This window comes from Molossus molossus, unplaced genomic scaffold (genome assembly GCF_014108415.1).
Source record: "Molossus molossus isolate mMolMol1 unplaced genomic scaffold, mMolMol1.p scaffold_m16_p_19, whole genome shotgun sequence".
Classification (NCBI taxonomy): Eukaryota; Metazoa; Chordata; class Mammalia; order Chiroptera; family Molossidae; genus Molossus; species Molossus molossus.
The window spans coordinates 51,156,840-51,644,426 of record NW_023425354.1 but is presented as its reverse complement, the minus strand read 5'-3'; the positions used below and the strand labels follow the sequence as shown (position 1 = coordinate 51,644,426).

At 47.5% G+C, this 487,587-nt stretch overlaps 1 protein-coding gene and 1 pseudogene across 3 annotated transcripts; one reads left to right on the top strand and one right to left on the bottom strand.

The window, feature by feature from the left end:
- Positions 1–242: 242 nt before the first annotated feature.
- SHISA6 (shisa family member 6) lies at positions 243–288,351 on the bottom strand. Of its 3 annotated transcripts, XM_036268601.1 has the most exons (6): positions 287,702–288,351; positions 264,676–264,836; positions 150,814–150,909; positions 6,339–6,395; positions 2,436–2,588; positions 243–793 (listed from the first exon to the last, which is right to left on the bottom strand). In XM_036268601.1, the coding sequence occupies exons 1-6, from the start codon at positions 288,349–288,351 to the stop codon at positions 243–245; spliced, it is 1,668 nt and encodes a 555-aa protein (XP_036124494.1). The 3 variants fall into 3 exon arrangements, with proteins under 3 accessions (XP_036124494.1, XP_036124495.1, XP_036124496.1); XM_036268602.1 differs by lacking the exon at positions 6,339–6,395; XM_036268603.1 differs by lacking the exons at positions 6,339–6,395; positions 150,814–150,909.
- LOC118634000 lies at positions 134,955–142,207 on the top strand (annotated as a pseudogene).
- Positions 288,352–487,587: the final 199,236 nt, after the last annotated feature.

Sequence of the window (487,587 nt, the reverse complement as noted above, 5' to 3'; positions counted from 1 at the left end):
GGTGAGACTGGGCCGAGCCCCTCTCCTCGGTCCCCTTGGCTCTTCTGGGAGAGTGAGGGATTGCTCTGGATCCCAGGTCTGAACATCTGCGCCAGGCCACCGGGCTGTGTCCGGGGAGTATGGCTTCCTGGGCCAAGACAGGCCACCCCAACCTCCTGCAGAAGGAACAAGGGAAGGAAGCTCCATGCCAGGTCCCTCCTGCCCAGCCCTGCCCTGCCAGGTGCCCGGCCCTGTCCCGTCGGTCACACGGTCACTTCGGTCTTGCTGGCTGTGTAGCAGGTGTGGTGGCCGGGGATATAGTGCAGCTGCTCCACGGTGTTGTGTCTGCGCGAGGCGAAGGCCTGGCGCTTGGCTGCCGTCTGGCTCTGGCCCAGCGTGGCGTAGGAGTTACTGGAGGCACTGGGATGGGAGTGCATCTTGGTCATGCGGTAGCGGTCCAGCATGGGCGTGGACACGAAGACGTCCGTGTGCGAGATGGCCCTGGACAGGGACTGCTCGGGGAAGGCCGTCCGCTCCGGGGACAGCAGAGGGTCCTGGGAGTGCAGGCGCTCGGTGGACAGCAGCTGCTCGTCGGACAGGATGCGGTCATAGGACATGCCGAAGCCGTCGGGCAGGCCCCGCCGCGGGGACAGGACCCTGTCCTGCGACATGGCGCGGATGGGCCGGCGGGGCCGCTCTCGAGGCAAGGGCTTCTGCTGGGACATCTGGATGACGTTGAGGGGGAGGGTGCCGCGGGCGGCCAGGTCAGGCAGATGCCGCCTCCTCATGTAATACTCATCAGCCTCCTTGTCGGCTGCAGGAGAGACACAGAGAGCAGTCTGTTGGGGTGACAAAGTGACAGCACACAGCACACGGCAGCCGGCACTGAACCAGAGCCCTGCCACCCACACAGGTGGAGGCCGTGCTTCTCCAATCATGCACAAAGGAGTCCCCAGAGATCTTGTTAAAGGCAGGTGCTCATTCCGACCTCCTGGGTCGGGGCTGGCTTGAGAGTCAGCTCCCAGGCAACGCTCATGCCCTGCCTAGGCCCACCTTGAGTATCCAGGGGTTCAGGGGCTCCCAAGTCCCCAGGGGGTTCATGGAGGACAAGCCCAGCCCTGAACCCCTGCCCCAATGCTGCTGGACCAGTCCTGTCCTGACCCAGAATGGCCCCGGTCTTGCTGAAACCCTCAGGGGCCAGCCGGCAGCATTCCAGAGGTTTAGAGCTTCTCTCCGGGGGAGCTGGGCTGCAGAGCCAGCTTCCTGCTAGAATAAAAATTCCCCAACGAGGAGGCACTTGTGAAAATGCTTAGCTGGTAACTTAGGAACGTAGTAACACTTTCTCTGGAGTAAGAGCCAATGCACAGGAAGCCGACACGTGGGCACCTGGTCCCCACACACCACAGAATCACGCCTACCACGCCCCTGTGCCCACACCGCGAGCGGGCCGGAACCGGCTGCCCCTCATCCACACGCTGCACGCTTGTCTCCACCCAGGAGCCCTCCCAGATCCACCCAACCCTGAACACACCTGGGATACACTCGAGCCTGTTCTGCCCCCCATTTTAGGAATGTGGCTTCCCACAGACAGACTTTCGGATCTCTGCAGAATATGGGAATGCTGACTGCTCTTCGTTTTTCCCAGAGGGGAACGGATGCGTGGATCCTGCCTCCTGAGCGAACTGTTCTCAGCCCAGGCGTCTGATTCCTCGGTCACTGGGGGTGCCCACTCCTAGCCGTGCACCTTTACCCGTGGAGGTGGCTGTCAGGGACGCAAGGGCTGAACTTCTGTCATGGCAGGTTAACCTGTAGCTTCCAGCAAATGCTCAGCCCTGCAGCGGGGCAGCACGGGGAAATGGGGGCAGGAGTCCCAAGGCTCGGAAAGGCAGGAGAGAGGAGCTCTCTCACCCCGCGCCTCTAGACCTCGCCGTGTCCTAAACCACCGATCCCCAGAGCCTCCCCAGACGCAGATGCAGAGCTGGGATTATCGGATGAACTGGACTCAACTGGTGACATGGGGTGTGTGTTTAGGAGTGGGGAGTCTCAGGTCCTCACGACAGTGTTGGCTGGATTAGAGGGGGAGGGGTGTATGGGCCCTTACACAGCTGGGTCTCTGGGAGGAGTCTCAGAGAAAACTCAGGTGTTGCAGCCTCTACTCCAAGATCGTGCGGCTGAGGCAGGGCCCTGGTTTGTGGGTGGTAAGTGTGGGGAAAGGTTCCCTCCTGCCTTCCTCCCATGGGAATGCGGCCCTGAGGATCCCGCATTCTATCCACAGGGAGATTAAGCTCAGGCCCCAAGGACCAGAAACAAAGGGCTGGTCTATAGTCGTCTTCCATGCTGCCCTCGCTCTTTATTCTGGGGACTCCACACCAGTCCTCCAAGTGCAGGGCAAGACCGCGAGACGCAGGAGGAGGACCTGGAGGCTCCAGAGACAGCCCCAGGACAGCCCCACTTACTCAGCCTCTTCAGGGAAGAGTACTTGCTGGGGTGGGTCTTCATCGCAGACTCGTAGGACGGAGGCAGGTGGGCCAAGTTCTGGAAGGAGCGGGAGAAGGACAGGTCATAGGGCTCCGTAGCGGATGTCAGGATGTTGTTCATTCGTGGCTTCTCTGCAAAAGAAGGGAGGGGCGCAGCACATCAGTGAGGACGAGGTGGGGAGGGCGGGAGGGGAAGGTCCGGGCTCTATCGTGCATCCCATCCCGCTTTCCTGGCCCCATGTGCTAGGGCACGCATGGTGCTGGTGACTCAGTTTCCCTCGTGCTCAGTTCCAGCTGTCAACAAGCCTGGGTGCAGGTGCAGTGTCATCTGCACCAACGGCCACGATGGCAGTTTGCCCTTCCTTCTGGTACACCGCCGGGCAGCCTGATGACACATATGCCTGATGGAGCTGGGGCGGGGGGGCATGGGTTGTAAAATGATCTGTTTGGGCATGACGCTTCTGTCCTTTCCCCAATAATGTTAGGCAAGCCTAGTTTCCTGGCTCAGAAAGCATCTGAGTTTGAAGGAGGAGCAATGACTGGTCTTCTCTACATACCCACAGAACTGGGTCTAAGACCTGGCTCCATCGAGACTCCAGCCCACACTGTCCGTGATGTCATTTCATCCCTCACCTCGCCCCTTCTGCCCCGGGCCCTCCAAGCCCTGCCCGGACACGCCAGTGTGAGCTGCAAAACCATGTCCTCCTATTCCACTCGCTTCCCGTAAGTCCCCTCAGCTATCTCTGGGAGGCGGGAGGAAACAATGTAGTCAGAGCTGCTCAGCACAGCATCCCCCTTTCTCCCTCCTTCCCTGGAGTTAGACCCTTGAGATTTCAAAATCTGAAGAGAGAGCAGAGGGTGTTGTTCAATGGGTGAAAGAGTAGGAAAAGGAATAGAAGAAAAGATGAGAGAGAAAGTGAATGATGGATGAGGTCACTGAGCTGAACCGGGCTCTGGGGACCAGAGTAGAAATAGCACAGGAATTGGAGACGAGGGGGGGAGAGATGCAGGTACGGGCAAGGGGGTGACCATGCACATGGAGGACAGAAGGGAATGGAGATCTGGGGAAGGAAGACAGATGTCTTGGTGCTTGGCTGACTTGAAGCACAGCAAGAAGTCAACAGGTATTCCTGGGGAGACAGTGGTACCATTCCCAGAAATGAGGTAGGTGAGAGGTTCTCACACTATCCCTCCATCCACTTTGGTTTGGGACGCCCGGGAAGGGGCTGACTCTAACTTTGGACAAATGTAACAGAGGATGTGGCTCCCCATCCCTCTTGGCAAAGAGAGTGCTAAAACCTAGAAGACAGGGATTCTGTGAGCGGTGGGACAGAAAGAGGCACTCCTAGGCTTAGCCTCAGGGTATTTGCAATACAGGGAACTCCTGGCTTCTCGTCCTGTCCTGCCTTCACTGGTCCCCACAACTCTGGGGACGAAGACAGGAAGCCTAGCCAATGAGCTGGTTCACGCAGCCCAAGGCGAGAGGGTGGGGGATGCTCGCCTCCCTGAGAGATGAGAACATGCTGTGGAGAAAGAGCCGCCCTGGCATGGACCAGGACAGATGCCAGGAAGTGGAGTGGGCAGGAGCTGAGAGCATTGCGACCCAGAGCGGGGGGCTAGCCACCCGCCCCTGAGCTCTGGCTTCTTCACTTTTGGCCACGCTGGAGGAGAATGAACTTCCCTCTGCCTGTTGGTGTTAGACTCCCAGCGAGGGCATCATTCGGCTCTCCCACTTCCAAATGCAACATTTCTGGATGCTCTTATCCTGCACTGTTCTCCCAAACATGCCACTGAGCCAACACAGGTCTCCCTTGCCTCCTGCCTCCCCCACGGCTGCCCTTGCGCCGGGCTTTTCCTCCTGTCACAATGCCCTTCCTTCCTCTTTCTCTAGCCAAACTCTCCCTTCACTCAAGACTCTTTGCTCTGACAGCCTCACATCTCTTTAGCCCACGGCGGTTTCTAGTCTTCAAAGCCCTGTTGCTCTTCTAGGTGATCCCATTCAGTTTATGCCCACGTGCTCACTGAGCCTTTCACCGGAGCGGATCTCGTTGATCTCCAAAGATTGCTGCCCCCTTGACAGAAGAATTCCTGCTTTCCAATCTTTTCTGACACCTTCGTAGTGTTTGGCTCAAAATAAGGATCCGAATAATGCTCTTCGGTCAGTTGGGTGGACACGTGTCGCCTTGTTGGCTAATAGTTGCTCTGGCAGCTGCTGGGGAAAGCGTCGCATCCAAGGACAGAATCCAGAGGACACCTGCCTCCGCTAGGCTGTGAGCCACTCCAGGGCAGGGGCCAGGTCTCTACCACCTCTCCTGACGCCAGGAAGAAAAAGAAAATGGGAAGCGGGAGAGGAAAAGTGAGTTCTCTGGTTGTCATCAGGAGGCTGTGCTTCTGTTGGCTCCTGGGGGAAAGCAGCACATGGTGCTTCTTTCAGAAGGTCGCTGAGAGGGGGGCATTCTTCACCTGCCTTCTCTGGTTTCTCTCCCTGCTGCTGCGTCGTCACCCTGCGCCCTGCTTCTGCCTTCCGCCGTTCTCCGTCAGCCTTCTCGTGCAGATTGGCTTCTGTTACGGCTTCCAAAGCATACCTTATGCCTTCAGCTGTAAGCTCCCTCCAGGCTTCACGGATGCATTTCTAACTGCTTGTTGGATGATCTTTCTTGCATATCCTATGATCCTATCCAGCCCTAGCTGTCCAGACCCAAACTCACCATCGATAGCTCCGTCCCCTGCTTTCCTTATTCCTTTGATCGTGTTCATAAGACACCTTCCCATCCATCTAATTAATCACAGTTCACTCATAATCGGCCCTCATCAGCCATATTCCGCTCGTAACTAAGTTTTCCCAATTCTCTCTCCAAAATGTTTTATGTGTGAACCCTTTCGATTCCCACTGGCAACACCACCGTTCCTAGAAGTGGCGATGCATGAGCAACGATGCCGACTTTGAACTGATCTCTTGCATTTCTCCCAGTTCTCATTTGTTCTTAGACCCCACCACCTGAAACAGCTTATTAAACTGTTGCTTTCGTCATCACTTATCGCCACGAGGAGCCCGGCACTGGAGGTGGACGTCAGAATGGTCCACTTCTGCCTTCCTAACTATAGTGCTCCTCAGCCTTGACTGGAGCAGCAGCATCTCACGTGAGGGCGGTAGGTCTCTGCCGGGCCAGCTGCCGGGCTCGTCTTTGTTCTGAGTTTCTCTCTCACTGACACCGAGTGATGTGTTCACATTCTTTCGAACAGAGAGGAGTGACCAGTAGCCACAGTTTTCATGGCTGTCGTATGTTCCATCAAATTCGCAGCAGGTACCAAAACTAGTTTTGCTCCGCGGTCCCAGTGTGAAGTTGTCATTTGGAGGGAGGATGTTACAGCCCAAGAGGGCAAGGTGGCCTCTCACCCTGTGGCACTACGCTGACATTCCTTCGCCCTCCGACTTTCACCTTCTTTCCCTGCCGAGAGGCGGGAGCGTAAATCCCCCCGTTTGGTTTTGGGTTTTATCAAATCTTAACCAGCGTGGGGAGGATCAGTGCAATTTACCAAGTCTCATGTCATTTTTAAATGGTACCACAAGTAGCCCGGGGCAAAAGAGAGTGTTCCCTCCTTGCTGTGGACACACGGAGTTGATGGCAGCAAGAGTGATCTAGACTGCAAGCGGAAATGGGTTAAGAAAGGGACTCGCTGCTTCTCCTTCACGCTGGAGGATCACTCTGACAGCAGAGCCAGAACCCTGAGGGGCCCGAGGTCTCAGAGTGAGAGCAGGCAGCGTGGCCCTCACACCTCCTTCGCCGCAGCGAGTCAGAACCGTGTGTGTGATGCCTTGCTAGGCATCGGCAGTTAGGATGGAGCCGCTTGGAATGAGGGTGGAATGCAGAGTACTCTCACCATGTGTAGGGGTCTGGGTAGCACTGCTTAAAACCAGATGGTTATACTGATGATCACCTGAAAATCACAGAAAAGAACATTTTAAAGAAGAGTCAGGCATTCCGCTGTCTCTCCAACACAGCACTTCTCTTGGCCTCTGATGTGCTTCTCTGGGTCCGATGAAGCACTTCCAAAGGGTGCAGGGCTTCTGAAATCATAGCAACGTGGAGGGCAGGGGACAGTGTGTTAGGCCCAGAGAACCTTCCTCTGCTGTTCTGTGTGTCTCCTTCTGCCTCGGGGCTTCCTCTGTCTCCATGGTGACCCACCCACATCTGTGGACCTGGCTGACCAGCAATAGCGGCTTTGCCTGGGTGGGTGGGGGTGGAGGGGAAGGACAATCCTCGGAGGCATTTGGCAAGTGCAGTGGAGAATTGGGCGGGGGAAGAAGGTCCTTCTCTGGGCGGGGGCATTAGGGTGTGGTTAGCCAGGAAGAGGATGCCCTAACTTGAGGTGCTTACACCTTATGAGGCTTTGATTTGCCCCAAGTCTTTATACACAGGTGTCTGAGTGCATGCTGAGGTGCAGCCAGGTGATGTGAATTGTCCTCAGCCTGGGATTGTGAGTCCTGGGTCCTGGGCTGTGCCCTGCTTATAAACAACACAGCCCGATATTTAAAAAACAAAAAACAAAAAACAAAAAAACATTTATTTTGCTCTGGCCAGTGTGGCTCAGTTGGTTGGAGTGTCATCCCATATACCAAAATGTCACAGTTCGATTCTTGGTCAGGACACATACCTAGGTTGTGGGTTCAATCCCTGGTTGGGGTGCATACGGGAGGCAACCGACCAATGTGTCTCTCACATCAATGTTTCCCTCTTTCTCCCTTCTTCTCTCTCTGAAATCAATAAGCATATCCTTGGGTGAGGATTAAAAAATGATAATAATAATAATAATAATGAACAAAAACCATGTATTTTAATTAATAATGCAAAAGTCCACGAAGACTAAACCTTCTAAGCACTTCTAAAACCGAATGAAGATTTGGCTCATTTCTAAAGCACACTTTAACACTGTATTATTGCTTAAATTCAACATTGTCTTTTTGTTTTTTTTCAATGCATCCCATTTCAATTGAAGCCAGGGGAAGAGGAGGCATGAGGTCTTGGCTTTAGTGGATCTAAACCATGGCTCAGAGCTCTGCCATCATCCTAGGGCTACATCTGTTCTCCTTTCCTTACACCTTGTTATTGAAACCATCTTTCCTACCCCTGGCCTTGTATGCTCTGGCTGCTCATCCCTCAGCTCCTTCACTAGGTCCCCTTCCCTCTTCTCTCCTCCAAATACCACTGCTCCACGGGGTGAGGTGTCTTCATGAAGGCGTAGGCTCTACCTTCTTGCCCAAACTGATAGTTCTCAAATCTACACCTCCAGCTGGGGGTCCCGCTGGTCTGCGGGGTTAAATTTTTTAAATGCTTATGGACATCTCATTGAAATTCCAGCCCTGAGCCCAAACTATTAGAACCCAAAGTGAGCTTGTCATGTTTTTCTGCAATGTTCAGGCTTCTGTCTATGGTGAAAACGTTCCATGGGCTTGGGATGGAAACTTCAGTTGTTGGTCACCATTCCCCTCCCTTCACCCTCCATATCCAACGAATCCCCAAATCCTGTTCTTACAGCCAACTCCTAAGTCCAGGCCCACAATGTATCTTTTTGTTCAGATTTCCCTTAGCTCTAATCTCTGGCCATTTCTAAGACAAATCATCTTCTGTACTCCTACCAGACAAAATTTTCCATACCAATAAAACCATTACATCATTCCATTGGTTCAGAACACTCTTTAAATAGCCATGGATGTTATCCAAGGGGGTGTGGGTTTGGGAAGGAAGCCAGAATTTCTCACATGAAGATATTCTCCTTTCCTAAGACAGAATATTAAGTTATATCCAGGGAAAAAACATTTGCCAAAGGTTGAACCAATTTTGTTCTGCATCTGGACTGAAGCGAGGCAGAGGATCCAGGAAGGGAGATAAAGGAGAGATTTTTTTTTTCTGCTTACCCTCCAGAGGCAAAGAGAAAACCAATTTCATTGTTTCGTCGTTGTTGTTGTTGATTTGTTTCTCAGCAATATAGCAGCATCAAAGAGACCAATGCAAGAAATGAGAGAACCCAGGTTGAATGGTGTCAGAGAGAAACACTTCTCATATTCCACGAATAGAGTCATAATTGCCACAGTGACATATTATTGTATTTTCTTTTGTTTTCTTCCCCCTATAAATTACTATATGTATGTTCTTTCTCTCTCTCTCAGTATTGCGTGAATAACCTGTAGCATTTTTCATTTTGAGAACAGTGAGAATTAGATTATAGTTCTTAAAATGGAGAAAACGATGGTGATTTGATCTTCACCAGTGTGCAAAGTAACGAATGTGAGGTTATTCCTTGCATTGTGTTGGTAGCAGCAAAAGAAAGGAAACAACCTAAATGTTCACACATATATGTACACATACACACCCATACATATGCATAGTTTCCACATATATAAGAATGCTATATATACTTTTATTTTTTTAATCCTCATCCAAGGATATTTTTCTATTGATTTTCAGATAGAGTAGGAGAGAGGGAGGGATGGGAAGAGAGAGAGAGACAGAGAGAAAGAGAGACAGAGAAACATCAATGTAAGAGAGACATATCGATTGGTTGCCTCCAGTATGACCCCAACCAGGGCCAGGGATTGAACCCCAACCAAGGTACGTGCCCTTGACCAGAATCGAACCTGTGACTCTTTGGTCCTCAGGCCAACACTCTACCGCTGAGCCAAACCGGCCAGAGCTATATGCACTATTTTTAACCTGTTTCCTTTATACTTAGTGGACAGCATATCTGGAATATATTTCCATGTTTTCAAATATTCTTTAAAATATAAGTAATATGTTTATTTTATATATATAATATATACATATATATACACACACACACGCGCGCTTAAGAATTCCCCTATTGTTGTGTATTTAGGTTGTTTAAAAGTTTAATAATGTTACACCAAATAGCCTTGAACACAAATCTTTGGCCATGTCTCATGTCCTTAAGTGAATAACTAAAAGCAGCATGTCTAGGTCAGCACAGCCTGGCGACGAGGCGAAGTGGATAGATTTCCTCGTATTAGACCATTCATCTGTTCCTGGCCAATACCTCCTCTGATTTTGGTGTCTTATTCTTCCATCACAACACCGGATTTTATTTGCACATACTTTTTAATTCATAGATTCACAGAGAAAATTGGTATTTTTTTGTGCCTACGTGTCAGCTTTTTATATCAAGATAATGATGTAAAGTCAAATGAATAGTGTCTCATCTTTCTGTATGGCTTGAAACTATTAATATTGCATATGAAATATCTGTTCTTTGGAAGTCTGAAGGAATGAAAAATAAAAATGCCTGCTGTCTTTTGGAGAGTCCTAATAATACTGTGGGGATGGGCTTGTTGTTTTGTTGATTGCATAACAGCTTTGGGAGGTCGATAGTACCATCACCAATTCAGAGTTAAGGAAATTGAGGTTAGGAGAGGTGGACTCATTTGCCCGAATGTGATGCCGGGATGCAAACCCAGGCAGGCCGGCACCATAACCCTAACCACTATGCCTACTGCCTTGCATGCATGGCAACTTATTCCTTGCACATTGATTCATTCAAGTTTTCAGACTGTGAATTAAATTTGTAATTTCCTTTTAAATTTTTTTCTTTTCTTTATTGATTTTAGAGAGAAAGAGGGAGAGGAAGAGAAAGATCGAAACATCAATGAGAGAGAACATGGATCAGCTGCCTCCTGCACGCCCCCCACTGGGGATTTGGCCCACAACCTGGGCATGTGCCCTGACTGGGAATCGAACTGGCGACCTCTTGGTGCACGGGTCAACGCTCAACCACTTGAGCCACACCAGCAGGGCTTTTCTTAAATAAATCCACTGGACCTTTTAAACTTTATTAGTTTAAAACTGTAGCATTCCCTCTGCCTCTGGTGTTATCCCATGAGCGTCAATACAGAATGTTCTTATTGTTGTCCTGTCCTAAAGGATCTGTAATCACAGCCTTGATCTCCTCTAACCCAGAGCTCCCGAGTATTGTTAAATTTCAAAGTGTTTGGATTTGTTGATTTGAACTTATGCCATTAATTTTCCATTTTATTGTATTTTGGTCAGAAAACAGGGCCTGTTCAATTTCTGCTTTGGGGAATTTACTGAGATTTTCCTTTGTGGGCTGATATATATGGTCAATTTTTGTAAATGTTTCATGAGTACCTAGAGAAAAGGTATATTTTGTTTTGTAGAGTACAAAATTGGCATACATTTATTAAATCAGACACAGGAAATACATTATTCAGTTCCTCTCTATCCTAATTCATTCTTTGCCTGCTTCATCTGTCAGCGACCGAGGGAGGTGGATTGTGGTCTCCTCACTCCTGTTGTGTTCCTGTCATTTTCTCTTTAGATTCGCCATAGAATTGGTTTTGTGTATTTCATAGCTACATTATTCAACACAAAAAGGCGCCTGATGCTGATGTCTTCTTTGGGGCTCGCACCTCTTATCAACATTAAGGGACCCTTTCTGTCCTATTGAATGAAGTCCCCTCACTCTGATATTTATGTTGCCAGCCCTTCTTTCTCTGGGTTTGCCTTTGCCTGATAAACCTGGCCTATCCTTTTACAGCTAACCTTTCTGTGTCACGCTGTCGTACGCGTGTCGCCTCTGCAAGTGGCACGTAATTTTTAAAGAAAATTTACCCCCGTGCCTTGACGCCTTCTGGGTTGCCTTGATCGTTAAAAGTGAATCCTTCTGCTCAGAGAACTGCCCTCCCTTCTATTCCAGTAACCCCCATCTCCCTGCTATAGCTGTACAGGACATGACCCCTCCACACAGCCCAAACTCTAGGGCACGGCTGGTCTGGCCAGGTGTGAGCACCTGACGCAGTCTGGGCCAATTAGATCTCCTTCTCCAGAAATTAGGACTCGTTATAAGACATCAATTCGGTCTCCCTGCATGGCTGGACCCACGTAAACTAGGTAACTCGGGGCAGGCTTATAGATTTGAAAGAGAGAAAGTAGGTCTTAAGAGAATGGCACATTATATTTTATAATAGCGGCCACAGCTATATTTCTGAACCCACGTGCTTTCCCAGAACGTGCCCGTTCCCACACGAGACAGAGTATTTTCTCCCTGTCCTTTGCCATGGAAGGCCTCTGTGACCGCCTCGGTGAGCGGTGCAGCAGAAGTCACGCTGCACGAGACAGAGTATTTTCTCCCTGTCCTTTGTAATGGAGGGTCCGCTGTGACCGCCTCGGTGAGCGGTGCAGCAGAAGTCACGCTGCACGAGACAGAGTATTTTCTCCCTGTCCTTTGCAATGGAAGGCCTCTGTGACCGCCTCGGTGAGCGGTGCAGCAGAAGTCACGCTGCATGACTGCACCGTCGAGTTGCAAAAGGGGCTACGACTCTCACCCCGCTCTCTTTCGGCACAGTCCGCCTCGGATCCCAGCACCGTGCTGCAAGGATGCCCAGGCCACGTGTGAAGGCGACACATCAGAGCTGACAGCTCCAGCAAAGGTGTCCATCAACAACCGATGTCACCTGTCACCTGCCAGACTTGAGTGAGTGAGCAAGCATTCGGAGGGTTCCGGCTCCCGGCCTTCTGGCCGCCCAAACGGAAACAAGGGAAGCAGAGAGAAGCCGTATCACTGAGCCCTACCCAGACCGCAGATATAAAAGCAAAATAAATGTTGCCCTGACTGCATTGTTTTCTAAAATTAAAATTTTTATTTTGAGATCGTTGCAGATTCACTTGCAGCTAGAAGAAAGAGCACAGATATCTTGTGTCCTCTTTAGCCAGTTTCCCAGTGGTAACCTTTGCAAAACTGTAGCACTAAGTCAAAACCAGAATACTGACATTGATGCATTCAAGGAACTTGTTTATAGCCATCCCCACTTCCTTCCTGCACCCACCTCGCTCCTCAACCCCTGGCAACCTGTCTGTCATTTCTATGATTTTGTCATTTCAAGAATGTCACATAAATGGAATTACATGGTATGTAATCTTTAGGTTTGCATGGAGACTTATCAAGCATACTACTCGGGAGCTTCATCCAGGTTGTTGCATGTTATCAATAGCTTGCTCCTCTTTATTGTTGAGTATTCAATACTCTGTGCTATGGATGTACCACTGTTTGTTTAAATAACTGTCTGTTGAAGAGCATCTGGGTTTTTTTCAGTTTTGCAATATTATGAATAGAGCTGCTATAAACATTCACATGCAGGTTTTTGTGTCAACATAAGTTTTCATTTATCTAGGATAAATGCCTAGGAGCACAATTACTGGGTTATATGGTAGTTGCATGTTTAATTTGTTTTTTAAAGAAAGAATGTGCCAAACTGTTTTTCTGGAGTGGCCGTATCACTTTACGTTCTCGTCAACAATGAATGAATGGTCCATTGTCACCACATCCTTGCCAGCATTAGGTGTTGCCACTATTTTTTTATTTTAGCCATTTTTAGCCATGATAGGTACGTAGTGATATTTCATTGTAGCTTTAATTTGTATTTTGCTAATGGCTAATGATGCTAAACATCTCTCTATCGGCTCTTTTTTTTTTATCTGCAAATCTTCTTCAGTGAAATGGCTCTTGATTACTTTTGCCCACTTTCTAATCAGACTGTTTGCATTGTTCCTGTTAAAGTTTGAGAGCTCTTCTTATATCCTAGATAACAATTATTTGTAGGATATATCGTTTGACAATATTTTCTCCCAGTTTATAGCTCGTCCTGTCATCTTTTTAATGGGGTTTTTGCAGAACAAAAGTTTTCATTTTGATCAAGTACAATTTATTAATGTTTTCTTTTAAGGGTTGTATTAAAAACATTTCCTAAACCTAGATCCCAAAGATTTTTTTCCTGGTTTTTTTTTTTTTTCCTAGATTTTTTATAGTTTTATACTTTACACATAAATCCATGATCAACTTTGCGTTAATGTTTATATAAGGCATGAGGCTCGGGATTAGACTGTGTGTTGTTGTTGTTGTTGCTTTGAGATGTCAAATTGTTCCAGCATTATTTTTTGAAAAGGCTCTCTTTCCTCCACTTAATTGATTTGCACATTTGTCAAAAAGTCAGTTAAACATATTTGTGTGGATCTGTTTCTGAATTTTCTATTCTGTCCCATTGATCCACATGTCTGTTCTTCTGCCGATACCAGACAGTCTTGATTACTGTAGCTCTGTGATTGATATTCCTTGAAATTGAGTAGACTGATCCTTCCCACTTTATTTTTCCTTTGTAAAATTATATTTGCTCTATTAATTCTTTTGCCTTTCCATATAAATTTTGGGACAATATTGTCTATATCAACAAAAACGCATTGCAAGGATGCTGATAGGAATTGTGTTACATCTGTATATTATTTTGGGAGAATCGACATGTTTACTCTGTTGAGTTTCTCAATCCATGAGCATGGTATGTCTGTTTATATTTATATTGCACCATTTTAATTTTTTTGACAATGATTACATGTGAAGACTACCTTGTGGTCCCAAAATCAGGCACTTAAAAGTACCTCTAGAACAGTGTTTCCAAAACTGGCTCCAGGCAATCTCGTGGGTTCCTTGGCAGTGCCTCAAGGCCCGCTGTTTCCGAAGTGGAATCTAGGGAGAGGTGTTTTCACACCGTCACCCCAACCTAACCTCACCCAGAGCCGCTTGGTTTTCATCTGTCTTCTGTATCAGGCACCTGCCCGAGATTTCACGTGAAGAAACAGTTTCAGTGCTTATACATGTAAAAACCTGCTGACCAAAGCTACTTCATTGTGTAGGTGAAAAAACAGGCCCAGAGAGATGACGTGACCAGACCAAAACCACAAAGTTGGTGGCGGAGGAAGGACGAGCTCTCAGGCCGTGCGCTCTGATCATGCGTCGCTGTCGGAAAGCTGGACTGTTCCCAAAGCCTCCTTGTGTCTCCAGCAGGGTTCCAAGGAGCTGGCACTTCCTGCTGGCTGTGCCCCACTTTGCGGGCTGCGTGTGGCTCTCAGCATATATCTGACTTCCCCGAAACACTTCCTCTGAATTCGGGGTTTGGGGACGGGGAGAAAGCAGAGTGGTTCCAGGTCAAATAAGCTCTGGATTCTACACACCCTACCCTTCCTCTGGGATACTCAGCATGCATGCTAACGGCTCTAAGAAGTATAGCCATAAATAACCCATTTTATTAGTTATTTGACTGTGGGGACTTTTTTTTTTCCCACCTAACACAGTCAGGGTACAAATGGGAAACAGACACATGTCCAATTGGGTGTTTTAGGGGATTTTAATAAAGTGACGATGTTCAGAGGCGTGACAGGATATAGGGACCCCGTGATGGACCGTGCAGTGCCCTGGGACTAGTGTGAGTGGCAGGCTTTACCAAAGCAGGCTTGAGGGGTGAAGGGAGGGGCTTCTGCCACCCGAAGGAGGACAGAGCTGTGTGGACAGGAACCCTGCTCTGTGGCTGAGGGACACAGCCAGTCCCCGTGAATGTACTGGGAAGTAGCCTGGGACATAAGTATATCCCACTCCACTCTCCCCCACCCCTTTGATCTCTTTCCCAGATTCCCCATTTACCAAAGCCAGTTAACACCCAGAGAACGGGAGAGCCCAGAGAAGCAATCCGGAAAGTTTAGCCTCCAGGAGACTGCGTTAGGGTGGAGAGCAGATATGAAGGGGCAAATGGAAAATCTGCCCAGCACATTCTTAGTAATCCTGACAAATGCTACTCGAGTCTCCATGCTAAGACAGTCTGTGGGGGTTTGGCAGACGGTGTTCTAGGTAATGAATGGAGCTTGAGGTGAGTGGGCAGTTAGATGCGGATGCAGAAGGGATAAAAGCAGAATTCGTGATGCACAAAGAGCAGAAAGGCCAACTGTTCGGCGACTTTGCCGGGAGCTCCTCTCCATGGTGAAGTGCATGCGGGCTGTGAGATTTGCCTTCCTGTCTCTCCCCGGACTTATCAATGGATCATATCTGCACTCCCTCAATTACCAGTCTCCTCTTCCCTTCTCTCTTCAGGCAGGCCCGGGCCTTGGCACAGTGCCCAGTGAGGGCCTTCAGCATCCTGATGGATTGGGCTGGATAGCATAAGTATTAATTAGTGCTCAGGGCCCATCGATCGATATGCTGACAAGACTATAAAGTGACAAAATAATCTCCATCTCGGCTCCAAGGCTGTTTGAAGGAAGCAGAGAAGCAAGGTGGGCCCTCTGCCCACTGGGAGCTTGTGGACCACCCATGGTTAGCAGGTCTCCTAGAATCAGAATGTCATCCTCCCCCCACCCCCGCCCCCGCAACTGTGAAGCTGCTCGAGCCCACAGGGAGTTTCCTCACACTGGTGTCTGGTTTCTGCTAAGGGCAATGGCTAGTTTCCACTATGGAGCAAAGAAACTGTGTGTTGACATATATGCATTTATGTGTGTGTGTGTGTGTTTACTTAGGTATGTGTGTGTGTAATGGGGAGAGGGTGAAAGAGAAGAGTGATTTGGTGTTGGACATTCCTGGTGATAATTCATTGGCAGACGTAGCAAAAGCAATTTCTGTTTAGTGAGTCATGGGAAGGTTCTTGAGTACAAATAATACTCAGAGACATAGACAAGGACTTAACCAATGGGATGCTGAGAGCACAAAACAAAGGGGTCATACGCACATTGGTTACAGATTCTCAAGTCTTAGGTCTCATCACCACGCTCGGGAATTGCTATGATAGTGTCCTAATTTCTGCCCTGCCTCTGGTCTCCGCCTCTTTGGGCCCACCTTCCACACTCCTTAGATTAGTCTTTCTAAAATGCACATTTCATTCTAGCCTTTAGGTTGCAAATATTACAAACTACCAATAGTTTAAAGCTTAGATGCCCAAGTCCGGAGACTTTTGAACTAGCATATCTAAGAATCATCTGAGGAACTCATAAAAATATCCTAGGCCCGTCACCCATCCCGTGAATTAGGACACAGGTGATCTGAGACAGGCCCCAGGTGATCCTTCTGCAGCTGGAATCTGGACCACACTTGGAGAGATGCAGTCGATGTCACTGCATTTTTAAAGCTGCCCATGGTCTGGGCTCATTTCCTTCCAACCAGCACATCAGGGAGTCATCTGGACTAGTTTTCCCCCTGCTATTCCCAACCCCCATCACCACCTCGCTCAGAAATATTTTCCACCTAACTTGCTCTTCTCCTCACTTACCCCAAACCTTTCCAGTCCTTGAAGATAAAACTCCGGTTTCATCTCCGTGAGCATCGTCAGGTGCTCCCATGCACAGTGACGCTCCTTGCCCCTCTGATCATTGGAGCATTTACGACCACCACCACTTGCTTTGGCTGCTTAATCATACATTATTTGGGGGTTTGTGCTTCTCTGTCTCATCCATTGCTTATTCAAAGATGGCTCTGCGTGTAAGGCACTTCGCCCTGCTATTAATACCCTGAACGTCTGGAGGTGGAGATCGATCACACTTTTGTGTTGGCTTGAACACAAAACTCCCTGGGCTGAGTTCTTGGGAGGCGCTTGTACAACTTTTTGCATGACGGATGGATGAGTACATCACTCAAGTCTCGAGGGGGCAGACGTGGACCAGCGGCCACTGTGACGACACATGATTGCCTGTCCTACTTTCTCTCTTCTTGTCCTCTGCCTCAGCTTCAGGCTCAGAGAAGCAGAGTTTCTGGGCCTGTAGCCAGGTTTGTGGATGGCAGTATGTGTCCACGGCTGAGTTTGTATGGAGGAGTAAGGCCCTTTTTTTTTTTTTTTGCCACCTCAAATCCAACCCACACTTCACACTTCTTGGGCTCAGTTGACATCCGAATGCATCCGGCACAGCCCTTTCAACCTTGGTGGCGCGTACAGGTCAATGTAGAGAGGCAGGCCCGCGAGCCGTGGTGTCAGATGGTGGGGTTCCTCCCAAGACGACTGGTTGGTCGCTAATCCCCGTGCTCCTGTCCACCGCCCCTTCTCGATGTCTCTGTCTTCTCCTCTTACTGCAGAGGCTTTGACTCGGGGTCCCCTGGGTCCCACCATGAGGCCCGCCCCGTTCCCCCACTTCCGGCAGGGTTTTCATTTTCAGCTCGGCTGAAACAAGTGGCAGAGCAGCATCGCACGGCTGTCCTGCCCACACAGGACAACAACGTGTCTTCGGCCAGATTCACTTACAAAGACAGATTCAGGTTCCCAGAGAGAGCTGCCTGCCACCTGCTGTGACCACCTCTTCGGGATGCCAAGGCGTCCGAGCCTGAGGGCGCTGGAGCTGCTTGGTTCTGCTAGCAGTTATTTTAATCCCCCAAAAGGGATATTTACCATCCGCCTGGCTCCCGGGGACCCATCGTCCTTCTGGCAATGAGGACTGAGCACATCCCTGAGCTGTTTGAATCAGATCCATGGAAAGTCAACCTTGGAAGGCCCTGGAATCACCTGGGGGTGGGACAGAGTGTGAGCACCAGGTATGACGAGTGTACCTGGGAGAGTGTGGGTCATCTAGGCCTCTGACACTGCTCCAAGCTGGAACAGGGGGCTCCCTGAGGAGGCGTGAAGCCCGTGATGATGCCTCAGAAGTAGGGTTGCTGTGAGATCCTGTGGCAAATCTCAGATCCTTCTCACCTCCACCGCGAGGCCCCCCACCCTACACTTTCTCAAGCGTGATGTAGGCACCCAGCACATCTGGGTGACACAATGTGGCTCAATGTTGCAAAAGACGACTCCGGCTGGAAACACTGGAGCTGAGGGGTGACTGATATTTAGAGGGCATGCAGCCTGTTGGGAAACCTCAAAACTCCCCAAAATGTAGGTCCCCAGGGGATCTGCATCTATCCTGTAAGTACTATAAGCTATGAGTGTATCTGACAGTATATATCTCCCATTAAGAAATATATCTATTTTTGACCAGGACCCATTTTTAACCTTTGCATTTGTTTTTAACATTATACTATCGATTGAAGGACATCCCGAACCTGGTGCCTGGCCCAAGAAACCAAGAAACCACAGGCATTTCTATCCTGGTATAAATAGACTTTTACATTAATCTTTTTTTCTATCTATAATATGTTGTCAGTTACTGTGTAAGCTGCAAGTATCATGTCGTTGAAACCTCACAATGATTCTCTGAGGTCATTCGCATTTTATAAATGACCCTGAGTTGCCCTAGGTTGCACAGAAAATAAGGGGCTGAGCCCAGATCCAAACTCCTGTCTCTAGACTCCACACACTGTGCCCTTGAACTCCACCCTATCCTGCCATCCAGCTCGAGTGTGCAAACACAGACGCATCCGCGGCATCAACCAGAGCTGCAGTTTCTAGTGAGAGACTGAGTTTCTAGGGGAACTCGAGGTTCTCTGGATTTGCTCCCTGGTAATAAATGGTTGACACTGGAAGGAAATCTCCTACAATTTCTAATCTCCAGGACCCATTCTCACACCCATCCTGTACAGCTCACCCCGACTCAGCTCACCCGACTCAGCTCAGATCAATGCAGCTCTCCTCTGTCCTTGCATTCCCCCCCCCCCCCGATGCAAATATTCTAACTTCCCGCTGCAGCCCTCCTGCTCCTCCACCTACAAACCACCGTCCAATCAGTGTCTGTAGCTCAGCAGAAGCTGGTCACACAGCAGGACGGGGGAGACCAGGAGTTAAGGCAGTGAGTACTCTTTTTGGGGGAGCACCATGGAGAGCACGGTCTCCAGGCAATGGTCATGGCCCTCATGGTGAACGTGCCGGGGTCCTCTGCCTTCCCCCCACCCCCCGCTCTCCTGCCCACGACCTTCCAGTGCCATCTAACAGACAGTCATAAGTCACCACTTTCCTGCCCTCTGATTCCTTCTCTCCGGGGATATCTCATTCTCCTTGGCTACTAGCTACGTTCTCATCCCATCCACCCTTCTCGGCTGGCCCAAGGCGGCCCCGCCATTGCTTCTGCAGGCCCTCCGGCTGCAGGCGGTCTCCTCTGCACTGTGTTGTCATCAAACACGCCCGTGCCTCGCCTCTTCTAGCACGCTCTGTGTCACTGTCAGTGGATGGTGGTGAGAGAGGGTCCATCTCTGCAGTTCCCGAACTGGCTACGAGCCCCGTCACTCATTAAGCACCTATCAGATGAATAAATGAGTCCATCATGTTACACGCTTGGGGAATATGGAGGGGGATCCAACACAATCTTTCTTGCACACAATAGGTACGTATTTCCGAATCAAATAATAGGTGTGCATGTCATTGCAGAGGGTGCATAAAATATTTTGAACATTTTTGTAGAGTATAATTAGGGAAGGCTTTATAAAGAAGGGGCATCTTGAACAAGGCCATAAAAGGGACTTGATTTTGGACTTGGGGAGGAGAAATCAGAGGGGGGGCACTTGTTTCATGTAAAAGAAATCCAAGGATAAAGAGGGTGGAGCTTGGAAACAGATGGTTAGGGTAGAAGGCGTGTTCTGGGGAAGGTAGCCATAAAGGTGGGTAGAATGAGGTTAGAGTATAGCAGCATTTAAAAAAGATCCTCACCCGAAGATATGTTTTTTTGTTGTTGTTGATTTAAAACAATGTTTTTTCTTTATTGATTTTAGAGAGAGAGGAAGGGAGAGGGGGAGAGAGACAGAAACATCGATGAGAGAGAACATTGATTGGCCACCTCCTGCATGCCCCCCACCGGGGACTGGGCCCACAACCTGGGCATGTGCCCTGACTGAGAATCGAACTGGCGACCTCTTGGTGCAGGGGTGGATGCTCAACCACTGAGCCACACCAGCCGGGCTGCTGTTTTATTTGAAAGAGAGAGAGAGAGAGAGAGTGTGTTATCAGTTGCCTGCCCTGGAAGCAAGTCAAACCTGCAACCTAGGCGTGTGCCTTTACCAGAAAGCACACCCGCAGCCTTTTGGTATATGGGATGATGCTCCAACTAGCTGAACCACCAGCCGGGGCTAGATTATGGCAGAGTTTAATGGCAGGCTGAAGACTCCGACTCCACCCTGCCAGGTGCCAATCGCCTGTGCAGGTGGCAAGCGAAGGCCTTGTTTTCTAAGGACTGCTCGCGAAAAGACCAGACGAGGAAGGGAAATCGTCTGGAGGTGTTCGGACTGAGTGTGTGCATCCCCTCAAAATTCCTATGTTGAGTGATGGTCTTTGGACGGGGGGCCTTGGGAAGGTGACAGGTGACTGTGGTGGAGACCTCGTGAATGGGATTAGTGCTTTACACAAGGGGTCCCGCGGAGCACTCTCATTCCTCCTCAGCCAGGAGAGGGTACAGGAATTCGACAGTCCGCACCCCGGAACAGGGCTCTCACCAGATCCCCACCCTGCTGTCACCCTGATCTTGGACTCCTGCCTCCAGAACCGTGAGAAATGGTTTCTGTTGTTTATAAGACACTCAACCAATGGTAATTTGTCATCGCAAAGGGCCCAAGGCAGGAAGCGACTGTGGAGGCATAAGCGGGCGATAATGGGAGCCGAATCATCTCTGAGATTACTTAGAAACGGAGGTCTCCACAGTTTATAGTCTTCGTGTTCAATGAGCAAAGGGCAGGTAGAAGGTGTAAAGAGGGATAATAATAAGCACTTGATTACATTTCTGCATCGGGGAACTCATTCCTGCTGGTTGTTGGCTTCAGCTGCGGTCTCAGGCAGACAGGCAGGCTTCGGGGCTAACAGGGAAGCTCGGCTGGGATGGCAGGCACCCCACACCAGCTGTGCAGTCACAGCCGCTCAGACCCCCGGCACCCTCTCTGACGGGGGCTCTGAGTGAAATGTGAGAAGGGGAGAGGAGAGCTGCTGCATCCTGCTCCCCACTCTTCCAGAAAGACCAGCCGTACCTGCATCGCCACACCCCTCCTCAGGTGTCTGTGTGCCCCGTGGAGCGAAGGTGGACCCCCCTTGATAACGATCAGGGAAGATCCTGGAAATCCTGAGAACTGGGATGTGTGTGGTGGGGAAGTGTGCAGGGGCCGGGATAAAATGGAAAACAACTAACACGAATGAACAACCTTGCAAGCATGGGAAGAGCATGGACTACGCTCGGAGCTATTGGTTAATGACAGTGCCCTAAATACAACAGACTCAACACACCGCAGGGACGTCTGTGTTCTTCACATATATCATCCTACTTCATCTTTACAGCAGCTCCTAAGAGGTAGGGTCTGGTGTCATCCCCATCTTATAGGTGAAGAAACTGAGACCCAAGAGTGGGGACTTGCCCCGTCATAGGGCTGTGGGTCATGGCACAGGCTGATGAGCCCATAGGTAACCGCAGGGCGACCATCTCAGCTGCCACTCACCAGATCTGAGCTGCTGCTGTGTCCCCCAGACTTCACAGGTGATCTTGGCAGGGCACGTGCTATGCAGAGCAGTCACTAAGACAACTGAGACTTCACTGGTGTCCTGGGAATCCCGACCATAGGACCATCGCAGTAAAATCACAAACAGCAGCTGATATCCCCAGTGGGGAAGAAGGAACAATTAATACATTCACCATGTGCTGCCCAATTCCATGGTGAAGCAAGGGCGCCGGTCAGATCTAGAAAAGCCTACGCTGTCCTAGAGGTCAGCTCCCTCCCTACGAAACAGGCTGGCTTCGTCTGTGAAAAACCCACACCCGCCTTCTTTTCCTCATGAGTCTGGAAAGTCTCCTGCAAAGAAGAGCATCCTAAATAAATGACTCTCCTTGATGACAGACGTGCCCAAGGTGCTGCTGGAACTTGGGCCACGGTGCTCTGAGACCTCCTTCCGGTGGATGCAGGGGGAGGAGACTGGAGGGAAGCCACCCTGCTGTGCTCATTGACTGGGCCCTCCTGTCTCTGTCTCCCCCCGAAAATACCTCGAGTTGGTCTGAATTTTTAAAAACTGTATAAATAACATGTGTACTTGTGGGAAGACTAGAAAATAAAAATGGACTAAAAAAAAATAAAAGATGCTATGTTTTTCTACCAGAAAATGGGATAATGCTATGGGTACATGGGATTGATGGTGTGGTTTTCCGATGACGAAATGCTCGGAATAGTTTTCAGTCAATAGTGAACTCCTCTGCGATGGCTGTAGGTAGAGGCTTCGCTTCCGGCCACATGGATGCATCATCACCGTTTTTTTTTTTTTGAAAGCATTGTTCGATATTGAAGTTGTTTCCATTTCAATACTCTAAGCAATACTTTATACCTCCACAGGCAGATCTTTTTTCATGTCCTTAATTGCTTTCCATGGGGAAAACCTCCAGAATCAGGATTTGTAGATTAGAGAGTGCAACTTGAAAGACTTTGGTTTAATTTCCTAACAGAAATGTGCTGATTCACACTTATTTCAAATCTGCATGTGAACTCAGGAGCACCCACTCTGAGCAGCACCTGGTGCTAGCCTTCTCCTTTTGAGGGACTGTTCTTTGCCACGTTGAAAGTTGCTTTTTTTTTATTAATAGTGAAATTAATCATTTTATGAATTTCCCCTGGTTGACAGAGGAAATATGTTTGAATATTTTTGATAGTCTTTTTTGCTCATTTCTCCTCCATTGGGGTGATTATCTTATTTTTACCCTTCTTGTAATTCTTAAAAACTCTCTCTGTAAAGGGTATCGGTCCCACATGTATCACGTATCACAATATTTCCCCCAATTTTTTTTTCAGCGCTTGTGTTTTTAATTTAATTTTTTTGACTTACAAATGAATTCAGGTAGTAGCTAAGCTTATCTGTCTCTTCCTCTGTGTTTTGTCTCTTCGGCAATTTATTAATTTATAATTCAAAACCCAGTTTTTGAGTGCAGACTCTGGGCCTCGTTTGGAGATGTGCTCAAAGAGATCACTCTGCTCCCAGACGGCCAGATACCGCTTTTCCTATTCTTTTATTTTCTCACTTTGGCATTTGAATCTTCAGTAGACATGGAATTGACTGCGTTTATGTCATGAGATAAGAATTTAATTTAATTTTCAAGTGGTTAACGATTGATTCCAACACAGCCGTCCTCGCTTCTGCGAAAATCCGTCGGAATCTTGTCCCAAACGATGACCCAGTGCGCAGTGAGGCAGCGGAGCTCACGGGCTGATGCGGTGAACAGTAGTAAGGAAGGTTGCCCGTGAGGGGTCTGCAGCACGACGGTCTGAACCTACACCCAGAAATACTTCGATAGCAGAGGAGCAACTAGGGGAGATCATGGTTTGGATTTGGACTCAATCTTATTACGTATTAAGCAGTAGATGAATATAAAAGGAAAGAGAAGAGCCCGGCGGGGTCAGGTGAAGCGGGGGGGGGGGGGCGGGGGGGGGTCTGTGGCCTGAGGCACTTCCCTGTGAGGAGACTTCGGCTGGAAGCTGCTGAGGCCCCTGACGCTGTCCTCACATCCACTCTGTGCACAGAAGCACAAGAATGTTCTGTATCATTATTGTTGTTATTAATGTTTTAATTGATTTTTTAGAGAGAGAGGAAGGGAGAGAGAGATAGAAACATCCAGGTGAGAGAGACACATTGATTGGTGGCCTCCTGCGTGATCTCAACTGGGGCAGGAGATCAAACCTGCAACCCAGGTACGTTCCCTTGACCAGGAATCAAGCCCACGACCCTTTGGTCTGCAGGCTGACGCTCTAACCACTGAGCAAAATTGGTCAGGGCTGTTTACATATTTTTATATACCTATTATTTCCATGAATTTATTCTCCCAGGGATATTTTATTAGTTATTTATGAAATTAACAAATTCAGATTTGTGTTTGGAATTACATTACATGTATAGATTAATTGGATGATAAGTAAAAATTTTTCCCATTCACGGACATGGTATGTATCCCCCATTTACTTAAAACCCTTATTATGTACCTTAGTAAATAGTCATTGTCTTCTTCATATAGATCCTGAACACTTAATAATAACAATTATTTCATATTATTCTCAGAGTGGATATAAGTGCTGCTTGGTTTGGTAAATACTATTAAGTAGCCAAAACAACTTAAGGAGGTTATCACTTACCAATCAAACAAAATTTGGAAGTAACTCCCTAAGACTTTATAATATTTAAAGTTTATTTTAAAGTTCTCCATCTTTTAAAAAACAGCAAACCGACTGATAAACCAGCAAGCACACAGTTAGAAATGAACCTTAGGGGTAAGGCTTGCTGATACAGGCGGCACGTGGATCACACAAGTGGTCTGATGCAGGGGTGCACGGTAATCCGTGGACGCTCAAATTCTGAATGACATCAGGAGGCTCCCTCCTGGCTCTCTACATCCAGATAACTGCCCTGGTTTTTCACCTCCAGCTCTGGAGTCCAGCACAGTTCCTCATTATCTAGCTGAGTTTTAAAACAACCAGAATGGAGCATTCACGGAAGGTGTTGGTTTGCAGGGCTGCTGGGAGACCATCCGCATGATGCGCTCTGCTCCTTGACCTCAGCAAGCCAAGCTCTCCAGGTAGGGTCCTACCTGCCTGGACGGAGTGGAGGGAATACCAGCTTTTTTTTTTTTATCCTCACCTGAGGAGATTTTTGCATTTATCTTCAGTAAGAGCGGGAGGGAGAGTGGGAGGGAGAGAAAGAGAGAAACGTCAATGTGTGAGAGAGACACATCGAGTGGTTGCCACCCACACGACCCCAACAGGGGACGGGGACAAACTGCAACCGAGGTACGTGCCCTTAGCGGGAACCGAACCCGGGATTCTCTCGTCCGCGGGCCGACGCTCTAACGCTGAGCCAAACTGGCCAGGGTGGGAATCCCATCTTTTTAAGGGCAACTTTTTACCACCCCATGTTACAGATTATTTCTTTCCTGGACATTGTACCCAAAGAATAAGCTTCTCCCTTGATCAACCATACGTTTGGGTTTCCCCGGGCCAATGTTTCATATGAAGAATGGCGGCTGTTAGTGTCGGAAACCCCATTAAGACCTGGAATGTGTTCCTGTGTGTGAGAAAACGCATAAACCAAACGACCAGACTATGTGTGGAGTTGATGGGTTTACAGCCAGAGGTTGATGGGTTTACAGGTGAAGGTTATGCTATGGGAATTCCGTATAGATTTCTGGTTTGGATGGAAAGATCAACACTACACTGCACCACCACTACAGGACTTGGCAAAAATCTCCAAATTGGAAAAAAATGAGTAAATTGGGGTGAATTTTGTCTTGTTTGTTACCACTATGGGTCTACTGTTGGTGATTTGGACACATGTATTTTTTTTCACCCATATGTAGGAAGGGGAAGGCTAATCATTCTTTTTATATGGAACAAGTTTTTAAATATTGTTTATGAGATTATCAGGAATAACCTGATGAGAAAATCAGTCTTTCTGGGTCAAATGACTGCCAGAAAGAACGACCTACATCCAAGACTGGCAAACTATGGTCCATGGACCAAATCTGGCCTGACACTGGTTTGCAGACACTTTTATTGCGGCAGCTACACCACCCGTTTGCGTGTTGTTTCTAAGCCCCTTTCGTGTTAGAACCACAGACCTGAGCAGTTGTGAGAGAAACTGGATGGCCTGCAAAGCTTTACCTATTGATTCTCCGACGCTTTGCAAAACACGTTCACCAGCGTCTGACACAGATCCCCTACTAGACATCTGCAGTTATCTTTTGCAGGTGGTCCCTAAGTTTCATCCTGTTTACACAAAATCTCATAGAGGTTGCCGTATTCATTCTGCAAACTGTGTATCCCCGACGGTACTGTGATGTGGCAGTGTTCAAACTGGAAAGTCTGCACGGAGGGTTCTGCTCTGTCTGGGGTGGGCATGTGGTTAGTCATGCTGCCTGCTTCGGGAGGTGATGGTGATGCTCTGGTCGCCCAACTGTAGGCACCTGGAGCGAGTGGAACACAGCCGTGTCCTGGGGACGGTACCGGCACATCTGACTCAGCTCTGCCTGAGAAGGAGCCAAGCATGCTTTTGCTAGGCTTCTTAGTTTTCACAAGCGGATGTGAACGGCTCTCAGGTTCACTGTCTATTGCACAACGCAGAGCATTTGCACCACCCAAGAGTATAGTCTCTAGCTCTTTACCATGCCGTATTGATCAACGGGGTGGTCAGGATAACCACAGCGAGGGAGAACTGGAGTAAGGGCATAGTGACTCATCTTGATCTCTGGAGGCTTGTCTGGGCCAACCAAATCGGCGGGCACAGAGAGCTCACAGCAGTGTGGCCGCCAGGTCTGTCACTGACATTCGGTCTGAAGACTGTTGAAGGTTGTGATGAGGAACCGCCCGATGGAACTCATCATTTAGAACAACCTTGCTCATCACATCACCATATTTCCTTTAAGAAAAGCACCTGAAGAAAGAAGCCTATCTTCATCCCAATAGGTAGCCATCTTTCAGCGACCGGCTGTTCCCTTCGTGTGCGAACGATGAATCGCACGGCCGGGAAGCTGCCGTCTCCCCTGTGACCATCTCCCCAAGGGCCAGGTCAAACACGCAGGTGCGTAGATGACTGCGTGTACAGTTTGGCTTAATTCCTGCATTTACTTGCCTCCCCTCCACCTTTGCTTTATTTTTTCCCTCTTTGAAGCTCCCGTTTGCCTTTGTGAGGCTCCTTTAATTCCTTCTGAGACAAGGTGAAAGATACGTGAGCAACTGCAAAAAGCAAACAAAATAGCAACAGCAACCCCCGCTGGTCTCCCATGTGTGAACCAAAGGGCCCCTTGGATGTGTGGGAGTCACTTTCCACCATGATGGTCTAAAGGCAATGCAGACCAAAAGTAACCTCTTTCAACAGGGAAACTAAAGAAAAAAAAATTCAGATTGTAGCAGTCATTGATGTCGTTGCAAAGCATTCAGAAATTATAGAAAAACAAAACAAATAAAAACTACCCCTCAGCCCACTACCCAGAGAATTATCTTGTTTCTTAAAGGTACAAGAACAGAATTCCTCTGTAACCCACGAGTCCAGACAATTTCCTCCAAGACACTTTCTGGACCACATTGATGTATATTAGAAAAAAAAACAAACCACCGTCTTTCTAGAATATGTATTTTTCCGCCTCGCTCTGCCTCCAGTTGCTGCCTTATGATTTTGATCACTGCCATTTTGTGACCTCGTTGTACGGTTCAGGCAGAGAGGTATGCAAATTCTTTTCAAAGAGTTCAAAATTGTAGCTCTTTACTGCTCTCCACCCAGTAAATAACTGGATGGAGAGAATAAAGCAGATGCCGAGAAACACGTTTTAAATAAACATCAAAGCGTCCCATTTTCAAAGCAGATGCAGGCACAACGTCAGACTGTCGTAATTCATGTACTTAGCCTCAGCCTGACTCTTGGTTGGTGGCCGAGCCCCAGGCTCTGTAACTTGGACTTCTTGCCGGAACGATGAGCAGACAGACACTCGCTTCTCCTCTCTCAGGCATGTCTGGCTCCCCGGCTCACAAGAGACACATCTGCCTGCTTCTGCAGTGATCCTTCAGCATTTTCATTCAGCTACACTTTCTGGTGTTTTGTCAGAGTCTCTCTGCAGACTCGAGTCCTCCCCCAGATAACGGGGGGAATAAATTGCCAGAAAAGCAAACGGTGGAGTGAGCTCTGTGCAGCGGCAGCGTATCCGGCTGGAGAAACAGGGGTCTTTTCTCCCTTTCCTCCTCCTCCTGTTTTCAAACCTCTCCAGCCTCTCTGCTCAGCTCCAGAACGGCCCTCAACACCTCATCTGCGGGTGTTGACCCACAGGCGGGGTAGCGGCTCCCAGGACACCTACCACAGGGATTTTAGAGGCTGGGCAGTGCTCCCGCCAGTGTCCCAGATGAAACCGGTGTCCACGTCTGCAAAGAGACTGTGTAAATGCTGGTGAAAATACCCTTGAAAAAATTCCGCCCAACAAAGGGTACACATTGTTTGGGAAACAGCTCTGAAAATGGAATCTAAGGCTCTCTGTGATCTCAAGGCATGTCTGGGAACTTGATAAGGCAAAGAAGTTTCTGGAAACCTACACGTGAAACCTCACTGCATGCGACTCCGTGGAAGGAGGTTCTTGTTGCAGACACTTGACTGGAACTGGAGCACAGGCACTGTGGGAGCCACGTGGGCTGCATCTAGTTCCTCGTTATAGTCCTTGGGTTTTTTATTTAAAACTCGGGATAAAATTCCATCTCTCTCTAAGTAGGACCATCCTCTTGTGTCTGCTCTTCTGTCTCTTCAAAGAGAGCCGAGATAAGGTGGGAGAGAATAGCAGGAGTCTAGCTAGTTTCTTCATAATCACTTCTTTTTCCCTGTTTTTAATCATTGACACTATTACAGACGTCCCCATTTGCCCCCCGTTTGCCGGCCTCCACCCCGCCCCCCACCCCCCTTCCTTCTGGCCATCAGCACACTGTTGTATGTGTCATGGGTTATGCATATATGTTCCTGAGGGGCATTCATTGTGAGAAAGAATCTCTCAAAGTTTGTAGCCAGTAACTCCCAAATAAGCTGCAAATATTTTTGAAATCAAGCTGATCTGAAGCCTCACCTCCCAACAGGGTTTTGAAGATAAGTTTATCTAAGGGACTTGGGGGAAAAAAATACCAAATAAATACTCATTTCTATAAAAATCTTGCTTTAAGTACAAGATCTATATTTAATTATTATCCTCAAAAAACTTGCTTTGAAGAGTAACATAATCCACTGGTGAACACTGTTTGAAATCAGCTGTTCTGATAAACAAATTATTTTTTGTTAGTAAATAAAATGAAGACGATTCAGGAGTATACATTTCTGGAACATGACCAGAAAAGTCTATCTTAATCTGAACCCAAGCTTTAAACCCAAGGCGTCATGTCCCGTGATGACCCTGTCCCCATCTGTCAAACAGGTACTTATCGGCGTACCAGGCACGTCCCAGGTGGCCACTCTCAGAGCCTGTCTGGAAACACAGTGGTGAGTCAGACACAGAGTTAGGGAATTTTTGGCAGGGAATCATGAGTTCACAAACATAAATAGTTGCCAACGGTGTTCCGGTCTAAGAAGATAACAACTGGACGGAAGGGCTGGATGACAACCAGGTGGTGCCTATTCAGTCAATGACCAAGGAAGGCCTGCTTCTCTGAGGAAGGGACATTTATGCAGAGATCTGAAGGACGAGAGGGGCCAGCCGTGCACATGGACATGGGGTGAGGAGGAGTATAAGGGATGGAAGAACGCACATGTGAGCGTCTGTGTGCGCCCGTGTACTGTATGTGCAAAGGCCCAGGCGCAGGAAAGAGTAAATTAAGCAGAACATAAGTCTAACTGAGAAACCGAGGTGAGCAGTCTGGCTAGAGCATAGCGCCTGCCCGCGGGCAAGGAGCAGAGACTCTTGAGAGAAGGTTGAAGGAAAAAATCTGTCTGGACTCCAGACCAGCGTGGAGGAAGCTGCCAGAAGAGCTCAGCTGAGAAACAATGCTGATGCCTGGGACTAAAGAGGTAGTGACCACATAGAGAAGTGGACAGATCCAAGACATAGTTTGAAGAAAAACCTTTCAGGATTTGCTAATGCATCAGATACGGGAGATGAGGAAAGGAGAGGAATTAGGGATGCTACTCAGATTCTCACAACTCAACCTTTGCTGATATGGGGAAGAATACTGGACGCACCGTTTGGGGCAAGGGCATCAAGTCAAGAGCTCCATGTTGAACAACGACGTGGGTGGTGCTATGAAACACCGACATGATATGAGGTAGGCAGTGGAATTCAAAGTCTGAAGTTCAGAGACAAGGCTAGGGCTGGAGATGTAACCGTGAGAGCCATCGACGTGTTTAAACATGTTTAGAATGATAAAAGAAGACAATTTCCCCTAGAAAAAGAACAGCGCATACACAGAGAGGAGAGGGAAAGTCCAGGAGTGAACTAAGGATCCCCTAAACCTACAGCCTAAGCCTGGAGGGGAGGCCTAGGAAGACGGGGAGTGGGCAGGCAAGAGGAGCAAGAAAGTATGGTGTCATGGAAACCAGGGAAGCAGAGCATCTCAGGAAGAGAGCTGAGCATTTCCGCAGGGCAGAGGGAGGGGAGGAAGGGAAGGAGTTGCCAGGTTTGTAAACATGCATGTCAAGGTGACCCTAGACAGAGCAGGATTGCTGGAGTGAGGATTCAGAATCCAGAGTGGTTGTGGGTTGAGGAACAAATAGGAAGAGAGGATGGCGAAAGCAGGTATATACAGCTATTTATTGTTATTGCTATTTTAATTATGGTAAATACACGTGACAAACTCGACCAGCTTGACCAACGTTAAGTGTGAGTTCAGTGACATTAAGGGCATCCGCCGCGCTGCGCAGCCGTCACCACCATCCAGCCACACAACTCTTCATTTGCCCAAACTGACACTCTGTACCAGGTCAACCACAGTTCCCCGTTCCTCCCTGCACCCAGCCCCAGGCAACCGTCTCTCTCCGCTTTGGCTCTATGAATCCCAGTGGCATCCTGCAGTCTCTGGCCTTTGTGATCGGTTGTTTCACGTGGCATGGTGCCCACAAGGCTCGCCCTGTTGTGGCGGGTGTCAACAAGGCACACTTAGTTTAGCCACTCTTGTGGGTGGACACGGTTGCTCGCAGCCTTAGTTATCATGACTGTGACTCTTGCTGCTGTGAGCAGGTTTGCAAGGATGGCTCTTGAGGAGAGGACCCGGGAACGGGAGCTGGAGGGGACGTGGGGTCAAGGAGAGGGTTTGTATGGGTTTTGTGTTGTTCTTCTCCATGCTGAGAGAAACTAGAGAATGTTGTTTGTTATGCCTTTGGCGGTGACCCTGTGGAGAAGGAGAGACAAATGCTGAGCAGAAGAGGGATGGATGAAGGAGGGAGAGGAAAAGAGGACTCGTGGGCAAGCTCGGGTAGGGGCCGGGAAAGGGGAGCTGGAGCCGTGGGCGGGGCGCCCCCTGGCTCTGTTAAAGCAAAAGGAGACCTGGTCAGGCATTTAGGTGCTTTAATAGCTGTGCCGGTGGAGGGCGCGGACATTTCCGTCAAATGGCTCCAATTTTCTCCACGAGGCATGAAGTGAGTCTCCCAGCTGGAAGCTGGGGGGGGGGGGGGCGGAGGTAGAGGAGAGGTGGGTGATCATTCTGAAGGGAGGCTCCTGCATCGTGGCTGCCCATCGGAACCACAGGCAGACCCTTCGAAACGTCTCCCCGTTCCCTCTCCCGCGCTCCCTGGGATTGCATTGGGCCTGGGCGGGGTCTGGGCATCGACAGCAGTTTAGTGAGAAACTGTATGTTGTAAACTCTAGTTTAAAGTTAGTATAACTGCTGTGTAGTTAGTTATCATTTAAACTCACGGTGACTCTGGTGTGCTGCCTGGGCTGAGAGCTGCTTCGGATGGGAAAGAGGGCGTGCTGGAGAAAACTCGGGGTTCCTGGGGTGTCCAACCCCAACCTGAGAGCTGTGATCGGACCTTAGTGAAGTGAGCCTGTGCAGGTGATAGGGTGTGTGTGTGTGTGTGTGTGTGTTTGCTCAACATGTTAAAGTTCAGCAAACCTGTCATCAGCCTTCTTCCTGTTAAGCGTATTCACTGAAGCCGTCTAGTTCGCATCACTGACTTCTATCAATAATAGAACAGCTACTGTCACCATGCGCCAAGCCCTGTTCCGAGCATCTCCCATCTATTAATCCCTCCAGTCCTTACAAATATCACCACCTCCATTTTACCCAGAAGCCAAGGAGGCACAAAAATAAGAGCAGGCAGCTGTCCGTCTGCACAGAGTCCATGTGCAGCAGCCGTGGGAGCTGAGGCCGGGAAGACCCGGCCGGAGTCTGTGCTCTGGACCTCGGCCCTCCACCACCGCCGTGTGCACAGCCTCAGACAGGTACCTCCAGCCCTGTCCTTCCTCCCACAGGAAGCAGACCATGGAACTGACAAGAGTGTAGCCCCCGGGCACACTTCCCGGGGTTGGACGAAATACTCTGATAAACCCTCTGCAGGAAGAAGACCCCCAGGCACACAGGAGTGAGTCAATGGGGGAGGGGGGGTGACTGTGAGACGAACTGACAAGCAAACCCGAGGGCAGAGCACACACTCTCCACAAAGGAGAGAAAAGGGGTGCAAAGAAGGGCAGGAGGAGTGGTGTGGGCCAGAGAACCTTGGCAGACAGGTGTGTCTGAGGTGGACTTTGAAACCTACCCTGCCTGTTTCCGTGGAATCATCTGTGACTCTCACTCTGGCCACCACGAATGTCACTGGTGTCAGCGGATTATTTCGGAGGAAGGCAGCCAGAGGCTAGGTCTATAACAAGACTGAGTGAGTGGAAAGCCAACTGAAGACAGGGCAGCTGTGTCTGGGTTAAGTCACTAGGGCACGGGCCACATTTTCCATGGTCTCCTGGATACTCACACCACTTAGCTCATTAAGCACAGAATGACCTCCCTGACCCCCGCCAGCTTTTCTGGCCTCTAGACTCCTGCTGGCGGCACTGACTCCCCAACCTGGAGATGGCATCTCAGCACTGGCTGAGCAGAGCCTGCAGCAGGGCGGTTAGACGTGGGTTGGTCTTGGTTATCGGAGCACTGGGGCTTTTACCAACACATCTAATGTTTGGAATGAACATCGAATCAAGACCTCTCGGACATCCCTGCAGAGATGGTCCCTGGGCGGGGCCCCTCTCCTAAGTCATTTCTCCAATCAGCCTGGGCAGGCACCAGTAACCACCCTTTGGGGGCATTCAGCAGTAGGGGGCTGGGGTGCCTCCCAGCGGCTCCTTCGAACAGAATTTCAATCAGGAAATTTTCAAGATGGCTGTCAAGCAACGGGCAGTTTGAAATCAGCCACCGTGGGAATATTTCTAGAACACAGTCGGCAGAAATGGTAACTCAGGTTCCTCCTCTGAAGTGTCCGCCCCCATTCACCGGCAAGGCAGTGCCTTAGTGCCTGCTGGGACAAGGTCTGTCACCTTCCTCTGCGGCCTCATCCTCTCTCCACCCCTGAGAATGAGCTCACGGAGGCTGGAGGAGGCTGAGTGGTCAAGGGTCACTTGGCCGGTGAGCTGGAATTGGAACCTACTCTCTTTACCTGAAAAGGCTGAAGAAGGCGTGGAATTGGGCCGAGGTGTTATTACCAGTGGTCCTTTTGACACTGGCCACCAAGGCCTGGGCTGTCCCACAGACACCTCCTGTGATTCCTGCCTCAGATCCTCACAGTGACTCAAGGTGTCACTTCTGAGGTGGGTGATGGACGCAAAAGGAAAGGCCCTGGTGTTCGGATCATTAAAAGATTCCTAATTACCCACTTGCACCCTTGGAGGGGATGAAGACTCTGGAGCATTTTCGTGCTAATGACTGGGAGGGTGTCATAACACTTGCAAATTGGTGTCTGAAGAGAATCCCTGGCACCCCCTGAGTGCTCTCAGTTGGAACTTTGTTTTGGATAAAGAGGAGAGAGAGAGAGAGAGAGAGAGAGAGAGAGAGAGAGAGAGAGAGAGTCGTGTTGGAAGAGGAAACAGCAGCTCTGGGCGGGAGAAGCTTCAGTGCAGCAGCCCCGGAGAATTCAGTGTCTTCACGGGGTTGAAGGGAGAACCGTGACCTTCCTCGCTCCAGGGACTCCTCACTTTGGGAAATGCAGCGGGTGGGGTGCGGCAGGGTCCTCCCAGGGAGGGCTGCTCGGTTGACTACATCTACCCCTAGCTCCTGGGACGATTTCCCTGCCCAGAATCCAAACCACTGTACTAGGGAGTTGAGACGGGCAGCCTTCAGCCCACAGTTGATGACAAGGGTACACCATGCCAGTCCTTTTGTCCCAAGTATGATCAGCACTCTGCACTTGGTGCCGGGGCTCCCCATGGGGCCAGGGGCACCCAGTCTCCAGCTGAGCCCACACCCTTGCTGAGCTCCCTTCCCCTGCCCTGCCCACCTTCCTTCCTCTTCTCCTGAAAAGCCTCCCTCAGTAAAACACTGGCCCCAGAATCCCAGCCCGGACTAGTTTCTAAGGAACCCAGCTTGAGATGGAGAATTCCTCTGTGCTGGAGATCCAAGAAATACAGGGAGTCTTAGCGGCTACTGGGCTTTCCCCGTAACATCACTCCCGTTCCCCATGAATCCTGCACAGAAGGGTTTCGGGGAGTTCTGAGTCTTCCTGGTGGGGCGTCATGCTCCTGGCAGTGACGTCATCACTACAGGAGGCCCACGCAGCTGCGGGGTCGGCCTCTGCCGCTCCCCGTGCGCCGGTCAGACCAGGTCCCTGGCCTCTGCCACACCCTCCCACACACGGGGACACCAAGCGTGTGGGTGCCGCTGCTCATCTGGGAGAGGACCTTGGAAATGGAGTCAAGGTTTGTAATGGGGGCTGCGGCTGTGTGAGGACACGCGCTGGGTGCGGGGCCTCCCGAGACACGCGGGGGCCCCTGTTGCATCGGACGAGGACAGTGCGCGCACAGCACAGACGCGGCCGGAAGACGGAGGCCGTCCTGGTGAGGGAGCCTGAGGTCGCATGGACCTGTCCCCACGCAGGGGAGAAGGAAAGCAGAGCTGGGCCACGGGAGCAGAGCGATCCTGACAGTCACCCACCCCGTCATCTCGAGTGTCCTAAAAGGAATTCCACCAAGGAGGACATCGTTAGATCTGGATGCTCACGTTCCCTTGAGAAACACTGAGGCCTCTACTGTGTCACGGCAGGCACGGCCACCAGCCCTAGGCAGTGCTGAAACGGAGTGAGTCCTCAACATGCATGCAGAGTGAGGGAAACAGGTACATACATCAGACCCTGAAGGTAGCAGACTTGCAAACCCTATCACCTGCTCCCCTCCTTTCTTTATCAGCTCACCAAGCACCCTTCTGGGATGCCAGCTGCCCGTGTAGCTTGCCTGAGGGATAGATCGTACTGGAGAATAATCCAGCAATTGTCTGGTCCGCCTGGCAGTTCTGTTTCTCATCACAAATAAAGAAGGGGCTCTCTGGTTCACACACGTATCCCCGGGTCCCCTGTGAGTTTGGTCACGGAGCCAGCCTGCCTGGGATCAGCTCTGGGCAGCGGTGAGATCCAGCCGCGGCACCTGGGAGATGGACTCGCAACTCAACAGCGGAGAGAACTCAGTGGCGTGGATTCCAGAGCAAAGGGCTCTGTGGTCAGCCAGCTGGCCTTCTTGTAGGGACCTCTCCTCCAAATGCCTACTCTTATTTGATGAAGAGGCAGGAGAACAGGTTAAGGGAGATCAGTACTAAGGTCTCCGATGTATCATCTTCGTGGAGAATGTGAGAGAACTTACATAAATGAGCTTATAGTATAGGTTAAAAATAAAGAGATTTAAGAAGCAATTGCTCACTTGTCTAAAGTTCTATAAAGTCATATCTTTAATATTAAATGATAATTCATAGAAAAAAATTCCAGCAGAGTGCTTGGGACATAGAATGTGTATAAATACTTGTTGAATGAATGAAAGAAATATAATTGATCATTAAACAACAAAATATCCACCCTCCATGATCAAAGAAATGTCTATCAAAACAATAAAAATGAAATATATTTCCTTCTCTTAGATAAAAAGGGTAAGAATACATAGCATAAATGAAATAGCACATGCTTCTTGGGAGATGGAAAAGAAATAGCTACTCTGATGTCGTTACTACAGAATTTCTGGAAATACATCCAGTAATAAGCCTCACAAATCTTAACATAAAAAGAATATTTCACCCAGCCATTTCACTAATAGGGACGGATCCTAAGAAAATAATTGAGCAAGTTCACTGCAAAATTGTTGATAATAGCAAATAACTGGAAACAGCCTCAGTGTCCAACAATGGCAGATTAGTTGAATAAAATATGAAACTCCAGGCAATAGACTACCACTCAGCTTTTCCAACTTATATTGCAGATAATTAGCAAATTTGTACATGTGAAGTGAAAAAATAAAAATAAAAAGCAGGCTGCAGACAGTATAATAGAGTATGATTCTTTAATTATATGAATTATTTACATCTAAATAACCTGGAAATATAAATAATAAAAGGTTATATTGGAGTGGTAGGATTATTGACATTTTTATTTGCTTTATTTGACTAATTTGTATTTTCTAATTGATCTACAGTCTACCCGTATTGTTCCAATAATAAAACGTTACTTCTACTTAAAAAAATTAAAGTGACAAACTTTGCCCATTTCCAAATGGACTCGATTTGACTGTGGTTGCAAAGGTACACATGTAAGGTTAGCAAAGAACAGACTTCACTGGAGGAAGAGGAGGAGGAGCTCTTTCTGGGGGTGTGGGGTGAGCTGATCACCATAACTGGGTGCCGTTGTGAATGTCCTGGGAGCTGAAGCAAATCTGCCTCCAAGGGCACATTCCTCCAGGCGCAAAGGTGAGACAGACTCTATTCACATCAAGGCCTGTAGATAATGCATTTATGTTTTAGTTTATCGATCATCAAACTCTTGTTTGAAGAGGTAATTTTTGAACAGAACTTTCTGTAAAAACAGAGGGTAAAATACTAAATTGTACTTAGGAGTAACCTGGGGATCAAACTCATCTGCCGATGAAGACACTGAGGGTCAGAGTAGTGACGTAATTTGCACAGTGACAGGGAGAAGTGGGACTAGAACCCATGTCCTGTGTTTCCTGGCCCAGTCAAGGGGTATGGGAAAGCTTCCCTCGCCGTGGATCAACCCCATCACTTGCGAGGTCAGTTGGGTGGCCGTTTCTGCATTTCGAGCCTTGGGAAAATTCTTGTCCAACCCAAGAAGGCCTTTAATTGAGGCAAGAATAGAGGCAAATGCTCTTCTCCCCCCCACCCAGAACTCATTGACCATTCAGGCACTCAATTTAGTGAGTGGGCAGGTGAGGACATGGTCGTCCCGTGGTATTATGGTGGGGGAACACAGACCCTTTGGGGGGGGTCGGCATCAGGGAAGGTCTCAACTAACCCTATTGCCCCTGGGAAACCCTAGCCTTGGGCTTCTCACTGTTACAGGTGTTAATGTACTTGGCCTGGTCTCTGGCTGCAGATCTGATGACCTAACAGGGAGGTGTCCAGGCCGAGGTGCTGCCAAATGTGACACAAGGACATCCTCACCCGCTCAGTAAACAGCTCTCCATAGTTAGCGGAAAGGCTTGTTCAGCTATGCCCCCCAAGAAGCGAGGGGGCCTCAGGCACTTCTGGGAGCTCTCAGAAGCTCCATTTCCTGTCTGCCTCACACAGCTGTTGAGATTCCAGTGGGGTAACAGGATTCCAGTGTGCAAACAGTGCGGCCCTGTGCAGGTATATGATGTATGGTCTAGTTGACTATGGATGTATGTTTACTTATTTTTTTTAAATTGATCTCAGAGAGAGAAAGGGGTAGAGAGAAAGAGAGAGCGCACGCACTCGCAACATCGATGTAAGAGAGAAACATCGATCAGTTGCCTTCCCCATGTGCCCCAGCCAGGGATGGAACCCTCCACCTGGGTATGTGCCCTGACCAGGAACCAAACTCACCACCTTTAGGGGCACGGGACGATGCTCCAACCAACTGAGCCACAGCGCCAGGGCTGGATGTATGCTTTTTGAGTGAATTCACTCGGATTGGGTTCCCCACTCAGCATTGCCAGTGAACTTGGGAGTCTAGTTTGAGGAGGGTTCTTCTGTCCATGCCCAGGGTCTGTATACACCTGCAGAGAGTTTGGCTCTCACACCATGCTGTTCTGCCCTGGCTTATCTGAGAGGCTGTGGTAGTGGAGCCAGGGGGTCAGAATTTCCTGCACCTGCCCATCCTCTGAGAGTCCATCAGTGAGGGCTTTTTGTGCAGTCAAACCTTCCTGAGGGGGTTTTAAGATGGTGTTATTATTCTACTCAAGTAAATAATTTTGTCCCCGATGTTCATTATTCCTATAAACGAGAGTGACTGATTTAGACTCTTTTATTATAATACTTAACAAATGAGTCCTTCATGGAAACTTAATAAATATGATCACCTGGAAAGACATTCCCTCCTGAGAAGCAAGGTGTCAGTCCATGTGGGAGCGACCCTCTTAAAGGCATGTGGGAGAGGCTGTCCCCCACGAAGGGGTGCTGTGTGAGGGTGGGGGGCAGTCGGGAGAACAGGAAGGGTGGATTGGCACGGGCTGTCTTGGAGATGCCCAGTTAGGGAGGAGGAGGGGACATGAGGACCAGAGCTTCCGCTTTTCATTCATCTGCTCAGGCCAACTGCTCCTTGACTCTCCTCTTCCCTTCCCACCAACTTTTCGAACACAGCATCGGCTCTAGGTACATAACAGTCCGTTTTTGGAGGGTCAGAATCCTCATCTGACTTCCCCCGGTGCTCAGGATAACACCTACACTGTTAACCACGGCGTACAGATCCAGTCTCGCTTGGTCTCTGTCTTCCTCTCTGAACTCACCTCTTTCTTCGTCACACTCGTCTCCAGCCACACAAGCCCAGCCTCTGCTCTTCAGGCGCAGCAAGCTCACTGCCACTTGGAAGCGTCTGTCCACGGTGCGCTCTGCTCGGTTTTCCCAAGGCTTATCTTCCTGTCACTGACACCTGAACACACACTTCCTCAGGGGCGTTTCTTCGACCCCCCTATTTAACGTGGGTGCCATGGCATTCTCTTGTATCCTGTTGCCTTCTGACCCTCATCTCAGTTTGCATTTGGTCTCATTCATGTGCTTGGCTATCCCTTGTTTCCCCCAGCAGAGGACAAACCCTTTGCGGGAAGGGAGCACACGTCTCTTGTTCATGCTGCAAGAGTGCCTAAGACAGAATAAGCAACTCAATAAATATCTGCAGGATGAATAAAAAAGGGAGTCACAAGAGTGCACAGCCAGGGAGGGAAGCAGAGAAGGAAGAGGCTCTGCAGACATGCCGGCCATCTGTACGGGGCAGCCACCCGTGGACACTCCTGCGCAGACGTGACTGAGGAGCAACGGCAGGGCACACAGAGGGATGCTCAACCACTGGAGAACCTGAGGGCTTGGTCACGGGTACTTGGGCCTACAGATATTCAGGCCTAAATCCTTTTTTTCTTAAGATATGTGGGGAACGAGTCTCAGAGAGCTTCGGGCACGTGCCCTACATCACAAAGCTAGTCTATTTCAGAGCAAGAACTGGAATGAACCCTTGAGTTCCTGGCCACTGTGTGCTCACTGTGCCTCACTGCCTCCCAAGCCTCAGGGTGGAGAGGGGTGAAGCCGCTTGACAGAAGGCTTAGAGAGGGCCCCCAGTGTGTCCAAAAGTAGTTGCCTGGATGATGGGAAGCTAGGCAACTGCCTAGTGGTTAGCTTTGGGTTCCTGGGGCCAACTCATCCCTTTGGCCTTATGGCCCCCATGTGTGGGAGGTGACATGTGTATTAATACTTGTAAGTCACAACTAAGTGGAATTTGAATATATGTTTCAAGAGGAAATACAAAAAGAATAAAAATAGTATGAGATTGGACAGGGTACTAAAGATCAGAAATTAAGAAAATGTATTGTTTTTAAAAAGGGATATACTTTTCTAATTGCCATTTTTTTTTTAGAGAGAGAAAGAAACATTGATCAGTTGCCTCCTGCACATGCCCTGACTGAGGAGGGCAAAAAAGGGATGTACTTTTAAGTTAGTGGCAAGAGACACATAATGTTGAAGTTGAGGGGTGTTGAAAGGGCAGCAAGCAGACTTGCACTAATGCCCTTTCAAATAATAAATTTGGAGAGGTACGCAGGTGTTTTCTGTACCATGGGAGAGAGGATCATCACTCAGAGATCCAGGGAAAGAGGGAAGGAAAAGCTACGTCTATTTAAAGGCAAGTGAAAAGTAAGAAAATGGGCTAGTTTTCCCGGCAGGTGGAAAACATAAGACATCTCTTAATGCAAGATGCAGTGCGAACTAAAATATACCCAGATGGTTCAAGAAGAGTGGAGAGGGAAGGCTGGAGGCTGGGAAGATAAGAAACCCCTGAGCAGAAGGTAGAGTTGGTGGTAGACTGCTCTGTTCCTTACATCACCAAGGCCAACAAAGTCTGGGGTAGTAAGTCTTTTGTGCTACTTGCAAGGAAAAGGCAGTCTGTTCTTCAGCCTGCCTGCCCAAGTCCTTTGACTTCAGTGATGATGACGATGATAGAACAATATTAATCGAGACATTTATACTGCAGGATGCTTTAAACACACACTTTTATCAAATCTTCACCAGATACCGGTGAGACAGATATAATTATTTCCCCCATTTTAACAGATTGGGAGACAAGCTGAGAAACCACTACCTCACCGAAGACGCACAGGTGGTGGGTGGACAGCTAAGACTTGAACCCCCACTCTGAACCATTCACATGCCTAGGCTCCAAGATCATCTCTTCCCCGGAAGGCAGTCTTGATACTGCCTCTTCTCTCCCATCCTTGAGTCTATCTTCTCTCCCCAACCGAAGCCCAGGCACTGTCCTAGGTGCTGAACATTGTTATGTAGAATGCAGCGGGCGTAAAAGGAAGGGTTGTTCTGCACTACTGATTCCAGCTCTTCTATAAAATCTCCTGGCAGATCACTTTGAACGGCTTAGTGTCACTGCTTTTTCAGATAGTGGCCAGTCCAGAAGGTCTCAGGTGAGCATCCCACTTAGTACTCCACTGGGGACCAGTTTGGTAGAACTGATCCCAGGGGACCAGTTTGGTAGAACTGGTATACCTAATTATAATAGCATGGGTGGACATATGGATTAATTTTGAAAATATTAATCTCATCTAAGTTCTCATATGACTGCTGGTTTTGAAGGATTAGGGAAAATAAGGACGATGTCTTTATTTTCCAAAAGAGAAAAGAAACCATGACCAAAGAATGGGCCTAATGCTAAATTACTTGTGTGCAAGTATCCAAGTCTCCCTACCCGAATTAAAGACTCCTTCTGCTATTTTATATTTCCCCAAAGTGATAACATGTAGGAGTGTAGAAAGGGGAGGAAAGAAAGCAAGAAGAAGGGAAGAGACAGAAAGAGAAAAAGGGCGAATGCATGCAGGGAGGCCAGAAAATACAAAGAAAACAGGTATAGTGTTTGGGAGTGAAAAATAGGATGTCATGATTACTTCCTCAGGTATTATTCCGAGAACGGGGTTTCATCAGCTTTGTGAATATGCATGTCTCACTGGAGGACATAATCCCCTATATATGCTTTGTTCCCTATGTCCTGGCTCAGTGGAAAGCCATACTCGGAGTGGCCAACGATCATACCATAGCAACAATTGAGGATCAGACTTTTCCAAGTTCTACCATCTCCCAAGACCCAGGGACGCTTCCCACCCTCTCACTTTGCATCACACCGTCTTCTTTGCCTGTGACAGCTTTCTAGCAACCGGTCCTTGGTCCCGGAGCAGCTGAGAGGGCCACTTCCCTGAGTCCACCTCCAATCAAACAGCTCAAGGGAGCTCTCCCAGATCCCTCGTCCTGGAGTAAACCTCTTCTTCCCTGAATTCTCCACTGTCCTTAGAGTGCACTGCTTTTCCAACTCATCATGGATCATCTTGTGCGAGCGTATTGTGTATCAGTGTCTCCTCCATTTGATTTCGAATCATCTTTGAAAGGCAAAGCCTTTATCCTACTGCTTTGGGGTCCCTTGCCTCCCATCACACCCAGCACACTGGTTCACCAAGAAGGTGCTCAGTATTGTTTAAATGAATAACATTTTTTATAGTTCAAAGCATTTTTTAAAGACATGTCTAGGGCTTTGTTTTGTAGAGGTGACATAGCCATAGAAGAACCCAGTTATTTAATCTGATTCACAGTCCAGCCCTTGTTTACCATTGCCTTCCCACCCACTCTGAGATTCTGGGAGCCTCATGGGCTCGGAGCCAATGACCCGGTTCTGCATGAGGGTGAGGGCTGGTTTTCAGGGCAGTGTTTCCATTCTAGTCTAGATTATGTCTCAGATGGTCAGCCCAGGGAGGCCTGGTGTAGGGAGTCTCTTAGGCAAAACCTGAGAGGCACCCTGCAGTCTTCCTCCACCGAAGCCTGTGTCTGGAGTCTGTGCGGTCACTTCCTTCTCTGTATCTCTCTCCGAGGCCAGCAGACAGGGAGAATGTCACTTCTGGCACTCATCCATGAACCCAGGCATGTCCCAGAGGGAGAGTCCTGGCAAGACTGTCCCCAAAGGGCTGCAGTGAGGGGGCCCAGAATCCTCGGAGAAAAACCCCACTGTCACCTCCTGTTCAGAGGAGAAATAACAACTGTAAACTCCTTTCTGGAGGAAAAAGGAGAGAAGAAGAGTTACCTGGACTTTCTGAGATTTCTGGAAATTTTCTCCCAACCACATGAGAAGACAGGTTCTGGTCAGACACGCTGAACCCCTGAACAAGGAGGCTAGAGCACACAGTCCTAGCTAAGTCAGACGTTAGGGAGCCTGGTCGCAGGAATCCCAGATGGCCACTGGCCAGCGAGGACAAGGGCAGCTCAGAGGCAATGCCCACCACATATTGGCTTAACACCTTTATAACACCCCAGGTGCTTCTTGGGTCAAGGTGCTGGAGTTACCTTCTCTGAGGGGTCTTCTGGCCTTGCTAAGGGTCAGTGGCATTGCATGTCTGGGACCACCAGCTCCATATCAATCCTAGCATCCGCACGTCCCTAGGATCTGTCTCTTTGCCACAGGAGTGTGAGAGTGTGTGTCCCTGCCCCTCTCCCGGCCGTGTGTGGCATCCTTGTCTACTTTTGCCCTGATGTCCCAGCTCACTAGAAGCCAGAAGGCCCCTGGGTTGAGTTGCCCAGGGATTCTCCTGTCTCTCTTCTTGAGGCAACCATCTCCTTTTCTCTCTGGACTCACGTGTGATTGGAGACAGTTTCCTTCCCCATCCTTCCAGCCTGCAGCCGAGGCCAGGGATGCTGGCTTCACTCCTTAACAGAACTATCAAAACCTTGACACAAGTCCGTCCTAAGTGGACGAAGTTCCTTGGGCTTCTACGATCGGGGCAGGAGGGATGGAGAGTCTCCTCATGATGAAGGAGTATTTCTCAAGGTGAAATTTTGCAGAGAGGTTTAAGAATCCTACGGAAGATCGGGGGCCGTGGGGCTCCCCTGACCCCAGGGGACGCAGCTGGCTAACAGCTGCCTCGTTTCCGCTCTGCACGCTGGAATTTCATGCAGAGCCCCTTGGGATGGGACGAATGACCTGCAAGTCCCGTGAGTCAGCCTTTCCTCTTCACCTGCTCCCCTGCCCGCCTTCCGCAGAGGGCCCAGGGCTCATGGTCCTTCGAAGGTCACTGAGAAATCATTTTTGCAACCTACTGCCTTTCGGTAATAACTCACGCACCCAGCCCCGGTGAGTGAGCGTCTCCCCTAGGTTTAAAAATCGCCAGAAGGTGTGTGTTCTTTTGGTTCTGTTTTTATTATATTGTGAACATTGGTACAAGGTTACATACACACAGAGACAGACATGAGAGGCTGCAGAGTGTGGACACACAACACACTTGTACAGAGCGGAGGAGTACAGAGAGACGCACAGAGCACACGAATACACGTAGAATACAGGCAACAGCCACAGGTGTGCTGGCCACATCGGGTACACGTTCCTACGCAGAACAGAACAGAAGGTACAGAGAGCAGATGTCAGTGGTAAACATCATCAGTTCAAATCCAGCCATGTGTGTTACATTTGACAGCAACATACAAAGCCTTGTTACATCTCCAAGGGCGAAAGGTTGAGGGGAACTCAGAGAGCTTTTTGAACCGTCCAGAGGCCGCGCTCTTTTGGGAGGAAGTAAGCAGGCAGACCACAGAGGCAGCGAGAGGGGGAGCGGGAACCGTGCGGGGAAGGCAGTGGTGTCCAAGGGGCACATTCTGTAAGGACCTCGGTGACAGCCAGAGCATCAGAGGCCCTCCTCCCCCTCCGCGCTTCGCCCCAGCCCCACGTCCCCTCCAGGACCGCTGGAGAAACCCAGGATCGACAATGACCACAGAGGAGCCTGTGTTTGCTTTGTTTAAGTTCCATTTGGTGACTAAATGCCCCGTGTCAGATCCCAGGCAGAGGAGGTCACCCCTACATGGTGAGAGCTGCCATCAACCTCCGTACAATCAGCCTTGGGGTCTACCATGGCTCTGTATCAACTAGCTGGGTGACCTTGAACAAGTCACTTAACCTGTCTGGGTCCCAGTTTCTTCATCTGTACATGAGGGTGCTGGCTAGGTGACCTCTAGACTCCTTCTAGCTCTTACAAAAAAAAAAAAAAATTCAGGTGAGTTATAATAGCACCTTTTCTGAAGGAGAAATAAAACAAAAAATAAATGGTTGAACAAAGGTGATCCAACTTCCCAACCACCCATCTACCCAGACCCCACAGTCACCCCAAAGGACAGAGCCTGAAACCCAGCGATTAGATACCTTGAGACCGGGCTCTGCACCCAACACCACCCCGAGAGGCTACTTCCTGTTCGGGGCAGACTGCTCAGGATTGGAAGCAAACTAGTGTGCACTCCTTGGAGGCAGACGGCCGTGTTTTCTTTGTTAGCCCCAAAGTCCCAGCTCAGTGCCTGACAAACAGAAGATACTTTTAGCCTTAACCACCGGCAGCCTTATACGTCAGAGTGGTTGAACCGAACTTCGGCAGGGTTCGAGCACCGAACATTTCAGCCTGCCCCTTGTTCCCAAGGCTCCAGTAGAGGAACCCCAAAGCAACAACAACACCCGAGGTGATGGCAGGGAAAGCAAAGCGAGCTGGTGTCAAGGAACTGTCCCCGGGCCGTGTGGCGGGGACACAGCTGTTCCTCTAGCACTGCTGTCTGTCTTCCACACCCTTTCCTTTCCTGGTCCACCTGTAGCACAGGGAACAAGATCCCGTTTGTTCTGGCCCCCTGTCTGCAAGCAGCCCCGGGACTGTGAAGGTGTGTCTCGGGAAGCTGCTTCTCCCGGTGGCCACCGTCACCTCTCCGTCTTCTCCACTGCTCGGTGCTCAGGTGGCACCGCCCTGTGCCCTGCTCTCCTTACCGCATGTCTTGTCACTGCTCTGCCTGCAGCGCCCGCACGCTGCCTGCAGAGCCGTCTCCCATGCCCAGAGGTGGGATTTCATCACCCCCTTTACTTCCAGTGCCAAACAAGCCTCATTAATTCCTGTAACTGGTGCTCAGCCCTTTCATTATCTTTGCCATCTTGAAAATCGCACCATCGGCGGGCTCGGTAGCCGCACGTCAGTCTGCACCCTCGGCCGTCCGTTGGAAGGAGCGGAGATCGGTGGTTAAGAGCCTGGCCTCCGAGACAAACTCGAGCCGGAGACTCGGCCCCCCACGCACAGGTTCTGAACGTTCCTGGGCTCAGCTGTACAGGGATCGATGAGCGCTCCTGCGACACAGCATGTGTGGGGGCAGAGGCGGTCATCCCGCCCAAGGGCTGACCACAGCGCACGGCACACTGCACACCTAACATAAAGAAAGCAACGGGCCTTCTCGCCTGCCCCCAGCATCCTGCAGACAGGCATCGTCTACAGTGCCGCCATGTCACCCACAGACAGGTATCACCTACAGTGCCGCCATGTCACCCACAGACAGGTATCACCTACAGTGCCGCCATGTCACCCACAGACAGGTATCACCTACAGTGCCGCCATGTCACCCGCAGACAGGTATCACCTACAGTGCCGCCATGTCACCCGCAGACAGGTATCACCTACAGTGCCGCCATGTCACCCGCAGACAGGTATCGTCTACAGAGCCGCCATGTCACCTGCAGACAGGTATCACCTACAGTGCCGCCATGTCACCTGCAGACAGGTATCACCTACAGTGCCGCCATGTCACCTGCAGACAGGTATCACCTACAGTGCCGCCATGTCACCTGCAGACAGGTATCACCTACAGTGCCGCCATGTCACCTGCAGACAGGTATCACCTACAGTGCCGCCACGTCACCGGCAGACAGGTATCACCTACAGTGCCGCCACGTCACCCGCAGACAGGTGTCACCTACAGTGCCGCCATGTCACCCAGGAGGCCTTCCGGGATAGGGGACATGCCAGTTGCTCGCCACTAGCACCTGAAGCTGCTGGGTATGTTAAATGTGGCCAGTACAACCCAGGAAATGAACGTTTATTTCGATTTCATTTGAATTTTTAAATGTAAATGGTCACGTGCTTAGTGGATACCATATTGGACATATCGAGTGGATATATGGAGAAATGTCTGTGTACACACACGCGCAAACACACACACACACACGGCTGTGCACAGAGGAAGGGCTGCCTTTCGAACAAACCAGGGAACGCGTGGTATAAAATATACTCTGGGCTGGGGGTCTCCACCTGACACCACCATGGAATCTTGGGCAGGGCAGGTCGCCTCTGTGCCTCAGTTTACTCACCCACAAAGATGGGTAGTCGCCCAGTGTTCCCAGAGCCCTCCCCCAGGGCTGCTGTGAGCATGGGGCTGTGCACCACTGTCACAGACAGGAGCACGGTTCTCTGGGGCCACAGGGTGAAGCGTGCCCTCGGCAGCGGTAAGGGCTCCCCATCTCGCGTCAGAGCTAACTGCTCTGGGGCTTGACAAGGCTGATTTCCAGGCTGCCTCTCCTGACGCCCCTGCAGAAGGCAGTCTGTGAGGGAGATGGGACAGGGGCAGGAGGGGCGAGTGCTGTGCACGCTCAGGCCAGTGTCCCTCTGCCCGGCTCACCGGCCCCACTCGCCACCTTGGTCTCGGGCTGCACAGACTCAGGGCAGCTGTGTGTCACGCTAGTTGGTAGGAACTAACGTGTGGCATCGCTCCCTACGAACACCCAGTGAGTGTGCGTGCCGTCCCAGGGGAACTGGCACCGGGTCAAATCAGCCCAGCCTCTGAGGTGAGAACCAGTCCACGGCTCTTTGCTAAGGAGCCTGCGGGGCCTAGAGAAGGCAGACTAGGCAGAACCGGGTGGGGGTGCGAAGTAGCAGCTGATGCTTGTGTGTGCATCACACAAGGGGGGCGTGCAAACTCTTCTGCAGGGAAGAAAGGTGCTGAAAGAGGGGACGAGGGTGCTCCACGGCCCAGTTCCGGGGGGCTCCTTTCTGCCCCGTGCGAACCCACACAAGGATGGATGAAACTGCCCCTCCCTCTCCTCTGAGGGTCCGGAGCCTCTCCCAAGTCCGTAACGCGATGAATCCTACGCCCCAAGACCGTCCTGCCCCGGGGTGGACCCTGGGCCTTGCATCCTGCCCTTCCTTTCGGAAGAGAAGCTCCGCTGATCACAGGCTAATGATGTGTCTTGGGGAAGCCAGCCTGGGGGGGGGGGGGTAAGGGGTACAGCACAGCTGCTGCCAGCCAAACCCTTGGGGCCAACCGAACGTGCCTGTGACTGCGACACCCTCCTCTCCCTCCCGCTCTCCCTCTTCAGGGAGACAGTGACGATGAAGTAGAAACAATGAGCTTTCATCCATGACTGCACCAGGCTGTGACCCATCACCTCCCCGGGGCCTCACGCCAACTGTTAAAACACAGGGGCCGGCTCAGAGGGAAAGTGACTCCCGCAAGGTCACACCTTCGGTTCCTGCTCGGGCAGGAATTCCTGGCCAGGTGCTTCTGGCCCACAGCCCCGCCCCGCCCCTCCCGCTCCTCCTCCTCCTCCCTGCCCCTCCCTACTCTTCCTTTCCCTCACTGTGCCGCCCACTCCCTCCTTCCGTCTGGTGGGAGACAAACACACCCGGACGACGGTAATGGCCTGTGGGAAAGGACGGAATGTGGGGTGTGGAGGATGTTGGGGGGACGGGGAGGAGAGGTCAGCGCAGGGAAGATGGGGCCATCAGGGAAGAACCTGAGGGAAGCTGTGCCCCCCGCTGAGCCCGAACAGCCTCACTGTTCAGTGTGAGCTGAGCACTCGCACTCGGGCTGCGCAGCGTGTCCCCGTGGTTCCAGGGCGTGCACGCGGGAAACGGGGAGAGGGGAGGGAAGAGCTGCTAGGCGAGCCCCCCCCCACTCGCTTCTTCTTTTCCTTCTGCAAACACGGTGTTTAGTAAGTACTTCCTGGGAGCTGAGGGGTGACTATATAAGGAAGGAAAGTCTAATACCTGTTCCCAAGGTTTCCAAGGCTGGGAGCAGGAGTCCCCAGTGACGCGTGTGAGCAAAACGGAAATGTGTGTCGACGACACTCAGGGAGGAGCCAGAAACGCTGCAGGTGGCCGCAGGGAAGGTCTCAGGCAGAGAGCTCCGGCTGCGGGGGCATGGCTGGTGACCGTTTGTGGCCAGCCTTGGGGTCCAGGGGGAGGCTTAGGAGAGACGTCTGGTAGGTACCATTGGTTCCTACCAGTGATGTGAGCGAGTCGTGATCAAGGTCGGCAGCCCAAGCGCCCAGGACAACTCCCAGCTGCCCGGGGTCCCAGCCTCCGTGACGGACACACCTGAGCTCAGCTCCCCGCACTTCACCTCCACGCAGCCCGTGGTCGTCCTGTTCTCCGTGGGACACCATAGCTCCCCTTTCTCCTCACAGCAGCCGGAGCCGTTGTTTCAGCCCATAAATCAGATCACGGCCCTCCCGGCCCCCAGGCTCCATGAGAATCAGGGCACTTGGAGACCAGAGCTGACACACAAGACTTTCTAGAGGCCGTCGCAGAACCTGAGCCTAGCTGCTCCCCCATCCCCACAGGTTCCTGTTCTTCTCCCGGTTCCTTTGCCCATGACATTCCTTCCCTTCTCTCCCCAGGTCGAAGCCTTGGGGCATCCCCTATCAGACACGGCCCTGGGGACCGCTTCCTGCCAGAGTCTATGGTGCCGTGTCTGTAGTTACGGGATGCAAACGGAATCTGGCCTTCATTACTTTAAAAGTTAGGAAGTTATATACAAAACCTGGATTCCTGACTTCTCTGGAAAAGTGAGAAGATACAGTCACACGGGATCTGCATTGCCATGTGGAAGTGACTGGAGAAAAGTCAATAATTGGGTGGATCCTTTAAATGGGACTATGCTTTCCAGTTAGCCATACTCCCCACCGCTCCTTAGTGTTTTCCATTTATCCCACTTCGTCCCATTCTCTGCCTACCTCTTATAGTATTTGAGTTTACACCCATGAGCTGGGGCAGTTTCTTGTTAATTTTATTCTATAGTGACTCCAAACAAAGTAACTCTCAGAAAGCTTGTTTTTCAGTCTCATCGGTGATGAACTCAAGAGTGTGGAGGAGTTCCAGGCAGCAAAGGATTGGCTGGGGGAAAGACAGTGGTAAGAGAAGGGGCACCTTTCTCTGGACCATGAAATCTCACCAGGTTAGACTCCCTTGCTTGGCAAATAAGGAGATCCAGATGGTTCCCGAGAGATTCTGCCGAGAACATCTTAGGTTTCATTGCAAGTAGACAGCGAGTACCAGAATGGAGGAACCCAGCCATTTCTGGCACAGAGTAGGCCATCACGTGATACTTATGAGATGGATGGAAAGATGGAGGGATAGATACACGGACCTCCAGTCACAGCTTCAGGCCTGTTCTGGCTGGACGGGGCATGGGCCAGCCACGCGCGAGGCTCTCGGCCTCTCCCAGATGCTCCTTCCTGCATCGTTGCCACAGCTTCCCCTCGGCTTCTAACTGTGTGATTTAGAAGTCTGGCTTGCAGCCAGAACAGCACAACTGTTACACACTTCATACATAAATCAGCCCCCTGCTGGTGTGACACTAAAGGACCGAGAGCTGGGAACCCAGCACCTCTGAGCCAACCTGCTCGCTGGATTCTTGGAGGGCTGGTGCGGTGGCCACTCTCGCCTCGGCGGTGGAAGACGGCTCTAAGTTCTCGCAGTACAGCAGTCTTCACAGGGCATGGCCAGGCCAGGGCCAGACAGGCGGGCAGCTGCCCGAGAGGAGGCCAGAGGAAAGACCCTGGACACAGGCTCCTCTTTGCTGACGTCTGGTAACCAGCACTGGAAGGGGCCGGAGGAGCGTGTGACGGCGCGGGGCACACGCCCAGCCAGCCGCTGCCCTGGCGTGGGCAGACCTCCTCTTCTGACCCTCTGCCCCAGTCAGGATGCTCCTCTAGCAACCTAGCAAGAGTCCCCAGTCCTCTTGGCTCCCGTGGAACTGTTTCCATCCGGGCCCAGGTGCTGGGGAACAAGAAAGGGGGAAGGAAAGGAAGGAAAGGGCACGAAGTGCTTGGTAGAGAAGTCGGCCTGCCAAGGTCACCTCGCTAAGGAGTGATGGAGCCTGGCTCTCTCTGACTCCAAGGCTCGTGCGTGGTTTGATGAATACGCCCCGAAGACCTGACAACAGACAAGATGCTTTTGCCCTGCGGTTTCCCCCAGACAGAGCTCTGAGAAGTCTGCTAGGGGCGGGGTGACTGCTTAGTCCCCTTGCCCAGACCTTTTCTGGTTCTAGCCCTGAACCGCCCATGTTCCAGGGAACACCTCGGGCAAACTCAGAATGGTTGGTCACCCGAATCAAAAGTATGTCATCCTCAGCCTCTCGGTCCTCAGACTGGACGTATACTGGATGCTTTGAACAATATTAATGACTGGCTCCCAACTCCAGTCATTTCTATTTAATTGATCTAGACTTCAGCCTGAGCACCCTGGCTGAGCCCGAGGAATCTAGCCTGCCACTGTGGCCAGGCTGGCCCATCACCTGCTCGGCTCTGTCCATGTCCCTCGTGATGCAGTGATTGATAATAAGAAACACGTGTTTGGTCTTCTCCCTTTTTCTGGCACAGAGCTTCTAAAACCCTGGGCTTTCCTGAGGGATGAGAGTGACCCCGGGGTCTCTTGTCATATTAACATGACTTTGGGACCTCACCTAAGGATGGGAGCTGGTTGCCAGGAGAACCAACCTTGTGATTTGGGGTTGGACCATTCAGTCCCACCACCCTCCTTACCTACTGGGAGGGGAGCGGGGTACAGGTTGAATCAGTTGCCAGTGGCTGGTGATTTAATCCATGTGCTTGGGTATGAAGCCTCCATAGACACCCAAGAGGGGTTGGGAGAGCTTCCTGTTTGGTGAACACCTGGCGGTGCAGGTGCGGGGGGAGTGGGACTGCTCAGAGGGGTCATGGGAGCTCCGGTCCCTTTCCCACACCTTCCCTATGCATCTCTTCCACCTGGCTGTTCCTGTGTTCCATCCTTTTATAACAAATCGGTAAACTCGCAAGTAAAATGTTCACATTCTTTGAGCCACTAACACTAGTCAAGCCTGAGGAAGGGCTGGAGGTCACAGGCACTTCCCATCTGGTCAATGAGAAGCACAGGTGACAACCTGGAGCTGCAATTGGAGAGGTGTATGTGGGGTGTGTGCGTGTGTGGTGTGTGTGATGTGTGTGTTGTGTGTGTGTTGTGTGTGGTGTGTGTGGGGGGGGGTCTGTGTGTATGTGTGTGAATGTGTGTGTGATGTGTGGTGTGTGGTGTATGTGTGGTGTGTGTGATGTGTGTATGTGTGTGGTGTGTGTGTATGTGTGTGTGTGTGGTGTGTGTGGTGTGTGGGTGGTGTGTTTGTATGTGTGTGTGTGATGTGTGTGTGGTATGTGTGTGTGTGTGTGGGGGGGGGGGTGGAGTATGTGTGGTGTGTGTGTGGGGGGTGTGTGTGGGGTGTGTGTGTGTATGTGTGTGGTGTGTGTGTGATGTGTGCAGTGTGTGTGTGGTGTGTGTGGTGTGTGGTGTGTGTGTGTGTGTGGTATGTGTGTGTGGGTGTGTGTGGGTGTGTGTGTGTGGGGTGGAGTATGTGTGGTGTGTGTGTGGGGTGTGTGTGTGTGGGGTGTGTGTGTGTGTGTGGGGGTGTGTGTGATGTGTGTATGTGTGATGTGTGGTGTGTGGAGTATGTGTGGTGTGTGTGTGTGTGGTGTGTGTGATGTGTGGTGTGTGTGGTATGTGTGTGTGGGGTGTGTGGGTGGGTGTGTGGTGTGTGTGATGTGTGGTGTGTGTGGGGTGTGTGTGTGGGGGTGTGTGTGTGTGGGGTGTGTGTGATGTGTGTATGTGTGTGGTGTGTGTGTGGTGTGTGTGGGGTGTGTGTGAGTGTGGTGTGTGTGTGGGGTGTGTGTGGGGTGTGTGTGAGTGGTGTGTGTGGGGTGTGTGTGTGGGGTGTGTGTGATGTGTGTATGTGTGTGGTGTGTGTGAGTGGTGTGTGTGGGGTGTGTGTGTGGGGTGTGTGTGTGTGTGGGGGTGTGTGATGTGTGTATGTGTGTGGTGTGTGTGTGGTGTGTGTGAGTGGTGTGTGTGGGGTGTGTGTGGGGGGTGTGTGTGTGTGTGGGGTGTGTGTGATGTGTGTATGTGTGTGGTGTGTGTGTGGTGTGTGTGTGGTGTGTGTGGGGTGTGTGTGTGGGGGGAAAGCCTTGTGGGATTGAGACCCTAACTTGTACGATCTAACTATTTGCTATTTCCAGGCAGTGTCAGAATGACTGGGGTTGAACTGTGTCTCGGACAATTGCTTGGTGTGGAGAAAAACCCACACACTGGAGCTGGGTGTCAGAATCTTACCCTCCAACGAGTCCCATTTCCTACCAAAATGAGTATGAACTCGCCAGCCCGGCCCCCCAAGCTCCTGCCAGCAGCCCCGCGCTAACTTTCTGGCCTTATCTCTTACCCATTCTTTCTGCTCTGTTTTCACTCTGTTGCAGCTCAGCTCCCGGTCCTTTTAAGCAGCTGCCCCGGGGGTCCTGGTGCCCGAGCCCCATAGACCACACGAGGAGAGACAGCTGTCCCGGACACCCTCTGCAGCCCCGTGTGGAGGTGGTCCCTCGCACCTGCAGACACCTTGGCTGCTAAGTAACCGGCGGTTTAGGAGACAGAAGGGTTAAGGGTGAGGTTTGGCAGCAGCCACTGTGGCAAGGGGTCTGGGCAGGGGCGCTAAGAAGGGGAGCAAGGCAGGGAATAGGAGGGGTGCCTGGGCCCACGGGCCTTTAGAGCAGCAGTTTCTACGGCAAGGGGAAGCGGGTGGGACGGGAGCTCTAGGAGCTGCCAGTGTTTGGCTCTGGGGAGTCCCAGCCCTGCTGAGCACCCACACTGTGAGCCTGTGGGCAAGCCCAGAGCCGCGGAGCCCCAGCCTCCGGGGATGGGAGAGGACGCCTCTGCTCACGCAGCCTGACTTCACTGCTGTGTCCCCAACTACCAGATTCAGTCCCCACCTCTCTGGTGAAATAATACCTACTCAAATGAGAAATCGGTATAAAAAAACAAACAAAAAGCCCGACCCATGTGGCTCAGTGGTTGAGCACTGACCTATGCAACAAGAGGTCACTGGTTCGATTCCCGGTCAGGGCACATGCCCAGGTTGTGGGCCTGATCCCCGGTGGAGGGCATGCAGGAGGCGGCCAATTGATGTTCTCGCTCATCGATGTTTCTATCTCTCTCTCCTGCTCCCGTCCTCTCTCTAAAATCAATAAAGAAAAAATATTTTTTAATTAAATAAATAAATAAAAATTAAATACTGAACAAGAAGGGGAATAAATGCAGGGGAGAACAGAAGTCAGTAAAGGAGATACTTTTAAATGACTTTTTGTGTGTGGTGAACCATTATTTCCTTTTCTAGTCCACCCATCCGACAGAGGCTGAGGCCAGAGTCCTGTGGGCTCCTGCCCTGCCAGCTGTCTGGGGTGGGGGGAGCCCAGTGAGGCCGGGAGTCCCCACCCTGCAGGTGCCGCTCCCGCTTTGGCGCCATGCCAGTCCCGGTGGCACCCCTGTGCCTGCCCCTGCTGCTGGGTCTGGGGGAGAACCAGGGAACCATGGAGTTTTCAGCAGGTGGGAAGCGAGAGGGAGAAAGAGAGAGAGAAGGAGAGGGAGGGAGAGAGGAGGGAGTAGGAGAGAGAGAAGGAGAGGGAGAGAGAGAAGAGAGGGAGAGAAGGAGAGAGAGAAGGAGGGAGAGAAGGAGAGAGAGAAGGAGGGAGAGAAGGAGAGAGAGAAGGAGGGAGAGAGGAGAGAGAGAAAGAGAGGGAGAGAAGGAGAGAGAGAAGGAGAGAGAGAAGGAGAGAGAGAGGGGAGAGAGAGGAGAGAGAGAGAAGGAGAGAGAGAAGGAGAGAGAGGGGAGAGAGAAGGAGAGAGAGAAGGAGAGAAGGAGAGAGAGAGAAGGAGAGAGAGAAGGAGAGAGAGAAGGAGAGAGAGAAGGAGAGAGAGAAGGAGAGAGAGAAGGAGAGAGAGAAGGAGAGAGAGAAGGAGAGAAGGAGAGAGAGAGAAGGAGAGAGAGAAGGAGAGAGAGAAGGAGTGATGAGAGAGAGAGGGGAGAGAGAGGAGAGAGAGAGAAGGAGAGAGAGGAGAGAGAGAGAAGGAGAGAGAGGGGAGAGAGAGGTCTAACGAGTAGCAGCCGCTCTTTTCCTTACCTAGCTGACCAGCTCAGCGGCCCCAGCGATCAGGAGAGGACCCGGGTATAGATGAGGGAAGCCCCTGGACTCGGCAAAGCCAAAGCTTTCTGAAGGTTCTTGACATTAAGTAAATGTTAGCATTTCTGAAATCAGAGAAGGGTCCCCACTCGCCAGAAGGTGGCTGAGGGTACGCAGGCCGACCTCCCACTTTCCTTCCTACCTCCGACAACTCTGAGTTGGCATGGCCGAGAGAGTGTGGGTGGAAGACAACGGAAAGGGATGGGGGCCGGTGAAGCAAGTGCACTGGTGTGACCCCAAAGAAGCAAAAGGAAGAAGGGGAGGGCAAGGGGGTTTGGGACTTGGGGACCCAAGACTGCCTGAACACACAGAAACCCTGAGCTAGAGTCTGTTTTGGGGTGGGGGTGCCTCAGGGACCTGGGCTTTGGGGAGGAGGCTGCACCTGGAGCCGTCATCAGGCGAAGGGCCACCGGGGTGGAGGGCCATCGAGTCTGACGCACAGAGAGGTGTGCTGCACAGGGGCGGGTGGAGAGAACACACCAGGGTTTGAGCCCTCAGGAGGTGTTCCCTCCCCACAAGCACCTTGAAAGGTATTCATCACATGCTCATTTCACGCATGACAAAACTGTGGCTTAGAGGGCAAACATCCCCCTGTGGTACATGCCCACTGGCCGGAACGGGAGACTGCAGACTGCAACCCGAAGTCTGTCTGATTCCCAAACCAGATCATCGTCTGGTAGCGCGAGGCTCAGGCAGCTGGCTGGTCAACCCGGTAATGGTTTTCACAAGTCAGTGTCTGGGGCCATCCAACTTAATGCTTTTGCCAAGACGGGTACAATTAGACCCTAGTCCAATCATAAGAAACGAGACAGTTTAGAACCTGTACACTCAACCTCTGCGGACTCCTAGCATTTCATACTGCTCATCACCCGTTTATTGGGCATTCTTGAAAAGGTCCAACTAGAGCATCAGATCCAGGCAGGATGCCCCCAGCCCTGCCCACAAGCCCGTCTCTCATCCGGTTACGCTTTCCTTCCAACAATCCTGTAATGGTTTCCTTCGAACTGCACCATCCTCGGCACTGCTGAGTTAGCATCTGAGACCTGTGTATACAGGCTCAGGGGCCCTTCCCGCGCTTCCGTTCACTCCAAACAGCCCCTCCTAGGCTGCTTCCCCTGTGGCTCCATGTACTCAAAATTCTCTCCCTCACCGGACCCACCTCCTACTGGCAAAGCCCTCACTCAAGAACATGATTTCCATGAAAGCGTTCCTGGCTCTCTCTGCGGGCAACAGGCTTCTCCCTGCAGGTCACCCGGGAGGCCACAGAGCTGTCTGTCCCCGGACCCTCACTGCCCTGGCCCCTAGCTTAGTGCTCTTCCAGAGAATCTTGATGATGGGGAGACTGTTCCCTAAAGACACAGAGGAACTGGGCTGAAAGGACTCCACAGGAGCCCAGAAGGACCTCCCTTCCACCTTCCGTGATCAGACGGGCTAGGATCTGGCGACACCTAGTGTGAGTCCTCCATCCGCACCTGTCCATCCTCCCCTGGGAGTCTCACGTTTTCTGCACACGGCACAAAGCCGCTGAAATGCATCTGTGGGTGAACATTTTTCCCTGGGCGTCTTAGCCCCACAACAGCCCATCAGTGCACACCCCTGTGGTACCCTGCGGTAACCCCACGACTCACGCACAGTCTGGAGGAAAGAAGACAGAAACGTCAGGAAGGCCTCTGAGCCAGGTCTGCGGCCAGCTGCTGGGTGCCCGCCCTCCCCTCTTCCGCGGCGGCTATGGGTCCGCAGTTACTGCCACCGGCTCAGCCTCTCGAGGGTAGTAAAGCGTGCGGGCTCAGAAGCCGCTGGAGCAGAGTGTGAATAATTGGAACGGCTTCTGACTTAATTAGACTCACATTAAAATCGCACTCCCTGAAGCTGCCAGGAGCTGCACGGTGGCCCCGTACCTCCCTCCTTCACGCCCGGTGCTGCTCTTTCCATCCACCCAAGTCCAGACAGCCTTCCCGCCCTCCCTTGTCTTCCGTCCTCCTCTCTCGCCCCTCTTCGTGTCTGCTGCCCCGTACCACTCTCCTCTTCCTCCTTCTGTCCCCTCACTTCGGGGACCCCACAGCCCGACAGCTATACCTACTCCATCCTTCTGCTCAGCAACTGTGAGCTCAGGCCAAAGCCTTGGCGAGCTCTGGGAAAACTAGCCCGCAGGGCAGGAGGGCGTATCCTTCAGCCCCAGCAGCTCCTGGGGCACAGGCCTGCCTACGTCCACCCCCTTCCGACAAAGAGGAAATGACCGTGATGGCTGGCTTCTAGCATGCTTGTGGCTGAGGGGGGAGGGGCTGCAGATGGAGATGCCTGGCTTTGTATACTCCGCAGCCAGGGTTTCTCAACCTCGGCACTACTGACATTTGGGGGCCAGATCCGTCTTTGTTGGGTGTGGGGATGGGTGGTGTGGGCTGTCCTGTGCATTGGAGAATGTTTAGCAGCATCTTTGATTTTTTACTTGATAGATGCCAGCAAGTACTCCCTCTCCCCGTTGTGCTACTCAAAAATGTCCCAGGCATCGCCAAATGCCCCTGGGGGAGCAACACTGTCCCAGTTTGAGAACCGTGTCTGAGCTCAGCTTCTCCTTGAGGCATCCGTGTGGATGAAACAGGACTCTGGCCGTGCGGTGTGCCCCGGATCTGCTGCCAGCTCCCACCCTGTGTTCCCCGCCTACCCTGAAGCACACTGAAGCTCTCTGAGCTTCTGTGTTTTTGTTTTTTTCTCACGTGACAAACAGGATATGCTGCTCACCTTACAGGATGAATGTGAAGAACAAATGAAATGCAAACTATAAAGTACTACATCATATTACAGGAAACACATTTAACTACACTATGTTATTACTGTATGTAAATAAGACTAAATCTGTATATGCAAAGGAGAGTTACTTTTAAGTGATGATAGATAAGGACACTCCAGAAACTCGGTTGATTAGATTGGAGGATTTGTGGAAAACAGTTAAAGGGAGGAAAAGAGAGACTCACAGTTGGGTGGGAGAAGGAGAAAAAGCAGGTGTGAACAGAAAAATTTCAGGACCCTGAACAGCACTGTGGATGAGAAGCCAGCAATTGTTCTGCAGTAGACTTCACCCTAACTGGAGGGAATGATCTGGGGAGTCAACCAAGGATATGTAGCTTAGGGGTGAAGGGAAAGTGCAGCTACATTGAGGTAAGGGGGAGATTCGAAGAGACTTCTCAGTTAGTCGAGGGGAGTGAGCAAGGAGGAGAACCTAAATGAGAAGGATTACACACCCCAAATTAAGAAAAGAAGATGGCTTCAGAAACAGCCTTGGCAGAGGCAGCATGGATATTGCTGACATTGCTCCCCAGCTTCTCCCATCCCTTCCTCTGGGAACAGCAGCATCTCTGATTTTTACTTGATAGATGCCAGCAAGTCCTCCCTCCCCGCCTTTGTGCTACTCACAAATGTCCCTGATATTTCTTTGGGGAATCGCCCACTTCCTAGTCTCTGTCCATGTGGCTGTAGGAGTGGACATGAGTATCACCTTCTTACTGTAGAAACAGATTCAGGGGTGGGCACATCATCAAGTGAGGCTGACCAGAGCCAATGACCATCAGTCCTGGGACTTCAGTATACCTCTCTGAAAAGGATGCACTCTCTCTCTACTGAGGCTGCTAACCTGGAAGAATGTCTGAGAAGGAGCCTGTCTGAGAAGGAAGCCAACACAGAATAAAACAGAACTGAGAGATGGCGGCTGGAGATAGACTACTGATGACACCATCTCTACACCTGGATCCAGCCATGCCTGAATTCCAGCACTCCAGGCATTTTTAAGTAAAGTGAGGCCACACATTCCTTTTTGTTTTTCAGAGTCCAGTTTGAATCAGGCTTCTAAAGTTGAAAGAGTTCTTATTATATGGAGATATAAGAAACATAATGTAATAAAGAGTCTTTGTACATTGGCAAAAAGGTTGGTTTAAGAATCAGGAATGCTAATCTTGGCTGTGGAAGTCATCTCACCTTCAGTAATACGAGCTTCAGTTTACTCCTCTATAATAGGAGCATATTGAACAAGATGGTTCTGAAGGACCCTTCCCACTAGTAAATGTGATGATTTTGACCATTCTATGACCAATAATTACAGCCTACAAACAGTGAGCACCAAGTCTTTCTCAGGGCCGGTGACTGGACGCTGTTCAGCTATTGTGTGCTGTTTCCAGTCTGTTGTCCAGAAAGCGGAGGGCTCACAGGGAGAGACTCGAAGTCAGGAAAGTTTTTCTGGGTTAGAAACATAACCTTCCCCCTCCACTCTAAGTTCTTTAGTCCCAAGGCCCTGCACCAAAACAAAAGCTGATCTGATGATAGACTTTTGCACTTAACTCTGAATGACAGTTTTGAATGAGATTGTGCCTTTTGAAGTAACTTGGCAAACGTTGGTAGTCAGGCTCCTAATAATCTTTGCAGAAAGGCATTTTATGGCCCTCGGGGCAGCTGGCCTGAAGGTGTGTTGTCACCTGTGACTTAACCATCCAGAAGGGTGACATCCCTAAGACTGCACTCCAGGTTTTTGTTGTTGTTGTTTTAGCTTTTTCATTCTTTTATTTAAAAAATATTTGTGTTTTTTAAAATCTTTATTATTGAAAGTATTACAGATATCCCCCCTATATTCCCTCACCGGCCCCCGCCCCCTCCTGCTTCCCCCAAACTATTGTCTGTGTCCATTAGTTGTGCATATACACATATAAGCTCTTTGGTTTATCTCTTCCTAACCCCCACCCCATTCCCTCTGAGGTTTGTCAGTCTGTTCCTGTCTTCCATGTCTCTGGATCTATTTTGATCGACAGCTTATTTTGTTCATTATATTCCACAAATAAGTGAGATCATGCAGTACTTGTCTTTCTCTGACTGGCTTGTATCACTCAGGTAAATACTCTCCATGTCCCTCTGTGTTGTCTCGAACGGTAAGAGATCTTTCTTCCTTACAGCTGCACAGTACTCTATTATGTATATGTACCACACCTTTTTTATCCACTCATCTATTGATGGGCACTTGGGCTATTTCCAGACCTTGCTATTGTAAATAGTGCTGATATAAATATAGGGGTACACATATTCTTTCTGATTGGTGTTTCAGGTTTCTTAGGATATATTCCTAGAAGTGAGATCACTGGGTCAAATGGAAGTTCAATTATTAATTTTTTGAGGAAACACCATATTGTTTTCCACAGTGGCTGCACCAGTCTGCATTCCCACCAGCGGTGCACTAGGGTCCCCTTTTCTCCACACCCTCGCCAGCACTTGTTGTTTGAAGATTTGTTGATGGCATAGACTCCAGGTTTTCAGGAGGGGGTAATGTAAGCTAATTTTATTCCAAATTGGAATTAAAGGGACTGGCAGACCAAAGAGGAGATTTACAAAAGGGTCCTGGCATTAGCAATTGTTAAATTGAAATGTTTTTAGTCTTGGAAAGAGGGGCATTAGTACACTCTGGCGGAGGCTAATCCTATTATTTGGAAGTCTATCAGCACTCCTGGCTGGAGCCGAAACACAGGGGTGGATTACTGCAGGGGACTGCTTTTCATTCCTGCTCTCTAGGCTTTAACGATATGTGCTGGGTACACAGCTAGGTTAGGAGAAGAGTATAGCTGGCCCTTCCCTGGCCCCCAGCTGCCTCCCAATCAAACCTCACACCATTCCCCAGGGAACACTGTTGTGGTTCACAATGATAAGCTAGTGAGAAAGTTTATTTTGCAAACAGTGAAAACAACAACGGAAATCTACTCTCCATCTGCACTTGGTACAATGATGGTCATATCCTCTGGGTGCCCAAGAGAGGAGGAAGGAGTCTTGCTACAACTGGGCGTTTCATTCATTCATTCATTCATTCATTCATTCATTATTCATTCATTCACTCATTCATTCACTGCCATGGCTCTTGGTGCCCCCAGGTGGAGGAGGTGGTGACGGTCTACCTCTGCTACAAAAACCCTGTGCAGGAGCAGGGAGGGCTGCCTGTGTTTTCCCTAAATTGGCGGCCAGTGCACTTTCTGTGTCAAGGGCTGCCGTGCAGGCTGGATGTTCTGTGTCACAATCATTCAACTTTGCCATCACGGCCATGGAAGGCAACCATGGACAGTGTGTCCACAAATGGCATGGTCATGTTCTAATAAAACTTTATTTACAAGAGCAGGCGCACTAGATGTGGCCCAGGCCTTGTGTGCTCAGCCACAGGCTAGACTGGCCTAAATGCCTTGGTTTATTGGTGCCAACTGAGCAACGGCCTGTTTCTTCCACACCCTGCAGTAGATATGGATAGCAACCTTCCCGGACAGGTGTGAGGACAACTGATGAGGCCCTCGGAATTTCTCCCAGCACCCAGATGCCAGATTCAGGATGAATGGAGAATGATGGGAAACTCTTCCTCCGTGTGCCTGTTTCTGGTCTCACCTTGGGTGGTGTCTCTGTTGGCGAGGGAAGGGTCCTTAAAGATCCCGGGGCACAGAGCCCATCCAGGGGTCTCCGACAGCCCACGTTATTGATTCTGCTGGCTGTGCTACTTTGTGGTATATATTTCTTCCTGCAACTCCGGTTTCCTTCTCGCATATTTATAGTGGAGGTGTTTGGTAATTATTTGTTGAATATCTGCCAACTCCACGACAGACCTTGTGCTAGGTATTCTGGGTCCAGAGGAAGACAGGCCTCAGGCCCTGGGGGCTCACAGCTGTCGGCAAAGGCAGCGCGGTGGGCCAGGGCTGCGGAGGACACGCAGGTTCCGCTCAAGCGCTGACTGGGCTGATACGGAGGCCCTGTCTCTCTCTGAGACGGAATCCCAGGGCTCAGAATAAATAACTCACCTCTCAGGGGGCCACCTGAGAGCCAGTGGCTTCTTCACCTGTCTTGGAATCACAGTGAGCTGAGGCACGGGCCTCCCGAGCACATTTGTAGAAATGAAGAGAGGCCCATTCAAGAAAAAAAAAAAAGCTCCCCCTATTTGCTTCTTACAGCAGTTTTTGTTTATCTCATTATCTCCCAACCTGAAGAACAGGACCATCTGGCATGCAGGCATGTTAACAAGATCATAAATTAGGAGGAGAAATGAAGCCAGATTTCCATAATGGTCGCAAGACAGAAATCAGCAGCGCCGGGACGGGATTTGCTGGGAAGGTGGGGTGGGAGAGAGAGGGGGCAAGACAGAAATGCCTGAGCACATCCAGCCTGAATGGAAAACACAAATCCAGTCATTTAGGAGTGTTTTTCACAAAGTGCTGGCAAAGCATCTCTCCTGCCTTTCTCCCCACTCCCCCTCTTCCTGCCACTTAGGAACGGGGCCAACGTGAAACCCCTCAGTCTTGTAGGTCGTTATTACAACTTCTGTCCTACTGGTGTGAAAACTCCCTCTGCTTCTCGTTCCACAGAGTACGTCCTGCCTGGCGCGAAAGGCTGCATATGGGGGCCGGAGCTCCTTGTCGCCAGTGTATCCTGGGATTTCTAATGCATCCAGGAACTCCGCGCCTTGGTCTGGCAAAGACAATTGCAGGTGATTACTGAGAGAGGGCCTTTCCCACTGACGGCCTGGATGCTGAGGGGCCCCACGACAAATGCATACACAGGGTTTTGCCCAGGGTCACCACCCAATAGATGGCTCTTGGCTTCTTGGTGGAGATAGCTCCTCCCCATCCCCCAGAGCGCATTCAATGAGCATGTCCAATGCCCCCACCTGTAGTCACTGGGCATCCCTTCCCCTCTCTGCCACCCACGGCTTCTCCTGTGCCTCCTCTTTGTGAAAGCTAATCTCTGACAGGGCATCTTTTCCTTCTTCTGAACCCATCCTGACAATAAAAATAGCTATGTCTGTTTTCAAAATGTGGGAGTAGAAGATAATTTTGTCCCATTGATTATACTTACAGAAGGGCATCAGTGAGAGAATGGTAAAATAAACTCTTTCAGTTGGAAAAGTAACATCAGAATGGACTCACTTTGATAATTTTATGTAGCATAAGTCTCCAATATTGCCTGCCGATTTATCTCTGCTCCATTTCTTTTTAGAGGGCAATTAATTGATATTTTTTTTCCTATTTCTTCTATGATTTTTCAACTATTCAGACATTTAAACTTTTTTAAAAGTCAATTTTGATAATTTACAGTTGCTTAGAAAATTTCTCTTTCTGTGGATATAAAAATACCTGTTTTCTGCCTCTGTGATTTCTTACCCTATTTTGGTCTCTATTTTGTGTATGTGTCTCTTTCTCCCGAGCGCTTTCTGAGTAATGCGGATCCTCGATTTGGATAATTATTTGTTTATGTTTAAGCCACAATTTTTGGATCCATTAATCCATTCTGCTTTGTAGTTTATTAATCTCTGCTTGTATCTTTATAAATTATGACCTACTAGTTTCTAAGGATTTGTTTTATTGTGCCTGTGTTAATTCTGAGATGAATGGCTCATTCACTTGTCTTCATTCATTTTTTCTCAATTCTCACGTATTCTCTGATTCCCAGAACATGGTCAAGTTTTAGAACTATCCCATGGTCACAAGAAAAAATTCTTTGACCTCTTTGTAGGTTAGTGATCTAATTACTTAATAATTATATTTAATAATTACATTGAATAATTTAATAATTATTTCTGTTTTTTTCCTTCTATTTCAACTATTTTGGTTATATATTTTGATGTGATATTATTACTGCATCAAGGGGCGGGAGTATTAGATCTCCATTATGGACTATTTGCTTCATCAATAAAAAATGACTGTCCTCTACATGATGTATCACCTGAATTCTATGCACCACTGCTTTGTTTTTGCATCAACTGGTATTTTTCTGTCCAGCTCTTAAGTTTTAAGTGTAGAGTAATTATGCTGTCGGTGTATTTTTGGTAAAGCTGGGGACAGTGACACAGGGCTGAGGGTAGAAACATTACAGGAAAGAAATGAGCCTGGCGGGGCTGCATTAGCTCACTGGGAAGGCAGAGAAAAGGGAGCCTCGGAGACAGGTTCAGGGGGTTCGCCCACTGCTCCCCTGGCTGCAAGTCTCGCGGGGACATGGAGTTTAGGAGATGCATGCCTGTGGGGAAGGGAGAAGTGGGCGTGCCCGCCGGAGGGAGCTCGGCGTACTTCTTGTAGCTAACAGAAAGCTAAGCCTTATTGCTTGTCTTCTGAAAGTTTGTATCTTACCAACGAAGTTGAATCCATTTATCTTTATCTCATACCTAATTAGTTCTTGTTCTTGGGTGATCAATGTTATTAAAATGTTGCTGTTTGTTTTTCATGTTTCCTTGATGTTTATTTCATATCATTAGCTTTGTAAGACCATGTTTTGTTCCCTCCCCAGAATGTTTCTAGTCCTACTCTGTTTTACAAATATTGTCAAACCTGTCTTTTTTTTTTATATTATCAAAATCAATAATGGAAAGTACCTAATGTCTTACATACTTACAGAAGGAAAACATGATCACATATTGACGTCTCTCTCTTCCTCCCAGATGGAACTGTGAGCCAGAGATTTTCAGCCTTTTCATCTCATGACACACATAAGCTAAGTACTAAAATTCCGGGGCACACCCAAAAATATATTACACTTTTTGCTGATCTGACAAAAGAAAAAAACAGGGGGCACAATTTTGATTCATTCACACCTGATGGCTTTTGGGTTGGCTGTTGTCAATTTTTTAAGTTGCCCGCCTAAGGATAAAGAGGGCGGTGCCCCGGCTAGTCAGGTACGGCATGTTTTGAAAATTCTTGTGACACACTAGTTGTGTTAGACTATCAAACTCTTGGCCCTGTTTAATACTGATAAATGATTATCACAATGTCGTGGTTTTTTTTGTTGTTGTTGTTAATCCTCACCTGAGGATATTTTTCCATTGATTTTTAGAGAGAGTGGAAGGGAGGGAGGGGGAGAGAGAGAATCTTCAATGTGAGAGAGACACATTGGTTGCCTCCCGCACGACCCTGACCAGGGCCGGGGATTGAACCTGCAACCCGGTTACGTGCCCTTGACCGGAAACAAACCTGAGACCCTTTGATCCTTGAGCAGACGCTGTAAACGCTGTGCCAAACCAGCCAGGGTTAAATTTTTTTTGTTGTTGTTGCTTTCAAGAAACATGATGTTTGCATGGTTTTGTCATTGTGTTAACAATACTTTCTTAGACCTGTGTGTCTAAGTAGTCTCTGGGGCCATGGTCTTCTCCTGTGCACTCCTGACTATGTTTTGGTTGTCTGGTCTAGACTTCTGGAATTTGTCCATATCTGAGCAAGCTTTTGTATTGCCTTGAAAAGTAAACAACAGCCTGGTTGGCTGGTGTGTTCTTGGACAAAAACCTTTCCCTCCCTGGTAGAGCATCTCTCTCTTAAATTATTATTATTTTTAGCTTCTCTCTTCTAGAATTTACATCATCTTACATTATGGAGATCTCTGTGGCAAATCTGGCTGGTGTTCCTTTATAGAGCGCTTTTTATCTTTTTCTTTTTAAATTCCTTGCTTGGACATTTGTCAAAGTCTTTCTTTATTCTTTCAATTGAAAAGGAAAAAATCAGCTGAGGATCCCACTCCATCTACTCACGTGAGTCTTTGTCAGTTCAGGAAAGGTGTCCTCCACTCTCTCCTACCTTTCCCTTTACATGGGTGCAATTCCATTTTAAAAGTGAGTCCGCTTTTCTCTTCTTCTGGAACTCCCTTTATCGACATACTAGACCGAAACCCGAAGGTCCTTCCTCCGGCCACTTCCACCTCTCATCCTTTTGCTTCAGCATCGAGAGCATCTCTAGCTTGCCCTTCACAGACCTATGGACATTGTTTATGGATCCTATTTTGCTCTTTGTCATTTCCAATGCCAGTACCAGTCATCTGCTTCATTTTATTCTTTCCTTAACCTATACCGCCCTTAAAAACATCGTCAATCTGTCATTTTATTACCTCCTGTTTTATCTCATGTGTTATTAAGTGCATAGTCTCTTCTATTTGAATTTAAATTGATGCCATTTAATATTTATATATGTTCTAAATATTTTTAAATCATTTTTATCTCCAATTCTTGATTGCTATGTTTATAATTTTATGTACTCCATATTTTGAATATACAAGGTGGGAGCAAAAGTAGATTTACCATTGTGAGTATGTGAAACACAGTATATACTTGTATTATTATTTATTAATTATTGAACTTGCCCAGCCGGTATGGCTCAGTAGTTGAGCATCTACCCATGCACCAAGAGGTCGCCAGTTTGTTTCCTGGTCAGGGCACATGCCCCAGTTATGGGCCCGATCCCCAGTCGGGGGTGTGCAGGAAGTGGCCAATCAATGTTCTCTCATCGATGTTTCTCTCTCCCTCCCTCTCCTTTCCTCTCTCTCTAACATCAATAGAGAAAAAAGAAAAACAAATTAAACTATTAACTATTGAACTATTTTCCATATGAACAACTGTTCACTTCCTTTTACCCCACCCTGTACTTCAGTTCCTGCCACTGACTTATCTTTTTTTTTTTTTTTAAATAAATCCTCACTCAATTTTAGAGAGAGGAAGAGAGAAACATCAATGTGAGAGAGAAACATCAATCAGTTGCCTCTCGTCCATGTCTCAACCGGGGACCGAACACACAACCCAGGCATGTGCCCTGACTGGGAACTGAACCCAAGACCTTTCGGAGTACGGGACGACGCTCAACCAACTCAGCCGCACCGGCCAGGGTGCAACTGAGTCACGTTTAAATGAGACGGCCCTCTCAGTTTGGAAGAGCCCCGAAAGCAGTACCACGAGATGCTCCTGGGAACTCTCCTTGTCCCGCCCTGGATGCTGTACCCCACTCAGACCCCGCGTTGCTGTAAGTTTACACACGCTGTGGACAATTGCAGCACGGGACCGTGACTGTGTCACTTCCTTCCAGCCAAGGCTTAGCTTTTTCTGTCTTGTAGGTTATAGTGTGGGGGAGTCAGGCCCCCTCTTGGAACCCATGTGGGGAGCACACTGAGGGGGACACCGCCATGGGGCCAGCGCTCCACAGAGTCAGGGGGGAGCCTGGCAGACAGGGCCTGGGTCGCTGGGGTGAACCTGGCTACGTTCTGCTTCTCCTGGCCTCTTCCTGGTATGGCGACACATTTCCTGGATCACTCTTACTCATTCTTTAGATTTCCTTTCCATTCATTCATTTACTCATCCAATCAGCGTTAGATTTATTGATCTTTTCAACAAAGGGTTTGAGAATGACGCCGGGCATCATGCCAGTTGCTAGGAATGTGACTGAGGAAGAGAAAAACAACGTCCCTCACCAGGTTTGCAGCCCGTGGGACAACACATCCCTAGTGCCTGCTTAGAGACACGCAGGACAGGAGCAGACAGCCAACCAACTAGCTCACTGCAGCCTGGGGTAGATGCTGTGGATGACGCCATCTGGCCACACGCTGTTACTATGCAGCCAGAGGTCGGCCGAAGGCCTCCCCGCCGAGACGACCCCTGAGCTTGGGGTGGGGGGGGGGGCTGGCGTACTGCAGAACAGGGAGGAGGCCAGGGCCCTGGAGCAGAGTAAGTGTGCTGGTGTCTTCTGTTAACTCTCTGAACTCATTCTCGCCTTCTCCACTCCGTGCACCCCAAACTCCCCGATCCTCTGGTTTCCAGTTGGGCTCAGTCAGTGGGGACCACCAGCAGGAGAATGAAGGGTGGGTGGGTAGGCAGGGGAGTCATTTGGGGTTTATATTAACCCGGCCCATGCACACAAGTCATGGGGGGTCGTTCCAGCTCCTCTCTGTGGCCTTTCCATACTTTCTCTGGGTCTGGACCCCCCCCCCCCCGGTAGATCAGGGATTGCAGCAATCCCCACTGGGGTCAGCCCCCAGGGACCGCACTGTCCCTCGTTAGCGTCCCTATGCTCCCCTTTTCCTCAGGAACCGGGTTCAGAGGTAGTGTTCGCGTCCTGCCAGAGGAGAGGGCAGGAGAGGACCCTGCACGTCCGTCAGGGCGGAACAGGCCTCTTCGGTGCCACAGGCTCCTCGGATGCCCAGCTGGGACGTCGGTGCGCACTGGGATGCATCCCTGTCTCCCTGGGCCTGTCACTCACTTTCCCCTTGTCGCCCTGACCTCGGTGGAGACTGTGAACGAAGTGCCTGTCATCTGGGAGGCGGGACACTGGCTGCTCCTCAGGAGCATGTGTCAGAATCCTTGCGGAAGAGAATCCAACGTCCTGGGCTTTGGGGTGACCTCTGCGTCCCTGGGAAGGGGACATTCTTCTAAGTGAGAGAAGGGTGACAAGCACCTGCAGTTTCCTACACGTGCCTCTGGGGACTGACACCTGGAAGAAACCCTCCCTGGAGACCCGCCCTCCTCTCACTTGGTGCTCAGGGTCGGCCACCGGGAACGGGGGGGCTCGGAGGAGCAAACCACAGAGCTGCCCCGGGGCCCTGCTGCACGAGCGGGTCCAGGGCAGGGACGGCACTGAGTCGGAATCGGCAGTCCCAGGATGAGGGTGCCGGCGGGGTCCCCAGAAAGTGCTTCCTCCTGCCAGTTCTGTGCGAGCCGCTGCTCTGCTGGGCGGGCAGAGGGGGAGGGGAGCGGAATCCTGCACACGGGGTCCAAGGTGGCAGGGATTCCTAGGAGGCCTCCCATGACGCTCACCCCATCAAGTGCCCGACCTGCGAGGTGGCGGGACACCCTCAACCGCTGCTCCCTTCTGCCTGGGGCGTACCGCTTCCCGCAGCTGCAGAACAAGTTCCCGTGCACTCAGAGGCCGAATCGTCTTACAGCTCCTGAGCTCACAAGCCTCAAATGGGTCTCCCCGGTTTAAAATCGGGGTGTCCAAGGTCTGTGTACCTCCTGGAGACTGTTTCCTCGCCTCCAAAGCTCCCAGCATCCTCAGCTTGCGCCCTCCATCTCCGCCCCCTATCTCTCTCTCCTGACAGGTACCCTCCTGCCCCCCTATCCCTGTGATGAGGCCCCTTGTGATTGCATAAGAACCCAGATAATCCAGAAGAATCTTCTACTCTCAGATCCCCTTTGCCAGGTAAGTACCAAAAGCACAGGCTTCGGGGACTAGAACGTGGACACCTTGAGGCCCACAGGGGGCTCCTTCTGCGTGGGCACAGAAGCTGTCTACAGAGGACACTGTAGGAGCGTCAGCATCTAAATCGGGACAGGGTGCTGGCTGGGCCTCTTTAGGGAAAGTCTTTCCTGCTCAGGGGGGTTTGGGAAGGGAGGAAATACTGTCTTGACAAACATGAACTAAGACCCGGTGGGGGCTCAGGCAGGCCCCTGCAGTTCTTTGCCCGGCTGAGGGCTGGCTCTCCACATCAAAAGCGCTCTCAGCCCTAAAACTCAAGGTGGCTCAGGGTGGGGTCCCAGAGCTGCCCTGCCCTGCAGGCTCTGATCTCATGCAGAAAAGTGAGGGGGTGGACAAGGAGTGCCCCCACCCCCTTCCCGTGACACCGCCCTGCATTCGGGACATAGGGGCCTCAGGGGTGGGAGAAGTTGGGTATTTCGTGTTTGCCGTTCCTGGCATCAGGCTGCCCCCCCTCTGTTTGAAATGAACACTGGACTCCCAGCTACCCTTTGGAGAATCATCTTGGACTGTGCGCTGACCAATCCGGATGCTGCCCTGTTATTCCTCTGGGAACAACCCTGGGGTAATGGCTCCCCCTCTGCTAAGGTGAGCGTTCCGATGATGACAGCCTCCGGCCGTTCACAGTTCTGGGCGTGCTAACAGAATCGGGCACGTGACCTATTTTCTTGTAGGCCTTCCATGCAGGCTGCACCCCCGGGGCTGCCCCTGGTTCATTCCTTCCCTGACTGACCAGTCTGGGCCCTGTCTGTGCACAGCCCTCCCTCTGCAGCCCAGGGAGAGGCTGTGCTGCACGCTACCCACGGACGGGAGGCAGAATCGCGGCCCCCACGTGGGCAGTGTCTCGGGGAAGCCAGAGAAAGGTTTTCCAGGGGCCAGCTGGCCTGGCAAGCAGGGGCTGGAGGGAGGGAAGGGCAGGAAGTGAACAGACCAGGCAGCAAAGGGAAACAGTGGATGCACTCCTCTCCCCCAGGTTGTTGATCGGGGAAAATTAAAAATATAAATTAAATAACACATCTGTTCTCCAAGGTCCTTTCCAGCTTTAAAATTTTATGCTTCCATAAGCTTTTGGGGAAAAGAATGAACCAACCACCAATATCAAGGCGGTTTCGAAAGCTTTAAAGGTTTGGGAGCTTCGTCTAACAGGAACAAGGACGTTTGCTGCACAGGCTGAAAGGTCTGGGGACAGGGTGGCCGGCTCTCGCCGTCTGAATGGGGGCGCGTCCAATGCAATCCCTACTGTCAGGCATCTCCTCTGTCCTGGGAACCAAGCTCTCGGAACTCAAACGCCGTTTTCCTCTTATGCCGACAGGAGCTACAAGGAGAGGCCCTCAAAGCCATCATGCGTTCCCACGTCCCGAAGAAGTGAGAACAGTTAAGACAGAACAAAGGCTTTCCTGCTAGAAGCCCTGACGAGGGCTGGTCCGCTGAAGGTTCGCAGGCTCATTTCATGACATTTGGTTGTGACAACCATGGCGATGGGTCCCTCTCCTGCCCCACCTTCCTCTAGCCTTTCTAAGAGACAAAGTCGTCTGGCGTGCATTTTTTGCCACCTAAGAAATAACAGAGAAGACTAAGAACGTTGAGGATGATTGTTGTGATATGATCAAGGTGACAAAAATGAGGGATGATCTTTAAAATTCATAAATTGACCCAGCCGGTGTGGCTCAGTGGTTGAGCGCTGACCCATGCACCAAGAGGTCGCCAGTTCAATTCCCAGTCAGGGCACATGCCCAGGTTGTGGGCCCGATCCCCAGTGGGGGGCCTGCAGGAGGCGGCTGATCGATGTCCTCTCTCATTGATGTTTCTATCTCTCCCTCTCCCTTCCTCTCTCTCTAAAATCAATAAAAAAAATTTTTTTTCAAAAAAGCTAAATTTCATGAATTGGGAGAGGGGTGCTATACTGGAAGTTAAACATTAACTGTTTAGGGACTGTCTCCAATGTGTTCATCATAGTGCCTGAAGGTAGTAGATGCCCAATGCTCACTGAATAATGAATGAATAAACAGGAGGGAAATAAATCTCCGTAGCCATAGGAACTAACTATGAACAGCTGGCCAATACATCTTGGTAATGTTCCCCCTACGATCACTGATAGTCCATGTTAACAAAAAACCTGTAATTCCAAAACTTCTGGTATTTCCTTATGGCCGCTGAGAGGGACGACCCAGAGACATAGTCCTCTGCTTAGCAGGCATTTAATGACCTGTGGGACGTGCAAAATGTAAACCTGGACGGGAGAGATGGGGTGAATAGCCTAGTCTTCGAAAAACAGTCATAACTAAGCAAAAAGGGTTCCAGGGGGCTGGCTGAGGGGAAGCATGGACCATGAGAACAGTCCCTGTGGAGACCAGCGGTCAATAATTTATAGGATCAATGATGTCTGACATGCACTTACAGACTGTTTCTTGCTCTTTGCTTTTATTTTGCCCTCTATTCCCGAATTGTCAGAAAAAGTGCTCACAGAGCCCTGTGTAATGGGGGCTACGGAGGCTCCACAGAAGAGGAGGCTGGATGGGGTGGGCTGGGTGTTCCAGACAAAGGGTGTTTGCTTGTGGAGCAGAGACGAGTTACGAGCAGGCACATGGGGTGTGGATTGCAGTGTGACTCTGGGATGGACAGGGGCAAGCACACTGGTGGCAGGCTGAATAATGGCCCCCTGAGGATGTCCCCCAACCTGTGAATATGTTATCTTGCATGGCAGAAGGGATTTTGCAAATGTCATCAAGTTAAGGATCTTGAGATGGGGAGAGTACCCGGGACTATCTTGGAGGGTCCGGTGTAATCGCAGGGTGATTATAAGAAGGAAGCAGGAAGGTTAGCCAGAGAAGGAGATGGAAGACAGAAATAGCTCAGAGCCCGTGGTCAGGAGCTAAGGAATGCAGGTGTCTCTAGAAGACGGGAAAGGCAAGGAAATGGGCCCCCATCTCCATGGTCCCCCACCGGCCTCCAGGAGGAATGTAGCCCTGCTGATACCCTGACTGCACCCCAGTGAGACCTGTTTTGGACTTCTGACCACCAGAAATGTAAGATAATAAGTCTGTGTTGTCTTAAGCCATTAAGTTTGTGGTAATTTGTTATAGCAGCAACAGGAAACTAATACCACATCCTTTCAAGATATTCAGGAAAATGGTAACTCTTTGTTTTTTTATCCTCACCTGAGGACATTTTTGCATTTATCTTCATATCGAGCGGGAGGGAGAGAGGGAGGAAGAGAGAGAGAGAAACATCGATGTGAGAGAGACACATGGTCTGGTTGCCACCCACACGACCCCAAACGGGGCTGGGGACAAACTGCAACTGAGGTACATGCCCTTAGCAGAAACCGAACCCGGGACTCTCTGGTCCTCAGGCCGACACTCTAACCACTGAGCCAAACTGACCAGGGCAAAAATGGTAACTCGTGAGACAAGGAAGCCAGACAGCAAGGTTCCAATGAATATATGGCGGGGGGTGGGGGGTGGGGTGAGCTCTGATCATCTGGACATTCTGGTTCAGTATCAGGTAGTTCAGAGGGCTTCCTTTCCCCATCTTACTTCTATGCATCGGAGACCCATGCAAAAGCCAGGGCATTGGTGCTGGGGGGTGGAAACTGTCCTTCACAATGTCCAGCCCCCAGCCTCCCCATCAGCTGTCCTCCACCAAGATCCCCGATGAGATGGGCAGAAAGGCAGGTCCTGACATTGTAGAGCTGGGTGGGACCTACATCCAGTCTTGCCATGTCATAGATGAGGAGCTGAGGTCCAAATAAATGACTTTTCCAAGCACAAAACGCTAGTGGACTCGGCCTTCATACTACTCCCTTCAAAGCGTGCCCTTTGCTCTATAAAGGCCCCTGCCCAGGACTGAAGCCCAGCACAGGGCTGTCCAACCTCTCACCTAAAGGCTGAAACCACAGGTGACTGTGCCCCTCTGGAGTGCCCACAAGACTATGTGGGACCACAGGGCCACCAAGTTCCCTCACCTCCCTGGCAATAGGCCCTTAGGGACCTCAGGCTGGGTGTGTCTGTGCCAGATCAGGTCACTTCAGGAGAGATGGCTTTGGGACTGTGGGTTCGGGTCCCGTCCCCCAGTAAATAGCCTTTACAGCCAGAACTACCACCAACTCCGAGGGCACCTTGGCGTGGGGGCTGCTTCCCCACTTCAGGAATGTCTTCCCCTCCTCGAGCTCCGTTATCCTGCAGGGCTGTGTGTCATCCCCATATTCCTTCCCAGACGGTGTCCTTGGACCAGGACCCTCCTGTCCGATAGATTCCAAGCACTTCGGACTCCACAGCAGCACACAAGCTGAGGACAGATATGTTCCCCACGAGAACCTTCTCTGGCTTGAGTCTGTAAATTCTGGGTTTGGGGTGGGAATGGAGGGAATGTTGCAGAGCTGAGCTGAGGGCAACAAAGCCCACAGCACTCTTTATAAGTCTCTCAGAGGGCACGGCTGCCAGAGGGGGAGGGGAGAAAGGTGTGCAAGCCACGCCCGCGAGGGCTCCCGGTGCCTGTGCGGGTGTGTGGATGGCAGCCACGTCCTGAAGGGCATGGCAAGGACCCAGTGTGACGCTCAGCCTTGGAGCAGCACCGCCCAGGGCTCCTCCACAAAGCACAGGGCTTGCTCAGGGGAGAGGGAGAGCAGGCGGCTCTCCCGGTCCCAGGGCAGGGGAGCGGAGGAGGAAAGGCTGGGGCGGGATGAGGGTGGAGGGTGCCGCCTGGCTCCGGCAGTCTAGAAAAGCTTTCAATATTTCGGGCTGGCAGCCAGAACAACCCAATAAGGAAAACTGAGGACAGAGCCTGCCCAAGCTAAGTGACCTGTTTGTGAGTCCCCTCCCATAGGCCACCGCCCTGGCTGAGGCCCAGCCCACTCTGCCCGCACACACAGCAGCCCGGCCCTACCGGAGGCCGCGCGGTGTGCGGGCCTTGGGAAGCCTACGTCGGCATCTCCTCCGCCGAAGCCCCTCAGCTAGGTCCCGGCTGGAGGAAACCGGAACACACGCCGCAGTAAATGAACAGCGTGGCTGTCAGTCATGTTCTTAACTTAGTGCAATGTTTTAAATATGCATTAAGTGCCGTTTATTATACACAGGGACAGCAGATAATAAAAAATGCTTTATGTGGCCTGATCCCTGTCCTCCAGGACCTGATCATCTAACAGGCCATAAGCCATATATATGCAAGCAGCAGCCATGCCAGGCCGAATAGGAGAGGCATCATGAATACTAAAATCATTTAAAAGACACAGTTGTTTCAGCCAAGGCGGCTGGGCGTGGCGGCCCCCATGGTACTGGGTCCCCAATGCCTCCGGAAGGCCAGGGGAGCAGAGCGCACGGGAGCAGGAAGGACACAGTGTGGAAAGAGGGGGTGTGGACTGCTGGGCCACTTCCTTCGGGGGAGGACGCCAAGCGATGCAGGCTTGCGTGCTGGCCCGAGGGGACGAAGCTTTGGTGAGTAATGGGAAGCTACTGGAAGTCCGTGGGAAGATGGAAGACATTATCCAAGGGCTGGCTTTTTGATTCCCTCAGCAAACAGCCCGCACCTGGTGCCTATACACAAGGATTTTTCTTGTGGCTTGAGGGTTTCCTTCCCCTGGGGGCAGGGTGCGGCGGGCCCTCCCCCACGGAGGTGGGACCCTGAGCTTTCTTAGCTGCTTCCTCCGGGGACTCAACAGGTTCCTTCAGGGAAGTGAGCCTGTGACGGGCAAAGGAAAGCCGTTGCCAGGGAGGTGGCCAGCGTGGAAAACGGAGTCTTCTGCCCCTCAGCCCTCAAACCCTAAAGAAACATGTTCTACTTTGAGTGACGGGGCTAGGGCCCAGTTGGGCATGGGGATTGAGCTAATTATGATGTTAACAATTACAGTTCACCCCAATAGGAGGAAAAAACCCCACCAAATCTATTGATCACATGGCTTATGGTATATTGTAAATTTAAACAAAGCCAATCTTTTAAATTCGATAGCTCTTTCCCAAATGCCTTATAGTGCTTGGCACGTCTTCACAAACTGTGTCAGCAGACTGTTCCCATCCTGTCACACTTGAGATCTGTGAGGTTACAACCTGACACAGCCAGCCAGGGCACTAGCTACAAAAGTGGCGGCGCATTTACACCACAAACTACTATGTAGCGATTAAAACAAGAACATGAGAGATCTGAGCGAGCTGAGCAGGAGCATTCTCCACGATGTGGCGTCCAGTGAAATAAGTTCTAGACCAATATGGATAGCGTGATTCACTGTCACGTGAATTGGAGTAGGACATACACCGACTTCAATAAAACACAGCAAACTGTTAAAGGCACTTGACTGCCGGAGGGTGGGATTGAAGGAGAGGGGCTATGATTTCCACTTCTTTTTTTTTTTAATCATTATAAATGGTGCAATGTGAGGCAACGTTTCTTTCTGTTCTTCCATGTTTTTAAATATAAAAACCTTTTAAAAGATTCGTAAGGGGTTTCACTATTTAAAGGCGTCACCGAGCAACGTGGAGGATAACAACAGCTATCATCTGTTGAGCGCCTGCTATACGCCGGGCTCCAGGTCAGGAGCTTGACGAACACGATCTCGCTGAGGCAACCCCCTTTTTGAAGAGGTGGCATTATCATCTCCACTCTGTGGATGAGGTGACATGTGGTGGAGCCAGTGATCCCCGGGGCTGGTTGCCGTGGAAGCTACTCTTGACTGGCACACAGTCCCTGAAGGAGGGCGTGAAAAAGGGACAGCTTCCGCCTTCTAATCTAGGGTTTTCCAAAGCGTCTACTACAGTTGCAGGCATATGACACACTGAATTGTGTGATGATCAGCTTCACAGAAACATCTGCATTTGTACTCCACTTTACTCCTTCCCCTACCTCAAGGGCATGACATCTTGTTTAATAAAAAAAATAAAAAATTCAAACCCTATATACCATCCCATTGATGTTTTCTCCAAAGCCATAAACTTGGTGGCATACATTATAATGAGATTTTATGAATGGGAAAAATGAACTGAAGTAGAGTAAATGACCTGAAGTTGAAGACCTCTGAATTCTCCCTTCTACACCTCCCTCCCTTCTCCCTTCTTTCCACTCATCCGTTCAACTTGCCATCCATCCATCCCTCTACCCATGTCCTATCTACTCTTCCATCTACCCATCCATTTGGCAAACACTATGGAACGGCCTGCAGGGGAGTTGGTTAGGGACGATGAGAAATACTAAATGGCATTAGCTAATTCTCAAGGAACTTAAGGACGAGCCCTTGGTCTCTGTGACATGGTTCCCGAGCTGGACTGATCAAAGATCTCTGCTAGGAAGTGGAGGAAGCCAGTGCCCCTCACATCCCTCGAGGGCCCGAGCCCAGGAGCTTCCACATGGAGCCTCTGGGACCGGGGCCAGAACTGCGCACCTGGGGAGGAGGGTGTGCTTGGGAATCGCGCTCAAGGTGAAGGCACCTGGGCAATGGAGAGCACGCCCGCTTTGCTCTTTAAGGACGGAGCCAGGCTTTCAGCAGTCTCAGAAGAAAGCCTCCTTGGTTCAGCTGTAAGGCTGCTGTCTTTGGAGAACGGTGTGACTGCATTTGTGGGAGCCAAGCTGAGAGGACTGGCGAGGCTGCTGGGGGCCCTGGTGCTGGAGGTGAGACCCTGCCTCTACCACTTCGAGACCTCATTGCAGTGGCATGCAGCTCAACCTCTGGGATCCTCTGCTTCCTATACGCAGAATATGGTCATGAGAATTAAGTGAGGAGGTCAGGGGCAGAGATGGCATTTATGTTGGTGCATTTGTTTTCCCCTGCTGATTGACGCCTTCTCCCAGCCCCAGACTGCTCTTTGCCCAGACGCTGCAGGACACGCCCTGACTCGAGACAGGAAGATCAGAGAACGCCCTGTGCTGCTAGCAGGCAGTGTGTCCTTCCCAAATGCGCTTCCCGTCCTCCTCAGTTCAGGTGCTCCAGACCCAGCTTTCTAGAGCAGTGGCTCCTGAGAGGAGCCCTTTTGACCCCTCGGGGACATCTGTAATGTCCGGATTTGATTGTCGTAACGGGGAGAGATTGTTCCTGGGCTCTCGTGGGTGGAGGACAGGAATGCTGCTGACCACTCTATAACGCACAGGACAGCAAAGAATTGCCCCTCCCCCAAATGTCCACAGTACCGAGGCTGAGCAACTCTACCCCTGAGTCATCCCAGGTAGAGAGACTGGGATGTTTTAAGGCCAAACCGAGTGCGGTCACCGACAGCACCCTTTCTGAGACCCGAGCTGGGGCTGAGCATCATTCACGACGATTATTACGATGATTCTAATGATAATATCAAAAACAATCTTCCCAGCATCTTCTTTCTCCAATCTTCTCCATCTCAAAAACGGCACCACCGACCGACGTCCAAGCCCGAGAGTGACCCCGATTCTCTTCCCTCACTCCCCTGTCCAACTGCTGGCTCTGGCATCCCCAAGCGCACCCTGAAACCCACAGCTTCCCAAGGCACCTTCCTCTCTCTGGACTTCACGATCCAACAAGCTGAGCGAGTTGTTTCTTGCCCCATTTTGGCGTCTCCAGAGAGATGCCAAACTGATCTTTCACAAAAGCATTCATTTCATTACGCCGCGCCCCTGCTCCAAACCCTCCCGCTGCGCTTGGGATAAAATCCTAATTCCTTGAGGTCCCCCAGAGTTCAGTTCCGAGAACAAGTCCCATTCTTCCCTCGTTGGGCTTCTTGGTCCATCTACCTGTGCAGAGGGCTCTCTGCCTTCCCAGCAGACTGCTTCTTCTCTCTCTGTTTTTCATCTCAGTTCGAATGACTCCCCTTCAGAGGAGCCAAACCTGATCTCTGTAACAGGCCCACCTTATTATTCTCCACCACAGACCACCGTTTGTGTCCATCACTGCATTTGCACAATGTGTGATTCACTAGACGACAAAACTAATTCTTTTGTTTACTGATCATCTAGCTCCCTCTACTAAACAAGGGCATGACCTGTTTCTCATGTTCATTGCTGTATCCCAGCACCTAGCACCAGGCCTACATTTAGCTAGCTCTGAAAATTACAGAGGGTATTGTAGTTGACAAAACATTGTCAGCCAGATTTCTCTCTCTTGCAGGAGGGAAGTAAAGGGAAGTTCTCGCTGAGGGCTGTCGTCGACGTTGGTGATGGCTAAAGAGCAGATCCTGCTAATGGTATGAGCACCTCTGTCCGGGGTTCAGGGGACGGGGGATGTTTCAGCAGTTGCTTGACCCATTTCCACTGGCTACACACACTTGGTGGTCAGTTGGGTTAAAACTAGAATCTGTGATCTCGGAACACAGACCTCTTGGTCCACCGTGGGGAGAAACCACTACTGGTGGCATCCTTAGCATTCATCCAACTGGATAAGCCTTACAGATGGTGCAGTCCATCAAACTGACTTTGCCCTCCCTCCCAAGGAGGAGCAGAAAGGTGGAGGAGAGGGGAGGGGTCGGCAAGCTTTAATCCCTGTTCTCTGCCCCTTAACCTTGCTTCTGCAAATGTGTTTTCTCCCATTCCTACCAACTAGTCTTCCCCCTTGGAATGGCTTTGCTGAAATCTTTCTGCATCAAAGCTTCATCGATTTGTAGTTGTTCACCACCAACATGACTCTAAAGTGCTCCCCTGTTTACACCTTTGGGTATAGAGTTGTATTCATTCTATTTTCTGTGTTCTTGATGCTCTGGGCACCTGCGGTCTTGCTGACTCTGGAGGGCCTGACCTTCCTAGGGTTAGCTCATTCCTAGAGGTCCTGAATGAGCTGTGAGCATGCCTTTCATATGCGCAATAACCAATGTGAAGCCACATCCCCTCCCCCATCAACCAGCCTGGCCTGGCTTTTCCTCCCCATTCTCCCTGCCTACTACTGACTCTGGTGCCTCGCCCTGTGGCCCTGCTTGGCACGCTGTGCCTTCTGATCGAGGGACCTGTGAGGATAAACACTTCTTCCTCATGACAATCATTTCCATGTCTACATGTCCTCTATTGAACGGAATGTATACCAACAGATGATATTTACATTCATTATAAATATTTTTATTTTGAACATATTCAACACACACCCTTTGGAGATGTGAACAGTTCCTGATAAAGATTATTCAATATTTATTCATGAATTAGTTGATAAAACTCTATGCCAAAAAAAAATCTTTCTATATTGCAACACACTTGGTATCCTAGTTGTAATCCTTAATGATAGCTTCCCGTCAGTCATTAGCTGATTATGAAATAGTCAGGGATTATCACCTCTCCCCAGGTCACCCATGCTCCAGGCCGGTGGCAGGACCCATGTCAACGAATGTAGGCTTTGCCTAGCAAAAGTCTAGATGCTGGGGGTCTCTCTGGACTCTCCTCCCCCAACACCCTGTCCAGTGGGCTACCCAGAAGTCCTGAGTCCATTCACATGGAGAACTATAAATGTTCACCCCCCCCCTCTCTCTGCAGTCCCCAGATACAAAAATTGTTGGGTTTCTCTGCTAGACTTGGGTCCATCCTTTTTCCCAGATTCCATACTGCTTCTGGGGGACCACCTGGCAGGTCGCTGTGCCGACTGCCAGGCAGTGGACAGGTTCTTCCTCACTATGTCTGGACAAAGCCTTTGCGGGCAGCCCCTGCCCTCCCCTCCCGTGGTGGCGGTGCTGAGCTAGACACAGCCATCCTTCTTGTAGAAAATTTCCACACACTTGCACATTGTTATTTGCTCTCCTCCACAATAAATCACCCAGATGGCTCCATCCTTTCCTCACAGGTCCTATTTTCCAGCCTTTAATCATGTTTGTTGCTTAATGTTGGCCAATCCACTAGGCAGTCATTTGTCTGAGACCTCTCTGGTCAAGGCCATCCATGGTCCCTCTTGAACTTGTCTGGGTTTTGGGGTTTGATGAGCAATCACTCCTATTAGTGGGCTGGATATTAAACGGCGGGGGCTCTCTGCAGCCATATCAGGGTTTGGTTCTTACCCGGAAGACAAGATGCAATTTCAGAGACAAGAAGCAGTTGCTTTGAAGACTCCATCTAGTTTCCTCCAAGTATTCTGTGGCTGAACACAGGAGACTGATGGAGGGAAAGGGCGGAAGTCTGTGTTTCATATCCTACTATTCCCATCATTCCCCACTTACATCTCCAGCCTGTTCGATGGAGACCTGCCCCCCAGATTAGGGAGTGTGGTCCTTAACAGAACTCTCCTGCCTCCAGACACTGGGCAGCACATACGAGAGAACACACAGGCTGAGTCCAGGGAGAGCAGGGCCTCCCTTCTTTCATTCATTAAACCTTTATTGAGCATCTACAGGCAAAGATGAGTCAGATCCGTACCCTGCCCACCTGCCCCCGTAGAGAGTATGGTCTGACAGGCAGCAGGCTGCTCTACTTGCCCGGAGCAGGCTGTGGGAGATGCTACCACAGGGGCACGTTATTCATGTTTAGCAGACAACCCGGAGGAATACAACATTAGTTCCGTGAAGGAGGGGAAGGGGAAGCTTCGTGAAGGATGGGACATGGATCAGTCTTGGATTCACAATGTCCGTTACACCACGACCCCATGTAATTCTCACAACGACCCGATGCTGTGGGCAGGGAGTGTGCCCACCTGTCAAATGGGATGTCAGGGTCCGCTCAGGTTGAGTGACCAATCAAAGGCCACCCAGAGGGTGGGTGGCAGGTCCACATAGGGCCTGTCTAAATCTAGGAGCCGTTTTACCACCTTGTTTCCCAGGAAAGGAGGGAGGGCCAGGAGAGACTGCACCGTGGGCCGTTCTCCGGGGGATGACCGATTAGTACAAGGACGCCAAGGGGGCGTTAGCACTAAATAAGAGGGGCTCCTCGTCCTGGCCGCCATTCCTGTCTGGAGCCAGTGTCCTCTGGGAGTCTAAATCCTTCCTGGCACACAGCGCCGTCATCACTGACACATGGTCTGCGGCCCCAACAGGGCAGCCACAGAAATAACTGCCCCTCCAGTGTCTGTTCTTACAGGGTTCCGAGCTCACTCCTTGGGTCGTTTAGCTTCTTATTCCGAGAGCCGACCCAGAGGAGAGAGAGCACAGAACCAATGATGAGGGGAGAGGGAGGAGGAAGAGCTACTTTCGTGCCCACTGACCTCCTTTGCAAAGCTATTTCCTTCCATCCTTCCATCCCTGTAGCAACACGACAGGCAGACGTTTTCTCCCTCTTAGCGAAGAGAAGACGGACCTGTGAGAAACTTACATTACTACCCAGGACACACTCACTGGGTTGACTTAAGAAAGAGAAGACTTGTAAAGAATGCAGGACGATTCTGAACACGTGGGAAGTGATCAATCAATGCCCGTTGTTCTGTCAATGATGCTGCTCTTAGAAGCATTAGTATCTCGTCCATCTTGACGGAAGGCGATGGGGAATGGATCTCCCCGCGCAGAAATTCGTCTCGTGAAGTCCATGGAAAGCTTCTGTTCTGCAGGCGGCGCCTGAACCTGCACGGTGACTGGTCGGAATGGGTGGCGGTGGAATTCAGGAAAGGTCGGTCCAGAAGACTGCGGCAGGCAAGGCATAGAGGGTTGATGGGTTGGGCTTCTCCACAGTGGAGGAGGAGCGCAGGGCGGAGAGCGTGGCAGGGACAGCACGGAGGGCCAGGGACGGGGCACTGGCCTCAGCCCTATGGAGCTGGTTTGGCTTAATAAATATTCAGTTTGTCACCATGAATATTCAATTAGGCAGAGATGTGCAGATAGGTCCTTGACGGAGCTGGAACTGACAGGGGACTGACTTCTTTTAAGCACCTCCCCGTATCGAGAGAACACAGGCCACCGCAGAGTCCCGGACAGGGTGGTAGGTGGAGACAGAGCTGGGAGCTCCAGCGAAGAGAGAAGGTGAGTGACAGCTGGCAGGAGCTGAGGTGGGCGAGGAAGGCTTGAAACGCACCCCTCGGCCGAACCGCCAGACTACACGGTACAACTGTGGGTCTTACTATTTCCATTTGTATGCAACTGTCTACAATCTCTAGGGGATAATCTCCTGCTTGGCAGGTTCTTATAAAATCACAGAAATATAGCACTAAAGAGAATGTGAAAGACAGACGCCGACTCCTGCAGTTCTCAACCACGTGTGCAGAGGCGTGGCGGGGCCACGGGGGCCACTGAGCACCCTCAAAGTTACCCACGTTACTTACTGGCTTCCGAGGACAGCTTCATCAGAGGACATGGCTCAGAAGCTACAAGATAAAATTTGTGAAAAAACAGCTCTCTTGTCCACACTCACGGTTTTCAGGAGGCAAAGGGGGGAAGAGTCATTCTAGCTTAGTGGCAGGATCGAGCCTGGGACTCAGTTCTGCTCACTCCTGGTTTGTTTTCTGCGTGTTTTTGGCTGCAGAGCACGGTGTTCACGGAGCCGCTGCCGGCGCATGTGAAGCCTTTGGACGAATGAGAAAGGAGGGACTCCGCGGGGTCGTCACAGCCCCCGTGAGCAGCAAGGCTCCCTGCCAGGTGCCTCTGTGCAGAACACAGCCTCAGTGATCCAGACTGATTAGGAAGCGGAAGTGCATCTGGCGAGGTCCACAGTGCCATTTACGAATCCTCCCTCCTCCCTCCGTCTTCTACTCATTCATTTTCTCAAGCGTGCATTTCGTGGGCGCTTGCTGCATGCGTGGTGACACCTTCCAACTCACCAGGAAGAGGTTCCCACTGGCCAGGGGACATGATGGGTGTGGATTTACAAAGAGCTTTTCTAACCATGACCGCTTGAAATTGCTAGAAGGAGGTAAGAGACTGGCGGAGGCTGGGACACTTAGAGGAGGTGAGCGCAAGGGAAGGGGTTTTCAATGATCTTTTCTCCGTTTGAATCTCTACCGCCAAACTGCACTTGATCTCAGCCAAAGGCTAAGAAGCGATGCCAACTGCAGTCCTGATGACCAACAGGATACCATGGGCTCGCTCTAACACACAGGGTTTTGGAGCATCTCTTGGAACGACGTGGACTGTTTTGAGCGCAGAGGGACTCCGAGAGCTTAGCGATGAGTAGAAGGGTCTGTAAGTAGCACGTCACTGCAAAGACACAGCACGGGGCAGTGCCCCGCTGTGGAGACCTGCACTTCACGCTGCAGGAATGCAAGCCCCTCCCTGGTTTCTGGGGAGCCCAGGGTGTCAGGAGAGAGAACTCCAGGGCAGGGTGAGGACCACAGCGTCTGGACTATTCCTGGAGCAAACTCTGAAGGGTCTGTGCTCTGCTCTGGGGAGGAATGCCCTCTGATGAGATTACATTTGTCGAAGGAATGGAGAGATTTGTTCTCCTAAGGAGGTTTAAAGTCCTCCCTTTCTCACAGATTCGCTTGGGCCAGGACCATTTTTAAGTTCACCCTACATCATGCGTATTGAGTTCCGGGCACTGTTGTGGAGGCTTTCCCTGCCCTGACTCACCTGAACCCAATCCTACGAGGTAGATACTGTTATCCACATCACGTCTCCACATCTTCACTTTCTTTTTTAAATTTTTTTTCCTTTATTGATTTTAGAGAGAGAGAAAGGGAGAGGGAGAGAGAGAAACATCGATGAGAGACAACATCGATTGGCTGCCTTCTGCATACTCCCCACTGGGGATCAGGCCCAAAACCTGGGCATGTGCCCTGACCGGGAATCAAACCAGCAACCTCTGGGTTCATGGGTCAGTGCTCAACCACTGAGCTACACCGGCGGGGCCACTTTCTACTGAGCAGTCTAGGCTGTCATCCCTGCACGTATTCATTCATTCATTGAGTATACATAGACCACCCACAATGTGCCAGGAACTGTCCCAGGTTCTGGTGACAGCCAGATCGGGCCCCTGCTCGAAGGTGGCTCTGTGTTACTGGGAAGGAGAACACAAGCGGGTGAATGAGTGCGCAGGAATATAACCGATTTGGGTAAGTGCCACGACCGATGTGAAGGCGTTCTGTGAGAATACCAGGCTTGTCTGAAACCTACAAGCCTTTGACACAACAGAGAGAGTGCAGGCGGGAGTGGGAAGACGCAGGCGGGGCCAGAGCTCCTAAGGCCAAGTGCAGCAGGACTTCAGTGGGGGGCTTGAAGTAGGGAGCTACCTGACCAGGTTTATGCCTTAAAGGACTGCTTTGTCCCTGTGTGGAGAATGAGCTGCAGGGGAGCACACGGGGCGGCGGGGGAGGTGAGCAGGTGTGTTTGCCGGAGCCCAGCTGAGAGATAAGGCGACAGTGACGATGGATGGAAACGGACCATTTGGAGCCAAAGTTAGGAGGTGGAACTGTGAAGACCGGCACAGATTGAGTGTGGGGAGTTACACAAAGAGAATTACAAAAAATGATTTCTAGATCTTGACTTTAACAATTGAATGGATGGCAGCCACTTGGGAAAATAGTATGGCTTACTGGTTTACCTAAGACATTACTGGTTTAACTTATAAAATTAAACACAAATATACCGAATGGCCCCACAATCCCACTCTATGTATTTACCCAAGAGCTATGTAAACTTATGTCCAAACAGAAATGCCTGTCCTAATTGTTTTTCAGTGTGTGAATCGATAAATACTTTGTGGTCATCCTAACCCTTAATCCCTGGCGACCACTGGTCTGTTCTCTGTCCCTGGACTTCAGCCTTTTCCAAATGTCATGAATGGAACCATAAGCATGTAACCTTTGGAGACTGGCTTCTTTCGCGGGGCACAGCGCCCCTGAGATTCATCCATGCCGCCGTGAGCTTCAGCAGGACATTCCTTTCAAACATTTCCACCCAAAGCCAACATTTAAAGATGGTCTTAATGATTTTCAGAGAGAGAGGAAGGAAGAGAGAGAGAGAACTATTTATTGGTTGCCTCCCATACAGGCCCCGACCAGAGACTGAACCTGAAACCTAGGTATGTGCCCTTTCCAGAAATCGAATCCACAACCGTTTGGTAAATGGGATGACACTCCAACCAACTGATTTTTTTTTTTTTTCAATCCTCACCTGAGGATATTTTTCCATTTATCTTCACTCAGAGTGGGAAGGAGATAGAGAGAGAAGGAGAGAGAGAAGCATCGACGTGCGAGGGAAACAATGACTGGTTCCCTCTTGCACGATTCCGACTGGGGCTGGAGATGAACCACACCAAGGTACATGCCCTTGCCCAAAATCGAACCCGGGAGTCATCAGTCCGTGGGCCAACGCTCCAACCACTGAGCCCAAGCAGCCAGGGCCCAAAAGCCAATTTTAATGTATGTAAATTTAAAAATAATTTAACAAATGTTTTGGAATAGGAAAAAGTGAGGGGCAGAAATGAAAGAAACTTTGTGGATGGGGAGAATGGAGGAGGAAATGGAGGGGTGGGATGGGGCGGGAGAGAGAGGAGCTGCATCTAAATCCCATAATGCAGTTGGCAGGGCTGTGTTCAGTTTAGTGGCAGGCCTGGTCAGGCAGCAAGTGAGCGCTGTCCCTCTGAGAGGCTGTGGAGGGCTGAGGGGGACCGGCTTGAGGGGAGAGGAATGGGTGGGGTGAGGCGTGAGGAGACATGAGATTCCAGCCTCCCTGAAGCCGTGGCTGCCTGGACCCCTGGCTGTCCCTCACCCCGTGTCTGCCCTGCGGCCAGCACTGTCCACGGAGTCAGCCTGGCCAATGACCTATTAGCACCCACATCTGATCAGCTCTGCCATCCCTCTGCAGGTCTAATCCTGTCTGAGGCTCTCGGTATCTCTGGGTGTTTTTCGAAATTATGAGCATAGACTACTGAGTCATTACAAGGGGAAGGGGAAGGTTGGGAGCACGTGAATGCTGGGGCCTGTCTGTTCTCTGTGCTTGGGCCCAGAGATCTGAAGAGTGTTTCCCAGAGACCGGGAGGCAGACTGAGGGCAGGAGGAAATGGAGAGGACAAAGGAAGAGTAAAAGTAGGAGGAGAGGGATGGCGGGGGGAGGAGGAAGATGAGGGAGGGGGGAGATGGGGGAGGGGGAGGAGGAGGAAGATGGGGGAGGGGGAGGAGGAGGAAGATGGGGAAGGGGGAGGAGGAGGAAGAGAGAGGTGTTGGCCCACATGTCTGCTTAGACTTGAGCTTGGGGGTCAGATTCTCAGGCCTGCACTGGGCGCGGCCGACCTAACCCACGGCCGGCTGCAAGCGGTCTCCGGGCACAGATGCCGCCACTTCCCATTCACACGTCTGTGTTTGAAACATTTCTGCCACCAAAGGCTGGAAAACAAGATGCTAAATTATGACCAGTGGTTTTCTTTAGGTTGTACAATTATGGGTGACTTTCAGGGAGAAAACTATCATAAAAAAAAAAAAAATCAGGAACGCTAAGCCGTGAATCCTGCCCAGAAACAGGGACAGTCTGTCACAGAATCACCAGAGAGCTTTGCCACTGTGCTCCCTTCTCTGCATATTTCCTGTGTCCTAAAATCTTACTTTTTCCCTTGGTTAATCTCTAATTCATGCAAATTTTATCTCGGTGTTCGATTACAGAAAAGATCTCCTGTAAACTCCATGAGACAATGAGTATCCGCTGCACTCTGAGATACAGTGGTTGCTCAATAAACATGCAGAAATAGAAAAACAACCAGTTAACAGTACCTAACCCGTGCTGCCCAATAGAAATATAGTGCAAGCCACCCATGTAATTTAAAATTTTCAAGCAGCTACATTAAAAACATTAAAAGAAACAAGCAGAATCAAATTTAATAATATATATCACTTAATCCCACATATTTCAAGTATTATCATGTCAACCTGTAATCAACATAAACATTACTAATGTAATATTTGCCATCGTTTGTGCACTTACAGAACCACTCTATTTGGATAGCACATTTCAGATGCTCAAAAGCCACACCCCGAGAGTGGCTACATTACTGGTCTAGCCCAAGGCTTGACATGTGGATATTGACATGCCAATATTTCCTGAGCACCTGGACCTGATCCAGAAGGGCTGCTCCTTGGAGGGCCTGGGAAAGGTTATAATGTGATGCTGGACTCACAGGTCCTAGAGCAGAGATTTGATTTGCTAATGAGATCTTTGCTTTAACCTGTGTCTGTGGCGGGAGACACAAAGGTGTTGACCGGCTGAGTCTCTCTTACTCCTTTTGTCTGGCGGTGAGGAAGCTGGCCTTGAGTGTCCAGTGGACTCCGTGCGTACTCTAGCCATCACTGCCAGTAAGAGGAAAGGGGACTGAGCTTGCAGGCATGGTCCTGTTCCGGAGAACACCAGCAACACGCTGTGAGAGTGTTCACACCGGGGTACATGTAGAACACGCATCCCTCCTCCAGGAAGCACTGCACACGGGTGGGGGATGCAGTGACGGAACATGCGCACTGCTGCCCCCAGGATGCTCTGGTCAGGACCTGATCCTCCTTCTCTCCTTCAGGCTGGCCCTACCTGGACTCACCTGCCTGGCTCTGCGTGAGGAGCCTGCCCATCCTTGCCGGTGGGTGTGTTCTCCAGTCCGTGTGGTCCTCTAGCTCCTGCCCATCTGTGTTCCCACTGCCTGCGTCAGGCAGTTGGACAGTTGGATGAGCAGGACCCTGATTGCAAATCATAGACTTTCAGAGCTAATAGGTCCTTCCATGGAGTCCAACCTGCCACAGAATATGGAAGTTTCCTCTATACTCTTCCTCACGGATGGGCATCCTTCCTACAGCTCGAACACCCTCGGAGATGAGGCGCTCACACACACAGGCAGTGCGCTGTCTGGACGCCCGCTCTGGTCGTCTGGAAGGTCGTGATTACATGTTCCCAATTCTGCCTCAACATAACTTCCACACCTGGGCTGGTCGGCTCCTGAACCAGTGCAGACGGGAGGTGAGAAGTGGGCTTTGTGCCATGTTTCAACTCCACCGTCCCTTTGCAGACAGGTCCACGTGGGTCCTTGCCCTCCATCCCTTCCCGTCACCATCCATCACATCACCTGTTTGGTTTGTGGCCTCTTGGTCATGTTTCTGTAACACTGTCTCAGCTACCCAGCTACTTGACTATTTTCTGTCCCCACGACTGAAGGTAACCTCCTGAGCGCATTCACGGCACACAGTACATGTCCGACACGGATGGCGAACAGTGTGCCGAATGAATGGATACGTGCAAATGCGTGTCTATGTGTATGTGTCAGTATACATGTGGATACTATGTGCACTTGTTTTATCTCCTCCTCTTTCTGAGAGACTTGGAAGAGCCAATTGGATGTGTTAAACTTTTAAGAGAGCAGTTTATGTATAGTGGGCGAAACCATGAGATCATCTTGAAAGGGGTAAAAGAGAGATGGGAACATGGGGCCAGGGAGGCTGTGGGTAAAACCCTGCCCGTGATTCCTGGAAGCGTGGAAGGAGGAACTGGAAGGGTCCATTTCCTTATTGTCTGGCCCCTCCTAAAACCCTAGCAATCTGACCTCTTTTTCTTCATCACACTATTGAACCTGGTCGTAGGTAATCTTACCAAATCTAGGCTTCATTATTCGTTTCCCATTTGTGCTGTTCCACCTTGCTCCTTACCAGTGAACGAATGAATAACACATTCGACGTCAGACACTGAACGCCCACGATGACCCTGGACGCCGTGTTTATGAGGGAAGGGCTCACAGTCCACCAGACAGAAAGGCAACAAGTCCTGCGATAGGATTCCAAAGCCGTTGCCCGATCCTTTCTCCTAACTCCTCCTCTTCCTGTGGTCTCCTTATATTTTGGATCTTGATCTACTTTCTTGGATGACTCTTTGTTACAGGTTGACTTGTCTCCCAAAAGAGAGACTGAAGTCCTGACCCCCAGGACCTCAGAAGGTGGCCTCATTTGGAAACAGGGTCGCTGCGGATGGAACTAGTTAAGATTGAGATGCGATTATAATGGAAGAGTGTGTCCTTACTCCGATATAATTGGTGCCCTTATCAGAAGACAGCCACAGGGGAGAAGGCCGAGTGAACACAGAGGCAGAGATCAGAGTGATCCACCTAACAGCCAAGGAAAGACAAGGGCTGCTGGCTGTCACCAGAACTAATGAAAAGGCAAGGAAGAGATTCGCCCGCAGAGTTCTCAGATGGAACCACATCTGCAGACTTCCGGCCTCCAGACCTGGGAGACAACACCTGTCTTGTTTCAAGCCACCCAGCTGCTCCCAGCAGCCCTAGGAAACAAAGATACTCTTCCCTCCTTTGGTTGATTTCCTTTTTTCTTCCACGTTCTGTCTTCCTCATCTGTGATTTCCTGCTGGCTGTTTCTAAGATCCCCCATCTCTTCACGCTCTCTGACCTCTGCACAGCAATCTCCCAGCCTTCCATTCCTGTTCCTACCTTTCCCCTCAGCTGCCGACAGATCTTCAGCTCAGCGCTTCTGTAGCTCAGACCACCCTGAACCACACACAGGGACCTCCCCCCTCCACCAGCTGTTTGCAAGCACCCCACCTCTGCCACGTGCCACTCGGACCTCTAACTTTGGACTCCTCTGTCCCACCCCCTACGTGAAACTTCTACGTTTGTCATGATTTCTCTATTTCCCGCTTCCTACCCACTTTAATATAAGATCATAGTGCTTGGGTTACCTGGAGCCCGCCAAGTCTTCTGGTCTCCAGTCTTGCCTCACCTGGGGACATAGCTCAGTGACTCAGCCTGCACTGCGCTCACAAAACCTGTGGCCTCTCTAGCAGTAGGCAGCTCGTTGCCGGCCAGCCTCACGTTGTCTCAGCCTAGCCCCACACGTGGCCCGTCTCCGCCACAGCCCCTCCGCTGCCCATGGCCATCTCCACCAGCGCAGCACAGATTAACCCACTCTTCTGGATGGAACACATTGCCGTCCCCAGAGCCACTGGCCCTCAGCCAACACTATGGGATGTGTTAACTAAAGGTAAATGATGTTCTCTGAATGTGGGCCCGCGAGGTATCATAGAGTGGAATGTATCAGCCTGACCGCAGTGTTTAGTAGTAATAATTGGATTTATAATTTGAAATTGGTTTCAGCAGAGGCTGGGAGTAGGTAAGTGGCTACATTGGTTAAAGTGGGTCATGTACCTAGACTATACCCTATGTGACTAGCTCTAAGAGATGCCATCCGAAACAGATTTGGGGCTGCCTGGCACAAAGATGCATATATGCTAGTGGTGGTTCCAGACTTAGGGACTGTGCATGTCCTGTGTGTCCCCCTGCCCCTAAGCACTCCAGATCCCTTTAAATGCATATCTTTCTCTTGCTGTTGTACCACTGCTATATCCTTATCCTGTAATAAAACTGTTCTATGCGTAGAAACTGGTTCTTGTGAGTCCTTTTAGAGATTGAACGTGTAAGGTGATCAATGTATAATTAATATAGGCCTTTACATACGCTTTTTTAAAAATTCATTTTTTATGTTTCAATTATAATTGACATATCATATCATATTAGCTTCAGGTATACACTCCAGTGATTGGACATTATATAACATACTAACTGATCATCCTGATAACCCTCGAACCCATCTGACACCATAAATAGTTATTAGAATGTTACTGACTATATTCCCTACCCTACACTTTACATCCCCATAACTATTTTGGTACTACCAATTTGTACTGCTTAATCCCTTCACCTTTTTCACCCATACTCCCTAGCCCCCCTCCCATCTGGCAACCATCAAAATGTTCTCTGTGTCTATGAGTCTATTTCCTCTGCTTGTTCATTTATTTTGGTTTTTAGATTCAATTGTTGATAGATATGTATTTATTGCTAGTTTATTGTTTATATTTTTTATCTTTTTTTCCTTTCTTCTTCTTCTTGACCCTTTAACATTTCTTGTAATACCAATCTGGTGGTGATGAACTCCTTTGGCTTTTTTTTTGTCTGGGAAGCTCTTTATCTGTTCTTCTATTCTAAATGATAGTTTTGCTGGGTAGATAACCTTTGTTTGTAGGTCCTTGCTTTTCATCACTTTGAAAATTTCCTGCCAATCCCTTCTGGCCTGTAAAGTTTCTGTTAAGAAATCAGGTGACAGTCTTATGGGAGCTCCCTTGTAGGTAACTGTTTTTCTATTGCTGCTTTTAAGATCCTCTCTTTGTCTTTAACCTTTTGCATTTTAATTATGATGTGTCTTGGAGTGGGCCTCTTTGTGTTCATCTTGTTTGGAACTCTCTCTGCACCTCCTGGACTTGTATGTCTATTTCCTTCACCAGGTTGGGGAAGTTTTCAGTCACTGTTTCTTGAAATAGGTTCTCAATCCCTTGATCTCTCTCTTCTCCTTCAGGTGTCCCCATGGTTCAGATGTTGTTACACTTGATTTGTCTTGAACTATTCTCATTTTCAAAATTCTTTTTTTCTGTTTGTTGTTATAATCAGATGTTTTCTGGTGCCTTGTCTTCCAAATTGCTAATTTGATCCTCTGCTTCATCTTCTCTACTGTTGATTCCTTGCAATGTATTCTTCATTTCAGTTATTATATTCTTCATTTCTGACTGATTCTTCTTTATGTTTTTTATCTGTATTTTTATGTTTCCTATCTCTTTGCTGAAGTTCTCATTAAGTTCATCTATTTTTTTCCCCTTAAGTTCATGAGCATCCTTAGAACTAGTGTTTTAAACTCTGCAGCTAGTAGAATCTTGTCTCCATTTTGTTTAGTTCTTTTTCTGCAGTTTTTTTCTGTCTTTTTCATTTGGGACATGTTTCTTTCTCTCCCCATTTTGGCAGCCTCCCTGTGTTTGTTTCTATGTATAAGGTAGAGCTGCCACACCTCCTGGGCTTGGTATAGTGGCCTAATGTAGGTGTCCTGTAGGGTCAAGTGGCACAGCCTCCCCAACACCTAAGCTGGGCACTCCAGGAACACCTACCATGTGGGTTGTGTATGCCCACCTGCTGTAGGTGAGCCCTGATTGCTGTTGGCATGTCAGTGAGAGGGATATAGCCCCAGGCTGATCAGCTGCAAGGACTGGCTTTGACCACCCTGGAGGATCAGCTGTGAAGTGGCCCACACCACAGAGCAGGACTTACTTCAGTGGGGCTCTGGTGCCGGTGAGTCTTCCCCTTAAGTGTGTCACTTGTGGAGGTGTTTGGGTGGTGCTTCAACATGGTCTGAAGCTGTCCACTGGGTGCACGGGCTCTGAGAGGTGTAGGCCAAGGTCAGATACTGCCTGTGTTCTGTCTGGGACCACCCAGCACGAGTTACAGAGTGATTTCCTGGTGGCTGCTGCTTGGGCTGGGCTTGGAGGTGCCCAGGAGAGGCCAAGCTGAGAATCAAGGCTGGCTGCTGCGAGTGCCGGGCCCAGGGCCACTTAGCAGGAGGTACAGGACACTCTGAGCCCAGATGCTGCTTGTTTGAGAGATTTTTAGGAAAGTCTGAGGCATGAGACAAGACAGGCCATTCATATGGAAAAGCCACTGGAATTGGCTTAAATGGGCTCATGATTTGGTGGGGCAGGGCCTCAGGAAACCACCAGGTCAGAGCAAACAGTGACAGCCAGGTTGATGGAGCCTCAGATGTGGCGCCCACCTGACAGCTGTGTGGGGAAAAGGCCCAGAAAAGGAACAAGGGCCTCTGTCAGCACTTTTGTCTGAAGAAAGCTGTCCCTCCAGCTCTCACCCTGATGCCAGACACTTCAGTTCCTCCTCGTTTGTGCCTGGTGCCTTTCGAGCTGCTGCCCCATCGCTGGAGCTCAGGGAGACCGAGTCCACGTAAATCAGCTTTAAGAGCAAACTTGGGACTCCAGCAGCCTCTGTTTCACTCAGTCACAATCCCTGCTGGGTTTTACAGACAGAGTTGTGGGGACTTCTCTTCCCAGCACTGGAACCCTGCAGGCCTGGGACCCCTTGCTCCTCAGGGGGTCCTCCGTAGCTGAAATATCCCTCCCAATTTTTACCACCACTCGAGGGTGTGAGACCAGCCCATTGTGCACCTCAGCCCCTCCTACTAGACTCAATGTAGCGTCTTTATATTTTTAGTTGTACAACTTCTGTTCAGGTAGATTTCAGGTGGTTCTGAATGGTTGTTCTGTAGTTACGTTGTTTATTTGATGTGGTTGTGGGAGGTGAGGAGTACCACGTTTATCTCTGCTGCCTTCTTGCCCAAAAGCCCTATTTATGCTTTTCTGGCACATAAATGCCCAGTTTGTTTTTCCTTCCCATCCGCCCCACACCTAATCTCTAAGGAGGTCTCAAACTCGGATCTTCCAAGAGGTCTCCACCACTGTCCTCCCATCGACTGGTCTTCACGAAACTTGACCTAAAAGGACTTGAGCACTTGAAGAAGTTTCTTCTACGATTTGAGGGCACCACAGTTTATCAGGAAGCCCAGTTCCGATTCAGCCACTGAATAGTTTCACAACGTTTGGGAAGTTCCTTAGCCCTTCTGCGTCTCAGTTTTCTTATCAATAAAACGGGGATGCTAACGTCTACTGCAAAGGATCATGGTGCAGTCTGAACAAGATACAAGAGGAAGAGTGCCTGACATTCAATCCATCCTAGCGCGCTTCTCCCCTTCCTGTACGGGCTTTCTCTTCCCGAGGAGACGGCAGTGCAGGGAATCCTTTTTCATATTTGCATGGTGCCACCCAAAGCAATAAGCCCGGTGGGACACAAAATAGACACTGAGGTCACAGAGTTCGAGACCATCGTGAGAAAGCTGAAGGCAGGGTTTGTGCAAAGTTACGCCTCCATGGAGGTGTGTGCCCACCGGGTTGGCTTGAGATGACTTCACTCTTAGGAAACATCCTTTCTTTCTCTTTTCAATAGGACGGCCACAGAGCACTTGTGAGGACTAAATACAGCAATGGAGGCGAGGTTTCCGGTGCTTCGAAGGGACTTTATAAGCGTTGATCATCCCTACGGCTGCTCATCTCCCTTTCTGCTCCCAGGGAGAAGCCAAGCGAGGCAGCTCTTGTTTCCACTGTGGTTAACACCCCAAGTCTCGAGTATGCATGACAGTCAGAGCAGAGTCGGAAGAGACAACACGGAATGGACAGCACCCTTACCGAGGAGCGGCCCTGGCCCCTGCCCACTGCTGCCTGTAGATGTGCTAAGACTCCTACTGCTCATCAGCCTTTCGTTTTCATAACACCCCCCTCACACAGAACGGGGGGACTTCTACCAGCAACAGAACCTGCCGGCCATGGCACACTCGTGTGTAGAGTGGAAGGAAAAGGCAAGAAGAGACACTCATGGAGGAGATGATGACAAAGCTTGGGATGAGGCCTTGGATGAGGGAGTGATGGGGAATCCATCAGATCAGCAAGGGTGCTGTATATGGAGAGATACAAAGTGCCTGCCTCCTCTTTGAAAGGTTTAGCTGGGAAAAAATGATGAGTAGAGGCTGGAGGGGGAGGAGCTGTGAATAAATCTGGCGTTAAGAGGTGTGTGTTAACTCGAGGGAGGTGGTTCTGTTCCCAGATGTGATTCAGCTCCTTCCGGAGTGCTGCAGGGGTCTTCTCTGAGGTCAGCAGCAGCTAAGCTGAAATATCCAACTGCTCATTATCCCCAGAAATGGCCCCACTTCCTCCACATTGTCCCCAGACAATAGCCCCACATTGGGTGAACTGGTCCAGCCCTACTTTTCTGAGCATATCATCCTCGATTCAGAGATCCTTCCTTCCCCTTACTTCCTTCTTACCTTCCCTCCTCAGAAAACTGGGATTGCTCCAGGTCTTTGGTTTTCAAGGTCACCTTGACACCATTTCTTGTGCTTAAATGTGTATTAATTGTTCAACATGCCTGTGGCTTTATTGATCTCTGAAGATAGTTGGCTGGTATTAGCGATGGCTGTTTAGTCTGGACAAGCAAGATGGTGCCCAGTCTGAGAGACAACAGGCTCATCTGGAGTCTAGGAAGGAGCCAGATCACAGCATCAAGATGCTTAGTTGGCAAACACTGGGGATGAGACTGCACCTGCTTTTTCAGGTGAGCAGGCTGAAAGACAGAAGGCTCCGAACCCGTTATCTCTCTGGCTTCTCCACATGTGCAGGAGACCAGGAGGCCTACATCACCACTGTGCTCAGCCAAGGAATCTGAATTTAAGGAACTTGCTCAAAATCACCAAGGCAATCACAAGATAAAGAATTTCCTGGGCTCCGCACCACGGAAGTTGGGTCGGGAAAAGCTGGATCCGGTGGCTGGGCAGAGCCACCCAGGCAGAAGAACCATGACCTGTCTCCCAGGCTGGACACAGCCGGAAGCGGCATCTATCCCCACACCTCTGCCCACGTGTGCATTTCAACTCGACCTGTCTGTTGCGATTTCATCCCACCAGGTATTTGCAGAAGAGTGTCTCCTGACAGCAGCCTCTCATGGGCGGCACGCTGAGGAATTGGATTAGGGGTGGTAGATTCGAAAGGTCAGCACCACAGTTAGAGCACGAGCGTGCCTGAGCAGCGGCAGCCATGCAGCAAGCAGAGAGCCGCCGAGTCTGCACAGGCCCTAAGGCTCTGAGGCGTCGTCTTTGACATCAGCCCCTCCAAAGACAGAGGCCGTGTCTCCACAGACATACATCACTATGTGTGTGTGTGTGTGCATGCCCTGTTCCCCGCGTTTCTACCACAAGGGGATTCGTGTGACTGCCACCACAGTCCACTGACACACAGGGCTGTCCAAGCACAATGCTTTGACCCCTGCTGCTCCCTCCACAAGCAACTTTCGAGACTCAGCCCACTGGTCGGTCCTTTCCTTGAAAATGCCTTCTCCATCTCCTGTCTACTGTGGCTAAGACATCTAGTTTACTTCCTCTGGGCCCCCTCCTTCCAACCCTCCTCGCCTATTTATTGCTGCCGCCTCCCCTGGCCTTTGAGCTCTCTGCCTCGCACACTCTGCATCACCGGTACTTAGCGTAGTGCCTGACACGTGGTAGGGGCTCAGTCATTGTTTGCTGATTGCAAGTGCCGTTGTCAAAGAACAAATGTCGAGTGGCTGAGGGCAAAACCGTACACTAGCAAAGCTGTCATGTAATTGGGATTTACCGTCCTTGACTGATATCAGTATACTTGCGTCGCTAAAACACATCGACATGAAGATGATCTGGGTTACCTGACAAGGATATGCTGGGACGTGTGTAGTGGTGTCCGGCAGACAATTACACCTGTTCTTTCAAGAGTATTACGTGCTGTGTAGATCCTCTTCTGAATACTGCCTCCGAGTTTGGCTTTCCTGTACACCTCTAGCTTCATCAGAGGTCATTTAAAACACCTCTCCACACCTGCATTTCCCACAAAACTGTCACTTCTACACATGTGATCTGCACCATGTAACAGTTATTCCAGAATCTGACACCAAGGAAATCATGGTCTCCCCTGCAGAACCGGCAAGCCTCTATCTTTCTAATACCCCGATATACCTAAGTGTCATCTTGTCCTTTTTGACATGGTTGCCGAGAAACTCGGAGTCCCGTCTGATTCTCGTTTACTGATTCTCAGTCACTATGTTAAGTGATTTTTGACTTCCTGGGAGTTCTTAGGAGAATTATAAACCATTGTTAAACAAATCCCTGTTGCTTCTTTCTTTGCTGTGAGCCCCAGGGGCCGCCTGTTGGATGTGTGCTCCGTCCACATCTCCACCTGCAACCAGCAACGTCTCCACTAAGGAGTTGAGATTTGGGGCACAGCATTGGTTGTCACTGTTGTTATTTTTGTTTAGTTTTGTTTGGGTCCAAAACAGCTGACTCTACACAGCCCACCCCTCCTGACTGATGGTTTGTGAGTGATCTGGGGGACCGTCGCACTGGAGTTCCTTACGTCACCCCTGGAAGAGGGATTCCCTGTGGACAGCGTTGCTGTGTGAAAACGCCTCATGGCTGTTTTCAGGAAACACGGGAAGAGAAACAGAAGCTTAACTTTCTCCTTCCTTTCCTGATCGTGATTTTTCTACACCTCTCTCATTTTCCTGAAATGATCTTCTACCTGTCATTGATGGCACAACGTCTCAAATCCTTTATAGAAGAAAGAGTACCTCTAGGCCCAGCTCAAATGTCTTCAACCCTCTGAATCATTCCTGACCCTCCCCTTCCCTCACCCACCTCCTTCCTCTTCATCCTCAGAACAATTCCATCCCATTATTGTTTCTGCACAGCACAGACCATATTACATTGTAACTTTTGTCGTATGGCTAAGAACTGCCCTAGCTAGAATCAGCTTCGCGGAGTGAGTGATGTGCCCACCTCTTTGTATCCCACAGGCCCACCCTAGCAGAGGCATCGGCTTAAACATGGTACCTACACTTGCTGTGCTTCAGTTTGTTTCTGAAAAATAAGCATAATCATAGCACCTACCTTATGGGGTAGTTGTGAGGATTAAGAGAGAAAAGCCAAGTTATGCCTGGTACACAGAGTAACCCACAATGAATGCTGGTTCATATGAACTATTATTATTAGTGGTAGTATTATCATTTATAATATTCCTAGTATATTGCAGTGCCTAGTACAGAGCTCACTACTCAATAACTACATGCAGAATAAATGCTCAGTAACGATGGATATATTTATGCTACCCCTCTCCTTGGGAGGGCACCATGCCGCCCACTTCTGAGATGGGGGTGTAGAGGCTGACGTAGCAAAGGCTGGAGCTGAGGTTGGAATCAGGTGTGCAAATTCCTGGCTACGTGCTCTATGCTAAGATGTGCCGCCTCTGTCTGAGGGCTCGGGCAGCTGCAAGAGAAAAAGAAACTTCAAATCCCAGAGTGTCCTTCAGGATTCCCGAGGGCGAGGCTTCTCCGGCTGGGTCAGGCACGTGTGTCAAAGCCGTCAAATGCCACCTCCGCTCAAACACCCGAGACTGCAGGGCAGACCTCAGAGTGACCATGGGCACTGCAACTGCAACCTGGCTCTGGTCCATTCGTGGTTTGCTTTTTCTGCTGAGCAGTACCCGATGGACAGGATTTAGTCCCGTCTCCTCCACGTCCCTTGCCTGAGCTCAGGAGGAAGTGCTAACGAGCAGGGGCTGGGCTGAAAGGACAGGTGAGGCATCATTAGAGTGGACGCTCACGGCCAGCCCAGCCCAGAGCAATTCTGGGACTCGGCAGGCCCTGCGGCATGCCCAGGGCCCTGCAGCCTCCATCCCGGGCTCCCTCCAGCGCGCCCACAGGTGGCGCGAGGTCCGTCCGCAGGACGATCCTGTCCAAAGGCAAACTTTCATCACCGGAATCTATTAGCGTAGGTCAGCGCTTTGCAACCGGTGTGCTGCAAGGATTTTTAAAACATGCAGCGCCTGCCTGTTTAGTCAGGGGCACTGACCTATTTTCCCTTAGACTGTCAAATAAAACATTAACAACAGCCCACCCAATAGCCATCCAGTGTGCATGAATCAAAATTACACCTCTTTTTTTTTTTTGGTCAGATCAGCAAGATCTATTTTTTTGGTGTGCCACCTTGTGTGACTAGTTTATGTGTCATGAGATGGAAAAGGCTGGGGATCGCTGGCATACGTGGGACCAGCGACCTGTGTGTGTCAGGCACTGGGCTGAGTGCTTTGTATGTGCTACTGAACCACACGGCAGCCTCCTGAGGAAGAGCTGTGACCAGTCCCGTCTGCAGGTGAGGAAACCGGCCCCACACAGGTCAGAGCGCTTTGTGTCAGCGAGGGCGGGGCCGGGGCTGGGGCTCCGTCCTCCTGGACCCAGAGGCTCCGCCCTTCCGGGCAGTGTGCCCTGAGGGAGCCAGGAAAGGACAGGCAGGTTTGGGGGAACGAGGGGACGTGGGGGAGAGGCAAACTCCAGAAACAGAGGAGGTTCGACGGGTGGGCAGATCCAAGGGGACCACATTCAGGCTGACCCCGGCAGGACAATCTGTTACTGGTTGTCCAGCATTCACGAACCATCCCTGTGACCTCCAGCCTTAGGCTGTTTCATTAGCACCAGACTAGGGTAACAATACTGAGACATAACAGTATTCCAAGCGTCTGGTGCCAAATATCGTGCGCATTCGGAAGCATGGCCCCAGGGTGGGGAGGGTGACGACGGTGATGGAGAAGGCACCACGCACCCAGAGAGGGAGCAGCAGAGGAAGGGAGGGCTCCTCAGGGAGAGGAGGCAGCTCCACAGTTTCCTGCTCCTTGGCTTTGCCCCCAGTCTGCCCCTAGGAGTTGCCCCGGGCACTGCACTTGTTAGGGACAAAAGGCTGCAGCTGTCTCTCCTCAGCAAAGGTGGGATGTCGCGGGAGCAGCTGGCCACCCACAGAAGGCTCCCTGGGAAGTTTCTAACACGTGGCCCCCCGCACTGGGTCAGCGGCGTTCAGCGTGGGATCAGACACAGCTCACAGTCCACAGGAAAGGAGACAGAGTGCAGAAGTGGCAGAATGCTGGACATGTGTCGACCGAGCGGGTGAAACTGTCTCGTGCTATACACTCATTGTGGGCATGGATGCATTTCGGCTTCGAATCTCACATCTGTGATGGCGCCTGCTTCCCACTCCCCACCATACACACAGCGGCTGGAGAACACTGTGGACAGTGACTCGTCTTTTTGTTTTTCACTGGTGTTTACGGATGCTCGGGGAAGAATGGTTCCTGAGCTCTGCAACGCACTCCTCGCCAGTCTCACTAGGCTGGGCTCTAGCACGTGGACTCAGGAGCATGTCAGCTGCTGCAGCTGGCCGCGCCGCGAGGGGGCTCAGGTAGCTGCACACCTTCCTGCGCTCAAGAATCCAAATATGTCCCTGTCCCTGGCAGTTCTAGATGGGTCTTTTTTTTTTTAAATTCTCACCTGAGGACATTTTTTGTTCCAATAGAGTGGGAGGGAGAGAGAGAGAGAGAGAAACATCGACGTAAAAGGGACACATCGAGTGGCTTCCAGCCTCACGACCAACCAGAGGTACGCGCCCTTACTGGGAACCAAACCCGGGTCTCTCTGGACCACAGGCCGACACTCTAACCGCTGAGCCAAACCAGCCAGGGCTAGATGGGTCTCTTTTTACAATTTTTTTAGAATATCTAATCCCTTACCCAAATGAAAGACCCTTCCATGGCCATCCCCACAGTCTTTTCTTTTCAACCCTTCACCACGGGGGCGTTCTGAATTTTTTCCATTTCCTCTCCTGAATGTACCTGACGTTGGCTATTTCAGGGACAGCTGTCCTGGGAGGTCCCACCTGTGTCTTCAGCTTGGCCGGGAGCCGGGAAGGACGTGAGACGGGTGTGCAGCTGGGCTGTGGAGGAGGGAAGCTCCTTCACTCCTCCTCTCGGCTCATCTTCCACTGCTGCCTCTCCCCTTTCCCAAGTCCTGCCCTTGCCCCGCCTGGCCACTGCTCTGTGCCTGGGCTCCCCACCGGCCCCCCTCTCCCGCCTCTCCCTGGGGCTGTGAGGACAGCAGGCCTGCGCCCAGGAGCCAAACCCTCCGCGGGCGCCGGGCAGGCCCAGGCAGAGGTGGCGGCGGCAGGAAGACCGTCAGGAGAGCCTCCTTTGCTCGGTGGGCACTGCTACGTTCCAGGCACGGGCTCCCCCTTGTCCTCGGCTCTTACACCAATGTGGGTGAGCAAATGGGTGCTTCCCGAGACGATGGCTTGTCCAAACCCACACAGAAGGAGCCCAGTGAGACAGAAATAAATAGCCCCAAGGCTACTTAGGTCCAAATCCAAAGCCTGTGTTCTCCTGACCACCAGCATCGCCTCATCCTTCATCCTGCAGTGCGTCCCGGAGCCGGAGCGCGTGGAGGAGGGCGGGGAAGGGAAGGGAGTAGGGATCCAGGACAGCCGTTGTCCTTTATACACGGCGTTCCGCTGCCGTCCTCACCCCCTCTCCGCTCAGGGCCCACAGTAGTCACTGGATGGCAGCAGCTGTGGGCTAGGGTTGGGAGCCAATTAGAAAGTCGCAAGTATTTGCTTTTGGTTCCCACCAACCTTCCGTGTCTACATCTTCCTCCTTGTCTACGGCTCTTCAAGGAAAGACATGTCCTGCAGGGCAGGTGCCCAGCCTAGGTCTTTCTTATTTCTCGCTCAGCATGAGCAGGCACTAGGTAAATATGGACCGAAAGAATGTCTGAATGAATGATGAAACTACCATGCCGGCACCCTGGGGCCCTCGGGCTGCCTCCTGTGTGGCTGTGAGGCACCCGCCCTTTCCACCGGGGTGGTCTTTCCCCCACGGCGTGGCCTTCTTCCCCATAGCGTGGCCTTTCCCCCCACGGGGTAGGCTTTACCCCCACGGCCCCACGGTGTGGCCTTCCCCCTCCCCCACTGCGTGGCCTTTCCCCCACAGTGTGGCCTCCGCCCCCACGATGTGGCCTTCCCCCCCACGGCCCCACGGTGTGGCCCCCCCACAGCGTGGCCCCCCCCACAGCATGGCCTCCCCCCCCCACAGCGTGGCCTTCCCCCCCACAGCGTGGCCTTTCCCCCCACGATGTGGCCTCCCCCCCCACAGTGTGGCCTTTCCCCCCACAGCGTGGCCTTTCCTGGTCCCACTGAAGAGCAGTCAGGGTTGGTCCACGCCCTCAGCAGATTTCTAATCTCAAAGGGGGATGGATCTCCTCTCTTCTCAGTAAAGGACCAGAAAGCATGGAAGAAAGGCTGTCCTAAGACCATAAAAACCTCTCTCCCCAGGGGCTAAAAACTTCAGAACAAGAGAACCGGGCAGGTGAGTTGTCTTCAGATGCCTCCAGCAGAAGGCCTGCCGCCGCCACAGGACGCGTGAGGGCAGAAGGACCTGACGCCTCGCGAGTGCTGCCAAGTACGGGGCAGGCTCCTCACTCACAGCCTTATGGACACGCTGCCCTCTTTCCATGACACGTAGGATGAGTGGCCATGGTTAGTGGTTTAAGGTTACAGCAGCAGTCAGCTGTAGACCCAGGATCCAGGTGGATGTACTGAACTCCGGTCCATGCAGTCCTCAGGTGTGTTTTTTGCCCCAGGAGTCTAAGAGGCCGCTAGTTTTTGAAGTTTGCACTTGTTAAGCATGTGGCCATGTTCTCCTTGAGAAGAAGTGGCTGGCAGATGACTTCATGCCTTCGACTGGAGAGGCAGGGCGGGCTGAGCCCTGCCCGGGATGCTGGTCCTCCTACCTTTCTCCAGGCTCAGATGCACTGTGTGCTTCAGTCCACCTGTTGATGGTCCTCCTGTGTCCCTCCCGTCCCCTTCACCGCTTCTGCATGCCCTCTCCGGAGTAGGGTGCTCCTGTCTCCAGTAGACACACTCACCCCTTTTCCTTGAAGGGTTTTCTTGGTTGCAGAGAATTGGAATAGTCTGGAAATGCATATCCCCCAGGTAAGCCCTTGGCCACGACTGGCAGGCTCAGGAGTAGGAAAGCCCAGCCCTCAGATCAGCACACCTGTAGGTAGAATTAACGCTCCAGCGCCCCCTGGAGGACCTGTCCTCAGGTCTTCGCCTGACTGCATATTTGCTTGCCTTCTCCTTCGTCCTTGCCCTGCCTCCCCCGGACCTTTACCAGTCTCCCCGAGACTTGCTTCATACATCACTTGCCCATGAACGCTCATCTCAGGGTTAGCTTCTGGGGAACCCAACCTTTCTGTAACTCCTGGTTCATCCCCTAGGACTTGGGTCCCGGGTCATGATCTGACCCATTTGTTTTCCAACAGGAATGAGTTTGTTACGTATGCTTCTTGTTATGCATTCAATTATGCGCTGCAAAAATCATGTTGAAGTCCTAACCTCCAAAGTGACTGCAACTGGAGATAAAGCCTTTAAGGAGGTAATAAAAGTAAAAATGAGGTCATAGGGGTGGGGCCCTAATCCAATAAGACTGGCGTCCTTATCAGAAGAGACACCGGCGCACTCTCTCTCCTTGGGCATGCTCAGAGAGGCAAGGCCGCATGAGGACACAGCCAGAAGACTGCTGACTGCAAGCCAGGAACACAGCTCTAACCAGAGACCAGCCCTGCTGGTACCTTGACCTTGAATTTCCAGCCACTAAAACTGAGAAAATACATTTCTGTTGCTTAAACCACCAGCCTATGCTATTTGTTTATGGCAGCCCAAGCAGACTAACGCAGTTACCAATGGTACACCCTAGGTTTAAACAGTTTTCTTTCTTTATTAATTCTTAAAGAGGAAGGGAGAAGAAGAGATGGAAACATCAATACAAGAGAATATCTACTGGCCACTTCCTGCACACCCCCACTGGGGATTGGGACCACAACCTGGGCATGGGCCCTGATCGGGAATTGAACCGGCGACCTCTTGGTACATGAGTCAATGCTCAACTACTGAGCCACACCGGACAGGCACACCCTGAGTTTTTAAACACAGCTTGATGTTTGGACAGTGGCAAGGATGAAAACAGGGATGAAACAGTTTGTGAAAATGATGTGAAGGTCAAAACAAATCACTAATGAACTCTGTAATCATTTTAAAAAGAGCATCTGCCAAGCATCTGCCCTGCACCACGCATGGGGTTGGCGATGCAGAGCTGGCCCTCAGGGAGCAGGGGGTGTGAGAGAACCTTGTAGAAAGGGTGGGGGATAGTATCAGTCCTCATCCACCCTACGTCCACCTGCCGAGGATCCAGCATCACGGAGCACGACATCACTATCGCCAACGGCATGGGCAGCAGCCCCCTTCACCTGCAGCCCCCTTCACCTCCGGCAACAGCAGCGGCAGCTCCAACATCACAGAGCCGCTGTTAACTTTCCGCAGGCCACGCTGGGTCGGTTGCTCTTCGCCCCGAATCTACCACCACATCTACTCATGAAAACCTGTCAGGCTCACTTGCAGAATCAGAAAATGAAAAACACCTAAGGGAGGGGCATTTTAAAAAAAACACACGCAAGCTCTGGCTAGTTGGGCTCAGCAGTTGGAGCGTCGGCCCTCAGACCAAAAAGTTGCGGGTTCAATTCCCGTCAAGGGCACGTACCTCGGTGGCGGTTCGTCTCCAGCCCTGGTAGGGGTCGTGCGGGAGGCAGCCAAACAATGTATCCCTCTCATATCGCTGTTTCTCTCTCTCTCTTTTCCTCCCTCCTTCCCTTCCCCTCTATCCGAAAATCAATGGAAAAATATCCTCGGGGGAGGATTTAAAAAAACAACCAAAAACCCCCATGCAAGCTCATAGAGTGGAATGCACCTTGGGAGCTCACCTTGAGGGCCAGGAGCTATGGCCATCTGCTTTGCTACTCATTTGGGGAGTCCTCCCAGTGGGCTACTACAAAGCCCCCTCCCGGTTCCCTCCCTCCGTGCCAGCGTGCTCCTGGAATAGAGAACAGGCTTATCATCAACTTGAACTTGAGATGACAAAGAAAAACGTTCCCGCAAGAGGAAATTGTGGCGCTGAGGCTCCCGAGGTAGGAGGCACCTGTGCTGTCCCTCCTCTGAGATCGCGCTCAGTTCTGGGGTCAGCTCTCCCAAGTGTCGAGTCACGCTGACCGCGTCCCACTTCGCGGCCGCACTGCGTCAGAGCTGTCTCCAAAGCCTCGGGAATCCTCTTGGACCGCGGCCAGTGCAGCCAGGAAGCTTGGGAACTAAACGGTCCTGGGCTGATTCTCAGCCAACAGGAGCCACGAGCAGGTGGACAAGTGACCCAGCATCCTTCAAGCTGACAACACTGCGTACTCCTCAGAGGTCGCAGCTTGATCAAGCCTCTGGGGTCTACAGCAGCAACTCTGACAATGCCACCGACCCTGGCCTTTTCTCCCCCCTCTCTCACTCCCCGTCCCGCACTACTGCTTTCTTGTCGTAACCTCCCGAACCCCAGTCCCTTGTCAGGCTCTGCTCTCGGGGGAACAGACCGCGATAGCCACTCTTCCGCAACACGTGTTACACACAGGAGGCCAGTGCCTTGCTCCCTTGTTGTTTTAGCCCAGCGGTGGTCATAATGTGGACAGCTGTGCTCAATAGTTGAAAAAAACAGATTTCTAATAAGGGTGTCCCCGAGATGAAGACCAAATCTTTCCATGGCTTTAGGCTCTTCAAAAGTCTCAAACAGAATCCCGTACTCTAACAGCTAAGCAAAAGGCGCTACTGGTCAGTACTACTCAGTGGCATCAGGATTCCAATCATTTCATTCATTCCATTCATTTCAACATTCAACACGTCTGTCTCAGAGTCACTGTGATAATCCCAGAAGACACAGGGATGCGCAGGGCAGACAGAGGCCCGCCCTCCTGGGCTCACAGTGCACCAGGATGAACAGATGGGCAGAAGTACAACCAAGAGGAAATACAGAGATACTATGAAAGGGACTAGCCAGGACCCGATGGGAATGGAGCGGTGGTAGAGGCACAAATAATTATATGATTGTCAACGACATTCACAAGGGAACGATGCAGCTGCACAGCTTATAGAAAACACGTGGCTATAGAAACACGTGGCTATAGAAACACGTGGCTATAGAAACACAAAGGTACAAGTCAGTGCCTACATGAGAGTCTCCTCTGGCCACCGTAACAAAATTTCTGGCCAAACGGGTTTATTCTGAGGCCACTTCTCTTGGCTTGTAGGTGGCACCATTTTGCCCTGTGTTCTTCCTTGTGCACATGGGGGAGACATGGTGTCTCTTCTTACAAGGGCGCTAATCCCATCAGACCAAGACCTTACAATCAGGACCTCATTTAACTCCATCACCCCAAAGCCCCACCTGCACACCCCATCGTACTGGGGGTTAGAGCTTACACTCAGATTTGGGACATTCAGCCCATGACAGGCCCTGTTTAGCTGTTTTCAATCTTTAAAATGTGTGGAAGAGGGTAGGGTAGGACAACCAAAAAACGTGGTGATGACGTCCTCCTTCCTTCTCCTGTCTTGGATATTTCTTCGCATGTCAGGTGAAAAGTCTATTTAAACATGCCAGCCCTGGCTGGTTTGGCTCAGCGGTTAGAGCATCGGCCTGAGGACCAGGGAGTCCCAGGTTCGATTCCGGCCAAGGGCACGTACCTCGGTGGTTGTTTGTCCCCGGCCTGGTGGCGACCAATTGATGTGTCTCTCTCACAGCGATGTTTCCCTCTTCCTCCCTTCCACGCTGTCTGAAGATAAATGTAAAAATATCCTGGGGGGGGGGGGGCAGGGGGAGGATTAAATAAATAAATAACTTAAAAAAATAAATAAAAAATAAACATGCCAGATAACCAGAGACCAGAGTGATGTATTAGACTAGAAAATTTTGTCCAATGTGGGAAAAATGGTGGCAGAAAATAATGCCTACACATGCTATTTTATGTAGTTTCTCTTGTCTATAAGGGAAAACTAGATGTGACACAGCGACAGCTGAAGATGCGTTGGTCTGAGCCATCCGGCCCTCCGCTTTATGCTGAGAATCACGGAACGCCGTCCCTGTGAACCTGTCAGAGGTTTGGAGCAGGGTGGTCAGATGGCCACGGAGTGGTCAGGCCAAGGTCAAGCTTGCCTGGGGATCAGACACAGCTGCAAATCCGTGTGAGAACACTGGGGCGGGAGACTATCTGGGCAGTGCTCAGCCCGGACCCTGGTGACTGGACGACGTCCCAAAGCAGGAGCCCCCTGTGATATACAAAGTGGGCTCTGGTCACACTCGGAGTGAGTCTGCGCTCATTTCGGCCTCTCGTAGCCATTTTTCCTCCTTTGGTTACAGCTTCTTGATTTCCTTTTGGCTATTACCTGCTTTCCATTTGATGTAGTCTTGTTTCGACTGCAAATCCCCAAGCGAATCAATAAGACGCTCTCCTGGGGCCCTGCATCTTGAGAGGAGTAAGCAAACATCAGGCAAGGTGGTTGAAGGTCGTTCGGTCCCTGGGAGGCGCCTTCTACAGTGTCTTGAGCCTGAGTATTTCTCAGCCAGGATCTAGCCTCCCCATTTATTTTTTATTATTTTTGAAGATTTTCTGATTGTAATCTTTTAAACAATGCATTACAGCTTTATGGAGATATAATTCACAGACTACGCAATTCGCCCATTTGAAGTATACAATTCAATGGTTTTTAGTGGATTCACAGAACGGCGCAACCACCACCACAATCAATTTTAGGACATTTTCATCACCCGCAAAAACACCCAGCACACATTAGTGGTTACTGTCCATTCACCCCATTCCAAGCCCCAGGCAACCACTTACGGTCTATCTGTCTATACAGATTGTCCTTTTTTTTTTATCCTCACCCGAGGACATTTTTTCCATTTTTTGTTCCGATAGAGTGGGAGGGAGAGAGAAAGAGAGAAACATCGATGTGAAAGGGACACATCGAGTGGTTGCCACCCGCACGACCCAACCAGGGCCAGGAACAAACTGCAACCGAGGTACATGCCCTTAGAGGGAACCGAACCTGGGTCTCTCTGGACTGCAGGCCGACACTAACCACTGAGCAAAACCGGCCAAGGCCAGATTGGCCTTTTCTGGACATTCCATATGAACAGAAGCTGCAATGTGTGGTCTTTTGGAACTGGCTTCTTAGCCTGCACATACTTGTCCGAGTTTGGTCCATGTCGTAGCATGTCATTCCGTCATTCCTTTACGGCTGAATAATGACCCGTTGCACTGAGAGAGTCCACTTTATTATCCACTCAGCAGCTGACCAACACTCGAGTGGTGGATCCTTTTTGTTTTTATGAGTTATCCAATGCCCTTCCAATAAATTCCTTGTCTACTTAAGTTAGGCGGGGTCTGTTTCCATTGCCCGAAGCTAAACAACCGCGACAGATGCGATCCCCTCTGTAACTGTCCAGGTGTAATGTGTATCTCAGAAGCAGGGGCCCTGGTGTTCAGGTGGCACCTAGTCCCATCGGCCTTTCTTCACAGGACTCCCAGCGAGGCAGGCTGAGCTACACATCAGGGCGGCGAGCCAGGACTCACAGAGAACTGAATGTTTCGGGAGTCACTGACTCTGGGGAGGTGTTCACCCCACCTCGTGTCCTGGGAGCAATGCTCACAGCCAAGAGCAGAACCCCCCTCTGCAGAAGTGCGACGTCAGGGAGGAGCTTTGCTTTCCACTCTGTCGGCTTCTTCTCAATGAGCCCTTTCTCCTCCCCTGACCTTTCAACGTTCATTCGCACGGAAGACCTCAGACCTTCAGCGTAAACCTGCGTCTTTTCTTTTTCTTGCTGTTAAGACCCCGGCTGCAGACGGGCACGCCGTCAGCGGCGAGGCGCGTGACTCGGTGTGTCCGCCTGTAAAGTAGGGGTGGGGTGCTTGGACAGGTCACCGTGCTCCCGCTTTTCTTTAGCAACAGAAGTCCTTCTTCAAATGCTGTCGTGGGTGGGACCTAAAACACAGATGCGGCCTCCAGCGGCTAGTCTATTTTCCTTTTGACTTTGAGGATCTAACTCTGGCCGGGAGGTGGTGCCAGAGTCCCGCCCCCGGGCCCTGGGTGTGTCTGCAGGCTGAAGAGCTGGGGGCAAGGAGTCCTGCTGCCCATGGAGAGGTGCAGGGCATGAGGCTCTCGAAAATCAGCCCCTTCCATGAGGCTTTCCGAGGGGGGTACAAATTTACCTGGTGGAAGTCTGAAGAAGGAATCACTCCGAAAAAGCCCTTAGACTTGAGGACAAAGGCAGCACCCGGAGCTGGAGGTGTCCAAATGTGAACTCCTCAGAAAGGGTACTTTTCCCTCGGACCGATGGGAAAATTGGACTTGGTGTGTAGCTGGGCATGCCACTCACTGACTCGGTTGACACGCCTGATCTTGGAGCTGTCTGAAGCCGTCCTAGGATGCAGTGTGATGGTGAACTACAGGGCGGTCACAAGGGGTGGGCTACAGATGGGCACACAGGCGAGCAGCTGTGAGCAGGGCAGCTCCTCGGGGGTGCAGAAGACAGTAGAGGGGAGCCACACCAGAGGAGGGAGCCACACCAGAGGAGGGAGCCACACCAGAGCCAGAGGAGGGAGCCACACCAGAGGAGGGAGCCACACCAGAGCCAGAGGAGGGAGCCACACCAGAGGAGGGAGCCACACCAGAGCCAGAGGAGGGAGCCACACCAGAGGAGGGAGCCACACCAGAGGAGGGAGCCACACCAGAGGAGGGAGCCACACCAGAGGAAGCAGCCGCTGGGCTGACGCCTTGGGCAGGGCTGAATAAATCACCTTCCCAATGGAAGAACGTGCGGAGGCTGATGTTCAGGTTGCATCATCACGTCTGCTTCCATCCCTCCCCAGGTTGCCTAAGCCTTGCCACCCAACCCTGTGTGAACAGTCCCCAGCCCGGTGGAGGGGAGCTGGCCTAGCACATGCCTGTTCCACCACCAAGGCTCCTCGTGGCCAGCGCTCCCCTGAGAGCATGCTGCCCTGCTGTGCTGGGTGTGGGAACAGGCTCAGAAGGGAGAGCAGGGCCCCCTGGGTCCATGCTCTTGGCTCTAATGCAAGCAGCTGCCTGCGTGAGCATCGCAGCAGGGTGCCTTGGAGCACCCTCAGGTCCCCCCTCCACCCAGGGTGCCCAGAAGCAGAATCTGTCAGCAGGCAGACATCTCGGAGCCCTGGTGACTGAGGCGGAGGTGAGGGCCCGCCCAGTCCTTGCCAGGCCACAGACAGAACCAGAGCCCCTCGTGGGCGTCCTCCAGCCCCCTGCCCTGCCGGCTCCTCCGCCTCACTTCACTGGTGCGTCAGTCAGGAGAGTTGGACTCTCCCCTCCAGACCTTCCTGACTCTGACAACAATGTTTCTTTCTTGCTCATGCAGTGTGCCTGCTGTGGGCTGGTGGGGGGATGAGAGGGTCACTCCCCACGGGCACTCGGCGATGCAGCCTTTGCTGGTGCCGTGGCAGAGCGCAAAGAGGTCTCTGAAGGGTCAGCCAATGAAACACTGGGGCCCGGAAGGAAGACTCCTCACTTCGACTTGCAACACCAGCGTCAGAACTAGTCTCTTGACCTCGCGAAGGCCAGAGAGTGCAGTCCTCCTGTGGGCCCAGAGGGGGCAGACTGGGACTACGTGACAAGCAGCACCAGGGCGACTCCGCCCCTTCCGACTGCGTGACCTTCAGCAGACTCTTTACATCAGCGCGCCACAGTTTCCTCTTCTGGAAGCTGAGGAAATGCTACGTTCCTTGGGATGTCCCTAGTGTTTAGCACGGAAAACAAGGCAGCGATAAACATTAGTTCCTTTCCTCTTTCTTTTCAAATACCTGCTCACAGGTAACCATCTCCCTGTACATGGTTCAATAATCACTTTCAACCTGAAGGATAAACGCAGAGCCCACTGATTTTTTCCGCACTTCTATGAGGGAGAGTCGCATTCTGATGGGCAAGCTCAGCTGCACAGACCAGCTTTGAACGCTGTGGGGTAAAACCCTCTGAATGGCTGCCAGGATGCTCTCCCCCTGAGATGAAGGCCCTGGTGGAATCCCTCCCCTTGAATGTGGGCTGGGCCTAGGGACCTGCATAAGTGACAGGTGTCAATTTAGAGATTAGGTTACAAAAACTGCAGCTCCTGTGTTGCTGGTCTTCCCTCCCTGGCCCCTCTCTTCGCCGCTCTGAGGACGCCAGCTGCCCTGCTGGGGGGCTTGGCAAGGAACCGGGCAGCATCCAGACAACAGCCCCCAGGGACTGGATCCTGCACAAACCCAAGTGAACTCGGAAGTGGGTCCTCCCTGCCTGAGCCTAGAGAGGACCGTAGCCTTGGCCAGCACTGGGGGTTCAGCCATGTAGGAACCTTTAGCCAGGAGCACATGGGTTAGCCGGATTCCTCAGCCGCAGAAACTGTGGGCTGTTTCAAGTCACCAAGTTTTGGGATAATGTGTTATGCTGCAACAGATAATGAATACAACTCCGGTTATATGCCAGGCATTCTGCCAGGTGGGTAGAACTCAGAGACAGACTTGCTGCCACCCCTTAGCCCCCACACTCAGCCCACCCCTTCAGGCAGAAATGGCCTTGCACTAACCCCAGCCTGGCCATGCTCAGAGTGGGCTGCTTCAGACCACACGTGTGCCTCCCTTGGCCTCAAAGTTCCCATGCTCGGTGAACTCTACTTCTGCTGTTTTGTTTTTATTTTTATCTTTTTTTCTTTATTGATTTTTAGAGAGAGAGATAGAAACATCAATGAGAGAGAACACTGACTGGCCGCCTCCTGCACGCCCCACACTGGGGATCAGGCCCACAACCTGCGCATGTGCCCTGACTGGGAATCGAACTGGCGACCTCTTGGTGCATGGGTCGATGCACAACCACTGAGCCACACTGGCTGGGCTATTTTTGCTGTTTTAAAAGATTGAGCACACCCTGGTTTCTCGTCCCACCCCAGGTCTTTCATCAGGAGACAGTTTGGTGCAGTGGTTAAAGTCAGATTCCCCGGGCGCTGAGCTCGGTCCCACTATTTATTAACTGTGTGTTTTGGGGAACATTCTTCCACCTTTCAGTTCTCTTCAGTACAAGTGGGGCTCAAACAGCAGTGGGGCTGTCTGGGGTAAGGGGAGTCCTGCACACAGACAGCGTAGCCAAGCGGCGGGGATGCGGCTGAGGCTCCGCAGGCGTCACCTCTCATTGACCTCAGACTTGGCGCCTCACTTCATAGGCGGCGCCTTTGTATCTGTGAGCAGCTCCACATATGTCCGTGACCTGCGGGCAGCCAGGCCGTGAATGGCCACAACGCACCCAGATGACATTTATGTGCGGCTCGTGCTGCCCCACCCAAGAACCCGGTGTATGAACCGATGCCAGGATGCTTCATACTGGGGTTCCCTTCTGCTTCATTTACATGGTAGACTGAGGTTCTCCGTTCTCTTCACCACCTACTGGCCCACAGACTGCTTGCCTCTGATGGGATGAGAGTCCTTCAGCATAATAATTCACATTAGTTATGGACACAACTGTGAAAGGCAAACTGTTCAGAGAACATGTTTTCAATAGTTGACTCATCAGTGAACACACCAGGTAACTAGCTTGGAATGTCTCACTCTGCACAGTGGGGGCCGAGGTCAAGCAGGACTCCCCCGTGCAGGCAGACGTGAGGGTGTCTGCACAAAAGGCTTGGGATGGGAGCTGGGCCTGGGGGCAGGGAGAGAAGAGGAAAGAGGAAAGGAGATAGGGGTGCTTCAGGGTGTGTGGACTGAAGGCAGTCAGAGGAGCCTGAGAAAACCCTTGCGCTACCCTCAGGGCTCTTGAGCACGGGCCAAATCTACAGCACACAACTCCGGTTGCTCTGCAAATACCTTGTAGCGGTCAGAGGGGTTGATACAGAATTGCCATGTGGGTTTTGTTGTTGACTGGACAGAGTGAGGGAAAGAAAGATGGAGCCGGTGAGAACAAGGTGGAAGATCGCTAGTATCTGGGTCAACAGGTGAGGCTGGAAGGATGCAGAAATGTGTCCCCATATTTTTCCCTGGCCCATCATTTCCAGAATCACTTCACACCAGGAGAATCCCATCCCACAAGTGTTTACTGTGTGTCTACTATGTATACACATGCCTATCTGTACTTTAAGATTTATCTATCAGAAGTATTAAGTTGTGAGAGTGGTTCAAACATAATGTTTTGAAGAGAAATGATTGGCATGATCTCACCTTCTGTGTCTGGCAGAGGCCCTGGGCGAAGTTGGGACCTGACTCACCCAGCACCATGCTCTGGGGGTGCACACTGCATGCAGTCACCCCCTGGGAGAGGCCACAGATCCCACAAATTGACGTACCTCCCTCTCAAACCACTTACTTCGCACTTTTACTACTGGGGAACATCTCATGGCCCACTTTTCCTCATGATTATTACCTGTCATGCTAATTAGAACTTATTTGACTGATACTAAAACTTTCTAGCAAAATAAGCCTCTGCCAAGGTGATGAATACTGGAATTTGAAAGCTAATATGTTTCCTTACCCGGCCTCTATGCTTCGAATGTACCTCATTTTTAACATTAAATTTGTCATTCCATTTAAAAAGAGACTAAAATTTCTAGGACAGTCCTTATTGGAAATGACTCCTGTCATTTCATTGCTTACATGTAGTGGACATTTGTTTTTGCCATACTTATATCCCTTCCTCCTCTTTTTGGTAACCACCTCCTGGTTTCTCACTGGGAAATGTCACTGTCCCCCACCCGTGAGTCTGTGTGGCTGGGATGAAGCCGTGTCCACAGTGGTAGGATGTTCCAGGTTGACCAGTGCACAGGCCCCCTTCCCCCCCGGTCTACAATGAGAGAGGCTCACTGCATGGCTTAGGACCCTGTCACCGCTAATGGGACGCAGTGAGCATTTCTCTGGGGCGTCACAGAAGGAGACTTTTTCTTGCAGTACAGGAAACAGAGAGAGTTTAAAGGCTGGAGCGGCCATCACCATCCGACTACACCTGCCACCTGGCCTCGAACATGTCTGGGGAGGAAGCAGTGTGACCAAAGACAAACTATAGAAGATTTAAAAAATGACCTGGGGCACATGACAGTAGTTTTGAACCCACATCTCGCTTGTCTCAAGCTAGACCCAGCTCTGAGTTTTTCATCTTCCACAAACCAATCATTTTTCACTTTCCCTTCAAGCCAAAGGAGTCCTTACGAACATGGTTGCATTAGTGAAAGCAATTTTTATGCCTGAAAATGTGGCCATATGATCAACTGAAGGAGGCAAATCAACATAATGCTGGACATGGAAAGGATCTTGGTGAGTAAGGAGCTCCAACCCTATTAATTGGGAGTAAGACCTAGATTTGATACTCAGCTCTCTGTCACCTCTTCCCACTTAAATTGGGATGGACTCTCACCTGCCCAAAGGGTGTCTCTTCTCATTTGTTTCAAATCACCCTCAAGAGCTTACAATTTGTTTCAAATCACCCTCAAGAGCTTACAATGATGCAACACCTCTTCCCTCCTCCTCCTCTGTTCCTCCCGTCTTTCCTTTTCTCCCCTCTGTGATGTAGAATTCTCGCGTTCGAAAAACTGTTTTGAAATATTTTATGCACACAGAATGTACAGAAAATAACAGACACCATGTGCCTCGATCTGGATTTCACAGATGTTAATATTTTGCCATTTCCCTCCAGATTTTGTTTTATTAAAAAAGATGTGAAACATTATAGCAGAGCTGACGTCCTACTGCCCCATCCCTGTCTTCTGCTCCCCTTCCGTCCTACCCAGCAGGGACGACTGTCTTAAATGTGGCTGTGTTTTACTCACTGTCGCTTTGTACTTTAAATACATGAATAGCACATACTTCAGTGTTGGGCTTTCTAGTTTTATGTCAGCAATACTGTACATACCCTGTTGGCGCTTGCCTTTCTCCATCAGCACTGTGTTCCGGGATTTATTTATGCGAACAGAGGTAGATTTCTTAGTCCTTATTTGTACAAATACATACTTATTCTCATTTTGGTATATCTTGTAAACGACAGTTTAGCTGGTTATACACTCTTTTTACAAATGTTTATTATTTACTTATTTTTTCAATTTTATTTTTGAATCATTTTAAATTTTTCAATTATAGTTGGCATACATGATTCTATTACTTTCAGATTTACACCTCAGTGATTAGATATTACATAACTTACTAAGTGATCATCCCGATAAATCTCACACCCATCTGACACCATACATAGTTATTAGAATATTGACAATATTCCCTATGCTCACATCCTCATGACTATTCTGTAACAACCAATTTGTACTTCTTAATCCCATCACCTTTTTCACTCACACTCTTTAAACCCTCCCATCTGACAAACACCAAAAAGTTCTCTAGTTATAAGTCTATTTCTGTTCTGCTTGTTCGTTTTTAAAATTCAGTTGTTGATAGATAATTATTTATTGCCAATTTATTGTTTCTATTTTTTATTCTATTCTTCTTCTTCTAAAAGACCCTTTAACATTTCTTGTAATACTGGTTTGGTGGTGATGAAATCCTTTAGCTTTTCCTTGTCTGGGAAGCTCTTTATATGTCCTTCAATTCTGAATGATAGATTTGCTGGGTAGAATAATTTTAGTTGTAGGTCCCTGCTTCTCATTACTTTGAATATTTCTTGCCAACCCCTCCCTTCTAGTCTGCTGAATTTCTGTAGAGAAATCAACTGACAGTCTTATGGGAGCTCCCTTGTATGTAACTAACTGTTTTTCTCTTGCTGCTTTTAAGATTCTCTCTTTGTATTTAATCTTTAGCATTTTAATTATGATGTGTCTTGGTGTGGGCAGCTTTGGATTCATCTTCTTTGGGACTCTCTGTGCTTCCTGGACTTGTATGTCCATTTCTTTCAGCAAGTTAGGGGAGTTTTCTGTCATTATTTTTTAAAATAGGTTTTCAATTTCTTGCTCTCTCTCTTCTTCTTCCTGCACCCCCATGATGCAAATGTTGGTACTTCTGATGTCCCAGAGGCTCCTTATGCTATCCTCATTTTTTTGGATTCTTTTTTCTTTTTGCTGTTCTGATTGAGTGTTTTTGCTTCCTTATAGTCAAAATTGCTGTTTTGATTCTCAGCTTCATCTACTCTACTATTAATTCCCTGTAAATTATTTTTCATTTTAGTTAGTGTATCCTTTATTTCTGACTGGTCCTTTTTATGCTCTTGAGGTCCTCACTACGTTCCTTGAGCATCCTTATAACCAGTGTTTTGAAATCTGCATCTAGTAGATTGTTTAACTCCATTTTATTTAGTTATTTCTCTGGAGTTTTGTTCTGTTCTTTCATTTGGGACATGTTTCTTTGTCTCATTATTTTGGCAGCTTCCCTGCATTTGTTTCTATGTGTTATGTAGAACAGCTAGGTCTCCCAGGCTTGGTAGAGAGGCCTTGTACAGTAGATGCTCTGTACGGTTTAGTGGTACAGTCTCCCGGATCACCCAAACTGGGTACTCAAGGTGTGCCCCCACATGTGGGCTATGTACACCCTCATTTTGTAGATGAGCTTTGATTGCTGTTGGCATGTCAATGGGAGGTAAAGCCCCCAGATTGATCAGCTGCAAGGATTGGATGCAACCACTGCCCACTGACCTCCAAGCACTGTGGAGGATCAGCTGTGCAAGGGCCCATCCCACAGAAAAGGACTTACTTCAGCAGGGTTCTGGTGCCTGCTAAGTTCATTCCTTGAGTGTGTCACTCGTGGAAGTGGTTGGGAGATAATTCTTCAACATAGTCTGAAGCTGTTCACTGGGCACACTGGCTCCGGGGCCTCCCGGGAGGTGTAGGCCAAGGTCAGCTGCTGCCTGTGTTCTGCCTCAGGTCACCTTGTATGAGCTACAAATCAATCTGCATAGGACCGTTAATTGTGCTGGGCTTGGAGGTGCCCAGGAGAGGCCAAGCTGTAAACCAAGGCCAGCTGCTGCCAGTGACAGGCCTGGAGCCACTTAGCAAGAGGTACAGGGCATTATGAGGTCAGATAATGCTTGTTTGACAGATTTAGAAAAATTTGAAGCATGCACCAAGACAGGACATTTGTATACAAAAGCCACTGGAAACACCTTGAGTATGCCCACAGGTTGGGTGTGGTGGGGTCTCAGAGAATCACCAGGGCAGGTGTACAGCATGAGACAGGTTGATAGAGTCTCAGATATGGTGCTGCCTGCTGGCTCTCTGGGGGAGGGCTCATCAAAGGAACAACAGCCTCTGCCAGCACTTCTGACTGGGAGAAAGCTGCCTCCTAGCTCTTGCCCCGATGTTGGATTATCCAATTCTTCTCTGTATGTCTCTGGTGCCTTTTGAACTGCTGCCCCAGCACTAGAGCTCAGAGGGAGTGAGTACAAACAAGTCTGTGTGTCATGTGTGGAACCCTTTAAGAGGAACTGCCTGGGACTCTAGTAGCTCTCTGTTTCCCTCAGCCTCAATCCCCACTGTTCTTCATAGCCAGAAGTTATGGGGATTTGTCTTCCTGGCACTGGAACCCTGGGATGAGGGACCTAGTGTGGGGCTGGGCCTCCTGGCTCCTAAGGGGGACTTCTGCAGCCAAGGTATTTCTCCTGACTTATATCTGCCACATGTGAATGTGGGACCAGCCCATTCTGCATCTCCTCCCCTCCTACCAGTCTTGATGTGGTTTCTTCTTTAATTCCCTAGTTGTAAGACTTATACTCTGCTAGATTTCAGATGGTTCTGAATAATGGTTGTTCTGTAGTTTAGTTGCAATTTTGATGTGGTTTTGGGAGGAGGTGAGTGCTATGTTTAACTATGCCACTATCATGCCTGGAAACCTGGTTATATACTCTTTTTTAAAAAAATATTTTTTTATTTTTAGAGAGAAGAAGGGAGAGGGACAGAGAGACAGAAACATCAATGAGAAAGAACATTGGCCGGCTGCCTCCTGCATGCCCCCCACTGGGGATATGGCCCACAACCTGCACATGTGCCCTGACCAGGAATTGAAATGGCGACCTCTTGGTGCATGGGCCGATGCTCAACCACTGAGCCACACTGGCCAGACTATACTCTTAATTTATTGTTATTTTATTTCATCACATGATTATCTGCCATAATTATGAGTATTAAGAAGTAATCTACCAGTTTAAATCTGTTCCTGTGTAAGGAACCTGTCATTAAATTCTATCTGATTTAAAATGTTACCTGTGAGTCTGACTTTTGATTATTTCACCTGCTTGAAGGTCACTGTGTTTCTTGAATCTGCAGATTGAAGTAATTCCTCAATGTTGGAAAACACTTTATCATTCTTTATTTAAATACCGTTTCTCCCATAGTCTCTCTATAGCTTTTCCTTCTGGAACATATGACTAATAGTGGGAGCTACACATTTTAAACTATTTAGCCTAATGCTTCCTATATATACTTCCTAGCTTCTTGACATTTTGCATAATTTCCTCAAAATTATTTTCCAATCTACTAATTCTCTCTTTAGTGGTGTTTAATCTATTACTCAATCTCCCCACTTTAATTTCACAACACCAGGTTCTGGAAGTCCAATTATCAGATAGTTTGTGTGGCTGTATGATCAGCTGATGTTTTGTGCGATGCTCCTTTTCGGAAATCTTATAGTTTGCCTTTCCACTACATTTATGATTTTTGAGTCTACTGAGCATCCTAGGTATAATCAGTGTCTGAGGATCAATTTTTATGTGTTATGATATATTTTCACCTTGATGGCTGCCTGTACCTCTCCAGTAATATAAAATCAGACTTCAAACTTCTAAGAAATGCAGTCCTGGTTTTGATTTTTCAGAAGAAACTATTTTTCCCAACCAAATACAAGCAGTGAGAGAAAAGTTCCCTTGTGCTCATGGGTATATATTTCTTCTAGTTGTACCAGGGTCCTTTAAGGTCTCTGATTCTGTGCTTCCCACTTTGCTCAGGACTAACATTTATGTCTTTCTTTGTGTGGGAGGAAAAAAAAAAACCAATCTTCTAGTTTATTGGCACAAAAATAAAACAAACCACTTATTTTCACCTTCCCAGAGTAACTAAAAAACCAGTCTATACATTTACTAATCGGGTCTTAATTTTCTTTTTTTTTCCCTGGAGCCAGAAGAAATGTCTCCTTTTTTTTTGTTTTGTTTTGGTTTGTTTATTTATGAATTCAGCCACTCATGTTAATTGCTCTGTGTTCTATCCTGAAACTTTTAGTATGCAGAGCAAAAGTTTTCAGGTTATCTTTGTATACATAACTCAGTTTATTTACCTCTCTGGATACCCTTGATCATGCTTTTCTGTTGATGGTACTTAGATGTCTCCATGAAGCTCTCCTAGCCCAAATGCACTCTGTAGACACAAAAGACATGTTTCCCTCTCTGTGCCCTCCCTTGTGGTGTCTACTTGCCTAGCTGACTAGGGTCTCTGCAGAGCCTGTGCTAAGTCCCATGTCCTTCCTGCAGATGCCGCTATCTCTCATTCCTGGGCTTTCCCGTTGCTACTGAGGCATGAGATCCTGCAGTGTCTTCCCCTGCCGGCCCAGGGAGGCGGGAAGTACCACTGGCTCACTTGCATCACAAGTGCAGCCTGAATATTGTGGCTTGTGTCCAAGATGTTGCCTGCCTGGGTGCCAAGCATCTGGCTGCGTAGGGGGCTACTGGAGGGCCCAGGAGCTAACATCAGATGCAGGAGAACTGGTAGCAGAGGGGACAACTCTGACCAAAGAGAGACGAGAGCTAGCATAAAAATTCTTCACCCTTCCTTCTCCAAGATGGACTATTAAAGCATGAGGTTTCCAACAGCCTCTCTGAAGACATCCCGAGGGACTGAGCAGTGAGCAGTGCTTGTTATAAAAGCTGTGACACAGTCCCTTCAATTTGCTCTCCTGCCTTTCCCAACTCCCATTTTAGCTACCCCCGCCCCACAGCTGTACTTCTTACAGGCTGTTAACACCTAAGCATTTTCCTCAAGCTCTACTTTCTAGGGAACTCCGGCTGAGCTGCGCATCGGCCACTTAACTGGAACAGGTAACCCCTCCCTTCGCTTCCAATCAGGCAACCGTCGGAACAACTGGGGGAAGGCAGAAAGCCTCTTCGAGGAAAAGGTGCATGCCCTCTGCTGTTTCTTTAGGTGGGTATCAGCCTTGGACATACTCAGAAAGCTTCGTTCTTTCTCCCTCGTGGCCATATTGCCTCTTGGAGGCCACACGGGAGAAGTTCACTGTGTGGACACAGCCTGCAGCCTAAGATCAGGATTGCTCCAGCAAGCCGACGTCCAGAGTCCTGTGCCGGGCTGCAAGTCCTTACCGCCACGGACCCACCTTCGCTTTACATACAGAAGTTCAACTGGACATTGATGGGGCCTAAGAAATCCCCTTGGTGCTGTTCTTTCTTCTTTCTTTGTGTTGGGCAAATGATGCCTTTTCCAATTATGCCTGGATGTTGTATCTGCAGGGTACTTCTGATAGGAATCTTCATTTTAAATGTGAGGCTCTCTGGACTTTCATTGTGAAAACGATGTTCTTAACACAGGGCTTTATCACCGGAAAAATCCTACCCGGAAACATTTAATCATAAAATCTCAAAAAAGGAGAGAGAGAGAGGAACCCCGCCGCAGCGCACGGTATATGGGAGAGATTCAGTATTCGTTAAAAGAGTGGACACACTTATAGGAGAAGACAAAATCGTGAAAACGTCTAGGAGACTGGAGTGAGGAGATGGGACTTAGCCCTGCCAGCAATAATTGTGCCCCTTGAGTAGGTCATGTTAACCAAATTGTAACCCAGAAATGACTTCTAAACACTCTTACTAGGTGAGGAGAAATCCCAGAGAGTAAGGGAATCAATCTTGCCCAACCAGTGTGGCTCAGTGGTTGAGCATCGACCCATGCACCAAGAGGTCACTGGTTCGATTCCAGTTGGGGCATATGCCCAGGTCATGGGCCCGATCCCCAGTGGGGAGCATGCAGGAGGCGACCAATCAATGTTTTCTCTCATCGATGTTTCTATCTCTCTCTCCCTCTCCCTTCCTCTCTCTCTAAAATCAATGAAGAAAAAAAATCAATTGTGTCTCCTTTGGAAGCTCCGGCGGGTTAAACAGCCCCTCTCTCAGCATCCTGGCAATGAGTGCTACAGGTATCCAATCTCCGCCAATCGACTGGTCCCGCCCAAGTGCTGAATCTAGAGCAAAAAGTGCTATAAAGCAAGTGACCATTTAGAATATGTGGGTGGTGGCAGAGTCAGCTCCTTTTGGGGCCAGTGGTCATGGCCATGGGTCAGCTGTGGCAATACCTGTGCCCAACCACGCCCTCCGGTGGCATGTTTCAGCTGCGGTTTGGCCCCACCTTCCACTAATCCCTGGACTGTCTCGGAGCCTGGATCCTCAGCCTTGTCATTCGAGCCTGTGAACTATGTCATGCTGTCTGGTGTTTAAAAGCCAACACATACCTTATGTTTCTATTTGCCTTTAAATAAATAAGCACAGGGAGTCCTAAACAAACCTTGAAAAGAAAATGCCATTCAAAATGAATGATGTTTAGAAGAATGGGAAGAAAATACTTTATAAGCATATGACACATGATGATGTGCGTGAGTAGAATCGGAGATCGATAAACTTCTGCTGACATTTATGAACTATGACCAGCCTCAAGGAGATCAGACTGACCAGCAGCCAAACAGTCAGCATTTCTCATCATTCAATAAATGTGGCCCACAGGTCAGACTACTCCCATCTCCGAGGCCCATGATGCAGATATAATACCGAAAAGGCGCTCGTAAGTCTTGCAGTGAACAGACACACTCTAAATGTTAACACGCCCTACCTTTTGCAAATTTACTTAACTGTGGGGCTCCTGTTCACGGACGCCTAGAACACATAACAGACTACTATTCTGCAGAACACAGTTTGGGAAAGGCTCCTCTGTTAGATAAAACCTGTATCCTACAGCCCCCAAACGAACAATAAGCAATAGAAACACCCACGACAAACTCCAGGCCGGTAAATGTAGTTTAATATACATAAAAGTGATATAGCTGGTGAGCGACTTCATTCATAAAGATTTTGTTTACGCCTTTCAAATCATCAATAATCATCTGGCTTAAGTGATCTATTCTGCTCCGTTAAGGGGCACCATGGACGTCAGAGCCTGGGAGGAACTGCAGACTCATCGGAGTTGTAATTGTTTTGGCTCCTCATCAGGGCAGAGGCGCATCGGCCCAGACTGTCAGCTTATACTCACGAAGCATAAATTATTCTCTAGGCTTACTCATAATTACTTTTGCACCGAGGATTATAAATAAACAGAACATAATGTGTCCTAATGGTGAGGGGCAAGGTGAGGCAGAGGTGAATTTGAGTCCTGATTCTCCAAGTGCTATCCTGGGGAAGACACCTCCCCTCTCTGCGCCTCAGTTTCATCACATGCCAAACGGGGATTTGCCTGTTTCAATCGCTTGTCTGAGGACTAAGTGAGATCGTGCAAAATGCTTTGCACACTGCCAGGCACATAACAAATGCTCCAGAAATGCTCGTTGTTATTTTGTGCACTTCAGATCGTGAGTTTACTCACTGTTTGTCTCTTTGGTGAGTGACAGCCTTCTTTCCCCTTGGGGGATATTCACAGCCACTGAAATGCCACCGTAGCCAGCAAGTGTCTGTATCAGACTGATATCCACCTACGTGCCATTTACAAGTCATTAGGATTTCACGTGAAAATCACCGGGGAGAGTTATTATACGCACATTTCCGAAGGTCTCCTTTCTTACCTATCATGGAGCACGCTGCTGAGGTGAGCCAGGAAAACGACGGGGAAACAGGGCGGCCCCTCTGCGCTCAGAGTTGGCACTGACTGACATTTCAATGGCGGGGAAGGACAGGCAAAGAAAAGAGGCATATTTTCTGTATCACTCACCTTTCTTTACCAGCTCAACAGGAATCCTAAGTCTTTTTGAGGGCTGCCTGGGTCCAATGAATGCCTCAAAGGATGTGCCAATCGGATCGCGTTAGGGCCAAGGTTTCTGACAGCTTAATAGGGATGCTGGTCCCAGAACTTTATTACCCAAGTCAGGATTGAGGGTTCAATGATACGGTGGATACTATACACTGGCTTATTCCAACAGTCTTTCCCAGCACCCTTTTCCATGGCCTGTCTTTATTATACAGACTGGTAAAGCTTACGAAAAAAGAAGGAGAAGGGAGAGGAAAAGGAGGGAAGGAGGAGGCGAGAGGAAGGAAGGCAAGCAGACAGCCAAGTCAAGGTAAAGCCTCCACTCTGCGGCTGCAGTTTGGCCGACGAGTCTGCAGCGGATGGGGGGCCCGCGTGCCCAGCCCTCCCTGTCTGCTGTCTTTGCAGCTGCTCCCATCAGGGGGCGGGGTCTGTTTTTCCAGCTTCTGAAGCTGAACTGGCCTTGTGACCCACTCTGGCCAATAGAATGAGGCAAAGTGATGTTGGCCAGGTTCTGAGGCCGGGACTCAAGAAGCCTAGCGTGCTGTTGCCCTCTCCTGGAAACGCTGCTGACGGCCAGCCAGAACAAGCCCAGGTGAGCTGTGGGATGGGGCAGGCATGTGGCCACCCGCAGACGCTGATCCACCCCGCTGACACACAGGAAAACCCCACAGACAAGAGAACTGCCCCGCTGAGCCAGCCCAAACTGCCTCCCCGGTCGGTGTTCGTGAAATAAGTGGTGGTTGTCAGTGCCCCTGTTTTGGGACGGTTGGTTAAGCCACCATAGAGGAGTGATATAGAGCAGAAGTGGGGGGTCTGGGGGTACCCCTCTCCCTCTGTTCTTGCTCTTCTGCCCTCGAGTGACTGGACCACGTGACAGCAGACTTTTCCAGCCGACAAGCCACCACAAGGATAAGGACAGACTTCTTGTTTTGTGAGATAAATAAACTCTTAGTTTAGGCCAGGTTTTCTGTTACTTGCAGCTCAAAACAATCCCAGCTGGAAAAGGGGTCTTACTGAAGGCCCGACCAGAGTTAGGGTGATTGGTGATGGCACAGTGGAGGGACATAGTGGCCAGGGACACAAGTTGAAGTGCACTCATTCATTCATTCTGTCATTCATTCATTCATTCAGTCAGTCAGTCAGTCAGCCAGCCAGCCATTTAAACACACACGACTGCTTACCTGCAGACCTGTGAGGGGAACCAGACCCTGCAGACTCTCATTGCTGGGAAGGAGGTGAGATATAACCAGTCCCACCTTTCCCCAAAGACCCCCTTTACGACACCCTAGCAGGCTCCTCATGACCATGCAGCACCCCTCTGATGGTCAGGAAGTGCCTTCCAATCAAACCATGATCTGCCTACATTGCTGTTACCCACGCCCCAGCCCCGGCTCCTCGAGCTCTCGTGACATATCCTAAGCAAGCGGAATGGACGCATACTCAAGGTAGGGCTGGTGGGATGGACTGAATACAAAGCAACAAGGCAGGCTTATAAACCTCTACATTTTCTTCAAAATCGTGCTTTGTTTTAAAAATTCAAAAACCACGTAGAAGAGATCAAACTAAATCTTGGCTTTTAAAAGAGAAAAGTCAAATGTGTGTCTCTTACGATGCCTTTGGTCCTTAAGGAACGCACCTCAGGGCGTCCCTGCCTCCACTCCCGAGGACGTAGGACCCTTCCTCTCCCACAGGACTGCTACTTGCTATTGATCCCACACCTGCAATCTGCCAGCCGCCCTGCTGGGCTCTTCACTCGCGTATTGTCTGATCCTCACAACAGCCCTATGTGGTATTATCTGGTCTACAGTAGGGGTGAAAAAACTAAAGTTCAGAGATTTTATTTTATTTATTTATTTTTTTTATCCTCACCCGAGGATATTTTTCCATTTTTTGTTCAGATAGAGCGGGAGGGAGAGAGAGGAAGAGAGAGAGAGAGAAACATCGACGTGAAGGGACACATCGAGTGGCTGCCACCCGCACGACCAACCAGGGCCGGGGACTAACTGCAACCGAGGTACGTGCCCTTAGCGGGAACCGAACCCGGGTCTCTCTAAAGTTCAGAGATTTTAAATACTTGATTTTCCAAGGCCTCAGAGCCTGCAGGCGGGAATGCTGTTTCAACCCCGCTCGTACATCTCCCAAGCTCACCTTGCCACCGCCACCTGCTGCTAATAAGCCGCAGCCTCACATATTCAGAAACAACCATTTTCTTACCTTCTCCTAATATCCTTTTGGGGGAAGAAATGAAAAAAAAAATCACATTCCCTTTCCCAAAGGGAGTCATAAAGTGGTAGGCATTCATTCATTGGAAATGGAGGGGGAGTCAGAGTTCTTTTTTTTTTCTTTCTGGAGACCATTTGAGCACATCCACTGGAATCCAGGTGCATGTGTGGGGTCAGTAAAACTCCAGGCACCTGGAAGATCCTACGCGCTTAGCAAGGTCGAAGGGGCAAGGTGAGGAGACAGGGGTACTCCACCCCCAAGGTTCTCCATGTCGGGCTTGGCGGAGGAGGTCTATGATATTCTCAGTGAATTAGAGTTGATTTTGGCAAACCAAGAACCACTAGGAGGGCCTTCAAAACCTATCTAAGAAATGTTTCAAATTCATGAAAGAAAATTAGTGAGAGAGAGAACAGATCAAATTTAGTCTCTAGCTCCCTGTTTCGGTCTGTATGACAGAACATGTTAGACTAGTGGTTCTCAGACCTTGCTTATGCCAGAGAACCCCCGGGACCACTTGCTGAAAACCAGACTGCTGAGCCCCTCCCCAGAGTGTCTGACTTAGCAGGCCTGAGATCATGGGTATTTCCAACCTGTTTATAGGCATCCTTAATGCTACAGGTCAACGGGCCACACTGACTACCACACCTCCTAAACGATGCTGGAGCCCACCAGACTGGAACAGTGAATGCATGGGGCATGCTGGGCCTAAGGAATGGACCGGGGCGGGCTGGTGAGCACACACCTGCAGAACTTCACGTTACCAGTCAGCCAGGTTATTGGAGGGCAGTTTATCGGGGTGACCCGCTTTCATAACAAGGGTCAGGGAAGAAGTTGGACTTTAGAGTTAGATCTTACTCTAATGCTAACTTAAATACTAGCTCTGCCACTGAGCAGCTGGGCAAAATTGGGTGCGATGCTTAATCTCACTAATCTTCCTTTTCCTGGTCTGCACCCGGGAGAGCACAGTGGCTAACTTGTAGAATTGTTTTGAGAATTGAAGTAGATGTAGGTGAAAGACAAACAGAGTGATGTTCGAGAACTGGCTTTGCTTCAGGGTCTAAGGATCAGGGGTAGTTCTCACACTCCCAGAAGACCGAAAGGTGTCTGGGTCTGAACCCACAGGGGTGTCTGCTTCCAGCGAAGGGGACGAGGAGAGCAGAACTGTTCCACCAACGCTCAGAATTCCGTGACACTCGTGAGCTCCGACCACGTCCCTTCCAGCACCATATAAACCTCCCACTTCGGTGCTTCTGGACTTAGAGAAAGGAATGTGATAAAAAAAAAAAAAAAAAAATGTGTGTCAAAAGCAACACATTCATTCATACCAACAATGGTCTGCTGAGGTCAACGGTGGTGCCGGCATTGAAGGGGACGTGGAATTCTGACCCTTAATGATATCACCCATACACGGCTGGGATGATGTCCTAAAACTCCCAATTTTCTCTGACACATGACACCGTCAGTGATGCACAAAGACGATGCTGGCCCTGGCCGGTTTGGCTCAGCGGTTAGAGCGTCGGCCTGTGGTCCGGAGAGACCTGGGTTCGGTTCCCGCTAAGGGCATGTACCTCGGTTGCAGTTTGTCCCCGGCCCTGGTTGGTTGTGCGGGTGGCAACCACTCGATGTGTCCCTTCACGTCGATGTTTCTCTCTCTCTCTCTTCCTCTCTCTCCCTCCTGCTCTGTCTGAACAACAAAAAAAAATGCAAAAATGTCCTCGGGTGAGGATTAAAAAAAAACAAAAAACAAAGACGATGCTGGACAATAGCCCCATGAACCTGGAACTATGGATCCTAAAGTTCGATGACCTTCTATTTTATCTTGAATCCAGAATGTAAACCCATGTCCAGTTTCTGTGTGCTTTTTTTTTGCTTTTTTTTGAGATGATAATTATAACTAGTATTCTCCATAGAACAGTAATGGAAAGGCAAGTTAGTTACTGTCTGACCTAATTAGGTATGTACTGGCTTCTTCAAAAAGCAAAGCTAGTTATTTTAGACACCAGAGCTACAGTGAAACAATGGTGACATGAGTCTAATGAGTAATTTTATCAGATTAATTATTTCTGAAAGGATACATTTTTATGCTCGGAAAAATCGCTCTAGCTTTCTAATGCTTTGAACTTTGTAACTAATTTTAAAGATCACACTGTTCCTGGACATTTGTTCTGGGAGTCTTGCAGTAACCCCGTCAAAAGTAATAACACTTGAGTTTGACCACAGCCCCAGTCTTCATAGGCTTCAGTGCGTCCTATCACCCTGGGTCAGTAAAGTCAGCTGGTTGAATTAGCTTTCACAATTTTCACAGTTTTAATGTCATGGCTTCAATAAGGCAGCTGTGAGCAAGGAAGACAGCTGAGCTCTTCCAAGTAAGAACCAACTGAATGAATGATCATCAGCCTTCAGCTACATCCCATGTGCCTTGATCAATGGGCAAATAGTGGTTTACACACGGGAGAGGTATTTTTCCAGTGTCAGTAATGAATGGGTGGCTTCAATTTCCCAGCAGTTTATGTCCAGCTCCTGACAATTTTACTGAAGGTTCAAGTTTAGTACAGAACTCCATTTCTATGTAACATCACCTGTGATGTCCATTGAGGATATGATACTTAAATGATGTATCCTTTGTATCAGTCTACTTGGATGAAATCACACATTAAGAAGCACTTTTTTTTTTTTAATGTTATTTTTCTTTCTTTCTTTTTTTTTTTTTTTTTTTCCTCACCTGAGGATATTTTTCCATTTTTTGTACAGATAGAGTGTGAGGGAGAGAGAGGAAGGGAGAGAGAGAGAAACATCGACGTGAAGGGACACATCGAGTGGTTGCCACCCGCACGACCAACCAGGGCCGGGGACAAACTGCAACCGAGATACGTGCCCTTAGCGGGAACCGAACCCGGGTCTCTCCGGACCGCAGGCCGACGCTCTAACCGCTGAGCCAAACTGGCCAGGGCTCTTTCTTTCTTTTTATTGCTTTTTTGAGAGAGAGGAAGGGAGAGGGAGAGAGATAGAAACATCAGTGAGAGAGAACATTGATTGGCCGCCTCCTGCATGCCCCCCACAGGGGATTGGGCCCACAACCTGGGCATGAGCCCTGATCGGGAATCCAACCAGAGACCTCTTGGTGCATGGTTCAACATTCAACCACTGAGCCACACCGGCCGGGCTAGAAGCATGTTTTAATTATATACCTTAATTCTTTATGACAGTGGTTCTCAAATTTGACTACACGTTAGAATAACCTGGAGGGCTTATCGGAACACACATTGTTGCTCCCACCCCTAGAGTCTCTGATTCAGTAAGTCCAGGGGATGGGGGTGGGGCGCAAGAATCTGCATTTCTAATAAGTTTCCAGGTGATGTGGTTGCTGCTGGTATGGGGGCCACACTTTGAGAACCACTGCTTTAGAGATACTGATCCACTTCTATTTTTTACGAGTAAGAGTCTAATGGTTTCCCCTGTGGCATACAAAGGACTGGGAATATAGAAGCTATTGTGAAGTCCTCACCTTGCTGGGTATTTCTCACAGAAGAAGAGTCCTCCGTAGAGAATTTTGTTAACAAACAAACACATCAGCTCCTAGATTCTCCCACTAACCGCAGACTCAGAAAGAGGTAGTATGTCTACCTGGTCTGGGAACATCAGGTCATATGAGTTTACAGATGTCAGAGAGACCACATCTCAGAAGAAATGGCTATGTAATAATGTGAATTCCAGGTCTTAGTTTTTCATATGTGAGGTCACCAATGAAATGGTTCACAAAGAAGGTGAAAAACTCAGGAAGGAGGACAAATTTATATCACAGAAAGGTCCTCAAATGTATGACAAGGACCCCTCTCCCGAATATGCTTTATGGAGGAAGGGGACTGGACACACCCCAGAGAGCACAGGAGGGGGCTTTGGTCCCTGGTTAATCCTCAAAAGAGCCATCAGAGCAGGCCAAAGAGTGCATTATTTACAGGAGTATTTTAACTTAGAAACTACCAGCCAAACCCTTTATTCTAGCATTCTAGTCCCACATCCAGAAGCAAGTAAAACCCCAGGGAAACAGCAGCACTGTTCTCATTCTGAATCTATTTGGCATATATGAGTCATGTGTCCATGGAGGTTCCTAGGTCTCTCTTTCCTGAGACATGGGTATGTATGTGTGCATGTGTGCATTTGATAGAGAAAAAAATGAACTGGACAGACCTAAAATTTGAGGACTGCTACTCTAATAATATGGAGAACCCTAATGGTCCATTCTGCTTCCAGGGTTCAAGTTAGGTCTCTTACTTACTAGCATGTGAACTCTGGGGATGTTAACAGCTGCACTGCAAAATCTGATTAGAGTGGTGTCTTAGGAGAAGTCCAGGCTCTGGTGCAATAAAAGAATGAACAGCACAGCCCTGGCCATTTTGGCTCAGTGGTTAGAATGCTGGCCTGCGGTCCAGAGAGACCCAGGTTCAGTTCCCACTAAGGGCATGTACCTCGGTTGCAGTTTGTCCCCGGCCCTGGATGGGTCGTGCAGGTGGAAGCCACTTGATGTGTCCCTTTCACGTTGATGTCTCTCTCTCTCTCTCTCTCCCCCTCCTGCTCTATCTGAACAACAACAAAAGAATGAACAGCACAGACCTGAAGCTAGTCTACCTGCTCTCAGCAGAGACTCCACCGGCTGTATAACCTAATAGTTACCTAATCTCTCTGTGCCTTGGTTTCCCCACCTATCCAGTTCAGGTAGTAATAGGACTTCTCTCACAGGGCTGTTCTGTGGAGTAAGTGAGTTAATATATGGAAACTACTTAGAGAAGTGCCTGGCACATAGAGAATGCTGTGTAAGTGCTGCCTATTATTATTTATGCCCAAATGCCATGCCATCCTTCTTCTTTTGTTCCATGCAAATTCCTCATGCAAATGCTATTTAGGTTGGCTAACATCCAAAATCTAGACAACTGCCATCATTGCCCACATATGGCAGCAGGATCTTTCCAGAACAGCCCTAATGATCTTGATTAGAACCAGTCACCTGTGCCTAGTTACACAGCAGAGCGACTGGGCATTGCAATTACCCTCTCATTGGGTATGGACCAGTTTCGGCAAACAGGCTGCTGGTCAGAATCACGCGAAAACAGATCAGTTTCTGCGCGTTTCATGCAACCAAATAGAGAAACGAGAAAAAAGAGGGAGGAGAGGAACCGCTGATGTAATAAATGTTGCCGAAGCTTTTGCTAGGTTGTGAGCACTGGGCACGATGCTGCAGACTGCGAGGTGGGCAAGCCACTCCACCCGCAAGGAGCTCCCTGTCTAGTGCGGGAAACAGGTTAGACAATCCAACAGATGTTGTACAATATACTAAGGATTACAACAGACATCCCCAGGGGCTGCCGGAGGAGCCCAGAGAAGTCGTCTGGAATCGCAGTGCCTATCGGTCTGGGGAGGTGAGGTCCTTCCAACGTAAGAAAGAAAGAGCGACATGACAAGTAGGACCAGCCGGGGCAACAGGTGGGCAAACACTCCGAGCGCTGCTGTGTATAAACGCTCAGAGGCACCGATGGCGCTGAAGAAGGGGAAGAGGCAGGAAAGCAATAATTCTCCAGGGTTCTTAATGAAGAAGGGGGGGTGGGGTAGAAAATGCCAGAAAGTCCAAGATGGAGGGGCGGGAGCTAAGCAGCCGGATCGCAGACCTGCTCTGGCAGGAAACAGCTCCCGGACCAGCAGGCCTCAGCTGGGCCTGCACCAAGTTATCACCTGAGAAGCTTTAGAAATTACAGATGTCTGAGTCCCAGCCCCAGCAACGACGACTCGGGGACAGAGTCTGAGTGACAGAAATTTTAAAGCCTCCCCAGATCATTCTGATGTGTCCCCAGGGTTTTGAGTCTCTACCTCTGTGACCCCGAGTTCGCTCCCAGACCAGCCGCAACCCCAGGGACTGGTGAGAACCGCTGCCCGGCAGGCCCGCCGACCTCTCTTGCATCAGGATCTTCATCTGAACACCCCAGGTGGTTCACACGAGCGTTGGCGAAGCACTGACCAGCTGGGAACCAGAATCGCCCTGGAAGCTCCTCAGAGTTATAGATCGGCACTTCTATAGATTATGACTCAGGAGGTCCTGGGTGGATGCAGCCTTTCCTCTGCACATCTGTTAGGTTTTGGCGAGTGTGATAAACAACCGGAGTTGAAAGCCACCGTCAGACTGTGCAGGTGAGGGTGGACAGCGGGCCCAGAAAAGGAGGGAGTTGGGAAGATGGCTCTTGTGCCAACACTGGGGGAGGGGAGGCCGCTGCTCCCTCTTCTCACATCAAGGGAGCTGTACTCCGAGAAGAGATTATGTAACTCGGGGGTTTTTGTGGGAGGGGCTGCCCGGCCCCTTGTAGTTGTGGAGGGAACAGATGGAAATGACAAATGAGCCCAAAGGTGAGGTCATCCTTTTTGTGCTATAAAATGACTCCACTTCAATGTGATTTTCCAAAAGGAAAGTTGAGGGGCAAAGAGTTTAAATCCTCTTGTGCTCATAGGTGTGTGCATGCGTGCGTGTGTGCATGTGTGTGTGCGTGTTTAGTGCAACAGGGCACTATTGTGTGTCCTTTCACATCCTTTGGTTCTTCTAAGAAAGTCTCTCCAGGCCAGTCATTGCGGCTCAGTGGATTGAGCTTCGTCCCATGGACTGAGAGGTCCCGGTTGGATTCCTGGTCAGGGCACATGCCTGGGTGGTGGGCTCCATCCCCAGTAGGGGGCGTGCAGGAGGCAGCTGATTGATGTTTCTCACATTGATGTTTCTATCTCTCTCTCCCTTCCTCTCTCTAACAAAACCCCCAAAAAACAAAAAAATTAAAAGAAAAAACATATTAAAAAAAATTAGAGTCTCTCCAGTTGAGAAGTCCTTGTGATTCATGCCTCACACTGACTTCCTTCACCATCTGGCCTGCAGCTTTTAATTGGTGCGGTTCAAGCCCAGGTGAGCAGTGAGAAGCAAATGGAGGTGGCCGGCCAGACAAAGCACAGCTCACCTTCCCTCCCCCGCCTCGCCCAGAGAGAGCCAGAGCTGCTTGGTGTCCGGGCCTGCAGGGAGCTGGGCTGCAGAGGCTCGAGTGCTCTGGACTGTCCTCACCCCCATTTCAGTCTTCAGCTGGCAGAGCAGGACCTGCTCCAGGTCCCAGCACCATTCCCGGCCCAGTGACATTCTTGCCAATTGAATCTTCCAGTGTCTAGTACAGTGTTCAATGCATTGAACGACTGACTGACTGAATGAATGAATGAATGAAGTGGATGAATAGATGAATTAATAAAAAAGATATTATTCTTCTTGCACCCACTCTTTTCATTCAAAAGAACAACACACACACAAAAAAGTCTCAGTATCACCTGTGCTAGGAGCTTTGAGTCTGGCTTTGATCTCCCTTGAAGCTGCTTGATATTTTTATTTTTATTTTGACAGAACACCCCGTTTCTCAGGCTGAAGTGTATAATTTTCTACCTGGCTCTTGAGTGGTGCCTCAGCCCCCCTGTGAAGGTGTAAGGAAGCAGGTGTGAGAGCGTCCTGTGCCTGGGGTGTGGCCTCGCATCGCAGGGCACCCCCCGCCGCCCCTGCCTTGGGGTTTCCAGGTGACAGTGCCCCGGAGTGGCCCCAGCGACCCTGCCTGGGACTGATTGACAAGAGGCCTCTGGGAATACCATCCAGCCTGCCTTCCTCTCTGCCTCCGATTACCCAGGGAGGGAGCGGATGGAGAACATATTTAGAAAATGTGTTCATTGTTGCTTTTAAAAATCTCCTCTGTAATTAGGTACTAGGAATGTAGTCAACCACAAAAAGCGACAACCAACGCTGTCAGGTTCCATAAAACACAATCTAAATGAAGAAGAGGCTGGCTGAGCCTCAGCACCTGTCTTAGCCCCTGCACGTCTACTCCCACCCAGACCACAGCCTCACGCGGGCGAGGCCCACTCTGCCCCGCGTTTCCAGAGCCCACGCTGTGTTCGCCTGAGGTCACCGGGTCCCTGATCTCTCTCCCAGGACACCATCTCATCGATAACGGGGCCAGTTTTGTTGTGCTCCCCTCGTAAAACTTCCAGCATGGGCCCTTAAACCTCCCAATTGCAAAACAAAACGAACAAACAAGCAATTGGATTCTCAGCACTTTCTGCATAATCGTTGGTCCTAGAGAAAAACCACATCCATGGGAAGGCACAAAGGGTTCCAAGACCTGCTCCAACTCCACACTGTTCCCTGATGGCTCCTGAACATTCTACAATCAGCTCTGAGCCTTGGGAGCAATTGCTCCCTAACAAATTCAGCGATTCCAGTGAGTGTGTATTTTAAGTAGGGTTCTGTCCGAAGCCTTAGTTACATTAGCACGACCACCAAGAAGCGTGGTCTCTCAGGGGCATTTGCTCTCTGGATGTGCCACGTCGGGGGAGCGTCTCTCAGCCTCCTCTCTCCACACAGGAGTTGCTTCAAAGTCAAAGGGGTGAGGCTGTGAGGCAGCCAATCCAGAAGCCTCCAGGCAGAGTTCCAGGATTCTTTCCACAGGTACGGTTACCAGTACTCCGAGTACTCGCCCGGCCAGCAGCAGAAGCTGCACCTTCTGGCGTCTGCTGGACACCGCTGTCCGTTCCCTCACACAGGTCTGCCTCCTGCCTTACAGCAGCAGCCTGTAGTTCCCACCCAGAGGGACACACACCGCACTAGTCACCATCTGATCTGGTTCTCCTCCCCAGTGCACGGAGAATGCATTTCTCTGCTCTCTTGAAGCTCACAATGTCCATGTGACCTGCTTTGACCAATGGCAAACGAGTGGAAGTCACACGTATTACATCAAAGTGGAGCGCGTAAGTCTTTTAAGAGCTGGGATTTCAAGTAAGTGAAAATGTGGGAGAACAGACATCGGAGGTTTCAGGAAGGCAAAGAGAACACTGTGCATTCAGTGAAAGGTTAAGTGTAGTAGGCAGGCCACTTATTGAAGGGCAATCAGAAGGCCCAGGCAGACAGAGCTTGAACGCCTACGTAATGGGAGAAATAGGAAAAAAATGGGCAGCCGCTCTAAGACAGGAGTATAATTTGCGGAAAATGACACTGAAGGAAGATTAATTTGGCAACGGACTGCGGGGAGGTGCAGAGCAAAGAGGGAAGAGACAGAGATTTCAGTTAGGCAGCTATTCCATTAAGCTGGAAGTGACTTTTAAAAAGTGTGTATTGGGAAAAGGGAACAAATGTGATTCAAAGCACGTGTCGATGCCAAATCGGTACAATAAGGATGGGGGAGTATAGATCAGGAAAGTCAGGCCAAAGTGACGCTCCCACTTCCGGTTTGGGCAACTGGAGGAACATTTGGTCAACGCATTTCGTCAAAAATAGAAGTTGGTTTTGGAGGAACGATGTAGATTCAATGTAGGACTTGCTCAGTGTGAGGAGATGGCAGAGGATGCAGGCAGGTCTCTTTCTGTCTCATTCCCAAGGCCACTACTCTGGCTAAAGGCTCGCACTCATCGCAAAGACGAAGGCTGAGAGAGATGATGACCTTGGGGATGTGTGGCCTAAAAGTAACGACGACAGGAGTCAGGCATGCAAGTACATCCTCTTACGGCAAGTTTCAAGAAAGCAAAGAATAGAGGTTTAACACCAAGCGTGGGGAAGTGCACATCTGCGGAGCGATGGGAGGAGCTACGGCCAGAAGAGGAGACCATAAGGCAAGGTCAAAGAACACCTGTAGGCTGCCTTCACGAAGACTTTACTGTCAAGTAAGAGTGGGCAGTCCTTAGTAAAAGCAAAACTAGACTGAAGATGAAGACAAGTCCTCAGATCTGGAGATGTGGTTTTTATCAGGGTCCTTGGGCGGTACGTTCAGTCCAGCTCTGCCTGAAGTCTGGCATCGGCGTCTGCTCAAGTCCCCCACCATGAGCACAGCTCCGCATTTCCGTAAAAGTTGTGCTGATGCCTGTCCCCCTGCATCTGCCATTCTAGGGAAAAGGGGCATTGGGGTGCTCAGGTGATTCCACACCTGTCAATGATGCAATATTCAGTCCAAACCCAACTGGTAGATTTAATAATAACTGCTTAGGGTTTTCCACAGTCTGCAGCAAAAGTAGGACGTGACCACTACATTACACAGAAGGCCATGCACTGTGACTGATGGAGTGTGACTTTACTTCACACAGGTGGCTTTATCCATACACCTGTACCTTCCACGGATGCGTTCCACCTCTCTGTTGTATAACACAACCAAAAGCGTTGTAATCAGTCAGCTTGGGTCTCAACTCCAGCCCTGCTACAGTATTTCTAACCTGTGTGCTCAGCATAACCTGAAAACAGAAAATGCCCACATTTTACTTAAAAAAATGAATCTCAGCATGTTATCTTTTGATGGCTGCTACAAGCCCGATGGTGAACAAGGACAGTATAGGAAAACCATTAAAAAATAAAAACTACATAGAAGAGAAGAAAAGAGAGGGTGGCGGGTCTAAGGAAACATTCTTAGGAAGGAGAACATGCACCCTAAGTGTGAAAACGCACAGTGTCCTGGCAGGTGGAAGGACTAACTAAACTCAGCGTGACAGCCTTCTACAGCATTGCTTCTGGGTGAAAAGGAAGAGAGGGAAACTGTTTGGAGATCGGCTGGAGGGGGGAAGAAGCACAGGGGTGGGGCTGGGAGGTCCTGTAAGACATGAGAGGGAAAAAATCAGAGGACAGATGTTGCTTTCCTAATAATAATAATAATAGTAATAACAACAACAACAGTAATAATAAATCCATTAGAGAAGTTGTACTTTCTCTTCTCATAGAAAAGAAAGGAGACTAAGCCTCGGGTGGTGAATACACAACAGGTATACAGATGTCATATTATAAAGTTGTATACCCAGACTTTATATAATGTTCTAAGCCATGTGACCCCAATAAATGTAATAAAAATGCTTATAAAAATAAATGAGTCAATTAAAAGAAAAAAAGAAAAGGCTACTATTAAAATAGGAGTCTTATGATACACCAAACCAAAAAAATGGATAAAAGAAATGTGAATAAATCTCCTGTTAAACACATAAAATGAGAATCTAAAAGTCTCTTCTGATGACAATTTTCTTCCACTACTACACAGAAATAACCATCAAGCAGAATAAAACAGAATATAACATGCTAAAATAAACAACTTTAAAGACACGTTTGTAGTTATAAAATAAAACCCTTAAAAGGTAGTGTTTTCAGGTGAGGGGGTGGGTGGAGGTGGAAGACGGTAGAAGGAGGATGACTGGTGGTGAAAACAATTTAATTGGATTGAATTTGTTTAAAACCTGAAAACCAATTTTAAAACTAAAAACAAGTGGCAAAAAAGAAATAGAAATTTAAAGAGAATTCAGTGAACTCGGAAAGATAGGAAAGAAAAAGACAAAATGAAGAGTAATGCTCAAGATCCCTAAAAAAGAATAGAGTCAAAATAAAACCTACTAAAGGCATGGATGAAAGGCAAGAAAGCAATCATGAGAATAAAAATGAACTAGTGAGCTCCTTCCTCTCTGTCTGGCCGCAGCCATCAGCTTTACGACGAAGGTAATGGGCACCTACCGGTGCATCCAGGAGCTGCAGAAAGAAGCAGTCCATGGAAGGTGCTTCCTTCCCAGGGTGCAGTGGGGCAGTACCTCCAGCTCTCTGTGCTCCACAGTCTCCCACCCCGCCCACCTGGTCCAATAAAGCACACAGGCAAGGATACCAGGCCAACCAAGGTCATGTCATATATCAGATTCATGCGCGCCAGTGTGGCTGCAAATGCCTGGTTCCTAAGGGTGACCTATGGCAAGCCCGTCTATCATGGTGTGAGCCAGCTAAAGTTTGCTCCAAGCCTTCTCTGTCTGTTGCCCAGGGACCAGCTGGATGCCACTGTGGGTCTCTGAGCATCCTGAATCCTTACTGGGTTGGTGAAGATTCCTCATACAAATTCTTTGAGGCTGTCCTCGCTGATTCATTCCATAAGGCCATCAGAAGTAATCCTGACACCCAGTGGATCACCAAAGCACTCCGCGAGCAGAGGGAGGTGCGAGGGCTGACCTCTGCAGGTGCAGGAGCCGTGGCCTTGGAAAGGGCCCCAAGTTCCACCGCACTACTGGTGGTCCTCGCCCTGCAGCTTGGAGAAGGTGCAGTACTCTCCAGGTCTACTGTATGGCTAATATAAGTAATGTTTGTAAAATTCTTACCCAATAAATAATTTAGGACAGTAAAAACAACAACAAACTAATGAAGGCAAAAATAATTGGAGAGAAAGTGGTTGCATGAGAAGACAAAGGAAAAACAGCATATCTGTAACTGAAGTCCCTTAAGAAACACAAAACCATGGAAGATAATATATATAAAAACATGACTCAATAAAGCTTTCTTTAAATATTGAGAACGCCCAACAGATACTGGAAACTACTCAGAACCATCAACTCTGATATCTTAGCAAAACTAACAGACTTCAAAGATGAAGAAAAAAATTGTCAGGGCTTTCAAGCAAAAAGATCAAATAGCTGATAAGATTGGAAGAATTAAACTGTCACCTGGCTTCTCAAGAAATAACACACAAAGTGAGGCAGCGATGGGGCCGCGTTTTAAGAAACCTCAAGGAAAGAGAGTGAGAACCTGAAAGTTTATCATGAGGCCAACTTTTTTCAAGTGTCAAGCCCTTAGAACAACAATTTTAGGATACGAGAACAGGGAATTCTGTATCCATGAACCCTTTCTGAGCCATGTACTGGTAGATGCACTTCATCCAATCATGAGATGAACAGAAAAGTTCATGATGGGCATACCTCTACCTCTACCTCTACCACCTCTACCACCTCTACCACCTCTACCTCCACCTCTACCACCTCTATCTCTACCACCTCTATCACCTCTACCTCTACCACCTCTACCTCTACCTCTACCTCTACCTCTACCACCTCTACCTCTACCACCTCTACCACCTCTACCTCTACCACCTCCACCTCCACCTCCACCTCCACCTCCACCTCCACCTCTACCACCTCTACCTCTACCACCTCTACCACCTCTACCATCTCTACCTCTACCACCTCTACCACCTCTACCATCTCTACCTCTACCACCTCTACCACCTCTACCTCTACCTCTACCTCTACCTCTACCTCTACCTCTACCTCCACCTCCACCTCTACCACCTCTACCACCTCTACCACCTCTACCACCTCTACCTCTACCACCACCACCTCTACCACCACCACCTCTACCACCACCACCTCTACCTCTACGTCTACCTCTACCTCTACCTCTACCTCTACCTCTACCATCTCCAAGACTAAAACACAGGTTGTTTGGTGTGTAGATTACTAATGTACAGATATTATATGTGCGCAACTAGAAATAATGCAACTAAAAAATGGGGGGAGAAAGTAGAATAAATGTTCTGATTGTTGCATGGGCAAAAGATGTAAGTGAAAGTATTCAGTAAAAACTGATAAGCCAGATAAAAAAGGTTTAAATGTAAACATTAGAGACTAAGGAGTGTTAAACATTAAGGACAAAGGTGACCACTAGGAGAAAAACATACAACCAACTTAAATACAAAAATTTTTTAATTAATTAAATAGCAAAACAGTACACCTCTTGTAGTGAAAGTTGTTAATAAACTACCCTCCAAAATCACTAGGCCGTGATGGTTTTATAGAGTTATTTCAAGTCTTCAAAGACCAGATAGTCCTAATGTTGAACACATGATTCCAGGGCACTGAAAACGAAGAATATTCCTGATTTCTTTAATAGAGCAAGTGTAACATGGATATTAAACATGATAGCGATAGCGCGAGAAAGAAAACTAGAGACCAGTGTAATTCACAAATACTGATACAAAATACTAAATGAAACATTAACAAATAGAATCCAATACCATATTAAAAGTAATACAACATGACCAGGTGAGATTTATCCCAGGAATGCAAGACGGAGTCAATGTTAGGATATCCACTACTACTACTCACCATATTACTAGATCTAAGGGAAAAATCATAGATTTTCTCCATAGATACTGAAAAAGCTTTTGACAAAATTCAATATTCCCTCCTGATTTTTATAAAGCTCAAGAAAATAGAAATTGAGGGATACTTTTTAAATATGAATTAATCTGAATCAACATACATCTACATATCTGTCTATCTATCTATCTATCTATCTATCTATCTATCTATCTATCATATCTATCTACTTTGGTCCTAAAGACAGTAAGAAAAAAGCTATAGAGCATTTTCACTAACATTAGAAAAAAGACAGGATGCCCTCTATCTCTATTACTATTCAACATAGTACTAGTGGTATTAAGCCAATGCAATCAGACAAGAGAAATCAATTAAAGACAAAGATGAAGAAGAAGCAAAGCTACCTTTATCTGTATATGATATTATAGTGTACCTGGAATGCCAATGATAAAATAACTCAAACACTAAAATAAATTGACAGCAGGATATGTAATTAACACAGAAAAATCAATGACCTCCATAAACACAAACATAACCAGTTAACTGTCATAATGGTAAAGAAACCACAATTAAAATAACAACCAAGATGATCAAATAACTAAAAGGATGTGAATCTGATCCAAGAAAAGCATTTCCTTTTGCTATAAAGGACATTAGTGGTACATCTGAATAAAAACTTTAGTTTAGGTAATGGTATTTTATCAATGTTAATTTTCTAATTTTGATCATCATACTGTGAATGTACATGAGAATGTCCTTGATATTAGGAAATAAACACTTAAATATTTATGGTAAAGGACCACTGTATTTGCAACTTAGTCTCAAATATTTAAAAAAACAATTATACGCCTTTTAGAAAAAAATAAAATGTACATATGTATGTTTACATATACACATAGCATGTATACACACACACATATAGAGAGAGACAGAGACAAAGAGAGAAAATGATAAAATGGAATGAAATGTTATTTGAAGAATTTAAAAGGTATACTGTAATTTTTGTACTATTTTTGTAACTTTTATGTAAGTCTGAAATTATTTCTCCATAAAATCATTTAAAAGATATAAAGTAATAAAAATAAAGCAACTGGTGGGCCTAATATTGGTTATGTAAATGATGGTATAATAGGATAAATTATTTAGCAACCATTGGGAAAAAAATAATTGAGCTAGATCTATTTCTGCAAATATTGAATGATCTCCAAGTGATACTTGTTTTAAAAAGCAAGATGAAGAATGGTGAATATACTGTATTTCTTATGTGTGTTTAAAATGCAGATGATTGGAGCCATAAAGTGTACAGTGACATAAAAGCAAAGGGGTACCAACTCTCACAGAGGTGTCAGGTGGTGAACAGCTCTGGAGGTGAGTGAAAAAAGGACATGGAAAACCACCTAGATCATTTCTGACCTTGGGTATCAGCACACATGCACCTGTCCTGGAGCATCAGGACTAGAAAGCATCTTGTAGAAAAACTTTACAGGGAGGGAGATACAAACCCAGAGAGGTGAAACAATCCTCCCAAGACCACATCCATCTGCAACAACTTTACTCCCAGTTTAGTGTTGCTTCAATTCATGCATTCATCCATTCATTCCTCACTCATTCATTCACAAATACCCACTGAGCACCAACTATGTGCCAAGCACTGTGCCAGCCACAAGGAACACAGTGGGAAACACACCCAGCCGTGGTTCCTGCTTGCATAGTTAGAGGCAAAGACATATCAGGCAAGAAATCACAGAAATTAAAAATATTTTTTGAAGACTACGGGAAAGTAAATATCAAGGGTGCAATTAGAAAACATAATGGAAGATCTAATTCACATGTGAAGGGCAAGAGCAATTCAAATAGAGACATGAACAATGAGTAGATTGGTCAGTTGAGGCGTAAGGACAGAAGAAACAGCTTGTGCAAAGTTCCTAAGAAGGGAAGAATAGAAAGCAAGCCAGTTTTGGCCAGAGTGCGTTAAACAAGAAGGAGAACAGTGTCCTAAGAGGCTCCAGCAGTAAGCAGGAACCAGATGGTGCAGGCCTTGCATGCCACATATTTGCTTTGCTCCTGACTTGTGTCAACAGCCAAGCAGATAAGGGAGGGAGGATATGCACTTGTCATTTAAGAGTTTTGAACTCAGCCAGAATTTTTATGATGGGTGAGCTCCATTCCAGAGAGCTGGGGTTCATATTTAAGACTCTGGCTCCAGCGGAGAGCCTCGGAGGTTTCACCATACAAAAGTGATGACAGATCTTCGCTTTAGGTCAGATTAGGTAACTTTGATTAAGTCAGGTTAGATTAAGTTAGAATAAGTTAGATCATTCTGGCTGCTCAGTAGAGGATGGGAGGTTGGGGACAAGAATGGGACTTCTTGTAGGAGGTCTTTGCAAGTTGTCTAGATGGGAAGGGAGGGAGCTGTGGATGGGGAGGCTGGATAAGAAGGGGGCAAGCAGTGGGCAAGGCTGAGAGAATAGAACGGAGTGGTAACTGACTTGGATGTGGGTGGTGAGGGGAAGCAAAATGTTAAGGACAGCAGGTAGGGGTCTACTGGAGCACCTGAGTGGCTAGGGGTGCCATCTGCTGAGGGATCTACACCTTCATCAGCATAAAAATAAGCTGCCAAATTGGCCAAGATCCGATCTGGGCATAGCTGGCATCCATGCCACAGCCCTCTCTATTTCACATGAATGGATTCAGGGTTCAGGCATCTGCGTTCAATTGCTCTTGGTAAAAAAAAAAGAGAGAGAAAGAGAGGAAAATCATTATGCTTTTCCAGAATACTCTCCCAGGGCAAAACCAAAATGATTCACTGGGAAGCAGATGAAGAAAACTAGAATCTAACATCAATCCTATTCAAGGAATGAATACTTTATAAGCTCTGGCCCTCTGAACCCAAGGTGCACATTTATGCATTGCTAGTGGAAGGGCCTCTAGGTATGAACTACAAACAGCCTGCGACTAGCCTCGGAAAAAATCCCCTCCCCAGTGCTATGCACATACCCGGGGGACACTCTTGCAAGCACCTCAGAGCGTGAGCAGCACAGGCCACTCTGAGAACACATGGGGGTGTTTAAACTCAAAGCCCCCTCTGCGGGAAAAGCTGCCTGCTTCAGTCTACTCTGTAGTTCTACATTTGAAGGTCTCTTATCCTGACACAACTCCAGACATTAGAGAACAAAGGGTCTCATTCATCTTCAATGCTCTGATTTACACAAGAAAACTGAGGCCCGACACAATATCAATACCACAAGTCAGAAAACCCACGTCTGGGGCATAGCTCAGTACCGAACCCACGCGCCCGCTCCCTTCGGCTCTGCAGCCTGAGCTGCACATGATTCCTGCGAGGGAGGACACTCCTGGTGGGGGACAGACACTCAGGACTTGACCCCAAGTTTGCTGTGTCCATGTCTGCCTGTGCAGTCAGCCTCAGACAGAGGCCAGCTTTTCACGTGCTTGCTTTGCATCTTAGTTTTATTCTTCAAGGCAGACGAGGAAAAGGTGATAACCAACTAGGATTTTGAACTCTGCCCCTGCTGTGTGCCTGGAAGGGTTCAGGACACGGCCTCCAGCTCACCTGTCAGCTCCATTTCCTGCTGCCCCCACGCATGTCCTCAGGCCTCATCACTTTCCTGCAACCCCACAGGCAGTTGAACTTCCACGCCTCTGTCCGGGGGGCACCCCTTCTGAAATGCCCCTCCAGCCTCAGTCTTGGCCTGTCCCATGCTTCCTGCCTGCAAGGACCATCGCGAATCTCGTCTCCTGTCGGAGGCCATTCAGTGGCCGTCTCCTCCTTCAAGCCCGTGCCGTCCCGGGATCTACAGCCCGAACTTCCCCTTCACTCGGCAGACACTGCACTGCTTGGCTTCTTGAAGGGCAGGCCTGGTTTCCCTGGTCTTCGCTCTACTAATAGTCACGTTTCATTGAAACAGACAAAACCCCATGACTGACATCTGGGCCAGGCCACCGGAGCCTTGGAAGGTCTGTCTGCATCACCCCTCAGGGCTCAGTGATGTTCCTCAAATGCTTTCTTCGCTCCTCGGCTACATATCAAATGAGGCTTCCTGGCCAATGAATCTCAGAAATGGCCGTGACCCTGAGGAGCATCGAGGAACCAAGATCCTCCTAGAGCAGTGCTCCCCAGACTGGAACGTGCCTACAGGTCACCTTAAGATCTGGTTGAAATGCGGCTCTGATTCTGTGGGTTCAGGGTGGGGCCCGAGAGTCTCCAGGTCTTACTAGCTCCGTGGGACGCCCGTGCTGCTGGCCCCGCTGCTGCCTGAGTAAAAGGTTCTGGGGCGCCCTGCAGCCGGAGCCACAGGGGGCCCTCTGCTGAGCGCTGGTGCTCCGGTGCGTGCATTCTCCCATTCAGCTCCACGCTAGCCCTGCGAAGCCGGTGCTACTACTACCCTACCTTGTAGATAAGTGCCATCGAGGTCAAGGTCCCCAGCTGGCAAGTGGCAGAGCCAGGAGTGAACGAGCAATGGCTCCAATGACCCTCCTCTCACCGTTTTTCTTCTTCCGCAACCTCCTAATGAGGGATGCTAACATCACCAATTGGAGGAGAAAGACCGAGGCCGAGGCCCGAGTCCAGGCACGAAGCAGCTGGATTTCTTGACTCTGCCACAGACATCATCTGCATAAGGCAGAGACACAGAACCACAGGGTTTCGTTCCAGACAGCAGAGTCCCAACAACCTGAAAATGTCAGTGTTCTGTCCCACTTATAGGTCACCATGGAATCCTGGCAACTGTTGACTGGGAAACCATCCTCTCCGGCCACGGACTCCAGCTGGCACGGAGACAGCATTCCGCCGCCTTCCCGGGACTCGTCAGCCGCATACCTTAGCTGTCAGTTTCCGAGGCTCTTGGCAGTGAGCGGCAGGGAATGAGAGAAGCCAACGCCAAGGGCTTGCTCATGGGAAGGGGAGATTCCCCACTTGGATGACCAGTCAGTGCCAAGAACAATGCCAGGAAGAGAGTGTTCTGGCCACACACCTCCTCTGGGGCCAACTTGAGCTGTGGGTCGTGGCAGGAGAAAGTTCAGAAAACAAGCTCCAAGCTGCTCGACCTCTGGCTGGGCAAGCCAGCCTCTGGGGAAGCAGACCGTGATCCCCCCCCAAGGTGGATTAGAGAGACCAGCGAGACTCGGGGTGCTGAAGGCCTCCTGTTTGCTCCCATTCCCGCCTGAGCAGGAAAGGAGTTGGGCTGCAGAAGCTGAGGGGTGAGCTTCCCTGATCTCAATGTACCAAGAAGCCTTCTCTCACTGCGGACGAGCCCAAACGGGATCTCGCTGCACCTGGGTTACTCCTCTTTACATCCACATACCCGATGGGTAAGAGTTGACCCTCCCCCTCTGCCCTGTACTCTCCCTCCTCCCAGTGGACTGCCCAGCACCCTACATGGGCCAGGGGCAGCAGGCCCACAGACAAGCATTAATGGGGACATGTATGGTCCAGAATTCAGGTAACGGCCTGATGGGTGGGCGTGGTTCTTTGTGCTACCATTGACCCAGGTAGGGAGAGTCGGGTGACCGTTTAGATACCGCATCACCTGTCCGTGAACCGTTTCAACCCAAGCACTGCTGTTAGAACGAGGTGAGCTGAAGAAGGGTGTGGAAAACTGTGGGCCAACTTCTTCGGTGCCTCGAGTGGGTCTCCCAGTGAAAGTGGACTCTTAGGAAGTGGATCCAGAACACTATGCTCCTCAGATTAAGCTGCAAGGTTTAAGTGCGGCCCAAACCAGTCTGGGTGGAGACAGGGTCCAGGGCCAGGACCCTTCTGCTTAGCAAGGGGTCATGGGTGTTCCTGTTAAGAGGGCCAGTGTGGGAAAGGAGGTTTTGTAGAACAGCTGCCCTTAAGCAAAATGGTTGAGATTGCAAATGTTAAGTATCCAATTTTAAAACTTTGAAAGGTACTGCACTGGGCTTTGTTTTGCCTTATTTCCCTTTATTTTGTTGGAACAGCAGTTACATAGAGAAATGGACTCACTGGGTTAGCACTGAATTCAACATTCATGCGGACCCATTTTTGCTTCTAATGCAATCCCTTTTAACCAATTAGCCACCTTGTGATTCTGACTCAATGCTAACAAACTATGTAATCCCCCCGATGCCACACAGTTTCCCGAGCGGAAGGCTTAGGGTCAGCGTGTGGGTGCTGGCCCGGAGCATATGAAACAGCCCTGAGTAAATCTGAGCACCCCGAGTCCATGTCTTGTTCTCAATCGTTAGCCATTACTCAGGAGTGAGCAGGCAGGGCTAAAGGGAGAACCAGTAGACTGCTTCCTCCTTTGGTGCCCTCAACCCAGAGCCCAAGAGTTTCCTGCTCATCCCTCTCCTCCCTGCCCTCCTCGGCCTACGAGAGACTGTTCCCAGGTGCTGCGCTTCTTAGAGGCCAATCTCAGGCAAGCCAGGCTCAGCCTTCTCTCTCTCTTGCCTCCCAGCTCACGGTTACCATGGAGACCAGATGCCTCCGAGTTCTGCATTTTATCTGGAGCCCAGCCTCTGAACACCTTGGTTGAGTCAAGCCCACATACTCCCTGGCTCCCCAGCGTGTGAACATATCTAAGCTGGCTTCCTGGAGCCATACGGCTCGGGGGTCTCCGTGCTACGTCCGCAGGATGGTCTGAAGGCTCCGCTCAGACCCTGGAGGGCGGGTGGCAGGCTGCAGTTCTGTAGAAGCTTGCACACTCATGCTCTCCTTTCCAGAAGAGAAGACCTAATTCCGAACCCGTCTCACACAGCCACGGCAGGGCCAACAGGTGGGCCAGGGGGGAGATGAGCATAAGTCCAGGGGGCGCATGGGGTTCGGGCCAGCAGAGGGGCTCGGGAAAGGGCTGAGGGGAGACACAAAAAGAACTGTGCTGGTAGTGATGTCCACAGTCACGTCGAACCTGATGTTGCCGAAACAGGTCCCTGGCCTCAGTTCTGACGACCTCTCCCCTTCCCGCAGCCACCCACGCCCTTGGACCTTGTCATCCCCGAATCCCCCCTACTATCTCCCGCCCGTCACGTGGACCAAAGGGCTCTGGTCCTCGTTTCCTTTGCTCTGCCCTCTTCCTCCCCACAAACCGTTTGCCCAGCCTCATCGCTGGCTCACACCTGCATGTTTTCTGAAAGCTAGAACCCATCTCTGCTTCCTTCTCTTCGCACGGAGCAGGCGCCCTGGGCCCAGCCCCTAAATCTCCCCCGCCCTTCTCTGGACCACTGTCCTTCGATCTGGGGGCTCGAGCAGCCGGGCTGCCATCTCTGCAGTCCCCTTGTTGCCGAGACGTCTAAACTAGCAGCAGGCTGGTCACTCGTGCAGCTCTGGTCTCAGCACCTGCTGAGACTCCCTCCCACCGCCGCAGCGGTCGCCCTCCCTCACCTTCTGCCTGCGGCCCCCGGGGAGTCTGGCCAGGCAGCGGGACTGCCCCCCGCCCGAAGACATTCTGTCCAGGATCGATCTTTGGGGTCTGCTGTGGTCCCCACAAGACAGCAACTTCCTGCATTCTGGCCTTTTCGTCACCTCCGGGTGGTCTCAGGAAAGTCCCAAGGCTGGGGGAGCACCCGAGGCTGTGTAGCTCTCAGCTCCGGGCAGCAGGGCCCTCACCCCGCTCTGGGCTCTCGACGTGGGGGAGAAGGAGGCTGTGACGCCACACTGGCTGTGCTGCTCAAACATCTTCACTGAGGTGACCAACTAGCTCATTCACCAGAGACTGGGGGTTCTGAGGACACAGGACTTTCTGTGCTAAAACTGCAACAGTCTTGGGTAAACTAACCCTCATTCCCAGCTGACGAACTTGCTTCCAAAAATCACGGGGCAACAGTGGCATACGTCCACCTGCACGCACCTGTGTCATATACCCGGCCTTCTGTCCACGACTCTGAGGCCAGCCCTCCACCTGGGTGCAGGGGCTCTCACCCATATGCTGTCACTTACCAAGGACATCACCTCTGAAGTGCCCTCCCCACTCACACTGTCTCTCTTCCCTCTCTGCTGGGTCATTCCCCCCCACACAGACACTGCGATTTCTCCCGGCTCAACCACAGCAACGGGTCTATCACACTCCCTTCCGGCTACTGGTCCCATTCTCTGCTCTGACATTACAACTCTACAGACTACATCAGCAGTCTCCCATTCTTCTTCTTCCCTTCTCTTACCTGACAAACCTTTTCTACGTTTCGTATGGAACATTTCAGAGGTGTCCCACAATAGAGAGGACAGCACAGAGAGCCCTCCTCTTCCCATCGCTCAGCGACCGGGATCACGTGGCAGCACCCCCAGACACCATCCGTTCTCTCGCCCGTCCACCTGATGGATGTGTTGCACTACCGCCCAAAACTGGGCTTGCCAAGGTCACCCCCTCCAGGGTGCACCCAGTGGTCCCTTCCAGGTTTCATCTCATCGAAACTCTCCATAGCTTACAACAGCCGCTTGCTCTCTCCCTTGGAAACACCCTGCTGCCATGAGTTTCTTGCTTCCTGGCTGCCCACACATGACTAGTCTCCTCTGTAGGTCCCTCCTCATCTCCCCCACGTCTCCATTTTGAGGTGCCCAGTGGCTCCCTTCTCAAGCCTGTGCTCACTTGGGGAACTGACACCCACTCCCTAGCTGATCTTGCCCAGTTTTCTGGCTTCATGGACTGGAAACCCCCACATTTATAGCCCCAGCCAGGACATCTCCCCTGAACTTGACATTTCCACATGGGTTATTAATAAGCATCTAAAACTTAATACGAAGCCACAGTGAATGTATCTCACCCTCAACCTCTGCCTAAAGCCTGTCCCTCCCGCCAGCTTCCATCTGCCTGATTCTTCAGGCAAAAAACATTCTGTATTTCATGGGGCCCAGAGTGGAAACCAGATCCTTAGATGGCCCCACAGGCCCTGGGCGGCCAAGCCCCAGCTCTGACCTCACCTGCTGCTCACACGCGCTCCGTCTGTCTCCATCTCAGTGTCGCTGGGCAACCAGGCGGGCGCCGCACCACCGCTCCCTCGGCCGGGAGACCCTCCCCAGAAATCCGGCTGACTCCATCCTCACCTCCTTGGCTAAACTCTTTTCCTTCATTCTTCCAAATGCTCTTTTACCTTTTCTTTTTATCCTCACCCAAGGACGTTTTTGCACTTATCTTCAGATAGAGCAGGAGGGAGAGAGGAAGGAAGAGAGAGAGAGAAACATTGATGTGATGTGGGGCCGGGGACAAACTGCAACCGAGGTATGTGCCCTGAGCGGGAACTGAACCGGGACTTTCTGGTCTGCGGGCTGACACTCTAACCGCTGAGCCAAACCGGCGGGGCCCAGATGCTCTTTTAAAAACGGCAACTCCTCCCTCCCTTTCTATGCCTCATTTTGCTCCATAGTTCGTAACTAGATCTTGACATAGGTCCTATTTTTGCTTCTTTCTTTCTTATTTCTATGATCTCTTCCTGCCTGCTGTAACCTCAGTGCCCAGAACAGTGTCTGGCACAGGGCAGATGCTCAGCAAAGGTGCTCACGTGAAATAAAAGCCTGTAAGGGCGACAGCGTATGTCTCCTACAAAGGGCATCACGCTGGCGCTCCTACCTTTCAGCAAAAGCCTGGGGCCCCTCTCCTACCTCTCTCGTGCACAGACACACAGCGCTCTCGCTGGCTCCCGGGACGGCGGAAAGGACCCGGTGAACAGAGGGAGACGGGCAGCAGCAACCAGCCGTCACTCTGCGAGCTGCCTGCGCACAGAAGGCCTGGGTGGCCTGGGGTGGCCAGGGGTGGCCGGGGTGGCCTGGGGTGCACCAGTGGAGGTCGCCGGAATCAACACTGCTGATGTGTAGGGGCTTCTGGAAAGAATCTTCTGGCTTTTTCTACCAGACTCAGGAAAAAAAAAAAAAAAATCTGCCTGAAAGATTTTAACCAAACTGTCTAAACAGAATGGGGTCTCTTCGGTGTACAGACCCTGAGCCATTATTAGAGGAGGATGAACTTCCTTTCTGAAAGGGCAGACCCTGCAAACAGTGTTAATACTCTGCTTCCCGGCCCATCTCCCTTTTGTCACGTCCTGTCTTGCAAAAGGTGTGCCTCTAATAAAAACAGCCCCCCGCTATTGAGCTCACCGATGCGTGGTGCCCACTGAACCACAGCCCATACGCCGCCTGGGCTCTTCCCACTGTCGGGGCAGGAGACAGTCCTGGGAGGGCAGTCTCGGGAAACAGGCCTCGATTTGGAAGGGAGCGGTACTAACCGTTTAGTGAACTCACCTGCTCTCGTTACAGTTTTCACCTGTGGAATGGGGCTGACAGGCGCTCTCTGAGGTTGGAGGAGTCCTCTCTGAGGCTGGAGTGCATGTCTAGCCCCATAAGGCTACTGGCGCCCCCACATTGGAACTCGGGACCAATGTCATCCCAGCTTCCAAGGAAGGCCACCAATGCCATTTAGAACAGGGACCACCCACGCCCGGTTCTTACATACTCAGTCGTATTCGAAATGCATGTTAAATTGAGTGATGTGGGTTGGTAGGGCAATGGTATCATCTTCTAAACCTGTGTTGGCTACCCCACTGGTTCTGAGTCACACTGACTCTACACAGCGGCCACGTGCCACCCGAAGGCTTTAGGCAAATGTAGGAAAGAAGAAAAAAAGGATGAAGGAAGAGGGACCAGAAAAAGGCAGTCACTGGAGTTGCAACAAAAGAATAAGGAAAGGGAGAGATGGAAGCGGAGAGAATTAATCACACGCGATGGACAACGGTGTCATGTTCGAGCTCTCTGAGTGTCCCCTCCCACGCGGTGTTTACGGGGGTTCGGTTTGCTTCCAGGTGCCGCTCAGAGTCGAACTCGGTTTGCTCGGAAGGAAGGAAGAATGGGGCTTGGCTCTTTTCCAGAGATCTGGGGTGTCTAAGGAGACCCTGATATTAGAAGGGAATCCTCATTTCCAAGGCATCCCCTGCTGTCCCCCACCACTCCGGTCTCTTTGCTCATGAAACTTTAGTTATTATCTCAATAGGAAAATATACACAAGGTACTTTCCTGGAAAGAGGGGGTTTCAGAGGACTTTGCTGGAAGAGAACGGAGAAGACGGGGTGGTGGATGTGATGGACACAGGAGGACAGGCCCTGCATGCACAGGGGGCTGGATAAGGCCACACAGCAAGGTAAGAGGGGGATATAAGCAGAAGCCCCGGCAAAACTTCCACACACAGGCAGGTAAGCCTCCCGGGTGCCCCAGGTGGCAGGGACCCAAAGGACAGGTAGCGATAGACAATGACCTTTACGTGGCTCTGACGAAGGTCCAGTTCGTTTTTATGCCCACGGCCTGATAAATGCATGATCCGGCTCCCCTGTGGCTCTGATCCCATCTCCATGGACCTCGGCCTTTTCTCTCCTGCACGCACACTGGCCTCCCTCCTACCTCGACACCACGAGAAAGCGTCCTCCTCACGGCCTCCTGTTGCCTCTGCCTGGGATGCAGGTCTCTGCCCAATTGCCACCTCACCCAAGATCCCTTCGCTGACACAAGGGGCTCCCTGCCACAGATCTCCCTGCCCCCTCGTACCTGTCACCAAGAACTAATTTTGTCTGCATCTGCCAATGGAGTACAAGCTCCATGAGAACGGATTCCATTGAGTCTGAACATTGCTTAGCACATGCAAGTCTCATGGGGGGGGGGGGAGTGTAGATCTATATCTATATATATCAATATATAGAGATACACACACACACACACGCACGCACATAGAATGAGTTCTATTGCTTGAACTGCTTGGTGTTTCAGGGTGGGCCACCTGCACGGAGTAGGAGTGAGGGTGGGAAGGGTCTTCAGTTCAGAAACCTTGGTTGCCGTGTTCTGCTGACAGATCAAGCTCACAGGTTGCCCTGCAGGCAGGATGGTGTGGAAGCCAGCCGCCTATGGCCCTTGGTGCTCCTTGGCACCCGATATTCACAGTCTTGTGTAGTCTCCTCCCATTCCGAACAGGGCTGACTCGTGTGACCAACAGAATACTGTGAAAATGATGTTGTGTAACCAATAGGCTTGGTCATAAAAGACACGGTGGCTCTGCCTTTCTCTTCCTTGGATCACCTATGCTCAGGAAGCCCAGCCGCCTTACTGTCGGGACACTCAAGTGGTCATAGAGAAAACAGCATAGGGAGAAACTGAGGCCCAGCCAGCAGCTGGCACCGTGTGAGAGAACCATCTTAGAAGCGGGTCCTCCAGCCCCAGCCGAGCCCTCGGATGATGCAGCCCCTGGTGACACCTCGACTGCAGCCTCGTGATAGACCCCAAGCCAGAGCACCTGGCTCAGCTGCCCCTGAGTTCCTGAACCGCAGGAACTATGTCAGCTAAGAAATGTGTATCGTTGTTTTAAAATGCTACCTGTTAGAGTGATTTGTTGCACAGTGACAGATAATTATCACGAAGCGGGTGACATGGGGTCGGCCCACCCAGGTCTGAGTGGACGACTAGGACCGACCGTGCAGCCACGTCCGCTTCTGGAGCTGGCTGCTCCCCATTTCAGTCTGCAACTCTTATGAGCCACAAATGCCAGCTGTATCCTCAATAAACTTTATTTAGACACAAACAGACACAACAGAAAATACATACACAGATACAGATAGTTTTCTCTACAGGATGAACACACAGCACAGAGGGGATTTAAAAAGTAGGTGCATGGGATGTAAGAAAATAGGGCAAAGTTCCTTGTTCACTCACACGTACAACAGACACATGTTTCAGAGGAAGACAGGGATGCGCCATCCCTGCAACAGAAGTCACAGTTGTTCCGTAACAGTACACAGGTGTTAGGAAGGTAATCAAAGAAGGTAGAGAGCCAGTCACTCTTGATATGACAGAATGCTCACAACACCAGCAGGACTCTTCAAACAAAAGACAGAACCGAGGAGTGAGGATTCCAGACCCTGCACAGATGCTCTGCAAGCTGTCAGCTAGGTCATAATGCAGCTGAGCAGAAAGGCTACATGAGCTTTCCTCTTGCGGCTTGAAGGTCTGCGGAACCTCCACCTCTGTGTCCACATCATAGAGAGTTTACATAGACACACTCAGGATGCTGAAACTTGACATGCGTGCTGGCTTCGAGAACCACAATACGCAGAGCATGGACAACGGTTTATAAATGGTGGCTTTCAGAACAAAGGAATAATAGCCAAGGAGACAAGTTGCAAATGCTGCTGCATTCATGGGCAGTGTCCCCCACCAGGTGCCGTGGTCCCCTCCCGCGGGGGCCGCCGGCATCTGCATCCTGCTCCACACCGCGGGTGGAGCAGGATGGGTGTCTCTTGGAAGTCTATTATTGCCCGCTAAAGTCACACCGTGACCTGCTGGTCACTCCGGCCAGAGCCATGCATGTCACCAGAACAAGCTGCAATGGAGCCGCCCCACTTAATCCTGTCCCGGACATGCCTCTGGCCTCCACACCGTCTTCGCACTTCAGATCAGGGGTCCCTAGGCAACCTCTGTATTTAGTAAAAAATGGTTTCCACTGTACCCTTCGTGTGTCCTCTTCCTAACGTGACAAATCCAGATGAGATGAAGTTATGAAGATCAGCTCCTCCGCTGCGGTAAGCCTCCTTCCCATGATGTCCTGCAAGAGACGGGGCAGAATTACCTGGCGCCTCCGACACGCCACAAGAAGACACGCGCCGAGGCTCCAGCTCGCCCGACAGCGGTGCTGAACGGACCTCCACACCAGCAGCTAAGTCAGGAGGGAGAGCAGTCAAACATACGGACGCAGAATTTTATAAATGTATATATAAATATATATCTTTCATAGATATATGAAAATATACATGTCATCACACAAATGTATATAGTACTATATATCATAGAAACATATAGATATATTTCGATATAGCATATATCTGTGCAACAAAGTGTGTGTGTGCATATATATACGTGTGTATATATATGTGTGTGTGTGTGTGTGTGTGTGTGTGTGCATCTCCTGTGCAACAGAGAAGCAGGTCCTGAGAAGGTTATGCTGAGAATCGGAAGCAGAGTGGGTGGGAAGGGGGCACCAGGCTTGATTTCCGCATTTCTGACCGAGCACACCAGAGCATCAGTCTATGTGTCCTCCCACCCTCTCCTCGGCCTCAGCCTCCTTCCTTCTCGTTCTTGTCTTACTTGTTTTCTTTCTTCCCAAAGCAGGGAGGTATGCGTCTGAGGGTCTGACAGGGACTGCTCTCTACATGCGCGCGTTTACAAATCACACCGCAACCTACGGGAACCGTAGACCCTCGCGGCGTGGGGGAAACCCAGCCCCTGAAGCCGACGACAGAACGGCGGTAACTGACACACTGGAAGAGATCCCTGTGCTTTCCTGACTCGAAATCCTGCCATAAGGTCTCATCCCCGGCAGCCCAGGCACTGCCTGTGGATGGGGTGAGGAAAAGACTGGAGCTGGTTAGAATTCTGGAAGGAGTTCAGAGAGAAAGAGTTAAAATCCTGCTTCTGACACTTGCAATGCGCTGGAAATATAGACATCGCCCTGGCCCGTCTGGCTCAGCAGTTGAGCGTTGGCCTGCGGACCAGAGAGTCCCACGTTCGGTTCCTACTAGGGGCACGTGCCACAAAAAAAAAAAATAATAATAATAATAAAAAGAAATACAGACATTGTAAAGAAAGAAAGGACCCCTACCCGCCACCCTCGGGTATGAACCATCTTGCCACAAGAGCATCTTCAAAACTGCACTTACAATTATGACAATGTGTAGAACTCCCTACGACGCGCTGTGCGGTTAAAAAGTAGACAGGAAGTGCGATACTGAACACAACCCCAACGCTGCAAACTATTCACACCAGCACACCCAGCGTAAGTGCTGACAGAAAATCGCCCGACGCCACACTGGCTTCGCGTGGCCGGGACACCACTTCCTTCCTTCTTCCCTTCCAACTTCTCTGTACTGGCCCAGCTTTCTTTTTGATAATGAGCACGTAACTTTTATAATATCAATAGGTAAAATAAATTTCTAATGGAAATACGTGTGATAAGCGTAAAGGCAACATAAACCGCATTTTTTCTTCACGGGGCATCCTGTGCATTGGCAGATCTCAAACTTGGGTGCAGGTCGGAATGATCTGGAAGTTTTAAGAAATGCCGCTGTCTAGGTACTACTCCTCCGGGGATTCTGATTGGCCGGCTCGGGCCTGGGAGGAGGGACGCACATCTGTAAGGAGCTCTCTAGCTGATGCTACTGTGCCAGGGGAAGGAGAGAAACACCGCCCTAAGCAGCGGTTCTCAACCTGTGGGTTGTGACCCCTTTGGGGGTCAGATGACCCTTTCACAGGGGTCGCCTAAGACCCCTGGGAAGCACGTGTTTCCGATGGTCTTAGGAACCGAGACACCGCTCCTCTCTGGTCTCCAGGCGGGTCCGCCCACAGGCGATCCGCCCACAGACAACAGGAGGACCTGTGTTACAGGGTCGCGGCACTGGGAAGGTTGAGAACCACTGCCCCAGAGGAAATGGAGAAACCACCTAGTTCAGATTATTCAGGTGGGTCCAAAGACCATTGGCCCGGGACCACCCACTATGTAAGTTCCAAGCTTCATAATTCTTCCTCTTCCTTCCTTGTCCCGGGTTAGCGGTCCTCAAACTTGAACAAGCCTCAGAACAACCAGGAGCGCAGGTTCACACAGACTGCTGGCCCGCCGGCCAGGGTTTCTGATTCAGAACGTCTGGGCTGGGGCTCGAGAGTCTGCATTTCTATCAAGTCTCCCGGTGACGCTGATGCTGCTGGTCCAGGAACCGACCAAGAATCACTGGCCCAGCACAGCAGGAGCAGAACAAGATGTTACCCCATTTCCTTTAGCCCCCCCCCCCCCCCGCCATGGACCTCGTCCCTCAGATACAGCTTTCCACCAGGAACTCTCTTGCCTTAAAACACCGGGGTTACCACCCAGGATTTTATAGAACAGAAAGAATCGTTGGAGCTGAACTAAGAGGCTTCTGCCCATATCCCAAGATGTATCACAGCCAGAGAAGCCAGATTCCAGTCCTTGGAGAAATTCATCTTCATCCGGGGATGAAGGAGACAGGAACAGGGCTGCGAGGAGGGGTGCACCACAAGTCCCAGGGAGAGGGGGGCCCTGGCCCCGGAATGTCAGTTTCTCCTCACCCCGCCTCCTGACAAGAGACGATCAGAGAGGAAAGTCACAAATCTGAACCCTCATAAATTTGGATCTCATTAATTCAGAACCTCTGATACATCCGGCAGAATCTGGGCTGGTTTATTTTTGGGCTCCTTAAAAATAAAATGTTTGATAAACAAATCAATACTGAGGAAACGGTCCTGTGCTACTTACAAGCATCCTGATCTGTCCCTGGAACCTGCCGTCCGCACTGAGCACGCCCCGGGGCTCTGGGGCTACGCTGTTTGAAAGGAAACTGATATTTCCCCACCACCTACTATGTGCCAGGCAGAGGTACGGAGCTTCTGAAAATACAGCCTAATTTTTTGCATATGAACTCTGAACACTTGGTAGCAGGATGCAATTTACAAAGATCTTTCACAAATACTACTTACTTAAAATTTGAATCAATACTGCATGTTAAGTTGTCTACTACTATTTATTTACCCATTTTATTGATGGAAAAACTGAGGCCAGAGTCTACGATCTTCCTATAACTCTCACCCTGAGACGTCAGCCAGGACCCAAGGGGCCACGCTGAGCCGCAAGTCCACCAGGTGATGAACAAGTTCACCCCAGTTGTTGAGCTTTAAGGACCGAGGCTTTGAATTGGGGAAAGAAAGGCTATGCCGAGGGACTAGGACCAAGAGCATCGAACGGGAATGAAGAATTGTTGGCCAAATCATTACAGAAAGCCCTGAGTTCAATGAAATGAGAAGTAAACACGGAAACCAAGCCTCGTGGCCTGCAGTGAGCACCCAACTCTCCAGGGAGCCTTTATTATACTTTCCAGAGTCATCTCTGGGGACACTTTCGAGGAAGGCCCAGTGGCAGTTTCTGCTTCCGCTCGAGCCATGCTCCTCAAATCTGAACAGATCAGACTCACCGGGGTGGAACACAGATTGCTGCGTCCCGGCTTCGAAGTCCTCATTTAGTAGGTCAGAGGAGAGGCCTGGTCGCTTACAATTCTAGCAAGTTCTCAGGTGATGCTGATGATAACCACAGGTCAAGGGACCACACTTTATGAACATTGTGTTAAAGAGAACTAGCAACCGGCCGCTCCTCTGCTGGATACAGGAGGTCAAGGTCTAGAAGGACTTACGTATGCGCGGCCCTCCAAAGGAACAACTGGTTTACCTGAATTAGGTAACACAAAGAGAAGAATGGTTGGTAAAGGTGCAGCCAACCACACAGGCGGATGGTCAGGAGAGAGGGGCGCCGCCGATGGCTCTTCTTTGCCCTGGTGATGCACAGAGTTCACCAGCTGATGATATGAATGACATAAATGGGTATCATAGAATTCTTGAGCCATAACCCAACGTACCATGCCATTCTTTATCTGGAATCTACTGTCCCAAGTGCATGCCCTCCTGAGGCAGAAAGCCAAAGGAGTGCAAACATTGCCCAAATTGTATTTCCAGAGAAAGAGCCACATACCCAGCAAAGCTCCAGGCAGAAATAAGCATGACTCTGTGCGCACCTGTTACAGAGCATGAGCACGCCCATGACATAACATGGGCAAACACAGCCTCTGCCCAGGGCAAGGGTGGCTTTAGGCCGCACAGCGTGCCCGCCACCGCCTGAACTGAACTGTGCCAAGCACCGTCGGGATGACTTCCCGACCTCCAGTTCTGCTGCTGCGTCTCATCATCAGCACCATCCGGAAGTCAGAGCGCACTGTCCCTGGGCGGAGGCAGAGCTAAGGAGTCTGCGGCTGGGGTCCGGGCGTGGCGCAATGCTGGTGGCTCTGAGCAATGAGAGGGAAGGTTTCTGTGTAAAAGGGGTTTGCTGCAAGAATCTGGAGGGGAAAATGAGGTAATACTGGAGCGGTGATCTCAGTAAGATTTAAATCAATAAGATTTAAGAGAATTCTGCCTTGGGTGAAATTAAATCAAGAGCCACAAGAGAGAAACAAACTCATCAGGACAGTTCAGCTGAGCTGCACAGATGGAAACAGAGTGGATACTGAGGGGAACTGGCGAAGAAAATTCCAGCGAGAGAGATGTACTGGGGACTCAGTGGGAAGGGCAGACAGACAGAAACATTGGGAGAAAAGGAGACAGAACAACTCTGGAAGCTACTGTTTCAAATTCTCCGAACCAAGACAGACGGGGTAACTGAGAAGAAATCATTGAAATTTAGTTTTTCTGATGGAAGACTTTAGTTTTTAGATTAGAAAAAAAAATAACCAAGTATCAGACTATACACGAATGGACCAATATCTAAATATACTCCAGTGAAATGCCTTTAAAAAAATTTTAAGCCCTCTTTATAAAACACTGAACCTATAGAAAGTAAAGCAGCCTTTTAGGGGTTTTGAAATTTTATTTCTGTAGAGGTAGGACAGTGGACTGGTTGCAGAACACACTCAGGAACCCAGCTGACGAGCCTCAAACCTCTCTATGCACCTGTTTCCTTAAATGCAAGAGGAAAATAATAACAACACTCATTGCATAGGTTGTTGAGAAGATTAAATGAGTTTATACATATATACATATATATATATACATACACACACATATATATTTATGTGTGTATGTATGTATGTGTGTGTGTATGTGTATATATATATGGCATTTGGAACAAGACTACTAAGTGCTATTTAAAGATTTGCTAACATTTTTGAGTAGAGATTTAATTCCATTCCTCTAAAACTCATTAAAAATAATGAAAAGAAGAAACAATAGGAACACTTTTTTTCAGAAAAACAAAACAAATCAGACATTTCACTTAATAGAGGTAGAACAATTTGGAAAAATACACACACAAATACAGAAAAATACAAAAATCAACTCAAGGAGAACTAGAGACCTAAATATGAAAAATCAAACTGTAATCCAGTTAGAAAAGAATATTGGAGAATATGTTAATGATCTCAAAGCTGGGAAGGGTTTTTAAACAAGAATCAAAAAGTACAGACTAAAGAGTGAGCTGAAAATGTGATACATAGAAAGCACTAGAAACATATACTTACATTCATATCCAGAACACATAAATAACCTCAAATTAATAAGAAAGTAAGACAACCCAATTTTAAAAAATAGGCGGAAGAGATAACAGACAAGTCACAGCAGAGAAAACACAAAGGGCCAATACACAAAGTGGTGTTCAATCTCACAAGTAATCAGCGAAAGTCAAATTAAAACCGTTATGAGATGGCGTTTCACACCCAGGAGACTGGCAAAAGTGAGGTTGCCTGAGCTACCACCGCAGAACTCCTGCAGGCTTCTGGTGGGTGTAAACTGGTCCATGTGCTTTGGAAAGAACTTTAGCAATGGCTACCGCAGCTGAAGACCGATATATCACGAAACCGGCAACTCCATCTTTAGGTATGTGCCCTAGATAAATCCTCACATGAGTGTATAATAAAATATGCACAAACATATTAATATGCAATATTGTTTGTAATAAAGACAAACTGGGAAAAAGTCCTCTATTCCTACCAAGAGAAAAGTGATAAGTAGTGGTTGGCTCATGCGATGTAATCTTACCCAACAGTGCAAATGACGTGAACCAGCCCTCTCAGTATCAACATGGATGATTCACAGTTAGACTTGAGTCCACTAAGCAAGTTGAGGAAAAACAGGATGGCACCACCTCACCTAGAGAGTTCACAACATGCAATACAACATGCAACAAAACAGGATGACCTCGCCTAGAGAGAGTTTACAACATGCAATACAACATGCAACAAAACAGGATGACCTCGCTTACAGAAAGTTCACAACATGTAATACAACATGCAACAAAAGGATGACCTCACCTAGAGAGTTTACAACATGCAATATGACACTCTACTGTTTAAGGATACGTGCATATGTAGTGTTATACAAGTATAAGGAAATTCAGTAAAATGATAAACACCGATTTCAGGAAAACAGATACTTCTGCAGGCAGAGAGGAGAATGTAATTGAGAATGGGTACAGGAGACGCTTCTGTGCTCTATCTCCTATCTTAGATTGTTGGGGAGATGTAGGACTCTTAAATGATTATCTTCTTTTATTTAATGACAGAGAGGTAGAGAGACAGATGATAGATAGATAGATGATAGATAGATAGATAGATAGATAGATAGATAGATAGATAAAAAAATAATGGATGAATACATAGATAGGAGCTGGATGGATAAACAGATAGATAATAGATTGATAGGTCATTAGTTAGTTAGCCAGTTAGCTAATTTGTTTTTGGTTAAGTAACTGTTACCAAGGATCTTATCCATGACAGATGATCCACCAACAATAAAGGAAACAAAGAATCTCTAGTTTTTAAGAACTCAGAGACCAAAATACCCCACACATCCTCACGGAGAGAAAGAAAAGGCTACTTGATGATAGTTGCCAAAAAGAAGTAAACTACAGAACTTCTAAAATCATGGATGCATTTATTTATAATACTCAAGTGGTGCACAAACCCCATAATTCATTAAGGAAAGACTGGTACATTAGACTAAACATTTTTAACACTGAACAAATTGTCTTTATGGACAAAAATAAAGTTAAGTGATACTGAAGCTGCCCTGGAAAATCTGGTATGCAAATAGGGCAATAAAAGGACAGTACTGTGATGACATAAAACCAAAAGTAGCTTCTGTGATGGAGGAACAACTCTCCATCTTTCGCGCCTGCTTGAAATGCAAGGCATGTGCCCAGAACAGACACGGAGCCCGGCTCTGGAACGCTGACGGAGCTCGGGTGGTCGGGGGCTTCTACACAGGCACGTCACTGCGGAACCTCCCTATGGAAAAATACTCCAGAGACAAAAATCAAAACATGTGAAACCCAGGAATGTATTCGAACACATGTGAGAAAAGGGTTTTTCCCATTGTTTATAAATAGCTCAGTCATATCAGTAATGATAATAACAACAATAATAGTCACAAAACGCTAGAAAAATGCACAAGGAATATGAGTAGGTAGTTATCTTCCCTCCCCTCCAAAAAAAAAAGAAAGAAAAAAATGTAAAGGCCAGTGGAGATATAAAGCTAAGATTAACTTTAATTCATAATTAAGGACATGCAAATCAAAATAGGAATCATCCTTTAAAAAAACTAATTGGTTAAACTTATGCACATGTTGATAGCCAATGGGCTCTGTCATTGCTGCTGATGGAGGTGTAAATCAGTGGAGCCTGTTTGAAAGGGGCTTTTCACTTAGTATCTCACTGCTGGGACTTTAGCCTACACATATGCCCTCAAATTGTTCCATAATATTTGAACCAGAAAGACAGTGCAGTGTTGATTGCAATAGTTTCTGTCATTGGGGGGCAGTTAAGTTAAACTGGAATCCATGTGATGGAATATTATGCAGCTGTTAAAAAGGAGGAGGCAGAGCTGCAGGTGCTGATGTGGGAGACCCTCCAAGACATAGAAAGTTAAAAAACAAAACAAGGCATAGAGCAGTGTTTCAGTATGATCTCTTTTATATAGATAAAAATGAAGATAATATGCACAAAGAATATATAGAAACACATTGTAGGTAGGATGGTTTATACAAACAGTATTTTTTTCTGGAAATAGTCATGCATAGAAACTACTGAAACTTCCTTTCCTTTGGGGAAAGGGTCTTGAATGAAGGAAGAGAGGCATTTACCATTGAGTTTTACTACTTTCTTCACTGTTTGAGTTTTCTGAACATGTATATGTGTTATTTTAATTTTTGTACTATTTACAGAGTCTATCTGGAATCAGGGAGTGGGGTCGTGGGCCATTTTTTTATTTCCTCTTTGCACTTCTTTATGTGAAAAAAACCCTCAAATAAATGTTGTTTTATAAAAAGAAGTACGAGGGCTGGGGATTGAGAGGGGCCCCTTTCCTTGTGTAAATGACAAGGTGTTTATCAGGCGCAGATACTAAGACTCACCTGGCAGGAGGGTGGGAAGGGTTAAATAAGATCCTGTTATAAATTGTTTCATCTACTTACTCTGCACCAATAAGCCTTAATACATGGGAGCTGCTACTCACACCCAGACTGCTGTCTCCTATTTCCGGTGCAGGGAGCTCCCTGGGGTCCTCTCCCTTCTGCCTGTGCCCCGAGCTGCCCTCGGGCCAGGATGAGTCCAGAGCAGAAGGAGCTGGAGAGAGCTTGGGCTCCGCTGTCCAGCCTGATGGCTCTTCCCCCGGGAGAGCCCACGGCTCCTTCCAGGACCGAGTCCACGCCGTGTCTCCACGGCGGGGAGAGGGCTGGGAGCCAGGAAGCCTGTGTCCCTCTGCTGTCCCTCCTCACTGAGCGAATCAGGCAGCTCTGGGCTCCCTCCACCAAGAACTGGGTGCCGGCCAGGTCTAACTGCAGACAGCCCTGCCAGTGACTGGTAACTGGTTTAGAAATCTCTAGAGAGCAGCTACTGGGCGTGCTTCTCACACACCGTGGCTGCTCACATGGCACACCGGGGCTGTTTCCTCCAGTCTGGGGAGTTAGCAGAGCTGTTGGCAAAATCTGGGTAACCCCACTGATCTGCCCTCTGGCATCTTCCCTCTGCTGACTCTGTAGCCAGGACCTGGAGATTGTCACCGGGGGGGCTGCACACCTGTGAAGACCATGTGTCCACAGCCGTGAGGGCTCAGGGTAAACAATCCCATTTTGCCAGAATGTTTTTTTTTTTGTTTGTTTGTTTGTGGTACGTGCCCCTAGCGGGAACCAAACCCAGGACTCTCTGGTCCGCAGGCCGACGCTCAGCCACTGACCCAATCTGGCCAGGGCTGCCAGAATGTTTTGGGAACCACCTTGCCCAACTCTCTCCTTTGACAAAGGAGGAAACAGAAACCCAGAGAGGGCAAGTCGAGGTTTGCTCAAGGTCACACAGATAGTTTTGGAAACCAAGCTCCAACTCTTGACTTTCAAAATGGTGTTTTTAGCCCTGGCTGGTGTGGCTCAGTGGACTGAGCATCATTCCAGGCACTAAGAGGTCACAGGTTGCATTCCTGGGCAGGGCACGTGCCTGGGTTGTGGGCTCGATTCCCACTAGGGGGCGTGCAGGAAGCAGCCGATCGATGTTTCTCTCTCTCATCCATGTTTCTATCTCTAAAAATCAATAAAAACATTTTTTAGAAATGGTGCCTTCATCCTATCATTCCACTCCCGGAAAGCAGAAGCTCTCAGCGGACACAGAAGAATGAGGCTCACTGGCCAGGTGGGTGGCGGGCAGAACCTAGAATATGGTTTGATAACCATTGTACTGGGGCAAATCCTCCAGAATGTCATGCATGGAACAGCCCCTTTCTCCAAAGTAACGTCCCCCCCAAGCCCTCACTTTTGTTGGTTTGGATTTGAGAAAACTGGTACTTTGTGTTGGAAACCAGAACGAACAAATAAAAACATAAATATGTACTCCACAGAGGTCTCCAGCTGTGGTCAAGGACAAACTCTAGGTCAACCTCATCCGCGGCAACAGACATTCTGCTGTGGCCTCTTACATATTATATAGGTTTTTGGGTAAGCTTTTTTTTCTTTTAGAGAAAGCATTACGTGGCTCAGAAATAAAAGTATGAACACCACAGCTCTAGTGCTTCCTAATTATTCCTAATATCTACCACAGGGAGGAGAGAGAGGCTTGCTTGGTGGTGACATTAATCTCAGAGATTTTATGAGGACAAAACCCTCCCCGCCCCCCACCACTGACAGGGAATCGGAGAATGTTACAACTGAAGGAGTGTGCAAGGTCACCTTTTCCAGCCTTAATACTTACAGATGAGGAAACTGGGGCTGGGAGGGAAAACACAGTCCAAGGTCATGACTACTGGCTGGGACTAAACTGTCCCAGGGTGGACAGAGCTCTCCCCCATGCTCCACGCAGCCACAGCCTCCCCCACGCTGAAAACGGTGCAGAGGTTGATTTCCATTGCAGGGGGCCCCAGTGCACCATTTACTTTCTCCTCAGATGCACTGGCTGTAATCCCCTTGGAAAGATGCCCAGAGTCTAACCAAATGCCCATCTCTGACTGTGATCACCATTTCAGTTCTGTCTCATTCTAGACAGCAGGACCCTGGCCAAGAGGAGTCCTGACGGAGACCTGGGTGGATGAGGCACAGGGTTCAGGTGCTCTCTGCAGGGAAGCAGACTTTCCTTGCCCCACACGTCCTAGGATATGAGCAGACCTCCGACGTCAGCTGAGAAGCCGGAGAACCGGTCAACTCCCCTCTTGTTATTGCCGTGTAGACGTAGGGGGGCAGCCCGTGGGGCACCCCAGACCTGCTTTCCTGGGTCTTTCCTCTTCTCACGCTCTGCCGACATAGCCCTTCCGGTGAATGCATCTGGATTAGTGGGGGCGATGGAGTGAGGCTGAAACGCCCCAGCATCTCACGTGCCTGGGTCACGTGCCTTTGCCTGGAGACACTGGCAATGGACGGCTTATTATCTAGAGCAAACTATTTGAAGAAAGATGAATATTATCTCCATTTTTGCAGGTGAGTAAGTAGTCTCAAAGAAGTTCAATAGTTATGCAAAGTTTACAGCGTGGCCACACTGTGGTTCAGGACAGGACCTCCACCCTACTATACAGACTGGGGGGTTCCTTTCATTTGACCATGCTTCTTGCAAATCCATGTTCTAGCAGCTGCTCAAGGGACCCCACTCTTCCAAAACACCTAGGAGACACCCTTCTGACAGAGACAGGGCAGAATAAGAAATCGAAGAGGAACAATTTTTAGGGGCTATAATTGTTTTCATATTTTATCCCCCAAAGGGAGGGCAATTTAACTTGTGGACTATTATATACCTCTGAGAAGTTATCAGTGGGAGAAGGTTCACAGTCAAGTCCAGGCCTCTTTACGTTGATTTGGGTTAAGCATTTGTTGTCATGGTGAAGAGAGCAGCCTGAGAAATCTGAGGTGAGAATACACAGTAAAGGGAGTGAAATTAGGCAGAAGGTGTAGTGTAGCTTTAGAATTTACTGCGTTAACGTCATGAGTGACCCGGTTCCGATGTTTCCGTCGGAGCAAAGCAAGACTGTCCACTCTGAGTCCCAGGGAAAGACACAGGCAGCTATGACTGACGTGGGCAGGGGGAGAGGGAGTGGTGACCACCAGGGAGCATGGTACACTCTGACCAGCCAGGCTGGAGGGGGGCGGCTGCACTCCTGTTGAGAGAACAGAAAGCCGCAGGGTGGGCGTCAGCGGAAATTATTCACATGAACTTGCCCCAACATGGTCCCCTTTTGGGGCTGAGCCGGTGCAATTTCCTCCACCTTGAAATCCACCACTCTCGGGGGCGGGGGCTGTGAACATCTGAAAGGCGACAGGTTGAATACATAGGTCTCCATTCTCCTATTTCTCTACCTGGGATGGTGAATTCATGACCACACCCATGACCCAGGCCCTTGGTCCACTCGCAAGGGAAGCCCACGGCGCTTCTCACCTCTCCCCTGCTGGGTGCAGCCCTGCCAGCGTATGTCCAGGGCCCCTCCCTTCCCTCTGCTCTTGATTCAGTGGGTGGGGGCAGAGCATGAGCCCCTCAAGCCCGCCTGGCTAACCCCTTCGCGGCAGGTCCTGCTCCTCCTCCCAGGGTGGCTCCCCAGGCTGGATGACGAACGCGGAGGTGGCAGGGCCTTCACCCGACCTCTGTGAATTGAATCACAGAGAGCTGGGCCCGGGCGAGGCGCCAGCAGGAGAGGAGGGAAGGAGGAGTACACCTGCACCCTGGACCCTCCGGAGGGGCTGCAGGAGCTACCCTCCCGGGCACTCCTTGCGGCCCCTTCCCTGCCCCTTCGGCCGGGAGTGGGATGGCATGCGTGGTCACCAGTCTAAGAAACTGCACCATCCCCATGGCTTCCGTACACCTTACTTATTTCTTTTTCCTAATGGTTTTGTTAAACTCTTCCCAAAATACCCCTTCTTGCCTTGACCGATTTTGCTCAGTGGTCAGAGCGTCTGCCTGCGGTCCGGAGAGACCCGGGTTCAGTTCCCACTAAGGGCACGTACTTCGGTTGTAGTTTGCCCCTGGCCCTGGTTGGGTTGCGGGGGTGGCCACCATTTGATGTGTCCCTTCCACGTCGATATTTCTCTCTCTCTCTCTCTCCCTCCCACTCTATCTGAACAAAATATCAAAAAAATGTCCTCGGGTGAGGATTAAAAAATAAAATGAAATGACCCCTTCTCCAGGTGCCATATAAGAGTACCCTCTTCCTGCCCAGACGCCGATACATCCGCCCTCTCCATCCCGAGCCTTCCTCTCCCTCTTTACCCAGGTGCGAGTGCGTGGTCCTTCCTTAAACTGCCCTGGCCTGCACCTCACTCTGCTGTCTCACCCAACAGGACCACCAGTGACGACAGCCAGCCAGCTGCCGTCTGTAGCTGGGGGGACTTCAGGTAGACGATTTCACCTCTTTGAACCTTACTTTCTTCATGTGAAAATGAGACTACTAGTACTTAACGAGGGTTTTGTGATAATCAAACTGATGCATGTACAGTGTGTACGACCTTGAGCAGACACACTAAATAATAAAGGGTAGCTATTGCCACTCAAGGCTGAGCCCGTGGGCCCAGCCAGGCAAACTCTCGCACAAAGCCACGCTGTGTGGGGAACGGTCTACACCCCTGAGCCTCTCCGACCATTCGGCTCAGGCTCTGTGTCTTATTAGCTACGTGCTTTAGGACAAGTTAGCACGTAGCTTACCCATCAATAGACGGGGAATATAGTATCACCCATCTCACAGGGTGATTGAAAACACATCCACAGAGAGTTTAGAATGGCGCCTGGAATATGTTAAGGGCTATATGTTTGCTGTTACCATGGTCACTGCCCAAGGTCCCTTAGAATTAATGACCACGATTCTCAGAAGGCCCCTGGACCCTGTGGTAACGCTGCTGTCCTTCCCTGAAATGTCTGCTCCTCCACTTTCCAAATGCCTGTATGGTTCTCCTGGCTCCTGGAGTCGCCAACACCTCCTGCTCCTCCACTGCGGACCCAGCCTCATACTCCAGGCAGAAGCTGAAGCGGAAAGAGAGGAACAGTCTCGTCTACAGGGAATTTACATCCATCCTCTGTGTGGTCCCCGCTAGGAAAGGGAGCAGAATGCCCTTGCTCCTGTCCTCGAGAAGAGTTGGTGACAGTAACCTTCACATGGCACTTTGTTCTCAGTCCAGCGGGACTGGTATGTTCGTCTCTCCACTCGCTTATTCTTGTCAGCATCAGCTATTGTCATAACGGATACAGGCCCATCCTAATTCAGTATGACCTCATCTTAACTCGATTGCATCAGAAAAAAATCCTGTTTCCGAGTAAGGTCACACTCACGGGTACAGGGATTAGGACTTCAGGGTATCTTCTCGGGGGAGCAGTTCAGCCCCCCACCACGGTCAGAAGAGAACCTTGTTTATACAGCCCCCAAACGGCGCTCCTGTGGTCTCTACCCCTTACCCACTCCCACAGTCTTGCTTCCCAAGGCCTAGACGCAGAACCTGTTGCGTGTTCACTCAGTCTTCCCCATCTGTCCCGCACCTCCACCTCTCACCTGCAGCCGGAGGACGGCCTTCCCCTCACCTCTTCACCCACCACCATCTGTTCCATACATAGCGTCATTAAAAGGAACCTAAAAATAGACATCAGATCATGCGATGCCTCTTCTTAAAATCGTTCAAGGCTGCATAATGCACTCAGATTAAAAGTGCACAGTGATCTGCAAGACACTCCGTGCCCTGCCCCGCAGGCTTCCGTCCCCGAGCCCACCTTCCTTGGGCTCCTCGTGATCTCGGGATGCCCAGCTCAGGCCTGCCACAGCCTGGGCACTCACAGGTCCCTCCGCCTGGAATGCTCTGTCCTCAGATCGGTGAAGCCCAGATCCTTCTTAGTCACTTAGGTCTTACTGCAAATGTTAACTCCTAAGCGAGATCTTCACTGATCACCCCACCTACTCTAGGCCCCCCAACAAATGTATTTTACTCCCATCACTTGCATGAATCATTATATAAAGCTATCTTATGCACCTGTTTGGCTGTTGTTTATTGTATGTGCTCCCTCTAATACCCTAGAGTTTACATGCTACCAGAAGGCAAACCCAGTGTCTAGGACAGGGCTGGGCCCACCGACTGGATAGTTACCGATGGAGTAAATGAGTTTCTTCTTCTTCTTCATTTCATCTTCATAAATTCATGCCAATTGCGCCCTGGCCGGTTTGGCTCAGCGGTTAAAGCGTCGGCCTGTGGTCCAGAGAGACCCGGGTTCGGTTTCCGCTAAGGGCACGTACCTCGGTTGCAGTTTGTCCCCGGCCCTGGTTGGTCGTGTGGGTGGCAGCCACTCGATGTGTCCCTTTCACGTCGATGTTTCTCTCTCTCTCTCTCTTCCTCTCTCTCCCTCCTACTCTATCTGAACAAAAAATAGAAAAATGTCCTCAGGTGAGGATAAAAAAAAAAAAATTTATGCCAATTGCCTTAGAGAACATTAAACCATTAAAACATGTTTATGCTTTGACGATTTCAACCAATACAGTCTTTATATGTAGGAAAACCTTAGGTGAATAAGGGATTTCTTGACTTAAATTATATCAGTTGCAGTAATAATCATAATCATAATCACAACAGCTATTATCATTATTATTTAATACTGAGGGTGTTTTTTGTTTTTTTTTTAAGTCAGACCCTCTGTAACTAGTATCTCATTTAATCTTCATAAAACCTCTGGAGGTGAGCAAGAGTAACTCTTATTTTGTAGTCGAGGAAGCAATCTCAGAGTCTTTAGGAACCTTGCTCCTATTCACATGGCTCATGGGTGGATGGTCTATGGCTCAAAAACGAGTTTATTATGACTTACAATTCTGCTTTTAATCACATTGGGATACCACTACACACCCACCAGAATGGCTAAAATTTAAAAAAAACTGGCAATACCAATGTTGGGAAAAAATGGAAATGATCAGCATGCCCATCAAATAGAGATCGAATAAATATACGGTGGTCTGGTCATGAAACGGAACACTGCACAAAGTGTGAACTGCTGTTACGTGAAAAGCCAGACATGAGACAGTACAAGCCACATGATTCCATTCACACGAAGACCAAGGCCAAGTTCTTTGGAAAGAGACTCCACAAGAACAGGCGAAACTATTTGTAATTACAGAAGCGGAATAGTAGTTACCTCCAGGGGTTAAATATTCATCGGGAAGGGGCCACCAGGGACCCCCACAGGGTGATGGAGATGTTCTATATTTTTACCGAGTGCTGGATAAGGGGGTGGGGATGGATGGATAGATGGGGAGACAGATACATGAGAGAGAGAGGATAGGTAAACACATAAAAAAATTATTGACTTATATACTTAAGATCAGCACACATTACATATTTTAGGCTTTATGTTATACCTCCACTTTAAAAACCTATGTTTTTAGCCCTTGCTTTAAATTGACCCTTATTTGTACCCCAGTCATAACACCACCAAGAGGAAGGCAATTGTTCTTAGTTTTCTAGTCCCCTAAATGCCTGTATTCAATTTAGTTTATAATCTCAAGACCATCAGAGCTGCAAAGGAACTTAGAGACCCCTCCTCGTCAGGAAAGTGGGACAGACCTGGAGGGAGGGCGAGCTGTACAAGCCCCTGCTCACAAGGGGCGGGCTCCACCCAGTGCAACCTGCTCCGACCTGCAAGTCCGGTCAAGGTTCTTTCCTCCGTGCGACACTGCTCAGAACGGGCGTCTTGGCTGTTTTCTGCAAGCCAGACTGCCCGCAGAGATTCAGGGTGTCATGTGGGGGGCTGACCCATGAAAATGAACAGCCCAGCAGGCTGCCCTGGCAGGAGGACAGTGCCCCTGGAGCTGGCCGGGAGGCAGGGCTGGGAAGGGTCCGCTGGCTCCGCCTGGAACGAAGGCGTCGATCTGAGCCTGCTCAGGCAGGGTGCGCCGTGAGGAATGAGGTCCAGAACAAAGTGGCACTGTACATGCCAGGAAGCAGAGTATTCATTTCAGCAGCTGGCCCGAGGACATTTATTCCGCTAATAAACTCGGAGCAACGGTGACAGGGAGTTTAAGATCCAGAACTCCTAACGTAGTGATATAAGTAAAAAGAATTCTTCTCCCTGAGAGGTGAAGTCAGGCTAAACCCAGAAGAAGTGTGATGAATACCTGCGTTTAGGAAACCTCTGATCCACGGGGAAAGGGCGGCTGTTAATAAAACGGCCACCGCTTCTAAGGCGGCACGTGACCACGCGTTTTACATAAAATCGCATTTAGTGGACTCTCTGAAAGAACCTCACAAAGGATGTATTCATTATCTCCATATGGCACGTAAGAAAAATAAAGCCGTCCTCATTTCAAATAACTTGTCCTAAACCTGACAGCTAGTAATGTACGTGGATGGGATTTGAGCAAAATGTTGCCCTTCAAAGCCTGCAGCCTTTCAGCATCTCCGGCTGCCGTGAGGAAGGAAACAGTCTATTGCAAGAAAGGGAAACTGGTGGAAGCATCGGAGAGGGGCCGTAGGATAGGACGCGAGGACCAAGGGTCCCAGCTCAATGATGAGAAGCAGAAAGAAGACTGTGTTCAATACTCTGGGTTCACGCAGCCATTTGGCACCCTCTCCCCCTGCCCGGTGATTAATCCATCACGGCTTGGACGCCTGTTCTCCACGTGAACTGGAGACAGGACAGGCCCTCTGAGTCCGGCGGCCATGACCTGATCCCCCCTCCGAGGACCCGCAGACTGGCTGAGCCGTCGGCTGCCCCTTCCCTGCACTGTGATTGCTGGTGAGCACGTCCGATGCCACTCACTGCTCAGCGAGGACCACGCCGCACCTTCGCCACCGCCCTGCAGCCGGCACAGGCCTGGCCCGTGCCGGGTGCTCATTCGTTGTTTGTTGAATCAATTAATGAACAAAACCAGTTTGTGTTCACTTTCTAATCATTTGAATGTCTGCGTCATGGAAATTCATGCTTTATCCACGCTTAGGGAAGCGCTGACTGGTTATTAAACTGTCACGAGGACCCCTCGGGGTGAGCAAAACCTCCCCAACTGTTTACCTCCAAGAAGATGCCTCCCCCTAAGTTACCCACATAGTCATGACAGCCTAGCAACTCCCTTGAAGTCACAGTCCAGGGACACTGACAAAACACAGCATTCACTGATTCATTCACTTGACAGAGTGCTGGGTCAGCTTAACTTCGAATGTCCTATCTTTGGCAACGAGATGGATCCAGTTTGTTTGGGTTTTTTTATTCCTCACCCGAGGATATTTTTCTACTTATTATCAGACAGAGTGAGAAGGAGGGAGAGAGACAGAGAGAAACGTCGATGTGATAGAGCCACATCGGCTGGTTGCCTCCCGCACGACCTGACCAGGGCAGGGGACGAACCGCAACCGAGGTACATGACCTTGACTGGAATCGAACCCGCGACTCATTGGTCTGTGGGCAGATGTTCTAGCCACTGAACCAAACCTGCCAGGCTGGATCCAGTTTTTAGGTGCCCTTATACCTTCAAACAAAAATGCCTCTAAATTCAATTAATGTTTACTTAAAGCTAAGTGGAAATAGTGCATACATTAGATATTGCAAGATCTATGTTCTCCTCAAACTAAACTGTGGTTTTAAAACAATTCGAATGAGAACCATGCATATGTGAACTCAAAAACTGACGAGTAGAGTCTAAAGTCTGGGGAAATTAATATAAGAGAAGAGCCAAGACATTTTGAAAAAATAAAAGTGATGAAAGAACTTATACCAGATATTATATATTATATAAAGCTACAATCATTAAAACAGTATGGTACCAACTTGAGAATAGATAAGTGGAATAAAATGGAAAATCCAGGAGAAAGATCCTAGTAAAATTAAGAAATGAGGTTATGATAAAGATGGAACCCAAATCAGTGGAGAAAAGAAAGAGGAAAAAAGGGTATTGGATATGTATTTGGGAAAAATAAAAGTGATGTCTACAGTTTCTCATACAGATGCATTAGGGTGCTCATCCAGCCTGCACACCCCATTGGAAGCCCTACACTAACTTCCTGATAAGGGGGTGGGCCTGGGAAGCCTTCTTTTTTGTATCCCATGATCCTCTCTAATTTCCTGGCTAGAGTTGATTAGGTCAAAAATAAAAAAATAAACAGCACTCGGCCAGTGTGGCTCAGTGGATTGTTACCCATGAATTTTGAGGTCCTGGTTCGATTCCCGGTCAGGGCACATACCTGGGTTGTGGGCTCCATCCCCAGTGGGGGGCGTGCAGGAGGAGGTTGATTGATGTATCTCTCTCACATCGATGTTTCTCTCTCTCACTCTCTTCCTCTCTCTCTCTAACAAAAATAAATAAATAACATATTTTAAAAAAGAAATAAAAGACAGTTTTTACTTTCAAGAACATAAGCTAAGAGTTTCAAGTCTTCTGGTCAAAGTATTTGGACATATAAAATTCGTCAAGTTGGAGCTGAGTGAGTCCTGTCAAGATACCTCAAAGCCACACTCTTTGTCCATATTCTGTGTACTCCCAACCCACGTGCGAGCAGAAGCAGCTGGTGCAGAGGGGGCGGCACCACAGAGAGGCTGCCCAGTTCCTGGGAGGCCCAGCTGCTTCTGCGGCCCTGAGATCCCCTACCTTGTTCAATAAGCTTCCTGCTACTTCAGGCGTTTTGTGTGGGTTTGTGTTTCCTTCAAACGAACATATGAACGAACATACACAATTCATCAAAACATGTTGCAGTTACAGTCTAGAAGGTAACATTAAAGAAATGAGATTGTAAAAGAAACAGAAGGAAATATGTGTGAAAATTTTCCTAAACCTGGCTGAGACATGTCTAAACTTGAGAGCAAAGAGGAAGAATTAAACAGATCAGATTTTATAGAAAGAGTTAGAATTTTGTATCAAATATCACCATAAATGTAAACCCATGTTCACAGTAGCATTATTCACAAAAGCCCAAAGGCAGAAGCAACCCAAGTTTCCATCAGTGGATAAATGGATAAACAAAATGTAATATATACATAGCAAGGGTATATTACTCAGCCTTAAAAAAGAAGGGGATTCTGACACATGCTAGGATACATATAAACCTTGAGGACATTATGCTGAGTGAAATAAGCCAGGCGCAAACGGACAGACCCTGGATCCTTTCACTTATAGAGGTATTGAGAGAGGTCCAATTCACAGACAGAAAGCAGAGTGGTGGCTGCCAGGGCCTCGGGGCAGGGAAACAGAAGCTGTGGTTTTAACGGCTGTAATGTTTCAGTCTTGCAAGATGAACACGCTCTGGAGAAGGATGGTGGTGATGGTGGTAACAACAATACAAATATACTGAACACTACTGACCGGAACCCTTAAAAATAGTTAAGATGGTAAATCTTACATGTATTTTAGCATAATTAAAATTTTTCAAAACAGTTAATATTGTCAGCGTACATTTAAAAAGCTCTTACAAATAAAGAAGAGATGAACTTTCTTTAGAAAAAACCAGCCCGTGGACATGAGCAGGCGGGTCAGAAAAGAAGAAATAAAATGGGGCAGTATCTCTTTAGTGCAATATAATGATATATAATGAGAGTCTTAAAACATGCACACCTTGTGACTCACTAATTCTCCTTATAGCAATCTATCCAAGGGAAATAATTACAGACACAGCAGAGATTTATGTACAGTGATTAGCATCAGAGTATTATTTATAATAGTGTAAAACTAGAATCAAGCTAAATGTGACCAACAGGGGAACGGAATGGCTGAATACATTATGTTACTTCCACAGGCTGAAAGCCAAGCAGTCACGCTATTCTGTTTGGAAGAATATTTTAATACTGTGGAAAATTCTCATGATACAACATTAAGTGAGCAAAAGATTTAAAATGAATATATAAGGTACTAACTACATATTTGTTTTAAAAAGCGGGGGAGGGGGATACATACAGGGGCAGGAGGCAATTCAGTTGTTCCCAAGGAGTTTGTTGGGATTGTAAGTAATTTTCTACACTTTTCTGTGTTTTCCCAACGTTCTTTAGTGGGAAGATGTTTCTTTTATAATGAGAAATAATTCTTTATTCAAAATGAGGTACATTTGATGGGAAGTCACAATGCAAAATGCAGGCACACAGGCCCCTCTGGCCACGGCAGGCTCCGCATCTGCACGGCCCCTCTGGCCACGGCAGGCTCCGCATCTGCACGGCCCCTCTGGCCACGGCAGGCTCCGCATCTGCAGGGCCCCCTCTGGCCACGGCAGGCTCCGCATCTGCACGGCCCCTCTGGCCACGGCAGGCTCCTCATCTGCACGGCCCCTCTGGCCACGGCAGACCTCCGCAGCTGCACAGCCCCCTCTGGCCACGGCAGACCTCCACAGCTGCACAGCCCCCTCTGGCCACGGCAGGCTCCGCATCTGCACGGCCCCCTCTGGCCACGGCAGACCTCCACATCTGCACGGCCTCCTCTGGCCACGGCAGGCTCCACATCTGCACGGCCCCTCTGGCCACGGCAGACCTCCACATCTGCACGGCCCCCTCTGGCCACGGCAACCTCCACATCTGCACGGCCCCCTCTGGCCACGGCAGACCTCCACATCTGCACGGCCCCCTCTGGCCACGGCAACCTCCACATCTGCACGGCCCCCTCTGGCCACGGCAACCTCCACATCTGCACGGCCCCCTCTGGCCACGGCAGGCTCCGCATCTGCACGGCCCCCTCTGGCCACAGCAGACCTCCACATCTACACGGCCCCTCTGGCCACGGCAGACCTCCACATCTGCACGGCCCCCTCTGGCCACGGCAACCTCCACATCTGCACGGCCCCCTCTGGCCACGGCAGGCTCCGCATCTGCACGGCCCCCTCTGGCCACGGCAGGCTCCGCATCTGCACGGCCCCTCTGGCCACGGCAGGCTCCGCATCTGCACGGCCCCCTCTGGCCACGGCAGGCTCCGCATCTGCACGGCCCCCTCTGGCCACGGCAGGCTCCGCATCTGCACGGCCCCCTCTGGCCACGGCAGGCTCCGCATCTGCACGGCCCCCTCTGGCCACGGCAGGCTCCGCATCTGCACGGCCCCCTCTGGCCACGGCAGGCTCCGCATCTGCACGGCCCCCTCTGGCCACGGCAGGCTCCGCATCTGCACGGCCCCCTCTGGCCACGGCAGGCTCCGCATCTGCACGGCCCCCTCTGGCCACGGCAGGCTCCGCATCTGCACAGACCCTCTGGCCACGGCAGGCTCCGCATCTGCACGGCCCCCTCTGGCCACGGCAGGCTCCGCATCTGCACGGCCCCCTCTGGCCACGGCAGGCTCCGCATCTGCACGGCCCCCTCTGGCCACGGCAGGCTCCGCATCTGCACAGACCCTCTGGCCACGGCAGGCTCTGCATCTGCACGGCCCCCTCTGGCCACGGCAGGCTCCGCATCTGCACAGAGGTCTTCTCTTGCCGTCTACCCCTCTCATGGCCCAGCACCACGCAGGGTGAAGCCTCTGTGCCAGCCCTCACTCTCTCCACCGGGGAAAGCCAAGGGGGCCTCTTTCCCTATCACACAGATTGCTTCTCTTGCGTGGCATTGAGAGGGATGGAAAACTATGGTCCCCCTACTTGCTCGGCAGGGACGTCACTGTGCGACTTAAAGGGACACCACAGGAGCTTGAGCACAGGAGGCGGCAGGTGACGTGCTGCACACCCCGAGTGAACAGGAGTCCTCCACCAGAGGCAGCTTCAGGGCTGGGAGGGGTCAGACAGCTCCCACAGCCGTCGGTGAGGGGCTGAGGCCTCGCCATTCTCTGTTCCTTTAGGGGAAATCAGCCTTGTCTCCTCGGCTGTGAACTTTAAATAAGATGTACCCAGTGAAGCGGGTAGAGGAAGCGACTTGGCTGTTACTGGGAAGAGAACAACTGTGTCGCACTGGCCTCTGCTCCCCGGCAGCCCCGGGAGCGGCTTCCTGCAGGGAGACGGCCGAGCACAGAGAGCCCGCAGCATTCTTGCCGGAACAGCGCCTCCACTTGGGCGAGGGAGCTGGGCGGGGGGCCCGCAGCTGCTCCCAGCCTCAATGATGTGGATGACCTGGCCAGCGCCGAAGACCCTGGGGCCTCGGGCAGAGCTGGCGCCAACAGGAATGATGGGGCATGAACGAGGTTCTGCTCACGAGGCCAGTCCTGTGGGACGTGTACCCTGCTGGGCTGAGCCTGCTCCTTCCTGGCCCAGCCTCAGTCCCAGCCTCACACAGAGGCGGAGCACTTGAACTCCCACCCTGCCGTGAATGCCGGAGTTCTGTGAACCAGCGTCTCATCAGAGCGGCTTACTCAGAGGGGCTGGGGGCTTCTCCCAATGTGCCTCCACGGGAGCCATTCTGCGGGGGGCAAGTCAGGAAAAGGATAGGGTTGGGAAAGGTGAGAGTTAGGGGTCGAGGGGTAACTGAGGCCAACTTAGCTCCCCAAATCCTGCCAGACTGAGGCCCTGGTGGGCAGGGCCCATGCCTGGCAAATTGGCACTCAGCAAATACGAATCTCCCTCTGACCCCTACATCTCCCGACTGCCCACCACAACCTTGGAAGGAAAGTATCATCACACACATTTGGTCAGGGAGAAATCCGATCCAAAGAGGTTAAGCAAATCACCCAAGGTCACCTAGCAACCGACCACCAGTGCTTTCCATCCATTACCCTAACATTAGTTCAGGTGCTGGTCACGGTCACCAGTTTGCTCAAGAAAGCGCAGGTTCGAAGCTATCTTCATGAGCCTAGACAGAGATGTAGGTCAGATGTGCCCGCCCCCGCACTGAGGCAAAGCAGAGGTGCTCCGGGTTCCCCACGCTGGGGGAGGCCAGAAAGGTTAGTGTGAGGGGGTGTTATCGGCCTCATTTTCAATGTTGAAAAAAATAGGTCTATTCTGGAGTAAAAATAACATATATTAGCCAAGAGAAGCATACACCTGGTGTTACAGGTTTCGTGGACCTCAATTTCATGGGCCGGCCTCAGGGTAACAGCCTCAGCCTGTCTTGGTTCCTTTGGGGCCTGAGAACAGACAGACCTGCAGACGGCCCCTGGGCTCTGCCCTCTCGCTGAGCTGTGGGGTGCAGGGGCCTGGAATAAGGCGCTCCCGCAGCCTCCCTGGGGGTGTTTAATAAGGCCTTCACTCTAACATATTAACAATTCAAGTCTTAATACACCTCCTGTAATTGCACTTAATGGGAGCTCAGGTGATCATGCCCTGGCTAGAATCTGTGTGTGTGCGTCTGTGTGTGTGTGTGTTGGGGTGTGTGGGGGGGTGTCTTTTCATTTGGCCCAAATCTCGACCCTGCTTGGCTTCCCAATAAAGCCAGCGGCCAGCACTTTTAAGAAAAGTTCCGTGATTAAACATTTTCACATTGGAAGGCTCAGTGCCACACAGGCTGAGAAGAAAGAGAGCCTTCAACCCCAACGCGTTTAAAACTGGCTCTTCTGTTTCCGGAGGGAAGGAACAAACGAGGAAATCACTGTGTGAGTACGCGGGAGGCACGTGCCCACAGACAAGGCGCAGACCATCTGGTCCCATTAGCCGCTGCGCCCTCTGAACGGCGCCCCGCGGACTGAGACACAGCTGCCTTGGCTGGAGAGGGAGCAGCTCCGGGCCTCTCCACTCTCTCCACGCCCGAGGCTTCCGGGGGGCCTCGGAGGCGTGGGCAGTGCAGTGCGATGTGTCTCATTAATTTACTCCCATCTGCCCTGTGCCCCTCTAACCAGGAACGTGCAGAATGGAACACGGAATAGGGGACACCCTGCCTGGTGGACCACCTGGCTGACACGAGAGGGAGGGGTCCTGGGAGGATCTCTGCTGCCACCAGGCTCCACCCCGTGAGGAGGTAGGATGCGTGGGAGAAAAGCGTGGCAGTGTGAAGACCTGGTCCCTCAAAGCGAGGTCACTGGAGCAGCGGCAGCAGCATCCATGCCTTGGAAACGCGGACTCTCCACCCCAGACCTCCTGAGTCAGAATCTGCATTTGAACAGGGCTGCCAGGTGATTCGATGCATTAAGTTTTGAGAAGCACTAGTCTAAACCAGGAGTGATATTTTGCCCCTCCAGGAGACATCTGTCAGTTTCTAGAGACATCTGTCAATGTCTGGAGACATTCTTGGTCGTCACAACTAAACAGGAAGGGGAGGAGAGGGGGATGCCAGAGATGCTGATAAATATCTGACAATGCACAAGAACAGACATGCCCCCCACCCCCCAGCAATAAAGAATTATCCAGTCCAAAATATTAATAGCACTGTGGTTGAGAACTCCCTGGGGAAGAGTTTTCTTAGGAAAAAAAAAAATACATTGGGCTCTGGTCCCTTTTCCTTTCTTCCTCATAGTTCACCTGAAATTATTCAAACATGAATTTCCACAACGTGCCCAGGACAGCTCCATAAACAGATGTCGCCTTCCAGCATTTAGTCCCAGAAGGCCGGAATGATGTCTTCCATTTCAAAGCAACATTAAAATCTAAATTATGAACAGATACATGATCTTTCCCCCATTCCTCAAAGCATCTCTTATTTCCTTGTTCATCACGGTGCCCTCTGAGTACACCAGGGATGACGCGAGAGCCCCTGTGGCTGGAGGCAGGCCTGTCGCGTGGTTTTCCGGGAGCTGGAGGTGAACTGCACTGAACTCAGTTTACCTATCACCTCGGTCTGGGCACGTGCCTTACGTGTTGGTGACAGTGCCCCAAAAGTGGTTTGAGACATGAAGCCGCTTTGCTGTCGCAGATGGTGGTGAAGACCCTTTTCAGGCTCAGATTCTGGGGGAACCAAACCAAGCTCCTCAAGTCTTGTTGAGTCTTCCTTCTTATACTTCAGTCCTATCCCCCCCTCCCTAAATCCATTGTCAATCATGTCCTCTCGGACCACTAAAATATTGTGCCTACTGAGTTTTCAGCCTCCATCTTACCCCTTTCCTTATTTAGTCATCATAGGGTGACCAGATCAATCTTTAGCATATAAATCTGGTCATGTCATTCTTTTGCTCAAAATTCCTTAATGGTTTCCCACTGACCGAAGGATACATGTTAAACTCCTTAGCATGACATAAAATAGGATCCTGCTTTCATCACCTGTTAGGCATATTATCTTTGAATATTCAAATGCCAAAGTCATGTGTGATTGTCTAAAAACAATGCTCTTGACCGTCTCTACATATTGTTGGTTGGTTTTTCTTTGTCCCAGACTACCTAGTCCTCAAAGTGCCTACCCAGTAAAATTGTACTAATCCTTAGTTTCAACTTGAGTATTACCTCCTCTGCGAAACCTACCCTGATCCTTCCAACAGATGCAATTCTGCCTCTTTTATCATTTCTTAATTGTGTCTTCATTATAGCAGTGATCAAATTTTATTACAGTTGTTTTGTTTGTGCATTGCTATTTCATTAGCCCCTGAGCACTATGAGGACAAGAATCATATTCTCCTTTGTATCCCCATCCCTGGCATAGGTCCTAATACACCTTAGTAGCTCAAGGGATAATTGCTGAATGAATAAAACATTTTAGTAAGATGGGATCGTCAATGTCATATGAAAGAGGGGAGCCACAGAAATGTATTCCATGGTTGCAAAACAAGAGCATACTGCAGATCTACATAGTAAAAGGAATCAACAATGATCCACAGGTTTTTGAGCCTGGAAGCGGTACTATTTGGGGGAATGAATAAGGAAGATAGAAAGAAATATAGGTGTAAGGTTAAAGATGATATTTAAGTTTTGGTGGGACATTTGTATGGAGACGGTCACCAGAAAGTTGGAAATGTAGGCAGTGTAGAGGCAGGAAGTCTGAGCTCAAGAAATAGATTTGAGTAGGACCTAGCTGGAGGTGAAAACGACACCCCTGAGAATAGAGTGTATTAATAAGGGAGAGAGGACAGAGGAAGAGTAGGTACATTTTTTTAAAATTAAACTTATTGGGGCACCACTAGTTAATAACATTAAATGATTTTCAGGTGTACGAGATTATAATTCGGCATCTATGTATTCTACTGTATGTTCCCCATCCGAAGTCTAGTTTACTTTGGTTACCAGATATTTGATCCCATGTACCCACTTCATCCTCCTCTCATCCTCTTTCCCCTCTGGAGCCCACAATTCTGCTGTCTACATCTATGAGCTTGTTTTATTTGTCTGTCACTTTTTGTTTTGTGGTCCACATATGAGTAAAATCATACAGTTTTTTTTTACCTTTTCCATCTGACATTTCTTTTTTTTCTTTGTAATTTTTATATTTCAATTACAGTTGTATTCAGTATTATTTTATAATAGTGTCATCTGTACAGCATAGTGGTTAGGCATTTATATAATTTATGAAGTAATCCCCGAGAAGTCTTATATGCACCTGGCACCACACATAGTTACTGCAATATTATTGACGACATCCCTATGCTGTACTTTACATCCCCGTGACTACTTTGTGACTATCGATTTGCACTTCTTAATCCCTTCACTTTTTCACCCAGACCTCCAATTCCCCTCCATCTGGCAACCATCAGTTCGTACTTTTTATCCGTGAGTCTTTTTTCTGTTTGTTTGTTCATTTATTTTGTTCTGTAGATTCCATATACAAGTGAAATCACATAGTATTTGTCCTTCTCTGTCTGACTTATTTCATTTAGCATAATGCTCTCTAGGTCCATGATGTTGTCACAAATGGTAAGATTTCACTCTTTTTTTATGGCAGAGTAACATTCTATTGTATGTATGTACCATATCTTCTTTATCTAACCGTCTATTGATGGGCACTTAGATTGCCTCTATACCTTGGCTATGGTAAATGCAACACTGCAATGATAATAATGGTGCACATGTCTTTTTTAATTTGTGTTTTGGATTCCTATGGATAAACACCCAGAAGTAGAATTTGTGGGTCATTAGGCAGTTCCATTTTTAATTTTTTGAGTAATTGCCATACTGTTTTCCATAGTGGCTGCACCAATCCGCATTCCCATCAATAGTACATGAGGGTTGTTCCCTTTTTCCAACATTCTCGCCAACACTTGTTTGCTGACTTATTGATGATGGCCATTCTAACAGGTGTGAGGTGATATCTCACTGTGGTTTTAATTTGCATTTCTCTGACGATTAGTGAGTTTGAGCATCTTTTCATGTCTATTGGCCAACTTTGAAAAAAATGTCTATTCAGGTTCTTTGCTCATTTCTAACTGGATTGTTGTTCTTTTGGTGTTGATTTGTATGAGTTCTTTTAAATTTTGAGTATTGACTCCTTATCAGATGTATCACTGGGGAATATCTTCTCCCATTCAGTAGGCTGTCTTTTTGTTTTGTTGATGGTTTCCTTTGTTGTGCAAAAACATTTTAGTTTAATGTAGTCTCATTTGTTTCTTTTTTCTTTTAGTTCCCTTACCTGAGGAGATAGATAAGAAAAAATATTTCTGAAAGCAATGTCAGAGAGTTTACTGCCTATGTTTTTTTCTAGGAGTTTCATGGTTTGGGATCTTCATTTAGGCCTTTAATTCATTTTGAGTTTATTCTTGTATATGGTATGAGAAATCAGACTGAATCAAAGAACAGACAATATGAACAGACCAATTACTACCAACAAAGTCCAATCAGTAATCAAAAACCTCCCAACAAACAAAAGTCCTGGAGCAGATGGCTTCACAGGTGAATTTTACCAAACATTCAAAGACGAGTTAACACCTATCCTTCTCAAACTATTCCAAAGAAAAGCAAGAGGATGAAAGGCTCCCAAGCTCTTTTACAAGGTCATCATTACCCTGATTTCAAAACCAGAAAAACACACTACAAAAAAATAAAATTATAGGTCAGTATCCTTGATTAACATAGATGCAAAATCTCAACAAAATGTTAGCAAACCTAATTCAGCAATACGTTAAAAAGATAATACACCAGTAAAGTAGGCTTTATTCCTCGAATGCAAGGTTGGTTCAATATCCACAATATCCACAATGAACAAAATGAAGGATAAAAATCATATGATAATATCAACAGATGCAGAATAAGCATTTGACAAAATTCAGCTTCCATTTATAATTAAAATTCTCAGCAAAGTGGGAATAAAAGGAACATGTCTCAACATAATAAAGCCATATATGACAAACCCAGAGCTAACATCATACTCAACAGGGCAAACCTAAAAGCCTTTTCCTTAAGATCAGGAATTTGATAAGGTTGTCCAGTTTAATCACTTTTATTCAACATAGTATTGAAAGTCCTAGCCACAGCAATCAGACAAGAAAAAGAAATAAAAGGCATCCAAACTGGAGAAGAAGAAATAAAACTGTCATTACTTGCAGGTGAGACAATGCTATACATAGGGGACACTAAAGATTCCGTCAGTAAGCTATTAGAACTGATAAATAAATTCAGTAGAGTAGCATATGCAAAATTACTATTTAGAAAGCAGTTGCATTTTTGTACACCCATAATGAACGATCAGAAAGGGAAACTAAAAAAGCAATCCCATTTATAATAAATCAAACAAACAAACAAACAAACAAAAAAAACCTAGGAATAAATTTAACCAAGGAGGTAAAAGTCTTGTACTTGTAAAATTATAAGACATTGAAAAAAGTAACTAAAAAAGATACAAATAAATGAAAGCATATACCATCTTCATGGATAAGAATTAACATTAATAAAATGTCCAAACTACCCAAAACAATATATAGGTTCAGTGCAATCCCTATCAAAATACCCAATGGTGCCCTGTCCAGGTAACTCAGTTGGTCAGAGCATCATCAAAATATGCCAAGGTTGTGGGTTCAATCCCTGGTCAGGGCACATACAAGAATCAACCATGAATGTATAAATAAGTGGAACAACAAATCAATGTCTTTCTGTTTCTCTGTTTCTCTGCCTCACCCTCTAAAATTGAGAAATAAAATTTTTTTTTAAATACCAAGGGCATTTTTTCATAGAACTAGAATAAATAATACAAAAATTTATATGAAACCACAAAAGACCCCAAATAGCCACATCTGTCAATGATGTTATATTTTCTTTCTTTTTTTTTTTTTTTTTTGACTGTCCTAAATTATATAGTAGGTAAGAATTTTACAAACATTATTATATTAGCCATACAGTAGACCTGGAGAGTACTGCACTTTCTCCAAGCTGCAGGGCGAAGACCACCCACAGTGCGGTGGAACTTGAGGCCCTTTCCAAGGCCACGGCTCCCGCACCTGCAGAGGTCAGCCCTCGCACCTCCCTGTGCTTGTGGCCTACTCTGTTGATCCACTGGGTGTCAGGATTCCTTATGAAATGAATCAATGAGGACAGCCTCAAAGAATTTGTATGAGGAATATTCACCAACCCAGTAAGAATTCAGGGCCCTCAGAGACCCACAGTGGCGTCCAGCTCACTCCTCGGCAATAGACAGAGGCTTGGAGCAAACTTTAGCTGGTTGACACGACGAGGGACAGGCTTGCCATAGGTCACCCTTGGGAACCAGGCATTTGCGTCCACCACGGCGCACATGAATCTGATACATGACAGAACCTTACTTAGTCTTGTATCCCAGCCTATGTGGTTTATCGGGCCAGGTGGGCCAGTTGGGGAGTGGGTGAGGGGCGCTGCGGAGCATAGAGAGCTGGGGTTACTGCCTGCAGTGCACCCTGAGAACAAAGCGCCTCCCATGGACTGCTTCTTCCTCCACAGCTCCTGGTGGCACTGGTAGGCGCCCGCCTTGGCTTACCTTCCACAGAAAGCTGATGGCTGTGGCCAGATGGGGAGGAGAGCCTTTCTGCCCATTTTTTTCCTTTGGTAAACACTGGTATTCGGAGACAGAAACAGTGCTTATTCACTTGATCCATATCACTCAGAGTTTTCAAATAACTATCCTGCCCTAACCTCTCTGCCAAACTGAAGGGCGCTAACCCCGCATTTCTGTTTCAGTGTGGCCACCGCAGCCTCCACTCCGCCAGTTACATTCACGTGCTTTCTTCGTGACATGTGGTAACCAGAGTCACATACAGCTATTCGGCTGTCAATAAATAATAGTTATTTAAGAAAAGAAGGACGTTGTTTTCCATGGTTTTCACTTTGGGAAGCAAAGGCAATGTCAAAGAAATACTCAGTTAAGTAAGGAAAGTTACGTTTTGACAGTCTCTTTCTGGTTCCTCTTGGGTCTTGCGGGACTCCGCTCATGGCTACTACGAGAAGGCCCAGTGCAAGGTCCATGCACCTTCCCTGCTGGCTCATCTTGACTTTCCACGTGCCTCATGTTCACCTGCTTCATATCTATTGGTCTGAAGCTTTTAATCTGAATAATCAATCCTTTTTTTGTAATCTTATCCCATGCCTTCCTTCCCATTAGTTATCAGACTTAGCAGATAGTTGAAGTCCACTGACAGGGACAACGCTGTTGAGGCCCATGGAGACATCTGGAAAGCACTAGGTTTGTGTAGATCAAAGTTTCTCTTAGCCCTAAGACTGCACACCCCCAGGCTGCTCAGCCACAGGACTCAAGCACAGGGAGACAGTGTCACAGACATGTTGCTTCCTTCCCAAGTGTTGACCCATAAAATTCATACCAGAAATAGTTTTTATTGCTACTATGTAGGTGGGTGAAGAAAGCCCTACTCAAAGGACTTGTGCCAACCAAGCTCAGAAAACAAAACAAAAAAAATCCTATACTAGTGTATTCACTCCAAATCCAGCACTAAGAGATGTTAACCTGAGAGGATTCAGGTCTAAGCCCTAAGCGATAAATAGTTCGCTTCTGACCCAATATGAGCAAAATCACACCAGTGGATGATGGGTTAGGCACGGTTCTGTTGATGATCAGTGATGAAGAGGCATGATGGGGGAATCAATAATAAATTAATGGGGTGGTACTTCTAGGAAAATTATCACGGCCAGCCAAGGTTTTAGACTTCTTTGCACGGTACAAACAAATGCATTTTGGCTGACAGCATTGTTTCTCCAGTGTGTATACAGTTTAACCAAAGGATCCCAGGCCATACGTGGTCATTAGCTCATCAGACAGCCTGGTGCAGCACCTCTTTCTGTGTGATGAGCGGAGACCTGTAGGTGCTGCCCCTCCTCCATGAACAAGCAGAACCAGAGTGGCAGGCCGAGCAAACAGATGAGCCACACCCATGATCTCCGTTCCATTCTTTGTGGGTGTTTGGTCAACTCTTCATCAGTGTGAAGAATAAGGTTCTCACAAAATAATTATGTGGTTTGGAAATGAGCAATCTTGATACAAACATAAAATATATCTTCTATTTCACTACTTAGGACCTCGAATGTTAAAATATACAGACTGGGTAGGCTGCTAAATATAGACCCCTAAAGAACTGTTTCTTTAATTTTTTTTTTTCCTTTATTGATTTTGAGAGAGAGAGGAAGGGAGAGACAGAAACATTGATGAGAGAGAACATTGATTGGCCGTCTCCACCATTCTGTCTCTGGGAATCAGGCCCACAACCTGGGCATGTGCCCTGACCGGGAATTGAACCTGTGACCTCTTGGTGCATAAGTCGATGCTCAACCACTGAGCCACACTAGCTGGGTGGCACTGTTTCTTTAAAAGGAAAAAAGGGGGAGACAAAACTTAGCCAGACATTGCTGAGCACCAACAGAATAAAAAAATATATAAAATTTCACCCATGAATTCAGACCAACAGGGGAGAGGCCCATTGGGATCACAGAATATTTTTAAAGAAATTATATGATTAGCCCTGGCCAGTTTGGCTCAGTGGTTAGAGCGTCGGCCTGCGGTCCGGAGAGACCCGGGTTCGGTTCCCGCTAAGGGCACGTACTTCGGTTGCAGTTTGTTCCCGGCCCTGGTTGGTCGTGCGGGTGGCAGCCACTCGATGTGTTCCTTTCACGTCGATGTTTCTCTCTCTCTCTTCCTTCCTCTCTCTCCCTCCCACTCTATCTGAACAAAAAATGGAAAATTATCCTCGGGTGAAGATAAAAAAATAAAAAAATAAAAGAAATTATATGATTACATAATTATGTAATTAAATAGGTGTATTAAATAATCATTTGATTGTTTTTAACACAGAGGGTAAGAAATATCATTAACCAAGAATTCTCAGGAAGGTCTTTGTGCCCTGGCCGGTGTGTCTCAGTCAGCTGGAGCGTCATCCGGTACAATGAAAGGGTCCCTGGAGGCTCACGTACAGAAGGCAACCAATCGATGTTCTCACTCACATCGGTGTTTCTCTCTCTCTCTCTCTCTCTCTCTCTCTATCTCTCTCTCTATCTCTACCTCTATCTCTATCTGTCCTTCCCTTTCCCTCCCTCTAAAAATCAATAGGCATGTCCTCGGATGAGAATTAAGAAGAAAAGAAAGGCCTTTGAGGCACGTTTTAATAAAGGTGAAATTGTATTATTATTTATACTTGGCATATACATATCTTTTAGGTACATGATCATCATTAAGTTCTTGAGAATTTTTTATGTTCTCTTAAGGAGCCATAACACCCCCATCCTTGTTTACATAAACAAATAACAGAAAATCTTTTCTGGTTCCAAAAATAGAGCAAAGCTAAGCTTCAACCTTGCTCCTGCCCAGACCTTCACAAATACTAAAGCAATGAGGCCCAATTAAATGCTGTTGTTCCATATGTACTCTGCATGTGTGGAGGGAAAGGGGACTGGTTAATTCAGCGAGGACACATTCCTATGGTGCTATTATGCTTTACAGAGCCACGATATTCTGCAAACAAAATAGAATTTTTTTCCACCCTGTTATGGACCACCAATTAGCCCTGCTAGTCTGAAAAAGAATCCTGATTATTCTCAGAAGTTAGCTCAGTGCTTTGGTTTTATATGTCCCCATGGATCTTTCTTTCTAGGTCAAGTCAGTTCATAAAAGGGGAGTGCAGTGGGTAATGGGGGAGGAACCCCACAAGCACCAGGCCAGTACTGTGTGTCCCCTGCTGCCACCCACTCAGGGCTCTCGGAGGAAAGGGCGTCCACTTCACCCCTGGACACAGCTCTCCCTTCTCAGAACCTGCTCCCGTCTTCACCGACAGGTTCTGGACCTGGCCTGTGTCCACCAGGCCCCCTCCTTCAGAGCCAGCTTACAATTTACTTCCCTTTCGAACTTTGGGAAAGGTTACTTAAGGATTCTGAGCTACTGTTCCCTTGTCTATGAGATGGAAATAATAAGATCTATCTCATAAAGTTATTGCAGTATTAAAATATGACATGTGGAATATGTAATCTAGGTTCTGGAACACACGAGGTCCCCCCTTAGAGGTATAATTGAGAACATCCTCTCTGAAGTTCACCAACGACCCCCTAGACTGTCAGTCTGAAGGTCTGTTCTCAGTCCTTCCGTTGTTCCACTCTGCCGAGCACCCTGGACTTCTCCCCCGGGTTCTTCTGCCTCTCTATTGCTCTGGCTTTACCACCTAATCTGTTTCCTCTTCCTTTCATCCTGCCAATGGAGGTATCCCTCCAGGCTCACGCCTCCTTCCTTTACTGCTACCTCATTTTCCCCCTCAAACGATGATGTTCAATCTTTACTTCCAGCCCTGACCTCTAGCCTCAGTTGAGTTCCCATTGTCCTACCTTCCTGTTAATATCCAGATGTGGAGGATATATTACCATCTCAAACTCAACATGTTCACATACATGACCTTTGTAGCTACAGTATGATTTAAGTTATAGATTCACTTCCATAAAATGCAGACATCGTTGCCCCTCGAAGAATAACTCATCACATCAAATTATATATAGCACATAAGTATTCATGGAAATACCATCCGTGTCATGACTAGACCATGAGTAGATCATTGAATATGAAATTAAAATATCAATTTGTTACATCAAATGATATATATCCTGTATTTCATGAATACATCATGATTAGTATACTGAATATATCATTGAGACTAAAGTAAACATTTCCACTCATTAAATCAAATAAATTTTTATGGGCATAAATGACCATTTCATTATAATGAAAATATTATTCTACACTACAAAGGCAAGCATAGGATGGTATATTATTTGGGAAAATTATTTTCATCCTTCTTTAACTATCTCTAGAAATATTGATCTACTGGTTTATCTCACATGATTACATCTCAGGTCAGATTAAAATCAACTTTACTAGTTTAGAATTTAGAATGCTCTCAAATAGAACCAAATTTTCAAAGTAATACTAATTCTTCAAGCAATCTTTCGTCTTTACAATATCTGAAAGTTCATTTTAAATGGTTCTTTAGATCTTAAGACAATTTCAGAGAGGCAAACTTCTTGGGACACTTATGAAGACAGATGTAAAAATCCTTAATAAAATACTAGCAAACCAAATCTAGTAACATCTCAACAGATACAGACCAAGCATTTGACAAAATCCAACACCCTTTCATGATAAAAAACACTTCACAAACTAGGGACAGAAGGGAATGTCCTCACCTGATTAAAAAAAACACACACACCCATGAAAACCCCCAGCTAACATTCTACTTAATGCTAAAACTGAATGTTCTCCCTAGGTTCACAAATAAAACATCAGTGTCCACTCCTAACTTCTATTGTACTGGAAGTTCTGCCATGACAATTAGACAAGAAAAAGAAGAAAGGAAGAAATTAAACCATCTCTATTTCCAGATGCTATGATCTCGTGTGTGTGTGTGTGTGTGTGTGTGTGTGTGAATCCCTAAGAAATCCACTGAAAAAACTACTACAACTAATAAGTTTAGCAAGGTTGAAGAATATAAGATCAACATATAAAAATCAATTTAAAAATCAATTCGTTTTTCATACACTAGCAATTATGACCTTTGGACAAGTTTTAACATTTCTGAGCTACAGTTTCTTCAAATAATCTGAAAATAAATATAAGAAGTCCATTATATTTATAGTAACATCATGAACAATAAACAAAAAAAAAAGCAAGACTTTTACTCTGAAAACTAGGAATGCTGTAGAAAGAAATTAAGGAAGACCTAAGTGGAAAGACATCCCATGTTTATGGACCAGAAGATTTACTATTGTTAAAATGCCAACATTTTCCCAATCGATTTACAGCTTCAATGTAATCCTCATTGAAATTCCAACCAGCTTTAAGAAAACAAGACAAACTGATTCTTTAAAATGCATATGCAAACAAGAGGAAGCAAAATAGCCAACCCAATTCTTAATTAAAAAAACAACAATGTTGGAGGACTCCTATCTCCCAATTTCAAAAAGTATTACAGAGATGCAGGAAGACAATGTGATACTGAAATATAGCTAGATCTACAGATCGATACTTTACAAAAGATAGTCTAGAAATAAACTTTTACATTTATAGTCAATTGATTTTCAACAAGGGTACTGAGAAAATTATCTGAAGGACAAAACAGACTCTGCAAAAATGGAGTCGGTACAACTGGCTATCCGCACACAAAAGAATGGAGTTGGCTCATAAACCTAAATGTAAGAGCTGAAACTATAAAACTCTTCGAAGAAAATAAGGAGTAAATCTTAGTGAGCTTGGGTTATGCGAAGGCTTCTAAGATACAGTACCAAAACCACAAGTGACCAAAGAACAATAGATAACATATATTTCATCATACTTAGAAACTTTAGTATTTCAAAAGATAGCCTACGAAAAGTTAAAAAAAATAAACCCACAGAAGGGGATTATCTATTTGCAAATCCTACATCTGATGAAAGACTTATATCCAGTTACATTAAAAAACAAAACAAAAAAACCCCAAAAACCTTTCAACTCACAACTAAGATGATAACCTGATTAAAAAAATAAAGGATTTTGCCCTGGCCGGTTTGGCTCAGCGGTTAGAGCGTCGGCCTGCGGTCCAGAGAGACCCAGGTTCGGTGGTTCGGTTCCCACTAAGGGCACGTACCTCAGTTGCAGTTTGTCCCCGGCCCTGGTTGGGTCATGCGGGTGGCAACCACTCAATGTGTCCCTTTCACATCTATGTTTCTCTCTCTCTCTCTCTCTCTCGCTCTCTCCCTCCCACTCTATCTGAACAAAAAATAGAAAAATGTCCTCGGGTGAGGATAAAAAAATAAATAAATAAAGGATTTAAATAGACGCATCTCCAAATAAGATAAACAAATTGCCAATAAGCACATGAAAAAGATGCTTAATCTCATTAACCATTGGAAAATGCAAATTGAAACCAAAATAAGATACTACTCCACACTCACTAAGATACTATCTATAATCAGAAGACAGATTAATAGCAAGTATTAGTGAGGATGCAGAGAAATTGGAACTCTCACTCACTGCTGGTGATGCATCACTTTGGATAGAAGTGCAGCTGTTCCTAAAAATGTCAGAGTTACCATATGACCCAGCAATTCCACTCCAACTTTTATACACAAGAGAACTGAAAACATATGTTCATACCACAACCTGTGCACGAATGTTCCTAACATCATTATTCATAATAGCCCAAAAGTAGAAATAACCCAATGTCCAGTAACTGATGAATAAATAGATAAAGTGTGATTTTCCATACAAGAGAATATTATTTGCATGAACTTTGAAAACATTATGCTAAGAGAAAGAAGCCAGTCACAATGGAGCATGTATTGCTTGAATCCATTCACATGAATGTCCAGAACAGGCAAATCTACAGGTTTCTATCCCTGGGTCAGGGCTGAAAGAGGGTGGGGAGAAATGAAGAGAGATAGCTAATGAGAACAGGGTTTCTTTCGGGGGAGATGAAAATGTTCAAAAATTGATTGTGATGATAGTCGCACAACTCTGAATATACTAAAAACCACTGAATTACATACTTCAAATGAGTGAACTGTATGGTATGTAAACTATATCTCAATAAACCTGTTCTTTAAAATGTTCAATACCCTATTACCTATCACATCAAAATCTGCAGAATCAAATCCAGCATCCACTGAAAAATGGATGTAATGAAGGATGCTTCTTTTGATGTTCTAAGGAGGAATTGTAAGACTTCAGACACTCATTGATAGTGCTACGGCTACAGCTGCTAAAATCCTGCTTCATCCCATCTACCCTCGTCCCTATGAGGTTGAAGACGGCGAACAACACATGAAGAAAAGGTGCTGCTTCATTGACGGTGCTCATGCCAAGAGCCCGGGTTTATAACTCTGTACTAAGAGGGGCTGAGACTCACTGCTTACCCCAGTGGTTCGCAGACCAGCAGAATCAGTGTTACCTAAGAACTTGCTACAAATGCCACTTCTCAGACAAACCAAGACTCAAGAAATGAGAAACTCTAGGATGAGGCCAAGGGATACTTTCACCAGCATTTACCAGGAAATTCTGACATAGCATATACGTTTGAGAACCACTGACTCGGTCTAAAACCAAGGGACCCAGGCCTCAGGGTGTCACAGTCGCCTGGCCAGGTCCCTGGTACTGAAAAGCAGAGGAACAGAAGCAATGCTTTCGCTTTGAGGCACCAGTGTACCGACCCTTTCTGCTGCCCATCTCATTTCCTCGCCCTTCATTTGTGCTTGGCTGTGATGCAAGCAGCTGGCTGGCTGCCCACAGGTGTGTCTGGAGCGCTCCTCACGTCAGCTGCACCTGGCACCTCTTGCTTTCTGTCCTGGGGCTTTTCGCGCTGCTGCTGGAGCCTCTCAGCCATCCCACCCGGAGTGAGGGGAGCCTCTGGGTGTGGGATTCAGGAGACGGACACTCGCGGTGCACCGTCCCAGGCCGACTCGTTCGGAGTCCTTTCCCGGCACCCACAGGCTCAGCCAGCACCGTGAAAGCTAATCCTGGGTTAGCTTTCTCTCCTCCCTGCTTGTTCGCTCAACCCTCCACTCCTGGGGATCATGCCCTCAGACAAACTGCCCTCCCCCAGCCCTCGCCTCAGGCTCTGCTTTCAGGGGGAGCCGAAGCAAAGCACGGGTCCTGGTGAACGTGGGTTCAACATGCCCACCGACTGGACCGGTCCCGTCTCCCCCCACTCAGAGGGGATCGAGGACGGACCGGAAAGCTTACCCTGGCTTGAGCAGAGGGGTTGAGGGCTCCGCTCTCCCTCTCCAGAGGTGGACGCTGGGATGACGCACAATTTTCAGTTACTATCCTAGATGTATAATTAATTTGTCTCCATGCTAAAATCACGTACATGACTTAGTGGGGAAGGGAACTGACTGAGAGGCAGGATCCCAGCGGGGTGACTGGGCACAGGCAGCACCTAAGGTCAGTTCACCTGTCTCCTGCCTTTTGTTGCACACAGATGCGGGGGAGCGTGTCAGCCTCCAGGTCTGTAAAATACGAGGGTTGGACAAGAAGCCTCAAAGTCTCCTGGCCTGTGTGGCTCGGTGGACTGAGCGTCATCCCATGGACTTAGAGGTCCCGGTTCGATTCCCGGTCAGGGCACATGCCCTGGTTGTGGGCTCGATCCCCAGTGGGGGGTCGGGGGGGGTGCAGGAGGCAGCCAATGGATGTTTCTCTCTCACATCAATGTTTCTATACCTCTCTTCCTTCCTCTCTCTCTAAAAAAAAAATAATGAAAACATATTAAACAAACAAAAGAAGCCCCAAAGTTTCACCCAACCCAAATTGTCCCTGGTTCTGTTTCTGAAGATGTACAAGAGTTTAAAAAATACATAGGAAATGTGTAAAAGTATATATTCAAAATCAACATCAGACCAGCTGAACTTACAGAACCGGCCCGGGCTACTCAGAGCTGGGATCCACGGTCCACTCCTGCACAGAGCAGCTCTTGTAGAAACTGTTGTGCAATAATGTGTCTCTTCCCAGGAGAAAAAAAGTTAATTCCTATCAGAACACAGGTCTGTTTTTTACTCTAGGATGGGGAGTTGGTTGTTTCTTTTCGGGTGACCCCCTGACCTTTACTCACCATTAGAAAGGTGTATTGCTCTATTTATGGGAAACGGGTTTTGAAAAATCACCTGTGCCCTTGGGCGCATCTCTGGCCTCTCCCTTTATTATCAGGAACGATACCCCAAATGTCAGCTCCAATTCCTTCTTTTCTCTCTACTCCTCCAGGGTCTCAGCCTGGCCCTTTGCATCAGCTAAATGCTGCACAGGCCTCAGACACCTATCCCTCCTTTCCTTCCTTCCTTCCTTCCTTCCTTCCTTCCTTCCTTCCTTCCTTCCTTCCTTCCTTCCTTCCTTCCTTCCTCCCTCCCTCCCTCCCTCCCTCCCTCCCTCAGGTCTCAGTCTCTCCATGATAAACGGCTCCTACTCTCCCTGCTCAGACACTCTCTCTCCCAGAGGATTTTGGCTCTTGGGTGATTATATATACATATATATATGGCTTAAGGCTGCAGCTCTTGCTTTTCTGGTGGACTCTTCTTCCTCCTGGGTCTTGGATGCCTGCAGGACTTCAGCGGCTCTGGGGTCAGCAAGGACAGAGCGAACCAGCCCACTCCACTCCAGTGGCAATATGGGGAGGGGTCTCATTCCAGAGTCCGGATGAAAATTCGCTAGAGAACCGGGAAGCTCTGGGGAGGGGGAGAGAGGTTCAGAGAGGGTGACTGCAGGAAGCCCCCACCTCTCCTGCCACTGCCAGCCCCGTACCCCACTGTTTCCTCCTAGGGCAGGGCATGAGGTGGAAGGTAGGCTCTGGGGTGCGGGGAGGAAGGGGGCATCGAGGCCAACCACACCACAGATCCAGGCTGACGTGAATAGCAGCTGCTGGTTTGCCCTGAGGCATGAATCTGCGATCCCCCTCAGTGGCCTGCAACTGTGTGCTGAGGTTCTCACTTCCTGAGGGGGAGTTTTGGGGTTCAGCGTGCTGCCCCTCAAATCCATTTCTTCTTATTCTAGATTCACTAGAGACTGAGACCCAATAATAAAACCCCCAGAGGAGGCATCAACTCCATTCTGGAAGGAAACCATATATAATTAAGCAACAGCTAAATGTCCTGACAACCAGATGTAAATGAGATCACCAAGCACATTGTGGCCAAAGGCGCCTGACCACTAGGGGAGAACCAGGAGCCCAGCGTTAGTGGGGCGCAGACTCCGGAGTCAGGTGGTCAGGGTTAACGGGGCAGTTCTACCTTGCGCCAGTTACTTAATTTCTCTGTGCCTCTGTTTTCCCGATTATAAAATGAGCCTCAAAATAGTGTCTACTTATTAGGGTTGTTCTGAGGATTCAGAGTCTGTATATATAAGGACACCATCACTGTCGTCGCCGTCATCCTTGTTGTTGCAATAACACTATAGGACGCTGGGATATGGCCCGAGACACGCTGAGCCGTGAACCCCCAGAGGATGTTCTCATCCCTGGTGTCAATATCTTCGAGTGAGTGGGCTTCCAGCACAGCCCTGGCCAGCAGCGCGCTCCCTCCGAGGTAGGGTAGGGTGCTGGCTGACATCCACCGATTACTACCCACGGGAGAGACTCCCAAGGTGTGCAGGGCAGCACCCTGCCTGGCTGAGCCACCTCTGGACCCACAGTGCGCATGTCCCCAGCCTGTCTCCTTTCGTTTCCTTTTGTTGCCTGGGGACTGGTTGGGGACTCTCCTCCCACAGGCCACTGCACGGTGTCCACTCCTGCAGTGTGAGTGCCCAGAAGACCATCTGTGACCCAGTCTTGTTAGGCGGCCTCCGTGTAACCGGGGTGTCGAGTCTTTGGAGTGGAGACCATGTGGGAGACAGTGACCTGCCACCATAGCTGCTCCTTTCCAGGCTAGACTGTCTGAGCGATGATGCCAGCAACCCTGCCGCCCTGCACACGCGTGTGCGACCCCCGAGGAGCTGGGTCTGTCTTCCCTCCCCTGGAGCCCCTGCCCTTGTAACCTGTTCCCCCCAGCACCATGAGCAGAAGCCAGGCTGTGCCAGGCCTGGGTGGAGGTCTGCAGAGGCCTGAAAGCTTCCTTATGTAGAGACTCAAGTGTTACATTGTAGCCTCCACGTAAGGAAGCTTAGCTCAAACTACTGAATGAGGAGAGTCTGGCTGGTGTGTCTCAGTGGTTCTGCACCAAGAAGTCGCCGGTTCGATTCCCGGTCAGGACACATGCCCCAGGTTGTGGGCCCAATCCCCAGTGGGGGGCATGCAGGAGGTGGTCAGTTGATGTTCTCTCTTATTGATGTTTCTATCTCTCTCTCCCTCTCACTTCCTCTCTCTCTAAAACCAATAAAGAAAAAAATTAAAAAAACAAAAGCTGAATGAGGAGAGACCACAGGAGGCTGAAGCCCAGCCTTCTAGGGCCTCCGAGACTCCAGCCCCCAGGGCCCCATCGGATGAATGCAAACCACAGGGCTGAGCTCAGGCAAGCCCAGCCCAAGAGGCACTCAGCCACGCCTCGGAACTACAGAAGTAATCGGGTCCTGTGATCTCACGGGGCCTCAGGAGGGCGAGGTACACGGTGGCGGCTGACCAACACACTCACCCACCCCCAGACCAACACCCAGCCTCGGCTCGGCTGTGCGCCAGCCGACACCACCGCGCCTCCACGCTCACAGAGCGCACGGTCCAGCCTTCAGAGCAGCCAGGGGAGCAGAGTTCAGGACGGCAGGACGAAGACTCCCAGTTTCGTTTCTTAATTATCTTGACACAATTAGGATAATAATTGGCTTTTAACAGGTTGTTCCCACGTTTCTCTCCTGGGTCCCATCTAGGGCCCTCCCTCAGTAGTAATTTCTGAACGCCTCTTCAGTTTTCTGGCAAGTCCTTCGCTTACGTCTACCCGCGCTCCAGTTCGAATGTTCTTCTCCACTTCTTAACCCCCAAAGGCTTTGGGCGGAGTCCCGGGTCCACTTCCAAGTCAGACCTGCGGGCTCGCTCGCTCTCTCCTCTCTCTCTCAATGCCTGCCAAATACCAGAAGGAAAACTCTTGCCTACATTCCCACTGGCGAGAAGAGGGAGGGAAGAGGACCACGGCAGACCTTTCTGGACGTGGCGCAGGGAGGCAGCTTTATGCTCATGTTTTAATCAAGGGAGTAGACTGTTCTCACACCATACTGTTTACAGTCTACAGGGACGCCCATGTTCACAGCCACCCCTCAAAAATATTTTCTGTTAGGACAGACACACACACACACACACGAAACATGCTTCTTATAGAAATACTAGAAATCAGAGACCCAGAAAGAAGCTGGGGAGGGGGCTGTCTCACTCATAAACCTATCACTTTGAAACAACTATAGTAAACATTCAGAGATGATGATTCCGGATCTCTTCAGTCATAGTTAAATAATGATAGTGAAAACAATGTGGTCATGGGATGTGTACTCACTTTTATTTGCTCATCTCCTGCAGTGTACTACGGACAGGACTTTGTGTACACACATACTCACTGACCACACATTTGAGGGGACGGGGGCAATTCAATGCCTCCGTCTTCTGCTGCCTGAACGCGGTACACATCCGGGGATTTTGTTTGTTTGGTTTTCATTTTTGGTTTGTAGTGAATCCCTTATTGTTGGGTAGCTACATTGGCCCTGTGTTTTAATTATTTAATTTTTTCTATGTTAAACAGCCTCGTAGGGAACACCGATGTATGTTTGTGGTTTCATGCACATCACTGAATTCGTGCAATGATCTCTATCACTGACCATTTAGGTTGTTAACAGCTCTTCAGTAATTTTACCAGCACGGTATCTTTTGCACGTATCTCTGCAATTTCAGGAGTAATCAGTAAGGGAGTAACACTGGCATTGTCTATTAAAACTCAAGGTCACTTTGACCCATGAAACACAGGATGGTCAATTAAAAGACTGATAAACCTTCCACTGAAAGTCTTTGACAGTAAGAGAACTTGTTTAGCATGCTGTGGCTTTAGTACACAGATTCTAAGTTGCTTTTCCATTAGTAGTTGGTCCCCGCCCATCACAATAGAGGCCCAAACTGTTGCGTAGCTGGCAAGAGGGGGAGATGGTGTGGCATCCATAGCAGACGGCTGCCAAGCCCCCACCCAGTCTGTGAGCAGCTGCCGATCACCGGTTCCATGTGCTCTGCCCACTGCGGAAGACCGTACCCAAATCGGGTGCTGCATCCAGAAGATTCCCCCTCAACAATGCGTCGTTCCACATAGTTCCCACCTGCACCCTGGTGCAGACCTCAGTTGCTTCTTCTCGGTCCCTGATTGACACCTGCGCCTTCAAGACTTCCTGAAGCTCAGAGCTTGCTACCCCTGCTCAGTCAACAGCAATGGGATGAGTTAAAACACTTCCGTAGTGGGCAGTGCTGAATGGCTCAAGGAATAAATAAACAGCAAACCAGCAATTAGGACAGGGGCTCAGGGAACAAAGATGAGGGACTCAGGTCTGGTAAGAGACACAGGCAAACCAGCAGGAAGTCAGCAATGGGATACAGACAGTCCTAGAGCCAGGTTGGAATATGGTGAGAAGTCCAGAGGTGCCCATCATGCCTGGCCAAGCAAAGTCAACCTGGAGCAGGTAACCCACAAGCTGATTCTCAAAGAAGAAGAAAGAGTCTGTAGGAAGGACAAAAGGAGTCCCTCACCCTGCCTCTTTGTACCTTTTCCAGGAAAACCTCTGGCTCTAGACAGCTGATGCCAAGGATTCACCACACTGCCACCCAGGTCCCCTGGTCTCGGTGCAGCTGTGATGGACAGGTCTCTGCAAGTTGCCAGCCACCCACGTCAAGGGTGCCAGGTGTCCCTCGGCCTGACTGCCACAAGGTTTTGCCCCCTGGTGTGCAGTGCAACCTGAAAGTGCCGGGAGCTGAGCATCAGGGTGCTGGGAACAGGTGGCCGACGGCCACCTCCCACCTCCAGGCTGAGCAGCCCCAAGACAGGTTCTGCGTGGCGCCGCTGGGAGTCCCCAAGGGGCCAGATTCCAGCTGGCAGCAGATAACCAGCCCGTCCACGCAGCCCGTGACCAGCTTCTCCTCTTGTCCAGTTGCACTTGCCCCCTTGCTCCCTTCGACCCCAGCACCCCCACCCCCCGCCGCCCAAAGAAACTACCTGCAACCAAGTTCTTGCCTCAGACTCTGCTGTGGGGCAGACCTAAACTAAGACACATCGCAATACTCCTTGTGATCTGGGGGGTCCCAAGGACAATCTGGGCCTCAATCTTAGATCAAGGGAGCCAAGGAGGGAAGAGAAAATGAGTCCCCGTGGGGTTTGAGTCTGGCTTATCCTCGTCTGACTTTTCCCTTCTCATCTCGCCCCACACAGGCTCCCTTGAACTTGAGGAATCCTAGTGCTCTGTGCTCCTGCCCTGGAGGAAGCGCTCAGACGCAGGAGCAGCCCCCTCACAGGTCTGCTTAATGACTTTCTGGAGGAAATCAGAGGTGACACAGCACCGTAGAGTATCACGTTGTGCCAGCTCTGAGTCCCTGCGCCCTGGGCGACTGGGGAAGGACAGGACAGATGGCAGCTGTCAGGCCTTTAATTGCACGATGTTCCTCGGAGATGGTCAGGGAAAGGCTGTCTCATCCTGACACAGTGGAGGGGAGAAGGGGGCAGCGTGACTCCTCCCCTTTCCCTCCGCCAGCCTCAAGCCCAGGTGTGCGATGTGCTGAAGCCTGACCACGGGAGCAGAGTGGGCGTGCACACCCTCGAGTGGGGCAGAGTGGGCGCGCACACCCTCGAGTGGAGCAGAGTGGGCGCGCACACCCTCGAAAAATGGGGCAGAGTGGGCGCGCACAGACCCTCGAGTGGGGCAGAGTGGGCGCGCACAACCCTCGAGTTGGGGCAGAAGTGGGCGTGCACACCCTCGAGTGGGGCAGAGTGGGCGTGCACACCCTCGAGTGGGGCAGAGTGGGCGCGCACACCCTCGAGTGGAGCAGAGTGGGCGCGCACACCCTCGAGTGGGAGCAGAGTGGGCGCGCACACCCTCGAGTGGGGCAGAGTGGGCGCGCACACCCTCGAGTGGGGCAGAGTGGGCGTGCACACCCTCGAGTGGGGCAGAGTGGGCGTGCACACCCTCGAGTGGGGCAGAGTGAGCGTGCACACCCTCGAGTGGGAGCTCCAGAACATGCCCAGGAGTTCAGTACTGGGGTCTCTGGAGGGAGGTCCAACCTCGGCTGTGTTGGTGGCTGTGTGGACGTGCTCAGAACGTCCTCTCCTCTCCCCTCCCTTCACTGTCCCTGAAGCTCCCAGTACCCATCCCTACCCCACACCCACATTAAGGTTATTTAGGCAAAAAAGGCATGGCAGGGGGGAGCTGTAAGAGAGGAACTTACAGAGTCAGCGGACCTTTCATTGTGTGCTACGGTTTCCTAAGGGGCTGCCACAGCCCTCCTCTGAGCCTCCATGGTGCAGCGTAGGAGCCAGGACTGCGCCCCCATTCTACAAATGAGGAGAAGGAAGCTCCGAAGGTTTCTTCACACACTCAGAACCGCCCAGCAAGTGAGTGGTGGAGCCAGGAAAGGGGCCCGAGTCTGGGCTCATCGGAACTCCAAGCATCTGATCGCTCCTGGGGAAGCGTCCATTTTCTCTGCGCAGGAAGTTCGTTGAGACCCCAGGTCTCTGCCACAGAACCTGTGTGCAGAGCTGGTGTGGGGACAGAGGGGAGAAGGAGTTCTGTGGCCCTGGAGCCCTCTCCACACTCTGGAAGGCCCGGAGCCCAGATGAGAGCCCCTGGCACCCAGGGCCCACTGTGCCCGTTTGCAGTCTAGCACACAGAGGGAGCGCTCCCTCCACGTTCACCCGTTCATCTGTGCGCCCCACAACCATCTTCCAGTGTCCTGGAGCGGCTGGCACAGGGCGAGGCTGGCACTTGGAATAGTGGGGGGACCCGCAAGTGTCTGACCGGAGCCCTGCCACACGGGAGGGGCTTGCCAGCAGGGAGGGATCCACCTTCGAGGCCCACGCAGAACAGGGCCCTGTGACAGAGGAGAGAGCCCAGAGCTCGCCCGTTTGCCCAGTTCCCAAACCGTCACTGCCTCAGGAGGACACGCCACGCTGTCCCCGCAGCCGCAGACAGTCCTGCAGTGCTGCTGTCGGGGTTCAAGATCCTACCGTGGGCACCAGCTCAGAGCGTCAGGGGCAGAAAGGGTGCTGCTGATCTGGGCACTGAGCTGCCAGAGAAGCCTCTCCCCTGCCTTGGACCAGCACCCCGATCTGCAGGGGGAGGCGGCCACCTCGTGAGTCCGATGCAGACAATGACTTTCAGGCCCCGGGGCTGATTCTCATGTGCTCTCAACGAGCTGTTTCACTCACAGCGTATCTATCACCGTGTAGGTTTTCCACACCAAGCAATTCTCCGGTTCTGGGTGTCCGAGGTGCCGTTAGATTCCGATACAAACTGCAGTTGTCGTCAGATCCCACAGGTGAAGGGCTCAGGCCCACAACACTGCCCCCCACCTCAGAGGCCAATCCCAAGTCCTGGGCCTCTCACACTTCTGACAAATGGCAATAAACGCTCACTTTGATAAGTTGCTAGAACAGCTCACAGAACTTAGGAACACGCTTTACTTGTCACCGTCAGCTTCTTAAAAAGGATGCAACCCAACAACAGCCCAACGGCAGCTGTGCACAGGCCAGGGCATGGGGGGCGGAGAGGCACAGGGGTCCCGTGCCCTCTCCTGGAGCATCGCCCCAGTACCCCAAGTGTCCACCAACCCAGAAGCTCCCTGAACCCGGCATTTAGGGGCTTTAATGGAGGTTTGTTTACACAAGCGTGATTGGTTCTATCATTGGCTGTTGGTGATGGAGCTCGATCTCCAGCCCCTGCTTCCTCTCTGGAGATTGGTGGGAGGAGCAAAGTTCCAAGTTTGTCTTTACGGTTTGGTCTTTCTGGTGACCAGCCCCATCCTGAGACCTCCAGGGGCCCACCAGGAGTCATGTCATTAAGACAAAAGGTGTTCCTGTCACCCCTAACGCTCAGGAAATCACACGTGTTAGGCTCTGTGCCAGGAACTGAGGACAGACTGAAGATACAGGTTTTACTAGGCCACACTCTCCAATCCTTTGGCTCTCACAGGTCCCCCTCCGCATGGACCAGAGGAGCCCATCCATCCTGCCACCCGGAACATCATGGGGTGGGCACGCATATTCTTTCTAATGTAGGACCCGTGCCAAGTCCTCGAGTGACACCTCGAGGGAGCCGTGGGGGGCGTGTTCCACGGCCCACGCAGCAGGCCCCGACGGCGCGCCTCCTATTACCTGTGTCTTGCTCTAAGAAACACTCGTGGGCACCACGTCGGTGCCTACTACCCCTGAGAGACGATGGCACCAAAACAGTCCTGCCCGCGGAAGGTCACGTGATGGGATCCTCTGTCAAATCTCTCCGCTGATGAATTCATGATCCTTCTGAGGCAGGGAAGGTGCGGCGACGGCTGACCCGACGGTCACCAAGCCCTGCACGGACATGCTTTACCCTCTGAGTTCCAGGCACTGCGAACCTGGAGGAGGTGGTTGCACCAAAGGGGAAAATGCCGAAGACCATGGAGAGCGAGGCTCTGGGGCCAGGGAGACAGACGGGCTGAGTCTCTCTCCCGCCCTCAGACAGGGCCCAGGTCCACCCTGGGCCTGGCAGGTGGGAGGGGCGAGAGCCGCGTTTGGTTTACAACTGACAAAGTACAAAGGGGCCTTTTCCAGAGTTTTGCGGGTGTGCGGGCCTGAGCCAAGCTGTGATTACAGTTGCACGCTTATTCCTAAGTGTCCAGATAAATAATTCACCATTTGCCCAAAGGGAGAGACAAAAAGCAAGTTGTCCCCAGTCTCCGGCACCCAGAGCGGCCAAGCGCTGGTGTCAAACCAGGGAAGGCCCACGGATGACTCACCCAGCGGGGGGAAGGCACACACATTACTGTCTTTTCATTTTCCACCCTGGCACCTCTATCTGTGCCAATGAGACAGGCGACATCTTAATTAGAATGCCCACTTGTCTTTGCTTTTCAAGGGAAGTGGGGGAGGGCTGGGGTGCTTGCATTATTAAACCCATAACTCCTGTGGTCGTGAGCGTGTACAACGAAGCAAGGAGAGTGTGTGCATTAGAGAGAAGGGGCCAAGGGGTGGGGGAGGGCAAGTGGGTCTGATGGAAACAGGGTAAAGAGAAGGAAGTGACGGAGGTTGGCCTGGCCGTGAGCAGGCCTGTGAATGAAAGAGACAGGGAGGAGGAGCCGCAGTGACTGAAGGCTGCGCTTGTGGGCAGAGCTGGGAGGGTCGGGGGCGGAGGCGGCAGAGGGCGGCCACAGGCTGGAGGTTTGTGTGTGTGAGAAACAGCTGGATGAGGAGAGGGCTGGAGATAAGGACGTCACCAAAGGACTGTGTGTGTGTGTGTGTGTGTGTGTGTGTGTCTAAGCTGAAGGACCAGAGAGAGGGAAAGCAACAGAGAAACTGAGAGAGTGAACTGTGTAACAGAAAAGGGGCAGGACGGACAAACAGCTTGTGAGCGACAGCCAGAGCAGGCGGGTTTGCTGTGAGTTCCTGTGCGCACTTTGATCAGTGCGTCTGGTTAAAGCATGACAGCTTTTCTTTTTTTTTTTTTTTTAAGATTTTTTTAATTGATTTTTAGAGCGAGAGAGGTGAGAGAAGCATCAACATGAGAGAGAAACATCCATCGGCCGCCTCCTGCATGCTCCCCACTGGGGATCAGGCCCACAACCTGGGCATGTGCCCTGACCGGGAATCGAACCAGCGACCTCTTGGTGCAGGGGTCGACACTCAACCACCGAACCACACCGGCCAGAACCATCTTTTCCATTTTAACTGTATATTGCTTATTTTCATTTAAAAAGTACTATTCATCATTAGAAAAGATAGAACATTGACGGGAGGAAGCAATCATTCATAGACCTACCTCCCAAGGACAAAAGAAGCAGGCTTTGCATTTTTTCTTAAATGTGGCTATAAATCCTATTTCCTCAGACTTCTGAGGCGAGCGGTGACACTCAGCTGAAATAACTTAGCTTAAGTGTTTCGCAAAGGCACGACGCACAGGAAGCGTGTAGTCTAGGCTGTGGTTAGTTCACAGTCTTTTTCAAAGGAATTTCCGATGTTCAATTACAGAGTTGCCCAACTAAAGAAGGGTTATAATGAATTAAGAAAGCCCTCCCTTTACAGCTTTGTCAGATGCCAATGGGACAGGAGGGCCCAAGTCTCCACATCCCGGACGGGTGGTCTGTTCACCCCAGGTTCGGGTTACTGCCCGGGCACCTCCCTCCGGACCTGGGCCTGGGGATGAGAGCGTGTCCCTCACTGCAAGGAATCCAGCCACCTCTTAGAAGCAAAACTTCCCCTTGCATCCCTCACTCCTGTGATCTCTTGATTGGCTAGAACTGCAGATTTACTGTTTTCCGAGACCAGGCATATCCAAGAATGACTTTGCGTTGTCTCTGTGGGTGAAGGATGTTCGGTCTGGGTCTCACGTCCCTGGCTCAGAAGCTCAGGACAGAGGACGCATCTCATTGTCTTCTGGGCTTTCACGCCAGACGAAGACCAGGCCAGCTGAACCTCACCACAGGCACGCCTCTGTTATCGCCCCGGTCCCTGTGCTTCACAGACCTTGTGTTTTGCTTTTGTTTTTGTTTCGTACAAAGTGAAGGCAAGACCCGCTATCAGCAAAAAGATGATGACTCGCTCTACTGCAGAGGTCTGGAACCAAACCTGCAACATCTCTGAGGTAGGCCTGTACAATGCATATACAATGATTTTTAAATGATCTAAATGACCACACGCTCACTGAATTTTCGAACTTTCCTTGTTCGTACACCAGTGATCTATCTAGCAAGGTGCTCTGGGCATGGGTCTTTGCCTGTAATGAGAGACATTCTTTTTTTTTTCCCCTTTATTGATTTGAGAGAGAGAGAGAGAGAGAGAGAAAGAAATATCAATGAGACAGAACACTGACTGGCCACCTCCTGCATGCCCCCCATTGAGGATTGGGCCCACGACCTGGGCAGGTGTCCCAACGGGGAATTGAACTGGCGACCTCTTGGTGCATGGGTCGATGCTCAACCACGGAGCCACACTGGCCAGATGAGGGACATTCTTTTAACATGGACCCTAGGGAGGCTCAGGGAAAGGGATCTGTTTGCATCTTTGGATATATGTGCATATATGCATATATCCAAACACTGCTGTGGATATACGCATATATGCACAACCAATCGACGTGGACACTAGGCTGGGGAATGTAGGAGGGGGTGGGAACGGAAAGGAGGGGTCAGTGGGAAAAACAAGGGAGACATTGGTAATACTTTCAACAATAAAAAAAAAAAGATTGTTGTGGAGTTCTTTAGGAGCAGCTCTAACCTTTGCCCTTTCTCCGTCTTTTCCATCTATAATCTCTTCTCCCACCTTGCGCATTACTGTTAGACTTCTGGGGAAAATCCTCAGTGTGCCATCCTCGCCACTGAATAGAGCTTCCTGACGTCAGTTCCACTCCTCAGTCACCCTGCATCGTGCAGCGCAGGCGGCACAGGGGTGAGCTCTGTGTCTGCCTAGGCCCCCTGCCTTTGCCGCGTTGCACAGCGATTCTGTGTAGTGCAGATGGGCTGGCTCCCTTCCCCCGGGCCCCTGAAAGTGACCACATGCCAGTCGTACCCATCAGAGGACCACATTCCCCGAAACTTGGAGCAATTCAAGACAGGTCAACCAGGGTTTTAACCAGAATCCGGGAACATTTGCTGGAGATATAAGGAAAGGTTTCACTTTTCTCTGGGAGGTGAAGCTGTAAGACGTATGCAAGTTGGGAATTGATGGAGGACACCTTTCCATCATAGGGCAACAGCTGGCCCAAGAATAAAGAAAAGGCAAACAGAGAGACAGAGAAGAGAGAGGGAGGGAGAGCGAGGAGCAGGGAGGAGGAGGGACACTGAACTGAAAACATCACTCCATCACCTGAGTCCAGGTGTACCTGACTCCTTACCCACAATGAGCCAATACAGTCCTCTTTCATTAACCAGTTTGAAGTTGGTTTTCTCAACCCTACAACCACTAAGAATCCAGACCAGTACAGCAGGCTCTGGACCATGACGCATGGGATTTCTCCTGCCCCACTGCCTGTGCTGCAGACTTCCTTAATAACGGTCTAAGAAAAGCTGGACGGGCCAGCGTGTGGGGTCCCAAGGCTCCTCCTACCCCGGCCCTACCTCAAACGTTTTCCTTGTGTGGAGACTGTACCTTCCACAAGCGCCTGCCTTTGCCCGTTTCCTCCCCCTTTCCTGTGCTTTGGAGTCTGCAGGGAAGAGTCAGGAAGGAGAAAGCCCCAAACTTGTCTGGAAACCAGGATTTCTCCATGGGAGGTCACTGAACAAACAGTGAATGCTGATCCTACACACACGAACACAGATTTGACATCAATTTTCATTTTTAAAAAATAATTTTTGTTCATTGATTTTAGACGAAGAGAAAGGGAGAGGGAGAGAGAGAACATCGAGGGGCCGCCTCCTGCAGGCCCCCCACTGGGGATCAGGCCCACAACCTGGGCATGCACCATAACTGGGAATCGAACCCGCAACCTCTTGGTACACGGGTCTACGCTCAGCCACTGAGCCACACCAGCTGGACCCAATTTACATTTTTAATCCAATTCCAACAACTCTGTAATAAGTGGGAATCCTGGAAGATTCGGGCGGCAGGTTGACGCACAGTCCCGGCGGCCGGCAGACCTGCCTGGCCGCGCCCCGTGTCCTCCGAGGCGTCCGGAAGGCGAGCTGCATTGTCTGCACCGGGGGCTGCCGGGGGGTCAGCACTGAGAGCTGGAGCGCGGCACCCCTCCCCTCCTCCCACTCTGAACACAGGCCGCTGCGATTTACAAGCTGGGCTGACTACAGCCCCTTGGAGGGCCAAGAGGCGCAGACGTGCCAGTCACGTCCTGAACATCCACCGGGCAGTACTTATTAAAATGTTGTTTTTATCACTATTACCATTATCGTCACAATTATTATTAGCAGCCAAATCCCATTCCGGCACCAAGGTCTTCACATTCGCTGTTTTCTCTGCCAGGAACACTGGGCCCCAGATGGTCGAAGGCTCACTCCCTCACTCCGTTCAGCTTTTTATGAAAAACAACGCCTTCTTTGGGATGAGAATCTAACGGGTAGATTGTCGTTCTCCATCCCCCTTCCTTCCTCTGCTTCATGTTGTTCTTCTCCATCATCCTTACCTCCACCTGACCTACTACATATGCATTTACCTGCGAACTGTCTGTCTCTTTCCTCTAACAGGTGGGGAACACCGGGCCCGCAAAATCAACACCAGCTAACATCACATGCTTCAGCCAATGAGCCTGACCAAATAGAGTGGGCTAATTTTTTTCAAAGAAATATTGATCAGTCTGGCCAGTGTGGCTCAGTGGTTGAGCATCAACCCATGCACCAAGAGGTTGCCAGTTTGATTCCAGGTCAGGGCACATGCCAGGTTGTGGGCCCGATCTCCAGTGGGGGGCGTGCAGGAGGCGACCAGTCGATGTTCTCTCTCGTTGATGTTTCTCTCTCTCCCTTTCACTTCCTCTCTCTCTAAAATCAATCAAGGGAAAAAACAAAAATATTGGTCATTGTATCTTTCCTTTTTTTTCTTTATTGTTGAAAGTATTACAGATGTCCCCCCTTTATTCCCCATTGACACCCCCCCCCGCTGTCTCCAAACTATTGTCTATGCCATTGGTCATGCATATATGCATATAAATTCTTTGGTTTATTTCTTCCTGAACCCCACCCCCTTCCCCTCTGAGGTTTGTCAGTCTGGTCCTTATAGCAGGCTCATTTTTTTTTTTTTTTTTTTTTTTTATCCTCACCAGAGGACATTTTTCCATTTTTTGTTCAGGTAGAGTGGGAGGGAGAGAGAGGAACAGAGAGAGAGAGAGAGAAACATCGATGTGAAAGGAACACATCGAGTGGCTGCCACCCGCACAACCGACCAGGGCCGGGGACAAACTGCAACCGAGGTACATGCCCTTAGCGGGAACTGAACCCGGGTCTCTCAGGACCGCAGGCCGACACTCTAACCGCTGAGCCAAACCGGCCAGGGCAGCAGGCTCATTTCTAAGTTGATAATTTTGTATGGCCCTCAGTTGATATTATAAATATCCAAATGGCCCTTGACAGAAAAAAGGTTCCCCCACCCCTGCCACATAAGCTCCATGACACACTGCCTTATTACTTGTAATTTTTGTTAAATGACTCTTATCACTCGTTTTACAAAACAAATACACACACCGGACGTACTGAGTATTTACTAAGCACCAGGAGCTGTTCTCAGCCCTTCATATGCAGCCACTGAATCCTCAAGAAAGGCCCGTAGGCTGGGTTTGCGATGCACCCGTTTCAGTGGAGAAATCAGGGCTCACAAAGGTTGAGCAAGTTGCCTGAGGTTGTGCAACTGGTCAATGTCAGAACCAGGCTTGGAACCCTTACAAGTCTAGCTCTAGAGCTGTGTTCTTAACCACCTTACCACACGCCAAACGATGCTCTGGGACCTGTCATCACTACCTATTATTATTACCAACATCGACGGTGGGATAAAGTCCATGGCTGAGGGGGACCTGCGCTCAGTTCAGGGAGAACCTGCACCCCTCCTGGGGTTGGAGTCCAGGACCCACTTCCTGACCAACACACTGCGCTGCGGCTGGTTCCTCCATCTCCTACATCGACCCCTGGACATTTCCACTACTTCCACTGGGCGGGCGAAGAAAACGGGCTCGGAGGCTCAAAAGATTGTATAACTGCCAACTGACAAAGATGCTTTTAAAGAAACAGTATATCGCACCAAGAAGTAAATGAGTTTTTATTTAAAAAAAAAAAATTTTTTTTCTTTACTGATTTTTAGAGAGAGGAAGGGAGAGGGAGACAGAGATAGAAACATCGATAAGAAAGAACATCAATTGGCGCCTCCTGCATGCCCCCCAACTGGGGATCGGGCCCACAACCTGGGCATGTGCCCTGACTGGGAATTGAACCGGAGACCTCTTGGCTCAACCACTAGCCACACTGGCCGAGCTGAGTTTTTAATTTATTAAAAAAAAATATATATGGTATATATTTTTTTATGCTCACCCAAGGATATGTTTCTATTTATCTTCAGGTAGAGAGAAAGGGAGAGACAAGGAGAGAGCGAGAAACATCGATGTGAGAGAGACACATCAACTGGTTGCCTCCCATATGACCCCAACCAGGGTCGGGGATGAACCACAACCGAGGTTCGTGCCCTTGGTTGGAATCAAACCTGGGACTCATTGGTCCATGGGCCGATGCTCTACCCCTGAGCCAAACTGGCCACAGCTGATTTTAAATTATTAAAGTGTGTAAGTGTGTGTGTGTGTGTGTGTGTGTGTGTGTGTGTTGTTTCTGGGACAAGTCTGGATGGAAGAGCTTCAACTTTGTCACTTCCCATGAGTGGTACCTCTTCACTTCAGCGTCCCTGGATTTGCATGCGGTTTCCGCTGTCACCGCTGACCAGGATCCACCCTAGACGGAGCCCCTCTCTCCTCCTCTTAGGGTTCCAGGCCTCTCTAGGCTACAGCACTAGGAGATTCCGTGGTCCCGCCTCTCATTTCTCCGGTGGGAAAACCACTCCATCCAGCTACCGAGCAGCTGAAGCAGGGACTGCAGACACCCAAACGTGGTGTTGTTTCCAAATCACGCTGACTCAGAACAGGCTCCGGCCATTGCAGAGGAGTGTGTTCCCAGCACACACCCCAGAAACAATCTGGTCTCTGACCCTGCACCCCAAGTGTCCAACACTCAGTGTTTAGGCTCATCTATCCTCAACATCATTTATGTGGACGACCATCCGAGTCAGATGATGCCCTTAAACATCGTGGGTGCATTCCAGCCGGGGGCGCCCCTCGCTCCCGCCCAGAGGGTTAAACTGTCCACAGAGTGCGGGTGCAAGGACACACGTGGACATGGGTGCTAACGGGTGGACATTTTCGTGTGAGAGACGAGGAAGTAAAGTTGTTAGATGTGTGCTCTGTGGGGATCTCATTGTCTTAGATGTGGTAATATAGGCTGGGGGCTGCTTCCTACACTTGGGGTGTTGGAAGAGGAATGTGGCTCAGGGGAAAGGCCCCTAAGGTCTGCCTATGCCCTTGGCATACATAGTTCAACCAGACCAGGGGCATTTCACACGAAGGTTTGGGTTCAAAGCCTTCTCATCACGCTCAATGTATATTTGCTGAAATGTCCTCTGAGCACACAGCCCCCTGGAACCAACTAACAAAGACAGGCAGATGGTCTAGAATATGGAAGGTTGTGGAATTGGCCAAAAATGAATGAATGAGCAAATCAGACTGGCCCCAACCCCAAGACTGCCCGGTTGGGGATCAGCTGTGGGAGTCACTGGCTGCTGGTTCCCCTTCTCATCTCCATCACTCAGAGTTAAGCACCCCCAAAGCCACACTACACACAAGTGAAGGTACCCAGGACCCTGGGTGCCCTGGCAACAGTGCACACAGCTCAGGGGGTAAGTAGAGAAGAGGAGACTGGCCCCAGCCATATCTGGGCTCCAATGCTCTGTGGGGTCCTCCACCCACTAGACCTCCAAGCTGTCGGGGAAGGGGCAGGGCGCCTTAACAGTGGCTGGGCTCCGTATAGTTTCTTGGATTTGTTAACCAAAGACAGCGCATAGTCATAGACTTTCAGAGCAGGCGAGACCGCTACAGATTACTAAACCAACTCTCATTGTACCAATAAAAAGTAGGCCGTGAGAAGCACATCTTCCAAGGTGGGCGACCCAAACCAGTGTCTCTTAACACCAAGCTTTCCCCTCCCCTAGTATGAAACATTTTCCGATGGTTATTTTGCTTCTCCAGACTACAAAACGTAAAAGTAGATGGGGAAGATTTCCTGGCATTTCACTTCCTAATTCTGCCTTTTTCTTCCCAGAGAGTCCAAATGCCTCTTTCCCTTATTGTTTGGGATAAGCTTCCAGCAAGAATGGGCTTGATTCCATCTGGTGTCGTGAAGCTCACTTCCACCTAGACAGACTGCCTGTCAGCGTCCCGGAATCAGGGGCTGGAATTCCAGATGGAGCCGGACAAGGAGATGACCATTTCTGGGTCACCCAGCTGCCCAATGCCCTCGGGTGGCCGCAGCAGCGGGGAGGGTAACCTAGTTTGCTCAGGAAACACTGCAGATGTCCCAGTTTATCGGATGCAGTCCCAGAAAAGTACTGTCCTGCTTCTATCTACAGCTCCTCCAGTTAAACCTGACGAAGCCCCGCTGCCCTTCTGCCTGATCCGCCAACACACAGCCCCGCAGCCCTGGCTCCAGCCTGCAGCCTTGATGTGCCCCAAAGTCTTCCTTTCCCTTTGAGGTGATCCAAGGCTGATCGAGGGTGTCCCGACTCACCAGTGGCCCTGTGAGATGACGGCACATTTCTCAGAAATATTTTCAGGGACATTCAGACCCTACCGGTTGAGGACCTGGGGCCAGCAGGCAGGAGCTCAGGGTGACGGGGCGGCCAGTGTGTGTGTCTGTGCAGAGCAGGAGCGGTGGGAATGGGAACATGCGGGGCAAACCAGAGGGGTGGGGAAAGCACTGGACCGGGGGGGCAGGAGACTAGAGTCCCTGTTCTAGGCATGTCATTCTGGGCAACGCCTGTCACCTCTGGGAGTGTCAGCTTCCTTATCTGTAGACTATGAAGACCTAACTATAGGGGTGGGGGGAGGGGTAGTTGAAATCAGTTTAGGATTTTGAAGCAAACTTAGAAGGCATCCCTCCCAGATCTCCAGCCCAGACTCTCTGAGGTTTGTGGAAAACCCCAGGTGGGTTTGAGGACTTGGGGAGGGGAAGTTACAGCAGGCTTGGCCTCCCCTCTCCAAGCTCCCAATCAGGGGCACAACTGCGTCCTCCTGCCCCCACTCCCCCACCCACCACCCAAGGGCATCTAGGTATTTCCAGACAAGAAGCGCTTCTGCTCACAGAAGCTGGGCCCCTGGTTGCTGGGAATCCATGAGGGCGGGGCCTCTGTCTGTGGCGTCACTGTGCACCCTCCGTGCCCAGCACAGGCCGCAACCTCAGGCGGTGCCCAAGGACTGTTTACTGAATGAACAGCTTAACCTGAGTTTCTTCTTTTCCCTTTTATGCCTAAGAAAACCCAGAGGTAACTTCCCTTCTGTGTGCTGCGGTCCAGGGGAAAGGAAGAGAGTCACAGACAGAGACACGACTGGGAAGGTCTTCCTTCGTGTGCGGGCATCGAACTCAGCAGCCCGCGTGCGCCACTCTGACACCCTCCTGCGATGGATCGTGCACAAGATGAGAGACCCGGATCACAGCTGGGAGAGCTGCAGGTGGGTGGGAAGATATTTCCGAGAGATTTGGGGCCAGCAACTTAGAAGCATGGGTCTTCCTGGGTTGCGGTGTTCAGGGGAGAGGGGGCGTCTACTGCTCAGGGTGCACCTGAGGTGTCTGGGACACTCTGTCTGGGTTGGAACAGCCTTCCTTTACTTGACGTTCTGAGCTGTGGGATCCCGATCTGAGGCAGCAGTAAAAATTAAATGAGAAATGGAGCATTGTGTAGTATGTAAATTATAAATATTTTTTAAAAGTTAAGTGAAGCCCAAGTCAAGCCTGGACTGTGGATCGGAGAACTAATCCATGCCAGGGTCCCTGGAGTATAAAACAAACATGAGGGGAGGGGCAGGAAAGGGAGGGGAGGGGAGGGGGAGAAAGGACAGGAAAGGGGTATGTGCTGTGGCTGTGTACATGGCACCCTGGGCCAGGGAGAGCAAAGTCCACGCTGAAGTTCCGGCCCAGCCACCTCGCTAGTATTATGACCTTGAAATCTCCTTTCTAGAGTCTCAGGTTCCTCATTAGTAAAATAAAGGTGCTTGGATACAAAAAGTGCCAGCTTTCTATTATTCTTTGGTTTGGGGATTATTTTAAGACAAGCTAATGAAGTTTGGATAAAATTAGAACTGTGTGAGTTTTAAAGAACTCGCCCTGTTCTCGGTGACAGATGAAGGAGCAGAGCGGAATTCCAAGTTCCTCCGTGTACTTTCTGGATGAAGGATCTGTGAGCCATTTGCTCCTGTGGGCACAGGGTGGGGAAGACTGTGCAACATGACCTGAAAATATCTGTTTCAAAAGCAAGACTGTCAGCTAGCCACGCTCCCCTTTCCTAGCCTGACTTCTTCTCCCTCTCCCTCTCCAACCTCCAAATGCTACCCACAAAAATCTAAGCAAAACTTCAAAATTATTCTCTAAGATGAGCATCCTACTGATACCCTCATGCCCAATTTACCCTTTAAAGAATGGATGTAATTTCACATTTTCACGAGGAAGCTAAAAATCTTTAAGTAAGCTATTTGATGAAAAATTCTAATAGGAACTTGGCATTTTACATTTGGATCAACCCATTTATCAATACAGTGAATTCCCTCGGAGTGGATCAAATACACAGGGTCAGATTCCCTAGGAAGAGAATGACATATTGCTAATTAACTTATAGAAGTTACGTTCTGAATTCTAGTATAACAAAACAAGAACTGGATTCCAGTATCTTAGCCTTCAGCCCTACTTCCAATATTGCTCGTGTTAATTAACTCATTATAATCTATGAGCAAAAGGTACCAGAGAAAGATAAAAAACAGCCCGGCTGGTGTGGCTCAGTGGCTGAACGTCGACCCATGCACCAAGAGGTCTCTGGTTCAATTCCTGGTCAAGGCACATGTCCAGGTTGTAGGCCAAATCCCCAGTGGGGGGCATACAGGAGGTGGCCAATCAATGTTCTCTCTCATCAATGTTTCCATCTCTCTCTCCCTCTTCCTTCTTCTCTCTCTAAAATCAATAAAGAAAAAAGAAAGAAAGAAAGATAAAAAGCAGGCAGGAATTAGAGGGGATTTGAACCTTGAAAAAAGAAAATCGTGTACGGTGAACTACACGTTTGTACTGTTTTTGTCTTTCAGGGACTCCCTAGTCCCCATGGCGAAAAGCACTTAGAATTCAAGCAGGAAGTCAAAGTGCCATGGGCCTGAGTCAGAGAACAGTGCTGGGGACACACTGCTGAAGGGCAGAAATTGAAGCAGGGGATCCTGGAAACGAGAAGCCATCGAAGAAGAAACTCCCAATATCTGTACAAAAACTCCCCTTAAATCCTTGGCTGACCTTGAACTGTGCATACGCAGAATAGACTGTAAGGAGCTGAAAAGGAAAACAGCTACAAAGTTCAGGAGTTGAGCAGATTTCCACTGCTGCCCACCTCAGGGGAAACCGAATTTAGAATCTGAGTCTCTTAGAGAGAAACTTGGCGAACAACTGAGATGTTTTGATATAACCCCAGAAAGGGCCTGCTTTAAGGGTAAAGACTGTATCTCAGGACTAAGAGCCAAACCAACAAAGTGAAAAACCAGGTCTGCACAAGTTCATGACACACCAGCCATTTAACTAGTGGCTAGAACAAGACACAGTGCTCTTTGGAAAAGAAGAATCCAGAGTCTCTCCAATGCATCATCCACCTGATAGAAAATTACCACACATGCAAAAAATAGTTGACCAATATTCAAGAGAAAGATCAGTTAATGAAGTTAGATGACTTGGATTTTGTAATAATAATTTTTAAAAAACCTCTAAAATGTGTTAAAGAATATTCGGAACAAACTCATTATTATGATTGAAGAGAGAAGTTTCAGAAGAGACATGGAAACTCAAAAAAATGAACAAACCAAAAACCTAAATATAGTCTAAGCCTGTGCTCAGGAACAGCAGAAATGGTGGGGAGGGGGGTAAAGAAGGGAAAATCTTAGAAGCCTATCTGAGATTATAACTTTAAAATGAAACTGAGCCTTATAAAACAAAGTGCGAACCATGACGGAGTAATCGATGGTACTGCGCTAGCCTTTCTGCTGTAAACAACTATAAACTGGACAAAAATGATGAAGCACCAGCTTGGATTTTTGAGAAATGCACAAGGTGAGGCCCACGACCACCCAGGCTTCTGTCTTTAAGTGCTTTCCGGGTAGCAGTACAGTGAGGAAGCTGAGCAGAGCTCCGTGGTTCAACGGACTAGGGAAGACCAGAGTCCAGGGTTACTGGAGTGGCTGGAATCTGCAAGGCAAGAGTGCCCGCGCAGAGAGAGCAGGATGGAGAAGTTCCCACAATCGGCCAAGGGGTGACCTCAAGCCTTTGATCAAATGCCAGGATGCACATGAGCTCGGTGAGAGTGTATGAAGCCTGGCAGTGAACAGCTACTTGGGAGCTGGGAGCTGGGAGCTGGACAGATATCCCAAACGCAGTACGGCACTAGGACACTTGGGAGTTCTAACCAGGTAGCGTAGAGTCCCTGTTGCACAACCTGGGTTAAAAAGGTCACAGCCAAGGAATAAGACTCCTCTAGGCCTAGACTACTCTCTACCCCTAGACCTATAGGGACCAAAATACATCACAAGCTTCAAAAGGAAGCTTGCAAATTAAAAGCATGCAAGAATAAAAATCAACACTCTCTCAAGGAGGACAAAAGCCAAATTCTCAACAACATCGTATCCAGAATCTCTAACATATAAATAAAAATTACTGGACATGAGAAGCATCAGGAAAAGGTGACCCATGACCAGGAAAAAAATATACCAGTAATTAAAACTGGCCACAGAAAACACCAAGAGCTGGAATTTAAAACAAGGGCTTTAAAGCAGCTATTATGAATATGTTCAAATATTTTTAAAAATATATAATGATAATAAATGATACATGAAAATCTCAGCAGAAAAATGAAAATTCTAGAATCAAAGGGGGAAATAGAAATTCTATAACTGAAAAGGAACAACACCTAAAATAAAAAATATGAATGTGCTTAACAAATTGGAGCTATTAGAAGAATGGGTCAGTGAGCTTGAAGGCAGATCACTGAAAATTGAGCTAATCATTACTAACAGAGAAAAAAGTTGGAAAAAATAAAGAACCCTCAGTAAGCTGTAAAATAATATCAAGCAAACTACCATATAAGCAAAAGAAATCAAAAAAGGAGAGAAGAACGAACAGTGTTGAAAAAAATCTCAATAAATATTGGCTACATTTTTTCAAATTTGTTAAAAAAAAAAAAAGAAAGCAACCACATGTACAAGAATCTCGGTATCCTCAACAGGTTAAATTAAAACAATAATAATAATACATAGACACATTCTAGGCAAACTGCTGAAAACCAAAAGCTTGAGAAAACCTTAAAAGCACTGAGGAGGGAAATGATATATCATACAAAAGAACAAAGAGATAATCACTACACACTTTATTAAAAAACAATGAAGGCCATAGATAATGGAATAACATCTTTAAAGTGTTCAAAGGAAAAAAATGTCAATCCAGAACTCCATAAACTGTAAATACCTGTCAAAAATAAAGGCCACAAAAGCTGTAACAATTTAACCAATAAAATAAAGTGGTATTGGATTATAACCCAAAAAAGTAGAAAATATATATCCACAAGTCTATACTAATATAAATAAATGGGGGAGAAGGGACAAATCCCCCTTGCAAAAGGTTCCAAAATAATTTATGGAGATGTTCCACTCTCAAATGTGGCTGCACACGGGGACTCCCTTCCACAGAACACAGGATGGAAGTGGAGGGAGAGGAAGAGTAACTGTGCAGTGGAGAACCCTCGCAAACACTACGCAGGTCATCCTGACACCCACAGGGGTAAGTCATATTGACAGTATTCACCACTGATTTGCTGTGATGGAAGTGACACTTCACCTCTGTGGCCTTCATCTTCAAAACACATAACCCCAGTCTAGTCATAAGAAAAACACCCTACAAATAAAATTTGATGGACATAAAACCAAATACCTTACCAATCCTTTTCCAAACTGCCAAAGGCATCAACAGAAAGAAAAATCCAAGAAACGGTCCCAGCCTAAGGAGAGGAGACAACGAGATGTAATGTGGTCTCCTACAGGGAATCCTGGACCAGGTAAAGGACATGAGGTAGAAACAAAGGAACTCTAACCAAAGCATGGAACTTAGCAGTAACCATGTATTAATTTGTAACAAACGTACCATACTAATGTAAGACATTAATGACAGGGGAAACCGGATGTGGGGATATAGGAACCCCTGGCACATCTTTGCAACTCTAAAAAAGTTCTAAATTAAAAGATTATTTTCAGAGACAGATAATAAAGATATAGGGAATTTTTTTTTTTTTATCCTCACCCGAGGACATTTTTTTGTTTTTTGTTCAGATAGAGTGAGAGGGAGAGAGAGGAAGAGAGAGAGAGAGAAACATCGACGTGAAAGGGACACATCAAGTGGTTGTCACCCACACAACCCAACCAGGGTCGGGTCAAACTGCAACCAAGGTACGTGCCCTTAGCAGGAACCGAACCCGGGTCTCTCTGGACCGCAGGCCGATGCTCTAACTGCTGAGCCAAACTGGCCAGGGCTGGAAAGTTTTTAAATTATGACAAAAGAGACACTTTCAGATCAATATAAGCTGAAAGAATTTATCAGCAGCACATACACTCTATAAGAAACTGTGAAGAAATTTTCTTTTCTACTGAAGTGAAATAGCACTGACTAGAAATTTGGATCTCAAAGTAGAAAGAACAGTGTCTGGAAATATGCAAATAAATGCTAAAGACTATTTTTCTTTTGTTATATTCCTGAATGAACTAAAGTAAAAATAAAACCATGTGCAATGGAGTTTAAAATATATATAAACGTGTCTCTGGTCAAGATGGTGGTGTAGGTAAATGTGGTACACACATCCTCCTACAACCACATCAAAATTACAACTAAATTACAGAACAACCATCATTCATAACTGCCTGAAATATAGTGAATGGAATTCCTACAACTAGAGATTTAAAGAAGAATATACATCAAGACTGGTAGGAGGTGTTGGTCCCACACCACATGTGGCAGATAAAAATCAGAAGGGATATCTCAGTTGCAAAGGGAAGAGAAGGGGTCCCAGCCCCACATGAAGCCCCCCAGCCCAGGGTTCCAGTGCCATGAAAAGAGTCCCCATAACTTGTGGCTGTAAAAACCAGTGGAGATTGTGGCTAAGAGATGGAAGACTACTAGAGTCCCAGGCAGTTCATCTTAAGGGACCTGTGTGTGAACTTTCTCCAACTCACTCAGAGCTCCCGCACTTGGGCAACAGCTTGAGATGAACCAGAGACATACAAGGAGAAACTGAATTATCTTGCATCAGGGCGAGAGCTAGAGGGGCAGTTTTCTCCCAGAAAGAAGAATTGGCAGAGGCCTATATTCCTTTGCTGAGTCCTCCCCACCACAGCACCAATAGGCAGGCACCATAGCTGAGTCTCCATCAACCTGGCTATCACAGCTTGTCTGTTCTGGTGATTCCCTGAGACTCCACCTCCCTGCCACTCACAGCTTGAGGGCCTTTCCAAGCTGTCTCCAGTGGCTTTTCCATACGAACAGCCTGTCTTGGCTAACATTCCAGACTTTCCTAAAATCTCTCAAACAAACGGCATCTGGCCTTGCTTGGTGTGCCCCATACCTCTTGCTAAGTGGCTCTAGTGGCAGCCAGCCTTGGTTCACAGGTTGGCCTCTCCGGGGTAGCTGCAAGCTCAGCACTAACAGCAGCCATCTGCAGATTGATTTGTAGCTCATGCTGGGTGGCCCAGGAGAACACAGACAATAGCTGACCATGGCCTAAACCTCCTGGGAGGCCCCAGAGCCAGCACACCCAGTGGACAGCTTTAGACCACATCAAAGCAACACCCAACCACCTCCACAAGCAACACACTCAAGAGGCAGACTCAGTGGCACCAGAGCTCTGCTGAGGTAAGTTCTGCTCTGTGGGGTGATCCCCTGCACAGCTAGTCCTTCATGGTGGTCACGGCCAGTTTGTGAAATTGATCAGCCTGGGTACATCTCTCCCGTTGACATGCCAACAGCAACCAAGGCTCAACTACAACAGGAAAGTGTACAGAGCCCACATGGGGGGTGCACCTGGAGTGCCCAGCTCAGGTGAATGGGAGGCTATGCCACTGGACCCCACAGATTACTGACTACATAGGGCCACTCTACCAAGCCTGGGAGATGTTGCAGCTCTACTTCATACATAGAAACAAACAGGGAGGCTGCCTAATTGGGGTAATACAGAAATATGTCCCAAAAGAAAAAACAGGGAAAAAAAAAAACCCTCCAGAAAAAGAACTAAACAAAATGGAGGCAAGCATTCTACTAGATGCAGAGTTTAAAACACTGGTTCTAAGGATGCTTAGTGAACTTAAGGGAAGAAGAGTAGATGAACTTAGTGAGAACTTCAACAAAGAGATAGGAAACATAAAAATGGAGACAGAAAACTTGAAAAAGAACCAGTCAGAAATAAAAAATGTGACAACTGAAATAAGAATACATTAGAGGAAATCAACTGTAGATCTGATGAGGCAGAGAATAAAATCAGCAATTCAGAAGAACCAGAAAACACCCAATTGGAACAGCAAAAAGAAAAATGAATTTTTAAAAATGTGAATAGCCCTGGCTGGTTTTGCTCAGCGGTTAGAGCATCAGCCCGGAGACCAATGAGTCACAGGTTCAATTCCGGCCAAGGGCACGTACCTTAGTTGCGATTCGTCCCTGGCCCTGGTTAGGATCATGCAGGAGGCAGCCACTCACTGTGTCTCTTTCACGTTGTTTCTCTCTCTCTTTCTCTCTTCCTCTCTCTCCCTCCCACTCTATCTGAACAAAAATGGATAAATGTCCTCGAGTGAGAATAAAAAAAAAATGTGAATAGCTTAAGGGACTTCTTTGACAACATCAAGTGTAACAACACCTCATCATAGGGGTACCAGAAGGAGAAGAGAGCGAGCAAAAAATTGAAAACCTGTTTAAAGAAATACAGACAGAAAATTTCCCTAACCTGGTAAAGGAAATAGACATACAAGTCCAGGAAGCACAGAGAGTCCCAAACAAGATGAACCAATGAGGCCAACACTAAGACACATCATAATTAAATTACAAAAGTTTCAAGACAAAGAGAGAAAAGCAGGTAGTTACCTACAAGGGAGCTCCCATAAGACTGTCAGCTGATTTCTCAGCAGAAACCTTGCAGGCCAGAGGGACTGGCCAGAAGTATTCAGCAACAAAACACAAGGACCTAAAACCAAGATTACTTTACCCAGCAAAGCAATCATTTAATATCAAAGGACAAATAAAGAGCTTCTCAGACCAAAACAAAAGCTAAAGGGGTTCATCACCACCAAACCAGTATTACATGAAATGTCAAAGGGTCTTCTTGGTTAAAGGGTATTCTTTAAGAAGAAGAAGAAAAAATAAAGATCAAAACTATGAATAATAAAATGGCAATAAATACATATCTAGCAACAATTGAATCTAAAAAAAATAAATAAATGAATGAGCAGAACAGAAATAGACTCACAGATACAGGAAATATTTTGAGTTTCTAGATGGTGGGGGAGGGGTGATGGGTAAAGAGGGAGAAAGGAGTAAGTGGTACACATTAGTAGTTACAGAACAGTCATGGGGAGATGAAGTACAGCATAGGCGATACAGTCATTAATGTTGTAATAACTACGTATGGCTTGAGATGGGTATGAGATTTATCAGGGTGATCACTGGTAAGTTCTATAATGTCTAATCTTATTCATTTGTACACCTGAAACTAATATAATATTATATGTCAAGTGTAATTGAAAAATAAAACAGTATCTAAAGTCAAAAAATAAAATAAAATCTATGTAAAGGTAAAATGTATTTCACCAATAGACAAAGCATGAGAGAAGTATAAATGAAATTATGGAGGTTGTAAAGAGCTCACATTATACATAAAGGATATAGTATTGACTCCTGGCAATGGTAGACACTGACAAGCTATGGAGACACACTGTAATCCCTAGAGCATGCACACACAGAATTATATGTGTGCATTTGAAAAACCTGTAGAAGAAACAGAATCAAAGCAAAGAAAAAAACAAGAGGTATATACTCAATTAATGTTTGTTAAATGCCTTAATGAATGAATACATTTGAATAATCCTTATAAACTCAAGCATGAAAAAATAGAATAATTTGAATAATCGTCAACCTATTAAGCCATTCATTCTCCTTCCATTTGTAAAAGAAAATGTAGGGCATGACTTACTTAGATGGTTAAAGTATTAACTATAAAAGTGAACAGGAAACCCTTATCTTCCAACCCTTCAAGGAAAACAATAGCATGAAAAGAAGTACCAGACTAAACAAGCTAAAGAACTAAAAGCAGTTACCTTGAGACATAGAAAGCAAGTTCAAAATAAGTAAAATTAGTTCCCTCAGAGATATTTGAGAGGACATCACACACACACACACACACACACACACACACACACACAATAAAAATATCCTGTCAAGAAAAAGAGTAAAATTCTTGGAAAATAAAACATAATAAAAACAAAGACTCATGAAGAGCTGAATACCAGCCCCAGAAAACCTAAGGCAAAGCTCAAGCACAAATTCATAAATTCCACAGAAAAGGGGAAAAAATTAAGATTGTAAGAGAAAAGTTAAAAGTTGTTGTAGATAATTTGAGTAAAATCTGGTACCCAGAATTCCAGGAGCAGAGAAACACTAAGATGGAATGACCAAAATCCAAAACTAAAGTATTCAGATATGAAAGATACAACGAGTACCTCATAAAGATACTCACCATTCATTCATTCAAGCAATTCAAACATTTAACCAATGTTTATTGAGCATCTACTATGTACAAAGCACTATGCTAGGTACAGCATGTGCAATGACGAGCAAGAACAGATACAGTCCCTGCTCTTAGGGAGCTTATCTTATGGTGTAGCAGGAAAAATCGACATCATACCAATGTACACATTAAATATACAATTACAGTCAGATGAGAGAAAAGACAAGCCAATGGTGTTACGGCAACGTATGACGGGAGCACACCCAGGCAGCACAGGGCAAGTGGTGGTCCTGCTTACATCTAAAGGACATGCACTTAAGTAAGCAGGGAGGGGCAGGATGTTTCATTCCAAGGAGAGGGAACAACTCTTACAAAGGCACTGTGACATGACATAGTAAGAAACTAGAAGAAAGCCAATGTGATCCGAGCTGAGAAAAGGAAGAAAGGTGTGAAATTTGTGAATCCCAGGTATAAAAATCAAACACTGTCAGTTTCCAAAAAGCAGAAGTAAAGTTAATTTACGAAGAGAGCTCAGTATTAAACTTCTCACCTGCAAAAACTAGGTGTTAGAAAAAACAGAGCAATAGCTTCAAAGTGTTGAAGTTCAAATAATTTTCATCTAAGTATTAAAGCAAGCAATGTTTATTTTTTTTAGTACAATAATGGCATTGCAGTTGTTTCCAAATTTCTTTATGCTATTATCGGTCAGAAGTACACACTGAATTATTTACTATTTATAGATGGAGTAACATGATCTCTGGGGCGTGACTGAAAATAACCCAGTGCTGGGTGTGAGGTAAGAGTCAGGAAGCTGAGAGAAACGTGAACTGAGAGATATGTATAAAGGGTTCATCATCTCATTCTCTATCCGTTTGTATATGTTTGAAATTTTTTATAATAAAATAGTAAACACAAAAATTTCAATTAAAATCTAGCATAGTAAAATAAAGACTTTTTTTTCCCAGGAATACAAACAATCATAGGTTTGCTATCCAAACCTACATTTTTTAAAAGCATGCCCTTGGCCAGTGTGGCTCAGCTGGTAAAGCATAGTAGACCTGTTCAATGAAAGGTCGCAGGTTCGATTCCCGGTCGGATGTGTGCGTGAGGCAAACTACTGCTGTTTCTCTCTCACATTTATGTTTTTCTCTCTCTCTCTCCCTCCCTCTCCCTTTCTCTCTCAAATAAATAAAAACATTTTTTTTTAAAGCAAGGACGACTCTACCAAAATATAACAAAAAAAAAAAGGAAGGAAGGAAGGGTGGAACATGGCAAAAAAACAGTCAAAATAAGGAGATCCAAGTAATTGTTTATACTATTGCTGTGAAACTCATTTAATTACTTTTTCAAGAATTCCTAAGATGTAAACACAAACAAATGTTATATATATATTCTATAAACAAAATGATAAAGGAAAAAATAAAGGCATGAACAAAGATAAACCATACACTTATTAATAAGGAATCAGAACTGGAAATATTATATCAGATAACAGATAATATAAAACATACTATATTATATGGTTTGGCTCAGCGGTTGGAGCGTCCACGTGCGGACCAGAGAGACCTGGGTTCAGTTCCTGCTAAGGGCACGTACCTCGGTTGCAGTTTGTCCCCGGCTCTGGTTGGGTGGCAGCCACTCAATGTGTCCCTTTCATGTCGAGGTTTCTCTCTCTCTTCCTCTCTCTCCCTCCCACTCTATCTGAACAAAAATTAGGAAAGTGTCCTTGGGTGAAGATAAAAAAAAAAAATAGCAGCAAAAGGTTAAAAAGGAATACTATGTTCTGATAAAAACTACAGACCAAAGAAATAATAGCATTCACAATTTTAAAAAATATATATATAGTAAAGAAACATCTAAAGCAAAATTCAAAGAAATGGAAGAGTTTGACAAAACCATAATCATCATGAAACATATATCTCATTCACTAGGGTTTTCAAAATATGAAGCAGAAAGAATACATTAGGTATCTACATTATGCATAAGGAAACTTACAGATATGAATGAATAGCAAAACAAACATAAAATACACTTTTCCCAAACACCCATAAAGTATTTAAAAAACTCAGTTACTAAGCCACAACGAAAAGCTCAATAAACTTGTCAAAGTAGAAATTGTGAGAGGCTTGTCCACAAATTAAAATTATATACCAATAAGTGAGCAATTCCCCAATAACTATCCATAATATGTTTAAATGCAAACATAAAAGGTCTTCTAAATAATTTTCATGTAAAAAGGACAATGCAGGCTAAAATTATACTTTCTTTAGAAAATAAATTTTAAAACTGATATTTCAAAATGTATTAGATGTGTGACCAAAATCTTACAAGGAAAAATTATATCTTTAAATTTGTGTGTAAGAATGCACAAAACTGAGTAAGCCTGGGAAAAAAAAGAGATGGAATTAATAACAACACAAGGAGAAACGAATTGAATACAAAAAAGCAGACCTGATAAACCCAAACCTAGTTCACGGAAAAGTCTGATAAACAAAATGTGGTGAAACCTGGTCTGGGTTGGAGAGAATGTACCCACACATCAGGGATGCCAAAGGAGAAGCGTCAAGAGCCACTATGAAAACATCACAATTAATTTTTTTAAAGTTTTTATTGATTTTAGAGAGAAAAGGGGGGTGGGGAGAGAGAGCGAGCAGTCGATTGGCTGTCTCTTCCACACCCCCTGCTGGGGATCGAGACCAACCTGGGCATTGAACCAGCAACCTTTTGGTGCACAGTATGACATGCACTCAGCCAACTGGCCAGGGCTACAATTAATTTTTGAACATACTATGTTCCACTTTATACAACAAACTTTGAAAATTAGATAAAATGGATAAAATTGGCTCAGGATATAATAAGAATTAATCTAGCAATAAAAACGGAATATAATGAACAGATAGCTGAAGAGATTCTTGCCTCAAAATTCACCATGCCCAGCTCGTTTTATGACTGATTTCATCAAACCTTTAAATAATGTATAATTTTTGTACTGTAAACCACATCAGAGCAGAGAAAGAGATTTAAATATTTTTCCAGTCATTTTCGAGTCTAAGTGATAAACGCCTTGTAATCAATATGAGAGAAGTGCCGGGCTCTGTTTTCTAATACCAAAACCAAACAAGGGTGCTATCAGGAAAAATGCACGTTCTAAACCAATCTGACTTACAAATTTCAGTGCAAAAACAATCTAAATAAAATGTCATCAAACTAAACCTCTGTGTAATAATACATGAAAGTATCAAAGCCAAGGTAAATTTATCCCAGGAATAGAGAGAAATTTCACCAGTGGAAAATCAAAATAAGTTATATAATTCAAACATTATAAAACAAACATATAGTTGTTGCCCTAAGTGCCAAAAATGTCATTTTAAAAATCATTTTCAGGAACCTGAAAAGACAAGGTTTAACTTAATGATGAATCCCTAAAGACATTTCTATAAGGAATGCCTATACCACTATAATTATTTCTCTTTTTCAAAGGAGTCACAATCAATGTGCTAAGAAAAAAATAGTAAAAGAAACAAATATTGAAATGGAAGAGGTATAACTGTCATTATTTGTAAATGATATGATCTTTTACTTATAAAATATACGGCAATTAACTGAACTAGTAGTATTAAAAGTAGTGAGAAATTCAATAAAGTAACCAGATAGAAAGTGTATGAAAATCAATAGCATTCCTAACACGGGCAAAATTCAGTGAAAAATAAATCTATTTCTTTATTAAGAAAAATGATAAAATGTCTTGTAATGAACACAGGGAAGTATCAGAATGCTACTGTAAAACTATGAAAAGTTTGCTAAAGAAAATAAAAGAAGGAAGGTCTGGTTCACCGAAAAGATGTACCAAAGTACTGGATAGGAAAACTTAAAATGGTGAAAATGTCAGTTCTCCCCAAATTAAGATACGAATTCTATTTCATTCCTTTTAACATTTCATTCTTTAAGGGCAGCACTTGACAAGCTGACTCCAGATGTCATCTAGGTAAGTGAATGACACGAACAGCTAGTAACATTCTGTAAAAGGATCTGATGAGAGGTACATGTGCCCCCAGACATCAAAATGTACTACAGAGCTCCTATTTAAAAAGCAGCATGGACTGATACGAAGGCACGTGGAAAAAATATACAATAACATTTTCCTTCCTTTTGCACATACCAAAGTAATTTTTAGATTCATAAAATCTGTTTTAAAAAAAAATCTAAATATTGAAAGAAGAAAATGTGAAAGAATGTCTTGTAAATTTGAAAAAGGAGAGATCTTAACCGCAACAAGGAAACTCAGAAACAATAAAAGATGGACAAATCTAACTTTATGAAAATTTAAAACTGTGATACTTTGAATCATGAGATAGGTTATAACCAACTGTAAAACAATATTCACAATGAACACAGTAACCAAAGCATATCTACCATCCAAAAGACCAATAAATATCACTGAGGAAAACGCCTGTCATTTCCATCCTCAGGGCTGCCAGTTACAACAGAGCACACGATGCAGTCGGGGGACACCGTGCAGTTGTGCAACAAGGTGACCCTGGTCTCAAACACAATTACTTTTCTCCAGGACTGGTACTACAGCAGCCTCTTAACCGACTCCCAGATTCCTCCCTTGCCTGCCTATCATGCATTCTCTAGAGAACAGTAAAAGAGGTATTTATATTTTATAATGGGATTACATCAATTTTCTACCTGAAACAGTAGCTGATCTGATCACTCGGAATAAAACCCAATCCCTGTCTATGGTCTGCAGGGTCCTTCTCTCTGTCTTTCTCACTTCATCTCATTCATCTCTCCTCCTTTATCATTGTGGTCCAGTCTCTTGACCTTCCCAACTCTCTCTGGGATTTTGCATAGCTACCGCTTCTGCTTAGAAAGCTTATTAATGCTACCTCTAAGCTCCAGTCCTTAGCTCTTGCTCTCTGCCTGGCTGGCTCCTTCATACCTTCACGTCTCAGCATAAATGCCACCTCCCCAGAGAAGCCTTCCTCAAGTGTCAATCTAAGGAGGTGCCCCTTCTATTTTCTAGCTTAGCTCCTGGGTTGGTAGTTTCTTAATCTGTTTTCAATTTGCAATAATTTCATCTGTCTTATTTCCTAGAACATAAACTTTGCTAGTGCAAAGAAAATAATGTCTTGTTCACTGTCGCATCCCCAGCAGCTAGAAAGTGCTCAGTTAAAATGTTTTTGTCCATCAATGGATGAATGGATAAAAAAAAAATGTGGTATGTATACACAGTGGAATATTACTAGGCCATGGAAAAGAGGATATGCTGCCATTCATGAAAGCATGAACAGATTTTGAGCACATTGTGCTAAGCAAGACAAGTCAGACAGAGAAGGACAAGTATTGTGTGATATCACATGCGCAATCTAAAACAATCAAACCTGTAACTCACACACACACACACACACACACACACACACACACGGTAATATGGTGGTTACAGAGGATGGGTGGGGAAAAAAGACGGATGTTGTTTAAAGATGAAAACTTGCAACAAGTGGTAAAATAAGCCACAGAGATTTAATACAGTATAATAAGTAAAGACGATAATATTGTACTATAACGTTGGAATGGGATACATACTGCTTCAATGGCAATCATACTGTAATATGCAAATGTATCAAAGTCCCAAGCTGTATCTTTACATTTACAAAACATAACATGTTAAAATGATCTAATAACAATATTTTTCGAATGGAAAAAAGGTAAAATATGAATAGGTAATTCACAGATGAAATAAAAGGGGTATTTAACCCATGAAAAGAAATGCAAATTAAATAAGAGTGAAATACAATTTCTTAATCTGTCCAATTGGAAAAAAATTACAAAGACTCTTAACATTCAGGGTTATTGAGGTTACAGAGAGAGGTGCGTGAGTGTTAAGTTAACCCAAGGATTGTAAGGCAATTTGGCCTTTCCCAGTGGGATGCTGAAACCGGTTGAACTGGCTTATATCCGCTCACCAGAATCCACAGTCGAACATTCAGTGCTTTTGGAGAGCAGCTGCTAGCTCAAAACGGGCCACGGTGGCAGTGGGCAGTGTTTACACCACAGAAATCAGCAAAGGCTGCAAATCAGAGGGTTGGTTTTATTGGCTGGTTCGTTGACAGCCCGTTTATGAGCACACCAACGCCTTTATCTATATCACAAGGAAAACCGGGCATGGTCTTGATCTAGAATTCCCGGAGAAATCACTGTGCAAGCGCACAAGAAAAACGAATAAATTTTAAAAAGAGACAATCTAAACATTTAAATGCCCATAGTAAGGAAGTGATTAAATTGACTCCATGTTATAAAACAGCCATTTAAAAAGAATGAGATAGCTCTACAGATACTGCTATAGCTTACTGTTGAATAAATAAAGGGCCTGTGAAATATTATCTCATTTTAACAAATTACATATGCTTACAGTATACTGTTTTCTATGAGCCTGGACCAGGTCTTTAGGATGAAGGTTGAAAGTGGTTACCCCCCTAAGACTGACACAGGAGCAGGAAACAAGGTGGGGAGGGTTTCGCGTTTTCATTTATTAATTTATAAATTGTATGTACTTGCAAAACAGCAGCAGCTACTATTTTCAGAAAAAGTGATCTTAAATAACTTTTGGATTCAAGAGGCAATCAAATTGTAATTACAGGTTATTTAAAAATCATGACAATGAAAATAATACATAGCAAAAAATTATGGAGTGTAGCAAAAGCTGTAATAAGAAGGAAATTCATATCTTCATATAATCACATCATAAACAAAAGTTAATAAATTAGCTAAGCTCTCAAGTCAATATTTTAGAAAATAAAACTCAAGGAAATTGAGAGAAAGGGATTCATGCATAAAAGCAGGAATTAATAAATTTAGAAAACATAAAACGTATAATAAATAAGCCCTACACACCTAGTTCTATGAAAAAAAAAAAAAAACTCGGTAAAATAGCCCTGGCCGGTTTGGCTCATAGTGGTTAGAGCGTCGGCCTGTGGACCAGAGTCTTGGGTTCGACTCCGGCCAAGGGTATGTACCTCAGTTGCGGTTCTTCCCCAGCCCCAGTTGGGGTCATGTGGGTGGCAACCAATCGATGTGTCTCTTTCACATTGATGTTTCTCCCTCTCTCTCCCTCCCACTCTGTCTGAAAATAAATGTAAAAATACCCTTGGGTGAGGGTTAAAAAATAAAAAACTGGCACATTTCTTTCATTCATACACACACACACACACACACACACACCAATGAGTAAGAGACTATAACTAAAAATGTGAAAATTAAAATTCATGAAAGTAGTGATACGCCTGAAAATTGAGAGCCAATAAAATGGATGTGCTATTTTAAAAATATTTTAATTAAAAAAACACACGCACGCAACTCAAACAGGTTATTGACTAATGAAAGAATCTTCCATATTTGTTCTCCCAAAATGAGGTTTTGAAACTTCGAGGGATATATCATACTTCTGCTATTTAAATTATCCTCACAACATGGAAAAGAAGAGGGAGAACCCCCAATTCATTTCACTGGTGTTGAATGACAATGGATTTGTAACACTGCGTATTAACATGCATTTTACTTGTATAACCATGATTCCAAAAGCTGAACCTGCCCAATACCAACAAGAAAACCAAAGACCAAATGGCACGCACACAGGCAAAGATTCCAAATACTTTTCAGTTGCCAGAAGTGATCCTTTTAAAGGGTAAATAACATCATGTCTCTCCCTTGCTCTTAACCCTCCCAGAGCCTCCGATCTCACTTAGGATGAACTTCAAACTTTCCTTTGGCCCTCAAGGCCCTGCATGAAGGACTCTAGTGACCTCTCGAATCTCATGTCCTCTCCCCGCACCCCAGATTCCCTCTGCTCCAAGCCATTCAGAGCTTCTTGGCATCCCTGGAAGCCAAGTTCAGCCCAGTCTCCGGACTTTGCATTCCCGTCTCTGTTGCTCTTGACCATGCTCTCTATGTAGCAATCGTGGTTATTCTGTATCCCCTTCCCTACACTACTTCCTTCATAGAGTTGGCCATTAAACAAAGTTACATTACGTACTTGAGTATCAAGTCACTGTCCATCACCGTGAACCAATGAGAACAAGACTTCATCTTGTTCACTCTGGTCACCTCAGCCTAAAAACAGTGCCTGGCCAGTGTCATTATGTGACGTTGTACTATGAGTCTGAACCTGCATTCATCTCTTCAAGTCATGGTACACTTCAGGAGGGCACAGACATTTTGCACACAGGACACATGATGAAGACTGCTGGCTGCCCATGATAGTCCATCCTCCCCATCTTCCATGGGAGGAGACCTGCAGTCTGGCACAGGCACACTCCAGGGCCCAGTCTCCCCTGCCTTCGGGGGCGCCATGTGCTATGCTCTCACGTAAGTAAAGTGACAAGTGAATCATTTGCCCCTCTTGGTCTGAAGGCTGAGAGACGGCGGACCTGCCTCCTCTCTTCCCCCTTTCAAAAGCTGGAGAACGGATGCTGGAGCCCAGCGTCAGCCGTGCACATGAGGACAATGGCTCAGTATGTCTAACTGATGAATCAATGAATCACTTTTCCTGGCATTTCTATTCCAGATTTGGAAAGGGGGAAGAAATACCCAAAACCAAGATAAACCACAGGAATCTTTCTGCATGAGAAGAACACGGAAGAGAAAGAAACACTGTTTGTAAACTGAATTTTAAAAGCCATCATGAAAATCCACGGCAGAACACATTCTTGCAAGAGGGAGCATCTACACCCCCGATTAAAGTTATTGACAAACCACTCTGTAAATTATTGACGATGCTTTAAAGCATGGCCACTTAAGAGAACCCAGCAACCAACTCACAAGAGGGTGAAAATCTAACATGAGAAGTTAACACATCAAGGCACTGGAGAGTGAGAGCCAGAACAAACACAAAAATAAGGGAAATTAGGGAATGACTCCACCCAGGCACACAGGAGTTCTCCTGCCTCCAAAGAAGAAACACAACAGAGAGACCACCAATAAAACGAGATCGGGGCAAAACAAACACAGACTCAGGTGAGAAACAATGAAGTTATTGTTTTAAATTATTGCAGAAACCAACCTGCAGTTGAACCCAGCTAGTATCATAATTTATCATAGCTGAAAAGCAACTATGTATTGTCTCCAGGATCAAACACTTGCTTTAAGAATGCCCACATGGCCTGGCTGGTGTGGCTCAGAGGTTGAACGTCGACCCATGCACCAAGAGGTCGCCGGTTCGATTCCTGGTCAAGGCACATGCCTTGGTTGTGGGCCTGATCCCCAGTGGGATATGCAGGAGGCGGCCAATCCACCTTCTCTCTCATCGATCTCTCTCTCTCTCTCTCTCTCTCTCTCTGCTTTCCTCTCTCTCTAAAATCAATAAAGAAAAAATATTAAAGAATGCCCACATGGACAGTCCATGCTTCACCAGCAGAGACCAATCTTTAGAAGTTTCCTATCAGGTGAAAGTAGGAATCTGATAGCCCACATGTTTACTGAGCTCGTCTGTCACCAGCCTTCAGGTCCCACTCGGAAAGGTTGTCTGCGTCTCCCTTTCGGTAACCAGCGCTCTCTATACAGCTGTTCCGGCCCGGCAGCCACAGGGACCCCCCTGGGGATACTTACCACGCACAGGCACTGGCTGCAGCCTGAGCCCTGGGCAAAGATCAGCTGTGAGATCACGGAGCTTCTTTATTAAAGAACAAATCACGCTGGACAAACTTGACTGCCTCTTGGATCAGCTTGTGGAATGAGGGGCAAACACAGTATCTGGGGTGTTCAGTTATTTAATGAAACACTCTGGAAATGAGACTTAGGAAAAGTCACTGTCACATCTGTGCGCACATCCGAGGTGGGAGTAAGGGCGGTGCAGGTAGACGTCTGTGTGATGGGGGGGCGGGAGGGGGGGTGTCACACTGAGGGAATGAAAATGCCAGTGCACCTGCTGTGCCTGCTCCAGGCCGTCCTCCTGAACAGGAATGTGACAAAGCCAGAACACAGGGCGAAATTCAGGGCAGAGCCCTCCCCCTCGACTTCAGGTTTGTCTTTTGTAAAACTGAAAATTGGTCTAGGCTTTCTTATTTGTTTTTCTAAAAAAATTTTTCTTTATTGATTTTAGAGAGAGAGGAAGGGAGAGGGAGAGAGAGATAGAAACATTGATGAGAGAGAACATCGATTGGCTGCCTCCTGCATGCCCCCCACTGGGGATTTGGCCCACAACCTGGGCATGTGCCCTGACTGGGAATCAAACCAGTGACCTCTTGGTGCATGGGTTGACGCTCAACCACTGAGCCACACTGGCTGGGAAGGTCTAAGCTTTCTAAGGGTCTCTCTATCCCTGCCTTCCCATAATAAAACTCTAGGAACCAGAGCATCTAGCTCACTTATGCCCATGTCCTTTACTTACCCAAGTTGGGATGACAACGCCATAGCTCAGACATCAAACTCTGTGGACTAGTTGAAGACAACAGAAAAAAAAAACACCCATTTTCAAGGACGCTCCATTCATTCACTTGTTGATGTTAAAAACTTTGCCATTATGTTACTTTAAATATTCTCATTTGTTAAGTGAGGAATTGGACTAGGAGTTCAATCCATTCTCCCCACTCCATTTCCGAGCCTCGCTTAACATTAGGCATGCACAGTGCCCATGAGCTCACCTAGGGAAGGTGGCAAGACCACCATGTGCCACTTCTGGTCTGAAGCCTGAAAGAACGTAGATCTACCCCCCTCCCATTTACTTTCCCCCTCCAATGAGCTGGAAGGCTGAAGCTGGAGCCCAGCTTTGGCCATGCAGATGAGAACAATGACTTAATGAAGGCAGAGAAACAATGTGGAAGGAACCTGGGTCCCAAAACCATCGCATGGAGCAGAGCTGCTAGCCAATCTGAAACAGACAGGTGTGTGAGCAACAGTGACCTGCCAGAGCCACTGTGTTGTGTGGTCTCTCGGACAGAACAGCTCAGACTCTAACTGGCAAAGAAAGCAGAGTGCTAAATATAGGGCTCTTACCTTATCTTAATTTTACAGAGAGAGTAGGGAATAAACATTTTCCAGACCTCAGGGCAGAAATGCGCAGAAATGCTAAAGCCATGTGCTTCCACACCCTGAACAGCTGACTGATTTCTTCCAAGGCTCTTTCTAAGACCCGTTAAGACTTTTCAATCAAACTACAGCATCAATCATGTTGGCAAAGCTCCCCTGTGGAATGCAGCCTCCCCTTCCCACCAACCTCCATTGCGTCAGGCGCCCTAGGACAGCCACGGAGCGGAAAGACGGGCACAGGTCCAGCGAGGCGAGCACATCAAGCAGATGTAAGAACTCTGTCTAGGAAGGAACAGGGAGCGTGGCTACTAACCGTGGAAGTGACCGGCGGTGAGCAGACTGGAAGCCTACTAAGTATTTGGCGGGGATCGCACGTGCACCTGGCCTGAAGAAGCCCACCTGTCCCACGCTGACAGCAGCCACCACGGCCCTGGTCGTGCACAGGAGGAGGCAAGCGGGGAGGCTCTGGTCCTCCAGGAGGGCCCTCTCCCCAGTGCCCAGTCGGGTGCAGTCACGGAGCAGAATGGATAAGGAAGAACCCTCGATCAGAAACCTCCCCTCTCAAGGGAAAGGGGCCCAATTCCCTCAGCAGAACCCCATCGCTCCTGTGGACCTGCTCTGTGTCTCCCTCCCTTCTCCCCTTTCCGGAGTAGAAACGTTCCCGGGAATGTTTTCTGACTCTGCTCCCCCACTGTACCCTGGGAGCGGGGGCACCGGGGAGTGCGGGGTGGGGAGGATGAGGGCCTGTGGCGGAAGGAGGGCTCAGATCACTTATTGTAGTGTCTAGGCCACTGAACCATGAACGGATTCCTCCAGACCTCAGGAAAGGACAGCTGCTCAGGACCCAGGGTCCCTGAATCAGATCTGGACGTGCTAACTTCGGGGGCCTTTCCTTGGGGCAGGGCTGAGGGTCTGCCTGTAAGGAGAAGGGTACGCACAGCTGCCTGGTGGCCAGAGGAACAGCCTGCAGGGGTGGAGACGGCCGGCTGCCCCCCAGCAGTGCCCCTCGCTGTGTTAACGCAATCAGCTGGCTCGGGGCTGGCCCGCACACACCTCGCCTTCTCCGCGGCGGGCCTCCGACGCATGTGAGCAGTGACACCCCAACGGCAAACCCAAGGCTGTCGGAGGAGCTCTGCCTCCCACTCCACTCGCTCCCTGCAGCCCAGCGTGCAGGTGGCTGTCACAAGACACTCTAGGGGACTGGCAAAGCCACTGCCCACCCCAAACTCGAACTGTTACCGAAAGGAGAAAGAAACGTCCATGTGTGATGCATTCTTAGGTCTTGGGCGGCACCCCGACGGGTCTTCAGCAGCCAGTTCCGGCTCGCTGGCACGAGTCGGGGACAGGACCGAGACGCTGCCGTCTGGCCTCGGCCCGCCTGCCTCCCCGTCCCGGGCTCCCAGCACAGGGGCTGTGCGGTTTTATTCAGCTTCGTTCTTTCCCTTCTTGTCCACTGCCTACTGCTCTTGGAAATCCACTGAAACTCCCTGCATCCTGGTTTCCTCACCTGTGGAATCCGAGTCTGAATTCCAGGAGCTTCCGTGGAGCCACCGGTAGCGCGCTACTTAATGAGCATGAACTCCTGGTGAACAGGGCCCTACGGAGATGCATAACACCGCTCATTTCACTGGCGGCTGGCAACACCGTAAGCGCTTCGTACACGCTTGCCTCTGCAGCGCACACAACGATCCCCAAAGAGGCTGACCTTAGGGCCCTGTTTTTCACTTGAGAAAACAGAGGCACACAAGGCATTAAATAGCGTGCCCGAGGCCCCGCCACAGGCACCTGCTCACGAGCTCCGCGTGGCCTGGGAGGTGACGCGATGTGCACGGAAGTCTCCACAGGCCAGCGACCTGGAGGTTTGCAGCTGTTGAAGGACCCTTTGAACCAAGCAAAACCTGAACAGCAGGCGTCTGTGGAAACCCTAGGTCCGAAACCCTACTGTCACAGCAGGCATTCCTGGTCCCCTTCGGCCTTTCCCACACACCAGCTCCTCCCCCCTCACAGAGGTGTCGGGGTCGAATCTGCATGAAGAAAGGGAGGTCTGGGACCCGAGGCACGAGACGCCAGGTGGCTGCTCCACCAAGTCCTGTGTCCTCACCAAGCTTGCATCCCATTTCATGACGTCACACGGCCTCCCTCACCCTTCCCACCCCAAAGCGTCCCTCCAGCTTGACACCCCAACACCTGCAGGCCAAGTCCCCATGAGGCCAAAACTCAGAGCAAAGCCGTCCGCCACCGTTAGGTTTCTGCAGCCCTATCAGGCCCGTTACTCACCAGGAAAGATGCAAACTGCCCGCAGACCTCCCAGGGACGTGCGCCAACACCCAAGGGGGCATCTGCTTCCCGGATGCCTTCCCATCTCCATTCCCTTCTAGAAAGAGGAGGTCCGAGGAATTCATTGTCAGTCACTTCCAGTGAGCACGTCCCGGCCCTGCTGGAAATCTGTCCGGGATGCAGCCTCCTGACTAGCTGGCATCCTGTCCGCCACCTGCCTCTCCCTGAAACTTGACTGGTGGACAGAGGGGGAGCATGGCATTCTCAATACTTCGCCCTGACCCCACTTCTACTCCCAAGTCTCAAGGGTCCAACTCAAGATGCTCCGCTGAGCAGACAGCCCACCAAGAAGCTCCGTCTGCTCCCCTGTTCACAGGTGTTTGAGGAAAGAGGCTGACAGATTGGGGGGGTCTCTGCAGGACCAGACCTGGTGGTCCCCTTTGTCCTCTGAGTCCTGGAGATGATACACCAAGCGAAGCTCTGGGTAGAGCCCTGCCCTGTGCTGTCTCCCACAGACGGGAGTTTTCTGACTACCTCCCGGTGGGGTACGATGAGATCACACTGATACACACACAGTCACACCCAGATACAGCTGTCCACACACTCACACACAAGCACGCCGGCAGGTCACCGCACTGCCCTGGGGTGGGGCCTCGATCGCCCTCCCAGACAGCTGCCACACTCCTTACTTAGAAGTCCTTTCAGGGAGGACCAGACCCATGAAGACCGGACTGTAGCAGCACCTCTTGTGGGAAATGACAGTCCCCAACCTTTGACTAAGCTCAGTGAAGCCGGCAGAAAATTCCACTTTCCAACAAGAAGCCGCAAATGCCAAACCTCTCTACTCTGCCTACGTTCCTCGTTCCTCTCTGCTTCTCCCCCCCCCCCCCCACCCCATGGTCTCATAGCAACTTCTGTCCAGCCTGGGCAGGGCTGCTACTGCTGAGAGCCCGGACCCTAGGGGCTGCCTTCTTGGCCCCACCTCTGGATGTCTGGCTTCTGAGTCCTGTGGACATGCTATAGGACGTGAGCCTTGCCATTCATGTTGGAATAAAAGAGGGCTTGGACCAGTCCAGACTTTCTACTGGCCACCAGCCTACTCAGACTAGTTCCCCAGCTTCAGCCCCACCCCTCCCTCAATCTCTCTTTCCACTCCCCACCCACCCCTCGCTTCCAAAGCATGTAAGTGTCTGGCAAAAAACCGGTCATTTGTTGCAGAAACTTTTACGTACAAAGGCAGAGGCACAGGTGCCCACGTGGAAAAGGGAGCCGAGCGGAGATCTAGATGTCCTGGTCCCTGGGTTCTGGCCACAGGTCTGCGCTTCCTGGCTGTCGGCCCTGGGGCGAACTCCTCATCCGTAAAATTAGGGGTTTACATTGGGCGAACCTGGGAGGCGCCTTCCAGCATAACGTTCCGTCATCTATTTCCTTCTCTGCAACTGCTTAACTTCTGCTGGCAGGCAACTGAGCCTGACCAAAATTCTTTCAGAAAACTCCAGCCACAGGCCGAAGGTTCAGCTCAGGCTCCTGAAGTCAGGGACATGTGAAGGGAGGAGAACCCTGCAGCTGACAGCTCTCCTTATGTGACATCTCTCCTTGCAAGTGCCACACCCGACTCCCTAGCCTCTCTACCTGCATGACCTTGACCAGCAAGGATGCACTAGGTTGCAAGAGACTTCAAGGGAAATGCAGCTAACGTGGGATGTTTCTGGAAGCTGCTCCTGGCTGGGAGGCAGGACGGAGGGGCACAGCAGTGAGCTCAGCAGAAGGAAGGATGCTGTAACAGAAGACAGGATGATGCATGCAGGTGGAAAGCCGCCACCCCAGTCCTCTGGCCAGCACCCCTGCAGAGGAGCAAATGAAGGGAGCTATGGACCCCAGGTGCTGCAATCATGGGGATTAGCACAGTAGGCCGTGGCAAAGCCTGGGGCTGCCCAAAGAAGTGGGGACTTAGAAAGGAACGAAAATGCAAGTCAATGTGCCATCCCTCTGATTGAGACAGGACTTTCTACCCACTGGGGAATTTGGGTGGTTCACGGGCCAGAGGTTGCAGGACACCCTGGGGGTGAACAGTTCAGCTTCCGCTTAAAAGTCTGGTGTTCCCAGCCCGACGCTGGCACCTACCACATTCTAGGCGTCAGGGGAGGGAGAATGATGACCAGGGCTCTGGGTGCACGCGGGGTCTGCATGGGTAGCCCTCTAAGGACGAGAACCCAGCACCAGCGGGGAGGTTCTGACAACTAGAAACAGAGAGGCCCGAGATGAAGCTGAGGATGGACTCAGGAGGCCCCGCTGGGACTCCCTTTGGCTTCAGGCCTTGCAAATACCCTTGAAAAGTGTTTCCCCTGCCTGATACTGAACGCTGTTTCCTCTTCTGGTTGAACACGTTGTGACTTCTCTTTCCTCCCCTCGCAGGGCTCAGCAATCACAGTGTGTTCCTGCGCCCGGGCAGATGGGGCGGAGGGTGGGGCTGTGCTTTCCCTGTGGGCCCCGCCCTCCTTCCCCAGGGCGAAATTAGGAAATTAGCAACAAATATTTCAGGAAGAGCCCTGATTCCTGGCCAGCATGCCAGGGAATCAGAATAAGGAGACTGCTCCTCCTACAGTCATCTCTTCTGAAGAAGTTAACATTTACACCCACAGTCGGTGCGTTACAACAGATAGCCTTGAACTTGTAAAAAAATGGTATTCTCTCTCAGAAGGGTAGCTGGGCTTGCTACAAGTCACTCCGTCACTCTCACTAGATCCACAGAAGTCCTGGGTAGTGGACACAAATGGGACCTCAGGGACCATAACTGAGAATGGCCAAAGGCTTCACCGAGCACGACCATTCAGATCGATCGCCAGGGTTGCCTAGAAAACAGTGTTGAGAAGGATGCTGAAGATGCATTTGGATCCGGAGGAAAAGAGGGTACACGGCAGTACCGTGCTGATGCTCTGTGGACACGAGAGCAAGAGCCGCGGCTCACCTGCCGTGTGTTGGCCCTTCCTGCTTCTACAGCAGGGTGGTGCCCAGGGCCAGGACCACGCCGGCTGGAATCCCATGCCTTGGGCTTGTGTGGTAGGAAGGACTATGGCCCCCAAAGATGTTCACACCCTAACCCCTAAACCTGTGAATATGTCACCTTTTAGGGGAAAAGGAACTTTGCAGATGGGATTAAGCTAAGGATCTGGAGATGGGGAGGTTCTCCCAGAGTATGTGGGTGGGCCCACTGTGATCACTGGTCCTAAGCCAGAGGCAGGGAGGTCAGAATCAGAGAGAGAAGGAGAGGGATGGGGGGAGCAGAAGCTGGAGCAACGCACTCGGAAGGTGAAGGAAGGGGCCACACGCCAAGGCACGCAGACAGCCTCTGGGAGCTGGAAGAAGCAAAAACGGGACGCGCCCCTAAAGCTTCTGGAACAATCCAGCTCTGCCAACGTCTTGACTTTAACCAAAGGAAACTCAGTTTGGACTCCTACCTTCCAGAATAAATCTGGGCTGTTCTAAGCCATTGAAGCTGTAGCAATGTGTTCTCACAGCAACGGGACACTAATGCACCATGTTGCTTATTCTCTGTGCCTCAGTTGCCTCTTTGGGAAAATGGAAATAATAGTCGTATCCACCTCAGATGGAGCTGTCAGGACAGTTAAATGTAACAGAATATATATAAAGCACTTAAAAGTGCATCTGGCTCTCAGGAATTCTCAACAAACATTAGCTACGATTGTTTTGGTCCAATTGCTCTGCTTTATAACAAGAAGGCATTGAAGTCTAGACTTTAATGGGGACTATGATGTCATAGAGATCACAAGGACACAAGGAGAAAATGTGCTCATTCCTAGTTCGTTACTACTGAGTAGCTTCCTGATTTATAAAAAGGGACATGGGAGCTACCGATGATTCGACTCTTGTAGGTCACAGGAGGAATCGGGGTCCGGAACCGAAGCACGTTCAGCAGCTTGGTGACTTTCCGCCATCCTTGGACGAACCTACCATCAATGTCAACCCGCCCGCAGAGAGCACCTTAACCAGGGGAAGAAGCTGGCCTCCTTCCGACCTAACTCAGCAATGAGCTCTGTGTCTCCTTGAGTTGGCTGCCAACAGTGAACTTGGCACAGGGTTTGCCCACTGGGAGCCATTTGCTAGTGTGCTTGGTTCTCACTGAGCCATCCCCCAGCCCCCTCTCTTGGAGCAGAATCTACACACACACACCCCACTGTTCAAATGCCCCACTGCACCACCTTCTAGCTAGTTCAGTGGCTCTAGTTCCCCACTAGGTGCCACACCCCTCAGCCTCAGTGGGAAGGACCCCGCTGCTTTCTCATTAGCCATCATCTCCCCTTGTCATTATCCTTGCCCCAGGCCCAGCCTGCATGTCATAGTCTACCCTTATGACATCTGCATTTCAAACAGCCTCAAGTCTTCTGCTGTGTCTCCCTCTGTTACACTCACCTGGGACACCCTGGTTCCGTTTAAATCTCCTGGTCTCCTTTTCCACACCTGTCCCTCTGCAGCTACATCTCTGCAACTAGACTCATCGGTTTCACTTTAAATTCAAGGCCACGGATGTCCACTGGACACTCCGGCTTGTCAAGCAGCCCCTCTCTGTGTTTCCCACTCTTGGGGTAGCCCGTCCCACACCCCTGGTTCCAGGCTGGAAGCCGTGTGCACTGGGGTTATGAACACAGGTGCTAAGATCAAGTCCCCACTCTACCGTACACCTGCTGTGGGTTCTGGGCCCCGGCCTCTCATCTGCTCTTCCAAAGGTTAAGTCAACGAATACACGGGAAGATTTTAAAGCAGAGACTGGCGCAAAGCAAGGCTTTCACGGGGAAAAGCAATTCTTATTCTCTTGCCAAAACCCTCCGGCAATCCATCCCCTCAGCGGATACCTGTCCTCACGCCTCCAGTCACAGACCCTCCAGCACCAAAGTCCACTTCTCTTTCTCCTTGCTGACATGAAGGAACTGCACCCCTGTGCTGAAGGCCGATCCCTCTCTTTACCTAGGGGTTCCATTCTGATTTGACTACAACAGAAACTGCTGGGGATTTTGAAAAAGGAAGACGCCTAATAGCTGCCCCTGACTTCTCCCGACTATATGAATACTAAGAAAAGATCTGATAGCCCTGGCCAGTTTTCTCAGTGGTTAGAGCATCGGCCCATGGACTGCAGGGTCTTGGATTCGATTCCCAGGCAAGGGCATGTTCCTGGGTTGCAGGCTTGATCCCAGCCTTGGTCAAGGTTATGCGGGAGGCAACCTATCGATGTGTCTCTCTCACCTCAATGTTTCTCTCTCCCTACCTTCCATTCACTCTCTCAAAAAAAAAAAAAAAAAAAAAAAAATCAATGGAAAATATTCTTGGGTGAGGATTAACACACACAAAAAAAAAGAAGAAGAAGAAGAAAAAACACTATAGTTTCCAGTCTCCTCTGTAGTTTGGCATGGTAGTGGGGTGAAGTTCTAGCTAATGTGATGTGGAGGAAGTAATGTGTGTAGCCTTTGGGATATAACCTTATAAAGGGCAGGGATGGCTCCTTCATTGTCCCACTCACATCCTGATGCTTGGAATGTGACATAATGGTGGGTTATCTGGACCCCGAGGACAGGGACCCTAGAGATGGTGTGACAAGAACACTGAAGGAGTTGGGTCCCTAAATAACCTTGTATAATCAAACAATCATTCCAGCCCTACAAAGCTTATCTTGGTCTATTATTGGAGAAGGAAATAACCTTCCATCTTATTTAAGCTCCAGTTGTTGTAGTCTCTCAAACACACAGCCAAATCCATACACTACTTAATGTGCTCACCTTCCTTCAGCGTTCACTCATCTATCTGTCCTTTCTCCGTCGCCAATCTTGTATTTTCTGTTACGCTGAGAACTCAGGCATACCGACATGTACTGGTAGCTCCCACATGTGCCAGACCCATTCTTGACTCCACATCCCCTCCAGCACCAAAAAAAGCTCCCTGGAAGGATCATCTATATGCACTTGGCATCTCCCCTCATCCACCTCTTTTAACCACCAACCCAAGTTGGCTTGAGTCCCTTCAGCCCCACTGAGACTAGTCTTTCTGGGGACGCCGATGATTCCCAGTGGGTGTGTTTTTATTGTCATCTTGCTTTGGACACACTGTCCTTTCTAACTTCTAGAACAACATACTCTCTGGGTTTTCTTTCTGCCTCATTCACATGAATCTGTCCATGATGCTTTCTTTCTAACCAACCTCGAAGTGTTGGGGTGGCTCCGTCTTAGCTGTCAGCTGGCTAGCTCTCTACTGAAGTGGCTACCCCATCACTTCCGCCGGCCCCTCGGTGCAGGTGACTCATACGTGTATATACCGACGCAGCTGCCCCTGAGCGCTACAGACACGTGTCCATGTTGCATACAGAACAGCTCCATTGGAATGCCTCAAAGAGAACATGTCCAAAACGAGTCCAGCGTACAGGCTGCCTCCTAAGACCGGCTGTTGTGAGCTGAATTATGCACCCCCTCAAATTGCTATGTTGATCCCTAACACCCAGTGCCTCCGATGTGCCCGTATTGGGATAGAGGGTCTTTCGAAACACAATTCAGTTAAAATGAGCCCTTTATGAAGAGCCCTCATCCAACACAACCGGTGTCCTACAAGAAGAGGACATTTAGACACCAAACGAGCATGCACACAGAGGAAAGACCATGTGATGACACAGGAAGGAAAGGACCACCTGCAAGGCATGGAGAGAGGCCTCGAAGGAAACCGACCCTGCCAACACCTTGGTCTTGAGCTTCCAGTCTCCAGTCCCACATGAAATGCATTTTGGTTGTTAAAGCCCGTGCTCGGTGGTGTTTGGCATGGCAGCCTGAGCAAACTCACCCAGAGCCCTTCCCTGGGCACCCAGTTTCAAGAAGCCACTGGAAATGTTCTACCACATCACCCTGCTCTCATTATGTGCACAGGAAGCATCACTCTGAACGTTTCCCTATGTGCTTACCTGTTATTCTCCCCTCATTAAACTGTAACTCCATAAGCGCAAGGATGTGATCACCACCATCTCACACTGCCTACTGTAGGGCCCGGCACATGGAAGCCCCTCAAAAAATAGCCGCTGGATGAACAAGCGCGTGACTCTACACTCCAGTTTATTCTAAAAAAAAAGCTAAAGAAGAGGAAGGGAGGAAGCCAAGGGGAGGCACCAGCGGAATAAAAATTAGCTGGATATCCTCCAAGTCACTGGAGAATAAAAGAGACAAAAATAGGAAAAGAATTGAAGAGAAATGGTAAGGAAAGATTTTTTTCAAATGGGAAGCAAACAAATGATATATAAAATATAAGTATTAAGTATACAGGTTAGCAAATAAACACACATAGCCTTTACACCTCTATGGCAATAAAGCCTCTCACAGAGAGACACAAAACAAAATGTTAAGATAAGGTGCATTAAAGAGTTGCACATAAAATAAAATTATATAAAAAGACGAAAAAGAGGGCTGAGCAAGAGTATATGAGGAAATGCAAAAACGCAAAGCGTCAGGCTGGCGATATTAATGCTATAAAATATGGCACCAAAGGCAAAGCGCACCAGGGAGAAGAGAGGGTGGAACCCACTCTCTCTATATAAAGGTTCAATGGACCCTTCTATACCAAACATAAATATGTATGTTTTTAAATATTATAAATACAATTAAATCACTGGGAACGGCCAATATTGAATTGTTTTGACCTACAAAGCCAGCAGTTTCTTACGTGTATAACACAAACATAAAAAATAAAACACAATCACAGAAGAAACTAAGACGTCTATCAACTTTGATCAAGTGAACAAAAATAAATAGAAATAGAAAATATTTGAATGACATGATCAATACTATCTTTTAATTATTATATATCAATTATATCAGATACTCTAAATGCCAACATGATAGTTACTGGTATTGATCACATCAAATACCACACATACACAAAAAAATTGAAAATTTCCAAAATCGGGAATAATATTGGTCACGTTCTCTGTCTAAAAGGCAATTACGCTAGATTTTAATAACAAAACATGAACAAATAAAAAGGCAAACCAATTGAAATTTAAGAAATAAAGTCAAGGTCTTAATCTTTAAAGTCAACAAATACTCTCTAGATGAAAGCGATCTTTAGGTCAAAGTGTAATTCAAACAGTAAGCGAAGATATTTAGGACATACCAATTACAAAAATATTACATATAAAAACTTTCAGGATTCAGTTTTTGCTACCCTTAGGCAAGAACTGACAACTCTAACTTATCTTCTATTTAACAGGAAACAAAATTTAAAGAATTAGACTCCGACTTGAATCTGTGCGCCAGGTGGTTCTAGAGACAACGAACTACGTCTCTGGAATCCCAGTCCGGAGCAGACACCACAACTACCCAGCGATTGAAAGAAGCAGGTCTGTGAGAGCTGGCCCAGGAGGCCTACTTTTCAATAGTAAAAGGCTGCTTGCAGCTCTATGCCAATGAACTCAACAAAATCAGAATAACTTTGCTTGGAAGTATAAATTGCCAATATTAATTCAACAACAAGTAGAAAACCTAAGAGTTGCAATGATCATTGAGGAAACTGAAAATATTGTATAAATATATATTTACTTAAAAAAAAATAGATAGATATATACATATGTGTGTGTATAAATATATATATTATATCTATATATTCTATCTATCTATCTATCTATCATCTATCTATCTATCTATCTATCTATCTATCTATCTATCTATCTATCTATGTCAGGTAAGCTCCTTCAAAATTCCCAAGAAGAGGATATATTGGGGAAGGGGAAGGAAAAGAGGGAGGGTGGGAAAAATGTCCAATTCATATAGCAAAGCTGGCATAACCTTGATCTCAAACCTTAACAAAGATACTATTTGAAAAATAATGCTAGAAGATTGTTTAACTCATATAATTAGATGCATCTGCTCCAAATGTTAGAAAATAGAATCCAGCATTATTTTAAAAGGACGGCACTTTTAACCAAATTGGTTTTATATTCCAAGGGCAAAAACTATATCAACATTAATAAATTATCATCTTAACAAGATGGAGAAAAATATAAGGAATTACTTAAATAAACGCCCTCCAAAAAGGCAGTAGATAAAAGTCAATATCCATTCTTCATTGTAAAATAAATCTGAAGGAAAGAAAATTAATGAAAAAATTTAATAACAACAACAACAAAAATCTGTTGTATCTTTACTATTTGAAAAGTTCTGTGCTCAATGTTTTAGTACTTAGTTATTTATTTTGTTTGTTTTTGTTTTTTTTAATTAATTTATTTATTTTTGTTACAGATGTTTCTCCCCCACTGATTCCCCCTCCCCCTCCCTCCCCGCCCTGTCCCCAGCTTTGTTGTCCATGTCCACTGTTCATGCACACATGCATGTAAGTACTGTGGTTTACTCTCTCCCCCACCACCCCCTCTTTTAGTATTTATTAAGTCCTCCGTCGAGATGAAGTATAAACCAGTAGCCACTACAAGGCAAAAACAAACTGCGAAAGGAGCCACTGGCGGCAGATGTGGGGCCCGGAGGCCAAGCATGCGCATCCCCCGCCAGCCTGTGCGCAGTGCCCGCCAGCGCGTGAACAAGACGTAGGAACAGAGGTGACGGGACTTACGAGAAAGAGTCAAAATTGTCATCGTTACCGGATGATAAGAACATCAACCTAGAACATCTAAGGAGATCAGTAAAAAAAAAAAAAATACTGAAACGAGAATTTTCACTAAGTTTGAAAGTTGCAGAACACATGTAGAAAAGTCAATGTTTACACCCGCAGTAATTACCTTGGGGTGACAGAAGAGAACGGAAAGGGGACAGTGATCCTAGTCACAACTGTGAAAAATTACATAAAATCCATCGTCTTTTAAAAAGAAGTGTGGGGAACGTTTATGAACAAAACTTCACATATTTACTAAAGGACAAAAGAGGCTTCTTCTTGGACAGGAATTCTTAGCATTATAATATAAATTAATCTAAGAATAACCTATTATATGAAAATGCAATGAAAACTAAAAACTATCTCTATTATATTTTTATTTTGACAAAATAATTCTAACACTTACATAGAAGAATACAAATAAAACTGCAAGAATAATCAGTCTCCCGTACTGCTTTGTGTAAATGAGTATAACCAACTGGAAGAAGATTTAGTATTTTAGAAGAAAAGTGTCTTTAAAAACCTACACAGCCTTAGATCAGCAATGCCACTTTCCGCAATGTCGCCTAAGGAAATAATCACACAGGTGTGCAAAACTTTTTGCCCAAGTCATCTACTGTAGCATTATTTGCAATAGTGAAAAACAAGAGCACTGTGTTCAATGGCCAACATCTGGGTACCAGATGAATAAGTGATGCTGCAGCACTTTGAAAAGGTCCCACGCTGCTCCGAAAGGAAATTTTGTAACTGGCTGGGTATTTGGTGATATTAAGGAAGTACTGCTAATTTCTTTAAGTGAGGCAATGGGAGTGTGTGTGTGTGTGTGTGTGTGTGTGTGTTGGGGTGGAGGGTAGTGGAGAGGCTATGGATGAAAAGGATTAGCTGTGAGTTGACAATGTGGGTGGCTGAGTGTTGGTACATGGGCTTTATTTTATATATATATATATATATATATATATATATATATATATATATATAATATGTTATATATTATTCTCTCTAGTTTTCCATGTATTTGAAATCTTCCATACCAAAATAAAAAAGAAAACTGTTACAATTATGTTTTATACATGTGTATTTATTTGTATGTAAATGTGCTTATGAAACACTGGGTTGAGCAGAATCTTATTCTAAAAATTTAGACATATATGCAAATAGACCAAAATGTAAACCAGTGATTATGAGTAAGATTATGAGTGGTTTAAATTTTCCTGGATTCACTGCATTTTCCGTCGTTGTTTTTTTTTTTTTTCTATAATGAAAATATTTTACTTGAGTAATAAGAAAGGGAGGGGGTTCCAAAGAGGCCAGAGCCAGGAAGAGCACAGAACAGCCTGCCTGCTGGGATGCGTCCTCCTCCTGCCAACACGCTGAGACCCAGCACTTACATCGGACATGCGGGAGCCCACCTCTCTCCTTTCCCATCACTCTGACAAACCCTCTGAAACTTTTCCTCCCGAATCCTGCTGGCAAGGCTAGATTCAGTGCCCTGCATCTGAGAGGTTCCAAAGTCATGCCACTGAAATAAGTAAACAGGTTTATGAGATTCTGAACAAAATGTCCTGGGGTCCACTGGGGTTTCGATAGACATTTCGCCTGGACTGCGTTCTGCTTCCTTGGAAGGGAGACTGATGTTAGTCATGGAAGAAAAATCTTTCTCTGCCTCTCCAGTGACATTTTCTTCCCAATGACAGATAGGATTTTCCTTGGCTATGTTCCAGCAACATCCAGACACAACTTTGATCAAAGGCAGGATGGAGGGCGTGCTAACCAGAGGTGCAGGCAAAAGCAACAGAGGAGAGAGGAAGGGGTCATCTTGATGTGGGTAAGGGGAGGAGGGGGAGCCCAGAGGGCTTCCCAGGGAAAGCGGCATTTCCAGTAAGGCATGGGGGGGTGGCAAAAATCCTGCAGGTGGTCAAGGAGGAGAAGGAAATCGCCAGTACTGAGAATACCTGAGATAAAGGCATGGCATTGTGTAAGCTCAGGAGGTGGGGACGGGGCCCTCTGCACCCCCTCCTGCACCTTCAGTAGAGAGAAATGCACATGTGGGCGCTGTCCCCTTGGCAGTGACAAGGCCAGGTCTGTAGGGCGTGTGGTGGGGCGGCCACCGGAAACCGGCTCTCCCGTCTGAGGCACACTGTCCCTGCGGTGGCAGTGAGTGGCACAGCTCGAGGGCACGGGGGCCTCTCCCACGTGGGGCCTCAGCTCCACCTGACGAGTAGGAGACACACAACTGTGGCTGCCAGCACCCCCCACACCCACCCCGACTGCTGTCACCGTGGCCACCAGCTTCTACAGGGCCCTCGAGAGCCCTGCCTTGGCCCCAGCTTTGTTGGTTATTTCAACAGTGAACACGGGGCACGGGCACCTGGGCCGCACACTCCACGGACAGCCCTCATTAAATGTGTGTCACACTGAACCACCCCAACCACAGCCCCTGCGCCGCAGGCTCCTCTTCAAAAAGGTGTCAACACCACTGTTACACAAGTAAAGGACCCCCCTTCTCGCTCCCTCTGAAGTCATGCTTTCCCAAGACAGGGAAGATGTGCTCCTCTTGGGGGGGGGGGGAGGTGAAGCATCGCCCTCTTGTTCCCCAGAAGTGTCTGCAATGAGCTGAGGAAAGGAAGAACACGGCAAAGCTCTCAACAACCACGCGCGGCCTCCCAGCCTCTGGGTGAGAACCCTGCCCTGTCCGTCTGTCACGTCCAACAGGCTGTGCAAACCGAACCCCGTTCCGACTCTGACCGGCCGTGTGCGGCTCCTCAGCTCACACTGGACTGAGCAGGCGCCCGGCTGCACAGCCTCCTCTGGGAACATTTACCTCCAAGGTGCACGTGTGGGTGTGAGTGTGTGCCAGTGGAACCTGAAACGAGATGAATATTTTCCCAAGATTTTTTTGCAAATACGTGTTGGCCAAATGGCACCACACTCAGCATCCTGAGCTGGAGGCAAGGCACTGGGCCAGCTGGGAGGGCTCGGTGACGACACCCAAGAACTGAGGTTGTCCTGGGGCAGTAGCTGCTCAGAATCATGTCAGCTCTGGTTGGGAGAAGTACAGATGTAAGAGTACGGGATGGGACCCTGGACCAGGAGGACCTGGGTTGAACACATCACTAAACGTCCTTGGTCTCAGCTCCCTCCCTTGAAGGACGGAGGTGATAACATTTGTATCTCACAACTGTTGCTGAGTTTCAATGGGACCGACCATGTCAGTGAAGATGTACAGAGCTGTAGAACTATATCACATGAGCGAAGTCATAAAAAACAGAATGAATTCCAAGGGGCATCCAACATATTTTAGTATAGAGAGATCTGCTAAAGTAAGCACATCACCAGAAGAAACTCCCCAATGAATAAGTCCCTTTTGGGACCATAAGAAGACAGAAGAAACTACCCAAAAGATAGCGCGCACACACTATGAATTATTCACTCAACGGTCCATCTGTTCCTTTTCTTCCCTGCTAACAAAATACATAGACAGTATTTAGGGTAGCAATATGTCCAGCTACAGTTAAGGTCGCTGGCACTGCCCTTCTCCCATTCCTGTTGCCTGGAATGTAGATATAAAGGCTGGATCTGGGGCAGTCATTTTGCAATCAAGAGGTAATTAGCACAGGACAAAGAGAAAGTGGAAAGAAGGGGGGGAATGTCGGGTTCTCTAAAGGCACCGCTGAGCAGCTGAACCCACTCCACAAAGGCCAACCCTCGAACTTCCGGCTGGGTAAGAAAATCAGCCTTTGCTTGTTTCAGGCAGTTGGTCATTTTCCTGTTACTTAAAATTCAACTCAATCTCAAATGATAAAATCACTCCTCCCACTCTGTATAGGTAATGGTGTGTGTGTGTGTGTGTGTGTGTGTGTGATGGTGATGTGGAGAGTCAGACATTTCTAATGGAGGTTCTCTTGTGTGGAAATACAAGATTTCTGAGTGAGGGAAGCTTAGAAGAACTGAAAAGAAATTGGGGAACATCAACCCACACAAAAACAAAACCTATCAAGGCTCAAGTGCAAACCATACACAAAGCTACAGCTGAAGAATTCTATAGATTAGCTCCCACTAGGCTGCCTTAACAGCAACAGAAATACAAGAGAAGTTCCCCCACAGCACAGGACACAACTGGAATGTCCTCAGTAGCCACTAAAGTTTTATGTTGTTGAAATCCAAACCTGTGCCTGACTTCCCCATAGGCTCCTTCCCTGTCCCGACAGGACAGATATTTAGTGTCTGAGATATTACATCACATCTTTGCAATCCACAAATGTTTACCGAGTTCCCGAAGCATGGTGATAGGATTATGTGCTTTGTACTCTACCTGCTGACACCATTTTAATGTGACTAGCTTATTTTCCCTAATCCAGATTCGAAAAAGAGAAAAATAAGCATGTACATGAGTTTGTTCAGCGTGAGTCTTCAGACTTATTGGACTTAGTTCTGTAGCAGACATATGAGTGTCTGAGTTATAACAGGGACAGGAAAAGTAGAAGGAAAACCGGACCTTGAATCAGAAAACCTGAGTTCATGTTTGTGTTTTAATACCTACAGACTGTCTGATGTTTAATTTAACATTCTGAATCTCCATACAGAATCACCTATTAAAAAAATATAACTACTTCTTACTCAATAGACCGATATAGTGATTAGCTGATACACAAGACTGATATAGTGATTAGCTGATACACACAAACACACACACACACATATACACACAGGTATCTATTTGCTTTAGTAGAGTGCTACATGAATGCAATGAATTTTACTACTTACATTGTCTAAAAGGATAGAAAGTATCAGTTAATATTTTTGTGGGGACACTTAAAGAGTTCAATAACCATGAGAAGCAGAAATGTTTACCTTCACTTATCAAATGCAAAACGTGAAGACTTGGTTGGGGAAGAACCCAGGTCTTCTGTTCCAAGTTCAATGCTTTCTGCACTCTGCTAGATCAATGAAACCATCCAGGGACAAAGCATATTTAACAGCAGAGCTGTTTCTCACTCATGCTGAGCTCTCTCCCCACTTTATAAACCTGACTGTGGACTGTGCCTTTGTGGGAAATCAGAGTGAGCGCTTCCACCTCAATTCCAGTTTGCAGACTTGGAGCCCGAGTGAGGGGGCATCTCCTCGCACCTGCTGGACAGGCGCCCCTCGGTGTGTGGGAGGTGCTTGCTCATGCATGTGTCCAGATTCCAATGCTGAATACAATGATTATAAACAAGAACATGTTTGTTCCAAATCATCTGCCCTTTTGCCCCTTCCCCAACTTCTACTTTGCACCTGGATGAGTCAGTTCTAGAACTCGAGTTCGATGTTCAAAGTCTGGGTAATGGGTGAACAAGAGAATTCCCAGAAGCCAGACAGTGTAAGCCGATCTACATAGGAAAGGTGGAGGAGGGGTCCGGGGGCCTGCAGAGGCCAGTGCGCCGGATTTGGAAGATTTGTGTGAGAAAGGAAAATGCAGGGGCAGCCGCTGCTGCGATTATGCAAGGCACTGAAAGAAAAAGCTTTCAAAAAGTGTGTTTTCATTTTAATTTGTAAATTCTTTTGATTTTTTTGTTTTTGAATCCTCACCCAAGGATATTTTTCCATTTATCCTCAGACAGAGTGGGAAGCTGAGAGAGAGAGAGAGAGAGAGAGAGAGAGAGAGAGAGAGAAGAGAGAACATCAAAACATCGGTGCCAGAGAGACACATCAACTGGCTTCCTCCCGCAGGACCCTGACCAGGGCCGGGGACCACACTATAACCGAGGTACATGCCCTTGACTGGAACTGAACCCACGACTCTTTGGTCCGTGGGCCAACGCTCCAACTGCTGAGACAAACCAGCCAGGGTGATTCTTTTAATTTTTTAAGTCTGTTATATACGTATATGCCACAAATACTACCGGGGCCTATCCCTCCCCACCTTTTTTACCATCCCAGTCTTCTCCACCCTTCAAGGTCACGCTGCCTCCTGGGCCATTTCAGCCTTGGGCACAGTGCCTGGAGCGCAGCAGGTGTGCCACAAAGCTGCGGCACGGACTACACCTGCTCCCCGTGCGCCGCTCCGTGCAGGCCGGTTCACATGTTGTGTTCCACCTCTCTCTCCACAGGCCTAAGTGCAGCACCTTATTTCTAAAGAAAGTAAGTGACCACGTCCTTAATCATAACTTGGTGCAGATTTTCAGCTCCTCCTGCTGTGCAACCCTCATGGGCACGTGTTTACCCAGTTAGACTGTAAGTTCTCTGTGGGCATGGAGGCCCATCATCCCTTCCACAACCCTGGAATATGGTCAGTACTCAATTAACAAGGGATGAAGGGTGGATCAAAGCACCTCCATTCACCGGCTGTGAATTCCCATCACGCCCTCCGCCATCCTAGAGGAAGTCTCAAAGCAAAGCGCCAGGTGCTTCAGCAAAGCTCTGTGTGGCAACAGCAGAAACAGAGATGCTCCCAAGCTTTGTGTCTTCGGTGGCTTCCGTTTAAGAACGTCTGTGTGGGAAAGCATCTAGCTCCTTAGAAAGGACAGGGTCCAGAATGCCACGTGGCCCTCTGACTCACACAAGCCCAGAGGCGGCGGCTGGCCAGCCTCGGCGAAATCTCCATGGCTCCGAACGTCACCATGAGCCTCTTTTGCAGGAAAATCGAAGGAGCCAGGTGTTTGCCCAGAGCAGCCCCGAGAGCAGGGGCCTGTTAATGAAAACTGAAAATACAGGTCAGTGCCCAGGCCTCGTCCCTCTCTATTCTCTTGTGTTCTTGGTCTGTGTGACCTGGTGGCTGTGAATGAAAAACACGAGCAGGGCTGGGAACAGCCCGGCCAGGGGGGTGGAGGGCCTGTCTCCGTAAGCCCCCTGGCTCCCCTGCCACACACAAGCTGTGTGATCCTGAGCAAGTCGGGCACCCTGAGTGTCACTCCTGTCATCTGACAGGTGACAACAAGACAGTCATGTTACCAGCGCCACAGGATTCCTGTCCAGTGGCCCCTTGGAAGAGCGAGTTTCCCTGGACCACAGGAAACCAAGCGTTCTCTGTCCTAAAAGCCATGGGGAGAAAAACCTAACATTCCTGCACGACACTGACCCCAGCTCCATAATAATGACACCAGTGCTTACCACGTCGGACTCGCCGGCCCGGTGCCAGGACGGTGCTAGTTGCTTTGTACTTGTTGTCGCTTCTCTCCACAAGGATCCTACAAATGGCTACTGGCATCCTTGTGGAGAGAAAAGCAGAGGTCCAGAAGGGTAAAGCAATGGCTTTGCTCAAGGTCAAGGTCACACAGCTCCCCCACCCTTTCCACTACCACAGCGCTGAGGGCGGGGCCCGCTCGAGGCCTGCAGCCCAGAACTCGTGCCCAGTGCTCTGCAAAGGATCCCAGCAGCGCCCGAGCTGCACCAGGGGTCAAGTTCACGACCCAGCTGCTCACTCCAGGGAGGATTTCATGGCGAACCCAAGACTTCGCTGCTTCAGCTTCTCTCCATGGAACACGTAGGGCTGATTGCCACAGGAATGCCCCCACCGCCTGTAAAATGCCCCCAAACTGTGACCAGCATGCCACTGGGTGAGTAGTGTCTTCTGCGGGCCGGCTCACCCAGCTCTACCTGCCTGCCCTGCCGGCCTCCACCGAGGCCCCGTTTCCCTTCATCTAGTTCTTACAGGGGAAGAAATGCCACAGTTATTAAAGTGCAGGCTTATCTATGTGATCACAAATCTAAGCTGCAGTGATAAATCCCTAAGCTAAACACACACAAAGGAAAACACGAAGCTTGAATACAGATCAGAATCACGGAGCCGGGGAGGGAGAGCGTGGGCTTTCGCCCAGCTGCTAGCTGGCTGCCTTTCCCATCCACTCGGGTCTTCACTCCGGGGTAGCTGGTTGGGCTCAGGCAATGTCCACATTGGCATACTTTCTAGAGAGTTCTGGCAAAAACCTTCACAAATGTTCTATTTAGGAAAAATTGGCTTTGTTGCATCTTGTAAAACTCCTGAATGATCTAAATGAATCGCCTGCTCTTCCTCCGGCAGGCACGGGCCAGGCTGCAGGGAGCGGGACAGCCCAGGGCTCCTGGCAGTGAAGGTGGGGGACCCAGAGGGACACAGGACACAGCCCCGGATCCGAAGGAGCTTGTGGCCAGGAACTCAGAGCTGGGGAGTCTCCACAGAAGCTCCCCAGAACGTGCTGGCTTCATTATCGCGGTAGCGTTCTGTGGTCTCCACACCAGAAGCAAAAGTAGGGAAACACAACCTGTTCAGAGCATCCAGACGTTTCTCCCGGGGACCCTAGTGGCCTCGCCCGCTGTGCACACGTACAGTCCACCGACGTACGGGGGTAAAGATGGTAGCCGGTGCCTCACCACACCCGATGGCTCTTTGCACCGGAGGTTGGTGACAGAAAGCACCGCACAGCCCCAGCCTCCTCCCAGGCCACAGTGACACAGCTCCCTACCTGTTCCCCGGGAGTCCTTCTTCTCTATTCAGAGAACTCCCACATTTTAACTGGTCTCATGGCCACCCAAAATAAAGACCACATGGTCTAACATGACATAAGTGGGAGTAGAATGACAACTTCAAGCACCTGTCCTTAAAGAAATGCAAATAAGAGCACTGGTTCTGTCATTTACTTAAGAAATGGTTATGAATACCTACTAAGTGCCAAGATACATGCACTGTGAATACATTAAGCAACGCAGGCATGTCTCTGTCCTCAGGCACTTAGAGTCTAATGGGTCATTACTGGTTCTGCTTACAGTGAGATATGCCTCCGGCTAAATTCAGGTCTAGATCTCCAGGAGAAGGAAGTCTGTATATGTATATACATGCACATGTGGGGGGGGTGTGTGTGTGTGTTAGAGAGAGAGAGAGAGAGAGAGAGAGAGAGAGAGAGAATATCACACCCAGATTCTTTGGCTTCCCTTATAATTGCCGTGGCAACATTCACTGGAGAACTAGCAGCCCAGCTCAGTCCAGTTCACCTGCCAACACTGAGACATTTCCTAATTGTCTTTTGGGTAAGAGCTCTCAGCTATTCATTCCAGGTCCTGGCCTGGCTATTCTCATCAACCATTTGCTCTGGCCAAAATCTCTGAAGTCATCTGTGACTCCTGTCCTCCCCTCATACCCTCCACAGAATCCATCAGCAAATGCTGTCATTAGATACTAGTATTGTAACAAAGATACATGTCATAAGTCTAGTCATTGTTTTGTGGTCATATAAAAGAATATCCTTGAATTTGGAAGATACATGATGTAGATAGGAATGAAGAATAATGATATGATATCTGCAACTTACTCTCACATTAGTTCAGTTCTCATGATGATGATGATGACGGTGATGCTGATGATGGTGATGCTGATAATTATGGAGATAGTGATGATGGTGGTACTGATGATGGTGATGATGATAGTGATGGTGGTGCTGATGATGGTGATGATGATAGTGATGATGGTGGTGCTGATGATGGTGATGATGATAGTGATGATGGTGGTGCTGATGATGGTGATGATGATAGTGATGATGGTGGTGCTGATGATGGTGATGATGATAGTGATGATGGTGGTGCTGATGATGGTGATGATGATAGTGATGATGGTGGTGCTGATGATGGTGATGATGATGGTGCTGATGATGGTGATGATGATGATGATGCTGATGATGGTGATGATGATGATGATGGTGGTGGTGCTGATGATAGTGGTGGTGATGATGGTGACACTGATGATGGAGATGCTGATGATGGTGATGATGATAGTGATGGTGGTGCTGATGATGGTGATGATGATAGTGATGATGGTGGTGCTGATGATGGTGATGATGATAGTGATGATGGTGGTACTGATGATGGTGATGATAGTGATGATGGTGGTGCTGATGATAGTGATGATGATGATGGTGGTGGTGCTGAAGATGGTAGTGATGGTGGTGCAGATAGTAGTGCTGATGATGGTGGTGATGGTGGTGCTGATGATGGTGATGATGATAGTGATGATGATGGTGACGATGGTGGTGCTGATGGTGATGCTGATGATGGTGATGCTGATGATGGTGGTGATGATGATGGTGGTGATGATGATGGTAGTGACTATGATGATACTAATGACAATGGTGATGTTGATAATGAGAAGGGAGAGGAGGGGAAGAGAAAGAAAGAAGGAAATGTTAACAACTGGTGAAGGGCATCCAGGTGTTCACTGTGTCATTCAATCACTTCAAAATTTTTCATCAGTTTTCAATTGTTCAAGATGAGAAATTAAAAATAAATAAATATACCCTGAAGCTAAGTCTTTCTGAAGTCCCCCATCACTACCACCCCAGTCCAAGCTTCCTTCTCCTCCCCATCACCTGGCGGTTACAATAGCAACCACCTCCTTCCCACTGGCTCCTTCCCTGCATCTTTGCCCTCCCAGGGTCTATTCCTACCATGACTGCCAGAATGATTACGTAAAACACAAGTCAGACGACATCACTCCTTTGCTGAAACCCCACCATGGCTCCCATCCACCCAGAAGGAAACCCAGACCCTACGCCGACTCAGAAGGCCCCCTCCAGTCACTCTGTGCTTCTTGTTTCCCAAACAACCAGGCGAGACCTCCGCTCTGCCCTGCCTGTGCGCAGTCACACACAGCTTCTTCTCAGTCTCTCGGTCTCTGCTTCAGTAACTCAACCCTTCCTCAATTCAGGCTGTTACCTACCACTTCCCATAACTTCTGCTTCCCTTCCCTGCTCTAAACCTATCCGAGTGCTTGTCATTACCTGATTTCATGTTGACCGTCCATGGGTTTATTCTCTGTCCTCTAACTGACACAGCACGATGAGAGCAGGGACTCTGTTCTGTTCACTCCCCTGTCCCCAGTGGCTGATGCCCAGTAGAGGAGCAGAATCACTTCTGTATGAATGAAGGGATCTGTATACCTGGAGTCCTACCCTGACCTTCCCCTTCCTTCCTCCCACCACGCTGCCAGTGGGCTGTGGTCCTCACACCTCCTCATCTGTGCACCTCTCGCCTTCCAGGGATGGGGAACCTTTATTCTGCCAAGGGCCATTTGGATATTTATAACATCATTCACAGGCCATACAAAATTATCAACTTAAAAATTAGCTTGCTATATTTGGTCAGGTTAAGTTGGTGAGGCCTGTGATGTCGGCTGGTATTGATTTTGCCGCATATGGTCCTCGAGTGGATGCTCCCCACCCTGTTGAGACCCTCACACGCCTCCTGTCCAAGTCCCCTTGCAGGGTCCAATCTTGCCCCATCCCCATCCCCTGTCATTAGCCCAACTCAGCCATATGGCACCTCCACAATAGGCACGCCCCTCCCCCCAGGGACACAGCCCTTATGTTCAAAGATGAAAAAACAGTCTCCTGCTCACTGCAGCCTTCTCCAACAGGACACAGAGTTCCAGTTCCTTCTGGCCTTTTCCCCAGTTCTTTAATCACGACTGTCTGTTTACAGAAAAGCCACTACCAACCTTTCCAAAGGAATTAGTCACTGCCCCCTTTGCAAAACGCTAGTCCCATAAGCAGCCCTGCCCTCGAGGGTCTTGTGGGCCCCAGTTCACGGGCCAGGAGCACCCTCCACCATGCTCCTCACCCATTTTCCTACCCACCCCGCAAGGCACCCGGTAACGCCCACCCTGACCAGAGCAGCCTCCCTTTGAACCTTCTCAGCTCGTGGCCTGTGATTTCGGTGGGGCACCTGTCTGGCCGATTCTTGTTATGGTTGCTGTTTTGTCTTCTGCCGCGGAGGCCAGGACTGCGTCCTTCCCACCATCTCCCTCCGGCGGGCCCCAGGGGGTGCTCAGCTCAGAGCGGGGCTTCACCTCCCCTGCGGACGGTGACCCGCCTCCTCCCACAGCTCTCCTCCTAAACCGCCTCCACTCAGCAGGCAGTGCACTTGGAGCCCCTGGGGGACTCCCCCTCAGACAGGGAGCGCCCTCACCTTTCCAGCTCTTACCCCTCGACACCCTGCGGCCCGGCTGCCGTGCGGCCTCCCTCCCGGGGCCGACAGCTCCGTCTTCCCTGCCCTGCGCCCTCTTGCCCTCTCCCTCGCTGCACCCTGGTCTGTTGTCCCTGTTTTGCCAACTCACTGAGGTCATGGTGGATTCGAACCCTGTCCGCAGCACTCTGGCTTTCCCTCTCCCCTACACCTCATTTTCGTGGCAGCCAGAATGTATGCTCAACCCTCCCGCTTCCTGGGTGCTGTAGGCAATTAGCGGCCGGGTCGGGGGCTCTCGTCCTGCTGCAGCCATATGGCGAGGTCGGCGCCATCTGCCCCACCTCGGGCTGCCCGGGCGGGAGCGGCGGGGGCTTCCACTCCGCCAAGCTGCCTGAGCCAGGGCAGCTCCCCGGAGGAGGAGGCCCCCCCAGGCACAGCCAGCCAGGCCAGGGCTGGGGCAGCTCCTCTGGCTTCCGGAAGGCTCTGTGTGCGGCACACCCCTTCTTAAGGCAATTGGTACCGGGGAACCATTCAAACCCCCATCCCTACTCCGCCTCCACCACGGTCAAAACACAGCGTCTTAGACGCTCTTTCCAAATGGGATGAAACTGTGACGTGGGAATGGACTCTTCTCAGCACAAGCCTGAGGTTGGACTGATGATTTGGTCCAAGCGGGCTCTGGCCGGGGCCCGGGGAGCACAGAATCCCACGAGAAAGACAACAGCGGCTGGGAGAGTATGACGGAGACCAGGCAGCCTGGGTCGGTCCACACCCAGCCACCGGCAGCTGTGCACCTGGGTAGGGGACGCCCCGCCTCCGCTTTAACACATCCTGGGGTGAGTGGCTCAGTGGGTGGCAAGGTGGTCTGTCCCGGAGCTGAGGGTTCACATCTGGAGAACCCTTGCCCTCGGGCTGAGCAAACACTGGCGTCCTCCCAAGTCCACGTCCGGGGCAACCAGGGGCAGGCGTGGGCCCACAGCCAGAGGATGGACTTCACGGAGCTGCAGGGGCAGCTGGCACCAGCGCCTCTGGTCAGTGGCTTCAGGGCTGGGGCTGTGCGGTCAGACTGCGGCATTCAGAGCCCCTCTTGCTGTGTGCTTCGGACAGGACTCTGCGGCCCCTGTGCCTCAGGTTCCTCATCTGCAAAGTGGGCACGAATACAGGGACTGCCTCCTAGGACTGCGGCAGGATTAAACAAGTCGGTGCCTGGGAAGTACTCTCACAAGTACCGTCCGTTGTTAATGTCATTTAAAGGACGGGGCTCTCAGGCTTCCCAGCAGCCGTCACCCTCCTGGCGCCCGGGCACAGGTGTCTAAGGCAGGACGCAGGAGCCCAGGTGTAGCGCGCTAGCCGGGAGAAGACCATGCCACCTCCCTGATCTGGATTCGCGTTCTTTCCCGTCTGAAAGCAGCTGTTTCCGGAGCTGCCGACTAATTTACTTTTTGTTCATAGGAAACAGAGTCAACTACACCCCTAAGATCCTCTCACATGACCTGCTGCTCCCCACATAGGACTTACTGGTCTTCTGACCCAAACACAGGATTTTGAATGTACCGTTCATTCACTGTACAGCTTGTGTGCGCCAGGCCCTAAGCCAGGCACCGGGGACAGGGGTCAGCGGGCTGATACCAGACGTGCCGTAGGCGGACCGGGTAGCAAAGAGGTTATTAACTCCACTCCTCACTAGAACACATGTGGGGATGTCACTATGTCAACTTAGAGACCAGGAAACTGAGGCACAACGAGAGTAAGTAATTTGGTCAAGGCCGCTGGGCTAGGAAGACACAGCTGGGTCCAAGCTGGGGTCCACACTCCTCCCCTGACCCTCTGCGGTGCTGGGGAGCCCAGCGACCATGACACCCACGGGAGGGCTAACCCAGCCAGGGAGTCGGGGGACGTGACAGCTACGCTGAGACCTGGGAGGTGAGGAGGACCAGGCAAGGCTGAGGGAGAGTGGACAGAAAGAGAGTGTCCCAGACAGCGAAGAGCAGAGCACGCGTGGGAGACTGCCCTTGGGAACCGGGTGGGTTCAGGAGGCCAGAGCTTTGGCTTCAGGGAGGAAGGGTTGCGAGGTCCCCCCTGGCAGGAGCTGAGCTGGAGGCGGCTTCTCAAAGCCCCACTTTGTATGGAGGAGGCCACCGAGCCAGGGAGCGGAGGGGACGGAAGCCAGTTGGCTGTGGGCTGGAGAGTGGGAGGGAGGAGTGGAAGTCAGGCAAAGGTGTAGACGACTGTTTTGCAAAATGTCACAGTCAGGGAGGGAGAAGGGGGGCGAGCGGGTGTGAACCGGAGGGAAGGCTGTCCCTCCACGCTGAGGGGGAGCAGAGCACAGGTGAGGAAGGGGAGGGGTGCAGATCAGGGGCAAGGTGTCTGAGGACTGGAAAGGAACGGGATGTGAGATGCTGGTGGGCGTGTTCAGTGTACCCTGGGGTGTCTACACCATGTGGACATTGTGAACCCTGAGTCTGGGCCACCCAGGGGGTGCTGGCCCACCCTGCCAGTGACGTGTCGACTGTACATATGATAAGCACGCTCGCTACACCATCACCTGCGTGGCAGGTAAAGCCGCGAGGTTGGGGCTGAGGACCCTGGTCCCACTGTGGTTGCTTCACCCGCCCTCACCAGGCCCCGGTCCACCAGCCGGAGAATCGGGCTGCAGCAACACCCTGGCCAGAGCCACAGGACGGGGAGGCGGGCATGGAGCCTGACCTGTAGAAGCACCCGCTGGGCCCAGGGCTCTGCTGGCCTTTGACCCCTGCCCCAGGTTCCCGGCTAGGGTGTGCCCCATTCATTTGGCACCCGGAAGGTGCCTGTGGTTTTCAGAGAGACGTTAAGAACAGAAGTTGGTAAACCAGAGCCCAAGGGCCGGACCCTGCCCACCACCGTCAGTGTAACGAATGTGTTCTGGGCATCCGCTGAGCCCACTCATTTGGGTGTTGCTGCGTCTGCTTTTGCTCTTCAGGGGCACAAGTGAGTAACTGCCACAGAGACAGTCTGGCCCTTTCCAAAGAAAGTGTGCCAACCCCTGGGGAAGGGCCCTGGACTAAGGCCTCTGCTCTTAGCCAAGATGAGGATATGGACCTTGGCTTATCTGATTCTGAAACCTACGTGCTATCCCTGCTTCATCTGGCCCTTTATGGGGTGTCTTCTTAGGGAGGAAGTCAGAGAGAATTCTCTTATGAACCCGTGTTGCTATTAGAAATGCTAACTGGTTACCCTGCGTCTCAGCAAAGCCCATCTCCACTAGTTGGCAACCAGAATGGTCTTATTAAAACAGAAATCAGATGTTCAGAGTTAAATAAAACCCACTCTCCTTACTGTGGCCTCCAAGACCCTGCAAGACTGGCCCATGTCTGTCCCTCTCCTCCTCCTCATGCTCTGCCCACCCCTTCCTTCACCACCTGACACCTGTGCCTCCCTGCTATTCCGTGAACAGGCCAGTTTTGCTCCTGCCTCAGGGCCTTTGCACTTGATGTTTCCTCTGCCTGAAATGTTCTTCCTCCATATTTCTCCATGGTTGGCCCCTGCTCATCAGTCAGCTCAAATGCCACCTCTTAGGACCACACTATGGAAAGCGACTCCCGTCGCAGCGTCCCTCACATCACCTGCCTGACTGCCCTGCGCTGACCACTCTCTGCAGGCTTGCCTGTTTGCGTGCTGTCTCCGTCAGTACAACGCAAGCTCCGCAAAGGGAGAGAGAGGGTTTTGTTCAGGACTGACACACCTGAACTCAAGTAGACACTCAACACTGCTAACCCTGAAATCGGGCTCACAGATGTGAGCCACACGTGGAATTTTACATTTTTAAGTAGCCACATTAAAAAATAAAAACAGGCTCTGGTTGGTTGCTCAGTGGTTAGGGCACCAGTCCCTGGATTCGTAACAGTCTGACTCCATAGTCTGTGCTTTTAACCACCCTGGTCGAGGGTTCGATTTCCAGCCCAGGGCACGTGCCTGGGCTGCCGGTTCGTCCCCCATCCCCGTCAGGGAGCATGCAGGAGGCAACCAATTGATCTCTCTCTCTCTCTCTCTCTTTCTTCCTTCCCTCCCTTCCACTCTCTCTGAAAATCAATGGAAAAAATATCCTCAGATGAGGATTAACAAATAATAATAATAATGATAAACTAATAAAAATAAATAAATAAAAACATAAATAAAAATAACATAAATAAATAAAACATAAATAAATAAAAAATAAATAAAAACAGGAAATTAATTTTACTAGTAGACTCTATTTAATACAATCGATCCAAAATATTATCATCTCAGCATGTAATCAATATAAAAGATTATGGCGCTATCTTACATTCTATTTTACCTACCAACTCTGAAACCTCTCGAGACTCTGAAACACCTTCCAAGCATCCAACAGCCACGTGACCTAGCGACCAGCATATGAGATGGTGCAGACTTAAAACAGGTTTTCTCTGTGTCAAATGTACTGTGTCCAACGTTGCTCTGATCGCTTAACATTAAAACTCATTTAGCCCTGGCCAGTGTGGCTCGAGTGGTTGCAGGTTCGATTCCCGGTCGGGGATTGTACGGGAAGGCAACCGACTGATGTTTCTCACTCTCTTTCTCTCCCTTCCCCATCTCCAAAGCGGTAAGACTGTCCTCAGGTGAGAATTAAAAAACACTCATTGAATCCCCACACTGTACGGGAAGGGAGACACCATCATTAGCCCCATCTTACAGATGGGGAAATCGAGGCAGAGTCTGGGTTCATAGCAGTCTGACTCCATCGTCTGCTTTTAATCACCACCTAAGTTGCTTCCAATTCTTGGCCAAAGGCATGGATGACCCAAGTGATGAGACTTCACGGAAAAGATGCAGCATCACACTGTACCGGGTGAAAACAATACAGGTGACCAGCTCTGAAACAGACCATGTGAAGGCCTCGTTGTCCAGAAATCACTCCCCTGGAATGTCCCCTAAACCCACAAGGAAGCATGAAAGGAAGCTGTCAGCACAAACAAACCTGATGTAAAGGACGGGCAGGCTGTTCCACCGAGAAGCTGGCCGGGGCCCACGGACTCAGCACACGAGCTTACTGAGCCTGGCTGCTTGCTCAGGGAGGCTTGGACTAAGAAAGGGGAGCACGCCAAGCAGCGAGTGGAAAGCCCGAACCCAGGGAAGGGAACAACGAGAAGCCCGAGGACGCTGACCCGGGAGCCCAGAGCGCTGCAGCGTGGGGGGCCTCACACCCACCACGGAAGCCCTGGCAGCACCCTCTCTCGGAATGTTCCTTCTGGACATCAGTTAACACCCTCTGGTTTCAGCAGGCTGCCTGCACCTTCGTCCACTGCCCGCCCTTCCTCGCGGGTTGAACCCTCGGCGTGCTCTGGGGCCCCGGCGCAGCCTGGCCTCCATCGGTCTCGGGCCTCCACTCCTCCTGTGCGCCTGCACCCTGCCTGCGCATGTCTACACGCCTGTCCACACTCCACGGGGCTCCACGCCTGGACTCCCAGGGACCAGCGCAGCACCGGCCACACGCCGATCCCACTGTGAACTGTTGGGGAGCACAGTGATGCGTCACGCATTTTAGCCTGATCACCCTCTCTTCTAAAAACACCGAGACACGAATCCCCAGTGCGGGTGCAGGAGGCGGCCAATCGATGTTCTCTCTCATTGATGTTTCTATCTCTCTCTCCCTTCTTCTCTCTCTACAATGAATAAAGAAAAAAATATTAATAACTAAATATACAAATAAGCCACTGAGACAGCCCTGGCTGGTTTGGCTCAGCGATTAGAGTGTTGGCCAGCGGACCAAGGAGTCACGGGTTCGATTCTGGTCAAGGGCATGTACCTCGGGTATGGTTTGATCCCCAGCCCTGGTTGAGGTCCTGTGGGAGCCAACCAATCAATGTGTTTCTCTCACATCAATGTTTCTCTCTCTCTTCCTCTCCCCCTCCCACTCTATCTGCAGATAAATGGAAAAATATCCTCGGGTGAGAATTAAAGACAAACAAAAACAAAACCCACTGAGACAAAAATGGGTTTCGATGCACTGAAGGGCAGTGCTTCCTGGTCTGAAGCTTGGGTGGACCGTGACGGCAGGCTCTGCGGACGGACTGAACGGCCTCCTACGGCCCACGTTGAACGGGGAGCGAGCGGCATGGAGCCCGGACACAGCCGGGCGCAGCAGCCCGGTGCCTGAAGCCCAGGCTGGGCTGGAGTCCTCGCTCCACCAAGGACCACGTGTGACCTTGGGGCAAGGTCTGCCATCTCCCTCCGTCTTCTCATCTGTAAAATAAGCCTCGGGCAGCCGTGCCGCTTCAACCGTACGGGTAAGGCATACAGAGGGCGCCGTGCTCCGTGTTGACTACAGGGTCAGCACCAAGTACTGCCACTCCTGTCGTCGAGGGTCAGGGACGCCCTTTCTCTGCCACCAGCCTTGACACAGTGAACTTGCTGGGTTTCTCAGAACCCGTGAGGCGGCGACAGAGAGTACCCGCCTCATGTGGCTGCTGGGTCAGCCTCTGGTTCGCCCAGGTCATCCCCAGGCAGAGGCCCGCAGGACAGTCACTGCAAGAACACGGGTGAGACGTGGAGGGCGCGGGGGCAGCACAGAAACCCCACTCGGGAAAGGCCACTGCTGGTCGGCGGGGAGACTGTCCAGACAACAGGTGTAGGGTTAGAAAGAAACCATTGCCAAGAGAAAACTTGGAAGTGACAGGGGACATCCAAGTAAGTAGGAGGAGGAATGACATGACAGGACCGCCGTGGGCTAAGTCAGGGCCTGTTTTCACGGAAGGGCCGAGGCCCGTCCCTGCGGAAGACCCCAAGGCTGGAGAGAAGGGTCCTTGCAATCAGGGGAACTGTGGAAAGGAATGCAGGCGAGGGAGACCCTGGGAGCTCACGGGAAGAGGGAACCGAAGGAGAGGACAGCCCTGGACTGTTTGGCTCAGCAGTTAGAGCGTCAGCCTCGGACCAAAGTGTCTCAGGTTCAATTCCGGTCAAGGGCACGTACCTAGGTTGCAGGTTTGATCCCCGGTTGTGCGGGGGGCAACCAATTAATGTGTCTCTCTCACATCAATGTCTCTCTCTCTCTCTCTCTCTCTCTACCTTCCACTCTGTCTCTAAAAAAAAAATTATATAAAAAAAAAGGAGAGAACAGGTAAAGATGAAGAAGACACAGCTGATATAAGAGATGATGCTTACGATGGTGATGAAAATGCGACAACTACGGAGCCAGAACTCTGCACCACGCCACTGCCAAGCCCTTAAAATACATGGATTATTTCATTCAACTCTTTAATCACCCTTTGAGGACAGTGCCCGTTATTGCCATATCACAGACACAGAAGTGAAGCCATGTAGCCTGAGTCCTAAAACGTGTAAGTAGGGATCCAGGATTCACGCCCAGTCTGTCGACCTGCACAAACCACATTTTCAACTCCAACACTGAAGCTTGGATGCTGAGGCCTGGCCCTCCCGCCTCTCACCGAGATGACCTCAGTGTGCCTCGGTTTCCTCACAGGTCAAGTACAGGTCGGGTCAGCTGATCACTTCATCCCCTTCGCGCTCCGAAGTTTTATGAGGCTATCGATCTTAGCCCCCTCTAAAAAAAGACAGCCCTGGTCCCCTGGGGATGACAGGAAAGTCCCATTTCCTATTAGAGAATGAAGTTGACCAGAGGTTTCCCAGTGTCCAGGCATATGTCCCAGGTCGTCGGGCTTCACCTGCAGCCGTGAACCGTGCCTGGAAACGGGGCTCTTCGGCATGTAGCTAGAACCAATACCTACGTGCTAGCTCCTACATCCATCCAAGTAAAGGTCAGTGTCCTCGTCCATTCATTCCCTGAAAAAATAGTCATTGAGCAACTATGATGACCTTCCAGGCAATCTTCTTGGGTCTAGGATAGCACAGTGAATAGAAAGACAAGACCCTTGCCTGTATGAGGCTGCTGCCCAGGGGTCCCCATTCGGAGCTGCAGGTGGACCCCCTCCCTCTCAGGTGCGCCGGAGCCCTCCAGCCCCCGCTGCCTCCATGGGAGGACCTGTCCCTGCAGCCCACTGACCTGGACCGGCCAGGCTCCCTCCTGTGGGCTGCATGGGACCCCAAGCTCCACAGTCCCCAAGGTGTGTTCCGTCCTCGACAGTCTCCCTCCCAGCTCAGGTTCTCCAAGTCTGCTGAACGTGAGAACCACGTGGGAAGTGTTTGAAAAAGACCAGTGCCCAGGTTCTAACCCAGACCAATGAAATCAGAGTCTCTGGGGTGAGCGCCAGGCATTAGTATTTCCAGAGCTGCCCACATGATTCCAGGGAGTGTCCAAGGCTGAGGATCACCGTGCTGACGGGATCTTTTTACAACTTTCGTGAGCATTCAGACAGATCTTTTCAAATGCGATTCTGACTCGGCAGGTCTGGGAAAGAGCCGAGGACTCTGTATTTCTAACAAGCTCCAAGGGGAGGCAGTCATTGTCGGTCCCGGGCCACACTTTGAATAGCGAGGGTCCAGAGGCAGCCAGATTTGAGGGGTAGGGTAGATTTTCTACATTCAAAGTAACTGTCCATTATGAAGCTATCTTTCAAGTTGGAACAGGACGTCTGGGCAAGCCAGGGTAAAGGGCTCTTAAGGAGACAGGGATTTTTTTGCCCTGTACCTAAGGAAGGTGACAGGGTCCCTGTGCACAAATCACGTGCCCGCCACGTGGTAGGCATGACTCTGGTACTGGTGCTGCTCACGGCATCACCGCTTTTATTATCATTCAGGCAGGACCCTCCCGCCACCTCCTAAATCAAACAGGCATGTGCTTCCGACGTCCAAGACCCGGACAGGGCTGGACAAAGCCCCGCGAAGCCTTCAGCCTCAGGAAGGCTTGGGTCTAGGGGATTTCATTTTAGATGCAGCCCCGTGACCCTGCCAGGTCGAAGGGCACTGATGCCTGCGTTACTGTCACTGTGGGTTCATTCGCCCTGAGGGTGGCCAGAGTCCAGTCATGGCTGAACCCAGAGTCTGCTCCATGGCAGGACCTGTCTTACGGGCTCTCGTTGGTCTAACTCACCAAATCCTGAAAACAACTTAGGCAGCAGGTAGGGTCAGAAGGCAAACTGAGGAGATGTTTCAGAACTCATGCTTCCCCAGTGCTTCTCAAACTTTACTGCTGAAATCATTAAAATGCAGGTTCCAGCCTTGGCCGGGTGGCTCCGTCAGTTGGAGCATCGTCCCAGACACCAAAAGGTTGCAGGTTTGATTCCCGGTCAGAGCACAAACCTGGGTCTCGGGTTCCATCCCTGCTCAGGGTGTGTACGGGGGGCAACTGAGCAATATTTCTCTCTCTCTCTCTCCCCCCACCCCTATTCCTCTGTCTCTAAAAAATAAAATCAATAAAAACTTATCCTCAGGTGAGGATAAAAAAAAAAATGCAGGTTCCATTCAGCAGGTGAGAAGGAGACCATGATTCTACAGTTCTCACAAATCCCAAGTGGTGCTGATGAGGCAGGTCCCTGAAATATTTTGAGTATCAAAATACCCATATGCTATGATGCCTCCTGGTATTTCTGGGTAATTTCTTTACGACCCCCTGAAAGACTCCCGGCCAACCAAACTCCTACGATTGGGGGGGTGTTCATTTGACAAACCGCAGCCAATGGCAAAATCACAATCTCCACTTTGAACGTTCAGGCAAAGTTCTGCTTCAATTCTGCTCAAATTGCAATCCTCTGTGGCAAAGGATATCCGCTACTTGGAAAAGCAGTTGTGTCCCTTGGAAGCTGCCGATGTTGTGGGTTGCTATGAAATTGCTTTTAAATGTAAGTGCTTCCTAGACCAGGGAAACCACTCCCACTTCTAAAAGTCAAGTGGCAGGCTCCAGTCTGAGAACTACAGAAAGGCTTTCTCCAAACAGGAGCGAGGCGTGCAACCAGAAGCTGTCTTTCTTTCTCGGATCACTAGGGGAGGGTGCAATAGGAACAAGAAGAAATGACAAAACTCCTGCCCAGCGAAAGGTGTTAAGGACACATCAAGACTATCTACTTAATCAGCCTGGCCTCGGTGGGAACTCGCTGGTCTGTGAATGAGACAGAGAAAACCGGAGCCGACGGGAAAGTCCCGAGGATGCTTTGGATCTGAAGCTCCAGAGCTGCAGATGAGGTTCTGGAGGAGTCTGACTTCAAACCATGAATCTTCAGGGAGACAAATGCCCCACTCAAAGACGGCCAAGGTACCGAGGTTAGGTTCCACAGTGACCAATGATCACGAGGATGAGTTAGCAGGGCGCCTTTATGTATTTCCCATCGCCCAGTGATGCTCCAACTTCCCTCCGCAGTAGAATCATCTGGGAAGCTTTAAACACCACGCCCCCTCAGGCTCAGGCCACACCCCCACACCAATTACATCACAATCTCTGAGCTTGGGGCCCAGGTACCCTTAATTTTTAAAGTCCCTCAGGAGAGTCCACAGGTGATTCCAATGTACAGCCAAATTTGAGACCCACTGGCAGAGTGGAGTGTTCTTACTCGTGAAACAAAAGGATCCGTCTGGACCAGCGGTTTTTCACTGTCCCAACGTTAAAATGATCAGAGGGAAATTTCTAAAAGTACGGATGCCAGCAGCATTCTTAGAAACTCTGGTTCATTTGTGGGGCCCGGGCACCAGTATTTGTAACTGCTTCTCAGGTGATTCTAAGGTGCACACGGGTAGATAACTACTGCCCCAGAGGTGCATGCGTGCGTGTGTGTGTTTTGCCAAGATTCCTTCCACTGCTTACATTTTAAGCATCTATGATATTAAGGCTAAAGACGCATCGTAGATTTTTTGCAAAGGTGGCTCTCTCATCTCTAATTTTAAACCAAGGATGTCTAACTTTGGAAAGGTCTATGAATACCCTTAAATCCTATGCAAAATTTTGGATGAATACATATGTATATCTTCTAAGAAGAATGTCCCTAACTTTTATCAGATTCTCAAAAGCTGTAATGCTATAGCACCTTAAAGACAAGTATGTGGTTTCGGGTTTAATCCATCTAAGAACATTCAAGAATGAATGGGAAATAAATTCGATCCCAACAGCACAGTCACTGTTCATTTTGAACCTGCAGCCACCCGCCGCCACCTAGCTGTGGCATGTCCTTATTGCAGGTTTAGTTCAGACTATTGCCCGTCCTTTGAAAAGGGTGACAGATGTGAAGATTTCAGACCCAAGTATCAGAGCAGCAGAAGCTGAGTCAGAGACTGGGGTCAGTGTTCGGCTGCCTAATAAAGCTCATCAAGAGAAATGACGTCCTCAGCTGTACTTGTAAGGAGACTGTCCACTCAGATACTTTGGCGTCATGTCCCCACCGGGTTAGGATATTAGGATTTTCTAGTCCTTATTATTATTACCTTTATGCCCCTATTAAATCCTGGCTTTCTTTCTTACAACTTTGTCCTTGGGAAAATTACTGAACCGTTCTGTTCCTCGTGTGAAATGGGGACACTATAAGTACTTTTAAAATTGCTGTGAAGGATAAGAAGGAAAATACATGTAAAATGCTCAGCGTTAACACTCGGCACAGAGTAAGACCCAATAAGTGAGAGGTTACATTTTCGCCATTAGTGATGTCTTATTATTATTATCAGAGTGACCTGTCCGAGTCACTCCACTTCCTTGAGCTTCAGTTACTATTCCTCACGACAAGGAATGAGCCCTGCTCGGTTTCCCTCACGCAGACACAGCAAGAATCCAGTAGAAGAGTGGAAGACGTTGCTATTTCATGGCAACTTGTCATCCATCCCAGAACTGCGAAAGCCCAGGAAAGGGTCCCCCTACAACACAGACACAACCCCTACCCTCGGAAGTGCTTTGTGAGATTCTAACAGTTGAGAAGTCTCTACAATGGACAGCAGCAATTTCTTGTCACACAGCATCCTAGGCGGTCCTTCCCCTCATGAACAAGTGGTGACTGTCCTCCGCCACAGCTCCCTTCCCGGTGAGCAAGTTACACCAGCCACTCACTAAACCACGGATGCCCTAAACCAACAGCTCCCCTCCAGCCCGGACACTCATTGGCGGAAGTGTCTACCACACCAATACCTCCCCAGGGGGACAGTCCCCAGACTCTTTCGCAAGCCCAACCGCCCATCAGAGAGTCTTACAGCACAGGCTTCATGACCACCCCCCACCAGAGCAGCAACTTCACCAAGACCTCTTAACAGGCTCAGCAAAGATCAAGGCGACCAGCTCTCACTTACCTGGAGTCGGCTTGGCCGTGCGCACGGGTGTGTAGTGGTTTTTGGAGGACGATCTGACCGGCGTGCTCTCCTTTGGGGAGGTATCGATGGCCGAGATCGTTTCTCTCTCACAGTGTGCTATGGGGATTGGTCCCTGTTGTCTCAAGATGTCAGCCAGAGCCCTAAACAAGGAGGAGATCACAGTGAGATGCACCGAGCAGCTGTGCACGGCCACAAAGGCCCTTCGATGTCCGGAGCTCCCTCTGGGGCTGGTCTCAGCAGGAACACAGGCTAGAGGTTGCCATGCTGGGCAACTAGAATGTAGTAATCATGGTTTCTTTCTTTCTTTCTTTTTAAATTTTTTTTTTCCTCTATTGATTTTCGAGACAGAGGAAGGGAGAGGGGGAGAGAGAGAGAAACATTGATGAAAGAAAACATCAACTGGCTGCCTCCCGCATGCCCCCTACTGGGGATTGAGCCCACAACCTGAGCATGTGCCCTGACTGGGAATCGAACTGGCGACTTCTTGGTGCATGTGTCACCATTCAACCACTGAGCCGCATCGGCCAGATGGTTTCTTTGTTTAATTAATTTAAATCAAGGAACTCTGGGCCCTTTCAAAACACTGGCTTCCCCCAATCCCCCCTATTCCAAGCGACGTCTACAGCAGCGGCCAGCAGATACCAGTGACCAACTTCCCCATCGAGAAACACACACCAATAGCATGTATTCTACACTGGTAACCTCCCACCACCAAAGAAACATACGCTTTAGCTGCAGCGACAGGATGTGCAGGTGCAAAGATAACTATCAGAACACATGGACGGTGCAGACGGAACAGGACCGGAGCTTGGAGGACGGAGCAATGACAAATGCAGGGCGGGAAGTGCGCAGGAAGGAGGGTGCCCGGAGTTGCTGCTGACGCCGGAGAGGCCCATGCCCTCCACAAGAGACCCAGCTACCCAGGAGCAGCTTCTGCTCCTCAGCAGCTCTGCAACCACACCTGCTACTGAGCACTCAGCACACGCCGGTCCCTGCAGAGACAGGTGAACAGGGCGCAGTCCCTGCCACCTAAGGGCTCACAGTTTCGGAAATCACTCCACAACGTGATTTCAGACGGGACTCGCTGTAAGGGCGTGACGCATAGGATAAGCAGTATTGACTGAAAACAGAGACACAGGGATCCTCTGACAAGGCAAAGATAAGCATGGACAAGCCGAGAGACCACCATCTGGACACTGTCATTCTAGAGCCAGGTCCCCAGATCTGAGTGACCCCCTGTTTTGCATGAGCTGGGCAAGAAGTCTCCCATCTACGTGGGGAGTCCCTGAGATGTGGGGGAGGCGCCACGCCTCCCGGCCTCTCCCAGCCAGCAGCTCACCCCGAGGCTTCATTCGCACAGGGGTGCCAGCTCCCACACTCTGTCCTCTTGGCAAGCGGCAAACGTGCCAGTTTACAAACGGCTCTGAGAGTGATCAGCTTCCTTCCATGCTGCTGCCTCTGACACGCTGAACCTTCTGGGGAGAAGAGCATCAAACCGGCAATCTTATCATTCAGTGGCATTTACACAGCAATTTCCGATTTTCCAACTGCTTCCCCCTCACCGGCTTTCTTTTCTCCGGCGGGAGAGAAAGGAGCAGACACACGCCACCAGCCCCAGCCGGCGTGGGAGCCGGGCAGTGAGGGGAACACGGGCTCGCTCGTCTGGTGAAGGAAGCTCAGGCAGACCTGTGGTCGGGGTCAGAGACCTCGACGTCAGGAGATTCTAATCCCAGCTCTGCCTCTGATGAGCGGTGATGTGTTCATCTCTGACATTAAAATTTACAGGACAAACAGACTGTCAGCGGGCAGGGGCTGCAGGGCTGGGTGAAAAGGGTGAGGGGATTAAGCAAAAAAAAAAAGCAAAGACCTCATAGACGCAGACAACAGCATGGTGATTACCAGAGGGCAGGCATGGAGGGAGGGAAAGAGGGTAAAGGGGATAAGTGGTTGGGGTGGTGAACACAACACACAGACGATGTATTATAGAACTGTACACCTGAAACCCATATACTTTTATTAACCAATTAAAAAACAAAATAAATAAATACAATTAAAAATGAATCTTTCCCCCCCCTCATTATCAAAACAAGGGTGCACTCGCATGACCGCTAAGATGCCTTCTCATTTCAACACGCGATAGATATTTTATTTTTTAAACCACACATGTATGCAAGTTACCTGATCCCTTCAGCCTCCTGTTTATCAGCTACATGGTAAGAAAACAGTGAGCTAAAAGTTATGACAGATATACAGATCAATGGGATAGAACCGAGAGCCCAGAAATAAACCCAGGTACCTGTGGTCAATCAATTTTCAACAAGGATGTGAAGATCATTCAATGGGGAGAGAAAAGTTGCTTGGACAGCTGGTTATCCACATGCGAAAGAATCCAGTTGGATTCTTAATTCATACCACACATAAAAATTAACTCAAAACAGATCATAGATCTAAATATTAGAACTGAAACTGTAAACTCTTAGACAATATGGAAATAAATGTCTGTGCCATCAATTCGGCGATGGTTTCTTAAATATGATACCCAAAGCACAAATGACAAAAGAAGAAGAAAAGAAAGATAAATGAGACTTCATCCAAATGAAAAACTTTTCTGCATCAGAAGATGCCATCAAGAAAATGAAAGATAACCCGTGGAATGGGAAAAGATATTTGCAAGCCATATTTCTGAGAAGAGACATCTTCAGGATACGTAAAGAACTCTTAAAATTCAACAATAAAAAACAAACAGCCCAACTTAAAAATGAACGAAGGGTATCAACAGACACTTCTCTAAAGTAAACACGGACAGCAGCTCAGTAGCATGAGTCATCAGGGACATGGCAACAGAAACCTCGGGGAGACACCCCTTCAGAACCACGGGAACAGCTACAGCCAGTGTCGGCGGGAAGTAGAGAAACTACAGCCAGGCCCTGGCCGGTTTGGCTCAGCGGTTAGAGCGTCGGCCTGCGGTCTGGAGAGACCCGGGTTCGGTTCCCGCTAAGGGCATGTGCCTTGATTGCAGTTTGTCCCCGGCCCTGGTTGGTTGTGCGGGTGGCAGCCACTCGATGTGTCCCTTTCACGTCCATGTTTCTCTCTCTCTCTCCCTCTCACTCTATCTGTACAAAAAAAAAAAAATGTCCTCGGGTGAGGATAAAAAAAAAAAAAAAGAAAAAAGAGAAACTACAGCCAGTGTGAGCTGCAGGCGGGACTGTGAAGTGGTGTAGGCCTTGGCTAAAGACACTAGCGGCTCCTTACAACGCTGAACGTCGAGTTACCACGTGGCCCAACAATTCCTCTTCTAGGTATATACCCAAGAGAATGAAACCCAGGTCCACATGGAAGCTATATATGAAGGTTCACAGCGGCACGTGAATAATAGCCAGAAGGCGGAAACCACCTAAGAGTACATCAGATGAATGGATAAACGGAACGCGGTGCGTTCACACAATGATTATCACTCAGCCTTAAGAAGCAAAGAAGAACTGACGGTCTACAAAATGAATAAACTTGAAATTCCTCAAGTTAAGTGAAAGAAGCCAGTCTCAAAAGACCATCTGTTGAATGATTCCATCGACACCAAATGTCCAGATTGGGCAGATCCACAGAGATAGAAAGCAGATTTGTGGTTGCCAGGAGCTAGGGGAGGGGAAATGCAGAGTGACGGCCAACAGGTACAGGATTTCCTCGGGGGAAGGTACAAATGTCCTAAAATTATAGTGATAGACAGCTAGACAACTCTGAATATACAAACGTCACTGCATTGTAGACTTTAAATTTTAAGGATACATTTTATGGTAAGTGAATTATATCTCAATAAAGCTGCTCTTACAAAAAAAAAAAAAAGGTTTGTATTGTTTTTCTTTCTTTCCTTCCTCTGCCTCCCAAGTTGATAAAGACGCCTACCTGCCTGGTGCCCATGGAGGAGGATGGATTCTCGAGGTGAAGTCCACTGCTTTCAGTAGGCCAAGCCTGAGTCTGCATCAGTCGTTGTCCATGGTGATTTTGGACACTGGCAATGTCCAAAGACATTTTTCGTCACACCTGGGGGGGGGAGTGTTCCTGGCACCAGGTGCGGAGAGGCCAGGGTGCTGCCAATCATGCCCCAACACACAGAGCAGCCATGACAAAGAACGTACAGTCCTCAGCACCATAGTGGCAGGGGTGACAAGCCCTGATTGACATCTACACAGAACCAGACGAGGCAGGTTTTTGACGGAGGCTCAATGCAGTCTGGTTCCCCAGGTATCTACTGGGCAGCCCGTGCCAAGCCGGGACACGGGGCTAGGCTCTGGGACACAGTGGAGCTGGGCACACTGAAATGAACGTCCTGAAGGAGGGAGCCTTGTCTGCCTGGGCCATCAGTGTGTCCTCAGGTCTTGTCACAGCCCAGCTACAGTACATCCCAGCATTTGTAGGACTTTCAGCCCAACCTCACTTCTGTTCCCACTGACAGTGGAATGGCAGTTTCAGAGTGGATTTGCGAGGCTCATCAGCCAAGGAGGATGTAGCAGGGAAGAGATTTTCCAACTGAGTCACCCCTCCCAGGATGGGGAGACTCTCTGCCCGCCTCCTGAGAAGCCCTGCAGGATGCGGGCTCCAAGGACTGAGGGGTGAAGGGAAGACACCTTTCTGAGGACCGTCAGTCTTGGTGGACACCAAGCGAGCTCAGATGTGGCTGCTGCTGGAGAATGAGCTTTACCTGGGGTGCAGTCAGCCTGTGTCCTCCTGAAGAGAATGACTTGCACTATATCCTCTTCAGATGCCTAGTTGGCGGGGCTAAGCTGGGCAGCACCACCAAAGAGGAGTGACGTGCTAGCAAAGTTGTTCCTGAAGAGTCAGACTATCTGGGGACAGGGACCCTGCCCTGTGTGGTCCTAATGGTAGCAAGGGTGGCCACCCCTGCCCTGTGGGCTTCCCTGACTCCTGAATACCATTCTCCAAGATTCATTCTTTCCCAGCGCCCTCTGGCAACCAGAAAGGTGGCCCAATTTCCCACACAGTGCCCTGAGGAGTGATCCCCTCTGCCGGCTCTTCCTCCCCTCAGCTCCCCTCCCCCTCCTGCAGCTCCTCAGCGCCTCGACCTCCCTCCTTGCTCCCATTCCTCTCCCTCTTCCATCCTCTTCTCTCCAGGGTGCTTGATAAATATTATTCTAATTCTAAAACGTGTGATCCCAGTCTCACCTAATTAATTTGGATACGCCAGAGGAAATGGGTTAAGGCCTGAGCTACTTTCTAACTGGAGGAAAAAAAATTGGCCACCGAGGAACAGGGAAGCAGATTCAGTAAAACAGCAAGTGGCAGCTCTCAGATCTGAGAGAGGGACAGAGAGTGACAAACAGCGACAGAAAGACAGAGGTCGAGACAGACAGAGAGAAAGGAAGCAAGTGAAGAGAGGTAGACGGATGGAAAGCGAGTCAGAGACACAGAGGCAGAGAAAGCAGAGGGGGAAAGAATTCAGGGATGAGGGAACGAGAGAAAGGCACAGACAAGAAGACAGAGACAAGGGAGGACAGAATCAGAGGGGCAGAGACAAGTAGGCAGAAGGAACAAGACAGTAAATGAGAAACAGTCACAGGGAAAGAAGATGTTCGGGGGGAAGAGAATCAGAGAGAGAGAGACAGAGATGGGCAAGTGAGGAGTGAAGACAGGTTCCCAGCCAAGTGCCACCCCCACTGGTCCTCGAGGCCGACGGCAGACATGTCTAATTTAAGAACTCGAAGAATCTTACTCATTGTCCTGCTTGCTCCAATCTCCCCCAGGGCCACTTTTGCTGCAATGTCTGGATATATCAAACAAAAATATGCTTTTTGCCTGAATTCTCTGGATAACTGCTGTGGTTCTCTGCTCCCTTCGGCACATGGATTCCTTGGCTTGCTTCTGTGGGTGTGTGGCAGGCGGGGGACATGAGCCGCAGATCTGGGCGGGGAAAACAGTCACTCTGCTCACTCGGGCCAGGAAACTTGAGTGTCCTTCAGTGCCTTCGTGTACTAACCATCTGCATAATTGAGCTACTGTCTTAGTTGGATAGCATTTAGTTTCTAAAAGTGTTCACCTGCCTTATCCAGCGTGATGCCCATACTAACCCTGTGGCCTTTGTAGCTATTATTACCCCCATTTTTAACAAGAAACTGAGGCTCAGACTACTCCTAGGACTAGAACATGATGAAACAGAAATTTGAACCCAGCGTTTGTGACTTGAGTCCAGGTGTCCTTCTGCTCCCTGGGACTGTCTCTTACATACATTTCACTTCCCTATGAATCTGCAGCTTGAACACTGGCCTCTCCAGCTGGGTTTGCTAATTTAGCAAACACAAGTTCATATCTGGGCATGGCGAAACAATCAGTACATGAGTGATTCAGGTCAAGACCAATTATTTATTTGCCTAAAACCTTGGTTAGTGTTGTCAGTGGTCCCAAGGAAAGCAAAGTGTGTTTGAATTTCCTAAGCGCTGAGTTATGGACACCAGGGACCAAGCCCAATCAACACTTTGATGTGCTACCACCTGCATTCAAGACATGAAATCTTTCTTAAAATAGCAAATGATTCTCCTTAACAACAGGAAAATAAACAACCTTGTTCATAACTTTGCTTCACACTCTTGCCTGCTTGGGAAATTAAAGGCTATCATTTAACAAGCAATTACTATGTGTCAGAAACTATGCTAAACTCTTAGTTGCATATCATATAATCCTCAAAACAACCTTATACGACAGGTGCCACATTTTATTGCTGAGAAAAACTAAGATTTTGAGAGATTTGCTATCTTTCCCAAAGTCACACAACTAACAAATGGTAAATCCAGATTTCAAACACAGATAGGTTAAACTACAGAGGCTGGCTTTATATCACTGAATTATCAATCCAAAGCTTCTTCCATCCATCCATGCATTCATCCATCTAATGCTCCATCCACTCATCCATCCATCCATCCATCTAATGCTCCATCCATCCATCCATCCATCCATCCATCCATCCAATGCTCCATCCATCCATCCATCCATCCAATGCTCCATCCATCCATACATACATACATCCAATGCTCCATCCATCCATCCATCCATCCATCCATCCATCTAATGCTCCATCCATCCATCCATCCATCCAATGCTCCATCCATCCATACATACATACATCCAATGCTCCATCCATCCATCCATCACTCCATCCAACCATCCATCCATCCATCCATCCATCCATCCATCCATGCTCCATCCATCCATCCATCCATCCATCCATCCATCCATCAAATGTTCCATCCATCCATCCATCGCTCCATCCAACCATCCATCCATCCATCCATCCATCCATCCATCCATCCAATGCTCCATCCATCCATCCATCATTCTAATCCTCCATCACTTAACCACATTTGTTTTTTTCACCTACTAAGTCCTTGCAATGCTCTCTGAACACAGGGTTGTAGAGTGTTCAATCTTTAGTGGAAAAATCTACCCAGACAGAACTCAGCTGCCCCCAACTGCGCAGTCCTATTCACTTTAGTGAGTCATGAACATCAACAGCTCTGAAACTTTTTGCACTGTTTTACCAGGCAACCTTCTTGCCAAATGAAATTCTGGGTAGAACACCAATATATTTCCCTAGACCCTTGCTCTGCAGGAGACCAAAGTGAGGAGTCCTGCTCTACCAAGCTCTTGCCCTCCCTATCAAGGTTTGACAGTTTCCAAGTTTAAAAACTAATGTAGCAAAAGGGCACCGAGTAAAAATATTTTGGCATTTTTTTGTCACAACTTTCACTCAGTGAACATATCATAAAACTTAGGTTTCCCCCCAAATTAAGTGGGGAACCTGGGCATCCGTAGTTGATGTGGTAAGATTTTTTTTATCTGAACTAATATGCATCTCGTGGACCCTGGGACTATCACTGCTCACTAAAGAGGAATAAATGAAAACCGGCCTCCTGTCTCCGCCATGTCTCTGGAGTTCTGAGCCACTTAAATAACGTGGGAGGGAGAAGGACCAGTTCACCTAGTATTCAGTAAGTTTCCCTGTGCCAAGAGCTAGGCAAGCTGGTTCGTTCAGACCCCCGATCAAGCACTTCCTCTTTCTCGGTAGTAGGGAGCAGTTTATGTTGTTGGATAGGTAGGACAGGAGGCCAGAGAGACTATTCCCTGAACAAGCGCTTCTGGTTAACGGTCTTATTCCTAAGGACTAATGAGAACACTCTTGTTCCTGAAGAATCTTCTAAAAGCATTCCTGCCTAATTAAGTAGAGTACTAATTAAGTATAGAGTTTTTTTAAAGAACGCGAGGTCCTTCCGTGAGTGGACCAGCAGTCTGATTTTTAGTTCTCTTCACAGAGAAAACTCAGAAACATACAGACAGTCTAGGAAAGGAGGCTATTCATATAAATACTACAGGACAAACCATGGAAGGACTTTTTTTTTTCTTTAAGTAGATCTCAAATAGCGACTCTTTTTAGATTTCTTCTGAAAGCGGAGTGCAGAGATTCCATTCCAGTTCAGTCAGATGTGGTTACGTGAGCCCTGGACAACTGAGTTTCCGCTGACACTGAAACCCAGGGGCAGCTGGCCCCTCTTTAACTCGCTCTCATGCTCCTCTGCTGGGCAGCCAGGGCGCTTTCGTTCTCTGAAATACGCACTTCGGACGAGTGAAGTGAATATAGTTTTAATAAACACGGTCCAAGGAGAAAGGCTTAATTTAGTTCTCCTTATTCCTGGTTCTCTCGCAATCGGCCTGAAAAACACAGCTGCCCGCTTTGTGTGTGCACAGACCGCTCTCAAGCGCAGGCTCCCATGGTGGAAGTGCTGCCGTCCTTTGTTGTGGTGACAATGTCCGCGCATCTGCACGGAGCAGTCCCGCAGGTCTGAGTTGTCCCCGGCACAATTGGGATGCATCGCGGCCAATACGCAGGGCAGAGCCCGGCGAGGGAAGGCTGGGCCTGCCTGCTCTGTTTTTCAGGCGAGCAGGAGGGTCACCCCATCCTGGTAGGTGCCTGTCCTCCGCTGGCAGGCCAGCCGGGAGCTAGGCGGAGAGTGGGTGTGGTCCCCCGGGGCCCCATTCATCCCAAATAGCATCGCTCTGTTCCTCGCCGCATCAATCACATGAAAATTCACCCAGGCCTGGGAAATTCAGTCGCATCCACAACAAGCCCAGACTTCTCAGAAATATTTGGATTGCTCGTCTGAGAATGAATTAAAGACCTGGATGTGTTCAACGCGGCTCCCGCTTGGAACGGGGGAAACAGAAGTGCGGCGGAGACGCGTGCTAGCACTTGGACAGCCACCTTCATGATCTGCTCTGGGCCCAGAGCTCAGTCCAGAATGAGGCCAAACGCAGGTGGTATATAGCCTGGTGTCCAACGGGAGGGTCTGAAGCCAGAGTGCCTCCGTCGGAACGCCAGCCACTTGGCACCCAGTATTGGTGATCATTAGCTAGCGGCTAAGTACCCTGTGCTTCTGTTTCCTCGCTGAAAAAGTAAAGCCAGCAATAATGTCCACCTCCCAGGGTTATTATAGAGATTAAATGAGTTAATGTCTGTAGAGCACTTAGCACAGAACAGAACACCTGATAAGCACTGTGTAAGTCTTTGATTAACAAACAGATCCAAATACAATCCCCCAGTGTCGACACGGGCTCGGCCCAGAGGACCGGACCAAGTAGAGGTAGAGAGGGGAGCCTGGGAGGGGGACTCAAGAACGCTGGATGGCAAAACTCTTGGTGTGGAGAGTGACACACAGCACGACTGTGGCCACGGCCATCTGGAGGGGACCACCCACATCCCAGATTTTCTAGTCAGGCCTACGGACAGGAAAGCATCTGGTCACACACCAGTTTTGCTGAACTCTGAACCTAGACTCTGGGAGCCCAGCGCAAGGAGAGTGTGTGCCCCTTCCGCAAGGTCATCACAGACCGTGCTTCCAGCACCGTGCAAGGATGCTTCGAGGTAAAGTCCCAGCAACAAGCAACGGGATTCACACTGTGAGCAAATTGGGGCATAAAAGGGCAAATGGATCTAACTGGCCAGGGCAACATTTTCTGCGAAGGATTTGGTAATTTTTTATTTTCCTTCATTCTTCCTGTCTCCCTTTTTTCCTTTTTTCCTTCCCTTTCCTCCCTTCCCCCCGCCCCCTTCCTTCCTTCCTCCCTTCATTAAAAAATGTGCATCCCAGCCAGAGTGGTTCAGTTGGTTGTGCTTGATTCTGGGTCAGGGCACATACCCGGGTTGCAGGTTTGATTCCCAGTCGAGGCGCATACAGAAGGCCACCAATCGATGTTTCTCTCTCACATCGATGTTTCTCTTTCCCTCTCTTCCTTCCTCTCTCTAAGCATGTCCTTGGGTGAGGATTAAAAAATAAATTATAGCCCTGGCCGGTTTGGCTCTGCAGTTAGAGCGTCGGACTGCCTTCCAGAGAGACCCGGGTTCGGTTCCCGCTAAGGGCATGTACCTTGGTTGCAGTTTGTCCCCGGCCCTGGTTGGCTGTGCGGGTGGCAGCCACTCGATGTGTCCCTTTCACGTCGATGTTTCTCTCTCTCTCCCTCCCACTCTACCGGAACAAAAAATGGAAAAATGTCCTCAAGTAAGGATAAAAAAAATAATAATAATAAAAAAATAAATTATAAACACCATCGTCATTTTCAAGCTCAGTACCTTCGTATTGATGCAACCATCAGAAGGGTGGAGTATATGAGAAAAGACCACCCCAGATCCTCTCCATTTTCATTAAGTCATTCATTTATTCATTCATTCAACCACATTAACTGAGCACCTACTTTGCACCACGTGCTGATCTAGTCACTATAATACGGGAGTGAACAAAATTGGCAAACACCTTTGTCCTCTTCACTTCGTGGTGGAGGAGGAAGACTGGTGACCTTTTTAAGCTGGAGAGCGACCACTGCCCCCTCCAAAAAATCGTTTGATATTTAAATTGTGTTTGAATGACTGCGACTCACGTGCTGCTCTTGGAAACATCACGTGGATTTTCTCTATGAAATTATAACCCCATTTCTACAAGAACAATCTCTGCGCACACGTGAAGACTTCAACCATGTCTCATGAGGAACAGACTTGTAAGTAGGGATGTTTACCCAGGAGAAAGGCTGAAGGGGGCTTTGACTGTCATTCAGCAAGATGTCTGGTTGTCTCATCACAGGGAAAAGGACACACTCCCTCTGGGTGGCCCCACTTCATGCCAGAGAAGTCAGTGTTGTCCCACCCCCTGTGAGAACGAATGCAATTGCATGCTAAGAACAGAACAAACCCACTCTAGAGATTTGGGGGGGCCCTACCCTAGATGCACATGTGTGAGAGGAGGGGGATCTGACACCCAGAGGGAGAGGCACTAGAATACCTCATAAGTCCTCTCCAGGCACGAGAATCTGCACAGCATTCTTATGAATGCGTGTGCCAGGAAAACGCTGCTTCTGCCGCACCCCAGGGCTGTCGGCGTGGAAGTATAGAGAAGAACATCCTTCCACAATGTGGCGGCCCCCACCCCATCGCCCGGCTAACTAAGGCGGGCCCAGGGACTCGCCTACGGTCCTGGGGACAGAAAATGACAGAAGTGGGGATTAGCCGACCTCCCATCTCAGCTCCCAGAAAATGCTCTAAGGAAAAGGAAGGTGGATGACAACTCCGAAAGTGAAAAAGGGGGCTTCGCTAGGTGTCCCTCAAGAGCCGCCAAGGAGAGAGGTCCCTAAGCAGGCAGAGGGAGAGAGGTCAAGTCCTTTCTGTAAGGGACCCAGCACTATATAAGTGCATCCCGTCATGGCCTACAGTCGACGTGCCGCTGTCTCCCCCATCCACACAGTGGTGCTGCAGACAGTGATGGGGGTGGGAACAGGCTTCGAACCGCTCCTGCCCAGCTGGTCCCCCGTGGCAGGAGAGAATGGCAACCCTCACTCCAGGGCTGTGGCCAATCTGTAACAATAACCAGAGCCAAAAGGGAGAGAGTTTCTGCATTCCAAGAACTCAGAAACACAAAAGGAAAGAAAGGAGAGGGGAAATTAGCAGAAGCCCCCATAGGAATTCAAAAGGGGATTGATTGCAAGCCGCCTGCGGTCAAGCATCACCAGTTGGCAGGCTAATCCCAATCAATGAAATAGACGTGGAAACCGCAAACCGGTTGAAGGAAATGCATTTTTACTGCTCCCTGAGCCTTTGCAGGATTACAAACGGGGGTTAAAAAAAAAACGAAATCCTGATCTTTGGAGAGCTCCTTTATTGAATAGATAAGAATGATTTGTAATTAGCGGGCCAATTGTCTATGGAGGAGCCTGCTTGAAAAGAATCTGTCCTTCCCCACCGTGCGTGCCCTGCACAATCTCTGCAGTCCTGTCTGAGCGATTAGTCTGTTCATCACAGCTCTTCATCTGACAGAGGAAAGAAAAACAACTTCACCCAGGTCCCATTTGGAGGAAATCTGAATTTGCGGTGTCCGGGTGGATGCCGTTACGGCAGGACAAGTTCAAGGAGACCAGAGGGAGCGAGGAAGGGAACAGAACTCCACTGAAGTGAGCAAGAATCAAAAGAAGGACAGATGGAGGGAAAAGCGACAGTGGACAAAGACGGCAAAAGAAACGAGAAGGAACATTTTAATGATGTGACTTGAAAGACACAGAGAGGAGTGACAAGTCCGCTGAAAGACTGACTCTCTTTGCAAATGCTCAAATGCTCGGGGGTGGGGGAGGAGGGGCTGGCACAGAGGAGGGTAAGAACAGGCTGCTGATCATCTGAGGACAGGAAAACTAGATGATTCCCCATAGCATGAGGAGCCTTCCACGTGGATGGGACAGCCTTCTTGGGAAAGTTCAGGCACATTTCTCAGGACCCAGTGAAAAGTCAGAGGGCCAACTGCCAGTCCAACAGGGAGGCTGCAATCCAGATTCTTCTGCAACCCTGGAGCCCCTGGGGGCTTGGGCTGGGCCTCCAGCATTGTCACAGCAGGGAGCTGGGTTAACAGGAGGCTGCAGGCTCAGCAAAGTCTCCCGGAGGTCAGAGCTCCTATGGATGGATGGGGTCAGAGGCCCATTAGGACTAGGGACCAAAAGCTTTACGGGCAACTTCTTTGCAATTCTGGGTTTCAGCCCCCTCCCTGCCCAACCCGAGGGATAGCAGCGAGGGTCTCATCCCAGGAACTCAGAAGGCTCTGGAACACACTCTCAGACGTCATTTAAAAGGAACAGCCACACCTCCTGCCTAGGCACGCCCTCTCAGGCTTCAGATCCCTCCCGGCTGGAGCAGCAAACCCCAAGGAAGAGCAAAGAGGTGTCTGCGGACGGCACGCATACCTCCCAGAAGAGGACATTTGGCTAAGGGACTCACAAATATGTCTAGAGGACAGATGTCCTAAGTAATGAGACTTTAATGCCGGAGCTAATGGGAACAGTACACGAGACCAAATGCCAAAAAAGCAAGAAACAGAGAGAGTGTTTGGAAGCTGCAGAAAACAGTGCCTCTCCTCCCAAAGGCCGGGGAGCAGGGCCAAGGCTGAAGCCACGCGAGCCTGGTCCGAACTCAGCCTCCAGGAGTCTCGAGACGGGGACGGTAGCTTTCCACAGGAGGATCCAGGGTTCTCCTGTCCTGTGACTAGGAGAGGGGATGAGCCAGGGTGGGGGCTGCAAACCCAGCTCAGGAGCGCCACATTCCTGGGGGGAGCCAGGGAAACGTTCCCATCCCCACCTCAGCGGGTGGTCAGGAGCCCCTGGCCGGCACGCAGGCCCCGCCGCTAACCCCTGCCGCTGACCGCCACCAAGGTCCTCACCACCGCCGCTGACCACGATGCCAGAGCCGGGAGTACCCAGGGCTGTACGAGTTCCCAGGAGGCTGCTTTTCAGGGGCCTTTCAGGACAGAGGGCTTGAGGCACCAGAAACAGAGAGTAAGGCAGCAGGAAGCAGGGCAGAGCGTCAAGACCGGAAAAGAACAAACTGGAGCAGAGCAGAAGTGAGCTGGCCGGGATCCTGTGCGTGCTCGCGAAGCGCTGGCTGTTATACGGGGCAGGGCGGGGAGTGGGGTCGATGGAGCTGGTCTCCGCACCCCTAGTTCTCACGCGGAAGGGCCCCGGGCTTCTTTCAAGGCTGTGGAAGGTTTTTATGTTTGGGGTGTTTCTTTCCTCAATCAAAATCAGGGCATTCCATTCTGGTTCTGGTTTTCGCGTGTTCTTTGTATTGCCCTCACTATCTTCAGCCTATATAATCCATTCTTGAAAAAGAGCCCTTTTACCCCCCAGGGCTCTTTCCTGCCCGGCATGCAGTCAGTGAGGGTCACTGGCCCAGTTCTGAAGTCCCCTGAGCAGCGGGTCATTTGTCCCCCCCGTCCCTTACTGTGACAACCTGTCCCAGGGCTCCAGCAGGTGGGTCTTTGCTTTCTCAAGTAATCTGAGTATCACTGGCCATTTCCATCCGGGAAGACGGGGGCCAGCTACCCTGCTGGGCCCCGCAGGAGACAGAGACCACAAGGTACTCACTGTAGGACCTTTACCAAGGGACCAAGCCTCTTTGAATTGATCTCCACCTCTGTCAAGTGAGCACCTGTACTCAGAGGGTGACCGAAGGCTGCAGGGAGACAGACGCCCCAGTCAGGTGCTCAGCAGGGTTCCAGCACAGGGCAAGCTCTGGAGAATGGGGGCCCTTAGGAGTGTTTCCCCCTCTGCTTCACGCATGTGACTTGAGTCGTCACCTAACTGAGATCTCAGGTCCTCCTCAGCACTGGCTTTCTGGAGCTGCAGGGTGATGAGCTTGTGTAAGCTCCTGGGAGGCGGTTCCCCCTTCCTGACACTTGGCCGGAGGCCAGGGGGCTCCCCAGCCACAGAGCCGCACTGACTCCTCCCAGCACGACCAAGAGTGCCCGTTGGGGACTCAGCAGGGCCAGAGGCTCTGCCCCAGCCCGTGCAGGGGGAGCACGCCAGTGCCCAGCCCAGCATCGCCCGCTAACCCCTGACTGAGAGGAAGGAACCCCATCCCCCCCCCCCCCCAGCAGCACAGCCTGCTGCTCTCCCAAACGCAAAGAACACGAATTGGCAACAGATGCTGCACCTGGAGGCCCAGGTCACCTGCCCCTAAACTGAGCCCGCCCACCCCTACTCCATTTCTGGGATCAAATGAACTTTTGGGAGGACCCGGGAAGGCCGTCAATGAACAATGGGAATCTTCTGGCAATGCCCCCGGAAGCCCATCTTCCTGGGATAGTCAACATTTTTACCCCATCGATGGCTATCTGGCCAACGCTGTGACCTCATCTGAATGCCAAAATGCAGAGGCGGTGGCATTCGGGTAGACAGAAGAGAGGGCACGAGACCACCTGGCTCTGACCCCACGCCTGGCCTCGTGCATCCCACAGAAATTGGGCCCCTACACCCTCAGAATCAAATTAGGAATCTGTCCGCTTCTCATTTCTCAGGCAGAAATGTGGATATTCTGCCCCACCCCCACCTACCATTTCTGGGCAGTTATTTGAGCTGTTTCTTGCACCATCATCTCCGTTCTCTCCCCCTCTCCCAATTTCTCCACCGTCTGCCCTGACAGTGATGCAGCAAGAAGCCGATTTCCTTAAGCCCAGTAACGTGCCTTCGCCGTGAGACGTGGCCCCTCAGAGTGGTCCTATCATGGACAGCCAAGCCCTGACCTGCAGCTGCCCCTCGGTGCCGAACGCCCCCCTGGGCACCTGCCTGGGGGACTGAGGACGCGGCTCCAGGTGAGCGGTCTCATTACGGGAGGCGCTCTTTATTCTGATGAATAACCAGCGGATCACCTATTTCATCCATCGGCCCCGTGACTTACTGCTGCTTACAAGAACCAAATCCACCCTGAGAGGATAAAAATAAGCTTCCGTCACAATGGCAGGCACAGGCCCTGAGAGCACTTCCAAGAAAGGAACGGTGGCAACGATTTCCAGGGAAGAGTTGCGGTGCCGCCTCCAAGGTGACTGCTTAGAAGGACGACAACTAGGTCTTGGTTCTTTCAAAGGAACAATCAGGCACACTGCAGGCAAAGGCCCCAAAACGCATGCCACGGAGATTAAATTCCCATGACTGGACCCAGATGTCCAGCTCCATTAGCCGCCCTGCCCGAAATGTCTCTGCACCGCTCAGGTTGTAGTCACCTGGCCCTGTGCTGTCCTGGCCGCGAGCTGAGAAGGGGCGGGACCGGCACAGCGGGTGCACTCGGGTGGCTCACCGAGCTGTCTCGGAGGTGGGGGCCAGCCCGCAGCACAGACCTGGAATCACCCACACACAGGCCCATGCTGGAGGTGTCTGGTGTCCGGCAAAGCTGAAAGCCAGTGATCTGGTAGGTCTCAGCACACTCCCCCCTCTCTGGGAGAGAGAGAAGGCATTTGCAGCCCCAGCTTTTAATTAAGATTTCGGCCCACGGTTTTATTCGGTGACCCGTCGCCCCGGTTCACAACTCTCCGGCTTGTGCTGTATCCTCCTACTTCAATGCTCTGCATTACTCAGATCTTATTAAAAGATGATGCTTAGATCAGGGTATTGCCCTTTGGAAAATGATATGTGGAGCCCTGGCCAGTACTGCTCAGTGGTTAGAGTGTCGGCCCATGCGCTGAAGGGTTGCGGGTTTGATTCCTGGTCAAGGGCATCTACCTGGGTTGCAGATTCAATCTCCCGACCTGGTGGGGGTTCGTGCGGGAGGCAACCAATTGATGTGTCTCTCTCAGATCAATGTTTCTCTCTCTCTCTCTCTCTTTCTCTCCCTCTCACTCACTCTAAAAAAATCAATGGAAAAAATACCCTCCAGTGAGGATTAACAACAACAAAAACGGCATGTGGAGGAACTGCAAACGGACGAGGGGAGATCACGGAAACCATTTTAGTGCCTAGAAAACCTGAACGAGGAAAGGCTGAAAAATGTAGGGAAGAACGAAGGAAGAAAGCTGTCACTCACGGCTCCAACCTGCACGTTCTTTGGTGACAACTGAGAAACGTGCGTGCAGACGAAAGCAGGAGAGGTTTTCACTGGGCAAGATGAGGCTGGGCAGTGCTGTGGAAGGGCCCCGGGCTTCTAGACCACACTCACCGCCAGCGGGCACCGTGGCATGGTGACCCGGCTCCTGGACTTCAGTCGTCTCACTTATAAAACTGGGGAGTTTGGTTAAATGACTGGCCTGCAATAAAAATGCCATGATTCTCTAATGGATGACAAAATGACAAAGAGTACTCCTTGGCCTTTCCGGAACCTTCTGCTTTTACTTCTAGAGGAGGAGGAGAAGAAAAGGAAGAAGAGGAATAGTAGCAAGAGTCATATACAGGCTTAGCAATCTGTCCCGAATGGGTCTGAAATAAGCCTGCTCTTGAGAGACTGAGCCCCTCTGAGGGTTCGCTGGTCGATCCTCCCACCACTTGCTCTTCCCTGCCTGCAGTACCTGCAAAGAAGATGCTAGAAATGCGAGGTCATAAACGTGACTCAGGGACAAATAATGGGTTAGAGTTTTCCCCAAGATAGAGAAAAGAGAAAAACAATGACAGCAGAAGGCATTTAAAAAATGAATTTAACCCAGTCCCTAATATAGTCTGTCAGAGTCTTCTTCCTTATCGCCAGCCTCGGACATCTTATACACCAGTAAGCTCAAACCACAATCCTGTGGTCCCACCAGATATATATTGGCAAGGGACATAACAAAAAGTCGTAAGACAGCCCTGGCCGGTTTGGCTCAGCGGTTAGAGCGTCTGCCTGTGGTCCAGAGAGACCCGGGTTCGGTTCCCGCGAAGGGCATGTACTTCGGCTGCAGTTTGTCCCCGGCCCTGGTTGGGTTGTGGCAGGTGGCAGCCACTCAATGTGTCCCTTTCACGTCAATGTTTCTCTCTCTCTCTCTCTCTCCCTCCCCCTCTGTCTGAATGGAAAAATATCTTCGGGTGAGGATAAAAAAAAAGAAGTCGTAAGACAGAATGCATGTGAGTTCACCATCATTTCAAACATCGGTCGTGCAAGACTCAGAACGGGAGAGTGTGGCAGGGAAGGGGAGTGGTGATAGCCTGTAGCCATTTGCTGGGTGCTGGTTCCAACAAGTGGGGAGATTCTCCCTAGCTACGGAAAGGGAGCCAGGAAGTTCGACCCAAAGGCCGCCCTGCCAGGCCCTGAGAACTCGGGCAGCAAAACTAGAAGAATGAAGCTTCGTTTGGTGCCGTTCCCTTTTTTCCGGATCCGCGCGCATGTCTGGCTGGGGCTAGTGAATCAGCTTCTTGCAATCAGCTCCCTTCTCCAGCTGTCTTGACCACTGCTCCCTGCACAACTGACGTGAACGGACTGCACGGTCCATCCGACCCTCATTACAACAGACTGAAAGGAATGCGCTGGGCTTTGCCTCTGCCTGCGCCGAGGCAGCCTGGAGCTGCAGGTAAACTCTCAGTGTCTGAGCGGCGGTTTCCTCCCCACGTACGTGCTCCGAGCCCCCTCGGGAAAAGAGGGACAGGTGTGCAAGCCTCCGGGTCGGGGAGGACACGAAGACGGCAAGGGACAAGCCAAGGAGGATCGCCGAGTCCGGGGACTTTGAAAAGTATCTGCATGGCTGACCTGCGAAACCAAGAATGAACCCTGCTAGCCTCAGGGGCCCAAGGTAACACCCACTTTCCAGCTGAAACACAGCTTGCCCCCAGCCCTGAGCAGGCGTCAGAGGGAGACCCGCCGGGACCTGAGTGCACCCGCCACGCCTCCCTGTCACCTTCCTCCCGTTACTGGGTTTGCAGCTTTGTTTTCCTGACGCTGTTTCCTACCCCCTGCACAGCCGTCTGAAATCATTCCCCAGCCTCACCGCGTTCCTTACACGCATTTGTCCTTTTACTCCAAGGAAATGGAAACCATGCAAGACAAAGACCTTCGGTCCCAGGCAAGATGCTATTTTCCTTTCCTTCCAGTTGCTGTATTTGAAGCAAAAAAACAAGTTGCCTCTCTGTTTAGATCAATTCATTATAATGAGCCCACGATGCTTCAAAAAATGGAGTGTTTGGGGTGATTTGACAATTCATTGCCCGGAAACCCAAGGAGAGAACTCACTAAATCAGTCAGCAAAGTGGCCCTGCGGTTATGTGGTCTGTGAGGGAAACAGAGCTTTGGCTCTGTAATTACTTTCTGGAGGGAGAAAAGGTGGGATGGAGTGTTCCCTGATTCCTCTGCAAAGAAGCAGAGGGACCCGACGATGAAGGACCTTCGGACGGCCTTAGAGGCCTCCTCCTAATACTTATCCTTTCGCCTAAAAATACCGACTCAGGTTTTTCTTCCCACAGCCCGACCCCTCTCCACCCCACCCCGTACCCTCCATCCGCTCTGTCCCTGTGCAGGCCGTGGGGGCACAGGGCAGCGCCGACCTCACCAACAACATCTAAAGCATCCTCAGAGCTTCCTGACCCAACTGTTAGCCATTTAAAAAAAAAGAAAAAAAAGTCACACAGTTCCTCCCTCAGAATGATTCTCATCTCTAAGACACTGATGAAGCAACTCAGGGTGAGAGGAAGGAGCAGGTTTGAATGTGAAACGTTCTGTGGAACTGAACGTCAAAAGAGAGCCAGTCTCCTGAGGCAGAACCCCTGCTCTTGGACAACATCAACAGCCCCTCATAGAACAAACAGCCCCAGGGAAGTACTGCGAAAGCAGCTCAAGAAATATTAGATTCAGGGGATGCCTGCCATGTGGCTCAGTGGCTGGGCATCGACCTCTGCACCAAGAGGTTGCGGGTTCAATTCCAGGCCGGGACACATGCCCAGGTTGTGGGCCAGATCCCCAGTGGGGGGCGTGCAGGAGGCGGCTGATTGATGTTTCTATCTCAACAATATTTCTATCTCACTGAAGTTTCTATCTCTCTCTCCCTCTCCCTTCCTCGCTCTCTAAAAACCAACCAAAAGATAAATAAAAGATAAAAATGAAATGAAATCAGTGGATGCCTGAGCTTGAGCCTCAGCCTAGGCAGGTGAAAAGGAGAAGGTGAGGCAGGGATCCTGGTGGGAAAAAGGGTTTCAATGGGGGGAGGGGACACCCAGTGTTTCTCCAGGTGTGGCTCTCCACGTCCAGACCATGGGGTACCTACCTCTGCCTGTCTCTTCCTCCTCCCTGCTCAGCAGAGAGCTGAGTTTCCCCTCAGACACTGACTTCTCCCATGGAAGCAGCAGGGCAGCACCTAATCGCTTCTAGAAAAGTCTAAATCTGCTCCTCCCTGAAGGCAGCAGAGAGGCAAGGTAAGCCCGCGAGTGTGTGCACGCGGACAGGCGGAGCGCTAGCCGGCCTGGGAACCCCGGAGGAGGCAGCCAGTCCATCTTCGGGCTCCCCACTCAGCCCCTGCCGACCCAGCCACCACCTTCGGAGAATCACACCAGAAAAGGCTCCTTGCCTTTTCAGAAAGGAAATGTCTGCTGAACTATTTCAAGGCACATGGAAGCGAGTACACGTCCCACTTTCTCCACCACCCTCCGAAGAGTACACGTTCTTTCCTATCCCCCATGCTCCCTCGGGAAATCTCACTATGGTGTAAATGTTTACCTCAGTCTCCACCACACTCTCCTTTTCCCTCCCCCAAGTCCCCACCAAGACATTCTGCGCATGAAACTCCCTGAACTCGGGAGCGGTGACCTCCGAGGTGTGAGCCGGGTGAGCCGAGCCGTGGGAACGTGCACACCCATGAGTCAGTGAGCAGCGCCCTGAAATGTGCACACTCACCCTGGCACGCCGGGGAAGGGGTGGAGAGGAGATGCTGCTGTGTCTGAGTTACCCACATTTGAAACATAACTTTCCCCCACCTGCCCAAGGTCACCCGTAGAGTGTCCGAGAGGGACCTCCCGTGCTCTGTCTCCCTTCCCCGCCAAACGCAGAGACAGGCATTGTCCTCCACCTAACAAGCACCAACATGGTTTCCAAAGCACTGAGCAGGCCAGACTGCAGCTGCTGGAAGAGGTGCTGTGAACTGAATAAAATCAGGAGTTGAATTTGAGGAAGAAACATCCCATATTTACATAATGGGCTGAGAGCTGAAATCCATCTCCTTTCCCATGGTTACCTCTCTTCCCCGACCCCAGAGAGAAACTGCCCCCAGAGGCATCACCACCGAGCCACACACCACACGCCCTCGCGTTGGGAGGGGAAGACATCCGTGTAATAGGGAGAGGAGAAAACACCAACAGGGACAGGGGCCACAAGCCAGTAGAACACAGGCCAATGCCAGATCCAAACACCATCGGTATTCTTCCAGGTGATGAGGAATAAACTCAGTAGGAGGTGGCAAGGTCAGGGCAAGGGGCAACTCTCTCTAAGAGAACAATGGTTCGGGGGAGAGAGAAACCCAAAGAAGGTTTGTGGAATCAACCCGAAGGCCACAGTCAGAGTGGGAGGTGTGATAAGAAGCCAGGACCACGGGAAGAGGTGAAAGGGGACAACCCTCCTCCGGGGCTGGAAGCAGAGACAGAGCAATGATAAGGCCCGAGTGCATCTGCTTCAGGTAGGTGCTTGCCCAGAGGCATTTCCTTCTGTGCTTTCCAAGGGGAGCACATAGAATTCTCCATCAGAAAAGACCCAAAGGAGGGAGGTCTTGTCCTTGTTTTGCTGTCCATCCACCTGTCTTTGGCATCTGAGAACCCGCACCGACCACAGATCATTTGTCACAATTCCTCCCTCAGTTCCTGGGGCTGGTCCAGACATGGGCTCACTGCCTGAGACATGGGATGGGAGTGGAACGCAGGGCAGCGGCACTCACAGTGACCAGTGAGGGTCATGAACGGGACTCCTGGAGGCACCCTCATTCCAACACCCAAGTTTGTCAGCACTGAAGTCCCCACAGTTTGAGGATTTGACTCAAAGAAATCTGCCAAGGAGTATCCTCTCTTCTCAACGCCCACAATGTCAAGGGAAAAGAAATTACGTCCAGAAATTTCTATCTGCCTCTCTCTCTTCATCAAGGTACAGGTGATTAATGTCCACAGCAGCGAGGGAAGAAGGTTTTCAGGACAAAGGGAAAACAAGCAGAGTGCAGAGATGAGCTACAGGGCTATGGCTCGGGGTGGGGGCCTGCCGGGTGAGCTGGGAAGCAGGACCGCTCTGAGGGGTGGCCCTGGCCACTGGGGCCATGTACACATCAGGTGCCAGAAACAGAGGCAACTTCCTAGGGAAGGGTTTGTTCCCTGAAAGGACTCTGTTGAGCCATGTCCAGCCATTCATCATCACGAGAGGACTGGAAGCAAAACGAAGTTTATATCCCCTGGGTGCTTTGTTCCCGGAGTTGTAAAAAGAGGCCGCCTTCCTGTTCTCTGGGCTCTGACTCCCCAAGGGGCTCCCTGGGAGCTAGAGACGTAGGGTGGGAGGCAGTCAGGGCGAACCATGGACTACCCACCATATTTTGAGCTCTTGGCATAAGTTTTAGTAGGAGGCATCCCCCCTCGCCTCCTAACTGTAAGCAGTGCAAGATGCCCAGCGGGTTTAGCACAGCAAGAGGGGTTAACTGGGAAAGTTCTGCCTACAGGGTTTAAAAGAACAAGTCCTCCAGGCTCAGCACGCGAGGTAAGCAGCCCACTAGAAAGGATGGGCTAAGGAGACACCGTCTGCCCTGGTCCACGTGGAATGGATACATCTTTATTCCTTCTTCCCCCAGGAGGCATCCTTTGTATGTCACCCCCATCTCTAACACCATCCAGGGTACACTCAGACACTTGGTACTCTTTCCCGGAAGGTTTCAACATGGGTCAATTTCCTTTATTGAGGGTGATGCTACAGTCTGACTCAGAAAACCGAATGTATTGTAAGAGCCTACACCTAAGTGCCCACATGCCATAAAAAACTAAAGCCTGGACTCCCATCCACAATTACAGAATTTGTAAAATTCTTATACTCAAACTTCACAGACTCCACCAGCCCTTCCATGACTCTGTAAATCCCCCTACCACCCCCAGCACAGGAGGTAGATTTATTGCATGTCGAAGAAGCAAGGGTGGAATTGACTTCAGAGTCAGGAGACCTGGGGATACTAAGAGGACAAGGGAAGCATGCTAAGAGGGGTGAGGCGAGGAACCTGGGGGCGGGCACCGGGCAGGCAGCACTCACCTGTGGATGTTCATCTCCCGCGGAGGGCGGTGGGCCTTGTCGTAGGAGACCTTGGCGAAGACGCCGGCCACGATGACGAAGGCGATCACCCCGCAGGTGATGTAGACGGTGAAGTTGGTCTTGTCCTTCGCCGGGTCGTACTTGTTCTCTGGCCCCGGGGACACCACCTTGGTGCTGGGCGTCTGGACCCACACCGGGCTCTGGTAGTTGTTGCACTGGCGCTGGTCCAGCTTCTCATGGCGCTTCTTGCAGCAGAAGCGGTAGTAGCAGGTGCCGCAGCAGTACAGGTAGCCGCTCTCGCTGTTGTTACACTCAAACTCCTTGTCGTACTGGCCGCTCACGTCGTAGTAACCCCAGCACGTCTCGTAGGTGACGGCCGCGCTGGCCGCCGCCGCCGCCGCCGCCACCGCCGCCGCGGGCTGTCCCCGCCGGCTCCCCGCCTCCGGGACGCCGGACGCCCGGGCGGTGCCGTTCAGCTCGCGGCCGCCCCGGGCCAGGGCGCCCCCCGGCCGCCGGCCCCCGACGGCAGCCGCGCCGGCGCTCAGGGTCCGGTTGGCGGCGCGGCCGCGGGCGCCCTGGGCGCCGGGCAGCAGGTCCAGGAACTCCAGCGAGAGCAGCAGCAGCAGCAGCAGGAGGCGCCGCAGCGCCATGGCGGGGCCGGGCGGGAGGGCGCGGGGAAGCTTCCGCGGCAGGCCGCTCCCCCGGCCGGCGGGCTCCGAGGGCGGCCGCGCGGGCCGGGCTGGCGGCGCGGGGCGATCAGTGGAGCCGGGGCGATGGCGCCATCGAGGCGCGAGCGGCGGCAGCGGCGACGGGGGCGCGCCGTGCGCACAGACCGGCCCGGCGCGGGCTGCTCTGCTCTCACGCTGCGCGCCGGCTCCGCGCTCCCCCTGCGGGCTCGGCGCGCCTCCCGGGCAGCCCCATCCCCCGCCGGCGGCGGCAGCGGCCCCGCGCGCGGCTCGGCTCAGGCAGGACCCGAAGCGCAGCTCCGGGAGGCAGCGGTGGCGTGGTCCCGTCCGGGCGGGTCCTGCGGGACAAGACAGGGCGCCGGTCACGGGGTGGAGCGACCGGTGCTCCGGGAGGCGGGAGGCGAGCGGCGGGCGGGGAGGGAGCGCGCAGCCCTCGAGGAGTGAGGCTCGGGGCCGGGAGGGGCTCAGAGCCCGCTCCCGAGACGGGGCCCGGCGCGCCGGCCACCGAGGGCGCACGAGCCGCCTCTCCGGGCGTCACACCGCCACGGGAGCCCCGGACCGCCCGCCCCGCAGCGCGCTCCCGCCGCAGGCGGGCTCCCTGGGACGGAACCGGCTGCGGCTGGGGTCAGGCGGCAGGTTCGGGGAGCGCGGCGGCTGGACCTCACTCACTCACCATGCCCGGCTGCGGCTGCAGAAGCGGCGGCGGCGGCGACCAGGCGGGAGCGCAGCGGCAGTAGCGAGCGAGTCGGGAGCCTCCGGCTCGCCGCCTGCACTGGTGCCGGAGCGTGTGCGAGAGGGGCGAAGACACACGCACTCACACTCCCGCACACACGGGAGCGCCGCGAGGGGGGGGGGGCAGACGCTCACCGCCGCCCACGTTTACATGCCCTGACACCCGGTGGGAGGGGGGGTCCTCTTTGCTTCCTCCCCCTCGCGGCACTTGAAGCTCCGCGTCACCAAAACCCAGGACACCCGTTAATCAACAAGGCGAACCGGGCGGGCAAGGAGGGGGCCAGGAGTAGGGCGGGAGTGTCCCCTCTGTAGCTGGTCGACGGAAGACCAAACCTTCCCTGCCTTTGCCCGGTCCAGCCCTGGCAGCGGGTCCCACCCTGCCAGAGGCCAGGGCTGTGCAGTGCCAGAGCGAGAGTTGGGGTTTCTGCAAGCCTTTGCCTCTCCCTAGTGGCGACGCTGGCTGCGGAGAGATGAGGTCAAACCCATTGCTACAGGTTCCTAAACTGAGACCAAGGGTCAAGCGGCTTGTATGCGGTTATTGGGCTACCAGTGAGCAGAGACTACATTCTCTTCCCCTTGGGCACCCTGCTCCCCGCCCTGCCTCCAACATGCACACAGGCACACGGCAGCCCGAGCGCTGGGTGACTCCTCTCATGCCCTCTTTCCAGGAGTTTTTCCAGAGCATAGGGGCAGATCGACCGGTGTCTGAGCTGTCTGAGCCTCTAAGACTCAGCTTTGAAACCCCTTTGCTGTAGCTGACGGCGGGGGGAGCGTGCAGAGGGTGGTGTTCCCGCATGGCTGCTGATCTGGTCTGTGGAAGGAGACCCAGATCTAAATCTCAAAGCCATGAGGCCACCCGAAGAGAGTCACAGCATCGTCTTTGGCATGTGTCATGGAGGAGGTGCGGAAAATGAACAGAAAGCAGTGGCCACTGCCAGGATCCCCCTGCCTGCCCTGGCTTGTGTGCCCGGACCCAGAGGGCTTAGGTTGAAGGCAGAGAGCAGGTTGTGAAAGTGTGGGGTCGAGAGTGGCCCCAAAGCTGTCCCTGCAGTTCCATTCATGCATGACCCAAACCAAGGATCCCCCAGGAGAGAACGACAGCCTCTTCCTGGAACTGCAGAATGGACAGATCAGCACTGAATGAAGATTCCAAGGCACGAGAAGAAGACACTGATCCTAGAATGTGAGGTGCATGAACACCCCACTTACTGCTATCTCTCCATCCTTTCCTCTTCCTCTGTACTTCCTCCCATCCCCTCAACTTTCCCTCTTCTTAATGATTCTGTTGTAGGACTAGTTATTCAGTGCCTACTCTCCACAAGGCATGTGGTAAGTGCTGAGGTAAAAGTTGAATGCGACAGTCTCTTTCTCCAAGGAGGGGATCGATAAACAAATGATCACCATATCATGGTTATTTCCCATGATAAAAGTGGGCATGGAGATCTCTGAGAAAACAGATAACAGATACCCACACGCTCATAACAGATAACAGAGGGGAAAGTGGGGGTCACAGGCAGCTTTCTGGATGTGGTGATGAGCAGAATCTTGAGAAATGTCTAAGAGTTAACACAGCAAACGAATGGAAGGACACACGCAGCAGAGGGGAACATCATCAGCAAAATCCGGAAGACATGAAGGAAGGAGGCTGTGAGCAGGGGGGAGAGCAGATTAGCATAACCTCAGAGGGAGTCTTCCGAATAACGCTGGCAGCAGGGAACTGATCTCCTGCCAAGGAACTTGAATTCATTCCACAGGAATTATTGGTGGGCTTTACTCAAGGGGAAGACGCTGTCAGATTTCGCTGGATCTCTAAGTCAACAGGAAACCCTGGATGGGAGAAGAGCAACAGAGCTGCCCTGACCTCCTGGTAAAAGCCTCTGACAGGATGAAGTCAACTACTGGTAGTTGGTGCCCATCGTGCAGATGACAAGCATAATCAGAAGAGCAGATTCAGTGCTGGCAGGTGTGGCTCAGGTGCTTGGACCTCCTCCTGGGCACTGACACACTAACAGGTCAAAGGTTCAATGCCTGGCTGGTGCAGGGGAGCCGGTTGCTGGCTTGATTTCTGCTAGGGGGCGTGCAGGAGGTAGCCAATCGATGTATCACCCTGGCATCACTGTTTCTGTCTCTCCCTCTCTCTTCAAAAATCAATAAAAATATTTTTTAAAGAGAGAGAGCGGGTTCAGAAGAGCAGTACTGATGGGCATGCTGAAGTGCCTTTAAGAGCTCTCAGTGAATCTGTCCAGCACAAGGGTTTCGAGCTCAAGAGAGCAGATAAGAGCATATGCATTTGGGAGTCATGACATTTTCTTCACTCGCATATTACCTGCAGGTTTCAAGTCAGTCCCTCTGTCCTCTTCCCAGAGCGTTGACCTTCTCTTCGTGATTCCAGAAGTGCCCATTCTGTACCTGGGAGCTTCCTCGCAGTGGGCAGGTATGTGTCTTCCTCGTGTGGGACTCTGTCAAGACTTGATCAGTGGCACTGAGTAAGGGGAATCGCTTTGGTTCCTCAGACCACCGCCACCCACAAATATATTGTGAACCCGTGCTCATAAATGGTAGCGTCAACAGACTCACAGAAGATAAGAGTATCATCGAGTCGGATAGGATCTTAGGGGTTATTTATTCCAAACCTTACTGCAGTACATTATGCTTCTTTTTTCAATTACAGTTCACATTCAATATTATATCAGTTTCAGGTATACAGCAGAGTGGTTAAACATTTATATAATTTATGAGGTGATCCCCCAATAAGTCTAGTACCCACCGGGCACCCTACATCGTTATTAAAATATTATTGACTCTATTCCCTATGTTGTACTGTCCCGTGTCAATTTGTACTTCTTAATCCCTTTCCTGACACTCCCAGCCCTCCTGGGTTGTCCCTTGCAGTAGTCCAGGTTGGTTGCATACCAACCTTCATTGCCTACTTTCTCCTTCAAAATTCGATGCCTGAATTGTTGACAGTATGAAAATGTCCTTCCTTTGTGGTTTAGACTCATTCAAAAGTTCCAGAAAAGAATCACCTTTTTCGACACCCGCACAAACTTCAGACAGCTCTTCAGCTCAGGGGAGGGGGACCTCATCCATGGCTCTAGAAGACAGAGCCCCCCTGGACTGAGCCAGCCACAGTGGTCTCGTTCCTCTTGCCAGAGATTTGTTAAGAATGGGCATGTGATCCAGTTCTGGCCAATGCAAAGTGAGGGAACTGTTGAGAGATTCTGGGAGATTTCCTTTGCCCTTAAAATAAGTGGTATTTCCTCTACTTTTGCAAGTGTTGTTTCTCTGGATGTTATGACCTTGAGGCAGAGGGGTGGTGGTGACAAAAACCAGTGGTTAATTGAAACTGATGTTCAGTATGATAGTCATTCGTGCTACTCACTGAATGTCTGTATCTCCCAGACATATAGTAGAATTGCGATTCTGGGTTCATTTGTGAGTAAAAGGGGAAAGTGACTTAGTACTAACTGGTCGACAAATCATGAGCAGAAATAATGTGCATTTGAACCAGAGCATCTACTTGCCCCGTCCAGATACTCTGAAGTTCTCATTTTCTTCCACGTGGAAATGACTTCATCAGACTGCAGGGGACAACAGTGAATAGTGCCCACAAATAATAAAAACAGTGCCCCACCACGGATGTGTAGCATGAGTAAAAGTAAACTTCCTTTTTCTTCTTAAAGCCACTAGAATTGGGGTGCATGATTGCAGCGTATCCTACCCTATCCTGACTGACACTGAAGTTGGAAGATAGAAGATGATGGAAGATGGAACGAGCATTTTTGAGCCACTCATGGAACTATGCCCAGGGTTCTCCCAACTCTGGTCTTCCCGTAATGTGAAATAATAAAATTTCCATTTGTGTAATCCTATTTGAATCCAGAGTTTCTCTTAGATGCAGCCAAAGGCATCCTAATGGATACATTATGTATTTTCTGTCTCCATTCTGGCTTGCTCTAGGGTTTCTACCTAGCTATGCAAATGGGTACTAATCTTACACTTCCATAGGATTTAGTTTTCTCTATAAAATGAAGGGCTAAGTGGAGGGAGTGTTTCTAACAAGTCATCTTCATTGTCTCTCCCCACTGTGGCTTCATGGCCCCGCGCGATCTGGTCCCTGCTATACTTCTGAGCTCATATCTAACGACTGTCTCCTCACTCACTCCCTCCACCCACACTGGTGTTTCTGATGTACCTCAAAGCCGTTGCATTTGAGGTCTGCCTGGAAACCCTTCAAGCCCCAGATGCGGCCTTCTAGGTTTCTATTTAAACACGACTTATTAAAGAGGTTTCCCTGACCATCCTAATGAAGACAGCACAACTGTTACACCGCTATCCAACACTTCTCCTTCCACTGGGATCTGTCTGCCCCCATCATGATGCTTTTTTATCATGGCATTTACCATGAAGAAATGCACTTTCATTAGGTATTTTTAAAAAGTCTATTCTCACCTTCCACTAGAATGTCTGCTCTTGTTTGAACGTTGTTGTCTATTTTGACTGTGGTATTCTCAATGCCTAGAACAGTACTTGGTACCCAGTAGGCTGGGGTGGACACAGAAAGACTCATCTTCAGCTGACAGCTCCTTGAGGGTCTGCCTCAGGTGTAGAAACCTGCCACTTCTGGGAACACAGCCTTCCTTCCCTGGGTGGTCCACATCCATAGACTAATCAGGTTGAGGGTATAAAGGCCCAACCATTTCAGCCCAATACAGACACTCTGATGGAGAGTATTTTCTCCAAAGTTCCAGAGCTCCCTGAGGCAAAGGCTCTGATGAGTTTGTATTGCGTCTACTCAACCTGTCTCTCCCCTCATTTCCATGGGTGTTAATCCCTGAAAATGAGCCAAGCTTGCATGCCAAAGTTTGTCTCAGCATCTATTACAAGAGATCTGAGCCTGGCACGTCGGCATTCAGAAAATCTGTGAATGAATGAATGAATGAATGAATGAATGAATGAATCTATGATCCCCAAATTCCCTCAATGGCATCCCTATGAGTGATTATATAGTTTCTGTTTCAGCATATCTAACGGCAAGTTCGAAATTCTCTTCTAAGGCCATACATTCCAATGTTAAATAGTTCTAATAGAAAATTAGAGTCCATTGAATTTCATTATTGTTGCTGATAGGCAAATCAATTTATTAGCTCGTACTGAGCTTATTGTTGATTAGTCTTTTTCACACCTGTACTGTTTACCAGACTTTAAGCATTTTAGGAACCTGTCATCTAATATGCTATTTCTCTCGATGTCGTAGACATCTGTTCCTTGCCTCCCAACACCTTTCCTCTTTTCTTTCAGCCACAGTCTCTAATCTTTATTCAGAGATTTACCCTCCATCACCCTCATCCCATGGGATCTTCATGAGGCTCCACATAACCCAGGTTTAAGCTGAACAACACTTCTTAACTCCGTAGCCCAAAAATCTGGACAGAGTAAGTCAGCGGAAGAAGCTCGTCCAGTCAGACCCACAGGACTTGTGTGGGCAGGACCGAGAGATGCTCTCTCTTCTCCTGGGAGGACGTAAGCGTGGCACTGGGCACCTATCTTGTCTTGTGAAGGCAGAACCCAGGGCTGCCTGGCCCCATAAGAAGCCTGAAAAAGAAGCCAGCAAGATACTAGGCTGAACCAAGAGATGGAGGAAACAGTCTTGCTGGCAACAGCTGAACCTTGAATCTAGCTTCCTCGGAAGCTACACTCACACTTTCATGCCACCAAAGCCAATGTATCCCTACTTTAATTTAGCTCTTAACCAATACAACTGACCTCGCAGTTCGTTGATCAACATGACCAAAGGTTTAAGTTTGAAGAAGTGATGTTCTCTCCTCTGAATAACCTGGCACATCCCCTGCTCTGTTTCATGTCAGGTGAGGGCTGGGGGCTGGGGATGAAAGGGACTGGACAGGTCTACCTTTGGGAGATAAGACAGGTGGCCATTCATAGCCGATGTCATCAAGGTGACTCTAAACAGAATTTAGGCGAGGACACTCTAGTTTCTGGAAGCAGCTTGGAGAAAGTGTAGATGTAGATGAGTGTGTTCCTGGCATGAAATCCACATAAGAGTGGGACAAGATCAGAGGGGAATAGCCAGCTGTTGAAGATTATTGCAAAGGTGCATGCAAGCCTACCAAACCCAGTGCCCAAGGGACACATCCGTTACAGAAATTGTCGGAAACAGAGTATCCATTCAGATAGATAGAATATAGTAGATGTACAAGACTGGGGAATCTAGGCAATCATCGACGGAACCAACAGAGTGGATTGGTTGGAAGCAGGGCTCCGGTTTTGGTGGTGTCATGGAATATAAGCAGCGTGATGCTGGGGAGCTGAAATCAGGGATCTAGCCAGTATCCCTAGTCAAAAGGTTTAGCCAATTGAACTACTGTGGGGAGGTGCATGAAGAGGTTCAACTTGGAGGTTTGTTCCCTTGTGTGATTGACAGCAAAGGCGACTTGGGGAGAACCTGGGAGCTGGAAGCCATGGTTAATTCTTACTTGAGATTGGGAGCGGCATTGAGATTGGCGGAGGATGGCCCACACCACGGCCATGCTTTCTGTCTCGGACAGATTCTGTTGGCAAAACCAGTTGTAAGACATGGGGGAAATCAGCTTTAAGAGGAACAGGGGCACCCACAAGGGCAGGGAAACAAATAGGTAGTCAATGAGTATAGATGGCCATCTCTCCTTGGCTGTATATGGCCATCTTCATGTGCACATGATGACCTTGTATGCAATTTGCTCTCCAAACATCCCTCTTTTAAAAAGGACACCAGTCATACTAGATTGGGGTCTACCCTGATGACTTTATTCTAATTGTATTACCTCTCTGAAGACCCTGTCTGCAAATAAGGTCACATTACGCATGACTGGGGTTTAGAAATTCAACATATGAATTTGAAGGGTGGGGGAGGCACAATTCAACCCCTAACACCTGCTCAATGGTGTGCTGCTCTATATAAAACATTATGAAAACCTGTGCAAATGAGAAAAAGAAAGAGAGGTCATTTTGCCACCATCTGCCATTAGAGAGATGTTAGAGAATGCCAGTTTAGGTTATACTGGAAATGACTGGTATTTTTCCTACCCTTTTCAAGACCCAAAGCAAAATAAGCAAGGTTCCAAAAAGGAAGCAAAGGAAAGGAAATGCCTTTTCCTGGCATTTCCCTCCTAGAGATGGAGTTCAGGAAGTTTGCATCGTGCATAATTAGAATTCTAGACTTATGGTATTTCAGAATTGGATGGGTGCACGAGAATATATTTCCTCTAGACTCTCTCTCCCAAGCCTGCATCTAGTCATGTGAGAACAAGAATGACCTCAGTTTATCTCTATGGCTAGCCTGGCCTCAGATTACCCATCTCTGCACTTACTTATTCATCCTTCATCATTTATTCTGCCAATCAGTCCTTCGGTAAATATTTAATGAGCCCTTACAACGTGTTAGTCACTGGGTAGACCCCAAAGTACAAGCAAATAAATCACACTTTCTGACTTGCATCTGTAATCCTACTTAGGACCTCACAGAACTACCTCCTCTCATTTGAATGTTTGTGTCCTGCCCCTTGCCCCCAATGCATATGTTGAAGTTCTAACCCCCCAACGTGATGGTATTTAGAGGCAGAGACTTTGTAAAATGATGAGGTTTCGATGAGATTATGAGAGTTGGGCGCCAAGGATGGAATGAGTACACTTATAAGAGGATGAGAACAGAGCCTTTCCCATGTGGGACCCAGCAAGAAGGCAGCCATCTGCAACCCACCCGAATGTCCTCTCCAGATACCAATCCAGCCAGCACCTTGGTCTCGGATTTCCAGTCTCCAAAACCTTGATTAATAAAGTCCCGTTGCTTAAGCCATCCAGTCTTCAGTATTTTGTCATGGCAGCCTAAGCTGAGACACCAAAGATTAAGAGGACCTCAGAAATGTTTCTCCCCTAGCTGCCTGTCTACCAGCTCCCTAGGTCAGTTAGGTGATGAGCTACCCTGCTAGCAGGATGCCGTAGCACATTCAAAACACCTGAGGAGGTGTTCTGGCAACCCAATCGAAGAGTCTAGCACGTGGGCCACATGTGAACTCAATGTCTTAATGGCTTCTTGAGAAATCGCCCTTCGTAAAGGGTTGCTTTCCTAATGAGATCACCCACAGCTCAGGGACAGGCGACTGTCAGAACAGTTCAAGAATAATTCTCTTACTTGAAGCAGAGATGGTCTTAGAATTCTGTTTTAATACTGCAGACTTACTGGCCCCAAACTGAAACATTTATGAGAGGAAGGGGGTGAGCTTACAAGGGACACCACCATCGTTGGTTGTTATGTGCTTTTGACCGAAAGATATCACGGGTTTACAGCAGGAGGAAACGCTCTTCCTTTGACCATCACACAACCACTCCCAGCTCTCCACAAGCAGGTTCTGCGCATCACTATTGCCTTGTTCTCTCTGGTTGGGATTTATTGTTATTTTATTCAAAACCAACATGAATTAACCTACAAAAATATATTTCCCTGTAAAACTAGGAGGCCTGAGTGAGTGTGTTCAATGTAGATGGGATGTTTTCTTAGCATAGGGTTTCTATCAACCAGTGTTCTCTCTCAATGTAAACTGTTCTTCATTCTTCTATCCCTACCTTTACATTGCATCTCTTGTCTGTTGTCACTTGGGTCAACTTGAATTCTTTCTGTGACTTCCATGACATTAAACATGCCATAGACAGTGGTATCTTCTGTAGACCAGGGACCTGTGATTTTAAAAATCCACCAAAAATGGTTGGTGTGGCTTTTCTTTTTCCTTTAAAGGGGGGGGGGGGGCCGCAATTAACTAATTGGATTGAATCCACTGATGTAATCCAATTGACCAGTCACAAATTGGTCATTAATACAACCAAATGAATAAACAGCAATTCTTGACTCCGTCGGGATGTAGACTATCTGGATGGGACATCTGTTGGTTGAGTGCCAAGCAAAGGCTGAATCACTGAATAGGCATATGCCACCATTAAAATAACTGAGGTATCTGGGCTGAAACGGGCCAATTTTGTCGTTGTTAACTCTCATCAATTTTCAGAATTACTCACTTGATCCTGGAATTACTTCAACGGACATTCATTCATTCCGATATCCTGAGCCTTGATCAAAATTTGGAATAACCCCCTCTGCTGGATCTGAGTACCAACTTCAGGAGGAAGGGCTGCCCTACAGATGCTTAGCCAGGGGATTTCCAGAGACACTTGGCCAGAGACCCTAACAACCACCTTTCTGACATGTGCTTGAGAGTCTGGTTTTCTAATTTATTTTGCAAACCCTAGCTCAGCACCTGACACTGCCTGTTCATTTCACCTCCTGTTCATGCCCCAGGTCCATTTCCATCTTCTAGAAGCCCAAGCTGAGGAGAAGAGAGGACCTGCCTCTAAATTCTATCAGGATGAGTCACCAGGGGCTGAAGGACAAGGTCACGGTGCTGTTGGTATGTTGATGAGGCAGCTACAAGGTTGTGGGCAGTTCCAGATCAAAGAGAGGAACTGGGACCAGAATCCAGAGACGTACAACACTGGAGTTGTGCTTAGGCCATTTAGAATGAGTACAAAGTCAGTGAAATCACACTTGGAAAGTGAAACAGAGGATTCATTTAGAACCAGGCAGTCAGCCCAGAGAGGTTACACCATAGAAGGAGGTCAAGGCAGGGCAGTGAATTGAATCCGGCAGACCTAGGAGACCTCCGAGCAGGAAAGGTGATGATTCAGTGTCTGCACAGCAGCTGGGAATAAAGGCATCCATGAGCACTGACGGACAGGGCAAGATATTGTCACTGGGTCCAGTCACAGTGACAAGGATTCTGGCCAAGAAATGGCTCATAAGTTTTCAGCGTGAGCAGTTATTTATCCCAAAGCATGGGCTCCCCAGGGGGCAATAGCTAGAGATGTAACTGAGGTGTGGCGAGTGTGATGAGGGTCTGTGCCTACATGGCCTCTATTAGCCCATTTGGTTGAGGGCACTCAAACCCCTCCATGTGACTTTTAGCTCAAGTCCCACCCCAACCCCTGAATGGAGTTCATAAATATGCATAACACACATTTGCACAATATTCGTGATTGACTATCATTTTTTTCCCTTTTATTTTACCCTCATCCCATCCTTTGCCTGATATCTTCTCAATTTGTTTTCATCAACACGTTCCCATTTTTGCACATATTCCCCCTGGGTACTTTTAACACATTTAATTTCAGGATATGCCATTCCCTCTGGGAGATAATATATTCCAGGAGAAGAGAGAAAGTTTGGCAAAAGAACTTAGGAATTTGGTCTTAATTCTCATCTTGAAAGTACTCATTGTCCTCTGTCAGAATTTTCTTGTTTCTTGCTCTGTCACCTTGATAGGGATTACATGGTGTACAACAGTGGTTCTTAACCTGGGGTGATGGTGAACCTCTTGAAACTCTGGCAGAGTTGGTGTGAGTGTGTTTGTGTGTACACACATTTGTGCGTGCTATCTCTTTTTTAGGAGACATTTCATCAGACAATCAAATGAATTCAGACCCCAGAAGAAAAAATAAAAACATCGGTCTAGGAAAAAAACCTAAAATTTAAATTAAATAATTGAATTAAATTCAGAGGACCCGGACTCCAGTCTTAAGGCAAATTTTCACTAGTTCAGCTACTAGTTCACGACCTCCTGTGGCAAAGTAGCCTTTGATGTAAAAGAGAGAAGGTCACAGGGTCGTAAGGATCAAATGAGATCATGGATATTCAAGTTTTTGGAAATTCACAGGCTCAATAAAAGTGTTTCTTTTTCTTATTCTGCCAAATTGCAAAACATAAGGGCTAGATGGAAAGTCAAACAAGCCAGTACCAGCAGCCTGGGTGTGCTATTTTCTTTTCTTTTCTTTTTTTTGGGGTACGTGCCCCTAGCGGGAACCGAACCCAGGACTCTCTGGTCCTCAGGCTGACGTTCCAACCGCTGAGCCAAACCGGCCAGGGCAAGGTGTGCTATTTTCAAAGCACATACATGTCCTCTGTAACAGTTGTCTTACCAAAGTCCTCACTGGCTTTGTGTGTATCAGAAGAATCGCGGCAGCTGTCCAGTTTATTAATCAGTTAACTGGTTATCCGCACCAATGTGATTCTGTTTTCTGGCTTCACTCTTGCTCTTTGGATCCTACTCTCCCTCTGGAGCGTGAACGTTACTGAGGGCATAGTACCCGGGGGGGAGCTGCTCTTGGAACCACTGTTCTGAGAGGTTTCTGAAATTAGCTCTGTGTGGCATCCACTTTGCTACCGGCGCCAGTGACAGCCAGTTCAGATAAAGGATGGGATAGTTGAATATTTCCCCTCCAACTGAGAAGGGTTTTGACCTGAGTGGAGTCCCGGGTGATTTTGGAACCTGAGTCCAGAGTGATCCCAGCTGGCAAATTAGACAAGGAGCCAGATCGAAAGGGGCTGGAGTCAGGATCCCGAGGGACGAGGTTATACTTCATTACCCAGAGAGTAACACCTTTTAATTGGTTAACACAGCGAAATAAAGAGGTGGCAGCCTTCTCCTGCGTCTGATTTACTCACACATCAAACGGGTTTGAGAAAACAAGATCCTTTTCTCACTTCATTTAGAAGTTGTGATTTTGATTAGGAAAACGAAGGGCCACACAGGAAACAAAATAGGAAACAGGAGGGGAAGAACTGAAGAACTGACGAGAACTGAATTTAGTAGAAAGTCCCCTCAGAGCAGCGGTTCTCAACCTATGGGTGGTGACCCCTTTGGGGGTCCACCCTTTCCGATGGTCTTAGGAACCAGACACCGCTCCTCTGTGGTCCCCAGGCGGTCCGCCCACATGCAGATCCGCCCGCAGACAACATGAGGAGCTGTGTTAAAGGTCGGGCATTAGGGAGGTTGAGAACCACTGCCCTAGAGCATGCGTCATGCAATGAGAACACCTTCATTAATTCAACAGTAAGAGGAGATGTTAGTCGTCTGATATCAGGAAATGAAAAATCACGTTCATAGGCGGCAGCACGGGAGACGTGGGTGCATGCGCACCGTTTGATTTTCAGTCATGCGTAGGTCACCTGCATGGATCCCTTCCCAAACTTGCTTCTTTCCTGCTATGGCTCAGGTCGCCTACTCCGTCAGCGAGCGCAGAACAAATACACTGGCCAGCTGGAAATACTGTTTTCGCTTCCAAAGGAGACTACCTGAAATATTTGGCGTTTATCAGACATTAAATTTTAAAACCACAGCTTGTAACCATTATACTTTTTTTACAATGTAAACATGGTTGTCGGGGTGGTTGTGCCACTTCTAGGCTCAATGGCTACAGCAAGGTTTTCCTGTCGCCTGGACCCAGTCCACGGTGTCATTGGAACTGATGGTTTCAAGCGATGACGTTGCTAGACTATTGCTAGCTAAAGTCACTGCCTTACTCTGCGTCCTTCAGCTTCTCCTGATATCCCTTTTCTGTTCCAGGAGCCTCATCAACATTAACGTGTCATGTCTCCTTAGGCTCCTCTGGGCTGTGACACCTTCTCAGCCTTTCCTTGCTGTGGATGACCTTGACAGGTCTGAGGAATGATCGCCGGGTATTGTGTAGAATGTCCTCCCACCTGGGTCTGTCTGATGATGTTTCTCGTGGTTAGACTGGAGTTAGGGGTGCTTGGGAGGAAGACCACCGAGGTGACGTGCTGTTCTGATATCAAGGATACAAGCCAAAGCTATGGTTGAACCATAGTGAGGTTACTCTTCACCGCCCTGCTGAGGGGGGTTGTCAGATGTCTCCACCATAAAGGAACCCTATTATTCTCTCTTCCTACTGTCCTCTTCAGAAGAGAGTCGCTCTGGGCAGATCACATGGAAGGAGAGGAGTTGCTCTCTACCCCCACAAAGGGGGCAAATGTACATAAATTATTTGGAATTCTTCTCCATATGAGATTTGTTTTTCCTCCTCCATCATTTATATATTCAACTGTTTATATCCGATGGGGTCATGGATATGTCTACTTGGGGGTATAACCCGGTCCTGCAGTGTTCACTTCTTGCTCAAATGACCCCAGTGCCATCCCTTGGGAGTTCTTTCCATTGGCTCGCATGTCCGTGGGACACTCCTCCGTGGGGTTCTTGTTTTGTGTTGGGTTTGAGAACTTCCTGATGTCCCAGCCCTGGAAGACCTTCCAGGCTGAGGTAATACCCCAGACTCGGTCACTTCCCCACGGAGCTCTGGTTCCTGTCATTGAAGAATTGTATTACTTCTCTCTCCCTCCTTCTCACTCCCTCCCACCAACCCCACCCCACTGTCACCTAACCCTAAAATCCCAATCTCTCCCCCTGATCCCTTACCGCTCTCCTTAGTGCCTTCAAAATCTGCCTCACAGATGCCTTTAAGACCGGAGACTTACCACGTTTGCGTGGCCTTCTCTTCCCTCTCTCGCTGTTTGTTCACGTCTCTGCTGAGCACATTCCCCCCCCTGGCACTGGGAGCTGGGAGCTGGGAGCTGGGAGCTGGGAGCTGGAAAGGAAGGAGGGCAGAGGCATGCTCAGGGAAGTGAGCTCCAGCTAGCTCCTGGGTGGCACGTTATTTTTAATGAATGCTGCTGCCATTTTCTCCATTTCCCGGCCAAATGAAAGCACCAAGAATTGTGTTAGCATCTGCAGCAACAAATGGAGAGAAACAGCAGTTTAAAAGGAGTGGGGACTGCCCCCCACCCTCAATCTGGGTACCTTTTGGAGCGTGGCACAGTTCGCATGCAGATGGCTGAAGCGCAGCAAGTCGAGGAGTTGGAACCCGATGTCTCGAGGAACATATTTCCTTATAACTGGCAGGAGTTCCGACTCTCCATCACGCTGAGAGACTCTGAAGAAGACGAGCTCCTGATGAGCTCCCTGCAAATCCTAGCTTGCGGGGAGCACGAGAGGAAGAACTGAGCACCCCCAGCACTTTGCTGTTCATTTCTAGAAAGAACAGGGATCACGGGGACACTCCACTCTCTCTCTGCACGTCAGCTCGGTAGCTCCTTCTCCCATTCTTCAGAGTGCCACCCCTACGTGAGCCAGATGATTTCCTTGAAGTTTGGTTCAGCAAACAGTTCTTGAGGCTAAATGCACACCAGTATCTGTGGCCATGGTAGAGGTACAAAAGGGTATATGCTACCGCCCACAGTCCAGTGCAGAGAACATTAAACTCTGAGCAGACAACGCGTTATCCTTAGTACACAGACCAACATTTACATGTTATGTTATATCCATAGACTCTGGGCTTTTATTTATCCATTTTTTATTTTTCAAAAAAAAAAAAAGGTTTTTGTTTTCAGATGTAAACCTATTATTCATTATATTTTAATGTATCAAATAATATGTGAATACTTTCTTCTTTTTAAAAATAAAGCATTACAGATGAAGCTAAAGGTCCCTCAGACAAGCAATCACCTCCTCCTTCCCAAACCACCTAAACCTCTTCCCCCCAAATCCTGAGGCCACTGCTGTTTGGGGCTTGTTGTCTATCTTGCCAAAGAAAAGTATATTTTTTCAAAACCTGAGGCTCAGATTCAGCACTGCTCAATTCAAAACAGTGTAACTGACAACCACAGCCTCAGCTCTCTCCTCTCCTCCATTCTGTTCTGCCTGTCACTTCGCCTGGGTTGGTGATAAAATTCCAGGCAATGCTTGGAATGTGGATGAGCCACGATGGCTTTTGTCAAAGCCGAGTAATTAGAATTGAAGAGATAGGCTGGGGCTGGGGAGAGCATGCAGATGTCCTCATTGATTACTCCATTCTGGACCAGGGCAAGGGGGCCGGGCCAGGGAAATGAGCAAGGAGCACCAATCACCAAGAGAAGCAGTACGGGAGGGGAGCTCAAAGCTGGAGGAAGGGTCCAAGCTGGGTGCAGACCTGCACAGGGAGGACCGGGTGCCTGGGCCCAGGGGCGACTGGGAACAGCAGGGCCGTGCAGGCAAAGCCATTGCCTTTGAACAGAACATAGTCCAGGCAAGAGCCAGTGTGATTCCTAAGGAGAGTTTGGTTGGACCAGGACTTCCTGCCATGCATGTACTTTTACTGTTTTATTTATTTCTCCAGTTCAGAAAACTTTTTCAGTTTTTTTGAACTGTTTTATTTACAATGCCAAATTTTTGGTATGTTCATTTTTTTCTTTATTGATTTTAGAGAGAGAGGAAGCGAGAGGGAGAGAGAGATGGAAACATTGATGAGAGAGAACATCAATTGGCCACCTCCTGCATGCCCCACACTGGGGATCAGGCCCATAGCCTGGGCATGTGCCCCGACCGGGAATCGAACCGGCGACCTCCTGGTGCATGGGTCGATGCTCAATCACTGAGCCACACCAGCTGGGGCTACAATGGCAACTTTTGTTAACTGAACAATAAACTAGGAAGAAATCGCTTTACAAAAGAGGAAAATGTCACTTTCTATAAGGAACCCACAATTCAGTTTTATTCAGAGCAAAGAAAAAAGAAACTTTTGATCATACTGGGAGAAAGTCGGCCATAGGTTTGGAATCTGTACCCAAACCACACATGCAATGAGGACAATGTTCTGCTTATACAATTGCTTTGCTGCTGCATTTGTCTACTGTTCGTCTAACATTAAGAGTTATAAACAGAGCAGTGCAACTAGTATTTGGAACAATCCTTACAGTGTTACAGTGTCAGGTACAACTTTTCACTTCTCTTGTACTTTTATGCTTTTAATTAATAGTATCCAGATTGAGAAATATAACATTTCCAAGAGCTTAGTAGTTGTCTCTTCACCCCCCGCCCCCAAAAGACTGGAGATTCTCCTCGATGACCCTGGTTGAGGTGATCTGTCACAGTCTCTCAGGGCCCCAGAGCGCTCGGCAGGACAGAGAAAGGGGGTTCGTCTGTGTGTGTGTCCGTGGAAGGGAGCTCACTTTTTGTGTGTAATAAGATTTCTAAAACATTAGTGTGCTTCTCTCTTTTCCTTCTATGTCCATGACCTGCTTCCTAATAGACTCAAGGCAGTAACCCACCCACGGGGGAGAGAGGGCCAGTTTGAGAGGAAGGAAATGCATCAGGACTGTTTGGGAAGAGAGGCAAAGAGAATGCTTCTGACCTGCAAAATACTGTGCTGGGCAAAGTGGACAACAGGGTGGAGAGCTGGGCATTGTTGGGAGAGGTCGCGGGTTCCAAACTCCCAGCTCCCACTGAGCACATGGTGGTAAGGCCAGCCAATGGGCCCCCAGAGCTTTAAGTAAAGGAGGTAGGAAGGATGTTCAAGGAAAACCCACTCTGTCTGACCTGAGTGATAGTGGGAGTTGAAGACAAAAAGAAAAGAGGAAATAGAGAAAGGGGAGAGAGACTAGAGATAATTGGGCAGCATGTCTATTTCCCCTTCTAGAATGTCTCTATTTAATTATAACATATGGGCATCTCTGCATATCTGGGAAGGTGGAGGCATCCGTTGGGCTGTGAGCAGGTCTAGCTTGCTCCCCTGAGCTGCCCTTGCACCCCGTGGTGTAAGGACACAGCCTCAAGTGCCTTGATGCCCACTGGGCAGAGGGTGAGCTGACCACACAGAGGCTGAGAGGGGGCAGCTTGGCCCGCGGTCAGATGGAGCACGTAGCAAAGATGCGGAGAGAAGAGCAGCAGCAGCCGGAGAGAGAGGAGGCCCTGGGTCCTGGCCCAGCCCGGAAAGGAAAGACCACACTTTGCAGTCACAGGCATCAGCATCAAACACCTGCAGAGCATCATCCAGTGACAGGATCACATCCGGCTGGTACTGGTGTTCCTTGGGGCAAAGGGGAGTGCCTCCAGGTACGTGGATCTTTCCCTTTGTCCCCAAAGGGGAGCGGGGTAATCGAAGACCTTTGTTGTGTGTTCTGGGCAGCATGTCATTGCTGCCTGGCAGGGTGCCCTGGGCACACTCACTGCCCCTCACTCATGCCCACTCCCTGAAACAAGGGTTGCAGACACCTTTGGCTCTTACTCCAAGTGTTCTTCTTGCACCTTCCCTGGGACAGGCATTTTGGACAGTCCAGTCTCGTGGCCTCTTCCTGGATGAAAGGCTCTTGGTCCAGACAATCCAGCTCTGTAGGATAGTTCTGCCAGCATCCCGGTCCTCAAAGTCTCCCCTTGGCCTTGTAGGACGAGACAGCCCATCCCTGCCTCTTAGCGAGGCTCCCGCAGAGGTGCTCCTGATAACGGAGCAGAAGCAAGCCCGGAATGGCCCACCGGGGAAAGCTGCCGCCCTCCCAGCCTGCCTTCAGGATTTGCCAAGCAGGCAAGATGCCTTCTGCTTGAGCTAACTGGATGATCACAGATGGCAGGGGGAACTCCACTCGGAGAGGGGGCCTTCTCCAGAGCCTTCCCAGCCCCAAGCATGGAGAAAAGACACCAAAGCTTCAGCTTCTTCCCAAAGCATGAACAACACAGGCCCGTCTAGAAACAAAACGGGCAGTCCTGGCTCAGGCTGTGGTGCCTCCTTTTCCTGGAGGATAGTAGGCAGGCTCAGAGCTCCCACTAGGGGGTGCTAGTCAGCAGGAAGGGTCCAAGATCATCCTCATTTTGTGTTAATACTCTCTCTTCAATGGAGGTCCTTCCATCAGTGTACGATCAAACGTCATTTTGCATTAATCTCTGTAAGGCTTTTCATCTCAATTTTAAAATTTCCATGCACTCAGTTTGTAGATCTTAAAACAGTTTCCTCCTGTATGCATAGCTGCTGACGCTGGGACAGGCCAGCTGGGGTGTCTTCGGGGTCTATACTTACTTATCACATCACATCATAGATCATTTTAATGGAAATGTTAAGTGCTGTTAAAAAGAAAAAAGCAGGTTGAAAGGGAATGATGTATGAGTTCAAAGGAAGGAAAGATGCCATCAGCGTGGGGAATTGGGAAGGTTTCTCATGTCTTCTAAGTGGTAAAAATAACCAGATGTGTTATATTGTGCCAGATTATACATGCTGCCTAAATAAACACAGAAGTTCATTCACAGGGGGTAGTGGAAAGGTCATTGAACTAGAAATCAAGGCGAGGTACAGTGTCCTTACTCTCTAAAATGAGGAGAAAATGCCAGTCTTGGCATCCACAGTGCTCAGCGTCTGTGGACACTTCTACCCAATGTGTTAATAGTGTACATTATTCAGCCATCACACTTGGAGAGAATACACTCCACATTATCTGCATGGCTTTTTTTTTTTTTAATTAAAAATAACTGATCAATTTTCATAAAAATTAACTTCTGCTCTGTACAATTCACTATTAAGACAATGAAATGACAAACTATAGATGGAAAAAAAAGTCTTTGTAAACCACATGTCTGACCAAGGAGTGGGGTATAGAATATACTGAAACTCAAAACTCAGCAGGAGCCCTGGATGGTTTGGCTCAGTGGTTGGAGCGTCGGCCTGTAGACCAGAGAGTCCCGAGTTCGGTTCCCACTAGGGGCATGTACCAAACAAACAAACAAACAAGCAAACAAACTCAGCAGGAAAAAGCAAAACGTCCTATTAAAAATGGGCAAAAGACATGAACAGGCATTTCACCAAAGAGAATATATGGAAGGCAATAAGCACATGGAAAGATGTCAATGTCACTAGCCAAAAGGGAGACACACATTTAAGCCACCATGAGATATCACTGTAGTCATATCGGATGGTCAAGGTGAAGAACCCACTACACGGAGTGCTGGTGAGCCAGCAGAGAGACTGGTCGCTCACACACTGTGGGAATGTCAGCTAGCACAGCTAGTCTGAAAAAGTTTGGCAGTTCCTTACAAAAATAAATGTGTGATTGCAAACTACCCAGCAATTCACAGTAGGTGTTTTTTTCCCCCAGAGAAATGAGAATCTAGCTTCACACAAACACCAGTGCATCAATGTTGGTAGCACCTTTACTCATAATGGCTCCAAATTTGAATTAAACCAAATGTTCATCCATCATAAATAGTTAAGTGGTGGTACACCCATATCATTAAATATTGCTTATCAATCAAAAAGAAGCTAATTATTGATATGCAACAAGTTGGATAACTCTTAAGGGAATTATGCCAAATTTAAAAAGCCAATCCCAAAAGGTTACACATTGCATTATTCCACTGATATAACATTATTGAAATAAAAAAATTATAGAGACAGAAAACAAATTAATGATTGACAGGCTTCATGACAGGGGCAAAGGTGGGAGGGAGGTGGGTGTGGTTATAAAAGGGCAGTATAAGAGATCTTTGTGGTGATGGGAAATGTTTATATCTATGGGTACACAAACCTCTACATGTGATAAAATACATAGAATTAAATACACACATGCTCAGTCAAATGCGCACACACGTACACTCATATACTGAGCACATATAAAACTGATAAAATCTGAATAAGATCCACAGATGATATAAATGTAAATTTTCTGTTTGTAATATTGTATTTTAGTTTTGCAACATGTTACCATTGGGAAAAAGTGGATGAAGGGTAATATACTGACATAAAGTGTAACATAAAACCCAAATTTTATTTTTAAATGTTTATAAATACAACCATAATAATAATAAAAGGTTTGCATGGCGAGGGGTGGGGGTGTACTCATTTAGCAAGATCCGAGTCAAATTATAACCCAGGAAAACATTTGTAATTTAATCACAGACAATTAGCTAATTGTCCCAAAACATAAAGAGCTCCTCCGATTCAATAAGAAAAAGACCAATAACCCAGTAGAAAAATGAACAAAAGATGTAAACAGATTGTTCATAGAAAAGAGTAAGATAACCCTCAAGTACCCGAAAAGAAGAAATGCACCTCAATTCCACTAATACAAGTGAAAACTAAAACCACACCGTCATACATTTTCTTAACCATTCAGATTGCCGATGATCAAAACACTTGGCAGCATCATGTTAGTGAACGTGTAGGGAAAGAAGCCTTCTCAAAGACCACTGGGTGAAATAGAAACGGTGTAACCTCTACGGAGGGCAATTAGAAATTTCTCAAAATTACAAATGTGCATCCCTTTGACTCAGCAGTTCCACTTCTGGGATTTTATTCTACTTGTAAACTTGTCCACATGCAAAATGATGCACAGACAAAGCTATAAATGGCAGCACTTGTTTGAACACCAAAATAATGAAAACAGCCTACCTCCCATCCATCGGAGAATAAAGAAACAATAGTACAATCATACAGCGGAATACTATGCAGCATAAAAAGTATAAGGGAGCGCTTTCTATACGGATATGAAATTATCTCCATGAATGGGAAGTGAAGAATGTAAGACCATGCTGCCATTTTTGTAACAATGAGAATACGTATATGTTTGTCCCTGCTCGCAGATGCTTCGAAGGCCATAATCATAATCATATGGAAAAGGTAAAATACTGGTTTGCCTCTGGAAGGGAAAGGTTTTTTGCTGAGAAACAAAGGTAGAAGGTAGATTTTTTTTTTTAAATTACATCATTTCATAACCTGGAGGTTAAACCATGGGCATTAATTATATATTCAAAATTAATTAATTAAAATATTTAAAGGACAGGTTCTAAAAAATATGCTTTTCTGAATGTAAATGTTCTCCAATGTTTTCTGAGACCCAAGGGGCCTACACACCCCCTGAAAGTCTCTCTGCCCCTTGCAGGCTTCCTAAGTATGGCACTTGGATGCACTGTCTACACAGGAACAAGAGGAACCGGGTACTCTGCAGGCTGCAGGGTCTGGGGGTGAGCTGGTGGCACCAGAAAGAGCTGCACTTGAAAGAGCAGAAAGCTCTCCTCACCTAAAGCAATGCAATTAGGACACCGGGTGCCCAGTGCCACCTGGTCACCACACCTGCCCTTGGAACCACGTTGGCAAGGAAACAGAAATGACCTAAGGACCGCTGCCTTATTTTTTACCTCCTGTTCCTACCTGAGATGATTTCACTGAGTACATCTGTTGGTTCACAACCTCAGGAGTTCCCTGGGGGAAATCTGAAACTGGCCCCTATACCCAGGGACTGAAGAAGCAGCCCACTTCACATTGGTATGGGGCACGTTAAAAGGCAAAGGAAAAAAGGAAAAAAAAAAAATATATATATATATATATATGGCTTGTCTTAGGCAACTGCAAGATAAATAGGTCTTTGAACCTGTCTGCCAGATTCTTAAGAGTTCATATGGAGGCCTTACCTGGGTTCAGTCTCAACCCAGTCCAGGTGGTCTCAACAACACAAGGCTCTCTCAAGGCTGCATCCTTGAAATGTCTCCCACTATGGGAACAGTGGGCAGAAGCACATTCCAAGGACAGGAGAGGGGGCGTGAAGCCTCTGATTGCCTGGTCCAGCTCTCCAGTCAACTGCTGGTCATGTCCTCTCAATAACCTCCTCCAACGGCATTTATAAGACAGCTCATGTTAATTTCTCCTTTTACCAATGGAGCATGTAGACAACCAGCAGCAACTCCAAGGGGAACATTCAACTTTCAGGGCTGCTTTGTCTTCCCTACAGGGCTGGCCCGACTCCACGGGTAGCTCTGTAGCTCTGCAGCTCCTCTGTGGCTGGATGGAAGATGTGTTAGAGTCCAAACCCCTACTCAACATCTGGGTCCAGACCATGACATCCAGGCATGGCATTGCTAAACTGAGCAATGGCAATTTCAAACCAACTTCTGTGCATCCTTCTCTTAGCTATCTCCTTTGTGTGTGAGATTCTGAAGCTAGTTGCCCAGCAAAAGTTGATCTCTAGTTACTCCTTCCTAAACTGTATTCAGAGAGCCTGGTACAGTTTCTGCTCTGATCTTCAGGAGAAATGAGACCAAAGGTCACTGCATCCACTTGTAAGGCTGCCTGGAAAGCCAGCTGAATGGACTCTTCCCTGCATCCCCCTCACATGTGAGATTCCATTTCATTATATCATTTTATTCTCTTAGCAGCTATGCGCATACTGTGGCAGAAACAAGAAGCTGCAATATTCACAGATGTATTCACAGAAGATGTAGTTAAAGCTCTCCCTGGAGGTCGGGGGGTTCATATATTCCATGGAAGTAGTACATGCATGGACACCAGGGTTGAATATATTGTATCATACTAGGGTTTCAACTCATTTGCCTAATATATTTGAAAATGATTCAATTTACTGCAAACTAAGATTTAGGAAGCTCAGTTTACAGGTTGATGAATTAGCATTTGTCTGCATATATTCTACTATTTTGCATAATTAATTCCTCCCCATAGTACACAGGCATTTTCATCTACAACAAAACCGGCCAATTTCTCGTTCCCTTCCTGTTAGCATCATGTAAATGGTATTGATTCAGAAGATGCATATTCTTTTCCAAAGCATCCCCCTGGAACAAAACTGAGATTTTCATCGTAATCATTATCAGATGTTTATTACCCAGCTTCCCAAATCTCATTCATAAAAGTAAATTCAAAAAGGAAAAGTTGAGTCATAGCAAACAAGACAGTGCTGATGAGGTGGATTCTCCCCCGTCAGATTTACTAAGTGTATCAGCTAGTGTTACACGCAACAGAGAAGAAAAAAGCCAGTTAAAACTGGCTTCCACAATAGACAAAATATACTGATTCCTTTGCCTGAAAAATCCACAGGTAGAGAAGCTCAATAATGCCACCAGGTTTTTTTATTTTATTTTGCTTTATACAATGTTTTCTCCAGAGTTGTCTTCCGCTAAGGCTGGCTCTCTTTTTCATTCTAAGATGGCTTTCAGTTCCAGCAAGAAAGAGATGGCCTCTTCATTCGCAGCAAAAGTCCTGAGTATCACTCTAGTTGGATTGGCGAAGATCGGATGCCCAATGTTGACCCAATCACGATGGCCAGGCAGAACAAATGCTCTGATTGGTCATGTGCTCTCTCTCTAGAACTGGGGTGAAATCAGCCTCCCTAGAACAGCATGCACTCCCAACTAAAACTGGAAGCTGTTGGAAAGAAAGTGCCTTGACCAGGAGGATGGTGGTGGAAGGGGGTGGAGGGTGGGTGGGGGAGTGTGAAGAACAGATAAGAAAGCTATCAAAAAAGATTTACTACAGTAGAGGAAGAAGATACATCTGAACGAGAGAAACCTCTGAATTACAGAACACTGTCAATCTAAATTTCTTTAACAATATTCTATACACTGCAGTTTTATTTCTTTCACAGACATGTACAAATTCAAATTAAGCCAACGAAGTATTGACAGGTACTCACTTGAATGCACAGATATGGTTGATTGACAGTTAGTAGACTCATCTTTTTTATTTTATTTCTAGTCGGTAGTTTAAAAAAGTGTTTGCTCTTTGAAGACTGGCACACCCACCCATTTTATGAAGCACTGCTCATTTTTGTGTTTGGAATCTGGAGGTCACTGTGGTAGGAGTGGCAATGCTTAGCCAGTGAGGTAGGTCTTAAATGGAACAACAAAGAGGCACCGCTGTGTACTGCCCTTCCTTCTGTCTTGGAAAATTGGGCAAAGCAAGGAGTATGGAAGACCTGATTGAGAGAGTCTGTGATGGAGAGTGGGCAAAAAGAACAGGTCTGAGTCTCCACTGGTAAGTATTTGAGATGCTTTAGCATCACAACCATCTTGACCAGTGTAAACAAAATTTCACTATGTGTTTATATTATTGTGCACATGGCAAACCTTTCCACGATGCAAAATAGCATGAAAAAGATGGTACTTACCAGGAGTGACTGAGTCTTTCTACTCGAGTGAAATTCAGATGACTTTATAATCACTGCCTAAGCAGAGATTGCAAGGGTGCATCCGGTTCTTCTTTTCCTTGCCAGTGGCAGACATAACTAATCAATCAATGTTCATTTTTCTGCTGAGTCCAGAAATGACTTCTCAATCTCTCGTGACAGAGTGCTCCAAGGAGCCACTACCAATTGATCAGACTTGGAAATAAAGATAAATCCTACTTGACATAACAAATTTTAGCCTGATATTTTCCCATTTTCATTTTCTTCGATGTTTCTCCTAAGGACACAATCCATTTGGTGGCCCATTCAGTTGCTAGGCTGCAGTGATGAATCCATGAATCTTCTTCCTGAAGTAATCCTCATGGCTCTCAGGTGGCCTCCTATGGGAGCATTTCCTCCAAGGATTATTTTTAAACATAACCAGTTCTCCCCAAATCACTCCTCATTTAGTTACCTGTAACTGCCAGTTATGGGTTAATATGCCCCCCTTTTTGGTAATACTATTTATTCCTATCTCTAAGGTTCTTGCCTCTGCAATTCATTTGGAATAGAATACAGTTGTACAATATCTTTTTTTTTTTTATAATCCCCTTCTCATCTTAAATAAATATACCCAGCTTTCTAGGTCATATAAGACTTATTCTGTGTAATGAGTGCCTATTATTTCTTAGTGCAAAGTCAATGGTTCACCGGCATCATAATTTACTAGGGTGGGGTCTTCATTAATAATGCTATTTCTGGGTCTCATTCTGAAGCTTATGAATCAGAATTTCTGGTGACCTGACTTTTCTGTCAATTCCCAAGGTGATTCTTAAGTTCATTAAAGTTGGAAAATAACTGCTACAGGAAACAGACAGAGGGGTGGGGGGAAATCATGGTAAGCCTACTCAGACAGAAGGAGTCTTAAAATTTTTTAACAATGGTATCTCCTGAGCTCTATTGATTTTTCAATGGAGCTATGTCTGATCCTTCTTAAGTATTCACTGACTCATGTTTTATTATTTTTCCCTTCTGAAAGTCATATTAGAATGTGGCTAGATTAAAAGGCAGGCCAATGGGACCTTTGCATGGGACACCAGCCCAGCAGTGCCACTCGAACATCACTGAAAATAAAACAAAGTGGAGAATACTGTGTTTACTGGAATGGTTTTAGGAAGTGACGGCGATATGAGTTGGAAGGAACAATCTGATAAGTTGTTTAGTGGAAAATCATTCAAGAAGGTTGTCCAACTAACAACAGAAACAACATTACTGATGATGATGATGATGATGATGATGATAATGATGATGATGACGACGACGACGATCTTTGGTCTTCTAAGGATACTGAGTGTGGCAAACATGAAGGCTTTAGTTTTACTGCATGGAATGTTCTAAGTCTGGGCCAGAGCTGAATGTTCTGGGTGAGATTACAGGCCAGGCCCAATGTCCGTGGTCTTCCATCATTGCTTCACCACCTACATAACCGGTTGTGCTAACAGTAGATGGAGCAACAAATACGCAAATTATATCAGTTTTAAGAGGCACCAAATTTGTAACCTTCTCAGAAAACCCATATGTGTCAGTATGGCCTATCAGAACTGTCCAATTGTTTCATTTTTATTGTTGGGAACTTTTCTCCCAGGGTTTCACCTTCTGTCAAAAGTCAGCCCATAGACTTTAGAGACCACAGGATTCATGCCTTAAAAATAGACACCGAAGCCAATTAAGCCCCTAAAGTCTCAAATAAGAGTTATTTGCATCTCTGAAGAAATCTCTGACAAGCATGACAAGCAACCATAACTAATAAAAGTCTCCTGGCTTCACATAGAAAAATCATCTCAGGCTATAGACTAGTCCATTCTCTCTTTCCTCACCAGTGTCTTTGAACCCTAGCATGCAACCAGGAGTCAACAATTGCCTAGTGTCTCTACACATTGAAAGATTTGTCTCATCTCAACTACTTATTCAAGCAAAAAGTCCGTTAACTTTCCGGTGTTCCCACTCCCAGAACCCGAAGAACCTGTGATAGAAAATACAAACTCTTCAAACTCACAAAAATAGAGAGGACTTGCCTCTAAAGGTTTTGCACTGGCCATAAAACCCTGGGTCACCCCCCCCCCCCCACCCCGTCTGATGCTGCTCCAGTGCTTGTGTGAGAGACGAGGTCAGCTGTGGGGACATGGATGAAAGTACCACTCTGCCTTGGGAATATTTACTTAAGTGAGCTTTCGTATAAATTCCCCCAGATAATTATTGTTATGGGATATTAGTAGGTGGTACATGCTTTACTTGCTCAGAAGCCAAAAAACTAAAATGCAAGATGAGTCCTTTTACTACTGAGTTCTGTTTAGGAATTTAATAAGTTTCTGGTTCAAGATGGCTACCTGAGCACATGCTGCTGCTTCCATGTTTTTCCAAAATTACATTGAAATTACGCGCACACACACACACCATAATAGATACCATTAGTAACTCTTAAATTTTAAGAACTATCTGGAGGATACAGCATGGTTTTTATCTGGTTGACAGAGAGTAAGTAGAAGAAACCATAGTCCAAGGCATCAGAGTTAAGCACTGGTCCTTCAGAGGAGCCAAGGAGATCCAAGTTTGAATCCCCAAATGCAGGAATAGACCCAGAGGTCATCTTTAAGATTTTTGTTGAAGAACTTCATTTTAAAATTCTCTCAGTCAATCCTTTTCTCTTAAACAGAGTTGCTGGCAGTCACGGTTTTCGTCCTTAGGCTGAAGCTTGAGACTGTTTTCTAGAGAAAGTAGTTGGTCTGTTGCTATAAGAAATAGGTGATCTGTTATTCTTGCTTTGTAACCAAGCACTCCAAAACTTAATGGTTAAATATAATTATGCATTACCACCTCTTATATTTCTGTGGGTTGACTGGGCTCAGCTTGATGGTTCTCTGTCTCATGGAGGAGCAAGCAGACAGGGCATGGGGCTGATGGAGACACCACAGGAAATGAGAGCTGGTTCCGGTTAGAAAGTGAATGCCTCACTTCAGATGTATTCTAAGGGACAAAGCAGTCATACATTCTTACAGATTCAAAGAAGGGGAGCGATCAAACCACTTGGATGAGAGAAGTAAACAAATGAGTTGCATCTACCCTAGGAGAGTTCCTGTTGAGGGTGTTGGAGATGGCAAGAGAAACAGAACAAAACCAAAGCACTTAAGAACTTTATTTTCAGAGGGCTTTGCACTGGCAATTATGGGGTCCCTAGTCTATTTTCTTGTTCCTGGTCCCCAAACATTGCAAGGGAGCCTGTTTATAATTATGTTTGCTGACTGAAAGTTCACACTGGGTCCTTCTATTTTAGAAAGAGATCTGTTATGAAAGAGACATATACACTTGCTGAGGCAATGCACACCAATTATCTGCACATATTAAAGTAGCTCTTTATTTTTAAAACCTTGCAAAGAAAGATTGCAAGGCATTTTTTAAAACTCAGGAGCATGAAAGACAGAAAACAAAAAAAAAGGATCAGTAAATACAAAGCAAATAATCCCAGAAAAGAGAAAAGGAGATAATTAAGGGAGAAAATGAAAACTGTTTTAAAACATTCTGATTTCCACCTATAGGTTTGAGTGATATTGTAATCACAAATTAAGAGTAGTCTCTACTGAGCCCTGGCTAGTGTTGTTCATTGGGTTGGAGCATCATTCCATACACTGAAAGGTTGTGGGTTCAATACCCGGTCAGAGTGCATACAGAAGGTAACCGATCAATGTTTCTCTCTTTCTCGCCCTGTCTATTCCTCTCTCTCTCTCTCTCTAAAAAAAAGAGAAAAAAAAAGTAATAAAAATGTATTCTCAGTGAGAATTATTAAAAAAAAAAAAAAGAGTAGTGTCTTTTGAAATGATACCAATTAGAGAATAAGAAAGAAATTTCAAATTTCAGATATTACAACAAGAGTAAAAATTTCACTAGATAGATTGAATAGTAAATTGGACAGAGATTAAGATTAAGTTTTTATCTAGAAAATAAACTTCAAGCATAAAGATACATAAAATGTAAGGGAAAGGTTAAGAAACAAGTGGCAAATCTAGAAGGCCTGGCAGCAATCTAACGGACTTCTTAGAAAGTGAGAATAGAAGCATAAGAAGGCAAAACATTATTATAAACAATAAAGATAAAAATAAAATTTCTTTAGCTGAGAGAACACATGACTCTTAAGATTGAATGTAGACTGATATGGAGAATAAATGAGAAAATAACCCATGTATGGAATATTCTGCGGAAATTTCCTAAATAAAGATGAAGTAAATGTTTTTAAGACTTCTAGAGAGAAAAAGAAGATCACTCTCAGTGAAAGATAAACATACTGACATCTGCTTCTGGTCAGCAACACTGAATTTTAGGCAGAGGAGTAATATATTCAAACTTCTAAGAAGAGACTATTTTGAGTCTAGAATTATATACCCAGCTAAACTATCAATAAACTGCATGAACAACAACAACAAAAAATGATGTTTATGGACAAACAAGAATTCAGCAAGTATGTTATGCATATTTTTTATATATGAATAGAGTGCTTACCAAAGTGTTCCCACAACTTCAGGAAGGTCAGCATTACATGCAGCGTTGGGACAGGTGACTATAGTTTAGAAGTAGAGGAAGCAAGAATGACATTAACAGAGTTTATATTGAACTGGAGTGCTGGGAAATTATGAAGATTGATAAATGTGATTTACACAAACTTTTAAAAAATGTCAACCACAAAAATAAGGTTGAAATATAAGTAGCAAACCAGAATAAATATTTGTATCACATATGACAAAGGACTAATGTTTTTAGTATGTAAAACACTTCAATAACATAATTTTAATGGAATAAAAATTTTAAGATGAATGAGCAAGTCCCAAGGAAAGAGGAAAACAAAAATGAAACCAGGTAAAGGAAGACTGTTCTGGTTTGTACCCATCCTCAAGTATTTGTTTTGAAATCCAATGTGATGGAATTAGGAGGTGGGGCCTTTGGGAGGTGATTAGTGCCCTTATGAAAGAGAATGGAGCCCTCATGAATGGGTTAGTGCCCTCATAAAAAGTACTCCAAAGCACTCTTGCCCACTTTTCTACCACATGAGAACACAGCAATAAGGCCATCTGTGAACCAGAAAAAGATCATTTACCAAACACCAAATCTGCCATCAGGTTGATATGGGACTTCCAGCCTCCAGAGCTGTGAGAACACAGTAAGACAATGACATTGTCTGGATTCCCATAAGGCTGCTCCTTCCTAGGAATTCAGCCTGAGCAGAAGGAGTCTAGCTAGTCTTCAGGGCACATGTGGGTTAAAGGTGGGGAAAAAGAGAAGTTACACTAAGGAGAACGTTTTAGAAGTTTGATTCTGCTAAGTGTGTGTGTGCTTAATACCACATTTATTCCTTATTATGCCCTTTGAAAAGCTTTCTTAGAAGTCAGACTTGGTGGTCTCTGAACATCAATCAGCTTTACTTTTCCCATCAGTGCTTCTGTTGATTCTGCTTCCCATCCCCTTAGCCACAACGTGGGCAAATTGCAAAGTTTTTGGTGCTTTCGGTTGTTAAAAGTTCATCTGGTTTAAGGCTTTATTTAAATATTCTATTTTACATTTTTTATGTCCTCCAAAATCAGATTTGGAGCCTTGCAGTGGTGTGGCGGGAGGGGGTTCTAGTCATTCACCCCTCCCTTGCAGTGCAGGGTGAGGGTGTAATCTTTTCCTGGGTTCTCGTCTCACCACATTTCCAGGCTCCATTCCTCTGGGAGGGCAGGAAGGAGTGAGACAGACAACGGTGATGGACTTACCTGTCGGCTTCGTGAAGAATCCTGGTCTTGCTTGGTCCATCTCCTTCCATCTGTTTCTGTTGGTCTCCAGACGTGTGGAGGTACCTGTGTAGATGCGTGCAAGCTTTTCCTGGGACAATGAGCACTTTCACTCTAGCCTTTTTCTTATCACTGACATCACACTTGTATCCCTGTGGTCCTGCCAGTGGTCCATGCCCTCAACCCTGCTCCTGATGGGCATTGCTGAGCTTCCTCACTGAGCCCAGGAGGTCCTCAACGCCGGCCTACTGTTCTAACTCAGGCACTCTTCTGTTAACAACAACAACAACAAAGTAAACTGTAATAAACAATAAAATATTTATTTGCGCGAAGGATGGATTGGGATCTGGGGCACAGATTCAGGTAGCAACCCAAACTGTGCTCTGAAGGGAACAGAAAAAAAATTAGGATTTATAAACAGCAAAACCTTGAAAGCGAGTCTCATTTTGGTCCTCCATGTAAATGAAGGATGTTGGCCAGGTCCGTTGGGATGGGTTAGGCCCACTATGTAAATGGAGGATGCTGGTCGTCCAAATGGATTGGTTCTTTCCAAGGAGAAGAATGCAGAGGTTTTGGTCACCACGATGAGGAGGATGTAAAGTCCATAATGACCATGTAGCAGTCATGGATCCAGGATGTTGATTGTTCGACCTTGAGCTGAGTTTACAACAGGTTAGCAACTTAACAGTAGTTTCAAGAACTGGGACATGAGACGTAAACCCCTTTCTTGCATTGCTCCCAACTCCATTATAGGGACCCTCTTAGCAATGCTTATACCATTTTAATTTCCCTATTATCATCCATATGATGCTCAGTGTGATGAAATGCCTCTTCTCACTCTTGAAGGGCCTGGAGACCCAGGGTGCATCTCCTCTATCCTTGGTCATGCACACTGTACCACAGCCCCTATGCCCGCCTGCTGAGGGCTTCCCTGTGAGCTTCCTGCTTTCAGAAGTCCTCAGAGAGAGTGTCTGACTGTGTTCATATCAATCCCAGGCACATGATCAGATTCTCCCAAGAATCATCGCACGGTGCCCTAATCCAAGGGTGGCATCCACCTCCAGATTGACACATCTGTCTGTCCTTCCTGCGGAGAGACTGTCAATCTCTCCTAGTGATACTCTTGGAAACTTTTTTTTTTAATCCACACCCAAGGACATTTTTGCATTTCAGATAGAGCAGGAGGGAGAAAGGGAGGAAGAGAGAGAGAAACATCTACCTAAGAGAGACACATCAACTTGCTGCCACCCACACAACCCCAACAGGGACCGGGGACAAACTGCAACCCAGGTACGTGCTCTTAGCAGGAACCAAACCCTGGACTCTCAGGTCCCTGGGCCGACGCTCTAACCGCTGAGCAGCCGGCCAGGGCTTGGAAACTTTTTTGCTTGTTTGCTTGTTTTGTTTTTTGAGTGGGGGAGGGAGAGGAGTAATCAGTCCCTACAGAGGCTGTACTTCCGACCTCTGACGATTTTCCTGCTCACCCCTTCTTGCTGCACATCATGCTCACGCACTTCAGTAGAGCAGAGAGTTTCCATCTTTGTCTGATGAATCTCCAAACTGCATGACCTAACTCAGCTACAAGCTGCGCCCTGGCTTTGCTGGGAATTCTAGGGCAGGCTGTATGCTCAGGGCAAGCCACACCTGCCTATGTTAATGTCCGGACCTTTCTTCACCACGACCATTTTTACACTAAAAATGGCTTTATTTAGCCCTGGCCGGTTTGGCTCAGTGGTTGGAGCATTGGCCTGCAGACCAGAGAGTCCTAGGTTTGGTTCCCGCTAGGGGCACGTACCAAAACAAATAAAATAAAAATGGATTCGTTCAGATTTTTTGGCCTCTTTTTACATTTGAAAAGATAAGAGCATTAATTAACAAAGGACTTGATGTAAAAACAGAAGTAGACATCATAACAAAAAAAATCTAACCTTTAAAGGGTTCAAATTTAAAATCTCTGAGAAAGCAAGTGATTATCTTATTGACGTAGTTTCTCTACCAACTCTCAAAACCTGCAGGTGTTAAATTAGCTGCACAAGAATTTCTCTCTGCCTCCAAGTGAGTCTGCAGTAGAAACATGCTAATGAGAATTAGAGAAAATTAATGGGAGAAGGGTCTAGGAGACCACAGAGGTTCCGCACAGCTTCCTGTGTGGTAAATTTTCAAAAAAGCTGCTTTAATTTACCTTGACACAGGAGTTGGGGGTGGGGGGAAGCCAAAATAAAAAACAAACAAACAAAAAAGTGCAAAACTATATCCTTTTCCTAATGCACAAGTCTAAAAAAAAAATTAAAAGGAATGTCAGTGTCAAAAGAGCTGTTGCCAAAATAAAAAACCCCAACCACAAAAAAGAGTTAACAGTGAAGCATGCCCTACACCTGTGTCTCGGAAACCGAGCCAAGAAGGACTGTGGCTAATGCTGCTAGTGATGCAATTATTAGATACACTCTGACTCCAGCATGAGAGACGAGGCCACTAGGTCTGTAGCAAGCCAAAGGCTCTTAACTTCTGGTCCAAATGTCTTGTTTTAAAGAAACTGAGGCCCAGAGAGATTAAATTGGTACTGTTGCTGGTGGAAGTGAGGTTCTTACGGTGTCTCGAGGAAAAGCATTTCCGGGGACCCACAAGGGAGAATGAGGTCTGGTGGTAATATTTATTTCTGATTCAAAATAAAAAGCATGCCCCCCTGCTGGCCCACCTCCATCCTTCCCGCCATGAAAAAGTCCAGTCGTGTCTTCAGCAGGGCCAAGGCCAGGGCCAATGCCCAGAGTGTCTGCTTCCTGGCTCTTTGGGGCCTGCGTGGTCTTCCACAGGCCCGAGCTGGTCACAAACGAGCAGGGAGAGCGCAGGTCACAAACAAGAGAGAAAGAGTTTCTTTGCTCACCTGGAATTATCTCTTCTCAGGCTTGGGAGGAATCAGAAGCTTTTTCAAAACAACCAATTAACTTTCCAAGATTTCGTGGGCTTGCATTGGCTTCACACCTCTCGCCAAGGGTCTTTTTCCCAGGTTAGACTGACATGCCTCTATGGTCCAGCACCTCCCCCCGCACAATTCTGAGTTCACTGTGCTTGTCCCTCTCTCCGTGTGCAGCTGTAGCTTCCTGGTGAAGCAAACAGGCCTCTGCTTCCCAGCTGAAGATGCTCATCAATGTCTCTCCCTTTGCTTCCTTTCCCATTCATAATTAGCGAACTATGATAACATTTTCAAGACCCAGTTCTATGATCAGTGACAGTGTTGGGACTTGAATTCATGCCTAGATGCCGAATCGGCTAGGCCATGTTGATGGAGACACAGACATTGACAGGGATGTTAATTTTAGCACTGATCCCGGTCCTGTGACTGTGTCCAGATGACCGTGTTCAGGCTGACCTGAAGGCCAGTGCCCAGGCCATCGCTAGTATTCCAGTTCATTTGGTCTGGTGAACACCCATTAAACAGTTACTAAACCAGGCCCTGTCCCTGACCTCAAGAATTCATCGTTGAGCGTGGGAGGCAAATGATCAGTATTCACGCCAATAATTATAAGCCAAGATGATAAATGCTGAGCAAAGTGCTATGGGAATAAAGATAAAGGAGCAATTAATCCCATCTCAGGCACGGGAGAGTAGGAAGGCTTTCAGGGAAGAGTAGAGAAAAATAATTATTTTTTTTAGTCGAGATGAGCGCCAGACTGGTTTCTGAAAGATAAGGTGTTTGTCAGGACAAAAGCAGGAAGAGTCGGGAAACACGAGCTAAACTAAGTATCCTGATAGTGCACAGTGAGTCTATGGGGCATTGGAGGTGAGTCCAATTTACAGAAAAGCTGGAAATGTTGGTGGGAGCTAAACTGGATTTCTATAGCCCTCTGGGCCACACGGGAGATTTTGTTTTCTTTCTTGCAAATGATGGAGAGACAATGAAGGACTTAAAAGAAAAAAGGATCGGTGAGATTTCATCGAATTTCTGATTTAGAAAATGATTCCGTTGGTATTCCAAAGGATGGATGGAGGGTAAAGGTGTAATAGCAGGAAGATCAATGAAACAGCAACTGAAACAGTAGAAGAGAGAAGGAACTGCACAACCCTAGCCATGCGGGTGGGGATGGAGGGGAGAGCCGGTTTAGAGTAATGTGTCTGAAGTAGAATTTACAGGACTCCTGGTGATTAGACATCACAGTAGGGCAGCCTGAAGTTCTGGAAAGAACATTGCTGATGCCGTTGTGTACGGGAATGTTCACTGTAATGAGGAAGCTAATACTGAGCTCCCCCTTCCTCTTTATTCTAGCATTGGCTGCTGATTTGATTCTTGAACATCAGACTTATTTCTGCCTCTGCCATGTTCTCTGCCTGGAATGCTCAGTTTAGGAGTATTGCACACAGCAGATTTTCATCCTTTAGGCCTTGTTCAAGGTTGAGTAGTGTCCTCCCAAAAATTCATATCTTGAAGTCAACCTCCATTGCCTCAGAATGTGAGCTTATTTGGAAATAAGGTCATTGCAGATGTAATTAGTTAAGTTAGGATGAGGTCAGACTGGAGTAGTGTGGGCCCCTAATCCAATAAGAATCATGTCCTTATAAAAAGGCAATATTGGGAGATAGACATGCACACAGGGAGAACACCATGTGGAGGGGATGGCAGAGATTGGGGCATTGCCTCATTAAAACAAGGGATGCCAAAGACTGTCAACAAACCACCAGAAGCTCAGAGAGAGGCATGGAACAGACTCCCCCTCATGGCCCTCAGAGAAATCAACCCTGCTGACTTCTGACCTCAAGAACTGTGATTAAAAGTAAATTTCTGTTGTTGAAGCCACTCAGTTTGTGATACTTTCTTTTGACAGACCCAGGAAACATACAGTCTCAACTCAAACAATTTCTGTGAGAGGCCTTCACGGACCACACAGTCTAGAATAGTGCATCGTTCCAGAGCCAGTGCACCTGGTGCCCAGCTCCAGCCACACGGGAGCACCACCGAACCACATGAGAATCATACTCAGTAGGTGGACTCAGTGGGTACCAAGCCCACTGAAGTGAGTCCTGCTCCATGGGGTCAGCCACTGCACAGTAGCTCCCCTGCTGTAGTTGCAGCCATTCCTCATAGCTGCTTGGCCTGGGGGGGTGGGGTCAGTCACTTCCACTGACATGCCAACAGCAATAAAGGTGCAACTATAACAGGAAGGCATACAGAACCCAAATAGGAGGCACACCTAGAGCACCCAGGTCCAGTGACGGGAGGTTGCGCCATTGGGCTTGACAGGACATTTACTACATAAGGCCACCCTACCAAGACTGAGAGACAAGTAGGTCTACCTAATACATAGAAACAAACCCACCAAGGCAGCCAAAATAGGGAGACAAAGAAACATTCCAAATGAAAGAACAGGAGAAATATCCAGAAAAAGGACTAAATGAAATGGAGATCAGCAATCTATCAAATGCAAAGTTCAAAACTATGGTTATAAAAATGCTCAAGGAACATAGTGAGAACTTCAACAGCATAAAAATATCATAGAAACCACAAGAACGAACCAGTCAGAAATGAAGAATACACTAGCAGGAATCAATAGCAGACTAGATGAAGCAGAGGATAAAATCAGCAATTTGGAAGACAAACAATAAAAATAACTCCCAATCAGAGCAGTAAAGAAAAATGAGTATAGATTAAAAAAAATTGGGGACAACATCAAGCCTAACAACATTGCTGTCATAAGGGTACTGGAAGAAGGGCAAGGGACTGAGAACCTATTTGAAGAAATAATGACAGAAAAGTTCCCTAACCTGATGAAGGAAAAAGATACAAGTCCAGAAAGTGCAGAGAGTCCCAAACAAGATGAACCTAAAGAGGCCCACACCAAGACATATAATTAAAATGCAAAAGGTTAAAGACAAAGAGAGAATCTTAAAAGCTACAAGAGAAAAGCTGTTAGTTACCTACAAGGAAGCTCCTATAAGACTGTCAGCTTATTTCTCTACAAAAACTTTGGAGGCCAGAAGGAATTGGCACAAAATATTCAAACTGGTGAAAAGCAAGAAACTACAACCAAGATTCTTTACCCAGCAAAGCTATCATTTAGAATCAAAGGACAGATAAAGAGCTTTGCAAACAAGAAAAACCTAAAGGAGCTCATTACCACCAAACCAGTATTACAAGAAATGTTAAAAGATTTTCTTTAAGAAGAAGAAAAATGAAAACTATGAATAACAAAATGGCAGTAAGTACATATCTATCAATAATCACTTTAAGTGCAAATGGATTAAATGCTCCAATCAAAAGATATAAAGTGGCTGACTGGATAGGAAAATAAGACCCTTAAATATGCTGTCTACAAGACACCAACTGTAACTGAAAAATAAAAAAATATTTAAAAAAATAAACAAAATAGTGCCTCTTCATCACCTTATTATACTATCTTCACAACATTTAATGTATCCTTGTTATCTTGTACATGTATTTAATTGTTTTATCTACCTACTCCACCATTCTCTACCACCCAGCTACACCCTGCCCTGCCATCATTGAAATACATGCTCCATAACACTGGGGGATTTTTCTTGGTCTTTGTGGTTATCTTTGAATTTTAAAACAATCTGACAATAGCGGGAACCGAACCCGGGACTCTCTGGTCCACAGGCCGATGCTCCAACCGCTGAGCCAAACTGGCCAGGGCTCAATAAATATATATTAAATAAGTGAGGAAATAAACAATGATTAATGTTGATATTAAAATGAACTCTAGCCCTGGCCAGTTTGGCTCAGCGGTTAGAGCGTCGGCCTGCGGTCCGGAGAGACCCGGGTTCAGTTCCCGCTAAGGGCACGTACTTCGGTTGCAGTTTGTCCCCGAATCTGGTTGGTCGTGCGGGTGGCAGCCACTCGATGTGTCCCTTCACGTCGATGTTTCTCACTCTCTCTCCCTTCCTCTCTCTCCCTCCCACTCTATCTGTACAAAAAAAATAAAAAAATAAAAAATAAAATAAAATGAACTCTAATGTCAATTACAACTCATGTATTATCATCTGTCCTGTGGATAACATTGAATTTGGGCGTCTCATCTTCTAGGGCAGAATTATCTGGATCACTCTTCACGCCGTGTCTGACCTGGGATGACCTGAAGAGTCGGAATGTTCACCAGAACTCGTGCATGAGCCTGTCCAGGCAGCTTGGCTTCCGCGCAGCTTGGCTTCTGCACAACATGGCAGCCTCAGCAGAGCTGGTCTGAAACAGTGGGTCAGGACTCCACGTGTGAGTGGCCTGGAGAACAAGCCACAAACTGAAACACCTTTTATGACCCAGTCTCAGAAGTCACACTGGGCCACTCCCACTGTACTCTGTAGTTCAAAGCAGCCATGAAGCCATCCAGACTGAAGGGGAGAGGGTAACACAGACGCCACAGCTTGATACTAGGTAGGCAAGATTGTATTCCAGAGGAGGTGGGGTGTGAAATATTTTGTTGCAGCTATCTTTGGAAAACAGTTTGCCACAAATCCTCATTCAAAACCTGATTCTTAGGTCTCACTCCAAGAGATTCTGGTTTCTGGGTCTCAGTCCAAGACTGGAAGACCTTTTGGGTGCCCTGGGAAAGCGTAGAGCTTTTGTTTTTGTGTAGATAGATAGATACAGATATAGATATTCAGAGCAATAAGAAGGGAGAGGGAGAGAGAAACATTGATGTGAGACCAAAACACTGGCTGCCTCCTCCACACCCCCTAGCAGGGATCGAACCCACAATCCAGGCATGTGCCCTGACCAGAAATTGAACTGGCAACTTTTAGGTGCATGGAACGATGTCCAACTAACTCAGCCACACCAGCCAGGGCAGGAAAGCATAGTTGTTGCTTTTTAAAAAATATGTTTTTATTGATTATTATTTATTTTAGAGAGAGAGAGAGAAATATTGATGTAAAAGAGAAACATCGATCGACTGCCTCCTGCACACACCTTACTGGGGATCAAGCCCACAACCTGAGCATGTGCCCTGGCTGGGAATGGAACTGGGACCTCTCAGTCCATGAGACAACACTCAATCCACGGAGCCACACCGGCTGAGATCCACAGCCCCACTGCCTAAGAACTCTGCTTGGGGCCTGTTTGAAGTCTCCCAGCAGTCTCTTCCACGCAATTTAAATGCACAAGCCAGGTCACTGTTATGCTCTCCCCAAGAATGGAAACCATAGAGACACAATGAGCCAAAATGCCAGGTCTCCTAAATCTATAAAAACAAGCTATTAATATAACAAAATATAGAGATTGAAAATGACTATATTCCAATGATACATCTGATAAGGGGTTAACTCCCAAAATATATAAAGAACTCATACAACGCAACAAAAGGAAGACACACAATCCAATTAAAAATGGACAAAGGACCCGAATAGACACTTCTCCAAAGACGACATAGAGATAACCAGTAGACATGAAAAATATGCTCAAGCTCACTAATCATCAGAGAAATGCAAATTAAAACTACAATGAAGTACCATCTCATACCTGCCAGAATGGCTGCCATCAATAAATCTACAAACAACAGTACTGGCGTGGATGTTGAGAAAAGGGAACCCTGGCACACTGCTAGTGGGAATGCAGACTGGTGCAGCCACTATGGAAAACAATATGGAGTCTTCTCGAAAAATTAAAAATAGAATTGCTGTTTGACCCAGTGATCCCACTTCTGGGGAATATATCCTGAGAATCCCAAAACACCAATCAGAAAGAATATATGCACCCCTATGTTCACAGCAGCACTATTCACAATAGCTAAGATCTGGAAACAGCCCAAGTGTCCACCAGTGGATGAGTGGACAAAAAAGCCGTGGTACATTTACACAATGGAGTACTATGCATTGGTAAAAAAGAAGCATCTCTTACTCTCTGCAACAACCTGGATGGACCTGAAGACCATTATGCTAAGTGAAATAAGCCAGTCAGAGAAAGATAAGTATCACCTGATCTCACGTATATGTAGACTCTAATAAACAAAATAAGCTGATGAACAAAATAGGTTCAGAGGCATAGATGCTTGAACAGACTGACAGATCTCAGAAGTGAGGGTGTTGGGGAGATGGGAAGAGATTAACCGAAGAATTTACCTGCATATATGCATAGCCCAGGGACACAGACAACAGTGTGGTGAAGGCCTAGGGTGGGATGGGGGCTGGGTGGAGGTGACAAATAGGGAAAATAGGGGACATCTATAATAATGTCAATGATAAAAAAATGAACTTAAAAAAAAAAGAAAAAGGAAAAAAATTACTATATTTACATATATATTTTAAAATAATATTGGAGAAATATTTCAGAATGAATAAAACCTAAACTAAACTTTATGCCTTTACTACTGCAATTGTTCTTAAAATACCTGCTTTAAAAAATTGCAAGTATTCTCCTAGCCCCAAATTATGAATTATAAATCCCCTTCCAATATCATGGATTTTTTGGGAGTAAACTCTTGTGTTTTCTGTAATTATTGACAATGCTTTAAAGTCCCCTAGGTGGCAATTTTTAGAGATAACAACCTGGACTCTCACCTTAGCTTTTGGGTAAATACTGGTTTTTGTGCTCATTTTTCTCTGGGTCATATCCATCCCCCACCTACTACCTCCAATATTCAGACAACATCAAGACCCTGTAGGGAAGAAAAATTTGTCACCCCAAAATGTGTCTCTCTGGTGAGAGGATTCCTTTATTTATTCATTTTTATTAATTAATTTTTTTTTTAATTTTTAATCCTTACCTGAGGATGTGTTTATTGATTTTTAGGGCGGGGGGGCGGGGAGGAGAGAGAAACATTGATGCGACGGAGAAATATTGATCAGTTATTTCCCATATGGGCCCAACTAGGGATTGAACCCACAACCTTTTGGTGCATAGAATTATGCTCCAACTGAGTGACCTGGCCAGGGCAAGAATCCTTTTATTTTTAAGAAACAAAAGACTCAGGAAGAATCTTTGACCTCCCTGCAAACTGCCTAAAAAATAATTAAGGAAAAGGGCCTGTTCCAGGAAGGGGCTCTCCCCACAGCTACCTGCAGTATGACATGAAGTAAGTGTGACAGTCCGGGAGGAACCTACCTCATCAAAACCTCCGTGACCCGTTGTCTCCAGATGGCCCAACAAACATTTGTTTACTAAAAATCAAGTCTTTTCATCTCCCGATAAGTTGCCAACTTCTCTTTGAAGTCCCAGACCCTACCTGCTTCTCCTTAGTCCCAAGAGGCATATAGACTCCATTTCATCTTACCGGTTTTGGAATTTTCATGCTTATACAAATTCCTCATTTGTTCATATCAAAACTTGATTTTCTCCTGTTAATTGGCCTCATTTCATTTTCATTATGTGACCAGTTATAAAAACCAAGAGGGCAAGGAGGTAATTTTTCCCACCCCCAAAATACTGTTGTTGGAGAAATGCATGGATGGTCTTTCTTTGTTGCTCGTGGGAGTGGGTTTCTTGGGGTACTGCTGAAATAAGCTTTTCTGAGGCCCACACAGGAGGGTGAGATGCTGTACAAAGCTTTATTTTCATGGAATTATATGCCTTGGCTTCTAAAGTCTCGTTTCCCTTAATCCAGTCCTGGACGATGTGCAGCTAGGGATTCTGTAGAGCTTGAAGCGAAGCCAGTGTCCAGAGTTTCCAGTCCATGGTGGAGCTGGGTCCAGTACAGCATTAGGCTGGTTACAGTCCATCAGTCCACTGTGCGAAGTCCACATGGCTGTGAGCCAGGTGGGTAAATGCGGGGTCATGAGAGCCTTTGAGAAACCAGGAGTATAAGAACCAAGAGGGCCCTGGCCAGTTTGTCCCAGTGGTTAGAGTGTCAGCCCACAGACCGAGGGGTCATGGGTTTGAGTCCTAGTACTTGGGTTGCAGGTTCGATCCTCAGCCCCTGTCAGGTCATATAGGAGTCAGCTAATTGATGTGTCTCTCTCACATAGATTTTTTTTTCTCTCTTTCTCCCTCCCTCCCTTCTACTTTATCTAAAAGTATCTGATGGAAGGGTATCCTCAGGTGAGGATTAACAACAACAAAAAAAGTGCAAGAGAGCAACTCCTTTGTTTAGGAGATTAGATATCTCAAATCTTCTGGTGCCTGCAGTGGCCACGCCTACTCTGGCCAATGACCTGGTGTGACTGACAAGCAAGTACCTTCCCTAGTTCACCCAGATTTTACTGGGCATGCGTCCAAACTGTAGCTTCCTGGTAAAGCTGTACAAGTGGCATGTCTATACTATTTGGTCTTCCCCCTGTTCCTTTCCAGTTAATTAGTAACTAGGTTAAATTACAAGGGTATCAATACTACAGTGACCTCATCCATTACAGTTCCTAGGTTTATCTTTTTCTGAAATTGGGTTTTTCCTGCAAGACTTTACAAAACAATACCAAATCACTTGAAGGTCTTTGTGAGAAATTATGATGAGTAGAATCACATAATTAAAAAAAAAAAAAAAAGGTAACTCCATGAAAAGATTTGAACCTGATTTATTTCCAGAAATTATCTTTTTGATTATGAAGGGGAACAGAATTTGCTACCCCAAAATAATATGTCTCTTTGGCATAAGGACTATTTTAGGGTGATTACTTTTAAGAAACAGCAGACACTGGAGAAGCTTTGAAAACTGAATAGAATATATTTACATTTTTTGTAAGGGTGTCTTTCTCTGTACCAGGATAAGAAGGATGACTCAATCTCTAGAAACTCTAGTCAATGGGGAAAAGTCAAAGATCCAAATCTGCATAACAACCTTACCCTTGTTTACTGTGCTTTTCCTAGTCACCTCCCATAACTGCCTCGCCCCAACATCTTTTCTTGTTTTTAGCTGGAGCTGGAATTTAAGGTGGTGGCTTGGGCCACTTTGTAGAGTTATTCCGTTTTTCTGGGTCTCTCTCATGTATACAGGAGGTATACATTATTGAACGTGTGTGTTTTTCTTCTGTTAATCTGTCTTATATTATGGGGGTGTGTGTGTGTGGGCGGGGTCTCAGCCAAGAACCTTAAGGTGTAGAAGAAAATGATTTTTCTCCCCCACAATTATATACTCTACCCTTCACCACCACCATTCTCAATCTTTTAAAGATAATCTGAATATAGACCTAGAGTAGATTCTTCACAGTTGTAGGACAATAAAAAGCTAGGAAAATTCTGGGACAAGAGGAATAGGGAAACTGAGGTAGGAAAGTTAAACATAGCCAAAAAGCTTTGAAGGCTGCTTGTAGCAGGGCCTTATCTTGAGAACAAGGTTAAAACCTTTACTTCTCACAGAAGGATGCAGGAGAGGAGGGGGGATGGAAGGGAAGAGGAGGAGGAGGAATCAGAGACAACTTAGTGCACATCATCTTGAATTTGTTAGGAGAGCAGGGAGGAGGAGAAAAGAAGAGTATAAACAAAAAACAGCCAGGTGCTGCCCATAAATTGTAGCAAAGCCATAACAAAGAAAAGGGGAGACGCTTGGAGTTAATCTGTAGCAGGCTATCTAGCAAAATAACTTAAAAAAAAATGTATAGACAGAAGGGTATATAAGACAGAAACCACCTACCGTACTTGCTCTTCAGATTAGCTGAGAGCCCGCCTATGCTGCATAAGCCAGATGTACAGGTTTGCTCACTTTGTTTCCTAAATAAATGTGCATGCTTTAATGTTTTAATACATCCACTTGCATTAATGTTTTAATAAATTCATTGAACAAAATGCAAATATTATCTAGAGTCTCTTATATAAATTCTTTTATATGAGAAAATAAGGGTCGAGATTGGGGACAGCCCACTCCCTCTGATTCAGAGGGCTGTCCAGTAGCACCTCTTTGGTGCCTGTGAGAGGTGCCTGTCACATTTTCCTCACAGAGGGAGGATGTTCTGGGCCATGTACAAGCTATTCCTGAAACAGGTTAATAGAGGACTCAGAGTTATACCCAAAGAGCTCTGCAGATCCGAGCTGGAGGCGGGTGGCAGGTTAATTCCGAGACAAGTAAAGAGAGGGGGATGCAAGCTTGGAGACCAGCACAGGCCCTAGGGTCCAGGCCAGACAATGGCTATTGGGAGAGCTCAAGCAAAGCCAGGGGAGAATGATAACAGAACAAGGTAGCCAGGAAAGTCACAAGTGGTTCTTCCACAGGCAACAAGGCTTTATCCTATGGCCCAACAGGCTCAAGGAAGTGGCTGGGAGTCTCCGGATGGTGTTACCAAACAGAAAGAAAGTTCATCCACCCGGTGCACAGCAGAGCCAAACACTAAATGCCAAGAACCACAGTGAAGAAATTTGAGTTGCTTTATTGCTAGGCACCATGCAGGGATAACTGGAAGCTATTGCTCAGAGGTCGAACTCCTAGTTCAGGGTGGGGCTTCAGGGGTTGGCGGAACAGGTGTGTGGAAGTGCTGCTGGGGCGCGTTCTAAGTGGACAACATTAGAACTTGGCCATTTATGGTAAGGGACGTCAACACCGAATCTCCTTGCACAACACACCCTCTACTTCTAAAAGGGTTACGGTGTTCAAATTTCGATAACATCCGGGTCTTTCAGTACTGTGAGCAGGGGTGAGACTTTGGTCCAGGGTGAAGCTGGAGGATAGAGGTGGCACATGCATAGTGCTGTCTATAAAGTAGCTCAAGGGTGGCATTAATCACTGACCTGCTCTAAGGGAGCTGAACAATTCTGTGTTGTGGACCAGTTTTAAGTGAGTCAGTGTGATCTGTGTTTTATCAATGGCGTGGAGTGACTGGGATGCTCAGAACCGTCTCTGCAGGGCCTGATGTTCACTGGGCTGCCCTGGCAGCTCTATGCCAGTCAGCCGGGCTCCTATCCCAAGTGCTTATCTCATGCCCCCTCTGGTACCCCAGATCTACCGACTCACAAAGGAGGAGGCCTCTGGGTTCCAGAGTGGGGCATCCGAGGGAGAGCGTTCCTGAATCATCTGCAGGAGGCTGCCCTTTCTGAAGTTAATTAGGACTTCCGGTGTTTATGATATGATTGGAATCAAGATTATGTAGAGAGTGCTTAGAGCTCTGTGAGGAACCCGTTGTGCAATCCAGTGTTGTTTTCCTTTTTATTGTGGCAGCACAACTCCCCTCCCCCCCCCCTCCCCTCCTTTGTTCAGGAGCCTCGCCCACCTGCTTTGCACCTTCTCCTCTTCTTCCGGTTCCTCCTTTCTTCCCCTTCCCTGTTTAGAATAATTGATTCACAGGACATCAGAGATGGATGCCAAATCAAGGCCACCTCAACCCTTTCTACCTGAGTAAACAGCATCACAGAGAGGAGGTGACCGCTGTGGTCAGGCAGCTGGCTTGCGGCAGATGTGAGCAGAATACGCAGGACCCCTGGGGCCATCTGATGTTCTGTTTGGGCTCCAAACAGCCAAATCTTTCTGTTTTGTTTTTTCTTAATGCCTTTCTTCCTCCCTCCTCTTTCTGACTCTAAGAGACAGGTGGGTTCCAGAGAACTCCCAGAGCGAGGAAAGCTGTGTGTTTGTGGTGTGAAGACTTGCAAGTGGCAAGAACTGCAGGCCAGAAACAGCCATCTGAGGCCCCTGCGGACTCCCTGCCCAAACGTGTCCCAACAGACACCCACACCTCCCTTCCCCTGTGGCACGGTGCTCTAAGGGGTCATTCTGACTCGCAAAGTGAAAATTGGTTGTTTGTTGATGGCTCCCATCAGGAGCCGCTGACTCCCAACCTTCAGTTACTGACATTATTGCAAATAGCAACTTTTCTGCTGCAAATGAAATGCTGGTTTCCAGCAGAGTGACTCCAATAGCTTGGGAATTGTCTGCAGGCACGCACCCTGCAAGGTTGGTCCTCTCCCACTCATTGATTTTTCTTGTCTTTGCATACATCATGCATAGGTCATGGTTGAGCTGGGGAGCGCCTCATGGAACTCACCCCCACAGACCGAAGTCACAGAAATCGTAGCTTCTGGTATTCCTTCTCTGTGTGCTCCGTCTATTATGATGATAGAATCCAAAAATGCTTGAATTAAAAAGAACGCAACAATAATCTCATATCCTATATTTTTATTTTGTAGATAATGAAATTACGACCCAGATAAATTAGGATCTGACATTTAATGACAAAGTTAGTGATGCTGTTATAATATGCTAGTTATTATTTAATAGGAAAGGAGTAAAGGGAAGACTAGATATTATAGGCAGGCCATTTATACAGCTTTGCCAGGAAGCTACAGTTAACAATCTCCAGATCTACTCATGCAGATTGACGGGTGAAGAGTCTGGGAGATGTGGGAAGGTGCCTTCTGTCAATCACACCTGAGAACCAATCAGTGGCCAAAACAGGCGTGGCCACTTCAAAAGCACAAAATCTGAGATACATAATCTCCTGAACAAAGAATGTTTGCTCTGTTATTCTCTTGGTTCTTTTGCTCTCTTGGGACTCGGATTGAAAGGGGCATGTTCCCCTGCATTTGCCATGAGCCACATGGGACCCATACAACGGACTGATGAACTGAATCTAGCCTAATGCTATACTGGACCAGCTGCAACACAAAAAGGAGACTCTGGACACTGGCCCTGTTTCTAGCTCTGCTGAGCCCCAGCTACCCCTCTTTCAGGATTGGTTTAAGGGAACTAGAACTTTGGAACCCGAGGAATATAACTCCATGCACATAAAGTCTTTTACCACATCTCAGTCTCCCATGGGGGGCTTCTGAAAATGCTTATTTTAGCAATACCCCAAGAACTCCACTCCCACGAGTGACACAGAAATCTGGCCCACTTATTTCTTCAGTAACATTAGAAAGCAACTTAATTTGGAAGGAGGGACTAATGTTTATCGAACTCCCCCTAGGTGCCAGGCTTAAACTTTGTAATCTCATTGAATTTTTAAGTAGGGGCTTTTGAAAAAGAAGGGCAGTGGGCTCTGCATAGATGAAGGACTCAAGGAATGTTGCCCAGTGCAAAGTGGAAGAGCCTGCGGGAGGAGGTTGCGTGGTCTGCCTTCAGCGCCTCAGCTCGTCCTTTATTCCACAACCTGGTGAAATCCTGCAAGTGCACTCTAACCCCTCTGCAAGCAGCTGGAGGTGGAGGTCAAAGGAAGAGCTTCCCAAGGTGAGGGCCGAGGTAAGACAGGAACTCCACCCCCCTAGCTCTGCCCAGCAACTGCTTCTGCTTCTTGCTCTGCGTACTCCTCCAGACACATAGTCCATAGTCCAAAAGGCGTATTTCCTGCAAGCATTATGTACACTGTCAGACCATGCTTCTTGAGACCATGCTTCCATGTATCTGTGCCCACTAGCTAATTGGTGCAATTCAACTCAGATCGACAGTTATAAATGCCTATCTGTTGCTTCATCAGGAAGCTGTGTTCCTAAAGGAAGTGAGAGAGTCACTTGGGCTTACCAAATAGGAAATTAATGTGCAACCATCGATGTGGATTGGGTCTACCCAGAGCCCCTTTCAAAGATATAATAACAATGTCGGTATTTTAATTTCTGCCTCTATCTGTCCGGCAAATGGGATTCCTGGGTCATAAAAACCATCCCTATTTTTAGTCCTCTTGAACTCTTTTGCATTTATGGTTCAGTATTAATCTGGCTTATTCTAGTCATAGTTACATTGTAGCTTTCCATGTATCTGCATGTGTCTTGTAAGTGCACAATTTGTCAGAATCAACCTGGTAATATTTGTTTATGTGATTATTTTGATAGTGTCTGGCTCTCCCATTAAAATATAAGTTGATATGATGTCAGATTTTTTTTCACCATTATACTCCAAGCCTGGTAAACAGTTTAGATGCTCTGTAACACTTGCCGAATGAATGAACAAATTAATGAGTCCATGAATAAAATAATAATTAATTTTATGATCTGCCAAAATGAGAAAATGAGAAAAATTTAAATGCCGTGATTGTTTTAGAATAATGAATAAAATGCTTAGAACACAAATGTAGCTCTAAGTAAGAATGTGGCCTTTAATGGGACACTCAGATTTTCCAAAGGTGTACACCAGGCTTCCCGGTCCCTAGAGGGAGCTCTGGGGAGCAGGGCCCCAGCGCAGGGCTGTTGTTCTGGGTGCCCCATAACAGGCTACTCTACCTCGCAGGCTCCGTCTTCCACTTGTACATCTAGGGTGTTGCAGTTAATGAGCTTCTAGTCTGATACTCATTGAATTTAGGAGATCCAATGAGCCATATCAGATTGATATCGCTGTAATTAACCCAGTTGTTAATTAATAACAGGAAAAGCGCGAAGGGAAGGCCAGATAACATAGGCCTGCCATTTGTACAGCTTCGCCAGGAAGCTGCACTTGAACATTCTCCAGGGCTGTTCCCCACACATCTCTGGGGGAAGAAACTGAACAGATGCAAGTCCAGTAAGATCTGATTAACATGGGAAAATGCTTACCTGTCAATCACACCTGGAAGCAAGTTATTGGCTAGAGTGGGAATGACCACTGCAAGGGTGCGAAATGTAAGATACTTAAGTTCCTGAACAAAGGGAGTACACCTCTTCTTGCTCTCTTGCTGCTCATGCCTGAATCTTGGCTTGCGGGGCTGTCATGCTCCTGTAGTCGCCCACATGGATCATGGCCATACGGACCCCCCACAGAATGGACTCATAGACTGTGATTAGCCTGATGCTACACCAGACTTAACTCATCCTTGGAATGGAAGCTCTGGACACTGGCTTTGCTTCTAGCTCTGCTGAAACTCTAGCTGCCTATTTTCCAGGACTGCTTTGAGGGAATTGGAAATTTAGAAACCAAGGGATAACTTCACACAAATAAAGCACTATTTTCCCATGCAAGTCTTAGAAAATTCTTTTTCTCAAGATATCATAAGAACTCAACCCCTGGCACCCAGTGAGGAAGGGGATCCCCCACTCCCACTGGTGGACACCCCACTTCCACCGATGACAAGATCAGGAGAATATCTGCATGCTCTCTCTTCCGCAGACTCCTTAGTGAACACCCTCTGTTCTAGGCTGTACTGCCAGATTCAAGTGAAAAGGAAAAAGGACTCAGGGACCTGTTGATAACTTGTCTTGCTATTGGCTTTTTGTTGTTGGGTGTGTTTCTTCCCTTAATTCTCATCCTTCAGCAGAGGGCAGGAAACACCATGACTCACACCGTGCGGCCGTGCACAGCGACTCTCGGCTGAGCCGCCCCTCAGACACCTCCAGGTTTTTCTAGGGAGCCTAGTGGAGTTGGCATCTTGTCACCAGTTTGTCCTGCTGACTTTCTAACCTTATCTGTGCAGGTGGAGACAAGTAAGTGAGTGGCAATGGGAAACATTTAAGAGTTAGAACACTTTCTCAAAGGGTCTTTCAGGAAATGTTTGTTCAATACGATATTCCATCAAAATGTTTACCGTTGTCAGCCAAGAGTGGGAAATGCTGCCCAATAGAGTCACGGCCTAGAAAGAAATTCACAACGTGCTCTACATCTTTGAGTGTCTGAGTATTGGCACAATAAACAAACTTCTTAGAGTTTCTTGAATCCTATTTGCTAAATATAGTTGACCACAGAACCCTCTTTTTTCCTGATCACCCTTATTCACAACTCCTAAAACTCTTTCTGTTACATTTGTATCAGAGACACTGAGATCCTGAAGAAAGGCACATGGCCAATGCTGGCCCAGAGCGAATTCACAAAGAAGATCAAGTTTGCTTAAATGTACTTCTTTTTCACTTTCGGGACCTCTCTCATCGCCCAGGGCTCTTCCTGTGGCTCCCTTTCAGCAGTTCCAGATTCTACTCCCCACTGGCTCATTTCATGCAAATTAAGGATGGATTAGGGGCTGTGCTTCTCACTCCTGCTACAGCCACAGGTCTGAGCAGGAGCTTTGACCATCCTCCAGATGGACAGAATGCAGCATCACGGCTTCAAGAGAATCTCAGCAGAAAAATGTTTCTGAAGAAGAGAAAGGCAATATCAAGCTAAAGACAAATAACAACCTTTATCTGAAAATGATATTTTAGAATCAAGGACAAATTATTGGGAAATAATTTGGCATTTTCAGTGAAGTACCAGTCATTATTTCTCTGACACATAATAAAAATACCCCTAAGGAGAGAATGAGCAAATTAAAAGAGAGCAGGGTAAGATAAAAAAGGAGATGGAAGAATACAACAGTAAAGCTAATATGTTAACAGCAGTTGAGAAAGTAATAGAACTAATCCTGCAGAAAATAACCATGTAAGTAACACAGGGAGAAAATTGGAGAAGTTCCCCCAGAATATAGAGAAAATGGGGGAAATATCCAATTAGTAAAATAATAAATACCAGAAACAGAGAATATCAACTAGCATATAATTATTGTTCTTGAAGTAGAAAATGAAACAACTAGAAACAATAATCAAAGATATAGTAGAAGAAAATCTTCCTAAGATAAAAAAAAAGACTTGTGTATGCATAGTAACAGATTTACTGCACAGTACAAATGTATATGCCTTATTTTAAAAAACATAGATAAAAAGAATTAGTCAAAATAATAATATATAGTCCAATCATAAATATAACCATTGTTAACATTTTGCTTTTATCCTTGTAGCCTTTGTTCTTTTCATAGCTTATATGGCTCCATTAGTATTTCAAAAGGAATTCTTGAAAACTCTATTAAAGGAACAAAAATGAAGGTGTTTATTTCTTCTTGGGGAATTAATAAAGAATCAGTGTTTTCTCGAAGACCAGCATGGTGGTGGTAGTGGCCATGGGAATTAAAGTGAGAGATACTTGGAAAATAAGGGACCTCAGGGCTCAGGCCCTTGGATCTACCCCTCCTCACTGTAGATATTTCCTTCCAAAGGTAAACGTGGGGTTTTGTTTTAGAAAGTACTGACCCACAACCATTGGTCAGTTTTATTTATAAAAGAGAAGTAAAGCACAATGTAGTAGATTACTTGACCAGTTTTAGATTGAATACTTTGTAGACAGTTGCTGGGATGGCAGGATCCAGATTGTGTGTTTCCTTGGAAAACTTTAGGAAAAGCACTGATAACTCCTTGTGTGGAGTGATTCAGAAATCTACTTGTCTTACGGTAGGAGGAAGGACAGAATGAACTATAAAGACTCCTTTCTGTTCTGTTAGGTTGTGTCTCCATGGTGCCGCTGGATTCACTTTTAGCCATTTATTCTAGGGTTTTATCATCATAATTAACATTGTTGTGTGGAATTAACAAGCATGTAGAAAACCAGGGGAAAGAGAACTTAAGTACTAATGAGCATATCTGTTACAATAATGACAAATTTACTGTCATTCCAATCATTGATCTTCTCATCACTCAGCTGCTGATTGTAAATGAGCAGAAGAAAGAAAAATATCTCCTGTAGTGTAGCCGCCCATTTAATTACCATTGACTTTTAGGTATATGTCCTTTGAAGCTCTATGCTGTCCATATTTTAGACATGATTTTGATCAGTGCTATAGCTTAAATTGTATATACATGTTATTTAAAATTCCACCTGGTTTTATTTTCTGATATGAAAAAGAGTAAATATTCACTGTATATAATTTTGGAAAGTACAAAAATATAATGAAGTAAATTTTAAAACCATCCAACTTCCCATAATTGAAGCATAATATTGTTAACATTTGGTGTACTGTTTAAAAAACATCTTTATTGCCTCTCCTAATTGTAGCAGTTTTGGGAACATATTGCAAAAATCTAAACAAAACAAAAATATATAAAGTAGGAAGTGAAGTCTTTTCCCTTTACATCCTCCACAAAATGACCACTGATAAGAGTTTTCTGTCTACCCTCCAGAATTTTTCTAAGCATATTTACATATTTAAACATTTTTTAAAAAACTGGATTATAGTATATATTCTTTTCTTCTGTATTCTTTTTGCATTTAACAACCTGCTATGACAACACTATTATTTATTTTTAAAAGTCTCTAATTGTTTGGTATTTAAGTTTCTTCCCATTTTCTATTACAAACAAACTTGCAAGGAATATTCTTTTAACCATGTCTTTTCATACCTGCAGAAGCATCTCTACAGGAACAACAGGGTCAAAGGGCTCAGAATTTAAAGTGTTGGAAAATGCACGTTGTAAGTCTTCTAATATATTGCCTTCAGAGGAGATGTTCCAGTCTCACTCTTGCTAACAATGTATGGAATTGCTTGTTTGAACAATACTGAATGTTTTCAATACTTTTAATATTTGAAAATCTGATTATTGAAAAATCTTAGTACCGTAATCTTCCCTTCCAAGACCCTCAGTAGATGCCTGCAACCAAGAATATCACCAAACTCTATATATACTATGTTTTTCCTACACATATATATCCATGATAGTTTCATTTATAGATCAGGCACAGCAAGAGATTAGCAACAATAACTAATAATAAAATGGAACAATTATAACAATATACTGTAATAAAAGTTATGTAAATGTGGTCTCTGCCTCTCAAAGTATCTTCTGGTACTGTACACATCTTTCTTCTTGTGATGATATGAGACAATAAAATGCCAAACTTATTCCTGGATTTGTGTACCCATCCTTTACTTGCACTAAATGAATGGTGTGGTGTCACTGATTTCAGGGGATACCTTGCTGAAGTCTCATACAGGCTCAATGCTCTCTGGTGCGACGTGTTGCCATCAATTGGAACACGTTTTCTGATGTCTTCCACCCACAGATTTAATGCCTTTTCCATTCTAACTAAGCACTTATCACACACCATGGCTGTAACTTTGTAGTTTGAGGTGTGACGGCAAAACTAGCACAAATTTCATTTTTCTTCACAATTTCACAGATAGAAGATGCGTTCTTCCCGTGGATCTTAGCAACCTCAGCATACAATTTTTTTTTTCTTTCCTTATTCATTTGAGAACATTCATCTTTTCATCTAAAGGAAGCACATTATGGCTTCTCTATGGCATTTGCAAACGCCAGCTAACTTGCTACCTGGGAGGACCGCTAAGTGACTCACGGTCCAGGAGCACACACCGCGTGGAGACACTGGACAGAGGGATGGTCTGCATCCCGGGCGGATTGGAGGGGGACAGAGGCAGAGCTCGCCACACCACTCAGAATGGCGCACAATTGAAAACTTAAAAGTTGTTTATTTCTGACATTTTCCATGTACTATTTTCAGGCCATGGTTGACCACCAATAACTGAAACCTTGAAAACTGAAACTGTGGATCCGGAGGAGATTACTACTATACTATTTTAATTTGCATTTTTTTAAAGATTTTTGGGGGGAGTATGTGCCCCTAGTGGGAACCAAACCTGGGTCTCTCTGGTCTGCAGGCCAACGCTCCAACCGCTGAGCCAAACCTGCCAGGGCTAATTTGCACTTATTTCATGACTGGTGAGGTTTCTTGTCTTTTTTTTTTTTTCTTTAATTAATTTATTTTTGTTACAGATGTTTCTCCTTTTCCCCCCACTGATTCCCCCCTCCCTGCCCTCCCCGCCCTGTCCCCAGCTTTGTTGTCCATGTCCACTGTTCATACATACATGCATGTAAGTTCTGTGGTTTATCTCTCCCCCACCACCCCCTTCTCTGGGGATTGTCAGTCTGTACCCCACTTCCACGTCTCTGGGACTACCCCATTCCTCAGACTGTTATGTTCATTATATTCCACAAATAAGTGAGATCATATGATACTTGTCTTTCTCTGTTTCACTTAGGATAATACTTTCCAGGTCCCTCCATGTCGTCTCAAAGGATACGGTTTCTTGTCTTTTTATGTTTATGGTCATTTTTACTTACTCCGTAATTTGCTGTTCTTACCCTTTTTCCATTTTCTTAGGGACTGTTTCTTATTTTCTCACTTATTTATAGAGGGCCTTTATACATTTTAGATAGCAACCTCAATATAAGTTTTAAATTAAACAGAAAAATTCCATTCAAGTTTCTGGACAATAAAAATATCAGTATATTGCTTTATGGAGAATTTTTTTTTTTGGTAGCCAAAAAAAGAAATTTTGATTTAGTAGTTCTGATGTAATGTGTCAAATGTGTCAATAGTTTAACTGTTACTAACAAACAACATAATAAAATAATACCAGATATCTTTATATATATAAAGAGAAAAAATGTATATATTGAGAGAGAAACGTTGATGTGAGAGACACATCGATTGGTTGCCTTCCGCACGACCCCAGCTGGGATTAGGGATCGAACCTGCAACTCAGGTATGTGCCCTTAACTGGAAGTAGAACCTTTGGTCCATGGACCAATACTCTAACCGCTGAGCCACACCAGTTAGGGCCAGACATCTTTTTTAATGATTAACAATCTTCAAGCACTGTGAGGTGGGCCACACGGCTCTGGAAAACGCATTCCGGGAGTGCAGGTACTTTCTGAAGAAAGCACTGGGAGCCAGATTTTCCCACAGGCTACAGATCCACCCGACCACAGAGAGAACTGGATTCCTGACTTAGCAACCAAACTGAATACGGAAATACATTCAAGCCCCTTTCACATTCTAACAAGGTTAATGATGACACCAAGGGATGGACGCTCCTCCTTGCCCTACCTGCCCCCATGTTGGAGCAAGAACCAGAGCTCACTGTTCCCTTAGGTGCAAATCTGGGGTTTCTAATGCAGAATAAAGATACTGGAAAAGGAAGAAATGCAATGTCTACTTTTCAAGTAGACAAACTCACCTATGGCACCACACAGGTGGTCTGGCAAGATTGTTTTCAATCCTATTGGAGCATCTTTGAGGCACATAAAAAATTCCCCAAGTGCTGGCAATGGGTTTGACTGAAAACTTGGAATACTGCAAGTATCCCTTTTTCGTTTCTTCTCTTTCTTTCTTCCTTTCTTCCATCCCTCCCTCCCTCCTTCTCTCCCTCTCTCGTTTTTTTTTTCCTCCTCCTCCTCTTCCTCTTCCTTTTTCTTCTTCATATCTTAATAGGTATTTCAACGAGTAAGTTAGAGGCTGTTCAGAAGCTGTTACAGAAGTCACTTAGTCTTTGAGAAGCAGAGAGAATGAAACTTTTGTATGTGCCTGTGTGTCTCTGTGTGAGTCTGTGTGGTCGGGTGTCTGTGTGCACTTTTAATTAAAGTATAATATATATTCAGAAAATCACAAATTTTCTGAATTATACAAATCAATTTTCACAAATTGCACACAGCAATGTAACCAGCACCTGAATCAAGAAACAGAATATTTCCACACCGCAGAAATCAGCCTTCTGCCCCAGTTTGCCACTTCCCACACCATAGGTTAATTGTGCCTGTTTCTAACCTCTCTATAAATGAAATTGCCCATATCTATATGGTCTGACTTTCACGCAACGTTAAGTTTGTGAGACGTGTCTATGTTGTTGCATGTAATTGTGCTTCATTCATTCTCATTGCTGTAGGGCAGTGATTTTCAACCATTTTCATCTCATGGCACATAAACTAATTACTACACTTCTGTGGCACACCAAAAAAATATATCTTTTGCTGCTCTGACAAAAACAAGATATAATTTTGATTCATTCACACTGGATGGTTATTGTGTTGGCTGTTGTCATTTTTCTTACTTGACAGTCTAAGAGAAATGAGGTCAGTACCCCTGACTAAATAGTCAGGTATTGCATGTTTTAAAATTCTGGGGCACACCAGTTGCAAACTGCTGCTCTGTGGCTCTCTGTCATGTGAATGCACCACTGTTTATTCATTCTATTGGAGCTGGGCATTGGTGAGTTTCCAATTATGGGCAACTATGAATAGTGTTACGATGAATATTCTACTACGTCTTTTCTTTTTCTTTTTTAATCCTCACCTGAGGATATGTTTCTATTGATTTGAGAGAGAGAGAGAGCAAGAAAGAGAGAGAGAGAGAGAAACATCGATCAGTTGCTTCCTATATGTGCTCCAAATGGGGATCGAACCCACAGCCTAGGTCTGTACCTTACCTGGGAATTGAACCCACAACCTTTTGGTGTACTGGATGATGCTCTAATCAACTAAGCCAGCTGACCAGGGCTACTACATGCTCTGCTGAACACATGTGAGCAGAGGAGTAGAGTTACGCAGTCACCTATTCATCTTTAGCAGACGATGCCAAATTGTTTCCAAAGTGGTGGTGCCACTTGACATTTCCACTGGCGGTGGACGAGCGCTCCAGCTGCTTAATTTTCTCACCCAAACTTGGCATTTTTTGTAGTTTTTATGTTAGCAATTCTGGCTGGTGAGTGGTAGTGTCTCAGGGTGGCTACAATTTGCATTTCCCTCATAACTAATGTAAATTAAAAAAAAATTGTTTTAGCCACTGAATATCCTTTCAATGAACTATGGGTTTAAGTCTTTTGCCCTGGAAACTCTATGTAAGAGGAAGTCTTTCTATATAGTTCTTTGCCCTTTAAAAAAAAGTCTTCGGTTCCCTAAATTACCCTTACATAATCAAGTCATATGGGAGGAGGTTAAGATGCCCACTTTACAGATGAGGAAAGTAGGCTGCAGCAAATGTAGATGACTTATCCAGGCCTTTATTCTGGTACGTGAGCCCAGGTCTTCTGGTCTTTGTTCACTTGACTGTTGTATTGAATCTGATTGCTAGGCATGGTCACTAACCGTTATCATGGGGCACCAGCTATAACTGCCAGGGTTTGTGGTGGATCTAAGAGGATTGAATGAGAAATAAGGCATGAACTGTGCCTCAGAGAAGGGCCTTGCAAATACCACTGACTAGTCGCATAGGTTGTCTACAGCCATGGTCACAGCGTGATAAAATGGGCACAGTACCCCATGTCATTCCTAAATAGAGCCACCTCAGAAAAATGAAGACATGGCTTAGGACCAAGATATTGGAGCACATCAACTCAGACCCTGCTGCCTGGGTTCAAATTCCAGCTACACCATTCATAATACCACCCCATTAACATGACTGTAGTAATAAAGATTTATTTCCTTATTTCAGCTAAATATGTGAGTTGATTTAAATAAAATTGTAAAACATAATACCATACGGCTAAAAAATTATGAGGGCGTGAAAAACATCGCTTTCCCCTAAAGAAGGGTGTTGAATGATGGCTGACCAGCGGAGGATGACTTGCCTGCAGAGGGCGCTCCGCTCTGTAAGAGAAACGGGAACTCGTGCTGAAGAATGAAACAGACTTGGTTTTGAATGGTTTCTCCACTTACTTGCTATTTAACCTTGAACAAGTCATTACCCCCTTTAACTTTATTTTTATCATCTGCTAATTGAGGGCAATCTCTGCTCTTTGATTAAATTAGATAATGCACATAAGGCATATAATTTAGGGTCTGACTCACAGTAGGTATTCTGTAAACGCGGTCATTTTATTGTAATAACACACCGCACGGGTGAGCATCCTTCCTGCCCACGGTTTCCCATTTTTCAAATCCTAATCTCGGTTTTGGAAGATCTCATCTTTGTGTTCCGGCAGAGCTAAGGGCAACACTCAGCCGGTAGATGTGGGTGTTCACCCCCTGGTGTTCTAATTGATCCGCTGATGAATGGATCAGGAAACCTCCAAAGGAGTTGTGGCTGAAATCCCCAGGGGGCCCGTGACAGCACACCTTTTGCCTATTCCAGAGAAGTCTTTAAAATTGTGGGAAGAGGCACACAGCATAATATCTTATCTAGTTAAACTCCTGTTGTTTTTTCCTTTTGTTTTGTTTCTTTATTTGGAATGGGGGCGGGGGTTGAGATGGTGGCAGTTTATGAATGAAAATCGATCTGTGTTACTTTGGGATGGTGCCTCCGTTTCCCCCTCTGTGACCTTCCGGGCTGAAACGAGCCACCCCTGTGTGTGGAGTCCCAGCCCTGCGTTTCCCCTCTAGTATAGCCGTTGCCACTCTGTTGCTGGACGTGAAGGAGGGGTGGTCCCTATCCACTGCTCTTGCTTCCGCAGAGGAGTGAAATAGCATTCCACCGCACAGGCATGGGTAGCACAGGAAAAACACACCCAGCTTTTCTCTACTCTCTCAGCCTTCATCATCAGAGCCTGGGAGAAGCCTAGCCTGCTCAGCTCTCCATTCGAGTCAGCCCGCTAGAGCCAGAAGCACAGATTCCCTGCCTCCCCACTTCTAGGCTCCTGAGACAGTCCTCTGTCGGGGAGCCCCGAGGTTGACGCTCCACGCCCAGGACTGGGAGTGCTTGTACCGAATCAGAAAGGGAAGTGTTCGGAAGACAATTGCAGACACACAAAGAAGTATTTCCTCCCAGCCCAGGCAACGAGACTTGGGCTGCTTGTCAAAGCAGAACAGAAGAACAGAACCAAACTTTTGACTTTTAGATTTCTAAAGCCAGGATGCAGGATAGAATACCAATAGATTTAGAAGAAGATTCAAAACAGAATAGACAAAGATACTGAGGATTGAGACCAAACACATAAGGGCTGAGCCACTAAGAAGGGACTGTCCATCCTATGCCCACGTGAGCTCCATCTGTCCCCAGTACCAGAGTGATATCTGAGAGCTGAGTCACCACCTGAAGATCTTTCTTTCCCATTCAAGTGAGAACTGAACATCCTGTATGCCGAGGAGCCGTTAGAATTTTTATCTTTGCCACCCAGTGAGTAATTTTCACAGAGCGCTACCAGAACACTGCCTGTCGATTAGGAGTGACGTCCAGCTGCATTTTGACTCTCCGGATGGCCCTCCTCCACCTTGCCATGTGGGCAGTCCTCCTAGAATTCCCCGGGACTCTTAGAAACTCTCTAAGATGGAAAAGATGGCAGTTTAGACAAATAAAAAGAAAATGATGGTGGTTTAGAAGCAAATCCTGTATTCTTAGTTAAAGTAGGGCTGAACTGGACCAATCTTAGATTCTACCCCCACCCCAACTCACTCCAGGAATAAAATACTGCTTACCACACCTTGTTATACTCCTTTGCATCTCTTGCATCACCTAATGCAAAAGAGTTATGCAGTTAGAACCCCTCATTAGACTACATCTTTGTTGGATTTAATAGAGTTTATTTGAATTAAATGATGCTCTACATATCTGGTCAGTGAACCACAGCTCAGTATTTATCATGTTTCTGACACTTAGTTCTTTTTTTTTTAACTTAATTTTATTTATTTTTGTTACAGATGTTTCTCCTTATTTTCCCCATTGACACCCTCCTCCCCAATCCCCACCCCCACCCCGTCCCCTGCTTTGTTGCTCGTGTCCATGAGTTATGCGTACATGTATATAAGTTCTGTGGTTTATCTCTTCTCTTCCCCCACTACCCCCTCTTCTGGAGGTTGTCAGTCTGTATCGTACTTCCACGTCTCTGGGTCTATCTTATTCCTCAGGCAGTTATGTTCATTCTATTCTACAAATAAGTGAGATCATGTGGTATTTGTCTTTTTCTGCTTGGCTTGTTTCACTTAGGATAATACTTTCCAGGTCCCTCCATGTCGTCTCAAAGGATAAGAGATTTTTCTTTCTTACAGCTGCATAGTACTCCACTGTGTATATGTACCACAGCTGACACTTAGTTCTTAAATCAACTCTGGCCAAGGCCAGAAGCAATAGATATCTCTGTATCTTTGGTTTCAGGTACTGAGGTTTCTTTGTTAAAAAACATAATCACTTTCTTTTTTTTAATCCTCACCTGAGGGTATTTTTCTATTGCTTTTTAGATAGAGTAGAAGGGAGAGAGAGAGAGAAACATCGATGTGAGAGAGACACACCGATTGGTTGCCTCCCACATAACCCCCACTGGCGCCGGGGAACAAACCTGCAACCCAGGTATATGCCCTTGACCAGGAATAGACCCCCCAACCCTTTGGTCTGCAGGCTGACACTGTAACCACTGAACCAAACCGGCCAGGGCAAACATAAGTACTTAAAAAAGAAGAAACCAACCTTTAGAAATCCTTCCCAACCACAACGGTACATTGACAGGCGTGATATGTGCCTTCAGCTCCCAGGTTGAGGCATATTTGGAGAGTTGAAAGTCATGGACATGTCAATACAGCAAAATAGTTACTAAGAACTCCGACTTTGAAATTTGACAGATATGGGCTATGCCACTTGCTGCCTATAAGACCTTGAATAATTTAATAACATTTCTTATTTCTCGTTTTTTTATGTGTGCAATGGGGATAATAAAGTTTCTATACCAAAGAGTTTTTCTGAAATTCAATAAGATGATGTCTGTAAAGGGCTTAGAAAAGTCTCCAGCACAGAAAAAAGTAATCAATATATGGCAGTTACAATTTTGGATAGTTAAGCTACACTATAACTTTTTTCAACCCAAACCACCATTGCTTATTTGTTGAAGGGTCTACTTGCTAGAACGCTAGGAGAACTGGCAACCGCTAGGTCATGTGACTTTCCTTGGGAGGCTGGGGAAGAGCTGGTGAGCAGCTGGAAGATTGCCCTGCGCATCAGAATCACAGGGCGCCAGCCCAGGCTCCTCCCCTCAGCAGCACGGCAGGTCTGGGCCATGCCGGAGCAGCTCCAGACAGAAACAACCACCACTGCGTCGGCACCACCACCGTCTTGCAAAGCTGACCAGGTGGGTGACGTCACCCAGGTGCATCCTGGGACTAGATCTGTGGCCTGTGACTGAGAGTGAGCTGCTGGCGGGCACCAGAGCGCAGACAACGCTTGCATTATTTCAGGCTCATTAGCAACATCTGCTATGGCCATCGAGGCTTGGTCAGCTGGAGAAGACTCCTAGGTTGTTGACACCATGGAGAGCTTTTAAGAAAGTATTTCCCTGCTGTTTGGTGGTCACGGCTCTATGGAAGGGACCTCCATCAAATGACACTCATTATCTTCCTCGTTAGGAGTTGGGAGTCATTATGTGTTGCAATTTGGAATATAGTGCAAGGGTTTCCCAACCCCCAAAGTCTTTCATTTCCCCTAATTGCTTACCGTCCAACCACTGTGCCTGTTCTTACGTGGTCTGTATTTCCAACAACTCTGTCACTACTTTGAGAGAAAGGATAAAAATACCAACATAATTCTCAGAGGTCACAGTTAAGTAAACTTCCTTACTATTTCCTTATCTGGGACTCGTATACCCCTAGTCTCCTTTCTCTATGCACCGTCTCTTTCCCAAGTTTTGCTCAGTTATTCATTCAAAAGATATCTTCTAGGTATATCCTCGATGTGAAGTCCTGTGCTAGACACTGGGGGTACAGTCATGACAGAGACGGACGGGGCCCCGGCTCTTATGGGCTGCCTGTTCCAATGCAAGAAGATTGAAACACTCAACCGTACAAACAAGAGCAGTTCGGGATGGGGGAGAGGCAGGGTAGAGCAGTGGTTACAAGCTGGGTCTCTAGGCCAAGACTGCCCAGGCTAAATTCTGAGCTACTTGTTGATAGGGTGACTTGGATGAGTTACTTCGCCATTACAGAGTGGTTCCTGAATTGTGAAGCAGGGACGTTCTACTAGGACCCCTCTCCTATGGAGTATTTGAGGAGGCCTAAGGGCTGACCAGAGGCAGCCACGTGGAGAACTTGGAGGTGACTACTTTAACAGCATGTGCACATGTCCAGTGATGCACACGAGCTCAGACCAGCACCAGACCGTGATGCCATGAGGACTTTGGATTTTATTCTAATTAATTGGGTTTTAACCGGCCACTCTTCACCAAAAAAGAAACTACTGAAATCTCATTCATAGTTCCAAGTCAATTCTAATATCATTTTCCCGGCGAAGTGTTTATTCCCATACTTGCCAGAAAAAAAATGGTTCTCACCTCCCTGGTGCAGACTTCCTGTGTATTAGTTGTATACACGGGTGTTTCCTTTCTTCACTGTGTGTGCTAGAGGTCAGGGACTGAGTCTCATTCATCTGAGAATCACCCAGCCGAGTGTGTGGCACAAGACCACAACAGATATTCTTTGAAAGATGGAGTGGACGAATAAATGTATGAATGCATGAATGATTTGGTGAATGAATAATATCATCTTGGGTCTGTTAGTCAGATTTTCTAAATGAAAAAATTCTAATAGAAAATCTGGACCCGGAGGGATAACATACAGCCCAGGTAGATTTTACTTGGCACAGAAAGGGAGCCCGACAGCACCAGGGCCAATAGGAGGACGGAAAAGGGAAGAGGATTGGAATGGAACTCCGGGTCACTCGATGGAGACCCCCTGAGCTGTAATGAGGTTGGGCGATTACTCAATAACAACAACTCAATAAACATCACCATGCTCCACTTCTCCAGAAGTTAGACTTCTGGCAACCCCAATCTCTTTGACTTGGACAAAACAAAACCTAAACAGAAGAAAAACAACCTCCACCACCCCTCTCCCAAAAAACACAGAACTTAAAGGAAAACAACCTTAGCCTAAAGAAGTGAGCATCCAACCCACGCCCTCAGAGCAAGACTGCCATCCAGCAACAGCCTGTTATTTCCTTTCCTTCCTTCCTCCCCAAGTATGTATTAAGCATCTACGATGAGCCAGACACAGGGCTGCTGCTGGGGCTAAAGCAGCGACCGGAACAGACACCTCCCTGTTCTCAGGGAACGTTCCTTCTCCTTCCCTGCTGCTACCGCCTTCCTCCCGAGTCGCCTTCCTTCCTCGCAAGCATCCCTCGCCTTTTGTAGTAAGAAAAGGCAACCGATTTTGATATCAAAATTTTGAGTTCAATTCCTGACTCTGCCAATTAATTTCTCTCTTCCTCAAGTTTTGAAAGTTCTATGTTCCAATCTGCTCCAGGTATGAGAAGTCGCTAGGACAGTGTCAAAGAGCAGATCAACCCGGGACGACTGGAGACCCAGGAGGCAAGAGGCCCTGGCATCGTGGCCCGTACGCCTTTGTGCAGGCCACGCCGCCTCTCGGGCCCCAGCGCCCCCATCTGCAAGGTGCAACGACAGCAGACTTCCTTATCGTGTCTGTGGTTTCACTCTCTATTGTTTCAGTAAGCCGTGGTCTGAAAATACTAAATGGAAAACTCCAGAAGTGGAAAACTCCAGAAGTATCTGATGTGTTTTAAATTGTACACCATTCTGAGTAGCATGAGACCTCGTGGTGTCCCACCCAGGACATGCACCATCCCTTTGACCAGCATATCTGTTCTGTAGACATCCCAACCCATCACGTGGTAGCCTTCCGGTTCTCAGATCGACTGTGGCGTACCACAGTGCTTGTGCTCCGTCACCCTTGTTTTACGTGGTCATAGCCCTGACGCACGAGGGGCGACACCAGCATTTCAGATACGCCAAAGAAGCCATGCAGCGATGTACGTAGGAAAAAAACTTGGTGACCATGGAATCCGATACTGTCCGCAGTTTCAGGCACCCACTGGAGGTCTTGGAACATGTCCCCTGAAGACAAGGGGAAGCTACTATGTATAAAAGGACATAGATTGTCCTTTTCTTATTTTTTCCCCTGAGTTCGTGCACTTATTTATTTATTTATAAGTATAATTGATATACAGTATCATATCAGTTATATTCGTTTTAGGTATACATGGTAATGATTTGACATTTTTATTTTTTTCAAATTTAATTCATTTTATTAAGACATTAGCTCTCCTATTTTATCTTTAACACAGAAATACTCCTACATACATACACATACAGGTATATTATGACCCACACAAATATGTTTATTATTACCTAAAATCTATAATGTTGGTAAAATATTGTACATATATGTATGTGCACATATATAGTTATATGAATAGAACAGGTCAAAATTTAAGTACATTTTCCAAAAAAGTCTTCAAATATTTTTATGTTTATTTACACAAAATGATACAAACAAAAGTTGGTAGGTAATACTAAGTCTCTTTATATAATATATATTTTAAATCTTACAACATATGCATGGAATGATAGATTATAATGTGTCTTTAAAAATGTGTACAAGAAGTTACACAAAACCAGTCTTGTTACTTTATAGTGTGTATAAATAAACATACACATAGTAATCATCATAGCATATGTAGCATTTCCAGTTTTCAAAATGTTTTCGCATTCTTTATTAGATAATGTCCCTTAAAACCCTGTGAGGTGGCTGTTACCATCACTCGCACTGACAGAGGAGAAAGCTGCAAATGGAAAGTGGAGGAACTGGGAGTCAAATCCATGTCTTTCAGCTCCAAATTCTAGGCTTTGGATTCAGACAGACGGTTCATATCCTAGCTTGCTCACTTCATAGCTGTGTAACTTTGGGCAGGTTGCTTAACCTCTCTGTGCCTCAGTTTCTCCATCTCATAGGAAAGTTTGTAAGGTGCATGAAAATCCACACCACAGAATCTGAAGATACCTCTTGGACATGTACTGGTACCGAACAACAACTGGGCCACACACTGGTTTTCCTCAGTCAATGGAAACGTATTGAATAATTATAACTTCCGTCACGAAGTCGGAGCCTGAGATTTAACCCCTTGGGGCCCCCAGAGGGGATGGGGAAGACTGGTGATTCGACATTTTTATACCTTACTATGCAATCACCCCTTGGATTTTATACTATTGTTCTCGTCAACATTCTAGGTCTCCGGGCAGCACCTTTCAAAGTGGCAAGTCAGCTAGGATCTCTGCCCTAAGTGCCATGTGTCTGATACAACTGTGTGTCTGCAGCCTAGTACAACCCCTCCAGGGAAAGAGCTCCAAAGGTTTTAACAAAAAGCAGGTCATTTTCACTTCTCCGATGAAGAGACCGACTAACGTTCAAGCCAGGAAGAGAAAACTGTGTGCAATTTGATGGGATTCAGAACATCAAAGGCTGTTGAGCCGGTGTTTGGAACAGTCTCTCAGGTCACATCTAATTTTATCTGAGCTGATGTTTCCAAGCTGTGGTGAGTGCTCCCAGCAAAGCTGCCAAAAGCTTGTTAGAAGGCAGCCAGTGTGCCTGCCGCGGGCCCCCAGCAGAGGGTCCAGCGGACGGCTGCGTCTCGTTGCTCTGGGGCTGGGGAACTGTGCTGGAATGAACTCTTGGGAGCGATAGACGGACCTGGAGTCAGGGCCTCTGTCTTCGGATCTGGCTCCACCCACATCCGCAAAGATTGTCCTTCCCAAGGGCTTTCCCAGTTCCACTCGACAACTTTGTGTACTGGTTTCCAGAAGACTTTGTGCTGGGAGAGGGGTGAAGAGAAGTTTGGGGTGGTGGAGAACGGGCTGCTGTCTGTGCACAGGGAAGGCAGAGTTGACAGAGAGGGACACGGTGTGCCATGATGACTCCGCACACAGACACCGACCTGACCTAGAGAAAGTGTCAGCCTGCAGGTTAGGGGGTCACTGAGACGTGCAGCCGGCTGCTGGAGAGGGGGTGGGCTATACAGGTGGAGACAAAGGGCCCGTGGTGGTTAAATTTCTGTGTCAACGTGATTGGGTCATGGATGCCTAGATATTTGGGCAAAGATTGTTCTGTGCATGTCTTTTAGGGTGGTTTTCAAATGAGTTTAACATCTAAACCAGTAGAAGGTTTGAATAGAACAAAAGGCTGACCCTCCCCTGAGTGAGGGAGAACTCGCCCGCCCCTGTGACACTTTCAATCTGGGTCATTTGTGCTTCCTGGTTCCACAACCCGATGGCCTTCAGGTGTAAACTGGGACATCAACTCCGCCAATTTTGAACTTGGCAGCCTCCATAATCCTGTGTGATTATAATTATTAAGAATACATTTAAAAAAATAATAATTTTCTATTGATGATGGTTCTCCCATGGATTCTGATTCTGTTTCTCCGGAGAACCTATCACAGGGCTTTCTTGCATCCAGCGAGGTAAGTTAGGTAGAGAAGGCCCAACAAAGAGCGCAGGCAGGGTCCAAGACAACCCCTCACTTGGTAAGCTCTTCCGAGTCTGGAAGCCTCTATCTCCCAGCCTCTTGCCAGGCATGGGAGGAAGAAGTCTACTATGAGCCAAGCACAGCAGACTGGAGTTTCAGAAGATCCTGTATGCACATCTTCTTGTCCAGCCTTGGTAGTGGAGGGTTTTGTACTCTTATCATAGGTGTCTTCAGCCCATTCTCCAAACTCAGAAACAAACGTGGCAACACCCAGCTACTCTCTCCTCCTATCACGCACATTCCAGCTTCCACCCGAGACGCTCTGTGACCTATCTGGTACCTGGCTCGCTGAGGTGGAGCACCCCCAAAGGGTGTAAGGTTCCCAAGGGGCTAGCTTCTGAGCCTTCTTTGGGATAGTGCTGGGCTGCAGGCAGAAGGTGTGAGCAAAAGTAGGTGTTTTTTTTTTAACAGTAAGTCATATTTTGCTATTCATGTGTGTGATTTACTTCGGTTCTATGCTGCACATAGAATAATGAGGCAAAAACTGAACAAAAGAGCCAAATTCAGGGCTTTTGAACTTTCAATGAATTTTTTTGTGGTTAATCTATAGCAGATATAATAACTTTGAATGCCGTAGATTTTTATTTTAAGAACCAGGTGCTTACAAAGAGAAAAAAAATTAGATGTTTTGAATTCTAGAAAGCTTGGTTAAAAGATCAAGAGGTGAAGTCTGACGAAAGAGGGCAAAGTTTATTTATAAACAGTAGATTACAAAGGGGAACTCAAAGAAGGGCTAAGTCCTGTTCTAACAGTAGTAAGAGCAGCTGAGCCTCAGAAGAGAAGGCAGGAGGTTCGGAGTATCCTAGCTATGGAGGGGTCTGCATTTCAGAAGAAGCCTTGGGGCAGAGTGAGGACAGTCCAGTGGCTTAGCAGTGAGTCCTGGAGGGGCAGGGGCAGATGTCCAAGGCTTGGGACCACCAGCTCCCCCTCAGCTGTAGCCACCCCTTCCGTGGGCCTCTGCTCACGCCAGGACAGTACGTGCCCCAGTCCCCTCCTCCCATAAACTGACACCACCACATGTCTACCACAATGAGGCCAGATGAGGAAAACCTTAAAATTAAATGAGCATCTACGTAAAATTAATTAAATTTAAGCAACAATAAATGAATTGCCTTGAATTAGTAAGGTTCCATTTCCCACCGTCGATGGCAATGAAAGTGTAAGAGCTACAGGAGGTCATTAATAGATGACGTTTTATCTTTCTGTCCCTGATTTGTTTTTAAACCACGACATTTATTTCTGTCTTGATGTCAGTGGTGGGAACAGGCAGATTCTGCTGGGCTGTGTGGATTCGAAAATCACAGTTCTCTGCCACTCTCCGGGGGAAGGTGGTTGAAGATCTCTGACGGGCTTGGGGTGGTCCTTCCGGAGCCGCGCTGACATTCACCGCTTGCCCTGTTCTTACTGCCTTGGTTCATGTTCATTAGTTACTGTCATTTACTGAGAGTTTGCCATTTCCCAGTCACTGTGCTAAGTGCTATGCATAAGTGATTTTGTTAGGTTGTATCACACCTGGTGGAAGTGGACGTTATCATCTCCAGTTTACAAATGAGTGAACTGGGCATCACGGAATGTAAGTAACATTTTTAGGAGTTCACAATTAGTGGGTGGAACACATGGTATTGAAATGCAGGTATCTCTGACTTGAAATCCCTTGCTTGAAGTTGACTTAGTTACACTGCACTGAATTGAATTGAATAACATATATACTGGCCGGGACTTTCTGAAACACCCCTCCCCAGATAATTTGAATCATTAGAAATTTAATGAATAATTGCTGTTCCTTTTGGCTGCCCATTATTTACATTTCTTTCTGTGTTTGAGAAATTTCCCACTTTTGGGTCTTGGTGGGAGAACTATTTGCAACAGTTTCCGGTGAACACCAGCAAGCATCATTTCGTACATGCTGAGATTTAAGGGCAAAAGTGTCAGCAGCTTCATAAGTCACCCATTCTTTTACTGTTCTACAGAGAGACAATGAGACCTATACAACACCTGCTGGGTGCACTATGGGGTCATGCACCAGGGAAGGGACCTCACCTCCCTTTTGTTCTTTTATTTTATAGGGCAAGCATTCAAGGGATTTTGCAAGCAGCAAATAAACGTTATGGACTTGGGAACCACATCTGAGTTTAACTGGGCCAACTGTGCATGCTGGGAAATGCAGCTGGTTAGCACCTGGAGACTTTGGAGGGAGTCGAGATCATGTGCAAACTGAGCCTCCAGACATAGCCAGCTCATTGCAAGGCAGCCTGGGTTTCACAGGTCACGCAGGGGGGCTCATCAAATGTAAGTCTTTCCATTAAGGGAAGTGATGGGTTCATATATGAAATATGAAGAAAGGATTGTTGGACCTCCACTTCCTAGTACTGGAAAAGTTTATGTCCAGCCTAGGCAACATCTCTAACCCAGTTGTCTGCCTCCAGGTGATCTCAATTAAAGCAATAAGTTGTTCATTTCCAACTGATACACACCCGGCATTCGGGAAAAGCATCTACATGCTTCCACCCGCTGGGCTCAACCCAGGCAAGCAGAGGCATTTACTGATGAAGGGAGGGACCCAGGTGTGCATCAAGTCAGCCAGTAGGAAATCCATGTCCCCCCTTCCTCCTCCCTCAGAACCCAGGGATCCACTGAGGGTACCTCAGCACATCTTTATACATTCCACTTTATGCCACATGCCCGTTATCCCCATACTGCATGTCGCACAAGGATACACAGGACAGAACTCGACGGAGGTTACAGAGACCAGAGGGCACGGCCAGCGGCTGGCTTCCATCTCAAGCTGCAGTCTGTGCTGTTTCACTTCCCACTTCAGCTTCTCGAGCACCTAGATCTTCGCTCGCACAGAGAGACCTAGAATTGTGGCTTGCTTTCACTGAGATCTTTTCACTGCGATGGCTCCTGCATCAGCATGGGTTTTTCATTCGATGTGTTGGCACATTTCCCTGGAATCAAAGGAACATCAGCAGAATCCAGCTAAAAGCATCTAGATAAGCAGCTTCCTGCACACCACTGATCAGTATGCTCAGTAATGTTCGGGGTGTCCCCGTTTGTCAGTGCACATGGCAACATCTCTGTTATCAGAGGGTGGTCTGCCTCTTCTTGAACTCTTTGATGTCTGGCTTCCTTCACTCAGCACAAGGTCTTTGAGATTCATCTAAGCCGTTTGGTGTATCTGTAGCTTGCTCCTTTCCGTAGCTGAGTAGTATTCTATTCTATGAACATGTTACACATCTGTTGTCCAGTCTCCTGCTAACGGATACAATGTCTGTCTTCCAGTTTTTGGTTATTCCAAGTGAGACTGATATGACGACTCCTGTACAAGTGTTATTATTATTGTTTTCTTTGGTGGACATGTGTTTATTTCCCGTAGGTACATACATAGGAATGAAATTGTTGGGTCACAAGTTAGATGTATGTTTAATTTTAATAACTCCTTTGTTGCTACAGTTACCTGAAGCGTGTGTAACAAATGGCATTCACACCGTTGGCATCATTTTTACTGTTGTTAATTTTGCACTTTTATTGAGTAGCATAAAATGTCAGGTACTCGGCGAAGTGTGGGCAATACAGAGGTGACAGCCTAATTTTGTTTTCCGGGCCATCAGAACCTGGAAAGAGGTACAACACATCTGCCTATAGGGATGTTAAAAATCATAAGGGACAGCCCTGGCCGGTTCGGCTCAGCGGTTAGAGCGTCGGCCTGCGGTCCAGGGAGACCCGGGTTTGGTTCCCGCTAAGGGCACGTACCTCGGTTGCAGTTTGTCCCTGGCCCTGGTTGGGTTGTGTGGGTGGAAACTACTCAATGTGTCCCTTTCACGTCGATGTTTCTCTCTCTTTCTCTTCCTCTCTCTCCCTCCCACTCTATCTGAACAAAAACTTTTTTAAAAAAATGTCCTCAGGTGAGGATAAAAAAAAATTATAAGGGACACCTGCCAGGGGCCTGGCAGGCAGAGAGAGTGCTCACTGGTTCAGAGGCGGGAGCATGTCCCAGGCCTCAGGTGTCCACACAGGCTCCCCCGGGATGTGGGGCTAGAAACACACCTTGAGGAGCAGCTCAGTTTCACTAGATGTTAAGTGCATTGCAGAATATCTGCTCTGTGGAACACTACGTGGTCATTAAAAGGAGACAAATGGTAACAACTTGGAAAACGGTATACTAAAGTGACAGTGGCCAAACAAAACCACCTGTGCCATGGTCACTCCTGTGTGAGCTCTACACGTATGAAGGTGGGATGGAAAGAAAGAGGAAGGCAGAAACAAAGGATGTGTTCTTCGGTGTGATTCTGGGTGAATTCTCTCTTAATTTCCATTTTCTTTTACATTTTTGTTTGTTAAAATGACATTTTAAAGCAATAGGGGTTGGAGAGGAGATGAATGTTCCCAGTCAGAAAAACAACCCTGTCGCTGACTGAAGACTGTGGAGTCATCTGGGAGCTAGGAGTTCTGTGGTTGAGATTTCATGTTGAATAATTGTGCTCAGATGGCACAGCTCACACAGGGCTGTTTGGACGGAGTGTGCCAGTGGGCACACCTTAGGCATGCAGCCCTGACCCTGGTGTAGAGAAAGAGGTGTCAGTGTCTCAGCAAGGCCTTTTACCTGAGAGGTGCGGGACACAGAGGGACTTTGGGACTCAAGGGTGGAGGGTATTTGTGGGCAAGAGTCTGTGGAGGGGTGTTTGGAGGGGTGTGACCGAAATCGACAATCTTCGCTCTGGCTGTCTTGGCAACAGAACCCACCCCTCTGCCCTGCCAAGCGTACCCAGCTCCACTTCTTCCCAGAAAAACCGAGGGGTGGGAGCTGCCAATCCAGCAGCCTAGCCAGCTGTTCTCCTTTTACCTCGGCGGCCCCCAAATGTGCACACAGCTGTGGAGGTCCAAGCATCCGTTCTCCATGTTTCATATGTGAGCGCTCCAGGAGGGTGCCGCCTGCGGTCCAGATCCAAGAATCAGCACTGGCTCTGGATGAATGGCTGGCCCGCGGGCTGCGTGGCTCCTGTGTCCTTTACAGAGAGCCACCTGGAAGGGGTCTCCTGGGGACGGAGGGAGGGCAATGTCCAGAAGTCTCAAGTTCTGGAGCAGCCTTTGCTCCGGGGCTCACATATCTGATAAGGACGTGAGAGGGACTCACAGGGCTTTCTCAGTCCCCTGCTTCTGTCCCGACCTGTGCTCATGGATGAGGCTGCATTCCTGTGAACGGGACCCTTTGCCTTGCTGACTCCTGCTCTCCACCTGCTCCCTGTAACCTTCTCCAAAGCTCCCGATGCTCACCACCCAGGACTCTTACATTCCCGTCGCCAAGCTGCTTTGGTCTGTGTTCACGTGGCAGCTGGGAGGAAGCCCTGCCTCCGAGGGGGCTGCCAGGGGCGGGGGCGGCAGAGCCTTCAAGCAGGGCATCTTCACTGAGTCCCTGCTCCCGCTGTGTCCCCCTCAGCATGCCCGCCAGGAAGTGGGAGCGTGCCCCCGACTCTCCGCTTGCCTTTGTCCTCTGAGCCTCAAATACCCCTGTGTGTCCTGAATGACCCAGAAGAGCAGTTGCTTCCATTTTCATATCTGGTCTCGTTATTTTTTAGGATAAGACGTTGGCCACAGAGCAAAGAGAGAGAACAGACACCTGGACGGGTCCGCGGTACGCTTTCTGTCACATCCTCCCCTCCCAGGGAGGTCCTTCTGCCCCACAGGCACTTTTTGAGCAGTTTATGCTAAGAGATGGGTCATTTTCACCAGCCCACACCCAGAGTGCTCGACTGTCTGTGAGGCTGAGCCACAATCCCCTCCTACACACCCCCAAATGTTCCCGACTCAGACTCTCCTCCAAGTAGACGCGCTGACCAGAGGGTTCACGACACTATCCCAGTCCCCTGACGGCCTCCTCTGCACGGTGCACCCTGAGTCCCACAGAGTGGAGGGGCCTCGATGTGCGCTGCGGTCTCATCCTGCACCAGCTCATACCTGTCTGAGACCGACGGTGCTGAGTTCACTTCCCGAGCCTTCAATGGAGTAGACCTGGAACCTGCTGATATCGAACAATCTCTTCGTGTAGCTGTGCTTTTAAAATGTGCCCGGGATTTGCTTTAACCCAGCATAGTACTACAGGCAGACACAGAAATGACTGTCATGAAGGAAGAGTTTTATAGTCACAGACCCTTGAAACGAGAGGCACAGCGCCCAGTGAGGGCCACATGGGTCAGCCAGCAGGCAGAGTGGCGAAGGGAACATGTGGTCCAGAGCCTTTGCTGTGGTTTCCGCAGGAAACAGCCTCGAAGCAGGGAAAGGGCTTAGGATGGGCTGGGCTGGGCTGGTCACGCAGGTGGGTGGCGGTCTGCAGAGTCAGAGCTCAGTAAATGAGGTAACTGGAGAGAATGGAAGCTGGATAGGTTACTCTGCATATGAAAGGTGCATTTAGATGAATTGTTTGCCATTTCTAGGAATCTGCTAGCTCTGGGAGGGGCGATCTCTCCGGGGTCAGCAAGGTCCCCAGTGCCAAAGCGTCTGAATAAGACAGCGTGCACAAGCGGTCACAGGCAGGCATATCACAATGGCTAACTGCTGCCCTACAGCCTGGTCCCGTAGCTTACAACCCTAATTTCCCAAGAGGATCAAAACTACCAGAAAGGCAGAGGTCCAAAAAGTAAAGGCACTCCTGATCCATCACAGAACATCAGTGGTGACCTTGAAGAAGGAAGAGGTCATCAAAGGGCAGCCGCAGGAGGGTGCGGACGGGGAAGAAGGCAGGCAGTGCTGGCTGCCGTGTGTGGACTAAACGTCCAGGAAATGGCAGCCTCTCTCCCATTGGCCGACTTGCTGCATCGCCAACCAGAACTGAGTCGTCCTCTAAAGGATGGGGCTTGGTTGTCCTGCACTCTTCCCGGAACCCCTGATCTCAGCATCATTTGCTCTCAGTCCCTTCACGACAAAGACCCTTGGATGGCATGTGGTTGAGTGAGAGAGGCTCAGATTGCTTTCCAGCTCTACAACTTGTTACTTGTCCTTGGTACTTAGAAACCTCTCTGTACCTCTGTTTCTTAAGCTATAAAATGAGAACAATGTTGCTGTTGTAGGACTGTTACAAAAGTTCCATAAGGTAAAGCATGTCACGTGCCTGGTGCAGAGCCTGAGGCACAGTAGGTGGCCAACACGGGTGGTTTCTCCCCCTGACTTTGACCAGCCAGGGAGGGTGTTGCTGAGCTGGCCCTGCTCATGGGAGCCTTCCAAAGCAGCGAGCTGCAGAGAGGGGAGCTTGGAGGCCACCGCAGCTCTTAGACCCCAAACAAGGACTTGGGGGAGCACTACATAGAACCTCTTTATCACTGCGGCTCCCGTGGAGACATGCACAGTGACATGGAAAGGACAACCCAAGGTATGTGTTGGCACCCCGATTCTACCGAGGGGGCCGTTTGGAAAACTGTCACATGCCATGGAGAACGACAGGTGTATAGCCATCCTTCCCTGCCTGGAAGGGGATTCTGCTTGCTGGCTACAGAAAAATGCCAGGAAAGAAATCACAGAAGCATGAATTTTGAGACTCTTTTTCCAGAGCCAACACTGGGTCATGATGGGAAAGAAGAGCGTTTTCTATTGTTGTTGTTTCAACAGACTTTACTTTTCAGGGAGCAGTGTTAAGTTCACGACAAAACTGTGAAGGCACAGAGAGCTCCCGATACCCTGTGTCCCCCACACTCACCCGTGCACAGCCTCCCCCGCTAGCAACACGCTATACCAGGATGTGGGTTCGTCACCCCGGTGAACTACACTGACGTGTCATTATCACCCGAAGTCCACAGTTTGCAGTAGGGCTCACTCTTGAAGTTGTAAGTTCTGTGAGTTTGGACAAATGTACAATGACATGTACCCACCGTTATGGTATCGTACAGAGTAGTTTCACTGCCCTAGAAATCTGGGCTCCACCTATTCATTCCTACCCATTGGCTACACTGATAGATGTACTGTCTCCACAGCTTTGCTGTTTCCACAGTGTCATTTAGTTGGAGTCATGCAGTATGTATCTTTTCCAGTTTGGCTTCTTTAACCCAGCAATATGCATTTAACTTTCCTCCATGTCTTTTTGTGGCTTGTTAGCTCATTTCTGCATAGGGTGGAATAATATTCCATGATGTGAATGTACCACAGTCTAGTTGTTCGTTTACTGACTGAAGGTCACCTTAGTTTCTCCCAACCTTTGGCCTCTGAGTCAAGGTGCTGTGGGCTGCTGGTATTGGATCCAGCAGGTCATCACAGCAAGAGCCCCAGGCCGGGAGTCAGGCCTCAGCTGTACCTGTCACTGGCTGCAGGGACTCAGACGAATCACTCAGCACCCTGACCCTTGATCAGTTTTTCCAAATGCCTTTGGTTTCTGCTCTGCTCTATGGCTGGTCCTAGGATGACAATGCTTCCCAACGGGGCCAAGGACAACCTGGGATCCTGTGAGATGGGCAGGTAAACCAGGACACGGAGTGTCAGGAAGCAGAGAGGAGTGGGCTGCACCGGAGCGGACGCTGTGACAAACAGCACCGGGCTCACCTCCGCACCGGCTGCACAGTGAGCAGCGGACGAGCGAAGAAAGCCGCGAAGAGTCGGGACTGGGAAAAGCCTCCGAAAGCGCAGGTGCTGGCCATTCTCCTGGGGGCCAGCCACGGACACCAATCGCAGACTGGTCAGAGATTCCCTGGGCAGACCCTGGGTCGCTCGGTGTCCAAAGACGCTGTGCATCTGTTTGTTCGCATGGGAAGATGCTCACGACGTCATTCAAATGGAAAAGGGAAGTTGCATAACAGAAGCCACATTACGACTGTATGAATATATTGTGGATATATGTGTGTATAGAACAGCATCGGACTTTTTCCTACACTGTGGGTTTCCCTATGGGAATTGTGTGCAGAACAGACTCCACCAGGGACTTCTTTGTCTTCCTTTTCTCCCTCCCTCCTTTCCTTCCTTTCTTCCTCTCTCCCTCCCTGCTTCCTTTCGCAAGTATATATGGGATGGACGGTGCCCCTGTCCTGGGGAGCCCTTGGACAGAAACAGGACTAGGGAAGCCCCGCCCTGTTGGGAGATTCTGGGACTTTCTTCCCCCTGATGGCATTTATCACTCTGCGGCATTCTACACACGCATTTTCAGCCTTTCCCTTCCAGGATGTAAGCCCCGTGAGCAGCTCCTGGTTGTTGGACAGAGGCTCATCCTGAGAATGCAGCCCCCTCCAGGCTCCTCGGCCCCCTGGGAAAGGAAAGTGAACTGCCCTGCAGGTAAAACTGCAAAGACCGGAGGCAAGAACAGTGGAGCTCAGGAGAGAGCCCCCGGTGTGGACCAAGAGCAAACAGAAGCATCTCATATGCTTTGGTCCATTGCTATTCACACTTGTGTTCTCTTCAGCTTGCAATAAAAATAGATTTATAACGATGGAAATAATACTTTTATTATTAAAACCGCCATAAGAAAAATATTTTTTTATGGTCAGTCTGAAACTCTCTAGCCCCTAACCACTTTATTGCTTGTGTTGCAACATTTGTTTTTATAAACCTTTTTTTGAATGGTGAAATATAGCACACAGAAAAAAAACTGTGCAAAGAGAAAAGATGGCCCTGAACAGTGTGGCTCGGTTGGTTGGAGCATCGTCCTGGGCATCAAAAGGTGATGGGTTTGATTCCCAGTCAGGGCACAGACCTGGGCTGCAGGCTCAATCCCGGCAGGGGTGCGTGCAGGAGGCAGCTAATCAATGTTTCTCTCTCACATCCTGTTTCTGTCTCTCTCCCCTTTCTTGCTCCTCTAAAAATCAACAAACATATCCTTGGCTAAGAATTAAAAAAACAGAAAGATGGGCAGCTCAAAAATGTATCACTAAGCAAACCCGCAAACCCGATCCCAGGTCAGGAAATAGAACATCATTAGTACCCTGGAAGCCCCACTCATGTCTAAGCCTAGTCACGCCCCTCCCTCCCTCCAAAGAGCATCATTCTCCCAACTTGTACTGGTATCACTTCTGTTTGTGTGAGTGTGTGTGTGTGTGTGTGATACAGATGAAATATCACGCATGCATTTCTAAATGCCACACTTTCGTTTTAGCCATTTATTAAACTTCGTACAATATGTATTTCTCACTGTTGTGTCTGATTTCTCTCATTCAACATGTGTTTTCATAGAGCTTTACGTGTTTTCATTGTGAGAGCCATGCTGCTGGGGTTTCATTTCATTGCTGGAGGTGGTTTCGGCGGATGGATACAGCACAGGTTAGGTATCATTGCTACCTAGTGTTGCTCCGCGTTGGGTTGTTTCCAGTTTGGGGCTGTTATAAACAGAGCCGCTATGAACAGGATTGCACCTGAGCCTAACGCACGAGGCACACATTCCTGCTACGTGCGGCATTGTTACAGGGGATGCAGATCTTCAGCGTCGCAGACAATGCCAGTTTTGCAAAGTGGCTGCTCCGGTGTAGGTTCTTCATTAGTTTATAAACCAGTTTCTCCCTGTCCTCGCCGGCTTGGTAGTCGGCCTTTCGGTGTTAGCAGGCCCTGCCCCTCATCTCTCTAAACATTGCTCGTCCTTCTCCCTCTCCTTCCTGAGCTCCCCTCCTCACTTTATATTTCTCTTACCCTCCAGTTTGTATTTTCTGCCCTCTTGTTCTCCAAGATTTATTCAGGGAATGTTCTGCTCCCTGTTCATCTCACGCATTCCATTCTGTTGTGCCTAGTTTAATGTTACTCTAACTCTGAGGTTCTTTTTAAATATTTTTATTGAATTTTTAGAGAGAGGGGAAGAGATAGAAACATCGATGGAAGAGAGAAACATTGATTGGCTGCCTCCTGCACGCCCCCAAGTGGGGATGGAACCCAAAACCTGGGCGTGTGCCCTGACCGGGAATCAAACAGAGACCTCTCAGTCGTGGGACAACGCTTAATCCACTGAGCCACACTGGCAGGGCTAACTCTTGGATTCTTAATGTCACTTTTTGTCTCTATTCTAGAATTTTTACTTGGTTCTTCCATTTCATAGTTTTTAATTCTTCGTCAAAATTCTCAGTTGTGTCTTTTACTGCCATGAATATAACAAGTATGTTTACTTTAAAGTCTGTGCCTGATAACTGAAAAATCTAAAGCCATGCGAGTCTATTTTAGTCTTTGTTATTTTTGTTTTGTTTTGTTCATATTAGTTTTTCTCTTGTGCTGTTTTCTTGTGCGGCGGATAATTTATTGGGTAAATTCTTTGTGGAAATCATGTACATTAGCATCTGCCAGGAACTTGGTAGCATGGGAATGGTCAGAGATATAGAAGACTTGAAAGTGTACTTCATTCCTGGGAAGGACATGTACCCTTCTGGCTCACTCTGGTGTCTAGGGTACTGAACCTTGAAATCTCAGCCCAAAGTGAGAGACAGCAGGAGAGCCCAGCCTAGTGGACACTAGACTTTGATCTTTAACACCTAACTCTTCTCAGCCACCCCCTGGAGAATCAGAAATTACCCACACGTGGAAAGTGACCACTAGGCTTTGCTTCCTGAGCTGTCTTTACTTGCCCCCTGGCCAGAAACTTCCCAATGGGCTCATTCCTATGCAGGTCAGTTTCCCCAGAGATTGATTTTTGAGATGAAACTTTTGTAATGTAATTTTTGTTACCAGGAGGTGTCATAAAAACTCAACTATCTTATTATGGCAAATGTGTATATGTATGTGTATATATAATATACATATATATAAATATATTATATATGTAACTTCTTACTATAAAGCAATAGCTGGGAACTAAAAATTCAGTTGCCTGCAATGTAGGTTAATAGAAATCAATATTTTTTCAGTCAATCTACATTACCACAATATTGTATGACCATACACTGTACAATACGGATCGTGCCCTGAAATGAGAAATTCCCAAATCATTACAAGGCTTTTACCTCTTACTGTCTTTTTTCTCCAATAAAAGACAATAAAGTTAGCCGTTCCTGTTTCCAAATTAGGGCTGGCTAGAGGGTGAGAGCCCAAACACCAAGCATGTCTTACACAAATTCAGGTAGAACACAGTGTATTTTTTCAGCGCGTGCGCGCGCACACACACACACACACACACACACCCCTTGAATGAAAATCCAAGTCTTATTGTATTTGTAGTTGTATTTGTAGTTTGTAGACTACACCATCTTCTCTAGATATGTTAGGCAGGAAGGATTTTTTTGTTTTTTATCCTCACCTGAGGATATTTTCTGAGGATATCTTTCCATTGAGTTTTTTTTTTTTAGAGTGTGGGGTGTGTGTGTGTGTGTGTGTGAAACATCCATATGAGAGAGACACATTGACTAGTTGCCTCTCCCACGACCCAGACCTGGCCAGGATTGAACCCACAACTGAGGTACGTGCCCTTGACAGGGAATCGAACCCTAGACTCTCTGGTCCACAGGCCGATGTTCCAACTGCTGGGCCAAACCAGCCAGGGCAGGCAGGAAGGACGTCTTAAAGGGTATTTAATAACGTAGGAAATCTCTGGAAAGGCCAGTGGAACAGGTTTCAGGTAACATTTCCGGGAACAACTGTGGGTGAGAAACGGGGAGCAGACCCATTACCCCGTTACCTCCGCCACGCTTAGCGGCGCCGTTCTCTCTCTGAAATGATGATCCACTGCGCCTGGGTTACCAGTTAAAGCCTCCCTTCGTGCATGTGATTGGTGGAAAGCAAAGCCTCCCTTCGTGCATGTGATTGGTGGAAAGCAAAGCCTCCCTTCGTGCATGTGATTGGTGGAAATCCCACGAAATTGCTTGTTCTTATTGTGATTAGTTTTCCGTTCTTGTCCCTTTAAATCTAACACTTTCTTGCCGGCTGCTTCGGAAAAAAGGCTCGAGAATCACCCCAGGCCTCTCATTGATGTCGTACCTTTCTTTTGTTGGCCCCTAACATGGCTGCTGTCAATGCTGGTCCATGCTGACGCTTCCTCTACACCCGGCTCTCTGTGCAGTGGCGACTCCGTTTGAAGCTGCTTATTTGAGACAGAGCTCCCATGATTGGGCCTCAGTTCCACGCACCAAAACCCGGGCAAGTCTCCTCCATCACCTTGACCCACCAGGACTTGGAAATAATTCTCAATACCATGATGGCTTCAGCCCCTGTGGCGGAGGGGTGGGGTGGCACCGTTCCTTAATAAGAGAGTTCAAACATAGGAAAGATCCAAAAGAAAATCAAAGGTGTCCCCTGGGTTTCTGCAACACGGTGGTGCGGACACCCTCTCCGTTGGTAGGAGAGAGACAACGGGCTGGAGAGGAAGCAAATAGATGCAAAAGAAGGAAGACAATGAATGAAATCTGAAAGAATATCCCAAGACCAACCAAGTGGGTTTGAGATTTCTGAGGCCCCTGACACACTTCCCTTGCAGCAGCCAAATAAAAGTCATTGTGAGCTGTTTCTCTGTGCTTGTAAGCCATCGGTCATTTCGGTGTCTCTCTGGGTGTGGGGGGTTCATCATCAGACACCCGTCCTCCCACCATTGCACCTGGAAACACCTGTTTCTTTTGATTATTTTCTATTTCACGTACTATACGTATGTATACGTATGCCTGTGATCTTCTGAAGATCTAAGCTCGTGGATCTCTGTAAAGGTCAAAGAAATCTCCTTTAATGTTGTCTCCAATTTGCAGGTGATTTTTTTTTTCACTTGATAATAAAACTTTTCTTTTTCAAAATAAAAAACATTTTCTTTGATTTCCTAACTTGGAAAATTTCTTTCAAGTATATTTCCATATGTTCACATATATTTAGAGAGGTCACGCTATGTGACTTTGAGTGTGCATGGATTCCCACACTCGTACCTGTGAGTGTGTACATACGTACCTGTACATGATGAGCTGTTCATTGTGAAGTAATGATAAGTGTTTTTTGCAACATGAATGCTGAAATGTCAAGAGTGGCTGACAGACTCTTAGGCCAGTGAATTTCCAAGGGTGAGTGACTTGCTTCCCAGGGGCATTTGGTTGTGTCTTCTGGCAGACATTGTTGGGGTTGGGGTACTACTGGCATCTAGATGCTGCCAAACATCCTGCAGTAAGCAGAACAGAGAACAATCTGTTTCAAAGTGTCAAGAGTGCTGAGGTTGAGAAACTGTTCTAGGGGTAGACAAGTAGGTGCATTCTTAATTGAACAAACATTTACTGGCCACCTCTACTATGCAAGATTATTTAGGTATAAGCATGATTAGAACACACTTGGCTGTGCTCTCAATTTATTTAGTAAGGGAGTATAGCAGGCAGGGACCCAACAGGAACATTGGGTATGCACAGAATAGGATACACTGAAAAGGGAATGAATATAGGGGACGTGTAAGGACTAGTGTGTTACCTGGGCTGGTAGCAGTGGAGGTGATTCCCACCCTCCCCAAGCCCTACAGAGCCCAGGCATGTAGTGGATACTATAAACTGGAAGGGGGTGGGGTCTCCCAGTGTCAGCCAACTTGAGAGCAGTGACTCTCAGTTAGAGATGTAGCCATGTTGAGGACCTCCCAGGGAAAGACCCAGGGGACCAAGTGTCCCAACCTCCCTCCCACCTGCTGTAAGAGCGCCCACCGGCCCACAGAAGCTCGAGAGCGTGGGCGTCGTTGGTGTTTGGCATGCAGCTCGGTGTCCTACTGCAGGAAGGAGGGTGGAGCAGAGTGGATTGGGCCTGGGGGGTGGGGTGAAGATAAAGGCCAGTCAGAGGTATCTGGGCAGCTCTGGCTGGGTGGCTGTGTTGGTCGGGGTGTTGTCTCATACACTAAAAGGTTGTGGGTTCAATTCCCAGTCAGGGTACATAGTGAGGTTTGGGTTTTGATCTCTGGTTGTGGGTGTATGGGAAGCAACCAATGAATGTTTCTCTCTCACATTGATGTTTCTCCCCCCCCTCTTCCTAACTCTTTAAAATCAATAAACAAACAAACAAAAAAACATATCCTTGGGTGAGGATTAAAAACAAAAGTATCTGGGCAAAGAGTTACTTTATAAATAATTCTCATTTAAAGCAGAAATTGGCCCCCTGGCCGGTTTGGCTCAGTGGTTAGAGCGTCGGCCTGTGGTCCAGAGAGGCCTGGGTTCGGTTCCCGCTAAGGGCACGTACCTCGGTTGCAGTTTGTCCCTGGCCCTGGTTGGGTTGTGTGGGTGGCAGCCACTTGATGTGTCCCTTTCACGTTGATGTTTCTGTCTCTCTCTCTCTCTCTCTCTCTCTCCCCCCTCCCACTCTATCTGAACAAAAAATGGGAAAATGTCCTCGGGTGAGGATTAAAAAAAAAAGCAGACATTGGTAAGTGCCATAGGGAGACCAGACCGAGGGCTCTCAGCTGCTGGAGAAGGGAGGGGTTCTTCTCACCTGGACGGGCTCAGGGGAGGCTCTGGAAAGGACGCGGCATTTGAGAAGTCGGCCTTGAGAAGAGACTAGAGTGATCAACCCATCAGCCGTTCCCCACTTTGAAAGGCCCACCTCTTATCCACACTGGGAGTCAGGAGGGCTTTTCCAGGCCAGCCTGCTACCCTGCCCATGGCTCCAGCTCCACCTGAACACTGGCTGGGAAGCAGGTCCTGCTCAGGAGACTTCTTGGTCTGCATGGCCCTCAGAGGGGTGGACTGGGCAGGCCTGCGTCCCTCCTTTCGTCCGTCCCTTTGTCCTTCATAAACCACTATTATATATGTAAAAGTGTATATATATATCTACATATATATGTAAAAGTGTGTATATATATACTGTATATATGAACATATAAAATATATATCAACTACATGCTGTATCAGTAAATATCTCCTGTTTGTGGGGTTGTGGGGAGGGCAGGTTCACACCTGCTCTTAGGTCTCTCTGCTTAGGGCGGGTAGAGGCTTGTGATTTACCCGCTGGCTGTTACATGCTCAGCCTCTCGGCCACTTGTCTCAGTCCCCTCATCCCACTCGCAGGGGATTTTCCTAGTTTCTTACCAGCCTGCGTCACCCTGAGCTGTGCAGGGCCGGTGTGGACACTCCTATTTCAGCCCCAAGCGGTCTCCCTGATGAGCGCTCGTTGAGCGCTGCGGGGTGTCCTCCCAACTGCTGCTCCCTCACACACAGACGTGTTTCTCGGACGAGTATTAACTGTCAGAGATCCCGTAGTCCAAACCCATCTGGTAGAAGAGAAATATTTTTCTAATGTCCTTGTAGTTTTCAAAGCCTCCTCTCTATGTGTAATTACATATTAGACCTTATATAATTTACCTTTGAACAGTGCCGGCACCCCCACCTCTCCAACTATGGCCCCAGGGCCTGTGGAAATAAGAAATGGACCCATTTTCCAGCTCCATGCCTCTTACAAGCCACACAAAGACCTAACAGAAGCTCTGCAATCACTTCTTGACAGAGCTAGATTAAATTCCTAGCCAAGGGCCCTTCTCTTCCCCAGACTCTCCGAAGGAAGAGAAAAAGAATAGCTTCGGTTTTCTAATAAGAGAAGATTTTAAACTGAGAGGACTGAGCGACCGGAGCCGGACTATGAGAGGGACTGATACTCTCGGGAGAAAGAACAGTGTCACAAACCACAGAAGTTAGAAGGAATGGGCATAGCCTATTGTTCAAATGAGCTTTCTCTAGATATGTGGAAACAATTCATTGTGTTTCTCCCGGCAGGCATCAACATAGAATGGTGTTTATTTTCTTTAAAGACGTTTTTCTTTTTTAAAAATCATGTGTAACTGATTTAGAGAAGGACATCAAATCACTGGGGTAGAAAAGGAAGTTGTTTTGTTTTCCCAGTTTCGGCTAGGACTTGGGTCACAGTGAACCCCACCCCACCCCGTGTGACAGTGGATTCCCTCCCGATGTCGCACTTGAATTCTACAGCTCTTTGGTCACTTTGGGTTATTAGAGCGGTCTTTCCTCCTCTCTCTTAGAGGCAGTGTTGTTTATTTGTTATTTTTTATTCTCACCCAAGGACATTTTTTGATATTTTGTTCAGATAGAGTGGGAGGGAGAGAGAGAGAGAGAAACATCGACGTGAAAAGGACACATTGAGTGGCTGCCACCCACATGACCCAACCAGGACCGGGGACAAACTGCAACCGAGGCACGTGCCCTTAGCGGGACCCAGACCGCAGGCCGACGCTCTAACCGCTGAACCAAACCATCCAGGGCCAGTGTTGTTTATTTTAAACTGCTAATTCCATAGTCATTTCCAAGTCCACCCTCCCTCCCCACAGCTGCTTCCTCCAACCCCAGGATTATGGAGGGCGGCGTGCCCCACAGTGATGTTGGGGCCCAGGGACTGGAGGGTGATGTGTCTCTTTACTGGCTGCCCAGTGGGAAGTGGCTGCTTTTCTTGGATGCTGTGTTTCTGGATCAGAGTCGCCAGTGGCCACGGGTTCTCCGTGTGTCAAGTTTCCAAAAGGACGCTGGTCATGCCACAGAGGGCACCTGTTGGTGTTCAGAGAGCCCTAGGTGTCCCTGCCTCTCGAACCTTTCCCTGCATTTGTCTCTCACTTCCAATGTCTCCCTCCTTTGTCCAGTCCCTCTCCAGGCTGCCTGCCCATCACATCTTTTTTTTTCTTTTTAATCCTCACCCAAGGACATTTTTGCACCCATCTTCAGATAGAACAGGAGGGAAAGAGGGAGGAAGAAAGAGAGAGAAACATTGATGTGAGAGAGACACATTGAGTGGTTGCCACCCACACGACCCCAACCGGGGCCAAGGACAAACTGCAACTGAGGTACGTGCCCTTAGCAGGAACCCAACCCGGGTCTCTCTGGACCACAGGCAGAAGCTCTAACTGCTGAGCCACACCGACCAGGGCCCATCGCATCCTGCTTGAAGGCCCCCCACCGTGCTCATGGAGCTACTCACCCTCATGCCCGCTCAGAAGACGTCCCTCTTTGTCACGTGGAGTGGCGACGAGTGCAGGCTCTCCCCTGGCGCACCTGTCCCAGCGTACCTCTCCTCCATCACCTCTCACCTGGCCCATTTGCTTGTCAACTAGCAGGTGGGGTGGTCCTCTGTCCCAGGCACTTTCCACTTCGTGATGGGTCTCTTGATCAGTGCGAGGAGTGTGATCCTCTTGGTAAAGTCAGTCTCTTGGCTTCGGGAAGAAAGACGAGAGCTCCCGTTCACGAGCATGACGCTTCTTCCAGACGCCCCCTCCTGCCCCTCTCGGCCTTCCTTTCATTTTACATGTGGCGGGGAGAGCGGTGGGTGGTGCTGGCTTTACTGGTGGCATCGTCCTACGGCCCTGAAGGAAGGCGGCCGACCACGTGGCGGGTACCCCTCCCTGGTGGAAATGGGGGCTCTCAGCAAGGCCTGCCCTTAGTCGTGAACCTACATACTCAATTCCAGTACTTGGCAAATGACAACATTTGGTCACTGTTGTGGCCACCCTTCAGAGACAGATGACCCTCCCCCACCCACCACCAGATTTGGTTTGGACGTCAAAACTGATGATGCCACCCGTTCACCCAGAGGGTGTGAAGACGTGGATCATTTATAACGGAGGTCCCTGGGGAGGGCGGGGAAGGCTGCTCAAGCTGCCCAGAGGACTCGCAGGAAGGAGGGAAGGAGCCTGGTCCGTGTCCACGTGGCTGGGAATGGGCCGGCGTGAAAGGTCCCGCGAAGGGGCGGGAGCTAGTGAGATTTGAATCTCCTGCTGGTGCCACGGAAGGAGCACCCGGTTTTTCTCACCAGTTCTCCCAGATGTGAGGAACACAGGGCAGAGGGAGGGATGAAGCTTAAAGACTGTCCGATTCTTCACGGCCGCGGCACAGACAGCAGAGAACACGGACGGTGCCGTGCTGCAAAGCGGATGCTGTGGAAAGACGGCCGGGCTCTCCAACAAGCAGAACCCACGATGGAATTAACCGTGCAAGGGCTTTTAGGAAAAACGCCAATGGGGAAAAGACAGGGAGGGGCTCAGCAAGCTGGAAGAGCCCTCGGATGTGATGCAGGTTCGACCTCCAGGGAAAGACAGAGGAAGAGAAGGTTTGGTGGAAACACCTGGGCTGTGATGTAGTCTAAACCCTATCAGCAAAGTCTTGGGACATCTTTGAGCCAAAGCCCCCACCAGAGGCATCCCCACTAGGAAGGGCCTGCCTGCCTGTCCCCGCTGCATGCAGTTCTGAGCTGGAGCAGCAGCAGGAGGCCTGGCCTTGTGAGCAGTGGATAGATGCTGCCGCCCCCAGCCGGCCCAGGTCAGCTGTCCTTCGGTCGTTGGAGAACCACAGGCACATTCCCGTGCCCACGGGTATATACACCTAGGTCAGTGCTTCTCTCACGGTGAAAAGCATTTTGGAGTTCTTTTTCAGAAAAGCTTTTTCACAGGATAATATAGAAGCAATGAAAGGGCAAAGGAGTTTGATAGCTTTTAAAAAAGACTCTTGACCAAAAATTGCATCATCCGGCTTGACTATCTATCTCAGTATCTATCGGGAATGGCTCTGTAAATTTGGCTATTGCAAAAAAATGGAATCTGCATTTAAGTGATAAAAATTGTCATTGTTAATGATATTCCAAAGAATGTATCGCAGGATCTGAGGGCAGCTTCAGGAACAATTGCTGATATATTTTAAACAATGGTAACATCATAGGAATTGCAGATACATTTTAAACAATGGTAACATCACAGGGATACCCGTACAACTTTCCAAGGCGACTTCCCTGGGGCGGACCATTTTCTGCACACATGGGATTTCAGGAGTCATGGTAAATGATGGAAACAGCTCCGCTCCCCTCGTTTCCTGTGTGCACCCTGGCAGACGGGCATGCGCAAGGATGACTCATCGTGGAGCTGATGAGCAGGACTCTTCCAAGGTTCTGTATGTAAGTTTGTATTTATACTTTGATATTTTTTTTTATCAAAGGGAGCTTCCCAAATTTTATCACCTTTGGAGCCCACAAAGCCTTCATCCACCCCAGGGGTGTGTATTTGTGCGTGCATACTTGGATGTATCTTGGGCGTGTCTCTGTGGCGTTCATTCCCCTACCCTAACACTTAGATACATAGGGTTCTCCATGTGGGGCAATGCTGTCCTTCACTCGTGTTTTTAAATGTCTTTGGATTGTTTAATAAAAAGAAGTTAAAGGATAAAAGGAACAAGTAGCTTTGCTCTGCAGCAAAGAGAGGGATAGAGGGACATTTTCCTTCTGCTGGGGTTCAAGCTTCAAGTTTCCATCAGTCATTTTAAGAAAAGGATCTCTCTCCTCAGACCACTAGAGGGCATCAGTGTGCAGACAATGGTCAGATCTGGGCCGGGTGGTGAGCCCAGGAAATAGGAGAGGTGACTGTCACATTCCAATAGCCACCAAGTCCCTTTTCCCTTTCAAAATACAACTTCCTGCATTGGGGTTGTTTATTTCTTGTTCTGAGTTATCTTAGCATTTCTTCCTCACTTACTACCTCTAATAAGGCCACACACGCCCCTCCTCCGTATTTTTTGTTGTCATGACAATCATCTCTACGAATGAAGGCTACAGGACCCTCTGTCTTCAGAATAGACGAGGGAGACATGTGGGCCATGGAAAGAACACTGACTGACTGTCAGGGGACGGGGACTCAAGCCCAGATCTGTCATTGGCTGTGTGATCTTGAGAAATTGCTTTACCTCCTTGAATCTCAGTGTGCTTATCTGTTTAACAGGAGGGGGAGTTCTCTAAAGCTCTGCGTGGCTATGAGGAAAGGCCCCTCTTTCTCCACTGCAGTTCCCGGGGTTCGTTGTTGGCTCCGAGGGTGCAGGTGGTCGAGCTCTTTCTGTTCTGCAACAGCACCTTCTTGAGAGTGACATTCAAGGCCCTCTGTGACCCAGGGACATGCCCTCTGGTTGCTCATCTCTGACGTTTTCCCTCCACACCAGCTATTTTTAGTTACTAAATTCCAAGGCTTCATCTTACTTCCTTGTCTTTCTATAGGCTGTTTCCTCTGCCCTAGAAAGATTTCACTCTACTCTTTGGACTAAGTAATCAAAGTGTTGCCTCCACCAGGAAGTCTTCCCTAAGAAGCGAGTCCGGGTTTCTTGCCTCTCCTAGGGCCTCCTTTATAGCAGGAGGCCTTAGGCTGCGCCCCTGGCCCTGGCCTATAGTCACTTCCCTGTTAGCCTTCAAGTGCCTACAAGGCAAGGATTATGCTCTTTTCTCCAAAGCTATTATCTGGAACAATATATGGAACAAGGTTTGTTACGTGAATCTAAGTATGAAGGAGTTGATGGAAAGTAAATCTCAAGAGTAAGCTGTGAAAAGAAGGTACATGTGGTTCATGGGGAGAAGAGAAGAAAAGATAGAGGGAAAAGGCAAAAAGAAAGAAGACAGAAAAATTCCAGGTGACGTTTTCAACGTAAAAATTGGATGATGGATGTTCAGTCTTGATGCAGGCGATTAAGAAAGTACAGTTTAAGGAAAGCCTTTTGAAAAGAATTTTTGAAAAAGCTTAACGATAAGAATCAGTAAAGCTAAAACAGAATTAATCTGTCAGAATGGTAAATCCCTTTATCAAAAGTCAGAAAGCAAAGGAAACGGGAAAAGGTGAAAAGCATAGAAAACGATGGCAGAAGAAAGATCAAACATAGGAGTTGTATCGATAAAAACAAGCAGATCAAGATTCTCTATTAAAAGATAGACAGATGGGATCAACACCCCAAACCTGGGTATGTACTGTCTAAAATTTCCACACCTAAAATAAATAACCCAAACGGACCCAGTTAAGAGCAGAGACAAAGACGTGGCTGAAATATTCAAAGAGGAATAAATACAGAAAATAGAGATGACCATAATAATACAAGACCAAGTTAAGGATTCAAGACCAAAGACATTATATGAGACAAAAGATTTTTTGTTTGACTTTATAATTAATTTTAATTTTTAATCACAAAGTTAAATGTGCATAGCTAATTGTTAAAAAAAAAAAAAAAGCTCTTGTGATATTATGGTTTCTAGTAAGACGTGTGTTTTGGGGGCCCTGGACCCCAATCCTGGCAGAGCTCCTAATGAGTTTCCTAATGAGGAGCACTACAAAGATGTCTCTTGTTACGTTAACGAGGGGACTTCTGACCTGCACCTAAAGGTGAGGCTGGTTGCTGGAGGAGCCAACCGAGTGACCAGGGCGTTGGAATGTCCAGCTCCACTCCCCCGGCCGCCGGGATCAGTCCCAGTGAGCAATGAATCAATCCATCATGCCCACAGAGTGCAGCCTCCGCAAAACCCCAAAGGGCAGGGATTGGGAGCTTCGGGGTTGGTGCCACGCGGAGGTGCTGAGAGCGTTTGCCCAGAGAGAGGACGGGAGCGCTGTGCCTGTGCATCTTCTCCGTCCAGCTCTTCCTGAGTTGCATCGTTTCCTAGTATACCGGTGAGCGAGTGAGGAAAATGCTTCTCTGAGTTCTGTGAGCTGCTTTATCAAATTAATCCAACCCAAGGAGTGGGTCGTGGGAACGTCTGGTTTATAACCAGTCAGAGTACAGGTGCAGCTGGTGTGTGAAGGGGGGTGGGGGGCAGTCTTATAGAATCACATCCTTAACCTGCGGAATCTGCTGATATCTGAGCAGACAGTATCAGAAATGAGCCGAGTCCTAGTCACCGAGCTAGTGTCGGAGAATTGTACGTGGAGGGAACCTCCCCCCACGACACTGGAATTCAGTGGGCAGAACATAAAGTAACTTTAAAAAGATATATATTAGTTCCTTACCCCTCACTGCTACCCAGTATTCTAACTGCAACCATTTTCAGCTCTTTTAGCTTTTTCTTATAGGTAGTTCCATGTTAAAAATAATGGACAGCCCTGGCCAGTGTGACTTGTTGGTTGGGCGTCGTTCCATGCACTGATAGGTTGCTGGTTTGATTCCTGGTCAGGGCGCATGCCCGGGTTGTGGGCTTGATATATGGTGGGGGGTGTGCAGGAGTCAGCTGATTGATGTTACACTCTTACATCAATGTTTCTCTCTTCACCTTTCCTCGCTCTCTAAAAATCAACAAAGTATTCTTTTGTTGTTACTGTTAATCCTTACCCGAGGATATTTTTGAATTGATTTTTAGAGTGGAAGGGAATGAGGGAGAGAGAGAGAGAGAGAGAGAGAGAGATAGAGAGAGAGAGAGAGGTGAGAGAGAGAAGAAGAAAGAAAAACATTCATGTGAGAGTGAGAGAGACACATCAATTGATTGCCTCCTGCATGACCCTGACCAGGGCCAGGGATCAAACCTGCAACCTAGGTATGTGCCCTTGACCGAGAATCCAACCTTGGATCCTCCAACCACTGAGCCAAACCAGCCAGGGCAATAAACTGTTCTTTAAAAATATAATAATAATGAACATAAACTGACCTGACTTGATACTGTCTTCTCATAATCCCAACAAAGGATTTGGGATTTTTTTTTTTTTACTGCTCTCATTCTTCTGATGTAGTTAAATCAGAATATGGGGGTATATCCACACCCAATATCGTGTTAGTTAGGAATATTCTTGGCTGAAAATAACAAAAAAACACTGAACAATGGCTTTCGAGCAGGTAAGAGCTGATGTAATAGTTTTATGATGTTATTAGGGACCCAGACTTTATTTTTCTGTTCTTTTTTTTGGCTTGTGCTTTTTGTATTCATGGTCACAAGATAGCTGCTGCACCTCTGACACTGCACCCACTGTTCAGGGAGTGAGGAAGGAAGGAAGGAAGGAAGGAAGGAAGGAAGGAAGGAAGGAAGGAAGGAAGGAAGGAAGGGAGGGAAAGAAATTCCCAGGAGCTCTTAGCTATGTGTCATTGGCAGGGCACGGTGATACACAGCCACCTCTAACTGCAAGGCACTCTGCTTTGAAAGAATTGTTAGGTAGGAACATCCCTTCCTGAACACAATTGAGATTTTGATTCGAGGAAGAAAGGAGTGTAGAAACAGGCCAAGTAACCAACACTGTCTGTCATGGGTGGTATTATTATCACTATAACGGTTTAACCAGTAAGATATATGTTTTCTTTTGTGTACGTTTTTTTCTTCATTTTGCCTGGAGCCAAAGCTTGCCTCATAAATTTTCATTCACTGTTTTTCCTTTTTTTTTTATGAACTTATGATGAACTTTTTCCATAAATACCAAAAGTTCTATAAGGTATCTCTCAATACAATTTACAGGTGTTCACCTCTGGTGGATAATCTCACTTCAGCCTTTTTCAGGAGATATCACCACTGGAGCCCTCTGTCCTTGGGCTCCAGTCCAAGCTCGTGGTTCTCTGGACTGACTGACCAGCTGTCAGCATGCGACTTATCTTTGGCCCTGTCCTGAGAATTCCCTTCCACCCCTTCCCCACTTTTCTGAGTCCTCTCTTTCTTCTTCTTGAATTCCCATCTAATTTTGGGGGGCACATTCTTTAGATGGTTTCTGGAAGGAAAAGATGCGTGGTAGTTATTATTTTTTAGACTTTTGCATTTCTACTCTATCCCATAATTGAAAATGGTACCAGTCTAGGCTTCTAAGTTGGAATAGGTTTCTTTTGAATTTTGGAAGTCTGTGCCTCATTGCTTTCTAATTTTTGCTTTTTGAAGTTTAGTACTATTCTAATCACCGATTCTTTGTGACCTGTTTCCCACCCCACCTTGGATGTTTTTACACCCCACCCCCTTTATCCAGTATTCTGAAATTTCACTATTGTATGCAGTTTATTATCCATTTGGGCTAGGCATCTAGTAAGAAGTAATCTAGAACTTCTTATCTTTCAGTTGTGGGAAGGTTAATTGTACTGGTCTTTGGGACTGTCTTCTACATTTTCTTGATTTTTGTTTCTAGAGACTGTAATCAAATTAGGAGTTGGATTGCTTCATCTTTGTCTAGTTATCATTTTGTTCTGATTTCTTAAAGACTTTTTAACTCTGTCTTCCACCCTTGTCATCTAAGGTTTCATTATGCCTATTGCATTTTTTATTTCCAAAGGCTGTTTCTGGTTCGCTAACTGTGGTCCCCCCTCCATAAATAGCACCCTGTACTATGTCACAGACATGCAGTATTGCATGATCTCTGAGGGGATTAGTTTTCATTTCTAAAGCCCATGCGTCGGTTTTACTTCTGCCGATTTCCTTGTTGTTTTCATTTCTCTCTTTCATGTCAGAAGCTTTCTTCCGGGGTCTGGTGATTCTCGGGGGTCCATATTTAAGAACAAAGCACTAAATAACTGATTGAAAGCTCCATAGACGGAAGTGATTGACTTTGTTGTATGGTAAACAAGTAGCTACCTAACTTTTCCTTTAAGAACTCACATGTCGACACGGGTAGGTCTTTCCTTCAGCTGTGTGGATAAGGACTTAGTTTCTCCAGCCTAGCTCGCAAAATTAGGAGGCTGCTAGATGTTCTCATCATTCATCATGCAGACTTTTTTAAAAAATTAATTTATTTACTTTTTATCCTCACCTGAGGACATTTTTCCATATTTTGTTCAGGTAGAGTGGGAGGGGAGAGAGAGAGAGAAACATCGACGTGAAAGGGACACATCGAGTGGCTGCCACCCACACGACCCAACCTGGGCCGGGGACAAACTGCAACTGAGGTACGTGCCCTTAGCGGGAACTGAACCTGGGTCTCTCTGCAGGCCGACGCTATAACCACTGAGCCAAACCGGCCAGGGCCATTATGCAGACTTTTACCTAATTCCCAAGTCTTCGGTCTTCCATCCCACTCTGGTCCTACTTCACGCTTAATGCATCTGAGTTTAAAGATGCTCAGGTTTCATTTTTAATGAGTATCTATCTGTCTCTTGCTTTGTGCTGGGGGTAACTGCCTAACTATGTAACATAGTGGGGGGTAGGGCAGGGGATGTTGGATCAAATTCTTCTTCTAAAGACTTTCAAAATCCTCTGGTTGTTAGTCCTATCTCTTCTCTGGTTTCTTTGGGATTTGCTTTTTCCAATTCTTAAGGCTTTCCTGTGCTTGACCAGGTCATATGCCGACTTTTCATCAGTTCCCCTCCGCTGCAGGTAGGATGGACCTTGCTGTCATTGCCCAGTCGTTTGGCAGTCCCCCTTCACGCTCCCTTTCACAGACGGAATATCGCGGGGGCTGTGGAAGGCCCTGGTTCCATCAAGGATGCAATTTCACTTTCTCTGTGTTGTTTTGAAATGATTCTGAAAAGAAATGAAAACCAAACCACCTTTTCTTTATGATTTGAAAACTCAAGTCTCAGTTTGTTTTGATGAAAATTAAAATTCACAGGGAACATATAACTGATACAAACTTTTATCTGGGGAATAATGTTGCATCAAAATATATAAAAGCAAAACATTTGATATTCACAGAGAAATTGAAAGAATTAGGAGGCGGTGACAAAGTTATTATACGTCTTTAAATCCTTGACAGATCAATAGGCAAAAATAGGGAGGTTGAAGAGCTGAATAACGTAATTATTTAGCTTGATTAAAAGGATATGTTTCAAACTGTACTTCACAGAGAATAAAGAGAAACAAAGTAGAAACATCAGTAATGAATCCGAGGCCATATGAGAATGTGTTTCATGATGAAGTTGGCATTTCAGATTGGTAAGTAAAGGGTAGATTATTCAACACATGGTATTGAGAAATCTGGCACATGGTCTGGAAATAGAGAGAAAGAGACTCATGATTTCTGTCTTTCAGTTACTGCTGCTAATTCTTGGCAGATCATTTGCCCACAGGGGCTTTTCCCAGAGAGTCATTGCTCCCATTCTTCTGCGATCTACCAAAGGCTACTTTCTAGGAATTTCAAAAATAACAAGAATTAAGCCATTTGGCTTCATCTGATGTTTTTTTGTGGCTGCACTATTTTGAAAGCCGATAGTCCTCCATACATCCACCCTCTTTGCTGGTTACCCTGCATGATCTGTGTGGCATGGAACTGCATATGGGATTCTTTCACCCTGGGGGTGTGGAGGGGGCTTGCACATGTGTGAGAAGGTTAGGAACCCCACTGAACAAGATAGCTGTCCATCACTGAACCTCCCTAAAGCCCTCTAGTGCTGTCTGGGGTTCCCATGGGGCTCCTCCAGCTACTCCGTTGCCTTCTGCATGCCCCCAACTCAGAAAAGGCCTTGCAGATACTCTGCTTTCTTTCTGCATATCCTCTCCAGGAAGGACGTTCTGTCACGATGTCATTGACACCAACCAATCAGAAGGCTGCACTATTAGTCAATCTAGAAACTAGGTGATTAACCAGGTAAACCTGTGCCCAGCAGGTGGGCACCAGCTCTCCCTCAGCCAGAGACAGCTCTCCCACAATGCTCTTTTTTTTTTTTTATTCTCACCCGAGGACATTTTTCCATTTTTTGTTCAGATAGAGTGGGAGGGAGAGAGAGGCAAACTGCAGAATCTGCTGATATCTGAGCAGACAGTGTCAGAAATGAGCCGAGTCCTAGGTCACCGAGCTAGTGTCAGAGAATTGCACGTGGACGGAACCTCCCCCCATGACATTGGAATTCAGTGGGCAGAACATAAAGTAACTTTAAAAAGATATATATTAGTTCCTTACCCCTCACTGCTACCCAGTATTCTAACAGCAACCATTTTCAGCTCTTTTAGCTTTTTCTTATACGTAGTTCCATGTTAAAAATAAGGACAGCCCTGGCCAGTGTGACTTGTTGGTTGGGCATCGTTCTGTGCACTGATAGGTTGCTGGTTTGATTCCTGGTCAGGGCACAGGCCCAGGTTGTGGGCTTGATATCTGGTGAGAGAATTCCAAATGCAGTTCCATGCCACATCGACATGAAAGGGACACATCGAGTGGCTGCCACCCACACAACCCAACCAGGGCTGAGGACAAACTGCAACCGCAGTACATGCCCTTAGTGGGAACCGAACCCGGGTCTCTCTGGACCGCAGGCTGATGCTCTAACTGCTGAGCCAAACTGGCCAGGACTCCCACAATGTTCTTAAGAACTGTTCCCCAAAACTTTATTTTGTGTGAGGTGTTATAGTCCCTCTTAATTGTTACCTTCTTTGTCTCTTTGAACTAGTCTATGGTTGTCTTTTCTTTCTCTGACATGCTGTCCGCCTAATCATCTTTTTCCTGGTTTGATCAACTATGAAAGTCTCCTGCAGTGTTCTGATGGCTGACGAGCAAAGAGAGTCGAGTTGGAAGATCTCATAGGAAAGTTAGGGCCGAGCCTGGGCATGGCCGATGTCCTCCCTCCCCACAGTTCACTGGGCACGGCCGATGTCCTCCCTCCCCACAGTTCACTGGGAAAGGCCGATGTCCTTCCTCCCCCCCAGAGTTCACTAGGCAAGGCCGATGTCCTTCCTCCCTCCCCACAGTTCACTGGGCACAGCCGATGTCCTTCCTCCCCACAGTTCACTGGGCACGGCCGATGTCCTTCCTCCCCACAGTTCCCTGGGCACGGCCGATGTCCTTCCTCCCCACAATTCACTGGGCACGGCCGATGTCCTTCCTCCCCACAGTTCACTGGGCACGGCCGATGTCCTTCCTCCCCACAATTCACTGGGCACGGCCGATGTCCTTCCTCCCTCCCCACAGTTCACTGGGCAAGGCCGATGTCCTTCCTCCCTCCCCACAGTTCACTGGGCACGGCCGATGTCCTTCCTCCCTCCCCACAGTTCACTGGGCACGGCCGATGTCCTTCCTCCCTCCCCACAGTTCACTGGGCACGGCCGATGTCCTTCCTCCCTCCCCACAGTTCACTGGGCACGGCCGATGTCCTTCCTCCCTCCCCACAGTTCACTGGGCACGGCCGATGTCCTTCCTCCCTCCCCACAGTTCACTGGGCACAGCCGATGTCCTTCCTCCCCACAGTTCACTGGGCACAGCCGATGTCCTTCCTCCCCACAGTTCACTGGGCACGGCCGATGTCCTTCCTCCCTCCCCACAGTTCACTGGGCAAGGCCGATGTCCTTCCTCCCTCCCCACAGTTCACTGGGCACGGCCGATGTCCTTCCTCCCTCCCCACAGTTCACTGGGCACGGCCGATGTCCTTCCTCCCTCCCCACAGTTCACTGGGCACGGCCGATGTCCTTCCTCCCTCCCCACAGTTCACTGGGCACGGCCGATGTCCTTCCTCCCTCCCCACAGTTCACTGGGCAAGGCCGATGTCCTTCCTCCCTCCCCACAGTTCACTGGGCACAGCCGATGTCCTTCCTCCCTCCCCACAGTTCACTGGGCACGGCCGATGTCCTTCCTCCCTCCCCACAGTTCACTGGGCACGGCCGATGTCCTCCCTCCCCACAGTCACTGGGCACGGCCGATGTCCTCCCTCCCCACAGTTCACTGGGCACAGCCGATGTCCTCCCTCCCCACAGTCACTGGGCACGGCCGATGTCCTTCCTCCCTCCCCACAGTTCACTGGGCACGGCCGATGTCCTCCCTCCCCACAGTCACTGGGCACGGCCGATGTCCTCCCTCCCCACAGTTCACTGGGCACAGCCGATGTCCTCCCTCCCCACAGTCACTGGGCACGGCCGATGTCTTCCCTCCCCACAGTTCACTGGGCACAGCCGATGTCCTTCCTCCCTCCCCACAGTTCACTGGGCACAGCCGATGTCCTTCCTCCCCACAGTTCACTGGGCACGGCCCATGTCCTTCCTCCCTCCCCACAGTTCACTGGGCAAGGCCGATGTCCTTCCTCCCTCCCCACAGTTCACTGGGCACAGCCGATGTCCTTCCTCCCCACAGTTCACTGGGCACGGCCGATGTCCTTCCTCCCTCCCCACAGTTCACTGGGCACAGCCGATGTCCTTCCTCCCCACAGTTCACAGGGCACGGCCGATGTCCTTCCTCCCTCCCCACAGTTCACTGGGCAAGGCCGATGTCCTTCCTCCCTCCCCACAGTTCACTGGGCACGGCCGATGTCCTTCCTCCCTCCCCACAGTTCACTGGGCACGGCCGATGTCCTTCCTCCCTCCCCACAGTTCACTGGGCACGGCCGATGTCCTTCCTCCCTCCCCACAGTTCACTGGGCACGGCCGATGTCCTTCCTCCCTCCCCACAGTTCACTGGGCACAGCCGATGTCCTTCCTCCCTCCCCACAGTTCACTGGGCACAGCCGATGTCCTTCCTCCCTCCCCACAGTTCACTGGGCACGGCCGATGTCCTTCCTCCCCACAGTTCACTGGGCACGGCCGATGTCCTTCCTCCCTCCCCACAGTTCACTGGGCACGGCCGATGTCCTTCCTCCCCACAGTTCACTGGGCACAGCCGATGTCCTTCCTCCCCACAGTTCACTGGGCACGGCCGATGTCCTTCCTCCCTCCCCACAGTTCACTGGGCACAGCCGATGTCCTTCCTCCCTCCCCACAGTTCACTGGGCACGGCCGATGTCCTTCCTCCCCACAGTTCACTGGGCACGGCCGATGTCCTTCCTCCCCACAGTTCACTGGGCACGGCCGATGTCCTTCCTCCCCACAGTTCACTGGGCACGGCCGATGTCCTTCCTCCCCACAGTTCACTGGGCACGGCCGATGTCCTTCCTCCCCACAGTTCACTGGGCAAGGCCGATGTCCTTCCTCCCTCCCCACAGGTCACTGGGCACAGCCGATGTCCTTCCTCCCTCCCCACAGGTCACTGGGCACAGCCGATGTCCTTCCTCCCTCCCCACAGGTCACTGGGCACGGCCGATGTCCTTCCTCCCCACAGTTCACTGGGCACAGCCGATGTCCTTCCTCCCTCCCCACAGTTCACTGGGCACGGCCGATGTCCTTCCTCCCCACAGTTCACTGGGCACGGCCGATGTCCAACCTTTCCACAGTTCACTGGGCAAGGCCGATGTCCTTCCTCCCCACAGTTCACTGGGCACGGCCGATGTCCAACCTTTCCACAGTTCACTGGGCAAGGCCGATGTCCTCCCTCCCCACAGTTCACTGGGCAAGGCCGATGTCCTTCCTCCCCACAGTTCACTGGGCACGGCCGATGTCCTTCCTCCCTCCCCACAGTTCACTGGGCAAGGCCGATGTCCTTCCTCCCTCCCCACAGTTCACTGGGCACGGCCGATGTCCTTCCTCCCCACATTTCACTGGGCACGGCCGATGTCCTTCCTCCCTCCCCACAGTTCACTGGGCAAGGCCGATGTCCTTCCTCCCTCCCCACAGTTCACTGGGCACGGCCGATGTCCTTCCTCCCTCCCCACAGTTCACTGGGCACAGCCGATGTCCTTCCTCCCCACAGTTCACTGGGCACGGCCGATGTCCTTCCTCCCTCCCCACAGTTCACTGGGCAAGGCCGATGTCCTTCCTCCCTCCCCACAGTTCACTGGGCACGGCCGATGTCCTTCCTCCCTCCCCACAGTTCACTGGGCACGGCCGATGTCCTTCCTCCCCACAGTTCACTGGGCACGGCCGATGTCCTTCCTCCCCACAGTTCACTGGGCACAGCCGATGTCCTTCCTCCCCACAGTTCACTGGGCACGGCCGATGTCCTTCCTCCCCACAGTTCACTGGGCACGGCCGATGTCCTTCCTCCCCACAGTTCACTGGGCACGGCCGATGTCCTTCCTCCCCACAGTCACTGGGCAAGGCCGATGTCCTTCCTCCCTCCCCACAGGTCACTGGGCACAGCCGATGTCCTTCCTCCCTCCCCACAGGTCACTGGGCACAGCCGATGTCCTTCCTCCCTCCCCACAGGTCACTGGGCACGGCCGATGTCCTTCCTCCCCACAGTTCACTGGGCACAGCCGATGTCCTTCCTCCCTCCCCACAGTTCACTGGGCACGGCCGATGTCCTTCCTCCCCACAGTTCACTGGGCACGGCCGATGTCCAACCTTTCCACAGTTCACTGGGCAAGGCCGATGTCCTTCCTCCCCACAGTTCACTGGGCACGGCCGATGTCCAACCTTTCCACAGTTCACTGGGCAAGGCCGATGTCCTCCCTCCCCACAGTTCACTGGGCAAGGCCGATGTCCTTCCTCCCCACAGTTCACTGGGCACGGCCGATGTCCTTACTGCCCACAGTTCACTGGGCACGGCCGATGTCCAACCTTTCCACAGTTCACTGGGCAAGGCCGATGTCCTTCCTCCCCACAGTTCACTGGGCACGGCCGATGTCCAACCTTTCCACAGTTCACTGGGCAAGGCCGATGTCCTCCCTCCCCACAGTTCACTGGGCACGGCCGATGTCCTTACTGCCCACAGTTCACTGGGCACAGCCGATGTCCTTCCTCCCTGCCCACAGTTCACTGGGCACGGCCGATGTCCTCCCTCCCCACAGTCACTGGGCACGGCCGATGTCCTTCCTCCCTGCCCACAGTTTACTGGCCACACTCAGTAGCACGCCCTCTCACATGGCTTGGAAGGCTGGGAAACCTAATTTAACTTGTTCAAAAAGGAAGAAATGGGTTTGGTGAGCATCACGCCAGCCTCTGCCTCACTTTGTTATCTCTGCCCTAAAGATGAGTGTGCATATGATGACTAATCTCTTATACTACTTCTTTCTTTATTACGTAAAAAAGAATTTTCACTGGAGGAGCCATATTTTCCTTTGAGGGTGGTTGTCCTGAAACCAGATAGGTGTTGGCATTCCCTAGCGGGGTTTGTGAAACATCCGAACCTTGCTCCCACCTCAGGAATGCTGATTAGGTAGCCCTGGTGGAGCCAGGGCATCCGTGTTTCGAAAAGCAACCCAACTGTTTCTGACACAAGGGCTCCTTCAACCTTTGCTTAGATGAACACTCCCTTAGAAATTCCAAGTTATGAAAACAAGCCAGATGGAATTGAGTCCCTCAGGGAGAAATGCATTTAAGGATAGGAAAAGTGAGACCAAGGGGCTGGATTTTTCCAGGAGGACTACAAATCAGATGGGGAGAAGACCTTCTCTCTGTCCTTGGGAGAAATGACCTGTGGGCATGTCTGGATACAGCTAACATGGGCTGCACCATGGCCTGTGGCTATGATGCTTGTTAGTTTTAACTACGTCCTCAATGCTAAGACACACAGTCACAGTGTTTGTTTTCTCACGTTTTAAGATTTCTGATACCGGGATGTATCTTACAGCCAATGGTATCTTAAAATTATGATTTTTGGTCAGAGGTGCATAAAATAATAGTGTATCTTAAGACTTTGGTGTCTTAGATTCATGAAATACAAGTATTTTCACAGGTATACCACAGGTATGCGTGTGATTGATTTTACCTCAGTTGTGCTTATTTGCTGTAACCAAGAATTCATATGCTACATGTGGTGATCTAGTATTTGGTCTGGTTAAGTCCTGGACATTGAGATTTTTACAAGATTTTTAGCCCTGCTGGTGTGGCTCAGTGGTTGAGTGTCCACCCTTGCACTAAGAGTTTGCCGGTTTGATTCCCAGTCAGGGCACATGCCCAGGTTGTGGGTCAGTACCCAGTGGGGGGCATGCAGGAGGTGACCATTTGATGTTCTCTCTCATCAATGTTTCCATCTCTCTCTCCCTCTCCCTTCCTCTCTCTCTAAAATCAACAAAGAAAAAATTTTTTTTAAGTTTATAATAATAATTTGAGAATATATATACATATTGCAAAATGATTACTATATTTACTTAACATCCATCAGCTCACATAGACACACATTTTCTCTTATGATGAGAAATTTTACAATTTGCTCTCTTAGCCATTTTCAAATGTACGGCACAAAGTTGTTAACGATAGTCGTCATGCGGTATGTTACATCCCCAGCACTATTTGTCTTATAATTGAAGATTTGTACCTTTGACTTGGCAAAAATAGTTTAGAGAGTTATCCAAATATGGAGTGAGTACTATATAAACATCTAGCAACAATTTTAGTGTGTGCCCTTTTAAGGCATGTGTCTGAAACGATCTGTGAACAGTCACAATTTCAGAGGACTCTGGTTGCCTGACACCAGCTATTAAGTGAACTGAATCATGCCTCTGAATTGTGTCAGCCTCCAGGGAGTCTGTCCCTCAGGGTCGGCAGGGAGCAGGACATCACAGAGCTTACTGCGCATGTTGTATGAACTGCCCTTGGGCCTTCTCGTTAATGAATATCTTTGTGTAATTGACACATACTACTGTATGTGATTTTTTGGTTGGAGACCTCTTTCATTTTACCCAAGGTTGTGGAATGTTGGCTGCATCTCCTCTACCTCCAACTATTGGAGGCCACCAGCAGCTACCTAGGATGGCCCAGTACGTGTGCTTGGCCAACTGGTTTTAGAACAGTTCACAGCTTCTGCGGAGACTTGCTCAGGTGGGACTGATAGTTACTCCAGGCTCTGCCCAGTGCATTCCTTTACATTTCAAAGGTCAGTGGGTAGAAGCCCTGGACTCTACCTTTGTCTGTGCCAGCAATGGGGAGCAGGGCCCTTGGAGACGCCTGGGGTGGGGGCACCTGTGGGACTTGCTCCGTAGTGTTAGCAGGGGCTGCTGCCCTGCTCACACACAGCCACGTGGCCTTCAAAAGCACCCAGGTCAGTGTCCGTGAAGCTGCCCGAGATGAAGGAGACACCATTTACTGTTCTGCTTAGGAAAGAGGCAAGAGTGATCAGGACTAGCTCTTTAGACATGAATTAGCATATGCCGGGGATTCTTTGTCCTCATAATGGAGGAAAGGTTTAGATGGACTATTGGGTGGATGGGTGAAGGAAGGTAAAATTGGACTTCTTGATCATTTTGGTCAGAGTTTTACTGACTTGTATTTCTGGATCATTTTATCTGGGACGTTATCTGAGATGCAAATTGGGGAAGCAGGATTATATGTATGGACTGTAATAAACCAACTCAAGCCAATTTGATTGCTTGATAAGTGTGTTTCTGTATGTGTGTAAGCATTTGGTAGCCTGTAGTAGTGAAAGACAGATGGGAATCAGGGATTATACTCTCTGTCTTAATTCTCGAAAACTTAATACTAAGGGCAGATGTGGTCATAAAATAAAATCTTAGATCAAATTCCACCAAATGTACAGATATCATTAATGAGAATATGCAAACAACCCAATAGCTTTTCTGTGGTGGTGTGTTTTTTTCACACCTTGAAGTATTCCTACCAGCACATTACCCTCAGCACTATTCCTACCAGGCTTACGCTGACGCAGATGCAACTCTGCTCTTAAGGCTGTTGGCAGAGCAGGAGTCGAGGCTGAAGGATCTGCCGTGATGGAAGCATACGCTTCTGGACTTGCCCGTTTCATGCCAAAGTCATACAAGGTGTCGTGTCCTGTTAACCATCCTCATCAGCCATATACCTTTAATAGTACCGATCAAATCTACCTCAATCAAAACTCATTCTAACATTCCTTATCTTGAATGGCCAACCTGAAGGTGTTCTCTCATATTAGGACATTTCACATGCTAATTGACCAAGCCCAAGATGAAGGCTTACACTGGTTTGTTCTCATACACAGACACACCACAGTGGTCATACTGAATGCTTTTAAAGTAAATTAGAACGGCCCTGGCCGGTTTGGCTCAGCGGTTAGAGCGTCGGCCTGTGGTCCAGAGAGACCTGGGTTTGGTTCCCGCTAAGGGCACGTACCTCGGTTGCTCTATGTCCCTGGCCCTGGTTGGGTTGTGCGGGTGGCAGTCACTCAATGTGTCCCTTTTACATCGATGTTTCCCTATCTTCCTCTCTCTCCCTCCCACTCTATCTGAACAAAAAATGGAAAAAATGTCCTCGGGTGAGGATAAAATAAATAAACAAATAAAGTAAATTACCATGAAAACAGCCCATCAATGATATATTAATTATATATGCTATTGATGACAATGAACTATAAAGAACAATGTTATGGAAATATATTTGTTCTGCAATATAGAGAATAACATGAAATAAAGATTAAAAGGTAAAAAAGAAATATGTTTGCTCTTATTATGTTATAACATGTAGACACAAATCAAGAAGGGGTACAAACCATATATATATATATATATTTACATATAAATATGTAATATTAACCTGCATTCCATCAGCCAAAATGTTAATAGTGTTGTCATTGGAATAATGTTTGATTTCTTTTCTTTCTGTTCAAGTTATCTGTACTTTCTCAGTTGTGTGAAGTAAATATGTGCTATTTGTATAGTTAGAAAAATGGTGAGTTAAGTTAATAGAGGGAGGGTAAAGCTTTTTTCAAAGCACTAGCTCCCTTCCTGTCCTCTTCTCAGTCTCCTTCTTACCTTCAAAGTTTTAGCAGTTTTATTGAGGTATAACTTGCATACCATAACTTGCATATGCCCATCGTGAGTGTGCAAGTCAAGAATTTTTAGTAAATGCATAGAATTGTGCAGCCATTGCTGTAATTTCAGTGTAGAACATTTCCGTCTGCAGAAAAACTCTCCCGTTACTTTGTAGTCATTCCCCACTCCAATCTAAGCACAGATAATCACTGACATTCAGTTTATATAGACCTGCCTTTTCTGAATATTTCATAGAAATGGAATAATTCAACATGTATTTTTTTGTATCTGACATTTTTCACTTAATGTAATGCTCTTAAGGTTCAGTCTCGTCACACCTGTATCAATAGTTTGCTCCTTTGAATTACTATCCCAGCGTGTAAATATATCACATTGTGTTTCTCCTTTTACCAGCTGATGGGCATTAGGATTGTTTCCATTTATTGGCTATTATGAACAATGCTCCTGTGAATGTATTTTTACAAGTCTTTGTATAAACGTAACTTTTTGCTCCTCTTGGGTGGATAGTTAGGACTGGAATTGATAGATCTTTTGTTAAGTTTAAATGCAACTTTTTGAGAAACTGCCGAACAGTCTTGTCTGTGGTTGGACCATTACACATTTCCACCAACAGAACATTCATATTTCAGTCTCTCCACAGCCTCCCCAACCTTTGCTATGGTCAGTCTTTCCGAGTTTAGCGATTCTTGTAGATGTTATTTATTTTTCATTGTTGTTTTAATTTGTATTTCCCGAATGACCAAATTGGGTTGAGCATCTTTTCATGTGTTTATTAACCATACATATAACAATTGATGAGTTGTCTATTGAATTTTCTTGACCATTTTTAATTGTGTTGTTTGTCTTGTTATTGAATTATAAGAGATTTTTATATTACAGGTATAAATCTTTTTCCAAATATGCAATATGCCAATATTTTTTATAATTTTGCGATTTAATTAAAAACTTTCTAAGCAGTGTCTTATAGAGAAGTTTTAAAGATTTTAAAAATATTGATATTGCCTGGCTGGCGTGGCTCAGTTGATTGAGTGTCATCCCATGGACTGAGAAGTCCTCTTCGATTCCCAGTCAGGGCACATGCCTGGGTTGTGGGCATAATCCCTAGTAAGGGGCATGGAGGAGGCAGCCGATCGATATTTTTCTCTCACATCAATGTTTCTCTCTCTCTCTAAATAATAAATAAAATCATATTTAAAAAAATAAAATAAAAATAGTGATATTCACTTGTTCTAGCACATTTGTTGGAAAAAACAATCCTTTAAAGAAAACAGTGTGCTAAAATATACATATCTGAAAATTTACAATTTTGGCTAAAATTTTCAGTGTACAGTTTTTGGTGCATTTTACTACAGTTCACTTTTTAGGATAAATAAGTGCATTCACATTGTGCAACCATCACTACCTTCCATCTCCAGAACTATTTTCATCCTCCCAGACTGAAACTCTACTCATTAAAAAAATAATTCCCAATTTCCCCTTCTTTCCAGCCCCTGACAACCACCATTCTACTTTTTAACTCTATAAATTTGACTACTCTAGGTACTTCATATAAGTGAAACTATATAGTATTTTTCCTCTTGTGACTGGCTTATTTAACTTAGCATAATGTCTTCAAGGTTCATCCATATTGTAGCATGTGTCAGACTTTCCTTTCATTTTATGGCTAAATAATATTTCATTGTATGTATATGCTAACTCGGCTTATCCATTCATCTGTTGACAGACAGGTGGGTGTCTTCCACCTTTTGATGACTGTGAACAATGCTACTCTGAGCATAGGTACAAATATCTAATTTCCTGCTTTCGATTCTTTTGAGTGGAATTGCTGGATCATATGGTAATTCTATTCCTATTTTTCTAAGGAACCACCATGCTGTTTTGCATAGCAGCTGTACTATTATCCATTCCCTTTAGTGATGCGCCAGTGTTTCGGTTTCTCTGCATCCTCACCAACACTTGCTGCTTTCTACCTTTAAAATGAATAACCATCCTGATGGATGTGATTTTTAAAAACCATTGTTTTTTACTTCCTTCTTCTTGAAACAGTTGCCCCACGTGGCTTTCAGAAGTCCACTGCATGTTTCTTTCTACCATGTCGCCCATTCGCTCCCAGTCTCTTCTGCTGTGTTCTTTGCTTTTCTTTGTAAATATGTTTGTGTTGACTTTTAGAGAGAGATGAAGGGAGAAGGAGAGAGAGAGAGAAAATCAATGACAGAGAAACATTGATTGGCTGCCTCCTGCATGCCCCCCACTGGGGAGCAAGCCTGCAATCTGGGCATGTGCCCTGACCAGGAATCGAACCCATGACCTTTTGGTCCATAGGTCTATGCTCAGCCACTGAGCCACACCCACTGGGCTACTGTATTCTTTTTTCCTGATCTAACACTTCAGGCCTCCTCTATTCTCTGTCCTTATAGCCTAAGTATTTTTTAAAATTAGAGCCCATAATTTTAATGATGATATATACCCCGAATTTATTTGACTTAGAATCTCCAGGCTTACTCTTCCACCCCCAATTCCAGATTTGAATATACAATTGCCCAATCAAGTTTTCTACTGTCATAACCTAATAAGCTCCTGAGACTTAAAATATCCAAAGCATATTCTTAATTTTTACCCCAATTTTTCAGATCCTATTGTGTCCCCTCTCAATAAATGGCGATATAGTTTACCCCTTTGCTCAGGACACATGTCACTCATTTCTTTCTCTCATACCCTCATGTCATCCAACAGAGAATCCTACCAAACTACCCTCATAATACATTCTGAGTCCAACCTCTCCTCACGTTCTCCACCGCTGACATGGTAGTCCCAGCTAGAAAATATCCCACACAGACCTGTAACCTGCTGCTGTTCTGCTCTCTTCTTCCCACAGTCAGTTCCGCACACGTGACAGCCAGAGCAATCTTTTAGAAACATCAGCCGTCTGTGTCGCTCTTTGCCCCCAGTCCTCCTGTGGCTTCTCTTGACCCCACAGCCTCCAGAGTCCTCAGCATGGCCTCGAGGCCTGCAGGATTTCAGCTCTGGCTACTTCTCTGCTCTTATTTGCTACCACTCACTCCTGGGCATGGAACATGCCCCAGTAGCCTCCTTGTCATTCCTTCACCATATCAGCGCCTTGGAACTTGCTGTCCCCTTGCCTGGGATGCTGTTCCCCTAAATATTTGTGTGGCCTCCTCCATCACTTCAATCAGGTCTCTGGACACACTTCATGTCCTCAAAGAGGCTCTTCCTACTATCCTTTATAGAGAGGTTCCCTGTCTCATCCTACACTATCATTTTACTTCCGCTTTGCTTGTCCCAGCTCTCATTATTAACTGACCCAGCATTGTACAAGTACTCCTTTGTCTATTTATTTTCTCCCAATCCAATCCATGACAGCACAGGCTTTATCTTTGTTGTTGCCTCTCTACTCCCCAGTACCTAGGACGGTGTCCGGCCCGGAAGATTTTATATTATCTTTTAGAAAAATAATAAATTTTTTGAGGATCTCAAATAATTTGTTCTACGAAATGATAGCCCTTATTATGTTAATAAAAGATACAAAGATCTTTCACTTTCTGGTTACATATTCAATAGTAAGCAAATCAAATGCCAGTCCAAACCCAGTGTCCTGACATTCTGACCTTCTTTCTCTGTTAATTCTTATGAATTTCCCTGAACACGTCACTTTGACCTGGCCTTCCCACGTGAAGTCGTCAACAGGACAGCCCTAGTTCCCAAGCCTCCGCCTTGATCTGTTCTCCGCGCAGCGTCTGTGCCTTGCAGTGGGAGAGGGAGCAATCCCAGGAGCGTTGCTAAATCGGGACGCTGGCTTCATTACTATGCATCCCCAGTGAATCCTAAGCATGACTTATGAGGCTCTTTTTGGGATGGTTAAAAGAAAGAAAGAAACTAATGAAAAGATCACATACTTCATTTGTAGCAAACATTTCAGGCTCTTTTCTTCCACGATGTTTATCGGGGAAACCCAGATGAATGAACTGGGTCTCTACTTCTTGATACCTCAAGTAAGGAACTGTAAGAAACTGCCATATAGCTTTAAAAAAAGAATGTGGGTTGTTCTGAGGAGCTGAAACATAGAGATAAAGGATGTGTGGTGGTTGGTGGTGTGTGTGTGTTGGGGGAGTGGGGGTTGAGAGCTGATATTGGAGAATAAAGAGAATGAGGATAGGCAGTGGCCAGATGGTAAAGCACCTACAAGAATTTTTAGCAGGGAACTTTAAAGGTGTCTTAACGATTTTCGGAAGATCTCTCCAGATGCAGTATGGAGCAGGTAGGGGAGCACACCAGAGACATCCAGACGGGTGACAGAGCCACTGTAGTAATTCAGGGGAGACATAAAAATGGACATGTGGCCAGAGAGACACCGTAAAGTGGTGGAAATGGCTTTATATCCTAGGATTGAAGGAGCAGAAGGACCTCTTCAAAGGATTCTATTCTCTCAAGAACGGTACGCTGTTATCTGTTGGAGAAATGGACAGAAAGTGGAGAATTACAGCCTTAGCTACCTCCTCAAGCCCTGAGAATTTCCCTAGGGAATGAAGGCTCACTCTGTGCTAATAAAGTGAGCTTCTCCTTCTCCTCAGGCTTTGCATGAAAGCACAACTCAGTGAAGTTTTACAAACCTACTCGAAGTAAACCCTCCTCTCACCACTGACCTCCACCGTGGGTAGGACCGTGAGCCAGGGGCAGATGCCGGCAGAATCCTTAGGACCCAGGCTGACCGGGCAGTGGACCAACTTGCAAATGACAGAAAATGAGATGCAGACAGGTCGCATGTGATATCAAACACCTGGCCGCAAATCCACCAGGCCACCTGCTCCGGAAACCCCATTCAAGCCCATTCTCGTGGGCCAGACCAGGGACCTTGCATGGACCCCCTTCTGGGCTGTGACTTCCTGCCAACCAGTCTTTCCTAACATGTGCCTGCTAGAATCAATTGTCCCAAACCCACACACTTGAGATGACTGAGGTTTTTTTTTCTCTTTCAAAGCAGAACTTCATACCATAGAGCAGCCCTATGTGAAGATTCTCTATCTGCCAACTCCTCTCCCTCAACCTCAAACAGATTCTTTTTTTTTTTAAATTTTTTTTCTTTATTGATTTTACAGAGAGAGGAAGGGAAAGGGAGAGAGAGATAGAAACATCGATGAGAGAGAACATTGACTGGCTGCCTCCTACATGCCCCCCACTGGGGGTTTGGCCCACAACCTGGGCATGTGTCCTGACCGGGAACCGAACTGGCGGCCTCTTGGTGCATGGGTCGATGCTCAACCACTGAGCACACCGGTCGGACTCCAACAGACTCTTTCTTCAGCATGCTCTTCTCTGCTCTGTGCCCTGTGTCACCCCAGGCTCTCTCTCCAGATTTAACCAACGGGAAGTATCGGCAGGAGATTGGAACGTGGAGGAGAGAAGGGCCGGGGTTATGTCTCTTCCTCTTCCCCCCACCCTCGGCCCTTCACCTTTCACGTCCCTCCAGACTCGCTCCACGGTGGTTCCTTCTCCCCAGTTCCAGCCCGGCGGACTTCCAGCTTTCCTCCCCAGCTCGCCTCAGCCTGAGGGGTGGCCTGTTTCAGGTCTCTGGGTGACTCCTCATCCCTTGTTTGTCCTCGGCACCCAGCCTACCCTTCTGTAAGTGGTTGCTTCACATATTCTCTTCACTTGAACCATCTGCAATGAGTTCTGTTTCCGGCAGAGACTCTGACATACGCACGATCCCAGAAAGTCACGTCTATCATCTGCTCAGTTCTTGGGGCTTCCATTGTGTTGAGCTTCAGCAGCTTGGGAGGTATGAGTTAGCACCTGACTCGGGTCAGCACCCAGGTGCTTTCTTGTCGGCCTCCCCGAGGTGTGTCCTAACCCTTAACAAGACACACGTGAGCACTGTGCACCTGTCCGTGGCTGAGCGCTGGCCTCGGGCGGTCTTCACAACTGCCCTTCGGGATCTGGGTGGAGTCCTCGTCCCATCGCAGGCCGTGCCCCATCTTCCTCTACCATGTGTCCCCTCATCTTCCTCTACCATGTGCACAGTGAGGAAGTCGTTCTGGTCTATTCCAGGGTGAGGAATTAATTTGAGAGGAAGTGGGAAGCTGCACCTTAATCTGAACTATTCAGGATGGTGTCTTGAAATGAAACTCAAACTCTGACGGGGCCGCCTGCCCGAGCGGCCCAGCAAGCCACCTGTTTTATTCCTGCACTAACAGGATACAGAAGTCAGGCTCTTTTTTTTTTTAATCCTCACCCGAGGACATTTTTCCATTTTTTGTTCAGGTAGAGTTGGGGGGGGGGAGGAACAGAGAGAGAGAGAAATATCGATGTAAAAGGGACACATCGAGTGGCTGTCACCCGCATAACCAACCAGGGCCGGGGACAAACTGCAGCAGAGGTACATACCCTTAGCGGGAACCGAACCCGGGTCTCTCAGGACCGCAGGCCGACGCTCTAACCGCTGAGCCAAACCGGCCAGGGCAGAAGTCAGGCTCTTTATCAGTTTCCACAAGGAATCTAATCAGCCCTAACATTTTATGGTATTTATAAACTTAACTAAAGGCTTGGGGAGCCCCGGGAAGCAGTGACATTCCATCATGGCCACATTCTGCCCCTCACTCCCTCTCCTTTCTTCTCCATAACTCCTCTCTCAATCCCCCCCACCCTCCCGGAGGCTCACCATTTCCCTTCACAAAGCAGTGACCTCCCTCTTGTTCTGAAGTGTTGGCCCTTGTGTTAGATTGGGTTTCCCAGGCACAGACTCTGAGGCAGAACTCGTGTGGGTTTTTCAGGGAGTGCTCTTAGAAGATGAAAAAAAAAGTGAGAAAATAGAAAATAGGATTGGACCAAAGGAGGAGCAGGTTCACACCGTGTTTGCAACGGGGGTCTCAACAGACCCTACCAGGAGTCCTGGAGTTGGGTGCTCCTTCCTGCTTGTCCCAAGTTGTCCAAGGGACTGGGGCTTTGCATTCCCTCGTCAGCCAGTCAGCGACTGCAGGGTGTCCCCTGGGAGGGGGTGTAATGTTAGGCTAAAGCATGTCCCTGAAACCGAAGGCCCTTCTCAGTTAAATTAGCGGATGAAGTTCCTAGCCGCGTGGGGGTTGAAATGTTGACTTTGCAGAGGGGACCGGGTGGAACACCGTCGTATCTATTGCAGATTCGTGGACACGTTGGCCCAATAGGCTCATCAGGCTCCGTGTCTACGCCCATCAAGGATGTTATCAAGCATTTTCCAAGTAAGGAGTAGTATTTCTCTAAGGCAAAATTTCTCTTCCTTGTATTCATTTACTTTATGTAATACCCATGCTGTCAATAAAAGTACTCGTTATCTGAGTGCAAGGGCAGCCATCCTTGGGCCGTGGCCTCTGACCGTCTTTAACGGAGTGGACACCTCCGTGGATATTTAACAGCAAACGTGCTGTCTCCGGGAGCTGGCGGGCTGTCCAAGTCCTGGATCACTGAAATGGAGGTCACAGAGCTGGAGGGCTTCACGATGAGTCATCGCGTGCGGACTCGCAGGTTTTAGAAAACAAGCAAACACACGTTCCATACTGAGCGCCTGGACCCTCACAGCATTTACCCCACGATCTGACAGAGACGCTGTGAAGGCGCAGCCCGAACACAGGTAGGCTGCCCATCATGCTGCGCTCTCTCGAGGGAGGCAGTGACACCTCGCCCGAGAAGCCCGCAGACAAGGGTGAAGGAGCCTGGAATGAGAACAGGAGAGACCATTTGCTTCTCTGGTGAGCTCCAGGTTAGATCAACAACACCCACACCTTCCTCATAGTTCTTTCTTCAGGGAATGTCCAGCTCCCCATCTGGAAGACCTTCCCCCAACTACCTTAAAGGGCTTGTTCAAGACTCCACTGGGCAAGCGGTCTCCACTGCCGAGGTCCACTTTGCGGTGATACTGCCTTCGCCTTAAAGCCCTCCTGTAATGACACCATCACACTTCTTGACTTAGATGAAGCCTCAGACATTAATCTCATACCTATATCTCTTACCTAAAAATAAATTTAGCTGTTCAACATCAATGTATTTTCCCTTTTTTGCCCATTTTTATCCCCAATCAATAAATAGAGATAGTATAAATTATGGATCTATGATATGATATTGACTATGTCCCTAAAAGATATGTAAATATCTTAATTATAAGATAATAAATAACCCTGGCTCGGTGGCTCAGCTCTTTGGAGCTTTATCCTGTATACCAAAAAGTTGTAGGTTCGATTCCTGGTCAGGGTACATACCTAGGTTACAGGTTCGATCCCAGTCGGGGTGCATATGAGAGGCAAATGATCAATGTTTCTCTCTCTGTCCCTCTAAAATCAATAAAAACATATCCTTAGATGAGAATTACACACACAAAAAAAAGATAATAAATAACATGCTTGTATTTTTTATTAATTTTTAATAGCTAGCAATTCTGGGGGGTAAAATAAATTTTTAGAAAGAAATAATATATGGAGGTTTTAATTGTCTGAAGAGGCAGACTATAGAAAAAGTAACATTAGCTCAGGTAATAACGTGGTATTTAACATTCAGGAGTTAGTTGGCAAGCACATTAAAGTGAAACGTTGATAAGTGTATGCAGTATAACATGTATGTGTATATATGAGTTAATAATTTATTTCAATTCATTGTTGAGATTTATGTCTTTCCAAGTACATTTTTAGTCTGTGATTTTTTTTTATTTACCATAGAGTATAGCATATTTATTTGCATATAATACTCATGAAACATGTTGCATGGATATATTTTTGAGATCCAGGCTTTTCCTATGTTCCTGCTATTCTCCTATTAACTTTTGTTAATGTGGTGTTTGCCTCCATCTAGCCCCTTTCACACTCAGTGAAATTTAACTGAACTAGATCGTTTTCTCAGTTCTACAAACAGCTACAACGACAAATATAATCCAACTCATATGGTCGATAGGTTGAGGTAACTTTAGGTCATCTAGCCGAGAAATAGTTGGATGTCTGTGGCTTGACACACTACAAGTTTATTTTGCACTCACATGAACTTCCACCTGGGTGACCCTAGTTGACATGTGGCTCTTCTGGATGAAATAGCACCCAGATTCCTTCCATGTTGTGACTCCACCATCTTTAGCACGTGGCTTTCGAGGCTACATATTTGTCTGCCTCAAGCTGACCAAAGTGCAAAGGACATTGAGAATTGGCTTGAGAGACTTTTAGGGACCAGGCTTGGAAGCTATGTTTACCACTTTAGCTTGCACACCATTAGCAGACTCAGTCATGTGGTCACAGCTGAATGCAAGTCAGGTGTATTTCAGTGAATTGGAGAAGAGGGGACACATGGTTAAAAAAAAATTCAACTCTATCAAATAGTATTTAAAAGGAGGAAGGTTAGGGGTGAAGGATATTATGGAAAAATGGTGTATAAAGTCTTCAAATGCCGTGAGTTCTAAGTCTGTCTTGCCAGCCCAGATCTCTCTCCTGAGCTTTGATCTCATACCCAGCTATACATCCGTGTCTTTATTTGGGTTTCCCTCCCACATGCCCTTCAAACTCACCACTGTCCTCACATAACTCCTGCTCCTCTTGGATTTCTTCAGTAATGATGGTGGAAATGGTATTGATCACTACGGTGCTTTCTAAGGATAACTCCTTTTTACTGGCCATGAAAGGAGCCATCACCATCATGAAAGTGAGGTTGTTATGCAAGGGTTGAGGCAAAAGCGGGAAACAAAGCTCAATTTATTTTGGTAGAAAGAAGAGGAAAGTTGTTTTTGCCTGAAGGGTTTGCGTATGGAATCCAGGAAGGCGAGCACTGTGGGAAGAGAAGGGAAGAAGGGAGGATAAATATGAAATACAAGCGATGAACATTCCTCTAATGTTGGTGCTTTCTGAGTGAAGCTACAACATCTAACAGGGATTAAAGAACTGTTTATTGTGGGATGAGTGACATAAACTCTCATCTACATAATCGTCAGTAATGTCTTCCTTGCTCAGTAAAGATTTTGAGAGCAGGAATTACTTTATAGCTATTAAAAGAGGTATCCTGGCCAGTGTGGCTCAGTTGGCTGGAGCGTCATCTGGTACACTCAAAGGTTGTGGGTTTGATTCCTGGTCAGGGCACATACCTCGTTTGCATGCTTGATCCCCAGTTGAAGTGTATACAGGAGGCAACCAACAAATGTTCTCTCCCACATTGATGTTTCTTTCTTTCTCTCTCCCTCCCTTCCTCTCTCTAAAATCAGTAAACATATCCTAGGATGAGGTTTAAAAAAGAAAAAAAAGAAGGATGAAATTTCTTACCTTATTCAACATGTGAAGAGGAGAGACAACATTCAAGGTGGAAAAGGCTTGGGAATAGTACAGAGTACATCCCCACAAATTAGCACAAATCGTGGGGAGTGTTCCCGTCTCACGGGCTATGGAATTGATAGATGTAGGAACAAATCACATGAGAGCATCTCATCCGACATCAGAGATACTCTTCACTCATTGAACAGAACCATGACATCCACTAAGTTCTCCAAGCCAAAAACCTGAGTGTCATTGTCATTGATGTATCCTTACAGTTATTCTTAAGAAATGTTTATTGAGCGAATGAATTCCTGATTCCTCTCTCTGCTGGACTTACCTCATGCGAACAATACCTAAGTCCTAACTTCACTATGTCTCACAAACCTATCTTCTTCTCTTTTTTTATATCCCACCTCTGCTATCTTATCTTAGGACACCAACATTTTTTTCTTAGGGTAAATGGAGCAATCTACTATCTAGTCTTCTTGTGTCCACCCATCTCTCCTTCTAATCCATCTTTCTAAGACACACATTTAATCAAAGAAATGTTTGCTTAAAATTCTTCAGTGGCTTCAAATTGTCCTCGGACTCCTTAAAATGGCTTATAATAAGGTTATTCCTGGCCTGAGGTCCGTGTAAATTACCAGATTTGTCTCTTGCCACTTTCAACCTCACACGCTGTTTTGATAACACACTAAAATGTTTCAATCACCCCATAGGCTCTCTTACCTCAACTGTTCCATATTTTTCTTACCCACAGGACTCAAACAGTACATGATCTTTCTTGACTTGGGACTTTACCCAGAACACTCTTTCTTCCTCTCATCATTTCCTAACAAACTCCAACCTACCTTCAGATTTCAGCTAAGTGTTACTTCATCTGTGAAGTAGCTCATGGCACTCCTAAAGTGTAGGTCGGTTCCCCCTTCTCTGTGCCTCTGTTGCACCCTTTATTTATTTTATCAAAGCATTTGTCATCTTGTATTTGTTGGTTTACTGGTCTGTATCTTTTATTAGACTGATATAGACACACTCTTTGAGGGCTTTCTTTATTATGTATTATTATTACTATTTTTAATCCTCACCTAGGATATATGTTTACTGATTCTAGAGAGAAAGGAAGGGTGAGAGAAAGAGAGGACATCGACCAGCTGCTTCTCTTATGTGCCCTGACACAGAACCGAACCCACAGCCTAGGCATGTGTCCTGACCGAGAGTCAAACCCGCAACCCTTTGCTGTCCCAAACTACACTCCCACCAACTTAGCCACCCAGCCAGGTGAGGGCTTGCTTTATATCTGTGTCAGCTGTGGTCTAGTGAGAGAAACAGACTCAGCACCAGTGATTTCAGTAAGGAATTTAATACAGGGAATTGGATAGGCAGGTATTAAAGAACTGAGAAGGGAAGGGGTCACACTAAGGTGACAGACAGGTGCAGCAACACAGGCAGCAGCCAGGTGGGGAGTCAGAGAAAGAGGCTGTGGGGCTAGAGCCTCAAGGCCTTCGGGAGGGGCTGCGGAGCTGGTCCCTGAGGACAGGGTGCTGCCTGGTTGATGCTGGTGCGCAGCGACTTGGTGGAGGGGCCCGCAGCACTGGGACCCCGAGCCGTGGCGTCCCACTGGCTGGGGAAGTGAAAAGGCTGTTTTGGGAGGTGTGGGGGAAGACCTGGAAGCTGGAACAGCCACTGTCAGGGTAAAGACCGTTGCCATGGCAATGCTGGCAGGGAGAGAGCGCGGCAATGAGGGGAAGCCGGGTTACTCTCCACCCTTCCAGGCCCCTCTCGCACCCCTGTGGGCACAGCCTGCCAAGGGCACCCACCGGCAAACAGGATTTTTTTTTGCAGAGTCCTAGACCTAGAAGCACACAGGGTGGGGTTTGGAACTGAAAGATGACTGCTCGAGACAACATGGTCTCTGGTTTCCCGAAATTGGGCATAGTGAGCCATCGGGAAATATTTATGCAATGAACGAACACATTGAAAGTGAGTAACTGAACTTCTGTCCCAGAAACTGACCAAAAAGAAGTACCAATAGAAGGAAAATTCTAAACCCTTTCTCGGGGCAGAAACAAGGGCATGATACCTACCACCTTTGGTACCACCAACTGGATAAAGAGCAGGTTCCACCAAGTTCAAGGCCACTAGGAATCAGCAGGTAACTTCTGTGCCTGAGGAGGCGGTGCAGCCTTGTGAGACGTTCTGACAAACCCAACTGACACCCCAAATCAGAAGACCTGGGAGCCGGTGGCAGAGCTGGGGGCTGCCCCACCGTGTGAAGGGCGTTCCCAGCCCATGGGTGGGTTGAACAGAAAGCTCGTTGCAGAGATCTGTCCGACATGGCCCAGGCTTTGCTTGGTGGAGGGGGGAGGGAAAGAAACATCCTCTCTTGTGGTGGGTGAGGTCTGAAGAAAAGCAAGCCAGGAGATCTCTGGCGATTTCTCTATTGACAGCTATGTCTTCAACTTGAACTACCGAGAAACACTCTAGAAACAGAACTTTTAGCTAAAATAACTGGATCACTCCAAAGTGAGATCATATTTTCAGAATCAGAGGGACCATGCCTCTGACCCCCAGAGGGCCAGAAAGGAGACAAAGCCACATGGTGTACACATACTAGGACTCCTCTGAACAGAAAAATGGTTGGAGAAAGCTTGTCCCTAGTTTTGATGACCACAAAGAAAATAAAATATGCAAGTCGATCCTCCAGGGGGCACTGCCCTGGCCTCAGCGGCCTTCCCACCTCCCTCAGGACACTGAAGAGCTGAGCAGGTGACAGGACCCACAGAACCCAAGGAAATAAAGTCTACAGGAGCAACCATCTGTCCAACAGAGTGAAATGATTTGTCTGCACTGATCTGAATCAATTGAAGGAACAGTAAACAGCAAAGAAAACAATAACATGTAACATATTTTAATACTTAAAGCGTTAGAGAAGGAAATAAAGCCAAGAAAACAGTAAGTGAGGAAGTACTGGTCCACTTACCCTAAAGAGCCCCAAAGAGTTCAGACTAAAGCTACTCAGGGTTGCTTGAAGTGAACTCAATGAAAATAAGATGACAAGATAATCGGTTAAGAAGAAAAGTGATATGAAGCACTTAAAGAAAAAGGTAGAATTAAAATAAGTTCACTTTAGAGTCGATAATAAGAATTATAAGCAATAAAGAAAATAATCAGAGCTGCCAAAGTTGAATTATATGGTGCAGATAGTTTTGATAAAATTACCCACAATTCAGAGAAAGAGAACAAAGAGATGGACGTGATCAGAAATGATATGACAGATGGAGGGTAGAAAGTGGAGATTCAACAATATACATAATTAGCATCCCTGAAGAAGAGAACAACACAAAGGGAACACAAACATTTACAAAGATCTGTGAAAAAATTCCCAGAATTAAGGGAAGATCTGAATTTCTGCTTCCAGAGGACTCACTAATTCTTAGGCAAAATTAACAAAAAGAAACCACTAGTCATATTATGGTGATACTGTTTTAAGAACAAATAGAATCCTACCATCATCATCTAGATAGAATGAGCAGGTCACTTGCAAAGAAGAAGAAATTGGGCCAACCTCAGGCCTTTTTTCTTCAGTGTTAAATGTCAGATAATAATAAAGGAATGTTTAGAAAACCTTGGGGTCACTCAAGAATGCTCTTTCCTGTAAAACCACCATTCCCATGGGAAGAGAGTAAATCTGCACCAGCTTAGGGAATATATGACATGTACTCATCCTTAAAAATCTACCCAGGAAGATAAAAATCCAGGAGATGAATTCACTATGTCCCTGGGATCTCTTAGGAGAGTTGGCTACTTGAGGTAAATCTGTATCCAACTGATAAATCCAGACAGTTTGCCCTATGAGCCAATCAAAATTATTCAACCCATCAACGTACAGAATAAAACAGGGTGGGGATGTGGGGGTGTGGGAAACACTCTGAATCCTGAAATCATAGCTGAATTCCTCATCCTGAAATCATTTGTGTTGGCTTGATATATATAGGGGGAGCAAAAGTAGGTTTACAGTTGGTTCATATGGAAAATAATACAATAATTAATAAATAGCAATGCAAGAATAAACTACATTTTAAACCTACCTTTGCCTCGTCTTGTACGTATATGTATAATCAGTCCACAAAGAACTAATTTCCTTGAAATGTATGAGTAATATCTTCCATTCCCTTACTAACACATTTTTATTTTTCTCAGTCCAATTTCTGGGGCAAATCTAAGCCTATGTTTAAAAAGAGCTGAAAAATGAAAATGTATAGCCAAAAATATAAAAGTCATTCAAATGAATTCTAAGTTTGTTTTAATTATGTTTAATCAGACTGCTTGGGGACAAATGCTATTATCTTAACAGATGACAGGGAAAAGGCTATTCAACTTCTATTTTGTTGTATTGTGTCCCTTTCTTCTCCATTAGAGAAATTATGTTCAAATCAAGAAGGCTAGACTAACCATGAATGTGAGATGACTAAAGCCCCACATAGGAGGGAAGCTAGTTAGAGGACTCCCCACCAGTCTCAGAGAACCCAAGGCACTGGATCCTATAAACTGCAGCCTTGAAAACCAAAGGGATGTGCAGATGTTACTGAAGAATCAGTGCTTTCTGTGAAAAATTATGAATCATAAGTAGGTTGACAGAATGCTGAGGATGCGCAAATACTGACCTGATTTTGTTTTTAATGGGAGAAATTAAATCCTTCAAAGTAGATTTTCTGCCTGACAAAATTTCATAATGGATTATTTAAATACAATGTATTTGTGGTTAAAAAAAGATGTGGTACGTTTACTTAATGGAATACCATGCAGCTGTAAAAAAGAAAGATCTCTTACACTTTGAGACAACATGGAGGAACCTGGAGAGCATTATGTTAAGCAAAACAAGTCAGTCAGAGAAAGACAAGTATCACATGATCTCAGTTATTTGTGGAATGTGATGAACAAAATAAGCTAATGAACAAAACAGATCCAGAGACATAGACGAAAGGAACAGACTGACAAACCTCCGAGCGAAGGGGGTTAGGGGGACAGAAAGAGATAAACCAAAGAACTTACATACATTTATGCATAACCAATGGTCACAGACAATAGTGCAGTGAAGGTTAGGGGGGTACGGGAATGGAGAGGAGGGTGTCAATGGGGGAGAAAAGGAAGGAGATCTGTAATAAAGATAAATTTTAAAAACTAAAAATAATAAATGTAATCTATTCATTATGTTAAAATTAGTTGTGACCTTTTGATAAAGAAATTGAAGATTACTGTACATCAGAATAAGATCACCTTAGAATTCTGCAAAAGAAATCTCATTCTCTATTGAGTAGGATTTCTGGTCTGGAAAATTAAGGAACTAAAAGATCAAATGTATTAGCTCAGCAAAAGATGCATCATAGCTTTGATTACATTACTTCCGTGCAGATACACTTAACCAAACACACTGTTAGATAACGGAGCCATGCCTAATAAGTAGTAACATGTCCCAGGACTCCACTTTTACAGAATTCTGTTGAACACTTGTCAAAAGGTGAATTGGGGGGCGATATAAGGTAGTCTCACACTGCCCGCTCCTGGCCTCTGCCTTTATGACTCTGAGCCATCCTTTAATCCTCAACTCAAACACTAGTTCTCTGACCGGGCCCCTCCCCAGGGTCGCTCCGGGCCCCTGTCCTGCTTTCATTGCACTATGCCATGGCTGGAGACCCGAGGTTTCACAAACCCTCATTTGTAAAGGTTCCTTTTACTTATCAAATACCTTCAATCAGATCTTAAGAATCTTGTTTTTGCAGGGGAGGATGATCCACCTTTCTGTTTGCTCAGGACTGAGGGGTTTACGGATGCTGGACTGTCAGTACTACAAGTGGGGAGTCCTGTGTGCATGGGGACTGTTTGTCACATCAGCTGGAGGAGGCTTGGCCTCCCTGCTCCTCACTGTCCCGACTGTGCTTCTTCTTCTTCTTCAGACTGAGCAGGGCCCAGCACCCAGGGTGCTGGGTGCTGGAAGCACCACGTGCCGGCCGGGCCACCTTCTGACGCATCACGGCCTGTAGGAGGAAGCTGTTCCGAGTGTGGGTGTCCTGAAAGAAGACAGCCTTGCCTTTGCTGAGTACTGAGTTGAGTTAGGAGTGAAAGTAACCTACAAACAATACCAAAAGCAACAGCAAAACCAAAAAAGGGTGAGGGGGGTCAGGGTAGATCTTGCTATTTTTGTCAGGCTGACCCAAGGAAATATCAAATTAATTTTAAAAAAAACCAATTGGATCAGTATATTCAGACATTGGAAAGTACTGATCTCAGGTTTCTAAGAGGAAGTCAGTTGCCCCCAGTCAGGGCTTGTTAGACTCATATCTCCTGTAAACAGTGAAGACGCCCTTTGTTTGTTTATATCACAGGAAAGCAGTAAATCGGCTTGTAACAGGTCCAGTTCTCCTTCTGGGGAAATTTTGTATAAGACTGTGACCAGGGCAGCAGTTTTGAGAAGTAGGATTGGGAGCAGAAGAGAGCTGAGAAGATAAACCTTACGCTGAACATCAAGGAGAGGGAGTGACCTGTGAGTCCATCGCAGGCACAAACCAGGATGGGGCAGAGGGCAGCCTGGGGACGCAGAGCGTGTGGACTCCGGGAGGAAGCAAGATGTTGCAAGAGCCTCTGGAGGTGGAAGTGGGATTGGAACAGGCTGCCCATGGCCTGCGCTGCCCCTTCAAGTCCTGTGATGATCTCCACATCATCTCCCTCCCAGGTCCCCTTTCTTGAGTGAAACGGGGTGAGGCAAGCTAGGTAGCATCCTGAGAAGGAGGTTCCGACATTGTTCTTTCAAACTAACTTTGTTTCAAAAGACTAGCATGATATTGTGATACACAGTGTATGTGTGTGTGTGTACCTGTTCTGTGCAAGTTCCTAGCACAGAGCTCCGTGGAATTTCCTAAGCCAGGACAGTGATAAAGGGGTCTTTTGTCAGGCAAATGTGATGACTTTGGAAAAGCTCCCAGGTAACTTAAGGATGGGGGCTGACCACCTAATTAGAAGGCTGGAGTTTTCAGCCCCACCTTGGATGAGAGGAGAGGGGCTGAAGATTAAGTTCAATCACCAGTGGTCAATGATTCAATCAGTCATGCCTGAGTAATGCATCCTCCATAAAAACCCAAAGGAGTCTGCAGAGTTTCCAGGTTGGTGGGCACCTAGAGATTTGGGGAGAGTGACAGGCTCAGAATGGAAGTTCTCCCCGCTGATATAGGAGAACTGCTCAGTGTTATGGGACTCCCCCCACCCCCATCCTCCTCTGCTTCCTCCCCCCGGGATTGGAACATCTGAATGGTGACCAGAATCTTAACTATACTTGAGGGTTGCCTCAGGCACTGCTTCCAGACATCTGATATGTCATTTGAAACTTGTAAGATCCTCAGTTAATTGGAAGGTCATTGAGACAAAGGGGGGAAAAAAGGTGTCCTGTCAGTGGTGTGGGTAATAATGCAAAATGTAGATTACCAAGAAGAGGATTGCACAGGCAGGCCAAGCAGCAACTCCACTAGCCCAAGAATGTTTTGAAGACAGACTCCCATAGAGCAGCTTTCTTAACATGGATAAAGTTCGAGATGTGCAGGCGATCTAAGATTGCCAGGGCATGCACAATGAAATGAAATACAAATTAAAACAATAAGGAGACGGGATTGTGTGGGATACTTAACAGACATTTTAAAGTTTCTGTAAAGTTTTATTTTTAAAAATCCTAAGCAAATGGCAAAATGTGAACATTTGTCAAATATCAGCAGAGAGTACATGAATGTATGTTATTATTTTCTGCTCTCTTCTCTGGGTTAGAAATATCCTATAATAAACTTTTTTTTTTTTTTTAATTAAAAATGAAAAATACGTGCCCCACGGAGTTCGTCTCAGTGGTTGAAATCAGCGGGATCAGGTAATGACCACAGATGGAAGCCACCTCCTCCCTGCGATTCAGAGTCTTAAAATGTTACGTGCCAGCTGTCAGAAAATGAACCTTGGAACTTAGGCAGGGAGTTACTACAAATTGGCAAGTCTTATCCTTGCAAATCTTGGGGTTTGGCTTGGTTTGTATGATATATATATTTTTGTCTTTAGTTTGTTTTGATTTATTCCTTACAAATTGGACGTAACTTATCTTTGCACAATTTCCTTGCTAACACCGATTTGGTATGTCAAGATAGTGGTCTCCTCTCATGAGCCCTTAAACTTTATGTATTCTAGTTAACCCAGGGAAGTACTGATTGTTTGTTGGGAACTGATTGTTACCTTAAGTAGCAAGTCCAATGATACCTTCCTTGGTGTTTCTAAAGAATGCAGTGATCGCTTCTCTGTGTGACAAATATGTTGCCATTTATACAGGAAATATCTTAACAAATGTGTATATCAAATAGAGAAGTTGACATATCTTTATTATTGAAAGAAAAACAGCAAACAGTCTGGTGGAATAACTGAATACAGCTCTCAAAACCGGTGAGGCCAAATTCTGCCTTGCGGTTACCTAAGGCACGGATCTAGTGAGGTTGCAGGGGCTTTAGGAATGAGGCGTGCCTTTGGCTGCAAGTAACAGGATGCCCAGTGTGTAGAGGCTGGTGCATGAAGACATTTGGTTATTCCCCGGAGCACAGTCTGCACACGAGAAGCCTAGGACTGGTTAAGCTGCTCAACCAACTTGACAAGGCCCAGGCTCTTTCCATCTTTCTGCTCTGCCAACCACAGCATGGTGCCTTGTCATTTTCATTGTTGCAGGTTGGTTGATGCAGCTATGATCATCACAACTGTTTTCAAGGCAGGGGGCAGGGCTGGGAGAAATCAGAGATAGGGTGAGAGAAATAGACAAAAACAGACCCTTTCCTCCATTGACCCTCTTCTGTTGTCTAGAAAGGAATGATTTTTACAAAACCTTCCAAGCCGACTTGACTCATAATTCATTGCCTTGTTGGATGGCAGGTACAGTACTGAGTGTCTCTATGTAATAGCCTCCTGGCTGGTCTCCCTGCCTCCACTTTTGCCCCTTTACAATCCATCCTCCACACAGCGGCTTCAAAACAGCAATCAGATCACGGAACTCCACTCGTCAAGTCCTCTGACGGCCTCCCTTGACCGTGGAATAAAATCCAGGCTGTTTCCCACGTTGCCAGGAGCTCTGGCTGCTTTCAGTTCTCCAGCCCCCACCCCCGCCGTCTCCACTGGCACCCGCACCCCCTCTGTTCCAGCCACACTGGATATTTGTTTTGTCTCAACACACAAGGCTCGGTATCGATGTTCCATTTGCTTAAATAGTTCTTCCCTGTTACCTTTCTTTTCCTCTCTCTGATCCTTTTTAAAAGAATCTTTTTGAGAGGAATTTCCTGATCTGCATACACGTACCTTTTAATGTGGCCCCATTACACGCATTATTTTCTCACATAAAACCATGACTGTCGGAAATTACATCACTTCTTTGTTCCCTGCGTCAAGCTTTCTCTCCCCTGGAAGGTAAACGTCATCAGGATGGAGACTAGCTGCCATCCCTCCCTGTGTGACTGAACCGTGCCCACCACCCAGTGGGTCTCAGTCCGTCTTCGTCGAGTCTGCATCAAATCTTCACAACAATACTATCAGGTGGGTATGTACTGCTCTCAATTTCACAAAGGCGGACACGGAGAGTGAGAGAGATCAAGTCATTTTCTCAAGATGACAGCCGCAGAGCTGGGGTTTGAGCCTGCTCCTGTCCCCTGCCTCTCAGCGACCTGAGATTAAAAGCTCTTCTAAGCGACTCCTGAGGTTATCAATTATGTAGATATTCCCTCACTTTTTACTGGCTCAAAGATAGCTATTTCTCATAGGAGGCTTCTTTGTCTGGTTCCCCTTTTGCACACCATCTGGCTAATCTATGAGGTTTCCCCACCCTCACCCCAACCAACACACATGTGAACCATCATCGCTCCAAGTTAGATGTTCTGAGCTGGGTCTGTGGAGATTTACTTTGGCAAAGATAAGTGTCTGATTTTTCTTCCTTAAATATCCTTGATTCAACTCTATCTTTAACTCTCCTTTTCTTTTTATATTCTATGTTAAACTTATTCTATCGTGTACTGTATGTGTCTTTTTAGGCTACTGTAAATCCTTGGTATAGGATGGGTACAACAAAGAACATGAGTAGTTAAATGTGTGTTCCTGACAGATAAATTTGAGATGTATTATTCTAAGGAGCACTCACCTTCAATGTAGATAAAATAATGAGATGAAATTTGAGTTTCAGCATCAGGAAGCCAGAGGGGTAGCCTGTGAAACTGTGCAAAGATGCTTATGGTCGTAGGAAAGCTGGGCACAGAACTGCATAGTCAGTGAATTTAAAAGCAAATTAAAAAATAAGAGTAGAAGGAAATATAAATGCACCCCACTTTATGCAAACATGAAATGTGCAGGTTTGAAATAGTGTGATATACAAATATAATATCTCACTTTATGAATCAAACTTCATGAGTATTCCATTTTAAACTCTTTATAATGGAGAACTTAAAGCCCATACAACACATACAGAATAAGGTAATGAACCCCCACAGCCATCACTCAACTTCAGCAGCCCACCTCTGCCTGTCCTGTCCATCTCTCCCTCTGTCCACTCTCCACCTGTCTTTTTATTCATTAAATTTACTCATTTTGAAATGCGTAATGTATAATTTTGACATTCATATAACCTATTCCTATTATTCCAGAAAGTACCCTACTATACCCTTCAAGTTAATCTCTCACCCCAAGAGAAGAAGCCCATGTTTTGAAGTTTTTCTTAATAAATTAGTTTTATTTATTCTAGAACTTAAATAGAATCATAAAACCATAATTTTTGGTGTCTGACTCCCGTTTCTCTTTTATGGCCTCTATCAGTAGTCTGTCCCTTTTAATTTCTGAAATAGGGTGTGTACATTTGATGTTAAATAACACCCAATCTTCCCTTAACACTTGATAAAAGTCTCCACTGAAGCCACGCAGGCCTGAAGTTTTCCTGGTGGTGAGGTTTTTGATGATTGGTTTAATTTTTTGGTAGATACCAGGTTATTCTTGTGTCAGTTTTTCAAGGAACTAACCCATTTTATCTACATTGTGAATTTTGTTGACATGAAGTTATCCATAGTACTCCCCTTTGATCATTTGATAAATATAATCTGTAAGGGTGACCCTTTCATGTCTGACACTGATCACTGTGTTCGCTCCCTTTATTGCTTTATCAGTCTGCTTGGGCTTTGTCAGTCTTGTTACTCTTTTGCTCAAAAGAACTAACTTTTGGCTTTGTTGATTGTTTTCAATTTTACTAATTCCTGCTCTTATTTCAATTATTGCTTTTCACTCATTTTCGGTCAATTTTCCTAGTTTACTCTAATTTCTGAATGTGAAAATTTAGATAATTGATTTTAGCCCTTACTTTGTTCCTAATAGAAACATTTGAAGCTGTAGATTTCCCTCCAGAAACATCTATGCAGCAGGAGAGAAAGGAAAACTGAAGCAGCAGATTCTTTGGGTAAACGAAAAGGAAAGGCCCTCAGGACAGCAGCGAAGAATTTGGTTTGGGCTGGTGGTGAGATGCTCTCTTCTTTACAAAAGGAAGGAAGAGGAGAAGATGGATAGAAACAAAGACATGGATCTGCTGACGGGAAGTTGAAGCATTTCCATCTGACGGCTTACATTTCGGTTCAGTAAGCATGAGGGCACATCACCAGTTGAGTGTGTGGGAGAGAAGAGTGGGTGGAGTTATGAGCAGAGAGGAAACTCTGACATAGCCACTGCAGGGTGTGGAGAAGGGAATTCAGTAATGAAGGGTAACAGATGCCTCAGGCAGAGAACGGCTGTGATTTTTAAATCTGTGATTTTTCTACCCAAAGCTCAGTTGCTCATGTGACAGTGTGGGAAAGGCAGATGTATGCTTCAGACAGGGCGGGAGCTTGCAAGGCGCTGACCTGGGTGGGGTGGGGATGGGGCGCATCAGGGGACTGAAACTGTTTGCAAGGAAGTGATTACACGCATGAGCCATGGGTTATGGGCAATTAGAAAAGGGAGGGTGAAGTTAGGAAGTCGCAATGCAATCGAAGGGCTGTAGCATTGGAGGATTTCAGAGCAAAAGACCTAGAGGTGGTGGTTATAGAGTCAAACTCTTAAAGTTAGTTTTGAGGGAGATTTGGTTACTGGCGTGACCAGGAATAGGTGTGACCATGGAAGAGAGCAGATCACATGGAGTTGGAAGCATCTTCAGAGGTGATGAACCAAGGAACTGAGAGGGCAGGGTGTTATCCAAGTCATTGGCAGAGATGTTCCTATCAAGAGTGTTGACAGGACCCAGCTGGTGTGGTTCAGTGGTTGAGCGTCGACTCATGGACCAAGAGGTCACCAGTTTGATTCCTGGTCAGAGCACATGCCCGGGTCGTGGGCTTGATCTCCAGTAGGGGGCGTGCAGGAAACAACCGATCGATCTCTCATCAATGTTTCTATCTCTCTCCCCCTCTAAAAAAAATCAATAAAAAAACTTATTTAAAAATAAAACGTTTTGACAGGGAAAATGATAGACAAAAAAAGTGTGAGATTTAACATCTTCAGTAAATGATGGGCAGTGACTGGCAGGCTACTAGATGGCAGGAAGGAGAAGGTGAGAGAGTAATAGAGATAAGTAGCATGAACTTTAAATAGGGAAAAGGTTTTGCAGGAGGGAGAGGGGTAAATAGTCTGGAGGTGGTAATGGTGAGTTAGGAAGACACTGAAACCACTCCCTGACCTTGAGGCCTTCAGGCTGTGAAAGGAAACTCGCTCTCTGCTGGACTGGCCTCGGAGACACCAGGGCTGTCCAGCATCACACAAGGTCTGTTCCAAGAGAAGACTGAAGTCAGAGTGGAGTTAACTAGTCATGAAGTAGAAGTTCCAGATGACACAGTGATAACATTTAGGCAAAGAGGAGGGGTGGAAAATTGACTCCGATTTGGAAGTATAAAAAACGACGATAATATTGAGAGAGGAAGAGATGTGAGAAATAGTTGAAAAGGCTGGTGAAGACTACAGCTGTGAGTGTCAAATAGACCCTGGACTGTGTTTTAAGGGGTGTGTATTAGTTTACAGGAGCTGCTATAACAAGTTACCACAAACTCAGGGACTTCAAACAATACGAACGTGTTATCTTGCAGTGGTGGGGGTCAGAAGTTTAAAATGGACTTCGTTGGACTAAAGTCAAGGGGATGGCAGGACTGTGTTCTTTTTAGAGGCTTTAAGGGAGAATTTGTATTCTCACCTTCTCCAGCTTTCAGAGGCTGCTTGAATTCCTTGTGTTCCCTTTCTTGATCGTCAAAATCAGCCATCTCTCTCGTCCTGATTCACTTTTTCATCTTTCCCTTGTAAGGCTTCCTCTTATCATTACATTTGGACCCACCAGGATAATCTTTTTGTAGTAGCCTTATTTTTTATTTGCATTTTTTATTACAATTATTAGGGTGACATTGGTTAATAAGATAATATATGGGTCAAGTGTACAATTCTATGATGCATCATGTGTACATTGCATTGTGTGCCCACCGCCCACAGTCAAATCACTTTCCACTACCATCTACTTGGTCCCCTTTACCCTGTACCATTCACCCCTTCCCTCTGGTAATCACAATATTGTTATCTGTGTTTATGAGTTTTAGTTTATAAATGACATGTTAGTGACATCGTATGGTTCTTAGCTTTCTCTGTGTGACTTATTTTACTTAGCGTGATATTCTCAAGGTCCATCCACATTGTTGCAAATGACATTTTAAGGTCATCTGATTTGCAACCTTAAATCCCCCTGGGCAGGTAACAACATCTTCACAGGTCTCAGGGGTTAGGATGTGGACATCTTTGAGGGGTTATTATTCTTCCCACCACAGTGTCTTGCCCAAGATGAAAGGGTATGCACAGCCACTCCAACAAGCCATACAAGTGGAACAGGAGGTGATGGAGGCGGCAGAGGCAAGAGGGAGGCGAATAAGCCACTACTTGGTTTCTGGGGAGAGAACCACAGTGGCCCAAGAACTGTTGTAGAACCCCAGTGTCTAAGGATGAAACCAAGCTGTAAATAGTGGTTCCCAAACTTCACTGAGCATCTGCATCTCCTGGAGGCTGTGTTAATAGGCAGAGTGTTTCCCCCACATACCCCCATTTCTGATCCCGTAGACCAGGGGTGGAGTCTAAGACTTACATTTTTATTTATTTTTTTATTATTATTTTTTTTTATCCTCACCCGAGGATATTTTTCCATTTTTTGTACAGATAGAGTGGGAGGGAGAGAGAGGAAGGGGGAGAGAGAGAGAAACATGGACGTGAAGGGACACATCGAGTGGCTGCCACCCGCACGACCAACCAGGGCCGGGGACAAACTGCAACCAAAGTACGTGCCCTTAGCGGGAACTGAACCCTGGTCTCTCCGGACCGCAGGCCGACGCTTTAACAGCTGAGCCAAACTGGCCAGGGCAAGACTTACATTTTTAACAAGGTTTTGAGGGGGATACTAATGCTGTTGGTCCAGGAGCTACACTTTGAGAATTGTTACCCTAATCAGCTCACGCTTCAAAAATTCTGCAAATCGGGGTATTTTTGTTTATTTTTACGCACGTGTGTATGTGTTTTGTGTGTGTGTGTGTGTGTGTGTTTATTTTTGGTTCAAAGACTAGACTTTGGAGCATTATGAGGATTAAATAAATTAATAGTCAAAAACATTATCTAATGATACAAAAATGTTAGCTATTATTTAAGAACTTTATCAGCCAAGAAGGAGGAAGAACTAGAGGTCAGTATAATGGAGAGGTGATTCAGAAAATTGGTTACACAGGTGATCGAAAAGCTGGGAAGCCAAGGTTAGTAACCATGGGAAGTCACTGCTACCTTGGGGGCAGAGGCCACAGGAGATGTTTCCAAAGCTCAGAAACTGTGGCCATAGTGGGGACCATCCAGCAGGAGCAGAGCCAGGGCAAGGGTAGAAAAAGGTCTGCCAGCAAATAGTAGTTCACTGGCCCAGTCACTTACCCATAGATCTTTGTTAGGGATGAAAAGAGCAAAAGAAAAAGCCTTCCTAAAGAGTTCCATGATTCCTGGTTAACTGATTTGTTTCAGCTCGAATGTGGTTCAGGTAATCCCCATTCATTTTCCTGTCTTGGAACGATGAACTCAGAAACAACATTTAGAGCAGACACGGAGAGAACATCTCCTCCCACATGCAGTCTGTGCTCAGTTCTGCACAAGGAGACTTCATCTGTGCCTGAACACAGGCTGGAACGCTTATATGGCTCTGAGATGTGTGCTGGGCTTCCTGGAGAGAGACCCTTTCAGCACTTGGAGGAGCCAGAAGGTAGCCAGTGAGATGTGTCACATGGAACACACCAAAGAAAATGCCGCGAGGCGGGCACTGGGTATGTCTGGTGCTCAGAGGATTGCATTGTCTGTCTCATTGGTTTTCTTGAATATGCTTCAGGAAAATCATTTCTCCCTAAATGGCTTTGCTTTATTTCATGAAAAAAGTGCCTCCGTGTGTCACTGTGTGGAGTACAAGCACAGGCGGTGTGGATCTTTTACACGGGGCATACATCCCCTGATGCCAATGCCCATGTCAGAGAACAGAGCCATGTGACTGGCACTTGAGAAACGAAGGCACTGGCATCGAGCATGATGTCCTCAGCTGGTGCCTGCTCATGGACAGCTGCAAACGGACCCGAATGAGCTGGACCTGGATCCAGTCCAGGTAGACCCCCGTAAAGTAGACCTATGATCCACACCAAACAGGGGGCAGGAGATCAGAACTAAGGGAGGTGTGGGACACAGATATTTGAGCACATGGTTGGGCACATGCCGGATGCCCACTGGCCTCCTGTGATATTGTGATTTATAATAAAAAATACACATTTGGGTCTTCATCCAGAATTCCTGCCACACGGCGCCTAAAACCCTTTGAATTTCCTAAGTGATAAGAGCCATACAGGTGTCTTTCGTTATATAGATAACAAACTCCTTTCAGCCACCCTGAGTTTAGGTTAATGAAATAACTTGTGGGAAGCCCCTCAGGATGGGGACTAGTTGCCAGGGTAACCATGTGATTAGAGGGTTGGAACCTTCAGCTCCCTGCTCGTCCTGCACCTTGACCTCCTGGGAGAGGAGAGGGGCTAGAGATGAGTTTAATCACCAATACCCAATGATTCAAGCAATCATGCGGACAGAATAAGGGGCTTCAGAGACCCTCCAGGTTGGCCAGAGCATGGGAACAGCTGTGCACCCAGACAAGCCGGGAGCTCCCTGCTCCTTCCCCACACCTTGCTCTGTGCATCTCTTCCATCTGGCTGTTACTAACTGCTATTCTTTGAAATAAATCAATAATCTAGTAAATCAACTGTTTTCCTAAGTTCTGTGAGCTGTTCTAGCAAAAATGTATACCTTAGGAGGGGTTTGTGGGAACCTCTGATGGATAGCTAGTTGGCCAGAAGTATAGGTGACAACCTTGGCAGGTGTCTGAAGTGGGGGCAGTCTTTCGAGACAGAGCCTTCACCTGCGGGATCTGTGCTGACTCCAGTCAGATAGCTTCTGAATTGAGTTAAATTGGTGTCAGACAGCTGGAGAGTTGCTCGGTGTGAGAAAAAGACATGCGCGTTTGGTGAGCAGAAGTGTTGCGTGAGTAGAAAGAACAGAGGAGATTTGTTTTGTTTCTCTTCACACCTTTCAAGGGTAAACGGGAAGGAAGAGAGGGTGAACAACCTTCAGCAGGGAGTCTTTGCGTCGCATCTGGAGATGAACAGGCAGACAATAGAAAATGCTCTTTGGCCTGTGTTGGGGTCTCGAAGCAGAATCTTCTCTACCTTGTGGCCTTCTTCCATGCCATGGATTTCAGAATCAACCTTGTCCTTAGAGGAAGGGAAATGAGGAATTTCTTGATCAATTTTCATTTTTTAAAATCCCATCCAGCTTACTTCAATGCTTCATCCTCCAGGCCCAGCCTCTTTTCCTGTAATGAAGTTGCTGATTCTTATCCTACTCGGAGAGGCTGAATTTCCTGCACATGAGCCCTGGTCACCCACTGCCGGCTCTTTGCTCCGAGCAGCCAGACTGCCCCACAGCATCCTGGATCTCCACGGACACATGCCCTGTCTCCCGACACATATAGACCCTGGCTGTGAGGCTGAGCTGACTTTCGGATAATGGTGTATACGCTCCTCGCACTTTGCACTTTGGATGATCTCCCAGGTTGAGACCTGCATTCCCCCGCACGTCAGTGCAGTTTTCGGCCTCTGCGCTTGCTTCCTTCTTTGCCCTGTCACTTGGTCTTCATCTGCCTTGCCAGGGAGGGAACAGTTTTGATACTGATGCAATAAATTTCCAGTTATTGATGCAAGGACTCCATGCAACTGTTTTATTTCCTGGTTTGCAGGTTCTTCTTTGTGGAAGTAGAAAAAATGTAACAGGCATGTGCTGGGAACAAGGCCACTGCCCAGGGCATAGTCACCGGGGACTCTATCCATAGCCACCAATCAACGCAGAGAGGGTAAGCTCATGATCCACCCGGGCTGCTCATGTTCTCACCCAGGAGCCTACAGGTGTACTTGTGCTTCGGTCCCACTTCAGGACAATGGAATAAGGATGTCATGGTGCAGCTATGACAAGGACCACTGGGTCAGGCTTTTCTTGAAGACCCTGATTCAATAGACCTAGAGTAAGGCCTGAGAGCACCCCAAATCATTGTCACGAGTAAGACAAGGTGAGTAAACACTAGCTGTAAGATCAGATCCCGAAGTTTCTCCCAATCCATGAAATGCCGCACTCAAACTGAAGAGCTTCAAGTGTCCCCAGTGTCCTGCCTTTAAGATAAGGCTCAAACCATTAGCCATGGGACTACAGTAAGAAAACCCAAAATTAGATGAGGAAAAAAAATATTACACCTGCCCTGGCTGGGTGGCTCAGTTGGTTGGAGCATCGTCTCGTACACTGAAGCATTCTGAGTTTGATTCCCAGTCTGGGCACATACCTAGGTTGTGGGTTCAGTCCTGGTTGGGGCATGTACCCCAACCAATTGACGTTTTGCTCTCACAGTGATGTCTCTCTCTCTCTTCCCCCTCTTCTAAAATCATAAACATATCCTCAGGTGAGGATAAAAATATATATATTCCACTAAAAATTAGCAAGGAAGATCTCACATCATACCTATATTTTTGTATTCAATGTCTTTGCTGAGTTTTATTTTTCCCGATATGTTTTTAAAAAGTTATGGTTGGTTAATACTTTACATGTTACATTTATTATATGTGAGAATTTTGTTCTGAGAACATAGAAAATAAATCAGCTCACATCCTGCATATTCTCTCTCTCTAGTTTGCTAGCTGTTCACACCCGTGAAAGTCCAGAGCAGCATTTCCTGTGGCCCTGGCCCAACGCTGCATGAAGACGGAGCATGAGCTCCGGGGCCCAGGGCCTGGCTCCCGTGTGTCTGCTGCCAGGGATGTCGGCAGAGTGACAGTCTCTGGGCCTTGCTGTCCTTGCATCTGAAATGTCAGATGGGAGCAATATAAGCCTTGTTTCATAGGGGTGTAAGGATTTCAAAGGTTAAAAATACATGTAAGGCACTCAGAAAAAAACCCCGAAGTTTAGTAATGCATCTAAATACAATTAGTATAATTTCTTATTTATCTCTTGGCAGGTACTATCCTCAGGGTACTGAGGCAGAAGTCAAAAGCCAACTCTGAAGGGCCAGCATGGCCTCGATAATCACCACAGAACTCAGTTCATGTCTCTGACATTTCCCTAGACATTTCCCGCAGGGCACTGTCACGGAGCCTCGCTACTTTCCAGGTTCCTCATGGAGCATCGTGCTGGTTCGGGAAGGAAGGAGCCAGACCCATAGATGTCTCCCTTCCACCCACCCTCGGCCACACCCTAGGCTCCAGGCTCGCTCAGCTCCCAGAACCTCCTGCACGGACCGGCTGGTACTGGCTTCAACGTGGCTCAGCCTTGATGGAAAAGCGGTGCATTCCAGTTGGGATTCCTTGATGAGGCCACGCCAAGACCTGTGGCCCTCAATGGTCCATGAGGCCTCAATATTCATAACCACTGTTGTGTGCTGTTTCCTGAAGCCCGCAGTTTGTTAGGAAGACATCACGGATGTCTTAGAGCTGACACTTAGACCATAGCAGCTCCCCTGCACTCCCCCGAATACCCACTAACTTCTGCATCCCCAGAGGCACTTGTGCCGTGTTTCCGTCTGCAAAAAGGCAAGGATGGAAGTAGCTCAGTGACCAGGCAGCTGGTGGACAGGACAGAGACCAAGTCAGGAGCAACTCTCTGGTGGGTCAATCCCCTGTGTTATATCAGGGAATTTAGATAGGTGGCCAATTACAGGCTACATGGGGAGAGTAGGGAGGAGAGGGAGTCCTTACCACTGACATGGATGACACCGCGGCCTAATTAGAGACATGGCATTGCACTGTCTGAGTCCACAGACTGACCTCCCACAGCTGCGGTGAGACCGCACACGGAGGGCCCGACACAGAGTGCGTGCTCAGTGCGTGGGAGTTGTTGCTGTGTGACGGTGACTATCACCTCTCCCGGTTACTAGTCCTTGTTGTATCCCCTCCAGAAGATGAATGTGGATATCACAGCACCGATAACAAAACAGCAACAATAATGTTGATAGTAGTAAGTGTCTCTACAAGAATTTTCTGCTTTTTCTGGGACACTGGCTTTTCCCAGGCTTGGGGGACGTGAACCAAATGTCTTCGGTTTCAGATGAGCACCTGGTCCTCCTTGAGGAATATCGCTAAAATGCTATATCTTGGGTATAATTACATTTAGTGAAAGGTTAGAAGCTGAGGTAAAAGCTGTGGGGTCGAGAGAAACACTACTGGGTTCGGAGTCTGAAAACCTGACTTGGGACATGCAGGAGGCTTGTAGGGGGAGTGGGGCACATCAAGAGAAAAGGTGTGGCCGCAGGGGACAGTAACACACGGCCAGCTATTGGGCAGGGCTTGGACAGGGTCGCACGAGAGAGGAAGCTCTTTAGGGCACGAATGGTCAGAGGCTTAGGAGAGAGAGGCCACCATTCCGACGGGGAGGGGTGCAGGAAACTCCCCGGGAAGGAGAGGTCGGAGAAGGGGCTTACGTCTGGGGGTTGTCACTCAGCAGCAGAGTGGGGGTCCATGGGTCAGAGAGCTCCGGGGGCCAGAGTGCAGGGTTATGCAGCTTGAGGTCTTTATGGCTCGAGGCTTATCTTGTCTGTTGCCAGGAGGTGTGGGGTGGGGTTTTCTGAAGAATGCCAAGGAGGCAGCTCTAAGTGACTGAAAATCTGCTTATTTGGGCTTCTTCTTTTTTTTATTTTTAATCCTCACCCAAGGATATTTTTCCATTCATCTTCAGATAAAGTGGGAGGGGAAGAGAGAGAGAGAGAGAGAGAGAGAGAGAGAGACATTAATGTGAGAGAAACACATCAATTGGTGGCCTCCCACATGACCCCGACCAGGGCTGGGGACTGAACATCAACCGAGGTACGTGCCCTTGACTGGAATCGAACCCGCAGCTCTTTGATCCAGGGGCCAATGCTCTAACCACTGAGCCAAACTGGCTAGGGCTGGGCCTTTTTCTTTTTAACCTCACCCCAAAGACATGTTTTTATTGATTTTAGAGAGAGAGGGAGAGAGAAGGGAGAGCTAGAGAGAAACATCAATGGGAGAGAGAAACGTCGATCAGTTACCTCATCTAGGGGCCCCACCGGAAATGGAACCCACAACCTTTTGGTGGCCTGGATGATGCTCCAATCAGCTGAGCCACCCAGTCAGGGCTGGGCTATTTTTAAAGCAATTAGATGTGTAAAAATTTGAGTTTGGCATCGGCAGGGCTTTTGAGATTATGGGTCTCAGCCTGCAGTGAAGAAATAAACAACCCAGGGCCAATATACAGAGGCCCTCTTTGGCTCGTTGGTATAAAGGATGCCAAGACGTCATCCGCTGGCTGGTCTCTTTGGAAGACTGCCTGCATCTCTGGGCCTTGCTCCTTCCGTCACTAATTGGTGGTAACGACCTTGAATGCTTGTTGAAAATTAAACTCAAGGATCTAAGCCCAAGAATTTCAAACCCTTTCATGTTTGTCGTTGTTGTCGTCCTTGTTTTTTGTTTTGTTTTGTTTTGTTTTTGCCATTTTCTTTTTAACTTGAGAGAGTGAATGGCAGTTCTTCTTTGCTGGGAAGCCTGACAGTGGGGGGCAGGAGGCCCTGGAATCGAACCCCTTTCCCATATCACCTCTTTAGTTCTGACTGAAAACGCATCGTCCTTATCCACCTGCTGCTGAACCTTTGCAAAAACAGAGAATCAGTAAAAATAATCCAAGTAAGGAAGAGAAGGATGAGAAGAAAGGGTGGGGAGGTACAAGGGGTGGGGGTGGGGGTGGGGGTCCCGGCACCCCTGGTATCTGAGCACAAGAACAATTAACAATACTCAATGTGACTTCTTTCCAGTTCTCCATGTGAGCCTGAACTGTCCAGGCCTCCTCCTTCTCCAGCCTTGGACACGGAGGGTTGGCGTCCCTCACCTCACACAACCCTGACCCTGACCATCTCTCATCTGTCCTGCGGGGGCAGGGACTTAGCACAGGAATCTCCTGAGTAGCTGTCTCCGGGTCTTCAAGGACACCAGTAGCGTGTTAACAGCACTGTTTTCCCTCACACCGGGTTTCCCAACCTCATCACCACTGACATTTTGGGTCGGATCGTTCAGTTTCAGAGGACTATCTGCATTGTAGGGTGTCCAGCAGCCTCCCTGGCCCCTGTGCACTAGATGCCATCAGCACTGCCCCCGGTGGTGACAATTAAAAACGTCTCCCGCTGTCTGAGGTCCTCTGAGCAGAGGGGAGGAGGCAAACTTGTCCATTTGAGAAACATTGCTTTATTATATCCTCCTTTCTGCTTTGTCCTATTTTCCTTATTCATTTCTTTATTTAAATATGTTTTTATTGATTTTTTTTTTTTAGAGAGAGAGAGAGAAAGAAACACTGATGTGAGAGAGAAGCATCCATCGGCCGCCTCCTGCACGCCCCCTACTGGGAATTCAGCCGGCAACCTGACCAGGACTCCAACCAGGACCTCTCATTCCACGGGATGGCACTCGATCCACTGAGTCACACCAGCCGGGCTATTCTATTTCCTTCTGAAATAAAGTCAAATTCAAGTTCAAGAAGATGAAGCCTCCCGGGGAGGCACGTGCAGGACCTCTCACATGTGTAGGCACTGCTGAGGGGCAGCACCTCCATCAGACCGTGAAGACCCGGGCTGGAAACAACTGCTCCTTCTGGAACATTTCTGTAGCACTTTGTCTTTCTCATCGCATTCCTCTCATTTGGTAATTGTCTGCACAGCACCCCTGAGAGTGTAAGTATCACTGTCACTGAGCTTTAAATGCCTGGAAGACCTAGCACAGTACTTGAAACACCCTCACATAGCAGCTCACTGGTCAGAACAGACTCATCCCCAGTCACCATTCTTGTTGCTTTTTGTTGCAAGAAGTGATCCAGGTGAGCTTCTCATTAGTCACCATTCTTGTTGCTTTTTGTTGCAAGAAGTGATCCAGGTGAGCTTCTCATTAGTCACCATTCTTGTTGCTTTTTGTTGCAAGAAGTGATCCAGGTGAGCTTCTCATTAGGCTGTGGGCACCTGGCACTCAGGGGCTCCAACTCATTCCTCTCCATGTCCCTGGATGTCACACAGGTGTGGCCCAGACCAGGGCTCTGCAACCAGCTCTTGAATCCTGGTGTCTCTTTGGTGCCCTGGGCCCTGCGACATGTCTCTCCTCCTCTCTTACTCTTCCAAATCTCCACAAGCTCTCTACCTGCAGAGGGTAGCAGCAGCATGTCCATGGAGCCAGAACCCCACCATTTCTCAAAAGTTTGCATTGTTTTGTGGGCCAGTCAGCACCAATTATTAAAAACAATTTTTCTCCCCAGCAAAATCTAGAGCCATGATGTTCCCAGCCCCCTGGCAGGGTTTCATCACAACACAACCTTCTTCCTATTGGCAGGGGAGAGAAAATGAGAAACATGGAAATTTAATATCTTCACATTATGCAGATCTGATTTAATCAGAGATGAGGGGGAAGTGCAATAAAAACTATAGTTTCATTAAGTTTATGATTTTCAGACTGTATGTCAATTATTCTGTTACCATGGCCACCAGCAGCAACAGCCTCCACACAATTATTTCCCTGCAGAGAGGGGAATGGGTGGAAATGGATGAAAGACAAGACTGAATTTCCCATTCTGCACACTTTTCCTGTGTTGGAGTTTTCCAGAAGGAGTAAATCAAGTTGCAAGAGTCTTGATGACTCCTTCTTGGAAGAAAGCCAGCGAAGAATGAGAGAAGAAGGAGAGAGGCCATGACTGACTTCTAGTTTTCACTCATTCCAAGAGTCCTGCGGACTCTTACCTTCCCGGGGTCGTTCAACTTCCCAGGGCTACTGCCACGCGTTCAGCGGTCCCGTAGCCAAAGCAAGCACCAAGGGCCCCACTGTGGGCCACCCCTCTCTTCCTTGTTTACCAACAGGACGCCCATCCTTGACCTTATGCTCTTCTCAAGGATTGCGGTTTTGAGTTACACTTGTGGACGAGGGTGGATGCCCATTATTCAAATGGTGGGTTATCCGTACGGCTGCCACCTCTTCCATACAATCCATGGGGGCGAGGACATAAACGTCACCGAAGTGAAGTGCTGACAAGTTGCTGGTGGGAAGTTTGGCTCCTGATATAACTGTCCCCTCACTGCCTGACTCACGGATATCTGGGGGGAACTGGGTCGGCCCTACACAGGGGAGGGGGAGGGAGTGGCTACCCTGTTGGACACCACACTCGGTGGACGGTGCTGGCTGCCTGCCCGACACTCATTCCCATTCTTCCTTGCAGGCTGTACTCTTACTTAGAGACTCCCACTCTAAGCTCCCTCCAGCGAGAGGTGGCCATGTGACCCATTTCTGCCTGTTGACAAGTAAGCAGAGAACACAAGGGAGGTCGTTTACTTTTCTGATTGTAGAAGGTCGTTTTTGTGTCTTCTCCCATATCTCCTCCGCCCACCTCTGATTTCAGCCACAGCCATGCTGGGCAATACCAGGCTCGCTGCCATCTCGAGGGCATGAGACCGTATCTCCTTTTTTTTTTCTTTCAAGATATTTTAAATGGATTTTTAAAGATAGCAGGGGAGAGAGAGAGAAACATCGATGGGAGAGGGAACCATCGACCGGCAGTCCTTGCATGCCTCCACTGGGGAGCAAGCCCGAAATCCCTCGGTGCATGGGACAGCCCCCAACCAACTGAGCCACGCTGGCCAGGGCTCCTTATTGTTTTGACTTAGGGTTTCCTTCGAAGCCACAGAAGTCCACTCAGTTCACATCCTGTCACAGTCAGGAAAAGCAGGGATGTTAATGCCCCTGGCGTTTATCCTCAAACCGCGAGGAATGGCAGCCCATGAATTAGTGCCCAGCCTCCTGTTCTTCATGTAGAAAATTCTAGGAGGCATTCTGTATGCTTCTCCAAGATCCCCAAGGAGCTGATCCCCAAGGAGCTGTGCAACTTTGACTGACTCCTCCTTTCCTGTTTCACTATTACTATATATACTCTTCATTACTCTTGCTGTTTGGGAAGTCATGTCCCAAATAAACTGCTCGCACCCGAGTCTTTGTCTCAGGCTTTGCTTTTGCAGAAACAAAACAAATACATGAGAACAATCCAAATCTGACCACCGTCAGAGCAGGGTCCCAATCTCTTCTACTCCCCGCCCCCCCCATTCTTCCCCTACTGTCTTTGCCTTCACAGTTAACATCCCTCAGTCCTTCCTCCAAGCTCACTGTCTATGAACAACTGACCTTTCAAATGATCACTATGTACAGTTGCCTAGGAGAGTCTTCCACCACTAAGTCTTCTCTCCAAATAAATCTAAGCTCCTCTAAGGCATGGATTCTGCTTCAAATATCTCCAGAACAGTGCTGGGCAGATGTCCATTGACAGTCTGTGTTAGTTCATGGATTGGATTTGTAAAGCTGTGTATTATTTAAACTATGAACAATGATGAAAAAAAGAATGTCATTTAAGGTGAAACATATATTTAGCTTTAAGGAATTTCCTACTTAGGCAAATGAATATATCTTGTCTAAAGAGATGTTCAGAAACTATGCTGCCCTTCTCCTTCTTCTTCTTCTTCTTCTTCTTCTTCTTCTTCTTCTTCTTCTTCTTCCTCTTCCTCTTCCTCTTTCTCTCTCTCTCTTTTATCTCCCGGTGTTTCAAATAGATGTCTCTGAGTAAGATAAATCCACTCAGCTGAACAGAATTGGATTGTGAGGTCAGTAGATATTTGACTAACTGCAATGTATAATTGGTGCCCGGAGAATTCTCTCATCTTATCTATTTCTTAGGTTTTACTCTCAAGTTTCGCTCAGTGGAATTCCAAAGGAGTGAGGCTATTTTGTTGTCTAAATCAGCCTAATTTCCAACTCCAACTCTGGTTTCTGCGTCCAGTCTTCCCTCAACCACGGACACTTGCTGAGCCGGCTTCTTGTTCCTTTGCATCAGCAGCCTCCGCTCACGTGGCTCATTCGTCTCACACAGACGTCACCGTCATAAAGACACTTCTGATTTCACTTCTGAGACTCTGGGCAAATCGTTGAACTTCTCGGAGTCTCATCATTAAGTCTGATGGGGAAATGATGCAGATCACTTAGTATAATGTGTGGGACATAGTAGGTACTCAGTACATTGTAGTTTTGCTTATTTTATCATTGTTTACTCTTTCATGACTATCTAAATAAATATCTTGAACGCTTCAGGGAGAATTGTTATAAGGGAGGCAGGATCATAGGGTCAAGGGTACAACTTTGCAGAGGGTAGACCCAGGCTTAAATCCAAATTCTGCCAGTCTCTGAGATGTCCCCCAGTAACTCTGCCTGTAGTCATGCCCATGTATAGGAGTTTCCTCTACTGAAGCTTGTGTGTCCAGTGGAACATGGTAGAAGTAACAGTGCTGGCTTCTGGAACTAGAATATAAAAACACTGAATTTTCCACCTTGGTCTGTCTTTGGGATTACTTACTAAGACACAGCATTAAGAAAGACAAGCACTACATGATCTCACTTATATGTGGAATCTAATGAACAAAATAAACTGATAAACAAAATAGATCCAGAGACATGGAAGTTGGGAACAGACAGACAAACCTCAGAGGGAAAGGGGAGAGGGGTGGGAAGAGATAAACCAAATAATTCATATGCATATATGTACAACCAATGGACACAGACAACAGTGTGGTGAAGGTGTGGGGGGAGGAGGGAGCAGGGAGGAGGGGTCAATGGGGGGAAAACGGGGACATCTATAATACTTTCATAAATAAAGATAAATTAATAAAAAAGAAAATATATATATATATATATATATATATATATATATATATAGAGAGAGAGAGAGAGAGAGAGAGAGAGAGAGAGAATGTCATTAGCTGATTCAGGAATAATACAGGCTCTAAGGATTGAAGATCTCCTGAACCAAGGAACTCAGGCAAGATGTAATTTAGGCAAAATGCTCAACTATTCTTTGACTTCTGAATGCACCTGTGTAGCCAGTGCCTGTTTAGATAACAGGGGTAATAGAAGCCCTGTAGATTAAGGTGGTAGATTAAGTCCCCAAGCATTCTATCATATAAAAGACCTGAGGCAGCCCAGTCCAGGAGTTAAATTTTCTTTAAGTTTAAAAACTGTACAGAGCAAAAACACTACATGATCTTCACTCACTTTGTAATAAAAAGGACAGTCTTTTGGTATAATGGTGGGCACATCTAAAATTTAACCCTAGCTTTTTTTACAGAGCAGCCCTAAAGCACAGCAGTGAATAGCATTGTTTGGAAGTCCTCTCCACAGACAAATCTGTAATTTAGCTCATTCACAAGAAGTGGTTGAAGAGCCTCTTTGTCAACGGGCTTCTGGCTGCAGCTTGTCTGGGGCTGCCCTTCAGAAGTGCATTGCTGGTTATTTCATTAGCTCCTACCCTCGGAGTTTTTAAGAGTTTAAGAGCTCTCGGGGCACCTTGGCGGTTGACGCTCTCCCTTCTTTTCTGCTGTGTGGATAAGGGCCACCCAATGGAGAAGTGGACTTTCCATCTTCATCTCTATGGCACACTGAGCATCCAAGGACCCCCTGTAAAATCTTAACCCATTAAAACACACACAATTTAAACATACTTGATTTAATGAGCGTGATACACATTCATGAGTAGCTTCTCCAGAACTAAAGAGCAGAATGCTGAGGAGGAGGAGGGGGAAGGGCAGAAGAGGTGGGTGGAGGGCAGGAGAGGTGGGTGGAGGGCAGGAGAGGTGGGTGGAGGGCAGGAGAGGTGGGTGGAGGGCAGGAGAGGTGGGTGGAGGGCAGGAGAGGGGGTTGGAGGGCAGGAGAGGTGGTTGGAGGGCAGGAGAGGTGGTTGGAGGGCAGGAGAGGTGGTTGGAGGGCAGGAGAGGTGGGTTGGAGGGCAGGAGAGGTGGGTGGAGGGCAGAAGAGGTGGGTGGAGGGCAGAAGAGGTAGGTAAAGCCCAAAGCCCTTGAGTCACAGTGGTGGACGGCTCATTGCAGACCGGGGACCTGGCCTTTTTCAAGAAGCATAATATAGCCTGTGCTTTGGGTCTCTGTGACTCATCTGCTCTCCGTGTCACACACACGGAAAACCGGAGATGACACCATGTTACCCTGCTCGCAGTACCATACGAGGAGCATCCGTCGTGGTGTGAGGAGATCTGAGCTCCTGCTCCGCCTCTACCTCTAATTAGCCCATCATGTTGGGGATGTCATTTACCTCTGGGTCTTTGTTGGTGTTTAACCTAGAAAAAAGGAACACTTCTACCTGGTGCGATTTCTCAGCTTCTGGCATGAGTCAGAGGAAGGAGGAAGCATTCAGATGTGAATGGCACTCTGTGCCAGGCGTTTTATAGATTCGACTTCACTTCATCTGTATGAAGCCTGCGAGGCAAGTGTTAGTCATTATTTTGTAGATGAGAAAGCAAACCTCAGAGCCCAGTCACCTGAGGGACCTGCGCCTCCCTCTCCAGACTCACATTCTCTGTCTCCACTCTGGCCAAGACGGCAATGCTGGACACTCCAGGCGTATAATTGGGACTTTTCACAGGCGGGGCTTTGGAGCTCCCATCACACCCGGCTCTTATTTCTATCATTACACAATATTTTGTAGTATTCTGTCTGAACACGTATCACTCACCTGACTGGGAACTCATTCTGGACAGAAACCCTTACATACCTTTGCATGAGCAGTGTTGGCTTACCGCCTAACACATAGAAAATGTTCAGTAAACATTTTATATAACATTTGTTAGGCTATGTGGAGTATCATTTTAACCTGGCAAATAATAAGGAAATTTAAATAGCTTTGAATTCCACCACTTAGATAACACTGGAAACCTTAAAATAATAATAAATGTATTATTATATGTACATTGTGAAGAAAATCCACATGGCACCTAAAATGAACAATGGACATGGACAACAAAGCTGGGGACAAGGCGGGGAGGGAGGGGGAAGAGGGAATCTGGGGGCAAAAGGAGAAACATCTGTAACAAAAATAAATTAATTAATTACTTTTTAAAAATAAATTAATTAAAAAAGAAAAATGAAAGTTTCTTTTCCTCCATCTACCCACAGTTCCTTTCTATACAAATGTCAACCTAAAAATAAAAGTTTCTTGTCCTGGATTTCTTTATATAAATGTATGTACATACACACATCTAAACAGACAGTCACACATGTGTGTATGTACACTTATACGCTGCTTAACGATGGAGACATGTCCCGAGAAATGTGTCATTAGGTGGTTTTGCCATGGTTGAACATCACCGACTAAGTACACTTACACAGACCTAGATGGTGCAGCCTACTTCACACCTGTGCTGCTTGGTACCGCCTACTGCTCCCAGGCTACAACCCCCGTACAGCATGTTACTGTACAAAACAACAGAGAGTAAACTCCTCACAGACAGCACTATGTGATCAAGAGATGCAATAAACACGAGATGTATGAGGCTGCTACCGGCATGACACAGCCTACTGTTATTAATACAAAGCTTTTATAAATAAAAGCACACTCTAAAATAATGATAAAAAGTATAGTCTAGTAAATATATACATGAGTAATGGTCATGTGTTATCATGATCAAGCATTATACGCTGTACAGAATTGTATGTGCTGTACTTTTATACAACTGGCAGCACAGTAGGTGCTTACACCAAAATCGCCACAGACCTATGAGTAACGCATTGAGCTAAGATGTTACAACAGTTTCAGCATCCCCAGGCATTTCATTGTGCTCTGTGGGCCCATCATCTTACCTGAGGTTCCTCACTGGTGGGAACGTCGTTATGCAGCACATGACTGTCTACATTTGTGTACGAATGTGTGAGTGTGTATTCTCAATATGAGTGATCTAGAAAGAATGATATGTATACATATATATTTTGCACACTCAATATATTGATCTGTACTTTGATTTTTCACTTAATAGTATAATTTGGAATTCTCACATCAGAAGAGAGGATACATCATATTTTTAACTTATGCACAGCATAGAGTATTTCATGGTATGAATATTATTAATTTATTTAACCAGTCCCCAACTATCAATCGATTGGGTCATTGGCAGTTTTTTTTCCACCAGCTATTTCAACAACAACTATTCTTCTCCAAGCATCTTGATGTTCTTTTGTCTTTATTCATATCTTGATATGACAATGTTGAGGACACTTTCTCTTATGCTCTACAGAAATGTTGATAATCCTTTGTCTAAAAGCTTATTCTGGCCCTGGCCGGTTTGGCTCAGCGGTTAGAGCGTCGGCCTGCGGTCCGGAGAGACCCGGGTTCGGTTCCCGCTAAGGGCATGTACCTTGGTTGCAGTTTGTCCCCGGCCCTGGTCGGTCGTGCGGGTGGCAGCCACTCGATGTGTTCCTTTCGCATCGATGTTTCTCTCTCTCTCTCTGTTCCTCTCTCTCCCTCCCACTGTACCTGAACAAAAAATGGAAAAATGTCCTCGGGTGAGGATAAAAAAAAAAAAAAAGCTTATTCTGCACGTTGAAAAACAATCCTATGTACTTATAGTATAATGGCTGTACAAGTCCTGTTATTGCAGAGCCAGAGAGTGGTCGAGAATTGTAATTTCTTCTTTGCATACTATGATCTCTGGGTGTGTTGACTTGGTTAGGTTACAGCCCCAGTTATTCAATCAAACACGAATCTATGTGTTGTTTTGAAAGTGTTTCACAGATATGATTAAAGTCCATAATCAGTTGACTTTAAGTAGAGACTGTATAGACAATCAATCAGTTGAAAGGCCTTAAGACCAGAGTTGAGGATTTCCTGACAATGAAATTCTTCCTGTGGACAGAAGCTTTGATTCACACCGGGCAGCTCTGCTGCCTTCCCTGATGGCTCCTGCAATAAGTCTCTTCTTATGCTTCTCGTACTGGTTTCGTTTCTCTGGTTGAACCCTGATAGATACAGAGGCTCGATGTCACAAATCCTGCAGCGCTCAGTGTAGACATATTTCAGGCCCCCAGACCAAGTGGATTATATTTTCTTATACTCCATCAATAGCTTAAAACAAGGCTGCATTTTATTTTAGTTCGTATCTCAATGATGATTTTTTATGTTTGCTTTTCTCTGAGGTTTCTAATTGACTTTCTTTTTTCCTACTGAGGAAAGAAATATATACTTTCTTTACCATGTTGTTATAATCATGCAGCCACTTAATCAGTCCACTGCTCGATTAATTTCCATTTTCTTTCATGAAGAGATTCTTCTCAAAGTTTGTGTGTATTTCTGTTTAATTTCGGCCGCCGCACAGCTGTCGTCTGAAATTTCTTTTCTTTAGCTTTCTCCATTTCTTGTTATTTACATCGTCTTCTTTCTTGGCGTCTGCTCAAGTTCTTCTGGAGTAAATATTCAGCCTCCTCAGAAAGCGATTATAGGAAGTGAACGTTAAGTTCTTGCAAATCGGAAAATCTTTCTCTCGATCTCCACTTGTCTGATAGTATAATTGATCATAGAATTTAGGTTCAAAATAATTTCCCCCCATAACTTGGTCATCTAACATTGAGTGTTGCTAATAAAAGTCTGTTGACAGGCTAATTTTTGTCTTTTTTTTTTTTCCCCCTATCAAAGTTTTGAGGATTCTCTCTTTACCTTTGGTTTTCTGGATTTCATATGATCTGTGTTGGTGTGGATCTTTGTTTATGCTTGTCTGCACTAGGAAGGCCTTCTAACATCTTCAAACACACCTCTTTCCAGCCTTAGAAATGCTTTTGCTTTGAGTGATTATTTGTTAGAGCTCCCTCCGCCTCCTCCATACCCATTGCCTTTCAGGGACTCCCCTGGGAAGGCTGCCTCTTTAATCTCCAGGTTCTTACCCTTTCACGCAGCTTTTCTATGTCTTTGATTTCCTGCTCTGTGATCTGGCAGATATTTTTAAAGGTCCCTTCCAGCCCTTTATTAAATTTTTAATTTTAGCCACCATATGTTTGTTTTCCAAAAGCTTCCATATTTTTTAAATCACTACATTTTTATGACATACTTTTCTTTTTCTATGAGTACAGTATCATCCGAAATCACTATAAAGTCACTAATTGGAGCTTCTGTTTTCTTTAAGGTTTTTTTTTTTTAATTAATTTTTTATTTTTGTTACAGATGTTTCTCCTTTTCCCCCCACTGATTCCCTCCTCCCCCCTCCCCATCCTGTCCCCAACTTTGTTGTCCATGTTTATTTTTCATGCACACATGCATATAAGTTCTGTGGTTTATCTTTTCCCCACCACCCCCTGTTCTGGGGATTGTCAGTCTGTACCCCCCTTCCATATCCCTGAGACTACCCCATTCCTCAGACTGTTATGTTCATTATATTACACAAATAAGTGAGATCATATGATATTTATCTTTCTCTGTTTTGGCTTGTTTCACTTAGGATAATACTTTCCAGGTCTCTCCATGTCATCTCAAAGGATAAGAGATCTTTCTTTCTTACAGCTGCATAGTACTCCCTTGTGTATATGTACCACTGCTTTTTAATCCATTAGTCAACTGATGGACATTTGGGCTGTTTCCAGATCTTAGCTGTTGTAAATAGTGCTGCTATGAACATGGGGGTACATATATTCTTTCTGATTGGTGTTTCAGGCTTCTTAGGGTATATTCCTAGAAGTGGGATCACTGGGTCAAATGGAAGTTCAATTTTTAATTTTTTGAGGTAACACCATGTTGTTTTCCATAGTGGCTGCACTAGTCTGCATTCCCACCAGCAGTGTACTAGAGTCCCCTTATCTCCACACCCTCGCCAACACTTGTTGTTTGATGATTTGTTGATGGAGGCCATTCTCACAGGTGTGAGGTGATATCTCATTGTTGTTTTAATTTGCATCTCTCTGATGATTAGTGATGTTGAGCATTTTTTCATATGTCTCTTAGCTATTTGTATGTACTGTTTGAAGAGGTGTCTATTTAATTCCTCTGCCCATTTTTTAATTGGGTTCTTTGTCTTTTTTTGTTGAGTTGTGTAAGCACTCTATATATATTAGAAATTAACCCCTTATCTGATATATCATTGGCAATTATGCTCTCCCATACAGTGGGTTGCCTTTCCATTTTGATGATTGTATCTTTCTCTGTGCAGAAGCTTTTGAGTTTGATATAGTCCCATGTGTCTGTCACCAATTGTTCTATTTGTTCATCTTGATTTTTAGTACTACTCTTTTTATTGTAAGTTTAGTAAATGAGGGACTGAGTTGATTTTTCTAAACATCTGTTTATTTCTGTTGTTTATTTTGGTCAATTTTCCACTGGGTCTGTGCCATTGAATAGACTAGGGATAGGCAGTGGGAAAGATTCGTAGGTGAGCAGGTTGCTATCAGATGAGCAGGTGAGAAGAAGGTCTTGGCAGGTCCCTATGGCCAAAGTTTGGGATGTCTCAACTCTGGTGTACTATCATTCACTTTACCTGATCCTCTTCCTCTCGGGTCGTTTATCCCATTAATTTAGGGAAGAATCCTCTCCTCCTTGTAAATTAACCAGACAGCATATTGAAATTTTCTATCTTACATAATTATGTTAGTTGACACTTTTGCTTTTACAAGATATACAATCATACCTAGAAATAGTGATAATTATGCCTCCTCTGATTTTATTCTCTTGTCTAGTTGCATTGGTTAGTAATTCCAAAAGCGTGTTAAGTAATATTAGTGCTGGGAATAAACTCTTTGGTTCCTGGCTTTAATGAGCATTATTCTAGTGTTTCCCTAGCAAGCAAGGTGCAGCTTTTGATTTATGTTATGCATATTTTATTACATAATTTTCTTAAAGCTTAATTTTTAATATTTTGTCAAGAATTAAAGTTAATATATGCATGTATGCATGATCAATGGACTTGGACAACTAAGCCGGGGATGGGACAGGGGTGGGGTGGGGAGGGGGGTGCCAATGGGGTAAAAAAGGTAAAATATCTGTAAGAAAGAAAGAAAGAAAGAAAGAAAGAAAGAAAGAAAGAAAGAAAGAAAGAAAGAAAGAAAGAAAGATAAATTTTTCAAATGACTGTAGGCATCTACTGGGATTATCAGGTGGTTTTGTTTTTTAACTGTATAAGGGTTATAAAGAAAAATCTATCCATGTCCCCATCTCTGTCTGTATCTTCATATGGCATTCTCCTTGTGTGTGTATCTGTCTGTGTTCAAATTTCCCTTTTTTATATGGACACCAGTCATATGAAATTAAGAGCCCCCTAATGACCTCATTTAACTTGACCATCTGCAAAGCCCCTATTTTTAAATGTCACATTCACAGGCACTGGCATTAGAATTTAAACACCTTTTGAGGGAAAAAATTCAACACCTTCTCTAAACTCATTAAAACACAAACAAACAAAAAGTACCCCAAATGGTATACCATCCATTTGACATTTTGCTAATTTATTTAGCTAAGCTGTTATTGAAGGTTTTCTTCATTGATAATAATAAATAAGATTGGTCTTTGTGCTGTTTTTATCTTATCTTGGAACAAAATTTTGTTTATGATCTTGGTATCAGAGTTAATGTGTGATTTCGTATACACAGTAAAGTATACATACTAAGTATATATACTCAAAATTTTCTCTTTAAGTCCTAATATCTAGATAATAATAAATAGTATTGAAATTATATATTTCCTTGAAGGTTAGAAGAGTGTCTATGAAAATGTCTGAGTCTTTTAGGTTGTTGTTGCAGTTGCTATTGTTCTCAGTTTCTTCCAATATTATCAATATAATCCAGAATTTCTCTCTCTTCCAGAATTAGTTTTTGGCCATTTATATTTTTCTAGCTCATTATTTATTTAATCTAGTTTTCCCTTAATTTATTGGCATGAAAGCAAAGTGCTTTGCAATGTGTTATTTAAGGTATTCTCTGCATCTGAGATCATTTCACCTTATTCATTGCTAATCACTTGCTTTTTTTCTTGCCTAAGCTAATCAGCATATATATGAGTTTTTCTATAAACTAATGGGAAGCTTTTCATGGGTATGGACAGGATGCTGGATCTTGGGGTAAGTGCTACCTGCTTCCTTTGAGGAATTGCTACACTCACACCAGCAGAGCACAAAGATTCCTGTTTGTTCACAGCCTCACTAATACTTAGCAGTATCTGTGCAGTATCTCCATAAACTAATTTTTCATCAACAACCACTGTGTCTTATCTTTCCAGAGCCTTTCCCCTAGTGCCCAACTTGGAAACCCTTCTTCCACAGAGACTGTCAATCAACCCATCCATCTACCCCATTTATTTTCATTATCCCTTACTCTCTTGATTCCTACTGTCATTCTAACTCCGTTTAAATCCGTGATTTATTGTAATGGCCACTCTGGTTCTTTACTCATCTCTTACTTCATCAAACTGTCTTGGGTGATCTGTAGCCCCAATCAAATTCAACTCCCCACCCATTTCATTCCTGCATCCAGCGAGCTGAACGTGTTCGGAGTTAAGGCACAAACATGTGGATGAGTCTTATTTTAGATTAATGATCACTAGCCTTCAGTGGGCCCTGACTGCTGACCAGACAGCAAATTATATTTTCCTAGCCCACCCACCCTCGCCATTCCCTTAGATAACTATTTCAAACATTTTCCTCTCTTTTCAAACTTCTTACACCTTCTTCCTCATCCTGCTGTTGGCTGGTTTCCTTTTCACTTAGAAAAGAGCAGTGATGAGAACTTCCACATGTTCCCACCAACATTATCCCTATATACCTATGGGCTCCTCTACCCAGAACTTGCCTTTTTTCTCCAGTTACTATGGACAAGCTGTCTATTCACCAGCTAAGGCCAACTCTCCTACTTGTGAAAATCCTGTTGATGCAAATGTCACTATATATTTAGAATCTCACTCCTTCTCACCACCTCCACAGCTACCATCCTGGTCTAAGCCACCATGGTGGTTGATTTCAAAGCCCTCTTCTTAGTTCATGCTCTCTTCCCTATCACCCAGATCATACTTTAGATGCAGCAGTTGCCGTGGTACTGGAGGAGCTGAGTTATAGCATGGCATAGCTCCACCAAAGCCTCCGGGAAGTTGCCAGGTCATACAAAAGCCAAACTCTTCATTGTGTTGCATGGCGATTTAACTCTCCATCACCTCGCTGAGCTCATCTCCCACCACTTTCCCGCCCATCCAGTCCTGCAGCAACACCAGCCTGCGGCTCTTCCGGACACATCTGGCAGCCTCCTCCCTCAGAGTCTCTACACCTGCTCTTTCCCCACACGCCCCTCACTTCCATTCGGTTTTCATTAAAAAGTAACTCTTGTGAGTTTTGGGGGGGGTTTGGATCCCCACAATCGAAACATTTTTTTTAATAGATAAGTTTATACCATTAGCTTTCTTTCATACAAAAGACTTATATGATCTTACTTCTATCATATTTTGTTATGTTTTCTTTCTTTAAAGTCTGTCCTTTTCATCTGTTTTGCTCTGTGATCTCTGTTTTCTTTGTCTCTGGGTGTGTGTGTGTATCATCTTCCTGGTTTTAGAGGGTTTATAGTCTTGTTGGTCTTTCCACAGTCTCTGCAGGTGCCTTTTCTTCTGTCTCCCTCTCCAGTTTTCTCAGAGAATCCTGTCTTCTGTGTTTTCTCTTATGCATTTGTCTTCTGTTTTTCTAAATCCTTTTTTTTTTTATTATTCCTGAGGCTAATGAACTTCCAGTGGTTAGAGTTATTCTATTTTTCCTGTTGCTTTTTTTCCTGGTCTCTGGTGAGACCAAGCTGGTGGTGGGAAGTTTCTTCCCTGCCGTCTTAGGCACCTACATCCTGGGATGTGTGCACGGCTCTCATCTAGCTCTCCCTAAGTTGGAGCAATAAGTGGATTTGTAGGTTTGCTTTATTTACCCTTCCTCTCACCTCTTCCCAACCTCCTGCAGCATTGCTAAGAGAAGGGACGAGAGGGGAGGAGGCTCAGTCCTATAGGAAGGCACCACGCTGGGCAGCTTCTGGGCGTCTTCCACCCCTCCTCCTCTGACTGCGCTTTTCAAAGGCTTCACGTTTCCTTTCATTGCTGATGGAAAGTTCTTTTCTTTTATTAATATTTTTAATCCTCACCCAAAGATACTTGATTAATTAGCAGATAGAGTGGGAAGGAGGGAGGGAGAGAGACAGAGAGAGAGACACATACACATCGACTGGTTGCCTCCCGCATGACCCCAACCAGGGTCAGAGATTGAACCGCAACTGAGGTACATGCCTTTGACCGGAATCAAACCCATGACTCTTCGGTCCGAAGGGCTAATGCTCTAACCGCTGAGTCAAACCATCCAGGGCTTCTTTTATTTTAAATTTTCATCTATTGTATTAAGTTTAGTGGGAGTAGAATTCGTGATTTTTCCACCAAAGAAAATGAACGTCCTTTGCAGGAAATAGTGGGGTGAATTTGATGGGTGTGCCCTAGGTTCATTTGCCCCATGGGCACTAGACCTATGGTGATGGCAGCTGCCACCAGGGGTTTATGATGCCAATTTAGTTTATTTATTAGTCACTTCTTTTCAATCTTGCAAGGAAAACACTTTTTTTTTTTGCTAAAGAGATCATTCTCTTAAAGCAATTTGTTGAAACATAAAAACGCTTCTCCTTTCTACTTAAAACTTGTAAAAGTTAACTAAGGCAAAATGAATAAAAATAGAACTTGAAATGATTCCAGATGCCCACTGTTTCTGTGCCCTCAATATTTAAAAGCCGCTGCTTGACTGAAGCCGAGCTGTGAGTTCCAGTGATGAGCTAGCTTGTCCTTGATCGAGGTTTGGGGCCAGGCCTGCCTGTGATGTCTGAAGTCCAAGGTCAGTCACTGCGGCTTCAGAGGGAGAGCCTCGTGAGCTGTTCTGGAGCCTCTGTGGGCAGACCTGCCGTGTGGGTGGAGCCCAGAGTGACAGTACAGCTCCTCTGCAGATACACTGCGCTGCGGGGTCACACTGCGAGTCTCCTCGGGGCTTCGCTTTCTAGCGCATGCGCTCACGCCGCAAGCCTGAGGATTCGCTACTTCATTTTTCCTCTTCAAGAAAATGATTCCTTTCCCCTAAAACTCTCTACAGTCCACATGAGTTCACCTGGGTAACTGACTCTTAGGGGTCTGATTCTCACCACAAATATCATTTCAGCAAAGCTTTAGCCAAGTGAGGGAGACATTTACTCCAGTTAAAATTTGATCCATTAAAGTTAGAATGGTCTATCATTTCCTTGATTTTCTGGACCCCCTTCTTGTTGAATAAAAGCTCACATTTGGCCTTTTAAAAATGTTATTTTATTTGGCAGTGCTGACTGGTATGGACTAATGTTTAAGTCTCCACAAAATCCATATGCTGAAGCCATGGCCCATGATGCAATGGGGCTTTTGGGGGGTGATCACGGTTACACGAGGGCATGAAGGTGGGACTCTTATGATGAGATCAGTGCCCTTGTTAGAGGTCTCTCTCCACCCCCCGGGTGCAAGCAGAAGAAAGACCACGTCACACACAGTGAGAAGGCGGCCCTCTCAGAGCCCAGCTATGATGACACCCTAGACTTCCAGCCCCTAGAATTGCGAGAAGAAAATAAATGTCTGAAAAAAATAAATAAATAAATAAATACATACATAAATAAGTAGTAAGTGTCTGTTGTGTTTATCCACCAAGTCCATGGTATTTTATCATAGCAGCTCAAGCAAACTGAGACACGGGCTGGCATGGTACTTACCACCACACCCACGGATAGTCAGTCACATCGCTTCCCTTCTTAGGTGAGCGCTGATTGCTTTTTAAACCAAAATGTGAAGATTTAGATTCATGCCTATTATATTTCATCTTCTTATTCAATCTTCTTTGTCATATAAATCTTAACTATCTTCATTAGAACACTTTTTTATTGTCCCCAAGGTCAGTCTTGTAAGTTAGAGAGCTGAGGGAGACCGGGCTCTGAGGAATCTCACGGGCTGAAAGAAGTAGAGTCTTGGATTGGGCATAAAATTGAAAGTCTGCCCGGCAACTCTAACATGAGGTTGATGAAATGTAGATTAAGAGAACATGAAAATAGTTGAAACTGAACCAAGTTCATTGACTAATAGGTACACCTCTGAGTCTCTGGTTCTGCATATACTTCCCCCCCCTGCAATTTATCACAGAGGATTCAATCCATTTGCAGCCTGAAGAGCTGACTTCCTCACCTGACTCTGCATTCTAGCTGCAGTAGACAAGAGTATAAAATGTGGCGGAGGCTGCAGGAAGGGTAAGAAAAGAGACCTACCTAGTCTACCCAGACTCTCTGCACCTTGCTGTGTGATGTTATATAAGATAAACAACCGCTCTGAGCACGGACCATTTTGATCTATAGAACGCAGGCTTTTGCTCTGAAATGCCTGCGGGTCCTGGGGTCTGAGATTTCGGGTGTGTAAATGTAGAGAGAGATGCGGTGATGCCAGCATGTCCTTGGTGCCCTACAGTTTGCCACAAAGGGGAGCTGGGCAACGGTGTATGGAGGAGCCTACTCCCCACATCCTCTTCTCCATAATTCAATAAGAATTGAGAGAAAGGAGCCAGTGACCTGGCCTTGAGCAGCCCCTCCTGCTCCCCACCTGAGCCACCTGAGTCAGCTCCTGTCACTGCCAACACATCCCAGTGGGTCCCCCGAATATCTGGGGGATGCAAAAGAGACATGCACACATCCCAGCCCCTTTCTGCTGACTCTGGGATTGCACAGCAGGCTGCAGCATTATTTATATTGCTGATGCCACTTCCTATCGGAACAATTTGCTGTTAATAAGCCCCTATAATAGTAAGCAATGGTTTGGCTGAATAATTGTCACTAAATACCATTCAAGGCTTTGTTGCTTTTTGGGCATATTGCTAATTATTCTGCATCTGAAATGATACCCAGAGGCCCATAGAATGCTAGTAAATAGGGTTTTTTCGGCTCCTGAAACCCGAGGCTGGAGTGATTAGGGATGCCAAGGCTCTAATCCAGTAAACAATGCAGCCTCGCAGCCTCAACTCCCACAAAATCACAGCCATTTGCAAACTGTGCCCGAGCTCAGACAAATCAAGGTGTGCGCCTCATGCCAGGATTGGCTGAGGAGAGTGGCATGGTTGGGGGCACCTTGGAGCTGCCCAGGAGGGTTTCTGGGGTGAACAGAAGGGTGGTGTATGTAGGAAGAGGCAGAGTGAAATCACAAGGTCTGGCTGCTGCACCTCAGACCTGTGTGGACACAACAGGCCCAGCCAGCAAATAAAAGGAGTAAATACCAGGGCAAGGTGGAAACAGGGGTTTAGAATATCCATATCGAGCTCCACCTTACAGACCTGTCTACGCAGACATAGTTTTCACCTGATCAAGGCAGCAGGTGATTTTGGCCTGTCCCCTGGCACGTGCCTCTGCAGGCCGGTGGTTTCTCTGTGTGCCCAGGAGGGTGGCTCTCTCCTCCTCACAGTCAGGATGCTTCAGTTGGCCAAGGGCGGCGCAGAGACTCGCAGGGACCTAATCCTGCTGGGAATCACAGGGCACTTTGCAGGGGCCCGAGTGGGAGGCAGGGCTGTGGAATTAACACATGCTGCTGCGTGCATAGAACAGCTCCTGAAATGCACACGGAGTTAAAGGTGGTTCCTTCTGGGGAGAAAAAATCAGGGGCTTGGAGACAGGGATAGAAGGCAGGCGTGTTATTCACTGTATATTCTTCTCTACAGTGTAGAACTATAAAGCAACACACACATGGTAAAAGTAGTATTTTAAAATATTATGGCGTGTGCGTGAGCTTCGCTCCCTGACTGAGCCAGTCAGCAGACGTGGGCAGGTGGACGTGGCCTGGGGCACCGGCACTTCCTATTTTTCTGAAAAAACGCCTGCTCCGTCCATCTAACCAACCAATAAAATTATTCAATCCACAAGCTTTTACTGAGCAGCCATTCTTTGCAGTCAAGTTCTAGGCCTCAAGGTTATAAATTATTCTTATAAGAAAGACTTCTAACCCTGGCAGTTTTGCTCAGCGGTTGGAGCATCGGCCTGCGGACCAGAGAGTCCCAGGTTCGGTTCCCACTAGGGGCATGTACCAAAAAAAAAGAAAAAGAAAAAGAAAGGAAGAAGGAAAGAAAGACTTCTATTTCCAAGGAAACTTCACAGAAGAAAGACAGAAAAGTTCATAAATAAGTATAATACACTTTGATAAAACCACCCATTCCGTTTGCGCAAGGAATCCTGGGAGCCCAGAGGCAGGGAGGGTACTGAGCTGGGCTTCCTGGAGAAGGGGAGGGACTTGGGGGGCGTCCGAATGGGCTATTGGATGATGATACAACTGAGAACTCTGCCCCACTGAGCACTCGTGATGTTCCTGTAGTTAGAAGAAACACTACCTAATTTCAAAGTATACGTGTTTATGGGGAAACTGGTAAAGATTTAGGAAAACGACCTGCCTTGCTCCTCTCTCTTATTTGCTATTGGGATAGAAAGAGAGCTGTCTCCTTGCAGTCTAACATCGGTCTAGACTCAACTCTGGTGACTTGGAAAGAACAGCTTGCTTGGATAAGGTGGGTGGAAAATCAGGGAGGGGGGCTACAAATTAGCTGCAAGAAGAGCCACCTGGAGATATTAGGGTGAGATGCGTCCTTCCCTCCCGGGCAGCAAACGTCCATGAGGGAGGTGCTGGGCACTGGGCGGAAGGACAGGGGCATCCAGGACAAACGTCAGTGAGGAGATTGACAGGCCTCCGGCAGCACCCCACACGCCCTCCATTTAAAAGGGAGTTAGCTCTCAGCCTCCCTGATGGACACGAGATCCACCATGAGAGGCAGGGATAAAGTGAGGCTTCCCAGATAGGAGCAAGACGAGAATGAGGTTTATTTGCACAAAATTCAAACCTATATCCACGTATAGGTGCATTTTGATTAAATTGGGAGTGGGGATTGGGCACATTTTGCTTTTGGAGTAAAGGGCCTTTCTGGGAAGGAAGTAGTAGAGCCTAAACCTCCCGCAAATCCTTCTCTTTGAGGTTCAAAATGATTGACAGGTGTCAGAGGGTGCCGGGGAGACAGGACGACTTTGCTCTGCCCTTGCAGTGTGAAAGCATCCGTGGAGAGCACAGGGCCCTGAGTGCACAGCCAGGTGTGGTCAAAGCATGGGCTGCTGACCAGACAGTACATGTGGGTCGATTCTGAGAACCCGAATAGCAGAGAACCTGGATTCCGGTGGCCTGATGCTAGAACATCTCCTGACCTCTTCTCTTCGGCGCCGTGGACAGGCAAGGAATGGTTATACACGTAGTATCCACTCACCACGAGCGCATTTGGTTGGGCTCTGGAAGGTGTTGGACCAAAGAAGCTAACATATAAGGCTGAGAGTGAAAAGTTTATGAATACAGACATGTCTTCTGATGACTGTAGACTTAATGTCCTGATGAAGATACTGGGGGCTGGACAAAATATATTGCTGTAATGGTTTCTTCTTAAAGCTTGGAAACAATAATGTTTTGCAGAAAATGAAGCAGAGATATTAGACATTTCTTGGCAGATCTTGAAGGGTTTAATGACGGGACCCCAGTGGGCCTGGAGAAGTACTTCCAGGGCGGATCACAAGGGAAAGAGATGTGTATGTTGTGGGGAACCTCCACGGGCTGGCTCCTCGGCAGGACAGACCCTGCTGCAAGACCGTCAGCTGGCGTGATGAGGACTCTCCTGGTTTCCATGACGGCACAGACCACAAGGGAATGAATGCCTGAGCACTTCTGTAAGGACAACAGACAACTAATAGAAAAACGCCTTACAGAAAACACTACGCCTTTCCATAGGAAGTCCTAAGGAGGGAAACTCCAGATGAAGAGCCCTATTCCTGGTACTCTGGGCAGAAACGAGGGTCCAGTTGGGGCGGAGTGGGAGTCCTTCTAATTTAAACTTTAAATGGACTGTGAACGATGACATACAGGTGATACTGTGTTTGGAAACTCCTCCCATTCACCTGTCCCAGTAAGGCTTTCTATTGACATCATCTTCCTCCAAATCCCACCCCAACTTCCTCTTCCACCTAAATGACACATGTTCTCCTGGAAATGCCATCTTGCCTCGGCTTTCCCAGCCCTCTGCTGATCACCCTGTACCTCTCCGGCCCCCCTCATCATCTCAGCTTCTCTTCGCTTCCATGCCTTACATGTCACAGTCCTGAAGGTTTCTTCGTATTTTGTGTTTTTTGTTGTTGTTGTTGTTGTAGTTCTCCGAACATTTTATTTGTCAAATGACATATTTTTCCCCTGAGTGGTCTCAAATATGCCTGTGACTTCCCTTACCCTCTGTGTGCCTGTCTCCAGCCCAGCTGTCTCTCCCGGATCACACTCACAGGTCCCGAGTTCGGCCCTGTGAGTGACACTCGCGTCCAGACCCCGCATGGCTGAGGCCACCGGATCCTGGTCACAGGGCTTGTTCCAATGTATAATTTGGGAGGTTAATTTGCCCATACTACCAAATCTAAAATTATGCATCGTACTTGAACCTAACCTTCCACTTTTAAGTATATATTCTATGAAACGTGGCACTTCCATGAGACAAATAAAATAGTCAAGCATATGAAGTAGAAAATACGGTGGCGACATCCAGGGGCAATGGGAGCTGTTGTCCAGTGGGTATGAATTTACGGCTACACAAGAGGAATGGATTCTAGGGATGTCTCGTACAACACTGCCTATAGTTAACAATAAGGTGTTGTGCGCTTAAAATTTTATGAAGAAGGTAGATCTCATATTAAGTGTTCTTACCACACACACATACAAAAAAACAAAACAAGGAAACTCTTGGAGGTAATGGATTTATTTATTACCATGTTTGTGTGATGGTATCATGAATGCATGCATATATCCAAATTAATCAAACTGTATATATTAAATATACAGTATTTTTCTGCATATCACTTATACCCTAATACAGTTATAAAATAAGAACTGGAAAGAATATGCAAAAAGTGTGCAAAGATAGGCATATATATAGGATATGTTTTGCAGAATTTTCTACAAAAGTGAAAATTGGGAAATAGTCTAAGTAACTAGAAAACATGGGTAGCTAAGTAAGTTGCAGTACATGTCTACTATGACATCCCACTCCACCTCAGGCTCATGGTTTGGGAACACGCCAGGGGCATCTGGTCTGCAATGTGAGCACCTCTGTCAAATAGGAGGCAGCAACATGTTCTATAGGGGCCAGGGGGCAGATCTTTTAGGCTTTGCAGGACATATGGTCTCTCACAATTACTCTACTCTTTGTCTGTAGTGGGAAGGCAACCACAGGCAAACTATAATAAAACTTTATTACAAAAACAGAAGGTGGACTGGAGTTAACCTGTAGGCTGAACTTTGCTGACTAGGCTGAACTTTGCTGACCTCTGATCCAAGGGCATTTTTTCAGACCCCACCTAGGGCAAGCCAAAGTGCCAGGCAGGTGATGCTACCAGGGACAACCATTATTCAGTGACGGAGAAGACTCGGAGGGTAAATACTATAGGTTCCTTGCCCTTTGGAGGGAGAAGAAATGTAAGATTCCCATGAGGATTTAGTCTGAGTTGCCTACAGAAGCAACTTGTTCATTAACATAACCGCTATTGGCTTATTTCCCCTTCCTGTTTGCTTCCCTGCTCACCTGGCAGGCTTCCTGGGGTAATCACCCTAATGAAGAACTTGAACTGACATTTTTGTCACAAGATCAGTTTTTGGGGAAAACCCAGCCTAACATGGTTGCTAAAAGAAGTGATACTAGGATCTGCGGCTTGAACATCAGTTTAAGAAGGGCTTTTGCCACTTGTGAGGACCATATAACTAGGGACACTGACGTGATCCTGGTAGGATTGCAGAGGTGCGAGAAGGGGGCTGGGAGCCCATGGACTGTGGTCTTAGCTGTGAGAAGCACCCTCAGGGTTAAACTCCCAAGTGGCTCCACAACCCAGAGCCAGAAGAAACGCTAAAATAGCCACAGCCACTCACCTTGGGATCCGGCAGAGGGAGGGCAGACTGGACTGGAACTGTGTGGGGACACTCAGGATTTGGAGGGTGCACAGAGCCTTTGCTGAGTTGCAGCCACGGAGGACGGTGGCCATTTTACTCCTTCCCAAGGATATGAGGAGAGGCAGCTGTCCCTCCCTTGGAGATTCAACCCCATCGGGTGGGCCACTGAAATGCAAATTGAGGCTTATTAACAACCAGCATCTGCCCCACCCTTGGGAAATCCCCTTACACTGAGTACCTGAGGGAGTTTTTCATTCAACTGAGAACCCAAGGCTCTTCAAGTAACTGCTACTGATAGCCTCCAGGCAAAAAGCTAGAGGATAACTGAAGCATTCCTGGGCTAGCAACTCTAACCAGGAAAGTAAGACTTGACAGTGGTGTTTAACATGGGTTCTCCCTCACTCATCCAAAGCCAGGAGAGGTAGCCACAAACAGCAGAACACCAACACCCACAGGGAAAATTTGGCAGGCTCCAAACATCACTATGATAGGCAAAATGTTGAAACAAAGAAATAAATGCCAAATGAAAGAACAAGAGACCTCTACTGAAGATGAGATAAATGAGGAGCAGTTAAGCAAGTTAACAGAGCTAGAATTCAGAGCCAAGATCTTGAGAAAGCTCAACAGCATGTGTAAGGACATGAGCACCATGAGTAAAGACATAGAAATGTTAAAAATCAACCAGTTGGAAATTAAAAACCAACAAGAAGAAATGAAGAATGACATCAGAAATAAAGAACATACTGGAAGGTCTAAACAGCAGAGTGGAGGAAGCTGAGGACCGGATAAGTGAATTAGAAGACAGGGTAGAAAAAATCAACCAATCAGAAAAGCAAAAGGAAAAAAATTAAAAAGCAGGAAGACAGCTTAAGAGAACTGTGGGACAACTGGAAATGTAATAACATTCACATCATAGGAGTCCCTGAAGAAGAAGAAAATGAGCAAGGGTTAGAAAACATATTTGAATAAATAGTGACAGAAAACTTTCTTAATTTGGTGAAGGAAGAAGGCATTCAAGTTCAAGAAGCAAAGAGAGCCCAAAGTAAGAAGAACCCAAAAAGGCCCACAACAAGACACATAGTAATCAAAATGCCAAAAATTAAAAACAAAGAGAGAATCCTAAAAGCAGCAAGAGATAAGCAACAGGTGACCTACAAACAAACCCCCATAAGGCTCTCACCTAACTTATCAACAGAAACACTACAGGCCAGAAGGGAATGGCATGAGGTGATCAAGGTTATGAAAAACAAGGATCTGAATCAAAGACTATTCTACCCAGCAAGGCTATCATTCAGAATAGAAGGTCAAATAAAGAGCTTCCCAGACAAAAAATAAGGCTAAGGTAATACATTAGCACCAAACCAGCACTGCAAGATATGTTTAAAGGACTGCTGTAATTAGTAGAAGAAATAGGAAGAAAAATATAACCAAACTAAATAAAAATGGCAATAAATAAGTACATATCAATTATCACCTTAAATGTAAATGGATTGAATGCTCCAATAAAAAGACACAGAGTAGCTGATTGGATAAGAAAGCATGACTCATCTATATGTTGTTTACAAGAAACCTACCTAACAACAAAAGACTCACAAGGTTGAAAGTGAAGGGATAGAAAAAAAATCCTTCAAGCAAACGAAAAGGAAAAAAAGCTGGGGTAGCAATACTCATATCTGATAAAATAGATTTCAAAATGAAGGCCATACTAGAGACAAAGAAGGCCATTGCATAATATTGAAAAGATCTATCCAACAGGAAGGTATAACCTAGATAAACATATATGCACCTAATATACAAGCACCAATATATATTAAAAATCTTCTAGAGGACTTCAAAGGAGAAATCAACAGCACTACAATCATAGCAGGGGACTTCAACACCCCGCTGGCATCACTGGATAGATCCTCTAGACAAAAATTAGCAAGGAAACAGAGACTCTAAATAAGCAGTAGACCAAATGGATTTAATAGATATCCACAGAGAATTACATCCCAAAACTAGAAAATTCACATTCTTCTCAAGTGCACATGGGACAGTCTCAAAGATAGACCACATGTTAGGGCAGAAGCTAAGTCTCTACAACTTCAAGAAGATTGAAATCATATCAAGCATTTTCTCAGATTACAATGGCATGAAACTAGAAATCAATTGCAACAAGAACATGCAAAGACATTTGAACACATGGAGGCTAAATAGCATGTTATTAAACAATGAATGGGTTACCAAGGAGATCAAGGAAGATATTAAAAACTTCCTGGAAACCAATGAAAATGAACACACAACACAAAATTTATGGAATGCAGTGAAAGCAGTTCTGAGAGAGAAGTTCATAGCACTACAGGCCTCAAGAAACAAGAAAAATCTCTAATAGATGATCTAACCTCACAACTTAAAGAACTAGAGAGCAAACAAAAAGAAAACCCCAGAGCAAGTAGAAGGAAGGAAATAGTAAAGATCAGAGCATAAATAAATGACATAGAGACAAAGAAAACAATTCAAAGGATCAATGAAACAAAGAGTTGCTTTTTCCAAAAGATAAACAAGATTTATGGACCCTTAGCTAGACTTACCAAGAAACAAAGAGAGAGAACCCAAATACACAAAATCTGAAATGAAAGAGGAGAAGTAACAACGGACACCACAGAAACACAAAAGATTGTTAACAACTACTGTGAACAATTATATGGCAACAAATTCGATAATCTAAGCAAAATGGACAAATTTCTAGAAACACATAGTCTCCCAAAACTGGACCGGGAAAAGAATACTTGAACAGACAAATAACAACTAAGGAAATTGAAGAGGTAATCAAGACTCTCCCAGGAAACAAAAGCCCAGGCCCAGATGGCTTCACGGGGGAGTTTTACTGAACATTCATAAAAGAACTAACACCCATCCTCCTCAAACTATTTCAAAAAATTCAAGAAGAAGGAAGACTTCCAAACTTGTTTTATGAAGCCAGAATAATTCTAATTCCAAAACCAGAAAAAGACACTACAAAGAAAGGAAACTACAGGCCAATACCCCTGATGAACATAGACGCCAAAATCCTGAAGAAAATACTAGCAAATCGGATCCAGCAATACATCAAAAAAATTATTCACCATGACCAAGTGGGATTCATCCCAGGGATGCAAGTCTGGTACAATATTCGCAAATCAATAAATGTGATACACCACATAAGTAAAATGAAGAATAAAAACCACATGATCATATCAATAGATGCTAAAAAAGCATTAGATAAAATTCAGCATCCATTTCTGATAAAAACGCTCAGCAATGTGGGAATAGAGGGTACATATCTTGACATAATAAAGGCCATATATGAAAGACCTACAGCCAACATCATACTCAATGGGCAGAAACTAAGAGCATTTCCCTTAAGAACAGGAACAAGACAGGGATGCCCACTTTTGTCACTCTTATTTAACATAGTACTGGAAGTCTTAGCCACAGCAATCAGACAGGAAGAAAAAATAAAAGGGATCCAAATTGGAAAGGAGGAAGTGAAACTGTCATTATTTGCAGATGACATGATATTATACATAGAAAACCCTAAAGAGTCCATCAAAAAATCTACTAAATAAATGAATTTGGCAAAGTAGCAGAATGCAAAATTAACGTTAAGAAATCGATGGCATTCTTCTACACCAAGGATGAACTCACAGAAAGAGAAACTGAAAAAACAATCCCATTTAACATTGCGGCAAAAAAATTAAGATACCTAGGAATAAACTTAACCAAAGAAGTAAAGGACCTATTTGCAGAAAACTATAGGACATTGAAAAAAGAAATAGAGGAAGATATTAAAAAGTGGAAGCACATACCTTGTTCATGAATTGGAAGAATTAACATCATTAAAATGTCCATATTACCCAAAACAATCTATAAATTCAATGCAATCCCCATCAAAATACCAATGACATATTTCACAGAACTAGAACAAATACTTCAAAAATTCATATGGAACCAAAAAAGACCCCGAATAGCCACAGTAATCTTGAAAAAGAAGGACAAAGTAGGTGGGATCACAATACCAGATATCAGGTTATACTACAAAGCTACTGTAATCAAAACAGCCTGATACTGGCACAAGAACAGGCATATAGACCAGTGGAACAGAACAGAGAACCCAGAAATGGACCCAAGACATTATGCTCAATTAATATTTGACAAAGGATCAAGAGCATACAATGGAGTAAAAACAGCCTCTTTAATAAATGGTGTTGAAAAAATTGTACAGCTACATGCAAAAAGAATGAAACTACACAATCAACTTACACAATACACAAAAATAAATTCAAAATGTATAAAAGACTTAAATGTGACCCATGAATCCATAAAAATCCTAGAAGAAACTGTAGGCAACAAAATTTCGGACATCATAAGCAGCAGAATTTTCACTGATATATCACCTAAGGCAACAGAAACAAAGGAGAAAATGAACACATGGGACTACATCAAACTCAAAAGCTTCTTCACAGCAAAAGAAACAACCATCAAAATGGAAAGGCAACCCATTGTATGGGAGAGCATCATTGCCAATGATATATCAGATAAGGGGTTAATTTCCAAAATATATAGAGTACTCATAGAACTCAACAAAAGGAAGACAAAGAACCCAATTAAAAAAATGGGCAGAGGAACTAAATAGACACCTCTTCAAACAGGACATACAAATGGCCAAGAGACATATGAAGAAATGCTCAACATCACTAATATCAGAGAGATGCAAATTAAAACAACGATGAGGTATCACCTCACACCTGTCAGAATGGCCGCCATCAACAAATCATCAAATAAGCATTGGCGAGGGTGTGGACAAAAGGGGACTCTAGTTCAGTGCTGGTGGAAATGCAGACTGGTGCAGCCACTATGGAAAGCAACATGGTGTTACCTCAAAAAATTAAAAATTCAACTGTCATTTGACCCAGTGATCCCACTTCTAGGAATATACCCTAAAAAACCTGAAACACCAATCAGAAAGAATATATGTACCCCCATGTTCGTAGCAGCACTATTTACAATAGCTAAGATCTGGAAACAGCCCAATTGTCCATCAGTAGACGAATGGATAAAAAAGCAGTGGTACATATACACAAGGGAGTACTATGCAGCTATAAGAAAGAAAGATCTCTTATCCTTTGAGACTACATGGAGGGACCTGGAAAGTATTATCCTAAGCGAAACAAGCCAAGCAGAAAAAGACAAATACCACATGATCTCACTTATTTGTGGAATATAATGAACATAACAGTCTGAGGAATAGGGTAGACCCAGAGATGTGGAAGTAGGGTATAGACTGACAACCCTCAGAAGAGGGAGCTGTGGGGGGAGTGATGAGATAAACCACAGAACTTATATGCATGTATGCATAACCAATGGACATGGACAACAAAGCTGGGGATGGGGTAGGGGGATGGGGAGGAGGGTGTCAATGAGGTAAAAAAGGAGAAACTTCTGTAACAAAAAAAAAAAAAAGAGTGATACTAGTACTGGCCAGTTTGGCTCAGTAGAGTGTTGGCCCATGGACCAAAGGGTCTCAGGTTTGATTCCTGGTCAAGGGCACCTACCTGGGTTGCAGGTTTGATCGCTGGCCCCTGTTGAGGTCATGTGGGAGGCAAACAATTGATGTGTCTCTCTCACGTCGATGCTTCTCTCTTTCCCACCCCCTTCTTCCTGTCACTTTCTCTAAAAATAAATAAATAAATCCTTGGGTAAGGATTAGCAAAAAAAAAAAAAAAAAAAAGAAGTGATCCTAGGAAGCAGAGACTCTGGAGGGATTTCTGAAGTTGGGTCCATATCAATCATAGGACACTAAGGACCCTCTGTTAGTTTCTGATGTTAACAGGGTATCATCATAATCTTTGTTATGCTGTAGAATCACATTTACTAAGATTCTCACCTATGGTTTTTTGGATAGAATAATAAGTGGAAGGGGGTGCATACACTATTCCAAAGCTCTGGTGCTTGAAAGATATGGGCACAGTAGCAACTATAAGGATTATAAAGTTGAGTGGGGTTTTTTTTACTGCCATTGAAGCTCTACAGGAAGAAAATAACAAACTCGCGTCGACCAATTACTAGCTGAGGACCCGGTGAGAGGGCCAGAAATGATCCCTAGAAGTACTTACAGAGATTCTCATCTCCTGCAGGCAGAAGGCAGCCTGTGCTGAAAATCAGGCTCAAGACTTTACTGCGAGAGGCAAAATTATAAAGGAGGCCGAATGCACAACCCAATATGTCTCCTCTGCTGATTATTGAGCACTTCAATTCCTCTGAACTCTATGGATCAGCTGAAGTGGCCTTCTCCCTCTCGCAACGAGATCAGCCTTATTGCCTGGAGGTCAGCAAAGAGGACTGCTGAGAAACATGCCTTAGAAGAGTAACCTTCTCAAGACCTGCCTCTGTTTGCTCTCATTGTTTCAAGCCCAATAATGAGGGTCAAGATTCAGCATGACTCAAGCAGGGAAGTGCTATTCCTGCTATGGGAAGACAGTGGTTGCTTTCTAAAAGAACTTCAGGCCATGGCTAATGTGCCCTGGAAAGATATGAGAGCATATAGCTGGGCTCCGGAAGGTGCTGGACCAAAAAAAGTTAAAAGGCTCAGAGTGGAAAGATTATGGATAAAGACATGTCCTCCAATGAGTATAGACTTAATGTCCTGATGAAGATACTGGGGGCTGGACAAAATATGAAAAATGAAGCAGAGATAGTGGAAGTCCCTTGGCAGAATTTTGAGGAAGATGTCAATAAATACAGAGGCCTGCGTGTTAGAATAGATTTTGAGAAAAGACGAGACAATTCACCAGCTGACTGTATTTCCTGGAAGAGCCCAAAGGAAAATACCTGCATTAAAGGAATAAGAAATGAGCTGGTGAAGGGGATCCGGACTTGCATTCCAGAGCAGCAGGTGCAAGGTGGTGGCTTGTTACCTTCAGAGACAAGGGGGATTTAATGAGTGTAACGAACAGCAATGCCAAAACGTCAAGTAGGAGGCCTGGCGCTGCAGGGCTCCGTGGCAAAGACTAATAGACAATGGTATTGCTAGGGGCAGCTAGTTGAAGAGCCAACGAGGTAGTACTTGACTTACATAATCAAGACAGACCAAGAGCAAATGACCAGAATGCTGAAGTTGGTTGCTAAATGGAATGTGGTGAGTCCTCATCTGATTTTCGGATCTGAGCCAATTCCTAGATCCAGAATATTGTGATGGAGAGATATACCAATCCTCTTGCAGAAAATCCTACAAAACCCCAGGAAGAATATATAGTACTAAATGCCCCAATCCTTCTCCAAAGGGACCTACACTATAGAAAAAGGCCCACATAGAGTACATTGAGCTTTGTGCATTGCAGAAAGGAAACCGCCCAGCTCTGTCGAGGGCTGTGGGACGAGGGTTTGAGCTGACATTACCACCGGAGGAAACAGAGTGGGTGTGTAAAAACCAGGTGATAAATGGAGTCTTGGCCCAAGTCCATTTGATAAATGCCAAGTCTGCCAGCCCATACTGTGATAATTTTCATGGTTTCTGAGTGCTTAATTGGGTTGCATATGCCTAGCAGCTGGAAGAAATCTCACATTTGTTCCTGACCTGCAGAGTGAAAGCCATTCTGGTAGAAGGGCCAAGTGGAAGCCCCTGAAACTGTTCACCATTCCAGTCAAGATGGTCAATTAGACGCAAAATCTCATCCCAACTGTGATGGCAGAAACTAATGCTACCCTAAAAGACGGAGTTTGCAGCGGTGTGGGCTCCATGTCTCCATTTTCTTCACTGATGGCCCTTGCAAAGGCCAGGTGGGTCAGAAAAGATGACAGTAAACCACTGTGAGTGTAACCAAATGGCAGACCCAATAGCCACTGCTTTGGTAGGTCTTTTAGCATCTTTACTGGAATACACCTATCCAGATGTAGGCTCTGCAGCTATTGTATTACATTGTACTGCATTTCATTGTATTAACAGGGATTAGCTCAACATGCAGGTATAAACAGAAATTATGCTGTCACACTACAACCCCACACAAGGGTGGCTCTAAAATAGTGGTGGTGGGATCCTCTTGGGCAGAGCTTATAGCAGTACACCAGGCCATCAACTTTGTGCAGAAAGAAAAGTGGCCCGAGGTAAGGATATATACAGATTCCTTGGTGGTGGTAAATGTCTTGGCTGATTGTCAGGGGCCTGGGGTGGAGGGGACTGGAAAAACATAAACATGGAGTCTAGGGAAGGGTAGGAGCATATGGATAGACATATAGGAGTGAGCAGAAATTACCTGGGTCCTTGAGTCTCATGTCAATGACAACTAGAAAGCATCTACCACTGACAAGTTACAAAAACCAGTGAATAGGTTGACTTGTAGAGTACAGACAACCTCTGTCCCCAGACAGCCAGTACCTACAACATGAGCCCATCATCCCTAAGGAAGCGTGTTCATGGACCCAGTAGCATGAGCTCCCATAATGAAGACAGAACTAACTACTGCTGTTGCTGACTGTCCTGATGTAGGGGCAGCTCAGCCCATCACTGAGCCTAGGGTTTCAGGAGACCAACAGCCACAAGATGTCAATTTGATTACACGGGGACCATTCTTTTCTAGAAAGGACAACAATTAATCCTTACTGGGATTGGTACCTATTCTGGGTATGTGTTTGCTTTCCCAACCACAGTGCCTCAGTCAGCATCATTATCCGAGGACCCATGGAGTCTGGTTTTTCCAACATGGGATCCTGAATAATATTACCTAAGACTAAGGGACCCGCCTTAAGGCAAAGGAGTTGTGACAATAGGCACGTGATCCCGGGATCCACTTGTCTTCTCGTGTACTACTTCGTCCAGAAGCAGTTCTCTCACAGAACATTGGAATGGCCTCTTAAAGTTAGAGCTGATGCATCAGCTTAAGGGGGAACTTTGAAGAGCGAGGGTGTTGTCCTTTAAGAGGTAACATACACCTGTGTCCAGAGGTGGGAGGAGACATGGCTCTTCTCAACACCATGGCTGGGGACCCAAATGGGGAGATTGTGCTTCCTCACTAACTCTTCGGAGCTAGAGGTGCTGGTTACTAGTGTGGAGTGGATAGTTACCCCAGGAGAAATGGTATGTTTTCCACTGAACTTAAAGCTATGGCTGGTACCTGGCTATTTTGGGCTCTTCACTTCAGTAGATTACCAGGCCTTAGATGCATACCTGAGCACTGCCTTGGGGAGCATTGATTCATAAAAGTGATGTTCATCTCAGAATAATGTAGTATTTAAAACATAGATGTGTAGCTATTAACGTTCTGACTAATGGCCAGGCCCGTGTGGCTCAGGGGTTGAGCATTGATCCATGTACTAAGAGGTCAACGGTTCGATGCCTGGTCAGGGCTCATGCCCAGGTTGTGGGCCCGATCCATGTGGGGGGTTTGCAGGAGGTGGCCAAATGATGTTCTCTCTCCTCGATGTTTCTATCTCTCTCCCTCCCTCTCCCTTCCTCTCTTGGCTGAAGAAAGTGTGCCAGGAATGTGCCAACATCCAGGAAGAGCATCACGGAGCGGGTTTCATGCAAACATCAAGGTGGTTCCAGATTCCCTCAGAGACATCGGGGGGAGGCAGGGCGCTATGAAATTCCGCAGGAAATCGGAGGCTGGGGGGCGTGCTGTACCATTATGACTGTGACTGTAGGACACTGTGGCCAGACTCATGTCCCGACTTCACAGAACGGGAGGGAAAAGCAACAGCTTTGCCAATAGACTCAATATTGAGGGCATGTTTTTGAGGGGCCTTACTGTAGGGATCCCAAGGGATGATGACAAAGTCAAAGCTTCCATTTCCAGAAAAATGAAATGAGTGTGCCTGTGCGTGTCCACTCACACAGAGAGTGACCTGTCTGTACGTGCTGACGTGGAAGGGGGTGCGGGATACGTTTTCGTATGTGTGTATGCTTGTTAATGGAGAATTTTGTTAAAAATAATGATTTGTATACATAAGAAGATAGCATATTATGGACATAGATTCATTGTGCATTTTACCTTTTCTCTCTCTAGTTCTGTGCAGTTTAAATTTTTTATAACAAGTATGTATTTTTCTTATAATCAGACAAAGAATCTCTGCTCCTCTTTCCTCCTTGAAGTTGCCTGAAACCAACAAAGAGAATGAGAAACAGGGGAAAAAAACAGTACATATTTGATTAAACTAAGACATGCTCCTAACTTCAAACTGCAGTTTCTTGGTGAGGACGAACACACAGGTGAGTCCTCGGGGTGAGGAGAGCTTCGGCCTGCGGTTTGGCTGGAGTAGGAAGGACACAGAAGCCTCACGCAGAGAGCACCTGGGCCCGGAGTCCAGCAGCGCGGTGGGGTGTGGACAGCTGGGGGAGGTTTCCTGAAATCGGCACTCAAATAGCAGGGTACAAAATTAACGTCAAGAAATCGATGGCATTCTTATACACCAAGGATGAACTCACAGAAAGAGAAACTAAGAAAACAATCCCATTTACCATTGCAGCAAAAAAATTAAGATACCTAGGAATAAACTTAACCAAAGAAATAAAGGACCGATTCACAGAAAACTACAGGTCATTGAAAAAAGAAATAGAGGAAGATATAAAAAAGTGGAAGCACATACCCTATTCATGGATTGGGAGAATTAACACCATTAAAATGTCCATATTACCCAAAGCAATCTACAGATTCAATGCAATCCCCATCAAAATACCAATGGCATACTTCACAGAATTAGAACAAGTACTTCAAAAGTTCATATGGAACCAAAAAAGACCTCGAATAGCCACAGCAATCTTGAAAAGGAAGAACAAAGTGGGAGGGATCACATTACCAGATTTCAGCTTATACTACAAACCCACTGTAATCAAAACAGCCTGGTACTGGCACAAGAACAGGCATATAGACCAGTGGAACACAACAGAGAACCCAGAAATGGACCCATGGCAATATGCTCAATTAATATTTGACAAAGGTGGCAAGAGCATACAGTGGAATAAGGACAGCCTCTTTAATAAATGGTGCTAGGAAAATTGGACAGCTACATGCAGAAAAATGAAACTAGACCATCAACTTACACCCCACACAAGAATAAACTCAAAATGGATAAAAGATTTAAATGTGACTCATGAATCCATAAAAGTCCTAGAAGAAACTGTAGGCAACAAAATTTCAGACATCATACGCAGCAGAATTTTCACTGATACATCACCTAAGGCAATAGAAACAAAGGAGAAAATAAACACATGGGACTACATCAAACTCAAAAGCTTCTGCATAGCGAAAGATACAATCATCAAAACAGAAAGGCTACCCACTGTATTGGAGACCATAATTGCCAATGGTATATCAGATAAGGGGTTAATTTCCAATATATATAGAGTGCTCATACAACTCCACAAAAGGAAGACAAAGAACCCATTAAAAAAATGGGCAGAGGAACTAAATAGACACCTCTGCAAACAGGACATACAAATGGCTAAGAGACATATGAAGAAATGCTCAACATCACTAATCATCAGAGAGATGCAAATTAAAACAACAATGAGGTATCACCTCACACCTGTCAGAATGGCCGCCATCAACAAATCATCAAACAACAAGTGTTGGCGAGGGTGTGGAGAAAAGGGGACTCTAGTACACTGCTGGTGGGAATGCAGACTGGTGCAGCCACTATGGAAAACAATATGGTGTTACCTCAAAAAATTAAAAAATTTAACTTTCATTCGACCCAGTGATCTCACTTCTAGGAATATACCCTAAGAAGCCTGAAACACCAATCAGAAAGAATATATGTACCCCCATGTTTGTAGCAGCACTATTTACAATAGCTAAGATCTGGAAACAGTCCAAGTGTTCATCAGTAGACGAATGGATAAAAAAGCAGTGGTACATATACACAATGGAGTATTCTGCAGCTGTAAGAAAGAAAGATCTCTTATCCTTTGAGACGACATGGAGGGACCTGGAAAGTATCATCCTAAGTGAAAGAAGCCAAACAGAAAGACAAGTACCATATGATCTCACTTATTTGTGGAATATAATGAACATAACAGTCTGAGGAATGGGGTAGTCCCAGAGATGTGGAAGTGGGGTACAGACTGACAATCTCCAGAAGAGGGAGTGGTGGGGGAGAGATAAACCACAGAACTTATATGCATGTGTGCATGAACAGTGGACATGGACAACAAACTGGGTACATGGCAAGAAGGGAGGGGGACTGGGGAATCAGTGGGGGGAAAAAGGAGAAACATCTGTAACAAAAATTAATTAATAAAAAATAAATAAATTTTAAAAAAAGAAAAGAAAACACATTTTAAAAAATTTTAATTGAACTCTAAGGATTGAGGCTAAAGCAGAAAGGGATGAGATCAAAGTCAGGTGATTTTTAAAAGTTACATAGCTATTTGTCCAACTGACATATTTTTGGGTGTCAGTTTATAATACATTCTAATAAATTGATCATAGGAACATCCTAGTTTTTGCATAAAACAGGGCATGTTAGAATAAAATATTTTATTTTCAAAATATAAAACATATATGACTCCAAAATTAAAATATAAGAAGTTATAGATGAGAAAATCCTAGTCCCCAATTTTTATCCATACCACATTCCCTTCTCTAATTAACCATTTTAATTATTTTATTGTGTATCTTTCCAGTGATTTGTGTGTGTGTGTGTGTGTGTGTATAGGTAAGTCAAAATGCTTATTTATTTATTTACCTGTGACTTTCTTTTCTTTTTTTTTTTATCCTCACCCGAGGACATTTTTGCATTAATCTTCAGATAGAGTGGGAGGGAGAGAGGAAGGAAGAGAGAGAGAAACATCTATGTGAGGGAGACACATCAACTGGCTGCCACCCACACTATCCCAACCGGGCCCTGGGAGAAACTACAACCAAGGTACATGCCCTTAGAAGGAAACAAACCTGGGTCTCTCTGGTCTGCGGGCCGACGCTTCAACTGCTGAACCAAACTGGCCAGGGTGACCTGTGACTTTCTTATGCTGTTCTACTCCTTGGTTCTTGCTCTCAGGATACCCTAGAAACCTTTCCTTTTTGTACACAGAGAGCAGAAGAAAAATATTGAAAATAAGGAGACTACTAGTTTGATAAATCTGTTGAATGAGTGGATTGAAACATTCTTGAATTATACTTCAGCTCTAACCATTGTTTGATATCTCTTTCACTTTGGAATTTCTCATCAATAAAAATATTTTTGTGGTAAAAAAAAAAAAGAAAACAAATATTACAAAGTAAAAGGGTTAATTTTTTTTGAAGCATTAAGAATAGAAAGGATAAACAAACAAAAACAAGATGACAAAAATAAGGTAATTTGTCTCATCAATAAATTTAAAGAAAATAAATTCAACTTTTGAAATATATATACACATATATATTTTTTTATCCTCACCCGAAGACATTTTTTTATATATATATTTTGTTCAGATAGAGTGGGAGAGAGAGAGAGAGAAACATCGATGTGAAAGGGACACATCGAGTGGTCACGACCCACACGACCCAATCAGGGCCGGGGACAAACTGCAACTGAGGTACATGCGCGTAGCAGGAACCGAACCCGGGTCTCTCCAGACCGCAGGCCAACGCTCTAACCGCTGAGCCAAACCGGCCAGGGCTGAAATATTTTATTTTATTAAATATTAGCAGACTGTACCCAAAAGCAAAACCCAACAGAGGGATCTAAAATGAAATGATCTGAAGAACTGAAAATACAGGCATAAGTCAATGATATAACAAATGATATGTAAATAAATAAATGTGGAAAAAATTATTACATTGGGCAAGAAAGGCTTCTTTGCAATAATAAGGATATAGTTTATAATATAAAAAATATCCCTCATGAATTGTTCTACATGAAACAGCAAAGCATCAGTATTGTATGGCAAACTAGAGATTTTCATACACCTTTCCTTGTGTTTGAGAAATGAAGTAGAACAAAACTGTGTGGTGACAGAGACACCCCCAAACAACACAAATCATGGTATAGAAGAATATGTCAGAGCAAAACTGGAAAAAGTTTTCAAGTGACCACACAACACTTTAAAGGAGCAGTTCTCAACCTGTGGGTTGTGACCCCCTGTGGAGGTTGAACGACCCTTTCACAGGGGTCACCTAAGACCACCGGAAAACACATATTTCTGATGGTTTTAGGAATCCAGACACCACTCCTCTATCTTTCTTCAGGTGGGTCCGCCCACATGCAGATGCACCCACATATGGATACACCCACATACAAATACCTGTGTGATGACATCATCGTGACAACCCCATCACATACACCCCGTACAAATGCAGGTGTATGTGACAGGGTTGGTGCCATAATGCACTTATGCCAACAAGTTACACATGCGTAGAGAGCAGCTACTGTGTATAAAGCAGCTACTCTGTTAAAAGCAGCTACTGTGTTGAAAGCAGCAGCACTGGAGGTAAAATGACACTTCATGAATTATAATTACTGGGTAAATGTAAAATCATGTACTGTAAAATCATCAACTACTTCAAAAAAAAATATCTGTACCATGGGAACGTAATCTGGATGCTGATTGGTCTTTTCTTATTCAGCTGTGGTTGACGTGAATACTGTCCCCTTGGGATAGTAACAGGTATATAAAAAAACAACACAGAGAATGGTAAATCATAGGAAACTTTAATGAACTGTATTGACTAAACTATGCCATGTATCATCTTTTGTATTAGTAAAGCTATTGGTATATATTATTTTCATTAGCAAACCATCCCATGACAATGGATCATGTAGAGAAGAATGTTAAGAAAAGAAAATATAGTGAGGATTTCTTACAGTATGGTTTTACCTCAATAATTACAGCAGGGATTGAGAAACCACAATGTGTTATTTGTTGTGAAATTCTATCAGCTGAATCTAAGAAGCCAAACACACTAAAATGCCATTTTGATAGCAAGCATTCTAGATTTGCCTGCAAGGACTCAAGAAAGCCAGACTTGACACTGGTGACAAGTACCACAAACAAAATATAGCAGTCACTGAAGCTTCATATTTGGTGCCGGTTAGAATCACCAGAGCTATGAAACCTCACACTATTGCTGAGGATTTACCATTGCCAGCGGCCAAAGACATTGTTTGAGTTATGATTGAAGTCAAATTTGTTATGAAATTGAATGCAATTTCCTTATCTAAGAACACTGTCCACAGAAGAATAGATGACATGTCTGCTGATATTCTTGATCAGGTAATTCAGGAAATTAAATGTGTTCCACTTCCAATATTTAACATTCAGCTTGATGAACCTACAGATGTTGCAAACGGTTCACAGTTACTGGTTTACGTGAGGTATATTAATGACGGTGACTTTAAAGATGAGTTTCTTTTTTGCAAACCTCCTGAAACGACAACTACTGCATGTGATGTATTTGATACAGTTGGTTCATTTCTGAAAGAGCATAAGATCTCTTGGGAAAAGGTTTGTGGTGTTTGCATAGATGGTGCTCCAGTTATGCTAGGATGTCAATCTGGATTTCAACGTTTGGTACTGAATGAGTCATCACAAGTTGTCGGAACTCACTGTATGATTCATCGGTAAATATTAGCAACAAAGATGCTGCCACAAGAGTTACAAGAAGTAATGAAAAGCATCATAAATTCTGTCAATTTTTTAAAGGCAAGCACTTTAAACAGTTGACTGTTTTCACAACTGTGCAACGAGTTGGATGCGCCAAACAATGCTCTGCTATTTCACACTGAAGTGAGATGATTGTCAACAGGAAAAGTTTTAAAACATGTTTTTGAGCTTCATGATGAACTCAAAACGTTTTTTAATCAGAAAGCAAGACTGCAGTTCGAAGCACTTTTCAGCGATAAAAGTGAACTGCAGAAAATAGCTTACTTGGTTGACATCTTTGCCATCTTGAATGAGTTAAATTTATCACTGCAGGGACCAAATGCAACATGCCTCAGTTTGTCTGAAAAAATCCTATCATTCCAAATGAAACTTCAGCTTTGGGGAAAAAAAAATTGGATGAAAATAAAATTTACATGTTGCCTACCTTATCTGCTTTCTTTGAGGGACATGACATTGAACCAGACAAAAGGATTACGATGATGATTTCTGTGAAAGAACACTTGCACATGCTTGCAGACGAAATTTCATCATAATTTCCAAATCTACCTGACACCCCATTTGCACTTGCCAGAAGCCCATTCACAGTCAAAGTTGAAGATGTTTCTGAGACAGCACAAGAGGAGTTCATTGAACTTGTTAACAGTGATGCAGTGAGAACTGATTTCTCTACAATGCCAGTTACAAAATTCTGGATCAAGTGTTTGCAGTCATATCCTGTTCTGTCTGAGACTGCGTTGCACCTCCTTCTTCCATTTCCAACAACATATCTTTGTGAAACAGGTTTTTCCAGCTTGTTGGTTATCAAGTCTAAATCCAGAAGTAGACTTGTTGTGGAAGATGATCTTCATTGTGCTCTTGCAAAGACAGCCCTGAGAATTTCTGATCTGGTGAGAAAGAAGCAATCTCAACCTTCGCACTGACGTTGGCTTTTTACGCATACTGTCACAAAATGTAGCAATGTAGTTTACTGTTGTTCTATAAAGACTGTTACCCATGCTGCACCATGCTTCAAGACAAAATTTAATTTATTTGTAATTAGAAATAAATATTTCTCAATATATAATTACATATTGTTTTTACACTTTGCTTTAATTCTGTTCAATTTGTAACAATAAAAATACACCCTGCATATCAGATATTTACATTCAGATTCATAACAGTAGCAAAATTACAGTTATGAAGTAGCAACAAAAATAATTTTATGATTGGGGGTCACCACAACATGAGGAACTGTATTGAAGGGTCACGGCATTAGGAAGGTTGAGAACCACTGCTTTAAAGAGTAGAAATAACAAGAGCGTGTTTTCTGAACATGAAACCGTAAACATATAAAATAACAATGAAATAAAGGACTCCCCCAAAGCCCTACCATCTAGAGAATTTCAACTTTCTCTTAAATAACTCGTATGCCAAAGAGAAAAGCAAGACCAAAACTAAAATATCTGCAAAATAAGAAAATTTTTTAAAGATTGCTTTGGTCTTGATCAGCAAAAAAAAAAAAAAAAAAAAAGTCTGATTCTTCAGAAATGTATCTGATCATGCCACTTGGTTACTTAAAACTACTTCAAGGTTGTCTGTTACTTTTTGAATGAAGTCTAGACTCTGTAAGGGCCTTTCACGTTCTGTATGCATGGTAGGCGGCCTGCACGATGACTCCCCAGGATCTCACCTGGGATTCACATCCTGCAATCCCCTCCCACGGAATGAGCACTGGACTTGGAGATTTCTTTCTAGCAAATAGACTGAGGCAAAAGTGATGGATGTCACTTTTGAGATTAGGTTTTTAGCAAGCTCTGGTTCCTTCTCTTCTTCTTCTCTCTCTCTCTCTCTCTCTCTCTCTGTCTCTCTCATCCTCCTGCCTCCCTCTGAGGGAAGCCAGTTGCCACACTGTAAATAACCCTATGGAAAGACCCATATGGAAGTTACCGATGTCTCTGCCAATGGCCGGTGAGTCCCCGAGGCCTGCCATAGTTGTATGAGTGAGCTTGGAAGGGATGCTCCCCGGGGAGCCTTGACATGACTGCAGCTCTGTCCACCCGTGAGCACAGCCCTGCAGAAGAGCCAGGGTCAGGGGCACACAGCTAAGCCATGCTTAGGTTCCTGACCCACAGGACTATGAGACGACAAATGTTGGTCGGGTTAAGCCATTCCGTTTGGGGTGGTGACTTATGGAGCAATACCTAATTAATATATCGTGTTTCTCTCCATCTAGAGTCCCTTCCTGATATCCACTTGAGTTCTGAGACACCTCTCTATCCTATCACTTTGTTTCTGCTCCCACAGTCCTTGGCACGTTATTCCTTCTGCCTCAAGTTCTCCTCATCCCAGATTTACTCAAATTCGTTCTTCATAGCTTAGCTCAATGATACCTTCCCTGAACTGCCTCACAGCTAAATCTCTAAATCATAGGTTTCTTTCTTCACATGTGTTAACCTTATAATTTCAAAACTCTTTTGTAATCATTTGAGTAATGTCTACCTCCTCCCTGTGTAGACAGTAAGTCCCCCAAGGTCGTGTAGCTTTTCCCCATCACTGTTTATCCAGCACCCGTCACAGTGCCAGGCCTCAGGTCGAAACTCTTCCCGGACCATCTTTCCCACGACCGTTCGTCCCTGCAGCCCTTGTTAATTCACCAGGCCCAGGGTAGGGTACCCGCCCTTTTTTTCACCTCTTGTCCTGACTTCTTGATCTCGCTTTGGAAACACGGGTCCCTCATCGCTGAGAAAGAGAATCAATGATAGAACAGGGAGTCACAAGCGCATCATCTGTTACTAAAACTTGTGATTTAAAGTGAGTTTTCCCTGCCCTTCCTTCTAGTAGGAGACCTGCCTCCCCGACATGCACTCTGAGGTTTAGAAATAATGAAACCATCTCTCTTTACTCCATGAAAAATCTCTGTATCCTGGGCCCAAACCAGGAGCCCGTGTGAGCGCGGGACACTCCTCGCCTGGCCCCGGTCGCCCGTCTCTGGTTAGATCCCTTCATCGATGTGGCTGCCGCAGCCAGAGCCCAGCCAGACTGGCTCCCAGAGCGGGGGCGGAGCTTTGATCTCTCCCTGTAGCTTTGGCCCCAGATACTTGTACTTTTCCCAATCTGGCTCCTAATCAGACACTAATACGTTATAGATTCATTGTAAGTTTTTGTTAATGTGATATTATTGCATCTAAGGCCCATAAATGCCCAGATATTACTGAGGGAACCATACATTAGGAACAACAGAAGAGTAACAATTAAAGTAAGCACTACTTAATACCGGGCAAGCAGCTGGTGTGCTCACCGTAGGGCCTTTTGGCAAAACTGAATAGGAAATGCAGCATAAGCCTCTTGCTTCCTTCCTCCCCGAATTTAATGTGAGGAAGTCTTCCAAGCAGGCCCCAAACTACTCATGCCCACCCGTTGTAGGTGCGGAGATAAGAAAGAGAGATTTTATCAGTCTGCTTGCCCCCAGGAGAGTCAGCTCCTGGATGCTCAACCTTTTTGCTCATAGTAGCTCTTCCTGGAAGTATTTCTGGTAGTAACTCTGGCCTAATATTTTCATTCATTTATCAATTATGTGTTAAGCATATGTCCAGCCCTGTTCTAGGCATTGGGAATACAACGGGACACAAAGAAAGAAAAAAAGTTGCTATTCTCACTAAGCTTGCATTTTTGTGGGACAAACAGGCTATAATCAAGTAAGCTAATAAGAAATAATGAAAATGGGAAGTGGACTTTTTAAATTAACGTGGCACTGTGTTGCTCAGTAACTGACAAGGGTGCTGGAGTGCCCTGGAGTGTGCATGAAGGACCTTCCAAGGACATATGTGATCTAGAGCGGATGCGTGAGAAGGCATCAGAGGAGCCAGAGAGATACGTTAGAGCAGAAATAGCATGTGTAAAGGTCCTGAGGCAAGGAGGACTTTGCACATGCTCAGAATAGCCAGGGGAGCCGGAGACAGGGGAGAAGAGTGCCAAGAGGGACATTGGAGGAGGGGTTAAAGCCGGATCCTGAGCCTGACGAGGCCGTGGTGAACGTGGCCAGGACTTCAGACCCTGTTCTCAGAGCACTGGGGACCCACTGGAGAGTGTTAAGCAGGAAAGAGAGAGAACTGATTGGATGTGTCTTTTCAGAGGATGTACCCAGCTGTCACGTGGATACTGGACTGCAGGAAGGGAAGGAGGACACATGTTAGCAGTCCAGCCGGTCCCAGACTCCGAGCCGCTGACTCCGCAGTTCTTCCTCCCTTGAAAGTGGAGAGGGTGGAAAAACTGGTTGCCAGAGAGGAAAGCCCGAGGAGAAAGGGCTCCACGGGCACCCCTAAACTGTTAGAATGAATCAGCAAATCCAATAAAGTCACAGGGTACCAACTCAACACAAGGTACAGACTCAAGAATCAGTGGCATATTTCACACGAATAGTGAATTATCCAAGAAGGAAATGAAGAAAACAATCTCATTTACAGTAGCAGCAAAAAAAATAAAAGGCTTAGGAACATATTTAACCAAGCAGACAAAGGACTGGTGCACCGAACACGACATAAAATTGATGCAAGAAATTAAAGAAGACACAGACAAATGGAAAGGCATCCTGTGTTCATGGAGTGAGAGGCTTAGTATTATAAAAACGTCTAGCCTGAGCTGACTAATATATCACCTGGGTGGATAATGTCAGAGGAGCGTCTGATGTTACAAAATTGTTGTCCATCAGCCTCAGCTTCTCTTCTAGATCCATGCATGCTGACGTCCCCACACGGCTGTCTTTCTTTCCCCGTCTCCCCTCCTTTCTTATTCTCTCTGGTGCTTTATGACTTCCATTTGCCCTCTACTCTGCCCAGCTTCGTTTTTCTTTTCTGGATCATGGTCTTTATTTACTTAAGGCTTTGTTGAGTGACACTTTTCCCTTCTTCCGGTCACCTCCTGGCCTTTGGTTGTGTGTGTGTGATGGGGGGACACACTTGGGTTCCGGCACTGCTGGAGCCTTTGGCCGGGCGACTTGCAATTTGGTCCGCGGTCTCTGAAAATCAGCTCAGCATCTCATTAAACAGGACGGGATCGTTCTGAGCTGGTTCTGTGGTCGCCCTGGCTCCGTCTTGCAATAAGGATGCTGGGCTCAGAGAGCTTAAGTAACTTGTCCACCGTCAAGGGTGTTCTGTCCACGTCTTGATTTATAAAGATGACCAAGTGATGACTGAGAGGCCAATGCCATTGGAAGAAGAGTTGGATGCCCCGCTCCCCTGGAAGCCAAGGCCTGCTGGTCATGCCAGGCCACAGGAGGAGGACGGGCTGGGTCTGGAAGCAGAGCAGGAGGAAGCCAGAGGTTTAAGCCACTGTCTTTATTGAGGGTAAAACAAGGCAGGGCAAGGTGAACAGCTGATAATTGGCCAGTCTGGATAATTTCAGTGGGCTTTAGGCTGCTGGGTGGTCCCTTTGCCTGGTGCGGCTCTGGGGTGATTAAAGCAAAGCAACATTGCCTCTTGGGGTATAAGGGCCCGATGGAGGAGCCTGGCTCAGGATTGGTTAGTTTGCAAACCAAAGTCATATTGCTGGCTGAGCCCTTTGCTCCCTCTAAAAATTGGCTAGCCAGGGAGAGTCCGTCTTCTTCCCAGCCAGAAAAAAATGTTTAAGATGTCAAAACATTATAATGTACAACATTTTAAAATAAATACGCCCTGAAGCTAGAGAGGGTTGAGCTGGGTTTCACACCCAGGACTTCTCACTTCGCCTTTTTTATTCCACGAGTCCAGCCTGTCTGCATCAGCGTCGAGGGTCCCAGCCCAGTCCCTCCGCTGACGTTTGCTGAGGCTTAGCAATTGCTCAGACAGGCCTGCAGGGCAGGAGGTCCGAGCTGGCCAGAGATTAGCACCACTGTAGGCACACCGACAGCTGCAGTGAGAAGAGACATCTGTGCTCCTCAAAGCAGATCTTCCAAGGGGCTGACAGTGCATAAGAGGTGGAAGGACTTACAGGTAAGAAACATCCGGGACCTGTGTCCACTGGGCACTGTCTTTACCTGGTATCTGGGATTTTCTGTGGTTTACGTGGAGCCCAAGCCAGGCTTAGAGGAGCTGCTGAGAGACCCCAGGGAAGGAACCAGGCACTTGTCAAAAGTCTGCACCAGCCTCTGGAGAGCAAACCCTGACCTCCTCCATGAAGGGCAGGGGGAGGGCAAAGTAGGGCGGCTGGTGAAGCCCTCTTACGGTTAGGTCAGCAGGGTCTTCCCTTCTTTTATGTTTCAGCTCTAATGAGGATAAGAAGTGAGTAGTCATACAGAAGAGCAAGATCAGAACCGCTGCCACCCTTGACAAAGGACCAGAGAACTGTCCTAGTTAGAGAAAGATTGAACCGAGTTTCAGGAGGGCAATTAGCAGATTCTGTCTGGTGTGATTGACAGGTAAGGAAGGACCTTTAACTCTGCTTTTGTGATGTACGGTCAAGTGGAAAAGGTCCAGACATCCAGGCTACATTACTTTAAAGGTGCACACACATCCGCATGCACACACACATACACACGCCACTTACACGCAGCCACACCACCACCCTTACCACCCCAGACCCTACAGGAGCCATGGAAGGCCAACCAAACTGAGAGCCACAAGGCTGGACCTATTTACATGTGCAGCTTGAGAATAATACAGATTTCCACCAATCTTCTCTCTTTTTGTTATGTTTTCAACACACTTTTTGTCTTATTCTCACCTTCTGCAAACAGCTCCTACTTGTTCTTTCCTCTGTTTGTTCATTCCGTCATTCGTTTATTCTCTATATACCGATTGAGTTCCTTTTTATGTTCCAGGGCAAACCAGAGACAATGCTCTTCTGTGGTGGGACATGGGTGCTGGCCCCGGGAATGTTCCAGTGTCCGCCAGGCTAACGTGACTCGAACTGGTAGATGCTGTGCTGTTTGTCATGCAAATGTGATTTCACTTTGCACCATTTTTGAGTTGATGACTAAGCTCATTTTTTCATGGTAAAAGCATTGCACACATGCACACGCACACACACGAGGTTTTCTTCATTCCCAAACACAGGCATTCTGCCAAACACTGAGGGGATGGCCGTCCTCCTTTGAAACTAATGAAACACATGTACGATATAAGTACATTTGATTGACAGTGATACTTTTTTATGATGCAAGTATTAACCTTCATGGTTTGGCTATTCTTTCTTTCCTTTCGTTTTGGCATCATTTTATGCTCTGAGGTTCTGAAGTGTCAGAAAAGCCAGAATATCAATAGTCAACATTTAAGAAGAGCTCATTTTCTGCCAGGCACTGTTTTTTTTTACATTTTTTAGGTGTCACTTCATCTAATCCTCACAGCAACCCTAGAGGGTTTCTCACTCTGTTTAACAGACGGGAAAACCGAGGCACAGAGAGATTACCTTGCTCGAGGTCATACAACTAGCATTCGGCAGAGCTGAGATTCCAAGCCAGGTGCCCGTCCCCAGAGCCTGCCACTTGGCTACTACGCTTCACTGGGCCGCAGAGCAGAAGGAAGAGCTGCCGATGGAAAGACGGAAGGTAAAGTAGCCCAGGGACTGCAGCGCTGGAAGATTTCTCCTTAACGCAAGCAGAACACTAAAATTAGAATAATTTGACAGGCAGAGCTGCAGCTTAGTGGGACGTTATTTTCACTTGTCAAAGGAAAATGTTTGCCCATGCACATGGATGCTCTCTGCAGTTGCACACACTGCATAGACCTACCTGTCAAGTACCCATGATTGCAGGTCTTTTACAATGGTAACATGTAGAAATTATGTAAGAACAAAATAGAAAATTAATCTCAAATTCCTAACAGAAATGTTATGGGTGAGATGACACCTAGCTGAAATGCAATTGTTACACCTAGAGTTATGATGGTCCCAGTTCCCACCGAAAGGTCATTTAGAGCCTACAGATCTCTCCTGGGTTCTGCCGTGGGATCCCTCCATCCTCCTACTGGTTCTCTCCACTGGGGCTTTGGAGAAAGAGCCAGGGCCCCACATGGCCTCACTTGCTGGGATGTATACAGCGGTTCTTAGTAACCTACACAGGGAAAGCAGCACCGTTTAGCGGGCACTAGAATCACACGCCTCCTAAGAAAGAGACAACAAATGCAACCGAATGAGCTTTGCTCGGGTTCTCATCAGGGCTGATTTTATCGGGCTGGGCACACAGTTTTAACAAGCTTAGTTATCTGGTTTCTCCATCTACAGCAGACTGGAACCAGCAAATTAAGAGAAGGGAGAGAGGCTGCCACAGGCAAGAAGGAGAGTAGCGAGCAACGCCGGCTGAGAGCAGGAGAAAACAGTATCAATCACAGGCCATTTAACGTCAACCCGAACTGCCCCACACAGAGCGGGTCCCTTTACAGAACAACACAACAGCTGGACCCCCAGCCATGATTCTGAGTCATAAAGGAAGGCGTAAGTGGTTCCTTCATGCTACATAAGATGTCAGAAAGTGCACAATGTATTTGTCAAGGACGTTCACTGGAAATGATTGAAGTGTGAAAGGGTTTTGATTCTCAAAGGGCAACCCCCCTGCAAACTGGCTCATTCCGAAGGGACAAATCCCCGAGATACTGTCATAGTAGAGAAGAACTCTATCTCATCTGCAGGTTTTCTTGCATGTTAGGACATAAGGAACTTGAAAACAGGAAGGGAGGTTATATTGCTGGCCTCTGTGGTACTTAAAATAGACTATTGTTCATTGTGGGAATCACACGTCGTCATCATCCTCGCGATCACAGTGCGCTGTCCCAGGTTCTCACGCGTACTGAATCCTCATAAGCAGTCTGGAGTGGTCTTCTGGGTAGTCCCGCGTCACGGCTTTCTGACGTGCCCACCTAGCTAGGCTGAACTAGCCCCCGCATCTCCTCTGTGGTGTTTCTGGGTAAGGTGGGCCACAAGACAAAGTTTCCATGCCAGATTTTGGGGGCAGAAGTGAAGTGGCCACCATTCTGCTTTCACTCGCCCACCCCGTCTCATCGACCTAAGGACTCACCTCGTTGACCAGGGCAGGGCCTGGACCTGAAGCTGCTCCACCTTCCCCTGGACCCCCCTTTAGCTTCACCTTCTCCTGGGCCAGATGTGCGTTTAGCTGTGTAAGGAGGGATGCTGGCTTCTCCGGCAGGAGGTCCACTTCCCTGAGGCTGGAGTCAGTGAGAACTGGCATGGCTTCCGGTTGGTCCTGTTCACGTCCACGGGTTTCAAGTGGTCCTTGTTCTTCTCTGCTCTGCAGATGTCAAGTGCCAGCATCCAACAGGAGACGAGAGCCTTGCAGAGACTGTTTAACAAGCTCCCACAGACAAAGAGGGCCACATCCTGGATATACGTGCTTCTGCTTCTCTGATCGAATGCTAACTGACTGATAGGCCCCATTTTGCAGAAGAGGAAAATGAGGCTCCCACAGGATACGTAGCTTGTCTGAGGCCAAGTGAAGAGATCGGCTTGGAACTCAAGCTGACTTCTGCAATATATTCTTACTCATTAGGTCGTGTCGCCTTTATAACAAAAATCCACTGGGTCAGCAGTTCTCAACCTGTGGGTCGTGACCCCTTTGGGGGTCAAGTGACCCTTTCACAGGGGACACCTAAGACCATCAGAAAACACATATTTCCAGTGGTCTTAGGAACCAGACACGGCTCCTCTATCCGTCTCCAGGGGGGTCCGCCCACATGCAGATCCGCCCACACACAACATGAGGACCTGTGTTACAGGGTCGCGGCATTAGGAAGGTTGAGAACCACTGCACTGGATGAATGAATTCAAATAAATAGTAGGAGCTTCAGAGGCAGGAAGTCATCTTTTTTTTTTAATACCTACTTGGTGCTCAGAAAGCCTGGTCCTGGCATTGGGCAAATCAGCCACTCTAGAATCTAGTTCATGAACTATCACCATGGACCCTTTCAATCTCATCAGTGCCTAAGGAACCAGAAGTCAAATCTAAAAGTGAAAACCCGTTGAGAAGCATCCTCCCAGACACAACTGTCTAGTAGAATGTGAAGACAAAGATAAACACGCATACATTAGTGTCAGAAAGAGCTCTGGGGCAGCGATTTTATTTTCACTTCAATATGCTTCAGTTCGTGAAATACATGATTAGTCATTTCTACTTAAAGTAACAATAGAGAAGATTAGTCCAGACATGCTATATCTTCTGAATAGAGCCATGCAATTTGCATTTACCAATGTTGCCAAACTCTGAAAAACAACTGACATGGACGTTTATTTAGGATTTTTAAATGGAGATGTGCCTCACTCATTCTATTATGAGAATGTTAACGTCAGGGGACATGTTCTGGAAGTCAGGAAATCTGCAAGATCTTCTTGGAGTGTAATCTTGGATGTGCCAGTAATAGCTGTGCAACCCTGGGCACAGGCGTTCACTTCCTGGGCCTTGGTTGGCACATCTTTGAAAGGAAGCATCTCTAAACTACTTCTATAGGCTTCTCTGACTCTTTGTAACAACGTCCAACTTCTGACCGTTAGCATTTGCCATCCAGGTACAGGGCAATGAATGAGAAAGAGTTTCACGATATATGCTCCTCCCCGGAAGCAGTGATGAGCCCAGTGATGTGCCCAGTGATGTTTCCATCAACAAGGGAGCACTTATATGACGGTGGTCCCATAAATTATAACGGATTCTAAGCTAAATGTTTGTGATGCTGACAGAAAAGGCTGGACCCTAATGAATGTTGCATTTACTGCTGGTTGTGGGTGGTTTAAACAGACGAGGACGCTCCGCATGCTCTCCACCGGCCTTACCTTATGCTGAGGCTCTGAGTTGGTGAGAGAGTGAGGGGAGAGGTCTGGGGAGCAGGGGACCCCGGGAGCTCACCCGCAGGCCTGCCCCTGCACACACATGTGCACAAACTCACTTCCCTTCCCTCAGTTTCTCTTCATCTATCCTTCCTCCTAGTTTCATTCCCCTTCAGCTCTTTTCCTGTCCTCTGTCTTCCTCTCTCTCCCTCTTCCTTGCTTTCTCTCCTCTCTCTCACTCCCTTTTATTATTTCTCATCTCAAGCTTTATCTCTCTGGGTCTCTTTCGATCTCTGCTCTCCCTTTCTCTCTTCTTCTCTTCTTCCCTCTCTCACCTCCTCCCTCTCTCCTCCTAATGTCTACTCCTCCCCGATGGAGCCTCCCTTCACGGCCCTCCCCTCGCCCCGCCAACGTGCAAGTGTGCTTGCTCAGGTAAGCAGCCCCCTACATACACTGTACCTTTTATACTGTATTTATTGTACTGGTTTTATGTTTCAGTGCAGAAATACTTACCGTTGGACTATAATTGCTGATGCACTCAGCACAGTAACAGGCTGCACAGGCTTGTGGCCTGGGAGCAAGGGGCCATGCCGTCTAGCCTCAGTGCGCAGTAGGCTGGACCCCCTGGGTTTGTGTAGGTGCACCCCAGGCTGTTGCACAATGATAACATTTCCCAGTGACGCATTTCTCAGAATGCTTCTTTTTTTTTTTTTTTTTGTATTGAAATGAAGGTTTTATTTTCTTCTATTACTGTGGACATTCAATATTATTTTATATTAATTGCTGGTGATTAGACACATATAATTTACCACCGATAATTCTAGTACCCACTTGGCACCACTTGGTACCACGCATAGTCACTGCAATATCATTGACTATATCCTGGGCTGTACTTTACATCCCTGTGACTATTTTGTAACTGCCACTCTGTACTTCTAATCCCTGCACCGTTCTCACCCAGCTGCCCAAACCCCTCCCAGCTGGCACCCCTATATTCATTGTAGTGTTATTCACAACAGCCAAGAGATAAAAGCAACCTAAGTGCCCATCAATAAATGATTGGATAAAGAAGATACGGTACATTTACACAATGAAATATTACTCAGCCACAAAAAAGAATGAAATCTTACCATTTGGAACAACAGCAATGGACCTCAAGGGTATTAATACTAAGCAAGGAAATCAGGCAGAACGTATTCCCATCATTAAGTGGTGCATAGCAGCATGTAAAAGTGGAATGAAGATAATTTGGTCATATGTAAACCCAATCCCGAAATGATGAGTACTGATTCTTCATGCGGGCCTGGATCTCCTAAGGACTATGACTCCACCAACTTGGCGAGACCCCCTCCTGGAAGCCTAAATAAGATCCTATCAGATTAATTCTTGAACCTCAGGAAAGGCCCAAGAAAGGCAGAAAATAAAAGGGATGTTTGTCTCTGTAATCTGAACATGAGATTTCAAGTCTTCTGGTCCAACATCTTGACTGACATTAATGGTTCCTTCTTGTTGATCTAACATGGGCCAGAACTGTAGTTCCTTATAAGAAGCCAAGAAAAATATGAGGTGCAGTCTTGTCTTTAAGAAACTTACAATCATGTGGAGTTTGTATAGATGGAGCAGCATCTTAGACTTAAAAGAGGCCTTGGAAATGGCCTAATTCTGTGGTTCTCAAAGTTTAGCCTGCGTCACAATCACCTGGATATCCTGTGACACACAGATTTCTGGTCCCTCAGTCATCCCCTCCCTCTGTCTCTCCAACTACCCTATTTTCAAATACACCTAGATCTCTCCAAACTTTCTTAGATCCGGGGCCTCTTTCAGCCTTGACCATCCTAGGCAGGGGATACGCCACAGCAACAAAACAGAACAAATCACTTTATAACCATCACCCCTATAAGAGTCTCCAAGGCAAAAGGAACCCCAAGCCTCGATGGATGAATTGCATGTTTACAGAAACTATTTTTACTGTCCTGCGGAGAAATGACTTTGTTAGACACCAAACAAATGATCGCAAAATAATCAAGACCCCGTGATTCTTATTGAACGTCCAATATTTTCTCTCTGGGAAAATTGAAAAACCTATCTCTTGCAAGGTGGGGGAAACTGAGTGACAACTTCCTATTCTGAGTTAGGAGGCTTTCAATTCCGCACTCAAATTAAACCTCTATGATTACCTGATATCACCCAAGCTGCCACTGATTTCCTTTGCCTTCCAAGCATACAACACATACAACCTTTGTGTTCATAAAAGGATGGAAAAGCTCATGCTAAAGCAAGATCACCTCTAGAAACTTGCCAGCCGGAGCCTGAAGGCCCTGCGGTGACCGCTGGCCAGTCAGTGAAGAAAGGATGATCGAGAGGAAGCTGGATGTCACTGTCAGCATTCACCAGGGTCATGAGGCCATGGCGATGATTCAGGGGAGAGAAGTCGTAGGCATACTCACTACACCCCTTGGGGATGTGGGAACGGGGTGTGGAAGACGACTTGGTTGCTCAGAGAACTGGGGTGCCATGAGGAGAAGTGTAGGACCACGATGGATGAGACCCCTCCTCCCCAGCACATGTAATGTCAGTGGCTTCGGACTAATCAGCAGCGGCTTCAAGAGGAAACATAAATCGCCCTCATACTGACAGTTATGGCAACAGAGACAATGTAACCTGAGAAGAACTTGAAGGCCATGTGGCCAAAAAACCACGTCTGCAACAGGTAAAAACTGACGAAACCTATTAGCGCTCATGGGTGTCGAACGCTGGCTCCTGACGGCATACAAACTCCCCAGGTTTCTACATACGTATGGATGGATGTCGCCAAACCACACACTATTACTATGTGCTGTTTTCCATGTAATAATTGTGCCTCAATAAATCCATAACGAAGGAAGGAAAAGGGTATATACATAAACGAGGAAAGTAACTTAGTTTGTTTCCTGGAGGTACTTTCTTCATCTAAAGACACAAATGCAGCCCTGGCCGGTTTGGCTCAGCGGTAAGAGCGTCGGCCTGTGGTCCGGAGAGACCCGGGATTGGTTCCCGCTAAGGGCATGTACCTCGGTTGTAGTTTGTCCCCGGCCCTGGTTGGCCGTGCGGGTGGCAGCCACTCGATGTGTCCCTTCACGTCGATCTTTCTCTCTCTCTCTCTTCCTCTCTCTCTCTCCCTCCCACTCTACCTGAACAAAAAATGGAAAAATGACCTCGGGTAAGGGTAAAAAAAAATAAAAAATTAAAAATAATGAAGACACAAAGGCATTCAGTCCCTCCCAGGGGATAGCCCCAGGGGACCGCTCGGTTCCGTGAAAGCTGAGGTGTAATGAGCACCGGGCCTCGCCTCAATCTCTCCTCCAAACCGCTGGACAGGATTTTCTTACAGGAAAGGAATCCTCTTGTCTCCTTGACATTGGGTTGAAATATTGAAGATAAAGTACACCTAGCAGAGAGAGATATTTAATTCCCCACAGCCGTCGTCGTCGGGGAAAGGAAGACAGGCATCTCGCTACATGGTGTGATTTGTAGCAACCAGAACATCAGAAAGTACATTGTCTTCTTTTTGGAGTCAAGGCCCTTCCAGTGAACAGGGAGCAGGTTTGCTTTTGAAGAGCCGGGAACTGGAGGGGATGATCCAAACACCTGTACTCCTGAGGAGGGAGACACTGTGTGGGGAGCTGTGCTGTCTGTGGTTTCAGAAGCCAGGACAGTCACCGCCGAGAGAGAGTGACCGAAACAGTGGCTGTTCCACACCAACCCAAGTCAGCGGCCAAGCCCACCGCCATGCTCTTTCTCAAGCCGAAGATAAAGGAAGCACCTTAGGTTTGAAAATGCTTCTTTGGGGTATGTAAGTCTCCTCACTCAGTTAGTCCATTTATAAGCATTTACTGAACTGTCTGTTAGATGCCAAGAACATAGAAGGGATGATAGACATAAATAAAACACATCTCTGATGACTTAGAACTCATATGCTAACTGGGAAGATAGAATAATGAACAATTAAAACACAGTTTACCAGACAGCTGGTGTGGCTCGGTGGGTTGAGCATCATCCCATGGACTGAGAGGTCCTGGTTTGATTCCTGGTCAGGGCAAATGCCCCGGTTGCAGGCTCCATCCCCAGTAGGGGGCGTGCAGGAGGTGGCCGATCAGTGTTTCTCTCTCACGTCGATATTTCTATCTTTCTCTTCCTTCCTCTCTCTCTAAAAAATCAATGAAACATATTTCAAACACACACACACGCAGTTTACTAAATGCTGAAATAGAAAATTGTGTAAGGCACAGTAGGAGACATCACTGGAGGTGGAGTGCTTAGCATATAAGAAGACCATTGGGCTAGAAGTTCAAGGAAGAGTGGAAATTGGAAGGATAAAAAAGATACATTGATATATTCCAGACAGAGGAAAGAACACTGGGTTAACATGTGAAAACTGAGTGTGAGTTATACGTTATGTGTGGATTAATAAGTAACAAATAAAAATTTGACAAACACTAGAGAGTTCTGTGTGTCAAATATAAGCCTAGTAGTGGCAGTTTTGGGGTGGTTACTTCTTGTTGTGAAGGAAAGAGGTGCCAGAAAAAGCAATGGGGAATTTGGAGGTCACCTACGTGGGGAGACCAGGCCATCTGCACCAGTCAATGGGCGAAGACCCCAGCAAAGCGCCATTGTATCACAGAACACTCATTCAAGGTGGTGGGCCAGGAACAGGACCATTTGACAACCAGGTGTCCAGCTCGGTGGTTTTATCCAGAAAGGACACTGCCCATTTATGAAATTGCCCTTCTGACATGTTCTATCGCTGTAGGTCTCTCTCTATTGAGTCCTTGGGCTGCCCGCAAGCCTAAGACCCCGATGACATAATTTCAGAAGAATCTGTTCATCCAGTTTGCTGAACAAATTCCAGACACAGATAGGAACTTTATTGTTCAAAGACGAAAAGAGTATGTGGGACCCATAAAAAGATCCTAAACAGAGATCGCAGATGGATAGTATAATACTTTCGAAGCAATAGGAGAACATTGTTTTTAAAAGGATTTACTGCAGGAAACCGACATAGGGTTTAGACATTTTGTCTTGTCTTGTGAACAATATTAAAACAAAAGACAGCACAGTGAGATCAAAAGACAGCTGCTAAGAGGGAGTTATAAAAAGGGAACTCGAGATCAGCAGATAATGTTACGATCACATATGTAAAAAGAGTTTTTCAATGCATAAAAAGTAAGGGAAAGAGTCGGCAGTATAAAAACATCACATTCACAATGTGGAGAACGGTTCTGAGGAACTCACCCAAAATCAGGAGGAAAAGGAAAAATAAAATCACAAAAGGGGCAATGCTACCAATAAAGAACAGAGAAGAGAGATCCAACATACAGGGTAATGGTATATTTGGTGGCAAGAATTAGAGAAATAGAGCAGAATCAAATACCAACAATTTAATAAAAGAAACATTTCCTTAAATTGAAAAGCTGTAGATCAAAAGCTTCAATGACTCTTCCTATTCCTACCAGCTACAGATAGATCTTGAACTTAAGAGTAAAACGAGGGAGATGTAATAGGTTATCTGTCTATTTTATAAAAACAGATTAACTTCACACTTATCGACTGAAACATTAATGCCCAAGGTAATCAACAAAATTGTAGAGGGAACGGAGTGAGACGGAAATAATCCTTCTGTAGCTGTTTCAGTCACGATGCTTCTTACTGCAAGAGACAGAAGCCCGAGGAGGAGGAGCAAGGCGCTCTGACTGGCAGGCTCACAGCTACCCCGTAGAACCCGACAGAAGCTCGCTGAGGGATGAGGACAGAGGAGAGGGATCATGCCAGAAAGACACACCCACCGTCGCCACATCCCACTCTATTCTGCCCTGTGACCTCCCACTCACATGGCCTTGTCCTTTATATTCACATCCAAAAACTGCTCCCAACTAACACGATGCTATCATCTAAGATCTAATCAACCCCCACACACCTGTCCCTAGAGGAAGACAATTCAACATCTTATCTGGTTGCTGCGTTCACCTGCGCGCCCAGTATCTCTGGAAGACATGCATCCCTTTCACTGACGGCCACATGCAGGACCTCCAGAGTCCTGCCACCAAGATGCTGTCACTTCTGGCAAGAGAGAACATAGGGTTGACACAGGAGCAACTGAGTTAGCGAAGGGAAGAAGGGAAACGGACCTCAGTGGTCGCTGGGCCAGAACACCTCCATTGCTGAGTCACAGAAAAGTCTCGCGCCTGATCACGAGACAGGTTTCTCAGTCAGCAAACTGGGGGGCCTGCCTTTGGCCGTCTTAGCCATCATCTGTCATGCCGCTTGTGACAAGGGCACAAAGGAGAACTGGTGACAGCACCACGTAGCAGGCCAGGTCCTGTTGCCCAGGTGACACAGGCCTGTGGGTTTTTCAGGCTTGGAGTTTCTCTCATCATAATGTCCTTAAAACTTAGTTAAGCGTTGAGCAATTTGATTTCTGAAACTGTGTCACCAACATGGTCTTAGTGAATGCCACCGTCTCTGAATCCAGGCCCTACCTGTGCTGTTTCTGGCTCTTGGGAACAGGCCAAAGTCATCTGCCCATCAGGACTTGGACCAAACTTTGCATCTTCAGTCTTGGCCGCAGCCTCTGACCATCGCCAATAGCTGAGGCAGAGCTAGTGGGCTCCTTCTCCCCATGTGAAGGGAGGACTTTAATCCTACACAGCACAAGGCCTTTGGGAGGGACTTGGTGTACCTTTCAGGGTTGCATTCTTTTTTTTTTTCTTTATTGATTTCAGAAAGAGAGGAAGGGAGAGGGAGAGAGATAGAAACATCAATGGGAGGGAGCATCTATTGGCTGCCTCCTGCATGCCCCCCACTGGGGATTTGGCCCACAACCTGGGCATGTGCCCTGATGAGGAATTGAACTGGCGACCTCTTGGTGCATGGGTCGATGCTCAACCACTGAGCCACACTGGCTGGGCCAGGGCTGCATTCTTATATTTCAATGACTTTCTGTGTAGGCAGCTTTGCGTTTGACGCGGGCTTACCGAGCAGCTTCCAGGAGATACGGTTATAGAAGGACTGCGGCCCCTGCCTCGGCACTGCCTCTCTGCTCTTTCCTTGACCGTTCACCGAGGAAGAAGTCAGCTACCAGGTTGCGAGGCCCTCAGTGCCGAGGGGCCCAGCCAACCACATGAGGCAGCTTGGAGGCAAACACCCCTGGCACCCCAAGTACAGCCTTAGAAGAGAGCACAACTACAGCCAACACCTTGATTGTAGCTTGATTATTCCGTGGCCTGTGAGAGACTCTAAGTCAGAGGTTCAGCTACGCACTGGAATTCCTGCCCCCCCCCCCCAGAATATGGGAGCTAACACCTATGTGTTGTTTTAAGCTGCTAAGTTTTGGGGTAATTTGTTATTCAACAATAGATAATGCATGCCTTCTCCCACCCTGCTTTGCATTAACTTCAGTGGATGCACAGGGTCCAGGGTGCAGGAGGGTCCGACTGGCCAGTCGCAGACAGTGGGCCACAGCAGAGGGACCCCTCCCCCACGCTGAAGGGTGCTCCTTTCCTGTTTTCAGACAGGAAGCTGGGACCAAAACATGATCTTTGTTGAGAAAACTTACTGGTCTGCCAGAAACAAAGCCAGGCAGTTGCAACTTTCTGACGTCTTTCTGAAGCTCTAGTTTCAACCGGCGCTGGGAATAAGTCCTCGCAGAAAGGGCTCCATCCCTACAGGTAACCTTTTAGCCAGTCGCTTCATTGTTGAATAATAAATACTGCCAAATCCCCAGCAAGAACTGGGGGCACCCCACCATCTTAGAAACCACCTCAACTTAGCCAGTTCCCAGTTAGGGTGTTAGGGTTTAGTGACATACTTAGACCAGCCTAAAAGGGAAAAAAAGAGTTTTTTTAACTGAGACAAATGGGAGAGTCTGTGGATAAATCTTTAGGTACAGTGACATTCAGAGGCCCAAGTGATGACATCAGACACCAGAACTCCCTCTAGCTGTCTCCCACCTTGACTCCACTTGGCTTAACAGACAGTCACACAGGCAGCAGTCATGATGATTTCCCTACAGCTCCTACCAACACGCTTCTCAGTAGAACAGTCTATGAGGAGACAGAACTTTGCTCTCCCAGTAATCACATAGCAATCCCTGTGGTTAAGGATGGAGTTCTCATGAAGGGACAACACAAGAAAGTCCCTAAAGGCCTTGACAAAGGGGGTTGGGAAGTGTGGTGGGCAGACAGAAAGGGCAACACCCCACTATTGCTGCTCCAAGTGTGTGGCTCATGGACCAGCAGCGGCAGCATTGCTTGGGCGCATGTGAGAACCAGAAATGCAATATTGCAGCCTCGGCCCAGCCCTTCTCACTCAGACTCTGCATTTGACAAGCTCACGGGTGAGTCATATGTGTCCTGCAGACCAGCTTCGTCCACATCACCCAAGTGGCCGTCTCAATGAGAACACAGTGGAGAAACATTTCCAGGCCAGAATTTAAAAGTATATCTGTCCTGCCTGGAAGAAGACATTCGGAAATGTCATCCAAGATGAATCCAAGAATGGAGAGGCTGAGAATTAAAAGGACAAGTTGTAAGCATTCAAACCGTTGAAAATAGAATTATGAGTAACAGGATGTCTTGGTTGAGCTGCAGATTTACCCCATGGGCCTCAACGTCCTCATCTCCAGAAGAAAGAAGAGCTCTGGCCGGTTTGGCTCAGTGTTGGGGCGTTGGCCTGTGGACCAGGGAGTCTTGAGTTCGATTCTGGTCAAGGGCACATACCTCGGTTGTGGTTTGGTCACCGGCCCTGGTTGGGGTCATGCAGGAGGCAACCAATCCATGTGTCTCTCTCATATCGATGTTTCTCTCCCTCTCTGCCCCCCCTTTCCCTCCAACTCTATCTGAAGATAAATGGAGAAATATCCTCAAGTGAGGCGTATAAATAAATAAATAAATAAATAAATAAATAAATAAATAAAAGAAAGGAGAATTTCCATCAGAGTTCTCTCTTTTTAAAAAATCTTATCTTTATTGTTGAATGTATTATAGATGTTTCTCATTTTTCCCCCATTGACCCCTCCTCCCCTCCCCCCTCCTGCCTTTCCCCACACTGTTGTCTGTGTCCATTGGTTATGTATATATGCATATAAGTTCTTTGGTTTATTTCTTCCCACCCCCCAAGCCCCCTTCCTTTTGAGGTTTGTCAGTCTAGCAACCAATTTGTACTTCTTAATCCCTTCACCTCTTTCACCCATTCCCCCCACCCCCCTCTCATCTGGCAACCAACAAAATGTTCTCTGTATCTATGAGAATGTTTCTGTTCTACTTGTTCATTTTGCTTGTAGATTCAATTGTCGATAGATATGTATTTATTGCCATTTTGTTTGTTTATACTTTTTATCTTTTTCATCAAGCAGACCCTTCAACATTTCATATAATAATGGTTTGGTGGTGATGAACTCCTTTAGCTTTTCCTTGTCTGGGAAAGTCTTTATATGGCCATCGATTCTAAATGACAGCTTTGCAGGATAGAGTAATCTTGGTTGTAGGTTCTTGCTTTTTATCACTCTGAATATTTCTTGCCACCCCCTTCTGGCCTGCAAAGTTTCTTTTGAGAAATCAGCACACAGTCTTATGGGAACTCCCTTGTAGGTAACTAACTGCTTTTCTCTTGCTGCTTTTAAGATTCTCTCTTTGTCTTGAACCTTTTATATTTTGATGATGATGAGTTTTCTGCCATTATTGTTTCAAATAGGTTTTTGATCTCTTGTTCTCTCTCTTCTCCTTCTGGCACCCCCAAGATGCGAATGTTGGCATGCTTGAAGTTGTCCCAGAGGCTCCTTACACTATCCTCATTTTTTTTGGATTCTTTTTTTTTTTTTGCTGTTCTGATTGGGTGTTTTTTGCCTCCTTATATTCCAAATCGATGGTTTGCTTCTTGGCTTTATCTACTCTACTATTTGAATCTGTGTAAATTATTCTTTATTTCAGTTAGTGTCTCCTTCATTTCTGACTGAGCATCCTTCATTTCTGACTGGTCTTTTTTTATGCTCTTGAGGCCCTCACTAAGTTCGCTGAGGTTCTCACTAAGTTCATTGAGCATCCTTATAAGCAGTATTTTTTAAACTCAGCATCTGTTGGGTTGCTTATCTCCATTTTGCTTAGTTCTTTTCCTGGAGTTTTGTTCTGTTCTTTCATTTGAGACCTGTTTCTTTGTCTCCTTATTTTGGCTGCCTCCCTGTGTTTGTTTCAGTGTATTACTTAATGAGAGGTATGGGGCTCGCTGAGACCAGATGCTGCTTGTTTGAAAGATTTTAGGAAAACCTGAAGCAGGATCCAAGACAGGCCAATCCTATGATTAAGCAACTGGCAACAGCTTGGGTGGGCCTGAAAGTTGGGTGGGGTGGGGTGGGGCCTCAGGGAGTCACCAGGGCGGGACTACCAGTGTGAGCCAGGTTGCTGGAGTCCCAGATATGGCGACTGTCTGCCGCCCCAGGGAAGGGTTCACCAAAGGAACAAAGGCCTCTGACAGCACGCCAGTCCAGGAGAAAGCCCCCTATCCAGCCCTTGCTCCAATGCCAAACAGCTCAGTTCTTCCCTGTTTGTCTCTGGCGCCTTTTGAGCTGCTTCCCCTCTGAGCTTAGAAGGAGCAAGTCTGAGTAAGTCCGTGCGCGGGCCCTTTAAGAGGAGCTGCCTGGGGCTCCAGCTGCCTCAGCCTCCCTGAGCCTCAGTTCCCTCTGGTTTTTCCAGCCAGAAGTTATGGGGATTCTCTTCCTGGCACTGGAACACTGAGCAGGGCACCTGGTGTGGGACGGGGACCCCTCAGTCCTCAGGATGGACCTTCCCAGCCAAGGTGTCCTCCTGATTTTTATCCGCCACACGTGGGTGTGGGACCAGCCCCTCCGCCCCTCCTACCAGTCTCGATGCAGCTGCTGCTTTAATTCCGTAGTTGTAGGACTTCCATTCAGTTTGATTTCAGGCGGTTTTGAATGATGGTTGTTCTGTAGTTTAGTTGTAACTTTGATGTGGTTGTGGGAGGACGGGATACCGTTTACCTACCCACAGTCTTGACCGGAAGTCCCCCATCAGCGTCCTCAGCCCCGGCTGCCCATTAGAATCACCTGGGAAGGCCTATGAACACCACTGACAGGCCCTATCCAAGCCAACTGAACCTGAATCTCCAGTGACGAGGCCTGGGCTGCCTTAAGCCCAGGTAGTTCTAACAAAAGTCTGTTTTCAATAAAGTCACCACCAGGGCAGTGCTCCAGGAAAGGCTAAGGACCAACTGTCGCACAGTTGTTAAGGGTCCCTCGGATCCACCATCCCTGAGCTGTAGCTGGTCTGCACGGCTGAGTGGAAGGGCAGGGTCTTCTTCCCTTTACAACCCTTACCGTTCCGTAAGCAGTTCATAGCTCACCGAGGGGCAAGCTTTTTCTCAGGCGCTCAACGAGTTGCTTCATGCAATTTGGGGTAGAAGCCGAGACCTTCCTCTGGTCCAAGAGTTGGGAGGCATCAGAGAGGTGAAGGTGCTCTGTATAAAAGAGGAAAACTTTGGAGACCTTTGGAGGTGGGGAGCGTAGAGAGACAACCCAGAAAAGGGTGGAGGGAAGAACAGAAGCGGGGAAATCAAGGCAAGGAGGGCTGTGAGGTGACCCCTCTATGTGAGCCCCACATTTTATTGAAATTACAACATGGCTGCTGTGAGTGGATTTTTTTTGTGGAGACCTAGAAAGGGGGTACATTTTATGATGACAGGGAGGCAGAGGAAACAGATATCTGCAGATGAAGTTATTGGACTCCGAGGAGCCTAGGCTGGGCCCTGCAGAGGTACACTGGGGAGAGAGCAAAGCTAACTGGCATCCATAGCAATCACATCCAGATCAGCAAGGGCAATGGGTCCTCAGTGACAACTGCCTGTACCTCCTCTGCTCTCTGAGTAAGCTCATCTGGGCTCTACGCAGCTCCCTTCACACCAGCACTTTTGTTTTTTCATGTGGCCGCCACTGAGATGGATCTGGGGATACAGTGAAAAGCCAAACTCGACAGGTCATGGAGCTTCATGTCGAGTGCTGAGGATCGATAGCAATCAAATCCTAACAGTGTTAAGTCTAAAACTACAAATTCAGGTAAGTGCTATAAAGCAAAGGAATATGGTTCGATGAGAGCAGATAACAAAGGATTCATGCTGAACAACGTGGTCAGAGAAGGTCGTCATGAGAGATCACGCTTGAGTTGAGATCAGAGTGAGGTGTGAGGGGCACGCTGTGGTGTTCATCACAAGATTACTAGGAAGCCACTGGACATTTCGAAGAAGAAGATGAACAGGTCACTTTGCAGCGTGGAGAAGAGGTTGAGGACTCAGAGTAGGTGCGGCAAGACTAATTAGGAGTCCAGCCAAGAGTGATGGTGGCTTGGATCCCAGCAACGGCAGTGGAGATAAAAAGATGTGATTGGGATACTTATTAGGTAAAACTGGCAGGACTTGGGGCCAGATCCAGGATGAGCGACCAGGGAGAATGTGGTTCCCCAAGCTTCTGGCTAGCATCATGGAAGAGATGGTGAGCACTTCAGAGGTAAACAAGATGTCTGGAACCTGGCATCAGATGACTTCTCCTGTTACACTATCTCCATGTAGGAGTTCAAAGTAATCAAGCCAACAAATCAGATCAAGGAAGTGAACCCCCAGGCGCCACGTTTTTGCCCTTTCTTTGCATATCGTACCCCTCAGATAGCACCTGACTGACATCCCTCAGACTGTGATGGTTTGAAGGCCAGCCGCACACCACCTGGAAAGCTCTAGATACTTGCTTATGGGGTAAAGCCTTCTAGTCTCTTTACTCCACCGTTGCCCTTGTGTCCTCTGACAATTGGTCAGGCAGAGAAAGGGAAGCCAGTGTGCAAGTCTCTGTGTCTCAGGCCACCAGAGGAACCAGGAGAATGCGGGTGCTGCTTCCTAATGTTCCACCTGTGGACCCTCCCAGGACTCTCCCCAGCCTGGTGGTGCAGATGAGGTTTGCGGTGTTAGGGTGTGCGGTGCAGGTGACTCCCTTGATCATGCTTCCTCGTGGGAATATTTTCCTCACTTGGGCTTCTGAGAACCATTACTCTGCTGGTTTTTCTCCTATATCATGAGCTGCTTCTTCTAAATCTTCTCTGATGGCTCCCATCTTTCTTCTTAACCTTTCTGATGTGAAGTCACCGAAGGCTAAGTCCTTGGGCCATTTTTCTTCTCCCTCATTTAGTCCCTGTCGATTCAGTTCAGCCCTGTGACCCTAAACATTACTGAGACCCGGATCACTCCCTGGTCTTTGTCTCCAGCCTCAGCATCTCCCTTAGTTACCTAGTTGCTTTTGTCCCACACCTCCGTTTTTACAGGAAGCCTAATATAAAACCTGAACGTTTATATTAGAAACCTAGACAGTTGAAACCTGAACCCTGATGTCTTGCCAGCCCTCTGCCAGTGTTTCTCCACCAGTCTCCACACCTCAGTTTATGGTAGCACCTCTCACCTACATTTACCACACCCAGAGCATTCTCATCCTCTAAGTATAGTTCGTGAGCCATGACTATCAGCTCTGCCTTCCAGGTATATGTTGAATCCAGTGCCTTCTCTTCCGACACCCACCAGTACCATCCTGTCCAAGGGACCATTAAGTCCAAGTCTTTCTTGGGCTTCTGCAATGGCCTCCTAAGTGAACTCTGTTTCTATTCCTGTACGCTCTCGGCTCTGCAATGTGAACCGGATTCCGTCAGTCCTTCCTTTCCGCTCTCCAGCGGGTCTCGCCCGAGCTTCTTCCTCCGGTGGGGTCCAGCTGCCTCACGACTTCGTCTAGCCCTCTGCTTCAATCCACCTCCTCAAAGAGGCCTCCTAACTATCTTTAAACAACACTCAACCCTCTTCGCTATTTATCATCCTATTCTGCTTTATTTTTTCTTCGGAGCCTGTATCCACTACTTGGCGTAATGGTTTTCAACCATGTAAATTTCTGTTAGTCTCTCTTATAAAAGTGTAAGATCAGAGGGCAAGGACTAAGCCTACCTCATTTGTTGCTGTATCTTTGGTATCTGGTATGATGACTAGTACATAGTAAGTGCTCAATGAACATTTGTTGCCCAGCTGGTGTGGTTCAGTGGTTGAGTGTCAACCCATGCACCAAGGGGTCCCTGATTCGATTCCCAATCAGGATACATGCCCAGGTTTCGGGCTTGATTCCTGGTGGGGGGCCTGCAGGAGGCAGTCAATCGATGTTTCTCTCTCATTGGTGTTTCTATCTCTCTCCTCCTCTCCCTTCCTCTCTAAAAAATTATAATAACAATACAAATAAATAAATAAATATTTGTTGAATAGTTAAATGAGTGAATGAATGACTGGTTCCATGTTAAGAAGCTTAAGGGAAGAAATACCTATGGGACCCAAAGAGCACACAGAAGATACTGGCCATCTAAAAGTGTCACATGAGATTTGGAGCAAGTTAAGAAAGAGTCAGGGTGGGGCAGGCTGGGGACAAGAACAGCAAGCTGCAATTTCAAAAAAGAGAAAGGATTTACAGTGCCTTGTTGGAAAGAAAGAGGGTAAAACAAGAACAAGGACCGAGGAGAGAGGGCTCAAACACTTCGAGAGACCACAGACTCCCTGAAGTGGGGGCGCGTGTAATTCAGCCCAGAGGCAGACAGTCTAAAGGGTAAACTGCGTTACGGAAGAGCAGACGGAGAAAAAGATGCGAAAGAGTAAGAAGCGACTCTGTTGTGTTTACAAAACGCAGTGATGTCCTTAACTGAATGTTTGTGTACACGGTTTTGGTTTTCCTGGTGGTGGAAAAGGAGCTGCAAATACTGTGTGTACCCGATGGAAACGCACTTTGCAGTTTTTAAAAGGCCCGTGAGAAGTGAATGCGAGAATAGATGTGGAAAGTATAAAGAGTTCTGCAAAGGAAAGGTACTGTCATGAAATAATGAGCAAGGACACTGCCAAGCTGTGAGAGTGCACGTTGGGAGCCTGCTCAGGTTATCCAAGTGGCCCAGAACCCAGGGCGGTGCCGAAGCCCAGACGCCCGTGGCCGCCTGCGTGAGGCCGTCAGTGACGACCGGCTGAGTAGCTGCCACCAGCGGGACGTGGACAAAGATGAAGGAGAGACACACTGCCTGAGAACCCCTGGCCCTTCGGAATGCTTAGAACGAATGGAGCTTAGAATAAAATGTATTTCTTTGCCATCTCGCCTACCCAAAGGTCACCCCTTGGGCAACTCTGATTGTGAACCATGCAGGGGGGCAGACGTAGACAGGTGGAGGGAGAGATGCGACTGAGAAAGAGCCTAAACAGGGATGTCGTGTCCCTGACAACCAGAACACAACAGTGAGCACCCCCGCGGGAAGGACGGCTTCCACCCGCCACCTAAACGCCCTCCTCCCAGCTAACAGGATAAAGCTGTCTTCCCCGCCTTCTCCCCACGTTTGGCACGGAAGTCTGGAAGGCCCAGCCTGCAGCCCTGCTGGACGGGTAGCTTCAAAGAGCCTCAGAAGTGGCAAAGCCACTCTGCAGAGGCCAGCTCTGGAACCCTGCAATGCCCGAGTCCACATCCATGCCCCCCCTCCATCCTGGGCATCTTTAATTTTTATTTTTCTTATTGATTTTAGTGAGAGAGGAAGAGGGAGAGATAGAAACATCGATGAGAGAGAACATCGATTGGCTGCCTCCTGCATGCCCCCCACTGGGGATTTGGCCCACAGCCTGGGCAAGTGTCCTGACTGGGAATCGAACCAGCGACCTCTTGGTGCATGGGTCGACGCTCAACCACTGAGCCACACCGGCTGGGCATCCTGTGCATCTTTAGAGTGGCTGGGAGACTGGGCTGAGCCACAGCCCAGTCCTGATGCTCTCCCCTTGGAGGGAGGAGCCACCCTTCCAGCTGACAGAGAACACTCCCTGACTGGGACCAGGGTTGGGACAACCTGAGAAGGCCCAGGCTTTGTTGTTCATCAGAACTTTCCTTTCTTCCTCTTGTGTTTTAAAAGCAGAGCCCTGGGCAGCCTCTCTCAGGCATGGCGTGAGCTCTGCACCCTCACTGTCCTCGCCTATGCCCCAGAGGAACGTGCCTTCTCCCCCCCTGCAGCGGGTGCAGGCTCGGCCTCCCCACAGCCAGCAGAGGTGGGACTGGGCAAAGCTGCTCTCTGGAGGGACATGGCATGACCTATGTCCTCAGTCAAACTCTCCGGCCAACACTACAGGCCCAGCCCCGCCGTAGGTCACTTCCCCAAGCCTGACACCTTCTCTAGACGCGTTCCCAAGATGAGCAAGTGAAAGGGAAGTCACACCTCCACTTGGGTCCTGAAACAACACTGGCTACTTTCTCTGCGCATTGCACCTCGAGAGCAGAGGCTTCCCTGAGTGTGGACCCGGGAAGATGCCCCCTTTCTCCACACTCTCTCTCTCCCGGAGACTCACCAGGCAGCTGTCCAGTGCTGCAAAACACTGGATGAAGAGGGCAGTGTTCACTCCTGCTGCAAAAGGTATGTAGTCCTTTTACAAGTCCAGGGCCAAGGAGAGGGAGGACCCTGTTGGTATCCACTTTCTCTCAATACCTCAGCAGTTTGGCGCCTGTATCAGTCACAATGAGTTACGTTATGCTGCAGTAACAAAAGACTCCCCAGGTTTCATTAGTTTCAAACAATACAGGTGTATTTCTTGCTCACGCTGCATGTCCACTGAAGATGTACAGAGCTTAGGTCACTGGAGCCTCAGGAATGCAGACCGATGGAGGAGCCACTGCACGGAGCTTTCTGAGTCACCATATCAGAAGGGAAAGGGATCTAGAGAAGGTCTCGTATCAGCAATGAAGTGTCCCAGTGTTAAAGTGACATGTCACTTCTGTTCACCGTGCATTGGTCAGAACTAGTCATTTCGATGCCCTCGGGCACGGGGGTCGGGGAGAGGGGGGAGGAAATGTGATCCCACCACGCTCCAGAAAGCACAGAGAACCAGAAATATTTGGCAAAGACACCAGTGATGACCACAATTGCATGGAGTTAGGAAGCTGCTCCTGGGTGCCTGGCTCTCCAGGAGAAAGACCACCCCTCACTTCAAATCAGGAGCAGACTTTCATCCTTTGCCATTAAAATTGAAAGGCTCTGTGAGGATCCCCGTGGGAGAGTCCAGAGAGGAAATGTGGCCAGAGGGTCTCCTGCAGGAAAGATTTTGTTACCCTCTGGTGACATTTATTGAGCGACAACATTTACCATGATGGATGGCTCCTGGAAGCGTGACAATTTAAATGTTTATTGATCACATGGCATGCTGGACAGGACCTGGGAGACGCTCTGAACTGGGCACAGAGCCAGGACGGCCAGCTGCGCTGCCTGAAGCAGGTCGACATGCCGCAGAGCCGGCCCGCTCGGGCAGGACACGCGGGAAGCCTTCAGGTTCAAGTCTCCCCTCCTGAAGGCCAGGCTGCCTCAGCCCA

What these genes read in the sequence shown, in the direction of transcription:
- SHISA6 (XM_036268601.1), bottom strand. Translation starts at nt 288,351, where the DNA reads ATGGCGCTGCGGCGCCTCCTGCTGCTGCTGCTGCTGCTCTCGCTGGAG. An exon ending in AGGAAGAGGACACACGAAGG is followed by an intron (nt 6,396 to 150,813) that starts GTACAGTGGAAA and finishes TGTGATTTTCAG; the next exon opens with GTGATCATCAGTATAACCAT. An exon ending in CTCTTCCCTGAAGAGGCTGA is followed by an intron (nt 794 to 2,435) that starts GTAAGTGGGGCT and finishes TCTCTCCTGCAG; the next exon opens with CCGACAAGGAGGCTGATGAG.